Source organism: Lissotriton helveticus, chromosome 8 (assembly GCF_964261635.1).
Source record: "Lissotriton helveticus chromosome 8, aLisHel1.1, whole genome shotgun sequence".
NCBI lineage: Eukaryota > Metazoa > Chordata > Amphibia > Caudata > Salamandridae > Lissotriton > Lissotriton helveticus.
In genome coordinates this window covers 621,691,960-622,268,675 of record NC_136069.1, presented here as the reverse complement: position 1 = coordinate 622,268,675, position 576,716 = coordinate 621,691,960, and positions in this window count along the sequence as shown.

The following is a 576,716-nucleotide window of genomic DNA, read 5'->3' as shown; positions in this document are numbered from 1 at the left end:
CAAACAACACAGTGCTCAAATTGCCTATCTGCAGAACACACACCTTTGCATGTCACTGGGGATCCCAGTGCTATTTTTCATGCATACTTGAGAGGGGTCTGCATTTTAATTCATAGAAGTGTGCCATTGAGCCCTAAGACTACTATCCTTGATGAACATGGGTGTTATGCCCTAAGGACAGAGATACAGGAGGGCCACCTAGTATTCCTAGCTAATGTCTATGTGTCATATTTAGACTCCACTTAATTTTTTCAGACACTGCATACCCAGATTGCATGACTTGATTATTGATCATGCTTTCCTAGTGGGAGACCTTAATATACTTATGGATGTGACCTGCGATACAACAGGGCCACTCTGTCTGTCAAGCCAAGATCAATCTACGTACTACACTCCCAGATCACGAGCAAATGAGAAGAATGGAATATCTTAACAATTCGTTCATTCAACTGTTACACCAGCATCAATTGATTGTAAATATTACTGATTGTTGGGTATGTGGCCTCATACCACATAATACACAAAGAGGAATGCCGTATCTAGTTCTCCCCTTTTCATACGAAGGTTCTGCTTGGGCTTATCTGGCTATGTTTTCTAATACATACTAGAATTTACTCAGATATCCTTCTGGTGGATCCTATAATGGTGGAGTGGATTTTAGTCACAGTTCTTTGATAAAGGGCATTGTAACTATGGCAAAGATTGCTGACATCATCAAGATACCCAAAGATGAAAAGAGAGCGTATGATGGGTGGAATATAACTCGTTATACTCTTAGCCTCACTGACAAGCTTAAACAGCGGAATTCTGCAACTATTTGGGTAGTACCCCAAAAAGGTTGTTTGTGTTTACAAATTAATGGTCAAAATACCAAAACTAAGCAAGAGAGGAGCAACTGTTCCCACACTTATGTCTATACTCCTTCTACTCCCGCACCGTTAGTGGCATCACAAGGTACATATTTTATCTGTTACGATAAAGCTTATACATGGCTTCCCACACATTTTTAGAGTTACTAGAGGAGTAATAGATTCGGGAGATACAGCAGGGCAAGAAGGAGGGGACTTTCTGAAAGGATTCCTTCCCTTCTGGGGTCCGATGGCCAATAGTAAAAATATCAGACAGTTGGTCCGTGTGGTTGATGCCACAATTAATGTCACTTCTGGAGCATTGAAAAATTTAACTGCTGAGCTTCAGGCGGACCGACTTATGACTTTGCAGAACAGGATGGTGTTAGACATAGTGCTTGCAGACAAAGGAGGAGTTTGCAAATTGATTGGGTCTAGTTGCTGTATTTACATTCCTGATAACGCCCCTACGGTATACCAAGCCATCTCTAAGCTACATGTCATCTCTGAATCTATTCACCAAGATACCGGAGATTGGTCTGTGATGGGATGGTTTTGGGGACTACTGTCCACTTGGGGATGGAAAGTACTAACTTTCCTTGGAATGATTCTAGCACTCGTCTTTTCTTGTTGTCTTTGTCTACAGTGTGGTCCAGCTGTTTGTGGACTTTGTGCCACGACCTGTGTTTCTAAACCAGTAGCACAACAGACTGAACATATTAAGATGATGGTGCAACAACATCTTAGTGACCTCATGACCATTGACATCGACTCAGATTGACATGGGTTCCTTTTGCTTTGCCTGAGTATGGCAAAAGGAGGGTCTGAGGTTACGTAGTTTTAGCCTCGCTTTGCTACAGTCACCATTTTGCGTTCAGTCGCCATTTTATGTTGCCTCACTCAGGCAGCACGGCTAACGCAGGAAAATGGTCTTTTTGCCACTTTCAGCTGCTCGGTGTTTTTTTTGTCGAAGAGCAACCTTTGTCCTTGTGTGCAATACTGATGTTAGGGTCCGGCCGAGTTCGCAAAGCCATGTCTAGACTGATTAATCCATGACTTTATTCCACTGTTTGGGTCCCACCATTCTTCTCTACCTTATCTTATTTAACTGGCCTTCACTATTCTCTCTGTGTGTTCTCTTGTTACATAGCTCTCCTTTTGAAGCATTCTACACATGTTTTACCACCTGCAAACTGGATTACGGTCACCTGTGTTGATTAACCTGATGGGAGGGGAGCACACGGGGTCTGAAAGGAGGGTGTGTTTTAGACATCTGATACTTGTTTTCGAACTATTCCTATTCGTTAGTTTTGTGTATCTTGGGAGTTGTCATTGTAAACTTGTGTTGTATAATAGACTGTGCGCCACAGATTGAAGTGGCAGTCTCTTGAGAACCTACCTGTGTGGTACTTCTTAGATAACTGTGCTTAGCTGCAGCTAATAAACTACTTTTCTACGCCTAACAGTGTCCAGTGTCTCTGTCGGTCAAGGCAGGTGAGTTCGGGGATCTTAAGGCATGCCCTGCGCCGCTTGGCCCATAAGGCCAGGTTCTCCACTACTTACGATTCTCCCATAATATCTCAGAAGAGGAACTCCCCTTCCTCTGCCTTATGATTAGGCAGGTTGGGGACGCATTGCAGACCAGCCCCTACAAAAAAAACACTGATTGAAACAGTTTGTCATTAGATTGGGAGTTACCATCCCAAATTCCTGAGAGACAACTTACCATATGGGCAATTTTGACGGATACGGCATAAGTGTAACACTTTACAGGATAATGACACACAAGCACAATCCTTCTCTGCCAGTTTGAAGGCATGACACTATCCCCCTCATAACTTGAGGTGGGCCCAGAAACGTGCTAGAAACTGCAGCTGAGAGGCTTTATTAGAATCCTAGAGAAGACAACATGAAGAATTACTAATGTGTGTTTTGACCTAGACTCCAAATTTAAACAAAATAAGAAACATTGTCAGGAAACATTTGTCCAGTTTTCAGATGAGTGAGCTGTCCTTCAAAAGTACCTGATTTACATTTCAATGCACTTCTAACCTCAAGGATATGTTGGTAGACAAAGGACCACAAGCTCAAACACAAGCAGAACAGATATCATTCTGGAACCTACTTCCGGTCCATGGTCACCACCCATGTGGGTCTTGTTTTTTATGGAAATTCACTGATACCAGAAAAGAAGTCCAGCTAGATACCACCTTGATTTCGACACAAATGATACACACAAATTGCCTTAAAAAAACTGTGTCTACATGGTGACTTGTCACTGTGGGAAAAGGTATGTGGGAATGATCACCCGACCAGTAAAAGTTAGAATAAATGAACACAGTATCAACATACGCTGTAAAAAACATGAGCACCAAAATGAGTACACACTACCTCAGTAAGGGCCACTCACCTGACGACATGGAAAGGACAGCTCTGGAAGCACACCCTAATATGGACAAGAATATACTGTTCAGAAGGGAACAAAAATAGATTTTTCATTTGGCAACACATTTAAATGGATTGAACGATGAGATTCCATAGTGCGAAACTCTGCACTAGATGCGCAACAAAAAGTTGAACCACCCCCGGGGCGTTGTCCTCTCAAGAGACAAATGCTTCCCACTGGCGCCCTCTCTGATACCTTATTTACTGGGTTTATAATCCTTTAAATAATGATATATTTATACTGAGTCCCTGGACTAGGGGCAGCCTACCACATCTACCACATGATGCCTGTAACAGCATACATGCAGTGCACATTATTGCCATACAATTAAAAGTGGGTAGTTACCCCAGCCTGCTCATTACTCTGAATTAGTTCCTCTCCACAACTCTGACATGCCGTTTTGAAATATATAGTGATTTTTACACATTACTTTCGTAGTGATTGAGAGGACTACCCCAGCCAGTTACATCACCAAAGACAAGATGGCGCCTGTGCGTGGTCCCCTCCAGCGATAATGTAGCATTCTAACTGCCTGGAACCAACATCACCCACAGCCATTGACTCCTAAAATCATGGTACAAAAAACACCACTCTCCAGCTCGCTCCCTCACTTCCAGGAGAGCTGAGTCCAGTAGGGAACCCTGCACACCTTTACTACGGACACTCTAAGTACCAATTAACCCAGAGAGGCATCCTTAACCTTATGCCTTTCACAAGATGGACTCCATTCCGTTTCGGCATACTCATTTTGTAGATATATTTTTGTGTTTGTTAAACAGCTTGCCTAGTTAGCGTGCGGCTCTACTCTTACTCAAGGAAGCCCAATTGCACCGCAATAGGGAAGTTTAACCCTGATGGGCACAGTGCTTGGAATCTTTTAGTGGTGTTTTTCACATCTGTCTACATGTCTTGGTGCACTAATGATAGCTAAAAAATTCCTTACACAAATCTACATCAACTAGCTCCACACCCATGCTTCACACACTTCATACAACATACCGAAAGAATCTCTTGTAAGGAGCCCCCTTGTGGATGCCCATCGGGAATTGCAGCGCCCGTCCAATGTGGAGCTCATCCAATGATGAAACATGACACCCAGGACCGTGTGTAATGGCTCTTGCTCCTAAGGAGTTGCATTCCCTGCTGACTCACTAGGTCCTAACTGACCTGCTCATCTTAGTCCATCACTGTTTTGTGTAGGAACTACTTATTATGCTTTTGTCATATTCAGAACACCTATGCTGGACCTTCAAGGGCTCCTGGTCCCCCCTTCTTGTGAAATCACCATGAACCACAGTCAGATGGCCAGAAAGTGGCCTAAAATTCTTCGATTGAGGTCAAAATATGCTACAAGGGACTTGATTTGGAAACACTAGAACTTAGTTCGGAGTCGTATTCGCTTATCACACTCCAGTGTATCAACAAGATATCACATCTAAAATTCTTCAAGGCATTCTAAATCAAATATCTAGTAGATCATAATGCCAATTGAAGTGAAGGCCACTTTCATGTCAGCAGGATCCATCAATATGTCCTATTCACTTGACTTGAAGGAGTCCCACCAGACTTCACTGGGGTGAAACCTCTTGCTCATATTCTGAAAGAGATTCATCTGCTTCAAGCAAGGAAAATAGATCACATATGGACAATAAATCTTTTCTGGATCCCTTAACTCTATAAGAACATCAACCATGACATATTGAGGCAAGAAATAGCCCACTTGTGCAGGCTGTTGGAATTGTTAAAGTACCTAGATGAAGAAACAAATTCTTCTGAAACTGGGATACCCCGGGGTCTTCTGCACTTTGGCAAATAAGGATGAAAGCAGCTCCATGAACGTTTTTTAATGAAAAGGTGTTCTTTTTAGTTGTCCCCTTTCTCCTCCTACTACCTCAGTTCATTTGTTAAATTGTGCTTATTTTTCTACTGTGCTTCTACATCTCTGGCAGAAAAAATGGTATAGAAGATCAGCTGCCTCTGAGCTTTATTTTTAGATCTTTTATGTAGAGTTTTAATTTGCAGAATTACACCACAAATTCTAGAATAAGGTTTGTAGGTGCGCTAGTATGATTGATGGCATCCATTCAGTGTTGGTGTGGCTAGTTGTTTAAATCACCCTTTTTATAAATGTGTAAAGGAAGTAGTTCCCATAATGTGTACTGGTACTAGAAAGAGAAACAGCAATAGAGATAATTCAGCATACCAGATAACATTCTGTTTTTTTTTAAAGTTTCTGGAACATAGGTAAGTCATATGCCTTCTGAATGAAAAGTGGGAGAGAGCTCCGCAATTTAGCCACTAAATAGTTAAAAGAATGACTAATCTGAAAGCTTTGAGGATACTGGGTAGTAACATCAATTGGGATGATAGAAAGAGAGAGGAGTTTGAACTGGATGAAATTAAGAAATGCATTAGCCTATGTCTATGGTGAGAGCCATCTAGCACTGCAACAGCATATACAGAGACTCTTTAAAGATGAGAGCTTATCCCCAGCAACTAGTGTAATTTTGCTGGATATGACCAAACACTATGTGGAAAAATGCAGTAAATGAGCTACTGTGTTCTATGGCAGCCAAAGCAAGATTTGGTGTGATTCTCACATAGAGGGAGTTTCAAGAATGTAGGTGAGAACCGATAAGAGCCTGCATCATTCCAAAGTGATCCTTGATAATAAATGACAAGAGAGGTTGCTTGACTGATCTAAAAGATAGAGACAGATAGCAATAAATGTCCACAATTTAGCTAAACTTCCCCGATGCCACACAGAGTACATCATCACAAGACACTAACCACTGTAGTGCTACCCCTCTAATCTATTCTCCAGTTATTGTTCAGGGTTATCCTAAATAAAAGAAGCTTGCTTTCGATGAGCCTAAACAAACTGACATCACAGAGCCCACACTTGTAGCAGACAGGGGTGCCGTGGGAGGCCCACTGGCCAAACAACTCTCTGGAACGGATGCCATAACGGGGCAACTGAGAGCGGGCTTCCATGCCGTTGATTGCAGATTAAATGCCCTTGCTGGATGCCTCAATACTGTGAACGAATGCTTCAATAGGCATGCTGCCAGGTTGGACACTGATGAGGAAAAGGTTTTGGTTGTTGAAGATAGAACTATCCAAACTACAAAAAGCGTGGAGAGACTAGAGAAATTGTTGAAGACCGTAACTATAAAGAACGAAGGTCTTGAGTCTAGGGGATGACGTAATAACCTGCATATCCGAGGGGTCGCTGAGTAAAAAAACACGAGGTGCATGGATCTCTTTGGTGAAAAACTACTGATAGACCTGATGGATCGGCAACACTTCACATCCACATTCATTGTAGAATGAGCCCATTGTTCCCTGGGCCTGCATCCCAACCCTGGATACCCTCCCAGACTGATCATCAGCAGGCTGCTGAACTTCCAGGACTGTGATGCAGCCCTCAGGCTCGCACAAGAAATCGTAACTCTTCACTGGCAAGGATCTGAGATTTCTTTATTTTCTGAATTCACCATAGCTGTACAGGACGCTCGTCACAAATGTAACAATATTAAAGTTTCCCTTCGAAAGCTAGGTCTTAGGTACGGTGTGATGTGCCCTGCACAATTCAAGGTGGATGTTGAAAGGAAACCCCATTTCTTCGACAAACCAGCAGCAGCACAGAACTTTTGTAGGCATTATTCAAAAGACCATAACCTTACACATCGCTCCACTCCCGAAAGATCTCGACCGGATGTTCATTCCAATGCCAGTGTTGACCTTTTCCCCTCTGGGGGATCCTTATAGTCTCACAACACTATTGGAATTCCCCTGCTGCACGTAACAGCAGTTGCATATCCCAGTTATGCTAGTTGTCGCCAAAAATTGTCTCATTCTATAGCTTGTCAGCATGGATTCGACCGTATCCGAGCTTCCGTCGCAGCATTCCCACCACCCAGTGGTGTACTCAGTAATGTTCACTGTTTCATTTTTTTTGCGTTTATGGGGATGTTTAGTTAGGGATTCGCTGGGCTATCGATTCCCTAGTGTGGGTAGTGGGAGGTGTGGGAGAGTATATGATGTTGCTTATGTTTTTCCACACATGCTGACCTTCACCTGTCCTCCACATGCACTGTCCTATTGTCTTTCACACATTTCGGGATAATGCCACTGCACCCCGCTGAATCACAATCTGTAGGATGCACACTGATGTCATGGAACATATGAGGCCTCAATAATCCCTACAAGGGTAGCAGGTTCTGCGATGTCTCAAACAACACAGTGCTCAAATTGCCTATCTGCAGAACACACACCTTTGCATGTCACTGGGGATCCCAGTGCTATTTTTCATGCATACTTGAGAGGGGTCTGCATTTTAATTCATAGAAGTGTGCCATTGAGCCCTAAGACTACTATCCTTGATGAACATGGGTGTTATGCCCTAAGGACAGAGATACAGGAGGGCCACCTAGTATTCCTAGCTAATGTCTATGTGTCATATTTAGACTCCACTTAATTTTTTCAGACACTGCATACCCAGATTGCATGACTTGATTATTGATCATGCTTTCCTAGTGGGAGACCTTAATATACTTATGGATGTGACCTGCGATACAACAGGGCCACTCTGTCTGTCAAGCCAAGATCAATCTACGTACTACACAATATTTGCAATATCTTTGCACTTCAGGATGCCTTATGTATGAGGGGTCCTCACTGAATGAATGAATGAATGAATGAATGAATGAATAAAGTATTTAATAGAGCGCACGGTGGCCGAACAGCTTCTTGGCTCTGGGGACCTGATCAGAGCTCAGCAGAGGAACCCAGGGAAATTAGGAAGGGAATGCCTGAGAGAAAAGAAAAGTTTTAAGAGCTTTGCGGAAGTGAGTGTAGATGGGAATGGAACGGATGGAGAGAGGAAGACTGTTCCAGAAGTGGGGGGCCAGGACTGAGAACCGAGTGCCCCCTGTTCTGGATTTACGGAAGCGAGGGATATGAAGAAGAGAAAGAGAAGAAGAGCGAAGAGTGCGGACAGGGGCATGAGAAGAGACAAGAGAAATGATGAACTGGGGCGCAGAACGGAAATGAGCCCGAAAGGCTAGACAGGCCAATTTGAAAAAGGATCTGAAGTGAACTGGAAGCCAGTGAAGTGATTTGAGAACCGGGGTGATATGAGAAGATTTTGGGAGGGAAAGGATAAGGCGAGCAGCTTGATTTTGAATGGCCTGTAGGCGGCGGGATTCGTAAGCAGGTATGCCCACGTACAGACCATTACCATAGTCAAGGCGGGAGATGACAAGGGCCATGACTATGGATTTAAGTGCATCGGTAGAAAAAAAACGTGACATTTTCCGGATCAAACGAAGAGAGAGAAAGCAAGAAGACACGACGGAGCTAATCTGACTGTGCATGGATAAGTCATGACTGACTTTAATACCAAGAGTGCGTACAGAGGAGGCGGGCACCGGGGGGGGGACCAAAAGAAAGGGGCCAATGTGCAGGGGACCAAGGGTTGGAGGGACCACCAGTGAGAACAAGTTCCGTCTTGTCTGGATTGAGCTTCAGATGGTTAGCGCTCATCCAGTCAGAGATAAAGACTAAAGTAGAGCAGAACTTGGGGAGAGAATCAGGGGTAGAGGAAAGATCAAAGACGAGCTGGAGGTCATCTGCGTAGTTGTACACAGAGACCCCCAGCTCAAGGAGAGAGGTGATGAGGGGGTGAATATAAAGATTGAAAAGAAGGGGGGAGAGAGAGGAACCTTGGGGGATGCCGCAAGTGACTGGGCGGGGAGGAGCAGAGAAACCGGGGAGATGGACTGCCTGGGACCTATCCCGCAGGAAGGGATAGGTCCCTACTAGCGTACATTCATTACTACCCCTCACAACACCTGGGCTCACATTGATTATAGCCTCATATCTGCGACATTAGGCCAGTGGCTCGACTCAGTCCAACATTTAGCACACAAGCTCTCGGACCATGCTCCGGTGCGCACCACATTGTGTTTCCTGTTTGAAGACGACCCGGAGAGACAATGTTGGTTCCCCTCATTGACGCTACACGATGCACTCTTTTGCTCCGGCTTACAAGCTACAATACTGGAATATTTTTGGCTTATTGAGGGCTCAGTAGACACACAAGCTACCCTGTGGGAAGCACTTAATGCATACATTAAAGCGATATGTATCTCTAAACACTCTGGGGTACTACCGGATCTGTGCTGGGGGTTAACATGCATCGAGGAAGACCTGACCATGCTGGACTCGGCTATTCCTCAATATCATGGACCTATGTATTCCATTAGTGCACTGTGCTCCTCACAGAGTACCACTATGTAGTAGACCACAAGGTGTTGTTCCTAGGGAAGTATGCCATGGCTTGCAGATATTGGGCAGGTTAACACCCAGGGCATAAGTTGGACAGACTCCTCTGAGCCCCCACCCCCCCTCCCGGGGAACCTCCTTTATCACTGAACTACTCAAGGATGGACAATCCAAAGTAACCTCCAATGATGAAGTCCTAGACACCCTTCTACTGTATTATACCCACCTACATAGAACTTGGCTGTCCAACTATTCATCAGCCCGAACCTCAGAATTAGAGGAGATTGCCATGGTGTGGCTAACTATGGTTCAGCAACAGTTCCTCACTGTACCCATCACTACCAATGAGATCGTGTAAGCTATAGACTCCATGGATGCCTCTAAGGACCCCAGCCTGGACCGTTTCACCCGGGAGATCTACTGCCCATGTATACAGAATCTATCAAGATGGGTGTGCTCCCCCTCACTTCAGGAAGCAAAGCAGTTATAATCTAACTCCTCAAACCAGGTAAAGAACCCCAGCCCTGTGGATCCTATAGCCCCCTTTCATTATTAAATGTTGACAACAAATACTCACAAAGGTTCTCTCTAACCACCTTGTCTTCTTGATGGAACAAATAATATCTTCCACACAATCTGGGTTTGTTCCACACCGCTCCACTTCACTAAACATACACACAGTCTTCTCTGTCCTCAATAGGACTTCCGCTGATGCACCAACCGTGATAGCCCTTCTTGATGCAGAGAAGGCTTTCAACTCCCTAGAAGGGCCATTCCCCCATTCTACCCTAAACAAATTGGGCTTCCATTAGGACCAACTCTTCTCTCACTCAACCCTTCCCTGTTAGCCGGAGCATGCAACAAGGATGCCACTTATCCCCATTTCTCCTTATCATAGCAGTAGACCCAATGGTCTGACACATACAGAAAGATCACATGCACCGAAGCCTATAATTCCGTCCCACACCCCTACTTATGTCTCTGTATGCAGATGATGTGCCTCTGTTTCTCTGACAGCCAGAAGAAACCCTAGCTCCTATTCTAATAGAGGGGGTGCACTTTGGAGGCCACTCGGAACTTATGATCAACAGGTCCAAATTCTAACTATTTCCCATAACCGAGTCTACTACACTTTTCAGTGTGAGTTTCCATTGACCTGGTGCAACGGCCTAGTTAAATACTTGGGCATCCACCTACACTGGCACAAAGAACAGGTACAGTCCTGCCGTGGACATTCTGACCACACAAGTAGAATATTGGATTTGTCTACTGCTGTCAATGGCCGGACGCATTGGAATTAATTAGATGGTGGTCCTCCCCCACTTCTTATGCCTCTTTCAAAACATTCTGATCCCCTTAACCAACTCTTTCTTCACCATATTATGTGACCTACTATCGAAGCTCGTTTGGGACGGTAGACGCCCCGCATTAGCTGGGACATGCTAGTCATCCCATATGAAAGCATTGGGGTAGGGGTACCACACTTTCACCTGTATTATTTAGCAGCACAATGTCAATAGGCACACCACTCATTCCATGTGAAAGCCAGGCTCCCATACACCAAACCTGAAATCCACCACGCTACATCAGTGTCCTTTGCGTCTATTCTGCTCAAGGATATCCCCCTAGACCCTGACAATGTAAGAACATATCTGCTACATTTTGGGCCTGACGCAAATTCCAATGCCTTTTGGGGGTCTTGCCCTCTACTCACCTTCCTTGGTAATATCAGACAAAACAAGGCACCTCTTCACGTGTGAGATCTTAATTTAATGCACCTTGACATGCTGTGACCTCCACACATTTGGTGACCTTTTTCCCAATGGGCATTTTATCTCACATTCCACAGATGTATGTTTTGCGACTGCTCCCGTCATGGACCGCATCATGATGCAACACATGTACAGTGTGCTATGGATGCAGATCTCGACATATCCACTATCACTAGATGAGTTCACTTCCCTGACACTTGAGATTAGTGACGAGAGTGGTGCCCAGCAAGTGTAAAAGTTGTACCACACATGTTTAGATTTGTTACCCACCCTCGACCTTAAACTTAGGGGCCATTGGGAACATGATCTGAGTTGCAAGTTGACGGTTAAAATATGGGTGCCTGCTGTGCGCAAACGCATTCCATATCTCTCAATCATCACCCCATAATCATCTATTTCAAATTCTTGTGCAGGCCGTACATCACTCCTGCCAATCAACATAGATTCGACCACACTAGAACCCCAGAGTACCCCAAATGCCACATCACAAGGGCAGACTTCCTGCATATGGCTTGGACATGTAGATGCATTGCACACTTCTGGACCGAAGTCTTTTCTGTCTGGCCCAAATTGTGAAGTTAGACCCTGACCCGCCCCGCTCTTGGGGTTACTGCGATATGTACAAGACCTAAAAAATACCCACCGATTCACAGCGATGGCCCTCCTTCTCACCAAACGGGAAGTTACACTACAATGGGGAGGTGACACCCACCCACTGTCAAAGACTGGCTTTGCAGCCAAGCTTATTGAGACACCACAAGCGAGCTGCATGCCTTGCTTCAACCCCCATTTTCTAGACCGAAGGACATATGGCAGCCCCTCCGTACTTACCTGCTATCAGCAACCGATTCTTCCAAGAACTCTCAGAATGTGAACAACATTATACCTTGCCTTACTCAGCAAACCACCCCTTTCCACCCCTCCATCTGGTCCATCTCCCCCACAGACTGATACCCTCAGCCTTCCATTCAGTAGCCTTAACACACTCTCCCCATTGCACGGTCCCCTTAACCCCCCCCCCAAGTTCCATGGCTCCTGAATCATACCACAATGAATGTGTGATTATCTACGACATATGACTTTCCATGCTGCAAATGGAAAAGCATAGTTTAATAATTATGTTTGTTGTTTTAATGTTTAACTAAATGCCGATTTTCTTTACCTGTCTGTCATATCTATTTTCTCGCTCCGCAGCAAGGCAAATGACGACATCTTTTGAGTATACACTACTCTCCACTGCCGTTTTCTTCCACACAACTTGTCGATTGTCTTATTCTAAACTGACTGAGTACTTCATTCAGCCTACATGTTCCTATTTCAATGTATTTGTACTAATGTGGAAGACTGTTTTTATCCGTTATATGCATGTACTATGAAACTCAATAAAAACATGTCACCAGAACCAAGGGCCAGATGTAGGTAGCCCTTTACCGGTCGGAAACGGCTGAACATACCGATTTTCGTCCGTTTCCGACCGGTAAAGGGCTCTGGAGATGTAGGGGCTAAAAAACCGTACATTTTCGGTAATTTTACCGAATCTGTAATTTTACCGAATCGGTAAAATTACAGAATCGGTAAATTTACCGATTCTGTAAATGTTACCGATTCGGTAAATTTGCCATTCGTTAGAAATAAAGAAAATGTATTTTGTGATGTAGGTAGCACTTCTAACAGTGCTACAGGGCCTTTAGAATTCGGTATTTACCATGCAATACAATTGCATGGTAAATTACGAATTCTTGTGTACATGCACATCTGTGCATGTACACCTGTGCCATGTGGCACACAGACATGCCCTAAGGGCATGTATGTGTGCCACATGGCGCAAACACCAGTTACAGGGGTGCAACATGGTGTCAAAGTGACACCCTGTCCCCCTTAGCAATTCGGTATTTTTCCCGATTCTGTAAATACCGAATCGGTATTTGCTATTGAATCCTATGGGCTTCAAGGCCCATAGGATTCAATAGCAAATACCGATTCGGTATTTACCCAATCGGTAAATACCGAATCTTACCGATTCGGTAAAAAATACCGAATTTTTACCTAAATCTCATTTACAGATTCATAAATACCGAATCAGTAAAATTCGGTATTTATGAATCGGTAAATGAGATTTACCTACATCTGGCCCCTTATCTCCTAGGCAATAATTAGCCCTGCAAAATACTTTAAAAGATTCAGAAGAGCACATTATTCAACCATCTGACATATACACAATCTTGAACAAAGAATGGTGGGCAAACACATGGGGAAGAGGGTGGCAGAGAGCAAAGAAAATTGTTGGGCTATATGGGCTAGGACTCTTGGAGCCACTCCTACCCTAGTCCCTAACATGCACATGCAAATGAGAAAATATATCTATTCCAAGGCCTCCACTATTGGAAAATGTCCATTGCCCATACATACCTTGTCCACTGCCACATAGGTTTATTTGGACTCCCTACTCGAAACTGCAGGCCACCTCGTAATAAACAAAAATAAAAAAAGGAACACAAATAGTGGTGCCTGCCATCCCTTAAACAACAAACATTTAGGAAAATATCGCTTTGCACTTACTTAATTTTTCCTAAAAAAGGTTAAGCTTTGAAGGCCTGTGATGCAGTGGAGACTGAAGACAAAAGATAAGTGATGCTTTCCGTTTAGAATCCAATTCCAAATCCAAAATGACAAAGGACTAATCACAGAACAAGGAGGAGTCATCAGAACAGGAAGAAGTTGAAACTGTATGGTCAATGGTGTCGCGTTCTATGGCACTTCCTCTGTAAATAAGATAAAAAAAATATTGATATAAAAAGATTAATTTCATCTAAAAAATTACCCGAATGGTTTGCTCAGGTAAAAAAATCAACTCCAAATCAATTTTCAAGTTAACTTTTGCCCCTGTTAAAGAAATGTTGTTCATGTGCACATCACTCACACTGTTCTTGTGCTGCTTGTCTAGGAGACCCTTGCTGCCCCAGTGTGAGTTAGTAGATATTCATTTTATACATATGTTTTTACTTTAATTTATATGTAAGTATAATATACGGAAAGGTGGTACATACTAATTGTATGTATATATCTAGCATTACATACATATAAATGAATGTTAAAAAAAATATAAAATAGTGCATGCAAATTCTTTTTTTTAACATTAGTTTATATTTTAACTATTCAATTCTATTAGCAGTACTAACTACAAAAGAGTAAGTTACTACAAAAGTGTAAGTTGCTATGAAAGTGCAGTTTGTAAAACTGAAATGTAATAAACATTCTTAAAGGAGTAAACATTCTCAAAAATGTCAAAAGTAACCTTTGTGTATTCGACCTATAGGGTATGTGCAACAAGCATGTTATGCATTGGGCTGCACACCATAAACCACTCAACCTTGGTTGAAAGACATTGTTCACTTAGCTAGGGACATATTGCTCACTTACTGATCGTGACAGTGCTGTATCATAACATGGAAAGGTGGAGACAACACCTTTGAACTTTGTGATGCTGAAACTTCAGTTTGACTGCCTAAGGCCAATAATAAGTATTTTAAGGAAAATACAAGATCTATTGTCTCAAAAAGCATATAGTGGGAAATATATAGAGTGGTGGTTATTTGGCAGTTCATATCTAAAATTGCCTAAAAGAGGAGGACTGGGAAAAAAAGGTGAAAAGTGGAAAAAATGGTCATTAGGTTAGCTGGAAAATACATCCAATGTTCCTGCAAGCACTGAAAGTCATCAATATTATTTCAAGCAAAAGGCAGACAGACGCCTAGCCTGGCAAAGCAAGAGGGACAAATGTGCAAGATGGGTCTCTAAGATAAATGAGTCCAGTAGAAGCATAATAGTAGGAGAATTTGGAAAGGCAAGCATATTTGCTAGGTCCTTTCAGTTTTATGCATCTAGATGGATCTCACAATGAAGACCGTGAATCCTTTGAGAAGCGATTGATCATGTCTAGTCATCACTCGGAGCTGCAGGCACAGTGGTACAGGAATTAACAGTTGATAAGATTGTGGCAGTGATCTCACAGTTCAGGGGAGGAAAAGCGGCAAGCCCATGTAGCCCACAAATGGGCTTTTTATGTAAGCTGTCAAGCAAAGTGGATTATTTCTTACTGAATATGTGTAGGGAGGTCAAAGAGGTACAGTCTTTGCCACCGGACCATCGCATGTCCACAAAAGTAATAATTCTTAAGTAGGGTAAACCCAGAGCGAAATGTGCTTCATATAGGCTGATAACATTGTGGAATGGAAAAGCCAAGTCACTTGTTAAAATATTGGCCAATAGGCTTTTAGACTGAATAGGTGCACTGATTCAGCTGAATCAATCCACCTTTATTCTGATACGTGAATGAGGCCCAACGGTTCAGAATATATGTGAAGTGGTGTGGCTCACTGGTTAGAGGTGTCAGACCCGGGAGCAGAGGTCGGCCCAGGACCAGGGTTCAATTCCCAACGCGGCAGGGACGTGGACCAGGGTCAGCGGACTCGACAATTCTCGCCTCGGTGCCTAATCTAACCTGGGGTCCCACTCGGCAACTCTGGGCATTAGCTTGCCTAATCTTCACAACGGCCCCATCAACGCCGGGGATGCCTTGCTCCACCTTGGGGATTCCCAGTAGGGACCATCCCACAGGGAAAGCCAGGACGGGTTCCCCAGCGGTATACAGCGCCGGGACGCCCCTTTGCTGGGGCAGCTGTGCGCTTTACAAGTATACGACATTTAACATTTATTTATTTATATGGTGGTAGACTGATTGTGGTCATTTTATTAAGTACTGAAAAAGCCTTTGAATCATGGAGTGGAAGTTTATTGTTTGAAGTGCTAAGGAAGAGGGGCTTCAGGCCAACGATCAAGGCTTGGGTCCAATTTGTGCAGTCCATAGGGCCCTTCCTCAGGCTTATAGGTTATTACCAACCTTCTCTGCTTTAAGGAGTGGCACGGAACAACCATATCTGCTGTCTCCACTTTTATTTGCTCTAACTCTAGAGTCAGTCACATGCTGAATCAGGAGGAAAGCATTGGCTAAAGGCCTGAAGTGTGATACTACATGGGATAAATAATACACCTCCAGAAGGGAGAAAAAGGGTCCGAGGGAAACTTTAAAGACCAAACCACAGATTTAATCCCCAATACAATTAATCACAGCTACAAAGAAATCTGGTGGTCTAAAAAAGGTGAGCAAAAAATTGGATTATCACAAAACAAAGGAGCCGAAAACTCCACACCTATCCACAGTCAAGTGCACACAGAAAAGTTTTAAAAGAGAAGACCTTCGCAGAATGATAGGATGTCCATCAACTACCAAGAGAGGTCAGTGTCATCACTGGGATATCCTTCCCGCCTACCACTACTCCTCCAGAGCCCTGGGGGAAGTTATGTGGATCGGATTACGACCAGGCCACATGAATAACAGAGGAAGGTTCAAGCACAAGGAAGAGGATTGCTTAGTAATCTATTACCTTCTATTGTGGAATGGATATCAACTGACTTGGGTGATGGAGTTGTAAGTGCAGTGCATATGACTGAGATTAAAAAGGATTTGGAAGATAAAAATTCCTTTAATCAAATACATGGGATAAAAGAATATCTTTATATGCAGATGATAGACTGCTGTATGTTGGCTATCAAGAGGCATCTAGATGTAGTGTTTTTTTTAGCTGTATGGTGAGTTAACTGGTTTTTACATAAACTGTTCAAAGCCAATTTTATGCCCCCTCACATAGTGGCATCTGGCGCTGAGTTTTGAAAGCCTGCATGAAGTTTTGCAAGAAGACTTTAAATACATGGGAATGTATGTCTACAAGGATATGGAGGTATGCCTTAGGAATACCTTGTTCAATATTTTAGAGTGGATTGAGGCATATACTGCTTTTTTTTTTAACTGCTGCTGTAATTGTTTGTAAAACCGGAGTTATAGAAAATGGAAATACTTCCCCATTGTTTGTACATGCTGCAGAACTTTCCCTTCTGGAACCCAACGACCTTAGTACTTTGAAATAATTTAATTTGATGTTAACGCCCAGATTTCACACTTCTGCTGAAAACCAACTGTTGATTTAACGAGTAGTGCAATTGAGTTTGATGAATGCACCAGAGACTTTTAAGTGTAGACATTTGCACGCTATCACCTTTTCCTTTGTTTTTAATGTTGACGATCTCCATTTTATGAAGCCAGTGAGTGTGTCTAAATATTTCTTTTTTTGCCTCTATTAAAACAGTTTACTAAGAATATATGTCCTTCTAGAAGCCCATGTTATTTTTTTCATTTTCTTTCTTTTTTTAAGTATATTTTTCCGTTATATTTATTTGTTCTTGTACCTGATTGAAGTACTTTGTAGTACATGGGTATTGTTTTAATTAATGTAATAGTTGATAACCTGCCTCCTATACAGGACCCCATATGACCTGGAGGGAGCCCGGTATTTATTTTATTGATTTACTCAATGTTTGCCTGCTATCCCCTGCCACAGATATTTGTTTAATGGGCCCTGGAGTGACACTACGTTAGCTTTCCCTGAATATAATACGTATGCTGGCTAACAAAAAGTTAGTTCATTTGTGTATGCATGATATTGTTATGATGAAAGTTTAGATGACTTGTATTGCACTTACTAACATAGCTAAATGTCAGGGCTTGATTACGAATGGGTCGGTTAATTCCGAGCTGTTACCAAACCCCTATTTATGCATGTGTTGGAATTATGAGTTTGGTTGAATTTAACGCATCCTATCATTATTGGATGCATTAAATACTTCAACCTTCATTCAATTTCGGCAGGTTAAACCAGCTGAAATTCAATGGGGGGAAAAATGTAAGGTATTTACCATATCATGCTGATTTTGGTGCGTTAAACACCAAAATACGCATGTTATTCTCCACACACTCGCAATATGTGCTATTTATCGAACCCGAATAATAAGGCACCTCATAGTATCGATATTTTTCCAGTAAGATGAATAGTACTTCTACTCGTACTCCTGACGAGAGAGCCTTACTTCTTTTTTTTTCAGATTCAGATTCAAAAACTTTTATTCGGATTACTTGGTATCCATAAAATCACAGCAGCATGACAAAATATTTAACAGTGATAACAAAATTAATTAATGATAAACAATTTATGGTAATGTAAGATAACAGTTCATACATCAATTTAATAAAATGGTCATATATAGGTATAAGAGCTCAGGGGTTGGACATCATCTTACGTGCTCGGATGGCGATTTTCAAAAAAGTGCAGTGCGGAAGACCAACTCTTCGTTGGCCAGAGTGAGTAACCACAAATAGGCATTGTCCAGGCTAATTGGCCTCTGCTTTTTAAAATGGAGTTAAAAACCACTTGGTGTATTTTAAATAGTATTTACAAAGAAAATAAAATGTAAAATAGTTTGTTCGCTCACACCATCATATGGGCAGGGAGCATAATCAAGATTGGGGCGGTAGCCAAGGGGAAAAAATAACACACATTTAACAGTACCTGCTCTTAGACGGAGTTAAAGGCTCCTTTCCCGGTGGCTCATTGGTAAGGTGAGATAGATGGGTAGGGGATCCCTATGCTGTTCTATGGTCATATAGCTTGAGGCAAAAGATTTTTTAGATTCCATACCAATCCTTTCTGTGTTTTATAATGAATAAAGTGCACTTTTGAGCTCATTTTTATGCAGTGTTTCGGCTGTACTAGGGTTTAAGAAAATACTGCCTTTATTGACTCTACATAGACTTTGGTACACTCCAGACAGCCAAGGGATATCCATTCCTTTCTCAAAAATTAGCACAGTCACTGATATTCTCTCTATTTAAAGAAGCAGCCTGATTCTTCCAGACCGATAGCCAAAAAAGAGCAGGGTGGGCATTAATAAAATCATCAATATAATTTAAATTAAGATCCCTGTGGCAAATGTATTGTGGCGTAGAGATTGGAACATCCAACAGCTTCATGCAAAACCTATTTTCGTCCTGCTGAATGCAGGAGCTGTTTGTGTTATCCTAGATCCCGGATCCATACGTGGCTACTTGGACACATTGTGATTTAAAAATTTTTAAGATAGCTAAAATAGCACCTGTGTTCTTTGGGCGAGGGAGGCTAAGGATGGAATTAATGGCCTTTGAGAACTTGCTCCTGGAGTGAGTCAAATGCTCAGTCAATGTCCGTTCGCAGCAAAAACCACCCCAAAATAGGGAAAGATACTAGTGCTTGTCAATTTTTGACTACTCGCAGTAATAGAGCTGAGCTGCCGCTTTCCGGGGCCGCAGGACATTATACTAGATTTTTTTAAATTGACGCATAGCTCTAGGCTGCCCATATAGTTGACAAAGGTCTGCACTATGATGCGCAGAGAGTTCGGAGTGCGGCTGATAAGGAGCGCATCATCTGCGTATAATAGTACCGGAAGTGTTTTCCCATTCCAATACTTCTTATTTTTATTGCCTACAGGTGCACAACATGATATTGAGATGAGGAGAGATCTGCGAGTCAACTGACACCATGGTCCAGAGACCTCCCTGCAAAGAGTTACTGGTTTTTTATTGCAGACCAACAAGACAAGAAGTAGAGATGTTCCCAAATAAGCCAGCTTCTGTCAAGAAATAAGCTAGTGAGTAGAATACGTCTTTTGACACCACTGGCATAAAGCCCTTATCCTTTTTTTTCTGGTAGTACAGCAAACATGCTTAATCCTATGTGGGAAGTTAATCTGTGGCTCATCCCATGCCCAACAATGCTACCACCACCAGCAAAACCGAAGCAGATGTCTCTCTGAGCTACAGTGGCTGCAGTCATGGCTAAGAGCAGTGAATCAAAAATAAATTACCCCAGCAGAAAACTGAAACTTCAAGAAAATGATGCAATAGACACTAGAGTCTGATAAAACTGATTTTCTGGAGGTAGAAGCAGAACAGGTAGTTGAACTTTAAGTCGAGAAAGATGCTATAATAAGATAAATTGCTGACAAGTATATGATTGAAAAGCACAGAAATTTCAAAGATTTGATATGACCGAAAGACCCAATCCATGGCATCTTAAACTAATTATTGGTATTCACATAGAACCATTTAACAAGAAATGTTTAGTAGAAGACAAGACAAACAGGTGTGTAAAGTGAATGAATCCAATTTGGATTTAATCACAGCATACGCCTGTCTGTGTTGTCTGATTCCCTTGTCAGCAGTTTACCTTATTATAGGTAGATACCCAAGCTCACAAGGGGTAATTGGCTTGCCCTTTTGTTTGAAATAGGTAGAGCAGAATGTTATCACTGCTCTTCCATTGAGCACATTGTCTTCAGTATCTCTTCCTGGGAAAAGAAAGACTATTCCCCAGCTTCTCCAAGCCCCCCTTCAGATGATCGTGACATGGATAGGACACCCAATACCCACGATCAGAGACAAGGGAAAAAAAAGATTTCCAAAAGTCTTGGAACTGAGCAAAATGAACCAATAATTGTTCATGTTGAGAGTGGTACAGAGGAGATGCAGGTCACTTTGTTTCAACTTGCTCTGAGTCATGAAGTACCACCGCTACCTTTATTCATTTTTTCAAGAACCCAAAAATGTGTACCAACCGCCACTCCTATCACAGTCTCAGCCTGACCTAGGAAAACACAAATGTGACAGCGTAGCAGTATTACAGCAAATTCTTCAGGCTCTGCAAGTAAAGTCACTTTTCTGTTTTGGGACTTATTTACGCTTAGCCTGCATGAGGACCACTTTGCAGACTACACATTTTGCCCAAGTCAGTATGTCTTGGGAAGCAAGGTGGACATTATAGCATTGGGGAAAACTAACCCATCTTTAAAATAACAACATGCAATTGTGTAGGAACAACATCTGAAAAGGACAAATGAGGCACAGAGAGAAGAAGTTGAACAGATAGAAGGAAGTGGTGCTGATGAGGAAAAAGTAGATGCTACCATAGAGTGAGAAGCCCTCTCACTAGTAGTGTGAAGTTATCACCCACAGCAATCTTGGCATAGCACAAGGAAAAGTGGGACACAGTCACAGTGCAAACAGCCTACTTGTTACCCTTAGGTCACTTGTGGTGGTTATCATCACAAATAAAATAACAGTCACGACAACCCACTATCAAGTGTATGATCAGCAAAGTCGCCATACTATCAAACCAATGAGCTAGTCCATTCAGACAATGGTAAGCGACGTAAAATGTAGGCGATTAATATCTTCCCTTTTATTTGGTCGTAGGAGTTTTTATATTTTTATTTTCTGAACAGAAAGGTTGCAAGTTGTATCTATTTTGTTACTGTTTCTGTGCCATCTCTGTCCCATTAAGTGCTGGAATTGTGTGGCGTAGCAATGTAGGAGCGCGCTGTTCCACCTCACAATAGACATGGATTCGTTGTCAAGCTACATACTACATGTGCACAACTACCTACTGGTTCTCCTTCAAATGAATTAAGCAACGACTAGTCTCGATGCTGCTGATGATTTCTAAGACCTTCATTATCATGCAACAATTGCAATATTTGTCATGGACACAGCACATACAGCTGCCAATATCCCTGAAGAATTTGATATGAAAGTCTATGAATGGCTTCAACTCAGAGGTCTCAGCAGTGGGTTTGTTGCCCCTGACAATAGCAGTAATATTACCAAAGCCATAGCTAGACCCCTGTGTCTTATATTATGTCATTGCATCAACCTAATTGCATAAGAGGTCCTCAGAAAGAAGTGGTGAAGAAACATCCATTGTAGAATTTGCACAAATTTCAGCCATTCATTCAAACCTTGGAGGCAGTTTAGGATCATTCAGTGCATTGAATAGTTACCTACTTGAAAGTGGAGGGGATAACACTGCCAATCCTTGATGATGGAGTTTGCCAAATAGGAGCTAGTTGAGTGCATGATCCAAATTGTAGTGCCCTTTGAGCTTTTGACACAGGGAGAATTGTACTATGAGCTAAGCCATCCCTTTATTGTTTATGCTACAGTACCATTTGAAAACAGTGAAATAAATATATACCAATGTCTATGAAGAAGCTGCTTTGGTCAACTTTGTGTTAATACAAATCAAAGGCTGCAAAGAGAGACTGCGTCCTCCAAAAAGCACTTCTATGCCACAACAGTGGACCAATGGTACAAATAAATGCTGCCCACTTCCATTAACTTTTCATCATCTCCATTTGCAAGAAATTGATCAGCAGAAACGTGAGTGAACTGGAAGATCAACAATTGCAAAGTTGTGGGCACAGAAGAACTGAAGTTTTTATCTTAAACCTCTGGAGAGTGCAGTATTGGCTCCACGTCCAGAAGCATGCTGTTACTGCAACAGCTGTTTCAGTGGCCAGTAATAGAACAAAACTTTCCATTCCTAGATGATGGAGTACTACTAAACCAACAACACCACCTACATCACTTTCACTTTCAACCTTTGAAATGGATTGGTTCATGATGCATGTTCCAGGGCTTTATCAAGTACTCAACCACAGGAAACTCAGAAACAGCAAATGTCATCAACTATGGGCCTGATTCACAAAGGTACACTTACACTTTTGTGTAAGTTGATGATTTTTTGCTATTCAGAAACATATGTTACAAGTAGTATCTTTCGACTGTGAAGTCTCCGCACTCACAGCAGATACTCCACACATTAAAAGATAGGACTGTCTTATCTGTTTAGGTGTGGAACCTCCACCATCGGTGTGAAGGAATGAAGGGCATTGTCCCGGACAAATATCTCTTCTACCCCTAGGGTTTTTTATAGACCTCGTCATCATTCCCTGCCAGGAGGGGGGACTCGCAATGCTCATTAGAGAGCCATAGGCTGACCATTTGACCTTAATCTAGCTAATAGATTTGCTCCCTTGTCTGGCCTGGATGCCTGAGATTGACTGCCACCTGTAGAACTACTAGGGACAGAGGACATTCTTAATCAAATCGTTACTCCTCATGTGATAGACTCAAACCCCCAGTTAGTGACAACTAAGGGGTCACAGTGTACAAAGGACTTGGCACAGATAGGACAGGATGAGGGTTTAAGTCCAAGCCCACTGAGGATTTTATCCTGGAACATCCCTTTGTTGCTATCGAAGACTAGCTCCTCTGATTGGTCTAATTTCATGGAGTCCTATGATATCATTGCCTTTCAGGAGACCTGGTCTTTGAGTACGATTTTTTGGCCAGGGTACCTGGCATTTGGTAAGCCAGCAATTGCAAGCACAAAAGGGCTTCCCTCAGGTGGATTAATTATCTGGGTTAGACAACAGGTGGGTTGTCAGGTAGAAGAACTGGGAATTTATAATCCGGATATCATGGTTATTAAGATAATTCCTGATGATGACCCCAAGTTTATATTGATGAATGTTTATGCCAGAAGGCTAGTGGGATGCAAGGCTTCACCGACCATTTCCAGCCTGGATACACTTATTAAATCATTAAAAGGGTCACACAATCGGATCATTGCGGGGGACTTCAATTGCACTTTCGAGCCACTTGGTCTAGAAGATGGTATCCTCACTAGTGATGAGGATACGACTTGGGGTGTTCCGTCTCTGATGTTATCTCCAATTAAGAAATGGACAGAAGCTGTCCTACAGTTAAAAAGTTTTTACACTGGAGAGGGGGCTCCGGGCTGTCAATGGAAGATAAAAATCAGACAGTAAAGGTAACCCCACCTATATCAACGGGTTAAGAAGCTGTAGGATCGATTACTTCCTCATTAACTTAGAATTTTGGCACAGGGTGAGGGACATGGAGGTCCTGAAAAGACCGGAGAGCGATCATGATCCCCTGATATTATCTTTAGAGGCAAAGTCCCGCCCACTCCCGAGGGGTACGACGGATATTGTAACAGCAGATGTTATTCTGCCCAACAACTCCCGTAGGTTAAAATGGGCTCAGATTTTTGAGGATGAGGCCACTCTAAATCGGATTAAGTCAACACTCGCAGATTCTCTCCTTGCCCTCTCACAACTTGATCTTAATGAGGACACTCTTCCTGCCCTTACATCAGCTCATGAGGCCCTGTTTGCTAAGCTAAGATCCTTTTTTACAAAATCCAAAAAAAGAACCAACATGTAACCTAGCCACAAGTCAGCTAAGTGGTATGATGGTGCATGTAGGACAGCCTACAGGGATTTGTCTAAAGCAATAAGGGCAGGTTCAATGCAGGAGGTAAGGAAATTGAGGTCTGACTATAAGGCAACCCAAAAACGGGCAAAGAAGGCCTTTGACGAAAACAGATGGAGGGACTTGGTAGACGCGAGTAATGGAAATAATTGGTGCCTATTCTGGCAACTAATTAAGTTGGGCAGTGATAATGCCGGTCCGGTACCAGTCAACAATGTCCCCCCAGAAGTTTGGGTTGCACACTACCAGATCCAATTTCCATCCACTGCAAATAGACCAGGGCAGTACCATTGTGTAGCCCCGGATCAAGCCCTACCATTTACCCTAGTGGACATTGAGCGTGCCCTTGATGGGTTAACTGCAGGCAGGGCTCAGGGTCCGGATTGCATCCCGGCCGACATATTCAAATCTGATCGGGAGAATTGGATCAAATATATTTTTATTTTTGTGATTGGCCAGAGGCGCCACCATTCCGGACTCCTGGCATGGGGTTGAAATTATCCCAATCTACAAAAAGGGGGATCATGCCAACCCGTCTAATTATTGGCCCATAAGCCTTATAGACACGATGCAAAAGCTGGTGGCCAGATTAGTGCTATACAGGGTTAATAATTGGAATTAATGATAATGAAATTCTATCCACCTGTCAAGCAGGATTTCGTTCCCATGTTAGCACTATCGACCAAGTCTTTAGATTCATGTTAATATACTGGAATGCAGTGATCCTAGCTGGGGGGATCCTGTATGCAGCATTTATAGATCTTAAATCTGCATTTGATCTAGTCCCCCGTAACACGCTATGGGACAGTCTTAAGGAATCAGGGATGCCCGCGGAGATCTTGATTTTCATCATAAAATTACATGAATCTACCTATGCCCAAGTCCGTTGGGGTCAACAGGGTGAGCTAACAGAACGTTTCCCTGTGAACAAGGGTGTCAGGCAGGGGTGTGTTCTCGCCCCTACCCTCTTCTCGTTGTTCATAAATAATGTTATCTCATACTACACCGATTATCCTACAGACACTCCTACTCTTGCAGGATCGAGGGTTCCTCTTTTAATGTTTGCAGACAATACTCTAATTTTGTCTAAAACACAAGTAGGTCTGCAAAGAGCCCTCAACCAATTTTGTAGTTTTTGTAAAGACCACGACCTTGTAGTCAATGTTGACAAGACGAAGTTCATGGTCTTGCATAAACAAAAAAATGTGAAAGCTAGAGTAGAAATTAATAATTTGTCCCTGAAACAAACTGACTCCTTTACATATCTGGGTATTACTATGGGCAAAAGGTTGAACTGGAAGCCACAGACGGAACTAGCAGGGGCCCTCTTAAAAGAACACCGGCGATCCCAAACCAAACCAGTTGCTCCGGCTCTAACTATTTACCAAGGGCAGATTAGAGCTTCAATTATTCATGGAGCTGAACTTTGGGCCTTCGAAAATCTAGTTCCATTAGTCCAAGCTCAGAACAAGTTTCTGAGGGCATTGACCGGCCTTCCTCAATCCACACCTCTTAGTCCCTTATTTGAAGATCTGGGGTGTGTTTCTTTTGAGGAGGATGCGGGCTTCAGAACTCTTGCTTATTTGCGAAGACTATGGACTACCCCGGAGTTAACTCCTTATGCACGAGTAGTTAAGTATATTAGAGACGCTGATAAATCCAACAAAATCACATGGTTACAAAAGACTAAGGCCACTCTATTGGCTATGGGCCTCATCCATTTGTGGGAGGACCCTGAAGGGAATTCTTCCCCTTCAAAAATACATTTCAAAGCCATATACAGGGACATGGTCAGCCAAAAGTCTCTGTCTCAGGTTAATGGTGCTTCCCTAACAGGTCTCTTTCTGGATCACAAGATTGAATATAGGTTGGAGGCTTATTAGGATACCATCACGAGCCCTGGTGACAGGAAACTCTGTCACCAATTTAGAGTGGGCACTCTCCCCCTAAAATCTTTTACTAAAAATTCGGGGATCAATCAAGAACAAAATGTCACCTCTGCCCACGTGAGGAAGAGACCTTACCGCATGTCCTGTTTGTATGCCCTGCATACAAGGACCCTCGTCATAAATGGCTTAAGCCGGTTTGCGCTATAATAGGACCAAGATCTTGTCAAACGGCTTTGCGTGTCTTAAAAACTGATACTAGTGAAGTCATAGTTACTGCTATGGCTAAATTTTGGAGCTGGACGTGGGCCCTTAGAAGGATTAGTTTGCAAGGTTCTACATAACATGATTGTGTTTAGTGTACTGTGTTTTAGTCTTTTCTGATATATTCTGCTCATAAGAATGAAGGTCTAGCCATAAACTGTGTAAATAGACATAATGTTTTTTATTTGTTTTTAGTAGGAAAGGATTTATAATCATTTTATTGTTGATATGTGTTTAGAATTTTAACATAATTCCACTATGATATGTTTAATATGTTTTTAAAACAAAATACCTACCATGAATTTTAAGTATTTGTATTTTTTTATGTGTCTTTGATGATTATTTATGATCGAATAAAGACAAATTCGAATTTGACAAGACTATTTAGTTGACCAAAATAAATATTCCTAGATCAAGAGCCATTAACCGATTGGAATGGGCTGAAGGCACAGTATCCACAATTCAACAGGCTGGCAATAAAGTTCTAGCATGTCCAGTTGCCAGTGTATCTTCGGAAATGGTGTTCAGTATAACTGGGGCAATTGTTACAATCAGAAACACCAGTCTGTGTTATAATAATGTGAATAATTTGAAATGGAGCATAATGCACAGAAAGGCAATCAACGATGACACAGCCATTTGTATTTGAGCGCGTATATCATCCATAGGTTTTATAGAACTAGCTAAAATAGCCAGGTTTTGAGGGATCTGCAGAATTTCTAGTGATTGGTTTCCAATCGGAGATGTAAAAGCAATATGTTCCATATTTCAGGAGCAATTCTGGAGAAGGATCTACCACCGTTCCTTACTGTGCAAACCTTAGGTACAGTTAGGAGTTGTTGACTGGTGAAGCAAAGGGTTCTAACTGGTTGGTGTTTTATCAGTTTCTTAGCTAGACATTGCAGTCCTTTACTGCTAAGGGTTTTGTGTACCAAACAGCAGAGTTTGAAGTTGATCCGTTTTCTTATGGGGAGCCAGTGGAGGGTCTTCAGATTGGGAACCGAGGGTGAGCGGGGGGGGAGGTTTAGGATCAGCCTTGCCGCAGTGTTCTGCAGGACCTGAAGCTTTGTTAGATGCTCTTCATTTATGGATAGTAGTAATGTGTTTCCGTAGTCCAAGTGGCTAATGATTAGTCCCTGTACGACTGACATGCGAGAGGAAAGGGGAAACCATTTGAAGATTTTTCTAAGATTGCGCATTAGACCATAGCTGATGGGAACTACATTGTTAATCTGGTCTGACATGGAGAGTTTGTAGTCTATTATCACTCCAAGATTACGGGCTGCCATCTTGGGTGGAAGGAATATATCGTATATCGCTCCTTATTTCCTAGTCAAGATCGACGTTAATTTGTCTGTGCTAAAGTCAGCATATGCACTACCCATCCTCAATATAAGTTGCAATAAGGTCCGTAAGAAAATCTATCGATTTTATACCATAGTTCATGGCAACTATTTTTTCCTGGAAATATATTCATTTACTAATTAGACCTGAATAATATGCTGTTAATCCTCTATGAGTATTATGATGGCGAACTGTAGGTAACTATACGACCTTTAATTAATACTACTCGAAGGCGAGATACTAATCGCAAATATGTATATATCTTGCCCTTTAAGAACCACGATCTTAAAGGTACTTTTGTATTCTACTGTGAACCCCTCATCTATTTCTACACCAGACGTTATAGACGAGGAAGAATGGCCATCCCCCTAACCAGGGGCAGAGTCAGCACTAGGAGCTAATGTTCTCCTGCACGTGGGTAAGAATGGCGTTTTACATCCTCTAAACTGCCGTCTAGATTCCCAGTTCGTCAAGGCTTAATGGGGTGTTTACAGCAAATATAATGTTTGTTTTAATTATCCTAGCACGGACTACTTTAAAGGCGACTCTTAGCACCCTGACGTGGAAAAATTGACTTCAAACAAAGGTATTTACACCGCATATATGCTAATTGTTTGTTTTAGATAACTCTTTACTGCCTAGCCTACATGCAGTTCAGGATGCACGGCGAAAATTCGTTATGTAGACTACATGTATTTCTAACACTGTATATACTCGTTAACGTATATATATTACTTTGACTGGCTTTTGCGCGATAATTGTAGGATACTGCACTTTGCGCGATTAGCGTTTGTTGATACAATGTGAACAAGAAATGATTTGCATAGTCACAGATGAGCCATACTGACATATGTAATATTGAAACTTGCGCTAAAGATACACACAGCGAGCAATGCACGCTCTGTTAAATGATTATTGTCCCTGTGATCATAAGGCACCCTTTGTATTTTGCCCAATTGTGACTGACAGTGTACAGACTTGGACCGATTTACCCTTCTCTTCTAAGCTCCATTTTTTGCTCCAGTGCTCACAGTGTTTAGCACGCCAAAAATAAGTGTTCGCGAATTACAATGATCGTTTATTTTTTCGCGAATTACAAAGATTGTTTGTATGTGTGCTATATGCAATTGTAACTTTCTCTTGATAAGTATAATGTTGATTCTGTTCCCATAATGCAGGAATTTCAGTATGAGAGTCTCATACAATAATTGAAAACTACACAAGTTGTGTGAGTACCATCCCCTTCCTTTTTTTGTATTGTCCTGACGAAAGCTCCACAGACCCTGCTGGGCCCAGGAGAGCTGAAACATGTCGACCTACCTATAGAGACATATGGTAATCCAGTAACTCGATTATCCAATATACCGCAGCATTTTTTAACTACCAGTGCCCACCTCTTTAAAATAAATTTTGGTTTTGGTGTGACACTGTTTTTTAATAATCCTCTTGACTGCCCTACGTATCATTCCTCTGTTGCTGTCCCTGTAATTTCTGGACACTTCTACATTTACCAGAGGTTGCCTCGGGTGAGGCAGGCATATAGCACGTCATTCGATTACCCGATGACTATGCCATGACGCTAGATAAGGGGCGGACAATAAGATACACCGCATCGTCAAAATCACAGCGTCTATGAGCGTTTTCAAATATAACCAATGGTTATAGTAGACACCAGTGTCCATTCCCATTTTGATTGCTATAGTGGAAGATACTTCTTGAGCTGTGACTGCGTGAAATTCTCTGAGTTTGCGTGCGAGGGCGGGTTCTCAGTGTGTCTCTGTGTTGGTGGTATATCAGTTGGTTGGGGAAAGAGTTTGTGAATGTCATTTATCTTATTTACAAAAAAGGATGAGAGAGAGTCAAACCACTCCTAGGAAGTGTTATGAGTTAGTTGGCAGGAGGGGGGTTGGTGAATTCCTTCACGATCTTGTAGAGCTCTTTGTGAGAGTCGAAGGCCTGATTTATTCTATTTCCTAAATAAACTTTTTTAGATGTGACTATATGATCCATGGCTTTGTGATTGAGTAGTGGAAGGTGACAAAGAAAGAACACTAATTCACCATAGAGTTTGGAATGAACAATGGTATATAATTTTGCAGTAGACACCACCATGTCCCGAAAAAAGAAGTTGCCTGCCTCCCCTGCCTAACCTTTCAATCCCATGCTCACCTGTCAGTGAAAACTCAAACAACTGCACTGCTTATGTACGTAGGTTGCCTTAGAAAAAGAGATGCATAAATAGGTAAATGGACATCACACTTAAAACATGTAGCTTGCATTAATAAATGCTAAACGATGATTCATGTGAGGAGTGGGAGGAAATTTGATAAAATTGGTATTTAATGTTTGGATGATAATTCTGGAGGAGCGCTGGGAGTGTTACTTGTTTGCCATTTTGGTAATTGCACTCCAGCAACTCTTGGTCTTCTAAAACAAGATAGTTCACCTAGAGTAGACTAAGACCTTGGGGTTATTTAAAGTTTTGCAGACTGGCTATGTCACAAACATGGTGGATGTTCCGTCCACAGTATTACAAGTGCAATACACCCTATAGCACTTGAAAATATTGTAGACTCGATATCCACCATGTTTTGACCCTGTATCCTGTATGCCAAACTCTCAATAGAACTGTTAATTTCTATTTTTTATGTTCAACAGGTCTTGCTCCGTTTAGAAGAAATAAAATCCTGAAGTGCTGTCAGCAGCATCCAGAAGATGCCTATCTACTTCTATGGGAACCAAGACTCAAAGAGGACGGCCTATCCTTGTGGACTGAAAAGAGGTGAGTAATTTAGAATAATGCAGACTAGTAGCTTAAGTAACAAATCCTAAGTGTTTATGGACTTGTAGGGGACAGGTAAACTTTGTTAAACTTGTAGGGGACCGCTAAACTTTGTTATTGTTCAGGTTGATCAAGGTTGGGTCATGTAGCAACACGAATTGTAGTTAGCTAAAGTTCAGATATATTGTTCTCAAAGTGTTGGGTGGTCAATAAATATTTGATATTGAAATATTCCAAAGATTATAGCTCTAATGATAGTTAAGATTCCTGAGTATGGTTGTTTTTGGCTGTTTTAGTGAAAATATACGTTAGTCAGGTCAATAGTTCAATACTGCTCCTGGTTAAGTCCCTGCATAATAGTTTCTCTGTAGTTAGAATCCATCCACTTTCTCTACATCTTAAGGTCAGCTCCCAGTCATCACCTCTTGGCATTCTTGGATTAAAGTAAAAATGCAAACAAATTGACAGAACAATTGTATTGTATTGTATTGTAATTGCATTTATATAGAGCTTACTACCCGTGACGAGGCCTCAAAGCGCTTTTTCGGCAAGTAGCGCGCTACTCCGGGACCCATAGGATTAGTGTTGAATTAGTATAGTGAAACATGCAAGTACATTTTAAGTGGTGGATAGGTTAGTTAGTTATTTGAATTTGGAATGATAGCAGAAGGATAGACGAGGACAACAAAGCTTTATATTTATATAGCGCTTGTTGACGCACGCTATTCAGGAAGCCTATAAAGGACTAGTGGTGAATTCATATAGTGAAATATGAAGTAATTTCAGTGGTGGATATCAGTCAGTTACTTGGAGTGAGAAGGATAGCAGAGGGATATAAGGGGAAAAAAGATTCATTCATATAGCACTTGTTACCCCTGATGGCTGTTGAACCGCTTTTCTGGCGAGTAGCACGCCACTCCGGGACCCATTAAGTATTAGTGTTGAAAATTAATATAGTATAAATATGAAGTAATTTGAGTAGTGGATATGTTATTCCGTTATTTGGGTAGCATATTAGTATAGTTGAATATGGAATTTGAGAAGTGAACATGTTAGTCTGTTAATTTTGATTGAAAAGTACAGTGGAGGGATAAAAGAGTGAAGGATTTTCTTTTTTTTTAGGTCTTAGCAGTAGGAGGAGGCTTTTGGATGAGTAAAAAGGAGTTTTAGAGGGGAGGAGGCAGAGGGAAGAGTGTAGAAAGGTTTGTTTTATGGGATCGGTATAGTAAAAAGAGGTGTCACATGATGCAAGAAGGGGTAGAGTAGGAGAGAGTCTGGAAAGGGTTATTTTGGTGATCATAGTAGTGGTATGGGGTTTGAGATAAATGAGAGAGTGGATGTAGAGGATGTATTGATAAATGTATAGGATGAGAGATAGGGTAGTGCATTGGAAGGAGTAGTAGAAAGAAGTTTGAGATGAGTCAGAAGGTTGGGCTAGAAGATATATTGAGTGAAGTATAGGCTGAGAAATAGGGTAGTGCATTGGAAATGCTAAATTAGAAGAAAGTGATACATATATGGATCCATAAGTACATTGAAAGTATATAGATGCATAAAGGAGGTAAGTATATGTAGATTAAAGATATTGATAGAGGCACAGGATGAGAAATAGGGTAGTGCATTGGATAGGTTTGTTCAGGAAAAAAGTAACAGACAGACAGATCCAAGTACATGGAAGGTGCATAGATGCACAATGGAAGTATGTACATGTAAACCAAAGATGATTTTTATTTATTTATTATTATTATTATTTTTTCTCTTAACATAAAGTTATTTTACATGTTTATACAAAGTAATACACAAAGATAGGTACATATCTATAGTGAGTTCCATAGTTTGGCTGCTTGAACAGAGAAGGATGTGCCACCTATGGTTTTTTTCTTGTATGGTGGGATTTTGAGGCGAGATGCTCCTTTAGAGCGGAGGTTCCTTTGTTGAATGTGTTTGGTGATTTTATTCCTGATGAAGAGTGGTCTTTTTCCATGTATTGCTTTGTGGGTGATACAAAGCAGCTTGAACATGGATCTTCTGACAACCAGTAACAAATGCAGGGCTTTCAAGGCAGGGGAGATGTGGTCTCGCGGTTTGATATGCAAGAGTAGTCTGGCGGCCGAGTTCTGAATCCGTTGTAGTCTTTTCATGGTTGTTAAAGGTGATCCGTGGTAGAGGCTATTGGCGTAATCGAGTTTGGACAGAACAAGGGAGATAGTAGCTTGGACCTTGTGTGGAAATCCCAAATGAGGGAAAATTTGTCCCAGCGTTTTTATAGTAGCAAAGCTTGATCTTGCTAGTTTATCCACTTGGGCATTCATCGACAACTTGGAGTCCATGGTCATTCAGAGGTTTCTTACTTCCTTCGATACTTTAGGCAGTGACCCCAGTTCATCAGGCCATGCGGCAAGCGGGTTGTAATGTTTCCAATCGCCACACGTGAGTATTTCAGTTTTTGAAGCATTCAATTTAAGATGACTCCAAGTCATCCACTGATCCATGGCTCTGAGACAGCTGAAAATTGGTGATTTTCCAATGTCTTTGGGGCATTCCAGTTGAAGGAGTATTTGCGTGTCATCTGCAGAGTTATAGCATGTGAAGTGAAATATATTGATCAGTACTGGTAATGACTTCATGTAGATGTTGAAAAGCATGGACGAGATGATTGAACCTTGAGGGTCCCCTGCTTTTGTGGAGTACGGTTTGGACAAGAAAGGTGGGGTATGGATGACATTAGTTCTGTTTCAAAGGTAGGACGCGATCTAGTCTAGAGCAGTTCCCTCTATGCCGGCTTCATAAAGTCTTTGTTTCAGAGTGTCATGGACAACCGTGTCAAAGGCAGCTGAGAGGTCCAAGAGAATTAGCGCAGCAACACAGGTGCGGTCAACTGTATTCTTTAGGTCATCCCAGATGGCAAGGAGGGCAGATTTAGTGCCTCTTCCCGGACTGAATCCTGTTTGGAAGTCTGAAAGTATGCCATTCTCTTCAATGAATTGTGACTCCTGGGTGAACACTGCTCTTTCTATCAGTTTGCCCAGGAAAGGTCCATTTGTAATGGGTCTGTAGTTGTCAGGGTTCAGCGGGTCCAAGTTTGTTTTCTACAGTAAAGGGCGTATGTATGACTTTTTGAATTCTTCTGGAAATATTCCAGTAGTTAAGGAATCGTTGATGATTCTTCTTACTGGAGTGGCAACACAGGTTGTTAAAAGATTTGGCTTGAAAGTTTGTGGCGGACAGGGGTCAGAAAGGCTGCCAGCAGGCCTGCTTGCTATGACCAGGTCTATAAATTCATTGTGTGAGATGTGTTGGAAGGAACAGAGCGGCTTGATTAGAGCATTCTTGGATTATTGTTTTGTACAAGGGGCCTTGTTTTCTCTGCCCTTAACAGGCTCAAACAGGCAACTGCCCTTGTCCTCTCTGCCCTTCGCCTCGACGCCCGGGCTGAAATGCCCTAAGCCTGGCCTTTTATAGCCCTAGTAATCAGGTGACCCCTTCAGCAATGGGAACCCTAGCCCTAACACTATCCACTCACAACACTAGCCCTAAAATCTAGAACCAATAGGAGACCAGGACCTTACAGCCAATCTTAGCCCTAATGCAAGCACCCAATCAGTTCAAAAACCCTGATCTCTACGTCCAATAAAGGCCCTAGCCCTACCAGTAGTCCCAACCAAAGTCCAAGCAATCAATGGCACAGGTAGCCCTAAGCCCTACTACCAATAGAAAGCCTAACCCTACTCTTAGTCCCAAAACTAGTCCAGCACCCAATCACACCAGAAGCCCTAGTTACTACTTAAAATTAAAGCCCTAACCCCACCCTACTTCCTACTTTCAATAGAAATCCTAACCCTAGCCCTAGTCTCAACCCTAAAACGATTGAATCACTGACCCAGAAACCAATAAGAACCCTCAAATACCCAACCAATGAGAACATTAACCCTAATTCAATAGAAACACCAGATACAACCACCAGTGTACACATGTACCAACCACTAGCAGACCATATAATGTCCCAGATACCTCAGACAAGGTTTGCTGGCCAGGGAGTTGGAAGCTGCTTCTCCTGTTCAGAATCTCCTAGGAGACAGACAGGCTCAATCCACACTTTGGACTTCTGCACTAACTTGAAATCTCACTAACTTGAAGGCCTCACTAACTTGAAATCTAACAATACTGTTTGAATAAAACTTTACTCCCTCTGCTGGCCAAAAAACGAAGTGCACAGGCCCTAGCAAACACAGTTTAAACAGCTCACAGAAGCCCCCTCTGATGTAGAATATCCCTGTTGCTGGGGGGGGGGGTAGGCAGAGGGGATGGTTTCACTGGCTTGTGAGCACAAAATGGTGACTGGGGGTGCACTGTTTTAACATACAGGTCTTAGCACAGAGCAAAGGAGAAATTTGGAGGGAAAACGGCATTGTCACCAAGGAATGAGAGGGATAAACTACAGAGGTTGGACTTCAATCCCACAATTCAACACGTTAAATGGAAGCAATCATGGGCAGGGGAAAACCACACGTTTAAAACACATAACAGGTGATAAAATATGCAATCACAAGCAGGTCAAAACTACAATTTTAAACTGTAACAACCATAGGCAAAGACAGTAATCACAGAAAGAGAAAATCGTTTTTTAAACAACTTTTGTTTTGGGAAGAGCCAGCACTAGTCTCTTTCCTTACCACTTCCTGGACTCTGCTCACTGCATTCTGGGGCACAGGTAGGCTGTAACTCACAAGATGGAGGAGAATGATTTGGGGTGCAGCCAGAAAGGCCTTCAGGGGCCTGGGCAGGTGTGAGAGGAGGGCTCAGGCTTGCCTGGTAGCTGAATAGCCAATGGTCTGCTGGCCTGGGGTGGGGGCTGGGGAGCTGCTTTTCCTGTTCAGAATCTCTTAGGAGACAGACAGGCTCAATATACACTTTGTACTTCTGCAGGTAAAGGCCTCACTAACTTGAAATCTAACAATACTGTTTGAATAAAACTTTATGCCCTCTGCTGGCCAAAAAACGAAGTGCACAGGCACTAGCAAACACAGTTTAAACAGCTCTCAGAAGCACCCTATGATGTAGAACAGTGTTTCCCAAACTGTGGTCCGCGGACCCCCAGGGGTCCGTGACACATTCCCAGGGGGTCCGTAGGCAACAGTTTTTAAAACACAGAAACTTTTCTAATATAATTAGCAGCTTTCCAGCAACAATAAAAGTGTCAAGAGAATGCCAGTGATTAATGTACCTGCTGGAGAGCCGAGGAGAGTTTTGTTCAGTGGCAGCTTTGATTTAACTAATGTAGCACAGAGGGTTAATGTGCCTATTGCAAAGAACGTGTAACATGCATCTTAAAAAGCAGTATTTTATGTGCCTAGGTTTGTGGTTACTGCTTTTGTAACAGAGTTTCTTTTGCTACTGTGCACGTCATAAGTGACAATCCTAATCTAGCAGAGGGACCTATAAACTGTCATCAAAGAGCTGCTTGCAAACTGCATGGTACCAGTTAGTAACTTATATTTTGTCCCAGTTATTCAATATCCTGATGCTGCTAAAAAGATATATTTGGGTGGAAATACATTTTTAATGTTAAAGTCAATGCTAGCCACTGTGTTATGTTCTGAATCCTGAGTTTGTGCTTTTCCAGACCAAGCACTCTTTAAACATTTTATATACACACTGATTTACATGTATGATTCAATGTCTCTATATATGTGTGATATAAAGTGCTCTGACACCCTAAAATGGTATGAGAGATGCTATAAAACAAATGAAATACATGTGACAGAGGGGCTATTACTTCAATATAAAATACTAAGGGCCAGATGTACGATCTGTTTTTATATGCGCGAACGGGTTCGCGAACCCGTTTGCGCATGCAAAAACCTATTGGGCCTTGTACATAGCCTATTTAGCGAGTCGCAATTTGTTTGCGACTCTCTAAATAGGTTTTGCAACTTGCTATTTGGAAGGGGCATTCCCTTCCAAATAGCGAGTCTCAAAACCATGTACAAATGTTTTGCGGTCGCAAAACAGTCACAATTACCACCTACTTCAAGTAGATGGTAATGCATTCGCAAATGGGAAGGGGTCCTCAGGGGACCCATTCCCCTTTGCAAATGCATGCAAAATTATTTTTTAAGGGCAGGCAGTGGTCCCAGGGACCTCTGCCTGTCCTTAGAAAATGAAACAAAAATGTTTCATTTTCTTTTTTTTAAAAAAATGCATGATAAACAGGCTGCATTTTTTTTAAACTGCTTTATTTAAAAGCAGTCCGAGACATGGTGGCCTGCAGAGCCCAGCAGGCCACCATCGCTGGGAGGGCTGGCATTCCCAATGGGCTCGCAAATTGCAAGAGGCTCATTAATATTAATGAACCTCACAATGTGCGACCCAATTGGGAATCCCAAACAGTGTTAAACACACTGTTGTATATTTAATTTAGTGACTCGCAATTTGCCACTCGCAATGTGTCGCCAATTGCGAGGCGCTAAATGAAATGGTTGTCCATCTGGCCCCAAAATCCTTAGTACTTTGAGTATTTGTTTTGTGTGCACACGTGTGTATTTTTTTCGAATTACTGTTTTAATGTTTGAAATTTAACTCATACAAGTTGCTTGGGGGTCCCTGGCTTCCAGTGGTGACTCAATGGGGGTCCTCAGGAGTCAAAAGTTTGGGAATCACTGATGTAGAATATCCCTGTTGCTGGGGGGGGGGAGGCAGGGGGGCAGGTTTCACTAGCTTGTGAACACAAAATGGTGGCTGGGGGTGCACTGTTTTAACACACAGGTCTTAGCACAGAGCAAAGGAGAAATTTGGAGGGAAAAGAGAATTGTCACCAAGGAATGAGAGGAATAAACTACAGAGGTTGGACTTCAAATCCAACAATTCAACACGTTAAATGGAAGCAATCATGGGCAGGGGGAAACCACAAGTTTAAAACACAAAACAGGTGATAAAATATGCAATCACAGGCAGGTCAAAACTACAATTTTAAACTGTAACAACCACAGGCAAAGACAGTAATCACAGAAAGAGAAAATCGTTTTTAAACAACTTTTGTTTTGGGAAGAGACAGCACTAGTCTGTCTCCTTACCACTTCTTGGACTCTGCTCACTGCAGTCTGGGGCACAGGTAGGCTGCAACTCACAAGATGGAGGAGAATGATTTGGGGTGCACCCAGAATGGCCTTAAGGGGCCTGGGCAGGTGTGAGAGGAGGGCTCAGACTTGCCTGGTAGCTGAATAGCCAAAGGTCTGCTGGCCTGGGGGTGGCTTGCCGGGGAGCGGCTTTTCCTGTGCAGAATCTCCTAGGAGACAGACAGGATCAATCTACACTTTGGACTTCTACAGGTAAAGGCCTCACTAAATTGAAATCTAACAATACTGTTTGAATAAAACTTTACTCCCTCTGCTGGCCAAGAAACGAAGTGCACCGGCCCTAGCAAACACAGTTTAAACAGCTCACAGAAGCACCCTCTGATGCAGAATATCCCTGTTGCTGGGGTGGGGGGAGGCAGGGGGGCTGGTTTCACTGACTTGTGAACACAAAATGGTGGCTGAGGGTGCACTGTTTTAACATACAGGTCTTAGCACAGAGCAAAGGAGAAATTTGGAGGGAAAACAGAATTGTCACCAAGGAATGAGGGGGATAAATGTGGTGACTGGATCTTTTGTCTTGTAGCGTGGATGGAATGTATGATGTGGAATGTGGAATGTTAGTTGTCTGTAGAATCTTATATGTATTCTGTAGGAAGCTGTTCAGATCTGAATTGTACCTCAAGCTGGCAGCACCCTTATTCTGTTCCTGTACTTATTACTTAAATAAAGAAGATATTGAATATATTCTTGTGTGGAGGAGTTACTACAATAAACTACAGAGGTTGGACTTCAATCCCACAGTTCAACACGTTAAATGGAAGCAATCATGGGCAGGGGAAAACCACAAGTTTAAAACACAAAACAGGTGATAAAATATTCAATCACAAGCAGGTCAAAACTACAATTTTAAACTGTAACAACCACAGGCAAAGACAGTAATCACAGAAAGAGAAAATCGTTTTTTAAACAACTTTTGTTTTGGGAAGAGCCAGCACTAGTCTGCCTCCTTACCACTTCCTGGACTCTGCTCACTGCATTCTGGGGCACAGTTAGGCTGCAACTCACAAGATGGAGGAGAATGATTTGAGGTGCACCCAGAAAGGCCTTCAGGGGCCTGGGCAGGTGTGAGAGGAGGGCTCAGACTTGCCTGGTAGCTGAATGGCCAATGGTCTGCTGGCTAGGGGGTGGGGGTTAGGGAGCTGCTTTTCCTCTTCAGAATCTCCTAGGAGACAGGCAGGCTCAATCCACACTTTGGACTTCTGCAGGTAAAGGCCTCACCAACTAGAAATCTAACAATGCTGTTTGAATAAAACTTTACTCCCTCTGCTGGCCAAAAAACGAAGTGCAAAACCAGCTCAAAGTCTAAAAATATGGCAGTTGAAGTACGAGTTGGATATAAAAAAGTGGATTGGGGCCTGTAGGCACTTACATTCGGACTTAGAAGAACTTTGAAGAAAAATTATCTGAGAAGATAGAAGTTCAGCGGACAATGTTGCAGGCAGCATCTGAGGAGGAGGCGTTGTCATCGGGGAGCTGCTGGACGAAGTTGGGGTAAGATTTCTAGGATCGGGGCGATGCTGAAGGCTGTAGCTGATGGTTCCACAAGGCTGGATACCCCTTTGGCAAGGACTGCTGAACAGGATTTGCTGCTGTGGAGAAGAATGTAACAGGAGCTGTCGCAAAGTCAGACCGACCAGCGATGCACCTTGGGCGGATGGATAAGACAGTTGGTTCATGTCTCCTTTTGGTTCTCAGAGCAGTTTATAGCCAACAATGTTTAAAGGCCTAACTTTTGTATTGTTGCTATCTGGGCACCTATACCAACACCACCAAGGGTCCAGGACTGGAGGGCCAACACTTGGGGTGTTGTATGATGTTTTAGATTCCGAATGGATTTTCCCGATTCATGTCCTTATATAGTTAAAATTCACGTTGCCCTTATATAAGCATAGAAATCAAGCCCTTATTCAGGCATAGCCCATGCAGCCCAACGATTTCTTGGAAAACCAGCTTATGCCGTTACGGACTTCCCCTTGCTTGAATATTGATTTCTCCAAGAACTCAGTTAGTTTTACAATGAACATCTATTCCTTAGGGGTTCATTCATGACGTTCATATGCCCGACTTTACGTCAAACATGGCATTCCTAAACACCTTCATGGTATAAATATACCTTCACTTGCTATAGCAAAGCACGGTGGTTCGGAGCAGTTCGACGACCTACTTGCCCGACGCAGCTCGCTACAGCAAGTGCCGAAGGAAGCCGACTCTACAGCTGACGCACTGATCAACAAGCTGCCCTCCTCTGCTGAGAATCCAGCTCCAGTGTTTCTGACTCCCCTTGCAGGGTGTTGGGAAATCGAGACCCGAGACAGAGATACCAGACCTCCTTCATTCTAAGGTATGGAGCTGATTAGAACCTAGAGAAACCTTTGGTAGATTCTTGGCAAAACTAAACCTATACTAAAGACCATACCTGAAGAACCGGGTTTTTAGAACCCAGCGGCGCCAGGGAAAACGCCCGAAGTCTCCAGATTCACCTGTATTGACATACAGAGACTCGGGATACTTCTTGGTGACGTCAGAGATCAAATTTTATTGGCTGCAGCCAGTAACAGAAGTCCTAGAAGTCAACACGGTATGAGTTCTCAGGAGACTGCTCAATTTTACAAAGCAAGCCATCCCTTTTTATACCAAATATTGTGCTTCAGGCAAACATTCCTTATTTACGGTCAACCAATCCTATGTGTACACGACAAAAAGCATTGCAAGACAAACCCATATTTCATTGCCCAGCCCACCATCATGTATTGGTCAAACCTAACATTCTTCATAGGACAGGTCGAACTAACCCATAATAAAAACGGGCACATTCCCATCGTAAACAGGCCATAAAGAAAGGAGTAGAGACAGGTGTGAGTAAGATAAGACATAGTTGTGTCCAATAAAGGTTTATGATATCCTGTGCCTTGATCTTTAATCTTGATTAGCTACTGGGAAAAGAACTGACTTAACAAGTTTGGCTTCGGGCAAGAGGGTCAGTTTGCTCGGGTCATTCAGAAGTCAGCTAAGATGTACGTGTGCTCAAAGACTCGTTTGGCCGTGGTCATCGGCCTATGTGAGGGCAACCACAAAATGGCTGCCGTACACAAAATGGAACCCGAGGGTTCAGAACGGAATCCCCCATTTCATAGTGAATTCATCACTCGAACATGACGAAAACACTCGTACATATTACACTCGCCATTCTCGGTCCGCTGATACCAAAATCGTCACGATACGGCAACCTTTATTGAACGGGTTCAGAATCTCGGAACCTCAGCCCCTCCTTTTGCCCTTACATAGGCAATCACCTAAACTCATGTCAGTCTGAATCAAGGTCTATACTAATCAGATCATTAAGATGTTGCTGTAGCACCATCCTGTTACTTAGCACGTCTCTTGATACAGGTCTCCTTGCACACGAGGTAGCACAGAGGCCACATATAGCAGGAGCGCACTGTACGCACAGACAGAACAGGAAAATAATGGCTAAGATCATCCCAATGATCATCAGAATCTTCCATCCCCAGGTAGATAACAGTTCCCAGAACCATCCCATCAACGACCAATCTCCTTTATCCACGTGTATAGATTCGGAGATCTTATGTAACTTGGAAATGGCCTGGTACACTGTCGGAGCATTGTCTGGAATGAAAACACAGCAGCTCGATTGGATCAATTTACATACCCCTCCTCTATATGCAAGTATGACATCTAACGAAACTCTATTCTGAAGAGTCATAAGGCGATCCGACTGGAGCTCAGCAGTCAAGTTACTAAGGGCACTGGCAGTTTCAACTACGGTGGACTCAACCACTCTCGTCAATTGCCGTATGTTCCTGCTGTTAACCATAGGTCCCCAAAACGGCAGAAAACCCTTCAAGAAATCACCTAATTCTTGCCCTGCAGTATCTTCCTTACGGAAGACACCTCTAACAACTCTTGTCTTGTGGTAATCTGCCGCAGATGTATACGTAGGAGGCAACAGGAACGAGACAAAACACGTGCCCGTGAAATCAGGGGGCAACCACGTGTACGCTCTATCGTAACAGACAAAATAGGTACCCTTAGCTGCTAGAAACGATGGGGAAGTCTGGGACGCAAAAACATACGTCTCAGTGCAGATACTCTTCCCTAACTGAGCTCTCGGATTCTTGCCATTACCTTGCAGACATAGAAGACCCTGATGGGGTACAATCCAAATCGGAGAGGAACTTTTCGCTCGCTGGTTCTCACTCAGACTCGCTCCATATCCAGTCACGTTCCATCCAATGTACGCTAGTGTCTCATCTTTTGGGATAGTCTCATAAGAACTAGCTCCTCTAATCATGTCGACTATACCCTTAACTAGAGCACTATTCTTTGGATTGTCCTTTACAGAACGTAGGGGGTGGACTTCACGAGCATAGATGAACATCGTTCTGTATGCCCACACAGAACCATTTTAGCTAAATGGCAGGACCAGGTAAGGAACACCTTTATCAGTAGTATGGGGCATAAGACCACACACCCAACAGTTAGTTGTGTTCACCACTAATTGGTGTTGGTGCAGAAGCTGAACAAAGGAGTTATTAACGAATTCCAATCTTCTAATGGATTCATGTTCAGGCAGGGGATGAAAAGAATGCGAAGAAATAGTAGAAGAAGGTATGGGTTGTGTAGTGGGCGCAAACGTCACTTGAAAAGAGAATGTAATATATCCCAGCTGCTAAGGGGTGTGCATGTAGGTCCATTGACTTTCCATTGAAATCAATGGGCCCTACATGACGAGTTACCCTTGTCATTAGCACTGAAGGGGTTAAGAACATCATTAAGCTAAGCAACATAAAAAGACATAATATTAAAAAAAAAATTCTACTCATAATTCGACATATTTTACCCCTGAAACTCATTTCTTCAACAGGTCTCTCCATCTCGAAAAACTCCATCCTCTAACCGTGCTGCTCGCGGCGGTAGGGTGTTCCGCGCTAAGGGATGCTTCTGTCAGTCCAGGGAACGCCCTAGGACCAACCAGAACCGTCGACCTTGTGTCTTCGGCTTGCACTCCAAAGACTTGACACCACGACCCTACAGCTGAACCCGGATGGTGGTTCGAAAAACAAAAATCGGTCAAAACAGTTTCTCAGATGGGAGAGCTGGATTTCTAAAAAAATAGCAAAAAGAAAATCTCTTAATTTATTTGTCCCATGATTCTTGGTCGCAAATTATAACGGCCTTTATTAGGCAATGTCTGGTTGCGGAATAAAAGTTCAGGCTCAGTAGTGTCCAGTCGAACTGACGGTGGCACAGCTTCTTGCAGAAGATCGTCGCTTTCACGCTCAGAACTCGTCCCAATTAAACGTGCATCGCTAAAAGGCAGAAAACAAGGCACAGTGTCTGATTCCGAATCAGGAATACCCTCCTGGACCCACCAGTCGTACGGCAGAGGCAAAGGAGCCCTCTTACAATGTACGCCGTGGATCCAGTTCTTCTTTCCTTGCACTCACACTGCAGATCGTGTAGATACCAGGACCAAGTAGGGGCCAATCCAGCGGGGCTGATCGTTCTTTGTTCGCTGGAAATTCTTCAAAAAAATCCAAGAACCAGGAGTAATAGAGTGTCCCAAATCTTCAGAAGCCTGAGGCAAAGTATCGTTAACCTGTTGGTGTAAAACACGCAATTTAGCCGTCAAATCATACAAGTAATCAAGCAGTACAGGGTGTTCAATCTCGCTAAATTTTGTCGGCCTCGGTACTCCCCATATGTTTGCCGGGCGACCAAAAACTATTTCGTAGGGACTAAGACCCACTCGTGAATGCACAGTCATCCTTGTCGACAAAAGTGCTAATGGCAAAGCGTCAGGCCATTTAAGACCAGAGCTTGCTTGTATCTTGGCAAGCTTCAGTTTGAGGGTGCCATTATAGCACTCAACTAGACCAGCTGATTGGGGGTGATTTGCAGCATGGAATTTTTGGCGAATTCCTAACCCTTCACACACTCTCTTCATTACTTGACCCACAAATTCACTCCCATTATCACTCCAGACCATTCTCGGCAAACCAAATCTAGGGAAAAACTCCTTAACAAGGGCTTTAGCTGTGGACAAGGCAGTATTATATTTCAGGGGATATGCTTCTACCCATCTCGAAAAGGCACAAACAACCATGAGTACGTATTTCAGGTTGTTGCATCTCTCCATATGGATAAAATCTAACTGCAAAACCTCAAACGGATAAGTCGGAGGCGCAAAATGACCAGCTGGAGTTGGAGTTCCCTTACCAGGATTGTACATCAGACAAACCATACAATTCTTGACCACATTCTCTGCACACTTAGTAATTCCAGCATTTTGCCATACTGGAGCCAACAACTTACAAATCCCTTTCACACTGATATGAGCCATTCCATGCGCCATCGTAACCACTGCAAGCATGTACGCATCGGGTAACAACCATCGCTGATGTTCTGACAACTCAACCCAACAAACATTCGAATCCAATTTACCCGTACTCTCGCTCCACACACTCAACTCTTTCTCTGTAGCTTCAGCTTGAATAGACTTCACACTTTCTATCGTATCCTCACACATTCCAACGTCACTAATCCATCTTGCAGGGCCTGAAACATACATTCGACTCATCATTTCCCTCGCCACATCTTTCGCAACTTCATCCGCAAACGCATTACCGCGACCAACGTCATCGGTAATCTTCTTGTGTGCACTGCATTTCACAATCGCAACTTGCAACGGCAAGGTAAGTGACTCAAGAAGCTCATTCACCATCTGACCATGCTGTGTCTTCGTTCTATGAGACGTGAGGAACCCACGTTCCTTCCACAAATGACCAAAACTATGAGCCACACCAAAAGCATACTGGCTATCAGTGTACACAGTCACTCGTTTCCCTTTCGACAACACACACGCTCTCATAAGTGAAATCAACTCTGCTGCTTGGGCTGAATTATGTGGGATACGTGCAGCTTCAAATATCGTATGCAAAGTCATAACAGCATATGCCGCAGTCGTATCACCATTTGGAAGCTTGAAGCATGAACCATCCACCCATAAGGTACCATCACACTTTACAAGAGGAGTGTCCCTAAGATCTATTCTCCCTTTCGTTTCCTCTTCTGTCCTGAGAAAACAATCATGCTGTTCAGGACCATATGCCTCTACTGAAATCGGCAACAAAGTGGCTGGATTCAACGTCTTGCATCTCTTTATGTGTACATGACTCGCTAAAAGTGTCAACTCATAACCCGACAATCGAGCACTGGTTAAGTGCTGTGTCTTGGTCCTGTTTAACTAAGTATCCACTGCATGTGTAACCATCACAACCAGCGTATTATTCATCACCAAACCAGCAGACTGTCGAATAGAAACAGCTGCTGCCGCTGTGGCTCTCAAACAACTCGGCAACGCTCTAGCTACCGGATCCAAGGTCTCCGAAAAATACGCACATGGACGTTGCTTGTCGCCGAACTGTTGTGTCAAAACTGACAACGCACATCCTTCTCTCTCGCGCGGACATAAAGAGTGAAAGGCTTACTGTAGTCGGGGGTACCCAACACAGGAGCCGAACACAATGCATCGCGCAATTCGGAAAAACTTGTCTGACATTCATCGGTCCAAGGAATAGGATTCGGTGTATTCTTAACAGTAAGAGCTATCAAAGGTTTCGCAAGAAGCAAAAAATTTGGAATCCACTGTCTACAATACGACGTAATACCCAAGAAAGCACGCACTTCTCTCTGTGTAATTGGAACACTCATTTTCGCAATTGCTTGAATTAGTTCTGGGGTCAATCTTCTTCCCTCCTTCGATAAGAGATGACCTAAGTAGGTCACTTCCTGTCGACAATACTGTAACTTCGAAAGAGATACCTTGTGATGGAAGTCAGACAAATGACGCAACAATGACAAAGTAGCTTCTTTACAAATTTCCTCAGTATCGGCAGCGACTAACAAATCGTCGACGTACTGAGGAAGGGCAGCACCATCAGGTAAGACAATCGTATCAAGCTGTGATTTCAAAGCCTGACTGTATATCGACGGACTCTCACAATAGCCTTGAGGAGCGCGCTTGAACCGGAAGCTTCGACCTCCTAAAGAGAAGCCGAAAATATCCCTACTCTCCTCGGCAATCGGGATGCTGAAGAAAGCATTCTTCAAATCAATCACCGAAAACCAAGTCGCCGAAGTAGGAATCATTGTCAGTAAGGCAGTGATATCCGGAACAACAGGAAATTGTGGCACGACGATTTTGTTAACCTCTCTAAGATCGATCACAAACCTGTAAACGGGTGGCTGAGAAGAGTCAGTGCGTTTCAAGACAGGCAAAACAGGACTATTGCACACATTACCTCTTGTTTCCTCTATCACGCCTTTCTCAATTAGATCATGGATAATCGCTAGCAACGCCCTTTCACCATCACTACAGATCCTATATTTGGGGAATACGTGGCATTTTAACATTCGCTTTCAACGTCACAACATATGGCGGTATCTCCAAAAGACCCACATCTTAGGACCAGTAGCCCAAATAGTATCAGGAAGAGAAGAAAATTCTGTCGGAAGTTTATTCTTCGACAAATACATCGGGGAGATCACTTTCATACCCAATGTAAGTTGTACTCCCGAAGGAGAACAATACAACGTCGCATACAATCTTTTCAACAGATCCAATCCCAACAAGTTCTCACCACAACCTGTCGTCAGAATAAGGGGTGCTGCGAATTCACAAGGACCAACAGAAAGAGACATAGGACTAGAAATCGGGTTTCTAACTGGGGTGCCAGAAAAACATACTGAAACATTTGTTAAGCCAGACAAAGGTGCGCCAGGCAGTTTAGAGTGCATAATAGAACTCTTTGTAGCACCAGTATCCAACAGAAAAGACTCTGACACACCTGATGTAATCACCTCAACATAAGGTACACTCTGATCTACTGGAACTGAAACAACTCCCTCTCTTTGTCCGTGGCTGTCCTAGCAATCATTACCATCTATATTCTCCCCTTCGACATAGTAGTCGTCAGCATAGTACTGAGTCGTCCTACCAGACGCATTATTTTACTGATCAAAACAATTCATCGTATTTTGTGGAGGAAAGGAACGTGCATTCTGGGGGAACCCACCACATCCCCTACCTCTAGGAGCTTGCTGCACACATCGACCTCTCACACCAGAAAAACCATTCGTGCGCTGCAACAAAACAGGACAACTGTTCTTGAAATAACCCTCTTCTTTGCAATATGCACACTGATTAGGGCCTACAGAAAAACGCGGTTGAGGAGATTCAAACCTTTGCGAGTTTCTCTGAAACTGCTGAGGTTGCTGATAATCACGTTGGCTACTACGGGGCGGATACGCTTGCTGTAAAAGAACCTTCGTCTTCATCTCTTTAGTCTTCTTGTCTGCTCTATCCTTCTCATCCTTATCCCTATTTTCGTAATATTGTGCAGTAGCCAATATCTGTGCTGACGAGGAAACGGCCCAAGAACTCTCTGAATCCTTTAACTTCTTACACAATTCGGGAAGCAAATTATGCACAAACTTGTCAACAAACAACCGTTGACCACCTTCCGTGCTCATGTCTTGACCACTATGGTCGATAAACATCTCTTCAAACCTAGTGAAGAAATCAGACACGCCTTCATCTTTCTTCTGCTTACACGCAGACAATTTATCCCAATTCACTCGCATAGCAGGCATTAAAGTCTTCATATAAGTAACGATCCTACCAGGAAGTTCAGGAACTAAAGGCTCCTGTTTAGCACCACCACCTTGTCGACCATCTGCAGCACTAATATTATCCCAGGTATTACCCAACTCTTGCGCATGATCCGTATGACGAATCAATCCCCATAAAGGCTGTGGAACCACATTCCCAAACAACATGTCTATATCAGCTAGATTCATAACACATGAGTCTGCAGTCTGTGATAATTCCTTGTAGTACCCTGCAGGATTCTTACGGGGGTCAGGTAAAGTCTGCTTAAGAGCCAAAACTTCAGCTCGCTTCCATGGAACATGTACCCAAACACGCTGAAAATGTGCTGGTACAGCTAAAATACCAAGACCTACATCAGCCTGAACTGCTTCCTTCCATACCGGGGGAACCTCTCTCATTGGATATTGTCGCACCTTCCTCCTAACAGAAGGATCAGGCTCAAACAACGGCTGGGAAGGAGACTCGCTCCTGAATGAAAGCAGTGTCGCTACCGCTATTTAAATGTCGAAACCCATAATCGTGCCTTTCGCAAATTCGGAATGTACACGGAACAACTCAGACAGAGTCTGTCACAAATCACCATCTTCCCATTCTTCACGAAGGAAAGTACACATCTTATCGAAAACATACCTCTGCTTCGGTTCTTCCCATTGACGGAAGACGTCCATAACAGACTCTACATCATATCTTACAGAACGAGTGACCCATTTACGTGCTAAATGATCCAATACTTCCCGCTCTTGGGAATCAGGTAGTTGGCTATGCAACTGTTTACGCGCTGAAACAGGGGTCATACTCAACGACCCAAAGAAAGGAGATTAAAGACTAGTAACAGTATCAGTCATTCTCTGTCGAACAGAAGGAGAAGTCGACAAAAGAATAGGAGGAAAAACAGGATGAGACAAAGCAGACGCAGAAGCAGTATCAGAAGGAATATCTGTAGGCAATACAGGAGACAAAGTCGTAGGAATTAAAGACGGAGCAGGTAGCAAAGTCGGCGGCCCTTGAGGCTGCGCCAAAGGAGTAGGAGCCAACTGAAGAGGAGCTGGTGGATGTGGAATAACCGGAGGCAATGCAACCAGAGGATGCGGAGGTGCTGTAGCACTCTGCATATAAGGGGGTGGCGAACTCAACAAATGTGACATTAAAGGATCTTTCTCAAGTTCCTTCGCTGCATCTTGCTGAAGATTCGACAAAGCTGGATAGCACTTATCAATCGCCATTTTACGTTGCCTGTGCAACTGCTCACTCGCCTGTTCTTCTTCGTTATCTTTAAACTGTATAGCAGCTTGCATTATCGAAATACCATTCTCTCTTTTATTTCTCTTCGCTAATTTAATTTCCTTCTGTTTGGCTTCCTTTCGCCATAGGCGGAAAGAGTCAAACATTGCCGGCCGGGCTTTCTTCTTGAAGAGTCTAACCTCTAGATTATCTAAAACTTCTGTGTCAAAACTACCATATTGGGGCCATTTGAGGACACCATCCTTTCTGGTGTACCGCATCCATACTTCATTATACGTGATGGGACCCACGCCATGTTTCACATAGAGCTCATAGGTCGGAGTTCCAATCGGAGGAACCGGACACGAGTCCTCCAATCGGGAATCGCTTTTTCGACCACAACAAAATATCCTTCCCACTCTGCTAAGACCAGGCATCTTCGCTCACTAGTCTAGCTTCAAACTTCAAGGGAAATATCGAGTACGATAATCTCGTGAATACACAAGTCCCTCGGCTTTGGTGCTTGCAAGTCCCAAATCAAAGATCCCAAGGGGATACCCAAAACTAAGGACAAAACTAAGGACTGGGAGACGCTCCACTCATACTTAACTGAAGTATCGATGACGTCGCCAGAAGACCCGTCTATTGTCTCGCTCTACAAATCATCAAAGGGCTCAAGACAGGGCGACAGTCAGGGCAGCAGTCCTTTGTAGCAGTCAGAAAGCGGGGAACCTCGCAGCAAAGACTTTCGGACCACGACGACATACAGGGGTCGATGAAGATGCAGGCCTACCTCCAGAATTTCCACACAAAGCTCCTCACGATCTTCTGGCTTGGACCGGTACCGCTGAAGTCGCCCCACGTGGGCGCCAAATGAAGAACCGGGTTTTTAGAACCCAGCGGCGCCAGGCGAAACGCCCGAAGTCTCCGGATTCACCTGTCTTGACATACAGAGACACGGGATACATCTTGGTGACGTCAGAGATCAAATTTTATTGGCTGCAGCCAGTAACAGAAGTCCTAGAAGTCAACACGGTATGAGTTCTCAGGAGACTGCTCAATTTTATAAAGCAAGCCATCCCTTTTTATACCAAATATTGTGCTTCAGGCAAACATTCCTTATGTACGGTCAACCAATCCTATGTGAACACGACAAAAAGCATTGCAAGACAAACCCATATTTCATTGCCCAGCCCACCATCACGTATTGGTCAAACCTAACATTCTTCATCGGACAGGTCGAACGAACCCATAATAAAAACGGGCACATCCCCATCATAAACAGGCCATAAAGAAAGGAGTAGAGACAGGTGTGAGTAAGATAAGACATAGTTGTGTCCAATAAAGGTTTATGATGTCCTGTGCCTTGATCTTTAATCTGATCAGCTACTGGGAAAAGAACTGGTTTAACAAGTTTGGCTTCGGGCAAGAGGGTCCGTTCGCTCGGGTCATTCAGAAGTCAGCTAAGATGTACCTGTGCTCAAAGACTCGTTTGGCCGTGGTCATCGGCCTATGTGAGGGCAACCACAAAATGGCTGCCGTACAAAAAATGGAACCCGAGGGTTCAGAATGGAATCCCCCATTTCATAGTGAATCCATCACTCGAACATGACGAAAACACTCGTACATATTACACTCGCCATTCTCGCTCCACTGATACCAAAATCGTCACGATGCGGCAACCTTTATTGAACGGGTTCAGAATCTCGGAGCCTCATACTTACTTCTTCCCTCGTACTAGACCTAGGTTAGGTACATTGGGGTAGGCGTACTTTAGAAGCACCAGTTCAGTATTTTAGTCTATGTTATTTATGTATGTATTTTTATATGGCTTAGAAACCATACAATGCTATTACAGTATTATTTTATAATACTATTCTCGCTGTACGCATTATACTTTGCATTCTGTCTAACGATTGTAGCAGTTCACCTCTCTTGCATGAGAAAGAAGACTGTTCAATAAACCTTTTATTGAAAACACCCTTCTCACTATTTCTCTGCAAACTCTGTAGAAACGAAGCATGCACGATTGACTGAGTGAAATACTTATCTATTGTTTCCACAACTCTGAAGATAGTTATTCCAGTCATAGGGAAACAAAGTTGTCATTTTTTTTGCAGTTTTCAGAAACTAATCCCTTCTAGTGAATTCGAGAGAGTTTCTAGTGACCTCTGAGCTAGCTGGCACTCACAATTAAGTTTATTACATTCGATAGAGACCTACTGACCGAAGTCCTACGTCAAATCTATAGGATATATCATTCCAATGCACAGAGCCTATTCGGAATATAGGAACTGTGAGAAGTTAGCCTGGTATATGATGTCCACTATTCTAGAGGGCACCTTGCACCAGTCTAATCGGCCCTTATTGACGGTAGGTTATAAAGTCAACCTTATAGAAAGCTATCCTAGTGGTAGCTGTGGAGAGCAGCCTTGAGGCTAAGACTTGGAGACAAGTTAAGCAAGTTGTTTTACCATTTATAATGTCTAGAGTACCAAATGAAAGCACACCACACAAGGTGTATTTCAAATATATATGCATTTATTCTAAACACAACCCCTCTGCACTCTTTATGAGGTCAGAGGTAAAAGTACAATACAAGGAACTTAATTAGCATATGATAAGTTACACAGTATACGTTTTGCCCAAGGGGCCTCACAAACCATATACTAAAATAGTGGTATAAGAACCAAGTGAGAGTTGGAAAGCAGGCCTGGGGCCTGTGGAATCGCTGGGGCTACTCAGAACAACCAAAGGTTAGGATGTAGGAGGCCCACGGGAAACGCGTGCAGTATCTTAACACAGCCACAGGTTACCATTGACTTTCTATGGGAAACAAACAAGTTGCAATTTTAAAGTTTAAGGGTACAAGGAGGTGAACTACGATGGAACCCTTTTAGACTAGGACACTTGGAGAGTCAATACCCACGGGAGCACTGGAGTACTCGTGTTACCTCACCCAGGGAAGCCGGGTGCATAGGTGTCTTTTTGTGTCGGGTTTTGTAGTCGATTCCAATGGAAAGCTGCGAAGAAGTGCTGCAGGTGACCAGAGGAAAAGTGTCCGGTGGATCCAAGGGTGGATCAGAGATGTTTAGAACCTGAAAGCAGAGGAAACACAGTCTGGCCACTAGCCAGTGACCAGGGCAGCGATAGAAAGATGCCACCAGATGTTGGTGATTTCAGGTGAAAAGGTGAAGTTTGTTTCTTCAGTCACGAGGTTCAGGAGGCGTCGATGATGACCAGGAGCTGGATTCAAGCTATCCCACAAAGGATCTAGTTGACTGCTGTGTCAGTATCCGGATTGAACCCAACAAGCCTTGGCAAACGCAACTCACGCAGGATGTCGAGATTGGCTTGGGTGCAGACCAGCAAGGTCTGAGGAACTTTCCCTTTGCTGGGAAGTTGGAGCAAGCCTGGAGCAATTAGGAAAGCCAGTTAATTAAAGGTTGGTCTTCTTGGGGGCTCACTAGCCAACGGACTATGAACCGCGAAGACGTGTTGAGCTGAAATGCACAAAGCGGGCCCACGGGACACTCGTGGAGTGTGGGCCTCTGAGCTTTGGTGCAAAAGGTGTTCGAGGATGGGGCTTCAAGCATCCCAATGCACAACTTCGGGATACCTCTGGAAGTTGACGCAGGTAGCAAAATGCAGAATGTCCAGGAGTTCCAGTCCCATGTCTCTCGTATCCACCACAGGTCTCAGTTTGCTGGGATCGCTGGTCAGCGTCAGAGATGTCTGGAAGTCTGTGTCCTGTGTCGCAGATTCTTTGGGATCCAGCGGGAGCCTCAAAAATGCAGACTGGCAAAGATGCTGTTGGTATCTGTTTAGACAGGGTGGTCACTCCTTGACCACAAGGGAGATTTCTTCTGTCTTCCAGTCGAAATCGAATGTCGAAGGTCCAGAATATATGTTGCAGAGTTTCATCCAGGGTAATCTAAAGTCCTAGGGACTGGGGTTCTATACTTATAGTAAGTTTAGGGTTTGGACTAACTCTAAGGTCCCTCCTATGGGTGGACCTGGGGGGGTGTTTCACCCCTTCCCCTTTGTCCAGTTTCATGCCAGAGCTGGGGCTGAGTGCCCCAGCAACCGGTTTGAACTGGGAAATGCATGGAGCACCTTGTGTGCCCCAGGCAGTGTCTGGAAAGCATTCACTGAATGCAGCCCTCCCTGCCCCAATACACTAAGAGCCTGCCTGGGGAGATGCCAGCACCTCCCTGGACAGGAAACCTATTGTCCAGGCCTCCCCTGCCGGAGTTTTGTCCAGTAGCAGGAGGGCAGACTCGTGTCTGTGGCAGCAGCATCCATTTTGTGATACTGAGGCTCTGTTTAACTTTAACCGGGTGAACCAGTAACTACATGTCTTCTCCATCTAGAAGGGTGGAATGCTGAGGGGTAGTATTCCAAAGTGTTTGACACCTTACACAACATGTTTGATAAAGCCAAACCAAAGTTAGCATTAACCGTGAAGATTATAATGCACTTAAGAGTATATGGTATGGCTATATCCAGTGCTTTAAATGGAAAAAAATAAGTTCAGGTACATGTAACTCTGGTCGACCGTGTCGAACTTGCGGGCGTCCGGGGCGTTGCCGCCTGTTGGCTTTCTTCTTTTTTGGAGGATAGGTCTCAGGCAGTCCGACAAGGGCCCTTTCTGGCTCCCCCCCATAAAATCACATATGGAGTTCCACAGGGATCAGCACTGTCCCCCCATTTATTTAATATCTATATTTCCTCTCTGATTCGATCTTTGAAGGAAAGAAATGTGACAGTTTTTAATTATGCAGATGACCTACAGTTGGTCTTCAAGATAGATGGCTCCGATCGTTCTCTGGCAGACTTTCAGGGAACAATGTTACACATACAACAGTGGATGGACTATAACCACTTGAAACTGAACCCGGGTAAGACAGAGCTTTTTCTGACCGGGAACAGACATAAATTCTGGTGTCCACATTACTGGCCTGCTGAGCTGGGCCTACCACCTTCCCCCTCCAGCTCGGCCAAAACATTGGGAGTTTCCCTCAATAATGAACTCTCATTGAAGACCCAGGTAGGCACTGTGATCTTGAAGTGTTTTTTCCAGATGAGCAAGATTAGGAAGATCCGGATCATAACCGCTACTGTTACATCTCATCTAGATTATGCTAACTCAGTGTACCTGGGAATGCCACTCTATTTGTTCAAGCGTCTGCAGCTGGTACAAAATCAGACAGCTCGGCTGATCATTCGACAACCATGATGGCAACCAGTCAATCCAGCGCTCAAAAAACTACATTGGCTCCCATTTCTCAGCACTGTGCTTTCAAAACAGGCTGCCTTGTGTTTAAGGCCCTGTATGATAAAAGTGCTGTATTTATTAACAACTTGTTATCTAGATATGCCCCAATCCGAAGCCTCCGCTCTGTCCATCTTTCTTTGCTATCCATTCCAAAATTTAAGCGAGTCCGTCAAGGTGGCTGCAGATTTGCGGTCCTAGCTTCTAAACTCTGGAACTCTTTCCCTTTGGTAATTCGGTCTTGTACTGATACTATGCAATTCAGGAAGCTTCTTAAGACCTGGTTGTTCCGGCAAGCAATCAATATGGTATAGTGGAAAGCATTGCTGTCTGTTTAGTCTGCCTTGTAGCATATTATGTTTCTGGTCAGCGCCATGAAGCCACCCGGTGTAAGTGCGCTTTATAAATACTCACTAACATTAACATTAACACTCATCAAATTGAGTTAGGGGTGTGGCTAGTGGGCGGGGCTAGGGGCGGGGCTATGGGGTGGGATATGAAAAAATGGCACTTCTTCCATCTGATGTGTATTCATTCTGTATTTGCATTGACCTTGTTGGTAATCTCAAATTCCCCATATGTCCCTCTGCACATGTGGCATATTACATGCTTAGTAATTAAAAGGCAATTTGTTGTTATTTAACTACTAAAATATGTATGCAGCCCATTGAACTTAAAGTTATCTTGTCATATTCTGTGTGGTATTTGGCCAGAAATGTTTACTGCTCAACACCGTGTGATTTTTAAACCTTCCTTGTCTGATCATGAGCCGTTGCTGTATTTAGCCAGCACTGAGTGATGTTGGGCAACCTATGTAGTATCTTGTGCCAGTGATGTGGGGTCCTGGTTCAGCCCTCTCAGACCATGCCTCTGGAATTTCAGATCTTTGCTCGGTACCTTGTTTCTCACAGAGAACACAGACCATGAAAAGATCAGGATGAGCTCACGAAGAATAGCACTTAGTTCATAATGGCATGCATGCAAAAACTTGTGAAACAGAGAGGAGACTTTTAGCTTTAACTTATATTTGGAGTTTCTCATCCTTTTTCCTTCATTCTCAGGAAACCTAACAGGAAATACAATTGAAATGTGTCTCTCTAATAACTCTTAGTTATTCCGAATATGTTGACTTGTATGCATTGGAGGACTGTAATGTAAGTAGCCATGGTCCTTCCACCTATCTGTACTACATGAAAGGAGATTGCATGGGAAACCCCTGGCACAGCAGCTTCAACATGCACATTCCTAAACTATTGCTTTATCATTTTTTTCTTTTAAACCAGGTAACACTAAACCGTATTTGTACAGTCCGGGGCACCGTCCCTCCTTTAACACTATAGTTTTCAAGAGATCCTCATTTAAAGGGCTCATCCTCATCTCCTCTTAAATGCAATGGGATCTCAGAACTTTGGAGTACTGGGTGTTGGTAGTTTAGTATGTTAATTAGGGCACTGTCATACTGGGTCTGCAGTGGGCGTGCGGAGTAGAGTAGAGGCAGGGATGGGTGGGACCTGTGTTAGTGCATGGTTTTTAAGCTCTATGGAAACAAATCAATGACAAACATTTTTAGCGTCTGGAAGGAGGATGTCAAACATCTCAACCATCCCTCTTTATGAGTCATAAATCCACCAGCCCAGGTGTGGCACAGCCAAGCATGAAGGCAGATGTGCAATCGTGTCTCCTTCACACCTGGTCTTCTTACGTCGTCCTTAGTTGGTGTCAGAAGGTGAGTAGGTACAGATTCTAGAGTAGATTATTTGTAACACTATGTGCATCTCATTATTTTAGCTCAGTTATCCCTAAAGATGACATTACATTCGTTGAGCAGTATTACCATTCATGCATTACAGCCACCACACTTTAGAATACTTAGCATCTGCCACCCTCGGCTTGAAGCCACCGACCATCTAGGAACTTGTAGGGTCCTGCTTCTACCTATCCTACGTAACACATGGAAATATGTTTGAGGCATCATATATTCAAGACTGACTTACTTGGGGTGTCTTCTGGCACAGAAGGAATCTCAGCTCACAACCCACATTTCCTTTTCGGTTTGGTGATTTAACAGGGGTGTGCTGCCTACAGTGAAAGGACAACCTAAAAGAACTCATTAAGTACAACGGGCGGATTCTGCAAGTCTCTCTGCTTGCTAGACATGTCTTGGATGCAGGGGTAGTCCACAATGCCGCTGGGATAGCCAGGTGAGAAAAGGCCAGTGGGCACGGAGTCTTTATACCCCACCCTGGCCATCCCGATGGCGGCACCCAGCGATGATGCAATTCCGGTCACCCACCAATCGTGAGGCGGTAAGGCGCGGAGGTCAGAACTGGTTCTGGCTGCCCAAGGCGGCATCCCGCCGAATCATGCAAGTCCCAGCCCACGGGGCCCGGCACTTAAGCGCCGCGTTCACTCCCCATTATTGGGGGTTGGACACTCTGTCCACAACCTACAGAATCCTTTTAATGCATTTTATGCAACCATGTCAGATTCTATTAATTGCAGTCCACTCCCCACCATCCCGCACACACACACACACACCCCTAGTCCTCTCTCATTTTAACTCGGGACAATAGAAACAATAAATGCAGCAAAAGAACATCACAGATCTGTCCTCCTTCAGATCCTGCAGAAAAATGAAGCCCAGCTTACCCCCGTTTCATTTTAAGGTTTGGACGGCTCAATAGCCTTATGAAATTAATTTCCAGAAATAAAAAGTACACATGTAGAGGGGAATTTTTACTAAACCGTCTTCATCCCTGGATCTCTCAGCTATCATTTACAGTCTGCTTCCACTCACCACAAAAAATAGCAAGGGGTAAAACAACAGCCCATGAAGGCAACTAACCACATTGTACTGTGAGTGACAACATTTTTCCTAATCACAGTGGCAAATTTGTCATAAAAAGTGCACTTCACTGCCAGGCTGGTGGGCCAGTACTTTACTTTGGCAATTCTTTTTTTCTTTCCAGTTTTTATCAATGTTTTAGTCATTGTGTTTGTTTAAAATAGGTCTCCATGTTACAGTAATTACTGGCCAATGTAGCTTTTCCTTGCACCATGAGAATCATACTTCCATGTGATGTGTATTAAAACTAAAAAGGGCTTCTAAACCAGTTGAGGAGAGGATGTTGCCCAACAACTAGAGCAGTTGAACTTGAAGCTGGAGAACAGGGTTTGAGTCTCAACAGGGATGCTCAACATCAATTAATCTCTGTGTGCCTCGCAGCAAAATTCCCATCTGTAACGCAACTGGCGTGCATGTAAAGTGCTCTAATACCTTGGAGTCTACTTGGCACTGTATTAAACTCCTCCCCCCCACCCCCAACCAAAAAACAATTCTAATTCACATGCCTGATAGGGTGCACAGATACTGTTAATTTATATGCAATGGTAAATCCTTTTTTATTTAAATTAATTTTTGGATGCTTCAGCTCACCACATATAGGAGGCATGTTTTCTTTTTTTGTGGCATATTAGTGCAATAATCTTTTTTGAATTAACAATGGCACTAGCGTTACCAAGACCACACCTAATGGTTTTGCCAATACTTGTTTATCTAGTGCAGTTTTTTTATACCACACTGTTATTGTCAGGAAAGTGGAATTATGCGATCCCTTTTCACATAAATTATGGATCTGCCGCATTTGCCACATCATCTGATACATAAGCTTCATATTTTAACAACAAAAAATAGTTTCTACCTGAAACAGTTCAAATGTTAGTAAAATTGTACCAACACGTGTTGCTGCGCATTGGAATGCCCTTTCCAAAGGTTGACTTCTCACCTTCCTGTTGCTTATTGTTATGTTTAAACTGAAGGGCAACCTATGCCCAGACAATGTTAACAAGAATACAAATTGCAAAATAATGAAGTAATACAATCACTAACTATTCTGCATTATGCAGCATAAGTTGCCTTTTCTTACTGCTTAATTTAATCAACCCTAATGCATAATTACAGTAGCTCTGATTATTATGATTTATTTGCATTGGGCTTAAATACTCAAATTCACGTGTGCGCACATACTCACACAAGCCCAGGCACACATACACATACAAAGCAGTATGCACACCTTCTATAAAACACCTTCTCTGTCTATCAAGATTCTTTATCTTCCTCTTTCCCTTACACATAAACACACACCCAAGCTGTTAAACACCCACAAGCAGTCACACACTCTCACAAAAGGCTCATGCAGGGTAAAGGACATTTTTACCTCTTTACCTACTGTGGTTCCTTAATTGCCGCTCTCAGTGGGTTGCCTGGATTCCAGGGTGCGCACAATTCACACCATAGTGTAAATGTGATTGATAGAGCAGTGTCTGAATGATATGGACACTGCTCTGTCAAGCTCAGCGTGAAAATGAAATTATCGACACCTGCAATGAAAGACATAACACGACTGAGCTGCATTTGAAAGGTTCCGGTTCCTCAGGGGCTCAGCACAGGCTACAGGGGCACTTTGGATGTCGAAGTATCATCATAGAGGCAGGCGCCACCCTGCCTCCGCAGAATTAGCAAGGAACAATATATATATGACAGTACCGGTACTCTCCTTGGCGTGGAGAGAAGTAACGGTACTTGAGGGGATAAAAATAATAAGTGCCGGTACTCAGTACCGGTGAGTACTATCCCATTTAAAGCACTGGCTATATCATAGAACAACTGTAAGGAGATGGTTCCGAAAGCTGCAGAGGGGCTCAGCTTATGCTAGGGCACCCTCTCACATAAAACCAAGCACTCTACATCCAGGATTGTCGAGGTCTGCCTTAGGAGTGGCTTATAGGTCCATATGTGTCTTTATAAGTATGTAGATTTAGGTATACTATATCTAAGTAAGGGGTGATTACACCATCTTACCCAGGCTGTAAGAACAGACCTGCAGTGTCAGTTTGGAAGGCTAACCAGGTGTGGCACAATACATGCTGCAGCCCCTGGTAAGCCTAGGGTGCACGTATGCCCTGGGTACCTATGGTACACTATACAGGGGCTCACAAGGGTGACCCAGTAACCAATCTGGTATGTACCTAAAGTACATGGTATCAATTTAGAGAGAGAACAGCTGGGCTGTGGGCCTGATTAGCAGGTCCACAGCCACACTAAAGTCGAAAAACCAGAGAATCGCAGCAAAAAGTGGGGGTAACCATAGGAAGCAGACCCTACACTCCTACACAACCCCCCGCCCCCCCCCAACGCAGGGACATTAAACTAACCTTGACCAGTTGAGTCTTCATGTTCTAAGTGAAAATATCTGGAGAGTCCATCTGCATTGGCATGGTTACTCCCAGATCTATGTTCCACTGTATAGTCCATCCCCTGTAGGGAAATGGACCACCTGAGCAGTTTGGGATTTTCACCCTTCATCTGCTTTAGCCACAAGAGGGGCTTATGGTCTGTATGAACTGTGAAGTGAGTACCAAACAAGTATGGCCTCAGCTTCTTCAGGGCCCAAACCACAGCAAAGGCCTCCCTCGCAATAGCTGACCAACGTTTCTCTCTAGGGGTCAGCCTTCTGCTAATAAAAGCTACTGGCTGGTCCTGACCTTTTTCATTCAATTGTGATAGCACAGCCTCTACCCCCAACTCAGAAGCATCTGTTTGAACAATGAATTATTTGGATTAGTTAGGACTTTGCAGAATGGGTGCAGTGCACATGGCCTGCTTCAGGTCATCAAATGCCTTTTGACAGCTGACTGTCCACTGAACTTTCTTAGGCATTTTCTTGGAGGTTAAGTCATTCAGGGGTGTCACAATGGAACCTGTTGTAATGTAGCTTTTACTCAATGCACTCTCCCTACAGAGGTTCTCTTTCTTGCTGCTCAGCCTGTGATGAGGTCAAATATAATGTTGAGTGTGCTTGTATTGGAAGGGAGAATCAGTTGGTGTGGATGGGCTGAGCAGCGAGGAGGCTTCTCCTTGTGGGGCACTTTAAAGGATCTAACTTACATCTGGTCACCTGTAACTAAGAAGTGATTTTAAGAATAAAGCAGAAATCTTATTCAACATCACCTGGTCTACGCATCATTCATCTTTGTAACACTGGCGACGATTTAAAGAACCTGATACTGAAATGGACCTTTGGAATTGGAAAATTATAGGAACTAAAGGAACTTCAAGTAAGTGAATTGAAACTCGTGGATTTGAAGAAACTGGGCACCCCAAATGCCCCACCAGTGACCCTATCAATGGTCGTCCTTAACTAAATGGTGCCAGTTTCTGATTGCTGCCTTGGAAAAATTGATGTCCCTTCATTGGTCCTGATTGTACTGCGTGGAGTATAATTCTGGATGTTTTGATCTGCCTTGAACTGTAAGTAACTTTAAAGCTTGCATTATAATCAGAAGATGAGACCCTTTAATTGAACTGTACATGTGCAGCGAATCAACAGCGTTGGACAGCTGCTGTGACACCTATTTAATCTGGACTACAAATTTGAGGACTGAATTAAAATGCTCCTGCCATATTAATATCCTCGCATGGTGCTCTCCCTGGATTAATTGACGACTGACTGGACCTTAAACTTTCAACTGTGAGTAAAACTTGCCATAGACTTGTCTTCACATACCGCCTTTATTTATTTTTTATTTAATTTTTTTGGGGGGGAAGACTCTAGCAACTTATATATATTTGATTTGCACATCTACAATTCTTTCATGTTGGATGAAGCATTCTGGAAATAGCTTTGGAATTGTTGTTTGAGACTTAACATCAATTGTTTGTGCAAAGGCGATTGCTAAACGTTAGTGTTTACCTTCAAAAATTGTCGGAGCTTGAGCGAGCTGCAGGGCGTGTTCCCCTCTCGTGAACGGAACCGCTGACGTCATCCATAATACTTGCTGAAGAGCCTTGACACTCTGGATGCCTCTGACGTTACGCGCAAACAACGCATGACGTGTGACGCTCATTCACGTTGATGTGCGGCCATTTTATATTCATGTTTCCATAGTAACGTCACTGAAGCTGCAATCTTTCTCCGGGAACTACGGAAGCAGCGAGTATAACAGCGCTTTCAAGGAGATTGTTGTTTCCATAACTACACTATACGACGGAAGGAAATTTACTCGGCAAGTGATTTTGAATACCACAGTTTTCAACACACAAGGATTTTGAGCGTTTTTTAATTTGGGAATTGATTTCAAACTTCACTGTTCTTCAAGACGTCTTCCAAGTCATTACTGATATGGAGATGGATGTAATGTATACATCTTAACATTGGGACTATTTTTTTTTCACAAGTCATTTGACTGTTTTCCCACTTCTCAGATGTGATATTTATGTTTTTGTGTAATGCATTATACCTTGCCTTTGCACATTGTTTCCATGCTTTTGAAGTTTTACCATGTTATGTCTAAAATATTTTTGAGTGTTGTGTCAAGGTTATATTGTTTCTGAAAGGGTTTTGGGGCTTGTGTGTGTTTTGTTTATATGGAAAGTTTACCTACTGATCGTTGTAGGTTGTGTGGCAGTCACATTATTTTGACTGATGGTGTGTTCCCTGTTGCGCTTGACTGTGTTCATGACTGTGCTCATTTTCTCTAGATTTTCTTTATTCCAGGTTTTGGCCAGTTTGTCTAGGATTCAAGGATACCTGGAATTGTCGTGGGTTATGTATACTCATTATATGGACTGTGCGTTACGGATACGCACGTGGGAAGTTTACCTCTTGTGTTGCTTCTCTTATTGGTTTTGCTGTTACCCTGTATGTGATTAATGCCTCAAGTAGGTGTTTGGACTGTGCATTTTGGTTGTGCACGTTGGGTATGGGAGATTCCCATAATATATTTGCTTTGGGTTTAAGCAGACCCATAATATATTTGCTTTGGGTTAAGGGATACCCTGGATTTATTTTTGTTTTGAAAATATTCATATTGGTTTTTAGAGTGTTTTTGGGGTTACATTACCCTGTCTTGGCATGTGCGGAGTCTTATTCCATTTCTTTGGGAGTAGACCTGTTCTGTCATTGGTTTGTGCAATTGAGGGTTGTAGATCCCTGTTCTGCCACAGTTTTGTGCCTTAGTTTGTGGCACATTGGCTACTATGTGAATTGTGACATTATTGTACCTGTAGTTTGGGGCGTGTGTTATGTAGTTAGTATTCACTGGTTTTTAAGAATGTTTTTATTTAACTTGCATTCTTGTTGTTTATGATCATTATTAAGGGGAGATGTGTGTGGTGATCTTAGTTATTTCATGCATCTTTCTTTAGTCTCATTTGTATGATTCACTACTTCCATGCATTTGATTGTTATGATCATCATAGTAAGGGGAGGTAATGCATCACTTTGTTGTTAATGCATCCCCCTTTGCTGAAACGTGTGTTTTATCACCTTCACACTTTTTAAATGTTTTCCATCGCTATAAAGGGGGAGATGTGTTGTAATGTACCTTTTACTCAATGCACTCTCCCTACAGAGGTTCTCTTTCTTGCTGCTCAGCCTGTGATGATGTCAAATAGAATGTTGAGTGTGTTTGTATTGGAATGGGGAATCAGCTGGCGTGGATGGGCTGAGCAGCGAGGAGGCTGCTCCTAGTGGGGCACTTTAAAGGATCTAACTTACACCTGGTCACCTGTAACTAAGAAGTGATTTTAAGAATAAAGCAGAAATCTTATTCAACATCACCTGGTCTACGCATCATTCATCTTTGTAACAGAACCATACCCCTTGACACATCTCCTATAGTACCCAGTCATGCCCAAGAAAGTCCTGACCTGAGTCTGGGTGGTTGGAGCAACCCAGTCCATTATGGTCCGGATTTTGCTCTGCAATGGTTGAACCTGGCCTCCACCTACAAGGTGGCCCAGGTACACAACCTGACTCGGCCCTATCTGGCACTTAGTAGCCTTGATAGTTAGGCCTGCCTTTTGCAGGGCCTCCAACACATTTTTCAGGTGGATCAGGTGATCTTCCCAGGTGGAGCTAAAGACAGCAATATCATCAAGATAAGCTGCACAGTAGTCATCCAGGTCTGAGAGGACTTTGTTCACCAACCTTTGAAATGTGGCAGGGGCATTTTTCAGACCATAGGGCATCACCACAAATTGATAATGCCCACTAGGGGTTGAAAATGCTGTCTTTGGCTTGGCATCCTCAGCTAACCTGATTTGCCAGTAGCCAACTGTTAGATCAAATGTGCTCAGATATTTGGCAGATGCCAACTTATCTATGATCTCATATGCTCTAGGTATTGGATGGGCATCTGTCTTAGTGACAGCATTGAGACCTCTGTAGTCTACACAAAACCTCATCTCTCTCTTACCATCTTGGGTGTGAGGTGTTGGCACCAGGACTACTGGACTAGCTCAAGGGCTATCTGAAGGTTCAATAACTCCCAATTCCGACATTTTCTGGACTTCTGTCCTGATACCGTCCCTGACATTATCAGGTTGCCTGTAAATCTTACTTTTAACAGGCAGACTGTACCCAGTGTCCACTTCATGAGTGCTCCAGGAAGTCTGAATTGGAGTCAGTGAAAACATATGCCTGTATGCCTGTATGCCTGTATGCCTGCAGAACTTGTCTGCAGTCACTCTTCTGCTGGTCAGTGAGGCTGCCTGCCAAGGCTACACCATCAACTGAACCATCATCAGAGTTCTGAGAGAGCAGGTCTGGGAGGAGGTCACTCTCTTCCTCCTGTCCTTCATCAGTAGCCATGAGCAAGCCCATGTCTGCCCTGTCAACATATGTTTTCAGTCTGTTAACATGAAGCACCCTGTGGGGGCTCCTGGGAGTTCCAAGATCAAAAAAATAGGTGATGTCTCCCTTCTGTTCAAAAATAGTGTGGGGTCCACTCTACTTGACTTGGAGAGCTGCTGTGGCCACTGGCTCCAACACCCACACTTTATGTCCTGGCTGGTAAACAGTGAGTACATCAATATATCAGCAACAAGAGAGGGAGGGTATGAGTAGACACTCCTGGACCCCGGGCTAATTCATACACAAACAACAAAGGAGTGACTAGGCACAAGCGTTTGAAAAACAATAACCACGGTTCTCTTAACGTGTGGTGAAGGTTAAATAAATGAATAAATAAACCCCCATGAAAAGTGCTCTGTCTTTATCTAAGATAAAATGGTACTGCCAGTTCCGTTAGTATACCAACTGGTACGCCTCTCACCCTCTAGAGCTAGTAATCTACAGTGGTGAAGCTCTATTCATTCAAACGCTTGTGCCTAGTCACTCCTTTGTTGTTTGTGTATGAAACAGTGAGTACAGCCTTTTGGTCATGCCAGGCCTTTTGCAATTCCTGACTTGCCTCAAGGTTTTTGGATGCCCTTTTCATGTACTCAGCCATCCGGGAACGGAGACCAAGTACATAGACCATAATGTCATGTTTAGGGGGTTTGAGAGGCAACTCCCATCCCTCCTTCACTAGACACAATGGACCTCTGACAGGGTGCCCAAACAGAACTTCAAATGGGCTTTTGCAAACCCCCTTCTGAGGAACCTCACTGTATTCAAATAAAAGGCAGGGTAGCAGGATATCCCATCTCCGCCTGAGCTTTTCTGGGAGACCCTTAATCATACCCTTTAAGGTCTTGAGAACAGTGATGGATTAAACCCAGATCTGTTGACTGGGTGTGAGTGTTTGATTGATTCAGATGCTCCGTCCATCACCACCCCCTTTTGTAGCACTTTGTTCGCCATAAGTTGGCAGGGTATGCTCAGACATTGAGTCCCTTGCTCACTTTGCCACTGGATTCAAGCAAGCCTGGCTGAAGACGGCTGTAATGCCAGAAACCGGTCCTAGGAAACTTGATTCCGGTCCAGGGAAGGCATGGCTTGGCAGTTCGGGCTGGACTGTTCCCATGAGGCACAGGGTCACACTGATTTGCATATGGCCATGTCTGAACTGGGGTGGCAGAGTGGGCTAAACAACGGTGATGAATTAAACCCAGATCTGTTGACTGGATGTGAGTGTTTGATTGGTTCAGATGCTCCGTCCATCACCACCCCCTTTTGTACCACTTTGTTCGCCATAAGTTGGCAGGGTATGCTCAGACATTGAGTCCCTTGCTCACTTTGCCCCTGGATTCAAGCAAGCCTGGCTGAAGGCGGCTGTAATGCCAGGAACCGGTCCTAGGAAACTTGATTCCGGTCCAGGGAAGGCATGGCTTGGCAGTTCGGGCTGGACTGTTCCAATAAGGCACAGGGTCAGACTGATTTGCATATGGCCATGTCTGAACTGGGGTGGCAGAGTGGGCTAAAGAACGGTGATGGATTAAACCCAGATCTGTTGACTGGGTGCGAGTGTTTGGTTGGTTCAGATGCTCCGTCCATCACCACCCCCTTTTGTACTGCCAAGTTTTGTTCTGGTCGAGATGTCCTGCTAAGGGAATATCATAGGCTAGTGTCAAAAGGAAGCCCCTGAATGCCAAAGGTATGACCAACCTCCTGGAAGCACCAGGTTAGGGGTCTCTAGCCTCTGAATACAGGAACCCTTCATTACAGAAAACTTTATGGGTTCCAGTAGCATTTCCTGCAGCCTCAGCAGCAGCTTACTGTCTGAGGGGTTCAAGAGAAGGGCAATCCAACTGCGCCTGCCTCAGATCTGCTCTGGAAAGTCCTTCTGTCCCACGAAACTCAACCTGATCAGGTTCAAGCTATACTAGGACAGTTCCTTCTTCAGGCTCACAATCAGCTTCCTCAGAAGGCTGATCCTCATTCTGAGCCAGGGGGAAGGCACAGCCTTAACCCTACTGCTCCTTTCCCAGGTAGGCAACTGGTCCATTATTCCAGATTCCAGTGCCTGTTCAGTGTTGCAATTTTTGACCTGTGACCTAGTCACAGCAAGAACATGTGCTGAGTTGCCTAACATTTCTGCATGTGTCCTAAACTCCACTTCAGACCAGGCTGAAGTCTCTAGGTCATTGCCAAGCAAACATTCTACAGGGAGGTCTGAACTAACAACAACCTTCTTAACCCCTTCCATGCTCATGACGGAACGGTTCCGTCATCAGCGTCGGTGCTCTGGTGCTGATGACGGAACATTTCCGTCATGAGCCAATACGGTTTTAAACCCTTCAGCACTGCAGCGAAATTCGCGCAGCACTGAAGGGGTTAAGGCCAGTTACCCCTCCCCAGGAGAAATTAACAACTGCCATTCTATGTGTGGTAGTGACATTGCTAGCATTGGTCACTTGGTAGGTTTCACCAAGTATGATCTGTCCATGGTCCAAAAGGTCAGGTATCACCATTGTGACACTAGCACCTGTGTCCCTGTAGGCCTGAGCCTCTTTTTCATTGACTAAAGGAGTTTGTCTGTACTTGCCCAGGTTACTGGGACTCACAGAGGAGGTCATATCCATGCCTCCATCACAGATCAAAACAGCTTGAGTTCGTGTTCTGACTAGGCCAGAACCCATCTCAGGTCCCAGGGTAAACCCTACTGCACCCTTCTGTTGAGAACCACCACTGGAAGCTGAACTAGGGGGAACAGTTGCATTTGGGGCAATGGTGGCTAGAGCTGTCTCCTTTTTGGTGCAATCACTGGTCCAGTGAGAATTAACTTTACAAATCTTGCACCAGTGTTTCTTTGGACCTTCTTTCTTTTTGGATTGTTGGGGACTCCCACCATTAGAAGCTTTTTGGGACCTTGAGAACACTTCTGGTCTTTTGCTTTCTCCCCACCCTTTTGGTCTTGCTTCGTCTGGTCACCACCTTGGTTCTGTACCTTCTGCTTCACACTGGTTCTGACCCATTTGTCAGCCCTCTTACCCAATTCTTGTGGAGAGATCAAATCAGAGTCAACCAGATGCTGATGCAATAACTGGTTCTGACAATTATTAAGAATCTGTTCTCTCAACATAAGGCTATACAATCCTGTATAATCACTTACTTTACTATCCAGTAACCAGCCTTCCAGAGCCTTAGTAGCACAATCTACAAAGTCTGTCCAGTCCTGAGTCTGTGTCTTCTGGGTATCTCGGAACAGCAACCTATACTGTTCAGTGGTTAAGCCAAACCCATCTATTAGAGCACTCTTCAGGACATTGTAATTGTCAGCATCCTCTTCTCTGACAGTGAGGAGCTTATCTCTACCTTTGTCTGCAAAGGAGAGCCACAATATTGCTGCCCACTGCTTAGGTGGTACCTGCTGTACTTTGCAGGCCCTTTCCAGAGCAGTTATCCATTTGTGGATGTCATCCCCACTCTGATAGGGAGGGACAATCTTGCTTAGGTTTTTATGGTCATAAGACCTTTCCATACCACTAGGGGTTATGCCACCACCAGAGGGCTCTAGCCCTGCTAATTTTCTCTCTCTTTCAAGAGCTGGGGTTTCTTTCTCAAGGGCAACATCTTGCCTCTTGATCCTAAGCTTAACTTCTTTCATTCTAGCTTCATGCTCTTTTCTCAGGGGAAGTTCTCTTCCTGTGAGATGAGGCAGAGAACCCCATTGATGAACAAGAATGGTGAGACTCTCCTGAGTGAGATATCTGTCTTCTAGGTACACCAGTAGGCCTACTTGGGGGAATGTAGGAAGGCCCACTATGGCCATCTCTATCTCCAGGTAGTCCTGTGTCTCCCAGGTCTGGTTCATCAACCACTTCCTGGTATGCACCCTCTTCATCCAGAGTCCTGGTGGGGTGCCCCACTTGGATCCTCCTCAGATGAGGGGTGCCCCCCTCCCCACTACTTAGGGTATCTGGGTTTGATGCTTTGGCTAAGTCATCTTCCACCAGGATATCTATGACGTGTTGGGTGGTTAGACTATGTCCTTACTTTAATTTTCTTATGGCACACAATCCTCTCAATTCTTGGAAAGTGAATGTGTCATATTTAGATGTCTGCTCTTTGCTGACGTCTGGCAGAGAGGCACTAGCTCCTGCCCTTAAAGCCATGACTAGTGAGGTTTGGTGTGTGAACCGACCTACACTACTTGTTACCTACTAGAACTTTTCTAGAAGTTGTAGTCAGGGTGTGCAAAGGCCGTACCACCTACAGCTGCTAAGTTCAGTAGAACTTATGTATTATAAGTCTTGATTTATATGTACCTACAGGTACCTTAATGTGATTTTTCAAATGATATTCTCAAGATTATTTGGTAAAACAAGTGCAAGCTCATATCCCATCCGCTGCACACCAATGTGAGAAGTTAGCCTGGTATATGATGTCCACTATACTTGTGGGCAGCTTCCACCAGTCTAATTGACCCTTATTGATGGAAGGTTATAAAGTCAACCTTATAGAAAGCTATCCTAGTGGCAGCTGTGGAGAGCAGCCTTCAGGCTAAGACTTGGAGGTGAGTTAAGCAAGTTGTTTTACCATGTATAATCTCTTGAGTACCAAATGAAAGCACACCACCCAAGGTGTATATCAAATATATATGTATTCATTCTAAACACCACCCATCTGCACTCTTTATGAGGTCAGAGGTAAAAGTACAATACAGGGAACTTAATTAGCATACGATAAGTTGCACAGTATACATTTTGCCCTAGGGGCCTCACAAACCATACACTAAAATAGTGGTATAAGAACCACGTGAGAGTTAGAAAGCAGGCCTGGGACCTGTGGAATTGCTGGGGCTACTCAGAACAACCACAGGTTAGGATGTAGGAGGCCCACGGGAGACGCGTGCAGTGTCTAAACACAGCCGCGTGTTACCATTGACTTTCTTTGGGAAACAAACAAGTTACAATTTTAAAGATTAAGGTTACAAGGAGGTGAACTACGATGGAACCCTTTTAGACTAGGACACCTGGAGAGTCAATACCCACGGGAGAACCGGAGTACTCATGTTACCTACCCAGGGAAGCCGGGTCCATAGGTGTCTTTTCGTGTCGGGTTTCGTTTTCGATTCCAATGGAGAGCTGCGAAGAAGTGCTGCAGAGGAAAAGTGTCCGGGTGGATCGGGGATGGGAAGAACCTGAAAGCAGAGGAAACAGAGTCTGGGCCACTAGCCAGTGACCAGGGCGGCGATAGAAAGATGCCACCAGATGTTGAGTGATTTCAGGTAAAAAGGTGAAGTTTGTCTCTTCAGCCACCAGGTCCAGGAGGTGTCGACAACAACCAGGAGCTGTATTCGAGCTGTCCCACGAAGGATCTAGTTGACTGCGGTGTTGTTATCCGGATTGGACCCAACAAGACTTCGCAAACGCAACCCACGCAGAATGTCAAGATTGGCTTCGGTGCAGACCAGCAAGGTCTGAAGAACTTCTCCTTTGCAGGAAAGTTGGAACAAGCCTGGAGCAACCAGGGAAGCAAGTTAAATCAAAGGTTGGTCTTCTTGGGGGCTCACTAGCCAATGGACTAGGAACCAAGCATCGAGCAGGAACGCACAAAGCGGGCCCACGGGACACTCGTGGAGTGTGGGCCTCTGAGCTTCAGTGCAAAAGGTTCTCGGGGCTGGGGCTTCAAGCACCCCAATGCACAACTTCGGGATACCTCGGGTAGTCAATGCAGGTACCAAAATGCAGGATGTCCAGGAGTTCTGGTCCCACGTCTCTTGTGTCTGCCACAGGTCTCAGCTTTGCTGGGATCGCAGGTCAGCATCAGAGATGTCTGGAAGTCCATGTCCTGTGTCGCAGATTCTTCGGGATCCGGCGGGATCCTCGAAAATGCAGACTGGCAAAGAGGCTGTTGGTGTCTGTTTGGACAGGGTGGTCACTCCTTGGCCATCTTCCAGTCGAAATGGAATGTCAAAGGTCCAGGATATATGTTGCAGTTTCCTCCAGGGTAATCTAAAGTCCTAGGGACTGGAGTTCTATACTTATAATACGTTTAGGGGTTGGACTAACTCTAAGGTCCCTTCTATCGGTGGACCTGGGAAGGGGATGGTTACACCCCTTCCCCTTTGTCCAGTTTCGCGCCAGAGCTGGGGCTGAGTGCCCCAGCAGTCGGTTTGAACTGGGAAATGCATGGACCACCGTGTGTGCCCCAGGCAGTGTCTTGAAAGCATTCACTGAATGCAGCCCTCCCTGCCCCAATACACTAAGAGCCTGTCTGGGGAGGTGCCAGCACCTCCCTGGACAGGAAATCTATTGTCCAGGCCTCCCCTGCCGGAGTTTCGTCCAGCAGCAGGAGGGCAGACTTGTGTCTGTGGCAGCAGCATCCATTTTGTGATGCTGAGGCTATGTTTAACGTTAACTGGGTAAACCAGTAACTACATGCATTCTCCCTCTAGAAGTGTAGAATGCTACCCCCGCCGCCAGCTCTGGCGGGCGGGGGGTAGTATTCCAAAGTGTTTGACACCGTACACGACATGTTTTGATGAAGCCAATCCAAAGTTAGCATTAACTGCGAGGATTATAATGCACTTAAGAATATAAGGTATGGCTATATCATAGAACAGCTATAAGGAGATGGTTCTGAAAGCTGCAGAGGGGCTCAGCTCATGCTAGGGCACCCTCTCACATAAAACCAAGCACTCTACCTCCAGGATTGTCGAGGTCTGCCTTAGGAGTGGCTTATAGGTCCATATGTGTCTATATAGGTATATAGATATAGGTATACTATATCTAAGTAAGGGGTGATTACACCATCTTACCCAGGCTGTAAGAACAGACCTGTGGTGTCAGTTTGGAAGGCTAACCAGGGGTGGCACAATACATGCTGCAACCCCTGGTAGGCCTAGGGTGCACCTATGCCCTGGGTACCTATGGTACACTATACAGGGGCTCACAAATGTGACCCAGTAACCAATCTGGTATGTACCTAAAGTCCATGGTATCAATTTAGAGAGAGAACAGCTGGGCTGTAGGCCTGATTAGCAGGTCCACAGCCACACTAAAGTCGAAAAATCAGAGAATCGCAGCAAAAAGTGGGGGTAACAATAGAAAGCAGACCCTACTCTCCTACAGGAACTACACTACATGGCGCCCAACAATTGGTAAGGCACTAATTTAACGCTAGATACTAAAGTAACTCAGTCGTGCTTTCCTCAGAGACCCCTTTTTCCGTAAAAACTTCAATAGACATCTGGAGTGGGTAAAAGGATAATATCCTCCATAGCTGAGTAGGACGAAAATCCTATGTATTAGCTTTTTGGTTTGTTCAACGTTGAAGGATACAGTGTTCCAAAATATTGTGCACCTTATCTTTGTTTCCTTTGCAACTTGCTTTGCAAACTTACAGTCAACAAAATGGCCGACAAAGTACTTCCCGGGGCCAGTGGAGCTGCGGCTGTTGCAGCCGATGCAGCTCTTAACATTTCAGATTTCCAAGAAACCGACAAGGACGCTATAAGCATACCTCTAAATTTAAGGAAAGCCATCACTATAAAACCTATAAAAAATGACCTATCAGCAAGAGGTGGTAGAGCAGTTTTTGTGATAGAGGCACATGAATATCATCAAACAGAGGTATTCTATTCATGGATAATCTTCCCTGAAGCAGATCCAAGAACATATGTGTTTCACTTCTACAAAAAAGATGAACAACCAATGGAATACATTCCTTTCGAGAATATTGAAATTCCACTAACTTACAAGGAGCATGCTCTCTGGTTTAAAGGCGCCCTAAAACATATAAATCACATTACCAGGCTCGGCCCACTAGGTAGACCAGGAGCAACATGGCCGGTTTTAGACAGCTATACTCCACAACCTGAAATTAATGAAATGACAGATGTGGAACTACGAGCTCAACTCAAAGAGCTAATCAAAATCTATAGGCAATTGGTTCAATATGTCATGCCGACTCTTACAGTCAACCATCAATAATGATTCCACAGCATCCCCCAACCAGGAGAACACAAATAAAATTACACCACAGATTCTACGTTCGGTCGTTGGTAAATTACCTGCAAAATGGGAACAAATTCCATTCTGGATAGCTCAAAAAATTACCCAAATTGAGGAAGTATTTCCGAATACTACCCCTCATGAGAAACACAGAATTTTAACAATCTGTTTACCAATTGGGATTGCACCACATCTAGAGGACTGCGACACTTGGGGTACGGTCTTTGCTGCAATTTACACTAAACTGGGGTGGTGGAGTGAGATAAAGAATGGTGGTTGATTAAACCCAGATCAGTTGGCTGGGGGTGAGTGTTTGATTTGTTCAAATGCTCCATCATCTCCTTTGGTATCGCTTTGTTCGCCCTAAGTAGGCAGGGTATGCCCAGACATGGGTCCCTTGCTCACTTTGCCACCGGATTCAAGATAGCCTGGCTGATGAGGGTTATGAACCCGAAACCTGTCCCAGGATGCTTGTTTCTGGTCCAGGGAAGACGTGGTGTGGCAGTTCGGGCTGGACTGTTCCCATGAGGCACAGGGTCAGACTGATTTGCAAATGGCCATGTCTGAACTGGAGTGGTGGAGTGAGCTAAAGAATGGTGATGGATTAAACCCAGATCAGTTGACTGGGGATGAGTGTTTGATTTGCTCAAACGCTCCGTCCATCATCCCCTTTGGTATCGCTTTGTACGCCCTAAGTTTGCAGGGTATTCCCAGACGTGGGTCCCTTGCTCACTTTGCCACTGGATTCAAGATAGCCTGGCTGATGAGGGTTATGAACCCGAAACCGGTCCCTGGATGCTTGTTTCCGGTCCAGAGAAGACATGGCTTGGCAGTTCGGGCTGGACTGTTCGCATGAGGCACAGGGTGAGACTGATTTGCATATGGCCATGTCTGAACTGGGCTGGTGAAGTGAGCTAAAGAATGGTGATGGATTAAACCCAGATCAGTTGACTGGGATGAGTGTTGATTTGCTCAAATGCTCTGTCCATCATTCCCTTTGGTATTGCTTTGTTCGCCCAAAGTTGGCAGGGTATGCCCAGACGTGGGTCCCTTGCTCACTTTGCCACTGGATTCAAGATAGCCTGGCTTATGAGGGTTATAAACCCGAAACCGGTCCCAGAATGCTTGTTTCCGGTTCAGGGAAGACATGGCTTGGCAGTTTGGGCTGGACCCTCGGTGCATGGTATAGCACTTTACTATGAACTTAAGTAAATTAAACATGGCAAGCCCACATTTTAGGGAGTGAGCACAAGCATTTTAGCACTGGGTTAGTAGTTGAAAAGTGCACAGATTCCTCAGGCCAACAAAAACAAATTCAGCAAATTGGAAGTTGAAGGTGAAACATTTGTGGGAAGACCACTCTAAAACTGACAGGTCTAACAATATTTATACTCACTCTCTCTGTTTAGCTTCCTTGCTCCATTACACGTCTTCCCCACTCTGTGTACTTATTTTGCTTATAAGCAAAACAAATTGACCAATTAAACTTCCAGATTCTTTTCTTGCATTTTACTCGGCACACTTTTAAAGTTATATATGTGAAACACAGTAAAACTCACTGCTAGCCCTTTGTTTTTGCCACTTCTGGATCACGTTTAGTGAAAACATTGAAAAGACACATTTTACAACAGTGCAGGACACTGTACTGACATAAACCAGCATGAAAGCAGCCTTAACAAGCTTCTGCATCTGCTATGCATCAAGTGCTATAAATGAAACCCTGACACGTGGAGCCAACCATCTTGGTTTTCGTTTTGATTACTGCGTCTTGCAAGAGTCATTATTATGTTCTCTGTACACGCTAGCTTCATATGAAAGCACTTGATTAAACACAGGGACATTTAAAGGCGAAACATCGTTAGAAAATAGTTTTGAAGACAGCATGGTAGGCGAGACAGTGGGAAAGGGATGAAAGGAGAAAAATTGAAATTCTTAGTAATCGTTTCTCTTTTAAAAGAAACTCACTTAATGTCCTTCCTGTGTACCGCTATTGGATCATTCACATTCTCATCTTCTTCGAACCCCTGTGTTTTTTAGAGTTGTCTTGACAGCATGGTTGTCGACAGGCCTATTGTTACCCATTCTTAAATATACAGAGAGGGGCAGATTTACAAGCCCCTTGCGACAACTTTACGCCTCTGTTGTGTAACTTCTGTGATGCAGTGGTGTCGTAAGCAATGCGCCATGATGCAACATATTAACAACGTGACACATCTAGGGAGATGCGTCACATTATAAAGCTTGGCACTACATTATACCTGCGTCAGGTATAATGTATGCAGGGTGGGCGTTCCGTCACAAGGAAGCCTAGTAACAAGCGACGCAGTGAAATTTAAAAGATTTCACAGAGTCACTTTTACAACACCACTGCATCAAAACCTTGTGCCTGTTTGAAGCAGGCATAAGGAGTGACACATCATAATGGGAATAGGCATTCCTGATCATTGCTGGAGTTGCATCGTGCTTACGACACGACTCCAGCAATGCGCTGCCTTTCCGCCAAAAGATGCGTCGCGCATCTGTCTATCCTTGCACCACGGTGTGCCACATTGTAAATGTGATGCATCCATGGTGGCGCAAGGCTTTTTTTCCATCACGCTGGCGCATCTCTGCTAATATGCAGAGATGCGCCAGTTCTTGTAAATCTGCCCCGAGTGGCTTATTTCACCTTCACGATATGTTATTGGCTGTTGGGTGTTCCATTCTGATTTATAGGACAGGCTTCTATTTTAATGCAGGAGAGTATATTTTACATCTGAAAAGTGACAGACACCACACTATTTGTCACACTCAATAATTAATCTTCTACATTCATTCTATAAGGAACACAATTTGTTTTGCTACTTATTCCCAAGCATTGGCATAACCAATAGGTCTGTCTTTAATGTGCTAAAAACATTTGTGCCTGCCTGTTTTTAGGTGTTAGCGCATTGAAGCAAGACTTAATGGTTTTGCCAGTGCTATTTTCACCTCATCTTCCAGTAGACAATTTGTACTCCATTGTACTCCAGCTATAAGCTCCTTCTTTGACATTTTCCCATGTTATTTTCCAACCCCTAAAATATTTTGAATGAAATCTAGAAAATACATAATTTGCCATTACAATTCAATGGCATTGTTAATAAAAATTCAAAATTTCTGTTGACTATCTTCTCAAAACAATAAAATGTGCAAAAACGTTTTTTGCTCTGAATATGCATTTGCTGTAGTTTTATTTTTCTAAAAAGAAAGATTTCTGAGCTTTGGGATATCGGCGAAGTTGAACAAATATTTTGAACTTAATGATACAGATAGTGAATATCTGGGTTGTCCAGGGTTAGGGTAAAAAGGTAAGGTAACCCACTAAGCTATATTTTGGAAAAATTTGAAAGGTGTTATTTTTCAAATTTTTCCCGAACATTTCTTTTGGCATATTTGTGAAGATGTAGTATTTGGGAGCATAGTGAGCGTCAGAACGATAAGACGTTTCTAATGGTGTGCTTCCACCTGAACCCTGCTTTAATGGTCGTTTAATGTAATAAACAATTGTGATTGTATATGTAATTGCATTTACTTAGTGTTTACTAGCCCTGGCAAGGTTTTGAAGTGCTTTGTGGCGAGTAGCACCCAAAGTTAGTGTTTAATCCAGTCGTATTGTTGATTACTGGGATTACTTATGGTGTCCAAAAGGCATTCCAGGGGATGCATTATACATGCGGTGCATATTCCTTCATTGCACTGGGCGCACCTTTTAATAGGTGCGCAATTAAGGAAAATGCACCATATTATGATGAATAGTCTTCCCTCAGGACAGCTGCCAACATGAGCTGCCCTGCGGGCAGCGCTTCATGTGAAAAACTGAGCGTCTGCTTCGAAGCCGCTCCCTATTTTTACAGTGCAGGCAGCAAACTGTCTGCACTTTGAATAGGATTGGAGATCCCCTTTCAGGCATGCAGGCTGGTGCAGTATGACTGCACCTGCATACAAGAGGATATAAAGGGGTTCCAAAGGACCCCCTTTCCACCCTACAGAGGGCTGCTCTCAGGGGGCGCACTGACAGTGTGCCTCCTAAGAGCTTCTTTGCCTCTGCACCCGCGTCTGTAATAAGGCTTGGGTAAAGAGGCAAAGGTATTCCCTCATTTACAAGGGGCATGACCCCATGCAAATGAGGGAATGCCCCCTGAAGATAGGGCTGGCTCTTTACGTGTGCCAGTGCTATCCGTATTACTTAATGGACTGCACAAGCTTCTGCGGCCCCTTCTGTAATGCCAGAGTGCCCCGGGGGCACCTAAAGTGAGCGCAAACGCTTGTTGCACCCCGGGGCACTTTGTGTAATGCGGCCCCATGTACTCATTCCAGATATTTTGGGGTAGAATAAAAGTAATGCCAGTTAGGTATGATCATTACTTAGGTGGGGGCTATGTGGTTTCTTCAAAATATGGATTGTGAGGTAAGTAAGCTGGCCTAGATTAGGCATTGTTACCCAACAGGGATAGAGTTTGAACAGGAGAGGTTGTGATCTATGCAATGAGGTGTGAGTCATTTGCAGAACCACAATAATAGAGATCCAAACAGACAGTTATGAGAATGAGAGAAGGCATTGCTCAGAAATTTGATTGTCACTTTGAGGAAAGAAAGGAGAGGAATTAATCAGAAGAAAGTTAAGGACAATTTTTCAAACAGAATTTTAGGAGCATAGTAGAAGAAGGTTTTATGAGCTAGAAAGCAATCTGAGGAAGTATGCTGAAGAAAGAAACACCATTATGTATAGTGCTCCATGTCTGGAGCAAACAGTTTAAACCTGCAAGTCAGAATGTACGGATCATTTAAGCATTAAGAGCTCAAGCCTGCACTATACCAAACCTATTTCAACCCTCTTAAACATAGAGTGGAATACCCTAACCTTGGTACGGGTGCTGCTCGCTGCATTAGGGAAGGCGGAACAGAAAAAAACTAAAAAGTCCCATTCATTGATCTTCCCTCAGTATTATGTATTAACGGTTGCTCCATTTACTTACAAAAAATGACACAGAGTGGAAGCATTTCACCATTGCTTGGTAAGATTGATATCCTGCTTTGTTCCCTAATCCTGAGACAGGATTCAATGGTACAGCAGAGCAACCATAAATATGAAAAGTAGATAGCGCCAACACCCAAGTGTATGTTGTGCATGTTTGTGTATGTTGCCGGTGTGTTACATACGTTGAATGTGTACGTGAAGCAGAGTAAGATAGGCCTGTGGGCTCTATTTTGGAAGCTCTTGGCCTGTGCCAGTTCATAGGATGGATGTGAGGTTGTTTTCAAAGACAGTGGAAGTGTATTGCTGACATTACTAAAGCCGGAGGGGGGGAGACCTGGACTCTGAAGTATAAGTACTAGTAAAAATGCAAATAGATCCTTTTTCAGGGAGGGGCTACTGATATGTTTTCCTGAGCACTGCAACTTGATAGATGATGGGGGTAGAGGGTGGGACTGCAGTCTTTGTTGTTCAGAGTGAGGATGGTCCTTTAGGTGAGGTCAGCCTTTTGCCTCTTTCCTGATCACTGTTCAGTGTGGCTGCTGGTAGCCAGGTGCAGAATGTTCACACCTCTGGGTCTCTGTTGGGGGTAACACATACTAGAGACAACTCTGCGGTGAGGAGCATCACTCGCCACATCTGTGTCTGCAGAACAGCCTGGAGAGGCACTTGAAAAGGAAACCACCCCAAACCAGTTCTGTGTTTCTAAAATATAACAATGTTTATCTGTGCATGCACTGTTTGAAATATGAATTAATGTTTAATGTTTATAAGTTGCAGAAGTCCTATGAACAAGTCTGCCGACGAGCAGCATCAGAGCACCTTCCCACAGCTGAGCGTTATGCATAACGCAGTGCTGGTAGAAAATGAATTGCATGGCTCGGGTGTGCGCAATGTGCCCAAGTAAAAGTTTACTCCAATAGGAAGCCGGATGGGTAGCGCCTGCTTGGGGCACATATGTGTATGCACTGCTCTCAGATCTAAAAGGACCATCAATCCACGGGCCCGTCCCTCATTACTACATGTAGGTGATAATAAAGAACTAATAACATTATTAAGTCAATTGATGCTCAGCAATTGGAAATGATGAAGGAGAGCAACTTTGAGCTCCACACAAAAGAGCACACTACGCACACAACACACACCGAAAAACGTAATGTGCAAACACCGATGCACCAACACAGCATGCACACAAATGAACACACAGGCTGGCGCACACGTGCGAATATGCTTACAGACAGAGACGTACGCAAGCACACAAACACACATTAACAACCTTGCATAACACAGTAAGGCCGATTATGATGGCGGACGGACCTGAGTCCGTCCGCCACCATAGAGAAGGAGGGGCCGTCCGCAGGGGCAGCGGCGGTCCCTCCGTGCTAATTAGGATGTGACTGCCACCCTGGCGGTCACATCCTGTATTTATATCATTGCGGCGGGTGCTGCTTGAAGCAGCACCCGCCGCAATGATAAAAATGTATGTTGTGCATTTGCATGCACAAAGCGGCAGGCACCTCGCGGTGCCTGCCGCCTTGTGCAGGCAAATGCAGGGGGGTACCATAGGTACCCCCCATGTGCACCATAGGTACCCCCCATGTGCACCCCCACCCCCCCTTCACCCCTGGGGGCCCGCAAAGGGCCCCCAAACACAAATCCGTATGCCTTTACACGGTGGAAATGCCGCCGTGTAAAGGCATCTTTCAGCAGGAATCCTAATATGGCAGGATAGACACCGCCAGCCATGTTAAAGCTTTTCCGCCGCGGAAAAGCTGCGGACTGAAAAACGATCCCCCAGCCATCCTAATCTGGCGGGGGATCTTTTTCAGTCCGCAGCGGTTTTCCCGCATCCTCCGGGCCGGCGGTGGCTTCCGCCGGCCCGGAGGATGCGGGAAAACCGCAATCCTAATCAGGCCCTTAATGTGCAAATAAAAAGTATAAAACCCAAACAACCAAATACAAACACAACCCGTGCATAAATAGGCATGTGTGCATGCAAATACCCATACGGACAGAAATATACACAAAATCAGCACATACACATACGTATAAAAACTAGCATAAACAGCCTGCAAACATAGAGGTACAAACATCCACATACAAACACAGCAGTCACACAGAAAAGTACACATGCCTTCACATGCGCAAATAATCCCACATACATAAATACACATACAACCATGCATATGCACAAAAACACAAACTAGCATAGGCCTTACAGAGTTTAAACACAGCAGACATTCAAATAAACACACATGCATAAATGTATGCAATTATCCACACACATACATTCATGCATACACACAAATGAACATACACATACATGTTCACATGTGTGTACATACACATATGCACACAGAACAGATGCACCAACACATGAACACAGACTTAGGGAGCAGTGCTGCCTTGTGCAATTCCTCTCGAGATGAACCATGCAGAAAGAGGAGACACCTGTTGGTGAAGTTCCAGGCAGAGGCAATGGCTGAGGAAAACCCATAGAGGAGGGAAAATTGAACTGCCTGCCAAGACCCGGGCTCCCAACTAAGGAGGAAGGAAGGTGTCTTCTACATAAAGAGGCTGTGGGGTGCCCACAGTTGGTGTGTGGTGCCGGCTCAAAGGTTTTGCACAGGGCTTGGATGTATCACCGTACCTGCCTCCACAGACTTCAGGCTGCCAAAGTGCAGGTAGAGGGCAGTGTGCATTCCTGGCTCCTGTAGATGGGTAGCAGGCAGACCCGCACCTGTGAGGAGCATTCCCAGCACGAGTCATTCCCAAGACTCCTCCCAGCCAATATTAGGATTACAGAGAATATACATCTATCATTCCTAATACCTTTTCAGTTCATAACAATACATTTAGGGGCATATTTACAAGAAAGTGACGCAGTGTGGCACCGCAAGCCATTTGGCTGCGCTGCATCACTTTCAAAGCACAGGGATGTGTCATATTTACAACTATATGTTGCATCCCTGGTCTTTGCTCTGCGCTGGCGCACAATTGGCTGCTATGCGCCAACGCAGGCACCTTTGTGCCATGGTGCAAGGGTTTCTGCGTTTTAGGGGAGATTGTTTTTGTGCAGGAAGGAACAGCTGTCTGCACAAAAACAATCATGTGAGGCGTTTTCCTCTTTCTATGCGTGCTGCATACACCCATGGCACTCCCCTTTCGTGCAAAGTGCTGCATGAAAAGGGGCCATATTTATAAGGCCACGAAAAGCCACAAGGGGTGGCTTAACATGGCATTGTAAATATGGAGCACCACACTGCGCCGCTGGTGCATCAAAAAAGTGACATACCGGCGGCACAAGGAGCTTATAAATATGTCCCTTAGATTGTGCACTTGGATAGGGGTCAGCGGAAGCCAGTAATGAAACTTTCAAGCCACACCAGACTTGCTTGCCTACTTTATTTGTATTGTTATTTCCCTAAATTACTTTTTATGTGCTTAAATAACTACTATTTATTTTCCCATTTAAATCATCATTTGTTCAGTCCAGCACAATTTGAAGCTGTATTTATTAAACATTTTTTATCTCTCAACATCTGTATCTACTAATGCATAGGAACGCTGTGAGAACAGGACCTACTGCCAAGCCTCATGTCATTTATGACACCGCCGGACAAGTTTTTTTAGCACTTTGGATATTAGGACTTGTAGTTCAGCTTGTAAAATTGTAAGCATGGGTTAGAAAAGTAACATGCAATTTAACTTCCTATCTCGCATACAACATAGGGCAATTTTGCAGCTTGGTTGGTGTGTTTCAATGCATACAAAGGAGATGCTACATATCAATAGAACAGTTTTTTTGCTCTGTCTGCCAACTAATAAGTAGAAGAGAAAGTAATTCATACCCAGTGCTTACCGTCAACTCCCTGCCTCGTCTTTCAGAGGCCCAGTTTTCAGATTATGTACTGGCTGACGGTAAGACAATTTTTTCAGCTCTTGGCTGCCCAGGGGATATACTTTTCACTCTGATGCTCTGGGCTACTAGAACATCAAGAGACTGCACCTGAATCTCCAAATGAATGCACCTGCAGAACAGGAACTCGTCAGTCGCTAGACAACGGAATGGGCCTGCTAACGCGGGATTACTGGTTACTAATTATCTTACCAAATCCCATTTCCTGTCGACTGAATCGTTGGTACCTGTCTTGAGTAAAAGGTAATCTCGCAGTAAACAATCAATTTAAGAACTTACACCACTCTAAATGACCACTGACCAAAATTAAGTTTTAAAGATTTAATATAAAGTCAAAGATAACTGAAGATACAAACTTCTCAAAATGAGATTCAAGAGGTAGATCGGTATCACTATGAACATGAACTTTTTGAATAGTCTGAGTCTGAAAAACAGAATAATAAGTACAAGTTCGAAAACCATCAGGGTTGCCAAAATGGATACAAGTTGCAACCTCAAAGTCATTACAGAAAGGAGAAAATTAAGGTTAGTCTGTCCCTACACTACACTAAATGACATCCCTACTTAGCAAGATCTTAACCCTCTAGGTGTCAGCCGTGGTGACTTCCTAAGAAGATCACGCACTTCTCTTTGTCTCTTCTCTGATAATGGGTCTCTCCTGATCAGCCTAACTGCCTACCCATCCGCTTCCTTAGGCTCCCAAAATCATCTGCTCTGCTCTCCTCCCGGGTCACTTTCCCTAATACCAAATCACATTTCCAATAGAAACGCCCCTTGGGACGCCCCTCACGTGGTACATCTTTGCGCGGTAAACTCCATGATGGTACTCTTGAAGACCCTCGTTATAGTTGACCTTGGTTCCCAGGCTCCTTCTTCCGTGCGCTGATACCCCCTGAAATTCCTGGAAACTCCTACAGGCCTGCGCAAGGCGCCACTGAACAAAGTCCCTTTCATTCGAGCTGATTAGGACCCTCGCACCTGCATACAGCTCGTCCTGCAGTGGGCCTCAAATTCCAGACTTCACCATATCTTAGGCCATAAAACACTCTCAGAGCTCCATACTGGACACCTCACGACCTCTCCTCTAACGAGCACATGACGATTTAAACTACATGACATTATCTGTTCTGGCCTACTTGATTTACATGCAGCAGGTTCCTGCACTCTTAAAACGTTAACTTGATTTAAACAGCAAACATTCTTAACTAGCATACGTTTCTAAAATAACACATCTATAAAGCATATACTTTTAACCCTAAGTTCAATAGTACATTTTGAAAGAACCATGTCAACTTTATCTCACATTATTTTAGCAGCACGTTCAGGTTTGCTGTGAATTGCCCTAAGGCCTACACAAAATACTGGAATCCAAAGTTACATTTAATTTGGACATGACTCTTTTTAACATGAGAACATGAGGTTTTCACATATATTCCAACATTTCTACATTTAATCTCACACCGTTATTATTATAGTTACTCTACTTAACATTCTATACATTTCACTACCGAATATAAACCACTCTGTATATTTCACTCCTGGATATAAAATACTCGTGTGCAAAACATGTTTAACTAACTACGTGCTTGTAAATATGGCGTACTTATACATTTTTTCAAACTTGTGCTCTCTCAGTCCCCCCTTTGATGACCTTTAGGGGTCATCATTACCATGACACTAAAATGTAGAACCTTTAAAGTGAAGACAGGGCAGTACCACTTCTTTTCATACTCTCTAATGCTTTCAGACTCTTATATTGAGTGTCCTGCATCGCTGTCAACTCTTCTTCCTGTTTCTTCATAGCTCTCTGTAACCTATTTGCTCTATACCATTGATACAAACGCACCAATCCCCACAAAGTGATTACACAAATCATTACTATGATGATGGGCTTCAATATGTACCAAACGATACCCTTTCCTAAGTTGGCAAACCAACTTCCAACTTTACCCATTCCATGACCTACTTTTTCCCACACATTTACCTTTGCCAGGTCCTCAATTTCGTAGTGTATGGCAGTGATGTTTTGTATATACTTCTCTAGAGGCTTTGAATTGTCTGGAATGTAAGTACAGCATTCCTGTACCTTCAAGGCCCTACAGACTCCTCCCTCTTTTGCTAACAGAACATCTAAAGCAAGTCGGTTCTGAAGAACCATTGCCCTAATCGATTGCATCTCCCCCTCTATCAGCATCAAGGATCTTGCAGTACTGGCAGACAGTCTATCTACGACTGTAGCTAACCTCCTGATCTTAATGTCATTCATTATCAATCCTAAGAAAGGGAATGCAGCACCTATTACATCTCCAACTACTTCTGCTGCACCCAGCCCTCGCTTCCATCTAGTTGATATTTCTTTCTTAGGCGTGTCTAAATTCTCAACATGATATATTTTAGGAAAGACAACAGCCAGATAGCATGATCCGTACCAATTATCTGGTAACTTCACATAGGCATATCTTCCACATACAAAATATACATTTGGTATTGCTTGCATCCCTTTCATGAAGTTCTTAGAGTAGTACTCCAATTGAAAGGCATGTTCACAATTGACTTGTCCTACATAAACGTTTTCATAATAGGAGTAACTCCTGTGAATGCACAGTTTCCCCCGTTTCTCCTTATCCAAAGCAATTGGACCAATACTACCTTTTCGTTGTTGTGCCCTTTCCTCCTTGGTCCAATCTGTTTCCCCTTGTCCTGATGCCTTCAATATCTTCTGCCTCCTGTATCTAGTATCTACCTGAGCTATAAACTTTTTCTCAACTTCTGATATTTGACAAGTCAGATTGTTGATTCGAGCATGTGAAGTATCTAACGTTCTCCATGGAATAAACCATTTGTGTAACCTGTCTTCGCTTTTGTAGTAGTCCCATTTGTTCAAATGCTTGAAATTCGGAACCTCTGGCAATGTCGAGTCGAAATTCGAGAAGTAATACTCAAATCCGTCTCGTCCATAAAACATACTTAACAATAAACTGCACGTTATCCCATAGGTCAACGGGAGATGATGGTATTTGATACCCTCCTCCACTGAAATTGGTAATTGCATACAGACATAACAATCCTTTACTTCCATGGCATCAACATATTCATAAAGCAACTTAGCATAAGCATTTGACTTGTAATTCCCCTGTGACTCATCCATGTGTAACCTTTTTACTTCTGCATCTAACAACGCTTTGTCTTTCTCATTGATGTTTCCCTTCTCCTTAATAATGGTAGTTCTCGGTGTTGACACTCCCTTATCCTCCTTAACTGTGGTTCCATCCCCTTCGTGTCCCGCTAGGAATGAAACAGTTACCACTAAAATTATAAGAGAAACCACTACTCCTAAAAATGTAACAGCTATACATTTTGCCCTGCGGTTCGGGTTGCCAGCCTCCATGTTCTCAAACAGTGTAGTTTTCGACTTTCTTCCAGCATTTACTTCCTCTTCTTTTCAAACAAAGTCTTTCTCTCTTGCAATGTCTTTCTTGGAACACTTGGAAGCTTGACAATTTGTTTCCGCAAAACAATTCAAAGTCCAGTAAAATAGACAACCCTAGCCCTTCTCCATCCGCTAAAAGGAAACCCCTACCATTTTTTTTTTCTTCTTCCACTCGGCGCTAGGTTATCTTGCAACAATTTACAATTTCTTTTCAAAAGTCTTATTTTCGTCTAAAGTTATGTATGACTCAAGGAGTGACACTACTTCTTCATAAATGTCCATCCGAAGTATCATTCCCTCAGGTTCTGGACAGTTCGTACCACACCATGGAAAGTCAACCTTTTCTAGGATTATTCTCCTTATTTCGCTCAAGACCAGTGGACGGACGAAATTGAGAGTTAGCGTTTTTTCAATTTCCAATCCTGGTACTATCAGTTCTATATCCACAATTACAAAGGGGTCCGTTCTAATCAAGATCACTTTCTTCACCTTTCCAGTTCTGCGCCCCTTTGAAGACATTCACAATATGGTATTAGTCCACAACAATAAGCGCTCCTAGCATTTCTACTACTCGCTCAAGCATTTCCAAACGAAGAAGAGTTCCCTCCAATATTGGATATCGTGAACAGCAAACTGGAAACTCAACTGTCTCTAAAAGCAATTTTCTTATTCCACTCAGAAGAGCAGGATGAACGATGTTGAGTGTCAGCAACCTTTCGGTCTCCGCTCCTGGCAGTAGAAACTTTATTTGCACTGTGATGATCGGGTCAGTTCTGATCAGTTCCACTTCCCTGATCCTCCCTGTTCTGTGTCTCCCAGACATCTGCAACGAGGTAGGTCCAATCGGGAGTAGAGTATCTTCTGCTAGGCACTCGCACCCTACTTGATCTTCTAAGACCCTCCTCGGCTTGATCCTGGATATCTTCTTCTGGATCTGAGTCTTCGGATATAGGAGTAAGCGTTTCTTCTTGGGCCGACCTCAAACTTAGCCTTCTTCTTCTTGCTGGCCAAGTGGCAGCTCCAAGCCTTATTCTCCTATTCCTTGTCCTCCCACTTGGTTCTTGGTCGCTCCGATACGGATCTGAGTCTGAGTCGTATTCACTTCTGCTCTCTCCTTCAGTTGCGTCTTCTGTCTCACTGCCGTCCTGCCTTCGCTCTTCTTCTGAATCCGATGCGTTCCCAACTTCTTCCGACACCTCCTCAGCTGCCCCAATCCCTTCTTGCGACTCTTCTTCCACTTCCGGGCTTTCGTCTGGGATGGGAGCTGTTCCTTCTAGAGGTGCTGGAACTCTTCTAGTATGGGATGCATGGATCCAATTTGGCAGCCCCCCGCACTTCACCGCGGTGTTCGTTATCAGGATTACCTGAAAGGGCCCACGCCAGCGAACATCTAGGCAGTTCTTCCGGACGTGTTTTTTAACCAGGACCCAGTCCCCTGGGTTCAGGTCATGACACAGGTTCCTCGCTGCTGGAACTTCAGCCGCATGCACCTGAAGGGACACAGAATGGATGGCGTCAGACAGTCCTTTACAATAATCCAAGATCAGATCATCTGTAATATTCAATAGAGCAGTAGTTGGAACTGTAGGAAGTCTCATGGCCCTCCCCATCAGGATCTCGTGGGGAGAGAGACCTGTCCTCCTATCAGGTGTGCTGCGCATGCTCATGAGCACCAATGGAAGAGCATCTGGCCAACTCAAAGATGTGGATGCCACTACTTTAGCCAATCTATTCTTCAACGTGCCATTCACTTGTTCCACAATTCCTGAAGCTTCTGGTCGATAACTACAATGCAGCTTTTGATCGATATTCAGTGTGGAGCACAACATCTTCACTATTTCGCTGTTAAAATGTTTTCCTCTGTCCGATTCCAAAGAGGCAGGCACCCCGAAGCGCGGTATCAACTCCCTGAGCAACAATTTAGCCACTGTGAGTGTATCGCACCTACGTGTAGGGTACGCTTCAACCCATCTGGAAAATACGCATACAATCACCAACACATACCGAAGGCGATTGACTCTTGGCATCTCGATGAAGTCTAGTTGCATTCTATTGAAAGGCCCCCCCGACCTCCCAATGTGACTCAGTGTGACTGGTGTTCGTTTGCCTACGTTCAGTTGTTGGCAGGTAACACATCGCTTACATACTGATTCTGCTGCTATTCTGAATTTCGGGCAATACCAAGTCTGCCTAAAAACTCTCATCATAGCATCCCTTCCTAGATGTACTGGACCATGTATTTCTCTCGCCATGGGATTAGCTAATTCTTCAGGTAACACAGCTCTCCCATCTGCTGAAACCCAAAAATCCATTTCACTTCGCACACAGCCTGCTATTTCCCATGCCTTTTTCTCTGTTTCAGGTGCGTTCTCCTGCATTATCCTTAAATCCTCCCAAGTGTCTACAGTTTCTAACATCATACTTAATTCAGTCTTTTCTTCTGCACCTTCTATTTCCACCTTTGAGAAAGAATAACTTTGTTCCGCACAATAGCGTGCGACTTCATCAGCATATCTATTACCTTGTGACACAAAATCTGTATTCTTAGTATGAGCTACACACTTCACTACTGCAATGTCAACAGGACCTTGTAATGCTTCTATCAGCAATCGCACAAATTCTCCATTTCGAATGGGCGAACCAGAGGAGGTCATGTAACCCCTCTGAGACCACAACTGCCCGAAATCATGAACCACACCGAAACCATATTGGCTGTCCGTGTAGATGGTGACTCTCTTTCCATTTCCTGCTATGCAGGCACGAGTTAGGGCAATAATCTCTGCTACCTGTGCGGAATGTACTCCTTCCAGGCAAGCGGCTTCCACAACTCCAGTAATGGTACAAACAGCATAAGCTGCTCTCAACCGACCAGTATCGTCTCTTAAACATGAGCCATCAACAAAGTAAATTTCATCGGGGTCAGACAATGGCTCATCCACTATATCTGGTCTGGGTTTCGTGCATAGTTCAGTCACATCAAGGCAATCGTGGTCTTCACATCCTTCGCCTTCTATTACCGAAGGTAATGGCATCAAAGTAGCAGGATTCAAGACAGAGCATCTCCTGAGAGTCACGTTTTCTGCGGCAAGTATAACTTGCTCATAACGCGTGAGCCTACTATTGGTCAGATGCTGCGTCTTCGTCCTGGTCATTAACAATTCAACTGAATGTGGTACATATACCACTACTGGATGTCCCATCACAATACTTTCGCTCCTTTCAATGCTGACACCCGTTGCAGCAACGGATTTGAGACATCCGGGCAACGCTGCGGCTACTGGATCTAATGTAGCCGAAAAGTATGCAACTGGTCTACGGGCATTACCGTGGGTCTGTGCCAAGACTGACAAAGCACATCCCTCTCTCTCACAGCAATAGAGTGAAAATGACTTTTCGTAATCTGGCATTCCCAGAGCCGGAGCACGACATAAATCGTCTCTCAGCTGTAAAAACGCCACCAGACATTCTTCATCCCATGGTACCGGATCACTCACCTCCTTGTGCGTCAGTTTCTGTAAGGGCTTTGCTTTCAGTGAAAAGTTAACTATCCACTGTCGGCAGTAACCCACCATTCCTAGGAACATTCTAACCTCTCTCTGAGTTGTAGGCGCATTCATTTTCATTATCGCCTCAATCCTCTCTGGGGACACCTTACGCCTCCCTTTTTCCAACCTGTGCCCTAGATACTGTACCTCTGTCAGACAATACTGCAACTTGCTCGGAGATACCTTATGTCCATTTTCAGCTAAATGATTCAGTAAGGCAACCGAATCTACTTTACAAGCTTCCTCTGTTTCTGACGCAACAAGTAGGTCATCTATGTACTGTACCAGAACCGAGTTCTGTGGCAGTACTAGATTCTCAAGATTCTTTTTCAACAACTGATTAAAGATGGATGGACTGTCTGTGAATCCTTGTGGGATTCGACACCATGTTAAAACGCGATCTTCCATTTTAAACGCAAAAAGGTACCTGCTCTCTTCATCCAATGGGATTGAAAAGAAAGCCTGACAAAGATCTATCACTGTGAACCATTCTGCTTGACATGGTATTTGAAACAATATTACTGATGGATTCGGTACCACGGGACAACATGAAACGACTATGTTGTTAATTTTTCGTAAATCCTGAACTATCCTAAACTTCCCGCTAGGTTTCTGCAAACCCATAATCGGGGAGTTACAAGGACTGCCCACGATTTCCTTCAGTATTCCCTGCTGTATCATTGACTCGATCACAGGCTTTATTCCCGCAATCGTTTCCTGGGACAATTTGTATTGAGGCGTTCTTGGAAACTCAACATTTGGTTTTACCAGAATTTTTACCGGTTCTACCCCTTTAATCAATCCTATATCTTCTCCTGTGAAATCCCACACCTCTGACGCCACTGCATCTCTTAAGTCTTGTGGAAGATCTTCTACAGTCAGAGTAGGATATAGTTCTACACAGAATTTTGAATTGGCCACCTTAAAGGTAGCATCATCGTCGGTAGTCTGTACCTCCACTCCTTGTGGGGTGCAGTATATGGTGCAATTCAATTTGCACAACAAATCCCTACCTAACAGACATACCGGACTCGAGTCACAAACCACAAACTGATGTTCATTCATATGGTTTCCAATTTTCACAGACACTGGTTCTGTCAAGGGACTAGTCATTCTTTTATTTGCGACTCCTACCACCTGAATTGTTTCCCCTGACATTGGCAAGTCTGGAACCACCGCTGATCTCAGAGTCGAACGAGTAGCCCCAGTGTCCACTAAGAACGTAGTGGGACACCCTGCCACCTCTGCCTCAACAAATGGCCCTCTCTGATCCACTTCTAGAACTGCCCCGAGGGTACAGTCTTCTTCACTGCTCACCCGTTGTCCTGTCAATGGATCAATGTAATAACATTTTTCTTCCTCGATAAACAGAGGCATTTGTTTAAAGACCTTTCCTCCAGCTGCTATCTTCGGTGGCTGTGGGAATTGGGCCCGTGGAGCCGAAGTCCCCCCTTTGGCCACCTTACTGCTTGGGACTGTCACCTTTTGCACTGGGTCTTCTTGGACCTGCTCTTCTACTTCTAACTCTCCATTTTCAGGGTTAAAGGGACACTCGCGTCGCCAATGCCCCACCTGATGACACAGATGACACTTTGTCGTTTTCTTTAAAGTGGCAAAGTCTATCCTAGGTCTCTGCCCTTCTTCATTATCTTTGTTCTGACCATTTGGTTTTCGTCCCATCCCCTGCTTCTGCTGGCCACCCTTCCCAGCGGACTGCATTTGCACCACCATCAATTTCTCCTTTAGATTCTTGGCTTTAGAATCTATCTCGTCACTGCAGTACCTCGCATATCGTAAAATCTCATCTAGTGGTTTGTTCTGCCAACAGATTAAATGTTGCTGTATCATCAAACAAATATCAGGTCTCAACCCCAAGACAAACTTTGACACGAACTGCCCTATGTCTTTGGGATCCATTACATCTAGTCCACTGTATTGCTTGAATGTTTTCAACAATCTTTCATAAAACTCGTGAACTGTCTCCTTGGGTTCCTGCCTTGTTCGGTCTATTTTTACCCAATCTATATCCTGTGGTGGTACCTTATCTTTCAGCCATGCTATTACCCTTTCATACTTTCGCATGACAATCTCAGATGGTCCATTTGTTCGAGCATCCCTCAATGGTTCAGCATTTGGCCATTCGACACTAGTCTTACAAGGGGTCCATAGATCAGATGGGACCACGATGTCAAACAACGTGTTCAAATCTATCCACAGTACTTTCGAGATTTTAACGAACCTCTCTACCTGCTTATACCATTCGACTGGATTGTCCCGCAACTTCGGAAATGAGTTGGTAAATGCGGCTAAGTCTCCTCTACTCCAGGGCACATGTACATAATTTCCATTTGATATTTCTCGCAAAGGGAATGCCTCCATCTGCATTACCCTTCCCTCAGGGGTCATCACATTTGTACTTCGCCTAACTGTGCCCTTTTTCGACCACCTTTCTTCCCATTTATCCAGTTCTCTCCACACTCTTATCCCTGTTACCAACTCTCTTATGTGTGTTTTTAATCCAGTAGTTCTCTTCTCATCTAGATCTTGGTCTGCGTACTGTAATCTGTGGTTGCTCTGCAATGCCCTTGTCCTAGACAAATCCACGGCATACTTGTCTGCCAAATCAGTCAGTTTTTCGTGAAACGCTTTAGCTTTCCTAGTAATATCCTTTGCCATGAACAATAACTCATCCTGTTCATACAATTCTATCCTTTCCAAAGGCAATGTTCCATCTATTATCTCATCAACATCTGATTTTAAACTGGTAACATCAAGCCTTTTTGCCTTTATTTCAGCTTTCAAGACACTCAATTTAGCTCCTCCATCCGCATCTCTCCCATCCCAGCTCCGAGATCTACGTTTAGGTATTGGTGAATTATAGGGAGTCCTCCCCTGTTCCCATCTCTCTAAGTCCCATGCCTTTCCATCTTCTCGGGGTGGGTGGTGAAACACTCCTTCATGCCTCCCAGCCTCTCTCTCTCCACCCTGGCTAGTTTCACGGGATAGAGGGTAAGAGGTTCTATTACTCCCTCTTTCTTCCCTACTTCCCTGTGATTCCTGATTATTCGAGGCGTGGCGGGACCTATCGCTGTTCTCCTTTCTCCAATGTTGAACGTCTTCCCCAAGTGTATGATGAAGGCACCTAAACCTATTCTGAAAAGCCCATACCGCCTCATCTCCTCCGTTCCCCCAGAGACGGGACATTTCCTCACATTCTACAATCTTAGTATTTTGTTCCGGCTGTTCTCTCTGATTTGTAGGACATGCATCCCCTCTATTCTCTTGACTTTGGCCTTCCCGGCTCTGACTACTCTCGCTGGCCCCACAATGAGATACTGTCCCGTTTCCCCTGCTTTCCCACTCTGGTTCCGTTCTTGTCCTGTTACTCGGAGATACTATGGACCCGTCCCATTCCCTCAAATCAGCTCTTAACTCTGAAAAAGATCTTGGCCGCGGTCCCCTTAGATCCATTGGTCCTCTCGGACCTCCCTGTTCTGAATTGGGACCGACAGTTGTGTCTAATGGGGTGTTCCACGTTACCGAACCTGGTAATTGTTTCCATGCATTCGTCACATTATTCCTCCTTTCCATCTCAATCCTTTCCCTATCCAATTGCCTTTGTTGTTCCCCTCTATCTCTCTCAGAATTATAGATCGAAACTATGGGTCCTATGGTAACAGGCACTTGAAGAGCGTCTGGCAATCCCACAGACTCAACCCTTTCTGTGGTTGGCGTTTTCTGCACCACAAACCTTCCCACTACACTCTGTACAGTGTTGTTTGGAGGTGTTTCTCCGCCTTTGCTAGGTGTCCATTCCGATATAGGGAGTGGTGTATATCCCTCTATCTCATTCCCATCTTCCCTTGCGAGCCCTCTATCTTCTATCAATCCCACTCTCGGAGGTGGTCTATCCATTAACAATCTGTTTATCAGATTGTCCTCCGACTCGCTTTCCTCGTCTTCTTCCATGAGGTTTCCTCCTCCTGACACCTCCCTCATCGGATACATTTTCTCCACCTCAATAGTCTGTACCCTCCAACGCTTTTCCTCCTCATCCCATTTGGAATCTCGCACTGCCCTTACCGATCGCGTCAGCCTTTGTTGACGCCTGTTCAAATTTCGGTCGTGTGCAGCCTTAATCCATGCATTAAGAGCCTCAAACTGTGTTGGTCTAGGTGAGGGTTTCAATGAGGACATGGTTGCTTTTAGCCGATGTAACACCTCTAACTTAAACGTTCCATACTTCGGGAACTGCATTTCCTCATTTCCTTCCGTAAGCTTATTCCAAGCCCCAATCCACAATATCGTATGCAGCCCCACATTCGTTGCCATATAATGAGCTGGCGTACCCTCTGGGGGAGCCTCTTCCCCGTAATAATGTTCACTTCGTTTACGTTTAAAAATCCCTTTCAAACACTTAAAACACTTCATGATTTCTCTTTTCTCCGCGTTTGTTTACTTCCTGATGATATTCCACCAATCTCAGCCCCGTTCTTACTAACTGGCCTATCCGTACGCGGCTTTCCTCCGACGTCACTCTAGCCGCCCAACCAGAGCGCGGCTCTAGCTAACGTCACACCAACCGCTCAATCAGAGCGCGGCTCTAGCCGACGTCACCCGTCCCCCTTCGCAGCAGTTCCCCTCCTTTCTCAGCTCATCTCCTCGGTCATGCGCGCATCCCATTCATACTCTGAAAAATGATTACTTCCGTCCAAGCGATCACCTTTCTTTGACTGTACGCCCACAGTCTTTCTGTAGTTGTCACCCTAACTTGGCGAAATGTCTTTCCGTTTACTTCCAGACAATCGCCTTCTCCGATAGGTTACTCACACACAGTAACTTTCGACCAGCGTCCGTTACTCATACACACACTCTTACACTCCCCCTATCTTGGATCCACGGCGGTCAATGGTACCTCGTGACCTCCGTACTATGGTCGACAACTACCCTGGATGTTCGATACACCCAAAACCACTTAAGCTCTGGCCTGAACTTAAGATTTCACCAGTTCACCCGTTTACCAGGTTACCAGTTTACCAGGTTGCGCGCGCTCACAACCTTCTCTCTTTCACACTACAGGCATTCAACTCCGCAAGACATTACAATACAAATACAACACAAAACACCGCAATCTGTTCACGCATGACCCTTTTTATACTCACTCTCCGATACTGCTGCTTTTCTCGCACCGTCTGCACCTTTCGGCACACGATTCTTCCGCTGCTCGTCTCTCGACGTCTCGGGCCTTGGGGTAAACTAACCTCTCTAGATTACCTTCCTCAAGAAGATAACCATCCTCTGCTACCAACTGCTAACGCGGGATTACTGGTTACTAATTATCTTACCAAATCCCATTTCCTGTCGACTGAATCGTTGGTACCTGTCTTGAGTAAAAGGTAATCTCGCAGTAAACAATCAATTTAAGAACTTACACCACTCTAAATGACCACTGACCAAAATTAAGTTTTAAAGATTTAATATAAAGTCAAAGATAACTGAAGATACAAACTTCTCAAAATGAGATTCAAGAGGTAGATCGGTATCACTATGAACATGAACTTTTTGAATAGTCTGAGTCTGAAAAACAGAATAATAAGTACAAGTTCGAAAACCATCAGGGTTGCCAAAATGGATACAAGTTGCAACCTCAAAGTCATTACAGAAAGGAGAAAATTAAGGTTAGTCTGTCCCTACACTACACTAAATGACATCCCTACTTAGCAAGATCTTAACCCTCTAGGTGTCAGCCGTGGTGACTTCCTAAGAAGATCACGCACTTCTCTTTGTCTCTTCTCTGATAATGGGTCTCTCCTGATCAGCCTAACTGCCTACCCATCCGCTTCCTTAGGCTCCCAAAATCATCTGCTCTGCTCTCCTCCCGGGTCACTTTCCCTAATACCAAATCACATTTCCAATAGAAACGCCCCTTGGGACGCCCCTCACGTGGTACATCTTTGCGCGGTAAACTCCATGATGGTACTCTTGAAGACCCTCGTTATAGTTGACCTTGGTTCCCAGGCTCCTTCTTCCGTGCGCTGATACCCCCTGAAATTCCTGGAAACTCCTACAGGCCTGCGCAAGGCGCCACTGAACAAAGTCCCTTTCATTCGAGCTGATTAGGACCCTCGCACCTGCATACAGCTCGTCCTGCAGTGGGCCTCAAATTCCAGACTTCACCATATCTTAGGCCATAAAACACTCTCAGAGCTCCATACTGGACACCTCACGACCTCTCCTCTAACGAGCACATGACGATTTAAACTACATGACATTATCTGTTCTGGCCTACTTGATTTACATGCAGCAGGTTCCTGCACTCTTAAAACGTTAACTTGATTTAAACAGCAAACATTCTTAACTAGCATACGTTTCTAAAATAACACATCTATAAAGCATATACTTTTAACCCTAAGTTCAATAGTACATTTTGAAAGAACCATGTCAACTTTATCTCACATTATTTTAGCAGCACGTTCAGGTTTGCTGTGAATTGCCCTAAGGCCTACACAAAATACTGGAATCCAAAGTTACATTTAATTTGGACATGACTCTTTTTAACATGAGAACATGAGGTTTTCACATATATTCCAACATTTCTACATTTAATCTCACACCGTTATTATTATAGTTACTCTACTTAACATTCTATACATTTCACTACCGAATATAAACCACTCTGTATATTTCACTCCTGGATATAAAATACTCGTGTGCAAAACATGTTTAACTAACTACGTGCTTGTAAATATGGCGTACTTATACATTTTTTCAAACTTGTGCTCTCTCAGGCCTTACGCCGTACCAGTTTTGGGAGAGCCTTTTGTTTGCCGCTTTGCTCCTGACTGCTTTGGAACCTCACGGTACCCGCTGCGCGGGTCCCGCATCGCCCGTCTGCCTGGGCGCTTCACTTTGCTTTTGTGGAGCTTGCAACTTTGGACTAGAGACCTGTGGGACTAGCAGGGCTGCGAGCGCCAGGTGAGAGACAGGGACTCCATGTCCCAGGAGTCCCTGCGTTGTCATCACCTGCACCTGGACGCTCTCCCTGTTTGACCCGCCCCCCGAGCACCGAGTGAAAGGTGCCTGCTTGCCCCTGCATCGTTGGGAGACGCCTTACGCCGTACCAGTTTTGGGAGAGCCTTTTGTTTGCCGCTTTGCTCCTGACTGCTTTGGAACCTCGCGGAACCCGCTGCGCGGGTCCCGCATCGCCCGTCTGCCTGGGCGCTTCACTTTGCTTTTGTGGGGCTTGCAACTTTGGACTAGAGACCTGTGGGACTAGCAGGGCTGCGAGCGCCAGGTGAGAGACAGGGACTCCATGTCCCAGGAGTCCCTGCGTTGTCATCACCTGCACCTGGACGCTCTCCCTGTTTGACCCGCCCCCCGAGCACCGAGTGAAAGGTGCCTGCTTGCCCCTGCATCGTTGGGAGACGCCTTACGCCGTACCAGTTTTGGGAGAGCCTTTTGTTTGCCGCTTTGCTCCTGACTGCTTTGGAACCTCGCGCTACCCGCTGCGTGGGTCCCGCATCGCCCGTCTGCCTGGGCGCTTCACTTTGCTTTTGTGGGGCTTGCAACTTTGGACTAGAGACCAGTGGGACTAGCAGGGCTGCGAGCGCCAGGTGAGAGACAGGGACTCCATTTCCCAGGAGTCCCTGCGTTGTCATCACCTGCACCTGGACGCTCTGCCTGTTTGACCCACCCCCGAGCACCAAGTGAAAGGTGCCTGCTTGCCCCTGCATCGTTGGGAGACGCCTTACGCCGTACCAGTTTTGGGAGAGCCTTTTGTTTGCCGCTTTGCTCCTGACTGCTTTGGAACCTCGCGGTACCCACTGCGCTGGTCCCGCATGGCCCGTCTGCCTGGGCGCTTCACTTTGCTTTTGTGGGGCTTGCAACTTTGGACTAGAGACCTGTGGGACTAGCAGGGCTGCGAGCGCCACGTGAGAGACAGGGACTCCATTTCCCAGGAGTCCCTGCGTTGTCATCACCTGGACCTGGACGCTCTCCCTGTTTGACCCGCCCGAGCACCGAGTGAAAGGTGCCTGCTTGCCCCTGCATCGTTGGGAGACGCCTTACGCCGTACCAGTTTTGGGAGAGCCTTTTGTTTGCCGCTTTGCTCCTGACTGCTTTGGAACCTCGCGGTACCCGCTGCGCAGGTCCCGCATCGCCCGTCTGCCTGGGCGCTTCACTTTGCTTTTGTGGGGCTTGCAACTTTGGACTAGAGACCTGTGGGACTAGCAGGGCTGCGAGCGCCAGGTGAGAGACAGGGACTCCATTTCCCAGGAGTCCCTGCGTTGTCATCACCTGCACCTGGACGCTCTCCCTGTTTGACCCGCCCCCCGAGCACCGAGTGAAAGGTGCCTGCTTGCCCCTGCATCTTTGGGAGACGCCTTACGCCGTACCAGTTTTGGGAGAGCCTTTTGTTTGCCGCTTTGCTCCTGACTGCTTTGGAACCTCGCGGTACCCGCTGCGCGGGTCCCGCATCGCCCGTCTGCCTGGGCGCTTCACTTTGCTTTTGTGGGGCTTGCAACTTTGGACTAGAGACCTGTGGGACTAGCAGGGCTGCGAGCGCCAGGTGAGAGACAGGGACTCCATTTCCCAGGAGTCCCTGCGTTGTCATCACCTGCACCTGGACGCTCTCCCTGTTTGACCCGCCCCCCGAGCACCGAGTGAAAGGTGCCTGCTTGCCCCTGCATCGTTGGGAGACGCCTTACGCCGTACCAGTTTTGGGAGAGCCTTTTGTTTGCCGCTTTGCTCCTGACTGCTTTGGAACCTCGCAGTACCCGCTGCGTGGGTCCCGCATCGCCCGTCTGCCTGGGCGCTTCACTTTGCCTTTGTGGGGCTTGCAACTTTGGACTAGAGACCAGTGGGACTAGCAGGGCTGCGAGCGCCAGGTGAGAGACAGGGACTCCATTTCCCAGGAGTCCCTGCGTTGTCATCACCTGCACCTGGACGCTCTCTCTGTTTGACCCGCCCCCCGAGCACCGAGTGAAAGGTGCCTGCTTGCCCCTGCATCATTGGGAGACGCCTTACGCCGTACCAGTTTTGGGAGAGCCTTTTGTTTGCCGCTTTGCTCCTGACTGCTTTGGAACCTCGCGGTACTCGCTGCGCGGGTCCCGCATCGCCCGTCTGCCTGGGCGCTTCACTTTGCTTTTGTGGGGCTTGCAACTTTGGACTAGAGACCTGTGGGACTAGCAGGGCTGCGAGCGCCAGGTGAGAGACAGGGACTCCATTTCCCAGGAGTCCTTGCGTTGTCATCACCTGCACCTGGACGCTCTGCCTGTTTGACCCGCCCCCCGAGCACCAAGTGAAAGGTGCCTGCTTGCCCCTGCATCGTTGGGAGACGCCTTACGCCGTACAAGTTTTGGGAGAGCCTTTTGTTTGCCGCTTTGCTCCTGACTGCTTTGGAACCTCGCGGTACCCGCTGCGCGGGTCCCGCATCGCCCGTCTGCCTGGGCGCTTCACTTTGCTTTTGTGGGGCTTGCAACTTTGGACTAGAGACCTGTGGGACTAGCAGGGCTGCGAGCGCCAGGTGAGAGACAGGAACTCCATTTCCCAGGAGTCCCTGCGTTGTCATCACCTGCACCTGGACGCTCTCCCTGTTTGACCCGCCCCCCGAGCACCGAGTGAAAGGTGCCTGCTTGCCCCTGCATCGTTGGGAGACGCCTTACGCTGTACCAGTTTTGGGAGAGCCTTTTGTTTGCCGCTTTGCTCCTGACTGCTTTGGAACCTCGCGGTACCCGCTGCGCTGGTCCCGCATGGCCCGTCTGCCTGGGCGCTTCACTTTGCTTTTGTGGGGCTTGCAACTTTGGACTAGAGACCTGTGGGACTAGCAGGGCTGCGAGCGCCAGGTGAGAGACAGGGACTCCATTTCCCAGGAGTCCTTGCGTTGTCATCACCTGCACCTGGACGCTCTGCCTGTTTGACCCGCCCCCCGAGCACCAAGTGAAAGGTGCCTGCTTGCCCCTGCATCGTTGGGAGACGCCTTACGCCGTACAAGTTTTGGGAGAGCCTTTTGTTTGCCGCTTTGCTCCTGACTGCTTTGGAACCTCGCGGTACCCGCTGCGCGGGTCCCGCATCGCCCGTCTGCCTGGGCGCTTCACTTTGCTTTTGTGGGGCTTGCAACTTTGGACTAGAGACCTGTGGGACTAGCAGGGCTGCGAGCGCCAGGTGAGAGACAGGGACTCCATTTCCCAGTAGTCCCTGCGTTGTCATCACCTGCACCTGGACGCTCTCCCTGTTTGACCCACCCCCCGAGCACCAAGTGAAAGGTGCCTGCTTGCCCCTGCATCGTTAGGAGACGCCTTACGCCGTACCAGTTTTGGGAGAGCCTTTTGTTTGCCGCTTTGCTCCTGACTGCTTTGGAACCTCGCGGTACCCGCTGCGCGGGTCCCGCATCGCCCGTCTGCCTGGGCGCTTCACTTTGCTTTTGTGGGGCTTGCAACTTTGGACTAGAGACCTGTGGGACTAGCAGGGCTGCAAGCGCCAGGTGAGAGACAGGGACTCCATTTCCCAGGAGTCCCTGCGTTGTCATCACCTGCACCTGGATGCTCTCCCTGTTTGACCCGCCCCCCGAACACCTCTCTCCTATAATAGGAGCTGTTATTGCCGCTGCGCGGGAGCGCGCGGGAGCGTACCGGGAGAAGCCCGGGACAAGGGCGGGACCGTCTGTGGCCGTCAGGGGCCGAGGGAGGCCGGGCTGGGCCCCCCCTCTGTCATCCTGTATTAGTGACATTCAGGTTTCCTCTTGTGAGCTTGTGTTCAACAACGACATCAGGTATTGTCATTTGTATAACATAGTATTCTCATTAAATACTCGGGTTACTAAACATGACTTCACCTATAACCTCCACCACCAGTATCCCTTCTCAGGCCGAGGTGGGGCCAGTAATTTCGGGCCCTTTGGATAAATATTTTTGTCGGGTAGCCAACGATATCGACAGAGAGATTGCATTGGCAGAAAGACGCGTTGAACGTAGGCTGTCAATCGAACTTCTTAAAATACCCTTGGATAAAAGACAACCGCAGGTTTTCCCGGCATTGATTCCCCCCCGGTCATGCCTAATTCTACCAGCGGTAGTTGAAACTCCCTATGTTTTTCCCCCTACGATTGAGTTGTTGACTGATTTGCATGTGGACTCTGATATTTGCTCTCCCCTTGTAAGCACACCTCCCTTACCTACTGATCCATCAATAGGGCAGCCGAATTCGGCCCAACGGAGTGTGTTAAATCAAGTGGTAAGAGCAAAGTCATGCTCCAAAAGGAAAAGATGTCCTGCCCCAAAGAAGTGCTACCTGTTTAAACCCCCCAAAAAATTAAGGAAAATTGTAGCATGTTCCCGCTCTTCCCAGGAATCCGAGGTTGGTCCAAATGGGGTAAAGACATGTGAGGAGGGGGTAGCTTCTGAGGCGGTTAGTTCTGGCTCGAATAGCATTGATTTACAAGCCATGGGGTTGCCAGAACTTCCACCTGTAGTCCCCCCCCTGTCTCCTGAGGGGGGTAATGTGCCAGTTGGTTTCAGCTCCAAGACCAACGACCTCCCAGAAATGGGAGTGGTAGAGTCCCTACACGTCACCTCCATCCTGTTACTCGAGTTGGAGAAGTTAATGAGGTCTCTCTTGACTCCGCTCGAGGAACAAGTCAAAAAACTAGCAGATAGGCTAGACCACTTTGAGCAGACAACCTTGGACAATTTTTTTACTACGAAATCATTAATTAAGTCCCACATAAAGATAGGGGAGTGTAGTAATCTTCACCAACCTAGTGGGCAGGGGAAAGGTGTGTCGGCTGTTGTATCCCTTACACTTGTGGATGGTACGCCAAGTAGGCTTCAAGGTAAAGGGAAAACTAAAAAGACCAACTTGGAGCCAATGAATAACCCAAGTAGTAATACCACCAAAGTAGCTAAGCTCCCTGTCACAGTTGTTACGGGTACAAAAGACCGTTCTAGTAGTGTTGCCCCTCCATCTAATGCCCCTCAAGCCCCATCGAACAACCTAACACCCTGTAATGGTACTGCAGTCAGCAGTAGCAGAAACATTGCTGGGAACAAAAACACTCTATCAAATAGCTCCCAACCACCACATGACATCTCTTCTCCCGGATCTGTTGTTCCTGCCAATAGCCTGCCTAAACCACTCCCAATGAGGGCGCCGCGCAGGATACCTCACATGAATCTCACCCCAGATTCTTTCCCATACGTGGCTGTCCTTATTAATGTGCCACCACTATTGGCTGAGCAAAAGGAATCCTTCCAAATGTTAAAAAACAAGGTTATGCATTGGTTAAGGGTAAATAGACCACTGCCTGGGGGAGTTGATGGCTTGATCATTGGAGTAAGAAGGACGGTGTGGATAGGCTGTACTTCCAAGAAATTGGGGGGTGACTGTATAGTTGTCAATTTTCAAGATCCTAGGTTGGTTAATTTGATAACGAAACATGATGGAGGTACAACTTGTGGGGGAATTGGTATTGTAGATCTTACTTTCTTTTATCCGAGACCAGCGGGTGTGGAATCTGTTATGACAAATTATCCAAGATCCTTAACCAGTGTCCCGTTTCTAGGGTCTGCCCCCTTCACTGTACCATTTCAACAGAATAGTTATTTTGGTGGCACAAATATCAATCGCCTTGGAGTACTGAGGGAGCCGGGGTGGGGGTATTGACAGATGCTTGATAATTCTATGAACAAAACAGAGGACATGACTAGCCGGAACCCATGTGGGAATTTTTCTAAACTTGCTAAGGACCAAAATGTGGAACTAAATGGAATTAATACTGGCTTGGGGTTTGAGACTGTGAAGAAATTATGCGGGGAATGTAACCAAATATCTGGGGGTGAGGATTCAACTACTTCAAGTACCCTAAGTAATCAGGGGGTTGAGTATAATAATGCAGATGTAACAAGACATAGGGTGGGAGCAGAGGTAACCCTGAAAAATCCGCCAATGAGGTCTCCTGTAGGACCAGTGCCCAGGGACTGCCCAAGTATAGGGAAGTTTTTCTCGTGGAATATCGCTGGGCTGGTCGGCAAACTGATGTCCCAGGATTGGATAGATTTTGTTAATGGTTTTGAAGTCTGTCTATTCCAGGAGACATGGACATGTGATCCTATTTTTTTCCCCGGCTATCTAAACTTTTCAATCCCGGAAAGTAAAGGTGCCAGGGGTCGACCAATGGGTGGCCTTACAATTTGGGTGAAACAAAGCTTACAAATTGAAGCAAAAGTGGTCGATCTGGGCTGTAGGGACATTCAAATGCTAAGATTGGCTTCAGTAAAGGGGAGAGTGATAGATATTTATAATATCTATGCTAGGGGCATTAAGTCAGGAAACTCACCCACTCTAGAGGCCCTGTCCACTTCCTTAGAATTACAGTCATTGGGGAATAAAATCATAGTAGCGGGCGACTTGAATAGGACCTTTGAGCCACTAGACAGTATAGATGATCCTTTGGGGCAGGACGAGGACACACAATGGGGTGTCCCGACCCTAACACTGGCTCCTGTCAAACGGTGGGCTAAAGATATCCTGTTAATGAATGCTATCTGCCTGGAATATGGGTTGAGAGCTCTCAATGGGAGAACGAAAGGTGACAGGGAAGGTGCTTGTACCTTTGACAATGGTCTTAACCATAGTAGGATAGACTATGTCATTTGCAGCCTTAGTCTATGGCAGTGGGTATGGGACATGAAAGTTGAGAGTAGATTGGAAAGTGATCACAATCCCCTCTGTGTGACACACAATTGGTGGTCAATTATGTCTGGTGGCCAGCAATTGAATGATGATCTAATGCCCATAATGACTAACGATATGCGTAGACTTAATTGGCCAAGTGTTTTGGCGAACGCAGATTCAATGGACTTCATAAGTTCTGAGTTGGATGCTGCAATTGCTGCAATGGAATCTGAAAATTCCGTTAACCCAGGGTCTAGGGAAATAACGGAAATACATAACAAGCTCTTTACCCTGATAAGACCACATTTTATGAGAGCACGTAAGATAAATAGGAAACAACCACCTAAATTAACTAGGTGGTTCAACCACCAGTGCAGGGAAGCCAGGCTAGCCTTAGGTAGCGCTATTAGGAATAGGGATAGGGAAGCTATTAGTAAGGCCAGGAAGCACTATAAGGCTAATATATTACTAGCGAAAAAAACATGGGATGAAGAGTATTGGGCTGAGTTGAAGGAAGCGTCAGGGGTCAAGGACTCCAGGTTATTTTGGAGATTATTAAAGTGGGGTAGAGGTGGCACTCCGAATAAACCTGATAACAATGTTGCCGAGGGTGCTTGGGTGGAATACTTTAAACCCCAATATGCAGAATCTAAGGAGGTTGGGATTGTGAAAACGATTCCAGTGGTATTTTCAACTGGAAATGTATTCTCTCTTAAAGAATCTGAAACTGCAATATGTGCTGCCCAAGGGGGAAGGGCCCCGGGTCTTGACGGGATACCGTCTGATGTCTTTAAAAACGACATGGGTCGGTGGGCCAGGTATGTCGCCCTCTTGGGAAACTCTATTGCCAAAGGAGCTGAAGTCCCGGAAGTATGGAAGGGGGCGATCATTATACCCATTTATAAAAAGGGGGATAGGTCCCTCCCGGCTAACTATAGGCCGATAAGCTTGATTGCCACCATTCAAAAAGTGGTGGGGAGAATGGTGGTAAACAAGCTAATGGATTGGGTCGAAGAGAACAGCGCATTGTCCCCTTACCAGGCCATTTTTAGGCGGGCCACAAGTACGGTTGACCAGGTGTTTCGGTTTGCCTTACTTCAATGGGGAACCGTGGTACTTGGCGAGGGCAGCCTGTATGTCGCTTTTGTCGACTTGCGGGCTGCCTTCGACCTGGTCCCAAGGGGAAAGCTTTGGGCAGTCCTGAGTGAAATTGGCCTCCCAGCCGAGTTACTTACCCTAATTATGCGGCTGCACGAGGGTAATTTTGCCAAGGTCCAATGGGGCACGAATGGTGAATCTTCCGCCGATTTCGCCGTTGAACGTGGTGTTCGCCAGGGATGTGCAATGGCACCCTTGCTCTTTTCGTTATTTATTAACGGAATTGTGGCTCGGATGTTGGATGCTTGTGTCGATGCACCCTCGTTGGCGGGCCTCAGGGTCCCGATCCTGATGTTCGCAGACAACACATTAATTTTGTCCAAAACACCGGGTGGCCTACAGCGCGCCCTACATATCTTTGACCACTTTTGCGGGGAACACGGCTTGGAAGTGAATGTGGGCAAGACCAAGCTGATGACTTTCTCGCCTAAGCGTAGAGTCTGCCCAAAAATACTTTTGAATAATTGCGAGTTAGAGGTGGTCAGTGTATTTACTTACCTCGGGGTCCAGATCACCAACAATCAACAGATCGCGGGAGCATTAAGGGTTGAACACAAAAAATCAAAATCTAAACCTATCAAAGCAGTCCTGGCAGTTTATGATGCAAAGGCCATTGGGTCTGCCTTATACGGGGCGGAACTATGGGGCTTTGACAAGGTTCTTCCCTTGCAGACATCAGAGAACAGGTTTATTAGGGGTATAACGGGACTCCCCCAGAGTACCCCACTAATCCCGCTTGGTCTTGATCTTGGGATAAGATCAGTCAGTGACCGAGTAAGATTGCACCCAATCCTTTATTGGCGACGCCTTTGGACCACCCCAGAGATACGGCACTATGCCGATGGATTCCTCGCAATTATCAAAGCAGATGTTTTCCATAAAATAACATGGCTTAAATACCTCAGGGCTGCTCTAGGTGAACTCGGTCTCTCCAACCTCTGGAATATTCCCTCTGGGGAAGTTTTTCCCAGTAAAAGCACCATCAAAAGTTTATATTGGGATAGGATTGATGGCAGACTCTGGAGCAGAACGAGATCTGACACGATGGGGGGGCGGTTCTTGGAAATTAAACAGTGTCCATTGTTAGAATTATACTGGGACAGTATTACCGTCCCAGCAGACAGGAAGCTAATGTTCCAGTTAAGATCTGGTTCTCTCCCCCTGAGATCTTTGACGGGCAGGTGGAGGAGTGCGACCAATTTGTGCTGCCCGGTGTGTGGTGCAGCTAAGGAAAGCATAGGCCACTTTTTATTCCTTTGTAGGGCATACGCAACCCCTCGAAGAGTATGGCTAGTTCCCGTCTGTAGGAACTTAGGGACAGCTAGTGGTGTTGAGGCGCTAAGAATTATTTGTACCTCCACTGATTTGCCAATTGTTGTGGGAACAGCAAAATACCTGGGGTGGGCATGGTCCATGAGACGGAGGGCTATCTCTTCTAATGTATATTGATTATTGAGTAAATGTGTATTTAACTGTTTTTATTCCTTCCCTGTCAAAGCTTGCACAACGGTTTTTAATATTGAATGTATAAGAGGGTCAATTTTATGTCTTGTATTTTCTAAATGTATGCTGTGCTTTTATGAGTATATTGCTCGAATAAAGCTTTGAAAGATAAATATGTCCCGTAGATTGTGCACTTGGATAGGGGTCAGCGGAAGCCAGTAATGAAACTTTCAAGCCACACCAGACTTGCTTGCCTACTTTATTTGTATTATTATTTCCCTAAATTACTTTTTATGTGCTTAAATAACTACTATTTATTTTCCCATTTAAATCATCATTTGTTCAGTCCAGCACAATTTGAAGCTGTATTTATTAAACATTTTTTATCTCTCAACATCTGTATCTACTAATGCATAGGAATGCTGTGAGAACAGGACCTACTGCCAAGCCTCATGTCATTTATGACACCGCCGGACAAGTTTTTTTAGCACTTTGGATATTAGGACTTGTAGTTCAGCTTGTAAAATTGTAAGCATGGGTTAGAAAAGTAACATGCAATTTAACTTCCTATCTCGCATACAACATAGGGCAATTTTGCAGCTTGGTTGGTGTGTTTCAATGCATACAAAGGAGATGCTACATATCAATAGAACAGTTTTTTTGCTCTGTCTGCCAACTAATAAGTAGAAGAGAAAGTAATTCATACCCAGCGCTTACCGTCAACTCCCTGCCTCGTCTTTCAGAGGCCCAGTTTTCAGATTATGTACCGGCTGATGGTAAGACAATTTTTTCAGCTCTTGGCTGCCCAGGGGATATACTTTTCAGTCTGATGCTCTGGGCTACTAGAACATCAAGAGACTGCACCTGAATCTCCAAATGAATGCACCTGCAGAACAGGAACTCGTCAGTCGCTAGACAACGGAATGGGATTTACATTTTTTATTTTCCCTATTCCATTGTCCGTCGACTCCACCAAACCCCGCCCCACCCCAACACGCTTACCTGCAGGAGCCAAAACTGGAGCTCGTGCAACCCACCATTATGGTGCATGTTGCCCAATGTATCTGAGTAGGCAAGCAATGCCCATACAGAACTTCTTTCAGGAGTGGAGCATCCAACCCACATTGCAAATCCAATAGATCCAATCAATCACAAAAGCACAGGTGTTAATAATGCTATTAAGAAGTATATGTGAATGAACAATATAGTGTCTTGTAATGCAAGGATGCTGGAACTCTTTTGGTTCCCACTGTACACCACAGGCTTGGGAAGTAAACGTTGGAGGGTTGAGTTGAAGGCAGGCTTAGAATGTTGAATTCTGACTTACACGCAGTGGAATAAAGATGTGTAAAATTTCTCTCTGTCTGTGGTGTACTTATTGGCAGGAAACTACGTATAATACAATATAAAACTTCATAAAATAAACTTATATGAGAATAAGTCTTATATATACAGTCCATAAACTACTCTCAATGGCTGTCTGTTGATCTCCATACAGTAATTATGATTACATTCCTTTAGATCTTTGATCCAAATCTGTTATTCTAAACAAAAGATCAAAAGGAAAAGACTCTTGATTTGATTTCTAATGTATTTGTGCAAACAACCAGACATCTTGGAATTGCATGATGAAACAGATAGTCTCCATCAAGGGAAAGCACCCCATGAACACTGCGTGCCTCTATTGGCTAGCAAAATGTGTTACTGGACAAGTTAGTAGGGATCTGTGCAAGACAACTGCTTCGAACCACTTATGATCCCATTTTGGCAGACGGCTGACGCATGTGAAGATCTGGCGTGGTGTGATACTAATACACTGAGTCTGCAGAGCATAAAGACGTTCCCGTCCAAATGTGTGCCGGGTGTGGGATCAATGAGGCCTTGTACGCTTGTGGCAGAGAACGCAGGAGCCATTCTCGCCAAATGTCAGCAGCTTCATTTTCCAAGCTGCAACTGTGCACTGTTTGAAAGAACAGCCAGCCCCAGGCAGCTATTCTTGGATAAAGTAGCACTGTGTTAAATAAAAAACATATTTTTCGACAGTACAACTGCCTTTGAGAGCCACCAAGGGCAGGGGTCACAATGGCAGGAGCAAGGGTGCCCAGGGTCAAGCAAGGGACCTTAGCTGCTTTCTGTGGCGACCCGACCCCTAACATGCATGCAGAGGCCATTTATAGTTAAAAAAATAGCATCTTGGGGCATTGTGTCATGATTTTGGGTACAGATCAAACTTGGCAATAATTGCAGGGTGTCTCACAAGACCTGGGCAGAGGTCTCAAACCAGGGACACTCATTATTTAATTTGTATGTAGTTGACATGGGGTAACTGACATTGGCAAATCCGAGATCGTGCCCACCAAAAATAGGAGGATTCTAGTCTACAACGAGCAGGGCCCAAGCGTGCTTGAAAGGCATAGCTGTGGTCTGTGGCAAGTAACACTAAATGGATGTTGGGGTGGAGTGGTAGGTAAACAGTCGGCAGTGGGTGGAGGCAAAATGGACGGCAGGGGTGAGGGGAGACCATGAAGTGTCATGAACTCTATAAGAGTGCATGGTCAAATGTGAAAAAAGTACCTAGAGCAGCACATGGCTACTGGATGGATACTGACTGCAAACAGGACGCTGTGCTGGGTCCGTGCTCCACGGCATGGACAGAAGCCCTGAAAAGACTACGGTAGAAGATGAGAAGATGGCAGGAAGCATGTGGCCTGACCAGTAAGAAGCAAGGAAGCAGAGCGAAGTGGAATTCAACCAATGGCAAGTAAAGGTAAGTAACGTGTGGGCTGTAAGCCTGTTTTAAAGTTATTTTTATTACAATAGCATTTGCTGACAGAACATGTGTACTGTAGGTGGAACCTAGAAACTACTCCCCTCCTCATATAGAATATGTTGGCAATTCAGAAAAGCATTTTCAGATTACTGCATCTTTGCCCTTGCAGTTTACTGAGATTATTATACCTTGTGCCAAGTTGCCACTTATGCTGTACTCTTTTATGAGCAGTATTACTCTATGTGCGTAAAGCTCTTGCTACAGTTCTACCCGATTTAATGTTCTTCGACAACATCTCAAACTGGTGGGCTTTCTCCAAAGAGCTCAGCACTATTGAAAGGCATGTGATTGCCACCACAATGAAACCAACATGGAGACCCATAATTAGCAGGGATATTGTGCCAGCTACTAATCTCACTATAACCGCTGCAGTAATATTGTTGGTGAATGTTAGAAATGGAGGTCTCTATTTGGCACTGGCTGGCGTCACTGTCCAAATAGGGACCCTTCTTCCTAAGTCAGGGCAAGTGGGTCACCCCTTTCTATAACCCCTGCTCAACCCTGTGGTAAGGTAGCACGAGCAGTTGGGCCTATCTGAGAGGCAGTGTGTGAAGCGTTTATGACCACGTACAATAAGGCAGTAATGACACCACAAAAAGACCCCACTCAGGTAGGTATAGAAAAATATTATCTTTATCTAACAGTTTAACTCAACTCTCAAAACGTTTCACAATGACAATTCACATCAACCCGTAGGGACTCAAAGAGATAACAACATCTCCACCAAAGCGTAACACTGACTGAGTTCAGGGACGGGGCCTAGGCGACCCGTTGCACCCCAGGTACCTGCCGTTAAAAGGGGGGAAAGTATGCTGCTTCTCAAAGAAGCGGAGGCAGTGACAGGCGGACTCCCTGTGACCACAATACGGGGCGGCAGAGGTCCGCAGCGTGCACCCACAGTGACTTGGGGACTTGGGGACAGGCAGGCTCTCAGCAGCAGCAGCACGCGGCTGCAGCTGCCCAGGTTGGGGAGGCAAGGACTCTCGCTGTGTCGCTCCGTGGTGGGCGCGCAGTGGCAGCAGCTCTTTAATAGCTGCGGTGGCCCACAGGACAATTCCAGAGGGGATGCAAAGTTGTCAAGGGTGCTGGCTCTCAGCGGCTACAGCTCTCTCTCAGCTGCGATTGCCCGCAGAACAATTCAAAAGGAGGATGCAAAGTTCTCAAGGGTGCGGGCGCTCAGCGGCTACAGCTCTCTTTCGGCTGCAGTGGCCCACAGGACAAATCACGATGGTGCACAGTAGCACAGGGTGTGGGCACTCAGCAGCTACAGCTCTCTCTCGGCTGCGGCGGCCCACAGGATGGATCATGATGATGCACAGTAGCACAGGTTGTGGGCACTCAGCGGCTACAGCAAGCCGAACTCCTCGCCCGGGATTTCCAACGGCTGACTGGGTGAAGTCTAATGACCCTGAGACTTCGGCAGGAGGCTTCCTCGATTTGGGCCCTCTGGTAATTTCTTCGGCAAGATGGGTTAAAGTTGCAAAGTCCTGTTCTCTGTTCAATCGGAAAGACTCTCGTCTTGACATCCAGAAGGAACACACTTGGCCAGAGTTCCAGCACAGCATTTAATACCTAAAAAGTCTTTGTTCTCTAAGTTTGTCACTGACTCCAGTCAGAACCAGATCGGTGGGGTCGGGGGAGCACTTGGTTTACGAGGTGACATCCTGCCCTTTCAGAATGAGGGGGTCTGCTATCAGACGCCCAGTGGGAGGTGGAGTCATCATTCACCTTGCCAGGCACAACCCTGCTTGGATCAAAGAGTCACCCCTCCCTACGCTTGGAATACCGATCCCTCTCTCCAGCCAGGTCTGACCCAGCTGGCCTTGCTGCTCCAAAACCAGACGGCCAATACGCCTACCCGCAATAGACCGCAGTAAAGCTTTAAACAAGAAACTACTGCGTTTTCAGGAAAGGTATTTCACAACATATAATACCTAAACTGTCCTCACTAAAAGGTGGCCCTCACCGGCCTGATCATAAACATATCAAACTCGTAGTTCCTTTTGGGTTCCTAGGCCCAGATAGGTTGATAGAAAGTAATCCTTAACAAAACAGGCTATACTAAGGTAAGCATCAGAGTTATCCTAATTCACACAGTCATTTATATACATGGAGCAATCGCACTGTGGCACTGAGTAGCAGTTGCATGGTGCCCAGAACATCTATATCCAGTCAACATACAAGACAGGAAGAGTCGCAGGGTAAAGGAGACCTACACCAATGATGCGCGTCCCCTCCAGCTGAAATGTGGGGGAGAACTAACCATCCCCTTGGGGGTTCTCCTTACTAAGTATGGAAAAATCTGGACAGACCGTCAACATTGGCGTGTTCCGTACCAAGGCAGTGTTCCACTGTGAAATCCATACCCTGTAGGGAAATGGACCACCTCAACAACTTGGGATTCTCACCCCTCATCTGCATCAACCATCTAATGGGCCTGTGGTCCGTCAGAACCCGGAAGTGAGTCCCAGACAGGTAGGGTCTCAACTTCTTCAGCGCCCAGACCACAGCAAATGCCTCACACTCAATTGGACTCGACTTCTGTTCCTGGGGAAGTAATCTTCTACTTAGGAAGGCTATTGGTTGGTCTAGTCCCTCCTCATTGATCTGTGGCAGAACAACCCCTATACCAGGCTCTGAGGCGTCCGTCTGGACAACAAATTCCTTTGAAAAGTTGGGCGCCTGAAGCACGGGTGCAGTTGGGTGCCTGAAGCACGGGTGCAGTCTTCAGGGTGTCAAAAGCTTCCTGACAGGTGTCATTCCAGTTAACCTTCCTCGGTTGCTTCTTAGAAGTCAGCTCAGTCAAGGGTGCAACAATGTGGCCATATCCCTTAACAAACCTCCTATAGTACCCTGTGAGTCCTAAGAAGGCCCTCACCTGCGTCTGAGTCTTGGGGGATTCCCACGCCAGGATAGTCTCAATTTTGGGCTGAAGGGGTGCCACCTGGCCGCTCTCCACTGGCTTTGATTGTGAGGCCTGCTCTCCGCAGTGCCATCAATACTTCCCAGAGGTGGCGTCGGTGGTCCTCCGAAGAGGAGCTAAACACTGCAATGTCATCCAGGTAGGTGGCACTGAAGTCCTCCAGCCCAACCAACACCCAGTTGACCAACCTCTGGAAGGTGACAGGGGCATTTTTAATTCCAAAGGGCATCACCCGGAACTGGTATTGCCCATCGGGGGTGGAGAAGGCTGATCTCTCCTTTGCTCCCTCGGTCAAGGCGATCTGCCAATACCCAGACGTCAAATCAAATGTGCTGAGGTATTTGGCTGCCCCCAACCGATCTATGAGCTCATCAGCTCGGGAGATGGGGTGCGCGTCAGTCTTGGTGACTGAGTTGAGGACCCGATAATCCACGCAGAACCAAAGTTCTGGGGTGGCACCAAGTGCAGCAGCATTCGGGACCAGGACCACTGGGCTGGACCACGGGCTGCTCGAGGACTCAATCCCCCAAGGGCAAACATTTTGGTGACCTCCTCCTTAATGTAGGCCCTTACCCGGTCAGTCACTCGGTAAGCATTATGCTTAATGGTAGGACTGTCCCCGGCGTCTACGTCATGGATACACCAATCAGTGACACTAGGCATGAGGGAGAACAGATCACCGAATTGTCCCAACAGTTGGCGACAGCCTCCCTGCTGCTCAGGGGTCATTGCGGGGGAGAGGACCACACCTTCCACTGACCCATCTCGCTCCACGGCACACAGGAGGTCCGGAAGGGGCTTGCTCTTCTCCTCCATCCCAACATCAGTGGCCATAAGCATGCTCACCTCTGACCTCTCAAAGTGGGGCTTCAGGAGGTTAACATGTAGGACCCGTATGGGGTTCCTGGGAGACTGTAAGTCCACCATGTTGGTAACAGGACTTTTGCACTCCACCACCTCCAAGGGGCCAGTCCACCTATCCTCGACGGGGGCCATGACCCAAACCTTTTGTCCAGGCTGAAACTCGCTCAGAGTGGCATTCTGATCTTGCCAGCGTTTCATCAATTCCTGGCTGGCTTCCAGGTTTGCCTCAGCAAGTTTCCTGAAACACCGAGGCTGGTTTCTAAATGCCAGAATGTAACTAAAAACATCCTGGGGAAGTTTCCTGGGAGATTGCTCGCAGCCATCCTTGACCAGACTCAGAGGCCTTCTTACTGGGTGACCATAGAGCAGCTCAAAGGGACTGAACCCTAAGGATTTCTGGCGCACCTCACCGTAGGCAAACAACAGGCATGGCAAGAGGACATCCCACTTACACCTCATGGGCTCACCTAGGCCCATAATCATGCCCTGAAGGGTCCGGTTGAATCTCTCAACCAGCCTGTTACCCTGGGGGTGGTAAGGAGTGGTGAACCTATAGATTACCCCACATTCTTCTCACAGAGACTTCATGTATTTGGAAATTAAATTAGTCTCCCTATCTGACACTACCTCTCTGGGGAATCCAGTCTGTTGCCCATGGCTGTCTTGGGATCCAGAGGCCCCACAATATCGATGCCCACTCTCTCGAAAGGGGTACTAACAACCGTAAAGGGCTGCAAGGGGGCCTTAAGTTTCCCCCCCACTCTTCCTACTTGCCTGGCAAGTCTCACACGTCCTGCAGTGAGCATCTGAGCTCCTGTGCATCTGGGGCCAATAGAAGTGGGTGACCAGCCTCCCAAAGTTCTTGGTCTGCCCCAGATGTCCAGCCAATGGCACATCATGAGCCAACCCAAGTAGGGAGGTTCGGAAGCGCTGGGGTACCACCAGCACACGGGCTGACCCAGGTTCAGCAACCTTAGGCTCGCTGTAAAGGAGGTCATTCTCCCAATAGATCCAATGGGACCCGGTCTGATCACCTGCGGCCTGGGCAGAGGCCTGTCGCCGGACTCCCTCCAGAGAAGGGCAGGTTCTCTGTTGCTCACAAAATTCTTCCCTGGAGGGCCCCACTTCCTGCTGCCAATGGGTCAGCTTGGGTAGGTCCCCCAGTTCAGCCACCTGTTCCCCTGTAGGTCCATGGGCATCCTCCTCAGGGTCTGCCTCCTACGGGACTGTGGGAACCCCGGGGGCCGGTTTCCCACGCCCCATACCCCTTCTCTTTGAGGCCAGGATCAGGGCCATAATTTCGGGCTCCAGAACCACCTGCCCACCCTTCTGAGCTGTCAAGGACCGCGTGGTTGCACACGCCCATTCAGGCAGGCCCAGCATTTCCAAATGAGACTTTCTCTCCACCGTAGCCCACAGGAAGTTCTCTAGATCATCGCCCAACAGGCAGTCTACCGGCATGGCGGGCCTCACAGCCAGTTCCTGAGACCCCCCACTCGAAGGGAACCTGAGCCACATCACACTGGCTCTCTGGGTTGTCGGCTGACACAACAGGACAGAACGCATGGGCAACAATCTGCTCTTTGGACAACAACTTGGAGCTGACAGGAGTCACACTAGCTCCTGTGTCCCTGAGAGCCTCCACCCTATGGCCATTGATGGTCACCTACTGCCGGTACTTCTTAGTGTTATTAGGCAGTGTTGGGTTAGGGACCTTCTCAAAGTCTCCTAGCGAGACAAGGGTCAACTCTTTGGGATCCCATCCACCTTGTACCTCCATCTCCTCCCCCCCAGGGCAACGCTGGCAATCTGGCGGAATGGTGCATGGGGTGGTGCACAAGGGGGTGTATTGGGGCCCCTCTGGGGACACTGGGGATTATAATACCGGTTGCCCACTTAACCACACTCAAAACAAGTGAGTGGCCCCCTCTGAACAGGCCTACCTGTCGGGGGCACTAGCTTTTTCTCTGGGGGAGGCTGGGACACCACTGTTAGGTTCCCTGGGGAAGTACTTTGGGGCCCTTTCTGGAACTCCCTCGGTTTACCCTTGTCCCCCCACTTCTCTTGCGGGGGACCTACCTACCTTTGGCGAAGTCTCCCACAAAACCTTTGCAGACCTGGGTGCTCACCTAGCGGTCCGCCTCCTCAGCAAGCTTCCTAGGGTTGGTCGGCTTGCTATAAATCGGGTGCTGGAGTAGTTCTGGAAAACAGTTACTAGAGAAATGCTCCCATGCAAGCAAATCGTACAACTGCTCAAAAGTTTCCACCTTGCTACTTTTCACCCAGCGATCCATTGCTCCACATAAATAAGACACATATTCAACCCACGTGGTGCCCTCTAACTTCTTACAGGTTCTAAACCTCTGCCTGTACATTTCTGGGATCAAACCATAACGGGTCATCAAAGCTTCCTTCATATGGGCATACACCATCCTGCTCTCCTCAGGCAGGTCCAATAGGGTATCCCTACCATCACTCACAAAGCGTCCCCACAACCCCACTCCCCAATCCTTCTCAGGGACCCGGTGGGACACCATTGCTATCTCATATGCGGCAAACCATTGCCCAAAATCCTCACTCTTGTGAAAATCCTTAATAACATCTTTAGGAATATAAACTCTACTCTCATGAGTTACTAACGGTATGCTGCCACCAGGCGGGAGACTGGGACACTCCTCGCCCTGATCTCTATCTCCCTCAACATTCTCTCATGCGCCATCTTCATTTTCTCAAGTTCAATTGACAATCGATTCTTCTCAATGTCTAACTTCTTACTCTCAAGGTCCTTCTGACCTTCCAATTTAGCCATCTCAACTATGCCTCCTATCTCTCTCCCTGACCTCCAGCTCTTCTGGGGTCAGGCTCCTTTGGGATACACTAATACCTGGATTGGATGGTGTTCTATCCTCACCCCCCTCTACTGCATCATCCAGCTGCCCTCCAGCATTCTCCTTCTCATCCCCGGTGAACTCTGTAGCTTCCCACCAGGCCTTTAGGGCCTTCTGGTACTCCTCCTTCTTCGAGAGGCCAATCACAGGGACTGCAAATTGCCTACAAAGTGACTTCAGCTGTCTGGCAGTATAGGTATCTAATCTTTCCTCCTCAAAGGCGAGATCCTTCGAAGCATTGGACGTTGGCTTTCCTCTACCAGCAGTACTCATGGCTGCTATCAACAAGTCGCAACTAAGACAACCAACCAATCAAACACACAAAAAAATTTGTGTCTGCGCTTGTCTACACTCACCAGTGGTGTTTACCAGTTAATGTACGTGGATCACAAAGGCAAGTCTTGATCCTCACCGCTGGCTGCCAATGTTAGAAATGGGGGTCTCTAGTTGGCACTGGCTGGCACCACTGTCCAAATAGGGACCCTTCTTCCTAAGTCAGGGCAAGTGGGTCACACCTTTCGATAACCCCTGCTCAACCCTGTAGTAATGTAGCATGAGCAGTTAGGCCTATCTCAGAGGCAGTGTGTGAAGCGTTTATGACCACGTACAATAAGGCTGCCAAGGACACCACAAAAGGACCCAACTCAGGTAGGTATCGAAAAATAATATCTTTATCTAAAAGTTTAACTCAACTCTCAAAGCGTTTCAACAATGACAATTCACGTCAACCTATAGGGACTCAAAGAGATAACAACATCTCCACCAAAGCGTAACACTGACTGAGTTCAGGGACGTCGTTGCACACCAGGTACCAGCCTTTGAAAGAGGGACAACACGCAGCTTCTCAAAGAGGCGGAGACGGAGACAGTGACAGGCGGACTCCTAGCGACCACAATACAGGGCAGCAGAGGTCCGCAGCGTGCACCCACACTGATTCGGGCACTCGGGGACAGGCGGGCTCTCAGCAGCAGCTGCACGCGGCTGCGGCGGCCCGGGTTTAGGGAAGCTAGGAATCTCGTTGTGTCGCTCCGTGGTGGGCGCGCAGCAGAAGCAGCTCTCTCTTAGCTGTGGAGGCCCACAGGACAATTCTGGAGGGGATGCAAAGTTGTCAAGGGTGCGGGCACTCAGCGGCTACAGCTCTCTCTAAGCTGCGGCAACCCACGGGACAGTTCCAGAGGGGGATGCAAAGTTGTCAAGGGCGCGGGCACTCATCGGCTACAGCTCTCTTACAGCTGCAGTGGCCCGCGGGACAATTCCCAAGGGGGATGCAAATTTGTCAAGGGTGCGGGCACTCAGCGGCTACAGATCTCTCTCAGCTGCTTTAGCCAACAGGGCAATTCCAAAGGGGGATGCGGAGTTGTCAAGGGTGCGGGCACTCAGTTGCTACAGCTCTCCTTTGGCTGCGGCGGCCCACGGGGCAGTTCACGATGGTTCACAGTAGCACAGGGTGTGGGCACTCAGCGGCTACAGCTCCCTCTCGGCTGCAGCGGCCACAGGACAAATCACGATGGTGCACAGTAGCACAGGGTGTGGGCACTCAGCGGCTACAGCTCTCTCTCAGCTGCAGAGGCCCACAGGACGGATCACGTTGATGCACAGTAGCACAGGTTGTGAGCACTCAGCGGCTAGAGCAAGCAGAACTCCTCGCCCGGGAATTCCAAGGGCCAACTGGGTGAAGTCTAATCTCCCTGAGACTTCAGCAGGAGGCTCCCTCGATTTGGGCCCTCAGGTAGTTTCTTCGACAAGATGGGTTAAAGTTGCAAAGTCTTTTTCTTTGTTCACTCGGAGAGAGTCTCGTCTTGACATCCAGAAGGAACACACTTGGCCAGAGTTCCAGGTCAGCATTTCATACCTTAAAAATGTATGGGACAATTTTATCAAGAAAGGGCGAAACATTATCGCCGCTTTTATCGGCAGGAAACTGCCGCTAAAGTGGCAATAATGGGCTTGATAATATGCCCTTGTGAATTCCCATAGAAGCTCAGGTGAACACCAGAACCTGGGCTTCTATGGGAATTCACAAGGGCATATTGTCAAGCCCATTATCGCAGCTTTAGCGGCAGTTTCCTGCCGATAAAAGAGGCGATAATTTATCACCATTTCTTGATAATATGGCCCTTTGTTCTCTAAGGTTGCAAATCACTGACACAAGTCAGAACCAGATTGGTGGGGTCGGGGAGCACTTGGTTTACGAGGCGACATCCTGCCCTTTCAGAATGAGAGGGTCTGCTATCAGACGCCCAGTGGGAGGTGGAGCCACCATTCATCTTGCCAGGCACGACCCTGCTTGGATCAATGAGTCACCCCTCCCCACGCTTGGAATACCGATCCCTGCCAGGTCAGACCCAGTTGGCCCTGCTGCTCCAAAACCAGACATCCAATATTCATACTTGCAACAGCCCACAGTAAAGCTTTAAACAAGAAACTACCACGTTTTCATGAAAGGCATTTCACAACATATAATACCTAAACGGTCCTCACTAAAAGGTGGCCCTCGCCGGCCTGATCATAAACATATCAAACAAGTAGTTCCTATCGGGTTCCTAGGCCCAGATAGGTTGATAGAAAGTAATCCTTAACAAAACAGGCTATACTAAGGTAAGTGTCAGAGTTATCCTAATTCACACAGTCATTTATATACATGGAACAATCGCGCTGTGGCACTGAGTAACAGTGGAACGGCGCCCAGAACATCTATATCCAGCCAACATACAAGACAGGAAGAGTCACAGGGGAAAGGAGACCTACACCAATGATGCTAGGTCTAACATACGTCCCCTCCAGCTGAAATGTGGGGGAGACCTAACCATCCACTTGGGGGTTCTCCTTACTAAGTATGGAAAAATCTGGACAGCATTGGTGTGTTCTGTACCAAGGCAGTGTTCCACTGTGAAATCCATACCTTGTAGGGAAATGGACCACCTCAACAACTTGGGATTCTCACCCCTCATCTGCATCAACCATCTAATGGGCCTGTGGTACGTCAGAACCCGGAAGTGAGTCCCAGACAGGTAGGGTCTCAACTTCTTCAGCGCCCAGACCACAGCGAATGCCTCACACTCAATTAGACTCCACTTCTGTTCCCGGGGAAGTAATCTTCTACTTAGGAAGGCTATTGGTTGGTCTAGTCCCTCCTCATTGATCTGTGGCAGAACAACCCCTATACCATGCTCTGAGGCATCCGTCTGGACAACAAATTCCTTTGAAAAGTTGGGCGCCTGAAGCACGGGTGCAGTTGGGCGCCTGAAGCACGGGTGCAGTCTTCAGGGTGTCAAAAGCTTCCTGACAGGTGTCATTCCAGTTAACCTTCCTCGGTTGCTTCTTAGAAGTCAGCTCAGTCAAGGGTGCAACAATGTGGCCATATCCCTTAACAAACCTCCTATAGTACCCTGTGAGTCCTAAGAAGGCCCTCACCTGTGTCTGAGTCTTGGGGGATTCCCACGCCAGGATAGTATCAATTTTGGGCTGAAGGGGTGCCACCTGGCCACTCCCCACTGGCTTTGATTGTGAGGCCTGCTCTCCGCAGTGCCATCAATACTTCCCAGAGGTGGCGTCGGTGGTCCTCCCAAGAGGAGCTAAACACCGCAATGTCATCCAGGTAGGTGGCACTGAAGTCCTCCAGCCCAACCAACACCCAGTTGACCAACCTCTAGAAGGTGACAGGGGCATTTTTAATTCCAAAGGGCATCACCCGGAACTGGTAGTGCCCATCGGGGGTGGAGAAGGCTGATCTCTGCTTTGCTCCCTCGGTCAAGGCGATCTGCCAATACCCATACGTCAAATCAAATGTGCTGAGGTATTTGGCTGCCCCCAACCGATCTATGAGCTCATCAGCTCGGGAGATGGGGTGCGCGTCAGTCTTGGTGACTGAGTTGAGGACCCGATAATCCACGCAGAACCAAAGTTCTGGGGTGGCACCAGGTGCAGCAGCATTCTGGACCAGGACCACTATGCTGGACCACGGGCTGCTCGAGGACTCAACCCCCCAAGGGCAAACATTTTGGTGACCTCCACCTTAATGTAGGCCCTTACCCGGTCAGTCACTCGGTAAGCATTATGCTAAATGGTAGGACTGTCCCCGGTGTCCACGTCATGGGTACACCAATCAGTGACACTAGGCACGAGGGAGAACAGATCACCGAATTGTCCCAACAGTTGGCGACAGTCCCCCTGCTGCTCAGGGGTCATAGGCTCAGATAGGATGGTGGGAGGTGGAGCCACCATTCATCTTGCCAGGCACGACCCTGCTTGGATCAATGAGTCAACCCTCCCCACGCTTGGAATACCGATCCCTGCCAGGTCTGACCCAGTTGGCCCTGCTGCTCCAAAACCAGACAGCCAATATTCATACTTGCAACAGCCCGCAGTAAAGCTTTAAACAAGAAACTACCATGTTTTCATGAAAGGCATTTCACAACATATAATACCTAAACGGTCCTCACTAAAAGGTGGCCCTCGCCGGCCTGATCATAAACATATCAAACACGTAGTTCCTATCGGGTTCCTAGGCTCCGATAGGATGATAGAAAGTAATCCTTAACAAAACAGGCTATACTAAGGTAAGTGTCAGAGTTATCCTAATTCTCACAGTCATTTATATACATGGAACAATCGCGCTGTGGCACTGAGTAACAGTGGAACGGCGCCCAGAACATCTATATCCAGTCAATATACAAGACAGCAGGGGAAGGGAGACCTTCACCAATGATGCCAGGTCTAACAGTGAATTAGTGAATTTTTCATATTTCGTCCATGAACATGCAATGAATTAATGTCCTTATCCGAGTAGGAAGCACTGATATGTGTGATGTTTGATTAAGAGCCAAGGCACTGCCAGCACTGCCATGCTGGATTGCAATTGTTGTCATTGGTATAAGTGTGTATTACCAGTCTGCAGTGATATAATGTGTGTTAAAACATAGTGTAAATCAGATGTGCATTAGCATCTGGTCTACCACATGTTTACCTCTTATATTACACTTACATCCAAATGTGGTAGAAGTATGTCAGCATTGGAGTATTACCTTTGTTGAGACATATTGTGAGTCTTGGTAGGGTTGAAAGAAAGGCAGTGATGTAATTCTCCCTAATTTGAAATTATCTGCCCCACTCTGTTCTACCCCTCTACTTGGTGTTCTTAAATTTCTTGACCAAATTGCAAAAGAACATGTTGAAATAATTCTATAGGGTTTTGCTTTAACACTGCACCAGAGCCTGTAAAAGGAGAAAGGAAACAATGATGTGTCTGACACTACTAAAATAGTAGTTATACCACAAAAATAAAACTCGACTCATCTGTGTCCAAATCCAACATCTGTGAGCGCTGTACCAAATATGTACACACATATCAACCTACTGCTACGCATAATGCATGCACATTATTTTAAGAATTCTCACAATGAAACATACGTCTGCAAGTTATCAAGCTATCAAATGGCAATTGCTTCCAGGCACCAGATGGACTTAGCAGAGAATGATCACAGAAGAGTGTAGCCATGTCAAAAAGTGAAGCAGCACCAGGTCCTAATTACCCGGGTTCAAACATATGTCAGAGAAAGTAGGAGCAGCAGGCATTCACATTGCTTCTAAACTTTTCAAAACTCTCAACTCAATGTTTAGTTGGGTGTTTTATTGCAGTCTGAGCTTTCTGAGTCAAAAAAAGAGGGATTGACATTGCATCAGTTCGAGTTTTTTTCCGAAAACAGTGTTTTATTTGAAATAATAGAGTAGACAGATCATATAGTCCATATCGACACCAACACATCTTTCCATCATGTAATTGTGGACATCTGTGCATTTTCTTTACTATGACTTATTCATGGAGACATAACAAGGAGCATCAGCTGCTTCTAATGAAACTCATATGTATTTCTTTGAGATCTCATATCTGTTTTCTGATCTCCTTTGGTCTCTCTGACCTTAGTGGCAGGAGCGAAAAAGGAATCCGCTCAGGGGAGACCTCACCTACAGGCTGAGAGTGGTGAGAATAAAGTGTGAATGTGACCCAGCCAACCTGTGACCTCCAACGCAGATTAACACTGATAAAGTGTTAAAGGGCTACTTTTGTCAATGGCTAATTGGAGCTTTTAGCTAAGCGAAGTAGAGGGTGAACCCCACTTTAAAATGGAAATTCTGGCAACATTCCAGAATAAACCTAGAAGGATGTAAGGAAAATGAGTAGATTCAGGATCAAATCAGTCACTGGCTGGATCCATTGTCTCTGCTGCACCATGTACAATGGACAATTGGCAGATACAGGGGAAATATTCCAGTGAATAAAACCCTGCCTCTGAAATTTGTGGGATTAGTGTTTTTTTTTTCACTGCAGGAGTTGTCATTGTGCATATGTCTCTGTCTTCTCAATGGTCCTTCTAGCTTGGGGTATACAGTGAACAAATCACTAGTCATGCACACTGACACCAACACTTATCTGTCCTGCCTTCTCCATGACTCTTTCTCACTTCCCTTCCAACTTATGGCACATTCCCTACCCTCTTTTCGTGTACTTTTGTTACCTCCTATTATTTACATTTTGCTCCCTTTCCTTGTGTATTCCCCCTTAGCACTGTTTCTTTTTCATCTTCACCTTTATTTCTCCTCTTTTACTATTCCCCGTAACCCTGCCTCTGCATTTATTTTTCTGCCTACCTACTTCTTTCTCCTGTTGTAATATATTTTTCTCACTTTCCTGGCACCCTTATCTGATGTCCTTTCTATTTCCATCGTTTGTTTCTCCTCATGCCGAACTGTCTTCATCATTCTCCAATTCCTTTCCAACATATCTTGTCTATTTCCATTATGTATGCTAGGACTGATACAGAATTGTCAGACTGCTGTTTGACACTGGTTGGACCTATAGCCTGTTAGAAATTGGGTTTCTGGTTGGCAGAGGCATACACCCTGTACAAACAGGAACCACAATCCTTGTCAGGGTAAGTGTAGTACACTATAAAAGCTTACCTGTGCTCATCTTCTGGTGGCTTGGCACAGAGCATTCAGGATAAAATAAAGAGGCAATGTGTAATATTTGTGCACATACGCACACAGTAACACAGTGAAAACACCACAAAAATACTCCACACCAGCCTATAATTATCTGAGGAAAGAAACAATACCAACATGATAAAAATCTAATACACACCAATCAAGATACAAATTTGGCAAGATTAACCCAAAATGTAGTATTTCGAAATCAATAGCTCCAACTCAGGCTATCTGGTTGTGCTTGACCGGGGCAAATCCAAAAAGTTCCGTCTGACCACGACGGAACGCAGGCCAGGTACAGGAGTCACGCAGACCCCCTGACAGTACCTTGGATGCGTTGCAGTTCGGGGATGATGCGCTGATTAAAGGAGGGGATGTGTCACTGTTGTAGGCGAAACATCGTTTCCGAAGTTGGGCAACAAAAATGTTTGAGTATTTAACTACTAATAAAACTGAAAAGCACATGTCCCACTGTTAAGTACACTGCTCTCTGCCCATGGGCTGTCCAGGACCTACCCTAGGGGTGACCTATATTAATAAAAAGGAAAGTTTACTCCACAAAAGTAGGTTAACTTGGCAGGTAGAAATGGCAGTTTAAACTCCACACACAGGCTCCACAGTGGCAGGCCTGAAACATGTTTGAAGGGCTACTTAGTATCATTTGATTTACAGGTCTAGGCACATGTAGTGCAATGTAGTAGGGACTTATTGGTAAATCAAATATGCCAAGCATGGGGAAACCAAATGTCATTACATTTTAGACACAGACCACATGCACCTTAGCGTTGGTCGGCAGTGAAAAAGTGCACAGAGTCCTAAAGCCAGCAAAAATGAAGTTCTGCACACAGTCAAAACAAGAGGTCAGAAAGCAAACAAAAGTCAGGGAAAACCATGTCAAAAGAGGACAGGTCTGACACAGCCTCTCTAGCTAAACCATGTCCTGTACTTTCCTTTTCTTGACCTGTTTTCTCAACCAACTTTATCAGCTTCCTGTTAACGCTGAATTTCCCTCACTCCATCACAAACCTCAGAATTCTGGTTAGTCCTTCTATACATATTCATTTTTTGTAACAACCACAGCTACCACAGCAGATTACCAGATACTAAACAATTGAAAATCCACTAACTGTGCTTATCACAGAACAAAAATGAATTAACTCAATAATACATAGTTTTGCAGCATAAAGCGAGGTAAAAATATTTCTTATATGCTTACTCTCATTTACTCGCTAACCATACTGGGTATCATGAGCTTCACGCCACATGTCATGATTGCTTGTTCACACACTTCTCGTTTGTGCAATCACGCACAGTTGACTGCATAAATATAGCAAGTTTTAACTCTGAAGACATGTATAAACAGGTATAATTATCAAGAACTCCTGTATTTGTAAATCGTCAGTTGGAAAGCCTTGCTGCACACGACTTTGAAAAGCAAGCATTCACAAGAACTGGCATGTGTATTTAAATGAAGATTTAACCGTTATACACACACTCCCTCCAGCATTTGTATTCTAATTAGGTACCTCCTGCACAAGTGATTGCAACCATCAAGCACCTGCCATTCGTTAAGCAAATGGCTCTCCAGAACATGCGCCCTCAACCTATTTGAAGCTCAAGCATACAACTGAACATTGCTTAGCTTTGTTTCCAGGCGAGATTCCACTTACCTGAAGTCTCCAGGCCTGCAATCCTGAGCCATCTTGCTTCCTGCTCTGGTTTCTGACTTCAGAGGCATTTCCTGTGGCCTTTGGCTCTTGGTGACGTCTCTCTGTCTCGGTGCATCTTTTTCCAGAGGTGTTCCTTCTTCTCACCCGCTCTCATTGGCCAGATGCTTGCAGAAAAGAAAAAGAGGAAAAGGTTTACAGTAAAGGCTAACCATTGTATTTTGATGAGGCATTATTTTGTTGAACCAAGCTGTCGACAAACTATTACTGTGTGAGAACTGTTTTGAAACTTAAAAAAGAGACTGGGACAAAGCGCTTGGAAATATTTGGAAACTTTCATTTTGAGACACTTCTGTGACATTCAGTGAACCGTACTGAGATCCAGAAAATAGACTAAGAGACGCTACAGATATAAATCGTTTTGGAAATATTTTATTACTTCTTTTAGTGGTTTACCGTCATTCTACTACTGAATGGTATAATGTTTTTTCCCTTTATTATGATAGTGTAACAGTTACAAGTGAAAGGACATAACTTTTAAATATTGTTATTTATTCACACAGATATCTTTCATTAATTGAAATTTTTACAGGTTTCTACACAGCGAATAGTATACCTATGTTGATTCCTTGATGTTAAGGTAATTGTTAGATTCTCCGTTGCAGGCATATATTTTGTACAACAGCACACAATAGGTGAGACTCGTGGTGTTTAATGATATTTCTTTTATTCAGCAAACCTGATCAAAAGGTACTATAACATATTTGGTGTCACTTCAGAAGTCAGTAATTGAACAATTATGAACCCCGCTAACAGCCAGTTCAAAGTCCCAGAAGATTCCAGTTCCTATCCTGAAGGAGCTGGCAGCCTTGTTTTATTTCTCTTGTTTTGTTTCTTTATCCATATCACCCTTCCCCCTGGGAGATCGTAACAGTTTGCTGCATAAATAAAATAATCATTCTTTGTTTACTTTCAGAGGGATCTGGGAACAGTCCTTGCCCAAGTGGAACCGTCTGGATTTCAGGTGAGTGGCTATCTTGTCACTGGGCCCTTTACAATTAGACAAACAGCAGTCATTCCAATTACCACAGAGGCAATGATCCTCTGAATAATATTTCTCCGCCGATAGAAGGGGAGGATATTAGAGTGAGCAAACTCCATGTTAGCTGCCTAATGGAGATCATTAATTGACAGCCAAATTAGAGATCACATTTTGGTACACCACTCTTAAGATCACGGTTCAGAAATAAAGGATAGCAACAGGAAGTCCCAACCTCCTAAGGAAGTTAGGACGAGTTTGAATTATGCAGACCAAAAGCTCTGCAATAGCAACACAAAACAAAAGAAGTAACACCTGATGTTTTGTCAAAGCTCAATGATTCTCTCTACAACACATTAAGTCATTAGGTAACAACACAGTTTAAATGGAAGAACCAACAGGACTCAATAATACACTCAGGCTGATATTTAATGAATTTGGTTATTGTATTAAAGATTCAATATTCATTGCCCCAAGTAATTTCTTGAGAAGTTCTGTTAAGAATATATCAGCTTGTACAATAATGGCAAACATTTAAGCAGGCTTTCTTGAATGGATATAATCAGAGTCAGCTACAGAGTTTTACCACCACTAAGGCAGAATAATAGTTTGTTGTCTAACACCTCAAACTCCTTAAGGAAAATAGAAGTGGGTTCAGGTTTAGAGTCCATTAGGGGCGAGTCCATTATCATAAACGAATTCAAGAACATGGAAACATAGAAATGGTTCGGCAAAGAAGGTTCAGTCCATCAGCTACCGATAGTAGCATCCACCAGATAGTGCAAAAAAAGATAGCTCAAAATTGTTCAACATTTCATCTGGGTCTCGAGTAAGAAAAATCAGAATGCCGTTGCTCCTCCTTTAGGGTTTCTTCTTTTAGAAAGGTTTCTAAGATAGTCCCAGTGAGGTGGCTTCATACCACCATCGAAAGACTATCACATGTCCATATTCCCATAGTCCCACCTAGGATACTTTCAACATTGAGATGGTTCTCCATGCTTGTCATGAGAAATGAAAGATTGTGAGTCCACACAGGCCTAGGATCAATTAAAAAAGACACAAAGTAAGTGTCCTAAGCAAGGGCTGAAACCTTTCATGAATGCCAGGATGTAGTCATGCACAGGACCAGTCATTGCCAGCACCAATCGTGGGTGGCGGGGTGGGCAGGGGCAGGGGGTGTGGAGCGTTTAAGGAAAATATATATTTTTTTAAATAAAAGACTTACTATACTGCTACATCTCTAATCCTTCGCTCAGCACCACCAAAAGTATCAGGAAGCACACCCAGGCTACCTCAGCCAATCTCAATGCTGCAAAGCAGCATTGTGATTGGTCTGAGTGTTGCTATTCGGTGCTCAGCCAGGGAAAGGGAGCCTGGGCATGTTCTACACTCAGGCTGTAATGCAGCCTGGGTGGAGAACATGGTAAGTGCACATGAATGTTTGGCCAGCCCCAGACAGCCGGGCAAAGATTCATGCGCACTTGCAAAGTGTGGCCGCCACTCCCCCTGCTCCTGTGCCAGTGCAGCCCTGCCCTGCAGAGCTGCCTCAGCAGGACAAAATAAAGTGATAATAACCTCGAGTTATCATTTTATTTTTCGTATATTAGATGCTGCACAGCAGTGGGGAGACGCTCCTCTGCCTTAGCGGAGGAGCCGCCACTGTACAGGACAAATAAGCAACATTTCGCTTGTAGAAAATGACCCACTCTATTTAGTCTGGGGAAGGTCAGCACTAGAGAAAGACATTTAGAAAAGGCTTTTAATTTAGCATTGCACATTTAAATTAAATGAGCGGTAAACCAACATCAATTATAATGAAATCAAATCAATTCAATAAAAGAATATATAGAGCTTTCACAAATCATTATTTCATTAAACTAGCTAATGTTAGAAATACCCTACTACCACAATTTTTTATTGTTTTCGTATAAGTGCATCATTTTCTTAAATCACATTACAAAAATCGTTTTTATTTGTCCATAAACTTTTGAGTCTCTAGTATTACTATACAGAGTTACAAAGTTGTATTTCATTTCTACATGTTTTGCACCTGCTTTTCCAAATGGTGCACACTAAAAGAAAACATCAAAATACTAAGCAATTTCGATTATCTTCAAAATGTCATCAATATATGTAAATAAGCAACAAATGCATTAGAAAATTATTAGTGCAACTTCGTTTATATGTATTAGTATTACTTCATATGTGTGTTTTCTTCATCTCATGTTTTAAAGCATGCATTTGCGGTGCTTTTACTACATTTGTTTAAGTTTCATGTGTCACTATGTCCAACGTGTACTTCAACTTTCCATGTCTTCTATTTATAAATGTATCTTATATCATGATTTCCAAAATCTTGCTGCAGCAATAGCAAACTTGACTACTGTAAAAGTCTTCTAGTGGGCCTACCTCAATACTCAATACTCAGGCTCCCCGCTGAACAATGTGGACCATTCCTCGCCCTCTACCTAGCAACTCAAATGATGGCCAGAAACTATGGCTTCCTTTGACCCCTGCTAAGAGCATTCACAGTGTATGGGTGGTTACGGACAATGCCTTGTTCTTAGAAACAGAACTCGCCAAGTGCCCAAACCTGTTTTATTCTATGTGCAAATTTTGAAAAGAAGTTTACCTTACAATTCTTCTGATCTCCGCATCCTCTTGGTCAATGCATTGTTCCAGTGTCATCTGGACTATGCCAATGCTAGTTTTTTGCTGCCTCTGACAAACTGATCTACCATTTTCAAGTTATTCAAAATACTCAAACACAACTGTAACTAATACACCCACTGTCACATTACCTTGGTACTCAGATACCAGTATTGGCTACTTATGAAAGCCAACAATGCTTTCAAATCAGTGACCATTGATCACAAATTCATATTCTCCATCATTTAGTCCTTTTTAGCCAAAAACATTTAATGATGCTTCACCCAGGTCAGATTTTCAAATCTGCCATTCTCTTTTAACTTGAAGTCCCCAAAGTCCAGACTTTTTCTTTTGGTGGTCGTGCATTTTCAAATGCACTTGCCAGACAATGGAATAGGATCTTCTTGGCATTACAATCTAATCACAATCTTGCCTCTTTCAGATGTCTACTAAATACCTGACTCTTTAATATAGATCTGTCCTAGTTTGCTAGCATTTTCCATGCTCTGTTCTTTTGCCCCAAGATGTCCTAAACATTGCTATTAGAACTCTTTCAACCACCACAGACACATTTCAAACTCTTTCTACTACCCCTAAGCTGGATGGTTATCTGCAAAATGCAGACCCTAAATAAACTTTAATGCTCAAATGTAAAGTATTCGGAGGGATTTGCCCTGACAGCCTCTCACATGTTATCCCATAACATTTAAATCCGAAACCTATGATCATCAAATAGAAACATACTAGACTCACATCCCCAAGAGTAATATAAGTTCTGGTCTTTCGTAGGGTCACTCCATTGGAACGTCCTGCCATTTGAGTAAGCCTTTCACTCCCGGAGGAGTATTATGCATAGGATGTGCTGCAGATTCGCAACTAGACCTGAACTTCGGACGGCAGGAGAGGGCCTAACAGGTCAACCAATGGAGGCAGGGCTAACTCTTCAAACAGTGGGGCAGAGCTATCCTTAGACCCAACATAAGGAAATCAAGCAATAAATTGTACTTAGGAAATATATAGGTCAAATATAACCAACATGTTTTAGTGTATCTGAATATTTTTATAGGATACTGACAGAAATCTTTAAAAAGGAGATTGAGTGATTTGACAACCAAAAAACAGCTTCTTCAGAATTCAATCCAAAGCACTTTATTTATTTATTTATTTATTTTTAACATTTAGTATAGCGCGAACAAATGCCCGAAGGCGTCTCGGCGCTGTAAACTGCAGGCTCTCCTAACTTTGGCTTCTGGACTCTAGAGATTAAACAGCCATGTTTTCAGCTGCTTCCAGAATACCAGCAAATTTGTGCTAGATCTAATAGTTTGCGGAAGTGTGTTCCACAATTTCGGGGCAGCCACCAAGAAGCGTCTGTCTCCCCAGTTAACCAATCTAGTGCGTGGCACTACCAGATCGTTCATCTTTGCGGACCGAAGTGGCCGAGAAGGCTGATATGGGATAAGATGATCTCTCAGAAATTGTGGGGCTTGTTGGTGTAATGCTTTATATACAATGCACAAGGTTTTAAACTTTATTCGGTTCTTTACAGGCAGCCAGTGAAGATCTCTCAGGGTGTTTGTTATTGGCTTAAATCTCGGGACACCTGAGAGTAACCTGGCCGCAGCGTTCTGTACTAATTGCATTTTTTTTATAACTCTGATTTGAGCGTTGGCAAACAAGCCATTACAATAATCTAGTGCCGACAAAACAAGGGCACTTATCAGGGTTCTACCCACAGATTCAGGGAGAAATGGCAGGATCTTTCTTACCAGGCGTAGTTTGTAAAAAGCTGCCGAAGTCGTCTGGTTGGCATGAGCCATAAAGTTCAAGTTATCGTCGAAGGTGACACCTAGGTTTCTCACCTTCGTAGTTGGTTTAGGCAAGGCTCCAAAAGATGGTGGCCACCATGCCGGAGACCAGCTAGAGCTAAGGTGACCAAACATTACCACTTCTGTTTTTTCAGAGTTCAGCTTTAAGCGGCTTCCGGACATCCATCGACCGATAGCCACCAATCCTGCCTTAAAACTTTCTGCCACTGCTTCCCCATCATCCCTGATCGTCAAGATCAACTGGGTGTCGTCAGCATATGAGGTAAGGTTCATCCCATGCGCTTTGATGGTTTTTGCGAGGTCCGACACATAGATATTGAAGAGTGTCGGACTCAGGGATGAACCTTGGGGTACCCCACATGGCAGGGACAACTCCGTTGACTCGAATTGTCCCAAGGCGACCGCCTGAGATCTATCCGCCAGGAACGATGCCAGCAGTTTCTTGGCCAGGCCACTTACGCCCATCCCCTCGACACGATCGACCAAGATCTTATGATCGACCGTGTCGAAGGCGGCCGATAGGTCTAGAAGCACCAATAGTGCTGACCCCCCCTGGTCTCGAATCAGACGGATGTCATCCGCTGCCTTAATGAGGGCTGTTTCTGTACCATGAAACTTACGGAATCCGAATTGCGTTTCATCGAGCAGCTGGTTTTGCTCGATGAACTCCGCAAGTTGAGTATTCATGGCCTTTTCTGCCACTTTGGCTAGGAATGGAAGGTTAGCTATGGGCCTATAGTTTTTTAGCTCTACTTTATCTAGGCCCTCTTTTTTCAGGAGTGGCTTCAATAAAGTTTTTTTTAGAGGGATGGGAAAAGTTCCAGTACAAAACATTTGATTACAGATGTGAGTTATCGCCGGGATCAAGATATCCATTAATGGGCGTATGGTGTTCAGCGGGCAGGGGTCCAGTGCTGAGCCGGATTTAATGGATTTGATAATTTCCTGGGTTTGACTATCCGAAATTTCCGCAAATTGCGAGAATGTTTTATCGGTATTTGGCCTCCTTAAATCGTTACTTTTTGGATGATCAGATGACGTGAATGAAGAAAAGATGTCATTTACTTTAGTAAAGAAGTAGGAGGTTATTGAGTCACAAAACTTTTGTGAGGCTGGAGGGTGTAGATCAGGAGTTGCTCCTGCCAGTTGTTTGGTTATATCGAAGAGCTTTTTGTTGGAATTACTACATTTCTCAATTTGCTCCTTATAATATTTCTTTTTAGTTTCCAGGATCAATAGTTTGTACTGGGTTAACAGCTTCTTGTACTTATCTTTACTTTCCTCATCATAATTTTTCCTCCAGTGCCTCTCCCTATTTCTACAAAGCTGTTTATGTCTTTTAAGTTCCTCCGTATACCAGGGTGCCGAAGGAGCACTTCTGTTTTTGGACCTTTGTTTAATTGGTACTAATTCATTAGTAGCGTGGACCAGCCAGTCTTGATACTGCGATGCAGCTGTCTCTGGGTCAATAGAGAAAACAGGTTTGGAATTATCCAGGAATACTCTAAGGTCAGGAATACTAATATCTTTCCATGCTTTGAAAGAATCCCGCATTGGAGGGGGTGGTTTAACGGAAAGTGCATCGCTAATTTTTATCGTGCCTAATATTAGGTAATGATCTGTCCAGGTCATGGGGAGGATGTCAGTTATTGCTAGGTTTTGTAGGTTGGTGAAAATACCATCTAAAGTGTGCCCTCCTTTATGGGTAGGTCCTGTCACCAACTGAGATAAGCCACAAACCTCCATCTCTGACATGAGGGCAGTGGTGTCTTTATCTTCGAGACTATCCAGGTGGAAATTGTAATCTCCTAACAATGTTACAGCTTTCTCAATTGCTAGGGATTCTAGGATGGAGGAGATTTCTGTAAGAAATCCCGACCGCGTCTCAGGTCGTCTGTATAGTAATACACCTTTGAAGTTATACGATGGGGACAGCTGAATATCATACTGAAATGACTCATTTAACCAGTTTTTGCAAAGTTATTCCAAGATGACGACACTTTGTTACCAATTCACTGAAAAATGTCTTCTGTGACACGATGAGTTTGTGAAATATTTTCTTTCCATCTTCAGAAAGACACTGCTGCCTGATTGTTAACCAAAGGTGCATTTATAATCTGCTCATCGGGACATTGCAACATATGCTTGTTTGAATCGCACACTTGTACAGATCTCAGACTATAGAGCTTAGTCGATTAAGGCACAAAGGGCTAGATATAGGTAAATAGGATTTACCGATTCTAAAATACCGAATTTTACCGATCGGTAAATGCTATGTAGCTAATAATACGGTAAAAATTACCGAATCGTTAAGATTCGGTATTTACCGAATCAGTATTTTCCGATTCGGTAATTGCCATTCATTCCATAGGAATGAATGTCAATTACCAAATCGGTAATTATCGATTCAGTAAAATAGGGAAAGAGTCAAGGGTGGCAGGGTGTCACTTTGACACCCTGTTGCACCCCTGAATAGCGCTTGTGTGCACATGTGGCACACATACATGCCCTAAGGGCATGTATGTCTGTCACATGGCACAGGTGTAAATGCACAGATTTGCATTTACAGAGGTATTCGTTATTTACCACCAACTAATAGTTGGTGGTAAATACCGAATCCTTAAAGTTCAGAAGCACTCTTCAAAGTGCTTCCTACATGTCATTTACCAATTCGCTAAATACCAAATCGGTAAATGATGATTCGGTAAATACCAAATCGGTAAATACCGATTTGTTATTTACTGAATCCTCCCCTACATCCCTAATGCCCATTACCGCTCGGTAACGGCTGAAATTCGGTAATTTCGGCCGTTACCGACCAGTATTGGGCCACCTACATCTGGCCCCTAATGTTTGGATGTGTGCCTAGCAAGTCTCAGGTTTGATTCCTAATGCATCTTCCATTCCTTCTGAGATTGAAAGAGTGCCAATTAGTTGGTAATATTACCACCTGTTAATTACTCTGCCAGGAATCTGAACTAAACTAAATCAAAATAAAATTCTTGTTGTTAGTCCCCCAAATTGAGCAGTTCTCAGACGAGATGACTGAGCTACATCGATGGAGGACGCCACCAGGCCTAAAGAAGTGGCAAGAAATGTAGTTGCCTTGAAATAACTGCAACAAATAGAGTTATAGCATGCAAAGGACACAAACATTCCTTCATGCCCCAAAATACATTCAATGTGTGGCTGAGGTGCAATGGCTTGCAAATAAGCTACTCCAAGATAAACAGAAATAGTTTCACTTATTAGCATATGTTACTATTGAAACAACCATGCTTTCAATTTTGTTCTATAGCCCCAGCACCTAATGTGTGAAATCCACTTACATATCACTGTTGATTTTAAACCCTCCAAGGCAATTTGCATTATAAAATGCAACATTTGTTACAAATTTCTCCAAATGTCCTTTGCAAAGAATGACGATATTCTCTATAATGGTTGTTCCTACATGTCTATACCAATTATAAAAAATAGCAGAGCCTTGGTAGATGAAGGGACAACTTTAAATGTACCACAAGAGGAACACAACACAAATAACATGGTAACCAGTTTGTCATTGTGACAGGGGCATTAGTAGTGCACAAAGTAGTGTTTTTATTGAGTAATGATTTTGCATTGGTGACCTTTTATACACATTATCAGAGTTATGCTGTTTTTGACAGAGCCAGTCTTACATTGACAGCAGAATAAGGTTTCATTAGCATCTTTCTGCCAAACTATACCAGCTTGAACAGGGAGGACACAAAAATGAAATGCCTACAAAAGGTAAGTGCTGGTGTGCTGCCTCTGCATAGATAACATCCCAGAAACAAAACATAAAGCATACGTTAAAGCAGATTCCACATGTGCCTTCCAATGCACCCCGAGAAACTAATCATTCTGACATTAGTTTTAGGTAGGAGAGGTATGCCTGTGGCTAGACATAAATTCCATGTTCAGGCTTCACGTGACTGAGCTGTCTCTCAGACTACCCATAGTTCAGGCATTAGACACCTGAGCTATCCATCAATTTACAATACTCTTTCTCCAACAGACAAAAGCCATAACGCACCATTTCTGCTCTATTTCTCCTGCAATTTGCCACCGACCCTCGTGTAATGCCTGAGGTAACCCACTATATTGAAAGCTTATGCATGCAAGATGTGAGCTGAGCGGATAAAATGCAACAAACACCCTAAGACATCTTGATGCTGAACTACCAACATCAGAAAAGACATGAAGAAATCAATATGATAGTAAACCTTTAAGAGCCTTCCTAAACATAGAAATATCATCTATGTTGTGCAGGCTAATATTGAGTGCATTAGAAATAAAGGAGGCAACAAAAGAGAAGGAATACCCACCCTCTAGCCACCAATTAGGTAGGGGGACTGAAAGCAGGAGGGAAGAGCCAAAATAAAAAAAGATCGCTTAAATTTGGAAGAAAACATACACAGCATGGGGCCTGTTTCATTACAGGCCATGTGGGGAAAACAGAGCACCTTGTAATGAATCCTTCTAGAAACTGGCAACCAGAGAAACTTACAGTGGGCCTCGGAGAACCTATCAAATTTTCTGAAAATTCATGACAACTCATGCTGCTGTATGAGAAACACTTTGAAACTAGTTAATAGCAGATGCAGGAAGATCAGCATAGCGAGCATTGGCATAGTTCAATCTAGAAATGTAGATGTTGGTAGCATTAATAACACAAGATTTCAGTGGTACTGAATAAAAATATGTTTTTTCTTTCAAGACCTATTCTGATGGAATATTTCTTTGTCTTTTATTAAAGTTAAAGTGTGGTGAAGTAATCTCCTGTGTATTTGTGGGTGTGGTGAGATGTGATAACTAGATCTTTCATCTTTGTTGATTTATCCCCAGGCACATTAAGTACCCCACCGTGGCCAACATAACAAATTGCACGGTACTGCTGAATTCAGATGTGTGACTGTCTGGTCATACACACATATCCGCAGTGATAACAGTAACCAATTGAGCCTTAATAAATAACATTTTTTTTTTTTTTTTTTTTTTTTTTTTTTTTTTTTTGATTTCAAGAAAATTTTTATTAATGAGAATAACGGTAAGGATAATGAATAGAAAATACAATACAAGTGATACACTCAATGCAAGAGACATATGCAATAAGGGCTAAAATCAATAAGTAAACTAAGAGAATAAAGATACACAAGGGACATTAGCCCATGAGAAATATAAATTGCATTTAAGGAAAAGCCTCTATCAAGGCAATAAAACAAACGTATCACTTATCAAAATGAGGAGAAGGGGATAGGGGAGGGAACAGAAAAGAAAAAGAGAGGAGAAAAGAGAAAGAGTGAAGAGAAGATGAATGGGAAAAGAAGACAGGAAAGAAAAAAGAGAAGAAGTAAGATAAAAAAGACGGATTCCCACAGGACCACCCCCGCCAAAAGACCAATAAGAAACAATAATTATGCCAGTACATCAAAAGGAAATTGAGGAACCAACCCTTTGGAAGACAACTCCATATAATCATCCAAAGCCTGCCACACTCCACTAGAAATAGAAGGAGAGAGGTGAGCTTGATCAACAGAAGTGTGTGCACTGCGTAAAAAGGAGACCCAGGCCCACCACGTATGATAAGAAACCGATGAAAAGGATTTCCACTCCATAAGAATAATTTTCACCGCGACAGTCAGGAGAAGATCTAACAACTGCAACTCCAATGGATCTAAAGGGAGAGGAGTAGGGGCCGCCAGTGGACCTAGTAAGATTAAGGGGAAGGAGAGTTGGAGCTCACAATCAAAGATAAGAGAGAGATGCTTCTGGATGAGGTTCCAGAAAGGTTGAAGCAAGGAGCAATGGAAAAACATATGAGGAAAGTCGCCCGCCACCAAACCGCAGCTCCAACATAAGTTGTCATCTTTAAGATTAAGCGAATGAAGACGTACAGGTGTCCAATGGAGAAGATTAATAGAGAAAAACTTAGACTGCATTAAAGAAGGCGCGATCTTATTACGGAGAGAAAATGTACCAATTGATTGCCAAGTATCAGGGGAAATATGCTCTGTAATAGCATGGTCAAAATGATGTAGCCATTTTTGTTGAGCAACGGTCTGTGCAGGAAGTGAAGCAGAAGACAAAAATTTATAAATTTTGGAGGCGACATGACCAGATTTAATCCATAACTGAAAGAGTGAGATTGTAGAAGAAGTAGGACGAAGGCGCACTTTAGCAATAGCTACCTTAATTTTAAGAAAAGTATAAAAATCCAGGTTTGTTAAAGAATGCTTTTGAGCCAAGGTAGAAAAGGGTAATGGATCATCAGAAACACCATAGAGATGGTGGACAAGAGAAATCCCTTTACGTGCCCAATAGTACATGAGAGTAGGAGTGATGAGAAGCTTAATTTTGGAGTTTCGCCAGATCGATGACCACCTAGTTTTATGCAAAGGAATCGCCACCTTCTTGTCTACTTTCCTGATCGCAGCAATTGTATCGAGAATGATAGTACGAGAAAACAGAATATGGAAAGTAGAAGTGGTGCAAAAAGAGGCGGGAGGCAAAGGGGATGCTAGTTCCTGTTCTATGAGCAGCCAAGAGGGAACGTGAAGAGCCGGCGTAGAGAACCATAAAGCACCTTGAGAGGCCAAAAAGGCAATTTGGTATCGTTCCCAGTCAGGAAAATTACAACCTCCCATATCACAAGGACGACGCAAAAATTTGTAAGCAAGGCGAGCACGTTTGTCATTCCACAAAAATTTAGAAGTCATAGTGTCAAGTTCGCGAAAGAAGGAATCTGACAATTTGAGGGGAATCATGGATGAAACAAAGTTAACAATCGGCGTAATCATCATTTTGAGAGTCTGAAGGCGACCCCACCATGAGATATGTTTCGGAGACCATGTATCCAGAAGACGACGCACTTTAAGGATAGTCTGGGATTCATTGTAGGCAGCAGTGGCAGACAATGTAGAACAAAAATAAATTCCTAAGTACTTCAGGTGTGTAGATTGCCATTTAAAGCCCGCTGAGCCCATATGGGAAGGGAAACAATATGCATTCAAAGGGAACATTTCCGTCTTATCTGTATTGAGGGTGTACCCCGAAACCGAAGAGAATAAGGAAATGGTATCAGAAATAGCAGGGATTGCCAAAGCGATATCGTCTGAAAAGATGAGAACATCATCTGCGTACGCAGCAGTTTTAATACAGTGAGGCCCAAAAGAAAAACCTTTGATGTCAGGGTGTAACTCAATCAAACGAAGAAGGGGATCAATAGAAAGGAGGAATAAAAGTGGGGATAAAGGACATCCCTGTCTGGTACCCTGATTAAGATCGAAAAACGAAGATGTAGCACCATTGACTCTAATGTTAGCTTTAGGATGAGAATATAAGGACATCACCATATTAATGAAAGATTCGCCTAGGTTATGCGCACACAAAACAGCACGAAGAAAAGGCCAAGAGACCTTATCAAAGGCCTTTTCCGCATCCAGGGCCACAGCCGCGGCGGGAAGATGAGACCGTTTAGCCGCCCCGAGAATATGACAGAATGTGCGGACATTGTCTCGCGCAAGACGTCCTTTCACAAAACCAGTTTGGGAAGGGTGCACAAGATGAGGGATAAAGGATTCTAACCTTCTGGCAAGGATTTTAGCAAAAATCTTAGCTTCCATGTTATGGAGAGAGATAGGTCGGAAGTTTTTAGGATCCGAATGATCCTTCCCTTCCTTCGGGAGCACCACTATGGTAGCCTCGGCAGCCGTACCAGAAACAGCTCCATTCTTAACAAAGGAATCAAAAACAGATTGCAATTTGGGGACAAGCATAGGAAGAAAAGTTTTATAAAATAAAATGGGATAACCATCAGGGCCTGGAGCCTTGCCAGAACGAGTAGCTTGAATCGCAGAAACGATTTCGTCGGGAGAAATAGGCCGGTTCAAAATAGAGCGATCATCATCAGAAACCGATTGAATCGGAACTGAATTTAAAAAATCTCGACATTGTTCAAAAGAGGAATGAGCAGAAGGAGTATATAACTTAGTATAAAAATCACGAAACACTTCAAGAATCTCCCCTGTTTGGAATTTCTTAGAGCCTGTGTGGTCAGTAATGGAAGAAATTTGCGAAGATTTGAAAGAAAAATCCTGAAATTTTAACGTAGCCGCCAAAAGTTTCCCAGCCCGATTTTTTAATAGCAGCTTCTTGGATTTCTGAGCTTGCACCCCAATATAGGCTCTTTTTGTAACAATAGTATTATATTTGTATTTTAGTAGTTTTATTTGTTGTAAACAAGTAGGATCCTTAGATTGCCTAAAGGAAGCTTCCAGAGATTTAATATCAGAAGACAAATCCGTAAGTTCCTTTTTAATATCTGCATTACGTTTGGACATACATTTAATAACTTGACCACGGAAAGTGCATTTAAAGGAGTCCCAAAGAACAATTGGGGAAGAAACAGAACCTTCGTTTTCATGGAAAAAGGTATCTATAGCCTCAGAAAACTCATGAACCTGAGAAGGATCATGCAATACTTCGGTATTTAATCTCCACGAACGAGCACGTGATTTAGGGGCAAAGGATGACAACGTAAAAGTTACCGCAGCATGATCGGAGATCAAAATGGGATGTATAAGCGGAGAAGAGGAAGATGAAACTAGGGAAGAATGAACCAGGAGATAGTCAATACGAGAGAAGGAAGAGTGAGGCGAGGAGAAGAAAGAAAAATCACTACCAGTGGGATTATGAAGACGCCAAATATCTTGAAGATGAATAGTGGAGCACATGTTGATCATTTGTTTATGAGATTTAGGAGGACGAAACTGAAAGGCAGAATTCCTGTCTAAAAGAGGATCCATTGGCAAGTTGAAATCTCCACCAACAATGAGATTACCAGAGTGCGGGGTGTCATTTAATTTGGTAGTGACCGATTTCCAGAAGGATGGATCATCAACGTTAGGAGCATAGATATTCATCACATACAAATCATGCTGTCCATCCGACAACTTAGACAACAGCCAGCGACCCTCCGAATCATGATCGGAAGACAGTATCGATAAACCAGACTTCTTTGAAACCAGCGTAATGACTCCATTGCGTTTACCAAGGGCATCAGAACAACAAACATCCGAAACCCACTCCTTCCGTAGAAACAACGCCTCTTTGTTAGTAACCTTGGTCTCTTGAAAAAGAACCAAATCAGAAGACAAAGACTTACAGTAGTCTAAGATTTTCGACCTCTTCACCGGGTGATTTAAACCCTTAACATTAAGGGATAATACATTTAAACCAGGCATAGGGAAACAAAAAATAGAAAAAAAGAGAACCTGAATGACAGAAAGAGGACGAACATCACGAATACAAGGAGCCAGACAGCAAACAAAAGAGATAGTACGGGAGCGTCCATGTAGGAAATCCAAGAAAAAGAGAAAGAAAGAAGAGAAGAAAAGAGAGAAAAGAGGAAGGAGAGGAGAAGCAGGGGGGAAGGCCTAAAAAAGGCCCACATCATACTAGGGAGAACGTGGAAAGGCAAGCAAGGACCCGAACAAGCCCAAAAAACAGTTGAGAACAATAGCCCCAAAAACTACAATAATCGGTGAGCAGGAAAAAAAGAACAAATTGGTAACAATCAAAAACAGTACCGCAAAGCAGCATAATAATGTAAATATACTTATTTTACCTAAAATATCGTATAAGCACAGTAAAAGAACAGTCAATGTCGAGAAACATAACTATATTCCTAAATATTAGTAGAAAACTGATAAGAAAAAAAAGAAAAACATGAGGAAAACTATGAGCATTAGAGTAATGCAAAACAAGCAATAGAAGCAATATATATATCCGAAACAAATAATTACATGGTCAGTAAATACACTACATCTATATAAAATAACAGTAGATATGTGCAAGAAGAGGATAGGAAGAGAGCAGAATAGTAGGAGAAAAAAAAAATTAAAAAAAAGAAGGGTAGAGAATGATACATATGAAAAAAAACACCGTAACTGGTAAGAGATAGGCAGCAAGAAAATAGAAAAGTATGTCAAATAACAAGTGAAAGATACAAAATGAGTTAAGTAAAAGTGAAAGAATAAAGACCAACGAATTGGAGAAGTAGAGGAAAATAGAAGAAGAAGAAAAGCTGGAAAGATATACTAAGAGGTACCAAGAGAAAAGAGAGCAATACACGGAACGAACAATTGTGGATGTCAAAGAGAAGAATAGAACAAACATAGGTGGAAACACAAAAAACAGAAGAGATCAAGAACATCCATGGAAGGTAATGACGGCCAAGAAACCGACCAGAAGAGAAGAGGAAACCATTCCTACAGAAAAATACAACCAAAGATAAAGAAGGAAATAGGTCAAGTGCCCGAGGCACCAGGAGCCTGTGAAGTCGCCTTTTGAATCTCCATCTCGATCTCCAGCTGGTTGTCCAAGAAGGTAGTTAGATCAGCCGGCTCCTCGAAAATTCTAGAACGTCCTTTATAAGTGATGCGGAATTTCGATGGGCCAGAAAACGAAAAGGGAATACCCATTTCAGAAAGACGTTTTCGAAGATTCAGGAATCCTTTCCTCCTGATAACCGTATCCCTGGCAAAGTCCTGAGAAATGGAGATCCTGTGACCATCCCAAAAAACTTGTTTAGCTTTCCGCATATGAGATAGAATCAGTTCAGTATGCTGATGCCGCAATGGTTTAAAAATGATTGCTCTCGGCTGGGTAGCTGTCTTAGACCGAAACGTAGGAACACGGTGTGCTCTTTCAATTTCAAAGTCTCTGTGGAAAGAAATTTGCAAGGTATCTGGAATCCAATGAGACAAGAACTCTATCATAGATGAGGATGACTTCTCTGAATCTTCCGGCAGACCAAAAATGCGTAGATTAGATCTACGGTTACGGTCCTCCTGCTCAGTTAAGTCTCTGCGCAATGCCGCCATGGAGCGCTCCAAGTGGTTGAGGGATCTGGAGTGTTTCTGGACACCATCCTCTGTACAACTGATCCGTGATTCAGTAGCGGATACACGAAGAGAGAGGGCCTTAAAGTCATTTCTGATAGCAGCCACCTCCACTTGTAATAAATCCGTGTTCGTTTTCGTGGACTGCGCAATATCATGGACTTCATTGAGGCGCGCCAAAATGGTGTCCAGCGTTGAAGCGGCCTCTGACTGAGGAGGGTCAGGCGTAGGAGATAGTGACTTAAGCCTTTTCAACGACGTGCCAACATCTTTTGAGTCTTTAGTGGTCGAAGAGCGCCCCATATTCGCAGCCATAAAGAAGCAGCCTCCAGAAATAAAAAATGCACAACCACTTTGAGGAAAAAAGAGAGGAAAAACTGCGCAGACTATACCATAAAAATATAGATATAGCAGACTGAGCTGAATGAGCGCTAAAATATAAATAGCGGCGGACTTATATGCAAGACAAGTAGCCAAAATAAGCAACACAGCTACAAAAACGCAGGGGAGCACAGTAACAAGCTCGTAGGAAGAAGATTCATACACATGAGAGAGCTGCCCTGAGAGAAAACAGCTTAATCCCAGCCAGGCAGCCAAAATACAATAGAAAAAAAAATATTAATGTTACCAATTGCTGGCATCATATTGTAGACGAAAGGAAATCTGCCACAAATTGCAATGTTGTAGCCCAGGCGGTGCCTCTGAGGAGAAGAGAAATCAGCGCGGAGAGCGGGAAGATGGCGTCCGCTCGTGAGGTAAACGAGCGCCTCCGAGGAAAATATCAAGAGACATGCAGCCGGTGTCCAGACGCACAGAAAAACACCCTCAGGCAGCGCGCCTCATGCTTCGGCGCTAAATGGTGACTTTTCCGCCGGTAGGGGCAGCTGAAGAAAGAGACAGCAGCTCAACGGGCCAGACTTGCCACGGAGCTCAAGCGCGACCCGCCATACTGCAGCGGCGCGCAAGCCACGCCCCCTTAATAAATAACATTAAATGCATTTCTTATCAATTATTTTAACCTTTTTTCATTTAAGGGGTGTGTGTTTTATTTAAATTAATTTAATTAAAGGTGAAAGGCACTAGAAAAGTTGCAGAATATGTATTCCTTTCTTTAACCACATCTCTCATTGCATTCAGGATCAGAGTTCACATATCTTTTATGCACCTCAACTGCTGGATGACCTAGGAAATACTTTCTATGAGTCTATCATGAGGCCCCATCTCCATCACTGCTCAGTGCAGATCAGTAAAGAAGAGCATATGTCCTGGAAGCTCCTGCATCCTGAGCTAAAACACTTAATAGTTTTGGTGTGTTGTGATATATAAGGTGTTGCCCCATGGCAGCCATCAACAGCCATCTTGAAAGGAAGACTGGCTGTTTGAAGCAGCCAGTCTGTCTATACTACTACAGGCAGCCCCCAGTCAGCTTCTGAAAGGCGGGCCTGTAAATACCAGCTCCCCTTGCTACTGCATGAATCGTTGTTCGTCCACTGCCCCTGACAGACTTTTTATTTTACTTTTACCACCTTGTATTGCTACTGTTAGCTGCTTACCTTGTTATTGTGCTTTATCACTTTGTATTGCCACTGTAAGCTGTTTGCCCTGTTATTTTGCTTTATCACCTTGTATTATCACTGTTAGCTGTTACTGTCACTGTTACCCCTGTTAGCTACATTTATTTTTGCCTCTGTTAGCTTATTTATTTTCCGCCATTGTGTGATTTGCACCATTCACCGCTCTACCGCTGTTCTTTTTCCCGCCGTTTCCCCTCCTGCTTCCCGACGCCTGCCTCGCCGATTGCCTCAGCACTCCTGTCTCCTCCCAGGAACTACTTAATGGAGGTCACAGCATGTCCACACAGTGGGCCTATCGCTGGCTCGCCACAGGCAAGCCTGTCTGCGCCTGCCCACGCCTGGACCACGCCCAGCACCAGGAACCCTGGGTCTCCCGCCACTCGAAGATACAGTGCCACTGATCTACGAACCCTGAACCCCAGACTCCGCAACAACTGCTGTCGCACCTCGATCTACAGTAGGAACTTTTACCTGCTGGCGCTGTCTCTTCTCCTGTAACACCGAAACACCTGCATGCACAATGACCACCACCATGTCAACCACTTCTGAACAACTCCACTGCCTCCTGCTCAATGCGCGATCACTTTGCAAGCATGCCACAGAGATCTGGGACACCATCACCTCCATCACCTCCATCACCCCTGACGCCATCTTCCTCACCAAAACTTGGCTCAACCCCACATCCATATCCTGAATCGCCTCAGCAACACCCGAAGGCTGCAGGATAGCACAAAGAGACTGCAAACCTTCTCGGAAGCATGAACAACATTGGCCTCACCCAACTAGTCACCATCTTACACACACTGCAGAACACACACCTGACCCATATTCATGCTAACTGACATCATCAAGTACATCCATTTCACGGAGCTCACCTGGAAAAACCACGCCATTGTTCACTTCACCATCATTAGATCCTCGGCACCACCACCAAGCCAGCCAGCACCTCACACCACAGCTGTAGCAAAGTACCAGAGAGTCAGTGGACCGATGCACTCAACACTCTCACCCAGACACTGCAACCAACCTAAAACAGGCTGTCAAGAACTTCTTCACCTGGTTCACCGATTGCACTGATAGAGTCACCCCCGTCAATTCCACCAAACTCAAGAGATCATCCAAACTGGCAAGTTGGTACACAATTAAAATGAGTACCGCCAAACACAACAGCATACAATTTAAAAGATATTGCCTCACCAGAAGGGAGCCCACAGACCACGCCACATTCAAGACATCCCACAATCAACACTACCAGCTCCTGAAAGAGCTGAAAATGAACGCCCCTACCTACCACATTTAGGCCAGTTCCAACCACAGCAAAGAACTCTTCAACATTGTTAGAGAGTTCCCCAACCTCTCAGCCACTGAAAACATCATCATGCCTTCCCAGGAACTCTGCAACACCCTGGCTTACTTCTTCCACATCAAGATCTCCACCATCTACAAAATCTTCAAGCCCCAACCCACTGCAGATGACATCCTTTGCCTCCTTGCTCCCACAGATGCAAACCTCGGCCACCCGTTAACCACTGGGACCAGTAAACCACACAAGATGCCACAGCCATCATGAAAGCCACAGCCATAATGAACTCCATCCACTCAGGAGCACCCATGGGCCCCAGGCCCCACCACATCATCAACATTCTGGAGCAAGATGATCAGCAACAAGCTCATCACCATCATCAACTCATCCATCACCACAACCAACTTCCCCAAAGTATGGAAACAAGCAGGAGTCAAACCCGTTCTCAAGAAACAGTCCGCTAACCCCAGCAAACTCAAGAACTACCATCCCATCTCTCTACTCCTGTTTACCACCAAGGTCCTTGAAAAGGCCATGAACCACCAACTCACGGAACACCTGGTGAACAACAATTTTCTGGAACCATCCCAAACCGGGTTCCGCATGAACCATAGCATCAAAACCGCCCTGATTGCTGCTACCCACACCATCAGAACCCTTTTTAACTGGGAAAAATGAGGCCCTGATGCTCCCTGACCTCTTATCAGCATTCAACACTATATCCCACACACCCTTATCAAGAAGCTTCACCACATTGGAATCCAAGGAGATTCCCTCAACTGGATCACCTCCTTTCTCACCAGAAGAACCCAGAGAATTTGACCACCACCTTTCACCTCGGAACCTAAGAATATCATCTGCAGTGTCCCTGAAGGCTCATCCCTCAGCCGTACGCTATTCGACAACTATATGACCCCCTTGGTCAATATCGTCAGAACCAATAGACTACACAACATATCCTACTCTGACAACACCCAGCACATCCTCTCGCTATCAGAATACCCCTCTACCATGCAGGTGCATGATGAGCGTCGCCGACTGGATGAAAAACAACTACCTAAAACTAACACAGACAAAACTGAAGTGCTGATCTTCGGAAACAACACCTCTTCGTGGAGTGACTCATGGTGGCCTTCTGAACTTGGACTCTCACCAACTCCGACAGACTATGCCAGCAACCTTGACATCATCCTGGACAGCAAGCTGACCTTAAAAAGCCACATCAATGCTGTCTCCTCCACCTGCTTCCTCACTCTTTGCATGCTCCGTAAGATCTTCAAATGGCTCTCTTTCAACACCATACGAACCGCCACTCAAGCAAGGGTAACCAGCCGGCTGGACTAAGGCAACGCACTCTACGTAGGAATCATCTTGCATCTCCTGAAGAGACTCAAGCCCATACAAAATTTAGCGACCAGACTTATCCTCGACCTCCCAAAGCAGTTCTACATAACCCCCACCTCAAGAAGCTTCACTGGCTCCCTGTTCAGAAGAGATGTCAATCCAAGGTGCTGATCCACACATACAAAGACCTACACAACCAAAGACCAGCACACATCAACTACAGCCGGAACTTCCCCCAACCCACCAGACTCCTGCGCTCTGCTTCCCTCTCCCTTCCCCACATGCCTCGCATCCGCTGAAGTAAGAGTGCAGGACTCTCCTTCTCCTACCTCACTACGAAGTCCTGTAACGACTTCCCCCTTCACCTTCAGACCTTATCCTCTCTACTGGAATTCAGGAAAGGACTCAAGACCTGGCTGTTCAGCGGAACCCTCCCTAGCAGCAGGGTTCCAAGTTTCTGTATACCCTCTCGGGTGAATAGCTGCGCTTTATAAGTCCTGTTTGTTTGAAGGTGGTCCAGTCAGTGATGCAGTAAGTCACTACTCCTACCTGCAGAGAGATATCTGGGGGGGGGGGGAGGGGGTTTAGGACCCCATTGAGAAGAGCACTGATTGTGAACCATCTCTTTGTGGCACACACTCAGTGCTCCTTCTGATGGCCCCATTGCCTCTACATACATACATAATTTGGCACAAGTTCAAAAGTGAAGTGTTTCCCTCATTTACATGCAGCCACAAACCCAAGATTGTCCGACTTCCTGGTAGCAAAGCCCTAAAACTCACTACCTCTTGAAATGAGATGCATGTCTGGCTTTATGACATTTAAGAATCGGCTGAAAACGTGTTTGTTTCAACCTTATGGGGTCTTTCTATTCTAGGAGTAAAGATGCTGTTTTTTAGTGCTTGGGCATCTTTTGGTAACTGAGCACTTTACAAATATCATACATAAATAAATAAATAAATACGTAAATAATTACATGAAAAGCATTGTCTTTACTTTGTATCATGATACATGTGTCAGAAGTGGATAGTAAGGGCATAAATGAATATGAAAAGTATGCTAGAGCTAAACTAACCACTGCAGCACAATGACCAGCATGAAATGATGTGACTGCACACCTGGTCATTGTAAGAAGTCAATGAGGGTGCTTGGGATGACAATATGGAACATGTAATACAAATTTGCAGCAACGAATGTGGGCCGAGACCAGTTATCAGTAGGCTTGGGTGAAATTCTAATTACGCTGGAGTAATCAGAGTACTTTCGCTTTACTCTTTTGACCCGAAATTACGGGATTGAGCACGTTCACATAATTGTGAGTAATTTGGCAGAATATTCCCCACTGTAGGAGCACGGGAACAGCAAATGTATCGAGCGCGAGCAGCAGCTGATCATGTTCTGTTGCATTTAGTGTTATTTTCTTAGTGCAAAAATGCTTCCTAGACATCATTTATGGAAGTGAGGGTGCACCTGCGCTAAGAAAATTGCACAAAATCCGGGGTTACACTCCTTGCGTGATCTTATATATTTTTGCTGTAATTTCACGAATATATGCTACAGCACATTATGCTCGTTAGGCCCGCCCCTAGTAATGCGCATATCTAATGACCACGCAAAAAAACTATTTTACCTTTATTACCGCTATTCTGTTAGCTACTATCGGATTATTTCATTTGCCAACTTCAGCCTTTAGCATTGAACATAATCAGGCTTAATCGAAACTTGACACTAAATTAACAACAAACTGGTTCTGCAGAAGAGCAAAATGCTATCAAAAGCATGAGTAATAATTACCAGATTGGTAAATGCTTTTCCCGTAATTACAGCTAATCTAAAAATTAGAGGGCGTGCCCGTAATGTTCTACAAACAAATCCACCCAGCAAGACAAAGATAACACAAATACAATTAAAGACACAGGTGCAACCACGAACTGAAATGTGCCCACGGAGCTCATTGTCCTGCTGTCTGAAGTTGAACCCCCTCTGCATTCTTATTGTTAACAGGTTTAAATGAGTCCGGAAAACACGAGCGAGTTCGACTTCACCCCCTTCATCTGCAGAGGTTAGAAAGACTCTATGCCTGAACCTGCACAAATGATTTTTTTCCACGAAGTTTAGTATCTGATCTGCTTTAAGTGAACTGTAAGTAAAGCATGATACTCTCAAGGCTTGGAAGTCTTTATAGTAATTATTTACGAAGTGCATTCAGCATAAATGAATTATTTTACTTTTTCTTAGACAAAATATATTGTGAGAATATTGATTTCCATTATATTGTTTTGTTTTACACTCTTGAACTGGGATGACTTAATGACTAGACTCTTTGTAGATTTAGGTCCACAATTTCAAATATTTTGCCAGCTACGGTCCTCCACTATGGTGTAGGAGCGTCACCCCCCCCCCCCCCGCTAGCAGCACAGCTGCAAAACTTGAAAAATAAAATGATAGTAAAGCATGTTTATAATCAGGCATGAGGTGGGTTGTAGGTGCACTGCTACCAGTGCGCATGTGCATTTGGCCGGCCATCTCAGGACATCCAAAGAGACGTGCGCACTGAAGCTGTCTTCAACCCAAGCTGTTTTACTGGGCTGGAGACAGCAGGCACAGGCCCAATCTCTCTGGGAAAGCAAATCCATGCTGCTCAGGCCAATCCTGATGCTGCTCACATGCATGAGAGCAGGATTAGGATTGGCCACAGGGTAGTCTCGGAGTTTATGTCTGCAGTTTAGCCAGAAGAGTGGCGATGCAGTGTGCATTCAGGTAAGGTTTTTTGTTTGTTGTTTTTTGTTTTGTCACCGCCACCCCACCACTTCGCCACAACACCAGCCATGACAGTATTTTGCAGGGGTTTGTGTTACTTTTTTAGTGCAGTCCAGACACACAGGGGGTGATTATGATGGCCAAAAGACCGCCACCGCAGGGCCGGCATTGGAAACCACCGGCCCTGCAGTGGCGGTCCTTCGGCCATCAAACATATTATTCTCATCGCCAGATTACGATGACGGTGGGTATCGCGGCAAACTAAAAGTCCATCCGCTGCTTTTCTGCCGGTCGGCAATCGTTAGGATTGCCGGCCGAGCAGAGCTGGGCAGTGATATGGTGGCGGTGCCTAGCACGCACCGCCAGGCATATTATGATGTGCATTGTTACCACATGGTGCTATCAGATCACCTAATCTTGTTGAAAGACCCGAGTCTTCAACCTTTTCTTGAACAGAGCAGTAACAGCTACTGAACATAGCCCAAGGGAGTTTGATTCATGTCACTGGTCCGAGGTAGGAGAAGGTCCATCCACCCCTTCTCTTGCAGAGATTCTTAAGAATCTCTGCAAGAAGGCTGTAGGCTGACTGAAAGTTTCTGGAGGGGGCATAGAAACTGATTCTGGCCCTAAAATAACCTGCCCCGGAATGGTGCAGTGCTCTGTGGACTGAAACTATTGTTTTGAACAGGATTCTTTTCTTCATTGGAAGCCAAGGAGGGGTACACAAGTGTGGGAACACGTGTATTTTTGGAGGCAGGCTAAAGGAGAATGTTGGGTGCTGTATTCTTGACCACTTGAAGCTTTTTAAGCATATTGTCCAGGAGATCCAGATATATGGAATTACCATAATCCAGCCTAGATGTTATAAGTGCCTGGATGACCACCTTTCTTGCAGACAAAGAAATAAAATGTAAAAGCCTTTCTAATTTCCGCAGAACCCCAAAACATATCCCAAGCACAGATATAATCTGTGGTTGAAAAGAGAGAAGTTGTCAAATGATATGCTTAACTGTTTACTGTTCTCCCCTGAAGACCTTGGGGTGAGGAGTCTTTGGGCTGGGCTACAGAGTCTGCCATATGTCAGGGGCATTGGAACAGAAGAGGTGTATTTCGGTCTTGTTTGCATTACATTATTGTTGCTGGATGGTCATCCTGTGAAAAACAGAAGAAAGGCAGGTTTTGATAGACTCTCCCACAATGTCCTCACCTTTCACACATGTAAACAGCAGCTGCATGTAATCAGTTTACGTGATCAGCTTAGTCCCCAAGGCCTCTGTCAACTGTGCTTAAGGGGTGAAGTACACATTAAACAATGTGGGGCTCAGAGTAGAGATCTGAGGCACTCCCATTGTCAGTTTGTATGCTCTTGTGGAGTTAGGGGGGACCCAAACTTCCTTCCCTCTATCAAACAGGAGGTTAGGCAGTTTGGGACCAATTCACCTATACCTATAAGATTGGAGGTATGTTAGGAGCCTAGAGTGAGGGACCGCATCGAAGACCACTGACAGTTCTAACATAATCAGAACAGCCTTGTCCCACGTTCAAGGTATCTCTGATATGCTTGGTGACTTCAATCAGTGCTGTCTTGGGGCAGTAGAGAGTAAACTCTCTACTGGCTTTAGGAAGTTTGGCCTAAAGCCAGTAGAGAGATTAGCCCATAGTTTGATTGCTCAGTAGAGTCCACTTAGAGCGTTTTTACCAGTGGCCACATTTTTGCCTGCTTCCATGACACAGGGACTGTTGCTGAGCACAGTGACACATTGAGCATCCTGTTAACCAGTGAATCGATGGTGGTTGCCCCCATTGCCAACAGGTTTGGAGGTACAAGGATCAGATGGAGATTCTGATTTGATGCCTCGTACAGCTGCTAGTGGGCCCTCCAAAGGCATAGGCTGGAAATGTAAGAGAGTGTGGCCATAGCAGTAGAAGCTGTGCTGTAACATACTGTCTCCATCAAACTCTCCTCCATCTGAGTGTCTAACTTGAGGCTGGCTTGAATGGTTGTGACCTCTTGTGGAAATATGAGGCCAGCTGGTCACACCGTTCCTATGAAGGTTGATGCACTCTGGCGCAGGCCACTGGGGGCTTGGCTTTTTTAATGACTCTGAAGATTTCCCTGAATTTATTACTTGCCTCCTCTACCCTTCCTTCAAAATATGCTTTTTTAGCTGTTCTAACACCTCCATAGTATTTATATGCTTTATAGGTGGCTTTGTCTTCAGCATTGTAGCTTTACCACCATTGTCTCTGTAATATTTTGCAGTGTTTCTTTTGAGTCTGGAGATTGTCTCTAAACCAGGAGTCAGATGGTTTGTTTCTGCACACATACATAGAGGAACATGCCTTAAAGCATTTTTTTTATATAAGAAAGGACCCCTCCCTGCACAAAAACTATCCTGACCCCAAAGTACACACCCTTGCACTATGGCACAAGGATGCCTGCATTGGCTCATGGCTACCATAGATAGGTGTGCCAGTGCAGGGAGAGAGCGAAACTGTGCCACTTCTTATAGATATGATGCAGTTCTGCTCTTTCCACTTCACACAGCTCAGCCTAGCAACTTTTCTTGCTGTGTTGCATCGCATAAACTCTTAGTAAATCTGGCCCTCACTATTTTTTCAGTCACATATCCGTTGACCATGTTTAGAATGAGGGAAAAATGTCTTCTCAATCAGAACATTTTACAATTTGTTGGTAAATCTGCCAATTAATATCAGAATCTTGAAAAACATTTAATCTTTTTTGTCAGTAGGTTTGGTATCTTAGCGGATTAATGCATTTGCTGCTCGGGGCTATCTCTGAAGGTCCAGGATCACACAGAATCATTCAGACTTTAACCATTCCAAGGTCAACAATATGATACAACAAAAACGATGCTTGAACAAAATATTGAACTAAAAAAATCGTAACATATAAAAATTGTGTCAAGACTACTGGGATGTCAAAAATATTGTGGATAGGAATATTGAAGGTAAGAATATTGTTTTAAGTCTTGATTTAATATCGATGTAAAAAAGTTTGTTTTAAAAAATATTGTTGCATGTTATATCGTTTAATGTTTTTTTGCAATGCTTTATTTTAGCTGTAAGCACATTTTTGCGTTAGTATGTTTTGTAAAATTTTGTAGTAATTTAAAAATGTTCAAAAAATTATTTTATTATAAATGTCAATAAAGTTTTTAATTATTGTATATATATTTATTTTCTAGGCGTAGGATGTTGGGTTCTTAGGGTAAAAGGGTGGGAAGATTATTAAAATAAGTGGATATTAATTTGCTTGTATATAACATTTTATATATTATAATTAACATTTGTAAACTTTTTTATTTTTTTAAGCAGTATGCATGTACTTTAAAAATCTTTTTTAAAATTTGAATTTCTTACATTTTTATTAAATGTAATGTATTTATGTAAATTATCTGTAACTTTTTAAAAAAAGAAATCTACAATTCTGTGAATGCAAATCAATAATTTTGGATAATTAAAAAAGTGTACATTTTTAAAGTTTTGTGGAATGATCATTTTTTTAAAATAATATCTTTTTATGTTTCACAAAACAGCAGATTTGATATAATTATTTACTCATGTTAAAATGTGTATTTCAAAATTATATCTATTTTTGTATCAAAGTGTAATCATAATAAATACATTTATGTTTTTTGTTTTGGAATCAATAATAATGCATTTGGTAATTAATTTGTGAACAAAACAGCTAAGTAGATATTAAATTATAAAAGTTATTTTTAATGTAATTTCAATGTGGCTTTTATATGCTTACTTTTTAGTTTATGCTGGTAATTCATGTATACAAAAAATAAATGTATGTTTAAAAATAAAAAAGAATGTTAAGTTTTATAATCATTTTTAATTTTGTTAATATAATAATATTCAGGAAAAAAGAAAGTATTATAAAGTATGTAACTATAAAGGTATTTTAAATATTTATGTGTGTAATCAAAAATTATTATATGTTAATTATGGATTGTAATTAATACATAGGGGCCCATCAGGATGTATGGCGGATCGCCACCATGCCCTACATCCTAGCCCGCTCACCACCCATTCCCCCTCGCCATATTAGTATGGCGGGGGAGTGCGGCGGACGGGAAGACCGTCCGCCTCTTTTCCGCCCGGTTGACAAGTTGACACGACGGAAAAGGGTTTCATATGGTGGCGGTGTCTGCTATCAGAATGCAGGCGGATGGGAGCCTTTCCGTGGTGGCGTTGCCGCCACAGAAAAGCATGCGGTTTTCTAGTTTGGGGGCCCGTTGCAGGCCCCCAGTATGTTGGGGGGTGGGGAGGGGCACATGGAGGTACCTATGGAACCCCCCCTCCATGCACATGCACGACATGCATTTTTGGCATTGTAGCGGGTGGTGCTGAAAGCAGTACCCGCCGCAATGTTAAAAATGCAGGATGCGTCCGCCAGTGTGGCGGGTGCATCCTAATGTCACCCACGGGACCCCCGCACATATGGCGGGCGGTCCCTTTTGTCCGCCTACCATCCTAATGATGCTCATGGTATTTCAAATATATAATTTTAAACGATGTCTGTAATTTTGCAATTTGTGTACTTATGGTTAATATGTGATTTGAGTTGGCGATTATAATATTTATTAATTATTTAGCAATGGTATTGAGTAAAATGTATAGTTTATTTAATGTTATCAATTAAAAATAATACTTTATTTAGATAATTTGTATTGGTAATTATATTCCAAATATTTTTTAGGTAAGAGTGTGCTACAAGCTATTTTATTTCTTTACTGTTAAAAAAAATGTGTTAGATGTTTTACTACGGAAAGGGAATAGTAAAGGTAACCCCTTAAGTGTTCAACAACTTCCTCAAGCTGGTTTAGACAGGAGTGGAATAAGTAAATGTAACCCTGTTAGTATCCAACACATCCTTAAATTGGTTTAGATTGGAGTGGTAATAGTAAATGTAACCCCTTTATTGTCGAACACCTTCCCCACAATGGTTTGGATTGGAGTGTGAATAGCAAATTAAAATCTATTTAGTGTCCGACACCTTCCCCAAAATTGTTTCAATAGGAGTTAGAGTAGTATATGCAACCCCTTTAATGTCCCACACCTTCCCAAAATGGTTTAGATAAGGGTTAGAGTAGTTAATGTAATCCCTTTAGTGTCCTACAACTTTCCGAAAATTGTTTAGATTGTAGTGGGAATAGTAAATGAAACACCTTATTTTCCAACACCTTCCTCAAAACAGTTTATATTGAAATAGGAATAGTACATACAGTCCCTTTATTGTCCAACACCTTCGTCACAAAGGTTTTGATTGGAGTAGAAATAGTAAATGTAATCCCTTCATTGTCCAACACCATCCTCACAAAGGTTTAGGGCCTTATTATCACTTTGGCAGTGTGGCAGCGGCTCCCCACCCCAGCGCCCGGCTGCTTCACTGAAAAAGCCATATCGCAACCACCTGCCAGATTCCAACAGCACTCCAGGTCCGTTGGTCCTGCGGCAGCTGGCCCACAACAGTGCAGTGCTAAGGCTCACACGTGAGCCTTAGTAAGGTACCGCAATTGGAACGCCATTGAAGGATCCTGCAGGGCATGGATTGTCAAGTCCATACTCTGCAGGAACTGGGGTTGCATGCATACAGGGGGTCACGCCATATGCCCCACTGCATGCAATCCTGACGCAGAAGAACCAGGGGGCCCTGTAGGGCCCCCTTTGTTTCCTCATCACCACACTTTTCATGGCGGGCTCACTGCCATGAAAACTGTGGCAGTGAGGAAACTCCTAATATGCCTGGTGGTGTTGCAGCAGCACCGCAAGCATATTAGGGGCCTCAGACCGCTGCAAGACTGCTAGGGATTGTGGATCCCTGGCGGCAGCAGCGGTCCCATGGCGGTCTGACCGCCCAGCTTGTTGTAGACTGGTCAGACCACTGGTGTGACAGTAGCCGCAACGCCACCGTGGTTTGGCGGTCCATCGGATCGTCAAACTCAAAATAAGGGCCTTAGATTGGCGTGAAAATAGTAAACACAATCCCTTTATTATCCAATGCCTTCCCCACAACGGTTTAGATAGTAGTGGAAATAGTATGTGTAAACTCTTTAGTAACAAATACACAATGAACCGGGGGTCTCAAAAAAATGCCGCCAAATGCCAGAGAGAAAAGTGAAAAATGAAAAAGGGAGTATTATGAAAAAACAGAAAAGGGACCCTTAGAAAGAGATTGGATTCCCCTCAATTACCTTTGTGATCAGTATCATCATCTGGTTATCCTCCCAAATGAACGATATACCTCTTGATCATAGAGGCTATCTCCTTGGCAAAACTCTCTTAAGTAGGTCAAAAAAGGAGAGCCAGAAACCAGGGAAGTTAGTATGTTTCTTAAAAAAAAATGATCACAAGCGGATTCTCGTGTAACGATGAGAAACCGTGCAGTGCAAAAGTAGTGAGTGCAAGATTAAAATAGAATTGTTAGGAGAGAAACAATTTTATTATGATGATGCTGATCACGAAGGTAATTGATGGGAATCCAATCTCTGTCTAAGGGTCCCTTTTCTTTTTTTTTTTTAGTAAAACATTTTTTATTAAGAAAAAATAAACATCAGCAAGAGCTTGACAATACAGGAGGAGCATTATGATAGGCATCAGTGGTACAGTAAGTAGTTTTACAAAGTACAATCATGTATGGTGGAAGGTCTAGGGTGATGGGGATCATCCCATGCAGGGGCCAGGGGGGGCTGACATATGTCCCCCAGATAGGAGTTCCACAAGCCCCACACACCGTGACATCCACGCGACACATATACAGTCTTTTCTCTAAACATTGCCCAGTCCATGTCTTTTTCCCAATCCTGTGCCGAGGGCTGAGCCGATTCCCCCCATCACTGAGCAATATTCCTTTTGGCCATCATTAGCCCCAATGTTACCCACTGCGTCAGGCAGACATTCAAGTCAGTTGGTTCCCAGATATTTAGGAGACACCTATGGGCCTCCACCCGGAGCTAGGCTGACAGAACAATATTAATAATGTCAAGAATAGCACGCCAGTAGGTTTGGATCTGTGTACATTCCCAAACTATGTGGAAAAAGGTCCCCAGCTTACCACAACCCCGTCTACAGGCGCCCTCTTCTACTCTCCTCATTCGTAACAATTGGGGCCCCGTTACGTAAATACGGTGGAGAAGTTTTAATTGGACAAGACGGAGACGAGCTGGTATTGCCACGACTCTGGGAGAGGAGACTGACTCTTGCCATTCCTCGTCATCCATCTCTATGCCGTCTCTGGTCCACTTTTCTCAGAGAGCCTGTAGAGGATCCAAGATGTTGTTGACCAGTTTTTTATATATCAGGGAAATTGTGCTGTCGGGGAGATGACCATCAAGTACCCTTTCCTCCAGTGGGGATGAATCCGGCAGTGTGGACCCAGTCTGTAAGTGTGTGCGAAGTTCATGCCGAACCTGTGTGTATCGGAAGCGCTCTGATTCAGCCAGGTTATATTGGTGCTGCAGTGCTGCAAAATACTTAATATCGGTTTTGTCCCACAAATCCCTTATGCATGCAATACCTATTATATCCCATTTGTCGAATCCCTTGCTCTTCCACAGATCACCCAGTTGCTCAGAATCCCATGACGGAGTTGCAAGCGTCAGCTTCCGTCTCCAGCCTAGACGATTGGCGGCTACATGCCAGATGTGTACTGCATGTTTAGTGGGGCCCGTAAGAGGATAGTGTGGGGCCTAGAATAAAGGGCTCCGCTAAAGGTCCCCTCAGGAAGGAGCCATCTATCCATGTTATACCCCGGGTCACAAGGCTGGGCATAGGTGCAGTGAGTGATAGAGGACAAATGAGACGCCCAATAATACAATTGTATGTCTGGAAGGCTGATGCCTCTGTCATACCAGTTTAGAGAAAGTTTGCTGAGAGCGATGCAAGGTTTACCATTCCACAGGTTGTTGGAGGCTCTCGACCTCCCGGAAATAGGATGTGGGTATCGGATCCATGGAATTCTGAAGGGCATATAGGAATCGGGGTAGGGACATCATCTTAAAAAGGGCGTCCTTGCCTAGCAGGGAGAGAGGGAGCGGCCTCCACCTGGTGATGTCTTTGCGCAACTGAAGCAGCGGGATCTGGAGGTTGTGGGAATAGCGAAGAGAGGGGTCGAGAGAGAGGTAGATACCCATATACATAAACCCTTCAGTACAAGTTTGCAGTGGGCACCCACGCGGTGGAATCGGGGGCACACCCGCCACCACGAACAGGAGGGATTTGCTCCAGTTTATGGAATAACCGGAGTACCGTCCAAAGTTCGTGAAAGTGTCCAAGACCACTATCAAAGATCTCCTAGGGTAGGTCAAGTACAGAAGGATGTCGTCCTCGTAAAGGGAAATCCGGTCTTCCCAGTCCGAAGACCAACGCATACCCCTGACCATCAGGTCCTGACATATCCACGCTGCCAGCGGTTCCAACGCTAGGGCAAACAGCAATGGGGACGGGTTCCCCTGCGCAGCTCGAAGGCAGCCGACTTCTGATTGTTGACCACCACTTGGGGTATAGGATGGGAATACAGTAGCTGCACATATTGTATGTATTTGGGGCCAAATACCAGTTTCTCCATCAGAGCCCACAGGTAGGGCCATTTAATGGTGTCAAATGCCATGGCCGCATCCAAGGAAACTATAACCGCCAGATCCAGCATGGTAGTTGCCCCGGCCAGAACCCCATGAACTCTGTGCAGGTTCAGCACTGTGTTACGGTGTAGTATGAAACCTGATTGGTCCGGGTGGACCAAGGTCCCAATCGCCGTCAAGAGGCGAGAAGCAAGGAGCTTAGCCAAGATCTTGGGCTCAGCGTTCAACAGAGATATCGGTCGGTAGGAACCACATTTGGTCTTGGGCTTCCCGTATTTGTGATTAGTCACTATCGTGGCTGTTTGTTGGTCTGGTTGCAAGAGTCCCGCTTGCTTCGCGTCCTCATACATGGCCTTCAAATACGGGGCTAATTTATCTGGTTGGAGCTTGTACAACTCAATTGGTAGCTCGTTAGGACCAGCTGCTTTACCCGGCTTAAGCGATCGTATGGCTGCCGCTATTTTGTCGTTGGACATGGCACTGTCCATGAAGTTGCGTTCAACCGCTGACAGTTTGGGCAGAGCTATATCTTTAAGCATCTGGCAGGAGTCCTCAACCGGATAGGGGGCTGCCGAGGTATAAACAGTCTTGAAGTGGGCCACGGAAAAGTCCGCTATAGCTTGCAGGTCAGATAGGGAAGCACCCTCTTGACCTGGAAGTTCAGGTACTAGCTTGCTCGCCCACTCTTTTCTATCCAACCAGCCCAAGAGTTTTCCGGCCTTGTCGCCCACCTCATACAACCGTCCCTGAACTGCTCTCCCCATGGCCTTTGCTTGGTCAATTGCTAATGCCCTATATTCCTGTTGTTTAAGTTTGAGAAGGTGGAGCTTGTCAGGTGTGACATCTATTTCTAGATCTGCTTCCAATCTTCCCACCTCTGCTTCCAGCGCAACCAACTCTTTGCGATGTTCCTTCTTTTCCCCGGAAATTAAGGAAAGGGCCTGGCCACGTATCGCTGTCTTAAATGCCTCCCAGAGCACCTGCGGGGATTCCACCAAGCCTTCATTCTCATTAAAGTAGTTATCAATGGCCTTAAGGAGCTCATGGCGGATATGAGGATTGCGAAGATACCACAGATTAATGGGGCAACTCGCCCCACTTGTTGGTAACTGAGCGTCACCTGAAGCCACACCGGCGAGTGATCCGAGATGCCCCTAGCTAAATGCTTTATCTCCCGGACATGGGCAATTTGGGATGCAGGTACCAGGAAGTAATCGATTCTGGATAGACTCCTGTGAGCCCCGGAGTGGAAGGTACACTGGGAAGCTTCAGGGCGGAAGACCCTCCATCCATCCACCAACCCCAGGGATTCTAGGACGTCCGGCAGCCAACTTTGCGAGCTAGTTAGAGCACGTGGAGGATGTCGGTTCAGGTTCCCCAAGACCACAGAATTCAAGTCCCCTCCTAGCACCAAGAGGCCCTCTGACATTTAGAACAGCAGTACCCAGGTCCCTTAATGTGGTTGCCTGAAGGCCCGAAGGCACATAAATCTAGAAAAAGGTGACAGGTTGGCCCTCCCAAGTGCCCGAGACTCCAACGTTCCATCCTCCAGCGTCCGAATAGGTATCCTGCACTACGAGGGGACAGGATTTTTTCATCTGTATACCAAACCCCCGGAGCCCGTGGTGAAACCTGCATGAGCCAGTAAGACATAACCCACTCTGTGCAGTGCCTTACAGGTATTTCCAACTAAATGGGTTTCTTGCAGCATGACAATGTCAGGGGCATGGCGCTTAATGCACTGGTGAACAACACTACATTTGATTTTGTCCCCCAGCCCATTGACATTCCAACTCAACAATTTAACCCCACTGTCTATCACAGGTGCCATAGCTAAATATCCTGAAATTCACTGGGTGCAATGCCACTCCCCCAAACATCGTATCAATAGCAGTCGCTGATGTGTTTTTTACATTGGATATTTCCTTTTTAACACTAGTGACCCCAGGTAAGGGTGGGCCTTAGCGCGCCCATACTGCCGGGGTCCCTCACTACACTCTCACTGGTCCTGACGAATGCCTATATAAATACCTTCACATGGGCTGAAACATGTTGACCTCACAACGGGTAAATCTGGACTTTTAATTCAGGTCCTTTACCCTACACATCTTTTATACAAATCCAATTGGCAAAACGAATAAAACTTTTTTTGACACAATTTGGATATTTTTAAATCACTTTATTCACATTGCACATTCCAAAAAAAAACAGCTCGGCAGTAATCTGGCGTTGCAGCACGCCAGGGTGGTATTCGGCCACTTCTGGTGGGGCCCAATGATGAAGCATGTCACCAACCAGGTTGGTGAGTGAGGGCCATCTATACAACCCAAAGAGGTTTTTCTGTATGGGTGATCCTGAACGTGGGTCACTATTACATGCATGCTCATGTTTTGCCTTTGGCATGACCCTCCTCAGTTGTTTCTTTGATTCCTTCCGAGGGGAGTAGGAGCGTTGAACCCGTTCCCTTCCTCTCTTGTTGTTACGACTAACTAATTAATATCCATATTAATTGTATGCACCAGTCTTATTTGCTATTTTAGTTTTACATTTTTTACTGATATATAAAACTAATTTGTTTAATATTTAGATTACAATATTTTAGTTTTGCTGGTTTGGAGGTTTCCTTAGATTTAGTGGAGACTGTATAGATGGCTTGTTTTTTCTATTATATTTTGGATATTGATTCTAGGTAGTGTACTCCCTTGCTGTTAATAAAGAGTTTTAATGTTCATTGCAGCATGTCATACATTCTATTGGTTTGTTTACTAATTTTAGGTTTAATTTGGATTACTGATTGTTCCATTTGTAATTGCTGGGAGCTTTCTTCTTTTTGAGTGGCTTCTTTAAATTTGAAGAGTGTAGGTTGGGTTCTGACCAGCATTGTTGGTTTTGACTTCTTGAGCCATGGTGCTGTTGTAGGCATTCCCCCATGGTATTTTGGCAGTTTCACCGCCATGGAAAGGCTGGCTTGAGCCAGCATTGTAATTTGGCGGACGGTGCCGGCTAGGTACTGCCACCATTTCCCAAATGCAGGCTGGTCTGCCAGGCAATCGGAATGATTGCCTGTGGCGGAACCGGGCAGGCAGTCTTTGCGACTGCCACGGTACCTGAATGATCCCCACCGTATTGTAATATGGCGAGGGAAATTGCTGTCCGATGGCAGAGGGCCTGCCACAGCATGGCTGGCGGTGGCGGACCCTCCACCATCGTAATCAGCCCCTTAGTTTGTGTTCATTGTGTTGGTAGAATGGACTTTCTATGAGTAGGTTGTAATGGTAAGCTATCTCTGTTACAGGACATAGGCTAGTGCAATCATGTTTTTTTATTTTCAAGGTAAATTGGCTGTTTCTTGCATATTCTACTCTTAATGAAAAATGTTGAAGGTGTCTCTAAAAACTTTGGTTAAAATGGTAGTAGCAGCCTTGCATGGCTATTTGTGGGTATAGTTCAAGAATAGTTTGCATCATGACTTGTTCAACATCCATTATTATTTTATGTGGAGAAAAGTTGTTTGTGTTATTTGTTGATGTGGTTTAGTAGTTAGTAGTAAGTGCTACTTTGTTTATTAGGCAGCAGGGTGTATTTGAATGGTATATTAGTGTTTTGACATTCACCATGCATGGTAGACATCTGAGTGAATGGTTTGGAGCACATTTTGAATGTCCAATTCATGTTCGACATTGGCTTTGTTTTAATAAGTTATCTGCTTTATCACTGCTGTCTTTTTTGGTTCACGCTGTTTAGGGTCTTTTTGCGACTTTGGCAGACTTCCACTGGGACCGCCACAGCGGCGGCCTCAGGAAGACTGCCACAGCTGTGGTGAGCCCGCCCAATGGATTACGAGTTTAATCGAGGGCGGGTGGTGAGGCGGCAGACTCATGGCGGTGGGTGAGTTAGGCTCATAGCAGAGCCTTAACAGCATACCACTGCCATGAGAGTGCCTGCAGCACGTTCTTTCACAGTGTGGCATGCACCATGTTATGCATGCCACACCATGCGCAAATGAGGGTGCAATTCGAAGGGGGTACAACATGTGCCCCCCCACATGCACCCCAGGCCCTGATTTGGGTTGGAGCCCTGTTAGGGCCCCCTCACCTGTATGTACAGTGACCCTTTTTATGCAGGAGAACCTACCATGAAAAGGGAGGTGGATATGCAGGTCGTAATATGCTTTGTGGTGCCAACATTGGCACCGTCAATATATTCAGGCCGTTTGAAGACCGCTGCCTCAGCTGCATCCTTGATCCCGGCAGAGACGGCGGCCTTGTAGTGGTCCTACCACCAATCTCATAATACCGCGGTTGGACCTGCCAGGGCCATGGTGGTCAGACTGCCACCACGAGTATGGCAGACCCAGGACCACTGTACTCGTAATAAGACACTAATTATTTTAACGTGGGTATAGCTGGTAGCTGGTTTGTGATGTGTTCAAGGACTTCGGTGATTATAATCTTTTAGTATTTTAGTTGTGGGCTCTTAATAGCTAGTGATTGCCTCCTAAATCTATTAGCACATGCCTTACTGTGATTTCAGTGACATTTGGGGGTGGTTCTGTTCTCTTACATTAATTTGAACATCACCTTTTAGTGGCCCCCACGATAGCAAGCATTAAAGTAATAATTTGTACATTTCCAATTGATAGTTTCTGTGATTGTACTTTCTTGGCTGTAAGTGTAGCCCATGTGAAACAGTGGTTGTTTCCCTGTCTGTGCTGTGATGTATTGTGCTCTTTTTGTCATTACGTCTGAAAATAGTAAAAAGAATACATATAATTAAAGATAAAAAAAAACTTTATGTTAGAAATGGGGTCTTTTTTTGGCAGAGGTATGCACCTTGTCCTAGAAGAAACCCTTCCTTCTAGTCAGGATAAAGGAGATACACACTTATTATGACCCCTGCTCACCCCCTTGGTAACGTGACACGAGCAGGCAGGCTTATCGCAAAGGCAATGTGTAAAGTATTTGCACCCAGACACACAGTAACACCGTTTAGACAAATAAAGTATCTTTATATAAACCAAACAAGACCAAAACAACAAAACTCCAACATACACAATTCAAAATATGACTTTTAAAAGGTTTCAAATCTGTCCATATAAATCTATGGATGCGTGATTTTACACAATGTACCTTTAGGTGCGTCAAAATTCACATGTCCAAACAGCTGCGGAGAAGGGAAGCATTGAAGAAAAAACACTGATGCGTCAGTTCCGGAGTCCTTGGGGAGGCGACGCACCAGTACACACAGGAGTAATGAGGTGTCAAATCTGGAGTGTAGGGGGAAGTGATGCGTTGATTCCAAGAATGTTCTGGTCTGCAGGTGATGCGTTGGAAAGCTTGCCACACAGGTGCGGTGTGGAAATCCGTGTATCTCTGGAGGTCGATGCGGCAGCAGCAAATAGGCACTGCATCAGTTTCTTCAGTTACGGTTCCATGATGCGTCAATTCTTTCAGCTGCACAGCAGGGCCTGCATCGGAGTTGGTGCATTGATCTCAGGATTCGGAAGTCTGTGCACTGGACTCGGCATGCAGCAGATTTTTAAGCCACTGAGTCGATTCTTTTGCCGCCGGGTGGCAGTGTGTGTAAATTCTTCCCGGAAGACAGTATGGTGTCAGAAAGACAGGTACTAGAAGGGGGATGCTTCAATTTACTTGGTTTTGTCAAGTTTTTGCAGTTACCAGCAACAGGAACAACCTCCAGAGGCCCAGAACTGGAAAAGGCACTTCCGGCAGGTCAGAACTCCCAGCAGTGGAGTTCAAGGAAGATGCTGGTGAAGTCTTTGTGTCCCTGAGACTTCGGAACAAGAGGCAAGCACCAACAGCCCCTTAGAGGTTCTTCACAAGAAGGTTTACAGCAAAGTCCCAGTCTTTGCCATCACCTTGGCAGAAGCAGCAACTGTAGGCCAACCCAGCAGAGCAACATACAGCAAAGGGGCAGTACTCCTCCTCACAGCTCTTCAGCTCTTCTTCCTTGACAGAGGTTCCTCTTGATTACAGATGTATTCTAAGGTTTTGGCGCTTAGGTCTAATATTTATACCCCATTTTCTCTTTGTAGTCTTTGTTGCAAGTCTCTGATCTCAGTAAAAATCAGTTCTCTCCTCCCTGGTCCAGCTTCACTACACAAGGTGAAGACCGCATTGTGCAGAGCAGACACAGGATATTCAGGTAGTAATGAAAACTCCTTCCACCACTCTAAATGCAGAAAGTTCTATTCAGCCTAGCTATGAGTCACCCTGGAATGGCAGAGCACACCTCAACCCCCCTTGTGATTGTCTAGAGTGAATGCATATTCCCAGCTCCTGTCACTCCATAACTGACGCTGAATACACAAACAGACAGAGGCAAACAAGATGGTTAAACAAAAAAATTCCCAAATCTCTAGCTTTTCCCAATTGAAAGTTACACATGTAAAATGTTACAGTGCAGCCCCAACGATAGCTCATGGGAGAGCTAGTCCTTGCAATAGTGAAAAATGAAATACACAGTATTTCCCTATCAGGGCATGTAAAACACAGCAGTACATGTCTCACCTTTAACATACACTGCATCTGCCCATGGGGGTACGTTGGGCCTACCTTTGGGTGACTTACATGTAAGAAAAGGGAAGGTTTGGTAAGTGGGTGCACTTGCAACATGGCAGTAGAGACTGTGGGGGCAGACACTGCAGTGGCAGGTCAGAGGCACATTTGAAAGGCTGCTGGTGTGGGTGGCACAATCAGCGCTGGAGGCCCAATAGTAGCATCTGTGGTCCTGGGCACACACAGTGTGCTTTGCTATGGACTTACCAGTAAATCCAACATGCCAAACATGGATAACCAATCATAATTTTACACAGGGAGCACTTGCACTTTGATGCTGATTTGCAGTGGAAAAGTGCCCAAAGCATTCAAGTCAGCAAAAACGAAATCCAGCACACAGTTATAAATGCAGGGGGTAGACGTAAAAACTCTGGGGAAACCATGCCAAAGATGCCAAGGCTAGCAATTTATATTAGATTTGTTATTGACATACAAAGTTATGCTACTTGTTTTTTTTTATACAAACATATGTGTTCTTGCTGGTATTTTCAGCTTTTCCATTGGGGGTGTTATGATGTGGGTCAGGTGGTTTCTTTTCTATTGAGATACAAAGTTGCTTTCATTTTATTTTAAACAGTGTTTGATCTTAGTTATTGGGGGCTAATAATGTTATTATTATTATTATTTTAAGGTGAGTTTGGGCCTGATTCACAGAACGAACTTAAGACAAAATCCTAAACTTAATACTTTTGGTATTCACAGAAGTTAGGATTTTGTCTTAAGTTTGTCTTAAGACAGACTTAAGACAAACTTAAGACAGACTTAAGTTAGGATTTTGTCTTAAGTCTGTCTTAAGTCTGTCTTAAGACAAACTTAAGACAAAATCCTAACTTCTGTGAATACCAAAAGTAGTAAGTTTAGGATTTTGTCTTAAGTTCGTTCTGTGAATCGGGCCCTTAGTATTTAGATTTTTTTTATTTACTTACTTTTTGCCTTTTTCCAGGTGTGCAGGTGTGCAGGGACTAAAAGGGGGGCATCATTGGTGACCCCCTCGGCCCCCAACCAGAGGCCACAGGGAGAAGGGGGCCCTGCTAGGATCCCTAAAAACTCACTTTCCCACAGGGTTTCCATATCAGAAAGCCCAGCATGGAAAGCCTGTCAGAAACCGAGCATCGTAATCCTAACGACAGAAACGCTGTCCATTGGGATTACGTGCCGGTCTCCAACTGGCCGACGTGCTCCTTGATGCACAAACAGACAGAGGCAAACAATATGGTTAACCAAAAAAAATCCCACTTTCTAAAAGTGGCATTTTCAAACACACAATTTAAAAACCACCTTCACTAAAAGGTGTGATATTAAAATCTGAATTCAGCGAGTCTAAACTCTAGCTTTTCCAATTGAAAGTTTCACATGTAAAATGTTACAGTGCAGGCCCAATGATAGCTTATGGAAGAGCTAGTGCTATATGCAAATCAGTCTTGACCCTGTGCCTCATGGGAACAGTCCAGCCTGAACTGCCAAGCCATGTCTTCCCTGGACCGGAAACAAGCATCTTGGGACCAGTTTCGGGCTAACAGTCCTCATCAGCCATAGTTCACAGGGTCAAGACAGTTTTGCATATAGCTGTGTCTGAACTGGGGTGGCGAAGTGAGCTAAAGAACGATGATGGATTCAACCCAGATCTGTGACTTGGGGTGAGAGTCTGAAATGTTTCAGCGCTACATCCATCATCTCCTTGGTTTTGCTTTGTTTGCCCAAAGTTGGAAGGGTATGCCCAGACATGGGCCCCTTGCTCACTTTGCCACTGGATTCAAGCTAGCCTGACTGATGAGGGGTGTTACCCCGAAACCGGTCGCAGGATGATTGTTTCTGGTTCAGGGAAGATCTGGCTTGGCAGTTCAGGCTGGACTGTTCCCATGAGGCACAGGGTCAAGACTGATTTGCATATAGGTGGGTCTGAACTGAGGTGGCAAAGTGAGCTAAAGAACGAGGATGGATTCAACTCAGATCTGTGACTGGGGGTGAGTGTCTGAAAAGTTTCAGCGCTCCATCCATCATCTCCTTGTGTTTGCTTTGTTCACCCTAAGTTGGCAGGTTATGGCCAGACGTGGGTTCCTTGCCCACTTTGCCACTGGATTCAAGCTAGCCTGGCTGATGAGGGTTGTTACCCCGAAACTCGTCGCAGGATGCTTGTTTCTAGTTCAGGTAATACCTGGCTTGGCAGGTTCGCGCTGGACTGTTCCCATGACGCACAGGGTCAAGACTGATTCGCCTATAGCTGGGTCTGAACTGTGGTGGCGAAGTGAGCTAAAGAACGATGATGGATTCAACTCAAATCTCTGACTGGGGGTGAGTGTCTGAAGAGTTCCAGCGGTCCATCCATCATCTCCTTGTGTTTGGTTTGTTCGCCATAAGTAAGCAGGGTATGCCCAGACATGGGTCCCTTGCTCACTTTGCCACTGGATTCAAGGTAGCCTGACTGATGAGGGGTGTTAACCCAAAACCTGTCACAGGATGCTTGTTACCGGTTCTAGGAAGACGTGGCTTGGCAGTTCGGGCTGGACTTTTGCCATTAGGCACAGGGTCAAGACTGATTTGCATATAGCTGGGTCTGAACTGAGGTGTTGAAGTGAGCTAAAGAACGATGATGGATTCAACCCAGATCTGTGACTGGGGTGAGCGTCTGAAACGTTTCAGCGCTCCATCCATCATCTCCTTGGTTTTGCTTTGTTTGCCCAAGTTGGAAGGGTATGCCCAGACATGGGCCCCTTGCTCACTTTGCCACTGGATTCAAGCTAGCCTGACTGATGAGGGGTGTTACCCCGAAACTGGTCGCAGGATGATTGTTTCTGGTTCAGGGAAGATCTGGCTTGGCAGTTCAGGCTGGACTGTTCCCATGAGGCACAGGGTCAAGACTGATTTGCATATAGGTGGGTCTGAACTGAGGTGGCAAAGTGAGCTAAAGAACGAGGATGGATTCAACTCAGATCTGTGACTGGGGGGTGAGTGTCTGAAAAGTTTCAGCGCTCCATCCATCATCTCCTTGCGTTTGCTTTGTTCACCCTAAGTTGGCAGGTTATGGCCAGACGTGGGTTCCTTGCCCACTTTGCCACTGGATTCAAGCTAGCCTGGCTGATGAGGGTTGTTACCCCGAAACTGGTCGCAGGATGCTTGTTTCTAGTTCAGGGAATACCTGGCTTGGCAGGTTCGCGCTGGACTGTTCCCATGACGCACAGGGTCAAGACTGATTCGCCTATAGCTGGGTCTGAACTGTGGTGGCGAAGTGAGCTAAAGAACGATGATGGATTCAACCCAAATCTCTGACTGGGGGTGAGTGTCTGAAGAGTTCCAGCGGTCCATCCATCATCTCCTTGTGTTTGGTTTGTTCGCCATAAGTAAGCAGGGTATGCCCAGACATGGGTCCCTTGCTTACTTTGCCACTGGATTCAAGGTAGCCTGACTGATGAGGGGTGTTAACCCAAAACCTGTCACAGGATGCTTGTTTCCGGTTCTAGGAAGACGTGGCTTGGCAGTTCGGGCAGGACTTTTGCCATTAGGCACAGGGTCAAGACTGATTTGCATATAGCTGGGTCTGAACTGAGGTGTTGAAGTGAGCTAAAGAACGATGATGGATTCAACCCAGATCTGTGACTGGGGTGAGCGTCTGAAACGTTTCAGCGTTCAGTCCATCATCTCCTTGTGTTTGCTATATTATTGGGATGCCATCTGGCATGTTCCGTAAATGTATACATTATCGGAGAGGGATGTGCAGATTCCGACTGAAGAGGTGGTCAGGGAGAGGAGCCTAGATTCATCGCTCACCTCATGAGGAAGGCGAAAGGTGGATCAATTGAGGCAGGACGTCACAGATAATGTAAATGCAGTTTCTACTTTTCCACGCACAATAGAGTGCATAAAAGAATAAGTGACTAGAAGAGGAGAGTGAGGGAACTACTCTCCAGACACTTGGCAGACCCTGAAGGAGGTCCTGCTCCTGAATTAATGGCCAAACCCTGGGAGAGACTGTGAACACCGTCACTAATTCTGCAAGACTGGAAAGGAATTACTGGTCTTATTGAGGCTGTATGGTGGGGGGGGGCGGTGTTGGTAGACTGGTAAATGTACCTTTTTTATATTTAACCATTTTAATTGTGAAGTTAACTTCTACAATGCTACCTTATGTTCATCCTACCTGCTGCAGCACATCTCATCCAGGGCCTGAAGAAATAGGATCACACTCATCCTGATGCAACTCCTGGGACTCCTCATGCCAGTCTGCATCATCTTCAAAACCAGCTGCATCATTTACAAAGCTATCACGACTAGCATCCCAGATTATCAAGCAGACAAGCTAGCCACCTCTGGTAGTTCTCGGCACACCAGCAGCCAGGACATCATTAGACTACTGATTATAAAGAGTACAAAATAGAAAAACAAGGCATTTATCAGAACAGCCCCAGTGATGCTCCAGTTTAGAAAGGAATTATAATCTCCCCTCTTTAAAAAAAACCTCCATTACATTCATTAACCACCCACAACCCATCTACCTCTCCTGTGACTCTTTGACTTTATGGTTGTATTTGACCCTGTAGGGTGCTCTGCTGTCTTTTGACCAGGTCTGTGTTATGGAAATTCCATATGCATACATACAATAGATAGGAGGCGTGTATGAGTTGAAATGTACATATGAAACATTCACTTAAATATAATATTTATAATGTGTATGATATAATATTATAGATATAAGTTTCCAAACAAATATACATTCATTGTAGAGGTAATATCAAAGAGGAAAAAAATGTAGAAGATCAGCCTACCACCAGTTGTGCCTAGCAAGTGAGATCAACCAGCAAGCGAGAGGAAGCATCAGTGCCAGCAGTTACTACACCAGCCATAACTACTATGCCCACATCAGCTGTAACTACTCAAATGTACCTACTGTAAAGACAAGTTTCTTTTTATTAATTCAAGAACTGTTATTATTATGAAATTGTGATTATTGTGTATTTTTTCCAAATGTGTTTCCCTTATTGACTATGTGTATTGTATAATTTCTTACATACTCCTTTGAAAAAAAGCTTTTTAAGATATTCACTTTGGTGAATTTTTATGTATTTTGTTTAATTTAAATAAACTGTCTTTTCTACAGTAGTAGGTTGTTGCGTTCCATCACTATTATGTGGGCAAGTTCTGTTTGTTACCGCCTGGGTTGATACTCACACACTGACTATTAACAGTCTCTACAGCCATTATTAGAATACCACCTGCAACATGAACTGTAGCAATGTGAGGGAGTCTGAATGTAAGCTAAGTGTTTGAACATAATTTGTCACAACATGTGCCATGGGCCATGAGGATGGGTGTGAACATGACACTTATCAAAAGGATCAACAAGAGTGCATGCACTCTGTTGGTAGCTTGGAAAGGGAGTTGGAAGGTATAGTCAAAAGGTTGGAGGCTCCTGCAAGTGGAAGAGAAACCCTTATTGCAAACTCTGAATGCTATGCCGTTAAATTGAGTGTTTGACAAATATCTGGAACTCTTAGCAAGATCCTAAGGCTGTACAACTCTAAGAGGCCAAATCAGCATTGTGCTACAGATTCCAAATGCATCGTGATGTGAGGGCAGGACAATGCCAATACACCTTACAAATACAGGCTGAGAGAGTAAACAGGCATGCACTCAATTGCATGGCAACTGCATAAGGAGAGTGCCCTCTGCAAATGAGCAAGGGGCAAGTACATTTAGAACCAAGCTCCTGGGTAAGCCCAGATTCGTCAAGTCCATACCATTGCCTTCTAGTCAAACAGCTGTGTGATAGGATGACTTGAATCTCATCTGATGTGTCTCACTCCTCATCCATCTGGCAGTGATCACCAATGTCAAACGTAACTGCTTCCAGCCTTCGGAGTCAGTTTCACCAACCGGACCCATGCACAGATCTGCATGTATCTGAAAAGTATCATTGACTCGTGGATTGATCTTGGGAAACGGGCACAACGTGTGATTACAATCAATCAATCAATCAAGGCATTTATATAGCGCACTACTCACCCGGAGGGTCTCAAGGCGCTAGGGGAGGGGGGGGCCGCTACTGCTCGAACAGCCAGGTCTTGAGCTGCTTCCTGAAGGCAAGGTGGTCCTGGGTCAGGCGGAGGTGGGTCGGGAGGGAGTTCCAAGACTTGGCGGCCAGGTAGGAGAAGGACCTTCCTCCTGTGGTGGCTCTTCGGATGCGGGGGACGGAGGAGAGGGCGTGGCCGGTCGATCGCAGCTGGCGTGTGAGGGCGTAGAAGTTGAGGCGGCTGTTGAGGTATCCTGGGCCTTGGTTGTGTAGGGCTTTGTGTGCGTGGGTGAGGAGACGGAAGGTGATTCTCTTGTTGACCGGGAGCCAGTGCAGATCTCTCAGGTGTCCGGAGATGTGGTTGCGTCGGGGGATGTCCAGGATGAGTCGTGCAGAGGCGTTCTGAATCCGCTGGAGTCTCTTCTGGAGTTTGGCGGTGGTTCCGGCGTAGAGGGAGTTGCCGTTGTCCAGACGGCTGGTGACGAGGGCCTGGGTGACCGTCTTCCTGGTCTCGGTCGGGATCCACCGGAAGATCTTACGTAGCATGCGCAGGATGTTGAAGCACGACGAGGAGACGGCGTTGACTTGTCTGGTCATGGAGAGGGAGGAGTCCAGGATGAAGCCCAGGTTGCGTGCGTGGTCTGTTGGTTTGGGTGCGTTGCCCAGGGCGGGGGGCCACCAGGAGTTGTCCCAGGCGGAGGTTGAAGATCCTAGGATGAGGACTTCCGTCTTGTCCAAATTCAGTTTCAGGCGGCTGTTCATCATCCACTTGGCTACGTCTGTCATCCCTTCGTGTAGGTTGGCTCTGGCGGTGGCGGGGTCGTTGGTGAGGGAGAGGATCAGCTGGGTGTCGTCGGCGTAGGAGATGATGTTGAGGTTGTGTTGGCGTGCGATGGCTGCGAGGGGGCTCATGTAGACGTTGAAGAGGGTTGGGCTGAGCGAGGAGCCTTGGGGAACGCCGCAGATGACTTCGGTGGCTTCTGATCTGAACGGGGGGAGGCGGACTCTCTGTGTCCTTCCGGCGAGGAACGAGATGATCCATTCCAGTGCCTTCTCCTGGATTCCGACGTTGCTGAGGCGCCGCACTAGGGTACGGTGGCAGACAGTGTTGAAGGCCGCGGAGAGGTCTAGGAGAATGAGGGCCGCTGTTTCTCCGTTGTCGAGCAGGGCTCGGATGTCATCGGTGGCTGCGATCAGGGCGGTCTCGGTGCTGTGGTTGGCCCGGAAGCCAGACTGCGAGAGGTCGAGGGATCCGTTCGTCTCGAGGAAGGCAGCCAGCTGCTTGTTGACGGTCTTCTCAATGACTTTTGCAGGAAACGGGAGCAGCGAGATGGGGCGGTAGTTCTTGAGGTCGGTGGGGTCGGCTGATGGCTTCTTTAGTAGAGCGCTGAGTTCAGCGTGCTTCCAGCTCTCCGGGAAAGTAGCGGTGTTGAAGGAGGTGTTGATGATGTCCCGCAGGTGGGGTGCGATGACAGCGTCGGCTTTGTTGAAGACGTGGTGAGGATTCAGAAAAGGGGGTGGTGATGGACAGAGTATCTGAATTAAGCAGAACACTCCTACCCAGTCAAAAGATCAGGGCTTGATCCATCACCGTTTTTTAGCTCACTGCACCATCCCAGTTCAGAACCTGCCTACATGCAAATTAGTCTGTCCCTGGCCCAGTGGATCATGGGAACAGGGCAGACCAAACTACCAAGCCAATTCTTTACTGGAAAGGAAACAAACTTCCGGGGACCGGTTTCTGGCATTACAGCCGTCTTCGGCCCGGCTTGCTTGAATCCTGATGGTGCATTGAGCAAGGGACTCATGTCTGAGCATACCCTTCCACTCCTATAATGGCCAAAACGATTCAGAAAAGGGGTGGTGATGGACAGAGTATCTGAATTAAGCAGAACACTCCTACCCAGTCAAAAGATCAAGTCTTGATCCATCACCGTTTTTTAGCTCACTGCACCATCCCAGTTCAGAACCTGGCTACATGCAAATTAGTCTGTCCCTGGCCCAGTGGATCATGGGAACAGGGCAGACCAAACTACCAAGCCAATTCTTTACTGGAAAGGAAACAAGATTCCGGGGACCGGTTTCTGGCATTACAGCCGTCGTCGGCCCGGCTTGCTTGAATCCTGATGGTGCAGTGAGCAAGGGACTCATGTCTGAGCATACCCTTCCACTCCTATAGTGGTAGTTCTTGAGGTCGGTGGGGTCGGCTGATGGCTTCTTTAGTAGAGCGCTGAGTTCTGCGTGCTTCCAGCTCTCTGGGAAGGTAGCGGTGTTGAAGGAGGTGTTGATGATGTCCCGCAGGTGGGGTGCGATGACAGCGTCGGCTTTGTTGAAGACGTGGTGAGGGCAGGGGTCGGTCGGAGATCCGGAGTGGATGGAGTTCATCGTGCGGATGGTGTCTTCGGTGCTGATCGGGGTCCAGGCGCGGAGGGTGGTGGTGGGGGGTGGTGATTCAGTCGTGGCGTGCGTCGGTTGAGTGCTGAAGCTGTTGTGTATGTCCGCGATCTTGTTGTGGAAGTAGGAGGCGAGGGAGTTACAGAGGTCTTGCGAAGGGGTGATGTCGTTGTTTCCGGCGTTGGGGTTGGAGAGCTCTTTAACGATGTTGAAGAGTTCCTTGCTGTTGTGGGCGTTGTTGTCCAGTCGTTCCCTGCATGCAGTTTCCTTAGTGGCGTGGATCAGTTGGTGGTGTTTTCGGGTGGCGAGCTTGAGGGCAGTCATGTTGTTCGGTGTTGGGTCTCTGCGCCAGGCTTTCTCGAGTGCTCGGCAGTTCTTCTTGGAGCTCTTGAGTTCGTCGGTGAACCATGGGGCTTTCTTGCTGCCGGGTCTGCTAGGCGGGGTCTTCAGAGGGGCGAGGTCGTCTGCGCAGTTGCTGATCCACTTCCTGAGGTTGGTGGCCGCCTGGCTTGGGTTAGTTGCGCTGGTGGGAGGGTTCATGCTCAGGGAGTTCGCGAGCTGGTCGGCTGCATTGCACAACTTTTGCACATTTATATTGTTTTGCTGTACCCTATTCCAGGATATCTTCTTTTTGGCTCGTGGTACTATTAATGCCATGTGTGTGCAGTCTAATGCGCCTATGATATTAGGAAAGTCACCAGTTGCATGAAATTCCGATTTACCATTTTGTGGAAATCCTGTGGAAGTTTCACCTATTGTGACTCCACTTGAAGTAAAGACGATTAATATATGTTTCAGAACTTTGGTATATGTGGGTTGTGCCATAGCTTGCAGAGTGCCTACTGGTGCTTGGAATTCACCTGTTACAAAAATCAGCACTCACAGTAATATGATTAGAGGTAGTACAGTAGTCATTTTGCCTAAATTAGGTTCTAGAGCATTTCCTACTACGTTCAGGCCGTCCAGTATGAAATCGATATGCAGCCTAAATGTAGAGAGAATGGAGGCTAAGTTCATAATGACAGGATTATTCATGTCCTGATTAGCCTTGTCTGCCTCCTTCTGTGATGTTGTATTGCTTGATGTTGCGCAGTTGCTTACGCCTCCTGTTGGTGAAAGGTCATATGCTGAACCTGTATCTGTATAGCATTTTATTTATTTATTTTTATTTGTATTTATTTATTTTAAGAGTTTTATATAGCGCTGGCTAGACCCGGAGGTATCAGAGCGCTTTACATGAGGTTCCACAAAATTACATCAGTTATAATTTACATCAGTTGCTAGACAAACATTACAAGAATATAGAATAGAGATAAATAAAGTGTAGAGGGGAAGGGCGTAAGAGTAAAGGGGTAGGAGGGAGATACGGCAGAGAGACGAAGGAAAGTCTGCCCAAAGTCCGGCTGGGTAGGTGACGGTCGAGGGGGAAGTCCCAAAACCCATCTCCTCTATAGCTATCAGGTAGCACCACCGGGCATTGGCCAAATAGCTAGGTCGCAATGGGAAAACATTTTAAGAACATTGAGGGCGAAATAAATGGAGCGTAGAAGGTTAATGGGGTAGGGTAAAGGAGTAGGAGGGAGCATATGACAAAAAGATGCAGGAAAATCTGCTCAACTTCCAGCTGTGTAGGAGACGGCCAAGGGGGAAAGTCCCCAGCCCATCTCCTCTTTAGCCAGCAGGTAGCTACACCGGGCGTTGGCCAGAAAACTAGGTCTCCACGGTCGGGGGTAAGTTCACAGATTCAATGTCCGGATGGGGGAAAGGTCAATGTCAAGTTAAATATCCCATAGCAGGAGCACAACGTGGAAGATACCACTGTGGCAGCCATCTTGGGGTCAGGCAAGGGGTTCTGAACATGGTGTTAACAATCAGCCAGTCCCCATTTTTATCTTTTGCTCAACAAGGGGGAGGGGGGAGTTGTTGTACAGAGGAGCAGTTTGAGGGCAGAGCCAGTGTCAGCATGTCTTCCGAGGTGAGTATTTCCGAGTTATAGTTGCTCATGTCCTGTTCCACTGCTCCCTCCATAGTGTTGGTTTTATATGAGGTGTGGAAGGTTCAGAGGCATATTTATAGCCCAGTGTGCAGGTATGCATGTTGGAGGTTACTACTTTGAGTTACAACTTAAATAAACGTATTTCAAAATTATTTAAAAATATTTTTTAACTTTGAATATCAAAATCTACGTTTTATGTTTTACTAGCAGAACTAAACTTTACAAACAACTAAAATGTGTTTCACCAAACGTGGAATGCGACGCTGCAGCATATTTCTCAGTGCCACCCTCTGCCATTTCCAAAATACAGGAGTGCGCCGTATTTACAACAGTACGGTGCCGGGGCATCCCTTTTAATATCAGAAAAAGTAATGTACCGGCGGCGCAAGGGGTTTGTAAATAAGCCCCTTGGTGTTTCCACATGTGCTAAATTTGGGTGCGATGTCACATGTAATTCTCTTCTTGCAATTTTAACAACCCTGGCTCAGTTTGTAATTGACCAGAGCGTATTACAACTGAATCAAGTGGTAATGCCACTATGAGCAACTGGTAACGAGGGCCTAGAGGCAGCAACATTGTGATATGAAGTGCTGTATAAAACATTTTGAAGCATCAGTTTCGAAAGGGTATGGAAAGCATAAAAAGCATAGACGTCATCTAGGGATCGCGGTCGTGACGCAAAGAACAGAATGTAAGCAGGTTTTTTATGAGCACTGCTTACTTTCTGTGATTCCCAATGGGGAATTACTCTTTTATTTCAGTAAAATAAATACATTCTGAAGTACAATGTACACTAATTAAAATACAAAATAAGGTTAAACAACATAAAAACATTTGTTTTAATAATTTACTGCCAGGTACCAATATTGCAAATCCTTGAAAAATAATGTTGGAACAGAGCTGTTACATCTGTGACCTGCAAGTAGGATAGTTAGTACAAGTGATCGTAAATCTAACCTTAATAAAATGATCAGGAATACATCAATCCATTATATAGGGCCTGATTTAAAGTTTGCCAGACGAAGTAAAGGCCATCATGGTGGCAGAGAACTTTACGTCCACCACCCTTCCTTTACTCCACCCTCCAAATTTAGAATTCACTGCCAGCCCTGCTATGAACTCTATGGGTTTGTATGAACTGCTGCCATGGCAGTTTATACAAAGCTGTTCAAAGGTTTGGTGCGCATCTGTCATTGGTGACTGCTTACATAAGATTTTTAACATTTTAGTCTATCCCAAAACAAACTGCCGAAGTGGGAGTTTGCTGTTAGAAAAGAAAAAAAATGAATGGCTTCAATGGGGGTAATTGTTTTATTTTTACTGTCCCTCACAGACAGTAAAAAAAGCCATCCAACCACCTACTTTAAATAAGGCAGACGGTCGAATAGCTTACTTCCAAAGGCCCATACTTCCTCAGGTTGTCAGAGGATTGCTTAAGCCAAGTTAGTACATTTTTAAACCTGCCCAACTCAAAATAGGGTGGGATGTGTAGAGAGCCAGGCGGGCTCTACTCTACAATGTAACCACTTTCATGCATCCACTCCACCCCTCAGGGCGGGCTCGCCCCGAGGGTATAATAAACCCCGGGATCGACCGCTCGTGGTCTTCCCGGCTAGCTGTGACTAAGTGTATGTCCAGTCATTGAAGTGTATGCCCCCGTGATTAGGCCCAGACCCACATCACCACATTGGCGACGAGGATGGGATGTCCTGCGCGTGCAGGAGAAGACGAGGGAGAGACGGCGCCACACCGAATGCTCGGTGCCTGCTCCCGCTTTGCTCCGGTCCACGGCCTGCCCACGCGTCTTCCCGCCGGAAGCGCCTTCAGCTGGCAGGGCCGGGACCGCGGAGCGCCCAGGGTGAGTGTGCACTGTTAGCCCCTCTGCGAGCGCAGATCGGCCTACCTGGCCTGTGGTCCGGGCGACGGCTGCCTGCTTTCGAGGCATACGCCGGACAGCGACTCTCCCGCTGCGGAGGCCGGCGGAGCTCCGTGTCGCGCCTCCACCCGCCCCGCCTTCACCACGCACTGAGCAGTGCGTCGTGCATCGCTCCCCAGCGACGGCCTGCTCTGACGGTTGCTGCTCCTGGCCCGGCGAGAACACTGCGCGTAGAGCGCGAACAGACGCGAGGCGGCCCCCGGTGGCTGCTGGAGGTACTGCAGGCTCCACTGCATACACGTGGCCACAACTAAGGATCCGAGGGGAACCAAACGTCGGCACGACCTGCCGCTGCGCCAAAACGCGGAAGGGGAAAAGGAGCGCGACAAGAGCCCACACTCGACCACTGCACTGAGGCACCCAGCAATATCAGCAGAACAGCACATCCAAGAGCGACCATGTCCCTTGTGGATGGGGCCTCTGCGCAGCAAGATGGGACACCGGCCCTGGCCGCACAGCCACCGCCGCCAGTTCAGGCGGGAAACATTCCAATGCAGGCCCAAGCCACGGCCCCCAGCCCGCAGACGGGCCACCATGCCCATTCGGGTGCAGCACCGCTCCCGCCATTCAGTGAAGCATCAGACCCAGCTACTGCGGCCGTGAGGTGGAAGGCATGGGTCCGCAGACTAAACCATTACTTCAAGGGCACCAGGGAGACGGACGGCGAGGTCAAGAGGTCCCTCCTGATCCTATATGGCGGCGCGGAGATAATCGAGCTCTTTGAGACGCTCCCCAACACAGGGAGAGAAAATGACTACGAGGCCGCAGTGGCCGCGTTGAATAAGCACTTTGACCCCCAGCTGAATAACGATTTTGAAAAGTTTAAATTTAAACGAGCGTGGCAAACGGGCTCCGAGTCGGTTGACATGTTCTACGCACGGCTACGCCGGCTGGCGAACACATGCCCGTTCACAGACCCGCGTGAAGAAATTCGGGACCAAATCATTATGGGGTGCCGTTCGAAGCTGCTTAGGAAACTAATTCTGCGCCAACCAGGGATTTCGCTTGATGAGATTCTGATACTCGCGAGGTCGCATGAGCTGTCAGACGTAAGGGCAGAGGAGATGGAGGCGGCCCTATACACCCCGGTAGCCACCCCTGCACCGACCAAACCCGTGCAGATCAAGACGGAGAGAGTGGAAGCAATCCACCGAAAACCTGCAGCGAGTCGGCCGCAACAGACGACAGCGCCAGGGAATTCATGCGGATACTGTGGAGAGGCCCACTCCGCCACAGCAGCGTGTGCAGCGAAAGGGCGCACGTGCTCCAAATGCGGCCGACTGAACCACTTCGCGAAAGTGTGTCGAGGCGGAAAATACAGACCGGTAACGACCAGGCCGAAAAACATACAGAGGAGAGTACACCACCTGTCGCTAGACGAGGATGCCGACCCACCACCAGACAACCATGCTCAAGAGCGACCTCAGCGGTACGAGGATGATGAAGACGACGAAGTCTACGTCGTCTCATATGTGGGCAGAGCATCCGCAGCGTCCACGCGGAGAAGGCCCCCACCGATGTGCTCAGTCAAGGTGGATGGCACGACAGTACAAGCACTCATAGACACGGGGGCATCCGTGAATGTCATGGACTCCGAGCAGTACAACAAGATGATGCCGAGGCCTGAACTGGTACCTTCCCAAGCGAGAATGTACACGTACGGAGGAACAGAGCCTATGCCTCTACGCGGAGTGATCACGACAACGATCGTGCAAGGGGGATACTCAACTGTAGCAAAATTCCATGTCACGGAAGGAAAGAAAGGCACACTACTAAGCTGCCACACAGAGGTACTGGTTTTTTTTAAGAACCGGCACAGAACCGGTAACCCAGCGGTGTCAGGGAATCAACACCCAGAGACCTCGGGTTCTCCTGAGTCAGACCTACAGAAACTCAGAGTCTTCTAGGTGAAGTCAAAGATTAGTTTATTGGCTGCAACCAAGGTAACAGGGTCCTAGAAGTACAATACGGGTATATTCTCAGGAGACTGCACACTTTCACGAAGTGAGGCTTCTCTCTTTATACATGATTTTCAGCCTTGGGCAAAACATTCCTTGAATTCGTGGTATTTCACTTATAGTTACTGGTTACAAAAGAAAAGCAGAGTCATGATGACATGTACATATTTCATGTCGTGCTGCCCATAACAAATCATCCGGCAAGGCCCAACATTTCATCAGATATCGCTGGACCCCAATAAAAACGGTCACCTCCCCATCGTAAAGCAAGTAAAGAAAAGGAGTGGAGAAAAGATGTGAGCGGGATATGGCAGGTGTGCGTGCTCAAATGGTTTTATGGCTGGTTGAGCCTAGATGCTATCTTGCTCGGCCACTGGGAGGGAACTGACCTAACGAGTTCAGCCTGGGGCAATGGTTCTAACTTGTACTGGGGTCAGGGAGAAGTCGAGGAGTACGTGTCCTTGTGGAATCAAATTCAACTGGATTAAGGCCTATGTAAAGGGCAACATGTAAATGGGAATGTAAATGACGATTTCGAGGTGAAATCGTCACTCAAATACGCCGAAAATACATGTACATGGTGTACTCGTCATTCTCGGTCTTTTGATACCAAATTCGTCCTATTTCGACAAAGTTTTTATTCTCGAGTCCAGTACTATTATATGAATTCAGATTTTCAGAACCACAGACCTCCTTTTGCCCTTACATAGGCAATTAATCTATCCTCATGTTAGTCTGAGTCCAGATCTATATTCCTAAAGTCATTGAGATGTTGCTGTAACATCATTCTAGTGCTTAGTTCATTTCTTGACACAGGCTTCCTTACACATGATGTAGCACAGAGGCCACATATTGCAGGAGCACACTGTATGCATAGACAGAACAGGAAAAGAATGGCTAAGACCATCCCAATGACCATCAGAATTTTCCATCCCCAGGCAGATATCAGTTCCCAGAACCATCCCATTAACGACCAATCTCCTTTATCCACATGAATAGATTCGGAAATCTTATGTAGTTTGGAGATGGCCCTGTACACTGTTGGAGCATTATCTGGGATGAAAATGCAACAACTGGACTGGATCAATTTGCATACTCCACCTCGGTCCGCAAGTATTACATCCAAAGCGACCCGGTTCTGAAGGGTCATAAGTCGATCCGACTGGAGCTCAGCAGTCAGGTTACTAAGGGCACCAGCAGTTTCAGTCACGGTGGATTCAACTACCCTTGTCAATTGCCTTATGTTCCTGCTGTTAGCCATGGCTCCCCAGAACGGCAGAAAACCCATTGCAAAGTCACCAAATTCTTGACCTGCAGTGTCTTCTTTACTCAAAACACCTCTAACTACCCTTGTCCGATGGTAATCCGCCGCTGCTGTGTAGGTGGGAGGTAACAGGAATGAAACAAAACATGAGCCCGAGAAGTCAGGGGGCAACCATGTATAGGCTCTATCATGGCAGATGAAATAAGTACCCTTAGCGGCTAAAAACGCAGGGGAAGTCTGAGATCCAAAAACATACGTTTCTGTACAGACACTCTTCCCTAGCTGAGCTCTGGGATTCTTGCCAATACCTTGCAGACACAGGTAACCTTGATGAGGTACGATCCAGATAGGGGACGATCTTTTGGCTTGCTGTTTCTCACTTTATGTAGTGCCATATCCGGTCACGTTCCAACCTACATATGCAAGTATCTCATCATCCGGGATATCTTCGTAAGAGGTTACTTCCTTGATCATGTCAACTATACCTTTGACTAGGGCGCTAGTCTTGAGGTTGTCTTTTACAGAACGTAGGGGTTGGATTTCTCGTGCATATATGAACATTGTCCTATATGCCCATACTGATCCATTGTGACTAAATGGCAGGGCCAAATAGGGGATACCTTTATCCGTGGTGTGGGGCATGAGACCACACACCCAACAGTTAGTTGTGTTCATTACAAGTTGGTGTTGGTGTAATAACTGAACAAAGGAGTTATTAATGAACTCTAATCTCCTATTTGATTCGTGGTCAGGCAGAGGGTGGAAAGAATGAGAGGAAACAGTAGGAGGAGGTATGGGTTATGTAGTGGGCGCAAATGTCACATGAAAAGATAATAAAACATAGCTTATCAAAAAGACCATTACGCTGAATAGCATAAAAATACACACTATTATAAAACTTTTCTTCGTCATTGTGTTAAAAAGTCTCTGCTTAAAGTTCTTTTGTTTGGCAGGCCTCTCCACATCAGGAAACTCCATCCTCTCTAAGGTGCTGCCCGCGGTGGTAGGTTGCCTCTGCTAAAGGATGCTTCCGTCAGTCTAGGGCAACTCCCTTGGACCAACCAGAACCAGCGACCTAACGTCGTCAGCTGCACCCAAAAGTCTTTAATCAACCGCGACCCTAGCAGCGGAACCCGGATGGCGGTCCGAAAAAACAAAAATAAGCAAGTTACCTAGATGAGAGATCTGCACTTTCAAAAATAGGATTTGGGGAAAAAACACATTTTTTTATTAGTCCACAGGTTTTTCTCTCGGATCGTAAAAGAAATCACTTTTACTTTAGTCTGTTTTTCTTGGTCGTAAATTGTAGCGTCTTTTTCCGGGTACTGTCTGGTCCAGAAATAGTAGCTCAGGTTCCACAGAGTTCAATTGTTCTGGTGGTGGCACAGTTTCTTGAAAAATGTTCTCACTCTCACAATCAGGGTTAGCTTCTTTTACACGTTCATCAGTTGTGCGCTCTGAGTCAGTGCCTCCTTTCTGGGTCCATTGGTCATGTGGCAGAGGGAAGGGTATCTTCTTACAATGGATCCCGTGGACCCAATTGGCCTTCCCCTCCACCCTAACAGCCGACCTTGTAGACAGGAGGACGAGGTGAGGCCCGGTCCATCTGGGCTGGTCGTTTCTTGTTCTTTGAAAGTTGCAGACAAGCACCCAGGAACCGGGGTCAATGGAGTGACCCGGTGTCTCAGAGACCGGAGGCAAGGTGTTGTGGACCTGTTGATATAAAACACGCAATTTAGCCGTCAATTCATACAAATAGTCAAGCAAAATAGGGTGTTGCAGCTCGCTAAACTTCGTGGGCCTATGCACTCCCCATATGTTGGCTGGCCGACCAAAGATTATTTCATAGGGGCTGAGTTTCACTCGCGAATGCACAGTCATTCTGGTGGATAGGAGTGCTAAGGGTAGAGCGTCAGGCCATTTAAGACCTGTGCTCGCTTGGATTTTGGCCAATTTAAGTTTAAGCGTGCCATTGTAACATTCCACTAATCCAGCTGATTGGGGGTGATTTGCAGCGTGGAACTTCTGCCTAATGCCTAGCCCTTCACACACTCTTTTCATCACACGACCCACAAATTCACTTCCGTTGTCAGACCAGACCATTCTAGGCATTCCAAAACTGGGGAAGAACTCTTTTACAAGGGCTTTCGCTGTGGACAAGGCAGTATTGTCTTTTAGGGGATAGGCTTCTACCCATTTTGAGAAGGCACAAACAACCACGAGCACGTATTTTAAGCTGGTGCACCTCGCCATGTGTATGAAATCTAGCTGCAAAACCTCGAACGGATACGTAGGAGGTGCAAAATGACCAGCTGGAGTTGGGGTTCCCCTACCAGGATTGTGCTTCAGACATACCATGCAATTCTTGACAACATTCTCTACATACTTGGGAATCCCTGAATTCTTCCACACTGGGGCCAACAACTCGCAAATCCCTTTCGCGCTGATATGGGCCATTCCATGAGCCATTGTAACCACTGCAGCACATATGCATCGGGTAACAACCATCTCTGTTGCTCTGTCAATTCAATCCAACAACCATTTGCATCCATTCTCCCTGTACTTCCTCTCCACATGCTTAACTCTTTCTCCGTGGCCTCAGCTTGGATGGACTTCACACTTTCTATCGTGTCTTCACATATTCCAACATCACCAGTCCATCTTTCTGGGCTCGCAACATACATTCGGCTCATCACATTCTTTGCAGTTTCCTTAGCGGTTTCATCAGCGAATGCATTTCCACGACCAACATCATCAGTCACTTTCTTGTGAGCACTACATTTTACGATCGCTATTTGCAGGGGCAACGTCAGTGGTTCAAGAAGCTCATTTACCAACTGACCATGCTGAATCTTAGCTCCATGCGAAGTCAGGAACCCACGTTCTCTCCACAATCGTCCAAAACTGTGAGCCACTCCAAAAGCATACTGGCTGTCGGTATAGACAGTCACTTTCATTCCTTTAGACAACACACATGCTCTCGTTAGTGCAACGAGTTCAGCGCCTTGAGCTGAACCATGTGGTATTCGCGCAGTTTCAATGACTGTGCGCAAAGTTGTGACAGCATATGCTGTAGTCACGTTACCATTTGGGAGCTTAAAGCATGAACCATCCACCCATAATGTACCATCACATTCAGCAAGAGGAGTGTCGAACAAATCAACTCTCCCTTTCGTCTCTTCCTCTGTTCTAAGAAAACAATCGTGCTGTTCTGAAGCATCTGATTCTTCTGCAATTGGTAACAATGTGGCTAGGTTCAAGGTACTACACCTTTTTATGTGCACATGGCTCGCTAGCAGCGTCAATTCGTAACTGGACAGTCGAGCACTAGTTAAGTGCTGTGTCTTGGTCCTATTTAACAATGTGTCTACTGCATGCGGGACCATCACGATTAGTGTATTATTCATTACTAGACCAGCAGACTGTCGAATGGAAACAGCTGCTGCTGCTGTGGCCCTTAAACAACTTGGCAATGCTCGTGCTACCGGATCCAAAGTTGACAAAAAATAGGCGCATGGCCGCTGTCTATCTCCGAATAACTGAGTCAGCACAGACAATGCACAGCCCTCCTTCTCGTGGACATATAATGTGAAAGGCGTACTGTAGTTGGGGTTACCTAACACAGGGGCCGAACATAATGCTGTGCGTAATTCGAGAAAACTTTTCTGACATTCTTCCGACCAAGGAATGGGATTGGGTGTATTTTTACACGTTAATGCCACCAAGGGTTTGGCCAATAACGAAAAATTTGGAATCCACTGTCTACAGTACGATGTAATGCCCAAGAAAGCACGTACTTCTCTCTGTGTTCTAGGCACATTCAATTTTGCTATTGCCTGAATTCTTTCTGGGGTCAGTTTCCTTCCCTCCTTCGATAAGAGATGACCTAAGTAGGTCACTTCTTGTCGGCAATATTGAAGCTTGGAAAGTGACACCTTGTGATGTAGATCACACAGATGACGCAATAATGTCAATGTGGCCTCCTTACAAATTTTCTCAGTATCCGCAGCGATGAGCAAATCGTCCACGTACTGTACGAGAGTGGCACCTTTAGGCAAAACAATCATGTCAAGCTGTGTTTTCAGAGCTTGACTGTATATTGACGGGCTTTCACAGTAGCCTTGAGGAGCGCGTTTAAAGCGGAAGCTTCGACCTCCTAAACTAAAGGAAAAAATATCCCTGCTTTCCTCAGCAATCGGGATACTGAAGAAAGCATTCTTCAGGTCAATCACCGAAAACCAGGAGGCAGAGGCTGGAATCATAGTCAATAATGTGGTAATGTCGGGGACAACTGGGAATTGTGGTACGACAATTTTATTCACCTCTCTAAGGTCAATCACGAATCTGTACACAGGTGGCTGAGAAGGGTCAGTTTGTTTTAAAACAGGCAGAACAGGACTATTGCAAACATTGCCTCGTGTTTCTTCAATCACATCCTTTTCAATCAATTCGTAAACGATCGCTAGCAAAGCTCTTTCACCCTCATTAGATATTCTGTATTGGGGAATTCGTGGCATTCTGACATTCGACTTCAATGTTACGACATATGGTGGAATTTCTAAAAGACCTACATCGTTTGGACCAGTAGCCCAAAGAATATCTGGGAGAATCGACAATTCTGCTGGAAGTGCATTTCTCAACAAATACATGGGAGAAACCACTTTTTTACCTAAAGTAAGTTGTACTCCTGAAGGAGAACAGTACAAAGTCGCATACAATCTTTTTAGCAAATCTAATCCTAGCAAATTTTCACCACAACCTGTTGTCAAAATAAGGGGTGCTTCGAATTCACAAGGACCAACAGAAAGAGATAAAGGGTCAGAAATCGGATTTCTAACTGGGGCGCCAGAAAAACCTACAGAAACGTTCATTTCGCCAGACAAAGGTGCGCCAGGGAGTTTGGAGTGCATAATAGAACTCTTTGTAGCACCAGTATCCAACAGAAAAGGTTCTGACACACCTGATGTAATCACCTCAACGTAAGGTCCACTCTGATCTACTGGAACTGAAACGACTCCCTCTCTTCGTCTATGGCTGTCCTAGCAATCCTCATTTTCCCACTGCTCATTTTCTGTGTAATACTCATCAACGTAGTATTGAGCTGTCCTGTCAGATACGTTATTTTGCTGATCAAACCTGTTCATAGAGTTTTGTGGTGGAAGGGGACGCGCGTCCTGAGGGGCGTTTCCACGCCCTCTACCTCTAGGCGCTTGCTGACTGCCACGACCTCTTACACCAGAAATTCCATTTGCACGTTGTGGTAGGGCAGGACAGTTATACTTGTAATGACCCTCCTGTTTGCAATATAAACACTGGTTAGGACCTACGCGGGGTTGAGTGTAATTGAATCTTTGCAAGTTTCTCTGATATTGTTGAGGCTGCTGAAAAGTATTCTGGTAGTGATTCTGACCATTATTATTTTGATTACCACCACCACGTGGCGGATAGGCTTGCTGTAGCAAAACCTTCGTTTTGAGTTCTCTAGTTTTCTTTTCTACTTTATCTTTCTCATCTTTGTCTCTATTCTCGTAGTACTGTGCGGTAGCTAATATCTGGGCTGAAGATGAGACTGCCCAAGAACTTTCCGAATCTTTTAATTTCCTACACAATTCTGGAAGCAGATTGTGCACAAATTTATCGACAAACAATCTCTGACCACCTTCTGTGGTCATATCTTGACCGCTGTGGTCAATGAATGTTTCTTCAAATCTGGTGAAGAAATCTGAAACAGTTTCTTCTTTCTTTTGCTTGCATGCAGATAACTTATCCCAATTTACGCGTTTTCATGTAATCTACTATTCTACCAGGTAGTTCTGCTATCAGAGGCTCAGGCTTGGCACCACCAACTTGTCATGCATCTGCAGCAGTAATATTAGCCCACGTGTCACCTAATTCCTGGTCATGATCTACATGACGAATTTTACCCCATAAAGGCTGTGGAACAACGTTCCCGAATAACATATCGATATCGGCCAAATTCATTATACATGACCCAGCAGTTTGCGACAATTCTTTATAGTACCCTGCAGGATTTTTACGCGGATCTGGTAATGTTTGTTTGAGTGCTAAAACTTCAGCTCGCTTCCATGGGACATGTACCCATACACGGTGAAAGTGTGGCAGGACTGGTGGGACAGCGGTCGCGTCACCCTCTCTCCACTGTGGGGGAACTTCTCTCATAGGGTATTGTCGTGCCTTTTTCCTACTAGATGCACTAGATTCCGATGGTGACCCAGAACTGTTTCCCTTACTTCGATATGATAATAACATTTCAACTGCCTTTTCCACATCGGGACCTACAATCATACCCTCTCCAAATTTAAATCGTACACGACACATCTCTTGTGGGATGCATTCTTGATCATTGTCTTCTAAATCCTCGCCAAGAAAGACACACATCTGTTCGAAAACATATCTCTGTGTCGCTGCTTCCCATTGATGGAAGACTTCCATGACAGACTGTACATCATATTTTGCAGTGTCCAAGACCCATTTCAGAGCTAAACTATTCAGGGAATCTCTCTCTTGATAATCAGGCAGTTGACTTCGCAACTGTCTTCTTCCTATGTTAGGGGTCGTAGCAGGCAACCCGAAAAGAGGTGAAAGAAGATTAGTAACAGTGCTGGCCATTTTCTGCCGAATGGAAGGTGAAACTGAAGGACAAGCAGATGGAAAAACGGGGTGAGATAAGGCGGGGGTAGAGATGGCAGAAGAGGTATCAGGGAAAATAGATGTGGTACTAGGCAGAATCGTAGAGGGAGCATTAGGAGATGTAAAAAGTACAGTAGGCAAAATCGTAGAAAACACAGGTGAAACAGAAGTGGTCGGTGGGCCTGGAGGAGACTGCACCGAAGAGGTAGGAGCCAGCTGAAGAACAGCTGGTGGGTGCTGTGGAAGAGCAGGAGGCGCAGCTTGTGCAACTAAAGGTTGCGGGGGTGCTGTGGCATTCTGCGCATAGGGGGGTGGTGAAGTTAATAATTGCGACATTAATGGGTCTTTTCCACGCTCTTTTGCTGCCTCTTGCTGAAGAGACGGCAAAACTGGATAACACTTATCTATTGCCATTTTACGTTGCCTGTGCAACTGCTCATTTATCTGCTCTTCTTCATTATCTTTAAACTGCACGGCAGCTTGCATTACAGAAAGTCCTCCTTCTCTCTTGTTTTTCTTAGCTAATTTAATTTCTTTTTGTTTGGCTTCTTTGCGCCATAAGCGGAAAGAGTCAAACATCGCCGGCCGGGCTTTCTTTTTGAAGAGTTTAACTTCAAGGTTGTCTAAGATTTCAGAATCAAAGCTACCATACTGGGGCCATTTTAAAACACCATCTTTCCTAGTGTATTTAATCCATACTTCGTTGTAAACAATGGGGCCTACCCCATGTTTAACATATAGCTCGTAAGTCGGAGTTCCAACTGGAGGAACCGGACATGAGTCCTCTAATCGGGAGTCCCTATTATTACTACCAAGACAAAACAATTTCCCAAGTCTAAGACTAGGCATCCTCGCTCTCTAGTCTAGTTCCAAAACTTCAAAGGATTTATCGATTACGATATTTCTCGTGAATACTCGAGTCCTTCGGTTATGGTGCTTGCAAGTAAAAATAAAAAACCTTTTGTATCCCAAAGATACCACAAAGTAAGTCCAACTAAGGACTGGGAGACGCTCCACTTATACTTAACTGAAAATATCGATGGCGTCACCAGGAGACTCGTCTCAGTGTTTCGCTCTACCGAAAACTTCGAGGGTCCAACATCAGGGCGATAGCCAGGGCAGCAGTCCTTGTAGCCGTCGGGAAGCGGGGAACCTCGCAGCAAAGACCTTCGGACCACGTCGACATGCAGGGGTCGATGAGGTGGTGGGCCCTCCTCCGGAATTTCCACACGAAGCTCCTCACGATCTTCAGGCTGACTGGTACCACTGGAATCGCCCCAGACGCTGGGCGCCAACTGAGGTACTGGGTTTTTTTAAGAACCGGCACAGAACCGGTAACCCAGCGGTGTCAGGGAATCAACACCCAGAGACCTCGGGTTCTCCTGAGTCAGACCTACAGAAACTCAGAGTCTTCTAGGTGAAGTCAAAGATTAGTTTATTGGCTGCAACCAAGGTAACAGGGTCCTAGAAGTACAATACGGGTATATTCTCAGGAGACTGCACACTTTCACAAAGTCAGGCTTCTCTCTTTATACATGATTTTCAGCCTTGGGCAAAACATTCCTTGAATTTGTGGTATTTCACTTATAGTTACTGGTTACAAAAGAAAAGCAGAGTCATGATGACATGTACATATTTCATGTCGTGCTGCCCATAACAAATCATCCGGCAAGGCCCAACATTTCATCAGATATCGCTGGACCCCAATAAAAACGGTCACCTCCCCATCGTAAAGCAAGTAAAGAAAAGGAGTGGAGAAAAGATGTGAGCGAGATATGGCAGGTGTGCGTGCTCAAATGGTTTTATGGCTGGTTGAGCCTAGATGCTATCTTGCTCGGCCAATGGGAGGGAACTGACCTAACGAGTTCGGCCTGGGGCAATGGTTCTAACTTGTACTGGGATCAGGGAGAAGTCGATTAAGGAGTATGTGTCCTTGTGGAATCAAATTCAACTGGATTAAGGCCTATGTAAAGGGCAACATGTAAATGGGAATGTAAATGACGATTTCGAGGTGAAATCGTCACTCGAATACGCCGAAAATACATGTACATGGTGTACTCGTCATTCTCGGTCTTTTGATACCAAATTCGTCCTATTTCGACAAAGTTTTTATTCTCGAGTCCAGTACTATTATATGAATTCAGATTTTCAGAACCACAACACCGCAGAGGACCTCGGGTTAGTGTTCTTCGCTAACCAGGTGCACCAGTCACATGCGGAGTTCTTGATGGAGGAGTTTCCAGAACTGTTCCGAGGACTAGGGAAGTTAAAGAACAAGAAATTTAAGCTGCACATAGACAAATCGATACGGCCGACAGCCCTAAGACACAGGCGAGTCCCGTTCAACCTGCGGCCGCAGGTGGAGGAGGAGCTAAAGAAGCCCGAAGATCTCGGAGTGATCGAGAAGGTGACAGGGCCCACACCGTGGGTCTCTCCACTCGTCGTGGCGCCCAAGCCTAAACAGCCTGGGGCAATACGGCTGTGCGTGGATATGCGTCTGCCAAACGTAGCGGTGAGGAGGGAAAGGCATATCACCCCTACCATGGATGACATCATAGCGGACCTCAACGGCGCAAAATGGTTCTCCAAACTAGATTTAAACGCAGGATACCACCAACTGGAGCTAGAGCCAGACAGCCGCTACATTACGACCTTCTCCACACACGTAGGGCTAAGGAGATATAAACGGCTAAGCTTCGGAGTGTCATCAGCAGCTGAAGTATTCCAGAATGCAATCAGGGAGGTGCTATCCGGACTGAGTGGAGTCATAAACTTGAGTGATGACATTCTGGTGTATTCTGGGTCACTCGAAGAGCACCACGCGCATTTGAGAGCAACACTAAAAAGACTTGCAGAACAGGGTCTGACACTCCATAAATCCAAATGTGCATTCTACCAGGAGTCGGTAGACTTCTTCGGCTATACGTTCACCCGAGAAGGCCTGAAGGTTGACCCCAAGAAGGCAGAGGCCATCCGGGCCGCCAGTACCCCGCAGAACCCAACAGAGGTCAGGAGTTTCCTCGGGATGGCAACGTATTGCGGAAGGTTCAGCCCCAACCTTGCAGACCTGGCAGAGCCACTGAGGTTGCTTACCCGTCATGACCATAAGTGGGACTGGACGGTGGCGGCGAATACGCGTTCCAAGCGATAAAGAACAGCCTCCTGGACACCACTGTGATGGCGTATTTCCAGCCAAAAAGGAAGACTGAACTAGTGGTCGACGCAAGCCCGGTGGGCCTGGGAGCGGTGCTCCTACAAGAGTACGGAGCCGATGTATGGAAGCCGTTGGCGTATGCAAGCAAGGCTCTCACGGACACTGAGACCCGCTACGCACAGATCGAGAGAGAAGCCCTGGCCATCAAATGGGCGTGCCAACACTTTCACTTGTACCTGTGCGGCCAGGAGTTCCGAGTGATAACAGACCACAAACCCCTCGTGCCCCTATTTGCAGGATCAGCGAGACTGGCCCCTCCACGGATCGAAAGGTGGGCCGTCCAGCTACAGGGGTACAACTTTAAAGTCATCTTCCGCCCTGGGGCCAACAACCCAGCGGACTACCTGTCAAGACACCCGGACTGCACCAAACCAGCCACTCGACTAGAGGAAAGTCACGAGGCGGACGCCTTTGTGCACTTGATTTCGGAAAACGCATGTCCAGAGACCATGACACTGCAAGAAATTGGGAAAGCGACGGAAGGAGATGAAACGCTGTGCAAAGTCAAACACGTGCTCCGGGAAAACCAGTGGGCGCACTTTCTGGATGGAATACATGGGCTCAGGCCGGAGGTCAGCCACGCCCGCCAGCAAATGTGGCAAATCAAGAGCGAGCTTAGCGTTGGAGATGAAGGAGTGGTTTTGCGAGGGCACCTGATAGTGGTACCGGAAAACCTCCAGGCCAAGATTCTGACCCTCGATCACGTCGGGCATCAGGGAATGGCCAAAACGAAGGCCAGGCTGCGCTGCCGGGTCTGGTTCCCGGCGATGGACATCAAAGTAGAAGAGATGGTGCGGGCCTGCCACGCATGTCTCATCACCGGAGGAGATCCCGCACCAGCCCCTGTCATAACGGAGCCCTCCCCGACGCTACCCTGGATTCACCTGAGCCTGGACTTCGGGTGTTTCCCGGATGGCCGACATACACTGGTACTAGTGGACTCTTTCTCCAAGTTCCCAGTGGTGGAGGTGATCCCCTCCACAGCATTTCCCCAAGTCAAAAGGAATCTGAATAAGATCTTCGCAACCATGGGGTTACCGGAGGAAATTAAAACAGACAATGGCCCTCCCTTTCAAGGCCGGGAGTTCCAAGCTTACCTGGAAGCTCTCCAAATCAAGCATCGAAAAATCACCCCCTTGTGGCCACAGGCCAACGGAGAGTTGGAGAGACTCATGAGGACCATTAACAGAGCCCTGAGGATTGCCGTAAGTCAAGGAGAAGATCCAGAAGCAGCTCTGGACCGGTTTCTAGGAGCCTACCGACAGACGCCTCACAGCACGACCAAATGTGCCCCGGCACATCTACTGTTTAAAAGGGCCCCCAGAGACACCATCCCGTCCGCACGCACGTGGACACCACCCGAGCGAGACGAAGACGACTTTCAATCCAGAAGAGAAGCAACCAACCAGAAAGCAAGTGCAACCAGACACGCGAGAACATCAAGCCTTCAGGAAAGGGACACAGTGGTGGTCCATGACCGACACCCCGGATGGAAGTATAGGACCCCTTATGAACCGGACCTGTGGATCATTGAAAAAATCCGAGGAACCATGGTGACTGTCAGGAAAGGTGACCAAAGAGTAACGCGGAATGTGTCATGTTTTAAGCCGGCGAGAGGAAGAGCAGAGGACCAGGAAGAGGAAGAAGAGGACAGACCAGGGAATGTCCGGCAGTCTCCGATAGCGTTATCACCAGTGAGAACCTCGGACGCTTACCGGCAAATCGAAGACCCCAGGGGGGTCCCAGGTTCACCGCCGGACTCATCCATTGCAAATTCCCCGGCCTGCAGGGAGGAAGAAGAGGTGCCCCCGGCAGGGGTCGCCCAATCACCAAAGGGCCGAAGTCAACGGTACAATCTCCGGCCAAACCCTGGCCCGAGCCAGAGGTTAAAGGACTTTGTGTGTGACTCTCCCTAACGCCAAGAACTGAGAATGAAGCGGACTGAAATGAAGGAGGGATGTAGAGAGCCAGGCGGGCTCTACTCTACAATGTAACCACTTTCATGCATCCACTCCACCCCTCAGGGCGGGCTCGCCCCGAGGGTATAATAAACCCCGGGATAGACCGCTCGTGGTCTTCCCGGCTAGCTGTGACTAAGTGTATGTCCAGTCATTGAAGTGTATGCCCCCGTGATTAGGCCCAGACCCACATCACCACAGGATGACCAAGAGTTTGCCGGACGGTTCAGTCCATTTCTGTTGCCACTGAGTACCCTGCCTGCCAAGCTCTAAATCAGGCTTATAGTTCGTTTGCTATATATGGCCTATCCGAGTTTGTATCAGTGGACCAGACCACTAAATTTTTTTGTTTTTGCTTGTTTCTTGGATATCTCCCTATGATTTATCAAACCATTTTCTCTTTGAAGCATACACTAGGCTTCGATTATGTCAATTGTAGTGATGTCACCAGGATCAAAGTCTTGTGGCATAATTTCCTGGGATTCAGGATCAAAGGTCATATGATGTTACCTCCTGTGATCATATTGAGGTCAAAGTATGGGTGTGTGATGTCACTTTCTCTACCCTAGGCATTTTGCTGAATTAACGTCTATAATAGAGATTAGCATTGGATGTAGGGAATAAAGTTACTTTAACTGTAAACAACTGTATTCCCCAGCAACAGTAGATTGGGAAGCATTACTGGCAATAGTCGGCCAAATATTAAAACCAAACACTTGCACCAAGTGTAGACATCCTGAATAGCCTCATTTCAGTACTAGTGTGTTGAATGGATATCATGATTTTCCAATGAGATCGGACTGTGTGGCCTTTGAAATATGGACACCGATTTCTGATGTATATGATTTGCTTTGCATAATGCCTTTTGTGTTAATACCATGTTATTATGTTTGTGGTTTATTACTAATAAATATAATACCTCGCCAATGTTTCTATATGTATTGAATATATTTTAGTAATTAGCCTCACAAGTTTTTTTAAGTGCTGACCACTAACATTTTTTGGAACACCAAGGTAATAGGCACTAAATAGAAGTTTAACTGCTATACACTTTCACAAGCTACTGCTCACACGAAACGTCAGTCTCAAAAACATCTTTCGTATGCACCCCAGTATAAACTGATACAAATAGGACAGTATGTCTGCATTGGAAAGTGAGAATTTTTCATCTCAGGGAGAAGGATAATCAAAGACATTGGCAATAGCATTAAACCCAATCTGCTACAAATTGTGGGCTGCATAGTCCTTTGTTGAGCGCAGCCTTGGCATTCGGCCATTCAGGTCCTGTATCTCATCTCTCATGATGGCAGATTATCTAGTTTATCCTAATACTGCTAATTAAGTATAAGCTATTTAGAAAGATGTTTACAGCAAGTAATATAATCGTCGCATTCTGTATTTTTATAGGAGGTGAGCTGTGATCCCTGCCTAGAGAGCATTTCTGTAGTCCAGTCAGCTGGAGATGAGGGCCTGTGTAATGATGCATCTTGAGCTTTGGGGTAGCCATTTGAATATCTTACAAAGCAGGCAGAAGATAAAGAAGGGGGAGATGAGTTGACCTGAGTCATCATCATTAGCTTGTTGTACAGAATGATGCCTTGTTTACTAGCGTGGTCAATGGGGGGTAGGAGAATGTCCGAGTTCTGAGGGCCACAAGGATGCGTCTCATGGGAAGCTTTTGTTTCTGAAAATCCGTACCTCTGTCTTGTTCGTGCTGAGCTTCAGGCAGTTGTTCTTCATCCATTTGGTGATGTATCATGCAGTTGTGGAAATTGGTCTTGGTGTCAGTGGTGTCTTCGGAGACAGAGAGGATGAGTTGAATGTCGTTGGGGTAGGATACGATGTTGAGTCTGTGGATTTTGGCGATGTTGGCCAGAGGTGTCATATAAGTGTCAAAGAGAGTGGGGCTGAACGAGGATCCTTAGGATACTCCACAAACAATTTCCTTGGGTTAGGATATGCAGGGGAAAAAGCAGACTTTTTTCATTCTTCCTGTGAGGAAAGAGGTGATTCATCTTAGAGCAACTCCTTGGATGCCTATTTTGGGCAGCCTTGTGATGAATGTGTGGTGGGAGACTGTATCGAAGGCTGCAAGAGGTCTAGGAAGATCTGACCCACAATCTCTACTCGGTCGATTAGGTCTTGGATGTCAACGATAGCCACAATGGGGGCTGTCTCAGTGCTGTGGTTGCTGCAGAATCCATATTGGAAGGAGTCGATTTGGAAGTTCTGTTCCAGATGTGAGGAAAGTTGTTAGTTGATGGCTTTTTCTAACACCTTGGTTGGGAGTAAGAGCAGGGCAATCCCCCTGTGTTCCTTACTGTCAATTTCCTCATGATATTCTTAACAGCTGCTGTGTATATGCTCTGTCCTATGTTGGGTTAAAGTAAAAAGCTTCTAGCATACTAAGTCATATGTTTTATGTATGCAATAACTTGGGAGGGGAGGGGTGAAAGGAACTCTGCAACACCTGTCTCTCTGGCAGGATTGATTGCACATCCCAAAATGGGTCTTTTTTCGGGTAAGATATGAGGCAGTGTTCAAATAACGTATGTTAGTTTCCCCACTTGAAACTACAGGTAGGTATACCTTCACTGCCTGGGGCCAAAGGGATCCATGACTGTGACTGAACCCTTCAGCACACATGTGGGATAAGGGAAATCACATCAGTTTCCTTGTTTAGTTCCCTTAATGTGCAGGCTTTGTGGAAAGTGCACAGAGCAGCAACTGTTACAATAATCTTAGATATTATTCCCACCATTTAAATGAAGGTATATGTTGTAGGGAAATATAGACTAATACTAGTAAGCTTATATAAAGAATAAGTGGTTTATTAAGAGATACAGAGATTAGCTGGTGCTCCCAACAAGACTAGCAGGCAACTGCCCACAGGAAACAAAGTATAGAACTTCAGCCAACTAAAGATCTAAATGGAATCATTGACTTAAAGGGGAAATGAACAGATAGCACACAATGAGAATACAACATATCCTCTACCCTACATACATCAAAGTGAAATTAACAAAAAGGAAGAAGCGAAAATTAAAACAAACAAAACAATTAAGCATCATCACACAAATAATCTTTTAAGTAGCTAGGTGGTCGTCTGCACCTCTTTACAGAGACACTTGAACCACTCACGTTGTCCTCCGGACCAACATGGGTATCATCTTGAACACAAGTTTCATCATCCTCAATCCCAGTACCCTTTTTGTACAATGCGACTCTCCTCATGTTCCAGTGTTCTCCATTGTACAATGTTACAAAGCGATTATTTAAGTTTTACCTTGAAAGGACCCCTAAATTTGCTCAAGTCACTGCAAATACGACCAGGTTTCACCTTCACAAGGTCATTTACTTTAATCTTATTGGTGACAACCCGTTCTTCTCCCTCATTAGTCTTCTCATGATTTTCCAACGCATCCATATCCACACCTTCCCTCATCCATGCAGGTAAAAGCTTGGTTCCAGCAGCGCTTCCTCTCATCAATTGAAAAGGAATTTTCCCTGAAACATTGTTTTCTGTTGTCCGATATGCCCACACTAAATCATCCACCATACATCTCTCATCACCACCAGACGAAACCGCCATCTGCATGACGCCCTTCACCATCCTGTTCGCCCTCTCCACGATGCCATTGCCTTGTGGGTTATAAAGAGATGTTCTTGAGTGTAAGATACCACATCCCCTCAAAAATGAAATTATCTCACCCGATGTTAACTGTGTTCCGTTATCAGTAATGATTTTCACTGGATACCCTTCCTCTCTAAAAATTTCGGACATCATATTAATAGTAGATCTTGTTGTGATTTCTGCACAAAATTTCACAACCAACCACCTTGAGTAAACATCGATCATAACCAGAGCGAATTTCATGCTCACACTGAACCCACAAAATGGTCCAATGAAATCTATACACACGGTATGCCAAGGTAACCCTGGATCCTCAATTTCACCATGATTACTCTAACTACCCACCTTCAACCGCTTCTCACACTCCAAGCAATCTGCACACCTTTCCACCCACTCAGAAATCTGCTGGTCCATTCTCGGCCACCAAAAATGCTCTCTAACCCTTTTCTTGGTAAGGGATTGTCCTATTTGTCCCTCATGTGCCAACTTAAATAAGAGAAACCTCAAATCACACGGTGGAATATATTTATCGTCCTTCATCACCAAATTTTCTTCTTCATCATAGATTGACAACTGGTCCAAAACCTTCAAATACGGTCTAACACCAATAGCAAGGGTACTTTCCCGTCTAGCACCTTTCACAATCAACTCCTTCACACTACGCAAAACCTCATCCTTCTCCATACTTTCATTCCATTGCTTCTTCCCTATTGCTCCAAAACACAAACTAACAACATCATCTATTGCTGCTACCGCGCCCTCATACTGTGCCAATTCTACGCCAGACCTGTCTACATCCTCCCACGGTAAAGGTAGCCTAGATAAACCATCTGCCTGGCAATTCTTCCAACCAGGTATATAAACAACTTGATACAGAAAGTCCTACATGCGTGCCGCCAATCTCGCCAACCTTGCAGAGCCCTTACCTGCACCACCCGGTGACAAGATTCTAAGCAAAGGTTTATGGTCTGTGAGTAATCTGAACTTGAATCCCCACAAGTACATCCTAAAATACTCACAGCCCCATGCAGCCGCTAGCACCTCCCTCTCTATTATCGAGTAGTTTCTCTCCGTACTGGTAAGTGATCTTGACGCAAATGCTACCGTCTTGAGTCCAACAGGATGTTCCTGTGCCAAAACTGCACCTACACCTACACCACTTGCGTCAACAGTCAAAACAGATTGCAACTTAGTGTCAAAAGGTGTGAGAATTTTTGCCTCGCAAATCTCCTTCTTTATGTTGTTAAACACAGCCTCCAATTCCTTATCCCACACAAATTTACAACCTTTTCTCAATAGCGCCCTAATCCTTTCTGTCTTATCTGCGAAATTCTCCACAAATTTCGCGTAGTACTCTATTAAGCCCAAGAAACTCCTCAACTGGTCTTTATCCTCCGGTGCAGGTGCCTTCCTTATGGATTCCAACAAATCTCTTTTTGGTCTTACTCCATCAGCGGACAAGGTATACCCTAAATATTCTACCTCCTCCACTGCAAACTTGCACTTTTCTTTCTTCATCGTTAGGCCTGCCTTCTCCATTTTGTTCAACACTACACTCATAATCACGTTATGCTGCTCCAAACACTCTCCAAACAGCAAAACATCGTCCTGGAAGTACACAACATTCTTTATTCCACCCAAGACTGATCCCATCATTCGCTGAAACACGCCAGCAGCGGACGCCAACCCAAAGGGCATGCGCGTAAATTGGTAAATACCCTCTGGAGTGATAAACGCGGTCAAAGACTTTGACTCATCGTGCAATTTTATCTGATGGTATGCGCTGCGTAGGTCTAATTTTGTAAAATACTTTCCTCCCTTCAGCAACAAGATCATCTCATTTATGTTGGGTAATGGGTAATTATCTACAACAATATTTTGGTTTAGGGTGCGCAAATCTACACAGAATCTGTACTTTCCGTCCGACTTGGTCGAAATAACAACGTGCGAAATCCAATTGGATGTCTCTATTTGTTCTATTATTCCCTGCTCTAACATCTCAGTCAACATCTTCTTCACCTCTTCCCTTGCTATAATGGGCACCTTCCTCACTTTATGCTGCATGGGAACCGCATTCTCCTTAAGCATGATTTTATGTACGTACCCCTTCAGTGCCCCTATTTCCTCTTTAAACAAACTTGACATCCCGTCCACAATTGACTCTGTTGTCACTTCATCCACAACCATCACTTTATTTTTTGCTCTAGGGTTTATGATGATATTGAGATCATACTGCTGACTCCACCCCAGTATTGGTGGTCCTGATCGCGCAACATACACTTTTCCTTCCACGCTCCTTCCCTGAAAGACAATGTCTGTCAACATGTACCCAATAATGTCTATCCTCTCTCCCTGATAACCCCCAGGGTTGATGTCCTTTGGCATAAGGACAACATCTGGCCAGTTTGCCCTAAATAAACATGCTGGAATAATTGTCCAGAAAGAACCTGAATCAACCATCAATTCAGTGTCCTTTCCCTTTATGACAAACATAGCCTTGGGTCTTTCCTTTCTACCCCTCTCATCCTCCATCTCCTCGTCACTCACGTACAATATTTTATTTGCTGCCTTTACTTTGCAGCCATTCACCACACACACCCCTTCATTCTGTACAACAGCAACCTTTATTTTGTTTATCGTTTTGCACATTTTATAAAAATGGCCTCTTCTTCCACACTTCTTGCACTCTTTGTCTAATGCGAAACATCTTTTATTTTCAGCCGTGTGATAAGTGCTGCCACACCTTGTGCACTGCTTCTCTTGTCCCCTGTTTTGTTCCACACCGTATTGTGTATTGCCATTATATTTTTTTGTCCCTCTCTCACTACTTCTTTTAGAAACTACAGCCACATCTTCCTCTTTCTCCTCCTGAGACACACCAACCGCACCCACATTTTCCTTAACATACTCTTTTTTTTCCATCTCCTTCATGCACGCACTTGACTCCTCCACAACCTTAGCAATCTCTATAGCATTCTGCAGAGATGGATTCTTTGCCGCCCATAACTTTTCTTGCATTTTTTTGTTCTTACACTGAACAATTAGTTGATCCCTTATCATTTCATCCCTTATTGCCCCAAAATTGCACTTAATTGACAATTCGCTCAGTCTGGTGACAAACTGATCAATATATTCTTCTATCCTCTGAGGTTGAGTATAGAATTTGTGCCGGGCCATAACTATGTTCACCTCTTTTGAATACTGTTTCTTTAGCCTGGCTTTCGCCTCAAGATAGACATTAGTTATTACTCTCCCATCTGCATTTGTACCTGCCGGTAAAAACTTAAAGGCATGCTGTGCTTCTTTCCCCAATGTACTCAGTAACAATGCCTTCTTTCTAGCTGCACTAAAATCTTTCCCGTCTAATGCCTCTATATAGTTCTCAAAAATGTCATTCCATTCCTCCCATTCTATTGGGGGATCTCCGCTCTGTTGCAGAAACAAAGGTGGCATCACAACAGTATGCCCCTCCATCCTTGTAGGAAAAATAAAGTAAACTTGCAGTAAACTTACACGCCTAAACCCACACAATAAAGTATATTCTTTTATACAATTTTACACTTTTCCCTCTTTCCCAGTTTATCTTCCAGATTTCTATTTCACTGTTCCTTTCTTCTGTTCAGTACTGTCCTTTATTTTTCCTTTCCTTCCTTTGCTTCCCCTTGTTATGCGTTTAAAGTCAATGTCAGAATACTCTACACCCTTCCGTTTTCCTTTCCTTACTTCACCACTTCAGAAGTCCGTGAATGCAGCAGTTCGTTTCTTTAAGTGCGGCTTTTTGCTCTTCTCCGTCTGCCTCGGTACACTTCACGAAGGCCTCGGTACGCTTCACGGAGTGGTTGCTAGGATACGCTTGGTTTATCTCTTAAAATGGCCGCTGTGTTTCACGTCAACACGCAACGCGTTCTTACGCTCTCATTGGCCGCTGCGTTTCACGTCAACATGCAATGCGTTCTTATGCTCTCTTAGCAACACGCAGTGCACGTTGGTCCACGTCACACCCTCTGCGTCAAGCTCTTGTCCGAGACACTACCGTCTGCATCTCGTGCTGAGTCTCGAGTAAAGGTAAGGTTTTAAATGTCGCGACCTGCTTGCTCTTCACTCGTGTGCAGTTAAGTCACTTTCAAAAGATGCACTGAACTCGCTGCACTTAAGTTATCGATTAACTTTTCCTTTTCCAGGCATATCCTTTCCCTTCATCATTCACAACAATGTCTCTACTCACGCTTTGTTGTTCGTTGAAGTTCCTCTTTTTTTAATTTTTTTATTTATGACTTATCTTCTTTCACGCTGTTCTTCTTTTTTTTTCCTTACTACTCTTATTGTAATGGCTTCCGATTTTCTTTAAATCTTTTGTACCTTGCTTTTCTGTTTCTTTCTTGTCGTGTTTTCTGTTTTTCTTTGTTGCACACGGAGTTCTTTTCACCAACAGAGGTAATATTTCCTCACTCTGTCTCCTTCTTCACTCTGCCAGTCCTGATCGTCGCCATTTGTTGTAGGGAAATATTGACTAATACTAGTAAGCTTATATAAAGAATAAGTGGTTTATTAAGAGATACAGAGATTAGCTGGTGCTCCCAACAAGACTAGCAGGCAACTGCCCACAGGAAACAAAGTATAGAACTTCAGCCAACTAAAGATCTAAATGGAATCATTGACTTAAAGGGGAAATGAACAGATAGCACACAATGAGAATACAACAGTATACTGTATTTCCATTTGACATAGATGAATCCCTCTAATGCAGAGAGTTAGATGCCTTCCCCGGGCATTATGAGTTTTGCAAAGAATTACAAAAGTCTGTGTCTCTATGTCCTCATGTCTGTGAGTCTCTGGTCCATCTCTTTCTGTCATATTGTCCCCTTCACCATACCCTCTAATCCAAGTCTTCCTGTCCCAAATCTGTGACTCCCTGCTTTTAATTCACGTCTCCATGTCTCAGTGTTTCTTTGTTCTTGGCTTACCCCATATCTGAGTATCTATTAAACAGGCTTGTGTCTTCTTGTTCCAGAGTCTGTATCATCATGTCTTCCCCTCCTCTTGCCCTCATCCCACTTCCTATTATCCATGTAAATGTCTTGCTACCTGTATCTTATGTGTCAATCTCTCCCTGTCACCATGTTGTGGTGTCCATGTGTCCCTGTCTTTGAGTTCCTCTACCATTATCACTGTGCCATTCTTGTAACATCTCTCATGAATCCTTCTCTCTCTGGTTCCCTGTCCCCACATGCATGTCTCCGATGCCACAGGAACTTAAATCCCTGTCTTGTGACACCCTGTTCCTGTCCACGTGTCTCCCTGTTCCTGCTCCCTTTGTTCCCATGTCTTCCTGCCATCTTTTCCATCTCTCCCCATCCTCTTGTCTGGGTTTCGCAGTACTAGAACCTGTGCTTTCCTGTATTGGTGAGGCTCATGTGTTGCTCTGTCTGTGTCCCTTTTTTTGTATACCAACCTAAGCCTCCCAGTGTGTCCAGTGCTTCCAGATGTCTCATCTTCAACCTCTGTCTATCAGTGTCTCTGTGTTTTTTCATGGGGTAGTCAGCTTCCATGTCAGAGTATCTGCTTTTTTAGACTTGGGCAGAATTTCAATTATGCTGGAGTAAATTTGCCAATTCAGCAGAACTCTTTGACATGGGATTACTGATAATAATGTGATTTCACCCACACGCATAATTAAGAGTGATTTGGGGGGGGGATCCTTCTGTGAGAGAACACTTAGCGAGCGCAAGAGGTTGTTTGCATTGCTGTTTATGTTCCATTGCATTTAGCCCTATTTTCTTAGTTCAAACTGCATCCTCACAACCATTTTGGATGTGAGGGTTCATTCTGTGTAAAGAAAATAGAGCTAAATGCTGGGGTTAAGTTGGGGGAAATCCTATCCCAATTGCACAATTATTGTGTGAGGGTAGCTGCTCACATTCGCTATTCATGTTCTATTGGATTTAATGATATTTCTTAAAGCAAAATGTATCCTTGCATCCATGGACAATAGGGGGCATTTTTGCACTAGGAAGATAGCGCTAAATGCAGACTCACTCTTCTTTTGTAATTCTACGTAGTCTCACAGACTTTTTGGGTAATTGCTCATGATCACGCTACACAGAATTAAGCGAGTTACGCCCACTCTCAGTTTTTTTGCCTGAGCCATTGTCCATAACTCCTGTGTTTCCCTGTGCTCATGATTTTCTGTTTGAGTATCTGTTTAAGCATTAATATTTGTGCCTCTATGTTTGGGTATTGGTGCCCTTTTTTATAGGTTTCACCTGCACCACACTTGCAATATGCTTGTGAAATCTTTTGTATTTAATATATCTTAAAAGAGACTTATATCCCACATTCCCTTCTTATTAGTCCTTGTGCTTGTCAATTTGCTTTTCCTCTTTTCTATTGGTTGTAGGCTTTCTTTTTATATTGTTCCTTGTGTGTTTTTCTCTTATTAGTCTCCCATGGCCCAAGTACTCATTGTCATCCGCCTGTCACTTAGATGCGTGGAACTTCTTTAATTTGCTTGCTGTACAGCTTTTATTGTTTAGCTGTCATTATCTTTTCCTGGCATAATGCACTTAAAGGGTGCTTTCAAACAGTATTTTCTTTGTTTTTTGACTGACCGCACACATTTAAAGTGTGCATTCAAACAGTATTATCTTTGTTTGTTGGCCAACCGCACGCATTTAATTCGGGGGAAAAGCGTGGGCTGTTACAACATTTTGTTGACTTTCTCTGAAGACTGGGCATTTTATCCTCTCCATGTTTCTTTCTATCTACTTCTTATAACAATTTCACAGGTTTCAGTAACTTATATTGCACAACTCCACCCTAAGGTACAACTTACAACAAAAAACAGCTTATTATTAATCACACAGGCGAACCCTAATGCATTTACCAATTCTTGTTTCTATTTGTACATGAGTATCAAAACCATTGTCCCCCTGTCCATGTGCTATTGTTGTTAAGTTATTTCATGTTATTGGCATTCGAATCGCTCTCAATGTCCTTCTCATTCCCTTTGTTTATATTTCCTTATTATATTGGTTCCCTGTCTCACAGTTGTGTCTCCCTGGTGACATGTTTGCACCTTCCACTGCCCCACTGGTGACTGGTAATCTTTTAATATGATTGGGGTGTACAGGATGGATCATGAACTGCAGTGAATATTCTGAACCTCTCATTTCTCTTCTCCTGGAATCCCTAGTACTATAGATAGCACCTCTGCTGAGTGGGAGCTACTGTGTTTTCCTGCTGCCACTTAGAGGTCGGGCTGCCTTGAGTGAAAGTGAGGAAACAGAACTTCCTCCAGACTGCTGTCCTATCATGTCGAGCAGGATATTAATTTGCAGAACATTGTCTGGTAAAGTGGAACTGTCTTGGATGAAGTCAGATATCTGTCCTTTACAAAAGGTGAAGTTCCACTATTTAGCAGGCATAGCGATTGTTGTTGCCTAACTCACGCACACCAGCACAAACAAAGCAAATACACATTCAACATAGGGCAAGCTGGGGTTACTGGGCTTTTTACTCCTGATGTCCTGGGGCCTGACCTACTTTGGATCGTGAGCAACTGGGCCAAGTACCACTTCAGCACTTGACTCTCAGGGTTAGCATGTTCTGAGCAATCCAAACTTCCGCGGCAGGAGGTAAATATAAGGAGTGCACATAGGCTCACAACTCAAAATACACTCAACAGCAGCAATAAATTATTGTCCAGCCAAATACTCACTTTTATGAAAAAAAGAGAAGCATTTATTTTACGGCTGCAAACACAAAGATAAATATGACATTCTCAAACAACTACACATTTCCCTGAGGTCAGGGCTCTATTGTTTCGTTGGCAGTTCCCTGTGACCCACACCCTCCGTCCTCTAGTGATCGTAGTTATTCCTCATTCACTTTAGGCAACATCCTGGGTAAACCCCACTACTAGTCCGAGTACCAAGAATCCACTCCAACTCTGTATCAAACTCAAAAGCGTTCCACCACTGCAGTACTATCTAGCATGCAAGCTCCCAATGACAGACTGATCCAAATTCAGTCTTTCCCACATCTACAGAATTGGAGCGTCTGGGGCTCCAGAGTTCACCTCTTGTGGAAGGTGCTGGAATGGCAGCGTCTGGTTCAGGGAGTTCACTGCACATAGCCCAGGTGGACTGCACTCAATGATCCCCGAATTCCTCGGTTACGGTTGCTCACCCACAGTGACCAGAGGGTCCTTGTGGCTCCTTCTGGCAGGGTAAGTCTTTGTTCTGTCCCACAGTGGGGGAAAGGTGGGGCGAAGTTCTGAAGGATGATCCTTCATCCCAGTATAAGTGCCTATAGGTTGCCACAGTGGCCTCACTCCTCCGGCGAAGCTTCTGTTCAGGTCACACTTCTTGCTATTTCTCGTGACCCCTCTGGTATACAAGATCATTGTATCTCTACTGTACACAGGCACCCACCCAATTGTCAAAGCAGATGCCTTCAGAGGGGTTCCTACTGGCATAAGGGGTTGCTAGTTCTTCACCATGCAAGCAATCCATCCATGGTGCCCCCTTCTAGCATATGAAGTCACTGATCCCTTACTGCACATGGTCTCTGGCCCGATTAGCACAGCAACAATTAAAATTCACTTTGGAGCGGCCCATCCTGGCATATGGGCCGCCAACGCCTCACTGCACAAGGGCTCAGGCATGATCGGCAGAACGATATCCACGGCTCACTTGACGGCAGCCCTCCCCTAGCATATGAGGGTCGCCAACTTTGTCCTGCACACATGAACTGACCCAATTGATGCAGCAGCTGTTTCCTCACATCTTGCTCAGGGACTCCACTCAACAGGATTCCCCAGTGGACCTCGCTTCCATCAAGGATCTACACTCCTGCACAGGACAATCTCCTCTCCCACACAGGGCACACTGGTCTTCGCAAGCTGGCAAGCACTGGTGCTCCAGGATCCAGGAAAGGTAGCCTAAGATTCCCCGGTTGATATCCACTCACGCATCAGGGAGACTAGAAGACCTTGGCCCCCATTCCTGGTAACAAGTAGAGGTCTTACAGAACTTCTCGTCCTCGCACAGTCCGACTACCTGCTTGACAGATGACAATTTATGGGATGTTAAGCTCTCCTACTTATAGTCAATTTTCAGACATCAAGTGTAATTATGGAGTCTGCTTCCTTTTGAAGTGCCCAGTCCTCTGCCATCTCTTCCTTGTGTTAATTTTATGGTATGGTAATTTTAATTTATAAGGTGTAACAGCTACCCAAAAAGGGTTTCCCAGCGCCAACCAGAATAAGAAACAAAACCTGTTTAACAATTATTGAATAAAAAGCCACGTTTTTTAGGATTTACGGAATTGGACGTACCCAGTTTCATTAAGAATTGATATAGGAAGCAAGTTCCATAAGGAAGGACCAAGACAGGCGAAAGATCAACCTCCCATCTGAGAAAGTCTAACTCTGGGCACAGAGTATTTCCCTTGGGTAGATGAGCAAAGGAGACGGGAAGGAGCATAAGGATAAACCAGGGATTGCAGATACTGGGGCGTCACTCCTGAATTGATCTTGAACATATAGCTCAGGGCTTTGAACTTAATTCAGTTCTCAACCCTAAGCCAGTGGAGTTCACACAGATGACCAGAGACAGAAGCAGTTCTAAGAACCTGGCATAGCAATCTGGCAGCAGAGTTTTGAACCATCTGCAGCTTACGAGTCACCTCTTTGTTAGTCCCCAGATAAAGAATGTTTCCGTAGTCCAATCTAGAGGTTGCAAGAGCTTGGACTCGGGTTCTCTGGGTATGATCCGGCAACATCCAAATAACCTTTTTTAGCCATTTCAAGATAGTGAAACACGTGGAGGCCACCTCCACAGCTTGATGTTGCATGGTTAACGAGTCATTGATGATGAAGCCCAAATTACAGACTTTGAGGGAGGGCTGAGGAAGACCACCCATTTCCCTAGGCCAGTGCTGGGGACCCCGCAGATCTTTTTTTTCCCCAAAAAACAAGACTCGGTCTTCTCTCCATTGAGCTTGAGACAATTTGCCTGCATCCGCGAAGCAATTTTGCCCAAACCCAGCTGGAGGGGGAAAGCCTCAGTTGCCCTCTCCACAGAAAGAGAAAAGATAATCTGGGTGTCATCGGCATAGGAAAATAAAGACAACCTAGCTTCCTCTGCGACATCAGCAAGAGGTCTGACGTATAGATTAAATGATAGAGGGCTTAAAATGGAGCCTTGAGGTACCCCATAGGGTGAAAAGTGAGCATCAGAACTGGCCGTTGGAGAGAAGACTTGAAAGGTCCGATTGGCAAGCAAAGGAATGAGCCAGTTAAGAGCCGAGCCACTAATGCCCAGTGATCTTAAGGTTTTTACTAACACGGTGTGTGACACCGTATCGAAGGCTGCGCTTAAATCAAGCAATATAAGAGCCACCGTGTCTCCAGAATCTAAATGGCAACGCAGTCTTTCCCTTACTCCAAGGAGTGTTATTTCCATTGAAAACCCGGCTCTGAAGCCCGATTGAGATGGACGAAGAAACTTTTGTGCCTCTACAAATTTAGACAGCTGTAGGTTAATATGCCTCTCAAAAATCTTTGAAAAATCCGGTAACAAAGAAATTGGCCGATAGTTGGAGGGTATCTCAGGATCTGTGTTAGCCTTCTTCAGAAGTGGGAGCACCATCGCAAGTTTCCAATCTGACGGAACTATTGCTTCCTGCAAGGAGGCATTTAGAAGTTCCATAATTACCATCAATGATGGCGCTCAAGCTGCTTGAGCACAGAGATAGGGAGAGGATCCCTAGGCGATCCTGATTTAACACTGTCTAAAAGATGCTTAAAGGAATCCATATCTAATAGAGGCCATGTATCCAGCTTGGTTGTGGGTTCAGAGAGCACCCTGTCTTGATCAAGGGAAATGTCAGATTGGGATTGGGAGGAATTATTAGATGGCAACCCTTCAATTTCAGCATACATTTTCTCCACTTTCTGGAGGAAGAATTAAGCTAAATCTTAGCATTGGCCATTATTTAACGAAGGGGGCCTAGATTGAATTTCTGAGCCAAAAAGCTCCTTGACCATTTTAAATAAAGTTTTGGAACAGTTCAAGGCACTGAAAATGGTTACGGATACATATTCAACATGAGCAGACTTACAAAGATTATGGCAATTTTTTTTGGCCCTCTTATATGCAAATTTGGAATGAGGTGCATAATTCCTCTTCCAGCATCTTTCGAGTACCTTACATTTGTTTGTCTCTATTTTTAATTCCACAGTAAAGCAGGGCGCCGGGGGCCGATGGTTGTTTACCTTTTTTAAGGAAGGCGGAAGACAGGTGTCAATGGCATTAAGAAGCCACTTTTGTACAGTGCCAAGAAGAGTACCCAACAATTGTTTTGAAATGGGAATATTAGTGGACAGGATCTTATTTAAGGCTACCATATCTAATTTTCTCCAATTTCTTGAAGATTGCCTCAAGGTAGGACTAACACAGAGAGAATTTGCTAAGTGCTCCAAACAAAAACCAATAGCAAAGTGATCCGACCAGCATAAAGGAAGAGCTGGAGAGCAGTGAATGTTGGATACACTGGAGAAAATAGGATCCAAGAAATGGCCCGCCACATGAGTGGGGCAAGAATTATGCAATTCAATGTTCATTGCTGCCAAATCAGAGATAAAAGTACCACTGATATTATACATGGGCTCTTCTAAGTGCAAATCGAGGTTGCCCAGAATAGAAAAGTTAGCAGTATTCATAAGAAAATTAGTTATCAGACCAGGGAAAGACGAAGCCCATGGACCAGATGGCACAGGAGGGCGATACACTAGAATCCCAGAAAAGGTAAACTTAGGGGTTAGGGCCAGCTTGAATAAGGCTGCTTCACAGTTCCTAAAAGGTAGATCTTCAAATTTACACAGATAGTCTTTTTTTATGAACTATAACAATACCCCCACCTATTTTAGAGCCCCTATCTTTCCTGACTATGGCATAATTAAACGGCAAAGCGGCCGCAATGTCAGGACCAAAGCTTTCGTGTAGCCATGTCTCAGTAAGAAACATGGCGTCTGGTTGTTCACTGACCAAAAGATCAAAGATATCTGCTTTATGCTCAGGAAAAGAGCGGCAGTTAATACTGAAAAAGGAAAATTCCTTATTAGCTGAGAAGGTATTGTTACATGAACGATCTTTTTGTCTAAGGATCACTAAAGTGGCATTAAGACAAGGCGCTAAATTAAAAGAGAAACCACAGTGTAAACAATGTTTGCCCCCATCTTCCGGATGTAGTAAGGTGCAATCAGGAAGCTTTAAAGTATGATAAACCCTTAGCTGCTTAGGAGAATAACATATCCTATGGGCCCTTTTTGGACCAGGGGTCATGGCCACTTCGCTCGTCCGCTGCGCGTCTGTTCTGTGGCCATTAAATAGAATTACGGCAGGACAGTGTGCCGTGAGTAGAATGCTGCCCGGAGGGAATGTGTGGCCGAATCAAAAATGGCCACCGGGAGAGAAAAAGCACCGTGAAGTGCTTAGTGCAAGAAGGAATAGGAACTAAGTTTCACACACACAATCAGTTTATCATAAAAAACTAAGCAGCAGTCAACATTAATTCCTATACAATTAATTTTTTTTAATTATCACTCCGAATTTACATTGTAAAATAAAGCATAGCAGCAGTACAAAGCAACAAGCTTGAAACCTCTTGAAAGCAGTCTGTCACAGCAGGAGTGACTCCAGAGCTGTAGCCACACAAAACTAGCTGATAGACGTGACTAGAGTTCACACCTTGATGGCAGCCACAGTTATATGTTTATCAAAGGCTAGCCAAGGGCCCCAACCCAACTCTTTATGATTCTCTCATCACCCCCATCTCCTTCCTGAGATGTGTCCAGGCCCCTTCCTTGTGACCTCTTTCTAAATCAAAGAGCATCCTTTGAAGTGTATGGGGGAAGTCTGGCTCTCCCTTCTCCAGAGTGTCCTATCCAACTTACCGGAATGCAGCAATACACACATCTGTCTGTGGAGATTCCTCTACCTCTTCTCTTCATGTTCCTCAATGCAGCTCTGAGTCTCCCAAAATGGAACCCATAGTTTGCTATATATTGTACCATTCACAAGCCCACTTACACCCAACATTTGCATTTACCATGTGCACACTGCACTGTATTCTTCATGTACTGTACTACTCACTGAAACACATACATACACCCAGCACATACATTTAACATGTACGCACTGCACAACACTGCATCCTTCATATACTGTACCACTCACAGGCACACATATACCTAGCACATGCATTCAGCATGCACGCACTGCACAGTATTGCATTTCCCCCTTATTGTATACTTCCCAAGCACACATTCACCCAGCACAGATACACCACTCCTGCGCTGCACAGCACTCCACATCAAACCGATGTACGCCAAGGGTTTAGTTAGGCACACAGCAGCTGAGCTTTGAAAGAGTGAGCCTGAGGCCTCACTTCAGTGGCGCAGGTTAAAGAGGACCTGTTCACTCCTACTAATCATTGCTCGGTATGCTGCCACCTCTGTTCTTGAGCTGTTTAACTCCTAGTAAAGTCAGTAGCCTTTCACCTCTATGAGTGAAGAGTGTTAGTTTCCCCTCCTGGTACAACAAGAATGCACTTCGTAAGATAGGCCTACGTTGTGGCGCATACACATGATCTGTGTTTGCCTATGAATACAAAAATCTGCATTTGCGACCCAGACATCAGTACAGCTGGGGCACTCAGGACATGGGTGCCGGTCCATCAACATGAGGCGGCCTTTTCCATCCCAACTCAATGTAATGCATTCTAGGTGTTGCAGTGTATGTCTACCTTGAACAAACTAGACTGTCACACATGGTCGCAACAAGTGCTTTCAATGGGAACACAGAGGTGCAGGTGCTCACTTTTAATAGTAACTGTTTGCTCCTAAGATGTGCCTTTACTCTCCCATTAAATATATTGCAGCAGTGCTGAAAAGTGCAAGTACTAACCTTTTCAAATTAAGGAAGTGCAGGTAGCCCGGAATTGGCAATAACTGCCTATTTAAAGCACAGGTAGCAACTGCTGGTAGGTGGAAAGTCCAGGGATGGAAGCAGTATCCCAAACCAAATTGGGCCATGCACTGTCAATCATATTGTAAGTTTGCTGCAAGACCTATCACTGGTTTCAGAGCACTTGCTTACAGTTCTTTGCTAGCGATCTGTGGTCCTCGATTTGTGGCCCATACCTGTGTATCTGCGCTCTGAAACATCATAACTAGACATGATAAATGGGTGGAGATTGGATTGCTGGCTCTACAGATGTGCAGTTTGCCATTTTTACCCTTTACTCCCAGTATCTTGGTCTACAAGGCAGAGGAAATGTTAATCAGCTTCAGATCCTCTGAGTGATTGGGGTGAAAGTAGGGTGACACCCCATAGGTCCCTTTTCTCCTTGCCTTCTTGCTTAAATCTACATTACACTACCTTGTGGCTAGATTCGCGTTACAGAAATACCATATACATATACCATATTCATACTCTATCCCTTTGCGTTCATGCAGTTTTCCTAAGCATCTGTTTCCATGCTGCATGTTTGGGAACAGAAACATTAGGCACATCCGTGATTGGCTTCACATGACTCCTAAGTGAAGCAGTATGGTCAAGAGCCATCCTAATTAATCAGACGCAGAGGGACAATCATCTGATTGGCCTTCGTGAACATCTAAGGCCATTAATTAATTCCCAATGTTGCATAAATCCCTTCATTAGGAGAGGATGGGATTGCAGGTCAGGCGGTTAAGGAGGCACGAGTAAATCTGTATGTCATAAATTGCTTTATTTGATCAGCATAGCGTTTTCTTACCCTATTTGTCTGTCTTCCTCAAAAACAACCCTTTTCCCTTTGTATCTATTGCCTCTAGCTCTTGGAGAAGAGAATAAACAGAGCTTTTCTACATAATTAGAGTGGATTCAACATACTGATTAAGGCATTAGATTTGGATCAGGATTCTGCACCTGACTGACAGATGGGTGATTAATAAAACATCAAATTTCTGGAGGGATTGCGAAATCTCAATGATACTTCACCTATAGAATTTCTACCACCATGCCATCCCTAATGTCAGCTAGCAGACCCCAACCCAGATGGTGCAATCCCCCTTTAAAAAACATTTATTTACCACCCAAATCTAATTCAGGCCGTAGTCTATGGGGCATATTATCAAGGGGGTTTATCTCTGCTTTATTGGCTTTAAAAGCCAAGAAAGCGGAGATAAAATGATCTCCCTATTACCTAGCTGTCGCTAACACCAGTTAGCGACAGCTAGTAGGAGATAGCGACCATCTTGGGCCCCACTTTGCATGTCAGTGATATTTATCACTAATGACATGCAACGTGGGCGTGCCAAGATGTTAGCGACTGGAAACAGTCGCTAACATCGCTATCTCCTATTACCAACTTTTGGAGATATTCGCGCTAAGCGCGAATATCTCCAAAAGCTAACACCTGCCCTGAGCAGTTCTTAGCCATGTTATCCAATGGGAAGTGGATAACATGGCTAAGAGCATTAGCTCGATAATGCATGAATATCGCTGACTTTTCAGCGATATACATGCATTGCGGCCGTTTTTTATCGCATTTGCGATAAACCTTGGTAATACCAAGGTTTATCTGCGATAAAAATCGCCGCAGCTCAGCGGTAAATTTTTGTCTCTAACCAAGCAATAGCGATAATTATCGCTATTGCTTGGTAATATGCCCCACATTTTCTAATATCAGTTAATATTCAGGCTAAGAGGTGGCATTGTGTATCAGAGGAGGAGACTCCCTCCCTGTAACCTTCAGAAGATCTAAACAGAAAACGCAGTAACATATTTTGCCATGTGTGGCTTCAATATTCTAGATTCTCTAGAACAACTCTCTTCTGATCTATCTAGTATGCAGGGGTAGTGGTCATATACAATTGCATCTGCACCGCTAAAATGTATCTGATTTTGTCTGTGCAAATACATGAGAACATAAGATATAAATATGCAAATGTAAACACTATGTCAAATATGAAGTTGTCAATAGACTCACCGTTCATTACCGTGAAATTTAGTGGTAAGATCCAAACATTTACATACTAAACCAGGATAAAGCGCATGCATATCTTGTCCATTTTCATCATCATTTTTCGTGAGTGGTGGTAGTCGATAGACACAACTCCTGCCGCCTCCAAAAACAGTGTCATCCTGGACGGATCGCCGCCCCCTAGCTACGCCACTGATAACACCTCACAAAGGAAAAAGCAAGGCTTGTGTTCTTTTATGGAAATACATTTTGTAACAAGAGCAGGGAACCCCAAAAATTATAGGCCCTCGGGCAAAGTGCTCTGGGTGCCCTCTCCTTCTGATGACCCTGTGGTGCACAAATAGGTGATATTTACAAGGATGTGGTGGAGCAAGTCACTTTGCTGCTTTGCGCCAGACGAAAAAGGGCAGGAATGCACTGTATTTAATGGAATACAGTGTATTTCCATCCCTACCCATATGCTGGCGCACAATGGGCTGCTAGCAGCAATGCGGGCACCTTTGCATCAGGGTGCAAGGCTGCCTGCGTTGCATGAAGGATTGTTTTTGAGAAGGAAGAGACACCTTCCTGCACAAAAAAATCCTGGGAGTCATATTCCTCTTTCTATATGTGCAGCAGAATGCAGCACACATAGAAAGAGGAAGAAACGAGGAGAAATAGAGATATTTCTCCTCGTTACGTCTCCCCTGGGAAGGCGTAATGTTTGGCGCATTCCCAGGTTTACCAGTTCTGGTAAATCTGGGACTGCGTAAAGAATAATAAGAGTTGCGTGAGAACACCCACACAACATCCATGGAATGTCTTCCTAGAGCAGTGTAACACAACACAACGATTGGCGCTTGGTTCCCTTACCCCAGATTTATAGAGCCACTCAGCGCCACATAAAGTGGCTTTGCGTGACTTCATAAATCTTACTTAAGGTTTGCATTGCGCATACACCATTTTGCATGGTGCAAACCAGATGCAAACCTCGTCATAAACCTACCCCTTAGTTATTAGGAATTGCAGCACTTTCTGTGGGGATGACTTTGCATACTGCTCAGAGGTTTCCGTTGCAGTCCTAAGTCTTATTTGCGTTGAGATATTGCGTCCACTTACATTCTAGGATCAGGGTTTTGATCAGCATCTATTTTAAAGGTCAATTGCCTCTAATGCTGAACTGTTACATGGGAAGTTGTGCAGGGTTATGATGATGCAAGGGTATTCACTGTGCCTGATAGGGGAGACTAGGACCCAATAAAGGTCCAGTACCTTGGCTCGGAAGTTGCTAATACAACAAGCAGTGGAGGTACTGTTCCTATCAGGAAGCAAAGAGGACAGAATGGTGAATGAAGAATTGGGAATGCTAACAGTGGCGGCTCCTCGAGGGAGTGCTGAGGGGCAGTGAGGCGTGGGAGGGGCAGGGTGGGGGGTAGTAAACTCTGGCATACGGCCGAAGGACGTTAAGTAAAGAAATAAATAAATAAAACAAATTACATTGTGCGCGCTGCATCGCCATTTGGCGCTGCAGCGCGCACAATGTCATTCGTTTCATTTATTTATTTCTTTACTTAACTTCCTTCGGCCCTATGCCGGAGTTTACTACCCCCCCACCCTGCCCCTCACCCGACTCACCAACCCGCAGCACTCCCTCGAGGAGCCGCCACTGAATCCTAAGGATTATTCCTTGGTGCCCTCGCACATCCCTGGGGATGTCATGCTTCATCATCGGGCGTGCTCCTCGTAGGGGCGGCACTGCAATGCCCTATGGGCCCTATGAAGGGTCACTTTAGCGGAGATCTCTTTATTTTTTGCCGATTGATGAGAAGTGTCTGTGTAAGGGCGACCTCGATTCAGGCAAGCAAAAGAAGGAAATTACTTATGAAAGGCAGTTGAAAGTGTGGGAGCATAAGGCAATATAAAGCTTAAAACTAGATAGGAAATCCAAGTGCTAAATTATTTAAGAGTCTACTAGCGGGGTTGTTCGGTTTCTATTATTTTGTAAGTCACTTTGAATGCCTGTTCCCAGTCTAAAATGCTCGTTTCTCGTCTCTACCATTAAAATGTGGTTTGGAGTTTTAGAAGCTTGTTTTCTATTAGACAGAATTTCATTTACATTTTGGACCAGCCCTGAGGAAGGCCTGTCCCCAGGGAAAAAATGTCTTTCATATCTGATCGACAATCCCAAAATAATGTGGAACTGATGGAATGTTAATAGGGTGTCGGCGAGATCTCAAAGCTTTTCGGTGCAGGAAAAATTGCTCTTAATAGTGGGATAAATTGTCCACTGTAGGGTTGGACATCTGAGGCGGGTGCAAGAAGGGAGAGATGTTCATCACGAGAGCAGACTTTTTAAGTGCATTAGTTGTAATGCCTTAAAATTAGATATACTGAAGAAAATTTTAACTTTCAGAAGAAGGCATGGCCTTCTCTTGGAAAACTGTATATTACCTTTTCACCCCAGGATACTGCGACCTGTTTGCTGCAAAGGCTTTCACAAGAAGCGAGTGTGTCACTCTCGCTCCCATGCCAAGGGCACAGTTTATGTACTTTCACTCTAAATGTTCCGTAGAAGTGAAATGGATGAAAATTCAAATAAAATAGTATGGGGATTTTAGGGTTGCTGGTCAATATACAGACGAACATTTGAGACGAAGATATGCATCGAGGTTTGTGGAGGGGTATGCAAAATTCACATAATTTGCTTTTGCGTAACTATGCGGAAAATAATAATAATGTGAAGTTGATTGAAATGCAAACCCAGCATTTGGCGCTACATTTTCTCTCTAAATGTGTCCCTGCGTTAATTTTAGATGTGAGGATACATTTCGTGCTAAAAAAGCACAAAAAAAGTGCTGAAACAATAATCGCGCAGGCTGGTCATTCACATTGTTCCAGTGTACTTAAGCTAAATTCTTGCTGCGAACAGCACGTAATAGCATCATTGTGGGTTTTTTTACATAACAAGCATAACATAAAATTATGCTAGATTACGCCAGCATAACAGAAATTTCCGAGGTCTAGATTTGGACTGCAAACCAGACAATTTACTAGCACAATACTGCAATTCAATATTTGTTTGCACTATGTCATATGTAATAATCTATCCAAGAGCAAAAAGGAATTTGCAGGAATTCACAAAACCTTTACCTCATAAAAATGAGTGAGGCAGGTTTCCCCCTTGGAATCATGGAATATGTCTGTGAATGTAGTGGTGAAGGCCACTTCGCAGAATGTCATTATTGTAGTTAATGTCCTTTAAAGGAACACAGAATGCAATGATAAAGATTTGGGATTACATGAAGAGACATTCAGGAGAGCATCCAGTAGTCCCAAGCACTGCTGCCTGTGCGCCCTGATTCTCCATCTTTACATTCACATAATGGAACCTGTCCCTCCCTGACAGCTTTCACTTTAAAAATGGATACTGATCCAGCGGCCTATAGGAAATATGCCATAACCAACGCTACCCAACTCTATAACATGTTACCTAAAAATATTACTCTGACTCACGGACCCATTAATCAAACATGACATATTTGACCTACTGAATCAGGTGATCAAATTAAATCTATATACACTTTATTCACAACCTGTATACACATTATATACAACCGCGGTAAATGCTGACGTCATTTGAACAAAATCTAATTATTTAAATGACCACCATGGCGATGGCATCTAGCTAATAGTAACCTACGCTTCTGAATAACCAAGACCAGCTTGTTTCAAAAGAAAGATTTTATTAACTAATTATGGATAAATCAAAATATAATTTCAAAAATGCAATTTTATTAGCAATATAGTAAGCATGTCTGCAAAGTATCATGAGAAAATATAGTTTAAACAAGAATTTATAGGTTTAGCATTTCTAGAACCTAAGTCCCTAACTGAGCTAAATAAAATGGAAATAAAGTAAAAGTCTTTGAGGATTCTTACGTGCTCCACGCAATGTCCATTAGCACGACACCCTCATCGGAAAGTCAGAAAGCAGCAGCCAGCCCATCCCCAGGGCATGGACTTTTTATACCTTTCTATGCTAACTAATCTAAGCAAAGGAAAATTTTCTGCAATTGACGAGATCTTATTGGACGAAGGGTGACAAGTGACATGTCACCTACATTTCAAAACTTCCATTCGGTCATATTCTTTGGGACCATTGTCTTTCTTGTACGTGTTCCAACACATCCTTGGTTTGCAACAAATTAGATCGAGAGTTCATACTGACTCCATTGCACTTCCGCAGATGCCAAGTTAACAGTTCTTTTCTACCGGTTTCTGACCTTGGTCACGTCCGCCAGAATAATGACAGCACATCATCTTTGCTGAATGAATGCAACTTTGATGGAAAGCTTTTTTCTTTCTCAGAAACGTCTCGTGCTCCGTGCAGAATTAAATTCATCGTTTAGCAAACTCGAGCAAACTAGGCCCAAAAGCAGGCAACTTAATTTTCTAGTATAAAACAAACACAAGGAAAGTATTAATGTAAGAATTGTCATTTATTCTGTATCCACCCTTCATTTACTAATTGATTAACCCACCCAATTAGTCTAACGTTACCTAGCACCAAGCAACATATAAGCAGCATTTTATATCTACCAGTCTTCATGAGTCCATGAAACCTTATGTGCACCTAGAATAGTAGAAATGACATCACATAGACAAGGAAAGCAAAATAAGCACATGCTCTTTAAAATCTGCTGCAGTTTAGTATTGACAAAAACGAAAACAACAAATTAATTTATTATTTTGCACGAACAAAAGATGCAACATTTATGCACATTTATGAGCACACGTGTTACCAATCCCATGTGTAAAGTTTAATCTAAGTTGTATTAGCAAAACATACCACAAACGTTAATATTATTATTCATGTTATGGAAATGTGACTTCACGAGTTTAAACAGAATTCTGTTTTCTATCTCGCTCCATCAACTCCCTCATCTGGTGATTAACAAATCACCACACCACCACCCAAAATTTGGAAATTTAAACTCGTCTGGAAAATGATTCAAATTCATCGGTGTCAGTATTTCTAAAAATCTGTTTCTGCAAAATCCTTGCAATTATCATAACGAACTCTGTGTAATTCTTGCAACTCAATCTCCCTCTCCTCTTCTTTCTTGAGTTTATAAATCCTTCTCTTTTCTTTCATTTGTCTCTTTCTCTTATGCAACAAACAACCAATTTTTGTCAAAATGAAAATGAATATTATCACAATCAAAGGTGCCAAAATCTTGCCAAGAACTGAACTTCCAATGTCATGAAACCAATTTTTAATTGCTTGGAATCTTTTTGAAAGTCTTTCTGAAAAATCTTCTTCTTCTAACGGAATTATTTCTGAATGCATTTCTGTGATGTTTTTAATGTACATCTCAAGGTTCTTACTCTCATCAGGGATATAGGTACAACAATGTTGCACATGTAATATGCCACAGACTCCTCCCTCTTTTGCTAGGAGTATGTCTAAAGCAAGACGGTCTTGAATCACCATGGATCTAATTGCAATAACCTCAACGTTTACTAATTGGAAACCATCAGCTGTATCTGTTGACAATCTATCAACAATTGTGGACAATTTTCTGATTCTACCTGAGTTCAGGGTTATACCTACAATAGGTATTACTGCTTGGATAATATCTCCCATCACTTCTGTGAAAGATTCTCTTTTAACTCTATTTACATGATTATGAATTTTGAACAAATCCTCTGAATCCCTGTCAACATGAAATATCTTAGGAAACACAATCCCAACATAACAGGTTCCGTACCAATGGTCCGGAAGGTTATAATAAGCCTTGTCACCACAAACAAAATAAATTCCAGGGAAAATTGGATCTTTTCCACCTTTGAATCCCCAACCTCCCATGATCTGATATGTATCTTCACAATTACTCGCACCCACAAAGTAGTTATCAAAAAGTGTATTGTCTCTTCTAATGCAAAGCTTACCACTAACTGGTTTGTCTATGTGAATTGCAACATTATCAAGCATTTTGCCATTAAGCTTCTCGTCTTCTTTCTGCCAGAACCTGGATTTAGTCTGCTTGACTATCTCATTTCTCTTGTAAATTGCTCTCCTTTCTTCAACCAGGTTCAAAAACTTCTTTCCCTCAGCACTTAGTTTGCAGGTTAAATTATTCTTGTAAGCATACTCATAGGTGAGTTCATTAGTAACAAGGAAAAATTCCCTCATCTGTTTCGCTCTCTTATGCTTATTCAAAGCACCCTCAATTTTTAAATTAGCAAAAATCTCGTCAAAATCTGAATAATAGTATTCTAAGCGTCCAGTCTGATAGAACAGACTAGCTAACACACTGCATGTCACACCATATGTAAGAGGAAGCATGTTGTATGTCACTCCCTCAGAAACAGAAGCAGGTAACTTGACACAGACATAGCAGTCTTTTACATCCATTACCTTGACATATTCACTCAAAAGCTTTGTGAATGTCTTGCTTGAAAAATCACTGATTGAATTATCCTGATGAATGTTAGGTTGATGATCAATAACTTTGCCAGTTGCACTAATTTTGTTTTGACTAACTGAAGCCTTGCTTGTCATATTGGCTTTATGAAAATCTTTGTTATATTCAAATGGAATAATAACAGCTAAAACTACCCAGAGCAGAATTAAAATGAGCAAACACACCAGAGTCATCTTACAGCATCTCTTAAAAATGGAACATCTGGAAGTACTTTGTTCCATGACGTAAGGCATCTTTGATTACTTTTGCCTTAAAAAGAAAAAAAAATTAAAACTATTTTAAAATTTTAACTAAAAGAATTATTATTTACACCCCCCTTTTAAAATATATATATATTTTTTTTCAAACCCTAACAGTATTTCTTCGACCTTGTGTCACAAATGAACTTTCTAAACAACTTTTCTTCGACCTTGTGTCACCTAACAAGATTTCTTCAGCCTTTTGCCAAAAACTAAAATTTCAAACCTCTATTAATATTACTGCACTTTAATCATTGTCACTGATTTCTTCGATTTTCTCTTCTTCTTCACTACTATCATAAATGTCAATAACAGGTGGAATTACTAGATAAGTCCACTCAGGCGATTTGTACTTTTGATTTGGCCTTATAATCCTTTTTCCTTTTCTTGTCACAACTTCAATTTTCCTTCCAACTCCAACTTCCTTTTCAGAATCCTTTTGACTACTGATTTCTTCCACCTGGTCCTTCGGTTTCTTTATCAACCTAACTCTCAATCTTCCACCAAGCCAGTAATCTGCTTTCTTTACAAATTTTCTCTTTGGTTCTGAAGTTTTCAACTCAGATTTCCAAGATCTTTTCTTTGGACTTCTGTTTTCACCATCCACATCACTTTCTCCAGTATCACTGTCTGAAACTTCAATTATTGACTCAGGAATTTCTCTATTCGGCAGTTTTACTCCTTCAGGAACACTTTGTCTTCCATCACTGGTACTCGGCAATTCGTCTTCCTCCTCCTCTTCAATTACCTCCAACTTCCCAGATTCTGGACCTCTGTTCCTTACTTCAGAGCTTAACTTCTGCTTTTCGATACTCTCCTGATCAGAAATTTCTTTCGGTTCAGCCTCACTGTCTTCTATGGAAATCACTCCATTAATTTTCTTGACTGACTCCTCAGCCGATTTTCCTTCTGATAGATTCTCTTCTTCTCCAGAATCTATTTCAATTATTTCAGAGCTTTTTCTTGTTACTTCATTCACAGACACAGGTTCCAGACGTCGACTTCCCTGTCGATCTTCAGTCTCTGGACTTGTTTCACCTTCTACTTCTGAATCAGAATCATCTGTAGTATCACTTTCTACATCAGAACTCTCAGGAGTAGGCACTGGAATGGTATGACTAGGATGTATCCACCTTTTCAATCCTCTGCATTTCACTGCATTAGTAGTAACCAGAATTACTTGTCTAGGCTTCTGCCATCTAGGAGACAGACAATTTCTTCTCCGATGTACTTTTGTTCTGACCCAATCACCAGGCCTCAAATCATGTGTTAGAACTTTCTCATTTGATTGTGCTTCAGTTCCCACCTGATTAGACACAGAAGTCACTATATCAGATAACCTTTTACAGTAATCCAAAATAGCACTGTCATTTATACTCAACAATTTGCCTACAGGTACAAAAGCCTGTCTCATGACTCTCCCCATCAGCACTTCGTGAGGACTCAATCCTGTCTTTTTATCAGGTGTACTTCTTAATGACATTAAAACAAGTGGAAGTGCATCAGTCCACTTTACTCCTGTCTCTAGACACATTTTTCCAACTCTGTTTTTAATTGTCCCATTAATCTGCTCAACCACCCCAGATGCCTCTGGTCTGTATGCACAGTGTATTTTCTGCTCAATGCTTAATGCCTCACATATCAGCTTCATCAGTTTGTTATCAAAATGGCTTCCTCCATCACTCTCAATAGTGACTGGAAAACCGTACCTTGGGATGATCTCTCTCAGCAGCAGTTTTGCCACTGTGATTGAATCACAATGTCTTGTAGGAAATGCTTCCACCCACCTTGAAAACAAACAAACAATCACAAGAACATATTTCAAACAATTGTGTAAGGGCATTTCAATGAAATCCATTTGTAGTCTGGTAAAGGGACCACCTTCTCGACCAATTATCCCTGTACCCACAACTGATTTTCTGTTTGGGTTCATTTGTTGGCATGATAAACACCTTTGACAAAAAGACTCTGCAATCGTTCTAAATTTTGTGTTGAACCAAGTCTCTCGGAAAAGTCTGATCATAGAATCTCTTCCAAGGTGAGCTGGACCATGATATAATCTGGCCATGTCAGCAATTAAACAATTTGGTAGAACTACTCTGCCATCCTTATAGACCCACACTCCATCCTCATCACGCGGTCTACAATCTGATCGCAACCATAGATCTTTTTCTTCATCATCTGCTTCATTTTGTAAATCTCTGATTTCATTCCATGTTTCTACCACTGTTGTTAGCATTAATGAATTTGAATCAGTTTCTTTACTCTTTTCCCGATTGTATGCACAACCCTTTCTTGCGCAATATTTTGCTGTCTCATCTGCATAGGCATTGCCTTTTGAGATATAATCTACTCCTTTTGTGTGCGCAGCACACTTCACAATTGCGATCTCTTTCGGCAATTGTATGGCTTCAATTAATCTTTTGATAAAGACTGCATTTTTAATTGGTGAACCCGCTGAGGTCAAATAGCCTCTCTGAGACCAGAGCTGTCCATAATCATGTACAACCCCGTACCCATACTGACTATCAGTAACGATAGTAACTCTTATATCCTTTGATATTTCACATGCACGAATCAAAGCAATCAATTCAGCCACCTGTGCTGAACGAATTCCTTCAAGACATGATGCTTCTTCAACATCTGCAACTGTACAGACAGAATATGATGCTTTCAAAACACCTCCCTCTGTCCTTAGACAGGAGCCATCCACAAAGTAGACAACATCTGATTCAGGCAAAGGTACATCTTTAATGTCCTGCCTTGGTTTGGTGCAAAACTCCATGACATCCAAACATTCATGTTCTACTTCATTTTCATCAACAATTTCAGAATCAGGCAGTAATGTTGAAGAATTCAGATTTAAACACCTTGAAATGGAAACATTATCTGCTCCAAGTATGATTTTCTCATACTTTGTCAATCTACTGCTTGTTAAATGTTGAGTCTTACCTCTTGTCAGTAATATTTCAACTGAATGAGGTACAAAAACTTTCACAGGAAATCCCATTATGATTCCTTCGCTCTGCTCAAGACTGACACTTGTAGCTGCAACTGCTTTTAAACAACCTGGTAATGCTTTTGCAATGGGATCGAGAACTGCAGAAAAATATGCAATGGGCTTCTTTAGATTCCCATGTCTCTGGATTAACACAGACAATGCACATCCTTCTCTTTCACTACAATACAGTTCAAAATCTTTCTCATAATTTGGCATGCCCAAAGCAGGAGCTTGACATAAGCTCTTTTTCAAGTTTTCAAAAGATTCCATCTCAGCCTCATTGAGAATAATTGGATCTTTCACATCAGATCTTGTCAGTCTCTGTAGTGGTTTCGCAATTACCGAAAATCCACTTATCCATTGTCGACAGTAGCCAACCATTCCCAAAAACATTCGAACTTGTCTCTGTGTTCTGGGTGGTTGCATTGCTTGAATCATTTTAATTCTCTCAACCGTCACCTGTCTTTTTCCCTTTGCAATTCTGTGACCAAGATATTTCACCTCTTGTTTGCAAAACTGTAATTTTGCTGGAGACACTTTATGTCCCTCATCTGCAAGATGATTCAAAAGTGTTATTGTGTCTGTCACACAATTTTCTCTCGTTTTAGCAGCTATCAACAGATCGTCAATATACTGCACCAACGTAGACCTACCAGGTAAGTCTAAATTTTCCAAAGATCTCTTCAACAGCTCATTAAAGATAGAAGGACTCTCTGTATACCCCTGTGGGATTCTACACCATGCGAGGGTTCTACTTTGGAATCTGAAAGCGAAGATTTCCTGACTATCCGGATGTAAAGGAACAGTAAAGAATGCATTGCAAAGATCAATGACAGTATACCATTCAGCATCATGTGGAATCTGATACAAAATCACTGCTGGATTTGGAACCACAGGACAACATGGAACCACAATCTGGTTAATTTTTCTCAAATCCTGAACTATCTGATACGTTCCATTTGACTTTTTAATTCCCATAATCGGTGAGTTACAAGAGCTACTCTCGATTTCTTTTAAGACACCTTGTTTAATGAATTTATCAATCACAGGTATCACTCCCTCAATTGTCTCTGCTTTCATTTTGTATTGAGGTATATTAGGAAACTCTATTCCCTGCTTCAGTGTAATTTTGACTGGATCAACATGTTTCATCAGACCCATCTCATTTCCAGTCAAATCCCAAATCTCAGATTTCACTGTTTCTTTCAGTTCTTCTGGCAAATTTTCCTTTTCAAATGCAGGAAACAATTTTGTTTCCTCTGTTTCCATCAACATCATTGTCAATCTGTACAAACCATCTTCTTCCATTGTTTGTAATTCAACTCCTTCAGGAGAACAATATATTCTGCAATTCATTTTGCACAATATGTCTCTACCCAATAGATTCACCGGACTACTGTTACAAACCACAAATCTGTGTTTGTCTTTGAAATTCCCAATTTCAACTGGTACTGGATCAGTCAAATCAGTCCTGATTTGTTGATTACTTACTCCTACAACTTGGATGGTATCCCCAGAGAGAGGTAGGTTTTCAATTTCCACTGATCTAACAGTAGAACGGGTAGCACCAGTGTCCACTAGAAAAGTGATGTCTACATCATTAACTTTCCCATTTACAAATGGACCAGACTGGTCAACCTCAAGAGTGGCTCCAACAACACACTCTTCCTCCTCTCTCGGGCACCGTCAGTAACAATCATCAGAATCACTCTCCTGTCCTTCTGTTAACAAAAACTGTTGTGCAGTGTTTTGCACCCTCTGCCTTTTTGGTTTTATTACCTGATCTTCTCCTTGAAATCCCACACCTACATTATATTTCTGCGTTCCCCCACAATTTGGAAACGGTGCCTGAGGCAACTGATTCTGACGGTTATTCACTTGATTCACCTGTTGCTGATTTACCTGTTGCTGCAACTGTCGTTGAAGACTCAATTCGTTTAGACTCTGTTGCAACTGTAGCTGTTGCTTCAGATCAACATCATTCTGCATCTGTGGATTCAATAATGGGCTTTTTAAATTTCTAGGCGGTTTCTTACACTCGTCTTTCCAGGGTCCAATTTCGCCGCAATTAAAACAAGGTAATCTTTGTTTCATCTCTTCAATCTTTGGGTTAAATTTTCTCATAACAGTATTATTTTTAAACTTTCCTTGCCCTTGGTTTGGATTTGCAGTTTGCACAAAATTTGTGTTTTTATTACCAAGACTGGCAATCTGTTGCTCAGCCACTTTTACCTGAGCCCACATGGCTTTTTCTTTGAGCTTCTTTTGTCTAACTTCCAGCTCATCACTGCAGTACTTCGCCTTTCTCAAAATGTCATCAACAGATAGTGCTTGCCATCCGACAATACTATTCCTGATCATATCTGCAATTTCTGGTTTTAAACCATAAACAAATCTGTAGACGAAATGACTCATATCCTTCTCGTCTAATTTTTCATAGCCACTGTATTGTTTAAAAATCAACAGTAACCTTTCATAAAACGAATGTACTGATTCTTTTGTTTCCTGATTTGTTCTTTCTATTTTAACCCAATCAACCTCTTTTGGTGGAATTTTGTTTTTCATCCAAACAATCACTTTTTCATAAAAATCCATTACAAGAGGATTTGGAGCACCTGTTTCCTTAACCCTCTCAGGTTCTGTTTTTGGCCAGCTTATGGATATTTTACATTCTGTCCAAAGATCTGATGGGACAACTATGTCAAAAAATCCATGCAGATCAATCCACAGAACTTTTGAAACTTTGATAAATCTATCCACTTGCCTATACCACTCCACTGGCTTTTCCCTCAGTTTTGGAAAATCATTTGTGAACAGTAGTATATCTTGCCTTGACCATGGGACATGAACATATCCTCCACCTGCAATCTCTCTCATTGGAAATTGTTTTGACAATTTTTCCAATTTCTTATCTTCCTTCTTTTTAGTCCATTTCACTCTCCACTTATTCAGTTCTCCTAATTTCTTAATGTACACAATCAGATCTTTTATGTGCATTATTCTTCCCATGGAATTCAAACTTTCAATGTCGTTTTCTGAAAAGTCTAATCTGTAATGTTTTGCAAAATTCTTCTGTCTGCTCACATCAATTTCTAATTCAGCTGCCAGATCTTCTAATTGATCATATTTATTTTTTGTTTTCCACTGCATGCTTTTGCAAATGAACAGTAGTTCATCATCTCGATAATAATTTAGACTGTCAGGACCAATGGTACCAATTATTAATTCCTCAATATTTGCTTTTAATTTTGCAACATCAAGTTTAGGTTTGGCCACCCTAACTTCAGGACTCTCAGCATCAGATTCTGCACCCATCGGTGTTTTTGGAGATAAATCTTCATTAAAGGTTAAATCAGGCATTCTCGATCTTGAAGAGTTTATTTCAGATAAATCTGAATAAAATTTTTCAGCAACCTTCTGGATTTCAGCATTTAAAGGAACAGTTAACCCTGTCTTATTAGTTTCTCTTTGTTCAAAAACCGGCTGAACAGGACCAATAGTTACTGGAACTGTCACAGCTTCCATGCTTTTCGTTATTTGTCGAATTAATTCTTCTTTTGATCGTAAATACTCAGAAGAATCAACAGCCTCAACATTTCTAGTTTCTCTTACGTAATTTTTTGGAGCTTCCCTTGCTCTTGGAGTCGCTGAAAAATGTCTACCCTCATTACGAATATTCTCAAATTCAGGTCTTTTTTGAGTTTCAACAATTTCACAATTATTTGGATAAAGTCTCGGAGCTTCATTCATTGGAGGTGCACTCGGTGAAGTTTCTGTAGAAACCACCGGAGTCGACCATGACCTAGGAGGTCTAAAAGCCTGATTCCTTTTATCAGTAGTGTATATTTCTTCTAAGACTGCATCTTCCGATTCACTTTCCAAAGGAGCACTAGTTCTTTTTTCAGTTTCTTTTCCAGTAGGAGAACCTGAAACCATTTCTCTAATTACAAAAAGTCCCTCACTCATGTTTCCCTGTCTCCACATTCGCATCCTGTCCTCATGTGTCTCTCTCTTCCAACTTGGAGGTTTAGAGGATCTTTTCATTCCACTTGCTTCCCTTTGTAATTGGTACATTTCATCTTCCCACTCAACTAAAGCCTCAAATTGAGTCGGTCTTGGCTTGGGTTTAAGAGCATTCATTTTTTCTCGCAAATTTCTCAAAACCTTTACATTAAATGAACCATCATCAGGCCATGCTAAAACACCATCATCCTTTGTATATTGTTTCCAGGCGTCAAACCACAAAACAGTATGATAACCATATTCACCTTCCATATACGCTGCAGGTGTTTTATACTTATGAAGTAATTTACCACCTCGCGTTTCAATTTTCTTGTCAGGCGATATAAAAATTTTAAGTTTCTGAAACAACGTTGGCTTTTTCTCAACGTGTTTAAAATGATAACTCATCTTTACGAGTTATTTCCAATTAACAAAATTGTTCGTAAAATATTTCCGGGATGTTCCGCTAAAACAACCAATCCGTGCGCGAAACACACCAACAGGCCAATGAGGGTTGAGCTACGTCACTCTTCTGCTCAACTAATAAAACTGAAGATTTTCTGAGGAACCAATCGGCTTACAGTTCGTCAGAGACTCAAGAACCAATCAGAGTACAGCTTGTGACGTTTGACACCCAATCCCAGCGCGGCTCTGTGACGTACACAGCAGCTGCGGTTTCTCGTGTCTCACTCCTTGTGCTTACCCCTCCTTCACAAAATCTTTTCACAGCGCCATTTTGAGAACACTTTCTTTGTTAAATTTAATTTTTAACAATGACAATAAGGACTCATCTGTCTGTTTCTCTAAATAGGATAGTTTACACACATTCAAGTATTCACGCTTCGGAATAGTCGACGCTATTCTCATTAAGAATATTTTGCAATTGCCAGTAGAGTAATCTTTTTACTCTACCCTTCTAACAAGTAAAATATGAACTAATTTCCCTCTGAACGCACAACTAAGTGACTGTCCGAAAGTTCCACTTGAACATACCCTACAAAACAATCACGCACTTTCACACAGAAAAATCCCTAACTTCAAACACACATGAAATCCGTACAGGACTTTCACCTGTTTATAGAAATCATGCACCGTTAGCAAAATAATGCCGTTATCCTTACAGGACTCTCACCTGTTTCTAGATATAAAACATGTACCCCTACAGGACTCTCACCTGTTTATAGGTAATCATATACCGACATTACTCTACCCTTCACTCAAGCTCGAATATAACTAATACTCTTATCACAGTGACTTTTACAACAGGCGCTTTGTCCCTATTCTCATGCTGCTCTAATTTCTTAGAAAACCCTCACTATACAAGATTCACACCTAGCCCTAAAACTGTGTTGCACGACCACAACACAGTGTTGCACGACCACAACACATGATACACGACGATATCACTTGTGATACACGACGATATCACAAACAGATCAGATGTCTTGCGTGACTACCTTCTCATCACACAATCTGTACCGGTACAATTCACGTATAGCACGAAAACTAACTCAACATATGTTAAACATCGATCCTATTTCTATACCATAACATATCAATAATATCCTAGTTACCCTAGCAACGCCTTGGTTACCCTTAGCAACCATCAATTTCTGCTACCAGAAGAATTGATCCAGCGGCCTATAGGAAATATGCCATAACCAACGCTACCCAACTCTATAACATGTTACCTAAAAATATTACTCTGACTCACGGACCCATTAATCAAACATGACATATTTGACCTACTGAATCAGGTGATCAAATTAAATCTATATACACTTTATTCACAACCTGTATACACATTATATACAACCGCGGTAAATGCTGACGTCATTTGAACAAAATCTAATTATTTAAATGACCACCATGGCGATGGCATCTAGCTAATAGTAACCTACGCTTCTGAATAACCAAGACCAGCTTGTTTCAAAAGAAAGATTTTATTAACTAATTATGGATAAATCAAAATATAATTTCAAAAATGCAATTTTATTAGCAATATAGTAAGCATGTCTGCAAAGTATCATGAGAAAATATAGTTTAAACAAGAATTTATAAGTTTAGCATTTCTAGAACCTAAGTCCCTAACTGAGCTAAATAAAATGGAAATAAAGTAAAAGTCTTTGAGGATTCTTACGTGCTCCACGCAATGTCCATTAGCACGACACCCTCATCGGAAAGTCAGAAAGCAGCAGCCAGCCCATCGCCAGGGCATGGACTTTTTATACCTTTCTATGCTAACTAATCTAAGCAAAGGAAAATTTTCTGCAATTGACGAGATCTTATTGGACGAAGGGTGACAAGTGACATGTCACCTACATTTCAAAACTTCCATTCGGTCATATTCTTTGGGACCATTGTCTTTCTTGTACGTGTTCCAACACATCCTTGGTTTGCAACAAATTAGATCGAGAGTTCATACTGACTCCATTGCACTTCCGCGGATGCCAAGTTAACAGTTCTTTTCTACCGATTTCTGACCTTGGTCACGTCCGCCAGAATAATGACAGCACATCATCTTTGCTGAATGAATGCAACTTTGATGGAAAGCTTTTTTCTTTCTCAGAAACGTCTCGTGCTCCGTGCAGAATTAAATTCATCGTTTAGCAAACTCGAGCAAACTAGGCCCAAAAGCAGGCAACTTAATTTTCTAGTATAAAACAAACACAAGGAAAGTATTAATGTAAGAATTGTCATTTATTCTGTATCCACCCTTCATTTACTAATTGATTAACCCACCCAATTAGTCTAACGTTACCTAGCACCAAGCAACATATAAGCAGCATTTTACATCTACCAGTCTTCATGAGTCCATGAAACCTTATGTGCACCTAGAATAGTAGAAATGACATCACATAGACAAGGAAAGCAAAATAAGCACATGCTCTTTAAAATCTGCTGCAGTTTAGTATTGACAAAAACGAAAACAACAAATTAATTTATTATTTTGCACGAACAAAAGATGCAACATTTATGCACATTTATGAGCACACGTGTTACCAACCCCATGTGTAAAGTTTAATCTAAGTTGTATTAGCAAAACATACCACAAACGTTAATATTATTATTCATGTTATGGAAATGTGACTTCACGAGTTTAAACAGAATTCTGTTTTCTATCTCGCTCCATCAATACCACCCCCTTTCAGGAGTTGGTACTGTATCAGATACCGCAGATGCAAATTGCGACTCTTGATGTCCCTAGTACATTGCGTTTGTCTTTTTTGCACTTGTATTTCCTGCAATTTAGTGCACATCAGGGTATACAATTAATACTCTTCCCTCCCTCCACACGCCGTCCTTTATATTCAACTTTTGGCTGCGTCCACCATGCTGAAAACACAAACTTGCCACTGATACATAAACACAAAAACAGGTATCAAGAGAACAACAAGGTGGGAGGTACGGGGGAGTGGCCACAGGAACGACTAACATGGCCGCTCGATTGTGAAGCTCTGGGATTGCAGTCTTCTGAACGGCATGGCTTGCACTGAGAACCATCCTTAATTCAAGTACTCCAGCCGGATGAGCATCTTGACATGAATGTGATGCCTGGGACTGCAGGCCTGAGCTCAAACTCCGCTAACACACTCCAGACTCAGACACTGAGCCTACGCATCCCAACGCCACCTCGGAGGCCCAGCAGCGACAGGGGCCATGGGTGAGCCTGAGGCCGAGACTGCTGAGTCTCATTGGTGTTGTGGGCGCGACTCTCCTCCCTCTTCCTCTGCAATAGCTCCAGTGAGGGCATGTGCCCACTCCAGTTCTTGGCCGCCTGCACCGCCTGCCTTCCCTGTGGCCTGCTTCACTTCTGCTGCTGGTGAACCATGTGGGGCAGGAGGCCCTGATGACATCTTCTGGTCCCCTAGTGAGTGCTGTGCCTTTGGGCGGCCCTTGTGCCCTTACTGGCTCACCTCCTGTCTGCCTGATCTGGAGGGGCGTGGTTGGGTATGAAGCAGCTCCGGTGGTGCACTCTTCCTGGACTTGGGCATCTTCCCCCGTGCTGTTGCGTTGCCACCTGGAGGGGAGGACCTGCACCTCCTGGCTGCATCCCCTGCTGGGAGGCAACGGTGTGCCCTATGCCCCGTTCCTCTTGATACCCTGAAGGCAACTAGCTGACTATGTGGCCCCCCCGGTCTCTGCTCTGGGGGTTGCTGGGCCAGGTACTGGGGTGGCCATAGCAGGAGGCTGCGGCAGGCCTTGTACTCTCTCTGTGATGCCTCATTTTGCCAAGATTGGACTGCTCCACCCCCCTCCTTTCCCAGTGGGGCATATGCAACATCTTGGGACTCACCGTGCTGGGTCTCCGGTGGATAGGCAAACTGTACACCTCTTCTCGCTGGTGGACCTCCCCACAGTGCTAGTGAATCTATTTTAGATCTGCTGTGCCAGCCACCCCTACGCAATGACCTTCGCAACAGATTTCCCCTTCTAATTGGTAATGATAGGCAAGGGCGATCCAAAACAACACAGGCTCCTGTTTGAGCATACTAAACCTACACGTCAAGGTGGGTCACATTCCGACACAGATGAACCCCTGGATGTGATGGGGGGCTCTGAGGACACTGCTAGCACAACAGATATTATGAAAGAGATCAGGGCCGGCTTCCACTCCCTCAATGCCATTCTTGATGCCCTTACCAGTCGCATCAATAGCATGGGAGAGAGAGCCTGGAGCGTAACAGCGCAAGCCTGGAGTGTGCTAGCAGTGAATCTTGGATCTGGAGGGTGGCGCTGTCACTGCAACAAAGCGACTAGACAAGATGGAACGCACCCTTAAAACAGTGGCTTTTAAAAATGAAGACCTTGGGGCACACTCGCGGCAGACTAATGTCCACATACTTGGTGTGGCGGAGACGACCAACATGGGATACCCTAATGTATTTGTGGAAAACATTGTCATTGATCTCTTTGACTGCGCAAACTTCATGTTCACCTTTGAGGTACGAACACAAAACCACTGGGTCTGGGCTCCCACGGGCATTGCTTGCCACACTTAGATAAAGAACAAAACAGTTGCAAATGCCACTCATTTTTCAAAATAAACATCAATTGAATAAACATACGATTGAAACAATATGTTTGAGTGAAATAAATTCCGTTTGTTTTAATCTTTATGCATTTTCGTTTAAACACTTCTATTTCAAAATAATATTTCAATAAATTTGTACAAATATTAAAAACCTGGAGTGCACGACAAATATCATATACAGTGATAACAAACTTGTTCAATATTTACAGTGTAATACAACTTGCTCACCATTCGATCTTCACTCATACACCACTCAATCCACTACAAACAAGACAAACTCACAACAAAACAGGAATGATTCAAAAATTACTGGATTCACTCTCCAGCAACAGAAAGCCAAATATTTTTTACAATCTGTACAATCTTTCCTAGTTAATGATTCAATTATAAGTTTTTTAGGCTATTAACAGGGTCTACGCGTTTCGAACTACCATTCTTGCGTAGTTCTCTTCAGGACCAGTCTGTAATGAAAAAGCACAAAAATCTATTGTGGGGGGGGAAACAAAATAAGCACTACACTGCCCTTTCCCGAAACTCAAGTGTCCTCACCTACCTTGCGCTCGACAATGCAAGCTGGAAGGGTAGTGATCCCAATCTAGAAAACATCAGCAAATGCCAAAATCAGAAAAGAATTCCACTGAATCTAGCATACTGGCAGGCAACCATACATTCACCTTCCTGACTTACTTGGGTTTAATGGTGCGCTCGCAGGCTGACCTGGCTCGCCTGTCTGGGGGAGAAGGGAGAGTCATCACTATCAGCCGGTTTGGTAATGGTCCTAGATATAGCTTAGAGCGAGGTCATGCACGCACTGTTACCTGGTTTGAGCGAGGCAGGCGTGTGATGTGCAAAAGCGGTTCTCTTTCCTTTCTTCAGTTTAAATTTTCGTTCTGCGGGGACAAAACGCGGAGGGGGCATGTATCACCTCGGTCCGTATATGTAATCAATCACAAATGCGCTCGATGGTCTGACAGGCATCGAGTCCACTTACTCGGTACTTAGTGGTTTAGTCGCGTTGGAAAACAGGCGGCGTCTGGACGCTGCAATGGTTTGCAGGCGCTTCCTGGTTCCGCTGGGATTCTGGGTAATGTAGTCCCAGGGCGGCCCGCGAAGACGCTGACCAAACTTTATTAGCCCGGTACTTACATGAACATGGACACTGGATGGTGCACAGTTGGTTAATTTGGTTTTTTACCCCTTTGTTGCAAGATACCCGACAATTTTGGGTGTGAGTACGGGGCTTGCGGTAGCGGCCCGAGTAATACGGTTATTCTGTGGACACCTATTATGTTGTTCGGACGGCCCGGGTGGGGCGGTTAAATGAAGGGACACCATAGTGTTGTTTGGACGTGAGCCTTTAAGAAAGCCACTGTCAGGGCTATGTCAAATGAAGTTGAAGCGCTGGTATTAAAAAGGCGGTATTAAAGAGGCGGCTGACTGTGGGTTTGCGCGACTGGCATGTAGGGTGGCACAGACCCAGTCCTACTCGTCAGTCAGTCAAGGTTGGAGGAATTGAAGGGTGGCCTGACTTGTAATTTGCGACAATTCATGCGGATGCGGCAGACTTTGGTTTACGCGACTGGCATGTGGGGTGGCACAGGCCCAGTCCTGATCGTCGTTCAGTCCAGATTTGGGAAATTGGAGGTTGACCTGACTTACAATTTGAAAATTTCCGACAGTTCATTCAATCCAGCGAATGCAGTGTTAAACTTCAAAATAAGCATGGCCTCTCTTTTTACTAGCTTGGCATCCAAATCACCTCCTCTGGTGTCGTTCTCCACTTTGGAAATAACTGTCCATGTTAGTTCACTTTCATGGTGGTTCTTTTCCTTCCAGTGGTTGACCAAGGGGGCATTAGCCACACTGTTCTTAATTCTCGATTTGTGCTGTTGAATTCTTACGCGCACCTCTTGATTGGTTTTCCCAATATACAAGAGGTCGCATGGGCACAAAATGCCATACACGACAAATCTTGTTTTACAATTCGAGAATGTTTCGTGTTTCCAATTGATTGAACCGTGGGTGAATATTTTGCCTTTGGTCAACCACTGGAAGGAAAAGAACCACCATGAAAGTGAACTAACATGGACAGTTATTTCCAAAGTGGAGAACGACACCAGAGGAGGTGATTTGGATGCCAAGCTAGTAAAAAGAGAGGCCATGCTTATTTTGAAGTTTAACACTGCATTCGCTGGATTGAATGAACTGTCGGAAATTTTCAAATTGTAAGTCAGGTCAACCTCCAATTTCCCAAATCTGGACTGAACGACGATCAGGACTGGGCCTGTGCCACCCCACATGCCAGTCGCGTAAACCAAAGTCTGCCGCATCCGCATGAATTGTCGCAAATTACAAGTCAGGCCAACCTTCAATTCCTCAAACCTTGACTGACTGACGAGTAGGACTGGGTCTGTGCCACCCTACATGCCAGTCGCGCAAACCCACAGTCAGCCGCCTCTTTAATACCGCCTCTTTAATACCAGCGCTTCAACTTCATTTGACATAGCCCTGACAGTGGCTTTCTTAAAGGCTCACGTCCAAACAACACTATGGTGTCCCTTCATTTAACCGCCCCACCCGGGCCGTCCGAACAACATAATAGGTGTCCACAGAATAACCGTATTACTCGGGCCGCTAAGGCAAGCCCCGTACTCACACCCAAAATTGTTGGGTATTTTGCAACAAAGGGGTAAAAAACCACATTAACCAACTGTGCACCATCCAGTGTCCATGTTCATGTAAGTACCGGGCTAATAAAGTTTGGTCAGCGTCTTCGCGGGCCGCCCTGGGACTACATTACCCAGAATCCCAGCGGAACCAGGAAGCGCCTGCAAACCATTGCAGCGTCCAGACGCCGCCTGTTTTCCAACGCGACTAAACCACTAAGTACCGAGTAAGTGGACTCGATGCCTGTCAGACCATCGAGCGCATTTGTGATTGATTACATATACGGACCGAGGTGATACATGCCCCCTCCGCGTTTTGTCCCCGCAGAACGAAAATTTAAACTGAAGAAAGGAAAGAGAACCGCTTTTGCACATCACACGCCTGCCTCGCTCAAACCAGGTAACAGTGCGTGCATGACCTCGCTCTAAGCTATATCTAGGACCATTACCAAACCGGCGATAGTGATGACTCTCCCTTCTCCCCCAGACAGGCGAGCCAGGTCAGCCTGCGAGCGCACCATTAAACCCAAGTAAGTCAGGAAGGTGAATGTATGGTTGCCTGCCAGTATGCTAGATTCAGTGGAATTCTTTTCTGATTTTGGCATTTGCTGATGTTTTCTAGATTGGGATCACTACCCTTCAAGCTTGCATTGTCGAGCGCAAGGTAGGTGAGGACACTTGAGTTTCGGGAAAGGGCAGTGTAGTGCTTATTTTGTTTCCCCCCCCCACAATAGATTTTTGTGCTTTTTCATTACAGACTGGTCCTGAAGAGAACTACGCAAGAATGGTAGTTCGAAACGAGTAGACCCTGTTAATAGCCTAAAAAACTTATAATTGAATCATTAACTAGGAAAGATTGTACAGATTGTAAAAAATATTTGGCTTTCTGTTGCTGGAGAGTGAATCCAGTAATTTTTGAATCATTCCTGTTTTGTTGTGAGTTTGTCTTGTTTGTAGTGGATTGAGTGGTGTATGAGTGAAGATCGAATGGTGAGCAAGTTGTATTACACTGTAAATATTGAACAAGTTTGTTATCACTGTATATGATATTTGTCGTGCACTCCAGGTTTTTAATATTTGTACAAATTTATTGAAATATTATTTTGAAATAGAAGTGTTTAAACGAAAATGCATAAAGATTAAAACAAACGGAATTTATTTCACTCAAACATATTGTTTCAATTGTATGTTTATTCAATTGATGTTTATTTTGAAAAATTAGTGGCATTTGCAACTGTTTTGTTCTTCACCTTTGAGGTACAGCATATTCACCGCACCCTTGGACCCCGCCCTCCGGTTGGTACCCCACCGTGACCACTCCTGTCACGTTTGCTGAGCTACAAGGACCGAGACACAGTATTCGCACTAGCCCATGAGAAAGGCGTAGTGCAATACCAAGGCTCCACTCTCATGTTCTTTCCAGATCCCACCTCTACTGTTCAGGAAGCACAGAGGAAATACACCAACACCAAGCAGGCATTGCACAATTTGGAACTCAAATACGCCATGCTTTATCCAGCTCGTCTTTGCATTGAAGTCGATGGAAAATCTCAGTTCTTTGTCAATCCAACGGAAGCAATAGACTTCTGCAAATGCTGAGTGGCAAGCTCACAAAGTTCTAGTCATGCCATTTCAGACAACATGGCCTCTCCGTCCTCCTTGAAGTGTGTACTGGCTGACTGATGTCTCCCACTGCTCCAGGACCTCACCAGTTCATGACTTCCCTATTTGGCCCTTGCAATGCACTGTCATGCACTCTACCTGGTAACTGAGGCAAATGCCCTCAACATCCAGTGCTCTGCAATCCGTACTTATCTTCACTCCATATATCAGTTTTTTGGACTGTGACCCTGTGAGGTTGTGACCCCCAATGGTGAACACCGATTTGTTCTTCCTGGGGGTCAAATAGTTTTGTGTTTTGTCTGATAGGGATTCACTGGATAGTTTCTTGTCTGGTGTGGATGTGGGGTTGAGAACAGTTTGTTTGGGATTTATTTGTTTGTAATTGATTTATGTTGCATCATGAGCATCAATGATGATACACAAATTCATGGGCCACTCTGTCCTACCAAACCACCTTAAATGTCTTTTCCTGACATCCACAGGGGGTGACTATTTCCTTCATTTCCTGGAGCATTCGGAGACTAAACAACTCCGTTAAGGGTAAGCAGGTCCTCACTTATCTGTCCAGCCACAGCGTCAAAATCGCCTTCCTGAAAGAAACTCCTCTTCCTCCTCGGGACACGCATGTGTTCGCCTCCACATGGGGCACACACCAATACTTTTCCATTTACAGTACTTACTCCAGAGGGGTCTGTAGTTTTATACATAAAAGTGTCCCCTTCATTGTATTGTAATTGCATTTATATAGCGGGTACAACCCCTGATGAGGCGTCGAAGAGCTTTTTCGGCGAGTAGCACGCTACTCCAGGACCCAAGAAGGATTAGTGCTGAATTAGTATAGTGAAATATGAAAGTAATTTAAGTGGTGGATACCTTAGTCAGAGTTTTGGATTCAGAAAGATAGCGATAGCGATTCTGGACCCAGAGGTCCGCTATATCTTACTTTTTGGACTGCTCGCCTGCAAATGTTTACTCTTAATAAATATATATGCTCCTAATAGTCTCCCTCGAATTTTATCAGGCAGTATACACTTACATAGGTCAATTTGAGGCAGACTAGGTGATCCCACAATAGATTCCACCAGCACTCAGCCATGTGGAAAACCCAGGTCTAACATGATCCTGCATTACATCATTGACACCTATGCTCTTAATGACGTCTGGTGGGCTCACCACCTTACTGCCACAGTCTTCACCTTTTACTCTTCACTCCATGGTGTATGGACCTGACTCAACTATTGATTTGTCTCGGCGAATGCTTAACTCTGGACCACTGATGTTAAACATCTCCTATGCGCTCTGTCAGACCACTACCCAGTGCTTCTTACACTACAATTCCCTGACATGGAGAGGATGCACACCCCCTGGCAATTCCCGGGTGAGGCTCTACATGACCACATATTTTGCATTGAATTGAACAAGGCTATCATTGAATACTTTACGTTGAACTCCAATACGGTCTCCACTCAGATCACCCTTTGGGAGGCCTTCAAGGCCTATATACGAGGTGTCTGCATGTCCAAGCAAGTAGATATCCTCCAAAACATCCGTATCCAGCTGACTCAGATACAATCCACCCTACGTGACATTGATTGGGAAGCTATTAGCCCCGGCAGCATCAACCAGTTGCATGCCCGATCAGCTCTACTTACTGAATTCAATGAACTGTCAGACAGGGAGGTGAACTACATGGGGAAATATGCCATGGCAAGACAAGACAGAGAGGTGGAATGGCTGGGTTATACCCTTGCACACATACTCTTCCCCAACCAGATCAACAGCTTTATTACAGGACCTCACACCTTGGATGGCACTATTGTCTCTGACACTCAAGGTATCCTTTCAGAATTCAAGAAGTATTATGAACATTTGTATTCCTCTCATTCCTCTAATGCTGAAACTGAGATACCGGTGTACCTCGTAGAGATAGCCATGGTGTGGATTACTGATGGCAAATGCAAATTTCTGGCTCGGCCCATTACCTGTGAAGAGTTCTTTCAGGCCATAGATGCTATAGATAGTATCAAAAGAGAGGATTGGACGCATTAGTAACTTGAATTTCTTTAGAAAAAACCCTTCTTTTAGACAAATAAGCAGGGTTTGGTGTTTCTATTTCACCTTTTTACTTTCACTGTTAGTTTTTTTGTAAATTACACATAGCGCCAGGCCCACAACCCTATACAGGGACAGCCACGCAATTCAAAAGAGCCTCAAGGGATTTCGGGGAGGCTTAACTGCACAGCTTAAACACAGCATGTCATCTACAATCCTTGTTGGGGTCGGCCGCGTGATACACAAAATGTAGCAGTAAAATACAATCGTGGGTGAGATTTAAGACCCTTAATGAACAAATACACTGTTAGTTTCTGACATACAAAAAAACATTGACTTCATGCCATAGGAAAAGGACAAACATGTGCATTACCAATACTACCAACACTCACTTCCAGGTAGCATCTCAAATGGATCCCTTCATACTACACAGTCTTCATAACACCTTACGCTCTTGTATAGCCACGTATCCTTTGGCTCCAGATGAGTTCACAGCACTTTCGCCCATAATTGCCGATGTTGATCACCAGTTTCCAGACTGTACTCTGCTTGCCTGGCCATATGCCCAGACTACTGCACGGGTTAGAGAGACCTGAAGTACAGATTTGGGATATTTGATCTCTGAAAAGGTCTGGGCATATTGCTGCTCTCAAACAAAACTCATATCCATCAACCACGGACACAAACTCATCCACTTCAAGTTTCTGCACAGAGCGTATGTCTCCTCTGCACACAATCGCCAAATTTGACCCCACACACTCAACTCAGTGCCCCAAGTGTCAAGCCCCAAATGCTGATTTCATGCACCTCACTTGGACTTGCCCCCTAATTGCTTGCTACTGGGCCTCTGTTTTCTCACTTCTTTCCACTATGGCTGACTATACAATACAGTCCAACCCCGCTATTGTGCTCCTCAGCTATACTCACAACATTCCTAAAGCTGTATACAGATTCATATCTGTGGCCTAATAATGTGCTAAACAGTAGATTGCTGTACATTGGAGTAGTGGACACCATCCTACGGAATCCGCCTGCCTCAAATCCATGTCCTATTGTGATGGAGTCAGTAAGGATTATGCACTCTTACAGTCCCTTTCATCTAGGCCTAAAGATGTTTGGCAACCACCTCCGGGACTACCTCGTCTTCCTAGAATCGACTGACATAGATTGATTACTCCCATATGTGTCATCCAGTGGGCAGCTCCACATAACCCATCATTTGTAGATATTCTCCCTCTTCAACCTCTTCCTGTAGTGTTCCCTCATGCTCCTTTACCCCTCTGTTTCTCTCCAACTGTACCAAAACTGATTGCTGTGAGGGGCCATGTATGATTCCTCAGTAATACTTTGTATGCTTAATAATGTCTGTTGCGTATGCTTGTAATAAATGGAAAACTTAATAAAAAAAAAACACACAGTGAGAAATGCAAGCAAAAGCATATGTTGGGTGCAGTCTTTCAGGGCAGCAGTTCAGCAGGGTGGCAGTCTGTTCAGCAGCACAGCAGTCCTTCTTCCTTGCAGAATCATTAGGTCCAGAAGTGAAGTGAAGAGTTTGGGTCTGAGGACCAATATTTATACTTGTTCCCACTTTGAAGCTGGGGAAGCTTCAAGAGGTTACCAACTCCCTGATGTGTCAGGATTCTTATTTCTCCCTGTCGTGGGCTCCAACTTCTGTGGGTTAACAATAGACCAGTGTCAAACCATTTGTGTGTGTGATCAGACATACACTTTGTGATGTGCAAGTGTGAGAGGCAGTAGCGGCCTGTGGAGGGAGTTCTGTGGGGCAGTGAGGCAGGGCGGGGAGGGGCAGGGTGGGGGGTAGTAAACACCGGAATATGGATGAACGGAGGTAAGTAAACATTAAAATAAATAAAACGAATTTTGTTGCGTGTGCTGCATCGCATTTTGCAATGCAGTGCACTCAACGAATGGCTGTCCTATTGTGATGGAGTCAGTGAGGATTATGCACTCTTACAGTCCCTTTCATCTAGGCCTAAAGATGTTTGGTAACCACCTCCGGAACTATCTCGTCTTCCTAGAATCGACTCACATAGATTGATTATTCCCATATGTGTCATCCAGTGGGCAGCTCCACATAACTCCATAATTTGTAGAGGACAGCGATAACAAGTGATCGTTGGCTTTGTAGACTGTGATGGAACCACCAGAAATGGATACAGATGATTGGGACTGCCCATTATATCCCTTCTATGAGTGGTATGAGTTCTAGATGATGCTGCTCTGGGGAAGACAGGTGGCTGGGATTTCTGTTGGACGCTGTTTATATTTCTGCTATGCTACCGCTGAAAAATTGGATTTTCCTTCCTGAGAACTCTCAAGACTCCTATTCTTAGAGGTTGAGTCGGTTGGGTGTGGGGCCACTTTTGGGGTTGGGTTTTTTATCATTGAACTGGCGAAATGCTTTCTTGATAGGTCGGCCACAGTAATCCTGCCTATAGGAAGCTAGGTGAGTCTGGAACCAGGCTTTCTTCCGTTGGGTTGGATTCACAAGTCTGTTTTGTTTCTTTTTTTTCTATTTTTGCAGCACAGTGCATACCATCCTGGTGGCATTGCACGGTGGTAAAGGTATACAATGGCAGTATTACACGACATTTGCTAATATTGTCAAATGTGAACAGACTAAATAATAAGATGAAATGGAGTTCTGTATTCTAATATATCAAGCTACATTCAGTGACAAAGGTACCTCATCTGATGCTGGTGCTACAAATTTACAAGGAGGCCTCCAATCTCTGTGTCAAGTAATTCTTTATTTATGCCTGTGTGTGGGGACCATGGGCCCATCGCTGTATCAGACAGATTGAATTTGGCTACAGATACTTTTAAGCATCTGGCAATGCAAATCTCACACAATGAACAATGGGCCTGAACATTACTTTACTATTTGAGAGGGTCAAGAGGGAGAATAAAGCTAGGGGGTCACTGTCCCTATCAGTGGCGGCTAGAGGGTAGTTGTTCAAATCATATCCCGACTGCGTCTATTGCATGTGTTGCAGAATTATCCGTATGTCATCCCAGACGACTCCTTCTGGTTTCTGCAATCTGCAATCTTGCTGTTTCTCTGGGTTGAGGTGTGTGCTATCCCTCTATTATGGTGGTCTCAGGTTATATTACTGGGCGCCTCATGTGTTGCCGATTAGAGATTAATGACCAGGGTGTACTTCATCTTTTGTATGGGCGAACAAAGGAGAGGACACTTCCCCCAGCTATGGTGACAATACTCGGGTGCTGGCCATCTGTGTATTGGACGGGAGAGGGTACTGCCGGCAGAGACACCTCTGTGGTACAGATCTTGGCTTAAACAGCTGTGGTTGGCAGATTTCCGAGCATGGGACCTGATCGGCATCTCATGCTTTCAAGACCAATGTAAAAAGGATCATATACCGCCCTTCGAGTATTCTTAGGAAGAAGTATGATCAGCAAGAGAAACACTTCTACCTATAGTTACAGTTGCGCAATGATTTAGCTGCCCATGCTGGGGAACTGGCTGCCTTACCTGACCATAGCCCACTGGAGTCCACAGTCACACTCAGGGGCTGGCTGATAAAGTCATAGCTGGGGTATACCACACATTGGTGAACAACACACTAGACCACCTCTTACAATTGAGGGATAGATGGGTACAATATGTGGGTGAGCTAGTTGATGTGGACTAGACGGAGGCCAAGATGGCACCTAGAGTTTTTGCAGTATCCATGTGCATGCGGCTCATTCATTATCTTCATAGGGTTTACTATAGCTCATCTATTGAAACCTGGATTATACACAAACTGAGGTGTGGAGCAGCACTGGGCAAATGTTATCACACAATATAAGTTTGCCTGGTGGTCCAGGGAAAATAGCCACGTATACATTACATACGGTACTTGTTGCCATGGGTTTTAATTGGCCAAGAGGGATATTGACAGGTGTTGCCATTCAGAACGCCCCCCCCCCCCAAAAGACTAGGGTATGGACTATTGTGCCAAAGCAGAATAATATGTGTATAGATCACAGGCTGCAAGAATAAATATCATAAAATATCAGAAGATATGGGATATGTGATGGAATCACCAATAGGAATAAGCCTGCTGGGGACGGAGGTGCTGTGCTTACTGTCTTACCTCCCACCTCGGTGGTTAAAAATCTGGGGATCAAGCTTGACAATCAACTGACCATGCAGTCTCAGATCTCTATGGTAGTGGGTCAATTTTTCATGGTGCTTCGTACTCTTAGGAAATGTATTTTCCTCCTGCCATTACACAGCACAACGACTGTGATCCATGCCTTGATTACATTGCACTGGGATTATGCGAATGGTCTCTACCTTGGCGTCTCGGAAGCCTTGTTAAGTCACCTTCAGGTGGTTCAAAATGCTGCTGCTAGACTCCTTTTTTATTTGCTTAGCCGTACTGCAATCTCCCCTGTTCTCAGCTCCTTACGCTGGTTGCCTGTCAAGAAGCAGATTTTATTTAAATCCCTTGTCTTTGTTCATAGGGCAGTGTTTTAACCCCTTGGCCGCAGCGTTAATTCCGCCGTGGTGCTAGGGGGGAGGGGGGCTGTGTGGCACCGCCATGCTCGTGACGGAACCACTCCGTCACGAGCCGCGGTGGCGCTGTGGTTGTGATGGAATGGTTCCGTCACAGCCCCGCCCGCTCAACGGAACGCTCAGCGCAGGCGAGGAATTGGAACCATTCCATCACCAGCACAGCCCCACCATGGCTCGTGACGGAATGGTATCGTCACGAGCGTGCAAGGGCTTAAGCCAGTCCAGGCTACATCGCTTGAGATTTGTGTTCTATTGTCCCTCCAGGATTCTGCGTTCTGCTTCTGCTGCTGGCTGTTCCCCACATTAAGCACTTGAGGAAGGATGGCAAAGCTTTTTCTTGTGGCAAAAGCATGGAATAAACTTCCATGCGATCTGCGGAAGATGCCTCTTGAGGCCGCATTTAAAAAGCAGTTGAAAATTGTCTCTTCTCCTCTAGAGATTAGGGCTGCTGTTGCTCTGTGCTTGGTCTGTGTACCTCTTTCTCCTGTTGTTAGTGCCGGCTGGGCACTTTTAAGTAGCCATGTGCTTTAAAAAGCCGCTTCATTGATTGAGCCATTCATTCATTACGGAAAAAGATTGGAGTTGGGGACTATGTAATGTGCTGCTTTGTCTGGTTTGATAAATTCAAGAAAAAAAAAGAATGCAGCATCCTCTTAGAATATGCAGTCCAAATCTGCTCATTCCAGGAAAGCGATCTCTTGGCTGCCCCTTAGATGAATGTAGGGTTTTGGAAAGCTATTCTTTTTACTCGGTCATGTAATGCTTATTGTTGAGAACATTAATAGAGAGTGTTATGTATGTACTATTCTTTCTCTACTTAATCATACTTAATCTCATGTTATTGAGTATATGTTTTTCCTATCCCTATAAATCCACACACCTATAATGGTGCTTTTGGATCGACGTAGCCAGTCTGACTTGTTTTAACAAATTGCCCTTTCTCTGGAATGAATTTGCCACACAGTCGATCTCATTCTCTAAATATCTGACATTTTCTAGTATGCAATTGAATGTGCTTCCCCTGCTGCATTCATTACAAAAAAATGTTAACTCTTATCTGCTGTATCTAGTTATCTAGTAGTAGTGGGAGAGGTGTGGCGCCGCGGCCAGGGCGACTGACGCTGGAATCTGGGGATCACGTTTCGATCTCCGGCTCCGGCGGCAGGTTAGCCCAGCACCATGTGACTCTGGGCAATAGCTCGCTTAATCTTCCCGACGGCCCCCAGCTCCTAGAGACCCTTACGGGTGATTGTGCGCTTTACAAATGTGGCCTTTTAGTATAATTTGATTACCTTAAGTGTCACTATTGTGCAGCAGAAAATGCTCACCTTTTGCAGGCTGCCGCTTTTGGGCGGGCCCCTTGTGCTAGGTCAGCATACCTGATACCAGGGTAGTCTAGATATCCTCTACTACCTACTTGCAGAAGCTGAAGCACTGGCAGCCGCAGTCAGCAAAACTGCTAAGCCTGCTTTTCCATTATCATTCAATAGGCACAGTGTGATCCAGTGCTGCAGAGAAATTAGAACTAACTCTGCTTGTGGTGCATGTTTCACCAGTCAGCATGGATTGCACTCCTCGATGCAGGTAGGTTTCTTGGCAACACACACCAGCCCTGCCAAGTGCTACGCATCACACGAAGCCTAACGCATGTTTAGGCAACTCCCCGCATTACCACATTCAAAATAATTATCACGCATTCATTCTAGCAGCTCCTCAGCTGTCAAGCTGGAGTGCTGCAGTATGGTAATTTAACTATCACCGTCTGACCAAAGCTGGCAGCCCAGTTCGTTCCCGCTACTCGCAGCTTGGGGGCTGGCTCTGCTGCTTGCTCTGGAAACATTTACCCAGAATTCTGATTCACATGACCAAAGCTGCTAGAGGTGCACAGACTATCAATCAATCAATCATAGCATTTATAAAGTGCACTTCATACCTGTGAGGGTCTCAAGGCGCGGGGGGAGCGTTGCTACTGTTCGAAGAGCCAAGTTTTAAGAAGTCTCCTGAAGGTTAGGAGGTCTTCGGTCTGCCGCAGGTTCCATGTCTTGTCGGCGAGGTGGGAGAATGATCTGCCGCCGGCGGTCACTCTTCGGATGCGGTGGACGGTGGCGAGGGTGTGGTCTGCGGATCGGAGCTGGCGGGTGGGGGTTTAGAGGCTGAGTTGGCTGTTGAGATACGCTGGTCCGGTGTCGTAGAGTGCCTTGTGTGCGTGGGTGAGGAGCTTGAAGGCTATCCTCTTGTTGATGGGGAGGGATGTATGACGTTACAACGCAGGCTATTACAACACCTCCCTTTACAAAGCGGTTTTTACATCGCATACCATTACAACGCATAGTGCTTTTAGGCGCTGGATAGTGATTTATTTAATTTACTATTCCAACTCCAGTCCCCGTGGATAGTAGGGAAGGTGTTGGATAGTAAATTAAATATATTCTCTATCCTAGAGCGCCCCCCAGCGCAATGTGTTGTAATGGTTTGCGTTGTAATGACCGCGTTGTAATGGTAGTGCGTTGTAAAAGTTTCGTTGTAAGTGATGTTTACCATGGGGAGCCAGTGCAGGTCTTTCAGGTGGGGTGTGATGTGGCTGCGGCGAGGGATGTCGAGGATCAGGCGTGCGGAGGCATTCAGGATGTGTTGGAGCCATTTTAGGAGTTTGGCCAGGGCTCCTGCGTAGAGTGCACTTAAAACTTAGGCACCCGACACTGCGCAGCATTAGAACGTCACTGCCAAGACATTGTGAATCAAGCGAGGCACTCTGGAATTTCGTTCCCCTCCTGCGACGTGAGCGCGGGAGGGGGGAAAGCATTCTTAATGTTTTTATAGTCTGTAGTAGTCAGTGTAAGTGCTGATGTGGAAATGGGAGCCAGCTCTCACCACACGGTGGTGTCCTACGACGTCACAGACTCAACACCCAGCAGTTCTTTGCGTGCCTGCAGTGGCACATACTTCAGCCCTGGCAATATGGCAGAGAGCTGCTAGCACGCGGTATCTGCACCCAAACTCGACCCCATCGGCCGCACCTAAGACTGTGTTTGCTCAGGGTTGTGAGAGAAAGAATCATGCAGTTAGTTACGAGTCGTTGCAGCCTCGGTGACGGGGCTGGCCATCAATCAACTGCACAGTGCGCATTTTTTTCTATGAGGAATGCAGGTACTTTTGTGGACTGGGTGAAATTGTCTCTCCCTGAGTGAACCGCGATACCGTGTACCTGCGCCCGTTTGTCTGTGTGGGTCTGAGCAGTCACATGACCCTCTTTTGCAGGCCTGGCGGACTTCACTAAAATAGCTTCAAGTTCCTAAGTGTTCATTTTTTTAATCTTAATTTTGAGTTGGCCTACCGTTACATTGTCAGGGGACTCTCACAACTTTGACAGGTTGAGAGCAATGGCCCTGAAATTTCTAAAGGAACTGTAATGTCTGTGTGTTTATGATTCCAAAGAATGACACGGCTAGTGCGCAAGTAAAAACTGTGCACTGAACAAAAGTGTTTGGAACCCACTGAAAACCCTGGACCTCCTAAACCCCGGTTTCACATTTTACTGAACTCAGTTGTCAGTGATCAGTCCCCACCACCCCACTTTCTATGTGTCGGTGCATTCAAGTAATCGTTATTTAGGGCTAGGTGTAAAGATGACTCATAGTCCGCTATTTGATCGTATTCTTTATTGAAGTTTCCTGGTACATACCCGCTCACATTCCAACACACCATTCCATACTTACATTACACCACTCTAAGGTCAGGGCAGGATCACCACACTAGGTCAGTCCCCTTTAAAGGGTGCTGGGTCATAAATACAAGCTGTGGAGAGTGGGGCCGACCTTAGCTGTGGCAGGATGGCCTCAGTTCACCTGGTGAGTTCGCATCAGTAGACAGGTGCACATTTTGTTAGAATTTACTTTCTTGTACATTACTAGTACGCAGTACTTATCAGGAGCACTGAGCCTCACGACATAGTTGAAGTTGCACTTAATAACTCGCCGTTGACGGTGGAGTGACACTGGTCAGTGGAGAAGGACATAGTGTCACTCATAGTCGTTAAAATGTCACTCATAATTACACTGAAATTCTGAAAATGTCACACTTAGAGCAATCTGATGGTTTTGAATAGTCCCAAATTCTTTCGGACTATAAACTCCAGAGGCATTACAACCTTTTCCACCCACATGGACCTCCACAGGTACAAACAACTTCATTTTTGAGTCTCCAGCATGGTCGAAGTATTTCAGAAGGATCACTGACATAATATCGAGGGACATAATATCGACTAGCAAAAATATCGGCGACAAAATATCGAGAGACAGAATATCGACTTTGTATCTACAAACAGGTAAGTACAAAAATATCGAGTAAAAAATATCGTTTACAAAAATATAGTTCATAAAAATATTGACTTTATTAAAAACAATGTTAAATTAAATTAATATTAAAAATTAATTACTAAAATATACTTAAAAATACTTAAATTACCTTATAATAATTAAATAATTAATGAAAGCTATAAAAAAAATTTTACAAACATATTTGTTAAAACATATATATATAGTAACATAATATAATTAAATAATATCCAATATTATTACCGTACGATAGCGGAAGTGTAAAAATTACTATTCCCACTCCAGAGAGTGTAACAGTAGGGAAAGCGTTGGATAGCGTAGGGGTAAAAATTACTATTCCCACTCCAGAGAGTGCAACAGTAGGGAAAGCGTTGGATAGCGTAGGGGTACAAATTACTATTCCCACTCCAGAGAGTGCAACAGTAGGGAAAGCGTTGGATAGCGTAGGGGTACAAATTACTATTCCCACTCCAGAGAGTGCAACAGTAGGGAAAGCGTTGGATAGCGAAGGGGTACAAATTACTATTCCCACTTCAGAGAGTGCAACAGTAGGGAAAGCGTTGGATAGCGTAGGGGTAAAAACTTACTATTCCCACTCCAGAGAGTGCAACAGTAGGGAAAGCGTTGGATAGCATAGGGGTAAAAATTACTATTCCCACTCCAGAGAGTGCAACAGTAGGGAAAGCGTTGGATAGCGTAGGGGCACAAATTACTATTCCCACTCCAGAGAGTGCAACAGTAGGGAAAGCGTTGGATAGCGTAGGGGTACAAATTACTATTCCCACTCCAGAGAGTGCAACAGTAGGGAAAGCGTTGGATAGCGTAGGGGTACAAATTACTATTCCCACTCCAGAGAGTGCAACAGTAGGGAAAGCGTTGGATAGCGTAGGGGTACAAATTACTATTCCCATGCCAGAGAGTGCAACAGTAGGGAAAGCGGTGGATAGCGAAGGGGTACAAATTACTATTCCCACTCCAGAGAGTGCAACAGTAGGGAAAGCGTTGGATAGCGTAAAATTTAAGTAATTACAAAATACTACCTTGGGGCTCACAAACTAAGGCCTGATGACAAGTGTGTCGGTTTTTGGTGTAGAAATGTCAGCGGTCTAGATTCTATGATTCTGGCCAGTATTTCAGCCTCCAAAGCAGCGATAAAACATGTCCTCATCGGAATGGGGAATTATTACACATAGCCTCAAAAAAAGGGAGGTTCCCCTGTTGTGTGTGTCAGGGAGGGGGAATATTCAGTCATACAAAGTTGAAAGTCCCTGTTACAGTTGTGGCAGACTAGGATCGCTGAGAGAGAGCGCTAAAAGGGGTTTTGTTGTTTAGGTTTTTTAACTATTTGTCAGTTAAACAAGGGATTAAACAAGGCAAACTACAGAGCTAAATGTAAACAAATTACTAAAGTACACAAGAGTAAAAGGCACTGCTGCAAAGAATTGATGTAAAAATATACAAGATTTATTTTAAACCTCCCATCAGGGTCACAATCTAAAATATAATACAAAACAATTTAAAATACCATCTGTGATGGCAACGTAATAAAATAAACCAATATACAGTCAAAGTTTTGTTAAAAAAATGCCGACGCGGCGTTTCGGTGCTACTCAATCTTGACACCTTCATCAGGACAAAAAAGACATTTGACTCCATATCTGTATCTTAAGTTGGGAGAGCTTTTCAATTGCTATCCAACTTGATGACCACTTTTCGAATAGTTATCACCGTTGTATTTATAAAAGAGAGCAAGTCTTCATATTGGAACTCAAACTTATCTATTTACACGGAGGAACCACCGTTTGATGATAGAAGAGGTTCCTTTTCGGACAGCTTAGCTCATTCACAAAGAGTTTTTTCTTTGTGACCAGCTTGATATGAGTTTGGTCTCTAACTGCGGTTGAATTAATCTTCCCCGCCCATCCGGATACTTTTCATAGTCAGGAAATTCGGTATCTTAGGCTTTGGAATCGGCCTCCCAGTTCCTCCGTGTTGTTCTCCTCCTCTCGATCAGATTTGGTTCCTCCGTGTAAATAGATAGGTTTGAGTTCCAATATGAAGACTTGCTCTCTTTTATAAATACAACGGTGATAACTATTCGAAAAGTGGTCATCAAGTTGGATAGCAATTGAAAAGCTCTCCCAAATTAAGATACAGATACGGAGTCAAATGTCTTTTTTGTCCTGATGAAGGTGTCAAGATTGAGTAGCACCGAAACGCCGCGTCGACCTTCTTTTAACAAAACTTTGACTGTATATTGGTTTATTTTATTACGTTGCCATCACAGATGGTATTTTAAATTGTTTTGTATATATTTTAGATTGTGAGCCTGATGGGAGGTTTAAAATAAATCTTGTATATTTTTACATCAATTCTTTGCAGCAGTGCCTTTTACTCTTGTGTACTTTAGTAATTTGTTTACATTTAGCTCTGTAGTTTGCCTTGTTTAATCCCTTGTTTAACTGACAAATAGTTAAAAAACCTAAACAACAAAACCCCTTTTAGCGCTCTCTCTCTCAGCGATCCTAGTCTGCCACAACTGTAACAGGGACTTTCAACTTTGTATGCCTGAATTATTGCACATAACCAGAAATACTCCATCCTTTACTTGGCAGTTTTCCCTAATTCCTGGGACAGAACTGCTGATATTTTTCAGCTTCTTTGAGCAGCCAGAGTGAAGTCTGTGGGGACAGGAGAATGTAGTGAGGAGCTGGTAAGGGAGCAATGTCTGCTAGACCCTTGCAGTTAAAGAGGTCAAATGAAGCCAGGCTGTGATTCTGCCTGCAGCACATGTGACAAAAAAGAAAGGCCCAATGTCTCTGGACCCAGAATTATCAGGGCTCAAGTTTGACAACCCAATTATTCCAGGCCTGGAGACACTCATAATTGCAGGTGTCGGAAGTACACTGGATGAAATTCCTCTACTCGTAATCAGGGACCAGGAGGGATTCCTGCAGGTTCGAACTCACCTCCGCCGATTGAACCCAGGTCTCCAGAGGCTCCTTCTTTAACCAGACCTCGAGAAGCTTGGCCTTCAGTCTGCAACATCTTCTATTCTTACAGTTTTCATTGATTTAATTTCGGGAGGAATGTAGCATTTTGCATGTGCGAAACGGGCACAGTTAAGTTCGCTGTTCTCCTCTGCCCATGTAAGAGTTTTGTTATCATCCCCATTACGTAATAAAGTGAATAAATATGAGGTAAGCCTATGAATCGGCCCTCTCAGATTCCTCGTGCTAATGCCGTCTGAGTTTGCCTCAGTAATGCTACAACGCCGGAATACACCACTACAAGGCTCAAATCCTGCTCTGAAGAGAACTGGCCAATCACCGACTTGGCAACAGGGCCGGCTTTAGGGCAGTGCGACTGGTGCGGTCACACTGGCGCTGACCTGTGGAGGGGGGCGCTGACCTCAAGGAGGACACTGTGTTTAGCAATAACTCATTATTGGAGAGATGAGGGCACTTTTGCCCGGTGGTAGTGAGAGAATCCAAGGCGGCGATCATGGGGTGTAGGAGTGCCAAAAAATGATTGTCGCGCCCGGCGCCACCAGCTCTAAAGCCAGCCCTTCTAGGCAATGAGGACTCACCCATCTTCCCCCAACCCGACCCGTTTTCCTAAGTAGGCGCAATATTGTGGTCCTGTTTGTTTATAAACTATTATAATTTCTTAAGATGGCAGGGGGCCTTAGTGAAAAACAGGGGGCACAGTAGTTATCTTTTCTCCATTCCAGTCAACTGTTTCCACCAGGCCCTTGTTCTGTGAAATTTGCACGTAAGCTCACACCCTTTTGCATAAGTTGGTTTCCTTCTATGCACCCTATGCTGGCACTCCTTGTGCAGATTTGCTCCAAAATGTACCGTCTGGATTGCACCAGGCCAGCCTTCAAGCAAAATAAGTTTTATCCCCATCTCGATTGCTCCACTCTTAGGCTCGAGCTTTGAGGAAGTTGCACACTTTTAAATTCTTTTGTGTCTTATTTTATGTATAGTTTGCTGGTATTAATCACTTTCAACAAGACCAGTTCTCCTCTCTGTCCACTTTTTAGTGTCTGGGTCTTGTGTCTTGTGCTGTAGGCCTATTGCTTAATCCTACCTATAAAGTTCTATCCTGCCACAAGCTTGACCTGTTTCCCACCCACTAGGAAAGCAAGATCTATTTGATTTGCCTTAGTCGGCTCCCAGCATTGTTTTTATTATATGGTTTTACTTGAATTTTGCACATTTCAATGCATTTTACTGTTTGCAAAGGTTTTTTATTAACCGTAATGACTTGACTTGAGGAGAGACCTTTGTCCCTGTCCTCAGGCAGGTCGCCCCCCAGCCGCCACGCGGTCCTCCCGTGAGGCTACCCCCGCTGTTGCTGTTTGCTGCCGTTTTGCTCCTGCGGCTGCCTGCGGTCTCGTGAGTGCCCTCTGCCCCCTCTGACCTCTATCCCTCGTTCTCCTGCTGCCCTTGACTCTGTATTGTGTATATTTGTATTGTATTGTATTTTTTTAGACCGTTGTGCCCTTTGTGCCCCTTTGCCTTCTGTGCCCCCTTCCCCCGCATTGCCACTGTGTCCATTCCCCCCCTTTTTTTTCTTTCTGTGCCACTCTTTCCTGCCGCTGCGTCCCTGCCCCCACCTTGCCAGTCGCTGCCCCGCTCCCGCCTCCCAGCTGATCCTCCCTCCCACTCCCCCTCATATGGAGGCCGCGCAGCGGACGCGCGCAGCGGGCGCGCTGCTGGCGTGCCGAAGGCGCGCCTAAGGCAAGCCCGTCTTCGCCCATCCGCGCCTGGACCGCGCCCAGGTCCGGAACCCCTGGCCCCTACCAGAGCCACGCCACCCGACTGAAATACGACTCCGCCACCCTCAACGCACTCAACACCGGACGAACACCCACCTGCTACCGAGCCACCCCGAAGCGAACCCACGGACCCTTCACCTGCCAAACCTGCAACTACACCTGCCTTCGAACCTGCAGACCACCCACCGGGCCTCGCATCAACAACAACCACCTCAAGTGCATCCTCCTCAACACACGCTCCACAAGCACGCCGTCGAACTATGGGACCTCCTTGACACAACAGCGCCAGACGTCGCCTTCCTCACGGAAACCTGGTTGAACGCCTCCTCGGCCCCCGACATCACCATAGCCATCCCGGAGGGCTACAAGATCACCCGGAAGGACCGCGTCAACCAAACAGGAGGAGGAATCGCCATTGTCTACAAGAACACCATCAACATCACGACCAACGCCGAAGACACACTCTCCGCCGCCGAACTCCTGCACTTCCAGATTCACACCGCCCCCAAGACCACCCTTAGAGGAACCCTCATCTACAGACCTCCGGGCCCGCGCACACAATTCAGCGAAACCATCGCCGACTTCATCAGCCCACACACCCTAGCCTCACCAGAATACATCCTCCTTGGGGACCTGAACTTCCACCTGGAGAAAAACAGCGACAACAACACCACCACCCTGCTCGACAACCTCGACAACCTCGGACTCAAGCAACTGGTGAACACCCCCACCCACATCGCGGGCCACACGCTCGACCCCATCTTCTCCGCCAGCAACCATGTCTCATTCAGCCACTCCTCCGGACTACACTGGACCGACCACAGGTGCATCCACTTCACCTTCAAAAAGACTACATCCCACCGCGACACACAACAAATCCCCCACAGATGCTGGAGCAAAATCGCCACAGACCAGCTCCACTCATCACTGAACCAGAACCCGCCAGCCGACACCGCCGACACCAACGACGCAGCCCACAACCTCGCACAGTGGGTCACCAACTGCGCCGACGACCTCGCACCACTGAAGATCCCCCAGGCACGACCGGCAACAGGAAAACTTCATGATTCACAGACGCCCTCAAAGAATCAAAGAAAACCTGCAGAACCCTCGGAAAAACGTAGCGCCACGAACGAACAACAGAAAACATAACAGCCCTCAAGACCGCCACCCGCAAACCCCACCAGCTGATCCGCACCACCAAAAGAACATCATTCAAAGAGCAACTAGACAACAACACCCACAACAGAAAAGAACTTTTCAACATCGTCAAAGAGCTCTCCAATCCCAGCGCCAGCAACAACAACATCGCACCGTCACAGGAACTCTGCAACTCCCTCGCCAAGTTCTTCCACCGAAAGATAGCAGATATACATGACAGCTTCGGACCCCAGGCTCAGCCCCCGGTCACCAAACCAGCGACCCCCACCACCACCTTCAATGCCTGGACCCCCACCAGCACTGAAGACACCACCAACGTCATGAACTCCATCCACTCCGGCTCCCCCTAGGACCCTTGCCCCATCATATCTTCAACAAAGCCGACACCGTCATCGCACCCCATCTCCGGAACATTATAAACATCTCATTCGCGTCAGCATCCTTCCCCAAAATCTGGAACCACGCAGAAATCAACGCCCTTCTGAAGAAACCCACAGCGGACCCCAAAGACCTCAAGAACTTCCGCCCCATCTCATTTCTTCCCTTCCCGGCCAAAGTCATTGAGAAGACCATCAATAAACAGCTGACTGCTTTCCTCGAGGCAAACAACTCGCTCGACCCATCCCAGTCCGGATTCCGAGCCAACCACAGCACCGAGACTGCCCTCATCGCAGCCACCAACGACATCAGGAACCTCATGGACAACGGAGAAACAACCGCCCTCATCCTCCTAGACCTCTCGGCAGCCTTCGATACCGTATGCCAACGCACCCTAATAACCCGCTTCTTCAACACTGGGATCCAAGGAAAGGCCCTGGACTGAATCACCTCTTTTCTCTTCAACAGAACCCAGAGAGTCCGCCTCCCTCCCTTCTGCTCGGGGGCCACCGAGATCATCTACGGCGTACCCCAAGGCTCCTCTCTCAGCCCAACCCTCTTCAATATCTGCATGAGCCCCCTCGCCGCCATCACACGCCAACACAACATCAACATCATCTCCTAGGCCGACGACACACAGCTGATACTCTCTCTCACCAAAGACCCAGCCACCGCCAAAACCAACCTACAGGAAGGAATGAAAGACATCGCAGAATGGATGAAGCTCAGCCGCCTGAAGTTGAACTCAGACAAAACGGAGGTCCTCATCCTCGGACAATCCCCATCCGCCTGGGACGACTCCTGGTGGCCCTCAGCTCTGGGCTATGCGCCAACACCCTCGGACCACGCACGCAACCTAGGATTCATCCTGGACTCCTCCCTCCTGATGACCAAGCAAGTCAACGCCATCTCGTCATCATGTTTCAACACCCTGCGCATGCTCCGAAAGATCTTCCGGTGGATCCACATCGAAACCAGAAAGACGGTCACCCAGGCCCTCGTCACCAGCAGCCTGGATTACGGAAACGCCCTATACGCAGGAACCACCGCCAAACTTCAGAAACGACTACAACGCATACAGAACGCCTACGCACAACTCATCCTCGACATCCCTCGCCATAGGCACCTATCCGCCCACCTAAAAAAACCTGCACTGGCTCCCCATCAAGAAGAGGATCACGTTCAGGCTACTCACCCACGCACACAAAGCGTTCCACGACATGGGCCGCGAATACCTCAACAACCGCCTCTCATTCTACACTCCCACCCGCCAGCTCCGCTCAGCCAACCTCGCCCTCGCCACCGTCCCACGGATTCGAAGAACCACAGCCGGAGGAAGATCGTTCTCCTACCTGGCAGCCAAAACATGGAACTCCCTCCCCGCACACCTACGTATGACCCAGGACCATCTCACCTTCAGGAAACACCTCAAGACCAGGCTCTTCGAGCAGTAGCAGCACCCCGCCCCCCCCTTCTCAGCGCCTTGAGACCCTCACGGGTGAGTAGCGCTCTTTACAAATGTGTTGATTGATTGATTGATTGAGTGTTCATTACTTCCCTGGTTGTCTTAAGGGTAAGCGGCATAATAGAAAAAGTTACCCTTTCTTTTCGCCGACGACCCGGGAGAGAGACACTGGTGCAACCGTTTCACCAACCAGCCCTTGACATTACCTTTTTATATCTACATTGAGAAATGCTCCCGTTACTGATGAGGGCCGTGTTCAGTTATTTGCCTTTTTGGAGAGTAACGTAAACGTACGATTTTACCTGGATTTAACTAAACTGATTACATTTAATTCACGTTTTGTGCAGCTTCACTGAGTCGTCAGCCTGTTCCTGTCTTTTGTGTGTGCCTAGCAGCGACGGATCCTCTGCTTAGGTGGAGCAGCAGCACCACCCTCCTCTGGGAGCAGTTTGAAAAGGAAAATTAAAATGATAATAGCTAACGTTATTATCATTTTAGTTTTCCTTCCTGCATAGTTGCAGGGCGGTGCAGGTGGTGCTGGGCTTGTTAGAGCAGGGGCCAAGCGGAGGAGTGTTAGACACACAGTGCGCAGGACGGTTTGGCCGGCACAGTCCTGCGTACTTTGCATGTTCCCCGCTTAGCTGCATTACACAGTCTGGTAGGGAACAAGCACAGCCTCCCTGTCCCCATCTGAGCGCCAAACCATGTTGCTCAGACCAATCACAACGCTGCATTGCATTGTGATTGGCCAGAGGATTCTGGGAGGCTGTGTGCTTCCTGTTGCACCACAGAGAAGATGTCGGAGGAGAGGCGGGGGCTGGCGGCACACATGTAAGTCTTCCCCCCCCTTCCCCGTCTCACCACCCCTGTTCAATAGCAGCCGCCACTGCATTAAAGGGCACGGTGGATTCCGAGTCTACGTGTACAACATACTGGGCATATTAAGGCCTGCATTTACATCTGGGCAGACTGTCTCCAATTCTCCAGGCATTTCCTGAACCCCAAGGATTGGAGGAATGGGTGGCGGTCTAACACCAGCCCTGAGCTGGCAGGCCCCACTGCCATCCCTCCACTATCTTTCCACGCCACCAGACCATGTAATAATTGAGTAGCGAATAATCTCTCTTCCAACAAACTTCTCACAAACCTACACATCTGAAGCTCTCTGGGAAATGTAGTTTTGTGGTCTGAAGTGCAACCCTTGTAATCCCATATCCCCCACACCGAAAAGATATTTCATGACTCTTTCCGGTAGGAAAAAGTTGAAAACACTAGTTATTCGGTAAATAGTTATTTTAATGTTATGGCTTTCTGAAATGCTGAAATCTGTTTATATCGTTATTGTGAGAACAAGAAGTTTTATCATACAGCGCCTCGAGAACCCTTACTGGCTAGGCAGCTTCGCTCTACAAATCCAGGTTGATTGAATGATTGATCTTTTTTTGCCTGCCATATTGTTCTAAATTGGCCTGGAGGCGCATTGAAGCTATGCTGGCTAGATATGTTGCACTTAACACATTTCTAAACATATATAGCCGATCGTCTATTTCCTCCACTATGCTGTCTAACAAATATATGCTTTAAGTTTTCAACTTCCTGTCATTAAGGTTAAATTACCTGCTTGTCCTGTCCTTGCCTAACAGCAACTTCATTGATAAATACAGATAAGAAACGCTGAAAATGCCTCCTTTCTTTCTCCTTGGAAGAGGGGTTGTCCAGTACAAGAGAACGTGGGTAAAAAAGTGAACTTGAAACTGCCAAGAAAAGAGAACAGCACTGTGGGACGTGACAGCGCTTTAAATGATAAATGAAACCATGCTAAATATACAAGAAGTGTTTATGTGGTTTTTCGAACGGAAGTCATTTCCTTTTTCCTACAACAGTCACAGAAATAAATGGAATTGACGTCATTACATTTCCACTAAAAGGGGAAAAACAATTTTAGGAGAAGAGCAAATCAATAGAAGATGTTTACAGCGGCTTAAAACTATTGTAAATGACTGGAAAAATTCTACCTCTGGCTACCCACCTAATGAGATGAAAGGGAGATGGGCAAGTTTGTTTGTAAAGGTCTGCAGTTACTGGTGCTCGGGGTCTAAGTCCAAGAGGAATATCCTTCCCACGCAGGTGCATTGATAGATCTGGCCCATGACGGGACCACATCTGGACTGCTGTGGTAGCAAAAGCAGGAGATGTTCACTCATCTTCAGATTCCCCCTGCATCACTAGGGAAGTTTGTGCACTAGAGTATTTGCTTACAAGTGTGATGCTTAAGAGTATATGAAGTGCTTAATTTGAGCTGATGTTCGCAGGTGGGGTCCACTGGTGCTCATTTTTGTGGACTGGCGCCTATAGTAGACTTTGACCCAGAGCAAGAGAGAGAAAACACACAAAGGGGTAAAGAAGGAGGAAGGGAAAACGGAAAAACAGTGTCAACAGGAGATAGCAGAGGTGAAAAAGAAAATGCAAGAGCGAGATAAAGAGGCAGGGAGTGTCTGGTGGTGGATTAACCCTTTGACTGTGGGGGTTATTCCCCCGCTGTGCTGGGGGGCGCGCACAGCGCCCCGGTGCTCATGACGAGCTCAGCTCGTCATGAGTCGCGGTGCTTGTGTGCTCATGACGAGCAGAGCTTGTCACAGCCACACCCGTTTCCTTAGATCGCTAACACAGTAGGGGAATTATCCCCGCTTGTGAGCGTTCTAACGACCATGACGAGCTGAGCTCGTCATGAGCATGGGAGGGGTTAAAGAGACTTGGGTTAGAAACAAGAATAGGCAGCAATGGTACTAAGCACTTCGATCTTCAAGAGCACCTGCTGTGGGCTTCTAAGTGAAACAATGGTCCTCGGTGGTTACTATTTTACAAATTAAGCACTGAATATGAGAGGAGACTTTTCATTCACATAGCTATTTCTTAATTTAGGTCACTATTTGCAATGTATATTAGATATGCTCTTTGTAATTGGTACAGCAGATCACAATACGCCCCATTCATAAATGCTGTATATTATTTGGATGTATTATTTTATTTTGCATGACTTTGGATTCTTGTAAATCCAGGGCTTTTATATTCAATGAATTGATCTTCTCATTTTCCAAGATGGAACTTACACATATGTGGATACTTACACATATGTGAATTACATTTAGTTGTCCTTCCACTATGTTTATGATCACCGTTTCATAATTTAATGGTTGTCATGACTATGTTTGCCTACTTGTGAGCAAGTGTTAGCCGAAACACATTGGGTGGCTCATGTCCTGCATAAAAAAACTGCTTGTAGTTAGTTACCTCCTGGATGTGCGTTCGCGCTTTGAACTTTGTTTGTGTTCCTTGTTTATTTCCTCATGGTTGTGTTCCTATATCTATAGATATTACCTACTGGCAGTCACTAGTAAGTATTTATGGTTAGGACCTAGTTTCCATAGGAAAAGTATCTTTTGACTTGCCAATAACTTTGGCGTTGTTTGACCAATCTTCATGAAATTGTCCAAAAAAAGTGTCAAATTAGGTTCCGTGTGCCATGAAAAGTTTGGGCGTGATCCGTGCAGTAGGAACCAAAAAATAGGAGTGCGAAAAAAAGGTGTGTTTGTAATGTTAATTCCCATAGCAACGCATTGTCGAACCTACAGCCCGAACTGCTGGACGAAATTACACCAAATTTGGCAGAAAGGTAGATGCTGTTATGCAGATTGTGCTTTTTGTTAATTGGTGTAAATCTGTTCAGTAGTTTTTCAGAAATTTAAGAAGCAAAAGATAGATATATCTCTAGTCGCAAAGCCTTCGTGAAATAAGATGAGCTTGTGCAGGGAAATGCACTGCTCTCATTGGCTGCCAACACCTCAACCAGGAAGTGTTGGCAGCCATCTTGGGACTCGGCTTCACAGAGTGCCAAAAATAAAAGTGAAAATAAAGAAAAGGGAGCAGGGCAGGAATATCCTAAACCCCCCAAGCCATGGTCTTTGGGTCCTCCTGGGACCTCACCATGACATAAAAGCATAAAAAAAAAACGTTGCCGCAAAATCGAGATATTCGCAAATTTGAAAATTGGCAAGCAAAAGAAAAGCAAGCGCGCTTTTTAAAAACTAACCCCCGGGTCGGCCAAGTCCAGGTGGCATTTAATAAATATAGGAGGAGGCACACAGGGCCCCCCTCCTTGGGCTATTCAAAGCCTCGGTCACTGCACCTCCCCGAGGCAGTTTTCATTATGAATGCGGACAGGCCCACTGGGTCTGCCCACAGCCCCGGAGACTGCCACCTTCCCAAGGCTATTTCCAATTATGTGGGGGGCGCCTCGTGGACTCCCCCGCCCCGTACACCGCCACCTCCCTGGGGCTAATTTAAACAATATGTGGGGCCTCCCAGAACCCCCTGCCCCGGGGACTGCCACCTCCGCATGGCTAATTTACATATATGGAGGGGGCCTCGTGGCCTCCAATGCCCCGGGGACCACCCTCTCCCCAGGGCATACTTATTTATTAGTAATGCAGGGGAGACGTAGGGCCTCCGCAGCTGCCCCGGGTACCGCAACCTCCCCAGAGCTAAACTAAATAACAAAGCGTGGTTAGGTTCTGGCATCCCCACGCAGCCCCAGGGACCACCACCTCCCCAGGGAACATATATAATAATTAAGGGGGTCAGTTGGGGGCCCTGGGGACCACCACCTGTCTGGGGTTATGAAGAAGATGGGAGGGGGGCCACATGGCCATGGGGATCACCATCCACCAGAGCTGGCTCCAGCAATGTCCCGGTGTGCCCACTCCCAGGACATTGCAGTTTTGTGAGAAATTGGTATATGCTGTCCACTAATTAAAGTGGGTACTGTGTACCAGTCCAAACAACCCTTATGGTGATTTAAGAGGTCAAATATAACCTTAAAAAGCTATCCAAGTGGTAGCTGTGGAGAGCAGCCTTCAGGCTTAGTCTTGAAGGAATGTTAAGCAGCTTGTTTTACCAGAATGCAACCTTATACTATTGGTTAAATGAAAGGAGAACATCACAGTGGTTGTAAAAATATGTATTTATTATTATAACACACTCTGAGTACAACACAGTATCTTCTACACAAAGATACTCACAAGCACACAATACTGAAGCACAGAAACAATAGTAAATAACACCAATACACAGTGGGCTCCAGGGGGAGACCAAACCACATACTAAAATATTGGTCTAAGAACCACGACTCGACTCAAGACAGTGTCTAGAGGATGTAGAATCCCTGGGACCCCAAGGACCACCCAAGGTGAGTAAGTAGGGCCCCCACGGAGGATGGGTGTAGTGTGGGAACACGACTGTGTTCGCCGTACAATTCTATGGGAGAGTCTCGGTTGCAGTTTTAAAGTTTAATGACCCTTCTGAGTGAACTTCGAAGAAACCTAGTGGAACTTAGAAGGTTGGAGAGCCACCCCACCCATGGATACCATAGTTCGGAAACCGCCATCGAACTCAATGGAGGACTTCGAAGAAGAGCCAATGCTGAGAAGAAGAAAAGTGTCACTCGGAATCCAAAGGTGGATTCTTGATAAAGAGTACCTAAACGCAGAGGGGTCAGAGTCTAGGTTACTCAGGAGTGACCAGGGGCTCGGTAGATGAATGTCCACTGATGTTGGGTGCTTCAGGTACATTGATGGGGTTCTTGACTCTGCAGCCACTGGGACCAGGAGATGTTGAAGACAACCAGGGACCAGATACGAGCTGTCCCACAAAGGATGTCGCACGCTGAGGGGTCGGTGTCCGGCGAGAGCACCAGCAAGCCTTGGCAGCTGCAACCCACGAAGAAGGTCAAAGTTACGGTTCAGACCAGGAAGGTCCAGGAGACTCACCAAAAACAGGGGAGTCAGGGCAAGCCTGGAGCAACCATGGGAGTCCAAGAAAATCAGTGTTGACCCTCGAGAGGACACACAGGATTGTGGCACAGGAGTCGCGAGGGGACCTCGAGGCAGTTTCACAAAGCAGCAGCCCATGGAGCACTCAGTGTGAGGAGGCCAGAGTACTTTGTAATAAATGGTGCCAGAGGTTGGAGCTACTTGAAGCCCAGTGCACTTGTTTTGGGTGTGCCAACAAGCATATGCACTTGCAAAAGTATGCAATGCACAGGGGTACTGGTATTGCAGCCCCCACAAGGGATTCTTACCTCAAATGTGGCGAGAGTGCAGCTCAGACCTCGAGGGACTTAGAAACCTACCTCCTGTGTTGCTGAAGCCTTCAGAGTCCATAGGAGCTCAGGAGCAGCAGACTGGCCAATCGTGATGTGGTGCCTGTGGTTGCAGGGGAGTGACTCCTTCACTCCAATAGAGAGATTTTCAGTTGTACTTGATGCTCCACAGGTCCTACATGGAGTGTGTATGGTGCACGGGCACAGACAATGCTTTGGATGGAGAGGGAGATAAAATCAGGCCCAAACAAAGTCCAGCGAAGTCCAGAGTGTCCAGACAGTTGAAGGTCAGTGGATTCTTGATCAGAATCTGGTCCACGTTGAATCTAGGGTTCTACAGCCAGGTAAGCCCTTTTGTACCCACAGGAAAGGGTTGGGCAGATTCAGGGGACTCTCTTAGGGGAGGTTCTGGACAGTGGGGAGGCTACTCCCATGTCCTTTGTCCAGTTTTGCGCCAGAGCAGGAGCCAACAGCTCTCAAGACTGGTTTGAACTGGACTATGCACAGGGACACCAAATGTGCCCCTCATGCAGACTTTCGGTCACTGGCAAGCGCACCAACCCAGGCCTGATAAACTAAATCCTGTCTGGGAGGTGGTTACACCTACCTGTGACAGGATGCTTATTGTTCTGCCTTCCCATGCTCAAGTTTGGCTCAGTAGAAGGTGGGCAGAAATGTGTCTCTGGTCGGCAGCAACCATTTTGGACTGCCCAGGACTGGAAGGCTGGTACCGAGAACACCATGGACCTCACAAAGCTAATTTCTGAGGGATGGAATCATACCTACCACACACCGGTTACCAGTGTGGGGTTATGATTCCACAATGTTTGACAACAAACACCTTAGGATTACTATCAGCCGTTTTAGAGTTGGTCATCATGTGGTCACATAACGCCCCTCTATATCTCGTAAATGGCTGCGCACCAACAACCTGGGAGAATGGACTCCGTAGGCTGCAGGGGTGTTTGTTCATGCAGTGGCACCCTCTCACTTAGAACCAAGCAGCCTGCCTTCGAGATTGTCAAGGCCTGCTATAGGGGTTACTTACAGGTTTTAAGTGTAGTAACCCTTAGATATAGTAAACCTATTTCTTAAGTAAGTAGAGCATACACCAATTTACACAGGCTGCAATGTCAGGCCTGTAGGTTCCATCTTGCATGGCCTCTCATGGGTGCCACAATACATGCTTCAGACCATGAGAGGCCTCTGGGGTACCTATTCCCTAGGTACATGGGTACCATATACTAGGGACTGACATGGGTACCCCAGTATCCAATCTGGAGTGTACTTAAGTACATTGCATCACAGGTTAGGGAGAAAGAGATAGACTGGGGCCCTGATTAGAAGGATCCCAGTCAGACTAGTAAAAAACAGTATAACATGAAGCAAAAAGTGGGGGTAACCATAGGAAGCAGATATTACTTTCCTACAAGTTTTCTATGGCCTGGCGGGAGCACCACTCCAGCCAAGCCATAGCAAAGTCTGCACCGCTTCATGGAAGCGAGAGCATTAAAAATGCTCTTGCTTCTACAAAGCAGAGCAGAATTGCTTTTGGACAGAGGGAGCTGCATGTTAGCAATGTCATTTCCTGCAGGAGGCGGGAGCTGCCAGGAACCGCAGATGCCTTGAGGCTCCTCCTGCGGTGCCCAAAGAAGAGGCCAGGCCCTGGGGGATGGGGTCCCTGGGCCAAAATATGCCTGGGGAGGGGGGCAGCGTGGCACATCACTTTTTTTAAACAAGAAAAAAAAGGAGGCAGGTCCCGGGAGTTGGGGTCCACAGGGCCAAAAATGGCCCAGGGAAGCCTCCCTTTCTAAAAAAGAAGAAAGCCAGCAACTCATAGGAGGCCCGTTTCCTTTTTCCACTACTCTGCAAATACGCCTCCTAGAGCTGTTCTGGTTGAGGCTTGAAGTCCCCTTGGCTGCTGAGGGTCCTTAGGGGCCAACAAGACCTCCTGTTACCTCCAGTATGCCCCACACAGTGGGATTGTTGAGAGGTGGGTGGAGGCCACTTCCTCTTTCTCCACCACTCTGCAAACAAGCTTCTCAGCGCTCTGCTGGTGGGGGGATGAGGTCCACTTGCCACCTGAAGGCCTCAGGACTAAAGTGGACTTCATCCCTGAAGCAGTAGTGCACCAGGAGCCACATTTACAGAGTGGTGTAGAAAGGGGGTGTGGCCACTGACCACCTCTCAGCAATGCAGCTGTGTGGGTCTTACTGGAAGTAACAGGAGGGCTAGTTGGCCCCGAAGGACCCTGAAAAGCCAAGGGGACTTCATCCCACAACTAGTAGTGCGTCAGGAGGTGCATTTGCAGAGTGGCGGAGAAAGGTGGCACCACCTTCAAATTGCTATAAGTCTCGCACCTCCGTACACACTCTTGTAACCTCACTTGCCACACTATATTAACTTTAACTTGCCCCTTCTCCATACACCAGTTATTCCCTTGCATATTACATGAATTATACCATGTGAAATCATAGCATTGATAACAACACTTATGACATCTGAAATCACATGATTTGTCAGAACAGTGTATGGTATGGTAGAGTGGGGAGTTATAGTTAACGCAGTGTGGAGAGTGAGGTAACAAGACTGTGTTTAGAGATGCGCAACTTATAGTAATTTGATGGTGGTGCGTAAGTACAAATTTGACTTATAACTATGACTTAAATTAATTTTAAAGAAGTGTGTAAATCATATGTTTAAGTTATAACTAAAACTTTAGAATTTCTAATGTCTGTGTTGTTTATGTTTGGTTTGTATAGAAAGAAGAAATAAAGTTTTCCTAATGATAAACTTTCCATGGAATTTGAATGGTTTTCAAGTTTTTTATTGCATTTTTCTTATAATTGTACACTTTACTGTTGTCGAGTGAGGTGTTATTAACTGCAGTGTGGTACAGTACAGTGGGAGATAGTGTCGTATAGCATAGTGTCATAGAGTAGAGTAGAGTGGAGTGAAGTAGAGTGGAATGAGTTACACTGGAGTAGTTTAGAACGGAGTGGCACAGGGCAGTGGAGTGGCATAGATTGGAATGACGTAAAGTGAAGTGGGTTAGTGCAGACTGGTGAACAGTGGAGTTGGGTACAGTGGAGTGTTATAGAGTGGGATAGAATACAGTGGACTGTGGTACATTGGCGCTGCATACAGTGGAAAATTTCAGAGTAGATTGGTGTCCAGTGTAGCTGCATACAGTGGTCGGACCTCCGCACTCGTGGTGGCGCAGCAGTGGCAGTCCACCATCTGCTGAATTGCCACTTTCAAAGTCGTACCGATGGTGGACCACCACCTGCACCAGGGAACAGTTGTTTGTTCCCTGGAGGTGGCGGAGCTGCGCCACAGCGTAACATGCTCAGCGGGACTGTCCTATTCCCGCTGAGCATATTACGAGTTCCTGCACTGTGAGCCATTCAATGGTGGGAGCCCCTCCATGAAAAGGCAGCCGGTGCAGGGACAAAGGGGGCTCTACAGGACCCTCATGCCGCCCCACCATGGGGATGCATTCAGGGGGCACCACATGTGCCCCTATGTATGCTTGTACCCCAGGTTCCAGCATGGCATGGACCTCACTGTCCATTCTGTGCTGGAACATTTTTGCAGTTCCCATTGTGGTGCCTGTTTTTTTGGCACCACCGCGGGAAAGGCAAAGGACCGTCCTCCTTACACAAGTTCAACACATAATAAGACCGGCGATCCTTGCGTCGTTTGGTGCAGCCGTGCCGGCAGAGAGCTTGCGCAACTGTGCAAAAGTCATAATCAGGCCCCTAGAGTGTAGTGACACACAGTGGAGTGACGTTTAGTGGCGTGGTGTTGAATGTAGTGTTGTACAGACAGGGCTCGAAAAATCCCAAAAATGGTACTAGTGCTGCAGGACTAGTACCTTGAAAAATCTCCTCGACCTAACTGCAAACTACTTGACCTCTGTCTCTGAAAGCAGAGCAAATGTGACAAGATAACAAGATTTAAAGGCATCTTTATTGCTCAATAACTTTGTGAGCAATAAAATGCCTTTAAATCTTGTTATCTTGTCATTTTTGCTCTGTTTTCACAGACAGAGGACAAAAGTTAGTTTGTGTTCCTACTCGCCAGAAAGGGCGAGTAGGACCTAAAAACAGCTCGACCTTGTTAAATTTAGCTTGCATATGCGGGCAGTCGAGTTGGTTTTTCGATCCCTGACAGAGTAATAGCATACAATGAATTGTGGTAGAGTGGAGTGGCATATACAGCAGTTGAGTACAGTGAAGTGACGTAGAGTGGAGTGGGGTACAGTGGAATAGTGTAGAGTGCAGTGGTGTACACTTAAGAGTCACAGAATTGAATTGCATTGAGTAGATTAGAGTAGAGCAGTGGTCTTCAAACTGGGGGGTCTCAAGTTATCCAAAAGGAGGGGGTGAAAGGCTCAGGCCAAAAACAACACTGCTTTGTTTTAAGCAAGCAGCATTAACAAGCAGCAGTAACCCACTCTGCAATGAGCCATCACTAACATGTTTTGACTTTAGCTGGGAGCATGTGTCAAAAGGGAAGGGACTCCAAATCTTCTTCAAAACCCCCACCCCCATTTCTAATAATCACACTGTGGATACCTATAAACGTTAGTAAAACGTTACTGACCAGCATAGTATGTTTGGCAATCATGTATTTGATGGAAGTTTTTAAATGATGTGAGATCTCCACTGCAATGTTTAAATCAGTCAAGACATATTTAAACATTGCCAATTTAATTGAATAATTGTGGAAAATTCTGAGGGAGTTCAATGATTTTTTTCCCACTGGGCAGCATTTAAAAGTTTGAAACCACTGGCGTAGAGTGTAGTGTCATAAAGTGGAGCTTCATACAGTATAATAGTGTATAGTTGAGGGACGTACAGTGAAGTGGCATAGAATAGAGTGACATACAGTATAATAACATAGAGTAGAGTGGTGTAGAGTGGAGTGGCATAAAATGGAGTGGTCTTGAGTACAGTGGGTTAGCATACAATGTAGTGGTGTGGAGTGGAATGACATAAAGTGGAGTGTGGTAGATTGGAATAGCTTAGAGGGAAGTGGCACAGACTGGAATGGCATACAGGTGAGTATGTTAGTTGAAACAGATGTAGTATGAAAGTGTGTGAACAGATGTACATTTTATGTGGCAGGAATGTACATTATGATGTGTAAATGTAATTGTTTTTTAGTATGTGTAAATAGTATAAGAAGTGTAAAACTTATAAATTTGTAAATGTAATTATATATCGTGTTGCGGTATTCCGAGGTATGTTCGCCATATACCATGGTACATGGGGATAAGAGGTGAGTATGTGATTGCCTAATGGTTGTGTTTAACAAAGGTAAAATACAGCCCTGAAATTTCTATCACAGTATTGCTGTAATCTGCAGTCTGCATTTCTCTGTGCTTTGGGTTAGGGTCAGTTCCTTTTCGCCAGAATTTCCTCTCTCGCCGGTTCGTAAATCCCCGCAGCAGAACCACGCCGCATTTAAATCCACAACCAATTCCCCCAGCTGGGAGAAAAACGGGACGAACTCGCGTTTGTCTTCACTTATTTGCTTTTTTATTTAATCCTCACAGCATGGGGTTTCTCAAGCAGGCAGGCACAAATCTACGCGTTTCGGGATAGCATATCCCTTGTTCACGATCAATTTGGCTCCAGGCTCTCAGTCTCAATATAGTGAGTCACATTATTACATCATTTCCTGTTTGATGTTATTTTGGCCCTCAGCCTTCTGGATGATGTAGTTTTTTGCAATTTTTTTAATACATTTTTTATCCGTCTGCATAGCCTATGTCCTTCTGCTGCAACTGCCCTTTCCAACGCTGTATTGGGTGTTGTGAATGGTGCTGTGGTTACTGAGATTACCCGCCTCAAAGGTTTGGGCTCTCTCTTTATAATATTAGTATGGATATATATATTTATATATGTATATATTTATATATATATATGTGTGTGTGTGTGTGTATATATGTGTATATATATACGCATACACCAATAATATAAATTAAAAACAAAAAACATGAATAACAAATTAAAATATAAAAAAACAGTACAGAAAATATTGGATAGCGGAGGGGATAAAATTACTATTCCTACTCCAGAGAGTGCAACAGTAGGGAAAGTGTTGGCTAGCATAGGGGTAAAAATTACTATTCCCACCCCAGTGAGTGCAAGAATAGGCAAAGTGTTGGATAGCGTAGGGGTAAAAATTATTATTCCCACTCCAGAGAGTGCAACAGTAGGGAAAGTGTTGGATAGCAGAGGCGTACAAATTACTATTCCCACTCCAGAGAGTGCAAAAATAGGGCAAGAGTTGGATGGCGTAGGGGTCAAATTTACTGTTCCCACTCCAGAGAGTGCAACAGTAGGGAAAGTGTTGGATAGCGTAGATGTAAAAAGTATTATTCCCACTCCAGTGTGTGCAACAGTAGGGAAAGTGTTGGATAGCCTAGGGGTAAAATTACTATTACCACTCCAGAGAGTGCAACAGTAGGGAAAGTGTTGGATAGCGTAGGATAAAAAGAACTATTCCCACTCCAGTGAGTGCAACAGTAGGGAAAGTGTTGGATAACCTAGGGGTAAAATTACTATTACCACTCCAGAGAGTGCAACAGTAGGGAAAGTGTTGTATAGCGTAGGATAGAAAGAGCTATTCCCACTCCAGTGAGTGCAACAGTAGGGAACGTGTTGGATAGCAGAGGGTTAAAATTAACATATTTATCAATTAAGTATTTATTAAAACTAAACAACGAATTAATAATTAATTATTCATAAAATATTTATTATTAAATTACTTCCCACCCTACTCCCCTATAAACACAGAATCCACTCCTAAAAACACAATTAATATAATTAATAAATAAAAATTAATATCCAATCAATAATTAATTAATATTACATTAATTATAAATACTAATACATCAAAATTAATATCTACCTTTTTTATAATTAAATTACTTCCCACCCTATTCCACTATAAACCCACAACACGCTCTTAAAAAAATAACACAATTAATATAAATATCTATTAATTAATTTATATAAATGTATAACCCATTTTGTAATTAATTAATAATAAATTATTAATAAATACAAATTAATCTTTTTTTTTAATAATTACATTACTTCCCACCCTATTCCCCTTTAAACCCACAACCCACTCCTAAAAAATAACACAATTAATATGATTATATATTAATTAACTAATATAATTATTAACCAATTAATAATTCATTATTCATAAATGTATTATAAATAATAATTGTACTTTTTAAAATAATTATTGTGTAAATAAATTACTTCCCACCCTATTCCCCTAAAAACCCACAACCCACTCCTAAAACAATGACACAATTAATATGATTATCCATTAATTAATATTAATTATTAACCTATTCATAATTCATTAATAACATATTAATCATACATAATACATAATAAATATGTTATTATAATTAAATTACTTCCCACCCTATTCCCCTATTAACCCACAACCCGCTAGAGAACTAAAATACGCAAAAATTCATTTTCATAAAAGTAATTACTGCTAAAAATGTAACAAATACATTAAAAAAACTACACTTATACCAAAAAATTACATCATATACTTTTAACACACATACTAAAATACAGAACACTAATATAAATATCGATATTATTAACAACAATATTTTTACAAATTATATTACTGTCTTTGGTATTAAAAAAACGATATTTCTTACCTTACTGTCGATATTCTGTACAACGATATACTTGCTGTCGATATTCTTGTACCTCGATATTTCAAACGCGATATTGTTGTAGTTCGAAAGAAACAACTCGATATTCTGTCTGTCCACCCCTTCCCACACTGCCAGAGCCGTATTGACAGAGCCTGCCAGATAATGAGTTTCCTCATGTCTGACAGGTGGTCCTTTGGCAGTCCCACTGTAGTGCCCATTAAAAAGGCTCTGCAATTGGAGTGCCAAATGCTGTTTCTGCACGGTATGAACTATGCAGTCCATGCCTTGCAGGAAAGCGGTGAATGCACACAGGCGGGCACAACACATCCCCTCCTGCAGACACCCTATGGCCCTGAGGAAAAAGGGCCCCCTTTGTTTCCTCACTGCCACAGTTTTCATAGCGGGCTCACCACCATGAAAGCAGTGGCTGTGAGGAAACTCCTAATATGCTCCTCAATGCCGCAGTGGCACCACCAGCATAATAGGACCACTCACCACTGCACCACTGCCACGGGATCCATGATCCCCGGCGGCTGTGGCAGGCCTGTGGTGGCACTAGCACCGCAACCGTAATACGGCAGGTGGCCTGCCAGTCAAGTGGTCCAGGGACCGCCACCATGGTTCAGTGGTCTGATGGCCTGCCAAACTCGTAATCAGCCTCTTATTCTTTATTTATTTTTTGTTTTGTAACCATGGGATAACATTCATTTGCATGGTTTTGTTTGATTATTCATCTACATCCTTTTGCATGTTTTAGTCTTGATAATTATCACACTTGAGTGAGGGACACTCTCATTTACATTGGCTGTGTTTCACTAAATCACTGACATATTTTGGTAATATGTGTCTATCATTATGAGGATTTAATTTACATGATCCTCCCCAAAAACGTCGGTATACTTTGATCTAAAGAATATAAATAATTTTCCATTTTTTCACCTTGGGTCTGTTGGTGATGGTTAGAATTAGGAGACTGGTTGATTTATCATGTGTGTTTATATGTTACTTTAGCTCCGAAGAAGAGTATGAGGAAGATGAGCTTTTATCAGGGGTTTAACACAGGCCCCCGCAGCCCCCGCAGTGCGGGGGGGGGCCCAAAGTCTAGGGGACCCCTCAGCACAATGCAGACTGGCTTGACTAAATACTAAGGGCCCCATTAGGATGTCGGGTGGATCGCCACCGCCATGCGGGCGGTGGTGATCTGCCCGACATCCTTCCCTGCCCGCCACCCATTTCCCCCCGCTATATTACTTTGGTGGGGGTCGCCGCTTTTCCGCTCAGTCAAGGAGTTGACCGGGTGGAAAAGGGTTTCATATGGTAGCGGTGTCTGTTAGACACCGCCATCCATATTAGGGTGTGTGCGGCGAAATGCGTTGCCGCCACGGAAAGGCATGCAGGAATGTCTTGTGGGGGCCCATTGTGGGCCCCCAGGGACTCCGGGTGGTGGGGGGTGCACATGGGGGGTACATATGGTACCTACCTGCACTTCACTGTACAACGTGGCAGGCACCACGCGGTGCCTGTCACGTTGTGCATTGAAGTGCACAATATGCCTTTTTAGCATTAAGGCGGGCGGTGCTTTTAGCACCGCCTGCTTCAATGTTAAAAATGCGGCTTGCGCCTGCCAGTGTGGCGGGTGCATCATAATGGCCCCCACGGGACCGTCGCCCTTATGGCGGGCGGTCCCGTTTTACATCGGGATGGCGAGCGGTCCTAATGGGCCCCTTAATATTAACTCGCAGCAGTCAGTGTCACGGCAGGGTTCGTCTAGGAAGAGTTGCCGATATTCCTTTTTCTCACTAATGCCAATAAATACCCTTCAGGTCACCGGCTACTTTATTAACAAATGTATTAATTTTCCGGTCTGAGACTGATTCTATATGTGGCTTCCTTTGTTATGCCAAATAAAGCTCTTTAAACTAGCGCCAAACCTGCTTCATGAATATGTTCCCCAGGTCCCACGTGGACACACAGCGTTGAAGTTAAAGAGGAGCCGTGTCTGGTGGGCCCAGGCTGTGGCAGGATATTCAATTTCCTGCCCGCAGTGCCAGTCGGGTCCCAAGGCACCCGGGAATTCATTATTGTCCTGCTGCGCGCCCTGCTGGCAGATTTAAAAGAGGAAGCCGTTGTTTAAGAACCAATCACCTGCTCACTTCCTCCTGACAACGCATTGTGCTGTGTCCTGCCCAGGCAGAGCCTAACTTGTGCACCGGACTCATCACGCCAGCATGAGTCTCGTAGTGGGGAGCAGGTTGCACAGGCTGAGGCAGTGCAGCACCGAGGTCTGTCTCTGAAAAAGAGACAGGCTAACGATGTCCGTGGTGCCAGACCAGCTCCTTTACATGGAACATTCTATTAAGCGACTTAGTAAGTCACATATTGATATAATAATTTACTGCTGCTGACATTTAAAATGTATATTTTACGAGAAATGCGAGGGCGCTCCAGCACAGCATAGCGCCTTGCAAATGTGCACACTAAAGTTGTCTGTCTGTCCTGTAATTGCAGGCCCCCCATCTAATTTTGTCTAATTGAACCAGCAGTTTTGCTGCTTTATTTTTGCAAATGGTTAAAATACCCTTTCTTGACAGTATGAAGCAGCATGCTTTATTTTCCCGGAACTATGAAACTTGCTAAATCACAGATTAGTTGGGTGATTAATGTTCCCGCTGGAGAGAGGTCACAGTGTTCTCTACTGGCAGTTTTCACTCTCACCATAAAGTAGTTAAGAGGGTTAATATGCCTCCTATAAAGAAACCCTACCAGCATATTGCAGGACTGTACTGTATGTGGATAGCTCAGTGGGTTGCTGATTTTGGCACAGAAATCCCTTTTTTATTTGTGGTTCAGATTCACCTGGAGCTGAGATTGGGATAGATGGTGCTGATTATTTAGAAATTAAATAATAGCTTTAAAAGCACCCGCTGCAGAGTTCGACTTTCTCTTAGCACAAATTAGTGTGATTTCTGATATGTGTTTCCATGGACTTCATTGTATGATTTTGGTTGCAAGAAAATGCCTTCATAATTGCATGCAAATAACTTTTCCTCGCTTAAAGAATCTATCTGTCTATCTATCTATCTATCTATCTATCTATCTATCTATCTATCTATCTATCTATCTGTCTGTCTGTCTGTCTGTCTGTCTGTCTGTCTGTCTGTCTGTCTGTCTGTCTGTCTATCTATCTATCTATCTATCTATCTATCTTAAAAGTCCTCTGGATGTCTAAAGACGTGTACCCCTGCCGTGATCGCTCTACTGTACTGTTGTCTGGATCCCTAATGCTGATTTTTCTCTCCTAGCTGAACACAGATCATGTGGGTGCGTCATGACACAGGTCTGTCTCACGGTATGCGGTCTTGTTGGACCAGGAGGGGCACTTAAAGTGCTATGCTTATAGTGGTGGAAGGATACAGTCTTTGCCAGCACAAGGGCGGTGGTAGCAGCATACTGTGTAGTGAACAGTAGTAGTGAACAGGTCCTTTTTACCCTGTCACTGGAGTGAGGCCTACAGGCTCACTCACTTTTTCAAAAGTTCAGCTGCTGTGTGCTCGATTAATCAGTGGCCAACTTCAGGTAGATGTGCAATGCTGCCCACAGGAGCAGTGACTCTGCGCTAGATGTGTGTGTGCCTGGGAAGGGCACAGTACAGGGATTTTTATATGCTGCTGCCTGCTGTACTTATTATTGTTTTAACAGTGACTTTGAAATATCTGCACCTTCATGCACAAATCAAAGGGGCATTGGTTCACTAAACTGGTTTATTTTTGTATGCTGCTGCCTTCTATACTTGTTATTGTTTAAAAAGTCATTGTGAAATATTTATGCCTTTTTTCACAAACCAAAGGGCCATAGTCTGTTTAACCCCTTCCATGCTCATGACAAGCTCAGCTCGTCATGCAGTACAGTGGTCCTGTGCTCATGACGAGCTGAGCTCGTCATGAGCACACCCGTTTTTATTGCTGTCCAGCACAGCAGGGGAATCGCTCTAGCAGCGATGCTGTTAAACTGGTTAGATTTGAATTGTGTATGCTGCTGTGCATGTTATTGTTTGACCAGTCACTTTGAAGTATTTGTGTTTTCATACACAAACCAAAGGGGCAATTGTTTGACCAACCTGGCTTCATTTCTGCACACTGCTGGATTTGTTTTTATTACGTACTTTGAAAGTGTTTTCACCTTGATGCAAGAAGAAAGGGGGATTGCTTTATAATACACGCTTGAGTTTTGTATATTGAAGTTCAGGCTGGACTGTTCCCATGAGGCACAGGGTCAGACTGATTTGCATATGGCCATGTCTGAACTGGGGTGGCAGAGTGGGCTAAAGAACGGTGATGGATTAAACCCAGATCTGTTGACTGGGTGTGAGTGCTTGATTGGTTCAGATGCTCCCCCCATCACCACCCCCTTTTGTACCGCTTTGTTTGCCATAAGTTGGCAGGGTATGCTTAGACATGAGTCCCTTGCTCACTTTGCCACTGGATTCAAGCAAGCCTGGCTGAAGACGGCTGGAATGCCAGAAACCGGTCCTAGGAAGCTTGTTTCCGGTCCAGGGAAGGCATGGCTTGGCAGTTCGGGCTGGACTGTTCCCATGAGGCACAGGGTCAGACTGATTTGCATATGGCCATGTCTGAACTGGGGTGGCAGAGTGGGCTAAAGAACGGTGATGGATTAAACCCAGATCTGTTGACTGGGTGTGAGTGCTTGATTGGTTCAGATGCTCCCCCCATCACCACCCCCTTTTGTACCGCTTTGTTCGCCATAAGTTGGCAGGGTATGCTTAGACATGAGTCCCTTGCTCACTTTGCCACTGGATTCAAGCAAGCCTGGCTGAAGACGGCTGGAATGCCAGAAACCGGTCCTAGGAAGCTTGTTTCCGGTCCAGGGAAGGCATGGCTTGGCAGTTCAGGCTGGACTGTTCCCATGAGGCACAGGGTCAGACTGATTTGCATATGGCCATGTCTGAACTGGGGTGGCAGAGTGGGCTAAAGAACGGTGATGGATTAAACCCAGATCTGTTGACTGGGTGTGAGTGCTTGATTGGTTCAGATGCTCCCCTCATCACCACCCCCTTTTGTACCGCTTTGTTCGCCATAAGTTGGCAGGGTATGCTTAGACATGAGTCCCTTGCTCACTTTGCCACTGGATTCAAGCAAGCCTGGCTGAAGACGGCTGGAATGCCAGAAACCGGTCCTAGGAAGCTTGTTTCTGGTCCAGGGAAGGCATGGCTTGGCAGTTCGGGTTGGACTGTTCCCATGAGACACAGGGTAAGACTGATTTGCATATGGCCATGTCTGAACTGGGGTGGCAGAGTGGGCTAAGGAACGGTGATGGATTAAACCCAGATCTGTTGATTGGGTGTGAGTGTTTGATTGGTTCAGATGCTCCCCCCATCACCACCCCCTTTTGTACCGCTATATTGAAATAAAGCAGCGTTTCAGGCTCTTCTTAAAAAAATAAATAAACAAATCCATACGAGCTGGTGCTGCATGCGAAGTATATTGACCGGTAAGCCCTTTCCTGGCCTGGCCTTATTAGTAGTGCTGGTAACTCATACTAAGCCCTTGCCCTGACCTAATAGCCACATAGGCAAGGAGTATTAGTTAGTAAGCAGATTTTACTCCAGGGCACATAAAGCATTAGCAGAAGAGGTGTGGTGCAGCAGTCAGGGTGCCTGACTCCGGACCACAGGGTTCATGGTTCGATCCCTGGCTCTGGAGGGAAGTTAGCCCAGCACCATGTGACTTTGGGCTATAGCTTGCAAAATCTTCCCCAGGGCCGGGACACCTCTCAGGAGGTAGCTTTGCGCTTTACAAATACTAGCATTTACGTTTATTAAAAATAAAATCTTCCTTATTTTAATGATTATATTGAAATCAAGCAGTGTTTCAGACTTGTTTTTTTTATGAATAGCAGTCACTATATGAGCTGGTGCTGTTAGAGTGAATTGGATTATAGGCATAATATCAATTATATAAATTTGTACTTTGGTATAGGAATCCAAGGATTCATATGATGTTTTTAAATGGAAGGGCGTGTATTCTAAAAATGTTATGTGAACTCAATCCAACTTTCTGTCCAGAATCAAAGCATCCAATTATATTTGAATTTATTCATACAGTGGATCATGGAATTGTGGACAGGTAGCAGATAAATTGACAGGTAAATTGGATGAAGGCGCACTAATATCCCTTATTTATCACTGGTTTTTATTTGAAACCTGACCAGGGGGTCCAATATTTAAGAGGAACCAAAGACGTCCCTGAGGTAGTTTTAATGTGATTTTCTGTACTGTGGATCCCTATAAATGTGTGTACTATCTTCCCCGTTACCCTTTTTCTCCATCCCAGGCGTTGGTTTGTGCAGGGATGTGTAGCAGGCCAAATGAGGAAGCATGCCATTACTTGTAGGTGAGGGAATAAAAAAAAATCTTGTAGTTTTTCAAGAGAGGGTGGAATTCTATTTGTACTACTTTCTTTTCCCCTTTGAGTGTGATTGTGGAATCTAAACCTGGAGTGCCAGAAAAATAGGTAAACAGCTAATAAGTGAACCATTAAAACTGGGACAGAGGGGCGTTAGGCAGCCAAATTTACATATTTTAGTAAACCAGGGCTTGGATTAATAATTGACAGGTCTTGAAGCTGATTACGCCAGATCCTTATCTCATTTTATCAGATCTTACCATTTATAAGTATCTTTGGTAGACTGGACCTTTTTATATGCTGAGAAGTGTAAAGGGGAGAAAGCCAATACAATCACCACCATCGATAGGACTCATCAATTCGGACTTGAAAAGAAACACTTGACTATGACTTACAATTTAAGGATTTTATTACACAGCCAAAAATAATTGAACATACAAGCACCTCATAGTGAGGTTGAACGAATACAGGAGCATTAAGACAACATTAATTCTACGGACTAACCTAATTCGGTGTAACATGAATAGTATAATCAACTCCAAAAGGATTAAGCTAGCGACAACTGCTCCAATATCCAAATTGGTCTTCATCAGTTTACAGAAAAAGGAAAAATGATTGGTTAACTCTGTCCCTACTCTAACACTAAGGTGACATCCCTACATAGCAGCTTGAGGCAAAATTGAGAAAAGGTGTCAGCTCGTGAAGACTTCCTAAGAAGTGCTCTCGTGTTTGAAAGGGTCAGAAACCAGCTATGTCTTTATCCTAGGAATCAATCCCTTCTCTTACCTTCCTAACAGCTCTCCGCCCTCATCGGCCCTCTCTGCCTCTTCTGACTCTCCTCCCTCAGGGGCACTATCCCTATTACAGAATGATCAACTAAAAAAACGCGCCCGAAACTCCTCCTTTGCATAGACATTTTCAGCAGGTGATTTTCAACGTGTGCTACGTCCAAGAACGGTTGAGTTGTCCTTGGGTCCCAGGCTTATTCAGTGAGCTTCCAATTATCAAATTCCACGGTAACATAGTAACAGGACTCCTCCATACCTAACTCCTAAAACAAAGAGCATCAGTCTAACAAGGAAAATGTTCTTGCACCTGCAACGGAAAGCATGTGAACAAAACAACTTTGCACGTATAAATCTGCTGACTGCACTCAACTGAGAGTCTTCCCAAGGAAAAATAAATTTCAGGCCTACTCAATTCTGCTAACATAAGAAACCACGAACAGGCCTTTCATGACAAATTGTAAATACTTATTTCAATTCAGACCTTTATACATTCAACTTGCACAAAATTAATAAACGTTGCATTTATAAGCATTACATTTCTTCACCTTAAGGCACATTTAGTCATCCCTACCCGTGCAGACTTTTATAGTGCACGTTTTAATCTAAAGCATTACATTAGACACAAACTGAATCATTAAGCACTTGCAATAGAAAGAACTGACCTAAACAGAACTTGTAGCCACTCTTTTCTGTTGGAACTTCGCTAAACTCTTAATAGTCTGATAGTGACTGTCCTGCAGTCTAGCCATTCTTATCTCTTGCCCTCTAAGGGATCTCTCAACCTGATTTGCCCTGTACCACTGGTAAGCTCTGGCAAATCTCCACAAATAAACCACACAAGCCCCAATAATAATGATAGGCTTCAGGATATACCCAATGAAACCTTTCCTCAAATTCGCAAACCAGCTTCCCACCTTTCCAAACCCTTTACCAACCTTTTCCCAAACACCTGCCCAGATCCTTAATCTCATGATGGATCACAGTGATGTTACTTATATATTTTTCCAGATCCTTGCTGTTATCTGGTATATAAGTACCCATTAAGAGAATGGGGTAACCTAAAAAGTCAAAAGACCTGGGTGGTAAATGTTATTCAAAAACAATGGTATCAAACTCTTATTTTTTTGCTCAAGGCAGATAAATCAAATAATTGTTCAAACTTTCTCTTAGTTATGTGATATGTCCAACCGATCAACCCAATCCATTCAATGTTTTTCTTATACAAAAAAGCAAAACAGCAACAGCAATAATTCTAGATTCTGGGGCAATTTTAATTCGTTGCATTCATAGCTATCTCGATATAAAAAACTTTTTAGTTGCCCAAAGGAGCGTGTGCAGAAAATTGAAATGTAAAGTGCTTAATAGAGAAGAGGAAAAGAGCATAGAATAATATTTACAATTTTATATATACAAACAGTGAATTTGCACAAAAGACAATTTCTTAATGACCTGGCGTGTGGTATGAATTCTAAACACAATTTACATTAAATGGAGACATTGCTACCAAACTTTTTTGCACTAAAGAATGTGTGTTACACCATCCAGGACAGAAAATCATAGAGCGTCGACGTTTCGACTCGTCTTAGGGCCTTTTGGCAAGTTAGACCGTGGCCATGCGAGTCTTCATCAGGACTACAAATTGGGCAACCAAGGAGCAGCACAAGCCCTGAAATAAAGTGAATATATACATCAAGCTGTTGCACTAAATTGCGATTATTCAAGTATCGCAATACACCATGGTAAGAAAAGTTAGCTTACCCAATGGTAGAAGAAGACAAGGTAGCAATATCTTCACTCTTGTTGCAAGGATTAGGGAATTAATACCTAAAAACATAACAAGGTGGTCACTTGACCGATTTTGTGATAATTCACAGTCACTGCTCCAGCCTATTATGTGCATGGCATTACCTTTTTCCTAAGGCGGAGCTCACTTATTTAATCATCCAGATATTAGAATCTCTGCATACTCGATTTCCATACAGATTATAATTGGTCCTGTTTTTAAAAAGAACCAATAGTGTTTTAATACAGAGGGCGGTACTTAGCACATTACTATACAAAGTTATATCACTGAATTAAATCTTACCCGTTATGTAACGGCAAGTCAGCCCTTAAATCGACCGGCTAGAAGACTATGCCGTGTTCTGCTATGGTATGATAGATTCAGCCCTTCAAATTCCAATCAGGAACGACTCCCTAAAGGTACAACAGAGTTTAGGTCACTACAAGGGGTGTACTGAAAAAAAAACGGAAGGGAGGGGAGTTGATACAACTGCCACCCGCACTCACCACGTTAGTCAATGATTGTTGCTAAGCGTTCGGCGGTCAGCTCAGCATGGTGTATTCACGCTAAGTTCAGGACACCGTAAAAATAGAAAGCGGACTATATGCAAAACTTGCCGGGGAGGGAAGACTAGTTGCCGAAATTTTAGAAGCAAGGGGCTTGTCAAAATTGTTTACACTCTCGATCGTAAAAAGCTTTAAGTGTTAGTCAAGGCATTATGGAAACTACAAGTTCTTCCATGTTTATAAAGAAAACTTTTTCCATTTGGGTTAACGTGTCGGCCATTTTGGATTGGTAACGCGATTGGTGTTAGTGCATTCCAAACAGTGTATTTTCAAAAGGAATCATTTATAGTCGATCCTTATCCCCATTTGGAGATCGTCTGAGTTCATTATAATATACTTTGACATATTTTCATCGTCTGTTCAGTGACCTCTAAATTGATCGGATCAAACATTTGTACATATTTAGAGACAACATTATCAGATTGCATCTAAAGTAATCTGATGTACATAAGCATCAGTGCACTACAATAGTTAACAATTCGCATCCATAAAATGATATCCAATACTTAAAGAACACAAAATGCACAAGATCATTACATACTGGTTGTACGAATTCAAGAAAAGCACATTTGGAGATCGTCTGTGCTCATCATAATCGATTTGACATATTTTCATTGTCTATTTAGTGACAACCTTTCCAAATTGCATCTGAATTCATAGGATCCAACATTTGTACATATTTAGTGACAATCTTATCCAATTGCATCTAAATTAATTGGATAAAACATTTATACATATGCATCAGTGCACTACAGAGTTACCAATTCTCATCCATAAAATGATATCCAATACTTAAAGGACACAAAATTCACAAGCTCATTGCAGACTGGTTGCACGGATTCAAGAAAGGCACATTAAATATATGAAGTTATATTCAATCGTTGACAACCCAGGGATCGTGTGTCATATCTTATCACAACTGTACATACTTCATGATTCAGATCATTAAATAATAATCAAGAACCTTGCATTCACATTACTAAACTCTCAGGAGAGACACCTGTCTGTTTATTTCCTCCTGTTCATTTAGTCCTTGATTCACCGTGTTAAGGGAGTATATCCACTTACACTCTCTTAGATTGAGTACATTTCCAAAGTCACCACCTCATACATGGGCAGCCACTTTCTCTATCACCCACCATCGAAGGCTATTACAGTCATGCCCAAAAGTGGTAAAATGTTCCACCAGGGGTGCACCTGGTGTTTTGCATCTAATACGACTGCAATGCTTTAGAATTCTGCATTTAACTCTTTGTGTAGTTTGGCCCACATACAGAAAAACACAAGGGCATAGGATGGCATAAATGACCCCTGTGGAATTACAATTGCTGTGTTGTGTCAGAGTATGGGTTTGGTTGTTATAGTTAAATGAGGTACACTCATTCGTTAAAGGACATGCACGACATGTGCCACATTTCGTGTGTCCCTTAATAGGGGAAAAATCCCAAAGTGTTGTCTGACCCAAAACTCGATTTGTGGGTAAAAGTGATCGAACCAAATGGTCCCTCACATTCATTCCCCAATTAAGCCAGACGAGGCAGCAGGACGTCCGAAAACATAACGGGCAGCGCTGAAGCACCTAAGATGGCGGCCCGAACTGTGTTGCATGTCTGACACGCGCTCCTCCACATGTGCTGATATGGCCTCTCTCTCTCCTTCCATAAATCTCACGTTCATCGGAAGGAGAGGAGCGTCAGTACCACATGATCTCCTCAGTCCATGGTCATAGAAAGGGGACTGTAGAATGTTCCCAATGGCAGTTTTGCAGCAGTTATTTAAGTATGGTACATTCCTAATGAATTCACAAAATGGCTATGCAGGACTGCGTTGGACTGCGTTGGAAGTGGTGGTAGTCTTATACAGCGAGTATAGCATGAAACCTACATTTTATCAAGAAAAGTATGGGGTCGTCTTATACGCCCAGTCGTCTTATACGCCGGAAAATACGATACTTATTCAGATGCTTTTAAGCTGGTACCTCTGAAAGTACTGCATCATATTTCGAAAAGAAATTCTCATAATGGCCTCTCCCATAGAATATACTAAGGAACAGATTACATGTAATGCCATAAGTCAGTGGAAGATGGTGATACTTGATACCCTCATCCACTGAGGCAGGCAACTGCATACACACATAACAATCCTTTGCAGCCATCGCTTCAACATACTCATGTAGCAGCTTGGCATATGCATTATGCTTAAAATCACCTTTGGACAAATCTACATGCAATCTGTAACTATTTTGATCTAGCAATGCCTTTTCAGCTCCTATGATTCCCTCTTTCGTGGTTGAAGTGCTAGGTGTAGGCGTTCCCTTCACCTCACCAACTTCTACCTCATGTGAAATAGCAACTGACACTGTGATAACTACAACTTTGGAAACTATCCCTCCTACTAAGTGCCTATCATACATGTGGGCCCACGGTGCGGATTTCCAGCCTCCATTGTCGCTGTTGTGTTTGAGTTTCAACAACCAACACTTAGAGTCTCCGTCCCCACCACAAGTTGCGGCTTAACGAGTCCAAGCGCTGCTTCTTGATGAGCTGGTAATACCCCCCTTTTCACCAGCTTTTGTTTCTTGTTTACACATGTCATGTAGCTCCTGAATATCCTTATATCGTGTTAAGTTAGCATAGGTACATTTGAGGTTTAAACGCCATTTTCCATTCTTGCAACTTCTGCACACGACACTTAATTATTGACTTAGCTTTCAACCTAGTAGTTTGCCGTGGTTTATGTGAGAATAATATGTTATTGCTCTGATATCAGCTTTGTTTAATAAACTATGTCTGTACGAAGAGTGCTGAAGTTTCAGGAACAACACGATATGGAATTGTTATGAGGTCTGATCTTCACGCCTTCATAGTCATAACACAAGTGCAGCCTTTGCCAACTCTGGCTTCAGGCGGGATTGATATTGCTTTGCATGAGGCACATAGAACACACTTGATGCGGTGCACATGCAGAGAGAGCTGGTGTATGCTGATGTGATTCCTTCATGCTAGGACACTAAGGTATGGGCCCGCCCTAAACCAACCCAAAGAGACCTTCTTAGCTAATAATATAATATATGTGTTAGGGAAGGTGAGATATAAGTGTTGTTAACTCTTATTCATTACAGTATGTTAACATGCTGTCACCATTCGCTTTTTATGTCTTAGTAACTATGCTGGTAATTTTGCTACTGATAATAAGTATACTTGTATTATCTAAGATACTGCGCCTTAGAAGACGGCATTAGTAAATAAACATTTCAAATGCTCACGTGTTCTTCTTTACTCCATGTTCTGGTTTGAAATGATTGTATAACGAAAGAGTGCTCATGTGTTCCACGTAACCTGAGGTATTGTAAGCTCATGTTCTGGTTTGTCTAAACATTGGGCGTTTATTATGACCAATGAGACACTGTAGCTAGCTCGGTAAGGGGTTTGTTGGATACTAAGGTGAGTTTTGGGTCACCCTAGTTCTCTGAGGTTCCAATCCTCTGTGCACAGTTCTGTGGGAGAACAGAAACCCTGCGACATGGTGCCCAACGTTTTCGGTGGTCTTATATCATGACACTCGAGTAGTATATCGTTCAAACCTTAACCCCTTCACGTCCGTTTCCGGAAAACGGGGTGTCGGTGAAACCTACCTATTTTTTTAAATAGGTCTTATTCAAGCTTGATTCTTTCTTAAACAGTTTCTTTGAATTACTACCCAGTTGTGCTACAAAGTATTCTTTGTATTTTCTTGTTTACAGTGTTTTCATGGAGGCGGCGGCCATTGCGCAGCATAGTCGCGTAGCGGTGCGCACGCATCTCCAGACGTACCAGGTCCCGGTGGATGGGATGGCTGTGATTTTAGTGGTGGGTGCAGATCCGGCGTTCCCTTTCGAGTTGTTTTACTCTTGGGTTACGTTTCCGGCTGTGGACGCAACTTCTGGTTTGTTCCACTCCTACACCGCCTCAGCTGTCCCGGCTGAGTATACACCGTACAGAGCACTGGAAATACCTATTGATCATTGGCAGCATAGAGTTTGGTTTGATGGCGCCCTCCCCCACTCTTTGTCCGCTGCGAGGTTAGGTCCACTCTCAATTCCAGGTGCAAACTGGCCTGCGTTGGGTGGTTTTACCCCGCACCCGAATCATGGCGCTTGTACCCTTGCAGTAATTCGTAGGCTACATGTTGTTTCCATTTCCGTGATTCGTGCCTTAGTGCAATACATTGGTCGCCATCTACCTGGTGGTCCCCAGGGGGGTGCGGCCGTTCCCATGGATCGAGGCGGTATGCGTCTCAATCCAGTGATGGTAAATTCGGTTTTTGGTGCACGTCCAGTTGACAATGATGACTTCCCGTTCTGGCTAGCAGAGAAGTTTGATCAACTGGAGGCGGTTTTTCCGAATTCTACTCCTGCTGATAAGCATAGAATGTTGACGATCACTTTACCGAAGGATTTAACTCCTGAACTTGTTGACTGTGAAAGCTGGGGGAAAACATTTGCGGCAGTTTACACGAGGTGCTTCGACACTCCGTCTATGAATGCCCTGCCAGACATCATTAAACGTGTTCAGAATGATCACGGTCCTGAGGCAGCGGTTGAATTGGGTATGCGCCTGTGTGGTTCTTTTGAGATTGTAAGTGATCTCATACTCTCCAATGTTAAAGGAGATGCGGTGAACTTTCAGGTGTCGAATGCTTTGGCTGCTCTGCCCGATGCCGATAAACCCCGTCAGTTAGCAAAGATTGTTGTGGCCGCTTATAAGACAATTGGCCGCACAAGTAGAGGTCTGAAATATTTTTCAGTAAAGGAGAAAAAACAACCTCAGGGACAATCTGCAGTGACAGATGTCCAGCCCAAGTCCAAAAAACAGAATTGGCCTAAAAAACAGACACAGGGGAAGCAAAATAAACAGAATCAGGATTCTTTTCCTGCAATACAAGCTCCTGCGCCGACTGAAAAAGTTTATGATTTGAGCGATCGCGCGATGATTAAATCACCTGATCGATTTCAGGGTTCTGATCAACGCTCTCCTCGTTCCTTTGAAACATCGGCCCCGAAGACCGGTGGAGGAGGGGGTGGACGTGGACGTGGTGGCCAACAAGGACGTGGTCAGTCCCGCCAGACGGACGGCGCAGTGAAGCAGGAGGATTCTACGCCTAAGCGACCGCAGTTTGCGAAAAAGAAAGTCGCAGCCTTAACAGCGCATAGATATGCCACAGATAGTGAGAACGCGGCTTCGGAATCTGACGTGGGCTCTGACCTTGCTGGACAGCGCGGCGGAGATTACCATAGTCAGAGAGGCGCTCCGTCCACTACTGAGGGTGACAGCGACTGAAGTGTTCGTTGTAATAGAAACAGCCGATACGAGACTAGCTCCCCCTGAAAGACTTTTTGAAATTGTCCTGTTAATTGAAGGTGACATACAGCGTACTGTCAGAGGGGTATTTTGGGAGAACCTTTCTTCTACGTATGACATTTTGCTTTCGGAGGCTGACTGGCCCCCACCTTTTGTGCTCGCGGCGCCACGAGGGGAGGAGGTAATCCTTCCTAGTTTCGCGAACACCGTCTCAACTGAGCATGCGCAGCATTTTGCAGAAGAGTGGGCTCGAGCTCTTGCGCCGGCTCTGTACCGCAACCAATGTGGTTGGGATAAATTGTCTCCTTGCCACGAAATTCCTTTGCAGTCTGAGCCTCAGCCTCAGCCTCAATATCCCATACGGCGTGAAGCTAAAGCTGCCGTCGCAGAAATCCTTGAACAATTAGAATATCAGGGAGTTATTGAAACGTGTTTGTCACTGATGAATAATCCCCTTTTTACTGTGACCAAGCCTGACGGATCATATCGTTTGGTATTGGATTACCGGCATTTGAACTCGCATTGCCGTAACTGTGCAGTACAGAATACTCACGGCTCTGCCCTAGTGGATAGTCTAGTGCGTAAGCGTTTCAAGACAACGCTTGACATTTCCAACGGTTTTTATGCCCACAGACTGGATAGCTTTAGCTCCCAATGGACAAGTTTTACGTCCGCTGGTGTGCAAAAACGCTTCCGGCGACTCCCGATGGGCTACAAAATAGTCCTGGAGTATTCACCTCCAGAATAGTCACTCTATTGGAGAGTATCGATCCAGATGCATGCTCTTATGTGGATGACATTTATCTCACAGACGACGAAATTTGGATGCATCTGTGTCGAGTAAATTCCATCATTTGTAACTTTGCAGATATGGGTTACAAATTTAATTTTGCAAAATCGCACATTGCAGAACACACAGTGTTGTTCCTCGGCTATGAGCTGAACAATGAAGGTAGAGGTTTGGCTCCTCACTTCTTGGAGAAATGCGCACAGGTGCGCGCTCCTACAACACTGAAAAAATTACAGTCTTTGCTGGGCTTCTTGAATTTCGGTAGAACTTACATTCCGGAATATGCCCAGCGTATCAAGCCTTTGTATGTTTTGATACAACCAACTTTCTCAAAATCATGCTGGCTGCCTGAGCATTCGGCCATTTTGCAATCCTTGCAGGCTGATCTGCTCGCTTCTAAATATTTACTGACTCGTGATAACCACACCAACCTGGTAATAAGAATAATTCCTGGGACGGTGGGTTTCACGTACCTCACTTTTAATGAAGGAGACACAGTACCTATTGCTTACAAGTCACACTTGTACACATCGGCTGAATTGCGGTTTCCCACTGTGGAAAAGGTTTTAACTGCTGTACAGATGGCGATTCTTAAGGAACGAGCACTGTCGCAGGGGAAACGCATGTTAGTGGTAACACCCTGTCCTCATTTGGAGGCAGTCACGAAAGCCAGTGTACCAAATTCAAAAGCTTTGCACCCTAGGTGGATTCAGTGGGCTGCGTCATTGACATCCACGGATGTCACGTTTATTTTTGACGCCTCCTTACGGTCGCAAGAGTACTTGCAGTATGAATTCGTTCATCCTGCTCCTCTGGCTATGCGACCTTTGGAAGACTTCCATTGCATCATTTACACTGATGGGTCGGCGCAGGTTGCGCATGGCTCTAAACATGCCTACGTTTCCGCATGCGCTATTGTGGTTGGTGCTATGTTGAACGATGAGTTAATTTCCAGGGAAGTACACACGTTGCCCCTGGGCGATTGCACTGCACAATTGGCTGAGCTTCGTGCTCTTTTACTAGCGCTGGAGTACGCAGATCCTAGTGTGACTACTCTGATTGTAAGTGATTCTTACTACTGTGTCCAGTCTTACAATGAGAACTTGTTCTTTTGGATTCAAAATGATTTTCATGATTCCAAGGGTAGCACAATAAAACATAAAATGATCTGGGTTCGAGTGGCAGAGCTTAAGGCGATGTTGCCACTCGTTTATGTGATTCATACTCTCGGTCATCAGCGCGTAGGACTTCACGCTGTTGGCAATTCGCTTGCTGATGAAGCGGCGAAATCTGCAGTATCTACATACTTAGTTGCAGCGGTTACTAGGTCAAAAACTAAGATTGATAGCGCCATCTTGGCAGCTGTTGCTGCCTCTGAGAAGGGAAGTAAGCATCCTGCGGGATTCCCTTCGAAGTACAAATACCACTTAAGTCCCGAAAAGGTTACTTTTGTGACAATTCCTGAAGTTGGGGATCGGCTGATTCCCAACTCGGATCGCAGAGCAGACTTGATTACAGCGGCACATGAAGGTCTGGCGTCTGCGCATGCGGGCGTCTCGGCCACTGTAACTCAATTACAACAACGTTTCTGGTGGCGGGGACTGTACAAACAGACGCGTGATTATGTCCTTCTATGTGACATATGCCAACAGATTAAACCTTCGACTGCTACGCGTCCGCCACAGACTCAGTTGTATATTTCTAATAAACCGTTGGGTTGTGTTTATTTAGATCACTGCGGTCCTTTTTCATCTGATACTGCGTATAAGTACATCTTAGTAGCAGTTGACTCATGCACACGCTTTGTGTGGGTATGGCCACATCGCAGCGCTGATTCACGGACTGTCATTAGAGATTTGCGTGTCTTTATTGGGATTTTTGCCTGTGGTACCTTCCATTCGGATCAGGGTCCGGCTTTCGCCTCTAAGGCGTATAAGGATGTCATGACTTCGATGGGGGTCCAAGTCAAGTTTTCGTCTCCCTACAGACCTGAGGGTAACAGTGTAGTTGAGCGAATGAACCGTGATTTAAAGCAATCTTTGACAGCCCGAGTTATAGGCACTGGCAGAAACTGGCTGGCTCACCTCTATGGCGTGCAGCGTGCTCTTAATAATCTCCCTAGAAGGTCTCTGGGTGGGCGGACCCCATACGAAATGCTCTTTGGCATCAAGATGTACGTCCCTGACCTTGACGGTCTAGACTGTGTGGTTCGCGCCACTTCCTTTGACGCAGATGAACATTGCAATGTTTTACAGAATCTACAAAAGACCAGAGACAGTCTTGCAAAGGAACATTTGCCCTCCACGTCGGATGATGCGTTGCAGATCCCGGTAGTTGGCTGCCTACCCCAAGTTGGCGAACTGGTTCGAGAGAAGATCGATAACAAGAAAGAATTTGGTCCTTCCTGTCGAGCTCCGGTTCCAGTTCTTGGAGTGAAGGGCACAAGAACAGTCATTTTACCACCACTTCCTGGTCGTAAGGAAAACAGGTTTATTTCAATTGACAAGGTCAAGATACACAGAGTGGCCGATTCTTCTTAGCATGACACCGGCGGTTTCCTGTCCTTCCATTGTGAGAAATTCAGTTATGCCCACTGCTTCTAATATTGAACCTGAGGTGGCCATCGAATTACCTGCTCTTTCCTGTCCTTTATTAAATAATTTACCCGGAACTAACATTGATGAGATAGACTATGCCTACCCCACTGATTTGTCCATGCCTGACCTGCAAGCACGTTTAGCCACGGAATCCAGGTTTTCATTTGACTCTGCTTCCATTGCCTCGAAGAAACCCTCTCGAATTGCAGTTTATGCTAGCCTGTTTAAAAAACATTTTTTGATTCCCCCTTGGACTTACATTTGGGTGGTCCTTTTTTCGGTTTACCTTTTTATGTCAATTGGTTTTGTGTTTTATTTTTTTCGAATCATCAATGGACACTATGTCGAGGAAAGAACTTGCATTACTCATTTAAATGGAACTTTGGCCCCGCTTTCCTCGTCACATTCTACACACAGATTTAAAAGAGACTTGACTTTGGTTAACATCACAGCATGGCCTGTCCTTGATGGAGTCGTGTGGGATGCAGTTCGGTTTCAGATTCATGGCCCAACGGAAGTCGTTAATGTTCCTAATGTACTTAGAGTGAATATGGGGGATGTGGTGAAACAGAACATTCGTTCTGATGACTGGGATGTTAATGCTGTAGAAAGTTTGTTTTCTGATTTACAATACTATGCTACCTTTGATGCTGAGGATTTATATTTAGAATCTGCTAATTATGGTGAATTGTTCTGCTACCAACATTATGGCAATCACTTCTTACACAAAACATCATCCCGAAGGGAAACTGTTAATTTTACTCAGTGGGAACATTGCCCAGCACCTAAACAAGGGAGTTCAGAAACGTTTCTGAAAAAGTATACTTATTTCACTGACTTTAACCAATCCAATCCCGAGTCCTTTTATTTTAAATTTAATAACAAGCCAATGTCCAAGGTTAGACTTACCGATACTAAATTGTTGTATTCGAAGACCTTCCTAGATCAATTAGTTACTGGAGGCTATGACCTATGGAAAGAAACAATAGACCTTAAATCAGTTTGGGGTTCAAGGGCCTGGCAGGTACAAGGCGTTGAGGCTTTGCACCGTGCATGTCTCATCCCTAATCATATTTTGTTTTTAAATGAAACAATTTCCCAGACTACATGCTTTGGATTGGCTACTTCTAAAAGGTTAAACACTTCTTCTTTCCCGGAGTTGGAGGAATATGATGGTTGGAGTAATTTTACTCAGTTGTCCATTAGAGAATTACAGGCTCTACTTCTTAATTCCTCCTTTAACATTTCCAGTATGAATCCTAAGGGTTGGCTGCTTTGGCACCGTAGTGCTGATTCTTGCCAAAATAGATTTTTGAATTTAACTGACGGTTTTAAAACTGTTAGATCTGATCCCCGGTTTAACTTGGGTCATACTGTCACCTCTTATTCTGTAGGCAAATTGTGTCAAAATTGGCTGAAACATTCAACTTTACCTGCGGTTAAGATTCACCTATCTAAACTAAATGCAGACGTGGACTTGAATGATTTCATTAAAGGCCCGGCTAGTGGCAGGTCGAAAAGGTGGTTATATGGGGTTTACAATGAAATTTGGAAACTATCACAGATTGAGGCTGCTACACGCCTTAGGGCTATTGATCAGGCGAATCTTGAAAAAGTGCTTGCAGTTGTTGACAATAGCATTAACGTGCTTTCCTCTAGAATTTACACATTGGATAATATTGTGTCGTCAGTTGTCGATATTGTGCATGATGAAGTGTCAGTATTATACCATGGTCAAAATCAATTACGATCAATCATGCAGTTTGCATGGACCCTTCAAACTCTTAAGATGGGTAAAGTTCCCTGGGGGTACATGAACGTTTCTTCTTTATTTGCACCGTTTAATTTGACTGATAAACAACGCTTGCTTTCAATGCGTGATGCTTCCTTTTCTATGTTACATATTGAAAGGTTAGAATCTTTACCTTTTTCCGTGGCAGAAGCCACTGCTGCAACGTGGCTTATCCACGGTTTGATAACGCTGCCTTTTGCTTTATATAAGTTTTCAAATTGTATGAAATATGTACCCATGGATTGGTGTCACTACAACACGTTTTTTTTACAACGCATTCCGTTACATCGGAATTTTTACAACGCAGGATCCATTACATCGGATGCCATTACAACGCATGGCATTACATAGCAGGTGCTATTACAACGTATGGCATTACATCGTAAGTATAGGTAAGTATACCTTTTTAAAAAAAAATGTAATTAAGTTAATTTAATTAATTTAATTTAATTAATTTAATTAAAATACATTTTAAAATAGTAATTAATTTAATTTAATAGATTTAAATCTATTTATTTAATTTAATTTTAATAAAAATTGTAATTAATTTTAATTAATTAATATAATGAAATTAATTTAATTTAAATATTTTTAAAATAGTAATTAAATTAAATTAATTAAAATAATTTATTTAATTTAATTAATTTAATTAAAAAAATGTAATTAATATAATATAATTAATTTAATTTAATAAATATATTTTAATTAATTTATAAATGGTAAATATAATTTAATTAGCCCTAAGCACAAACCCAACCCTGAACCCTAAAACACCCCTGTACCCCAAAACCCAAAACCCAACCCTAAAACCTAAAAACACTCCTGTATCCCAAAACCCAAACCCTGCCCTGAAACCTAAAAACACCCCTGTACCCCAAAACCCAAACCCTGCCCTGAAACCTAAAAACACCCCTGTACCCCAAAACCCAAACCCTGCCCTGAAACCTAAAAACACCCCTGTACCCCAAAACCCAAACCCTGCCCTAAAACCTAAAAACACCCCTTTACCCCAAAACCCAAAACCTACCCTAAAACCTAAAAACACCCCTGTACCCCAAAACCCAAACCCTGCCCTGAAACCTAAAAACACCCCTGTACCCCAAAACCCAAACCCTGCCCTAAAACCTAAAAACACCCCTTTACCCCAAAACCCAAACCCTACCCTAAAACCTAAAAACACCCCTGTACCCCAAAACCCAAACCCTGCCCTGAAACCTAAAAACACCCCTGTACCCCAAAACCCAAACCCTTTAATTATAATTAATATTAATTAAATTTATTAAATAAAAATTAAATACTTACCTATACTTACGATGTAATGCCATGCGTTGTAATAGCATCTGCTATGTAATGCCATGCGTTGTAATGGCATCCGATGTAATGGATCCTGCGTTGTAAAAGTTCCGTTGTAATAGACTCCCGTTGTAAAAGTTGCGATGTAACGGTGCATCACCGTACCCATAGGTCGTTATGAACCTTTAGGTAGCGGTTTCCTTCATGAAGTCTGGTCGCTTCCATACACATACAGATGTTTTAAGGATGACCAGGAAGTTTATCTGAATGGGGAGGAGTGTACTGACACGCCAGATCATTCTTTAATGTGTAGACACATACAGTTACACGGTTCATGCAACAAGGACCGACCGAATATGGCTTGCGTTTTACAAGGCACGCCAGTTCCTGCTATCGTCCCCACGTTTAAATTATTAGAGAATGGTAGTTATTTAATGCTCAATAATGAAGACTGTTGTGGATTAATTAAAGGTATAGCTTTCATCGTAACAGTAAGTGAGCGGGTTATTTGCTGCAGAAATGTGCTTTATCCTCCCACACATGAACATCTGGCCACAGATACCAACCTTGGGAGCAGAATTCAGCGGCATGGCAAGAATAAGGGCTCTTTTGTCCCAGAAAGATGTGGCCTTGAGCTCGGCCCGTGAAACTTTCGTGCTTCACATTGCTAACACCCGTACAGAGGTTCAGGCTCTTTTGAATACTGATTTGCCTTTGCATTTCGGAGCGATGGTTCGTACTATCTTTAACGCATCCTCCACAAAAGGCCTAGCGCATTTTTTTAAAGTTGTTAGCAGTGGTCTCGTGACTTCCTTTGAAAAGATTTTTGGAGTCATCCCTGCTTTCTTCCATTCTATTTTTTCATCCTTGTTTGGAGGGTTCCCATTTTTACTTGCATTAGCAGCTGGCGCTATAGTGGTTTTCTGTCTTTTAAAATATGGATGTCCTTCCTGTGCAAGACCCCGCGCAACAGCTACTGACTCAGTTTCGCAACCGCATGCTTGAATATTATGGCACACTGCCGTTGGCGACATTGAGCACGGCATATGGATTATCTTTTCGATTCTCCTATTTCACCTGTGTCCAGCCTGTATTTCACTGCCTGACCTGTGATTTCCATTGGGCCATTGATTTGTGTCTCTGCGGACCGGTTTCTCCTGACGTCGATTTTAATCAGCTGATGAGTCCTATCATTGCTCACGAGTTGGTTTGTTCTGACGAGAGGATTATGGCCTTAGCAGTGGCGCATGGACTAATTGGTCCCTGGGATATATTGTCGGCAGCACAGAATTTCTTGGAACTAAGTTTTCTTGAAAACCCACCGAGCTGTCCTCTGATGGTTATAGAGGATCCGGTGCTGGGAGAACACGTATGTTCTTTTCATCTTTTAAATTGGATGGCTGAACTGTTTTCGGATGAGGACAGTGATTTCCTATTGGAGGCTGTTGCTTCTTACTTTGCATATACAGTTTTGTCATAGACACTGCTTCGGATTGACGTGCTGATTAATAGCATTTCATTGATTTTATTGACTTATTTGTCAAAATTTTTTATTATTTCCTTGCCTATTGGCTTGAGCCACGTTATATTTTTGGGCTATTTTTTAGCATTACTTTTTAATGTTTAGTTTCGGATCATGCTCGTTTACTGTTGAGTTCTGCTCTCATGAAATGGCACTTCTGTTATTATATTTAGTCCGTTCTCGGATCATGGGGGGGTGTCATGTAGCTCCTGAATATCCTTATATCGTGTTAAGTTAGCATAGGTACATTTGAGGTTTAAACGCCATTTTCCATTCTTGCAACTTCTGTACACGACACTTAATTGTTGACTTAGCTTTCAACCTAGTAGTTTGCCGTGGTTTATGTGAGAATAATATGTTATTGCTCTGATATCAGCTTTGTTTAATAAACTATGTCTGTACGAAGAGTGCTGAAGTTTCAGGAACAACACGATATGGAATTGTTATGAGGTCTGATCTTCACGCCTTCATAGTCATAACACAAGTGCAGCCTTTGCCAACTCTGGCTTCAGGCGGGATTGATATTGCTTTGCATGAGGCACATAGAACACACTTGATGCGGTGCACATGCAGAGAGAGCTGGTGTATGCTGATGTGATTCCTTCATGCTAGGACACTAAGGTATGGGCCCGCCCTAAACCAACCCAAAGAGACCTTCTTAGCTAATAATATAATATATGTGTTAGGGAAGGTGAGATATAAGTGTTGTTAACTCTTATTCATTACAGTATGTTAACATGCTGTCACCATTCTCTTTTTATGTCTTAGTAACTATGCTGGTAATTTTGCTACTGATAATAAGTATACTTGTATTATCTAAGATACTGCGCCTTAGAAGACGGCATTAGTAAATAAACATTTCAAATGCTCACGTGTTCTTCTTTACTCCATGTTCTGGTTTGAAATTATTGTATAACGAAAGAGTGCTCATGTGTTCCACGTAACCTGAGGTATTGTAAGCTCATGTTCTGGTTTGTCTAAACATTGGGCGTTTATTATGACCAATGAGACACTGTAGCTAGCTCGGTAAGGGGTTTGTTGGATACTAAGGTGAGTTTTGGGTCACCCTAGTTCTCTGAGGTTCCAATCCTCTGTGCACAGTTCTGTGGGAGAACAGAAACCCTGCGACACACAGTTCACAGAAGACTTTCTTAACCCTCTTTTCTTCTTCTACGGAAAGTCCCTATTTTTATTCCTCTTCCACTCGGGCCTAGGTTATCTTCTTTTAAACACCTATTTACAAAACACAGTTCATTGACAATCTACAATGAGTTCAGATCCTATTGCAGCTAGAACATGTTGCAAAATTTCAAGACGAATGACTAACAGTTCATGAGTTGATGCTTCAAATACAAACGTCGGGAAAACTAGTCTGTGTAAGATCCGGATTGGCACTTTGCTCAAGTCAGGAGGATTTGGGAGCATGATCGTCAGCGCTGCTTCGATTTCAAGGCCGGGCATCAGCAGTACCACTTTGATCTTCAGTAGTAGATTCCTGCTGACCACACTCACTGACCTCAGCCTCCCGGAACTCACTACTGCCGGCATCAGTTACTGCGTAAGTCCAATCCGTGGCAGCATATCTCTGGCAAGGCACCCTTGTCCTTCTGGACCTCCTCAGGCCTTGATTTTGCTCTTCGTCGCTCTCTTCCGATTCAGAGACCTTTGACACAGGTGCAAGATCTCTCTAGGGAGCCAGTCGCAGATTCAGCCTTCTCTGCCTTCCATGCCATGCTTCTTCAGCGCTTTTAGCCCTTCTGCTTTCCACTCGGTCACCCTGAGCACCACTTCCTTCTGCTGAGTCTGACTCCAGACCACTCCCAGAATGGCTTTCTTCCTCAGAGTCAACTTCCGGGTTCTGGATAGCGTAACCCTCCTCAGCTCGATCTGGTGAACAGCTAGCTTCGTCAGCTACCCTCACAGCTTGGCTTGCCCTCTCTCACGGCCCTGCCGCCACAGCTGGATTTTCATTCTGGAGAGGAGCTGTTTCTTTCGAGGGTGCTGAAACACTTTGGCAATACTCCGCACTTCACTGCCGTGTTAGTTACCATTATCACCTAGTAAGGGCCTCGCCACCGAGCATCCAAGCAGCTCTTCCTCACATGCTTCCGGACAAGCACCCAATCCCCTGGACACAGGTCGTGGCAAAGGTCACTTGCAGAGGGGACAGTAGTAGCCTGCACCTGCTGAGACACAGAACGGACCACATCAGCTAGTCCTCTGCAGTAATCAAATATTAAGTCATCAGTGATGTTTATCAATGCGGTGGCTGGCACCGCTGGCAACCACATCGCCCTCCCCATTAAAATCTCATGTGGGGAAAGACCAGTCCTCCTATCCGGTACACAGCGAACACTCATCAACACAAAAGGCAATGCATCAGGCCACTTCAGGGAGGTAGATGAACATACTTTTGCCATCCGTGCTTTCAAAGTTCCATTAATCTGCGCCACTATCCAAAAACCTCTGGGCGATAACTACAATGAAGTCTCTGATCAACGCTTAAAGCAGTGCAAAGCAACTTCATGATTTCGCTGTGGAAGTGTGTTCCTCTGTCCGACTCCAAAGAGGTTGGAAAAGCTAACCTAGGAATCAGTTCTCCCAATAACAGTTTTGCTTCAGTGAGTGTGTCAGATCTTTGTGTTGGGTAAGCCTCCACCCACTGTGAAAACACACACACCACCACTAAAATGTACCTCAGACCATTGCAGTTAGGCATCTCGATAAAACCCAACTGCATCCTATTGAAGGGTCCTCGCAACCTCCCAATGTGACTCAAAGTGACTACAGTCTTTTTCCCAGCATTCATTTGTTGACAGGTAACACATCTCTGACACACAGCTTCAGCAACCGTTCGAAATAGTGGATTATACCACGTTTGTCTGAACACTCGCATCATTGCTTCTCTTCTAAGGTGTACCGCACTAAGAATCTGTCTTGCCATCGGGCTCAAAAGATCATCTTGCAACATTGCTCGCTCATCATTTGAAACCCAAATGTCAACATCCCCTTTCTCACATCCAGACTTAAGCCATACATTCCTTTCCTGCCCCGAGACCTCGTCCTGGATGCGCTTGAGCTCATCCCAAGTGTCTGCCATGGCTAACATCATGTTGAGTTTTTTTCTCACTTGGCTCTCTCCTGTGTAATCTCCAGTAAATATACACCCTTACTCAGCACAAAATCGTGCAATCTCATCGGCGTACTAATTGCCGAGCGAAACAAAATCCGTCCCCCTCCCATGTGCCACGCATTTAACGACAGCAATTTCTTTAGGACACTGCAAAGCCTCTAACAGTTGTCTAACATATTCCCCATTCTTGATGGGAGAACCAGATGATGTCATATAACCTCTTAGAGACCATAGCTGTCCAAAATCATGAACCACACCAAACCCATACTGGCTGTCGGTGTAGATAGTGATTCGGATCAGCTGCCATACGGGCACAAGTCAATGCAATGATTTCAGCCACCTGCGCGGAGTATACTCCTTCTCGACAAGCAGGTTCAACCATTCCTGTGATGGTACATTCAGCAAACGCTGCTCTCAATTGACCAACATTGTCTCTTAGTCATGAACCATCGACAAAGACGTTTTCATCAGGGTCAGGCAGAGGTTCATCAACAATGTCAGGTTTCGGTTTGGTGCAGAGTTCAGTCACATCGATACAGTCAAGGTCATCAAAATCTTCATTGTGTACATTTGGCAAAGGCATCAATGTAGTGGGATTCAAGACAGAACACCTTCTCAGAGTCACATTCTCCGAAGCAAGTATGACCTGCTTGTATTGTGTGAGTCTGCTATTGGTCCGGTGCTGTGTCTTAGTCCTTGTCATCAACAGAATGCGGAACATACACTGTCAAAGGATGACCCATAACAAGGCTTTCACATGTCTCAATGCTGACACCGGTTGCAGCAATGGATTCGAGACATCCGGGCAACGCTGAAGTTACTAGATCTAAAGTAGCTGAGAAGTAAGCAACTGGTTTACGGACACCTCCATGACTGAGTCAGGACTGATAATGTGCAACCTTCCCTCTCACAACAGAACAGTAAAAAAGACTTGTTGTAATCAGGCATTGCCAGCACCGGAGAACGACACAAGCCCTCTCTCAGGTCTAGTAACGACATCAAACAGTCGTTGTCCCATGGCACTGGATCACTCACATCTTTATGCGTCAACCTCTGCAAAGGCTTCGCCTTCAGTGTGAAATTCGGAATCCATTGTTACCTCCTTTTGAGTGGTAGGCACAGCCTTACCCATGATTGCCCCAATGCAATCTGGTGACACCTTTCTCTTGCCTTTCTCAATTCGATGACCCAATTATTGTACCTCACTCAAACAGTACTGCAACTTGTTCGAGGAAACCTTGTGTCCATTCTCTGCTAAGTGATTCAATAGGGCAATCGTGTCAATCTTGGAAGCATCCTCTGTTTCTGACGCGACCAAGAGGTCGTCAATGTATTGCACGAGAACAGAGTTCTGCGGTAACATGAGACTCTCAAGGTTCTTTTTCAAGATCTGATTAAAGATCGATGGACTCTCTGTATACACTTGAGGGATAAGACACCATGTTAACACATGGGCTTCCAACCGGAAAGCGAACAAAAATTGGTTTTCCTCATGAAGGGGTATTGAAAAGAATGCTTGACACAGGTAAATTACAGTAAACTACTCGGCCTCACATGGAATCTGGAATAATATCACTGATGGATTCGGTACCACTAGACAACATGGAACAACAATCGTGTTGACCTTTCGAAGGTCTTGCACGATTCTGAATTTCCCACTTGGTTTCTGTAATCCCATATTGGGCGAATTGCATGGACTGTCCATTATCTCCTTCAGAATTCCTTGCTTAATCATGGACTTGATTACAGGTTTAATTCCTGCAAGTGTCCCTGGTGACAAATTGTACTAGAGTGGTCTTGGGAACTCAGCATTTTGCTTGACCTGGATCTTAACTGGCTCAACACCATTGATCAGTCCAATCTCTTCTCCTGTAAAATCCCACATATCCAGTGAGACAGAGTCTCTCAAGTCGAGTGGAAGCTCTTCCACTGTTAACACAGGATACATCTCTATGCACAAATGATGATTGGCAACCTTAAAGGTGGCATCATCATCAATGGTCTGCAATTCTACTCCCTCTGGGGTGCAATAGAAGGTGCAATTGAGCTTGCACAAGAGGTCACGTCCTAACAGACAGACTGGACTTGAGTCACACACCACAAACTTGTGTCGATCTCTGAAAGTCCCTATTGTCACAGGAATCGGCTGGGTCAATGGGTTTGTCATTTTCTTATTTGCTACTCCTACGACTTGGATTGATTGTTCCGAGAGGGGTAGGTTGGGAACTACTGCAGATCTAACTGTAGAACAGGTAGCACCAGTATCAACCAAAAAGTTGGTAGGATGACCGTCAACAGCCGCCTCTACAAACGCCCCCCTCTGGTCTACCTCTAAGACTGCCCCAAAAGTGCAGTCTTCCTCCCCTCTCAGGCACCATAATTTTAACGGGACTGAGCTGTACTCATAGAAATGTTCAAAAAGGGGCATCTGCTTGTACATTTAGCTCCCTGTGGAATTCTTGGAGGTTGTGGAACCTGCACCTGTGGTGCCAATGTCCCCCCTTGCATGGACCTGGGTCTCGTCACTGTATTCAAGATCTCAGGTACCTGCACCATCTCCTCCTCCTCCTGTTATCCCTGATTTGCTGGATTCTACCTACACTCGCATTTCCAGTGCCCTATTTTGTGACAGAGATGACATGCAGTGGTCTTTTTCAGTGTCACCACATACATCCCTGTCTTGGGGTCTACAGGCTTTCCCTTTCCTTGGCCCTGGGCATTCTGAGCTCCTCCCTGATTGTTTCCCTATCTTCTTCCTAGCGTTCCTCCACTTGGCTGTATCTGGAGTTCCCTGTCACCAGTCTGCATTTGGACTAGTATAAGCTTGTCATTAAGCTTTATGTGCTTCGAATCCACCTCATCACTGCAATACCTGGCATATTGCAATATTTCATCCACTAACTTATTCTGCCAGCATATCAGATGATGCTGAATCATGAAACTAATTTTTGGTCTCAAACCCAAGATGAACTTGGAAACAAACTGTCCCATATTTTTGGGGTCTAAGGTGTCTAGCCCACTGTACTTCTTAAAGGCTTGTAAGAGCCTCTCGTAATACTCATGCTCTGTTTTCTTTGGTTCCTGAATGGTTCGATCTATCTTGACCCAATCAATATCCTGTGGCGATATCTTGGATTTCAGCCATGTGATTACTTGCTCACACTTTTTCATGACAATAGGTGAAGGACCATTCATAACAGGATCCCTGCCTGGTTCAGAAGTCAGCCAATCAACTGTGACCTTACAAGCTGCCAACAAGTCGCATGGCACTACAATGTCAAACGGTGTGTTCAAGCCAACCCACAACACCTTCGAGATCTTAACAAACCGATCAACTATTCTACAGGTTTCTCCCTCAGCCGAGGAAACTCATTCGTACAGGCTGCCAAGTCACCTCTACTCCAAGGCACATGCACATACCCTCCATTGGATACCTCTCGCAAAGGGTAATTCTCTACTCCTATCATTCCCCCACCTGGAGGCGGTGTCTCTCCTATGCTCTTTTTGGTGCTCTTCTTTTTGGACCATCTTTCCTTCCACTTGTCAAGCATGCTCCATGCACATATCCCTATGACCAATTCCTGAATGTGAGCCTTCAGCCCTATAACTCTTTTCTCTTCGAATTCCTGGTCACTATACTGCAATCTATGACTTCCCTGCAATATCTTAGTTTTGGACAGATCCATCTTGTATCTTTTTGCCAAATCTGTTAGTTTCTCACGTGCTGACCTTGCCTTGCGAGTCACATCTTTCGCCACAAACAGCAATTCGTCAGGTTCATATAAATCCACCCTCTCCAGAGATAAGTTCTCATGTATAATCTCATCTACCTCAGCCTTCAACCTCACCACATCCAACATTTTTGCTCTTATGGCAACTTTCAGAGTCCCTCGACTAGACGCTCTGCTTGCCTCTTCATTGTCGTTACTCTGATCTCGACATCGTTTCCCTTCCGCAATGTGCCTAAAAGCTGGTCTATTCCCTGCATGTCAGTGATCCAACCTCCTGTCATCCTATCATTCTGGTTCTTCACGGGTGGTTCCCACATCTTCAAATCAGATCTTGAATGGGCAAGAGACCATGCCATCACCGCCCTTACATCCACTTGTCCCCTTGATGAGTCGGCAGTGGCTGGCAATGGGGTACTCGATTCTATGGGCCTCAGTAGGTGAGGTATTCCACTTACTGTACCATTTCCCCCTGAGCCAGTTTCTTCTCCTGCTACTGACTGTGCTAGACTCCCATTCCTCACCTGGTCTGGGTCGTACACTGACACTATGGGGCCGATGGTAACCGGTACTGTAAGAGCATCTGGTAACCTCGTGACATCTGTAATTCCCGGAGTTTCTGTACCTGTGGGGTTCTGCGTTCCCAAATCTTCTGTTCCAGTGCAAATTCTCCCAACCATGCCGCACTAGGTTGAGTCTGTGACCCTCCATTTCCCTCTGTTGCTCCTGCCTTTCCCTCTACTGAATCTGGATTGTATGGAGGCGGTCGCTCTGACAATAGTCTCTCTATCAGGCTGTCCCCGGTATCACTATCGTCCTCCTCAATACACTTCTTTTGGTCATTTCCTAGCTTTACCAACAACGGGAATAGCCTATCTCCCTAAATAGTTTTTACTCTCCATCTTTTCTCCAACGCGTCCCATCTTGCATCCTGGAATGCCCTGATCAACTTTTTCACTCTTCCCTGACTTCGATCTCTCTTCCTGTCATGGGCTGCTCTAATCCAAGCATGTAGTGCCTCAAACTGTGTTGGTCTGGGTAGGGGTCGTAAGGAAGACATCACTGTTTTCAAGTGATATAACACCTCTAGCCTGAAAGTACCATTGCGGGGAAAAGTCAATTCTTAATTTCCTTCAGTAATTTTATGCCAATTCTTGAGCCATAGTATGCAAACCCACATTTGTAGCGATGAAATGGGCTGGGGTATCCTCGGGCGGAGCTTTTCTCCTCCTCGAGTTACTACCCTTCTATCTCCCCTACATATATCTCGTAAAATCATAAAACAATTCATGGTGAAATCAACTTTTCCTCTTTCCGCAGCGCTTACTTCCTGATCTCAATCCACCAATACTAGCGCGGCTTCACACCAACAGCCCTACCGCAGTACCACGTTCTCTGACACCACGCTTCCTCCGCTTGCAGCAGTTCCCCTCCTTTACAATTTGTCTCTTACACTCTCACACATCTCTTTCATACAAATGAAATAATTGTTTGCCGGCGAAATGACCGAACAGTCACTTCTCTGACTGTCCACCACTCAACAGGACAGTCTCTCACAACTGTCGACCTCAACAGTGGCAACCGTCTGTCCGTGCAGCGACCCGACAGCTGCCTCAGAGTATCTGCCCACGAACGGCCGGACATTCATGTACTTACTTGATAGGATCCAAGCACTCTATCTTCGACATACAGTAACCCACGACCTGCGTCGGTTACTCACGCACTCACACACACAATTCCCTATCACCGGTGGGTTAGTCATCCACGTCTCATGACTCCCACAATCTCTGGTCAGACAGTTTCAACTCTGGGTGACTTTTACACCACAATCTCTTATCTTGGGATATCGAAATCAAATCTCACGGACCGCACACGTTCGGCCTGAAACCACAATCACTCAACTCTCTTACCAACTCCGCAAAACATCATACAGCCAAAACAACACCGCAATATAACAGACACACAACCCTGTTCATACTCACTCTCCCACGACTCATCAATTCAGACTCGAAAAGGAACACTTGACTTCGAATTACAATTTAAGGGTTTTATTACGAAGCCAAAAATAATTGAACATACAAGCACCTCATAACGAGGTTGAAAAAATACATAGGCACTAACACAAAATTCATTCTACGCTCTAACCGAATTCGGTGTAACATGAAAAGGATAATCAACTCCAAAAGGATTAAGCAAGCAACAACTGCTCCAATATCCAAATTAGTCTTCATCAGTTTACAGAAAAAGGAAAAATGATCGGTTAATTCTGTCCCCACTCTAACACTAAGGTAACATCCCTGGGGCCTCAACATCCCTGCACTGTGTGTCAGGCACCATGCGTGCATGGATGGTTGAAAAATCTATTTTTTAATGGAAGCTTGTGGTGGAGGCCTTTTTCCACCGTTGCACAAGCTTCCATTGAAAAATTGATGTTTGTACTGAGGTTGGAAATATCGACCTCAGGTCGGGCGATTCCAATCCACCAACTTCGCAATAAGCCCTTAAGTATTTTGTTCAAACCACAGTATGGGCGCCAAAGTAATGTGGCTTAAAGTCAATGAAGCTGGGCATGGAGGTGGGGGTTGGTTGGAAACATGTGTGAGTTGCTTGGCTTTTAGTAGCTCATAATGATTTTCATTGATCAGAAGTATCTCTCACTATAGAAAAGGTTCAAGACCTCTGATATGTATGTTAAGGGTGTGTTTCAGGTTCCTATAGCAGTAGGTTTGATCTTTTGCCTTGATTGAAACCAGTGGTATGTGTGTGCAATCTCTAGCAAGTGAGACAAGAGGAAAATCCCAAATGCCATACAATTTTGTCTTCATTTATTGGAGGTCAGCGGAAAAATTAATGTCAAGGAAAACAAAGTTCTTTCTTTTTCTTTCTATTTGTAAATAAATACCGAACAATAAATGACATATTCTCTGTGCTTAATTTGTTGAAGAATAGGTATCGGTTCCCAGAAGCTTTGCTCAGAAGCCCCGCGGCCAGCTACAGTGCACTGAATGCCAGGCATGCATAGGCTGAAATCCACCTCAGACCTCTTTAATTCATCACCAGACATCCCCTGCCCCTTTATCTAAATCTTGCACGTTCCTGCTTTCACCCCTTATGACAGGTTCCCCGTCTTTCTCTTTCTCCTTTCTCTGTTGTGGATTTACCCTCTCTTGCTCTCAGGAAATGTTGGATGAGGAAAAATAAGTGCCAGTCCCCAAAAGTGAGTGCTGGTGATCAGCACTGCCAACCATCAGATCAAATTGCGCACTGCATTTCTTTATTTTTACCAAACTCAAAGGTACTCATTTAATCAAACTCAGGGGTGTATTAAAGGTCAAAATAATCTTTTGTGATTTGAACTTGTGATCAAAAATAAGTTCCTGCAGTGGATGTTTGGCACCACTGAGCCACCTGATCTGGGTTTCAGAATATCTTAGAAGAGATGGTATGCAGCTGTTATCCACCACTGGGGAAAAACGTTACCCTTGTGAGGTTTATGGGGTTGGAGATATGGCAGTCTGTATGCCAAGATCGCCCTCCAGTGCATCCCCAATGGCAGTCAGGAGGTATGTAATGGAGCAAAAGTCCAAATATTAAGCTGTTATGATGTTGGCTTCAGACATGTGGAATAGGTGTAGGAACCACAGAATCGAAATTAAGTTCAGGAACGATTTTAATGTAGGGGAACAGGCAGGTACAACATCATGCCAGATCTAATCTCTGTAACTGCTCACGAACCCCCAACATTTTGGAACCAGTGGCATCCAGTCACCTAGGACCTGGTGACTAGGATACCACATCTTCCCTCTTTAACAAAATACAATTAATCATACAACAATAGAATTGTTAAGCATTAACACATGTTTGACATGACAAGATTGATCCCAATCCGAGAAACAAAGAAAAGTAAAATCTATTGAGAAAGAAATATAAGCAAAGTGAAGAACTACATTAATAATCAATTTCAAGTGTCACCATCCCCCCTCAAACAACAAAACATGAACTTTACATGACAAAATCCTGAAACATCTTAGCTAGAACAATGTGTCTACCCTCAGAGGAGCTAGTAGCAGAACCACTAACAGGACACTCCACGTCACCCACAGACAAAGGTAGCTCAGAATGGGGTGCTAAAGGTGGAGAACAAGAAGCACTACCACCAGTACTGACGTTAATGACATCATCCCACATCCAATTGGTAGGTAAGTTAGAGTCGGCATCAAGAACACTCCCTCAATTAAAAACTCTGTTGCATCTGGCCATTCTACCAAAATGCCAAATGTTTCCATCGCTCAATTTTGCCGATTTGGAGTACATTTCAGTCACCTGCAAGGGATTGGAGAATTTGCTTCCACCTTTCTTTTTTTGTGATCAAAATTTACTCTAACCCAATCACCTTGATTAAGAAAAACATATTTGGTACCATGCTTATGATCATAGTGATATTTACAAACCACTTGCATCTTCCTTAAATTCACCCTTACTACTGCAGGTGACCACTTACTACAAATGTTACTTTGACTCCAAGCAACATTATCTTTTGTGAAAGACTCCCTACCCCTCAAGATTCTGAAAGGACTATAGACAGTCCTAGTGGGTGTCATTCTAAAAGCCCAAATAGTTTGAAACAGTATCTTCACCCAATGCTTACCAGCACCAATAGAAGCTTGAATGCTGCCCATAATCACTTTGTTGAATTGCTCTACGATTCCATTTCCAGCCAGATGATATATAGGTGTCTTTTTCCCAGTAATACCATTTCTGGTCAGGAAACTGTTAAACTTGTCAGAGCAAAACTGAGTACCATTATCACTTAAAATAACTTTGGGAATCCTTCCCTCAAAAAACAAATCTCAAAGCTGTCAACAACAGTTCTACTCTCTATATTGTCTATTACATCCACCTCTGGCCACTTAGAAAAATTGTCCATTACTACAAGTAGATACCTAGGTTTCACACCAGCATCCAACACTGGGCCCAATAAATCAACACTTACATTTTTCCAAGGTCCGTTGGGAATTTTCCCATCACCTGAATAACAACTGAGCTCTATCCGAATTGGAGCAAACATGAAAAGATCTAACAACACTCTCAATATCCTTGTCCATAATCAGACAAAAGTACCCAAGTTTCACCCTTTACTTTAATTTCACAATACCAAGATGTTCACTATGGCAGATCTCAAGTATTCTTGTCCTCAATGTGTAAGGTACTACTACTCTGTCTCCTCTTAAAACGAAATCGGAGTCATCAACTGATAATTCTTCTCTTATTTCCCAAAAGCTTCTGCGATGAGTTTGAACGTCTTTTTTGCAAGGCCAACCATTGACAATAAATTCCTTAATTTCAGTAAGGGCAGTATCTTTGGTACATTCATCTACCCACTCAGTCTTAGAAATAGCACTGGAATCCATTTCATGAACGGTTGCTACGCTACAGTCCTCCCAGTCCGAGGTGTTTAGCGCACAAATACATGCTGCACTATAATCATCCCAATCATTTTCAGTATTAGCTGAATGAGGTAAGGGAGCTCTACATAAAAAATCCTCCACTTGATTTTTCGTCCCAGGTAAGTATACCACATCATACACAAAATCGAAAAGGCATAGAGTAATTCTAGCAATTCTAGGTGTAGCCTTCATGATCCCCTCAGAAGAAAGAATCTTCCCTAAGAGCTAATGATCGGTGCGGATGGTAAACTTGGATCCCCAAATAAATTGCCTAAACCTTTCAATGGCGCAGACTGCAGCTAGCATTTCTTTTTCTATGACAGGAACTTTGCTCTCAGGAGTGGTCAAGAATCTTGACGTGAAGGCTACGGTGGATTCCTCACCCTTATCATTCTTTTCTGTAAGCACAGCACCTAAACCTTTACCACTTCCATCAGTATGATACTGTGAGCTAGTGGGTTGAACCCCTGCAAATGGAACCAGTGGCTTCCAGTCACATAGGAACCGGTGACTAGGATACCACAGGGGGGGTTAAACATTAACCTGGGAAGCCAGATTTTTTAACTAAATCAAGGGGGTAAGGTACAACATTAGGAGATGATAGCCTGGCTCTGCATTTTAAGCTTGTATATACCCAGAAGGAAGTGTCACTGTGAGCTGACTCCTTGACAGTGATCGTAATTGAATGTTACTGTTGATTGCATTTACGAGTTTGTGTACTTAAATGAACCTGTGTGTGTTTTGCATTCAGTTTTTCCCTGTTCTGCGATATTAAGCAATTTTGTTGATAGATGTGTTTGGTCATGTGAATTATTTTTTTTATTTCACAGTTCATATGTGTTGCGCTACTTTGTATTATGTTATTTTGTGACATTCTAACTTTTAAATGATGTGTACGTGACTAATATCTTCATTGCAAATATTTACTTGCTGCTTGGAGATGAAGGAGGATTTCCATCTTAGTTACTGCTTGTCAGGAGTGCTTCGCCTCCGGCCTGTGCTGCAGCAGAGGCAGAACAATGCGGGAAAAAAGAGGCTTTGTGAAGGCGGAAGAGCGCTTCACTTTCTAGTGATCGCATGCGTCTCTTCCGTATCCGATTTACTTCCCTTGTTGCTTCTGGGTTGTCATGTCAAGCTGCGGTTGGTGTGTTTTGATGGGCTGGAGTTTAGCGAGTCTCTCCCTGGCTTCTGGTGGCGCTCTCCTTCGTCGGTGTTTTTGTGGTACTTGGCTTCTCTTGTAATTAAAAAAGAAAGAGAAAAAATCCATTAATCTACGCAGAACAGCTGTACTGCGCTAAAAGCACCCTGTACTGACAAATATATTCCTTATTCCTTATTACTTATCTGATTATTGTCCCCACAATTCCCGTTTTCTGTATATATGTCTGTGGCAACTGTAATATAGAAACAGTGCATTAGAGTCTCCTGATGGTTGTAGTGTTGTGGGTTGGGGCCTAGGAATGACTCCACGCCGACACGTGGCTTACACTGGTGGCCAGTTATTACTCTGGTCACGCCCAGTACTCCGGGCTATTTATTAGACTCACTGCGTGCCTTCCGCATGGACGCTGGGCAGGTCCACCTCAGGCACGCACGGGGGTGGGGCTACTCAACATCCCTTTGGGACCCCACAACTTGGGCTGGCCCGGGTCGGGCAACTTTACATTCCTCGTTTACCCAGAAATGTAAAACATCATTCAACCAAAACATCATGGCAAATAGCTCAAAGACATAGCACAGTCTCTGTGAGGCGCAAAACAAAATGGAACAGTCTTACTTGGTCTTGGCGGAGGTATGGCCCCCTCTTACTTTTGAAGTCGACAGCGGGCCACAAATCTCGGTACCTCTGGGATGGCTTCGGACAAGGGCGCAGATGGTATCTGCTTTGGCTGCGCCCGTCCGGTGGGGTCTGAAACATGTCCTCGGAGCAGCCATTCTCTGCTACGCCCTGGTTGCTCTGGGCCTCCTGCGATGAGAGACTTTCTTGAGTTTGCGTGGCCGAGTCGTCTCTTGGGCTTGCTGCTCCGAGCGGGGTGACTTCTTCCGCTGCTTCTCGTGGACCTTTCGACGCTTCCGGCCGGCATCCTCCTAGTTCTGGGAGCTCTTCATCGATCTCACTTGGGACTCTCTTGAAAAAGGACACATTACTGGTGACCTCTTCTCCTCCCCGGGATGCAGTAATCAGGGTGCCTTTGATGTTGGTAACGGTCCAAGGGTCCAGCTCAAAAGGTAGGCGAAATTTTCATCCTGGATGGCGGTCTTTCACCAACACTTGGTCACCGACTTGGATCGGGCTGTCGGCGGCTCTTCTCCTTCGGGATGCCTCGCTATTTGTCTTCGTTCTCTGTTCCATGGATCGGTTTGGCGGGGTTGGTGATGACGCCCACGTGGGGTGGTGTGGGATGGTGTCCATGACTGCCCTGCCAAAACAAAGGCGACTTGGAGGAACTCCTGTGGTGCAGTGAGGTGTTAGCCTGTATTCACGTAGGAATTGGTAGAGTGCCAGCTCCAGATTCTGGCCATCGGCTAGTGCAATCTGAATAGTCTTGTTCAAAGTTCGCATTAGCCTCTCGACTTCCCCATTGGCTTGGGGCCACCTCGGGGTTATGCGTTGGTGTTTGATACGGTGGGACAGTAGGTACTCGTCCAGCTCTGCGCCATTGAAGGGTGGTCCATTGTCTGTGCGCAGTTAACCAATGAGGCCATGGGTGGCGATTATCTTCTCCAGCTTGGGTATAACTTCAGAGGCAGCAGTGGAGGACAGGATCTCCACCTCCGGGTACCGAGAGAAGTCGTCCATCACGACGAACATGTATTTCCCTCCGGGGAGTCTGCCGAAGTCCGCACTGGCTCGTGCCCATGGAGACGTTGGCCCTTCCTCAGTGATCACTGGCGCCGGGTGATTGGGTAGGCTGGTCGCCAAACACACGGGACATCGCTGGACGATGGCTTCGACAATCCTGTCAAGCCCCGGGAACCAGAGTTTGCTCCAAAGGCGGTTTTTAGACTCTACGATGCCTTGGTGTGCGCCATGTGCCAGGAGGGCTGCCTGCTGGGTGAGACAGTCGGGGAGCACCAGGCGAGGTCCTCTCAGGAGACATCCCTCCGAAGATACGGACAGTTTGCTTTGGACATGATGTAGTGCCTTCAGCGTTGCTTGGGCTCCGGGTGTGCGGAAGGACGCCGGGCTTTGGAGTGGCTTCCAGTTTCCCGATGTTAGGGCCTGAATGGCGATCTGCAGGCAGTCGTCGTCTTTGGTAGCCCACGCCACTTCCTCCAGAGAGATTGGTAGAGGCCTCGACCTTTCTACGATCATCCTGACATACTCCTCCGTGGCAGCGGCTTCTGCAGCTTCCGAATCAGTGACTGGGCGGGCAAGTCGGCTGGATTTTGGGTGCCTGGTCGATACTCTGCGGTGAACTGGAATTCCTGTAGCTGGAGCACCCATTTTTCAATTCGAGGAGGAGGACGTGAGGAGGATCCTTGGAATAGCGGTACCAGGGGCTTGTGATCTGTGATTACCACGAAGGGGTGCCCATACAAGTGTATGTGGAAGTGCCGACACCCCCACAGGATGGTGATGACTTCCCTTTCGATCTGCGAGTATCGCTGTTCTGTTGGCGTAAAGGTTGTGCTTGCATATGCGACTAGGGCCCACTCCCCGCATGCTTGTTGCTGTGTTAACACTGCTCCCAGGCCTGTTGGGCTGGCGTCCACCACGAGTTGTGACTCATTTCGGGGGTCGAAGTAGGCCAGGGTCGTGTCAGCCGAGAGCACAGCCTTAGTTTTCTGGAACGATTCCTGTTGTGCTGGGCCCCACTCCCAGGTGGCAGTGGATTTTGTGAGGTCGCGAAGGGGGCCGGTGAGGTCGGAAAGTTCCTTGATGAACCGCCCGCAGTAGGCGACCATCCCGAGAAAACTGCGGACTGCTGTCACCACTGTCGGGGCGGGAGCCTCGTGGATGTCCTTGACCTTTTCAGGGTCTGGGCCTATTCCCTGGTCAGAAAACCGATAGCCAAAGAAGCTAATGTCCTTGCGCAGGAAGTCGCACTTCTCCCGGTGGAGGGTTAGGCCTCACTCTCGAAGTCGGGTAAACACTGCCTGGAGGCGTCGAATGTGTTCATCTAGGGTTTGTGCATGAACCAAGTTGTGGTCACTGACATTTAGGAATCCGTCTAGCCCTTGCAGAACGTTCTGGATTATGTTTTGGAACACCTCCGCGGCACTCGATATCCCAAAGTTGAGTCGGGTGTAGCGCCAGAGTCCAGCGTGAGTGGAGAAGGTGGTAATCGGGCGTGAATCTGGGTGGAGGGGAATTTGGTGGTACCCCGACCGTAGGTCCATCTTCGAGAACCATTTCGAACCAGACAACTCCCCAATGATGTCATCTATCGTAGGCGTCAGGTGGCGTTCGCGCTTGATAGCGAGGTTGGAGATGCGCATGTCCACGCAGATTCGTACGGCGTCTGGCTGCTTTGGTTTCTTCGCCTCCACGATGGGCGACACCCGCGGGGTGGGTCCGTTCACCCTCTCGATGATACCAGCTTGTTAGAGCACCCGCAGCTCCGCTTCCACTTTAGGACGTAGGTGGAATGCGATACGTCGGTGCCGGAGGGCCACTGGGGCAACCGATTTGTCTATGTGAAGGTGAATGGCAGGTCCCTTCAAACAGCCGATGTCTTCGAATAGCGATGTATGTTCTTGTACTAGATGGTCGAGGCTGTGGGCTTGGACGGTAAGTGCAAAGTGGATCATTCCCAGATCTTGGCCGTTCTACACCCCAGCAGGAATCCGGAACCTTCCTGTGACACGTAGACTTTGGTTTGCAGGTGGGCGGAGTCGTGGGAGAGGACGATCCGGAACATTCCGCACAAGCGGAGAGGGTGTCTTGTGCTGTAGGCGTATACTTGCACTCTGGTGGGATGGTGGGCTGGGGCATTCTCCAGTGTCCTGTATACACTCGCTGCCATCAGATTGATTGTCGCGCCGGTGTCGATCAGGGCGGCTACCGCTTGGTCCTGCACCTTGATGGTGCACATGGGTGCCGCTGATGGTGTTGCCGCTAGGGTATTCAGCATTCGCATGACATGGACGGAGGCAGCGTCCGCTTCGTCGTCGTCCATGTCACTGCTGGTGGGGCTGTTAGGACGTGGATCCAAATTTCTTACCCTTCTGGGTGGACCACTTTGTTTCTTCTTCGGTGTTGACCGACACACACTTGCAAAATGGTTAGCTTTACTGCATGCACTGCAGATCTTGCCTTGTGCTGGGCAAGTCCCATTGTGGGGCGTCATGCCCCCGCACCATGCACAGGCGCGGCCACGTGAGGACTGGGCCAGTCTCTGGTTTTCTCGCCAGGGCTGCGTCGGGCGGGTGTCCTTGGTGTCGGTCAGGAGGGCGCACACTGGCTCGGTTTTGATTGCGACAGCTGGCTTAGGCTCCATGTGTGCGGCCCTGGCCTTGGATAATTCCTTGGATTGTCCGAGTGTGAGGATATCCCGCATGGGCATATTGTCTGCCTCCAACACCCTTTCTCACAGTTTTGATGACGCACACCCTTGGATGAACTGGGCATGGATCTCGTCGTCGGCATCCGGAAGAGTGCACGTGCTGGCTAACTTCTTCAATCTTGCGTAAAAGACTTCAACAGACTCCTCTGGGAGCTGGCGGGCCTGGCGGAGCAAGAACCTCTCGTAGTCGGTGCTGGCGAAGGATTCGAAATACGCGGTGATCGCGTCGCGCATCGTTGCGTAGTTTCTGGGTGGTCCCCCTTCTCTGACGTCCTTCGCAATGTCGTGGATGGCCTCCCTTCCGAGGTTGCAACAGCATGGCGCGCCGCCGCTGGGCTGCAATTTCCGCCGCCTCGAAATAGTTCTCCAGGCGCTCTACCCACTTCTTCCACCGTGCAGCTTGCGATGGCGGTGGCCCTGTGAAGGTGAATGGTTCCAGGGAGGGCACGGTGGCCATGGCTGCTGATGACGGGAGCATGCGGCAGGGGCCCAACTTCTACCCTCCGGGAGGGAGACACCAGTCCTTGAGGCACCGTCAGCAGGTCGGTTGGGCTGAACATTGAGCCAGGAACCTTAGGGGGCGAGCAGGAGGGGCGAGCAGAGGCCAAAACGAAAGTTCAGCGCCTCACGCGACATGCGTGAGAAATGGAGGGGTCCAGGATCCCGTTACACGCGAGATGCGTGAAAAATGGAGGGGGCCGGGCGGATGCAGCTTTGCCTTCAGTGCTGCTCAGCGGGCAAAGACTGCGGGGAGCACAGACAAGCGGGTTGAGGCAGCCGTATCGTCGGGCCACGCGCACGCTCACCTGTAGACAGCGCGGCACAACGGCAGGTCAGGAGAGGTGGGGCAGCAGCCGGGAGGGCGCACCAGCGCGCCCGTGATGATGAAAGAGGCAGGCGGTGGGCCCAGGTAGAGCGCGCTCTGCGCGAGGGGCAGCTGGGGGCCACGCTCGGCGATGCGGCTCGGCGGGAGCCGGGCTGGGCAGCAGTGGGTGAGGGAGGCCGCAGGGGCTACGGCAGTCCGCTCCTTGGGCCAGAGCGCGACGGTGCACAGCACGCGATGGTGTGGCGAGAGCACTCTCGTCGCCAATGTAGTGTTGTGGGTTGGGGCCTAGGAATGACTCCACGCCGACACGTGGCTTACACTGGTGGCCAGTTATTACTCTGGTCACGCGCAGTACTCCGGGCTATTTATTAGACTCACTGCGTGCCTTCCGCATGGACGCTGGGCCTGTCCACCTCAGGCACGCACGGGGGTGGGGCTACACAACATCCCCTTGGGACCCCACAACTTGGGCTGGCCCGGATCGGGCAACATTACAATGGTAAGGAGACATAACATATAGCCTGCATATTTTTGCATATTCTTTTATTTTAGTTCAAGGGAATCTGTCCTGTTGTTTATGCTTGTATTCTGATTCTCCTATGGATACATGACATTGTTTGAGCTACACATAACGCTGCTTCATCCTAAATGTAGGTGGGTATTATACCGCTGTTCTACTCTTTTCTATTTTCTATGTTTGCTCCACCATGCTGTAATTTCAAAATATGTTTCTCTTCTCTCTTATAGATTGAACACTGTTCCTGTATATGCTGTGATTGATTTATAAGTGGAAGAGGGGAGTTAAGCAGGTAGCAGGGCCACTACAAAACATATACCTTAGTGAGATGTAATGACTATTATAGATTATCAAATACACTAACAAACATTTTCTGATCTTTACATACAGGGAATACATATGACTGCATTGAACCTTAGCTTCTTCACTGGGCATGTTGTGGGACATATTTTTCTCATCCCTTGTTTCCCCTCTCCCTCATTACACCAGTTTTGCTTTGACACTGTTGGGCATACTTGGTAAATATGGGAAGTTGGGACCTTTTCTTCTGAAATTTTCATATCTTACATGTGTAAACTATAGGCGATATTTAACGCTCCTGTACAGCAGGTTCCTTTTTTTTGTTTTTAATTTAGCTTGCATTTATTTTTTATTTGAGGTGTGCACAATATATTTTACATGCAGTTTCCTGTCACTGCCCCCGCCCGCACACACTCGCTGATCACACCCCCATTGTACTCAGGCTCACAATTCCCATACTTTCCTTTATGCACTTCGACTTCTGCTTGCTGCAACAGATTCTAAAAGAAATTAATGTACCAACAAAAATATGGAAGTGGCTTCAGCTAAATAAATATATTTTCCCTTGTCACAACCTTGAGAAAGCTAGCTGATGTAATAGGAACTTAAGGAATAATGTGCCATTTCTTGTGGCAGCGAAGGCACAACCTTAGGTAACGTCTTCAATCCTTCTCTTCATATAAAAGAGGTTCATTTGCACTTTCTACTTGTGTACAAATTTCAACAGAGCCACCACTCTCAACTCAGTATTTTACATTAGATGAGATGCCAATGATTGGGATCTTCTCTTTCTTTTTTCCACCCTTGTTTTTCATACTTGAGTATCAATCTACAGGATAAAATGAAGCATTGACTCAAGCCAGAGTTTTTGGACAAGACACTTAAGCTAATTCATTATTTTCATGTCCATGAACTCCCATATTGGGAGGTGCAATTTGAGTTCTCCTGACTCAAATGATATGTGTAGGTAACTTCTTGACAACAGTAACATAACTCAGAACTTCCATTATACTCTGCCAAGGATGACACAGCACTATATTTGCAGGGCATCACATGAAGACAATCTACCATATATTTAATCATTCCCAAGATTTCGGTTTGAGGTGCAACTAAATATGTTGCATATAGCAAGAGAGTATTTGCTACTTGATCAAAATGAAACTGAAGGGGTGTGAATATAAATCAAGAATGAATTGGTGACTTCCACTACAATCTAAATGTCCCAATTAAACTGGAAGCTCAATTTCTTATGAAAGCTAGATGTAAAGATAGGTTAGTCTTAGAGTAGCATTATCTGTACACAATGTAACAATGTGATCATGGTAGATAATAACTCTTCAAGTTAATCCTTGAAATCAGAGGGATGGGAAATTCATATTCATTCCAAATATCAAAAGCTGAAGATGAGAGCATCAATTGAATAACGTTTACAGCAATCACAGTGCCATACTGCAGCCATACTGGGTTTCCTATCCAAAAGAACATTAAATGAGAATTTCACTAAAAAGTAGTAACAAAAAACAGAAGAACTCTAGCTAGTATGACAAGAGGTGTAATGGGTGTTAATCCGTTTCATAGGGCTAGTTCTTATTTGAAAATTGTTATTAGGCTTTTTAACCCCTTTTTTCTTTGACTTAACACATCTTCCGAAGCAGGTGTAAACAAATACAATAAATAACAATAGGTCGATTGGTTGGGTATATATAGAAATTAATCACTAAACCATGTTAACTAAGTATAAATTTAATAGTACCAAAAGCCAACTGTGATTTACAGTACATACATTTACGCTTGTAGGCCACCCAAGCAACCTTAAACCATACCCTTCGGTTTACATTCCCTCACGCCACAGTTGGCTTAGTTATTAGACAACATCCAGTCCAAAAGTGGTCCCCAGATCTTCATTCCTTTTTGTTTAGCTTGCTGGAATGATGGAGGTTGGGGATCCAACCTTGCTGAGGCTATACACAGCTGACAGACTGATATTGCAATTCAAATTAGCTGGGCCCCAGTCCTTGATAATGACCCATCTAAACCCTAACAACATAATCTGTGTCGACAGAGGAATATTCAGTTGAATGATTTCTGCTAAAAATAGTGCAATATCTGATCTAAGTGTATTGAGGCTAGGGCAGAAGCAGAACATATGCACCAAATCTGCTCTCCATTCCTGACATCGAGAGCAGTGAGTCCCAGCAACACCACCCCATTTAGCTATTTTATAGCAGGTAAAATATAAATCAAAAATCGTTTTGTAATGCTGGGTTTGCAAACTAGATGAGCATAGAGTTGAGCATCATAGCTCTAAAGATTCCAAGAAACCAGAGTTGTCCATATCAAGCCTCTCCTGCCAATTGACGTTATGTTTTTCAAGGTCATCTGGAATTGCCTGATTTCCTCCCAACGTCACATACATGTAATCTGCTTGTTACACTGCTTCAATGCATGACCTTGTGCGCTTTCAGATGTTGTCATACTCCGAAATGTGCCATAATGAGTCCGTCGATCTGAGTGCAAATGTTTTTAACGGTGCTTTGAGTGGGGGTTTTTGCTTGTGTTTTGCAAAAAATTGAAAAATAAAGTAAAAAAAAAAAGGTCATCTGGAATTCACTCTGTTAGATACCCATATACTTATGAGATTGTGTAATTAGTTCACCCTGTTAAAACCTCAAGCAGAGATATCCTCGAAAATCCAGCGACTCCCTCCACCTTTTTCAATTGGAAATGCCTGAGTTATAGATATTTTGAAAAATCTCTGGCCCCTTGTTCAAGCTGGCCTGAATCTCCTCAACTGATGCCATAAGACATCCTAGTAGCACATCTCCTTTCCTTTTGAGCCCTGCTTGTTTCCATTTGGATAAACCTTCATCATGGGGGATTTCAGGCAGTTTGCTATTACAATGAATATGAGTATACCAGCTATATCTCTCTATTCCCATTTTCTTTCGTATTCCAGAACAATTTTTACAAGCAGCGATTAGTATCTTAAACAATGTTTTTTTTTGTAATAGCTCAGCTCAAAGATCCTTATCGAACATCCCTTAGCAACATTGCCAATGCCTCACTCATATATTGATGGGACAAAATCCTAGTACCTTCCCTCCCCTACTACGTTGTTCAAAGAGAGGCCACAGATACTGCAAAACTGACCCTAATATAGTTTAAAGTTGAGAAGCGCCATCCCCCCTTTCCCTAGGTAAGCTCGAAAACCTATTTGCCCTCCTGATTTTCCCATATGACCAAATGAACCAAGGGATCATCATGTTTATTGTTTTAAACCAGACATCCCGGAACTCCAGGAAGATTGTTCGAAATATATACACTACCTTTGTGAGAAACTTCATAACTAATTACATCTACCCGTGATAGACAGATGTAAATTGTCCCATCTTTGAAAATCTTTTTTGGCTTTATCAATAATGGAGTATAGGTTTGTCTCAACCAGGTGTTCCACTTTGGTAGTAATAGTGACCCCCAGATAAACTGCCTGTTCTACCACCAACAGTCCTGGGTAACCGTGTCTATTCACCACTAATTGCAATGTGTTCCTATTTAACAGGTACCCATAATATACCCATAACTAGCAGCCCGTCCCGACGTTGTCCGGGGATGAAATGTTATGTGTGTAATGTTTGTAATGGTAAATTGTCATTTATTTTAAAATTTCACGGTATACAACATTTTTCATCTCATTTGAGTGAAGCAGCTTGCGAGGGCTACTTTGAGTCCCAGCGCACCCGTTGTGTTTCACATATGTGGCTTGTTAGCTGGGCCGTATTTGCATCTCTTTGGTTGTGTGTGCGTCCTCATGTTTAAGTGTTTTCCTGCGTGAATCTGTGCTTCCAAGTAAATATTGAAGTCTGTTACATCGTGTTGTTGTGAGGCTGCCTTTACATCCCGCTGTAGCCGTTGGAGCGTGAATGTCGCGGTGAGTGAATGTTGCGCTTGCGCGCCCCTTTATTCTTTTTGTTAATGCAGCCACCTGTCCCAAATGTAACGTAAGTTAATGATTGAATGTGAATTCCGTTATTGAAGAATAGGCGTTTGTATGTGAAGGATCATTTAATGCTGCGCAGCTTCTTTGTAGACATATGTCTGAGAAGCGACCCCAACCGCGTCGGCGAAAGCCGCGCCCCATTTTTTGTCATAATGTAGCACATCCCTCTGTGAGTAAGGTGACGCCCACAAAGTTATCGTCGCACCAACTTCTCGGCGCACTATCATGATAAGGGCAAGGTGAAGCATGAATGTGCGTGCACATTGCTTGCGTCAGACGTGCCCCTTTTTTTGTAATTGTGTTTTATCCCCGGTGGAGAACGTTAACGCTTATGCCCAGAAAGCTTGTTTCGCAACATATATTATTAACTCCGCATGAATGGCAATGTGCGTGAATGCGGCGCACCTTGTGGTTTGTATACGGACGTCTATACGGACGTGTGAGAATTGATTCCAACTCGCAAATGGAAAGGCACGCTACTGAATGACGCGGACATTTTTTTTTTATTAAATGTGTGGCACGGCCCTCTGAGTGTGTACTTTGACACGCCCTTGCCCCTCTGAGAAGGGTTACGCCCACAAAGTAATAATGTGTGTAGTTTGACACGCCCACAAGCACGCCCCTGACACGCCCACACCAACGCCCACAATGGACTACTTTACCCCCAAGGTCCTTTGACATTTCTAATGTATATGGTGGCCACCTGTATAGCCTATGTCCATCTGCTGCAACTCCCCTTTACAATGCTGTATTGGGTGTCGTGATTGGTGCTGTACTTCTTGAGTTTACCCGCCTCAAAGTTTTCAGCTCTCTCTTTATAATAGTAGTATAGATTCCTTGGTTATCTCTTTGATTGAACATAGAGCTTTGTCAGGGTCTCTTGTAACTATTGCAATGTCATCCTCATATGCTAGCTTTTTTGTCTCCCAGGCCTAAAGCTGGATCGGCATGACATCAATAGAGGATTGAAGCCTGCGGAGAGCAGTAAAGGAGAGGAGGGACAGCCTTGCCTTGTTCCTATTTCTATTCAGAATGGCTCTGATTCATTGCCCATAATCTGAAGTTGTGGTATTGGCTTGCAATACATCACCTATATTGCTTGAATAAATGTCCCCCCAGCCCAAAAGACTCCATAACTTTCCAGAGGTAGTTCCGGGCCACCCAGTCGAATGCCTTCTCAGCATCCAACAGGGCGACCCCCTTGGGTTCTTCAGCATCAAAATGTGCAATTATGTGCTGTACATGATAGGACATCCCGCTCCCAGGAATACTTCCATGCTGTTTTACTGAAACCAATGTATGAATGATGCTTCCCAGCCTCATTACCAGGATCTTAGAGTAAAGTTTATTATCACTGTTTAACAGCATGCTTGGCCTATATGACCCCAGGTTATTAGGGTTCTTCCCTTTCTTTAAAGAAACTATCACATTTGCAGTAGCCCAAGAATCTGAGGGGCCCTGTCCTCTTTTAACCTGACAAAAAAGCTCAATAGAAAGAGGAACAAGGCAAGGCTGTCCCTCCTCTACTTTACTGCTCTTCGCAGGCTTGAATCCACTATTGATGTCATGCCGATCCAGCTTTAGGCCTGGGAGACAAAAAAGCTAGCATATGCAGATGACATTGCTTTCCAAGCAGTTCTATTGAGATTGCTTCATAAAATTCAAGGGTTATCAGATCGGTGCCAACCGCTTTCACAGAGGGGAGGTCCTGGAGCCCCTGCTGAATTTTTTCCAGTGAAAATTATTTCCCTAGAAGTTCACGCTCTTCCTGAGTCACACTGCTAGATATTGTTGACACCAAAAACTGTTCTAGATCATCGTGGCATACAGCTGCCTGTGATTAATAATGATGGAGCAAGGTTTGACATATTCCGAAACTTACTTGTATACAGCCCTCTCTAAATAACTTGTAATATATTAACCAACATGTATTGTTTACTAATATTTACATTTTACGACATTTCTAGCATCTAGGGAAAGCTTGCTTTTACTAACAGTAACTCTAATGCATTAAAATGGCCGCGGAAAAAGGGGGATTCCTTCTGAGCATGCATCTTTTACATCTACGTGGCATGACGTCCCTCTCTGCTTGGTGGAAAAACTTTGCTTCTGCACACTAATGCAGAAATGGCTGCTTTAAATATCACATGCTAATGCTTATGCTGCAGCTTGTACTAAATCTGCTCGTTCTGCCTAATCATTAATGCACAAGTTAAAATAAAGTAATGGGAATAGAGTAGAGATAAGTGGTATACAGTGCATTCATTTATTTCTGTATTCTAAAAATGTTTCTTTTTGATTTTGCTACTAGCTCGTACTTTGGGCCTGATCACTGGCACATCTTATATCTTGGATGATTCTGCACATGCGTACTCTGACTAAATTTGCTGAAGCACTGGCATTGAACCCCTGCCAACCCACTTCTTACCCACGATGTGCCTGGGAACCTGTTCATCTGACCTCTAGAAAGGAAGCTACCAACTACAATGTATTAAAAATGTGTACCAATATTGTTGGGCGGAATAAAATCATGGGAAAATACAATTGTGGGTGGGGATTCAATCAATATGATTTGAATTGAAATTACATCATCTTAGTATGGTGTGATGACCTCTCCTTGTCTTTTCCAACCAATCACTGAAGGGGAACACATAGATTTGCAACATTTAGGGGTGGTACATTGCCCTCGAAATGGTAAAACTAAGGTAGGCTCAGATAGAGAAATTGTCCTACTTGCCCGAATAGCTGACCTGTCACTGACCCAACGCACTCAATAGGCGATCGAGAGCAGAGGTGCTGGCTGAGCATTCTGTCAGAAGAATCGATTACCCGATCGGGGTACTAATTGGCTTCCTAGAGAGAGAGGGGTGAGATGCTGGCGTTGCACTTAGCTGAGGCCACCTGTCCTGATCTGCATCTGTCTTTTCCCGTGGGCACCTGATTAGTCGGGAGCATGGTCCTGGTCCGTAGTTTTCCCTAGCCCGTGGCCAGGATTAGTCATTGCACCATTCTAGGTAATTATAATCTATGTGGAATGTCCTTGTGCTATTTCCCTTTCTCACCCTTCCCAGGTACCAATGTCTAAAAGAGTTACTGTGATTTCTTACAAACTTTATGTCCTGCTGGTTATATTTTTGCTTGTAAAAGTTACTGTCACGAGATTGTGGCCCTTTTCGTTTTTACTCAGAAAATCTATCATAGATAAAGGTTTTAAAACTTTCCCCGAGTCTGTGGTTATTATAGGAAAAGTTAATGTGTTTAAGTATTACGTGTTTATGCTAACTCCCTGGTCCACAGGACTCATAGTAAGGTGACAAGGATTGGTAAGTCATGGTTTACAGGTATAAGTCCTAAATCGGACCTCTTGGCAAAGTGAAGGAGTGAATAAATTAGTAAATAGGTTAGGCAGGACTACTAGTTCAATGTGCGAATGTTATATGGGCCCAAGGTGAGTATGGTGAATTTGAGCTAGTTGGTCCCTGCGCGTCCCTGACGTAGAGGAGGGACTCCCGTCCAGGAGGCAGCGTCCCAGGTACGATTCCTTGCGAGTTTCAGGCGTCCAAAGTCCAAAGTTCTAGGATTATATCGTGCTAGGCCGTCCTGTGCTCCCAGTGAATAGAGGTCATGCTAAAAGAGGCATTGCCATACTGCTTAGAACCTATACTAAATGGGTTTATAAAGACAGTCATGATTCTAATTTATTCCAGGCCGTCTTGTTAGCAGTAGTATGGTTAGGGATTAGTTAATAATAGGTAGTTAGTTGTATACCGACTATTCAATATTGATTGTTTATTAATTTTTATGTACTAACCAATATCCGCTCGTATTGTTAAATGTTGTCTGGAATATCCCGGGTTAAAGGAAGCGGGTGGTAAATGGAAGTCAAACTGCCGTGAGGTTACTTGCCTTGAGGAATAGGTGTGTAAAATATGTAAAACTTGAAGCACGAGTTAGGGTTTATTTTGCCTAAGTATAGTTGTGAGAGTGATTGGTAGCAAAGAGTTTGCTGGTGAAACTTTGGGTTTATATCACCTAGAAAGGGTAATTCTGAACAAGTAATAGGTTCTTTTTGCTTAAGTGAAGAGTAAAACGGAAGGTTGTTTTACTCGCAGTGAGTAAAGAGTAGACGGAATTAGGTTTACTCGCTGTAAACGAAATTATCTATCCTTTGAATTTAGTCAATCAGGCACAGTAGCGAATGTTTCATGTTGTTAATTAATTAAATGTGTAATTGAAATTTGAAAAGAAATTGCATTGTCGTATTACCATGAAAAGGAGGGAGTCAGTCGCGGGTCCTGCACTGACATCATAGAGAGCCACGCAGGGATTGGTAAAAACAGCATGTGTGTAGCCGTGAGAAATTGTACAGGAGGGGCGAGTGTAGAGAGTGAGATTCACGTCACAGAAAAAAATGCACATTCATTGGTTAACGCTGCTTGTAAATCTAAACTACATTAGTCATTTAAAATAAGAGACGCGCTGGTTTTGGAGAATTATTTCTGCAAAGTAAACAAACTGAGTTAATTAAATTCATTGACATTACGTACAAAATTAAATAGCGGTATATGTGGAATTTAGATCCAGCTGTTATAGGAAACCGTCCTGATAGAAAATATTTGGGATTTGCAAGAGAACAACACATTAGAGGAAGACCTTACATGATGTACGGAGAAAGAAGAAAGATGTCACTTTTTAGTAGAATAAAGAATTATTTCAAAAAAGACAAAGTTATTAAAAAAAAAGAAGGGATTATTATTCCACCACCTAATACGCCCGCATCATACACGATGGTAGAAAGGGGCTACCACACCTGTGTGTGGTTAGAAAACTGGATAGAGTATACTAAGGAAGACGGGGTTTTGGCATTTCCAGAATATGGTACCTTTAATGGTAGAATTTTGTACAATTTGAGAAATCCTATGAACAAGTTAGACCCCAGACCAAGATTAACGCAATATGAAGCTCTAGAGGAGTGTGAGACAGAGGCGTTTGAGGGAGACAGGTCAAGAAGTGACAGAAATTGGAGTAAGTTTTACCCACAATTTCCAAAAGAGACCAGAGATAAGCAAATAAAAAGGTGGAGACAATCTATGTTAGTAGAAGGATTATATCCTGTTTTTACCACAAAAGAACCATCAGGAAGTAAAGGGACAGTGAAAATTAGAAATGTAATGACTAGTGGTGATTCGGATGATGAGTTATTAGATGACTTATTAATGAAAAATCCGCCACCTTATATCAAGAAGAAACTCAGAGAGTTACTCCTAGTGCTCCGTTTTTACACCCACCTTTAGTTCCACAAGTTATACATGAAACCTCATTAGAAAAGGTACTTCAGGAGAGAGAAAAGGAAGCATTAAATAAACAGCGTAGTGAATTAATTCAGAAAATCTCCCAATTAAATACAAGCCCCGAAGCCCTGACAATACCTGTAACAAAAGGTCCCGTAGTTCCTTTGCATGGAGATAAGCAAGTTAATCCTAAAACTCCTGTTCTGACTACACCCATAATTCAGCCAAGAAAAGAAACCCTAATAGTTGATGATCAAGCAAGTGAATGTGAGTCAGTAATTTCCTTAATGGATTTGCCTATACGAGAACCAGTAAGTGACTCAAACAGAAAAATTACACCCCCATGTTCAAAAGAGGTACAGATTGAAACATCCTCGGGAACGAGGCATGCAACTGTAGTAAGTCCGGAAGAATTAGACAGATGGACTCGAAACATAAAGAAACCTAAATCGCAAATGAAGATATTGGACATATTTAAATTAAGGGTGGAATTAGAGGAAATGGTTGCGGGAAATGTGGGATTGGACAGACTGAACTCATTTGATGAAGATGAATTGTTGTTTATATGCAGAAGTATTTCTCGCAATACAAAAATGTATCATGAAAAACTAATGAATTTGGCTTTGGAAATAGGAATTGACATTGGCAAGTCAAAAGTATTGCAGAAACCATATAGAGCTGAATTTTCTGACAAAGATTTGGAAAAGTTGAATGTATCAGGTTGTAAATTGCAGATAAAAGGATTGTTGTCGTTGTTGCAAAAATGGGGAGATCTAGACAAATGGAAAGTTAGATGGACAAAGAAAAAGGAAGAGGCACAGGCAAATAAAACGTCTTCTGAATACTTACTAAAAGAAGCAGAAAAAAGTAGAAAAGTTTTGTCCGATGAGAGAAGTGCCAGGAGGAGGTTATGCACAGGTCCCATGGTCCCGACAGGATATTTGATCATTTACTAATGATTTCCCAAAGCTGAGAGAAAAACCTGTAGAATGGTACCGACAAGTCGAAATGTTTGTGAAGGTGTCGAAAGTATTATTAAAAGATTTAGTTGGTTTATTTGACATTGTTGTTCCAGCTGATTTGTGGTCTGATTGCAAGATTACTGTGGTTTGGCCTAGTGAGGAATACCCTAGAGACCAAAGGACCTGAGCTCCTTCTGGGGAGGTCATGAAGAAATATAATCAGGTGATAACTGATTTAAAAGGGAAAATTCCCCCTAAAGAAACTGATTGGACTAAAATAGACAGATCTACCCAAAATAAGGATGAATCTGTGCATGCCTATTATGAATGCCTCTTGCAGGTATTTAAACAGTACAGTGGTTTAGAGAACATTGATAATAAGGACATGACACATTTTATGTATCGTTTTTTGTCTGGACTAAAACCTGAAATTTAACAAACGATTAGAGAGCATAAATTGTGTTGGCAAGCAAAGCCTGTCGATGAAACTTTCAAGTATGCAAACTACTGTGAGGATGAAATTGACAATAAACAAAAGAAATTAGAAGGCAAAGTAATGTGGGCTCAAGTTAAAATGGTAGAACAACAGAAACTCCAGTTAAGTCAGCAAGCAAATAATCAGAAAAGAGGGGAAGGCCAAGGTGAAGGAAGTGGGGGCAAACCCAGGGGGAAAATGAAAAAGAAGAGGCAAAGAAAAAGTTTCCTTGTCATGGGTGCGGAAAGTTAGAGCATTCAAGAAACGAGTGTAAGTTAATACAGAATAATAATGTCCAAACTCAAAATTTAAATCCACAGATGCAGAATGAGGTGTCAATGAGACAGCGCAAAAGGTAATACAGAATCAATTGCCTCAAGCCCCTATGCCAGATTTTGTGAGTCAACCAAAATACAGTGTGGACACCGGATTTCGGGAGGGAAGTGGTAAGAAAAATACAGTAACACCACAGTTTCTTTTGCAGGATAAATTCTTTGAATTTGAAGATTGACAGTGCCCGAGAGGGGGGGAAGAGGATTGCGTACTTGGCACATCCTTACTGGTAGATCAGTCAAGTCCTTACATCAAGGGGAAAGTGGAGGGAAATTATGCTACCTTTTTATTGGACACTGGTACTACCCGTTCTACTGTGAGAACAGCAGACATACCAAACCTACCCCTCTCGGGAGAAACGATCCAAGTAGTGGGCATTTCTAATAAACAAATTAGGACCCCTGTCACAGAACCTATGGAAGTGTGTATTGGCAACTTCTGAGAAATGCACAGATTTGTAGTGTGCGATTCTAGCCATGTAAACTTGCTAGGAATAGATCTACTGTGCAAAATGAACTGCACAATCTTTTGTACACCAAATGGTGTTGAAATTCAGACTCCAGATGAAGACGGAGGGTATAAAATTATGCTGACTAGACAGGAAACGGAAGTTAAAAAGATGTCTCTGGAAGATTTACCCGGAGAATGGAAAACCTTTGTTAATCCTGATGTGTGGGATTTTACTGGGAAAGAAGTAGGCCTAATGGCAGATGTTGATCCCATAAAAGTGGCAGTGAAAGAAGGTGCAGTTTACCCCAATATTCGACAGTACAAAATGAGTCCCAAAATAAAAGCAGGAGTTGCACTAGGACGTTTGGTTGAACAAGGCATTCTGGAAGAAATAATGAGAAGTCCTTGTAATTCACCTATAATTGACATAAAGAAACCAAACGGTAAGTACAGGGTGGTCCAAGACCTCCGCAAAATTAATAAAATTGTTGTCCCATGTTGCCCAGTAGTACCAAATCCAGCTGTGATTCTGTATCAAATACAATGGGGAGCCGGATGGTTCACTGTAATTAATTTATGCCATGCTTTCTTTTCCATCCCGCTGCATCCAGATAGCAAATATTTATTCTCGTTCAAATTTGACGACCATGTTTACTTTTGGAATCGTGTCCCTCAGGGGTACATGGAAAGTCCATCCATTTTTAATCAGATTCTAAAAAATGCCTTGAATCACTGGTGTTGCCCGGAAAATCTGTCTTGGTGCAGTATATCGATGACCTATTGCTGGCATCGAGAACAAGAAATGACTGTGTGATTGACTCCATTGCATTGTTGAACCATTTAGAAAAAGGTGGACATAAGGTATCTCTAGAGAAATTGCAATACTGTACAACCTCTGTAAAATATCTGGGACACCAGATAGAAAGAGGGGTCAGGAGAGTGACATCTGAACAAAACAAAATAATTTAGAACATGAAATTACCCCAAACTCAGAAAGAAATCAGGATGTTTCTCGGAGTGGTAGGTCACTGCAGGCAGTGAATTGTGGGATTTGCGGTACTTGCAAAACGATTCATTCAAATGACAAAGAAACGAGCAAGAGACCCAGTCGAGTGGGATGATGAAAGGATGACAGCTTTCTTAAAACTGCGTAACTGTCTGTGTGAAGCTCCAGCATTAGGGATGCCAGATTATTCAAAAGAGTTAGCACTATTTTGTGACACGAGAGACAATTGTGCACTTTAAGTCTTAACCCAGACCCATGGTTTAATGCGACGACCTGTGGCATACTTTTCTGCAACATTGGACCCAGTGGCATCTGCACTACCAGGTTGTCTGAAAGCAGTAGTTGCAACATGCATGACTCTTGAGCAAAGTGAATCCATTGTTATGGGACATCCTGAAACAGTGTGTGTTCCACATTCAGTCGTGATTCTATTAACCAGACTTAACACCTAGTCGGATGACTAAGTATGAAAGAATTATCCTTGGCTCAGAGAATGTGACAATAGTGAGATGCACTATTTTAAATCCAGCAACCTTGTTGCCCAATTCTCACTTTGAAGAAGTCAGAGATGAAGTCGAACATGATTGTATCGACTTAACTGAATTCAGTACTAAACCTCGAGCAGACATACAGGAAGAACCTTTAAAAGATCCAGATCATGAGTTATTTGTAGATGGTTCGTGTATGCGCCATGATGAAGGAGGATTAAGCGCTTCTTTTGCTGTATGACCTTATCAAACATAGTCGAAGCATCCTATTTACCAGGAGTCAAGTCTGCACAAGTAGCTGAATTGATTGCTTTAATAAAAGCATGCAAAATTGGAGGGCGCTAGGTGGCGCACTAGCGGAATGGCCGCAGTTCTGTGAGGCTCCCGCTGTCCGGCTGATTATATTTCAATTCTCCTGTAATTATGATCCTCTACTACATCATCGCACACTGCCTGTGAAAGCCTGTCTTGCGGTGACTCAGGCAGTGAGAGCATATTACCTGTGCCGCAGCATTTGCGGTACTGGTGACAGCTGAAAGTCTGCCTGCGATGCGACATTGAAGCCTGTGTGGAACGCGGAGCGGGGAGCGGCAATAACGGGAGAGCCGTGGTCCCCACGTGGTAGGAGGCCACAAGGAAGGAAGAGATGCTTAACCCGCGCAGCAGGGGCTGCGGTGTTGAGAAGGTACAGCGGCGATTACCCCTGAACTCTGATTAGTTATACAGCAGTGCCATTGATGCGAGAGAGCCGGCGCATAGGATTGCTGTCCATGTATTGATGCGGAGAAAAGCACGGGACATGGGTGGCCGCCATTTCGGAATCGTCTGAGACTGGCCTGGGACCCAGAGCAGAGAGTGGTGACGGCACGAGACATCAGGCAAGGAGGAGGAGGTGGGACTGCGGGGCATTGCCTCACATGCTGCAGAGCGAGAGAGGGCCCTATGATGGATGGCATAATTTTCGGCGCTACGCTCAAGAGGTAGAGTGGACACTGAGGCGGCAGGCGGGCGCTACGTGAGAGTCGCGGCGCCAGTGCGACGACTAGGTCGCGTGGTTATGTGTGGAGGCTGCAGCGTATTCGAGACCTGGTAGTGGCAGGAGTGAGAGCTGGGTGCCCAAAACTGATTGGTGTCATCCCTAGGACAGCTTGCGGATACCTGACAACGGTTCTTCTCAGAGGATAACGTTCAGATAAAGGGCTGCACATAGAACCGTTCAAGATGGCAGTTTGAATCGGGAGCAGCGTATGATATATTATTCACGGCCAGCAAGCTAGACAACGTATGGGCTGCAGTGGATATGCATCGATCTGGTTGCTACAGGACGTAAGGTGGGAAAGGGAAAAGATCTTAATCCTTGGGTGCGGCTCAACTCCTTTCGGAACTTTGGGAAGTGAAGGAAACACAGTGCTGCAACTTGGCCTACGTTGGCGAAGCCCTTGCAGGAACGCTGATTGATGAGGGGGGCTTAAACACCGCAAGTGAAGGCCCTACTTTGACGGAGCCCTGAGGAAGCTGCAGCTATTGATAACGGAAACGGGAGGTCACCCGTGGAGGCCGTGATATAAATTACGTGCATCATTCAACAGAACTTTATGCACAACTGTTGACCTGCCACATAATTGCAGTGGCGGCTGAGAGACCTTGTCTTAGAGCTTGGAAGACTATTTAAATGTAAAGCTGCGAGAAACTGCTGCTATTCACAAATATGGATTGATACTGAGACACACCTGGGTACTAGCTTGGCCTGGTGTGCGTGGGGCGACATGGGCCGGCTAGATTCCCGCCAATCGTGCCTCACCTTTGAGGCAAAAAAACCCCCTAAAAAAGCATTGGTGGAGGAAGAGAGTGGAGTACCGGAGACGACGACTGATGGGAGTCCCGGCTCCGCCAATGATTTACACACTATACTCACTGAAATGAGGCAAGGCTTTGCGACCATTGCGGGAAAAGTGGATATGCTAACGAATCATATGGATAACATTGCGCACAATCTGGACCATCATGACACACGGCTCAAAAGAAGCAGAGCAGAGGACATCAGACTCGGAAGACGTTACAGAACAATTGAAAACAGCGGTGACCCAAATGGATAAGCTCATGAGAATCATTGACGCTAAGCACAACGATATTGAAGCTCGCAGTCGCCGCAATAATGTTCGCATTTTAGGGGTGCCCGAGAGCACCAATACGGGGCGGCTGGAGCAATATGTGGAAAAGATGCTGTTGGTGGTCACTGAGGAGGGAGCGCCCTCTGCCAAATTCATAGTGGAGAGGGTGCAAAGATCACTTGGGCCACAGCCACCTCTAGGAGCACCTCCTCGTCCTATCATCGCGCGACTTCTAAATTATCATGACCAGGACGAGGTCTTGAGGATAGCGAGAGAGAAAAAACAACTCAACTACGAGGGAGTTTCCTTTACCATATTCCCCGACTTCACGGTACGGGTGCAAGGGGAGAGGAGAAAGTTCAACGGAGTGAAGCAAAAGCTGAGTCTGGAACAGGTTAACTATGCTTTACTATACCCTGCGCGTTTGCGAATCACTCACCAGGGAAAACAAACCATGCACACAATGCCACAATCGGTGGAGAAGATCCTGAAAACGCTGAAGCGATGAAAGAATGCTTCTGTGGAACAAGATGAGCCGGAAGAGACACTACTCTCGGATGTTGAATGAAAATGTGCAGAGCTGCAGTGGCTTACTCTGCAGAGGCGCAGACATTTGACAGGTACTGAGAAATGGATGAGAAGGGCCCCGTACCACTGAATACTGTAACGTATAATGACGATTGTTGTATTGGGTAGCAGTTACATGTTACTACTATGTTGTTTATGAGTATTGGGGTGGTGAGGATGTAGCATGATCAGTGACCTTAGCCGGACACACTTGCTGGTCCTGGGGAACTGATATGAGCAGATGGGCCCCAGACTAGTAGCAAGGATAAGGTGTGTCACCTGGGGAGATCGCCCCAATGGGAGTACCCCTGTTGATCAATGGTTTGGAGATGGGTGGGGAGAAGGGGACAGGGTATTGCATACTAAGGGTTAAGGTACACATTGAGTTCCAGTTGAATGTACTAATTCGAAAAGGAAGGACAGCACTTGGTCATGTTGCAGGAATATGCTGTGATGTATTTGACACAAAATGGCAGGTAATGGGAGTGAATCGTCCATAACGATATTGTCCTGGAATATACGGGGTCTGAATGATGCATGGAAAGGCAGGAATATTTTGGCATACCTAGACCGTCATCATGTGCATATAGCGCTATTGCAAGAGACGCATTTACATCCACACTCACATCACACATTTGCGAGTAGGTGGGCGACGATACGGCTCTTTTCATCTTACTCCTCCAATACTAGGGGCACGTCCATATTGATTAGAAGTCCGTACAATTTATGGTGCTAGTTGAATTAATAGATACATCGGGGAGATTTGTTATTGTGTGGGGCAGGTTGGGATCTGAAACGGTCACTATTGTGAATTGCTATGCCCCTAATGTTGATACACCGGAATTCTTCACGACACTGTGGGGGCGGGTTGTAAACATTGGATCGATGCACATTATAAGGGGGGGGATTTTAATGCAGCTATGGTGCCTAGTCAGGACAAAGCGGATGGATATGCGCAGTACAACAGACGATCTAGAGAAGTCCTGCAGGGTATCATGGAAGAAGGAGGTTTGCTTGATAGCTGGCGGTTTGTTCACCCTCTGAAAAGAGAAGGGACACATTTCACATCTTACACCAACACATGGGCCCGTCTTGATTATTGTTTAATTTCACGAGGGCTGAGCGCAGATGTAGGGAAAGCTGTGCATCTGGCCAGAACATATTCCAACCATTGCCCTGTTCTGATACAGATGCGGGTGCCAGGATGTGATAGACCAAGACAAACATGGCGAGTACAACCGACGGCTTTGTTGGATGAGGTGTTCAAAAAAGAACTGGGAGAGGAGATTGCAGCATTCTTTCCTCGCAACAAGGGGTCAGTGGACAGTGTCGAACTGGTGTGGGAGGCATTTAAGGTTACGGTCCGAGGGTACTGCATCTCCAAAAGCTTAGGGGTCTTGCGGGATATACAAAGAACGATAAGTACCCTAGATCGCGAACTAAAAGGGTTGGAGGCACTTATGGTGCGAGGAGGGGATGATAGGGTGCACAAAGACTTCAGGGCTAAACTGTCGGAGTATGAGGCAGAGGCTGTGAGGGAGGCTAAATTCTGAGGGTAGCACTGGGTGGCACAAAGATATTGTGAGGGGGAGAGGCCAGGGAAGGCATTAGCAGAAATTACTAGAAATCCACGGTTCAATACCAATATTTTGGAAATTAACAGGCCAGAAGGTGGGACATGTCAGGACACTGAGGGAATTTTGGGATTATTTACGATGCATTATGAAAAACTATACACCACGCAGAGTGCGGGGAGCTGAGGTTTGGGAATTTTTGGGAGGATATTGCTTTATGTTGGTTAAGCGATGTGCACAGAACATTCCTTAGCGCCCCATTAGAATTAGATGAGATTAGGGAGGCAATAATGTCGCTTACGAATGGGAAGGCGTCAGGGCTCGATGCGTTGCCTGCAGAATTCTATAAATGCTACATAGACATTATGGCCCCCGTTCTGCAAGAGGTGTTTGAAGAATTGTTGGAGATAGGGGTGCTCCCTTGTTCAATGCGTGAAGTGGTAATCACTTCCCTCTTAAAACCAGGGAAAGATCCCACAGTATGTGATTCTTACCGCCCATTGTCACTGATTAACTGTGATGCCAAAATATTAGCTAAAGTATTAGCTACTCGCCTGTCCCTCCTCATGACGAGAATTATACTCCGGATCAGGCTGGGTTTGTTCCTGGCAGATCCACTAATCATAATTTGCGAACGCTCTTTCCCTTAATTCAAACTATTGCCCCTGATTTCCAGGTTGCCGCAACATTTTTGGATGCTACAAAAGCATTCGATTCGGTCGAATGGAACTACTTATTTGCCATCCTGCAGAGAATGTGGTTTCCCAATTTATTTATCTCTTGGATTCAGTTGCTCTATACCCAACCTGCTGCCCAAGTTCTTATCAATGGCCTTCTGTCCGCTCCACTCTCTATCACAAGGGATACCCGACAGGTGTGCCCACTCTCCCCCCTTCTTTTTGCCATAGCGATTGAGCCACTAGCATGTCGGATACGGAAACTTCATAAAGATAGTGCGTTTAAATGCCATCAACGACAAATTGGGATTTCGCTGTATGCGGATGATTTGACACTTTATGTTACGGACCCTCAACAAAATCTCGATCCCCTTGTTGCGCGAATTCCTGGTGTTCGGTCGACTGTCGGGAATACAAATTAACTGGGGTGAGTCACAATTCTTCCCACTCACACCTGCAGTATCAGAGTTTCAGTTGGATTACCCGCTGGAATGGTGTCATTCGGATCTCCGCTATTTGGGGGTCCAAGTAGCTAGGGATAGGGAGGAGACGCTGAGACTAAATTATTTAACAACAAGGGGTGGTGATGGACAGAGTTTCTGAATTAAGCAGAATACTCTCACCCAGTCAAGAGATCAGGGCTAGATCCAACACCGTTTTTTAGCTCACTGCACCATCCCAGTTCAGAACCTGGCTATATGCAAATTAGTCTGTTCCTGTCCCAGTGCATGATGGGAATAGGGCAAACCAAACTACCAAGCCAATTCTTACACTGGGAAGGAAACAAGCTTCCGGGGACCGGTTTCTGCCATTTCAGGTGTCGTCTGCCCGGCTTGCTTGAATCCTGATGGTGCAATGAGCAAGGGACTCACATCTGAGTATACCCTTCCACGCTTAGGGTGGACAAAATATTTAACAACAAGGGGTGGTGATGGACAGAGTTTCTGAATTAAGCAGAATACTCTCACCCAGTCAAGAGATCAGGGCTAGATCCAACACCGTTTTTTAGCTCACTGCACCATCCCAGTTCAGAACCTGGCTATATGCAAATTAGTCTGTTCCTGTCCCAGTGCATGATGGGAACAGGGCAAACCAAACTACTTCATCACCACCCCCTTTTCTGAATCATTTTTGGCCACTATAGGTGTGGCAGGGTATACTCAGACATGAGTCCCTTGCTCACTGCTCCATCAGGATTCAAGCAAGCCGGGCCGACGTGGCTGAAATGCCAGAAACCGGTCCCCGGTAGCTTGTCTCCTTTCTGTTGAAGAATTGGCTTGGTAGTTTGGTCTGCCCTGTTCCCATGATGCACTTGGCCAGGGACAGACTAATTTGCATATAGCCAGGTTCTGAGCTGGGATGGGGCAGTGAGCTAAATAACGGTGATGGATCAAGCCCTGATCTTTGGACTGAGTAAGAGTGGTCTGCTTAATTCAGACACTCTGTTCATCACCACCCCCATTTCTGAGACTAAATTATGGCACTGAAATTTCTAAATTGACCTCCAATGTTACACATTGGATTTCCTTACCCTTGTGATTGGCGAGCAGAGCTTCGCTCATTAAAATGGTGATATTGCCACGCTTTCTATATTTATTCCTGAACATCCCTTATTACCCGGCCGCATTTTACTTTAAGACATTGAGGACGGAGTTGATTCGATTGTTTTGGGGTGGTAAGCAACCACGGCTTAAATGGTCAATACTTGCTCAGCCCTACGATAAAGGAGGCTTTGATATACCCGATTTTGAAGTATACTATATGAGTGCGCAGGCTCATTATGCCTATCATTGGATGGCACCTACGCCATGTATGACACAGATAGCGGTGGAGGATTGGGTGGCACATCCCCTACCCCTGAATGACCTTGTACATGGCCCTGTTGAGGCCCTAGAGACACCGCCTACCACAGTGTTGTGTACGATTGACACCCGGAGATGAATTGAGAAATTACTACATGTTACGTTGTTGGACTCGGCACGAATGCCACTGACTTACCATCCCAATAGGGTGCTGTTGCAGGAAACAGGCTTCCAAACAATGTGTCGGCGCCTTTGGATAGTTACCTGGGGCGATCTTTTCTTGGAGGGGCAGCTTCGGACTAAGGACCAGTTTTTTGGGGCTGTGCGACCCACGCCATTGAATATTTTTTATTATGTACGGCTGAGGCAGGGTCTGAGGGATGTCTTACCGGACTATCCAATGTAACCGGAGAACTTAATGCCGCTACACGGCATGCTGAGCTCGATGGATGGGCGGCATCTGGTCTCAAGTATTTATTGTAGTATCAGGACACAGCACCAAGGGGTTGTAGGTACAGCTTGCACACGTTGGAGTGAGGATATAGGGAAAGAGGTCTCTGAAGCACAATGGAGCTATTGTTGTGGTATTACTGCCAACATTTCAGCTAGCTGCAGGCTTAAGATCATTCACTATAGGATATTGCAGAGGCTCTACTACACGCCGGCTAAGAAATTCAGATTTCACTTGTCGGATAATGATAGATGTGAAAGATGCAGGGCAGAAGGAGCAGGATTTATACATTTGGCATGGGAATGTCCTGGTGTATGGGAATATTGGACTCAAGTGCATATGGCCCTACTGGCCATGGTGGAGGTTACACTGGATAGGGACCTACTAATTATGCTATTGGGCTACACCATGCAAGTACCTAAACAGTGTAGGAAATTTCTTGACATTGCTCTACTTCTTGCGAAACGTAGGTTGGCATGTCGCTGGGGAAGAGGGAGAGCCCCAAAGTTTAAGGACTGGCTAAATTATGTTATTTATTGTCAAGAACAAAATGCTGTTTATGCTGAAACACAACCACTTGCATGTAGGCCTAGGGATATATGGGGGCCTCTGCAAGCTTACCTTCTCAACACTGCAGGATTGCATAATGGGACATTGGAGGACAGGATTGATGACGACACGACATCATTGACGTAGACTTGTACTGTGCATCTTTGTAATGCTATGAGCGGGTGTATTGTGGGTGGAAGTATGCTGAGTATGGCACTGCTAATGAGGAAAAGGGATGGTTTTGTATGTCTAAAACAATGCTTTGGGTTGCGATGCAATGTTATCTCTGCCTTGCATCCTGTCTATATTATGACCACGGTATGAATCATTGCATGGTAACTCCTCCTGCTGGATGACCTTTTCTGAACCTATGAGATACAGATTAAGTATATGACATGTATTGTATATTGCTGTACATGCTTCTATTTTCTTTTCGACCTGGACTGCTACAATTAATGGAACATGTTAGATTGTACCTATGTTTAACTTGCAAAAAGGTATAAATAAAGTTTAAGGAAAAAAAAGCATGCAAAATTGGGAAAAATTGGAGAGTAACCATTTACACTGATAGCCGGTATGGTTACGGGGTTGTACACAACTTTGGCCAGCTCTGGATGCAAAGGGAGTTCATGACTTCTTCAGAAACTCCTGTCAAAAATGGACAATATGTGAAGGAATTACTTGAAGCAATTCAATTACCTAAAGAATTGGCCGTGGTCAAATGTGCTGCTCGCCAATCTGGAACTGACAGAGTGACAGCCGGTAATCGATATGCAGACCAAGTGGCTCAACATTGTGCCAAGTATAAAATGGCAATAAACAAGAACATTGAAGCATGTGGAAACAGCTGCCAACTTATGATTTTGTGTCGTGTGAATACATGGGAGGAATTGAGAGATTTACAAGGTGAGGCAGAGCCCAAAGAAAAGGAAGACTGGCAGAAAATAGGGTGTCAAGTGAGACCTGAAGATGGCATAATAGTCTACCTAGATGGGAGACCAGTGTTACCTGACTGTGTGCTTGCATCAATGGCTAGAATGTACCATGGGGACACACACATAGGGAGAGATGCAATGGTGAGGTTGTTTAGAAGGGACTGGTTCAATGCAAAATTCAGGAACATAGCAGAGAGTCTTTACCAGAGATGCCTTACATGTCAATGATTAAACCCTGGTAAGAAAACTGTAGTGTGCCCTGGGAACATTGGGAAAGCAGAAGGCCCTTTCATTAGACTACAAATTGATTTCATTTAGTTACCTGCTTGTCGAGGATTGAAGTATATCTTGGTCATTGTCTGCCTATTTTCAAAATGGGTAGAAGCATACCCTACTCGCAGGAACTATAGCAGAACAGCAGCAAAACTTTTCTTGCGGGAACTCATCCCAAGATTCTGTTTTCCAGTAACGATTGAATCAGACTGAGGAAGGCACTTTAATAATGAAATAATCAGCTTAATTTGTGAAGCGTTCAAAATTGAGCAAAAACTGCACTGTGCATATCGCCCAGAGGCTTCTGGAGTGGTAGAACAATTGAATGGAACAATAAAAGCAAGATTGGGAAAGATGTGTGAATCTACCCATTTGGAATGGCTCGATGCTTTACCTCTTGTTCTAATGGGACTCAGAATCGTTCCAGACAAGAAAACAGGGTTGAGTCCACATGAGATACTCATGGGAAGGGTAATGAGGCAAGCATGTGTGCCAGAACATCAGCTGTTAACTATATCTGATGATTTAGGGGCTCATTAGGATGGCAGACTGAAGGACGACCGCCGTCCTGGAGTAGGCTGAAAAAGCCCTTTTCCGTCCGCCTGCCGCGGACAGTCCGACCGCCATATTAGGATGGGAAACACTGTCAAAACTCCGTACGCGGGGGAGGAGAACGCAACGCCGCGGAATTACACCCGACCCCGCGGCGGACGTAACCAATCCAGAGACATCGCCGTACGGAATGACGTCTCCGACCGTGTCCCAAATCACGATGGCGGAAAACACGCATAAAACCGCTGCGGAAACACAACCTGCCTGAACACGGCAGATTCCCCACAGCTAACAAACCACACATTGCGAAGATACCCACCACAAGCAGCTCGCCCACATGGACCCAGCGCTGCACGCTTTTCCGATACTCTTCGTGATCCTCCACCAGCAAGTCATGGACCATCATCGACGATGACTCAGGTACGCTACACACCATTTACTGTCGGAAGGGGAGTACCTGGCAGGGCTGTGACGTTGGGAGAGGGAGTGTCATGTCACAGGAAATACATTGACGAATGCACCAAAATATACACAATTGAAGTACACAACCAGGAATGACAGCGACAAACCACAAAACATGATTTAGCTTTATTCAACATAATAGGTGCATAATATCAGAATATCCAAGAGCATGGGCATTGGGTACAACAGATCATGTACATTAGAGGCAGCACGTGAGAGGGCAGAATGCAGTATCAGAACAGCAACAGGGCACTGTGCCCAACAGAGCAGGTACATCATTGGCCGCACATGAGAGGGCAGAATGCAGTATCAGAACAGCAACAGGGCATTGTGGACAAGAGAGCAGGTACATCAGAGGCAGCACGTGAGAGGGGGTAAGTGCATCAACAGTCCATTGCACTGAACAGCTATATCAGAGGCAGCATATGAGAGGGCAGAATGCAGTATCAGAACAGCAACAGGGCATTGTGGACAACAGAGCAGGTACATCAGAGGCAGCACGTGAGAGGGGGTAAGTGCATCAACAGTCCATTGCACTGAACAGGTCCATCAGAGGCAGCACGTGAGAGGGGCTAAGTGCATCAACAGTCCATTGCACTGAACAGGTCCATCAGAGGCAGCACGTGATAGAGGCAAAGTGCATCAACAGTCCATTGCACTGAACAGGTCCATCAGAGGCAGCACGTGAGAGAGGCAAAGTGCATCAACAGTCCATTGCACTGAACAGGTCCATCAGAGGCAGCACATGAGAGGGCAGAATGCAGTATCAGAACAGCAACAGGGCACTGTGCCCAACAGAGCAGGTACATCATTGGCAGCACGTGTGAGGGCAGAATGCAGTATCAGAACCGCAACACGGCATTGTGGACAACAGAGCAGGTACATCATTGGCAGCACGTGAGAGGGCAGAATGCAGTATCAGAACAGCAACAGGGCATTGTGGACAACAGAGCAGGTACATCATTGGCAGCACGTGAGAGGGCAGAATGCAGTATCAGAACAGCAACAGGGCATTGTGGACAACAGAGCAGGTACATCATTGGCAGCACGTGAGAGGGCAGAATGCAGTATCAGAACAGCAACAGGGCATTGTGGACAACAGAGCAGGTACATCAGAGGCAGCACGTGAGAGGGGGTAAGTGCATCAACAGTCCATTGCACTGAACAGGTCCATCAGAGGCAGCACGTGAGAGGGGCTAAGTGCATCAACAGTCCATTGCACCGAACAGGTCCATCAGAGGCAGCACGTGAGAGGGGCAAAGTGCATCAACAGTCCATTGCACTGAACAGGTCCATCAGAGGCAGCACGTGAGAGGGGCTAAGTGCATACACAGTCCATTGCACTGAACAGGTCCATCAGAGGCAGCACGTGAGAGGGGCTAAGTGCATCAACAGTCCATTGCACTGAACAGGTCCATCAGAGGCAGCACGTGAGAGGGGCTAAGTGCATCAACAGTCCATTGCACTGAACAGGTCCATCAGAGGCAGCACATGAGAGGGCAGAATGCAGTATCAGAACAGCAACAGGGCACTGTGCCCAACAGAGCAGGTACATCATTGGCAGCACGTGAGAGGGCAGAATGCAGTATCGGAACAGCAACAGGGCATTGTGGACAACAGAGCAGGTACATCATTGGCAGCATGTGAGAGGGCAGAATGCAGTATCAGAACAGCAACAGGGCATTGTGGACAACAGAGCAGGTACATCATTGGCAGCACGTGAGAGGGCAGAATGCAGTATCAGAACAGCAACAGGGCATTGTGGACAACAGAGCAGGTAAATCAGAGGCAGCACGTGAGAGGGCAGAATGCAGTATCAGAACAGCAACAGGGCATTGTGCCCAACAGAGCAGGTACATCATTGGCAGCACGTGAGAGGGCAGAATGCAGTATCAGAACAGCAACAGGGCATTGAGCCCAACACAGCAGGTACATCATTGGCAGCACGTGAGAGGGCAGAATGCAGTATCAGAACAGCAACAGGGCATTGTGGACAACAGAGCAGGTACATCATTTGCAACACGTGAGAGGGCAGAATGCAGTATCAGAACAGCAACAGGGCATTGTGGACAACAGACCAGGTACATCAGAGGCAGCACGTGAGAGGGCAGAATGCAGTATCAGAACAGCAACAGGGCATTGTGGACAACAGAGCAGGTCCATCAGAGGCAGCACGTGAGAGGGCAGAATGCAGTATCAGAACAGCAACAGGGCACTGTGCCCAACAGAGCAGGTACATCATTGGCAGCACGTGAGAGGGCAGAATGCAGTATCAGAACAGCAACAGGGCATTGTGGACAACAGAGCAGGTACATCATTGGCAGCACGTGAGAGGGCAGAATGCAGTATCAGAACAGCAACAGGGCATTGTGGACAACAGAGCAGGTACATCATTGGCAGCACGTAAGAGGGCAGAATGCAGTATCAGAACAGCAACAGGTCATTGTACCCAACAGAGCAGGTACATCATTGGCTACCCAAGTACATGTGTCAAGCGACCCGTCACAAGAAGATTAATAAAACCTAGTTGGTTACATTCGTCAATCTACACACAAATTTAAATGACATGTGACTGATGGCAACTAGACCTCACACCACAGAATCTGGTGGACTGCTTGAACAACTCGCCTCGGACACACCGCCAGCACCAGCAACAGCAGTGTGAGACACAGCCACCGATCTACTGACTGACACATGAGCCCTAGACCCAGACACACCGCCAGCAACAGGAGTGTGAGACACAGCCACCGATCTACTGACTGACACATGAGCCCTAGACCCAGACACACCGCCAGCACCAGAAACAGGAGTGTGAGACACAGCCACTGATCTACTGACTGACACATGAGCCATAGACCCAGACACACCGCCAGCACCAGAAACAGGAGTGTGAGGCACAGCCACCGATCTACTGACTGACACATGAGCCATAGACCCAGACACACCGCCAGCACCAGAAACAGGATTGTGAGACACAGCCACAGCTGTGGTGACTGACACATGTGCCATAGACCCAGACACACCGCCAGCACCAGAAACAGGAGTGTGAGACACAGCCACCGATCTACTGACTGACACATGGGCCCTAGACCCAGACACACCACCAGCACCAACAACAGGAGTGTGAGACACAGCCACCGATCTACTGACTGACACATGAGCCCTAGACCCAGACACACCGCCAGCACCAGCAACAGGAGTGTGAGACACAGCCACCGATCTACTGACTGACACATGAGCCCTAGACCCAGACACACCGCCAGCACTAGAAACAGGAGTGTGAGACACAGCCACTGATCTACTGACTGACACATGAGCCCTAGACCCAGACACACCGCCAGCACCAGCAACAGGAGTGTGAGACACAGCCACCGATCAACTGACTGACACATGAGCCCTAGACCCAGACACACCGCCAGCACCAGAAACAGGAGTGTGAGACACAGCCACCGATCTACTGACTGACACATGTGCCATAGACACAGACTCACTGGCCGGACATGTCCCTGTACACTGACCAACAAATACCATGCCTGCACCTGACACATGTGAGTGAACAGCAGCTGAGCCACTAGGACCACTGAAATGGTGAGCCACAGGGCTGCATGGGCCAGGAGGCAGGGTGGCTCTGGGAGCTGGGGACAGCTGTACTGGAGCGACATTGGGGTGGTCAGGTATCAGTGGTGTGTGTCTCCGTTTCTTTGTGAAACGTAGGGGCACCCCGGACATGCCTGGACTGGTAAGTGGAGTGGCATCACCAGACATCAAAGGTGTATCATGTGCTTGTGGTGGTCTGCTCTCTGGGGACGTGCTGGACCCTGCCTGCCATTTGCTGTGGGCCTGCCTTCTGACCTCTGCATCATGTGTAATGGGGGATGCAACCACAGTGTACTCCTTCCTCTGCTTTAGCGGGGCGTGGATGGGAGTAGAGGTATGGGGGGACTCCACCGCTGATACATGTGTTGTACGTTCCTTAAACATCATCCTCAGTGCAGCCAGGGGTGAAATATGCCTGTCCTTGATGGTGCTCGTGTCCATGGGAGAACCCTTGGCCATGGGATGTGCCTTGGACGTGGAAGGTGTCCTGTCCCTGGAATGGGCCTGATCCCTTTCCGGTGCCCTGTACCTGGGTGCAGACATGTCCATTGTAGTGTCCCTCTCCTTTGAAGATACCTTGCTCTTGGGAGGTGCCCTTTCCTTGGTACTGTCCTTGTCCTTGGGAGTGTCCCTGCTCTTGGGAGGTGCCCTTTCCTTGGTACTGTCCTTGTCCTTGGTAGTGCCCCTGCTCTTGGGAGGTGCCCTTTCCTTGGTACTGTCCTTGTCCTTGGGAGTGTCCTTGCTCTTGGGAGGTGCCCTTTCCTTGGTACTGTCCTTGGGAGTGTCCCTGCTCTTGGGAGGTGCCCTTTCCTTGGTACTGTCCTTGTCCTTGGGAGTGTCCCTGCTCTTGGGAGGAGCCCTTTCCTTGGTACTGTCCTTGTCCTTGGGAGTGTCCCTGCTCTTCGGAGGTGGCCTTGGCTTGGGAGTCACTTTGGTGGGGGATGGCTGTGTAGCATGTGAATCCATTTCCATACACACCCCTACATGATCCTGTCTGTCAACTCCAGTGTTGGACACGTCGACTTCGGATAAAGAGATCACAGGCTTAGGGGATGGTGTCTGTGCCCACCGTGCCCTGCCTTGCTGCCTGTGGCTGCTCCTAGTGTAATAACCAGAATAAGATGCCTGGTCTGAAGACTCTCTCTGCCCTGTAACATCAAGTGGTGTGGATGGTTGTACAGAAGTAGCACCCTGTCTATGCGACTGTACAATGGCTGAGGACACAGTGTTTGCCAATGACTGAACTGTTCTGTGGAGACCAGCAACATTGCCATGTATCCCCTCCATGAATGCCACCACCTGCCCCAACTTCCTATCATGGTCTTGGAATGCATTGATCATGTTGGTCTGCCCTACACACAGCTGTCACAGCAGATCAACAGCCTCTGCACAAAGTGCACTTTGTGTCACTGGGGCAGGGGAGGCGGTTCCTGCACCGAAGGCAACTCTGCTCCCCCTCCTCTGCCGAGCACGAGCAGTACATGTTGCAGTGGGTGGCAGTGTGGGCCCTGTGTGCTGTGTCCTGACTGAAGGTGTCGATTGCCCACTCCCTGTCTGTGCCAACAGTGCGGACTCACCAACACTTTCTGAGGATGAGGGCGATGGTGTTTCCACATGCGAGTCCTCAGGGACGGTCCTGTCCCCCTCTCCAGGGCTGCCCTCTTCAGTGTCAGTCTGCGTGTGTGTGGCCTCTGATTCGGAAGCATTGCCACCACTCATCTCCGTCGTCTGTGGGTCAGTGCCCTCTGCCAAAGCTGAAATAGAGAGAAACACGGTGTGAGTAAGTGCCACACTCACGTACTGAAGGACAACAGATCTAGGATTCCATTACATACATTGTACATGTAGCACACATCCTGCACATGTCCCACCCCTACTATCTGCACACATGTCATGCCATGGGACCACAGACCTCAACGGCATGTCCTCGAACCCTCAACTACCAAGCAAGTGGGCTGTCCACCTGGCGGACATGGATGCCAACGCCTACTCCGCTAATGGCACCAGCATGGTATTTCAGATAAACATACGCACCACGGAAGCCACTACTGTGTCTGAGCAGCAATACATGCATTGCAGGCCCAAGTAACATACACATACAATCTGCTTACCGCGAGTTTGCTGTGGTTCCCCACTCAGCTGGGCGGACAGGTCAGGATGCGTCACAGCAATGATACGGTGCATAAGAGGGGTCATGGTGCGGTGGGCCAGACGTGTAGATCTTGGAATCATCCCCAGTGTCATCTCCGCCACATTCTTGCTAAGCCTGGAGATGTCGTCCCAGCGCTTGTGGCAGTGTGTGTGTCGTCTATTGAACCCCTCCACTGCCCGTACATCACGTGCTATCGTCCTCCACACGGCCTTGCGAAGGTACAGCTTTACCTGCCATGATGGGAGACAAGAGGGTAACGTAAGTGGACAGTATGACATGCACAAACATCGTAGTAACAGGTTTCAACATGCAGCCATGCTCAGCACTACACATGTAAAGGTCCCACAGCACACCGCCAGGCCTGCAGAAGACAGGAGCCACTGAACACCTCATGACCAACAACATGTACACCACTGTACTTACCACCTGTCCGGGGGCACCGTAGAGCTGTTCATAGTGGCTGAGCACACTGTCCACAAGGACATCCAGCTCCGCTGCGGTGAAGGGACGCGACCGGGTCTTTCGCACTCCCTGCATGGCAAGGTCCTGGACTGTGGCACAACAGCAGCAGCCGTTGGTCAGCTCAGCAGCAGCAGGTCGAGGTGATGGTCACAGGCAGCAGCCGTTGGTCAGCTCAGCAGCAGCAGGTCGAGGTGATGGTCACAGGCAGCAGCCGTTGGTCAGCTCAGCAGCAGCAGGCCGAGGTGATGGTCACAGGCAGCAGCCGTTGGTGAGCTCAGCAGCACAAGGTCGAGGTGATGGTCACAGGCAGCAGTGGATCAAAGCAGTGAATGTGTGCTTGTGAAAGTCACACATATAGGGCCCAGAGCCCATGTCAGTGGCACACGTGGCCCGCTATTGGTTCCCCCTGGATGCCTCATTCGAAAAGGCCCAATGATAGGCCCTGGTGTGGCGGTGCACTGTTTCCGCCATTGTCGATGGCGCATACGCGCCCCGCGTTACCTCTTCCCATTGGCTGCCTGTGCATGTGCCGTCACGGACACACATCGCCAACCGCAAGTGCGCACTTCCGCGACGGTTGCATCTTTTGCAACAATGTTCAATCAGTGGCGCCACCATGGCGGTGCACGCCTTCCGCGGGGGAGGTGCAGGCCAACACATCCTTCTGATGATGTCAATGGACATGGCAGTTCATGACCCCCCTTACACATGTCTTGTTGGCAGTAATGTTGACATGAGACTAAGTTGCATTGTACATGTTGACACACTTCATGTTGCTAGTGGCTGCACATTGTTCATAGGGCACTCTCTGAGATGTCACACATATGACTATTGTCCACAACATTTATCTTCTTGCTAGTGTTGGCTTACATGTGATGGAGTTGCACAGCCATGCGTTGTTTGTAAGTTGACTTATATTACATCTACTCCCACACAGGAGGGCTCCAAATGTCCATCGCCCATACACTGTGCCGGAGGATATGGTTGACGAGGAGGTGATCTGGAAATTCCGGCTTGATCGACGTAGATTGATGGAGCTTGTAGACCAATTGTCTCCTCATCTGCAGCCACGAAGGACGTATCCTGGTTCCATTACACCCACAGCTAAGGTGATGGCGGCACTACACTTTTTTGCAACTGGCACCTTTCAGTACACAGTTGGACATGCCGGGGGGATGTCACAGTCCATGTTCAGCATGGTACTTCGGGATGTTCTAAAAGCCATGATGCTGTACAAGGATGACTACATCCATTTCCCACGGCCGGCAGAGTTGGCAGCAGTCAAAGCAGACTTCTATGCACTGGGCCAGATACCACACGTAGTGGGTTCCATTGATGGCACACATATCACTCTCATTCCACCACGGGCATGTGAGCCGGTATATAGGAATTGGAAGCACTATCATTCGCTCAACGTGCAGGTGGTGTGCCTGGCCGACAACATCATCTCTCATGTGTGTGCAAGATTTCCAGGCTCCGCACATGACTCCCACATCATGCGGAGCAGCATTGTCCCCCAACTGATGGCAAATCTGCGTCCAGGACATGCGTGGCTTGTTGGTGAGTATGCTGTGGGGACATTTGTGATTTCTGTGTGGCATGGGATACCCACCAATTCTGGTTGTGATATTTGTGTCTGTCATCCCCCTACATAGGCGACTCGGCGTACCCAAACCGGCCCTGGCTCCTGAGTCCCATACGTAATCCTACTACAGCGGGTGAAATGCGCTACAATGATGCCCATGGAAGGACATGTAGAGTGGTGGTACGTACTTTTGGACTGCTAAAGTCCAGGTTTCGGTGCCTGGATAAGACCGGAGGGGCCCTGCCTTACTCACCAGGCAAAGTATGCAGGATTGTGATTGCCTGCTGCATGCTCCACAACCTGGCAGTGCGCAATAACATTGAACTGATCTTGGACCCTGAAGACCAACAAGTTCCTCGGCCTCCCATCCCACCCATGTCGACTGATGTGGATAGTGGTGAGGAGGCAGGTGTGGACCAGAGGCGTCAGCTCACTGATCGCTATTTCCCTTGAATGTGAGTGACTACCTCTTGTGCCGGTTGATAATGCGTTATGTATGTTTGCTGGTGGTGTGTGGGTGTAGTGTTCATCAGCTGCCTGTTCTGGTATGTTATATTTGCATGTGTGTGTGTTTATTTCTCTTGACATGCAAGTCTCCATGATGTGTGTCCTCTCATCCACTGATTTTGTGATGGGTGTGGTTTGTGGAATTTTGCACTGCTGTGTGTTGTGATGGGTGTGATTCGCTTTCCTGACGTGTGTTTGCTGTCTCTGATTTTCCCTAGGTCACTCCCACAGCGGCAGGATTCTGTAGGACATGGTTCCCTGCACCTGGTCAGGTCTGTTTCTGAGACAATCATGTGAATAAACATGGAGGCAACACATCATTGAGTGTGTAAGTGAAATTTATTTACAGGTTGTGCATTGGTGCTGGTGGATATATTTAAGTAAGTGTTGGGTGGGGGAGTGTGAGTTGAAGGTCATGGTAGATGAAATGTCCGTGCTGACACAACATTGCGTGATGTCCGGCTAGTCCAGCAGACCTGTGCCAATACTTGGCGTAGTGGGACAGGATAGTTTGCGGGCGGATGGCAGCCTCAGGCAGTGTTACAGTCATTGTCGGCCCCTCTTTGAGCGTGTAGATGGAGCATCCCCACTGCTCTCACCTCCATCCAGCCTCGGACGGCCCCTCCGTCTTGGAGCCGTTGCGGAGTCAGCTTGTGGGGCAGGTTGCTCAGGGGCCACATCCGTGTCCAGGGGCACAGGTGGCGGTGGCGTTGCTGACGGCGGTGGCGGTGGTGTTGCCGACCGTGGCGGCTGGACAATTGGTTGAGGGGGGGGTGTTGCGGTCTAACCATTCCCTCCACAGTGATGTGTGCTGGCCCAGGAGGTCCACTATTTGGCCAAGGCGGCTGTCAATGGACCGCAACACATTGGTGTTATTAACCGAGTCCTGGTGGGCACGATCAGCCTGTCCCTGCCCACGCTCATAGGCAGCCTGGACTCTGCCTAGGGCTTCCAGTGCCTCAGCGCCAGGATGGGGTGGGTGTCCTTCCCCAGCTCGCCGGTGTGAGGTACTCCTGCTTGGGGGATGTTGCCTCGGCTCTCTCCATTCCCGTCCACTCTCCCTGCTTGGCTGGGATGTTGATGGCCCTGCGTATTGCGGTGGGTCAGGCAGGGTGGCACAGGCAGGAGTGGTGGTAATGGTGGTGGTGGAGGTGGTGGTGGTCGGTCTACAGCTCACTGTGGCAGGTGTTGCAGGAGTGACACAGGCCACGGTTGTTGAGGCAGGGATTTCCAGTGAGCCAGATGGCCCTGGCAGTGTGCATTGGCCCGCTCCCTCCTCCGCACCGGAGCTGGCTGTGGCATCGTCCCAAGAGAGTCCTGGATGTGAGTGAGGAGAGTGTTGCGGCGGGTTGCTGGTTTCACCAGTCAAATTGCGATCAACTGAGGGACAAGATTTTGATGATCAATACTTTGGACATGACATGTTTTGTTTGCCATACATTACTTTTCAGTGTCCTCTCGCACACACCCCACACACCACCACCCTCCCTGTGGATATGGGGGCCTGTTGGGAGTTGTAGTTGTGACCTCTCTCAAAACACCCCACACACCACCAACCTCCCTGTGGACATGGGGGCCTGTTGGGAGTTGTAGTTGTGACCTCTCTCACACACCCCACACCCCACCACCCTCCCTGTGGACATGGGGGCCTGTTGGGAGTTATTGTACTATCCTCTCTCACACACCCCACACACCACCACCCTCCCTGTGGACATGGGGGCCTGTTGGGAGTTGTAGTTGTGACCTCTCTCACACACCCCACACACCACCACCCTCCCTGTGGACATGGGGGCCTGTTGGGAGTTGTTGTACTATCCTCTCTCACACACCCCACACCCCACCACCCTCCCTGTGGACATGGGGGCCTGTTGGGAGTTGTAGTACTATCCTCTCTCACACACCCCACACACCACCACCCTCCCTGTGGACATGGGGGCCTGTTGGGAGTTGTAGTTGTGACCTCTCTCACACACCCCACACACCACCACCCTCCCTGTGGACTTTGGGGCCTGTTGAGAGTAGTAGTACTATCCTCTCTCACACACCCCACACACCACCACCCTCCCTGTGGACATGGGGGCCTGTTGGGAGTTGTAGTTGTGACCTCTCTCACACACCCAACACACCACCCCCCTCCCTGTGGTCATGGAGGCCTGTTGGGAGTTGTTGTACTATCCTCTCTCACACACCCCACACACCACCACCCTCCCTGTGGACATGGGGGCCTGTTGGGAGTTGTAGTTGTGACCTCTCTCACACACCCGCACCCCACCACCCTCCCTGTGGACATGGGGGCCTGTTGGGAGTTGTTGTACTATCCTCTCTCACACACCCCACACACCACCACCCTCCCTGTGGACATGGGGGCTTGTTGGGAGTTGTAGTACTATCCTCTCTCACACACCCCACACACCACCACCCTCCCTGTGGACATGGGGGCCTGTTGGGAGTTGTAGTTGTGACCTCTCTCACACACCCCACATATCACCACCCTCCCTGTGGACATGGGGGCCTGTTGGGAGTTGTAGTTGTGACCTCTCTCACACACCCCACACCCCACCACCCTCCCTGTGGACATAGGGACCTGTTGGGAGTTGTTGTACTATCCTCTCTCACACACCCCACACACCACCACCCTCCCTGTGGACATGGGGGCCTGTTGGCAGTTGTAGTTGTGACCTCTCTCACACACCCCACACACCACCACCCTCCCTGTGGACATGGGGGCCTGTTGGGAGTTGTAGTACTATCCTCTCTCACACACCCCACACACCACCACCTTCCCTGTGGACATGGGGGCCTGTTGGGAGTGGTAGTACTATCCTCTATGACACACCCCACACACCACCACCCTCCCTGTGGACATGGGGGCCTGTTCGGAGTTGTAGTTGTGACCTTTCTCACACACCCTACACACCACCACCCTCCCTGTGGACTTGGGGGCCTGTTGGGAGTGGTAGTACTATCCTCTATGACACACCCCACACACCACCACCCTCCCTGTGGACATGGGGGCCTGTTCGGAGTTGTAGTTGTGACCTTTCTCACACACCCTACACACCACCACCCTACCTGTGGACATGGGGGCCTGTTGGGAGTTGTAGTTGTGACCTCTCTCACACACCCCACACACCACCACCCTCCCTGTGGACATGGGGGCCTGTTGGGAGTTGTACTATCCTCTCTCACACACCCCACACACCACCACCCTCGCTGTGGACATGGGGGCCTGTTGGGAGTTGTACTTGTGACCTCTCTCACACACCCCACAACCCAGCACCCTCCCTGTGGACATGGGGGCCTGTTGGGAGTTGTTGTACTATCCTCTCTCACACACCCCACACACCACCACCCTCCCTGTGGACATGGGGGCCTGTTTGGAGTTGTAGTACTATCCTCTCTCACACACCCCACACACCACCACCCTCCCTGTGGACATGGGGGCCTGTTGGGAGTTGTAGTTGTGACCACTCTCACACACCCCACACACCACCACCCTCCCTGTGGACATGGGGGCCTGTTGGGAGTTGTTGTACTATCCTCTCTCACACACCCAACACCCCACCACCCTCCCTGTGGACATGGGGGCCTGTTGGGAGTTGTTGTACTATCCTCTCTCACACACCCCACACACCACCACCCTCCCTGTGGACATGGGGGCCTGTTGGGAGTTGTAGTTGTGACCACTCTCACACACCCCACACACCACCACCCTCCCTGTGGACATGGGGGCCTGTTGGGAGTTGTTGTACTATCCTCTCTCACACACCCCACACACCACCACCCTCCCTGTGGACATGGGGGCCTGTTGGGAGTTGTAGTTGCGACCTCTCTCACACACCCCACACACCACCACCCTCCCTGTGGACATGGGGGCCTGTTGGGTGTTGTAGTTGTGACCTCTCTCACACACCCCACACCCCACCACCCTCCCTGTGGACATGGGGGCCTGTTGGGAGTTGTTGTACTATCCTCTCTCACACACCCCACACACCACCACCCTCCCTGTGGACATGGGGGCCTGTTGGGAGTTGTAGTTGTGACCTCTCTCACACACCCCAAACACCACCACTCTCCCTGTGGACATGGGGGCCTGTTGGGAGTTGTAGTACTATCCTCTCTCACACTCCCCACACACCACCACCCTCCCTGTGGACATGGGGGCCTGTTGGGAGTTGTAGTTGTGACCTCTCTCACACACCCCAAACACCACCACCCTCCCTGTGGACATGGGGGCCTGTTGGGAGTTGTAGTACTATCCTCTCTCACACACCCCACACACCACCACCCTCCCTGTGGACATGGGGGCCTGTTAGGAGTTGTAGTTGTGACCTCTCTCACACACCCCACACAACACCACCCTCCCTGTGGACATGGGGGCCTGTTGGGAGTTGTTGTACTATCCTCTCTCACACCCCCCACACACCACCAACCTCCCTGTGGACATGGGGGCCTGTTGGGAGTTGTTGTACTATCCTCTCTCACACACCCCACACACCACCACCCTCCCTGTGGACATGGGGGCCTGTTGGGAGTTGTAGTTGTGACCTCTCTCACACACCCCACCCACCATCACCCTCCCTGTGGACATGGGGGCCTGTTGGGAGTTGTAGTTGTGACCTCTCTCACACACCCCACACACCACCACCCTCCCTATGGACATGGGGGCCTGTTGGGAGTCGTTTACATTTTGGTGAGTATGTAGCCCACATGCAAGGGTTAGAGCCTGGGAGCTTTTTCTTCTCAGTTGTGTGAGGCAGGGCATGTCCATGTGCTCGTGGTGCTTGGTTTGTACTTACCAGCCTCTTCTCCTTCCTCAATTCCTTCCAGTCTCTCTGGGTGCAGTATGACCAGCACCTTTTCCTCCCAATCAGTATAGGGTATGGGCTCCGGGGGGGTGCCGCCGCTAGTGTGATGTGCTCGCAGATGGTTTTTAGCACGGATGCCTTTGACCCTGGTTTTTAGGTCATGCCACCGCCTCTGGATCTCGTGCTTTGTCCTTGGCACGGTCCCTGACGCATTCACCCGAGTTACTATCCTGTCCCACATGTGATTTTTGTTGGCCACGGTGGTCTGCTGGACTAGTATCCCGAATAAGTGGGGTTCAACACAGATGATTTCATCCACCATGACCTTCAACTCTGTCTCCGTGAATTTCAGGGTTTTCTTGAGTGCCATGGTGTGTGGTGCTCAAGGTGTGGGTTGATTGGTTTGGGAGGTGCAGGTGTGTGGTGTGTAGGAATGGTGTGGTGGGTGTTTGTGTGGTGGGTGTGTTTGGGTGGTGGGTGTATGTGTGCAATTTGTGTCTGCTGTCCGTCATCTCGGGCCTCTTGCTAGCAGCTATGCTGTGATGCAAAGGATTGTGGTAGTGGGTGGGAGTAATTTTATAGTCTGTGTCGTGGTTGTGTCCCAATGGTTGTTGGCAGTCAGGTGCTAGGTGGGTGTGTTGACTAGTGTGGATTAGTAGGTGCTTGGGGGGATGTCATTGTGGCTTGTGATTGGTGTGGGTGTTTCAGGTGGGTGGGTGTCCCGTGTAGTGTGTTTTGTAATTACTTCCGTCAGCCATTTGTAAATTGGTTTGACGGTAGGGATGGTGTTCGTGTTGTCCTTCCGCTGGGATGCTGGGTTTCTCGTTGCATTGTTTCCGCAGCGGTCGTGGATGGAGGTGAGTTCCGTGGGACTGGCGGCGTTATCCTAATCGCGGGAACGGAGCATCCGCAGGTATTGCGGTGGCTGTGCCCGTTCCCGCGGTCATGTTCGTTCACTGCGGACGGAGTTTCTTAGGTTCCGTCCGCTTGCGGCGGTCTCAGGTGTACTCCGTCCACCACGGACGGGGTTTGATGTACTCCGTTCGCCGCGGACGGAGTTTCATGGCATTATTATCCTAATCGCAGCGGCGGTTTCTCCGCGGAGCGGTCGGGAGTATCTTGGCCGCGTCCTTGGCAGATGGAACCCGTTTCCGTCCGCCATCCTAATCGACCCCTTAGTGAGGGAGTATTGCAAAGAGTTGGCTGACCAAATGCGTTCTATCTCTCACCAGGTTGGGGAAGACGCAGAAGCCAGACATTCAACTCCAGCACATGACTTGAACCCTGGATATTGGGTTGTGATAAAGAATCACACTCGGGAATCTTGCCTAGCACCAAGGTGGAGAAAACCAGAACAAGTAATATTGGTCACCACCACAGCTGTAAAGTGCAAGGGAATGCCAAACTGGATCCATGCAAGCCATACCAAGCAGATATCAGAACCTGACGAAGTTGAGGCTGAAGGTTGTGTAGCTGAAGGGTCTCAAGAAGTTGATCCTGAAGTAGTTGATGAAGAGAAACTGAGCACCAGTCAGGATGAATGGATCCCAGTGGTTGACATACCTGAAATCAGAGTGAAAACAAGAAGCCAAACATACTTTCATAGTCGGACTGATAGTGAAGACGAGATAGGTATAGAAGAACATACTCAGATTACAGAAACCCAAGCAAATGGTAATCGTGAGTAAGGAAAGAGCAATATACTCAGATCAACGACACATCTACCAGAACTCCATTGTCTGAGAAGGGACAGATAGGTACTAGTCAAAACACACAGGCAGAAGACAATCAAGATTCTGCAAGACCTGTGCAGGACCAGACAGGATTAGTCAAAAGGATTCAGGACGAAGAAAAAATTCCAGGTCCAACAAAGTCATATCCTGAATCAGGTCAGATTAGGTTAGAAGGATCAGTACAGGCAGAAGAGTCAACTGTATTAAGCCCTGGGGTAGGTGATTTAGAGAAGAAACCTGAAGTTGTCGCAAATCAAATTGTGCCACAACTTAAAGAAAATAAAAGAACAGTTGAAGATTCAGAAAGCACAGTACTGCCAAAAGACTGAAATATCGCATAGTGACAATAGATGAAGAAGCTGAACAGGTGAATGAAGTAACTAGTCAAACTGAACCATCCACAAGCAATCAAAGAAGGAGAAGTCCACGCCTGAAAAAGCTGAACAATAAATTCAAAAGCCCTGAATAGACATACATCATCCTTGAAGATTTCGAAAATCTAGAAATCAGTGATGACAGTGATGAAGAATTAATTGCTGATCAAGATATTGAAGAAGTGAGGCCAACTTGAGACAAATCACAGGTGTATTCTGTGTAAATTCTCAGAGAGGGGTTAAGCCTCCTTAGTCAAAAATGGCTGATAAAAGAGTTACTGGGAACTCGAAAATAAGTTGTATAAAGACATGCTGTAGGATATGCATATGTAGTGTATTGATAGTTTAAAGTATGACAAAGACTGACAATAGCAATACCATACTTGATGGCTGCTAAGCAAAATGACACTAGTATGCACGGAAAGATAGTGCACCACAAACAAGATAGAGTAGATTTAGAAGCACCAGATGAGATAGAATTACATCACATTAGAAATAGAAATGTAACTGAAATGAATGTATTTGCTAGTCTATTAGTACATTATGTAGAGACTATGCAAATTAGTGATTGTTATGTCTGTATGAAATTACCCACTTTTGTAACTGAAGGTGTAACATACCATTATTTACCCCTGACTTATGGAACTTCCTGTAGCATATTAACAAGTCTATTTACAAAACTGGAAGGTTGCAGTATTATTATTCTAACATAGATGTTATTTTTCCTGAAATTCCTATACGTAAGAGAATGAATCCTGTCCTTAGTGCTAAAGATGCCCAATTCTTTGGTGAATTTTTCCTAACAATGAAAGAAATAGATATAGCTAATGCACATAAAGACAATCTAGCTTGTAGTTTACACAAAGAAGAAAAGGTATCTTTAAACTTAGTAGAGAAAAGGAGACAGGATTTCCATAGCAAAGCCACTGAAACGAAACCATAGATACCCAAATGGGCTGAAAGGGAAAAATCTATGGCAACTGGCAACCTCATGCTGCTATGTCTTTGGACTTTGAAAATATGGGAAAAAGCTGTCTCCATAGAAAGAAAACTGAGTATAACAAGGTATTCATTGGTTCCAGTGAATGTGAACACAATTTCCTCATAATTGGGGGTTGGGGACTAAAAGGGGGAACTGACCCAGTATTTCCTAGAGTTTATTATATCTGCTGGAATAAGGCCTATTTTAAGCTGCCTGATCTTTGGTATGGGAGTTACTATTTTGGAATAGTATTCCCCAAGGTATACCATGTAAAAAGAATCACTGGGAACAATGAACACGAAAATGAACTAACACGTTATAAAAGAACTAGTTTTGCAGAAATTGTAGGTGATATATTTAGTGCATTGATACCTTCAGTGGGAGTAGTTCTGAATACTGAAAGAATTTACAAATTGTCTACAGTGGTGGATTGCTTATCGACTGACACTGCTGGAGGATTCTTATTGATCAATACCGAATTGGTTGCGATCAGATCAATGGTTTTACAAAATGGACTTGCTCTTGACATATTATTAGCAAAAGAGGGCGGAGTCTGTAGAATGTTGAAAGCGCAACATTGTTACACTTACATACCTGATAAAAGTGTTGAAATTGGAAGGTATGTAAGGAACATTACTCATTTAGAAGAATAACTGAAACCACTGGAAGCTGATAGTACATGGAAGAGGCTTACTGATGGCCTCTCCTCTATTGGTACTTGGATATCTAATGTAGGTAGAAGTATTGTAGGTAAAATACTGATGCCAATAATGGGAATATCACTAATAATATTAGTAATAATGATTGGGAGCAAATGCTGCAGAAATAGAAAAAGGAACACTAATAATGAGAAAACGCAGAAACGCAAACTTGATGAAATTCAAATGGAAGAGTTAAAGGGAGACACATATAAAATAATTAAAGTTTTTCAGTATAATGGTAAAAAGAAAACTCCCAAAGTAATTGAAGAGATTAAACTGGGAGAATGTTGAAGTTGGCATCTGGTTCCTTAATTTGTGATGGTATAAAATATCATCATTGATGGAGCAAGGTTTCACATATTCCGAAACTTGCTTGTATTCAGCCCTCTCTAAATAACTTATAATATATAATAACCAACATGTTTTGTTTACTAATATTTACATTTCACAAAATTTCTAGCATCTAGGGGAATCTTGCCTATGTGCTTTTACTAACAGTAACTCCAATGTATTAAAATGGCAGCCGAAAATGAGGGAAACCTTCTGCGCATGCGTCTGTCACATCTACGTGGCATGACGTACCTCTCTGCTTGGTGGGAAAACTTTACTTCTGCGCACTAATTCCAGAAATTGCTGCTTTAAATTTCACATGCTAATGCTTATGCTGCAGCTTGTACTAAATTTGCTTGTTCTGCTCAATCATTAATGCACAAGTTAAAACAAAGTAATGGAAATAGAGTAGAGATAAGTGGTATACAGTGCATTCAATTATTTCTGTATTCTAAAATGTTTCTTTTTGATTTTGCTACTAGCTCGTACTTTGGGCCTGATCACTGACACATCTCCCATCTTGGATGATTCTGCACATGCGTACTCTGACTCTGAAGTTGCTGAAGCACTGGCATTGAACGCCTGCCAACCCACTTCTTACCCACGATGTGCCTGGACACCTGCTCATCTGACCTCTAGAAATGAAGTTACCAAATACAATGTATTCAAAATGTGTACCAATATTGTTGGGTGGAATAAAATCATGGGAAAATAAAATTGTGGGTGGAGATTCAATCAATATGATTTTAATTGAAATGACATCATCTTAGTATGGTGTGATGACGTCTTCTCGTCTTTTCCAACCAATCAATGAAGGGGAACACATAGATTCGCAACATTTAGGGGTAGTACATTGCCCTCGAAATGGTATAACTAAGGTAGGCTCAGATAGAGAAAATGTCCGACTTGTCCGAATAGCTGACCTGTCATTGACCCAACGCACTCAAGAAGCGATCGAGAGCAGAGGTGCTGGCGGAGCACTCTGTCAGAAGAATCAATTACCCAATCGGGGTACTAATTGGCTTCCAAGAGAGAGAGGGGTGTGTCGCTGGTGTTGCACTTAGCTGAGGACACCTATCCTGATCTGCACCTGCCCTCTCCTGTGGGCACCTGATTAGTCGGGAGCCTGGTCCTGGTCCGTATTTTGCCCCAGCCCTTGGCCAGGATTGCTCATTGCACCAGTCTCTGTAATTATAATCTATGTGGCATGTCCTTGTGCTATTTCCCTTTCTCACCCTTCCCCGATACCAATGTCTAAAAGAGTTACTGTAATTTCTTACAAACTTTGTGTCCTGCTGGTTATATTTTTGCTTGTAAAATTTATGGTCACGAGATTGTGGCCCTTTTCTTTTTGACTCAGAAAATCTATTGTAGATAAAGGTTTTAAAACTTTCCCCGAGTCTGTGGTTATTATAAGAAAAGTAAATGTGTTTAAATATTACCTGTTTATGCTATCTCCCTGATCCACAGGACTCATAGTAAGGTGACAAGGATTGGTAAGTCATGGTTTACAGGTATAATTCCAAAATAGGACCTCTGTGCAAACTGATAGAGTGAATAAATTAGTAAATAGGTTAGGCAGGACTACTAGTTCAATGTGTGAATATTATATGGGCCCAAGGTGAGCATGGTAAAATTGAGCTAGTTGGTCAATGCACGCTCTATCAATAATAATGTGCTATAGTATACACGGAAAGCTTTTCTCCCCTTATCTGGATCTGTGACAGTTACTCATTGCTTGTTCATGATTTCATCAATGTGCCCTGCTACCAGTTTTTGCCTCGTCCTGACGGCTAATACATGCCCCACCTGTTCATTATATACATAGCACTCCTGTTTTCTGGCAATAAATGTCTTGGCTGTCTTCTTGGGCGTATATTCATTCAGTGAAGATTTAATTATGTCTCTCTGGCTAAGCACGAGAGATGGATCTAACCCAGATGATACAGCTGCAACTAATTCTGCTCCTACTGTACCCAATTTTTGATATAACTCTAATTTGAGATTGGGATTTCTATTGTTTGGCAAAGCTGAACCTGAGGGTTTTCCCTCTGGTGCCAGCTTTAAAAGTAACCCAGACTGTTTCATGGGGGAGCACTGCCTCTATTCATTTGAAAGAATTCTAGAATCCAGCCCTTCATATGTTTCACATATTCTGGATCAGACAAACAATCTCTTCTCGGAGGACCACCTTCTAGACTCTCTTCTGAGTCCCTCAAATAGGAGCTCTAAAACAAGGGAATTATTGTCCAACATTAGTCTTGGGAATAGGTATATCTTGGACCCGTAAATTAGTGTTGGGGCACCAAAAAGCAATCTAATCTTGCACAGAAGCTCTGGGGAGCAGAATAGTAGGTGTACCCAGCATTAGGGAATTTTCATTTGGCCCAAATATCTACTAACCCTACTTCCTTTTCAGATACTTGAAAAATCTATAGGACTGTGGTTTGACCCCTGTATAGCACACTTCCCCATTTCCAACCCTTCTACTAGTACCATTCAAGTTGAAACCCCCACATATCACATACAGAGCTGGTCAAACTGGTAACTCTGTTGCTAAAAAGTTAAGCCGAGCAGGGTCATACACGACCAAGGCATATATTGAACATAGGGTAAAGGTCCCGGTGTGGTACTTGCATTCCACCTTCCCCCACCTCCCGTACTTATGCGCTGCCTTCTGGCCATAGATAAAAATCTTACCTTTTGTTAATATAGCCACTCCTTTAGTTCTAGTATTTTGCCGTACAACAGAGTGCATATTGTTCCAAGGTTTCCAACAGGCCACTATCTCTCTCAGCAATATGGGTTTTTTGCAGGCAATAGGCATCTGCTCTTAAAGATTTCAGGTCTTCTAATACCCTTCTTCTTTTTGCTACATCATTTAAACCACAGATATTGATAGTAGCTATGCGGAACTTAGCCATTACCCATATGAGGCACAGGGTTTAGCAACTTCAATTCCCATAATCTTGTTCCCAACATAGGGAAATCATGAGCATACACCATCTCGCAGATTCTTCTTGTAATGCTCATATGGTGTGCAACTGCCGTATCCCAACATACTTTTTCTTTTTCCCACCGCCATTTTTTATGTTTTGCTTTTCATGTAACCACTTGCCGCTCTATCACTGTATTGAAAGCCAAACCCCCACCGGGACCCCCCTAAATCATAGCCCCCTACTCCGCCCCAAAACCCTCCACCACCCACCAACCAATAGAGGCAAACAGACCACCCATGATCTGTGAGGTGCTTCTTGAGCAGGAACACCACCGGCTCTCCGCTCTTCCACAAACAACACCAATTTTAAAACGAACAGTACCGAAGCAAGAAAGAGAAGGTATACCAAAGAAAAGTAAGAGGAAGGAGAGAAAAGGAGTGCATGAACATATGTCTCCCACAAATAGCCCATAGCTTAAACACTGTATTTAGCAGCAGTAAAACCGCACAGTTAATCTTTAGCTTGTATCTCTGAAGTGAAGATCTAATGCTGCTCTTGTCAATTGTTTTATTCCCACTGGGGCCAGCAGGTAAGCTTCAAAACCTGCTTCCTGGAATGGTTTAATTAGTTGCTGGAGACACCATTTGCGTGTGATGGTAGTGTGACAAAAATCTGGGTGATCAAAGAAAGAGATCTCCTTATACCATCTCTGAGCCTCGGACGGGTTTTCTCAAATATAGCTTGCAGAAGCAAAAAAGTTACCAAAAAATATCAAAACTGCCCTGGGCCGGTCTAGACCTCTGTTGCCTACTCGCTCTTGTTTATTGCAGGTTATTGGGTATCTGTGTACCCACTGGATTTCCGACTCCCAATTCCACCTTAACAGTTGTGGAAATACGCTCTTGAGTAGGTCCAGAATAAATGATCTTATAACGTTTCCTTCCAGCCCCTCGTCAATCCCAAGGAAGCAGAGAGTGTTTCTTTTCTGATGGTTTGCAAAATCCTCGATCTTCCACATCACTCCAACAATTGTGCACATTGTGAATTGATCGTATCCTTCAAGGCCACAACTTCAGTTTCTGAAACTGTGGTCCTCCCTTCTATGCAATTAAGCTTCCCTCCAATTTCAGTACAGGATTTACCGACTTTTCTGATAGCCCCTTCAAGTTTTTTAATTGCCTGTCTTGATCTTTTGCTGTCCAACCAGATCTCGGTGTGGTGCTCCTAAAACGTTTCAAAGATAAATTCCAGTGAGGTCTTGCCTCCCGTCGCCTGTTGGATCCTCCAACTGTCCAATCATCCTAGAATCTGACTATTCCCACTTTAGCCCTGCCCCAGACATATAGTTTCCTCTGCTTTTCCATGAACCAGAATTCCCCTTTGACTCCTTGTGGGATTTACAGCATTTGAGGGCAGTATCTGGTGCTTCCGAGGTACTAGTATCTAACAGGGAGGCACTGGGGTCGACATCACTCAGGCCTGAATTAGGGACTTCTGAACCGGAACCATCCGTGAGAGAGTAGAATTTATCAGCTCCCTCCAGTGTTGCATTTAGAGGTCTACTAATGCTTCGCTCAGGGTTACGATCAGGGAGAGCCCTAATACTTCCAAGTGTGCCAATCTGTAATGGAGCCGTGCTGCCCCCACTGGAGCCCTGCATCAGTTTCTCCTGGTATCCAGCATCTGGTTTAGTAGCATCCTTTTTCAGGTCTCCTGTCTCTACAAGTATGGCCTGGCCTACTGTAGCTAATGACCTCTCTGGGGAGATTGAAATTTGTGGTTGTGAGTAAGACTCCTGCAGCCTCGTGTAAATCAACAAACCATTTATTGCTGCACATAGTTCTCCTTCAGCCTGGGGTTGAAAAAACTCAGTGGTTGCCGGTTGAAGTGTACTCAGGGGCCGTTGATAGCATAGTTTCTTCGTTGTGTTTCCAGGTTAGTCGGTTAAGTTCTTCCTGCGTGTCCCCCTCCCCCAGACTTTCAGGCAAATGTTTAGCAAGACGGGCTTCTGTGCACTTACCTGCATAGTTGCCTGCATAGTTACCTGCATAGTTGGTCTTGGGACGAGTCAAGTTTCTACACCCTGTTGACCCCCGCCAACAGTGTAGCGCTGGCTGCATGCCTCCCTAATCTCGGTTCTGTTTAGATGCTTTAGGGGCCATAGCAATAACAGTCAAGACCAAAAGGTTGCTTTTCCCACTGTATTCCCCGGGTCAGCAGTCATCAAACACGCTGACGATCGCACCGAGCAAATCCGCCCATTCACCACCCCCACTGCAGCCCTTCTTTGACGCAAAGCCTGAAAGCAGCACCGAAATGCTGACACGTCCACTCAGGGCTCCGTTGGCAACAGAACACTGCAGCTTCCTCCTCACTCTGGATTCACCATGTAGCTGTTTCACCATCCATTCCAGGCTAGAACCAGTATGTCCCTTTCATGGAGAGGAGCGGGGAGAGACTAGCCACGCTCCTACTCAGCGGCCATCTTACCTCCCCTGTAATGCAGATTCCTCAGCTTAATATGAGTTCTTTTTTCTAAGTAGTCTTGAATGCATCAACATCGCTTAGAATGGCAGTATCATCACTGCGTTCTCAAATATCCTTCTGGACCTCCCTTCCTCTTAGCAGAGCTGGGAGCATAGCAATATCAAAAATGGTTATGCTCCATCGTGTGCTATACTACTTTACCAACCTGCCCATAGAGATCTCTAAGCACTATTTTACAGCATTGAATACACTGTTAACAGAACTGATATGGGGAACAGGTTGCAGACGGGTGGGACTAGCGAAAACGCAGTTACCAACGGAGGTGTGTGGCTTGGGTGCGCCAGATATTTTAGCATTCTGCTTAGCAAGCCAACTACAATGGCTAGCATACAGGTAAGTGGGCCTCAATTTGCAAGAAATAGGCTACAAGCCGATAACACTTGCCCATGGCATACTACACACACTGTTGCTCCCACGTATAAAGATTCCACCTATGGCACCATTATTGCTAAAGGTAGCACTCACATATTGGGGACAAGCTCTGCAATATACAAAACAAGCTATTCCATAGGCTCAGAACATAGCACTCTTGGGCATTCCCACCACAACTGGAATACTGACAAACCGCCGTATACGCTTATGGGAACAAGCAGGAGTGACGACAGTGGGAGCATTGTTTGGAAATAAGATGCTCCTTAACCACACAGATTTTGTCCATGAACAGGGACTCCCTGACTCACTGTTCCTGCTACACACACACATCACACAATATATCAAGCTGAGCTGGTCCCCATGCGGCACAGAATCTCCCATGCGCAAACTAGTATGATGGGCAACGGCAGACAAATGGCTATACAAGGGTATACACACATACACAGCTGTACCCCTCATGCCAAAAAATTAATGTAATCTCGACGAGAGTCCAACCCTAGAAACAGGCCCTAAGCTCTGACAAATACAAACAAGCATTGACATAGCCAATAGGTCTTGCCTTTGGGACCTTATAAGTATTTAGTTATGCAGCATAATATCCTTGGTGCAACAATATCAACTGTTGCATGGTTAAACACTTATACGGTCCCAAAGGCGAGACCTATTGGCTATGCCAATGCTTGTTTGTATTTGTCAGAGCTTAGGGCCTGTTTCTAGGGTTGGACTCTCGTCGAGATTACATACATTTTTTGGGGATGTAATAGCTACTGTAATTTCCAGTTGTTTCACATTCAGACAAGGAGCATAGACTTTCTTTCTTAAGCACTGTCTGGACTTATAACTGCAAAGTGGTGTTTGTTGTAAAGAGAGCCCTCTTCATCCCAGTTGGATAATGATATACACTTCAGACCCCGCCCTTGCCTTCTGAAGTGTTTAAAGGAGATATCTGTTTTTGAACGGAGTCAGTGTAGAAGGGAAAAAAAAGCTTGTTCCAAAAGTAGATCCCTCGCTCAAAGATAGATTCATACATATATATATATATATATATATATTCACTGAAAAAAACATAGGTTATAGACCATATATAGTTAGGAATTAGCATTTAAAAAACCTATTTTTACTCACACAAAACCATTGAAATTCCATATATAGTTAGTTGCACTAACTATATATCGCGCACCCGCAATCCACTGCTGATCATGTCACATATTACATCATTCATGACATGGTCAATGACATCACTGATGACATCACTGATGACATCTCAAATGACATCACTGATGACATCACTGATGACATCTCAAATGACATCACTGATGACATCATTGATGACAACATCCAGTGACTGTATGTTTCTGTAAAGTTAAAATATGTCTTACATATTGAAGAATGAGTGTATGTATAAGTGTCTGGACGAAGGATTTAGTAGGTGCGTGACTGACTGTATGAGTGAGTGATTAAATGTGTCTCACTGAGTGCATGGGTTAGCGACTAAACTGTCTTAATTTGTGCATCATTATGTCTGTTGTTCTGTAAACTGCTGCATGTGTTGATCAGTAGCTATATGAGTAACTATATGGGTTATTGATTGGTTGCTCAAGTATTTGTATGGGAGACTGAGTGTGTGTGTGGGTGGCTGGGAGGTGTATGACTCTGTGCATAGATGTGTGAGCAACTGATTCACTAGATGTATGGGTTCAAAAGTGCATGTGGAAACAGCTGTATGGGCGGTTGACTGTGTGCATGAGTGTATTGGTGAGTGAATGTTTATCTCAGTGCTACATGTCAAAGTAAGTACATATGTAAAACACAGTACATGTGAGAGTTGACATATATAAATAACTATGCATAAGAGCCAGTGAATGTGTGAGTGGCTGTATGGATCATTGTGAACTTGTATCCGGGATTGTATAAGAGAGTAAATATGTGTTAGTATATGTTTGAATAAGTAAGGTGTGTATAACTGTATAGTTGAGAAAATGGAGGTGTGATTGATTCTTTGCATGACTGAGTAGGTGTGTGTGTAACTTCATGGATGAGTGACAGTCTGTGAGTGTCTGTTTACACTGAGTGTATCTAAGGTTATATTAGAGTCTGAAGAGGTTCATCGTATTATCACATGAATGATGTCATCAGTAATGTGATCAGTAATGTCAACTGAGATGTCATCAGTGATGTCATTTGAGATGTCATCAGTGATGTCATCAGTGATGTCATTTGAGATGTCATCAGTGATGTCATCAGTGATGTCACTGACCATGTCATGAATGATGTAATATGTGGCATGATCAGCAGTGGATTGCGGGTGCGCGATATATAGTTAGTGCAACTAACTATATATGAAATTTCAATGGTTTTGTGTGAGTAAAAATAGGTTTTTTAAATGCTAATTCCTAACTATATATGGTCTATAACCTATGGTTTTTTCAGTGAATTTTCAAGGTTTTGTAAATGCTAATTCCTAACTATATATGGTCTATAACCTATGTTTTTTTCAGTGAATTTTCAAGGTTTTGTACATGCTAATTCCTAACTATATATGGTCTATAATCTATGTTTTTTTCAGTGAATTTTCAAGGTTTTGTAAATGCTAATTCCTAACTATATATGGTCTATAACCTATGGTTTTTTCAGTGAATTTCAATGGTTTTTTAATAGCAAATATCAAAAGCTTTAAAATGTATTCTTCTTTTAATCGAAATTTTATGTTTTTAATAGAATTTTTTAATGTATTTTTTTTAAATTTTTTTTTTTTTGTTTCGCTCCCGGTCCGCGAACCGGGTAGCTTCCCGTTACCTCAATTTGGTGCCGCGACTCGCTCCGCGAACCAGTAAACGTTCTGTTTGCGCAACTGCCGCGTTATAAAACAACATCGTGACGCGTCGCGTAACCGCGACGTATCGCGTTGTCGCGTAATGCGTCATATGACGCGCCGCGTTAGCGCACCCGGAAGTGCTCCGGTGCGCAAAGCGAGGTGCGAAGGGAGGCGCGAAGCGCAGCTTCCCGGAAGTGATCCGGGGCGCGGCGCGGCGCGGAGCACGTAACGTAAGCATAACAGGTCATGTGACTTGTTAATAAAACTTTTCATTGGTTCATTTCACTTTTGGTTTCTTAATGATGTAAGGCTAGGTCATGTGACCTAAAAATAACACTTTTCATTGGTTTAGAACTATTTTTTTCCCCAAATGATGAAAGCCCCCTTCCTTTTTTCTCACTCTGACTTTCAACTTTGTGAGAGGAAGACCTATTTTACTTAATAAGAAATGGCTTCATTAGTAGCTGCAGCTGGTGCACCCCCACCACCACCACCACCACCTCCTAGGAAGAGAGGACCACCTCCTCAGGTGGTGGTTGAGCAAGAGGTGGAAGAAGAGGAACAAGAGGAAGAGGAAGAAGAGAGGCACTTTTTGCCAGAAGAGCCTAGGAGGTCCCGAGTGAAAGATAATTTTATTTGGCAATTTTTTTAATATCCCCGGGGCCAAAAAAAAGTGAATGCCCGCTACGTAACTTGCCTGATATGTAAAAATGATCTGTCCAGAGGGACAGATAAAAAGTATAGTTATGGAAATTATACGATGCATCGCCATATGGAGAGGAAGCACCCTATCAACTACAGTGCTGCGCAAGTACGTGACCTACACGATAACCCTCCTCCTGTGGCCAGAAGATCAAATGTACAGGCAGTGACGGGACCAGAGGCGAGTGAGACAGTCCCAAATATACAGATGAACTTTGCGGAAATAAAGCAAGTGTGTGTATATTGCGGCCAAATAATGTGCTACAGAGAAAGTAGCATTAATTTAATCAATTTAGCTATTGAGAATCATAAATGTTCAAAACGTCCCAGAAATTAAATTATCTTTTTTTTTGTTGCTCCTGTTGAGCCCTTTACAATGAATCATTTTCGTTTCTCCCCCCCCCAAAAAAACAAAAAATATATAAAACCGTTCAAAAAATACAAAAAAAGTAAAAAAAAATTCCGAAAAATAAAAAAATATATAAAACAACAAAAACAATTTAAAAAAAAGTTATTTTCAGAACTACCTCCCCTTTATAAAAAATTGCTACAATGTTTAGCACTCTAGCAACCTCTTTTTCTTTTAGTTCGCTTCCCGGTTAGCGCGCCGGTACGCGAACCGGGATTCGAACCAGAATTTATTTTTTTTTAAAAAGAAAAGAAAGTATAAGAGAAGGAAACAGAGAGTAATGTTAAAAGAAAGACAGCTAGAGGGAGTAACACAGAGATACTGTTTAATAGATCTATTTACCGAAGAAAAGATGTAAGTGGGTATAATTGTGAAAAACAAAATAGATAAGGAAGTGAAAGAAAAAAAGGAGAGTAGAAGAATAATAAACAAGAGTTTCTTAGAGAATGTGAGTGAATGTTCAAATTAAGAAGAAAAACAGTAAAGGATGTGGAAAGAGAGGTAGGGATAGAACCGGACTAAGAGAACAATCCTGAGGGAAAGTGTTAAGAAAAAAGTGAGCAAAAGTAAATAGGAATAAAACAAGATGTATGATAGTGAGTAAGGTTAAAACATGTGGAATAACAAAGAGAAAAAACAGAAAGCAGAAAAGAAGAAGTGACAGAAAAGGAATGATTGAAACAGCAAAGAAATGTAAATAACATAGGGGCATATTATCAACACAGGCGATAAAATTATCGCTGCTTTTATCGGCAGAAAACTACCGATAAAGCTGCTTTTGCGGCAGAAAACTGCCGCTAAAGCCGCTTTTGCAGCAGTTTTCTGCCGATAAAAGCAGCGATAATTTTATCACCTGTGTTGATAATATGCCCCTTAGTGTGTTTGAACTACAGGGAGAAAGCATAATGAACAAGTAGTGAAAGAGTGATGAGTCAGAGATAGTGAGAGTAATAGAGACGGAGTGAGTGAACAGGAGTGAGGAACTATGAGAACAGAGGGACTGAGAAAAGGAGTGGAAGGAGTAGAGTAAGTAAGTAATAGAAAAAGGAATGAGGGAAGTAGCAAAGGCAGGAAACAGAGGGTTGAAGAAATGAAGCAGTGAAACTAATAGAAGTTAAATGTGATAGAAATGTAACGAAAAGAGTACAAAACATTTACCTTATAATTGTCGTTAACAGTCACTTGTTATTTTTATACTTTCAATCTGTGAAAGAAAGAACAAAAATTTGAAAAATATTAAAACATGTATTTAAAAATTAGAAAAGACAAGGGAAAAGATTGACAATCATCCAATTTTACAAAGAAATAAAGTTAGAGGCCTCTGCTTCTCCATGACCCCTACACAGTCCTAAATATATACATTTTCAACTGACGGTATCTTGTTGAAGATGAAGTAAGGCCTATCTTGCAACATGATGCATCTTTTGCACTGCTGCTGCGTCACAAAAGTGATGGAACAGCGGCGCAAAAGAGGCGCACGGCCATCATAAATCTAACCCTAACATTTTAAATGATTGTTTCTAGATGCTGATAAGGTGTGGCCTATCCACAGATTTGTTTCAGGTGAGTCCTACTCAGAGTTACAGATGCAATTTAAGTTATTGAAGAGTACAGATACAGAGGAGATAATACATGAGCAGGCCTACCAACGAAGTGAGTCATGTCCACTGCACTCTTGGACAAACGTCAGACCTCCTCTATCTCCTTGAACAGGCCTAAACCTCATCTACACAATGTGATTCGTAATGTTATGAAACACAGGTAACGTAATTGAAAAACATGCAATTTTTTTTGCTCATTCCACAATCACATCACTTGTGTTTCCTTTGCTTAGGTATGTCATTGTACAGATGTAGTCTACGCAAAAGGTGAGCACTATATGCAACAACTTTGACACTTACAGAAGCCTCAGCTTCTCCATGCCCCCTACACAGTCCTAAATATATACATTTTAAACTGACGGTATCTTGTTGCAGATAAAGTGAAGCCCATGTTGCAACATGGTGCATCTTTTGCACTGCTGCTACGTCACAAAAGTGACGCAACGGTGGCGCAAAAGAGGCGCGCGGCCATCATAAATCTGCTCCTAACATTTTAAATGATTGATTCAGGATGATGATAGGGTGTGGCTTATCCAGAAGTTTTTTTGAGGTGAGGCCTACTCAGGGTTGCAGATGAAATTTATGCTTGTTGAAGAGTACAGAGGAGATAATACATGTGCAGACCTACCAAGGAAGTGAGTCATGTCCACTGCATTCTTGAACAAAGGCCAGACCTCTTCTGTGTCCCTGGACAAGCCTAAACCTCATCTGCACAATGTGATTCGTAATGTTAGGAAACACAGGTAGTGTAATTGAAAAAAGTGCAATTTTTTTTGCTCATTCCACAATCACATCACCTGTATTCCCTCAGCTTAGGTATCTCATTGTGCAGATGTAGTCTAGCATATCCAAGAGTACAGAGAAGGTGAGGACTGTATGCAACAGAGCAATGTACATTACTCACCTACCTTGACACTTACAGAAGCCTCAGTTTCTCCATGCCTCCTGCACAGTTCTCAATGTATATCATAAATACAAAAAGTACAGAATTAATTAAACATGTTAAATGGTTTATTTTTGCTGTTCTCAGAATGTATCAAATTTCACTAAAAACAGTGAGTTGAAGGTATTCATCATATAACAGCGGGGGAAAAAAAACTCAATCAAAATGATTGTGTTTAAAAAACCCATATAACATAACCAATCAGAAATCAGAACTCCTTAAAAGTAACTTACTTTCCATGACGTCAAAGGATGTCCTATGAACAGCTTATACTCTGTTGTGCTGCTATTATTTTTAGCCCGCCACTTTCTGAAAGAAAAGCTCCATCGTTTTGACAAATATGTTACATACAATAAATGACTTCTCGCTCTCTACCGCACATTTCCTCAAGGCCAAATCGTGTAAGAGCCATTTATAACTCTTCAAATTCTTCTATGCAAATCCCGTCATTTTCTTTTTCCGCAACTTTCAGAAAGAAAACGTTCAAGATCACTTGCACAATCCTGTACTAGTAATATCTCACCCTTCTTGCTCACTCATGTTCCACATTTCCACATGTAACTTTTTACTCTGTACTAGACTTATCCTCAAGGCCAAATAGTGTAGGAGCCATTGGAACCTCTTGAAATTCCCCAGAGCAGATCCCGAGATTCTTTCCCTAAAATTTTGGTTTTAAAAACACCAGGTAAGAATTTTTAAGGTCAAAAGGCAATTTTTTTTTTTAAGTTAAAACAGAATCATTGCAGAATGACCAGCCGTTTCTAGACTTTAAATAAGCTGTGTAATGTCCTGATGTTGTTGAAGGACAGTCATGATATATAATTGCTGCAGTTAAAAACGTCCTTCCTGATATTGACAACTGCGAAGCCACAAAATTTTTAATTAAAGTTGTCAATTTTGTTCCATCAGGCCTACATCGTTGGAACATTAAAATGACATACTGGCCATATGTTTGTATAAATAATGTGGACAGCATTGCTGACTTACATTGGCTACACTCCATGTTGTGATCGGCTGATTTTACTAGCTTATTAAAGGACACTGATTTACTGTCTGGCAAAGTTAAATATATAAATCTTTCTGAGTCTACACTAGTAGTACTTGATACCCTACAGTTCTCGCAGTCATGCTGCCATTGATAAGAAAGGCCAAACAAGTAATCTACATCTACACCTTCATCTTGCAATACATCAAACATATACATTAAAAACTCCTGACAATCTTGCTGAATATTTTGATAGAATTGCGTTTGACCTGAACACTTGTCTAACAGATTTCGAATTTCAGACACACTTTCTATTTTTGTTCTATCAGTGCTACATTTCTCTAACACAGAATTCAGCAAGCAGCAAAAACTTTGATCCGAATTGATCACAATCTGTTGTTTTAAAGTTTCTAGAGAAAAGACAACATTAACCACTACATTAGCATAGCAGTTGACACCAGAACTATTTTCAAATTGAAAACCAACAACATCTTCAACAGAATCCTTTTTCTTTCTGCTTATAATTTCAGGTTCATCGACTTTTCGTCTTTTTGCTACAGCCTCCCTACTATTGGTCACATTTCTTCGTTTCCGGCCTACCACACGTTTCTCAAACAAAGGATATTGAGGCAAATGTGGCGCATACTCTCTTCTTAACCTATTGTATTCCTTAACACAATCTAGATCCGCACAAATGTTTGTGACATCACACTTATTATTATTATTATTATTATGAGTTCTTATATAGCGCTCGATTACCCGTAGACATCTCGGCGCTTGCCTTGGGAACCCGTCCTGGCTTTTCCCTGTGAGATACCCGTACTGGGCATCCCCAAGGTGAAAGCCAGGCATCCCGCCGCAGGGGGGCCGTAGTGGAGATTAAGCAAGCTAATGCCCAGAGCTGCAGAGTGTGAACCCGTGATTCAAGTAGGCACCGAAGCGAGAATTGTCGAGTCCGTGGATAATTGGGCTCAAGACCCTGCCGCGTCGGGAATTGAACCCTGGTCCCGGGTCTGACCTCTGCTTCAGGGTCTGCCTCCTCTAACCAGTGAGCCACACTTCTCCACTCAATCAAGTACAATCCCGATAAAGTTCTGACTCGTGACAATGCCACATATGCCATACCCTCCTTGAACACAGAACTGCCAATATTCACCAATGCACTGTCTACACTTAAACCTTGCGATTTATGGATTGTCACCGCATATGCCAAGCAAACAGGAAACTGCTTACGGCGAACATATAAGTCTTTTACAAGCAAAAACCTAGCAGAGCAACGACCAATTAGCTGTACTTCCTCAATGCCATCAAATTTAATTTTTAAAAATTCAATTCCATCTCTATTTCTGTATTTCACAAAATCAACAACATTACCCATTGATCCATTTACCAGACCTCTTTCAACATGTAAATTCCTTCTTAAAATTATACGGCAATTTAAGCACACATTCAGAGTCTTTTCAAAACCTGCAGTTTTAGATATAGTCTTCTCTAATGAATCCAATTTTGATTTCAAATTCTCAGACAAAATAATTGTTGATCCCATATGCTCTACTCTGTCAATAGCTTCCAGTTTCACAATCTCTTGGTTTTCTAAATGCAACATTTTGTTGTTGAAGATGGCACATTCTGCAAGAGTTGGCATCAAACATATTCCAGATTTCTTCTCAGTAATTTTCTGAAAAATATTCTCAGGCACAACGTCTTGTTCTGGATACAAATTTGACAGTAATCGTGCATGTAAAGCTTCTTTCCCATGCTTGGTCACTTTTCCGATTCTAACATCTTGTAGAATATTCTTGTAATCTTCATCCTTCGCCTGACGCATATTTTCACGCAGTTCAGCATAATTGAAGTTTAACCATATATTGACGTTGCCAATGCTCCCTAGGCACTTCCTGGTATCTTCATGCGTGAGCATTTTGAACACAGGTTGTCCTTTCACTGGTGTCAGCTGCAGAAGATCACCGAAAACAATGATGTGTTTGCCACCAAATAACACATCATACTCTGTTTTGAGAACTTCTTGCATTCTCAAATGCACAAAGGTAAGCATGACATTGGAAACCATGCTTACTTCGTCAATGATAAGAAGTTTCATTTTCCTCAAGACTCTTGAAACTTCACAACAAGCATCTCCAGATAACTTGTGGTATTGTAATTTGTTATCATGCTCCACTGGCAGCATCAGTAGACGATGCAACGTAATACCTTTAATGTTATGTGCTGCCAGTCCAGTTGGAGCGGTGACAACACAAGACAACGATGACTCAGTCCTTTTCTGCAAATAACATGAAATTGCTTTAATGAGGAAACTTTTTCCAGTTCCCGCTTCTCCACTCACGTACAGTCGGACAGGCTTCAACGACGTACATGAGCACTCTTTCTTCTCATGACTTAATCCATGATCAATTTGGTTGGTAACTTCGTCATATATTTTCCTCTGCTCAACGTTGAGTTGTCTTTCCAAGTCTTCTAAGTTAACCGCATCCTCCTGAGCATGTGCCATGGCTCTTTCCACTTCAATCATGGCAGTGGCAGCTTCATTTTCGATAACTGGTCCTCCTAGTGGATCCTGACTCAATGAAACAGAACTCTGACTGTCCTGAGAACTGTCTCTAGCAATCTCGGCTGCAATCGTTGCTTCCTGCTCGATTTCCGCATTCAACATTTCTAGATATTTGGGAAAAACAGGACATTCTATGGTCTCATTGGCGGCATTGAAAGAGTCTTCGTAACAGAGGAAATCTCCAAGCAGTTCCTCTTCTGCACGCCAAGGCTTGAAAAGTTGCAAAAGTGCTAAATAGAAAAACTCTTTTCTTTCAGGAGATTCGCCACTCAATTTTCGATGGTTTACCAAGTGGCATTTTCTTTGCTTGACCAGACATCCCTCACTTCCAATTACAGCATACACTCCTTTATCAATATCTTCTTTGATGTTCCTCTTGAATATGTAATTTTGTAGAACCTCATACAGACAAACATTCTCGAGGTGACTGCTTCTATTTGGATAATATGTATCCAACATGTTGGTCTTCAAAATATCGGTACTGTTTGGCTCCTTTTCCGCCAAATACTCAATTTCCCTCACAGGTTTCAGAACTCGATTAAGCGTTGCAGCAAGACCAAGACTCGCCCAAACGATACTCCTGGATTTGGCATAGAGACTTGCTGAAGACAACCGGTCAGAACATTCGTAAGCTCCGATTTCTCGATGTGACAACATCTTCAGACTGAAACTGTACAACTTCTTACTGAGGCTCTTTTCATGGGAAATGTCCTCCCACATATCCTTCAATTCTGTCTTTTCTTTTTTGGTGATGTAAGATGTCACATACCGAGCCACAGCCATACAGTTATCAGCCACAAACTGTATATCCATGTTAGCATTCCACATGGACAAAATCACTGGGTTGTAGTCGTTGATGTACTTGGACTCTTCGTTCCTTTTCAAATTGTAGAACTTGTCCTTGTTTCTGAATTTACGACGACAGTACTTTCCACAACGATGGCTTTGGAAGCGTAAAACTTGTTCTCTTAGGCTTTTGTCTTCCTTTGCGTTTGGAACAGCACATGTAGAATACTGTTCTATGAAACTCATCACTAAGTCATCTGGATCTGTTCCAAATTTAGGTGCATCCTTGATCCACAGCAGCATATGTATATGAGGAGCACCTCTTGCTTGGTACTCCTTTCTCCATAAGAAATCCAACACCTCTCCAAGAGGTGGACTTTTCTTGTTCATGATGAAAGACATCATAGCTTCTAATCTATGATTGAAGTACCTGCATACATTCACTGGATCCAAAGAGCACAGTTCTCCGGGTGTCTTGAATTCGATATTTTCAATGTTTCCATTTGCCTCTCGTAGAAATTCAAGTAAGTCTTCCCAGCCATACTCAGCACAGCTGAGAGTGAGGAACCATGTGGGAGTTCCTAAGTTCCTCAGCATACATTTTAAATCACCATGACGACGGTACCAGTACTCATTAGTACCATGCTGACACGCCATGAGATTAATCAGGTGAGAATCCAAAATACTGTCTTGCACATTGACTTTATCCATAAAGTCACTTGCCGAGATGTTTTGCATCTGTAAACCACTTTTCAAGATGTGGTTCACTGCATATGACAGTCCAGACAGATCGCTTTCAAACAGTAGATGAAACAAATAGGGAATGCATTGACGAAACCTAGGATCTTCTACATACAATCGTAAAGTCCGGTATTCAGAAGCAGGAATTTGATCAGGTCGCTCATCATATCTTCCTCCTTGACCTGTTGGAAATAACTGTGGGAAACACTGAGCTTCCAAACTTTCCTCCCAAACACTAATCGGACTTCCTTTGGCTTGTTTCATTTGAAACAACTCAATAGCATTCCCCATGACTTCCTTGGAATGCAAAGGATGAACACTATAATGTTCATATATTTCTTCATTTTTAGAGGGTTCTACCTTCTCAATTTGACCAGCACACAAATCGCTATCCTCTTCTTCACTTACTTCCTCTTCTGCAACATATACATTCTTGTAGTACTTATTGTTGTTCTTCAAATACAATGTTGCCTTTTTGACTTTCCTAACATCCACTAAATCTTGCCATGTTTTCTTACTCTTTGTCGGAACCCCATTAACTAAGATAACCAGAGGTTCCTCTTCCACTTTCTCTACTCCAATTGTATTAATGTTTTTCTTCAAATCTAGAGGCAAATAAACAACTCTTCCCTTTAATCCTCTCTGTAAATCTGATGGAGGCAATTTCCCTGTCTTTGGCTCCATTCTTACAATAGCCTGAAAGGGATGAATACTTTGAATCAAAATAGATTCATAAGTATTTAAATCCTTCAATTCAGAAGGAATCTCAACCAATTCCAGATTATTATGAACCGCTCTAGCAGGCATCCGGTTTTGATTTAATTTGTTACAACAATAAGTACACACACGTTGATCCAATCCCAAATCAAAACAATTTTCTACCATCAAGTATGTTGCAAAATCCTTCCATTCACTATTATTTTCCCTTTCACTTTTCGCATATAAATCCACTAACTTAGTCTAAATCTAATAATAGGTGGTCGACAACACACACAAGTGAAATTAGGCCTCTCACTTGATTTCACCTGAAACGTGCAATTTCCTTCTGAAAATTATCTGTACTGGAAACCTGTACACTATCTTCCACATTACCCTCTTCTTCTGGGTCAATTTCAACATTCTCCTCTTTACTTGCAAAGTAACAAAACTCAATTTCTTCACAAATATTCTTCACATCTACTTCAGAACCATGCAAAAGAGCAGTGCATAATTGTTTAAGCATAATTGCTGGACTCTTAGTATAATACAACATTCTAACTAATTTCCTCACTTTATTATGATGCACTGCTAGCATCCTGAAATGATGAAAAACACTCTGGCATACTCTCCTGGAAAGACAAGCCAGTGAATGACCATGCAAACCTGTCACTTCTCTCACTCTGCAAGGATCTAATTCTTGCAACAACATCATTTTCTGCTTCAAACTTTTCTTATTAAATGTCCGTACAAAATCACAAAGCAAATTGATGGAATCCTGTCGCACACTGCAAATACTACTACACTTCCAGGTGTACACAGGTCCCTTAGGACGTCTTCCTAAAACCTCATTACCTAACACCTCTTCTCCCTCTGTTGTCACAAGTTTTTCTTTTTCAACCACACATCCATCTTTCACCTCATATGCTCGACCACTGGTGTCAACTGCATGCACCAAATCATTATCCTGAAAGTAACTCTCCTCATTAAAAAATGCCTCAGAACTTGAACTATGCATCCATTCTCCTGCAAAAACTTCACAAAAATTACTACGATTAACTGTTCTCTTCCATCTACTATTTGTTTTGAAATCATAAATTAACTTGTTTAGTTTCCTAATTCTATTGATTATCAAAATAAATAACTTTCGCTTAATTTCGAATGCCTGATCAATAATTTTCTCAATTTTTTTTTTCTCTTATAAAAAACCACTTTCTGTTGACCTTTCTTAATATTTTTTAACAATTTACCAATTATCCTGTTGCGGAACATTCGTCTACGAATGTCCCTAAACTGACTTTTCCTTCTACTACCATGCACAGAGTTATCTCCTGCTCTACCAGTAACATTTTTGATTGGCCTTTCCTTTCCGTTTAAATTGGCTCTCTTTTTCTGGACTAAAACTTGTTCTGTAGTTATACTTTTGTTTCTACAAATGTTTCTAAGGAATGATTTCGTTCTCTTACCCGGAGCTTTCTTGGTGACTTGATGAGATTTTATTGTAGAGGACTGCTGCAAGCATTTATTAATCTGCTGTCTTTGACGTTTTGTAACCTTTCGGATTCTATCCTTAGACGGCATTCTCTAATTTCGAAATGATCTGCAGTTGAATCTGTGGTAAAATATAATAAAAAATATTATTAACCACTATTACCAAACAGTAAATCAATAACAGTCGTCAAAAAACTTAACATACTAGTTGTCAATCTACATACAATAATTTTTAGTGCATTATGAAATTTAAAACTCACAAATAGTTGCAAAGAAATGGAATGCTTCTACATTTGACCTGTGCTCTTTTATATGTGAATCTGAACGAATTTTATTAGTATATTTTACTATTTCATTAAAGACACTTCACACAATTTGTTTTTGAAGTTGTATTTAATTTTAAATAAAACGGTTTACATGGTTACTTTTCATTTCGACTTAAATTTATTTTTTAAAGTCTTTATAGGTTAATAGGCTCGAGCAGGTCAGATGCCCACCCTATGTCATACAATTCTGACAAATCAGCATCCTCATCAACTACTTCATCATCCACAGGATATAAATCATCCAAGGGATCTACTTCCACTGACGTTTCAATGACAAGTTCAATGATAAGATCGAGATCAACAGATTGCTCATTATCACTCATGGTTGATGTTCTCGTTATCTTTAAAGAAAGAGAACAACAATGAGATGTTGCAGAGTAAAAGACAAATCTCAGAGACTATAATAGTAAAATTGTTTAACAAGAGTAACATTTTGCAGATATTATTTAACCATGTCCAGCGATGCTGAGGAGGTGAGGCCTATATCCAACTTTTCAGTGAACAGGACTCATCTCTTCTTAACCTTGGATAACCTCACCAACACTGTGTCCCCTGCTAATACTTACATTTAAAGGAGCAGGTTTATGTTAACTGGCGCATCCCCAGGGATGCACCAGTTAATGTGCGCCACTGCTCTGCCACTCATGATGTGCCGCATTTACAATGCAGAGCACCATTGAGCAAAAACAGCACAGATGCATCACGCATCTGTTCCACAAAAACGGCACATTGCAGGAATCACGTCATAAACGCGACATATCTACTGCAATGCACAGGGGCAAGCCACACATTGCATGGTGCATCTCTCCTTATGCCTGTTTCAAACAGGCGTAAGGATTTGATTCAGCAATGCCATAAAGGTGACTCAGTGAAATCTTCTTAATTTTACTGTGTTAGTTTTACAGGGCTTTCATGCAAATGACTGCCCACCCTGCAACAAAACGCCCACATGAAACCTGACGCACGTTTCATGTGGGGCAGGACTTTACAGCATGACACATCTTCCTTAATGCTTCAAGTTGTAAATATGTCACAACATAGCGCATCTTTTGCTCCGCCGCTGCGTCACAAAAGTTTGAGGTGAGGTCTACTCAGGGTTGCTGATGAAATTTAGGCTTGTTGAAGAATATAGAGGATATAATACATGTGCAGGCCTACCAATGAAGTGAGGCCTATCTTGCAACACGGTACATCTTGTAAATCACTGCTGCATTATAAAAGTGACGGAACAGCAGCACAAAAGAGGCGCACGGCCATCATAAATCTGCCCCTAACATTTTAAATGATTGATTCAGGATGACGATAAGGTGTGGCCTATCCAGAGGTTTGTTTGAGGTGAGGCCTACTCAGGGTTGCAGATGAAATTTAGGCTTGTTGAAGAGTACAGAGGAGATAATACATGTGCAGGCCTACCAATGAAGTGAATCATGTCCACTGCACTCTTGAACAAAGGCCAGACCTCCTCTATCTCCCTGAACACGCCTAAACCTCATCTGCACAATGTGATTCGTAATGTTAGGAAACACAGGTGATGTAATTGAAAAACGTGCAATTTTTTTTGCTCATTTCACAATCACATCACCTGTGTTTCCTTTGCTTAGGTATCTCATTGTGCAGATGTAGTCTAGCATATCAAAGATTACGCAGAAGGTGAGCACTGTATGCAACAACTTTGACACTTACAGAAGCCTCAGCTTCTCCATGCCCCCTACACAGTCCTAAATGTATACAGTTTAAACTGACGGTATCTTGTTGCAGATGAAGTGAGGCCTATCTTGCAACATGGTGCATCTTTTGCACCGCTGCTGCGTCACAAAAGTGACGCAACAGCGGCGCAAAAGAGGTGCACGGCCATCATAAATCTGCCCCTAACATTTTAAATGATTGATTCAGGATGCCGATAAGGTGTGGCCTATCCAGAGGTTTGTTTGAGGTGAGGCCTACTCAGGGTTGCAGATGAAATTTAGGCTTGTTGAAGAGTACAGAGGAGATAATACATGTGCAGGCCTACCAACGAAGTGAGTCATGTCCACTGCACTCTTGAACAAAGGCCAGACCTCCTCTGTCTCCCTGGACAGGCCTAAACCTCATCTGCACAATGTGATTCGTAATGTTAGGAAACACAGGTGATATAATTGAAAAACGTGCAAATATTTTTGCTCATTTCACAATCACATCACCTGTATTTCCTCAGCTTAGGTATATAATTGAAAAACAATTATATACCTACATTCATGGGGAAGTGACTTGAAATGCCCTAACACACATGAAAGCTTTTTATAAGGCCCTTGCACCTTTTTTTCCATCACTTTTAACATGGCTATGTAACTCAAAGAATCAAAATCTAAATTAGCCGAGCACACATGGGGGCGTATTTACAAGGACCTTGCACAACGGGGAAATGTCTAAAATTAAAATGGGAAAAATAACATCAAAGGGACTCAAAGACCTTGTAAATATGCCCCAATCAACCTATCAAACTCTAGCAGTACATATCAAGAAACCTAATTGATTTCAAAAAACGTTTTTAAACACATCAAGTAAATCACTTATTTACCCACATTCATGGGGAAGTAACTTAAAATGCCCTAACACACATGAAAGCGTATTTTTAAGGCCCTTCCACCACTTTTGTGTCACTTTTAACATGGCTATGTAACTCAAAGAAACCAAATCTATTTGTAAAACACTTGACACAAAGCAACATTTTAAATACACAACTTTCTTATTAATTTTCTCCCTAAAGCATACTATTCTCTATTTAAATTAAATGAATCTTTTCTCACCTTAGCAAATACTTTTTGAGTTTGAAAACAGTCTCAGACACACACCGATTTGTCTTCAGCAGAACAAAGGGTATGCACTCCAGAGGCTGCAGCCAAAAAAAGCACAGAAATGCTGTAATTCATCACACATATCTCTAATGTCACCCAATCAAAACTCTTCCCTCACTTTTTTCAAATCAACACCCTTCCCCCTTCTGCCCTTTCTGCCTTTTTTCCATAGCAACCACCTCCTGAAAGACCTCTGATGTTTGCAAGTTCACACAACAATGTTTCAATTGAACTCTGAACTCTCAGTACACCTGCGTATCCAGTGCAATCTTTCATAAAAGGTTTTTTTCTTGACCATTCAAATTACATCTTTCAAAGAACTCATCCATGCACCCTAACTTTCTGTTTTCAGCAATCAAAATCCACCAATCACTGCTACTGAATCATTAGCACAGAAACTCCACAGTTTTGTTAATTACAAACTCCTACTGTTTGAACTGCCATTTCATTACCACACTTCATCTGACTGCAGCAGAACCTCCTCTCACCATGTTTTCTGTCTGGATTGTTGGACATAGTTACATTCACTGGGCTCAAAGGTATGCTGATATCAGAAATTTACCTAACCTCAATTTACAAAACGTGGAAATCAAGTGGATTGGCCACAGAGGATTAAGATGTCACCAATTGATACCATTGGTGAAAACCTTTTTGCATTTGCCAAAACCTAACCTGTTAATTGTGCACTGTGGAGGAAATGATTTGGGCACTTTGACTGGGGTAGGTCTGGAAATGCTTTGAAAGGACACCTTTGAGCAATTGATGGCACTTTTTCCTCAAACTGCCTTGGTATATTCCAATATATGCCAAAGACAGAAATGGAAGTGGTCCAACGAATTTTGTCCACAAATTGAGAAATCGAGGAAGCATGTAAATAAGTCTGTTTCAGCTTACATGAGAGACCATGGAATGGGCTGCATCTACAACAATACCTTGCGTTACTACATGCAAGATATCTACAGAGGAGATGGAGTTCACTTCTCAGATGGGGGAACAGAGTTTTCATCCTGAATTTAAGACTATGTATTGGTACCTACTTATAAGTACCTAAATGTACCACAGACCCAAAAGCTCTTCTCAGAGCTACCCTAACTATTATCGCTATAAACAAATTTTAAATGTAACTTTTTTTTACTAATTTTCACAAATTACGCTTTCCGGAGCACTACCCGGTACGCGCACCGGACGCAAACCGTGCGAAAATTTGAAAAACAATGTTTTTTTTTCGCACATATGGGCCTCCTCAGCCACCCTCAGAAAACCTAGGGGGTCAGGATACGTCTACCGTGCCCCCTTCTACCCATTCTGAACATTATTTGCCCTCCATCTTGTATCTCAATTCTACCGAAACACAAAATGGAGGACTCCCGTAACGCTGCCGGTTCGCGTACCGGGGCGCGCACTGGGAAGCGCCCGCTCAAAAAAGGTGGGAAAGTAATTTACAGAAAAACGACTGGAGACACTTTCACCAAATATAGATTAGCTCATACTACATACCAATCCCTACCATTTTCACAAATTTGGTTGGAATTCCATTTAGCCATTTAGCCTGTAGACCTCTCTAAATACCCTGAGGTAAATTACTTCACAAAACACCTCTGAAGTGTTGGAATTGACAACCAATTAAAATGTTACTTTCATTTTCTTTTTTTTTACCTGACATTTGATTGGTTATGTACCTGAATATATATAAAGAAAGAGAGGGAAACACAGCCATTTTCACTACTACTTCCTGAAGTACATTTCAAGAGCATTTTCACCTCTCTGTAAAGTAAATTGATAATTTGTAAGGGGCACTTTAAATTAATTTGTAAAAACGTTTTTTGATAATTATTTACTGTCCCCATGCTATAGTTATAGATACAGATAGGCTCCTCTGTTATATTTATTGATTGACTTAGGCTTCTCTGCTATAATTATGAATTTACTTACACTTCTTCACAGGCACTTTTTTATATTTCTACTTGCTGCCTGTTACCATACACTACCCAAAGTTAACTTCACTGTTAAAAAAACAGAACTACCTGTCTGAACTTAAACCCAACAGTGCCCTAACTCTTCTGATATAATTATTTTTTTATGCAATTTACAGCAAACAAATGGAAGGGGAGCACGAAAATATCAATGTTTCCTTCGACATTACATCTGAGGAGATTTTAAATGAAGAATTTTTAGATGAAGATTTTATGGATCAGTCTTTGGATGAACAATTTATTGAATGCTTACAAGACATAGAAACATGCATGTTTGAGGAGATTCCAGATGATGTAATGCTGGAAGTTTTATTGAACTATGAAAATTCTGACCAATACATTTTTATTTAATAATTAAAAATTGTTTGAGACATTATTCATTTTTATATCTAATTCATGAAGTACAACCAAAATAAATAAATAACTAAATAAAAAAAACAACAAAACGAACAATCAATAAACATACAATATTTGAAAAGTCTATCATTCTTTTTTCCTCATAGTACGCTCCCCGGACCGCTTTCCGGTGCGCGTACCGGGCGCACCCCACGCAAAAAAACGAATTTTTTTGCCCCGCGGGGCCCTTTTAAAGCCTCCACATCAAACCTAGGGGGTCAGGGAGGATCTACTATTCCCCCTTATGGTCATTTCCCCCTTTGTTTTGGCCTCCTCTTGTCTCTCGATCCTATCGAGAGACAAGATGGCGGCCGCTCCGGACTGTTTAGAATGTTGACAGACACCGGAGAGCCAATCAGCTTCGCTTCGCGAAGTTCCGTTACGCGTCAAGTACGCGAACCGGAGCGCTACCCGGAGCGCTGTTACAGATATATATATTTTTTTAAACGTTAATTTATCAAAATCCACTGGAGCACATATATTGAGACCCAGCAAAGGCACATCGGGCTACCAGTCCCTACAATTTTGCCAAATTTCGTTCAAATCCATTCAGCCGTTCGGGCTAAAAGTGAGGCCAACCGCCCTATGGAGATTAACATTGGAAAAACGCGTTTTGGGACCCCCCTTTTTTCTCGGCCCCCCCTTGACGAACCCCCCCCACATTTTCAGGGGCTGCTCAGAAACAAAATGTTCCATTTTCCTGAAACTTTCAGCCAATTCCGTCCACAAACGCCAAAGTTATTAGACATAGAATTTTCACAAATCCCATAGAGAAAAAATCCTAACTATATATACCTCCTGGCGACCGCCAGTAGGTAATATATATATATATATATATATATATATATAAATTCACTGAAAAAACCATAGGTTAGAGACCATATATAGTTAGCTGGACATTTTATTGACATAAAACCAATGAAATTCCATATATAGTTAGTTGCACTAACTATATATCGCGCACCCGCAATCCACTGCTGATGATGTCACATATTACATCATTCATGACATGGTCAGTGACATCACTGATGACATCACTGATGACATCTCAAATGACATCACTGATGACATCACTGATGACATCTCAAATGACATCACTGATGACATCACTGATGACATCTCAAATGACATCACTGATGACATCATCTAGTGTCTGTGTGTTTTTGTAAAGTTTAAATATGTTTTACATATTGAAGAATGAGTGGATGTATGGAAGACTGAGTGTGTGTGTGGCTGGCTGGGAGGTGTGTGACTCTGTGAATATCAATGTGTACTTGTATCAGTGATTGTATAAGAGAGTAAGTATGTGTTAGTATATGTGTGAAAAGTATGGTGTTCTGTGTTTAACTGTATAGATGAGGAAATCGAAGTGTGATTGATTCTTCACAGGACTGACTAGGTGTATGAGTGCATATGATAGTGTTGTAATAATGAGTGACTGTATGTATGAGTGATTGTATGGGTGAATGAGTGAATGTGTGTGTAGACGTAGGAATCAGTGAGTGCGTATGTAGTAACTGGTATTGGTGTGTCATGATGTCATCAGGGATGTCATTTGAGATGTCATCAGTGATGTCATCAGTGATGTCATTTGATATGTCATCAGTGATGTCATCAGTGATGTCACTGACCATGTCATGAATGATGTAATATGTGACATCATCAGCAGTGGATTGCGGGTGCGCGATATATAGTTAGTGCAACTAACTATATATGGAATTTCATTGGTTTTATGTCAATAAAATGTCCAGCTAACTATATATGGTCTCTAACCTATGGTTTTTTCAGTGAATTTTCAAGGTTTTGTAAATGCAAATTCCTAACTATATATGGTCTATAACCTATGGTTTTTTCAGTGAATTTCAATGGTTTTTTAAAAGCTAATATCTATAGCTGTAAAATATATTCTTTATTACGTGACGTATCACGTAGCCACGTGAGACGCCTTATGACGCGTCACATAACCGTGACGTATCGGCTCTGCAGCGCAAACAAAACCCGTAACGTAAGCGTGCCGGAGCACGCTTACAGATATGTATTTTTTTTTTAACCTTAATTAGACAAAATCCACACGTGCACATATCTTGAGGCCTTGCAAAGGCACATCAAACAAACAGTCCCTACAAGTTTGCCAAGTTTGCTGGAAATCTATTCCCTTAATTTTTTTTTTACTGTTTCTCTTGGTTTTCCCCTTGTTACGCTTACCGGGACGCTACCCGGTACGCGAACCGGACGCTCCAAAAACACAAGATGGCGGACTCCCGTTACGCTGCCGGTTAGCTGCCCGGTTCGCGTGGACTTTAATATCCCCCTCATCAATCCTAGGGGGTCAGGAGGGGTTTACCTTGCCCCCTTTCCTTCATTTCCCCCTTCTTTTTTCACCACATCTTGTCTCTCGAACCTACCGAGAGACAAGATGGCGGCCGCTCCGGACTGTTTACAATGTTGACAGCTACGCTGCTGGTTAGCTGCCCGGTTAGCTGCCCGGTGAGCTGCCCGGTGAGCTGCCCGGTTCGCGTACCGGGACGCGCCTCTACGGCATAAAATCACCCCCAAATTTTTTTTTTTTTTGCCCCGCGGGGCACTTTAATAGCCCCCTCATCAATCCTAGGGGGTCAGGAGTGGTCTACCTTGCCCCCTTTCCTTCATTTCCCCCTTCGTTTTTCACCACATCTTGTCTCTCGATCGTACCGAGAGACAAGATGGCGGCCGCTCCGGACTGTTTAGAATGTTGACAGACACCGGAGAGCCAATCAGCTTCGCTTCGCGAAGTTCCGTTACGCGTCAGGTACGCGAACCGGGGCGCTAACCGGAGCGCTGTCACAGATATATATATTTTTTTAAACGTTAATTTCTCAAAATCCACTGGAGCACATATATTGAGACATAGCAAAGGCACGTCGGGCAAACCATATCTACAATGTTGCCAAGTTTCATGTAAATCTATTCAGCCGTTCGAGCTAAAAGTGAGTCCAACCGCCCTATGGAAAAATGAATGGGAAAAACGCGTTTTGGGACCCCCCTTTTTTCTCAGCCCCCCCTTGACGAAACCCGCCCAAATTTTCAGGGGCTGCTCAGAAACAAAATGTGCCATTTTCCTGAAAATTTCAGCCAATTCCGTCCACAAACGCCAAAGTTATTAGACATAGAATTTTCAGAAATCCCATAGAGAAAAAATCCTAACTATATATACCCACTGGCTATCGCCAGTAGGTAATATACATATATAAACATATATAATCTGCATATCTATATAAATATAAATGCATGCATACATATACATATATGCATACATATGCATGTTATTTACATGAAAGTTTTAAAAACACTAATAAAAGCAAAGCTAAAAAGCCACCTCATTACAAACAGAATGGCTTTAACTTAAACGAGGGCGAGATCTATTGCATTTTCAATGCTTGTTTACTTTGGTTCTATCAAGAAGGCATTCAGATGTGTCACATATTTGCCATAAATTCTGAATGTTAGCACTCTAGTTGCTCATTAGATCACTTTAGTAAAGCTAGTGCTCACCAGGGAAGTCTGCTGCTAATCATGGTTTGCAGCCATTTTCCCGCATTTTTTATCCCGCAGACTTTCAGTCCGCATACCATTATCCCGCAAGGTCATTGACCTCGCATACCATTATCCCGCATTTTTTCAAAACGCATGTGCATTTATCGCGCATGCCTTTACAAAGAATTACGTTTTAAAGGCATGTATGGTAAATGCATTTGCGTTGTGAAAACCACGATGACGAGAGAGGTAAGTGGGATTGTGTTAATTTTTTCGTGGGTTAGTGATTGTGTAGTGTAGTGTAGTGTTGTGTAGTGTAGTGTTGTGTTAGTGTAGTGTAGAGTTGTGGTGGTTGTTTAGTGTAGGATCATGCTGGGGGTAGTGTTTTAGGGTTTAGGGTTGTGTTGTAGTGTTTGCGTAGTGTAGGGTCATGCTGGGGGTAGTGTTTTAGGGTTTAGGGTAGTGTTGTAGTGTTTGCGTAGTGTAGGGTCATGCTGGGGGTAGTGTTTTAGGGTTTAGGGTTGTGTTGTAGTGTTTGCGTAGTGTAGGGTCATGCTGGGGCTAGTGTTTTAGGGTTTTGGGTAGTGTTGTAGTGTTTGCGTAGTGTAGGGTCATGCTGGGGTGTAGTGTTTTATGGTTTTGGGTAGTGTTGTAGTGTTTGCGTAGTGTAGGGTCATGCTGGGGGTAGTGTTTTAGGGTTTTGGGTAGTGTTGTAGTGTTTGCGTAGTGTAGGGTCATGCTGAGGGGTAGTGTTTTAGGGTTTTGGGTAGTGTTGTAGTGTTTGCGTAGTGTAGGGTCATGCTGGGGGTAGTGTTTCAGGGTTTTGGGTAGTGTTGTAGTGTTTGCGTAGTGTAGGGTCATGCTGGGGGTAGTGTTTTGGGGTTTAGGGTAGTGTTGTAGTGTTTGCGTAGTGTAGGGTCATGCTGGGGGTAGTGTTTTAGGGTTTAGGGTAGTGTTGTAGTGTTTGCGTAGTGTAGGGTCATGCTGGGGGTAGTGTTTTAGGGTTTAGGGTAGTGTTGTAGTGTTTGCGTAGTGTAGGGTCATGCTGGGGGTAGTGTTTTAGGGTTTAGGGTAGTGTTGTAGTGTTTGCGTAGTGTAGGGTCATGCTGGGGGTAGTGTTTTAGGGTTTAGGGTAGTGTTGTAGTGTTTGCGTAGTGTAGGGTCATGCTGGGGTGTAGTGTTTTAGGGTTTTGGTAGTGTTGTAGTGTTTGCGTAGTGTAGGGTCATGCTGTGGGTAGTGTTTTAGGGTTTGGGGAAGTGTTGTAGTGTTTGCGTAGTGTAGGGTCATGCTGGGGTGTAGTGTTTTAGGGTTTTGGGTAGTGTTGTAGTGTTTGCGTAGTGTAGGGTCATGCTGGGGGTAGTGTTTTAGGGTTTAGGGTAGTGTTGTAGTGTTTGCGTAGTGTAGGGTCATGCTGGGGGTAGTGTTTTAGGGTTTAGGGTTGTGTTGTAGTGTTTGCGTAGTGTAGGGTCATGCAGGGGGTAGTGTTTTAGGGTTTAGGGTTGTGTTGTAGTGTTTGAGTAGTGTAGGGTCATGCTTGGGGTAGTGTTTTAGGGTTTAGGGTAGTGTTGTAGTGTTTGCGTAGTGTAGGGTCATGCTGGGGTGTAGTGTTTTAGGGTTTAGGGTTGTGTTGTAGTGTTTGCGTATTGTAGGGTCATGCTGGGGGTAGTGTTTTAGGGTTTAGGGTAGTGTTGTAGTGTTTGTGTAGTGTAGGGTCATGCTGGGGGTAGTGTTTTAGGGTTTAGGGTAGTGTTGTACTGTTTGTGTAGTGTAGGGTCACGCTGGGGGTAGTGTTTTAGGGTTTAGGGTAGTTTAGTTGTTTAGTGTATGCTAAAGGCATATTCGTTCTAAAAGTTTTCGTTATTTTAATTTGCGGCCTAATAGTACATGCGGGATTTTTTTTGCGGACTGATGGTATGCGGGATTTCGTCATATATTCGCTAATCATACTTTCTATGGCAAAATGAACCCCCTCATTTTGTTCCTTTTTAAATTAAATGTTTTAAGAGTTACCACTTTATTCCAATCAAGATGGCTTCAGGTGTGCCATACCTTTGTAATAAGTAGGACTGTTAGCACTCTAGTTGTTCTTTAGAACACTCTGGGACATTCTGTCATTGGGCTATAGTTGGGCTACATCTGGCTGATATTTGGGCTACATTTGTTTTTTTTTGTCTCTGGTGGCCATCTTTGGGCTACATTGGGCTACATTGGGCTACATTGGGCTACATTTGGGCTCCAACATATATATAGCCCAATGTAGCCCAATATATATTTTTCAAAGTTAATTTTCGTAAAAACCACTGGAGCCTATATCTTGAGACATAGCAAAGGCACATCGGGCTACCAGTCCCTACAATTTTGCCAAGTTTGGTGTAAATCCATTTAGCCGTTCAGTCTAAAAGTGAGGCCAACCGCCCTATGGAAAATTGCATGGGAAAAACACGTTTTGGGACCCCCCTTTTTTCTCGGCCCCCCCTTGACGAAACCCCCCCAAATTTTCAGGGGCTGCTCAGACACAAAATGTGCCATTTTCCTGAAAATTTCAGCCAATTCCGTCCACAAACGCCAAAGTTATTAGACATAGAATTTTCAGAAATCCCATAGAGAAAAAATCCTAACTATATATACCCACTGGCTATCGCCAGTAGGTAATATACATATATAAACATATATAATCTGCATATCTATATAAATATAAATGCATGCATACATATACATATATGCATACATATGCATGTTATTTACATGAAAGTTTTAAAAACACTAATAAAAGCAAAGCTAAAAAGCCACCTCATTACAAACAGAATGGCTTTAACTTAAACGAGGGCGAGATCTATTGCATTTTCAATGCTTGTTTACTTTGGTTCTATCAAGAAGGCATTCAGATGTGTCACATATTTGCCATAAATTCTGAATGTTAGCACTCTAGTTGCTCATTAGATCACTTTAGTAAAGCTAGTGCTCACCAGGGAAGTCTGCTGCTAATCATGGTTTGCAGCCATTTTCCCGCATTTTTTATCCCGCAGACTTTCAGTCCGCATACCATTATCCCGCAAGGTCATTGACCTCGCATACCATTATCCCGCATTTTTTCAAAACGCATGTGCATTTATCGCGCATGCCTTTACAAAGAATTACGTTTTAAAGGCATGTATGGTAAATGCATTTGCGTTGTGAAAACCACGATGACGAGAGAGGTAAGTGGGATTGTGTTAATTTTTTCGTGGGTTAGTGATTGTGTAGTGTAGTGTAGTGTTGTGTAGTGTAGTGTTGTGTTAGTGTAGTGTAGAGTTGTGGTGGTTGTTTAGTGTAGGATCATGCTGGGGGTAGTGTTTTAGGGTTTAGGGTTGTGTTGTAGTGTTTGCGTAGTGTAGGGTCATGCTGGGGGTAGTGTTTTAGGGTTTAGGGTAGTGTTGTAGTGTTTGCGTAGTGTAGGGTCATGCTGGGGGTAGTGTTTTAGGGTTTAGGGTTGTGTTGTAGTGTTTGCGTAGTGTAGGGTCATGCTGGGGCTAGTGTTTTAGGGTTTTGGGTAGTGTTGTAGTGTTTGCGTAGTGTAGGGTCATGCTGGGGTGTAGTGTTTTATGGTTTTGGGTAGTGTTGTAGTGTTTGCGTAGTGTAGGGTCATGCTGGGGGTAGTGTTTTAGGGTTTTGGGTAGTGTTGTAGTGTTTGCGTAGTGTAGGGTCATGCTGAGGGGTAGTGTTTTAGGGTTTTGGGTAGTGTTGTAGTGTTTGCGTAGTGTAGGGTCATGCTGGGGGTAGTGTTTCAGGGTTTTGGGTAGTGTTGTAGTGTTTGCGTAGTGTAGGGTCATGCTGGGGGTAGTGTTTTGGGGTTTAGGGTAGTGTTGTAGTGTTTGCGTAGTGTAGGGTCATGCTGGGGGTAGTGTTTTAGGGTTTAGGGTAGTGTTGTAGTGTTTGCGTAGTGTAGGGTCATGCTGGGGGTAGTGTTTTAGGGTTTAGGGTAGTGTTGTAGTGTTTGCGTAGTGTAGGGTCATGCTGGGGGTAGTGTTTTAGGGTTTAGGGTAGTGTTGTAGTGTTTGCGTAGTGTAGGGTCATGCTGGGGGTAGTGTTTTAGGGTTTAGGGTAGTGTTGTAGTGTTTGCGTAGTGTAGGGTCATGCTGGGGTGTAGTGTTTTAGGGTTTTGGTAGTGTTGTAGTGTTTGCGTAGTGTAGGGTCATGCTGTGGGTAGTGTTTTAGGGTTTAGGGAAGTGTTGTAGTGTTTGCGTAGTGTAGGGTCATGCTGGGGTGTAGTGTTTTAGGGTTTTGGGTAGTGTTGTAGTGTTTGCGTAGTGTAGGGTCATGCTGGGGGTAGTGTTTTAGGGTTTAGGGTAGTGTTGTAGTGTTTGCGTAGTGTAGGGTCATGCTGGGGGTAGTGTTTTAGGGTTTAGGGTTGTGTTGTAGTGTTTGCGTAGTGTAGGGTCATGCAGGGGGTAGTGTTTTAGGGTTTAGGGTTGTGTTGTAGTGTTTGAGTAGTGTAGGGTCATGCTGGGGGTAGTGTTTTAGGGTTTAGGGTAGTGTTGTAGTGTTTGCGTAGTGTAGGGTCATGCTGGGGTGTAGTGTTTTAGGGTTTAGGGTTGTGTTGTAGTGTTTGCGTATTGTAGGGTCATGCTGGGGGTAGTGTTTTAGGGTTTAGGGTAGTGTTGTAGTGTTTGTGTAGTGTAGGGTCATGCTGGGGGTAGTGTTTTAGGGTTTAGGGTAGTGTTGTACTGTTTGTGTAGTGTAGGGTCACGCTGGGGGTAGTGTTTTAGGGTTTAGGGTAGTTTAGTTGTTTAGTGTATGCTAAAGGCATATTCGTTCTAAAAGTTTTCGTTATTTTAATTTGCGGCCTAATAGTACATGCGGGATTTTTTTTGCGGACTGATGGTATGCGGGATTTCGTCATATATTCGCTAATCATACTTTCTATGGCAAAATGAACCCCCTCATTTTGTTCCTTTTTAAATTAAATGTTTTAAGAGTTACCACTTTATTCCAATCAAGATGGCTTCAGGTGTGCCATACCTTTGTAATAAGTAGGACTGTTAGCACTCTAGTTGTTCTTTAGAACACTCTGGGACATTCTGTCATTGGGCTATAGTTGGGCTACATCTGGCTGATATTTGGGCTACATTTGTTTTTTTTTGTCTCTGGTGGCCATCTTTGGGCTACATTGGGCTACATTGGGCTACATTGGGCTACATTTGGGCTCCAACATATATATAGCCCAATGTAGCCCAATATATATTTTTCAAAGTTAATTTTCGTAAAAACCACTGGAGCCTATATCTTGAGACATAGCAAAGGCACATCGGGCTACCAGTCCCTACAATTTTGCCAAGTTTGGTGTAAATCCATTCAGCCGTTCAGTCTAAAAGTGAGGCCAACCGCCCTATGGAAAATTGCATGGGAAAAACACGTTTTGGGACCCCCCTTTTTTCTCGGCCCCCCCTTGACGAAACCCCCCCAAATTTTCAGGGGCTGCTCAGAAACAAAATGTTCCATTTTCCTGAAACTTTCAGCCAATTCTGTCCTCAAACGCCAAAGTTATTCGACATAGAATTTTCAAAAATCCCATAGGAAAAAAATCCTAACTATATATACCTACTGGCTATCGCCAGTAGGTAATATATATATATCCACTCGATCCTCTCGCTCGACGAAGGGACGACAAGCTACACCAGCCAGGTACGATCAAATTTTCTTTTTGGGCACAAAAACAGACGCGTTTTGAGCTCACGGGCTCTTGGTCACAAGAATTACGCACATTATAGGGAACGCATTTCCCTCCGGACTGCAACTTCCAGAAACCTTAGCGCAGATTGAATTAAGACCAGCCCATTAGGGGGCGCGCAATAATGTGGAAATAAAGAGACTGCAACCGGACGTGCAATTACCCTTTCACCTACAGCCTTTGATAAAAAAGATGACTTCGAAACGCGTCAGGCAGCATAGGTGACACGGCTGTGAAAGAGATCAGCATGCTGGCGTCTCCCGTACCTAATAAAGGGGCTTAGGCTTGAAGCCCGGTGTGCTTGTCAGAGTGCCTCTCAATTGGAAGGTGCAAGCTTGAGCAGTGATATATATATATACATAGATATACATTACATATATAGTTAGGATTTTTTCTCTATGGGATTTTTGAAAATTCTATGTCTAATAACTTTGGCGTTTGTGGACGGAATTGGCTGAAATTTTCAGGAAAATGGAACATTTTGTTTCTGAGCAGCCCCTGAAAATTAGGGGGGGTTTCGTCAAGGGGGGGCCGAGAAAAAAGGGGGGGTCCCAAAACGTGTTTTTAACATTGAGTTTTCCATAGGGCGGTTGGCCTCACTTTTAGCCCGAACGGCTGAATGGATTTGCACGAAACATGGCAAAATTGTAGGGACTGGTAGCCCGATGTGCCTTTTGTAGGTATCAATATATGTGCTCCAGTGGATTTTGAGAAATTAACGTTCAAAAAAAGATATATATCTGTAACAGTGGATCAGGCAGCGCTCCGGTTCGCGGACTTTACGCGTTACGGAGCTTTGTGAAGCGAAGCTGATTGGTTCTGCGGCATCTGTCAACATTCTAAACAGTCCGTAGCGGCCGCCATCTTGTCTCTCGGTAGGATCGAGAGACAAGAGGACGCCAAAGCGAAGGGGCAAATGACCATAAGGGGGCATAGTAGATCCTCCCTGACCCCCTAGGTTTGATGTGGAGGTTTTAAAAGGGCCCCGCGGGGCAAAAAAAAATAAAAATAATAATAATCGAACGGCTGAATGGATTTGCACGAAACTTGGGAAAATTGTAGGTACTGGTAGCCCGATGTGCCTTTGCTAGGTCTCAATATATGTGCTCCAGTGGATTTTGAGAAATTAACGTTCAAAAAAAGATATATATCTGTAACAGCGCTCCGCTTCGCGTACTTTTTGCGTTACGGAGCTTTGCGAAGCTGATTGGTTCTTCGGCGTCTGTAAACATTGCAAACAGTCCGTAGCGGCCGCCATCTTGTCTCTCGGTAGGATCGAGAGAGAAGAGGAGGCCAAACCGAAGGGGCAAATGACCATAAGGGGGCATAGTAGGTCTTCCCTGACCCCCTAGGTTTGATGTGGAGGCTTTAAAAGGGCCTCGCAGGGCAAAAAAAAAAAATATCGTTTTTTTAGTTCTTTGTAAACATTGCAAACAGTCCGTAGCGACCGCCATCTTGTCTCTCGGTAGGATCGAGAGAGAAGAGGAGGCCAAAGCGAAGGGGCAAATGACCATAAGGGGGCATAGTAGGTCCTCCCTGACCCCCTAGGTTTGATGTGGAGGCTTTAAAAGGGCCTCGCAGGGCAAAAAAAAAAATATCGTTTTTTTAGTTCTTTTGCGTGGGGAGCGCCCGGTTCGCGAACCGGGAAGCGTTCTGGGGAGCGTACTTTCTTGAAAATTAGTGAAAAAAGTTAGAGTAAAATAATAATTGTGAGTGATCAGATGTAGGGTAGCTCTGAGAAGAGCTTTTGGGTTTATGGTACATTTAGGTACTTATAAGTAGGTACCAATGCACAGTCTTAAATTCAGAATGAAAATTCTGTTGCCCTCATCTGAGAAGTGAACTCCATCTCCTCTGTAGATATCTTGCATGTAGTAACGCAAGTTATTGTTGTACAAGGAGCCCATTCCATGGTCTCTCATGTAAGCAGAAACAGATTTGTTTACATGCTTCCTCGACTTCTCAATTTGTGGACAAAATTGGTTCGACCACCTCCATTTCTGTCTTTGGCATATATTTGAATATACCAAGGCAGTCTGAGGAAAAAGTGCCATCAATTGCTCAAAGGTGTCCTTTAAAAGCATTTCCAGACCTACCCCAGTCAAAGTGCCCAAGTCATTACCTCCACAGTGCACAATTAACAGGTCAGGTTTTGGCAAATGCATAAAGGTTTTCACCAATGGTATCAATTGGTGACATTTTAATCCTCTGTGGCCAAACCACTTAATTTCCACATCTTGTAAATTGAGGTTAGGTAAATTCCTGTTTTCAGCGTACCTCTGAGCCCAATAGATGTAACTATGTCCAACAATCCAGACAGAAAACATGGCGAGAGAAGGTTCTGCTGCAGTCAGATGAAGTGTGGCAATGAAATGGCAGTTGAAAAAATAAGAGTTTAAAATGAAAAAAACTGTGGGGTTTCTGTGTTAATGAAGCAGTAACAGTGATTGGTGGATTTTGATTGCTGAAAACAGAAAGTTAGAGTGCATGGATGAGTTCGTTGAAAGATGTATTTTGAGTGGCGAAGAAAAAATCATTAAATGGAAGAATGCACTGGATATGCAGGTGCACTGAGAGTTCAGAGTTCAATTGCAACATTGTTGTGTGAACTTGCAAACACCAGAGGTCTTGCAAGAGGTGGTTGCTATGCAAAAAAGCAGAGAGGGCAGAGGGGGGAAGGGTTTTGATTTGAAAAAAAGTGAGGGAAGAGTTTTGATTGGGTGACATGAGAGATATGTGTGAAGAATTACAGCATTTCTGTGCTTTTGATAGCTGCAGACTCTGGAGTGCATACCTTTTGCTCTGCTGAAGACAAATTGGTGTGTTTCTGAGACTGTTTTGAAACTCAAAGTATTTGCTAAGGTGAGAAAAGATTTCTTTAATTTAGATAGAGAATAGTGTGCTTTAAGGAGAAAATTATGAAGAAAGTTGTGTTTTTCAAATGTTGCTTTGTCTCAAGTGTTTTACAAATAGATTTTGTTTCTTTGAGAAATTGTAATTGGAGAAAATGTGAAGTATTAGTACTGACAGGGTTTTTATGTGCATAGGAGCTGTGGAGTGTTTTCAAATTATGACTTGTAAATCGTTTTTGAGGAAAAGGAATGGTTTTAATATTTATGACAAGGACATAATGGTGTATGCTTCTTTATAAGGCAATTGAGTGTCTCTGATGTTATTTTTCCCATTTTAATGTAAGACGTTTCCCTGTGGAGCAAATTGCTTGTAAATATGCTCCCACCTGTGCATGGCAAATTTAGATTTTGAATGTTTGCGTTACATAGGCATGTTAAAGGTGACCGAAACATGCTGCAAAGGCAATCAAAAAACGCTTTCATGTGTCTTAAGGACATTTTAAGTCATTTCCCCATGTGGAGTGTTTTTAAATTATGACTTGAAAATCGTTTTTGGGGAAAATGAATGCTTTTAAAATTTATGACAAGGACATAATGGTGTATGCTTCTTTATAAGGCATTTCAGTGTCTCTGATGTTATTTTTGCAATATTAAATTAAAAGACCTTTCTCCGTGGAGCAAATTCCTTGTAAATATGCTCCCACCTGTGCATGGTAAATTTAGATCTTGACTGTTTGAGTTACTTAGCCATGTTAAAAGTGACCCAAAAAAGTTGCAAAGGCTTTAAAAAAACATTTTTATGTGTCTTGAGGACATTTTAAGTCATTTCCCCGTGGGCAGTGTTTTCAAATTATGAGTTGAAAATCGTTTTTGAGGTAAAGGAATGTTTTCAAAATTTATGTGCGCCATATGCCCCCAAATTTCTTTTTCAGGGGTGCAGCAGGAGACACCCCTGCACCCTTGGAAAAATTCGTAATTTGCGATGAGCTAATTGCTAATCGCAAATTGCACGTTCATTCCTATGGGCCTCCTGCTCCATGGAAATGAATGGGTAATTTGTAATTAGCAAATAGCTCATCGCAAACTAGGAATGGTAAAGAATCGCTATTTATTCCTTAAAGTTCGCTATTTAGGAAATGTACAAAACTTTGATGATACATATGGCGGTTCATCTCTAACAAGATAAGAAGCTTAGGGATAGATTTATGATGACTGGCGTATCATCAGGGATGTGCCAGTCATCCAATCGCGGGCCGTGGAGGGAGTTACGGTGGGGCAGGGAGGCGGGGAGGGGGAGGGGTAGGGTGGAGGGACCTAAAAACTGGCATATGGATAATTGCAGGTAAGTACACAATTTAATTATTCAAACGAAATTCGTAGCGCGCACAGCATCCCATTTTGCGATGCAGTGCGCGCTACGAAATTCGTTTGAATAATTAAATTGTGTACTTACCTGCAATTATCCATATGCCAGTTTTTAGGTCCCTCCACCCTGCCCCTCCCCCTTCCCGCCTCCCTGCCCCACCGTAACTTCCTCCACGGCCCGTGGCTGCAGTCATCCTGTGCCGCTGTTCCGCCACCCATGGTGTGCTGCATTTACAATGCGGCGCATCATGGGGCAAAAACAGCATAGATGCGTGACGCATCTGTGCCGTAAAGGTGGCGCATTGCTGGAGTTGTATCGCAAGTGTGATGAAGCTCCAGCAAGGCTCAGGGGTGCCCCTGTCACAGGGTTTCTGTTCTCACACAGAACTGTGCACAGAGGATTGGAACCTCGGCGAATTAGGGTGCCCCAAAACTCACCTTAGTACCCAAAAACCCCTTAGCAAGCTAGCTACAGTGTCACATTGGATATAACAAACTCTCAATGTTTAGACAATCCAGAATATGAACTTACAGTACCTCAGGATACGTGGAACTCATGAACACTCGGTCGTTATATATTCATTACAAACCAGAACATGGAGTTAAGAAGAACACATGTGTATTTGAAATGTTTATTTACTAATGCCGTCTTCTCAGGCGTAGTATCTTAGATAATACAAGTACACATCTTCGTCCCCATTGTAATAATGTGAGAACGTACGTCTTTAAATGCTTTTTAGTTATCTTTATTCCGGAGCGCCGGGGCTAAGCTGTTGCTCAACGGTCGGCGCCAAGCAAACAATATGGCCGCCTTCCGCTTTCTGTTTCCCCAAATCCTGTTCCTGTGCAGGAACACTAGAACGCTACCACAATTATCAGTAGCAAAATTACCAGCATAGTTACTAGTACATAAAAAGCGAATGGTGACAGTATGTTAACATGCTGTAAATGAATAAGAGTTAGCAACACTTATATCTCACCCTGCCTAATACACATATTATATTATTTGCTAAGAAGGTCTCTTTGGGTTAGTTTAGGGCGTGCCTATACTTTAGTGTCCTAGATTTGAAGGAATCACATCAGCATACACCAGCTCTCTCTTCATGTGAACCGCATCAAGTGTTGTGTATGTGTGTGTTCGGCAAAGCAATATAAAACCCGCCTCATGCCCAGAATTGGCAGAAGCTGCACTTATGTTATGACTATGAAGTCGTGGAGATCAGACCTCATAACAATTCTGTATCGTGTTGTTCTTGAAACTTCAGCACTCGCTGTACAGATATAGTTTAAGAAGCAAAGCAGATAGTAGAGCAATAACATATTATTCTCATGTAAACCATGATGAACTACTAGGTTGAAAGCTAAAGCAACAACTAAGTGTCGTGTGCAGAAGTTGCAAAAAAGGAAAAATGGCGTTTAAACCGGTAATGAGCCCATGCTAACTTAACACGGTGTAAAGATATCCAGGATCTACATAACACCCCTCCATGATCCGGAAACGAACAAAATAAGGTAATAGAAGTGCCATCTCATGAGAGCAGATTGCAACTTTATATGTGCACGGTCCGCAAGGTAAAACATTAAAAACTAGCGAAATTTAATGCTAAGAAAAAATAAAACAGTCAACTAGTTTATCGAGGCTTAAGCCAATAGGCAAGCTAAATAATAAAAACTTGACAAATAAGTCAATGAATTGACAATGAAATGCTAGTACTCAGCATATCAAACATGAAAAAGGTCTATGACATAATTGTGTATGCAAAATAAGCTGCAACAGCCTCCAATAGGAAGTCACCGTCTTCATCCGAAAAGAGTTCAGCCATCCAATTTAAAAGCGGAAAAGAACATACGTGCTCTCCCAGCACCGGATCCTCTATCACCATCAGAGGACAGCTCGGTGGGTTTTCAAGAAAGCTCTGTTCCAAGAAAGACTGTGTTGCCGCCAGTAAATTCCAGGGACCAATTAGTCCATGCATCAATGCCACAGCCATAATCCTTTCGCCAGGACAAACCAACTCGTGAGCAATGATAGGACTCATCAGCTGATTAAAGTCGACGTCAGGAGAAACCGGTCCGCAGAGACACAAATCAATGGCCCAATCGAAATCACAGGTCAGGCAGTGAAATACAGGCTGGACACAGGGGAAGTAGGAGAATCGAAAAGATAATCCATATGCCGTGCTTAATATCGCCAACGGCATTGTGCCATAATATTCAAGCATGCGATTGCGGAACAGCGTTAGCAGCTGCAGGGCGGGACCTTGCACAGGAGGGACATCCATATTTAAAAATGTAAAAAAGCACAAGAGCGTCCGGTGCTAATGCAAGTAAAACTGGGAATCCACCAAACAAAGTGGAAAAAATAGAATGAAAGAAAGCAGGGATGACTCCAAAGATTTTCTCAAATGAAGTCACGAGACCACCACTAACAACTTTAAAAAAATGTGCCAGGGCCTTTGTGGAGGACGCGTTAAAGATAGTCCGAACCATCTCGCTGAAATGCAAAGGCGAATCAGTATTTAAAAGGGTCTGCACCTCTGTACGGGTGTTCGCTATGTGAAGCACGAAAGTTTCACGGGCCGAACTCAAGGCCACCTCTCTCTGAGACAAAAGAGCCCTTATTCTTGCCATGCCGTTGAAATCTGCTCCCAAGGTTGGTATTTGTGGCCAGATTGAAAACTCCCTATGTTCATGTGTGGGAGGAAATAGAACATTTCTGCAGCAAATAACCCGTTCACTTACTGTTACGATAAAAGGAATACTTTTAATTAACCCAGAACAATCTTCATTATTGAGCATCAAATAACTACCATTTTCCAACAACTTGAACGTGGGGATGATAGCAGGAACTGGCGTGCCTTGCAACACGCAAGCCATATTTGGTCGGTCTTTGTTGCATGAACCGTGTAACTGTATGTGCGTACACATTAGTGAATGATCTGGCGTCTCAGTGCATTCCTCTCCATTCAGATAAACTTCTTGATCATCTTTGAAACATCTGTATGTGTATGGAAGCGACCAGACCTCATGAAGAAAACCACTACCTAAAGGTTCATAACGACCTATTGGTATATATTTCATACAATTTGAAAACTTATATAAAGCAAAAGGCAGCGTTATTAAACCGTGGATAAGGCACGTTGCCAAAGCAGCCAACCTTTTGGATTTATACTGGAAATGTTAAAGGAAGAATTACGGAGTAGGGCCTGTAAATCACTAATGGGCAAACGAGTAAAATGACTCCAACCATCATATTCCTCTAACTCCGGGATAGTAGGGGTGTTTAATTTTTTAGAAGTAGCCAATCCAAAGCATTTGGTCTGGGAAATTGTTTCATTCACAAACAACATATGATTTGGGATGAGACATGCACGGTGCAAAGCCTCAGTGCCTTGTACCTGCCAGGTTCGTGAACCCCAAACTGATGTAGATCCTGGATATCTTTACACTGTGTTAAGTTAGCATGGGCTCATTACCGGTTTAAACGCCATTTTTCCTTTTTTGCAACTTCTGCACACGACACTTAGTTGTTGCTTTAGCTTTCAGCCTACCTGCGTCAAGATCTATGCCTGCTTCAAGCAGGCGCAGGGTTTTGACGCAGCTTTGTCCTATCTGATTGTAAATGCGGCACACCATGGGTGGCAGAGCAGCGGTGCACGTTAACTGGTGCATCCCTGGGGATGTGCTAGTTAACATAAATCTGCCCCTTTACATTTAATTATGTGCAGGGGACACAGAGTCGGTGAGGTTTATCCAAGGTTAAGAAGAGATGAGTCCTGTTCACTGAAAAATTGGACATAGGCTTCACCTCCTCACAGCCGCGGGCCGTGGAGGGAGTTACGGTGGGGCAGGGAGGCGGGGAGGGGGAGGGGCAGGGTGGAGGGACCTAAAAACTGGCATATGGATAATTGCAGGTAAGTACACAATTTAATTATTCAAACGAAATTCGTAGAGCGCACAGCATCGCATTCAGAATTGTATGACATAGGATGGGAAGCTGACGTGCTTGAGCCTATGGAACTATAAACATTTATTTTAGAAATTTATAATAAATAAAAAGTAAAAATGTAAACCGTTTAATTTAAAAATAAAGACACCTTCAAAAACAGGTTATGTGTAGTGTCTTCAATAAAATATTAAAATATGCTCATAAAATTAGATCAGATTCACATATAAAACAGCACAGGTAAAATGAATATAAATTCCATTTCTTTTCTGCTATTTCTGTATTCTAAATTTGCCATGCACAAAAAAATCTTCTATGTAAAAATGTTAAGTAATGTGTTAAGTTTTTGATGACTGTTATTGATTTACTGTTGGGTAATAGTGGTTAATAACATTTTTTATTATATTTTACCACAGATTCAACTGCAGATCATTTCAAGATTTCAGCATGCCAACCAAAGAAAGAGTGAGAAAGGCTGCAAAACGTCAAAGACAGCAGGTGAATGAAAAAAAGCAGCAGTCCTCTAACAAAAAGATTTGTCAAGTCACCAAGAAAGCACCGGGTAAGAGTACAAAAACATTCATAAGAAATATCTGTGGTAAAAAAAATATTACTACAGAAAATGTTTCAGTCCAGAAAAGGAGAAGCAATTCAAACGGAAAGGAAAGGCCAATGAAAAATGTTACTGCTAGAGTAAGAGATAACTCTATGCATGAAAGTAGAAGGAAACAACAGTTTAGGGACATTCGTAAACGAATGTTCCGCAACAGGATAATTGGCAATTTGTTAAAAAATATTAAGAAAGGTCAACAGAAAGTGGTTTTTTATAAGAGAAAAAAAATAGTTGAGAAAGTTATTGATCAGGCATTTGAAATTAAATGTAAGTTATTTATTTTGACAATCAATAGAATTAGGAAGCTAAACAAGGCAATTTATGATTTCAAAAGAAATAGTAGATGGAAGAGAATAGTTAATCGTAGTAATTTTTGTGAAGTTTTTTCTGGAGAATGGATGCATAGTTCAAGCTCTGAGGCATTTTTTAATGAGGAGAGTTATTTCCAGGATAATGATTTGGTGCATGCAGTTGACACCAGTGGTCGAGCTTATGAAGTGAAAGATGGTTGTCCAATTGAAAAAGAAAAACTTGTGACAACAGAGATAGAAGAGGTGTTAGGTAATGAGGTTTTAGGGAGACGTCCTAAGGGTCCTGTGTACACCTGGAAGTGTAGTAGTATTTGCAGTGTACGACAGGATTCCATCAATTTGCTTTGTGATTTTATACGGTCATTTAATAAGAAAAGTTTGAAGCAGAAAATGAAGTTGTTGCAAGAATTAGATCCTTGCAGAGTGAGAGAAGTGATAGGTTTGCATGGTCATTCACTGGCTTGTCTTTCCAGGAGAGTATGCCAGAGTGTTTTTCATCATTTCAGGATGCTAGCAGTGCATCATAATAAAGTGAGGAAATTAGTTAGAATGTTGTATTATGCTAAGAGTCCAGCAATTATGCTTAAACAATTATGCGCTGCTCTTTTGCATGGTTCTGAAATAGATGTGAAGAATATATGTGAAGAAATTGAGTTTTGTTACTTTGGAAGTAAAGAGGAGAATGTTGAAATTGACCAAGAAGAAGAGAGTAATGTGGAAGATAGTGTACAGGTTTCCAGTACAGATAATTTCCAGAGGGAAATTGCGACGTTTGAGGTGAAATCAAGTGAGAGGCCAAATTTCACTTGTGTGTGTTGTCGACGTACTTATTATAAGAATCAGACTAAGTTAGTGGATTTATATGCAAAAAGTGAAAGGGAAAATAATAGTGAATGGAAGGATTTTACAACATACTTGATGGTAGAAAATTGTTTTGATTTGGGATTGGATCAACGTGTGTGTACTTATTGTTGTAACAAATTAAATCAAAACCAGATGCCTGCTAGAGCAGTTCATAATAATCTGGAATTGGTTGAGATTCCTTCTGAATTGATGGATTTAAATACTTATGAATCTATTTTGATTCAAAGTATCCATCCCTTTCAGGCTATTGTAAGAATGGAGCCAAAGACAGGGAAATTGCCTCCATCAGATTTACAGAGAGGATTAAAGGGAAGAGTTGTTTATTTGCCTCTAGATTTCAAGAAAAACATTAACACAATTGGAGTAGAAAAAGTGGAAGAGGAACCTCTGGTTATCTTAGTTAATGGGGTTCCGACAAAGAATAAGAAAATATGGCAAGATTTAGTAGATGTTAGGAAAGTCAAAAGGGCAACATTGTATTTGAAAAAAAATAATAAATACTATAAAAATGTATATGTTGCAGAAGAGGAAGTAAGTGAGGAAGAGGATAGCGATTTGTGTGCTGGTCAAATTGAGAAAGTAGAACCCTGTACTAGTGAAGAAATATATGAACATTATAGTGTTCATCCTTTGCATTCCAAGGAAGTCATGGGGAATGCTATTGAGTTGTTTCAAATGAAACAAGCCAAAGGGAGTCCCATTAGTGTTTGGGAGGAAAGTTTGGAAGCTCGGTGTTTCCCACAGCTTTTTCCAACAGGTCAGGGAGGAAGATATGATGAGCGACCTCATCAAATTCCTGCTTCTGAATACCGGACTTTGCGATTGTATGCAGGAGATGCTAGGTTTCGACAATGCATTCCTTATTTGTTTCATCTCCTGTTTGAAAGCGATCTGTCTGGACTGTCATATGCAGTGAACCACATCTTGAAAAGTGGTATACACATGCAAAACATCTCGGCAAGTGACTTTATGGATAAAGTCAATGTCCAAGACAGTATTTTGGATTCTCACCTGATTAATCTCATGGCGTGTCAGCGTGGTACTAATGAGTACTGGTACCGTCGTCATGGTGATTTAAAATGTATGCTGAGGAACTTAGGAACTCCCACATGGTTCCTCACTCTGAGCTGTGCTGAGTATGGCTGGGAAGACTTACTTGAATTTCTACGAGAGGCAAATGCTAACGTAGGAAACATCGAATTCAAGACACCCGGAGAACTGTGCTCTTTGGATCCAGTCAATGTATGTAGGTACTTCAATCATAGATTTGAAGGTATGATGTCTTTCATCATGAATAAGAAGAATCCACCTCTTGGAGAGGTGTTGGATTTCTTCTGGAGAAAGGAGTACCAAGCAAGAGGTGCTCCTCATATACATATGTTGCTGTGGATCAAGGATGCACCTAAATTTGGAACGGATCCAGAAGACTCAGTGATGAGTTTCATAGAACAGTATTCTACGTGTGCTGTTCCAAACGCAAAGGAGAAAAAAAGCCTAAGAGAAAAAGTTCTACGTTTCCAAAGCCATCGATGTGGAAAGTACTGTCGTCGTAAATTCCGAAACAAAGACAAGTTCTACACCAAATGTCATTTCGGCTTTCCACGACCGGTGATTTCTAAAGGAAGAGTGAACAGTTTGATGTCTTCGCTGCGACATAATGTGATGAAGAAATCACCTAAAAACACATACAATTTGAAGAGGAGCGAAGAGTCTAAGTACATCAACGACTACAACCCGGTGATTTTGTCCATGTGGAATGCTAACATGGATATACAGTTTGTGGCTGATAACTGTATGGCTGTGGCTCGGTATGTGACATCTTACATCACCAAAAAAGAGAAGACAGAATTGAAGGATATGTGGGAGGACATTTCCCATGAAAAGAGCCTCAGCAAGAAGTTGTACAGTTTCAGTCTGAAGATGTTGTCGCATCGAGAAATCGGAGCTTACGAATGTTCTGACCGGTTGTCTTCAGCAAGTCTCTATGCCAAGTCCAGGAGTATCGTTTGGGCGAGTCTTGGTCTTGCTGCAACGCGTAATCGAGTTCTCAAACCTGTGCGGGAAATTGAGTATTTGGCGGAAAAGGAGCCAAACAGTACCGACATTTTGAAGACCAACATGTTGGATACATATTATCCAAATCGAAGCAGTCACCTCGAGAATGTTTGTCTGTATGAGGTTCTGCAAAATTACATATTCAAGAGGAACATCAAAGAAGATACTGAGAAAGGAGTGTATGCTGTAATAGGAAGTGAGGGATGTCTGGTGAAGCAAAGAAAATGCCACTTGATAAACCATCGAAAATTGAGTGGCGAATCTCCTGAAAAAAAGGAGTTTTTCTATTTAGCACTTTTGCAACTTTTTAAGCCTTGGCGTGCAGAAGAGGAACTGCTTGGAGATTTCCTCTGTTATGAAGACTCTTTCAATGCTGCCAAGGAGACCATAGAATGTCCTGCTTTTCCCAAATATGTAGAAATGTTGAATGTGGAAATTGAGCAGGAAGCAACGATTGCAGCGGAGATTGCCAGAGACAGTTCTCAGGACAGTCAGAGTTCTGCTTCATTGAGTCAGGATCCACTAGGAGGACCTGTTATCGAAAATGAAGCTGCCACTGCTATGAATGAAGTGGAAAGAGCAATGGCACATGCTCAGGAGGATGCGGTTAACTTAGAAGAGTTGGAAAGACAACTCAACGTTGAGCAGAGGAAAATATATGACGAAGTTACCATGCAAATTGATCATGGGTTAAGTCATGACAAGAAAGACTGCTCATGTACGTCGTTGAAGCCTCTTCGACTGTACGTGAGTGGAGAAGCGGGAACTGGAAAAAGTTTCCTTATTAAAGCAATTTCATGTTATTTGCAGGAAAGGACAGAGTCATCGCTGTCTTGTGTTGTCACCGCTCCAACTGGACTGGCAGCACATAACATTAAAGGGATTACTTTACATCGTTTACTGATGCTGCCAGTGGAGCATGACAACAAATTACAATATCACAAGCTATCGGGAGATGCTTGTTTTGAAGTTTAAAGAGTCTTGAGGAAAATGAAACTTCTTATCATTGACGAAGTAAGCATGGTTTCCAATGTCATGCTTGCCTTTGTGCATTTGAGAATGCAAGAAGTTCTCAAAACAGAGTATGATGTGTTATTTGGTGGCAAACACATCATTGTTTTCGGAGATCTTCTGCAGCTGACACCAGTGAAAGGGCAACCTGTGTTCAAAATGCTCACGCATGAAGATACCAGGAAGTGCCTAGGGAGCATTGGCAACGTCAATATATGGTTAAACTTCAATTATGCTGAACTGCATGAAAATATGCGTCAGGCGAAGGATGAAGTTTACAAGACTATTCTACAAGATGTTAGAATTGGAAAAGTGACCGAGCATGGGAAAGAAGCTTTACATGCACGATTACTGACAAATTTATATCCAGACCAAGATGTTGTGCCTGAGAATATTTTTCAGAAAATTACTGAGAAGAAATCTGGAATATGTTTGATGCCAACTCTTGCAGAAAATGCCAAATTCAACAACAAAATGTTGCATTTAGAAAAGCAAGAGATTGTGAAACTGGAAGCTATTGACAGAGTAGAGCATATGGGATCAACAATTATTTTGTCTGAGAATCTGAAAACAAAATTGGATTCATTAGAGAAGAGTATATCTAAAACTGCAGGTTTTGAAAAGACTCTGAATGTGTGCTTGAACTGCCGTATAATTTTAAGAAGGAATTTACATGTTGAAAGAGGTCTGGTAAATGGACCAATGGGTAATGTTGTTGATTTTGTGAAATACAGAAATAGAGATGGAATTGAATTTTTAAAAATTAAATTTGATGGCATTGAGGAAGTACAGCTAATTGGTCGTTGTTCTGCTAGATTTTTGCTTGTAAAAGACTTATATGTTCGTCGTAAGCAGTTTCCTGTTTGCTTGGCATATGCGGTGACAATCCATAAATCGCAAGGTTTAAGTGTAGACAGTGCATTGGTGAATATTGGCAGTTCTGTGTTCAAGGAGGGTATGGCATATGTGGCATTGTCACGAGTTTGAACTTTATCGGGATTGTACTTGATTGAGTGTGATGTCACAAACATTTGTGCCGATCTAGATTGTGTTAAGGAATACAATAGGTTAAGAAGAGAGTATGCGCCACATTTGCCTCAGTATCCTTTGTTTGAGAAACGTTTGGTAAGCCGGAAACGAAGAAATGTGACCAATATTGGGGAGGTTGTAGCAAAAAGACGAAAATTCGATGAACCTGAAATTATAAGCAGAAACAAAAAGGATTCTGTTGAAGATGTTGTTGGTTTTCAATTTGAAAACAGTTCTGGTGTCAACTGCTATGCTAATGTAGTGGTTAATGTTTTGTTTTCTCTAGAAAATGTAAAAGAAGAGATTGTGGTCAATTCTGATCAAAGATTTTGCAGTTTGTTAAATTCTGTGTTAGAGAAATGTAGCACTGATAGAACAAACATAGAAAGTGTGTCTGAAATTCGAAATCTGTTAGACAGATGTTCAGGCCAAACACAATTCTCTCAAAATAGTCAGCAAGATTGTCAGGAGTTTTTAATGTATATGCTTGATGTATTGCATGATGAAGGTGTAGATGTAGATCACCTGTTTGGGCTTTCTTATCAATGGCAGCATGACTGCGAGAACTGTAGGGTATCAAGTACTACTAGTGTAGCCTCAGAAAGATTTATATATTTAACTTTGCCAGACAGTAAATCAGTCTCTTTTAATAAGCTAGTAAAAGGAGCTGATCACAACATGGAGTGTAGCCAATGTAAATCTGAAATGATGTCCACATTATTTATACGAACATATGGCCAGTATGTCATTTTAATGTTCCAACGATGTAGGCCTGATGGAACAAAATTGACAACTTTAATTAAAAATGTTGTGGCTTCACAGTTGTCAATATCAGGAAGGACTTTTGTAACTGTAGCAATTATATATCATGACGGTCCTTCAATAACATCAGGACATTACACAGCTTATTTAAAGTCTAGAAATGGCTGGTCATTCTGCAATGATTCTGTTTCAATTTTCAAAAAAAATTGCCGTATGACCTTAAAAACTCTTACCTGGTGTTTTTAAAACCAAAATTTTAGGGAAAGAATCTCGGGATGTGCTCTGAGGAATTTCAAGAAGTTCTAATGGCTCCTACACGATTTGGCCTTGAGGATAAGTGTAGTACAGAGACATAACTTCTTACCATAACACTGGACGTCATGGAGAAATACGTGCACTTTGAATGAGTTCAGAAAAACTGTTTCTTTTTATAAGCTAATTGAAGCAGCCAATCAAAACATGGAGTAGAGGGAATGTAAGTCTGCAATGCTGTCTACTGTTTTACATTGCTTTGTGATTAAAAGTGATGTAGAGAATTAAATAATTGTAGTAGTCATATCATAAAGGTAGTGTAAGTCTGCTTCATAGTAAGCAGTATCAGTGTCATAGGAAATGTAGAACATGATTGAGCAAGAAGGGGAAGATATTACTAGTCCAGGATTGTGAAAATGATCTTGAACATTTTAATTGTGAAAGTTGCGGAAATACAACATGACGGGATTGGCTTAAAAGAATTCTAAGAGTTATAAATGGCTCAGACACGATTTGGCCTTGTGGAAACGTGTGGTAGAGAGCGAGAAGTCATTTATTGTATGTAACATGTTTTTGAAAACAATGGAGGTTTTCTTTCAGAAAGTGGCGGGTTGAAAGTAATAACAGCACAACAGAGTGTAAGCTGTTCATAGGACATCCTTCGCCGTCATGGAAAGTAAGTTAACTTTAAGGAGTTCTGAATTCTGATTTGTTATGTTGTATGGGGTTTTTAAACACAATCATTTTGATTGTGTTTTTTTCCCCCGCTGTTATATGATGAATACCTTCAAGTCACTGTTTTTAGTGAAATTTGATACATTCTGAGAACAGCAAAAATAAACCATTTAATATGTATAATTAATTCTGTTCTGTTTGCATTTATGATGTACATGTAGAACTGTGTAGGAGGCATGGAGAAGGTGAGGCTTCTGTAAGTGTCAAAGTTGTTGCATACAGTGCTCATATTCTACGTAGTCTTTCATATGATAGACTACATTTCCACAATGAGATACCTAAGCAAAGGAAACACAGGTGATATGATTGTGGAATGAGGAAAAAAATTTGCACGTTTTTCAATTATATTACCTGTGTTTCTTAACATTACACATCACATTGTGTAGATGAGGTTTAGGCCTGTTCCTGGAGACAGAGGAGGTCTAACATTTGTCCAAGAGTGCAGTCGACATGACACACTTGGTTGGTAGGCCTGCACATGTATTTTCTTCTCTGTATTCTTCAATAAGTGTAAATTTGATGTGCAACCCTGAGTAGGCCTCACCTTAAACAAACCTCTGGATAGGCCACACCTTATTGTCATCCTGAATCAATTATTTAACATGTTAGGGACAGATTTATGATAGGTGTATGCCTCTTTTGCGCCACTGTGCGTCACTTTTGTGACGCAGTCGCGGTTGAAAAGATTTGGTATGAGGCGACAAAATTATAAAATGATGAATCTAGGCAGATGTGTCATGCTGTAAAAAAACAATGCCACATGAAACCGATGCAGCAGTCATGCAAAAGATGCACAATGTTGCAAGATAGGACTCACTTCATCTGCATCAAGATACTATTAGTTTAAAATGTATATTTTTAGGACTGTGTAGGGGCATGGAGAAGCAGAGGCTTCTGTAAGTGTCAAAGTTCTTGAAAAACTATTTGTCCTTCAATCTTTTCCCTTGTTTTTTCTAATTTATTAAAAACATGTTTTAATATTTTTCAAATGTTTGTTCTCTCTTTCACAGATTTTTTAGTATAAAAAGAACAAATGAGTAAGTTAACGACAATTATAAGGTAAATGTTTTGTACTCTTTTTGTTATATTTCTATCACATTTAACTTCTATTAGTTCCACTGCTTTATTTCTTTAAGAATCACTTTCCTGCCTTTGCTACTTCGCTCATTCCTTTGTCTATTACTTAATTACTCTACTCCTTCACTATTTTTCTTAGTCCCTCTCTTCTCATACTTCTTCACTCTTGGTCACTCACTCTGTCTCTATTACTTTCACTGTTTCTGACTGATCTAAAAAAATTTTTTTTAAAAGAACAGTAAGTATAAGGGAAGGAAACAGACAGTTAAGTTAAAAGAAAGACAGCTATAGGGAGTAAACTAGGGATACTGTTACCCGCAATCCTCTGCTGATGATGTCACTGACCATGTCATGAATGATGTAATATGTGAGCAGTGGATTACGGGTAATAGTATCTCTAGTTTACTCCCCTATAGCTGTCTTTCTTTTAACATAACTGTCTGTTTCCTTCCCTTATACTTACTGTTCTTTTTAAAAAAAAAAATGTTTGCTCCCGGTTCGCGTACCGGCGAGCGAACTGGGAAGCGAACTAAGAGAAATAGAGGTTGGCAGAGTTCCAAATATTCTACCAATTTTTTAATAACGGGGAGGTAGTTCTGAAAAGAACTTTTTTTTTATTGTTTTTGTTGTTTTATATTTTTTTTATTTTTTTTATGAACATTTTTTTACTTTTTTTGAATTTTTCTGAACGGTTTTATATTTTTTTGGGTGTTTTTTGGGGGGGGAAACGAAAACGATTCATTGTAAAGGGCTCAACAGGAGCAACAAAAAAAAAGAATTTATTGTTTGCGGCGTTTCGGACAAATTGGAAGATGATTGTCAATAGGTCTGTTGATCAGAGTGATGCTACTTTCTCTGTAGCAAATGAATCCATTGCAAAGTACGCAGACTTGTTTTACTTCCCCAAATCTCAGTTGTATATTTGGCACCATCTCCCTGCCCTCTGGTCCCGTCACTTCGGGTACAACAGATCTTCTGGCCATAATAGGGGGATTATCTAGTTTGTTACGAAACTGTGCAGCACTGTAGTTGTTAGGATGCCACCTAGTCATATGGCGATGCATTGTGTAGTTTCCGTAACTGTATTTCTTCTCGGTCCCTCTGGACAGTCTATCTTGACATATAAGGCAAGTTACGTATCTTGCATTTACTTTTTTCTCGCCTTTGGGAAATTGAAAAAATTGCCAAATGAAGTTTTCTTTCCGGTGAGACCTCCTGGGCTCCTCAGGCAAAAACTGCCTCTCTTCCTGCTCTTCCTCCTCTTCCTCTTCTTCCTCTTCTTGCTGAATTATAACTTCAGCAGGTGGTCCTCTCTTCCTTGGATGTGGTGGAGGTGGTGGGGAAGCACCAGCTGAAGCTACTAAAGAAGCCATTGCTCACTGGTAACAAAGGGTCTTTCTCTCACAAAGATGAAAGTCAGAGTGAGGAAAGAAGGAGGGGTTTTCATCATTTGGGAAAAACAATAGTTCTCAACCAATGAAAAGTGTTAATTTTACATTACATGACCTAGTGTTACATCATTAGGAAACCAAAAGTGAAATGAACCAATGAAAAGTGTTATTACCAAGTCACATGACCTGCTGTGTTTACGTTACGCGCTTTGCGCCGCCTCCCGGTTTGCTTCCGGGAACCTGCGCTTCGCGCCTCGCTTCGCGTACCAGTTCGCTAACCTAGCACGTCATATGACGTATCACGCGACAACGTGAAACGTCATGCGGACGCGAGGCGTCACGATGTTTTCTAACGCGGCAGTTGCGTTAAAGGAACGTTTACCGGTTTGCGGACTATTTTGCGGCATCAAGGCCAGCTAACGGGAAGCTTCCCGATTTGCGAAGCGGGAGGGAAGAAAAAAAAATATTTAAAAAAAAATTATTAATAAACATATAAAATATATTTTTGGATTTAAAGAAGAATACATTTTACAGCTACAGATATTAGCTTTTAAAAAACCAATGAAAGTCACTGAAAAAAACATAGGTTATAGACCATATATAGTTAGGAATTAGCATTTACAAAACCTTGAAAATTCACTGAAAAAAACATAGGTTATAGACCATATATAGTTAGGAATTAGCATTTAAAAAACCTTATTTTACTCACACAAAACCATTGAAATTCCATATATAGTTAGTTGCACTAACTATATATCGCGCACCCGCAATCCACTGCTGATCATGTCACATATTACATCATTCATGACATGGTCAGTGACATCACTGATGACATCACTGATGACATCTCAAATGACATCACTGATGACATCACTGATGACATCTCATTTGACATCATTCTTGTGCTAATACGATAAACCTCTTCAGACTCTAATAAAACCTTAGATACACTCAGTGTATACAGACACTCACACACTGTCACTCATCCATGGAGTTACTCACACACCTAGTCAGTCATGCAAAGAATCAATCACACCTCCATTTCCTCAACTATACAGTTATACACACCTTACTTATTCAAACATATACTAACACATATTTACTCTCTTATACAATCCCTGATACAAGTTCACAATGATCCATACAGCCACTCACACATTCAGTGGCTCTCATGCACAGTTATTTATATATGCCAACTCTCACATGTACTGTGTTTTACATATGTACTTACTATGACATGTAGCATTGACATATCCATTCACTCATCAATACACTCATGCACACAGTCAACCGCCCATGTAGCTGTTTCCACATGCACTCTTGAACTCATACACCTAGTGAATCAACTGCTCACACATCTATGCACAGAGTCACACACCTCCCAGCCACCCCCACACAAACTCAATCTCCCATACAAATACTTGGGCAACCAATCAATAACATATATAGCCTCTCGTATAGCTAATGATCCACACATGCAGCAGTTTACATCACAACAGACATACTGAAGCAAACATTCAGACAGTTTAGTCACTAACCCATGCATTTAGTACGACACATTTATTCACTCACTCATACAGTCAGTCACGCACCTACTAAATCCTTCATCCAGACACTTATACATCCACTCATTCTTCAATATATCTAACATATTTAAACTTTACAGAAACACACAGTCACTGGATGATGTCATCAGTGATGTCATCAGTGATGTCATCAGTGATGTCATTTGAGATGTCATCAGTGATGTCATCAGTGATGTCACTGACCATGTCATGAATGATGTAATATGTGACATCATCAGCAGTGGATTGCGGGTGCGCGATATATAGTTAGTGCAACTAACTATATATGGAATTTCAATGGTTTTGTGTGAGTAAAATAAGGTTTTTTAAATGCTAATTCCTAACTATATATGGTCTATAACCTATGGTTTTTTCAGTGAATATATATATATATATATACATATTACCTACTGGCGGTCGCCAGTAGGTAGTTATAGTTAGGATCTACTTTCCATAGGAAATCCGCAACATTCTATTGGGAATAACTTTGGCGCCGGTGGACGAATCTTCGCGAATTTCTCAAAGAAGATGGCCCGCTCTGCTCTGCTCCTTCCCTGGAAGTTTGGGGGGTATTCGTCAAGCGGGGGCCGAGATAAAAGGGGGGTCCCAAAATGTGTTTTCCCCATGTTAATTTCCATAGGGCGGTTGGACTCACTTTTAGCCCGATCGGCTGAATGGATTTCCACCAAACTTGGCAAAATTGTAGGGACTGGTAGCCTGATGTGCCTTTGCTATGTCTCAAGATATGTGCTAAAGTGTATTTTGAGTAATTTAGGTTCAAAAAAATATATATATCTATAAGCGCACCCCGGTACGCGCACCGGGGCGCGCTCCAGCGCGCAACGCGAGTACGCGAGCGGAAAGCTGATTGGCTCTCGGGTGTCTGTCAACATTCCAAACAGTCCGGAGCGGCCGCCATCTTGTGTCTCGGTAGGATCGAGACACAAGAGGTGGCAAAAAAAAGGGGGAAATGACCAAAAGGGGGCAGGGTAGACTCCCCCTGACCCCCTAGGTTTGATGTGGGGGCCATAAAAGGGCTCCGCGGGGCAAAAAAACCCAAATTTCACGGGGGGAGCGCCCGGTACGGGCACCGGGGAGCGTACCGGGGAGCGTACCATGGGGGAAAAAAGAATGATAGATTTTTTTTAAAAAGAAGCATTTTTTTATAAATTGGCGGTAGTTCTAAAAAGAACTGTTTTTTTATTCTTTTTGTTGTTTTATATTTTTTTATAGTTTTTAGGATTTTTTTTTACTTTTTTGGCTTTTATGAACAATTTTATTTTTTATTTGTTATTTTTATGGGGACAAACAGAAAACAGGGAATTGTAAACGGCTCAACTGGAGCAAAAAAAAATCAGAAAAAAATTAAGGTTTTTTGGGGCACTTGTGGTTGTCACCAGCACGGTTGATAAGTTTAATGCTTTGCTCACCAAAGCAAATTGTCCCTCCACAAAATATGCAAACGATTTTAAATTCGGCAAACTTGGGTTGAATGCTTGGGATCATCTCCCTTGCCTCTGGACCCGATGGAGTGGGTTGTTTACTTTGGGAGGTGCTGGGAGAAGATTGCAGAGGGTTTCTGGCCAGTTCCCTGACCTCTGCCCTAGCATAGTTGTTAGGGTGCCGGCGTTGCATGTGGCGAATCATGGTGTTGTTGCCAAAAGAGTATTTTTTGTTAGGGTTCCCCCTTGAAAGTTGAATGCCACAGATTAAACAAGTCACCTTTGGCGCATTAACTTTCTTCTGGTCCTTTGGGATGGAAAAAAACTCCCAGATAATGTGCTCCTTTGGCTTATATGGGGTAGTATCTTCTGGTGGGAACCTCCCCTCCTCCTCCTCCTCCTCCTCTTCCTGTTCTCCACCACTGTGGTGTTGTGGTGGTCCTTGTGGTGGTGGTAGTGGTGGTGGTGGTGGTGCAGATGCTCCTGCTGATGCTGCTACTGTAGCCATTTTTCAGACAAATAGGTACAGAGAGGTCTTTCAACAGGTCTTCCTCACTCAAAGTACAAAGTGAGAATGAGGAAAATAGGTGGGGGCTTTCATCATTTGGAAAACAAAACTGTCCTGAACCAATGAAAAGTGTTATTTTCAGGTCACATGACTAACCCTGGGTGTAGTGGGCGTAGTGGGGCTCCGCGGAGCTACGCGGAGAGGGCGAGAAGCTACGCCCACTCCCGCACTCCGCGTAGCCCCACTACGCACCTCCCTCCCGCTCTCCCCTACATCCATTATTTGAGCAACTAACCTTAATAAAACTGTTTTAAAGCACTTACCGTATCCGGGGGCTCGTCCGGGGCTCCCTCTGGGAATAGCGTCGTCCTGGATACCAATGCGCATGCGCGGGCGACCGCGCATGCGCATTTCTCCCGAGAAATGTGCATGCGTGGCCGCCCGCGCATGCGCATTGGTATCCAGGAAAGGACGCTATTCCAAGAGGGAGCCCCGGACGAGCCCCAGGACACGGTAAGTGCTTTAAAATAGTTTCATTAAGAGTAGAGGCTTAGATATTGTATGTAGGGGAGGGCGGGAGGGAGGCGGGTGGCGGCCGACTCGGCTACGCCCACGGAGTGGGCGTAGTGTTGCCGGCTACGCTGTCTACGTAAAATGCGTAGGAGGCAACACTATGCCTACTCCGTGGGCGTAGCCGATTCGGACGCCCAGGGTTACACATGACTCGGGCCTTCATCATTTTGAAACCAAAACTGATCTGAACCAATAAAAAGTGTTATTTTCAGGTCACATGACCCGACGCGCTTACGCTACGCAACACGGGGCGCGCCCCGGGGCGCTTACGTAGCGCGTTTGTATGCGCGTGGGTGCTTCCGGGTGCGCTTACGCCATGCGTATCACGCGGACGCGGCTACGCGATACGTTACGATGATGTTTTCGTTCGCGACAATAGCGCTAACGGGACGCTCCCCGGTACGCGCACCGGGGCGCGTCGCAAAATTGCGCTGACTGGGGCGCTCCCCGGTACGCACACCGGGAACGCACCAGGGCGAAAATTTTTGGGAAAAATTGAAGAATATACATATAAAAAATAGTACTACATAAATATACAATATACGATTCATTAAAAAAATATTATATTTGAGAGCAAAAGAAATTTGCTATTAAAAAACCTATGAAATTCACTGAAAAAACCATAGGCTTCACACCAGTTATAGTTAGCTGGAAATGTTACTCGCATAAAACCATTGAAATTCCCACGTTATAGTTAGTTGGACTCACTATAACTTGCGCGTGCAATGCACTGCTGATGACGTCACATATTACATCACTCATGACATGGTCAGTGACATCACTCATGACATCACTGATGACACCATCCTTGTGACAGAGTGACAGACATCCTTTCACTGAAATGTTATCCTTGAAACACATATTCAAAAATAGAAACTAACATTCTCAAAAAAATGGAAATACCCATACCAGTTACAACAACCAATTCAATAATTCCACCATCTATATACACATCCACTCATTCCCCAACAGTTCTGTATAGTCACTCATACATATACTCACTCATCATATGTAGTGATACACCTATACATCCTGTTACACACCGACAGTCATCCAAAAGATACTCTCACACATACTCACACATGCAAATAAACTATTGAACATCCATTTATTTGCATATACAGCTATACACACACTACCACTTTACTTCTAAGGAAACTTACACATACTTACTCTCTTAAACAATCATTTATAGAAACACATACTAATTTAAACAGGAACTCTTACAATCCCTCACTCTCACATATACTCACTTATATACATCAATATTCACATATACTAGATTAAAACATATGTAATTACTGATAAAGACACTAGTGAGACAGTCATTCACTCACTAACACACACATATACACACTCATCCACCCATACAGTCCTGCACATATGCTGTCTTCAAAACACATACAAAGAGAGAGTCAGTCATTCATGCATCTATGTGCTAAGTAATACCCCCACCAAACCATACAAACACTCATAATGATACTAAGAAAAACATCTAATAACCCATATACATACACATGTAGCTACTCACCAACCCATGGAGCCACTTATACACAAAGTGAAACACTAATACATATATTTAAATATTTAAACATTGCTCACTGATATTTATTTTTCAGAAAGACACACATTCACTGGATGGTGTCATCAGTGATGTCATGAGTGATGTCACTGCCCATGTCATGAGTGATGTAATATGTGACGTCATCAGCAGTGCATTGCACGCGCAAGTTATAGTGAGTCCAACTAACTATAACGTGGGAATTACAATGGTTTTATGCGAGTAAAATTTCCAGCTAACTATAACTGGTGTGAAACCTATGGTTTTTTCAGTGAATATATATATATATACATATATATACATATATATATATATATATATATATATATATATATATACACACATATATATATATATATATATATTACCTACTGGCGGTCGCCAGTAGGTATATATAGTTAGGATTTTTTTCCTATGGGATCTTTGCAAATTCTATGTCGAATAACTTTGGTGTTTGAAGACGGAATTGGCTGAAATTTTCAGGAAAATGGAACAGTTTATTTCTGAGCAGCCCCTAAAAATTTGGGGGGGTTTCGTCAAGGGGGGGCCGAGAAAAAAGGGGGGTCCCAAAACGCGTTTTTCCCATGCAATTTTCCATAGGGCGGTTGGACTCACTTTTAGCTCGAACAGCTGAATGGATTTCCACGAAACTTGGCAAAATTGTAGATATTGTTTGCCCGATGTGCCTTTGCTAGGTCTCAATATATGTGCTCCAGTGGATTTTGATAAATTAACGTTAAAAAAATATATATATCTGTAACAGCGCTCTGGTTAGCGCCCCGGTTCGCGTACCTGACGCGTAACGGAACTTCGCGAAGCGAAGCTGATTGGCTCTCCGGTGTCTGTCAACATTCTAAACAGTCCGGAGCGGCCGCCATCTTGTCTCTCGGTAGGATCGAGAGACAAGAGGTGAAGAAAAACGAAGGGGGAAATTAATGAAAGGGGGCACGGTAGACCCCTCCTGACCCCCTAGGATTGATGAGGGGGCTATTAAAGGGTCCCGCGGGGCAAAAAAAATAAAATAAAATAAAAATCTGTTTTTTTGCGGTAGAGGCGCTACCCGGTACGCGAACCGGGTAGCTAACCGGTAGCGTAACAGGAGTCTGCCATCTTGTGTTTTGGTCAAATTTAATCACAAGATGGAGGAAAAACAATGTGGGAAATGGGTATAAGGGGGCATGGGAGACGTATCCTGACCCCCTAGGTTTTCTGAGGGTGGCTGAGGAGGCCCATATGTGCGGGAAAAAAAACACATTTTTTTTCAAATTTTCACGCGGTTAGCGTCCGGTGCGCGAACCGGGTAGCGCTCCGGAAAGCGTAAATCGTGAAAATTTGTAAAAAAAAAGTTACATTTAAAATTTGTTTAGAGTGATCATAGTTAGGGTAGCTCTGAGAAGAGCTTTTGGGTCTGTGGTAGATTTAGGTACTTATAAGTAGGTACCAATACATAGTCTTAAATTCAGGATGAAAACTCTGTTCCCCTCATCTGAGAAGTGAACTCCATCTCCTCTGTAGATATCTTGCATGTAGTAACGCAAGTTATTGTTGTAGATGGAGCCCATTCCATGGTCACTCATGTAAGCTGAAACAGACTTATTTACATGCTTCCTCGATTTCTCAATTTGTGGACAAAATTGGTTGGACCACCTCCATTTCTGTCTTTGGCATATATTTGAATATACCAAGGCAGTTTGAGGAAAAAGTGCCATCAATTGCTCAAAGGTGTCCTTTAAAAGCATTTCCAGACCTACCCCAGTCAAAGTGCCCAAGTCATTTCCTCCACAGTGCACAATTAACAGGTCAGGTTTTGGCAAATGCAAAAAGGTTTTCACCAATGGTATCAATTGGTGACATCTTAATCCTCTGTGGCCAATCCAGTTGATTTCCACATTTTGTAAATTGAGGTTGTGTAAATTTCTGTTATCAGCATACCTTTGAACCCAGTGGATGTAACTATGTCCAACAATCCAGACAGAAAACATGGTGAGAGGAGGTTCTGCTGCAGTCAGATGAAGTGTGGGAATGAAATGGCAGTTGAAACAGTAGGAGTTTGTAGTGAAAAAAACTGTGGAGTTTCTGTGCTAATGATTCAGTAGCAGTGATTGGTGGATTTTGATTGCTGAAAACAGAAAGTTAGGGTGCATGGATGAGTTCTTTGAAAGATGTAATTTGAGTGGTCAAGAAAAAATCATTTTATGAAAGATTGCACTGGATACGCAGGTGTACTGAGAGCTCAGAGTTCAATTGAAACATTGTTGTGTGAACTTGTAAACATGAGTGGTCTTTCAGGAGGTGGTTGCTGTGGAAAAAAGGCAGAAAGGGCAGAGGGGGGAAGGGTGTTGATTTGAAAAAAGTGAGGGAAGAGTTTTGATTGGGTGACATGAGAGATATGTGTGATGAATTACAGCATTTCTGTGCCTTTGTTGGTTGCAGCCTCTGGAGTGCATACCCTTTGCTCTGCTAAAGAAAAATTGGTGTGTGTCTGAGACTGTTTCGAAACTCAAAAAGTATTTGCTAAGGTGAGAAAAGATTCATTTAATTTAGATAGAGAATAGTATGCTTTAGGGAGAAAATTATGAAGAAAGTTGTGTATTTAAAATGTTGCTTTGTGTCAAGTGTTTTACAAATAGATTTTGTTTCTTTGAGTTTCATAGCCATGTTAAAAGTGACGCAAAAGTGGTGCAAGGGCCTTGAAAATACGCTTTGATGTGTGTTAGGGCATTTTAAGTCACTTCCCCATGAATCTGGGTGAATAATTTGCTTACTTAATGTGTTTAAAAACGTTTCTTGAAGTCAATTAGGTTTCTTATTATGTGCTGCTAGAGTTTCATAGCCAGCATGGGGCATATTTAGAAGGACTTTGAGCCACTTTCACGTTATTTTCCCCATGTTAAAGGTGACGCTAAAGTGATGAAAGGGCCTTGTAAATACACTCTCATGTTTTAGCCACTTTCATGTTATTTTCCCTATGTTAAAAGTGACGCAAAAGTGGTGCAAGGGTCTTGTAAAATATGCCCTCATGTGTGTTAGGGCATTTTAAGTCACTTCACCATGAATCTGGGTGAATAATTTGCTTACTTGATGTGTTTAAGAACGTTTCTTGAAATCGTTTAGGTTTCTTGATATGTACTGCTAGAGTTTCATAGCCTGCTTGGGGCATATTTACAAGGCCTTTGAGTCACTTTCACGTCATTTTCCCCATGTTAATAGTGACGCGAAAGTGGTGCAAGGGCTTAGTAAATACGCCCCCATGTCTGTTAGGGCATTTTAAGTCACTTCACCATGAATCTGGGTGAATAATTTGGTTACTTGATGTGTTTAAGAACGTTTCTTGAAATCATTTAGGTTACTTGATATGTACTGATAGAGTTTCATAGTAAGCATGGGCCATATTTACAAGGCCTTTGAGCCACGTTCACGTTATTTTCGCCATGTTAAAAGTGACTTTAAAGGTGGTGCAAGGTCCTTGTAAATACGCCCTCATGAGTGCTTTGCAAATTTAAGTCATTTCCCCGTGGTGCAAGGTCCTTGTAAATACGCCCCCATGTGTGCTTGGCAAATTTAAGTACTGACAGGGTGTGTTTGTACATAGGAGCTGTGGTGTGTTTTCAAATTATGATCAGAAAATCGTTTTTTTAAAAAAAGAAATCCTTTTTACATTTATGAGAAGGACAAAAAGGTGTCTGCTTCTTTAAATGAATATTTCACTTCCCACCATGAATATGGGAAAATAATTTGCTTGTTTGTCGGTTTAAAAACTCGTTTCTTGAAGTCATTTAGGTTTCACAATTTTCCCCATGTTAAAAGTGACTTTAAAGGTGGTGCAAGGTCCTTGTAAATAAGCCCTCATTGTATTGTAATTGTATTGTAATTGCATTTATATAGCGCTTACTCCCCCTGACGAGGCGTCGAAGCGCTTTTTCGGCGGGTAGCACGCTACTCCGGGACCCACAGAGGATTAGTGTTGAATTAGTATAGTGAAACATGCAAGTACATTTTAAGTGGTGGATAGGTTAGTCAGTTATTTGGATTTGGAATTATAGCAGAAGGATAGATGAAATATGAGGTAATTTCAGTGGTGTATATTAGTCTGTTACTTGGAGTGTGAAGGATAGCGGATGGATAAAAGGAGAAGAAATATTTGCATTCATAGAGCACTTGTTACCCCTGATGGGTGTTGAAGCGCTTTTTGGCGAGTAGCACGCCATTCCGGAACCCATAAAGGATTAGTGTTGAAAATTAGTATAGTATAAATATGAAGTAATTTGAGTAGTAGATATGTTATTCAGTTATTTGGGCAGTATATTAGTATAGTTGAATATGGAACATGGAATTTGAGAAGTGAACATGTTAGTCTGTTAATTTTTATAGAAAAAAAGGATAGTGGAGGGATAAAAGAGTGAAGGTTTTTTTTTTTTTTTTTTTTTTAATGAGAAAAAGGGCAGCATTTCTGTCCCTAGTCCCGACCAGTCTCGAACAGGCCCAAACAGGCAACTACCCTTGTCCTCTCCACCCTTAGCCTCGACGCCCGGGCTGAGACGCCCTAAGCCTGGCCTTTTTTGTAGCCCTAGTAATCAGGTGACCCCTTCAGCCAATGGGAACCCTAGCCCTAACATTATCCAATCACTACATTAGCCCTAACTTCTAGAACCAATAGGAGACCAGGACCTTGCAGCCAATCGTAACCCTAGTCCAAGCACCCAATCAGTTCAAAAACCCTGATCTCTACCTCCAGTAAAGGCCCTAGCCCTACCACTAGTCCCAATCCAAGTCCAAGCAGCCAATGGTACAGGTAGCCCTAGTCCCTACTTCCAATAGCAAGCCTAACCCTACTCTTAGTCCCATACCTGGTCCAACAACCAATCACACCAGAAGCACTAAATAGCTACTTCCAATTGAAGGTCTAACCCTAGCCCTAGTCCCACCCTACTCCCAACAACCAATAACATAGGAAGCCCTAGTCCCTACTTCCTATAGAAATCCGAACCCTAGCCCTAGTCCCAACCCTGCAATGATTGAATCACAGACCGAGAAACCAGTCAGAAACCTCAAATACCCAACCAATGAGGACATTAACCCTAACCCAATAGAAACACCAGATACAACCACCAATCAGTGTACACATGTGCCAACCACCAGCACACCATATAAGGTCCCAGCAACCTCAGACAAGGTTTGCTGGCCAGGGAGTTGGAAGCTGCTTGCTCCTGTTCAGAATCTCCTAGGAGACAGACAGGCTCAATCCACAACTTTGGACTTCAGCAGGTAAAGGCTTCACTAACTCGAAATCTAACAATGCTGTTTGAATAAAGCTTTACTCCCCCTGCTGGCCAAAAAACGAAGTGCACAGGCCCCAGTAAATACAGCTCACAGAAGCACTCTCTGATGTAGAAAATCCCTGTAGCTAGGGGGGGGGGGGCAGGGGGGCTGGCCTCACTGGCTTGTGAACACAAAATGGTGGCTGGGGGTGCACTGTTTGAGCACACATGCCTAAGCACAGAGCAAAGGAGAAATTTGGAGGGAAAACAGATTTGTCACCAAGGAATTAGAGGGACAAACTACTGAGGTTGGACTGCAAATCCCACAATTCAACACACTAAATGAAGGCAATCATGGGCAGGGAAAACCACACATTTAAAACACAACACAGGTGATAAAGTATGCAATTACAGGCAGGATAAAACTACAATTTGTAAACTGTAACAACCACAGGCATAGACAGTAAACACAGAAAGTGAAAATCGTTTTTTAAACAACTTTTTGTCTTGGGAAGAGACAGCACTAGTCTGTCTCCTTACCACTTCCTGGACTCTGCTCAAAGCAATCTGGGGCACATGTGGGCTGCAACTAACAAGATGGAGGAGAATGATTTGGGGTGCACCCAGCAAGGCCTTCAGGGGCCTGGGCAGGTGTGAGAGGAGGGCTCAGACTTGCCTGGTAGCTGAATAGCCAATGGTCTGCTGGCCTGGGGGTGGGGTTTGGGCAGCTGCTTGCTCCTGTTCAGAATCTCCTAGGAGACAGACAGGCTCAATCCACAACTTTGGACTTCAGCAGGTAAAGGCTTCACTTCATGAGTGCTTGGTAAATTTAAGTCATTTCTCCGTGGTGCAAGGCTCTTGTAAATACGCCCGCATGTGTGCTTGGCAAATTTAAGTACTGACAGGGTGTACTTGTACATAGGAGTTGTGCTGTGTTTTCAAATTATGACATGAAAATGGTTCATAAAGAAAAGGAATGCTTTTTACATTTATGACAATGACAAAAAGGTGTCTGGTTCTTTAAATAAATATATCACTTCTCACCATCAATCTGGGAGAATAATTTGCTTGTTTGTCGGTTAAAAAATCGTTAATTTAAGACATTTAGGTTTCACAATATGTACTGCTAGAGTTTGATAGTCACTATGATGATAATGATATACATTTAGAACTATGTAGGAGGCATGGAGAAACTGAGGCTTCTGTAAGTGTCAAGGGAGGTGAGTAATGTACATTGCTCTGTTGCATACAGTCCTCATCTTCTGCGTACTCTTGGATATGCTAGACTACATCTGCACAATGAGATACCTAAGCTGAGGAAATACAGGTGATGTGATTGTGAAATGAGCAAAAATATTTGCACGTTTTTCAATTATATCACCTGTGTTTCCTAACATTACGAATCACATTGTGCAGATGAGGTTTAGGCCTGTCCAGGGAGACAGAGGAGGTCTGGCCTTTGTTCAAGAGTGCAGTGGACATGACTCACTTCGTTGGTAGGCCTGCACATGTATTATCTCCTCTGTACTCTTCAACAAGCCTAAATTTCATCTGCAACCCTGAGTAGGCCTCACCTCAAACAAACCTCTGGATAGGCCACACCTTATCGGCATCCTGAATCAATCATTTAAAATGTTAGGGGCAGATTTATGATGGTCGTGCGCCTCTTTTGCGCCGTTGTTGCGTCACTTTTGTGACGCAGCAGCGGTGCAAAAGATGCACCATGTTGCAAGATAGGCCTCACTTCATCTGCAACAAGATACCGTCAGTTTAAACTGTATACATTTAGGACTGTGTAGGGGGCATGGAGAAGCTGAGGCTTCTGTAAGTGTCAAAGTTGTTGCATACAGTGCTCACCTTCTGCGTACTCTTTGATATGCTAGACTACATCTGCACAATGAGATACCTAAGCAAAGGAAACACAGGTGATGTGATTGTGAAATGAGCAAAAAAAATTGCACGTTTTTCAATTACATCACCTGTGTTTCCTAACATTACGAATCACATTGTGCAGATGAGGTTTAGGCCTGTCCAGGGAGACAGAGGAGGTCTGGCCTTTGTTCAAGAGTGCAGTGGACATGACTCACTTCATTGGTAGGCCTGCACATGTATTATCTCCTCTGTACTCTTCAACAAGCCTAAATTTCATCTGCAACCCTGAGTAGGCCTCACCTCAAACAAGCCTCTGGATAGGCCACACCTTATCGGCATCCTGAACCAATCATTTAAAATGTTAGGGGCAGATTTATGATGGCCGTGTGCCTCTTTTGCGCCGCCGTTGCGTCACTTTTGGGACATATTTACAACTTGATGCATCTAGGCAGATGTGTCACGCTGTAAAGTCCTGCGCCACATGAAACCTGCGTCAGGTTTCATGTGGGCGTTTTGTTGCAGGGTGGGCGTTCACTTGCATGAAAGCCCCGTAAAACTAACACAGTGAAATTTACAAGATTTCACTGAGTCAGCTTTATGGCATTGCTGAATCAAATCCTTACGCCTGTTTGAAACAGGCATAAGGAGTGACGCACCATGCAATGTGTGGCTTGCCCCTGTGCATTGCAGGAGTCATGTCGCGCTTGCAACGTGATTCCTGCAATGCGCCGCTTTTGCGGCACAGATGCGTGACGCATCTGTGCTGTTTTTGCCCCATGGTGCTCCACATTGTAAATGCGGCACACCATGGGTGGCAGAGCAGTGGCGCAAGTTAACTGGTGCATCCCTGGGGATGCGCCAGTTAACATAAATCTGCCCCTTTACATTTAAGTATGAGCAGGGGACACAGAGTCGGTGAGGCTTATCCAAGGTTAAGAAGAGATGAGTCCTGTTCACTGAAAACTTGGACATAGGCCTCACCTCCTCAGCATCGCTGGACATGGCTAAATAATATCTGCAAAATGTTACTCTTGTTAAACAATTTTACTATTATAGTCTCTGAGATTTGTCTCTTACTCTGCAACATCTCATTGTTGTTCTCTTTCTTTAAAGATAACGACAACATCAACCATGAGTGATAATGAGCAATCTGTTGATCTCGATCTTAGCTTTGAACTTGTCATTGAAACGTCAGTGGAAGTAGATCCCTTGGATGATTTATATCCTGTGGATGATGAAGAATATGATGAGGATGCTGATTTGTCAGAATTGTATGACATAGGGTGGGCAGCTGACCTGCTCGAGCCTATTAAACTATAAAGACTTTTTAAAAATAAATTTAAGTTACTGAAAATGAAAAGTAACCATGTTAACCGTTTTATTTAAAATTAAATACAACTTCAAAAACAGCTTGTGTGAAGTGTTTTTAATAAAATAGTGAAATATGCTAATAAAATTAGTTCAGATTCACATATAAAAGAGCACAGGTCAAATGTAGAAGCATTCCATTTCTTTGCTACTATTTGTGAGTTTTAAATTTGTCAATGCACTAAAAATTATTGTATGTAGAATTGACAACTAGTGTGTTAATTTGTTGACGACTGTTATTGATTTACTGTTTGGTAATAGTGGTTAATAACATTTTTTATTATATTTTACCACAGATTCAACTGCAGATCATTTCAAAATTAAAACATGCCTTCGAGGCAAAGGAGGAGAAAGGCTACAAAACGTCAAACACAGCAGCTTACTACATGCTTGCAGCAGTCCTCTACAATAAAAACTCGTCAAGTCAGCAAAAAAGCTCCGGGTAAGACAACGAAATTTTTCCTAAGAAACATTTCCAGAAAAAAAAGTATCACTACAGAACATGTTTTAGTCCAGAAGAAGAGAGTCAATTTAAACAGGAAGGAAAGGCCCCTTAATAAAGTTAGTGGTAGAGCAGGAGAAAACTCTGTGAGTGCCGGTAGAAGGCACAATCAATGTAGGGACATTCGTACACGAATGTTCCGCAACAGGATAATTGTAAATTTGATGAAAAATGTAAAGAAAGCTCAACAGAAACTGGCTTTTTATAAGAAAAAGTAAAATGTTGAGAAAATTATTGATCAGGCTTTGGAAATGAAGCGAAAGTTATTTATTTTGGTAATCAATAGAATTAGGAAACTAAACAAGGCAATTTATGAATTCAAAACAAATAGTAGATGGAAGAGAATAGTTAATCGTACACATTTTTGTGAAGTATTTTCAGGAGAATGGATGCATAGTTCAAGTTGTGAGGCATTTTTCAATGAGGAGAGTTACTTCCAGGACAATGATTTGGTGCATGCAGTTGACACCAGTGGTCGAGCATATGAGGTGAAAGACGGTTGTCCAGTTGAAAACGAAAAACTTGTGTCAACAGAGGCAGAAGAGGTGTTAGGTGATGAAGTTTTAGGGAGACGTCCTAAGGGTCCAGTGTACACCTGGAAGTGTAGTAGTATTTGCAGTGTGCGACAGGATTCCATCAATTTGCTTTGTGATTTTGTACGGACATTTAATAAGAAAAGTTTAAAACAGAAAATGAAGTTGTTGCAGGAATTAGATCCATGCAGAGTGAGAGAAGTGACAGGTTTACATTGTCATTCACTGGCTTGTCTTTCCAGGAGAGTATGCCAGAGTGTTTTTCATCATTTCTGGATGCTAGCAGTCCATCATAATAAAGTGAGGAAATTAGTGAGAATGTTGTATTTTGCTAAGAGTCCAGCAATTAAGCTTAAACAATTAAGCAGTGCTCTTTTGCATGGTTCTGAAGTAGATGTGAAGAATATTTGTGAAGAAATTGAGTTTTGTTACTTTGCAAGTAAAGAGGAGAATGTTGAAATTGACCCAGAAGAAGATGGTAATGTGGAAGAGAGTGTACAGATTTCCAGTACAGATAATTTTCAGAAGGAAATTGCCACGTTTCAGGTGAAATCAAGTGACACACTTATTATAAGAATCAGACTAAGTTAGTGGATTTATATGCAAAAAGTGAAAGGGAAAATAATAGTGAATGGAAGGATTTCGCAACATACTTGATGGTAGAAAATTGTTTTGATTTGGGATGGGATCAACGTGTGTGTACTTATTGTTGTAACAAATTAAATCAAAACCGGATGCCTGCTAGAGTGGTTCATAATAATCTGGAATTGGTTGACATTCCTTCTGAATTGAAGGATTTAAATACTTATGAATCTATTTTGATTCAAAGTGTCCATCCCTTTCAGGCTATTGTACGAATGGAGCCAAAGACAGGGAAATTGCCTCCATCAGATTTACAGAGAGGATTAAAGGGAAGAGTTGTTTATTTGCCTCTAGATTTGAAGAAAAACATTAATACAATTGGAGTAGAGAAAGTGGAAGAGGAACCTCTGGTTATCTTAGTTAATGGGGTTCCGACAAAGAGTAAGAAAATCTGGCAAGATTTAGTGGATGTTAGGAAAGTCAAAAAGGCAACATTGTATTTGATGAAAAACAATGAGTACTACAAGAATATATGTGTTGCAGAAGAGGAAGTAAGTGAAGAAGAGGACAGCGATTTGTGTGCTGGACAAATTGAGAAAGTAGAAGCCTCTAAAAATGAAGAAATATATGAACATTATAGTGTTCATCCTTTGCATTCCAAGGAAGTCATGGGGAATGGTATTGAGTTGTTTCAAATGAAACAAGCCAAAGGGAGTCCCATTAGTGTTTGGGAGGAAAGTTTGGAAGCTCGGTGTTTCCCACAGCTATTTCCAACAGGTCAAGGAGGAAGATATGATGAGCGACCTGATCAAATTCCTGCTTCTGAATACCGGACTTTACGATTGTTTGCAGAAGATCCTAGGTTTCGTCAATGCATTCCCTATTTGTTTCATCTACTGTTTGAAAGTGATCTGTCTGGACTGTCATATGCAGTGAACCACGTCTTGAAAAGTGGTGTACAGATGCAAAATATCTCGGCAAGGGACTTTATGGATAAAGTCAATGTGCAAGACAGTATTTTGGATTCTCACCTGATTAATCTCATGGCATGTCAGCGTGGTACTAATGAGTACTGGTACCGTCGTCATGGTGATTTAAAATGTATGCTGAGGAACTTAGGAACTCCCACTTGGTTCCTCACTCTCAGCTGTGCCGAGTATGGCTGGGAAGACTTACTTGAATTTCTACGAGAGGCAAATGGAAACATTGAAAATATCGAATTCAAGACACCCGGAGAACTGTGCTCTTTGGATCCAGTGAATGTATGCAGGTACTTCAATCATAGATTTGAAGCTATGATGTCTTTCATCATGAACAAGAAAAATCCACCTCTTGAAGAGGTGTTGGATTTCTTCTGGAGAAAGGAGTATCAAGCAAGAGGTGCTCCTCATATACATATGCTGCTATGGATCAAAGATGCACCCACATTTGGAACAGATCCGGATGACTTAGTGATGAGTTTCATAGAACAGTATTCTACATGTGCTGTTCCAAAGACAAAGGAAGACAAAAGCCTAAGAGAACAAGTTTTACGCTTTCAAAGCCATCGTTGTGGAAAGTACTGTCGTCGTAAATTCAGAAACAAGGACAAGTTCTACACAAAATGTCGTTTCGGCTTTCCACGACCGGTGATTTCTAAAGGAAGAGTGAACAGTTTGATGTATTCGCTGCGACATAATGTGACGAGGAAATCACCCAAAAATACATACAATTTGAAAAGAAACGAAGAGTCCAAGTACATCAACGACTACAACCCAGTGATTTTGTCCATGTGGAATGCTAACATGGATATACAGTTTGTGGCTGATAACTGTATGGCTGTGGCTCGGTATGTGACATCTTACATCACAAAAAAAGAAAAGACAGAATTGAAGGATATGTGGGAGGACATTTCCCATGAAAAGAGCCTCAGTAAGAAGTTGTACAGTTTCAGTCTGAAGATGTTGTCGCATCGAGAAATCGGAGCTTACGAATGTTCTGACCGGTTATCTTCAGCAAGTCTCTATGCCAAATCTAGGAGTATAATTTGGGCGAGTCTTGGTCTTGCTGCAACGCGTAATCGAGTTCTGAAACCTGTACGGGAAATTGAGTATTTGGCGGAAAAGGAGCCAAACAGTACAGATATTTTGAAGACCAACATGTAGGATGCATATTATCCAAATAGAAGCAGTCACCTCGAGAATGTTTGTCTGTATGAGGTTCTACAAAATTACATATTCAAGAGGAACATCAAAGAAGATATTGATAAATGAGTGTATGCTGTAATTGGAAGTGAGGGATGTCTGGTCAAGCAAAGAAAATGCCAATTGGTAAATCATCGAAAATTGAGTGGCGAATCTCCTGAAAGAAAAGAGTTTTTCTATTTAGCTCTTTTGCAACTTTTCAAGCCTTGGCGGGCAGAAGAGGAACTGCTTGGAGATTTCCTCTGTTACGAAGACTCTTTCAATGCAGCCAAGGAGACCATAGAATGTCCTGTTTTTCCAAAATATCTAGAAATGTTGAATGCGGAAATCGAGCAGGAAGCAACAATTGCAGCCGAGATTGCTAGAGACAGTTCTCAGGACAGTCAGAGTTCTGTTTCATTGAGTCAGGATCCACTAGGAGGACCAGTTATCGAAAATGAAGCTGCCACTGCCATGATTGAAGTGGAAAGAGCCATGGCACATGCTCAGGAGGATGCGGTTAACTTAGAAGATTTGGAAAGACAACTCAACGTTGGACAGAGGAAAATATATGACGAAGTTACCAACCAAAGTGATCATGGATTAAGTCATGAGAAGAAAGAGTGCTCATGTACGTCGTTGAAGCCTGTCCGACTGTACGTGAGTGGAGAAGCAGGAACTGGAAAAAGTTTCCTCATTAAAGAAATTTCATGTTATTTACAGAAAAGGACTGAGTCATCGCTGTCTTGTTTTGTCACCGCTCCAACTGGACTGGCAGCACATAACATTAAAGGTATTACTTTGCATCGTCTACTGATGCTGCCAGTGGAGCATGATACCAAATTACAATACCACAACTTATCTGGAGATGCTTGTTGTGAAGTTTCAAGAGTCTTGAGGAAAATGAAACTTCTTATCATTGACGAAGTAAGCATGGTTTCCAATGTCATGCTTGCCTTTGTGCATTTGAGAATGCAAGAATTTCTTAAAACAGAGTATGATGTGTTATTTGGTGGTAAACACATCATTGTTTTCGGTGATCTTCTGCAGCTGACACCAGTGAAAGGACAACCAGTGTTTAAACTACTTACACATGAAGATACCAGGAAGTGCCTAGGGAGCATTGGCAACGTTAATATATGGTTAAACTTCAATTATGCTTAACTGCGTGAAAATATGCGTCAAGCGAAGGATGAAGATTATAAGAATATTCTACAAGATGTTAGAATCGGAAACGTGACCGAGCATGGGAAAGAAGCTTTACATGCACGATTACTGTCACATTTGTATCCAGAAGAAGACGTTCTGCCAGAGAATATTTTTCGGAAAATTACTGAGAAGAAATATGGAATATGTTTGATGCCAACTCTTGCAGAATGTGCCATCTTCAACAACAAAATGTTGAATTTAGAAAACCAAGAGATTGTGAAACTGGAAGCTATTGACAGAATAGAGCATATGGGAGCAACAATTATTTTGTCTGAGAATTTGAAATCTAAATTGGATTCATTAGAGAAGACTATATCTAAAACTGCTGGTTTTGAAAAGACTCTGAATGTGTGCTTAAATTGCCGTATCATTTTGAGAAGGAATTTACATGTTGAAAGAGGTCTGGTAAATGGATCAATGGGTAATGTTGTTGATTTTGAGAAATACAGAAATAGAGATGGAATTGAATTTTTAATTTGGTTTCTAATTTAAAAATTCAATTCCATCTCTATTTCTGTATTTCTCAAAATCAACAACATTACCCATTGATCCATTTACCAGACCTCTTTCAACATGTAAATTCCTTCTCAAAATGATACGGCAATTTAAGCACACATTCAGAGTCTTTTCAAAACCTGCAGTTTTAGATATACTCTTCTCTAATGAATCCAATTTTGTTTTCAGATTCTCAGACAAAATAATTGTTGATCCCATATGCTCTACTCTGTCAATAGCTTCCAGTTTCACAATCTCTTGCTTTTCTAAATGCAACATTTTGTTGTTGAATTTGGCATTTTCTGCAAGAGTTGGCATCAAACATATTCCAGATTTCTTCTGCCAAATACTATGAAACTTTATATACGCCGGAAAATACTCCTAATGGCAATACAATTGATAACTACCTAAAAGAGAATCCTACGAACAAAATAACCATCTCTGAAGCAGAAACCTTGGCTTTAGAAACAACTAGAGAAGAATTGTATGAAGCTATAAAAGCGCTACCACTAGGTAAAGCGGCTGGGGAAGACACCATCCCTTTGGAACTGTATAAATCATGTATGGAAGAATTAACACCCCTTCTTCTAGAAGTAGTAAACCATATAAGCAGAACAGGGTCCGCTCCGCACTCTTGGAATAAGGCGAAAATTGTATTCTTTCACAAAAAGGGTAAACCCAAAGAGGAGATGGGTTCATATAGACCTATCTCCTTAATCAATGCCGACGCTAAGATATTTGCAAAATGCTTAGCTAGAAGACTTGCACCGTTATTGCCTAAAATAGTAAGTACACAACAACACGGGTTTGTGGTGGGGAGGGACACATCTGCCCATGTAAACACAGCAATAACAGCTTTCGACATAGCTGAGGTAGAGTCTACTCCCTTAGCAATGATAATGCTTGATGCCGAAAAAGCATTCGATCGGGTGGGATGGGACTATCTATGGCACATAATGGGACATATGGGGTTTAGCGGAAACTTTCTAAATGGGATCCGCGCCCTTTATGACAATCCAACCGCATACATTAGCTATTGCGGTCTTACGTCAAACCATTTTGCAATCAGGAGAGGCACACGTCAAGGGTGCCCCTTATCCCCTTTATTATTCGCCTTATCATTAGAACCGTTTTTAAAGGCATTGGATAATCAACCAGAAATAACTCCCTTTAAAACCAGCGGGCAGAGCCTAAAAATAACCGCATACGCGGATGACATTGCCATTTATGCGACTGAGGCTACCGACTCCCTGAAAGTAATTATTTTAGAGGCATCCAAATTTGGCAATGTATCTGGATATAAATTAAACACTCACAAAACCCAAATAATAGCTAATTTTGTCCCTCCCCAACCAATGCCTGAAATTTGTAAGACTGCGACTTGTTTAGGAGTACAAATTACCTCAAATATTAAAGAGCTAAACAAGATCAACTATAATAAACTTATGAAAACCACCATTGCGAATTTAAAAAAATGGCACCGACTTCCAATAAATTTAATTGGCAGAATAAATTTAATAAAAATGAAAATCATACCCAAATATTTATATTTGTTCAGATCAATCCCGTTGGCACAAAATAAGCTTTTTTTCAAACAACTAGATAGCGCTTTTTGTAACTTTATTTGGGGATATAAGAAAGCCAGGAGATCACTAAAGATGTTAAAAAATCAAATCGGATCAGGTGGTCTCAATTTCCCTGATCTGAAACTCTACTTCTGGGCCTCATTTATAAGGCGTATCAGATCTGTATTAGACTCAGAGAATCTGCTTTTCTACCACCATTTACTCTTAAAAGGAGATTCCAAACAATTCTTACTTCGTATCACCGACCCCAACTTCTATAAGAGAGTTAAATTTAAGACTGCACGGGATTTAGCAAAGATCTGGAAAGAGATACTTATCTACTGTAAAAGCAACATATATCATACCCAATTAACTTTATGGGACAATCCTGGTCTACCTAACATATTTAGTGATGGGGAATCCCGAAGGTGGCTATCGAAAGGTATCAAGGTACTAGGCGACTTATATACTTCTCAAGGTATAATGGATTTCTGTACTTTAAAACAAATATATGGACTGTCCGACACACACGAGTTTAAATATAGGCAAATATACGATTTTTTAGTGCGGAAGAACTGCATTAAAGTCTTATCGAGCGGGGGCATCTGGGATATCTTAATTTCAAAAAAGGAGAAATCAATAATTAGTTTGACATACAAGATCTTTACAGACTTAAGAACGGACGATAATGAAATAATAGCTAATAAATGGAATGTAAAACTGGGAATCAACGTAACAGGAAAACAAATAAGCAACTCATACACTAACATTCATTATCATGTAAGATCTTCTAGTTTACGTTTACAGCAATATAGAACCATATATATGCTATACTATACACCAGAAAGGATTTCTAAATTGGCCCCCAATAACAATTTGGGAGAGAAAACCAAGTGCCCAAAATGCGATGAGTATGCAGCAGATCTTATACATATGCTGTTCACATGCCCAAAACTTGGGAAGTTCTGGGAAGAAGTGGGGAAAATATTAGTTATAAAAAAGGTTTCCAGCACTCCAATAACAGCCCCTATGGTTATATTAGGCCTACATACTACTAATCAGCCACACTCTGTATTGCTATCTATTTTACTTTCCTGTGCTAAATTGACTCTAGCTAGAGCCTGGGTCAGCCCAAACCCACCCAACGCCTTGGAATGGTGGTATCTGGTTAACGAAATCAAAACTATGGAATGTGCATTAGCAGAACTCAGAGGGGTCAAATCATTGCAGAAATATGAGAAAATCTGGGGGAAATTAGAATTGAATTGCACTGGCATTTAGTTTCTATCTATGTTGGGTACTGTTATTTTATGAGATGAGAACAGACTATGTATGTATATTATGAATCTGCTTAATTTGAAATAATATCGTATGTTCTTGTAACTTTATACCAGGTGAAAATAAATAAAAATAATAAAAAATAAAAAAAAGGAATTGAATTTTTAAAAGTTAAATTTGATGGCATTGAGGAAGTACAGCTAATTGGTCGTTGCTCTGCTAGGTTTTTGCTTGTAAAAGACTTATATGTTTGCCGTAAGCAGTTTCCTGTTTGCTTGGCATATGCAGTGACAATCCATAAATCGCTAGGTTTAAGTATAGACAGTGCATTGGTGAATATTGGCAGTTCTGTGCTCAAGGAGGGTATGGCATATGTGGCATTGTCACAAGTCAGAACTTTATTGGGATTGTACTTGATTGAGTGTGATGTCACAAACATTTGTGCGGATCTAGATTGTGTTAAGGAATACAATAGGTTAAGAAATAAGTATGTGCCACATTTGCCTCAATATCCTTTGTTTGAGAAATGTGTGGTAGGCCGGAAACGAAGAAATGTGACCAATAGTAGGGAGGTTGTAGCAAAAAGACGAAAGGTCGATGACCCCGAAATTATAAGCAGAAAGAAAATGAATTCTGTTGAAGATGTTGTTGGTTTTCAATTTGAAAATAGTTCTGGTGTCAACTGCTATTCTAATGTAGTGGTTAATGTTGTCTTTTGTCTAGAAACTTTAAAAGAACAGATTGTGATCAATTCGGATCAAAGTTTTTGCTGTTTGTTGAATTCTGTGTTAGAGAAATGTAGCACTGATAGAACAAAAATAGAAAGTGTGTCTGAAATTCGAAATCTGTTAGACATATGTTCAGGTCAAACGCAATTCTCTCAAAATATTCAGCAAGATCGTCAGGAGTTTTTAATGTATATGCTTGATGTATTGCAAGATGAAGGTGTAGATGTAGATCATCTGTTTGGCCTTTCTTATCAATGGCAGCATGACTGCGAGAACTGTAGGGTATCAAGTACTACTAGTGTACACTCAGAAAGATTTATATATTTAACTTTGCCAGACAGTAAATCAGTGTCCTTTAATAAGCTACTAAAAGCAGCCGATCAAAACATGGAGTGTAGCCAATGTATGTCTGCAATGCTGTCCACATTATTTATACGAACATATGGCCAGTATGTCATTTTAATGTTCCAACGATGTAGGCCTGATGGAACAAAATTGACAACTTTAATTAAAAATGTTGTGGCTTCGCAGTTGTCAATATCAGGAAGGACTTTTGTAACTGCAGCAATTATATATCATGACTGTCCTTCAACAACATCAGGACATTACACAGCTTATCTGAAGTCTGGAAACGGCTGGTCTTTCTGCAATGATTCTGTTTTAACTTTCAAAAAAAGATTGCCTTTTGACCTTAAAAATTCTTACCTGGTGTTTTTACAACCAAAATGTTAGGGAAGGAATCTCGGGATTTGCTCTGAGGAATTTCAAGAGGTTCTAATGGCTCCTACACTATTTGGCCTTGAGGATAAGTGTAGTACAGAGTGAAAAGTTATTTTTGAGTTTTAAGTAGTTCCTGAAAAAAGAAGGTTTTCTTACAGAAAGTGGTGGGCACGGATTAGTTAAAGGACAACAGAGTATTTCCCAAAGCCGACGGTGTTCTTACCATAACACTTGACGTAATGGAAAAATAACTGCACTTTGAATGAGTTCAGAAAAACAGTTTCTTTTAATAAGCTAATTCAAGCAGCCAATCAAAACATGGAGTAGAGGTAATGTAAGTCTGCAATGCTGTCCACATTATTTGTACAAACTTTTGGTTATAATGTCATTTTAAAATTCCAACTATATAAACCTGATGAAAGTAAGGTTTCAACTTTAATTACAAATGTTGTGGCTACACAGTCGTTGATTTTAGGAAGAACATTTCTAACTGCAGCTATTATATGACATGATGGTCCTTTGACAACATCCGCTTATTACACAGCTTATTTAAAATGTAAAAAAAGCTGGTGTTTCGGAAATGATTCCCATTTGCCTATGAAACAATGTTGCCTTTTGACTTAAAATATTCTTACTTTGTGTTTTCAGAAGAGAGAATTTAGGGTAGGTAACTGGCCTATAATGATTCTAGGAGTTGATATAATTTTATGTACTGTTTTAAATTGCTTTGTGATTAACAGTGATCAAGAGAATTAAATAATTGTAGTAGTCATAGAGGTAGTGTAAGTGTGCCTCATAGTAAGCAGTATCAGTGTCATAGGAAATGTGGAACATGAGTGAGCAAGAAGGGTAAGATATTACTAGTACAGGATTGTGAAAGTGATCTTGAACGTTTTCTTTCTGAAAGTTGTGGAAAAAGAAAATGACGGGATTTGCTTAGAAGAATTCCAAGAGTTATAAATGGCTCTTACACTATTTGGCCTTGAGGAGAAGTGCGGTAGAGAGCGAGAAGTTATTTATTGTATGTAACATATTTGTCAAAACGATGGAGCTTTTCTTTCAGAAAGTGGCGGACAGAAAATAATAACAGCACAACAGAGTATAAGCTGTTCATAGGACATCCTTCGACGTCATGGAAAGTAAGTTACTTTTGAGGAGTTCTGATTTCTGATTGGTTATGTTATATGGGTTTTTTAAACACAATCATTTTGATTGTGTTTTTTTCCCCGCTGTTATATGATGAATACCTTCAACTCACTGTTTTTAGTGAAATTTGATATATTCTGAGAACAGCAAAAATAAACCATTTAACATGTATAATTAATTCTGTACTTTGTATTGTGAATTTTAATTTGTACTCAACTTGTCTCATGCTCACTCGTCTTTTACTACCTTCTATCAATCCTCTTTACATACTCACATTGCCTTTTGTTTTATTCTCTTTCACCCTTGTTCTCTAACTCCACTTATCTTTCAACCTTTGTTTCCCTATTCCAACTCTGCTTTTTTCTTTTCTCCCTTGCACCATTTTCCAGCTTTTAGACCCTCTGCTTCTCTTGTCTTTTCCATCTTTCCTCCCTTTGTTTTCTAAATTAAATATTTTTGGGTTCTCCTTTTTTGGTGCAATCAGTTAGTATAACTCACCCTCACTCATTTATCTTTCTTTGTTGCCTCACTCAGTCTGTATCTGACACTCTTTCCTTCACTTCCTCTGTCTCCTCTCTCCCTCACTCTCTTTTCCTTATTCACCCTTTCCTTATATAGTTTACCTTACTCACTTTCTTTTAGTAGCTTACACAACTTCAATTTAGTTTTCTCTTCTATCCTTCTTTTCTGTCACTGAAAGTATCTTCCTTTTTTTTCTCTTATTAATTTACTCTATTACAATTTCTTTTTGTCTCTGTCTGTCTATCACCGTTTCTTTCTCTTTCTTTCTGCATGTTTATCTCTAACTTTATTTCTTTGTAAAATTCGATGATTTTCAATCTTTTCCCTTGTCTTTTCTGATTTTTAAATACATGTTTTAATATTTTTCAAATTTTTGTTCTTTCTTTCACAGATTGAAAGTATAAAAATAACAAGTGACTAAGTTAATGACAATTATAAAGTAAGTGTTTTGTACTCTTTCCGTTACATCTCTATCACATTTGACTTCTATTAGTTCCACTGCTTCATTTCTTTAACCCTCAGTTTCCTGCCTTTGCTACTTCCCTCATTCCTTTTTCTATTACTTACTTAGTCTACTCCTTCCACTCCTTTTCTAAGTCCCTCTGTTCTCATAGTTCCTCACTCCTGTTCACTCACTCCGTCTCTATTACTCTGACTGTCTCTGACTCATCACTCTTTCACTACTTGTTCATTATGCTTTCTCCCTGTAGTTCAAGCACACTATGTTATTTACATTTCTTTGCTGTTTCAATTATTCCTTTTCTGTCACTTCTTCTTTTCTGCTTTCTGTTGTTTCTCTCTGTTATTCCACATGTTTTAACCTTAGTCACTGTCATACATCTTGTTTTATTTCTATTTACTTTCGCTCACTGTTTTCTTAACACTTTCCCTCAGGGTTGTTCTTTTAGTCCGGTTCTATCCCTACCTCTCATTCCACATCCTTTACTGTTTTTCTTCTTAATTTGAACATTCACTCACATTCTCCAAGAAACTCTTGTTTATTATTCTTCTACTCTCCTTTTTTTCTTTCACTTCTTTATCTATTTTGTTTTTCTCAATTATACCCTCTTACATCTTTTCTTTGGTAAATAGATCTATTAAACAGTATCTCTGTGTTACTCCCTCTAGCTGTCTTTCTTTTAACATTACTCTCTGTTTCCTTCCCTTATACTCACTCTTCCTTTTTTTTTTTTTCCTGTTTCGCTTCCGGTTCGCGTACCGGCGCGCGAACCGGGAAGCGAATCAAAAGAAATAGATGTTGCCAGAGTGCTAAACATTCTAGCAATTTTTTATAAATGGGAGGTAGTTCTGAAAAGAACTTTTTTTTTAATTGTTTTTGTTGTTTTATATTTTTTTAATTATTTTTCTGAACATTTTTTAACTTTTTTTGTATTTTTTGAACGGTTTTATATTTTTTTGTTTTTTTGGGGGGGGAAACGAAAATCATTCATTATAAAGGGCTCAACAGGAGCAACAAAAAAAAAGATAATTTACTTTCTGGGGCGTTTTGTACATTTATGATTTTCAATAGCTTTGTTGATTAGATTTATGCTACTCTCCCTATAGCAAATTAATTTGCCGCAAAAAATGCAGACTTGCTTCACGTCCCCGAAGTTCATCTGGATGTTTGGGACCGTCTCCCTCGCCTCTGGTCCCGTCACTGCCTGTTCGGTTGATGTACTGGCCACAGGAGGGGGGTTTTCCTGCAGGTCACGTACCTGCGCAGCACTATAATTTATAGGGTGCCACCTCTCCATGTGCCGATGCATGGTGTAATTCCCGAAGCTGTACTTTTTATCAGTCCCTCTGGACAGATCTTTGTCACAGATCAGACATGTGACGTAGCGGGCATTTACTTTTTTTTGGCCCCGGGGAAATTTATAGAATTGCCAGATAAAATTTTCCTTCACATGGGACCTCCTTGGCTCTTCAGGCAAAAACTGCCTCCTCTCTTGCTCCTCTTCCTCTTTCTTCTTCATCCTCTTGATTAAGGATGACCTGAGGAGGTGGTCCATCCTTTTTTGGTGGTGGTGGTGGTGGTGGATTGGCTCCAGCAGCTGCAGCTACAACACTTGCCATTTTAGAAAATATGGCAAGTAGGTCTTCCTCTCACAAAGATGAAAGTCAGAGTGAGGAAAAAAGGAGGGGTTTTCATCATTTGGGAAAAAAATAGTTCTAAACCAATGAAAAGTGTTATTTACAGGTCACATGACCTGTTACGCTTACGTTCCGCGTGCCGCTCCGCGCCCGGAGCACTTCCGGTAAGCTGCGCTGCGCACCTCGTTCGCGCACCGGAGCACTTCCGAGTGCGCTAACGCGGCGCGTCATAAGACGCATTACGCGGCAACGCGATATGTCGCGCTTACGCGACGCGCCCCGGATCGCTTCCGGGGAGCTGCACTTCGCGCCTCGGTTCGCGCTCCGGAGCACTTCCGGGTGCGCTAATGCGGCGCGTGATAAGACGCATTACGCGGCAACGCGATACGTCGCGCTTACGCGACGCGTCACGATGTTGTTTTCTAACGCGGCAGTTGCGCTAACGGAACGTTTACCGGTTCGCGGACCGGGTCGCGGCAACAAATTGAGCTAACGGGAAGCTACCCGGTGCGCGAACCGGTAGCGAAACAAAAAAAAAATAAAAAAAATATATATATACATAAAAAAATTATATTAAATACACATAAAATATATTTTTCCTTTAAAAAAAGAATACATTTAACAGCTTTTAATATTTGCTATTAAAAAAACATTGAGATTCACTGAAAAAACCATAGGTTTTAGACCATATATAGTTAGGAATTAGCATTTACAAAACCTTGAAAATTCACTGAAAAAACTATAGGTTATACACCATATATAGTTAGGAATTAGCATTTACAAAACCTTATTTTACTCACACCAAACCATTGAAATTCGCATGTATAGTTAGTTGCACTAACTATATATCACGCACCCGCAATCCACTGCTGATGATGTCACATATTACATCATTCATGACATGGTCAGTGACATCACTGATGACATCACTGATGACATCTCAAATGACATCACTGATGACATCACTGATGACAACATTCAGTGACTGTATGTTTCTGTAAAGTTAAAATATGTCTTACATATTGAAGAATGAGTGGATTTATAAGTGTCTGGATGAAGGATTTAGTAGGTGCATGACTGACTGTATGAGTGAGTGATTAAATGTGTCTCACTGAGTGCATGGGTTAGTGACTAAACTGTCTTAATTTGTGCATCATTATGTCTGTTGTTCTGTAAACTGCTGCATGTGTTGATCAGTAGCTATATGAGTAAATATATGGGTTATTGATTGGTTGCCCAAGTATTTGTATGGGAGACTGAGTGTGTGTGTGGGTGGCTGGGAGGTGTATGACTCTGTGCATAGATGTGTGAGCAGTTGATTCACTAGATGTATGGGTTCAAAAGTGCATGTGGAAACAGCTGTATGGGCGGTTGATTGTGTGCATGTGTGTATTGGTGAGTGAATGGATATCTCAGTGCTACATGTCAAAGTAAGTACATATGTAAAACACAGTACATGTGAGAGTTGACATATATAAATAACTGTGCATACGAGCCAGTGAATGTGTGAGTGGCTGTATGGATCATTGTGAACTTGTATCCGTGATTGTATAAGAGAGTAAATAAGTGTTAGTATATGTTTGAATAAGTAAGGTGTGTTTAACTGTATAGTTGAGAAAATGGAGGTGTGATTGATTCTTTGCATGACTGACTAGGTGTGTGTGTGTAACTTCATGGATGAGTGACAGTCTGTGAGTGTGTGTTTAAACTGAGTGTATCTAAGGTTATATTAGAGTCTGAAGAGGTTCATCGTATTATCACATGAATGATGTGATCAGTGATGTGATCAGTGATGTCATTTGAGATGTCATCAGTGATGTCATCAGTGATGTCATTTGAGATGTCATCAGTGATGTCATCAGTGATGTCACTGACCATGTCATGAATGATGTAATATGTGGCATCATCAGCAGTGGATTGCGGGTGCGCGATATATAGTTAGTGCAACTAACTATATATGCGAATTTCAATGGTTTTGTGTGAGTAAAATAAGGTTTTGTAAATGCTAATTCCTACCTATATATGGTGTATAACCTATGTTTTTTTCCGTGAATTTTCAAGGTTTTGTAAATGCTAATTCCTAACTATATATGGTCTATAACCTATGGTTTTTTCAGTGAATATATATATATATATATATATATTCAACACAAAAAGCCCCAGCTTATGAGAGGTCACCCGCATTGCTCTGCCCTCCGGCAATATTCAAAGCAAACCGCTTTCCTGCTCCATAATTGTTTGTCTGGCCGACGCGTTTCGCGGCATCCTCGCCGCTTCTTCATGGGCTGCGGCGACAAAACACATTCCCTCACCACTGATTGGTTGAATCTTTTTATTTCATGCTCGCACTTGATTGGCGTACAGTTTTTTAATTTGAGGTGCATGCTGGACCTACGAGTCCATTCAGGGATAGTTTGTGCCTTGTACTGGTTTCCGCAATGTTTATAACCTTTAAGTAAGGTAGAAGCTCTCCTGCTGGTTCCGTTATTGCATGAGCAATGTGCTATTTGTTTAGGAAAAGTTCCTCACAGTTGCATCTCCCAACCGGCTCTCCTTTCGACACCCGCTGGGGACGGTGCTCCTCTCCGCGGCAGGACGGCCGCGCAATAAATTCAACACAAAAAGCCCCAGCTTATGAGAGGTCACCCGCATTGCTCTGCCCTCCGGCAATATTCAAAGCAAACCGCTTTCCTGCTCCATAATTGTTTGTCTGGCCGACGCGTTTCGCGGCATCCTCGCCGCTTCTTCATGGGCTGCGGCGACAAAACACATTCCCTCACCACTGATTGGTTGAATCTTTTTATTTCATGCTCGCACTTGATTGGCGTACAGTTTTTTAATTTGAGGTGCATGCTGAACCTACGAGTCCATTCAGGGATAGTTTGTGCCTTGTACTGGTTTCCGCAATGTTAGGAGATGCAACTGTGAGGAACTTTTCCTAAACAAACAGCACGTTGCTCATGCAATAACGGAACCAGCAGGAGAGCTTCTACCTTACTTAAAGGTTATAAACATTGCGGAAACCAGCACAAGGCACAAACTATCCCTGAATGGACTCGTAGGTCCAGCATGCACCTCAAACTAAAAAACTGTACGCCAATCAAGTGCGAGCATGAAATAAAAAGATTCAACCAATCAGTGGTGAGGGAATGTGTTTTGTCGCCGCAGCCCATGAAGAAGCGGCGAGAATGCCGCGAAACGCGTCGGCCAGATAAACAATTATGGAGCAGGAAAGCTGTTGCTTTGAATATTGCCGGAGGGCAGAGCAATGCGGGTGACCTCTCATAAGCTGGGGCTTTTGTGTTGAATTTATTGCGCGGCCGTCCTGCCGCGGAGAGGAGCACCGTCCCCAGCGGGTGTCGAAAGGAGAGCCGGTTGGGAGATGCAACTGTGAGGAACTTTTCCTAAACAAACAGCACGTTGCTCATGCAATAACGGAACCAGCAGGAGAGCTTCTACCTTACTTAAAGGTTATAAACATTGCGGAAACCAGCACAAGGCACAAACTATCCCTGAATGGACTCGTAGGTCCAGCATGCACCTCAAACTAAAAAACTGTACGCCAATCAAGTGCGAGCATGAAATAAAAAGATTCAACCAATCAGTGGTGAGGGAATGTGTTTTGTCGCCGCAGCCCATGAAGAAGCGGCGAGAATGCCGCGAAACGCGTCGGCCAGATAAACAATTATGGAGCAGGAAAGCTGTTGCTTTGAATATTGCCGGAGGGCAGAGCAATGAGGGTGACCTCTCATAAGCTGGGGCTGTTGTGTTGAATTTATTGCGCGGCCGTCCTGCCGCGGAGAGGAGCACCGTCCCCAGCGGGTGTCGAAAGGAGAGCCGGTTGGGAGATGCAACTGTGAGGAACTTTTCCTAAACAAACAGCACGTTGCTCATGCAATAACGGAACCAGCAGGAGAGCTTCTACCTTACTTAAAGGTTATAAACATTGCGGAAACCAGCACAAGGCACAAACTATCCCTGAATGGACTCGTAGGTCCAGCATGCACCTCAAACTAAAAAACTGTACGCCAATCAAGTGCGAGCATGAAATAAAAAGATTCAACCAATCAGTGGTGAGGGAATGTGTTTTGTCGCCGCAGCCCATGAAGAAGCGGCGAGAATGCCGCGAAACGCGTCGGCCAGATAAACAATTATGGAGCAGGAAAGCTGTTGCTTTGAATATTGCCGGAGGGCAGAGCAATGCGGGTGACCTCTCATAAGCTGGGGCTTTTGTGTTGAATTTATTGCGCGGCCGTCCTGCCGCGGAGAGGAGCACCGTCCCCAGCGGGTGTCGAAAGGAGAGCCGGTTGGGAGATGCAACTGTGAGGAACTTTTCCTAAACAAACAGCACGTTGCTCATGCAATAACGGAACCAGCAGGAGAGCTTCTACCTTACTTAAAGGTTATAAACATTGCGGAAACCAGCACAAGGCACAAACTATCCCTGAATGGACTCGTAGGTCCAGCATGCACCTCAAACTAAAAAACTGTACGCCAATCAAGTGCGAGCATGAAATAAAAAGATTCAACCAATCAGTGGTGAGGGAATGTGTTTTGTCGCCGCAGCCCATGAAGAAGCGGCGAGAATGCCGCGAAACGCGTCGGCCAGATAAACAATTATGGAGCAGGAAAGCTGTTGCTTTGAATATTGCCGGAGGGCAGAGCAATGCGGGTGACCTCTCATAAGCTGGGGCTTTTGTGTTGAATTTATTGCGCGGCCGTCCTGCCGCGGAGAGGAGCACCGTCCCCAGCGGGTGTCGAAAGGAGAGCCGGTTGGGAGATGCAACTGTGAGGAACTTTTCCTAAACAAACAGCACGTTGCTCATGCAATAACGGAACCAGCAGGAGAGCTTCTACCTTACTTAAAGGTTATAAACATTGCGGAAACCAGCACAAGGCACAAACTATCCCTGAATGGACTCGTAGGTCCAGCATGCACCTCAAACTAAAAAACTGTACGCCAATCAAGTGCGAGCATGAAATAAAAAGATTCAACCAATCAGTGGTGAGGGAATGTGTTTTGTCGCCGCAGCCCATGAAGAAGCGGCGAGAATGCCGCGAAACGCGTCGGCCAGATAAACAATTATGGAGCAGGAAAGCTGTTGCTTTGAATATTGCCGGAGGGCAGAGCAATGCGGGTGACCTCTCATAAGCTGGGGCTTTTGTGTTGAATTTATTGCGCGGCCGTCCTGCCGCGGAGAGGAGCACCGTCCCCAGCGGGTGTCGAAAGGAGAGCCGGTTGGGAGATGCAACTGTGAGGAACTTTTCCTAAACAAACAGCACGTTGCTCATGCAATAACGGAACCAGCAGGAGAGCTTCTACCTTACTTAAAGGTTATAAACATTGCGGAAACCAGCACAAGGCACAAACTATCCCTGAATGGACTCGTAGGTCCAGCATGCACCTCAAACTAAAAAACTGTACGCCAATCAAGTGCGAGCATGAAATAAAAAGATTCAACCAATCAGTGGTGAGGGAATGTGTTTTGTCGCCGCAGCCCATGAAGAAGTGGCGAGAATGCCGCGAAACGCGTCGGCCAGATAAACAATTATGGAGCAGGAAAGCTGTTGCTTTGAATATTGCCGGAGGGCAGAGCAATGCGGGTGACCTCTCATAAGCTGGGGCTTTTGTGTTGAATTTATTGCGCAGCCGTCCTGCCGCGGAGAGGAGCACCGTCCCCAGCGGGTGTCGAAAGGAGAGCCGGTTGGGAGATGCAACTGTGAGGAACTTTTCCTAAACAAACAGCACGTTGCTCATGCAATAACGGAACCAGCAGGAGAGCTTCTACCTTACTTAAAGGTTATAAACATTGCGGAAACCAGCACAAGGCACAAACTATCCCTGAATGGACTCGTAGGTCCAGCATGCACCTCAAACTAAAAAACTGTACGCCAATCAAGTGCGAGCATGAAATAAAAAGATTCAACCAATCAGTGGTGAGGGAATGTGTTTTGTCGCCGCAGCCCATGAAGAAGCGGCGAGAATGCCGCGAAACGCGTCGGCCAGATAAACAATTATGGAGCAGGAAAGCTGTTGCTTTGAATATTGCCGGAGGGCAGAGCAATGCGGGTGACCTCTCATAAGCTGGGGCTTTTGTGTTGAATTTATTGCGCGGCCGTCCTGCCGCGGAGAGGAGCACCGTCCCCAGCGGGTGTCGAAAGGAGAGCCGGTTGGGAGATGCAACTGTGAGGAACTTTTCCTAAACAAACAGCACGTTGCTCATGCAATAACGGAACCAGCAGGAGAGCTTCTACCTTACTTAAAGGTTATAAACATTGCGGAAACCAGCACAAGGCACAAACTATCCCTGAATGGACTCGTAGGTCCAGCATGCACCTCAAACTAAAAAACTGTACGCCAATCAAGTGCGAGCATGAAATAAAAAGATTCAACCAATCAGTGGTGAGGGAATGTGTTTTGTCGCCGCAGCCCATGAAGAAGCGGCGAGAATGCCGCGAAACGCGTCGGCCAGATAAACAATTATGGAGCAGGAAAGCTGTTGCTTTGAATATTGCCGGAGGGCAGAGCAATGCGGGTGACCTCTCATAAGCTGGGGCTTTTGTGTTGAATATATATATATATATATATATATATATATATATATATATATATATATATATATATATATATACACCTTTTGAATTCTCAGCTGCTGGCTGCTGGAGCATTAGGCATTCAGTAACTCCTAATAAAAGCAGACTGGAGAATAGCTGCATGGCTGCTCTGTAACTGGGACTTTTTGGCCCCAAGTATTGCTCTTCAGAGAGTGCTGAGCGTGTCTGTAAAATGTATGTGACACCATTTGGTAAAACAAAAAAATAAATTATAGGCTCCCCCTCCACTGACCAACATATTTTCTAACAGTAATTCTATATACTCGGCAGCTTTTAACATATTTAGCAGTTAAAGCATTGCAGTTGTTTTCAATTATTCCTTTTAAAAATGCTAGCAAACACCTCATTTTCACGCTGGTCTTTATCAAAGTGCTCACAGTGTGACTTAGAGGGTTTTTTCCAAAACACAGTTAAAGAGTCCGAATAAGAGAGGACACCAAATTTGCTGTCCTTAGGGCGTTGTCTGATCAAAGGCCAGCGCTCGTCACTTTATACCAAGGAGTAATGAACATTACCAGCAAATAACGTAGACAATACTTCACTGTTTTCCGATTTATCTGGGCGCCCTCAAGCTTGCCAAGCTCGAGCACTGCGGCAGACTGTTTCTGTTGTAATGCGCGTGCTCCAAAGCACCTATATTCATATTTATTAATCACAGTTGCTGCTTTCATACTGTGCCGCCACGGGAAGTGGCTCTCGGTAACAGGTGCTTTCTATCACCGTTGCCGCATTTTAATGAGGACATTTTCTGAGGACCTTTTTTTTTGCACCAAGCTGTCACTGGCAAAAGGGGAGTTGATTTGTGGGAGGCAGGTTGCGGTTCCTTGGGCTTTCCATAATGTGCTTGTGTAAAGCGAACTATGCTGGGAGAACTGCTGCCAACAGCGTTTCTATTGAAACGACCAGACAATAGAAATGTAAGTAACTGAAGTTAGATAAAAGAAGCCAGGGAGTCTTTGATGTAAAGAAAGTGCTGGGACTCAGGCTCAGGATGTTTTTTCATTAAATCTGTGGAGTAGGAAAGTAAAAGCTAGGAGGAAATTCGATCTGAGCCACTGCTCTAACTAAACAAGTGCTAAAACACAAGCGCGGCCCCGCAGCCGCGAAAGTTAATTTGTGAGAGAGAGGGGGAGCAGGAGGTGAGCCCGCAAGTGGTGCGTGCGCACTTGGGAGAGTCTTCACTTTTCAAGCACTGCACTCGTGCTTGTGGGGCGCCCCTGATCACTCCTGCAAGGAGCAGTGTTTGAAAATGAGCAGAGTGACAGCTAAAGGCCCTCCTATGTAGCGCATGTGTGCTGCATAGGCGAGACCTAAAAATGGGGGCAGGATTTAGGCAAGGAGCTGCAAGACAAAGAGTGGGAAGCAATATTAGCCTTCCTCAGGAAAGTATCATGCAACACTAGGTTCACATTCATTTAACACATGAAACTGCACAGAGCATTCCTGACACCACACAGGCTACACAAAATGTTCCCAGAAGTGTCAGCAAAATGCCCCAGGTGTGTGGCCCGAGATGCAAATTTATTGTACATGTTATGGACATGCCTGGCCCTCTCACTATACTGGGAAAAAGTAGTCGACACAATAAGTAAAACAACTGGGGGAGCACATTGGGACACACCCGAAAGCTGTTTACTAGGATTATACTGCAGACCCAAGGGCCAAAAAGTGCAAACAAAATTTGCAGATCTGGCACTACTAATAGCAAAGCGTCTAATACCGAACAGATGGAAATCATCCACTCCACCAAGCGTACAGACCTGGTCGGAAGAAGTGACCCGTTGAGGTTGGGCAGAAAGTGAAGCACTCTGCAGAGAGGAATGCAGAGGCCTGCGGAAAACGGCAATATCATTGGAATGGAGCATACTGCTAGAATTGTTTAAAGAGCTGGACATGCAGGCACAATGAATACACTTCACTCTTATATAAAATTAATAATGCCGCCTCCACCTGTAGTGATAACACTCTGAAGAAGCAATTCATGCAGTTGCTGCTAACTGGAAGTAGTTACGGAACTGTAGGCATCTCTCACTAGCAAAAGTGCTCGAGCAATTCCCACTGACTCCTAAACACACGAAACAGGTCTCGACAATCCCATGTATTACCATTTCAATTTTTGAAATGACCGGTCCGTGTTATGTGTACAGTAAACGATTGAGCACCATGGAGCATATTAACAACGGCCAGCGATAATTATCGCTGGCCGTGCCTAGCAATAATCATATTATCGCAGGCTATCTCTGGTATTTATCACCCTGGTAGCGCGTAATTAACTACGCGTTACTCCAGGGTGATAAAAAATTCCAGAGATAGCGAGGTCATCGCCCTTTTGCAGTGAACATCGCTGGTTTTCCAGCAATGTTCCCTGCAAAAGGGCGATAACCTTGCTGATAGGACCCACAGGGTCGTATCAGCATAATCCACCCCCTATGTTAGGGATGTCTAAGTCAGGATTTTAGCAGATGTTAGGTTTTGGCGAAAACTGAAGTTTTCGCCAAAATCTAATGTGTGCTAAAATCATGTGGGCTGCCTTGTAAATATCGCAATATAAACATCAGCAATATTTGCAAGGTAGTCCATCTGGGGTACACCCAGTAACACCCACATTGCATCTCATTGGAGATGCAAAGGGAGGCGTTGGGAAAAAGGGTGCTAACATGCGATTATGTATGTTAGCACCCTCTTGTAAATAGGGCGCTGGTTTTATCTCTGCTTTTTTGGCTTTGTAAGCCAAAAAAGCGGAGATAAAACCCTTGTAAATATGCCCCCGTTTATTCTATTGTAGTATGTATTGTTGCCTCAGACCTATGACATACGCCTTCATCGTATCCCATACTATCAATGGGGATGCTGTCCCTGTATTTTCTCTAAAGAATGTCTAGAGTTGTTGAGCAACATTGGTCAAATATTCACTGTCAGCCAACAAGTACCTAGGGAAGGAAAATGGCCTGACTACCCTCTTCTCGGCTTCGGCCCAAAAAGATAAAATAATAGGGTTATGGTCTGAAGTAACCTGAGGGCAAATTTCCATATCTGATACTGAGATTAAATTATCCGAAACCCAGGCCACCTCTATTCTAGAGTACGATTGATGGGGAGCTGAGTAAAACCTATATCCTGGTACGTCTGGATATAATTGTCTCCATGCCTCCTTTACAGACTGAAGTCTTGCCATTTCAAGTATTGCAGCCCGGGTCTTCCGCATTCTGGGATTAAGACGCTGTCTGGAAGAATCTATGCCATAGTCCATAACACAGTTAAAATCTCCCATAATCAGTCTTTCCCCCTCCCAGTTCAACATTTCCAAATTGAGAGATTAAAAAATAGCGGAATCATCCAAATTAGGACCATACACTGAGCAAACCACAAACTTTTTGCCTCTTATTTTGAGCTGAGCAAATACCCAGCACCCTTGATGATCAGCCAATGTCTTAACCGTTCTACAATTAAACCTCTTGTCCTTTAAAATCGCAGCTCCCTTTATAGAAACAGTTTGAGTAGTACAGATATTAGTTTCATACCCCAAATGTTTTAACAAGTTTCGGTCTTTATATGTGAGATGAGTTTCTGTTAATAAAACTAATTGAGGTTGATACATTTTTAGCTCCTCCCTCACTAGTTGATGCTTATTTGCGCCATTGAGACCAGCCACATTCCAAGACATGCATTTAACCCAATCCATGGTAAACTTTATACCTTTCTGCCAAGTCACCTTTTTCTTTTCCAAAGAATACTATTGAATAATAACCTTTCGCATCTTGCCTAATGATCTGAAAAAAACATTCTAATAAACATCCTCTTGCCATAACCCTAATGTGCCCCTATGAGGTCTTTTTTGCCCCGTTATAGAACCCTCAAACGTGCTCGAGAACCACCCCCCACCCTGTCCCATGGAAGAAGACTCCTCCCCTTTACCTGCTGCCACTGAATAGGCAGCCCTTCAGAGTCACAGCCACAACGGCGGCCAGCCCCACACCCAAACATCCTAATTCAACCTGGTGCAGAATGGTGCCAAACATAGAAGAAAACGAAGAGAGTAAAATGGTTAAGAATGGTTACATAAAGAATGTAGCCTCACAAGCTGAAACCCACACTCCCTTTAAGCTTTAGACTTGTACACATAATTATAGTCCCTTACTCTACATCTTCTTAGCAGCTTCCGTTTGCCATTTAGCCACTACTTGGTTAATTTCCTGTTTGTCAGTAAAAAAATAAGCCTTTAAATACTTTAAGTCGTGCAGGCTCTTGAAGGAAGACTTGCGCACCCAGGGTTTTTAATGGATCTATATATTGGCGCAGCTTCCAACGCCTATCTATTGTAGCCTTACTAAGATCTGATCTAACAAATAAAGTAACTGACTAGACTGTTACTGGTGAGCTAGGTCAGGCTTTAATTGCAACAGCCTGTCTGAGCAAAAAATTCCCCAGAAAAATCAAAAGTGGGCGTGGATATCGACCCCCCCGGATTCCTCTACGCCAGTGGAAGTCTATGTACTTTTTGCAGCTGAGAGTCCCATTCCCAGTCAGACAAATCGGGGAAAGCCTTCTGGAGCACCTGAACAACGAAAGCCCTTGGACCTGCCCCTATGCACCTTCTGGAATACCAAAGAGCCTAATATTATGTCGGCGTTGGCGATTTTCAATATCCTCCAACTTGGTCTGCAAGCCTGAAATCTGGACCTCATGTTTCTGTACTAAAGTATCTGTAAGTGCAGATAATTGCTCAGTATCCGCAACTCTCTGTTGATATATCTTGTGTAAGTGCCCCAAATTTATCTGACATCTCTTGTAATGACTGTTGCATCATGTTATTGTCTTCTCTGACCTGTGTGTAATATTGCTGAGCTTCCAGTCTTTGCTCATTCAGGGACTGCACGATCAGACAGAGAAAGGGTGTTGCAGTTTCTAGAGAATTAACTACTGTTTTTCCTTTGACTGATCGCCTGCGTGAGTGAGATTTGATACAAAGGTTGTAAATTGTGCCACATGAGAGAGAGACCCTACCTTAGGAATGTCTCCCACCACAACACCAGGATGAACCTTCAACGGGTTATTCTCTGTAGGACTGTTGCCTGATATCCGCGATGCAATGGTTTTAACCCCTCCCTTTGCTTACACACACTTACGTAGAGGACTATTGTCCGAAATAGTTTTTCTATGTGTAGAAGCCACACTCTGCCACTGATGATCAGGCCCATAAAGTGATTCTTTGTTTTAGCTTTAGCTTTCACTTTTTTGCCAGAACGTGCCTTCAATGTTTCAGTAGGAATTTCTCTAAGATTCTCTGTTATCTCCTCAATGTCATTGTAGGAGCCGAACTCTTCACTTTCCTCTTCAGCTATAACATCGCTCACTTTTGTGCCCGAGAACAACAAATTATCATCTCTGACAGAAACCTCTGCTAAAGCGGTCAAACCCTTTCCAGTGACTGCGCCACTTAGCACTGAGTTGTTTAGTGAGTTGTTTAGTGTGTTTAGTTGAGCATCCTTTCCAAATGATAATCTCGATGCATTTCCATTGAGCAAGTTATCTCCAAGATCCCCAGAATCCAATGATTTGTTGGTTGCTGAGGACTGACTTAGTATATCTGTGGCAACTGCTTGTGCCTGTGCGTGTGCTTGTAACTCGGCTTGAATCTGGGCTGGGAACAACTCCCCTCCTCTGTTCTCTTCTCTACCGCCCGCACTGTTGCACACTGTCCCTGACACAGCTGAAGGGGTATCCTCAGTAACATTGTTGCACTCTGGTATAGCCTCTAGCAACACTTCAGCTATTTTGTTGCTAGTCAACCCCTCCTTATCTACACCATTAGATAAAAGTTCTGCAGCCTTTCCTGAATGTAGCAAGCGCAAGAGCGGCTTACCGACTGCTACCATACTTGTTTTCTCTGCAGAGCTCGCTGTTGCAGCGTTCGTGCCAAGTCCCGAGGCGCCCTTGTCTCCAGCGGCAAGTGATCTCCCAGCCCGTGTGCTCCTCAGGAAATCTTTGATGGCGCCATGTCTCCCTTGCCTGCAAGCGTTCGGACTACCATAAAGAGTAGTCTCGACCAGCCGGGCACCGACCAACCCCCCGATCTCCAACCAGCAAGTTGAGACGCCAGCAGCAGACGTCCGATCTTGACAACAGAGGTTAACCACATTCGCCTGCTTGTGAATATATTATAGCTTTTAATTTAGTGGCTTTTAGGTCGTAGGTCTTCCTCATGTAGTTAGACGGTATTCAGGCACACATTCCTGCATCATACGATCGTAGGGTGTAGAGAGACCCCTCCGTGTGACTGTGCTCTGTGGTGGCCTCAATCCGCCATCTTGCTCCTCCTCCCCTCCGCTCAAGATTTCCAGAATAATCAACGAAAAGGGGAAATGGAGGTGTTGGTTAGTGCCCTGCGTACTATTGAAAAACAGCATGCTGAGGCAGTAATAAAGTGTCAGAAGATTCAGGATAGCTTGCTCTTATCTCTAATAGACGCAAGAACTGCAGTGAAGAAGGCCTTCAGGGAAAAAATAGAAGTTAGATACTACAAACATCGTTTAGAGCAATATGAATATGGCGAGCATATAGGGCAGGTACTGGCTTATCAGACTGCAGAGGTGAAGGCTAAAACTAGGATAAGTGCTATAAAGGGCGTAGATGCATCTATGCACACTCAGTCCTCAGCTATTTTAGAACAATTTTTTTTATTTTACCAGCAACTCCATTCACACACTTGGGCACCAAATAGGGGTGATATGCTACAATACCTCAAAGATAGCCGTCTTTCAGTTATGGATGCGGAGGAAGCGGCTTTATTAGATGGGGCAGTATCGACCGAAGAAGTTGAGATGGCAATTTCAGCATTGCTGTCGGAGAAAGCTGCAGGGGAGGACTCTATACCTTTAGAATTTTATAAAGCCTTTAAAAAGGTCTTGCTGATACCCCTCAGCAAGGTAATACAGTATGTTGGTACAAGCGGGCAGACACCTGAGTCATGGTGTATGACACAGATTGAATTTTGCTCTAAAAAAGGGTAAAGCACCGACAGAATGTGGATCATATCGTCCTATTTCTCTCATACATACGGATGCCAAGATATTCTCGAAAATCTTGACGAGCAGCCTTGCCCCAGTAATGCCGGGAATAGTATCTGATAATCAGCATGGGTTTGGGACACTACTGCCTATGTCATTATATCTATTGGAGCCTTTGACTTTGCTGAGAAGAAATCGATCGACCTCGGTATGATCCTTTTGGGTGCCGAAAAGGCCTTCAACAGGGTTATGTGGGTTGTATTGGCTAATATTCGCCTTGCAGGGCAGTTTAGGTCCTGGGTACAGGTTTTATATTCTAACCCTCAAGCTAAATTGACGTATATGGGGTCTCACTCAACATCACTTCGAATTCTATGTGGGACTTGGCAGGGTTGCCCCCTTTTCCCATTATTGTTCGCCTTATATATAGAGCCATTTATACGTACTTTGCAATCTTGTATGCATATAAAACCGTTGGTATCCGAGATAACTAAACTCAAGATCACAGCATACGCTGATGAGTTTGGGGGCGTCTATGGATATAAACTAAATGCTAATAAAGCACAAGTGTTTATTAGTTTTAAGCCCCAATATCCAATTATGGGGATCTGTACCACTGTTACGTATCTGGGTGTAATGATAACAGCTAAAGTTGATCAGATTATTAATATAAATTACGTACCACTTAATGAAACTGCTAAATTGATTAAAATCTGGCATAGGCTTCCCTTAGGAATCTTAGGCAGATGCAAATTAATAAAAATGAAAATACTTCCTAAGTTTTTATATTTGTTTCGGTCCATTCCTCTACGGGTTTCTAATATATTTTTTCAAAAACTTGAGGGGATTTTTAGTAGCTTTATATGGGGATACAAAAAACCTAGGAGAGCGATTGATTTGCCTAAATCTCCATATAATCAAGGCGGACTTGGCTTACCAGACTTTAAAATTAATGTTTGGGCTGATTTCACCGGACGCTTTCGTAGTCTGCTTGGGCTTGACCATACAGACTCTATATTTAGTTTGATTTTAGGCAATACGAGAGAAAAGTTTTTATACTGGATTAGAGATCCAAATTACTTTAAGCGAGTCAGGTTCAAGACAGTAAGGGACACTATATATATATGGCGAGCTATGTCTGCTAGATGTAAACTATCGTTATTGCATGAAAAACTTCCACTTTGGGGGAATCCTTGTTCCCCGAAGTGTTCCATGATCAAGCAGGTAAATCTTGGGCTAAGTATGGAGTTACATGCTTAAGCGATTTGTATGATGAGACTGGAATTAAGTCGTTTGAAAATCTGCGTATGCATCATAAACTTCCTGCCCACTTTTTACAGATCAGGGACTACTTGGGGCAAAATCTGGCCTCAACCGCGATAACTCACTCAAATATTTGGGACTGTTTATCTGGGGGAAAATAAAGTCCTTGATAGGGGAAATGTATAAACATTTGCACAGCTTTAGGATAGATGGCAGCGAAAAACTAGCGCAGCGCTGGAGCCAAACCTAGGGCGTAGGTGTGACACCTAGGGTGATCAAACTGGCTCTACATCATACAGGGTACTCGGTCCACTCTGTTAGTCAGCAACTACGTACGACATGTATGTTGTACTATACTCCCGAAAAAATAGCTAAATGGGCCCAAGGGAACAAGATGGGGTATAAGATAATATGTCCTAAATGTGGGTTATATGCTACTAACCTTATACATATGTTTAGCGAGTGTCCAGAATTGAGGGGTTACTGGCAGAAGATTGGTCAGATCCTACATCTTAAATTGGGACTTGATCCCTCATTCACTGATTTTGAAATACTGTTGGGTTACAAGGGGGATAAACCTGTACTTGCACGCCTTTTCTCAATATTGATGGCTACAGCTCGATTAACTATTGCCCAGGTTTGGGTCTCTACGACACCGCCATTGATCAGGGATTGGTGGATCATTATCAGTATTGCTTGGAGGCAGCCCTGGCTAAAGCAAGGAAAGCCCGTTCCTTGATTAAGCTAAAAGCAATATGGAGCCCATTGGCTTTGGATGTATTACCTTAATTGCTGACAGTGTTGTATTAATCAATTTAGGGACTGTTTCTAGTTTTTCTTTGTTTTTTCTTCTATTCATGTTCTTGCCTGATGCTCAATCCAAACGTTCAGTTTAATTTGATGTGTATATTTGCCTTTTTTGATGACAATAAAAAATTATTTTAAAAAAACGAAAAGCATTATAAGTCAAATGATTGGCCAGTACATAATAATGCACAGTAATGATGAATAATACACAGTTATATGTTACTGACATCCAAATGTTTAAGATGTATACAATTATAAGAAATATAATACATGTACTTAGCGAATACATGAATGACAATGACAAGTGATGCCCTTCAATGTATGAATTCAATAAATGTCAAAATCCACAAAGCATGTTGGAAGAAAAAAAAATCGCTTAGAATAAAACTGGGATTTTTCAGTCGGTATTACCGCTGAAGATTTTTCTTCATGTCATAGTAGCAGCAATCCCGCATGTGTAATTTTGCTCTCAGTTTTACTGCATGAAAACATGGGAGTCATTCCTATTCTGCAGAACTGTTAATGGGGCTGGAGGGATTTTTCTTACTCTGGAATCCACAGCTCACACGCTATTTATTTTTGAAAGGTCTGCCCTAACAGGACTCACCTTCTGGCATCATATGAGCTAGTGGTTGTTTATAGGTAAATTTCACCTTTGAAAACACATCAAAAACCTCAACTCTGAATGATGCAAGAGAACCGGGACACTGGCAGATGGGTCTTTGTCCAAGCCACCAAGCTATTGATGTCTAATTGTTTTATGGACGCCTTAATGATAAGATTGACTATGACATTAATTGGTGGTACTTCTGGAGTAAACACATTGGGACCAATTATTCTCAAGGGAATTTGGAGTATGTAAAAACATAATCCTGTAATACTATTTTACGTACTCTTGGATTATTTTTAAATTACCCTAAAAACATCTAAATAAGAATAAAATGGGAATGTTAAGGGAATAACCATAGTACAGAGATAATGTACTGTGCCCTCTTCACACTTTTAACAATAGGTAGTTGGACGTTTTGGGGTCAATTCAAAAACACACGCAAGAGTACATCAAATAGTGCTACAGGAGTGAATTGAATTTTTATAAACTCCAAAATGCCTTAGGGAATAGACCCCACGGTGTAAAGCAGCTAAGTTTTCTTTTCGAGATTGAATTTGGCTCACCAAAGCACAGAGAGGCATATTATCAAGAACAGCGTTAAAAATGATCACCGGTTTAGCGGCGGAAAACTGCCGCTAAAGCGGCGATAATTGGCTTGATAATATGCCCTTGAGAATGCCAATAGAAGTCCATGTTCTGGTGTGAACATGGGTTTCTATTGGAATTCTCCAGGGCATATTATCAAGCCCATTATCGCCGATTTAGCAGCAGTTTTCTCCCGCTAAACAGGCGATAATTTTAACGCCGTCCTTGATAATATGCCCCAAATTTTGCCCATAGCTCATGCAATACACAGATCGATTTGGTGTGGGGGCTAATTCCTTGCATAGAAAGAAGGGGGCAGAATATTCACAGCATCATCTTCTAAAGATTCAGGAACCGAATTATCAGAAACAAATGTTTAAAAGGAGGAGATAGACTTTTAAGTCTTGGCAGTTCCCACTTCATAAATCATTCAATGTATCTTGACCAATTGTGCGCAATGAAATATTTAGAAAGAAAGCAGAAACTTCTTTCGTAACGCTTTTATCATATGTACCCAGCAATTCAAAAGATTTTTTTTAGAAAGCAGATGGAAAAATATGTGAGTCTTGTAAACAAGCTGGATCATAAAATTAAAGACACTAAAGAATAAGTTTAACTTGCAGTATCAGGAAAGAGCACGGGAAACCTTTTTGCCAGTCCTTACCTGCTAATGAACAACAAGCATTTGCAATGCAATAGGTCTTGCATTTACAAGAGTTTGAGCTACTGGTTTAAACTCTTGCTAATGCGAGATCTTTTGCAATGTAAATATATATATTTTTTTACTAGCGTCCATGCAGCGCTTTCACATTCAGGAAGGCTGCACACCTTTCTTTAGACAAGCCGCGTCTAAAGAAAGAGTTGTGGCCGACATTAAAGTCAAACCGTGGCATTGGGGGCTTTGACAAAAAAAAGTATATGTTGGTTAAGGTGACAAACAGATGTTTTTTGGTAAAAGCACCCATGCAGCGCTTTCACTTTAATATCGGCCGCGCACCTTTCTTTAGATGTGGCATGTCTAAAGAAAGGGTTGCAGCCTCTATGAATGTGAAAGTGCCGCATGGGTGCTAGTAAACAAAATTAATAAATAAATAAGAATGGCAGCTATATTGACTTTGTCAATATAAATTCATCAAGTCTTTAATAATTAGAGAATGTGTTTGGTGTGCACTTGTTTGTGTATTTTTTGCAAATTACTGTTTTAAGGTTTGAAATTTAAATAGTACAAATTGCTTGGGGGTCCCTAGCTTCCAGGAGGGATTTAGTGGGGTCCCCAGAAGTCAAAAGGTTGGGAACCACTAGCATAGAGTGGTGAGAGTAGTTAGTGTACAGTGCAGTGGTGTAGTGTGCATTGGTTTTGAGTAAAGTGGTGCAGAGTGCATTGGTGGGAAATTCAGTGGTTCAGAATCGAGTGGTGCAGAGTGGTGCAAAATAGAGAAAAGAGTGGTGCAAAATTTAGAAAAGAGTGGTTCAAAATGGAGAAAGAGTGTTGCAAAATGGACAAAGAGTTTTGCAAAATTGAGAAAAGAGTGGGGCAGCATAGATTGTTTCAGAGCAAAGTTGAGTGGGGGTAGAGTAGTGTAGAGCAGGGTAGAGTGAAGTGGCATAGAGTAGTGGTGCAAAGTGCAATGACATAGAGTGGAATGGTACAGAGTGTAGTGCATTGGGATAGAGTGAATAGTTTCGGAGTAGAATGGCATAGAGTGGAGTGGTGTAGATTGAAGTAGCCTAGATTGGAGTGGTGTAGAGTGCAGCAGTGCAGAGTAGGGAGGTGCAGAGTGCAGTGGTGCAGAGTACAGTGGAATAAAGGGCAGTGGCATAGAGTACAGTGGTGTAGAGTAGTAGTATAGAGTGCAGTGACTTATAGTTCAATGGTGTAGAGTACACTGGTATAGCATAAAATGCTGTAGTGACGTAGAGTGCAGTGGTGGAGAGTAGACTGGTCTAGAGTGCAGTGGTGTAGAGTATTGGATTTGAGCAAAGTGGTGTAGAGTACGTTGATGTAGAGTGAAATGGCGTAGAGTACAGTGATGAGAGTAAAGTGGAGCGGCTCAGAGTGGAGTGATGCAGCATAGATTTCAGTGGCCCAGAGTGGAGTGGTACAGAGGGGGGTGGAGTGGTTTATGGTAGTATGCAGTGGTGTAGCATAGAATGCAGTGACCTTGAGTGCAATGGTGCAGAGTAGATTGGAGGGCACATAGAGTGCGCTGGCATTAAGTGAAGTGGTACAGAGTACAGTGCAGTGGCATAGAGTGGAGTGACATAGAGTGCAGTGGCAGAGTAGAGTCGGATAGAGTGGAGTGGCGTAGAGTGGTGCAGAGTAGAGTGGTCTAAACTAGACTGGTCAAGAGTCCATGTGTAGAGTAGCAAGGCATAGAGTGAATTGGCGTAGAGGGCTTGTTTTGATCATTTTCAAATATTTATTTCCATTACACTTCAGAATTACCATAAAATGTGCATCATTTGTGCTTCCCTACTCCCGATATATTCTGAAATATCTGTAGGGGTAATACACAGACATTAAAATGTTGTTTTGTGCCAGAAAATAATTATGTCGAGCCTTTCTCCAGCACACCCTAAATAGTCAGCATGATTCTCACACAAATCTTCTTACTTTGAAGTTAGAGAAAGAAAAGTAATCACCAAGCTCTCTCTGAAGACTGAGCCTGACATCTGATCTCTGTATTTGAAAGCACAGCAACTGCGGCAAGATAAGAACAAGATTTGAAGGCCTGTTTACAGAAAGCGAGTACTAGTGGAAGAATACAGTAAATAGGTATTGGGCCTGGGACGGGCCGAACGGAAGCTGGACAGTCTAAAACAGAAAAAGCCAGCAAATCGAAAGCAAGCACAGTTGAGTTACAAACCACAAAGCCAATGGTAAGCAATGGGAGGAATGCATTCCCAGTTAAGCTTTCGGAATATCCCCAAGATGGCATCAGCAAACCAGGCAGCTGTGCTGTCTACGCTTCTACCTAAAACGAGACTTGAACCTGTTCCTGGCATATCTAACATAAAGCTACAAACAACATATCTGCCACTGTAGCAAAGCTCCAGGTGTATAACACTATATAACAGCAAGTACCACATATAAATGTGACAGTCCTCAATCCAAAATGGTCTTATCTACATGCTAGGGACGATGTGGTCTATCCCGAATCCGAATTAAAGGGGCCCTCTAGTGAAAGATGGGTAGAAATGGGAGTTTCTTCCCAAATCGGGATTACAAGGTTTTCTACGGACACATTTCACCAAGTAAATTGAAATTGAATATGTCAGCAGAAAACAGCGCAAAATGTATGGGAAAAACTGGCCAAATCAGTGCGGAAACGTGTGACTGAATAGTGCGTTAATGTTTAATTCCAAGAATGCCACCTTGCTCTAGTGTCATTATTTTCTAGTGCAGAATTCCAGTAACTGAAGTCCACGAGAATCCAAATGAGTGCCTTAGGTGTGTGGTGATCTCACACTGACAGCTACGGATTTACTTCAGGTTTCTGCTGCAGAGTAGTATGCATATAGCTAGCCACGCTCCATAAATGAAGCTAAGGCCTTCCACTGAATACCGTACCCAAGCAAAGAGCTGTGCAATGGTATCCCCGCGAGACACCCAAAACTAAACAGTCCTTTGAAGAGCATTTCCATCATGAATATTTACACCTTGTTGCCAGGGCAGCTTTGGCAGATCAGGTCTGTTTAGTTTCATGCAAACTTTTGGTGAAGCAGCTAACAAACTCGAATTCTAGCTTGCTAGTAAACTAGGAGAGGACAAAACCAGGGGGCAACTCTAAGCAGAACATAGAGCAATTTAGCAAAAAAATTCAAAATAGCACCAAGTATAAACCTCCCTGTTAAGAGCCTTTCAGTGGGTGTGCTATGAAAGAGGGTCATAAGCTACCCAGCTGCAGACAGGCTACCTCAGAGCAGACGGATGAGCAAGAGTTCTTGTGGTCTTTTACAGTGTCTTCTAGAGCCCTAATGTTGTGACAGTTCACGCAGGAGCGTAATTTCAAAAAGCTCTGTTTCTAAACCACTTCCAGATGGGAAACAACCTTTACAACGCAACTTTTACAACGAACTACCATTACAACAAAACTTTGACAACGCAAAAACTTTTACAACGCATACCATTACAACGCAGGATTTTACAACGCAAGTACCTTTACAACGCATACCATTACAACGTAAGTATTGGTAAGTATATAATTATTTTTAAAATATTATATGTTTGGGTTTTTGGGTAAAGGGGTATTTTTAGGGTTCAGGGTCAGTTTTGGGTTTTTGGGTAAAGGGGTATTTTTAGGGTTCAGGGTCAGTTTTGGGTTTTTGGGTAAAGGGGTATTTTTAGGGTTCAGGGTCAGTTTTCAGTTTTTGGGTAAAGGGGTATTTTTAGGGTTCAGGGTCAGTTTTCAGTTTTTGGGTACAGGGGTATTTTTAGGGTTCAGGGTCAGTTTTCAGTTTTTGGGTAAAGGGGTATTTTTAGGGTTCAGGGTCAGTTTTCAGTTTTTGGGTAAAGGGGTATTTTTAGGGTTCAGGGTCAGTTTTGGGTTTTTGGGTAAAGGGGTATTTTTAGGGTTCAGGGACAGTTTTGGGTTTTTGGGGTACAGGGTTAATTTGTAAAAATAAAATAAAATTATATTTAAATTAAATTAATTAAATCTAATTAAATAAAATTTAATTATATTTTAATAATTTAAAATAATTTATATTAAAAAAATATTATATACTTACCAATATTTACGTTGTAATGGTATGCGTTGTAAAGGTACTTGCGTTGTAAAATCTTGCGTTGTAATGGTATGCGTTGTAAAAGTTTTTGCGTTGTAAAAAATTCGTTGTAATGGTAGTCGTTGTAAAAGTATGCGTTGTAACGTCATACATCCCTTCCAGATGCGAAAACTTTCAAAATTCAGAAAAAACAATCCAATAAATCGATGGGAACCAGTTACTTTATAAAATCTATTATGGGCGAAGAATGAGTTCAGACAGAATATCCGAAGAGGGAGGGGGAGAAGTGAGGGGAGAGTGCGAGCAGAGGAGCATTCACAGCGATAGTAGACACAAATGAAACTGACGAAGAGGGAGGGGGAGAAGGGAGGGGGGAGTGCAAGCAGAGGAGCATGATTCACAGCGATAGAAGACACAAATGAAGCTGACCAGGATGGAGAGGTAAAAGGGAGGGGGTAGTGCAAGCAGAGGAGCCTGATTACAGCAACAAAAACACAGATGGCAGCTGTGCATGTGCACGCGCTCGTGAACGCAAGCTGGAGGACAACAAAATCCTCTGGTGACACTTTTAAAAGCCACTCACTAAATGTCTCAAAGAGACAGCGCATGTGCTGTCTCAGGTGAGACCTAAAAACTACTGTACTGGTTTTAAGAAGGCAGTGTATCACTTTCTGTGTCAGGATCAGCCATAGGGCGCCTGCCTTGTGAATTGCACAGAAACTACACTTCCATGATCCTCTATCATGAGGAAGTATATTACGGCCATGCGCGGTGACACTTGTGCGCGTAATTCAGAACTTGATGTTTGGATCGGAGTCAGACATGTTGTGCCTTGGTGAGGAGCTCGTAGAAGAGAACTATGCCGGTGGGTCTTGTCTGCTGACACCAGAGTCATAATGCTGAGGCCGGTAAGATTGCCTAGTGGTCGGATCGCAGTGGGAGCCCTTTTCTTCCACAGTGTTTTCCGCAAGCGCACCTAAGCTTTTGTTTCCAACGGAACGCGGAATTTCTTTCTTGGTTTGCGCTGCCGTATTTCCTTAGTTACCTTGGATCACGGAGCGGAAAACGGAGGTGGTCGCAGCCTTGTGTTACCGTTCCAGTTTTTGTGTGTCTCTTACTGTTTGGAAGCAGCGGGGTGTAGTGGCTTGTTCGATACACGCTATGTGCTAAATACATTTTCACATCGTGTCTTTTATTACCGGAGCGGGAGTGGTGGACACAATGACACGCTACCGGTTGTCTGTCTGTTGTTTTCTTCAGGGGCATCTATTAGACCGGAGTGTGAGTGGTAGTCGCAACCACACGTTACCGGTTGATTGTCTGTTGTTGCCTGGAGGTGTTTGGGAGAGCGGAGCGTGAGGTGGTCGTTGCCTCGCGCTATCGTTCATTTGCATATTACAAATTTTGACATTGTTCTTAGCTGAGTGCTCAGGGCTGGTTCAGCCCGTCAACTTACTAAGACTTATTCTTTATTCTGGAAGTGGGAAAATCTGGGACATATTTCTTTACTTTTAATGAACCAAGAACCCCTTCATTAGCAACCCCCGCGAGACACCCAAAACTAAACAGTCCTTTGAAGAGCATTTCCATCATGAATATTTACACCTTGTTGCCAGGGCAGCTTTGGCAGATCAGGTCTGTTTAGTTTCATGTGAACTTTTGGTGAAGCAGGTAACAAACTCGAGTTCTAGCTTGCTAGTAAACTAGGAGAGGACAAAACCAGGGGGCAACTCTAAGAAGAACACAGAGCAATTTAGCAAAAAATTTCAAAATAGCACCAAGTATAAACCTCCCTGTTAAGAGCCTTTCAGCGGGTGTGCTATGAAAGAGGGTCATAAGCTACCCAGCTGCAGACAGGCTACCTCAGAGCAGACGGATGAGCTAGAATTCTTGTGGTCTTTTACAGTATCTTCTAGAGCCCTAATGTTGTAACAGTTCACGCAGGAGCGTAATTTCAAGAAGCTCCGTTTCTAAACCACTTCCAGATGCGAGAACCTCCAAAATTCAGAAGAAAAAAATCAAATAAATGGATGGGAACCAGATACTTTATAAAATCTATTATGGGCGAAGAATGAGTTCAGACAGAATATCCGAAGAGGGAGGGGGAGAAGTGAGGGGAGAGTGCGAGCAGAGGAGCATTCACAATGACAGAAGACACAAACGAAACTGACGAAGAGGGAGGGGGAGAAGGGAGGGGGGAGTCCAAACAGAGGAGTATGATTCACAGTGATAGAAGACACAAATGAAGCTGACCAGGATGGAGAGGGAAAAGGGAGGGGGTAGTTCAAGCAGAGGAGCCTGATTACAGCAATAAAAACACAGATGGCAGCTGTGTACGTGCACGCACTCGTGAACACAAGCTGGAGGCCAGCAAAAGTCTCTGGTGGCACTTTTAAAAGCCACTCACTAAATGTCTCGAAGAGACAGCGCATGCGCTGTCTCAGGTGAGACCTAAAAACTACTGTACTGGTTTCAAGAAGGCAGTGTATCACTTTCTGTGTCAGGATCTTCCAAACGGCGCCTGCCTTGTGAATTGCACAGAAACTACACTTCAATGATCCTCTATCATGAGGAAGTATATTACGGTCATGCGCAGTGACACCTGTGCGTGTAATTCAGAACTTCCTGTTTGGATCAGAGTCAGACGTGTTATGCCTTGGTGAGGAGCTTGTAGAAGAGAACTATGCCGGTGGGTCTTGTCTGCTGACACCAGAATCATAATGCTGAGGCCGGTAAGATTGCCTAGTGGTCGGATCGCAGTGGGAGCCCTTTTCTTCCCCAGTGTTTTCCACAAGCGCACCTAAGCTTTTGTTTCCAACGGAACGCGGAATTTATTTCTTGTTTCGCGCTGCCGTATTTCCTTAGTTACCTTGGGTCACGGAGCGGAAAACGGAGGTGGTCGCAGCCTCGTGTTACCGTTCCAGTTTTTGTGTGTCTCCTACTGTTTGGAAGCAGCGGGGTGTAGTGGCTTGTTCGATACACGCTATGTGCTAAATACATTTTCACATCGTGTCTTTTATTACCGGAGCGGGAGTGGTGGACGCAATGACACGGTTGTCTGTCTGTTGTTTTCTTCAGGGGCATCTATTAGACCGGAGCGGGAGTGGTGGTCGCAACCACACGTTACCGGTTGATTGTCTGTTGTTGCCTAGAGGTGTTTGGGAGAGCGGAGCGATGAGGTGGTCGTTGCCTCACGCAATCGTTCATTTGCATCATACTAATTCTGACATTGTTCTTAGCTGAGTGCTCAGGGCTGGTTCAGCCCGTCAACTTACTAAGACTTATTCTTTATTCTGGAAGTGTAATGTAATGTAAAGTAATGTAAAAAATATTTTTAAAGCGCAACTAACACCAAGCGGTTTCTTGGCGCTCGAGCAGAAGGGGATAGACAGTAAGCGAGGCAAAAAGGCGTTAGTCATAAACATTATAGAACAAATAAGTCTTTAAAAGGGACCTAAAACGGGTGTAGGAGGAAGCAAGTCTTATGTTCAGTGGAAGGGAATTCCAAAAAGAGGGAGCAAGAAAAGAAAATCTCAATCCACCATGTTTCTTCCGTTTAAAAAACGGAACCTTAAGCAAAGCCAGGTGAGCAGAACGAAGGTGGCGGGAGGGAACATAAGGGTGCAGTAATGAGGAGATGAAAGATGGACCAGTTCCGGCGAGGGACCTAAAAATGGTGCAACCAAGTTTAAATTTACAACGCTGAAACATAGGAAGCCAGTTAAGGGATTTCAACAAAGGACGGACGTGTTGGTGCCTTGGTTGACGGTAAATAAGACGGGCAGCCTGGTTTTGAACAAGTTGCAACCTCTTCAGCAGGTAGGCCGGAATACCAGCATAAAGAGAGTTAGCGTAGTCTATCCTCGAGATGACTAAGGCCAATAGAACTACAGCGAGGGCCTCAATGGTCAGGAAACGGGCAATCTTTCGGATTTTCCGCAACTGAAAAAAACTGGAGGAGACTACAGCATTGATCTGGGGCTTCATTGTAAGATTGTTACTAATGATAACCCCCAGACTTTTTGCTGAATTAACTGGGTTGGGGGGGAACCCAACCTTGCAGGCCAAAAGATGGATTTCCACGGGTTGGCAGCTCCCCCGACAAGAACCAGCTCTGTCTTGTCGGGGTTAAGCTTGAGGTGGTTTACCCCCATCCAGTCACTGATATAGCAAAGGGTGGACTGAAAATCAGCAATAGACTGATCCGAGGAGTCAATGTTAAAAACGAGCTGGATGTCATCCGCGTAGTTAAACGCGGTGACATGACTGCCTCGCACAGAACGGATAAGGGGAGTCAGATATAAATTAAAAAGAAGGGAGAAAAAGGAGGAGCCCTGCGGGACGCTGAACGTCAGTCCGACCCCGTCGGCAATAAACCGAGAGAGCCGGACCGACTGGCGGCGGTTGTTCAAAAAGGAGCGGACCCAGTCAAGGGCGGTACCCCGAATGGCAGCCTCCTCGACACAGCCGACCAGGATATCATGGTCGACCGTGTCGAAGGCGGCCGACAAGTCCAGGAGCACCAGAACCTGACTGATGTTAGAGGCCGCCCCTATCCGCAGCTCCTCCATAACTGAAAGAATGACTGACTCCGTTGAGTGAGCGGGTCTAAAACCGGCTTGTTGAGGATCCAGATAATGAGAATATTCGATAAATGAGCTCAAAATGTTGCTCACATGAGACTCAAGAATCTTACTGAGGTAGGGGAGGAGGGAAATGGGCCGAAAGTTGCTCATAACCAAAGGGTCCGCCGTGTTTTTTTTAAAGATAGGCACAACCTCAGCAACTTTAAATGAGTTGGGAACCAGGCCAGAAGAAAGAGACTTATTCAAAAGCCCCAAAGGGGGAAGTGGGCAGGCTGTAAAAGCCTCACGAAGAATTAGAGGGGGACAACAATCAGAGGGAGACCCGGAAGTGACTTTATTTAAAAGAACTAAAAATTCCTCCACCAAGATCGGAGGGATCTGAGTCAGTTGCTGAGGAGTAGGAGGCGGCATAGGGGAGCTAAACCTAGGGGACGAGGGAGGGCTCACTAATGAGATGCTATTTTTAATTTTGATAATTTTGTCCACAAAAAACTGGTTAAGGGAGTCGCAGAGCGCACGGGAGGGGAGGGGTTTAATAGTGACCCTGTCTGGATGTGACAGCTCCTCCACAATGGAGAAAATATCTTTAGTTTTGGAGGACAAGTCAATGATCTTTTTAGAGAAGTAAGAGGTCTTTGCATGAGGGCCGCTATTTTATACTCTCTAAGCAGAAATGTATACCGCAGCTTCATATCAGCGGCATAGCCTCGTCGCCAACGGCGCTCAGCCTGCCTAAGACCGAGCTTTAGAGCTTTGAGATCCTCAGTGAACCACTTTTGTGCATCATGAGTGCGCTTAAGCTTAAGCTGCCTAAAAGGGGCTACGACGTTACTGGCTGATTCGAGCTAGCACGTCAAGGCAGAGGCTTGAGAATCAATAAAATCAGAGGGGGGAGGGACAGAAGTGCTAAGTAGATTAACAAATTCACTAAGGTTGGCCCTCTTCCAATTCCGGACCAGGAGGTTGCCCTCCAGGGCCCTATTATGGGAAGGAGTGGCCGTAAGGGAAAAGGAGATTATAGAGTGGTCTGACCATAGACAAGGAGAGATAGAAGGGACGGAAATGTCCAGGTTCGAGGGCCGAAAGTTGCTCACAACCAAAGGGTCCGCCGTGTTTTTTTTTAAGATAGGCACAACCTCAGCAACTTTAAATGAGTTGGGAACCAGGCCAGAAGAAAGAGACTTATTCAAAAGCCCCAAAGGGGGAAGTGGGCAGGCTGTAAAAGCCTCACGAAGAATTAGAGGGGGACAACAATCAGAGGGAGACCCGGAAGTGACTTTATTTAAAAGAACTAAAAATTCCTCCACCAAGATCGGAGGGATCTGAGTCAGTTGCTGAGGAGTAGGAGGCGGCATAGGTGAGCTAAACCTAGGGGACGAGGGAGGGCTCACTAATGAGATGCTATTTTTAATTTTGATAATTTTGTCCACAAAAAACTGGTTAAGGGAGTCGCAGAGCGCACGGGAGGGGAGGGGTTTAATAGTGACCCTGTCTGGATGTGACAGCTCCTCCACAATGGAGAAAATATCTTTAGTTTTGGAGGACAAGTCAATGATCTTTTTAGAGAAGTAAGAGGTCTTTGCATGAGGGCCGCTATTTTATACTCTCTAAGCAGAAATGTATACCGCAGCTTCATATCAGCGGCATAGCCTCGTCGCCAACGGCGCTCAGCCTGCCTAAGACCGAGCTTTAGAGCTTTGAGATACTCAGTGAACCACTTTTGTGCATCATGAGTGCGCTTAAGCTTAAGCTGCCTAAAAGGGGCTACGACGTTACTGGCTGATTCGAGCTAGCACGTCAAGGCAGAGGCTTGAGAATCAATAAAATCAGAGGGGGGAGGGACAGAAGTGCTAAGTAGATTAACAAATTCACTAAGGTTGGCCCTCTTCCAATTCCGGACCAGGAGGTTGCCCTCCAGGGCCCTATTATGGGAAGGAGTGGCCGTAAGGGAAAAGGAGATTATAGAGTGGTCTGACCATAGACAAGGAGAGATAGAAGGGACGGAAATGTCCAGGTTCGAGGTCCAAACCTGGTCCAAAACATGACCTTTAATATGGGTCGTTACGTTTATGTGTTGACTACAATTCATCCCAAATAATAAATCAGAAAACATAACAGAACAGGCACTCTCCTTTTCATCAAGGGGGCCAGTAATTAAAATCTCCTATAACTAAGATTTTGGAATTGTTAATAACTAATTGAGAAAGCATATCCCCAAACATCATCGGAAAGTTGGGCATGGGCTGAGGAGGGCGATATACTAATACACAGATAAAAGGTGTCACTGGAGATTCCAGTCTTAACACGAGATAATCGACCGAGGGGATACTAAAAGTAGTCAGAATGTAAAATCTGATAGAATGTTTGAGAATCGCTGCTACCCCACCTCCCGGCCTACCCAGGGAAAATCTGGGACATATTTCTTTACTTTTAATCAACCAAGAACCCCTTCATTAGCAAAGACTATCTTGGTCATATGGTACGCTACTTGCAAACAAACATTGTTGCTATTAGAAAATGTTTACATGAGTCAATGCATTTCATATGGTGTTTTTGTTTACAGGAGCTGAATGACTTGCACACTGTTTATTGAAATACAGAATGTATCATTCCAATCCTTTTCAGGTATGCAGGGCTAGCGAGAATTCATGAGTGCAGGTATAGCTCTGGGCTTTGTTTATATTGTTTTCTGTTCTTTGTCGTTTCAGGTTCTTGTCCCTGCTGGCCCTCCCCTTTCCTTTCCCTCACCTGATAGCTCAAACACCCTGTATAAGATATTCGGGGTGTTGGTGACATCTGGAGGTAGACCCTTATTTGCGGCATCCGGATCCTGCGGAGCATATCCTGACAGAATTACACGCCCAAGAAAATTGCTCCGCCCGATCCGGCTGTCGGGGGTAATGGCCTCCATGGAGGATGTTCTTCAGGCCTTAGTACTCGTGCAGCAAGAACTAGCAGCATCCAGGGCAGAGACTACTGCACGTAGAGGAAGGGTTTACAAGCTAACTCGGAATCTGTTTGATGCTTCCCTTCCCAATCCTCAGATTCAGGTTACAGTCCCTCCGCCCATTCCTTTGGCCAGTCCTGAACGCTATTCAAGGGACCCTTCTAAAACACAGGTATTTTTAACCCAGATACTGATGCACTTCTCCTGTAAGCCTGCTTCCTTCTCAAATAATCACTCTCTGGTGGCTTTCGCCATCTCTTATCTGAGTGGGGATGCGGCCAATTGGCTGTTCCTCTAGTAAGGAATAATGACGCGGTCTTATCTGACTGGTCGGCTTTCAGAGCTGAGTTCGAAAGGGTTTTTGATAGGAGGGCAACCACATTCAGTGCAGATAAGGAACTGTTGGAACTCAGGCAGGGGAGAAATGATCTATTCACTTATCTAACAACCTTTAACAGGTTGGTGGCAGAAACCTCTTGGCCGGAGTAGAAACAAATGTCGATCTTCTATCAAGGTCTGAGAGAAGGTTTGAAGGATATAATAGCACAGATTGACCCACAGCATACCACATGTACAGACATGATTAACTTAACCCTAAGATTGGACGGCCAATTGGCAGAAAGAGGGAGCGAGAGGAGGACATGGAACCGAGGCTACTTCAGGAATGAGAATATCCCATGTAAGGGTCTGCCTTCTCCGGGGGATGGGAATGAGCCCATGGAAATAGGCACTGTTCGAGCCCCATTATCTAGAGAAGAAAGGTAAAGCCGCAGAGTACAGGGGTTATGTATGTATTGTGGCAAAAAGGACATTACGTACGAGAATGTCTATCTAAACCAAAGACAACGGGGGGATGGTCAAGGAAAAAATTAGCCGTATACTCTACGGGTAACAGCAATTGTAATCTTGAAGAGAATAGGGGGGAATCAGAGGAGGTTAAGCATTGGAACCTTCCTTCTTTGCCAGTTGATGGGTTTCAGGACACTGTGTCTCACATTGTTCTCCCCATGAGATTAGAGAGCCACCAGAACGTATGCCAGGTTTTGGTAATGATTGACTCCAGTGCCACCGGAAATTTCATAGACAAGGGTTTGGTATCCAGTCTCTCATTAAACAGAAGGAAGTGTTATTACCCATAGCTTACCAATCTTACAGAGAAGTATTCAGTGAGAGCATGAATGAACAATTATCTCCACACCGGGCATACGATTGCTCTACTGATCTTGTGGAGGGGGCACCTATACCTTCCTGTCGTGTTTATGCTTTGTCAGTCCCAGAAACCAAACATTTGAAAGAGTATTTAGAACTCTACCAGAAAATAGGATTCATTAGGCCTTCCAAATCCCCTGCTGCCTCTCCTTTGTTTTTCATTGCTAAAGCTAATGGGGATTTGCGAGCTTGTGTAGACTATAGAATGCTAAATAAACACACGGTACGCAACAGATACCCCTTACCTCTTATCTCGGTTCTACTGGATCAAGTAAGAGATGCCAAGATATATACCAGGTTGGATCTTCAGGGAGAGTACCATTTGGTGCGTGTCCGCGAGGGAGACAAATGGAAAACGGCCTTCAAGACACGTTATGGACTGTACGAATACACTGTAATGTCGTTCGGGTTGTGTAACGCCCCGGCAGCATTCCAGTTTTTTCCTAACAATGTTTTGAAGGAGTACGTGGACATAAGCGTTGTGGTGTACATAGATGACATCCTTATATACTTAGATGACGTTGGGGTGCATACTAAGCATTTAATTCAAGTCCTGCAGTGATTGAGAGACCACAGCCTCTATTGTAAATTGAGTAAGTGCGAGTTTGGAGTGAAGAGGGTGGAATTCCTGGGGGTGATGCTTTGCTCTGATGGATTACAAATGGCAGAACGTAAGGTACAGGCAGTACAGAAATGGCCCACCCCTAAGACTATGAGGGATGGGCAATGTTTTTTAGGGTTCGCCAATTACTATAGAAGGTTCATCCTCCATTTCTCACAGGTAGCAGTTCCTTTGTCCCGCTTACTCAGAAAGGGAGTTGCATTTCATTGGTCCAAGGAAGCTGAAAATGCTTTTGAATACCTCAAACAAGCTTTCATTTCAGCACTTATATTTTCTCATCCTTTTTTTTAAAGTTCAAAATAAAGTTTATTGAGGAAAAAGATGTGTCAATACAATAAAACAAGTGATGCACTAAAGAAGCAAAATAAGCTAGATAAACATTGCATCAATAGCAAAACAAGAAGTACAGTAAGTATGGAGATCAGTTGAAAGCATACATTGGAAAAGAAAAAAGGAAAACAGTAGCGAAATCTGTTATACATAAAAATAATTAGGAACTATAAGGTCAATCAAGGAGGTTTGGGGACTTCTTGCTGAGTAGGTGACAAATGAAATGAGTTTTTAGCAGAGGCATCAAGGTATACTGTTACAGGGGGCCATAAAATAGTGCGCTTTATTGCCATATGAGGAGGAAAAACAAAGGCAGTATCCAACCTGTGGTTATGACAAACATTATACCACCATGCTTTAATCGATATTTTCGTAAATCTTTCCAATTAGCAGTGATTTGTTGGAATGCGACTGCTATCAATAAATCAATAATTCGTACATCAAAAGTAACATGGTCCCAACACGGGGAGAGACTACCAAGAAAAATGTGGATACAAGTAAAAGGGATTTGGGTGTGAAAAATGTCATTAATTTGGGTCAAAATTCGTTTCCAGAAGTCATGAATGATTGTGCAGGAGAAAAGCATGTGGAATAAAGTAGCAGTGGGAGTAGAGCAAGACCAACAGAGGTCAGGAACAGAGGAAAATCTGTTGTGAAGCAAATGTGGTGTAAAAAGGAGTCTGTTGTAAATAAAAAAATAGAGTTTGAGTTAAAGTGGCAGATCTGGAGGATTTGCGAATTTTAACCCATAACTTATCCCATAATGAAGTAGGCCAAGAAGTAGCAAAGTCCCATTCCCATTGCTCCTCTACTTTAGATTTTGGGCGGGGCAAAGGCACAGAGCGAAGGAATGCGTAGATAAGAGAAGCTTTGGAATGAACAGCCAGAAAAGAGTAAAGTTGTGAGGTGGGAGTAGGAGACGAAGAGAGATTGTGAGAATGCAGAATCTGGGTTTAAGTGGACATGATCGCTTCTTTTAGTATAAGATAATTGCGAGCAAAGGAAGCAGGTAAATCAAAAGAGAGGCGTAGCAAGGGAAAAGATAAAAAGGTGGATTGAGAAAAAAGTTGGGAAACCCAAATTAAACCCTTTTGTCGCCAGGACTTCCAATAAAATGGTTTGCCATTAATAAGGATATTGTTATTGTGCCAGATAGTAGAGGATAAAAAATCAGCAGCAGAGGAAGGGGGGGGGGGTTAGGGAGGAGGCTAAGAGTAGCTTGACTGTGAATTTATGTATGGGGATGGATGGTATCTGCGGTTTGCGAGAGAAAGACAGAAATTCAGCAAAAGTAAAGGGAGAAAGAGAGAGACGTTCTATCGTAACCCAAAGAGGACAAGGTTCATCAGAGTCTCGTAGCCAGAAGGAAGCCTGGCATAAAAGAAAAGCCTTGTGATAGATCGCAACATTAGAAAAATTGACACCTCCTTCAGATTTAGGACGTGTCAATCTGAGAAGAGACATCCGGGGTTTTTTGCCTGACCAGAGGAAAGAAGCAAGAATAGAGTTAATCTTCCTAAAGAACTTATGGGGAATAGAGACAGGAATATTGGAGATGGTGTGCAAAACAATGGGGGACAGCATCATTTTAATAGTGTCAAAGCGTCCCCACGAGGAAAGATAGAGTGGGTGCCATTTGGTAGTGAGATCAGTCAACTTCTGGATACATTTGTTGAGGCAAAGTGAAACCGTATCCGTGATGGAGGGAGTGACGTGCATACCTAAATACTTGATATGAGAAGAGCTCCAGGTGACATTAGAATCAGCAAAATCAGGTTTGAAAGTATATTTAGTGAGGGGTAAAATTTCGCATTTATCATTATTCAACTTATATCCAGAAATCAGCGAATATTCACGAACTTCAGAAAGAAAGGAGGGGATACAAACAGTGGGATTGGAGATAAAAAGCAAAATATCATCAGCGTAAGCAGCAAGCTTAATATGAGATTGTGACGTCTGAAAGCCATGAATGTCCGGGTTTTGTCTAAGTTTAGAAAGGAAAGGTTCCAAAGCTAAATTAAAGAGAAAAGGGGATAGAGGGCAACCTTGTCGGACGCCTCTGCCCAAGTCAAAAAAGGAGGAAACCAGACCATTTGCACAAACCGCTGCTCTGGGATTGGAATAAAGATAGGAAATTAAGGACACAAATTTGGGACCAAAACCAAACCATTTAAGGGCAGAGAAAAGATAGGTCCATTCTACCCTATCAAACGCTTTCTCTGCGTCCAGGGCAATAGCTGCTAGGGAATCTGGAAAGCGTGAAGATTTGGACAAAATATTAAATAGAAGCCTGGTGTTATCAGTAATAAAGCGGCCCTTAACAAAGCCAGATTGCTCTGGACCAAGTAGTTCAGGTAAAAAGGAGTCTAATCCGGCTGCGAGAGATTTGGCATACATTTTATAGTCAATGTTGACAAGGGAAATTGGTCTATAATTTTTACAATATCAGGAATCTTTGCCTTCCTTAGGAATTATACAAATGTGAGCATCAGCAAAGGTACCTGAAGAGCCACCCAGGGTAACAAAGGAGTCAATAAGAGAGTGTAACTTGGGAATTAGCAAATTGGAAAAATGAAGATAAAACTCAACGGTAAAACCATCAGGTCCCGGCGCTTTATCTTTTTTTAGGGAATTGAGAGCAGAGAGTAACTCCTGCTGGGAAACATCCAATTCCAAAGAGGTTAAGTCAATGGGGAAATGGTCTGGTTGATGAATGGTAGAAAAAAATCTGAGAGAGATTGAGAAGTAGGATGAGTTTCAGAGGAATAGAGGGTTGAGTAGAAATGAGAGAATTCATTAAGAATATCAGCGTCTTTATGTCGAGGGACATCATTTACATCAAATACAGATTCAATATTGAGCTTGTTATGCTTAATTTTTAAATAATTAGCTAGAATTTTCCCTGCTTTATTTTTCCCACCATGAAATTTAGAACTAGATTTCAGTAAGTAAAGAGAAGCATCCTCTGTAGATTTCTTGTTAAATTTCAACTTAGCATCAATAAGCGCTGTCAAACTTTCCTTTGAGTGAGAAGTATAGTAGGAGTGCTCCAAACTCTTGATCTTGCAGAGTAGGTCACTAGTATTTTGCGTGCAACCCTCCGTTTCGCAGACACAAAACGGATGATGAAATCCCTAGCCGTGGCCTTATAAGCATCCCAAATTGTGTGGGTAGGAATAGAAGGAGTGTCATTGAAAGTAAAATATTCATTAAAAAAGTCGGTAAAAGAGGTGGTTAATTTGGGATCTAAAAGTAGGGAATTATTGAAACGCCATCTCTTTGGTCCAGTGACTTTGGGTAGGATATCAACATTAATATGGACAGGAGCATGGTCAGATAATAGAATAGGACCAATTTCTGCATGAGTAAGGGATTGGGCAAGATGGTGGGATACAAAAATATAATCAATACGAGATTGGGAGTGGTGGGAGGGAGAATAGAAGGTAAATTCTTTGGCCGTTGGGTTGCATAAGCGCCAGGCATCGATAAGTTTATGCTGTGAAATAGCTTGAGTGAAAAGTTTATGGGGCTTGTTTGGGATGAAGGAGGTCTTGGAATTTCGGTCTAAGAAGGGGTCGAGAGGTTGATTACAGTCCCCCGCTAAAATAAAATGATCATCTACGAGACCAGAGATGCGGGTAGCCATCTCATGTCAAAAATTTGGATTACCACCTGTGGGGGCATAAATATTAAAGAGGGAGAGTGGAACACCCCTCAAGGAAAGCTTGACAAATGACCATCTACCATCAGAGTCCGAGTCAGTATCTAAAATGGAGTAAGTAAGAGACTTACGAATAAGAATAGCGACCCCATTTCGCTTACCATCGCCAGGAGCAAAATGTACCTCTCCCACCCAGCCTCTTCTAAGTTTAACAGATTCTGCTTCAGTTAAATGAGTCTCTTGTAGAAAGGCGAAATCTACATTCAATTTAGCAAGATGAGAAAGGATTCGTTGTCTCTTAATGGGAGAATTAGGACCTTTAACGTTCCATGAAACAATACGCACTGACATTAAAAAAACAGAAAAGAGGGGAAACCACTACAGTAAGAGCGAACATCATAAGTATGCAAAATACATGAAGAGGAAAGGATAAGAAGCAAAGAAGATGATAAAGTAGAAAATAGATGAACAAAGAGAGATTGAAAATGGAAGAGAAAAAGTGACACCTCGAAAAAGAGAACAAGAAGAAAGGGCAAAAGGGAAGAAGAGTTAAGGATAGGATCAAAAGTGAACATGTCAATAAGGGAAGGAAATGTACTTACAGGTAGGGGAGGTGAGGGAACACAAGCAGGAAGGGGAACCAAACGTATATAACGGGGGGTAGAACCAACTGGAGGAGACAAGACGGTCAGGGCTTGCGAACCGCCCGGCTGGGGAGACACGAAATATTATGTATCATCTGTAAAAAGAAGAGGAAAGCATTAGGGGAAGAGACAAAAAAAACAATCAGATAAACTAGGCAGAGATCATACCAATAAAAGCAGTATATATAAAAGGGGAGAATAAACAATGAACAGTATAAGCAACAGGAGCAACATGCAAAAGGGAGCAAAAACACAATGCATAAGTAACTATAATAAAAGTAATAAACCTGTGCATAAACCTATGCATATAGCACTAGACTGTAAGTGAGAAAAAACAACATTAGTCACAAAAGTCAAGGAGGGAATGCAGAAGAGGGACCAGAAGTATCCATGTTAGCTGCTTGACATGAATTCAGGAAGCTCTGGAGTCGTATAGGATCCTCGTAGGTTGTCGTCTTGTTGTTATAGGTGACCCTAAAGAGACAAGGATGGAAAAGTCCATAACGAGCACCAATGGATCGAAGTGCAGGTCTCATGTCCAGAAAGGCTTTGCGACGATTGGCCGTAGCTCTAGCATAATCTTGCACAAAAAACAAGGAAGATCCAGACCACGTGAGGCAAGGAGAGGCTCTAGCTGCTGAAAGGACCTTTAGAAGATCAGTGTATTGTAGGAAATACACGATGACACCTCTGGGCTTCACCGAAGGAGAAATAGATGAAGGGGCTCGACCGAGCCTGTGAGCCCTTTGTATATTGAGCACAGTATCCTCCGGAAGATGTAGAAGTTTAGGAAGAAAGGACTTGAAGAAAGCGATAGGGTCGCTCCCCTCGCAACCTTCCGCAAGGCCGTAGATTCGCAGATTATTACGTCTATTTCGGTTCTCAAGATCTTCAACCTGCTTTTGAAGAGAAGAGATCTGGGAATGCATATGTGCAGTCTTAGCAGAGGATTCCTGAAGAGAAGAGACACTGTGTTCCACGGATGCAACCCGTGCCTCCATTTGAATCCAATTGTCGGTGAGGACCGGTAATTTAGCATTAGTCTCTTCCATAAAAGGGCGGAGTGCCCTTATCTCTTCCAGCAACAAGTCAATAGATGCAGAAGGAGCCGAAGCAGAGGCAGATGGTGAGGGGGGATCCTTTTTCAGTCGCTTAACTGTATTCTTCCCGTTAGGCTGAGAAAGGGGTTCCATGGCCGGCTTCGACATGAGAACAGGAGATTCTTGAGAAGCTTCTAACTGGGCCAATGCTGAGAAAACCGTGGAATTTTTGGTAAAATCGCGCTTTGAGGTTTTATTGGCACAAGTCGTTGTAAGTTTGCCCATCAGGTTTGCAATCTTCACCAGAAGCACAAATAGGTGGTGAGCAATAGAGGGAAAAAAAGACCTCTTATCTTCCAGAATAAGCAGTCACCATTGTGAGAAAAGAGTGAATAACAACAACATTGATGGGTTGAAAGGTTGAAAGCACTACTCATATAGAGAGCAAAAACAGAACGAGCAATAACCAAAAGCAAGGGCTGCTGGGGTCAAGAAAAAAAAAAAAAAAGGAGCCGCCCGCAATAGGGTACAGTCTCCTGATACAATCTGGTAAATGCATATAACATACTGTGCTGAGAAAAAGCATAAAGTATTAGCTGCCAGTGAAGAGAATAGCGAAACAAAAACCAATCAGCAGGGTCTCAAATCAGCTGTAATGCATAGAAGAGGTAAATTAGGCGATACTGCGCAGGCAAATTTGGACTGAAGGAGCCTGAATAAAGTAAGGTGACAAAATGGCCGCTTGTGTGAAGAGGAAAAAAAACCCGAATGCCTCTTGGATACAACAGTGGAGGGTTATTTGAAACAAAATTAGTCATTTAGCAGATGTGAGACCCACCACGAGGAAGGAAGATGACTTCAGGCATTGCAGAGGAGTTGGTAGAAGCGCCGGTAATGCAGCTGGGAGGATCGCTATGGAAACGAACTGCACAAAATGGCGGCCGCGACCGTCATAAAGCCGCGTTTCATACAGTGTGCTCGAAAAAGGTCCTAAATGTCCAGAAAGGCTCACACAAAGGGTCGCATCCTGCTCTGGAGACTCTCCGATGGCAGAACCCTCCACTCGTTGAGACGATAGTCAACGCGGTCTGCTTGTGCACCCCAGCCGCGACGGAGCGCTCACGCCGGCGCCGCCATCTCCTACGGGCACTAAGCCACGCCCCCATATTTTCTCATCCTAAACCTGAATTCCCTTTCATAGTAGAGGCCGATGCTTCGTATGAGGCTATCAGGCCATTTTGTCTCAACGAGACCAACATACTGGCCAATTGCATCTGGTGGCTTATCTGTCCAAAAATTGAGCACCGCTGAAAAGAACTACACGATCGCCGAAAAAGAACTGTTGGCTATAAAAAGGGCTTTTCAGGAGTGGAGGCAATATCTGTTCCCAGTTACGGTTTATGCCGATCACCGTAACCTTCAGTATATGAAGACTGCCAGGCATTTGACACAGAGACAAACGGTGGATGCTGTTTTTTGCAGGATATGATTTTGTGACTTTTCGTCCAGGTAGTGACTATAAAAAAGCCAATACCCTGTCCAGACTAGAAAGCAGGGAGGATACCTGTGCTAAAACTGCATTAGAGGCTATTTAGAACCATCTAAAGTAATCTGTGTGTTAAGAGCAGAGAATTTCTTGGACTGCATCAAGAAACAGACAACTCAGAATGCTTGGGCGTCTTGGAGTACAAAGGAAAACGGTCGCTCCTTGAAACAGGGGGTGCCTTTTGTAAACAACAAGCTGTTCTTACCCTCAAGGGAAACTCGGAGGAAGGCTTTTGTGTGGTGCCAAAGAACACCAGTGACAGGACACCAGGGGGTGAAGAAAATCATACGTCTTATAATGAGACACTTCTGGTGGGAATCTATGAAATCCGATGTAACTTTGTGGGTGTCTGAATGTGAAGTCTGTGCTTGTACTAAAAGTGTAAACAGCAGGAGTAAAGGGAAACTCATGACAATGCCTACACCACAGAGACCTTGGCAACACATTAGATTTCATCACAGTGCTACCTCCTGATCAGGGGAAAACAGCTGTGTTGGTGGTTATAGACAGCCTAACCAAGATGGGACATTTTATACCTTGTAGGAATCTTCCCACGGCAGGTCAAACAGCTCAGTTGCTGTTGACTGAGGTCATTCGCCTCCATGGAATACCCGAGGTCATTGTTTCAGACAGAGGGCCGCAGTTCTTCGCTCGTTTTTGGAAATCATGGTGTCAAGCATTACACATTGTATCCACACTTTGTACCAGTTTTCATCCACAGGCGGATGGCCAGACAGAACGATCCAATCAGACACTAAAGAAATATTTACGTTGTTGTGCCTTGGAAGCCCAGGATTCTTGGGTATCATTGTTGTGGATGGCGGAATTGGCTAACAACAATGCATGGCATAGCTCTGTGGGGGTGTCACCTTTCTATGCTAATTACGGTTTTGATGCTAAAGTTCTGCCCATAAACATTCCAGGGGCGGTGGCAAATCAACCACCTGGTATGGGAACGGTGCGCAAGCTACATGCTGTACAATGACTGGTGAAAAGACATTTGCTCAAGGCCAAACGAGGATACAAAGGATGGGCGGATTGGCATCGATCAGAAGGGCCGGTGTACTGTGTGGGCGACAGAGTTTGGTTGTCCACCCGGGACATCCAGTTTAAGTTCAGGAGTGTCTTTCACCCTCTATACATCGGCCCTTACACTGTCCTGAAACAAATAAACCCTGTGGCTTATAAGTTGAAACTGCCGATGTCGCCCAGGATACAACCTGTCTTTCACTGCAGTTTATTGAAGCCTGCTCTGACTGCCCGATGTCGTGCTCCACCACCGGTGTTGTGTGATGGTGGGCTGGAATATGTGGTGCACAGCGTCAAGGATTCTAAATGGTGTAGGGGTGCCTTGTGGCATCTGGTTTCCTGGAAGGGTCATTCCGCTGACGATGATTCATGGGAGCCCTGTACCAATGTGCACGCCCCTGTGGTGGTACGTTCTTTCCATCAGCGTTTTCCTGCAAAACCTGGCTCTAGGAGGCGCTAGTGGGGAGGACATGATGTCAGGATCTGCCAAACGGCGCCTGCCTTGTGAATTGCACAGAAACTACACTTCACATGATCCTCTATCATGAGGAAGTATATTACGGCCATGCACGGTGACATCTGTGCGCGTAATTCAGAACTTCCTGTTTGGATCGGAGTCAGACGTGTTGTGCCTTGGTCTGAGTGGGACTGTGAGTGGGTTTGTGCCTCTACAAGTAGGTGTGTGAGTGGATGTGAGAGAGTCTGAGTGGGTTTGCAAATAAGTGTGTGAGAGTCTGTGTGGGTCTGTGAGTGGGTACATGGGTGTCTTAGTGGGTCTGTGAGTGCTTGTGTAAGTGTCTGAGTAGGTCTGTGTGTGAGTCCATGAGCGGGTCTCTCAATGGGTGTGTGACTGTCAGCGTGGGTCTGTGAGTGTATGTGTAACTGTCTGCATGGGTCTGTGAGTGGGTGCATGAGTGACTGAGTGGCTCTGTGAGGGAATAAGTGTGTCTCTGGCTGGCTCTGTGAGCGGGAGTGTCTGAGTGGGTCTGTGAGTGGGTGCATTAGTGTCTGAGTGGTTGCGTAAGTATCTAAGTGGGCCTCTGAGTGGGTGCATTATTGTCTTTGTGGGTCTGTGCGTGGGTGCGTGAGTCTCCGAGTGAGTCCTGCTTGCTGCACACTGTACCTCCCTCCTCTGTATAGTGGCACTATGTTAGGAAATGAACAAAACCCTGACAAAATGTAATAGCAGCCACAACTTTCACTGCAGTAGCAAGCCCGATGTATTGGTGTGGAGCATTTTGGAAATAATAGGTCCTAAATCTTAAATCATATTTGCTCAAAAGCAAGTGCTTTTGAATTGAGGTGGAATGTTTTTATGTGGTATATACTGCTATCAAGCTAGAGAACGGCAAACCCAAAGTTTGTGATGTAGTTAATTTAATCAGGAGCAATAGTTCTCTGTTTTAGGAAACTATATATATTCGTTTGGAAAAACTATGTCCAATACAAAAATAAAGAGGCAAATTTACTAACAAGCCATGTGCACGCTGCTTTAGCTTCAAGAGAGAAAGAAGAACAATGCCATAGCTAGCCCTGAGCAAAACTGAAATTCCACTGGCGTAACGAGAAAATTATAATTAATAATGTTATTTATTACAAATATGCAATTAACTACTTTTTAAATGTGTGTTTTCCCCTGGGGGACGTGATCACCCCCAGGGGAAACACACATTTAAAAAAATATAAATTTTGCCTCAAAGGGGGTGGGCCCTCCTGGAATATAAGATAAGCCCTTTTTTTTTTAACAATTTCATTTTTTTTAATTTACTTTTACTTCTTCTGGGGGCTTGATTGCAAGGGGAAAACCAACTTTTTTAAAATAAAAATTCACCACGGGTCAGCCCATTTCCCGCAAGGGCCAATACCCCAAAGAGCACTTCTCTGGTGTCTAGTGGCTTCCTGCCACAATCCAAGAGCAGGAAGCTGTTTGAGGAAGGCATCACTAGAAAGGAGAGATGCTCTAATGATGGAAAGGGGAGACTCTCCTTTCCAACGATGCCACTGGACGGCGAAGAGTACACTCACCTGCTGGCTTCTTCACCTCCAGGGCATTGACTTCACAGATGCGAGGGCTGAAGTGGAAGTGATTCTGCTTTGCTACCGGCCTTTTTTAAGACAAGGAATCCTCCAGTGCAAACACCAGAGGTTCCTTTGAATGCATCCCCAGTGTCGGCCAATGTCAGATGGACGCACTGGGGTGCTAGTGCAGGCGTCAGGGACTGGACCACGCCAACACTTAAGGGATTAAATAATAATCATATAAATAGATAAATACACATTGACCCTACTCACAAACGTAAATATGCTCATATGCATAGTTGTAGGGGAGGGTTTTAACCATAGGGACAAATATTTCCTTACAAAGAAAATAAGCATTGGCAAAGCCAAAGGATCTTGCCTTAGAAACCTACTGGCTCTGACAATGGTTTTTCGTCATGATGGACAGACTAAAAAATAGACGTGCACATCCTCCTCATTTAATAAGCCCATGCATGTGTCTACCCAATGATGCGGATGTGTCATAACAGTTTATTTTTCTATTTTAATTTTAATTGAGGAGGGGGTGGGATTGAATCAAGATGGAAGGTGGGCGGCAGAGAAGCACAGAAGAACGAGCGACTGCACCATTGAGCTGGGGGAGGAGAAGAACATGGATGAACAAGAGCAACATGAAGGAGACTGGGGAGCACAGAAGCATACAGACTCAAAAGAAAAACATGGAAGAGAGCCGGGGGCGGGCACAGAAGCGCATGGACGAATGAATGCAACATGTAGAAGACCAGGTGGGCACAGAAACACTCAAATATAAACAACATGGAGGCGATTAGGCCAGCACAGAAGCGGACAGGCAAGAAGGAGCAACATGAGTGCAGGTGGGTTGCAGAGTCACAAGGCTGAGACAGAGAAGTGCAGAGGAAAGAAGAAAAGTCTTCGAGGGAGACAGCTGGAATAAACATGTAGTGTTGTGGCATGCTTGCACAAAGAAAAAGGTGGTGCTCCAAAAGTGAGCAGTGGAAGAAGACAAGTAATTTGGTCATGCTCCAGGGGTGCTACACAGAAAAGAAGAGGAAGTAAAGGCCAAACAAGGTAACCACTCGCAGCAAGTAAATGAGAGTGGCAATAAATCTAACCATTGGTAAGCAACGGGCAGGCTCTAAGTCCACAGTAAGCTGACAATATGTCTCAAAACAGACAGCATGTGCATTATCGAATAGGCTTCAACCTAGAAAAAAGCCATTTATGAAGGAGGGCCCATTCGTTCTGTGCAATGATTTACCCTAAGAAGAAGTCTGTGCTAGAGAAACAACAACAGCCTTTCCCATGTGTATGCTTGGATACCTGCACCAGGAGCAGCTTCTGTGATGTTTGAAAAACGGCAAAAGAGTGAAAAGCATGGTGGCGTACATATATGCCTGTCGTTTTCCATTGTTTTGTAAATGGGACCCCGTTGATTTTTTTTTTCGGTATCCACTGTTTCATATATATGCTGTCTCCTAAAGCTAAATTCGGTCTCGTTCTTTGGGCTCTTTTAGAATCGAGCCTAAGCCTCGGGCATCAGGATATGAATGGATGCGATAGAATATTGTTTCCTTAGGTTTCTTACACAAGCTTTTCTTATTCATCATGGCACGCATCTCTAGGAAAACACATACAGCATGGTACCAGCTGACCCTGCTTCATAAAAGCAATGCTTAACCCCTCTGAAACCAACTTCAGAACAGATGCACAGGTACAAGTCCCATCACCTTTGGTAAGATGCAATGTCCTGCTCACAACAGTTCAGAACTACTGCCTGACTTCACTGAACAGAGTTCGTAACACAAGCATATGACTCGATAAAATTAATGTAAGACTAAACAGATCACTCAATAACTCAATTGAACCTCATTATACAACGGATCTGCTATATCACACTCTAGTCTGTGATCCCCACTTATTGATCTCCCCTCCCACAATTATCGTTTGGAAAATCGAGGATTTTAGCATTATAATATAATAACCAAAAACATCGAAGACCAAAACATAGAGGGGGTAAGTAGTTAGCAGTAAGTATAGATTTCTATTCTTAACTTCCCATCTGCCAAAAAATTGGCAAACTCAGACGTAAGCCGAGATAAACACAAAAAACACGAAAATTATGGGTTGATGCGACTCAATATAACCAAAGTAAAAAACAAAATTGTAAAAAGCAAAATTGTATTATGCATTATGAGAACATTGGTGGCGCAGGGTTCCCACATTCTATATCTAGGCTAGACTCTTATGTCAATAAATGGGGAGAATAAGTTTATGCACCTGGAATGTGGCAGGCCTTAATCATAAAAATAAAAGGGCCCAGCTATTTCAACTGACACGTCAGAACCCAATTGACATAATATGCCTGCAAGAGACACATATAGCATACGCAGACAGAGACTTACTCAAACTACCTGGTTATAGCCTTATGGTTACTACATCCCAAACATCCAAAACCAGAGGGGTAGCCATCTTAGCTAAACCTATAATAGGTACCCCAATTCGTAAATTGGCCGATAAATATGGTAGATGGGTCATAGTTCAGCTACAGTTAGGCATTACTATCTGTGTAATTTATGGCTCCAATCTAGATGGCCCAGATATTTTTCGGGAACGCGAAATTGAACTGGCCTCTTGGGTTGGCCCTTTGATTTTTTGCGGGGACTTTAATATTGATATAGGGCTGCCCACAGAGAATCACCCGTCTTTAGAGTATAAAGGGCGTAAACCGAAGGTATACAGTGCACTAGGGCGGATGATGAAAAGCCATAATTTAATGGATGTTTGGGGGCTGCTTCGGGGGCCAAACACAGATGGTTCTACTTACTTTTCTTTCCCCCACAATAAATACGTCAGAATCGATTATATTATGTCATCTATAGAGGAGGCGGACATTATAGAAATAATTAAATCCCCGAAAACAATATCCAATCATAATGCGCTGACCATCATTTTCGATACTATTAATATGGTTAAGCCAAAGATTCAATGGACTTTTGACAGGAGGTTATTGGTTAATCAGGAATATATAACCTATATCAAATCATGGGCCCAGTCCTTTTTTGACTGTAACCAGTTTAGTGCGTCCCGTCTAATAGTATGGGACTGTTTTAAAGCAGCATTGAGGGGAGAAACTATTTCGTTTGTAGCAAATAAACGAAAGAATGAAAAGCATACTAATACACAACTTATGCAAGAACTCTCTAATCTTGAGACCCATCACGCCTCCCAAATAAATCAGGCTCAAAGAGGCCAAGTAGATTCTACCTCAGATCCTGGAAAAACTTTAAACAAAATAATGATTTTAAAAAATGAGATCAATAATATGCTTATTCAAAAAGCTGCTGAAACGTATCAGGCTAATAAGACTAGACTGTATGAAGCAGGAGAAAACGTGGGAAAGCAGCTAGCATTACGTACTCGACAAAAACAATCATTGGGCAGTATTAAGAAAATAGAATTCGAGGGTAATGAACATACAACTCCTAAAGAGATTGTTGAGGTATTCCAAAAGTATTACCAAAACCTTTACGGCAGCGATATCTCACATTCTAATAGCGATATAACATCATTCTTAAACAATTGGCTCCCAGACCAGGCTTTACACAAAGCTATTGATGATGAGACCAAGGCTAATCTGGATAGAGAAATCACGCTTACTGAAGTGGAGATTGCTTTAGCTGAGCTGGCCAACGGTAAAGCGGCGGGTCCGGATAGAATTCCATTGGATCTGTATAAAATCCTTGGTGATCAAATAACTCCTTTTTTGCTTGATCTGTTCCTTGGAGTGCAGTACCACACAATCCCCCCAGAGTCATGGAAGCAAACAAATATAATAATTTTTCATAAAAAGGGCAAACCACCTCACTTACCTTCCTCATATAGGCCCATATCCCTGATCAACTCCGACTCAAAGCTATATGCTAAAATATTCGCAAACCGGCTGAGTGGGGTCATCAAACATCTTGTGTCCCCCTGGCAACACGGCTTTATCCCTGGCAAGGATACCACAGACCATACTCGGAGAGCCATAACCCTGTTTGACATCATGGGCGCCACGGGGGGGGCGAAATGTCGATGATCCTCCTCGATGCCGAGAAGGCATTTGATCGAGTATCATGGCAGTTTCTTTGGAACATCCTGAAAAGTAAAAACTTTGGTAACAACTTTATTAAAGCCATTAAAGCCATTTACTCCAACCCCACAGCCAAAATCACCATAGGCAGCAATGAGTCGGAGTTCATCAAGGTACAAAGAGGCACAAGGCAGGGGTGCCCATGCTCCCCGGCTTTATTTGCCCTCTATATCGATCCCCTTATTCAGAAGTTATTAACCTCACCTGCAATTCAACCAGTCATTACCGGCTCTTTCTCCACAAAAGTCATGGCATATGCAGACGATGTCGCTGTTATAACCACCAATCCCTCTGAAGCAATTCTTGAAATCGAGACAATCACTCAGGCATTTGGGTTATATTCAGAATACTCTTTGAATAGGGACAAAACGGTGGTACTAGCCACTAATAACACTCATTATGAAAGCATACTTAGGGTAAAACAGGCTACATACCTAGGAGTATGCCTCTCTGCGGAGGTAAGCAAGATTAGCAATCTAAATTACTCCCCCCTTATTGATAAAATTAAAGGAGACCTTAGAAGGATAGATAGCTTGCACCTATCTATAATCGGCAGGGCCAATTATGTTAAAATGAATATATTCCCACGGGTTTTATATTTTTTCAGAGCAATCCCTGTATTGCCAGGAGAACACTTTATTAAGACTATTGATTCTCTTATTTCAAAGTTTATTTGGAGTTATGGAAAAATAAGACGGTCCCTCCCTCTGCTGGCGCTACCTCAAGATAGAGGCGGCTTAGCTTTACCGAATTTAAGATTATATCTTTGGGCAACACTAGTACAATATATGGACCCTCTTTTGACTGCTAAACCTAGGGCTTTAACCTCTATAGCTCTATATATCCCGTCGATATATGAGCTTAGCTTGGGGGAGAAATATAAGGGGTTGTTTTTAAGACAGGTGGAACCATCATACTACAAAAAAATTAAATTAAAGACAGTATTAGATGCACGTGCGGTATGGAAAGCTATCTGCAAACATCTGAATATTCCTACATTTACGAAATATACACCACTATGGCACTGCAAGATTATCCCCCCCATTTGTAACGACATTAGATCCCAGAGGTGGGAGCTCCTTGGTATTAATACAATAGGCGATTTTTTTGGTTACAACATCTCATCATCTTTTGAGTCCTTTCAAGAAAGATACAACATTCCCGTTTGCGATTTCCTAAAATACTATCAAATATCGTCCAGCATCTGCAATATTACACCAAAAATTCTACTAGATAATATACCATTATTGGACATTATAGGGAAAAACTCTACAAGAATTGGGGTTTTATATCAGATGTTTATGGCCAATACTCCAGACGACCTCGAACGCACGGAACAATCTTGGGCCTCGAAATTAGTTAATCCCAACGTAGATATAGATCTCTCGCTAGCTCTTTCAGCAAAGCTCTTTATAGCCTCTAATTTAAAGGCCCAATATTACAAAACCATATATAATCTATACTATACACCAGCCAAATTATTTGCTTGGGGACTCAAGACTGATGACAATTGTCCTAGATGTAAACAGCCATCTGCAAATCTCTTGCATATGTTCTCTGAATGCCCTGCATTGTCAACAGCCAAAGCTATGGTACTAGAGTATTGGGCCCAAATCTTTGGGCATCGGATAAGAGACTCTATAACATTGTACCTATTAGGCCATGACGACTCCCTGGATCACAATAATGAAGAACAGGCGGTACTTTTTCTGGGATATGCCGTACTTCGAATAATTCTGGCAGCTAGATGGAAAGATGCAGAGCCCCCTACCTTTCATATGTGGCTTAGTCGATTTATTGCCATCTATAAACAGGAAATCGCAATCTATGCCACAAGAGGCAGGAAAATGAGGGCAATTGGTAAACAGCTGTGGGAGCCCATTACTAGGTGGTATAATACTGAAAGTGGAAATCTTGTTTTGGATATATGATTGTATATCTTGCTACTTTGCTTCTTTTCTTTTTTTTTTTTTTTTTCTTCTCCCTTCCGTCTCACCTTTCTCCCTTATTGATTATGTGACTCTCCGATCTCTTGGCTTCGAACGATGTTACAGTTTGGCTTGGTTAAAATGTATATGGTTTTTGTTGCTTTTACATCACTCCCTTAGTATATTTTTTATTGACGGATGATTCATATACTTTAGATACTATATTGATTACTCATTTCAACATATTTCATGCCTTCATGTTGTATTGCATACATACCTTATTTATCTGTACTGCTTTTGTTAAGTAACTTATGTTGATTGTCTGAATTTGCCAATGAATAAAAAAAATTTTTTTTAAAACTTCCCATCTGCCTACCTTGAAGATATACATATCATCAATGTAAATATATGTGGAATTAGATATAGAAAATCTATGCGTCAATATTTTGGACCTCATTTTTTTATCGCAATATTGTGACCACTCGATATTCCATGCTCAATATTCCAGATCTGCACCCTTTGCCACATATCTCTACTCTACATTCTGTAGAGAGTCATGATGCTTTATTGCAAGATGTGTTCGCTGTAACTACATAGACATGCATGCAGTGTCATCCATAAAACACAAGAATAATAGGGTGTTCAAATATGAATTCTAACAGAATACTTTTGGTTCTTAATTAACTTCATAGGTTTTTGTATGATCAAAGGGTAGGAATACAAAACCGAACAGGCATAACACATATCAGATGTTGCACGTTGTTTCTTAGAGTGTAACCAGTAACTGCTGTCAATAGACGTGCAATTCTTGAAATCGCAAGTGCATTTAGGGGATGTGAGAATGGTTGTCAGCTGTACAGTTGTGACACTTATTACATCTTTTACAATTCAGGCACGCTGTAAAAAGACTTAATGTACTTTGAAACTTTGAAAGTGTTACTAACTAGTGTGAATTGTATTTCTTCAATATGAGTAGTGAGTGATAGTTCCATGATGTTCGGAAGAGCTCGTTCTTGATGTGAGTATCAGCATTTCTCGCCAATTGTCTTTAGCAGGAAAGAGTTTTGCCTGTTGTATAAATACCCCTCTTTTTGCCCTGATTATGAGTGGATCAGTGTTTCCAAACCCCTGTTTGTGCAGGGGTGGGAATTCTGAGGTGGGTGGTATCTACCGCAATTGGTAATTGTCGGATGTATTAAATGTCTCACCCTTTGTTAATTTCAGCAGGTCAAACCTGTCAGAATTGAATTGGGGAAAACAGTACAATATTTACCAAAAATGTTAGATTTTATTGTTTTAAGCAAAAGGTGTGCATGTTATTCCCCCCAAAAATCAGAATAAATGCTGTTAATCGCACCTGATAAGTGCCAAAGGCCAGGGTGGCCGCTTTTGTCAGGTGGGATAAATAGCACTTACACACACCACACACTGGGTCAGAATCAGGGCAAGAACTTTTTAATTTTGATCATGGATCGTGTTACGAGTTAGGAAAGGTTGAAAATGCAAATATACATGGACTGATGCAGCCCCAGAACGGAATTCGAGGGAAATTGCGAAAAGATAGTGATTTACGCACACCGACACCGCAAACAGCGAGCGACTAGGGTATACGACCTGTCAGTACAACATGAAAGAGAATTTCATGATGACATTTCTTCGAATGGGAAAGCCTCTGAAGTAGGTGGTTAGGTACAGTGAACAATAGGACATGAGTACTGCGCTAATAAGCACAATGCAGGGACGTTTTTTCGGATAGTTGGGGCTCTGGGCCAAATGTATTTTGGGGACCCCTGTTCGTAAGAGCTTTGATTTTATGATCCAGTTTCATCTCATTTAATGCCCTCTTTGGTAATATTCTAAATGTGTATACATCTGATATTCAGAGATAGTGATGTGTGTTTTCAGTATTGTAACACAGCAACAGCTCACTAATATTATTGAAAATAATTTCTGTGGCACCCTCCCATTTCTCATATAGGATGTCCTGTATTGATCTAAAAGAAACTTTTTATATGGATGTTACATGAAACAAACAAATATTGTCTGCAAAATGTCAGACTCTCACACATAAAAAATAAACGATAGAAAAACGCTATTTACAACAATATGTTTAAGAATTATTCAAGGTCATTAGGGCAAGACTCTCTGCAGAAAAGAGTTGGCTCTATGGGGGCCCCCTGAAAGGCTGAGGCCCTCGGCCAGCTCCCAATTTGTCCATGCCTTAAAATGTCCCTAGCACAATGACCCAAATAAAACTAAACACTCAAAAGTATAAAAGGATTAAAAATATAGCGGCATCATGTCTACAGTAGAAGACACAGAGCAATAACAACATAGCAACTTATATAATAGCACTTTAAAATTTGCTCACTACATATATAAGGAGCTAGTACCATGTGTGAAATTTCCATGAAATCAGCAAGCGGAACACACGAAAGTACGCCTACTGCTTGACACTCAGAATGAAGTGAGAATAACCATTCATGGACAAAGTATGGGGTGTCACGGACTTCAACGATTCTGGAAGGGCTTAAACCTGCTCTCCCTCGTCCGTGGCTCTGATCATGTCTGCCTTTGGCTATAGGAAAATTTGACAATGCTTGGATGTGAGCAGGAGCAAAATGTGGAACTCGCAGGGTCTGGAAGGGAGAGATTAACAAATTAAGTTTGACCACATATAAACCTTAATGAATAGGGTGCTGAAAAGACAGTAGGAGTTATGTGGTGTTGTTAAAATTGATAAATACAATGTCGATATACTCCATGATATATGTAGGTATAATGATGAACTCGCATTGTCAAATGCACCCTCAACCCAGAGTCAGAAATAAGTGGTTAGACAGGCCCTGCGACCTAGGCCCGAAGCAACTGATTGACAGAATACAGTGGGGGGACACGTAACCCTTAGACAAGCGTGCAAACAGGAAGACCCAGATCGATCCCACAGGTAGGCAGCGACACCATATTGATCTCAGGAGACTGGCCAAAATAAAACAAGTTTGTCTGGAGGGGTGTGCATTTCTAAATCACCATAAAGTCAGATGCCACACTAAGGGCATTAGGCATTAGGATGGTTGACGGATTGCCCCGGCCTGGCTGGCGGTAGCCACCGCCGGCCTGGCGAGGACAATCTGTCCGCCATCCTCACAGAAATGACCCCCCACCACATTAGGATGGCGGGGAGTCCACGTCGGACGGCAAGACCGTCCGCCACTTTTCCGCCGGTCGCGCATATGGTGGCGGTGTCTGCGAGACACCGCCAACCATATTACGATGCCGGCAGTCCTATGCCTTTCCACGGCGGCAATGGAAAGGCATACAGTCTTTGCTTTGGGGGCCCGTTGCAGGCCCCCAGGGTGTAGGGGTGTGGGGGGTGCACATGGGTGGTACCTATGGTACCCCCCTGCATTTCAAAAGTACAACATGCAGGCACCGCACGCTGCCTGTCATGTTGCGCTTTGAAACGCTCAACATGCATTTTTAGCATTGCGGCGGACGGTGCTTTCCGCACTGCCCACCGCAATGTTAAAAATGCGGGATGCACCCGCCACTGTGGCGGGTGCATCCTAATTCGACGCACGGGACCTCCGCCCCCGTGGTGGACGGTCCCTTCCTACAACGGGATGGCGGACGGACTTTCCGTCCGCCATCCTAATCGGCCCCTAAGTTAGGAACACTCAGGCAATCAGAACACAGCATGCACACCTCACGCAGTGATAACAAGCTTCCCATGTTGGACATCTGGGCATGTACCCATTAGCTGCTCATTGTTTCATCGCAGGGTTGAGAACCACCTGTATTTATTATCAAGTGACCAGATTTATTACACTTTGTGACATGTATAAAAAGATGGCCAAAACCAATGTACTTTGAGACAGTCTTCAGACCCCGACTTTGTTGCCTGCTCTCCCGGCCACTGCGTTAAAATAACCCAACGGTTTCTGTTTTAGCAAGCGCCTCTTGTCTTTCATTTCTTCAAGGTAAATTCATATTTGAATAATAGTGTACAGGTGAGCTGTGATTCTGATGTTAGGCGCCTTGACGCCCATGGGGCAAAGTATGCGCAGAATAAAAACATTTTCATTCAGTGGACATAGGCATAGGGACAGGCCAAATGTTGTGCAAAATGTGTAAAGGAATGAGTGTCAGATGCCCAGAAGCCAGAGGGAGGTGCAATAAAATGTCAGCGCACCGAATACGACAGTTGCACAGTCTTCAATTCACCTCAGGCCTCCTATATCCCATACCATACACTCCCTGTCCCTTTATCTCACCCTTGCAGGTTCTTGCTTTCTCCCTTTGTGACAGTTTTTCCCATCTTTCTCTTCTTCCATTCTCTACACTTTTCCATCTCCTGCTATAGGGAAATATGTGTTGTGGAAAAATGAGTGCCATTCCCAATAGGTGTCAATGGACCCCACTGACAACACCTGGCTCATTTTAGGCACTGGCTCAATGGTGTACATTGAAAAGAACATCAGAAAGGGCAGGGCTTTCTCACATAAAACGAACACTGCAAGGGATAATTTAAGCCCTTTGGGAGGATCACAAAACATTTTTTCTAGTGCTCTTTCATGTCATTAGTGGTGGAGACCATGCCTTAAATTAGGATTTCCACTGCTTACTTTATATAACACGGACTATGGTCCCTCTTGTTTTGGGGTTGAAGCGGTGCAGCAGCACTATTTTACCATTTTTAACAGTCGTAAATTGTTAATTGTCAAAGGAACTTTCAAAGTGTGTGATACATTTGGCTGAACCTGGAGCATCATTTGCTAAGAAATCTAAAGTAAACAACAGGACAAAGCACAATAACACACATAAAGCAACATAGCAGCACAATTGAAACATAACAGTACACAAAGAGAACACAACACAGCAACCATAGTACAACATAACATCACGTTGCAAAAATGCAGCACAGTAAACACACCAGCACAAAACCATTATGTACAAACATTCTTTTCACACAATACCCCCTCAAGAAACCTGCTATCGGTATACAGTGGTTAAAGGTTTTTTCATAAAACACTGCATTATCTTACCATCAAGGACATAAAGTAGTGTCTGTTTAAATTATTTGTGATCCAGCCCAAGAACTTTACATGACTTCAAAAATGGCATCACAGGCCAACAAAAATGTATATTTCCTAAATGTTTGCTTACCCTAGGAAATATATGCACAATATTTCCTGAAGAACCGAAACCCTTAGTGCACACAAGCAGAATATAGTGCCTAATACTGGTGAACGCATCTTCAACGTAGCTCAGCATTATAGCAGTGAATTACCTTCCTCGACCTCTCACAACATATGATCCTGAGTGGTCATGAACACAACCTTTGCACTGAACCAAACAGGAAATCCAGATCAAACTGCAAACGCTATGGTAAAATCGTGGTCACAAAAGGGCCACTAAGCCACTAAGCAAGAATCTACTTAAGGTTGAGTGGAAAGTGTGGTGCACTTGCTAGATGGGAAAGTCTGTGTTCTACTGAATATAAACAAATTAGAAATGCCTGCTCCTTTGCGTTTCTCTCTCGAAACACATTCACTACATGTGGTCCTCATCATTTTGCTTATCCGCCACCAAAATGTCACATTTCTGATGAGTGAAAACAGACTCTCAGCCAGCACATGCCTCCCTCATCCTGTAAACGCCTAAATACTCCAAATGAGCACCAGACCTGAACTGCACACTGCACTTGGGCTTACTGTTTCTGCGGTTTCATGCCCTCAGGAGGGGCCCAACAGTATATGTTGGTAATAGGGGCTTCAAAAGCAGCAAGATTACATCATCTCACAAGAAGCACACACCTTCCGTAAATAATCCACAGTTTCTACGTGCCCGTACCAGCCTGCCAACCTGGTTCTGACTGTCTGTGCACCCAGCATGCCAGACAACTGAAGCAAGTCCTCTCCACATAATACCTTCCTGGTAAACAGCCCACCATTGAAAAAAATGCTTGCCTAGAGTGCCTCAATAGTGCACAAAGAGACTTTACAAGCAGCTTAAGGAGAAAAGCCCAGAGATGACTGAAGCAAGCTGACCTACAAGGAAGGAGCTTAAGGACCGCAGACCCCAGAGATGCAAAATCCCAAAGTGGAACCAAAACACACGTCCCTGGACATACATGGCTCCAAATGACCCCATTGAGCCCTGGTCCCAAGTACTTCCCCTAGTTCCACAGCAAAGAAGCATGATTTCCTTTTCTGCAACAAATATCTCTTTATCCAAATGAGCCAAGATATTAAGATCGTATTGTGGAACTTCCTGTCTTTAAGGAGGTAGTCATTTCTACTGCCATCAGGCCAATAAGCATCTTGGAACATTAACCTTTATAGCCTGCAATATAACTTATCTGCCATCCAGAGTCTCCTATATAACCTTTACAATGCAAACACTATCTGGCCAAGAACCTCAACAAATGCCCAACTTATGAAAAATGCAACATTGCAACAGCAAACCATGCTGTCTGGAGGGACATGAGCGTAGCTCCTTATCGAGTACATATGAGACAAAACAAAAAAAGACTCTGCCCATGCATATTGACTCAAATCAAAACCAGATGAACATGCCTATCCCCAATAATTTGCCAGTTGAGACACCCATCTTTGGAGGGCTAGCTCTGTTGGCGCTCTGTGGCATCTGAAACTGGGCACAATCAGGGTTCCATGGCTCTAATTTCTCAAAAACTTCGCCAGAAAGACTCTCCCAGTAAGTACTACCTGCTATTTCACTTTGACCGTACTGTTGTCTTTCAAAATGACTGATGACGGAGAAGATGCATGCTAAACATTTGAGTAGGATGGCACCACATGAGTATTCAAGAACATTTCAGCTCATATGCTAATCTGGATTTGAAGCGTTTAATTTCTACTGTGCACCCGGGACGCATCCTTAGACAACTACACTGCCCACTTCCATCTTCTCAGCACCTCCTGATCTATCACATACAATAGCAAAACCATGTTTCTATTCACCACAGCTCTGCAACTTCACTGAGTGCATCCCCAACCTCACCCTCAAAACATGGACTCACTGTAGAGCACACGAAGAAGCCACAGTAATACGCAGTGCTACCAAGAATTTGTGGCAGCAAGCTATATATATATATTTTTTTTTAATTATTGTTATTAGTATTATTATTAGAACATTGGGATGTTGAGCTCTCCATTGAAGACAGTGGAGTGCGCCGGGCTTCTAATGGCTCATAGCAGCCGGGAGCAGCGACATTCTAATGTTTGGCATTGCTGTGAACAAAGGCCTTCATGGATTCCAACCCGCTCGGGCTCCATGAGGCCTTTGTTTTATAAATTAGAACATTCTGCCCTCTAGGTGCAGAATTTTCTAATAGCTTTAGAACCCTCCGCAGGGCATCTACCGGCCAATAATGGCCCACTTCCTTATTACAGGTCCTTGCCTTCCGCTCGGGCCTTTAATGCTGGAGCTGGCCTTTAATGGCAGTAGAGCCCGCTAAGTCGGCCTCTAAGGCTATAATAGTGGTAGTAGCAGTAGTAATAGTAGTAGTAGTAACAGTCTCAATCTCGGATTCTTTAATCCTCTATATTTTACTTATTAATGATGTCAATATAAATATTATAATCAACATCTTCACCAGTAGCATCATCATAAACATAATTATTATTATTATTCAGGATAAATGAGTTGAAGCACTACAGAGGATGCAATCAGTAATTTGAAGTCACAAGTTCTAATCCCGGTTTGGTAAATTTACTCTTCCACCCTTCTGAGTGTGGTTGTATTGTATTGAATACATAGATTGGGCAATCTGTTATTTACAGTGCCTAGGCCCTGCTATGGCGAGCCCAAGAGAGAAGGCACTCTTTATCGCATGGGATAAAATCGGATTCCCCAGCGCCCAGAATTTGTTGGTTCTGCTTAATTGCACCCACTTCGAGGGTCTCATTTGCAAGGACATTGAGCCGCCACTGCGTCACTTTTTTTGACGCACAGGTGGCGCAGTGTGCCTGCCTATATTTACAAGACCATGTAAACTCACCCTGCTTGACTTGCTCATGGCCTTGTAAATATGGGCCCCTTTCACTCATTACTCTGCGGTGGGTGTTCCCAAGCAGCATCCATGGAACCTGACACATTCCCAAATTTACAAAGTTTTGCAAAGCTGGGAATGCGTCAGAATCCTAAACCTACGAAGGGGAGGCATAGGAGTGGTGCAACGAGGAGAAATACAAATACTTTTATTTCTCCTTGTTTTTTTCTCTTTCTATGCGTGCTGCAATCTGCAGCACGCCTAGAAAGAGAAAAACGCCATCAATTATTGTTTTTGTGCAGGAAAGTGTCCCTTCCTGCACAAAACCAATCATCCCTGCGATGCAGGCACCCATGCAACATGACGCAAGGGTGCCTGTGCTGGCGCATGGAAGCCAATTGTGCGCCAGCACAGGGGAAAGCACACGGATATTGTTGCTAATATGACGCCTGCCTGTGCTTTTAAACTGCCGCAGCTTGGTGCAGTAAAATGACTTGCAGCACTGCCTCATTTTATTATAAATGAGGCCCCGAGTATCTAGGGAATAGCACGTGGATTTTTACTACACCAAAATCTGCATATCACAAAAAAAACATATCTTCCCTTGTTAATTTCCAACAAGCTTGAACTTTTGATAAAGGGTGTGGATGTTATCAGACACCATAATTTCCAGGTACAAAACACTCTGGCCCACTCATAAACAGGGCTTTAAAAACAGAAGAAGTGAGGTATGAAGCATTACTCAGAAACAAGTGATGATAATTATAATAATATCCTGAGGGCTTCCCACATCATCGTTAAATATACTATGGTCTTTTCTTCTCATCAAATGCAATCCCTTTCTCCTCCAGGGCAATAAGCAGGCTTTGGGGAGGTATTTCCCTGGGCTCGCTAGAGGAATGTGTGCAAAGCCACAGATCAGTAGGTAAGACTGGACAATGTCAGATGCCCATCTGCAATAAATAAGGAAAACAAGGAAGTCGAAGATTTTATTAGATGATGAGACTGACTTTTTTAAGAACAGATGAGGGTTTGAATAGAATGTGCTTGTTTAAGGCAGGCTGCTATAAATTAGGGCCTATTGTGCTAAATGGCGACCTCCAAATGCCTTGCAGCGAAAGAGTGTCTAGGGAGAACCCCTGACTTGATTTCAAAACTCGGACTTTAGGCTGGACGTTGCAATCCTTGGAGACAGGGGTCTCTCCTGGGTTTAGCAGCCCTTCTTATCTTAATGACATTCGTCTGCATGCATTCTCCTGAGAGTAACGAATGTAATCTACCGGGAATTCGTGTTCAAAGCTAACTAAACGTGGGGGTATTTACAGTAATCCGGCTAAGTGAAATAAAATGCTTCAGCATGTGCGGTCAGCAGATTGGGGACTCTTGACCCGAGGGGTCAAGTGATCAATCGGGTGTCGGATTAAAGGATGCATACTGCACTCGCTACTGTTTCAGAAGCCTCGGGAGAATGGAGAGGAAAAGCAGGCTGCCAGGTCGTAAACGTCAATGAAGGCATTCACAAGCTTACCTTTCTCGTGCTACTGTTCTCAGGGAGACCCCACGGTCTCATCAGGCCCTTACGCATTTGAGGAGGTCAGGCATTGCTGGGCGCAGCACTCTCCCTGTGTTCTAACACGCCAGCTCCAAACTCTTGGGGCCTCATTTATGAGGCTGTGCGTCACTTTTACGCCGCCGGTGCGTCACTTTTTGTGCCTCACCAGTGGCGTAAAAAATGCACCTCGTTGCGCCATATTTACAAAGTGACGCATCTAGGTAGATGCGTCACTTTGTAAACCCCGGCGCCACATTATACCTACATGAGGTATAATGTATGCAAGGGGGCGTATTGACGCAAGAAAGGGTCGTGGAAGTGACGCAGTGAAATCTATGTGATTTCACTGCGCCACTTCTAGGACACAAATGCGTCAATTTCTTACGCTTGCCTCACAGCAGGCGTAAGACTGACGCAGGCCCTTTCACATGTGGCTTGCCCCATGTGAAAGGATACATTGCTGGAGTTGCGTCACTTTTGTGACACACTCCAGCAATGCGCCACTTTTGCGCCATACAGATACGTCAGAAATACTGACGTATCTGTAACTCCTTGCGCAATGATGCGTCATACTGTAAATATGACGCATCATTGGTGGTGCAAGGAGGGCGCAGTGGAAAATGACGCATCGCTGTTTTCACGCAGCGATGCGTCACTTTTCATAAATGAGGGCCACGGTCTTTCTATGCCTACGGGGAAGTGCCTGCATGTCCACTCTTCCCCCGAAACTTCGAGTAGAGGAGTAGAAATACCTCCAGATACTCTTTGAGGGGATACTTTACTCAGGACTATAAGGAGTCTCTCAAAGGGGTGTGGCCGGTGTAATTAAGGGCGTGGCTCCAAAAATCCTAAACTAAAAATCCGTGGTTAGCTTAGTGTGCCGCCTGACTGGTATTCTGCTGTTTCTGACATTGCATCCAGAAATATGATCCATCAAGTAAGTTTATAACTACAACAAGCCAAGACAATTGGCGTTGTCAATGGTTGTTAGTTGCACAAAATAAATAAGCACCGGCTATGGCTTTGTTGTACATAATATTGAAAATTCTTCAGTTCTGAAATGATGAGACTGAAAGAATGTAAACGAGTCTCTTTGACGTTACATCAAAGGCAGTGAAGGGTGGGACTGCTGCAGAGTTAAGATTTATGTTTCACCCTGAGGGTGAGGGGAAAAATGGGGAGCCCGATAGGAACCCGTTTCAGCACCTGCTTTTATGAACTTACCGGCAGGACCTGGCCCACTTAAAGCCCTGGCTTTACTGTTGCAACACCAGACCTCAAGGGCCCGATTAATAAAGGTACTAGCGTGTAGTAAAGTTATGAGTGCCGAATCTCTGGGAAACAACCTTTAGAACGCAACTTTTACAACGCACTACCATTACAATTAAACTTTTACAACGCATCATCCATTACATCGCATGCCATTACAACGCAACCATTACAACGCATGACACTACAACGCATACCACTACAGCGCATGTCATTACAACGCATACCATTACAACGCATACCATTACCATACAACACTTAACCTACTGTTGCACCTCCTGGAGTTAGAATAGTAATTTTTACCCCTACACTATCCAACACTTACCCTACTGTTGCACCCCCTGGAGTTAGAATAGTAATTTTTACCCCTACACTATCCAACACTTACCCTACTGTTTCATCCCCATGGAGTTAGAATAGTAATTTTTACCCCTACACTATCCAACACTTACCCTACTGTTGCACCTCCTGTAGTTAGGATAGTAATTTTTACCCCTACACTATCCAATACTTACCATACATGCAATGTAATGTTATGCGTTGTAATGGTATGCGTTGTAAAGGTAGTATGCGTTGTAATGGAATGCGCTGTAAAGGTAGTTTTTAAAAATTTGTTGTAATGGAATGCGTTGTAATGGATGTTGTGTTGTAAAAAATGTGTTGTAAAGGTATACGTTGTAAAAGTATGCGTTGTAACGTCATACATCCGAATCTCTGCATACGGGGCGGAATCTCTGCAGTGCGAATTCTCTGCAGTGCGCCATGTGAAGATTCTGCCGCAAGGTGAATCAGGGCCAAAGTATCTGGGGAAAGTGTTGTGCGCAACCCGGTCCGAACTTCCTGTTAATGGGGATTGCAAAATAAGCAGAATGTTGTGTATATTCGTAAAAATGCTATCTTTCACCTGCACAACATAGAATGCAGGGCATTCACAAATGGAGATCTGCAAAGGAAAGTTTACCCGCCCTCTATTGAACTTTAATGAAGATCTACATGGCCAGTGCTTTAAATGTACAGGTACTGTCCGGTACTGAGTACCTGCACATTTTTAATTTGAAAGGGAGAGTGCCTTCACTCCTCAGCACTGCTGCAATACATTTAATTGGAGAGTACCAGCACTTCTCAGGAACTAACAGGTACTGGCTGAAGACGGCTGATAGCCAGAAACCGGTCCTAGGATGCTTGATTCCGGTCCAGGGAAGACATGGCTTGGCAGTTCGGTCTGGACTGTTCCCATGAGGCACAGGGTCAAGACTGATTTGCATATGGCCATGTCTGAACTGGGGTGGCTTGGCGAGCAAAATAACGATGGAAACCCAGATCTGTGACTGGGGGTGAATGTTTTGCCATTGGGCAACATTCCGTCCATTATCTTGTGTTTCACTCTAAATAGTGAGTACCTGCACTTCTATATTTCTGTTTAAAGCAGCGTTCATGACCATTGGTAGGCCACCGTTTTCCAGTTGTCTCATCCTGACTATTTTACAAGAAAATGTAGAGGAGATTTATACCTGTATACATGTGTTTAGTATGTTTGACGTGGAGCCTCATGCAAGCAAGGCTAGTGAATAGTTCTGGAATGATCAGGTCTTAATAATTTCTTGGAATGTTTGGGGGTAAATCGAATGCAAATACAGAAGAATCTCAAAATAGTTGTTTCACAATTAATGGATATGAGTGTTTGGTGATTTCCGCCAACTGATACCCCACCAATGTTTCAGTCTTGTTTGGCCTACTCAGAGTGTTACACACTGAGCACGACTCACATTTGGGCATTTTCGTTTGCCACTGAAAAGCACAGAAGACAAACACTTTCTGCCTGCCAAGGCTTTCTGACCATCTGAGTGTTTTGTCAATTAAAATGCTCAGTGTATTGGTTTTCCGATTACTTTTTATCTGCAGTTTTATATAGCACGAACTCGACCCTAAGGTATTGAAGTACTTTTCATGAGCACCAGTTATATTACCCAAGGAAACATTTATTTTTGGTAGGCACAGGGAGATTAAGCGATTTACCCAGAATGACAGGATGTTGAGCTGATGCTGATACTAAAACACCTGGGTTCCGAGTTCCAAAGTCGGCAGCTTTGGCCATTAGGCCACATTCTTACCATTTAAACACAAATAATTAAAACATCATCCAGGGCAGATAATTCCAAGCTCAGGAATGCCTATTAGATCCAATGCACCATAACGTTTTCAGGCTGCTAATTCTCGCAGAATAGTGCCTGCCCATAATGGGGTAGGTTTCGTTAGTTTGTCGGACCACCCTATTTCTTTCATCACAGAAGCCCAAACAGCTAAAAATGTCGTAGTCACCTGGGGAAAATTACTTGGCATTTCCTCTTCATAACTATAGTGCAAATATGCATTTGAATCCCTAGCCACTATGTCTAACCTAATAATTATTTTATCCAGAGAAGATAACCAGGTTTTCCCCATGAAGAACGTCATTACAATGTGAATTTACCTCCTGGAATGTGGAGTATGTAGGTCTGGTGGGCTTTGTTTGGAGAAGGTCACAATCAGATGGGCCGGGTCAGGGTGGCCTAGAAACAGGCTCAGTGGAACACACACACACACACACACAGACAGACGCACACACGCACACACACCCACTTTTATTCTGCCAGCATGTGTAGGCAGGAGACATCTTGTGGGATTTCCAAGTTTCTTAGCCGTTCTACGCTGCTGTACTTGTACATATCTTGTTAGTAATGGATATTGGCAATTTAATCCCACAGCTTTGGGTGGTGTATTAAAAGTAACACAGCAAATCATTTTTCAGAGCAGCAGATATCATGCCAAGTTGGCAATATAAAACGTTATTCCTATCAGCCACAGAATGGTTGAATTCTACATAAATATCTGTTTTCAGTACATCATATGCCTATTTTATTCACTCATACTGGCTACGATTATTTACTGCACCCTTCTTGAAGTTGGATGTTTGGTACCAAGTAAAACAAGAACATTCAGGACCGCTCCTCGGATGCCATTGCTGGTAGCTTTTTTTCATAAACAGGACAAATTGTGCACTATGGTATTTAAAGCTATGACGAATGCCCACAAGCCCTTCACATGCTTGGTTGAAGATGTCCAGCACAGTTGTATGACAGAGGCACGCATGGCCAGTGGCGTCACTAGGGTTGGTGTCACCCGGTGCGGGTAACTCATGGTGTCACCCCCTCACAAATTACCGGATGGACCAACTCACCCTCTGCTTGCACCATGTCCCCTTTGCCTGCACCATCTCTCCCTCTGGCCGCACCATATCCCCTCCGCCTGCACCACTTCACCCCCTGCCTGCACCATCTTTCCCCAGCCTACACCATCTCACCCTCTGCCTGCCCCATCTCCCCTCTGCCTGCACCATCTCCCCTCTGGTTGCACCATCTCTCCCTGTGTCCACACCATCTCCCCTCCGCCTGCACCATCTCTCCCTCTGCCTGCATCATCTCCCCTCTGCCTGCACCATCTACCCCTCCACCAGCACCATCTCTCCCTCTGCCTGCACCATCTCTCCCTCTGCCTGCACCATCTCCCCTCCGCCTGCAACATCTCTCCCTCTGGCTGCACCATCTCCCCTCCTGCCTGCACCATCTTTCCCTCAGCCTACACCATCTCACCCTCTGCCTGCACCATCTCCCCTCTGCCTGCACCATCTCCCCTCTGGTTGCACCATCTCTCCCTGTGTCCACACCAATTCCCCTCCACCTGCACCATCTCTCCTTCTGCCTGCACCATCTTTCCCTCTGCCTGCAACATCTCCCCTCTGCCTGCACCATCTCTCCCTCTGCCTGCACCATCTCCTCTCTGCCTGCAACATCTCTCCCTCTGTCTACACCATCTCCCCTCCGCCTGCACCATCTCACCCTCTGCCTGCACCATTTCTCCCTTTGCCTGCACCATCTCTCCCTCTGCCGGCACTATCTCTCCCTCTGCCTGCTCCATCTCTCCCTCTGCCTGCACCATCTCACCCTCAGCCTACACCATCTCACCCTCTGCCTGCACCATCTCCCCTCTGCCTGCACCATCTCCCCTCTGGTTGCACCATCTCTCCCTGTGTCCACACCAATTCCCCTCCACCTGCACCTTCTCTCCTTCTGCCTGCACCATCTCTCCCTCTGCCTGCAACATCTCCCCTCTGCCTGCACCATCTCTCCCTCTGCCTGCACGATCTCCTCTCCGCCTGCAACATCTCTCCCTCTGTCTACACCATCTCCCCTCCGCCTGCACCATCTCACCCTCTGCCTGCACCATTTCTCCCTTTGCCTGCACCATCTCTCCCTCTGCCTGCACTATCTCTCCCTCTGCCTGCACCATCTCTTCCTCTGCCTGCACCATCTCACCCTCTGCCTGCACCATCTCCCCTCTGCCTGCACCATCTCCCCTCTGCCTACACCATCTCCCCTCTGCCTGCACCTTCTCTCGCTTTGTCCAAACTATCTCCCCTCTGCCTGCACCATCTCTCCTCCGCCTGCACCATCTCGCCCTCTGCCTGCACCATCTCCCCTCCGCTGCACCATCTCACCGTCTGCCTGCACCATCTACCCTCGGCCTGTACCATCTCCCCTCCGCCTGCACCATCACTCCCTCTGCCTGCAACATCTCTCCCTCTGTCTGCACCATCTCCCCTCCGCCTGCACCATCTCACCCCCTGCCTGCACCATCTCTCCCTCTGCCTGCACCATCTCACCCTCTGCCTGCACCATCTCCCCTCTGCCTGCACCATCTACCCTCTGCCTGCACCATCTCTCCCTTTGTCCACACTATCTCCCCTCTGCCTGCACCATCTCTTCCTCTGCCTACACCATCGCACCCTCTGCCTGCACCATCTCCCCTCTGCCTGCACCATCTCTCGCTTTGTCCACACTATCTCCCCTCTGCCTGCACCATCTCCCCTCCGCTGCACCATCTCACCCCCTGCCTGCACCATCTCTCTCTGCCTGCACCATCTCCCCTTCTGCCTGCACCATCTCTCCCTTTGCCTGCACCATCTCACCCTCTGCCTGCACCATCTCCCTCTCTGCCTGCACCACCCCCCCTCCTCCTGCACCTTCTCCCCCGCCTGCTGCTCTTCTAACCCTTTCCTTGTTGCCTTCTCCACCCGCCCCCCCATGGTTTCTCCCTCAAAGTTCTCGGCTTTTCTGAAAGTGACTGAAATAAACAAATGAAATGTGCTTTGAATGCTGAGGATAAGTTTAAATAGACACAGAGCAGAGGCGAGGCTGCAGAGCTGTGTTGCATACACAGCGTAACCAGATGGTGTCACCCATGTGAGGGTGTCACCCGGTGCGGTCCGCACCCCCCGCACCCCCTAGTGATGCCACTGCGCATGGCTAAACAACGTCTACCTCTAGCATGCAGCCCCACCAACGAATGCGTCTAAACAATGTATTCCTTTACCATACATGCCTTTACCACGCATGCCTTTACCACGCGATTTCGTGGTAAAGGCATGTTTGGTAAAGGGATGAGTGGGAAAGTTCACTCCCCAGCCACTCCGTCCTGAGTCCTAAAATCCTTTAACCCAACCCCTAAAAACGACCCCACTCCTAAAACCTTAAACTATCCCCTGCCCTGAAAACTGCCCATATCCCCTGCCCTGAGCCCTTAAACTCTGCCCCTACCTTTAAGCCTAACCCAGCCCACCCTGCCCTGAGTCCTATAAACTGCCCCTTCCCCTTGCCCTGAGCCCTAAAACTATACCCCCTACCTTAAACCCTATGCTGACCCAGACCCCCGCCCTAAGCCCTAAAACTGGCCCCTTCCCTTAAAACCTACCTACCTTGTCTGCCTCATAAAGTCCTAAAACTGGCCCCTCCCTTAAAACCTATAGTAAAGTCCACATTTGTAAAGCGCACAATCACCCGTAAGGGTCTCTAGGCGCTGGGGGCCGTCGGGAAGATTAAGCGAGCTATTGCCCAGAGTCACATGGTGCTGGGCTAACCTGGAGCCGGGGATCGACCCGTGGTCCCCAGATTCCAGTGTCAGTCGCCCTGGCCGCGGCGCCACACCTCTTCCTCTACCTATCACCCCAACCCCGGCCCAACTTACACCATCCTCCGTGATTCGTGCAGGCCCTCCCTTTCGGTTCCTCTCCCGCTTAGTAAGCTAGAACGCCAACTGCCTTAACTACGCATATGCACGGTTCAAGCATATGTGTGTGGTTAAGGCAAGCATTGTTCTGCTTGCGGTGAATGGAACGCGTGTTTGAAGACGAGTTGTAAAGGCCTTTTCCTGTCCAGTACTCTAGGGACATTACATTTTTGGTGTTCAAAAACAAAAAATTGCCAACCAGTTTACTGTGCCTCCATTGCATACCTGAGCTTTGAATCTTTTTTGCCTAGCATATTGGCAGAAGCATTTCAGCAAACAATTGCTACCGAGATGGCAGGAAACTTTTATAGGGTATGCTGGCCTTGTCTGGGCTAGTGATTTTGATGGCAAATTTACAGCATCCACCACACAAAGGCCTTAAATGACCCCTCACTATGTGGGACTGAAAGTCTAATATGGCAAGGACCTGTGATCGGAGATTTTTTTTAAATTAGTAACATTGGACACAAGTAAACGTTTAATGGATTTAGAGTTTGATTAGTGGTTACAATGAGGGCAAACAAATATCAATAGAAATATGGTAGGTAATAGGTAGGTAATAGGAAAATTGATTGATTTATATATGTTTGTAAAATATGTACAAACCAATTGTCCCATAGACATAGAATGGGTAAAACCCTTTGATACTTATTGCCCACAGTTCAGAAAATAGCGCTGAGGCTTTAGCCTGAAGAAACATTTTTAAAAAGTTAGTGACAAATGATGCATTACTTAGAAAGAGATAAACCAGCACCATGTTCAAAAGCTAATAGGCTATGCAGACTACTGGAAAGGTTGAAAGAGGTCGTTGTCCTGTCTGGAAATTCCTTTGAAGAAGATAGTGGGTTACTCGTATTTTTTAATTGTAAAAAATTAATGCGGTGCATCAGCAGTTTCAAAAGTGATGTTGAGAGTACTTTTCTAAGCAACCTTTTGAAATATTGCTTAACAACTTCTAAATCCCCATTTTAAGGTAAGTTTGGGAGGTGTTCCCCAAGAAACACTTACAATCTTAGTGACACATATGGCATGTCAACTATGCCTGGACGGAATTTCAATTACGTCTGAGTAATTTCTGTGATTTGGTGATATTCTTTAGCTCTGAATTACCGATAATTATGTGATTACTTCTACTTGCGTAATTTGAGGGAAAAAATCCTACCGCGAGAACACAGTTAGGGAGGTTGAGCATTCGCTTGCCTTGCTATTTGTACTCTTGCATTTAGCGCAAGATGTATCCTCACATCCATTTTGGACATGAGGGGGCTTTTGTGCGCTACAAAATAGCGCTAAATGCAGAATTACTCTTCTTACGTAATTCTGCGTGATCTTTTTGAATTCTTAGGTAATTTCATAGGATTGCACACAATTGCGCAAGTTACGTCCACCCCTAATGTTTACTCGTGTCTCTCAGCACATTAATAGCAAGGAAAGCCTTCCGATGCTTCTTTAAAGTAGTTCATGTGGCTCTACTTAGCAGCACATAGAAGTGCTAATATCAAATGAAAGGGCACTTTACACATGAAGAGGGGATGTTTGTCAGAAACATTTGCTGTTGGTGTTCTTAAGAGGTCATACGCATCGCCAATCTCGTAGAAAGGTCACTAAAGTACACTGGGAAGGGGATCAAAACCAGGGGTTTGCTGGTGGATAAGAGCATCATAGTGTGGAGATGTCTTTGTATCAAAATATTGATGGGAAAGTGGTTCATTTTCATACTTGATAGAATATCAGTGAGAGAGGACTGTTGGGGGGCAGCACAGGCCATCAAGGTATATATAATCAGTGATGATTATTAGCTATGACACAAGAGAGACATCAAGGAAATAGTTTTGTACAGGAAGGATGATAGAATGGTGATTTTGGTGGAAAAAACAAATTCTACAGCACACTTGCTGTCCACCTCAAATTCTCAGCATCAAAAACTAATTAAATACATATGTTTATCAGTATAGATTTAAATGTCATATTACATAACATGTATATTTCGAAAGCGCACATTCAACTGTGGGCATGTTGGCACTGTTGTTTATTGTTACCAAACTCATTGGTACTCATTTTATCAACCTCAGACAGATGAAAGTTGAGTGGACCTGCAGGGATTTGAACCTGTGTGAATGAGGTCAAACACAGGCCCCTACAGTTAACCCATTAGTCCACTAACCCCCAGACCTGTCTAGCAGTGAGGGTTAAACTACCTGACCAGTTGGCAAGCTTCTGACTTGTAAAGTCAATAGAGTTGCTTCTGCCATGCCCAGAGTGTGTTTTCATCCTTCTCAAAGACAAGTGAAAGGAGAACCAGAAATCTTCTGTAACACCACAGACAATCCCCGGCACAGAGGAGGTACTCTGCTACTGCAACTATGAATGCAATTGATTCTCCATGCAGAGTGAAAGTGGATCTCGAATGACTATTCCGCAAGACAGTAAAGGATAATGAATAGCGCCTCAAAAGCCTTTGTTCTTAATTCAGGATCACAAAACAGCATCACACGCAGCTCAGGACCCCTGCTCCTTCTAAAGTCTTAGTAGAGGGTGAGAGTAGCAGAATTAACACCTTAACTGTGCCGAACGTTCCGCGCTAGTGCCGAACGTTCTATTGCACGGGTGGAGCCGCGAGGGCCAACGGACGTGCGCAGCAATCCACAGGTAGTGCACGCGACGGCAGCCATGAGGTTAATATGGTATTGATCTTGCACAGCTGGTGCTTATTCTCTATCTTATCTGTAAACCGTGCTCCAGGGAACCACTCCCCACTCGGGAGTGTAAGTAATAAACTATGGAGTGGCAGTCCCAAAGTCCTTAGGCTGTCTCCCTTGGCACAGGTAAAAAGTGCTGTATATCCAGCCAAGTTAAACGGAAAATGATAATACTGTGTTTGTTCTTATGACTTTATTTAGTCATTCAATGTGTTTTATTCACACCATATTCCTCCACATGTCGAATTTGATTCACTCTCCAAATATTCCCCTGATGAAGGCTCGTGAAGCGGAAATGCATTGGGAGGGAAGAAAATATGCATGAAAGCTAAATATGAATATAATGCATTATAGGAAAATAAGTTTCTACCGACATGCGGAGGAATATGGTGTGAATAAAACACATTGAATGACTAAATAAAGTCATAAAAACAAACACAGTATTATCATTTTTCGTTTAACTTGGCTTGATATACAGCACTTTTTACCTGTGCCAAGGGAGACAACCTAAGGACCTTGGGACTGCTACTCCATAGTAGCAGAATTAAGACATACATCTTCAATGCAGTGGAATGGTTATCAAACATCTCACAGGTTGTGACAATGCAAGCATTCAGCTGTGCTCTGGAGCGTCAGCACACAATGCACCAGAATGTGCAGCACACGCTGACAGGTCAAAGAGCCCACAGCTAACAAAGTCTAGAACTGGAAACATTTTATTGAACAACCATTCACTTTATATTATTCATACTGTGCAGTAGGGGCTGGCAAGTGATGATGTTCTTTTTGATAACAAGTAGGATTCTTTGTTTGGTCCCCTGCTAAGCCTTGTGGCTCCTTGTAACCTGCTTGAGCTCCAGGTTGAAGCAGACAATCTAGAGCACTAACACACCAGAGAGCTAGCTGAGAGAAACTCAGCTCCCAGAGGAAAAAAGTTTGCGATTAAAAAAAGTGTCTGGTCAGGCTAGAGGCACAGCCAGACTAGCGACAGGAGCCGAGAAATAGACTTGCTGAAGAAATTAGCTGTGGGTAACAAAGTATCCATGTTGCAACCCACTGAGCTGAATCCTCATCCTGCTTAAATAGCTCTGTACTCAGGAAGAAGTTGAAGGGACACAGGAAGAAGCTTCTGCTCGAATGGCTAGGGCTACTCCAGTTGAGGAAGAGATTCAAAGGGTCCATATCCTCAATTGAATACCTTAATACCTTAACTTAACTTGAGTTAAAAAAAGCAGGATCAGGAGCCGCTCACAGCAAAGTGGAAGCGGGTATCAGTGCGTGACTCGCCATAGTTGATCTGAACAGCGTGAATGTGGAATACGCTGCATTCCGAATGGTAGAAAACAAGTAAAAAAAAACTCCTGCCCTAAATGTCCGGAGCTGCAATGTGAGCAGCATGGTCTGAGCCCCGACAGCAGTAGTATTCTTCAGATGCCAGGTGAGTATGCTAATGTGATACATGCTTAAAACAAAGCTGACCAATAAAGGAATCAAAATTGAGGACTATAACACCTCCACATTTTTGGCAGAGATAATGGCCACTTAGAAATGAATCGTGCTTATTCAGGAGAAAGTTCTGAACTACTTGACAGTATTGGCAAATGCATTTGGAAGGGAACCTAAAAACTATCTCCCAATGCAATGCAAAGAAAGAAAACTAAATAAAGCCACTCAATCAGTCAAAAGTCCAAGAAGAGATGAAGCTCCAAAAAGCATAGGAATGAGTATAGAAGTTAAGGGGGGACCTAGAAGATGTAGAGAGGTCATTACAAGTACAAGCAGGGAAATTTTATTAATAATGCCTGAAATGTATTAAGACGAATAAGTCTTTCTGATTAATCATCAAAATTAATTCTTCCTCATATTGGGGTTCCAAAAAGTATTTAATTTTTCATCAAGGTTTCCGTGACATATAAGTTACTGGTTGTATATCCAACATTAACATAATCCAATATCATTCCTTCCCCAATGCATTTCGGGCTAATGTGAAAGCCCTTCCTCAGGGGACAACTCTACAGAAAAAGCAACAAATCAACATATCACTGTGTGTGTCGAAGAAAATTACTGTACACACATCAATACACGTCACTACGTTTGTGACCGTCATTTCAAGTCAATCAAAAAGTGCCCAGAAGTTTTTGTGAGAGTTAAAGACCCATGCGTGTGTTATTAATTTAACAGTCTAATCCTCGGTCACCCGGAAAACTCGTGCGCTTGTGAAAATCAATCGAGTGGATAAACAGAAATGCGTGTTGAAACAACCTCATACCACGGTCACCGAACAGTGTGTAAGAAAAGATCCAAACATTTAAAAATGCATTAGCGTGAGCAGCATACTCACGAACAATTTCAAGGAGCTGTGACGCTGTCTCTGCAACAGAACAGCGCGTGTTAACATTAAAGCCTACAGCTCGTTTGTGCAACTAGTAGCGTGGTCTCGCGAAAAGAGTACTTACTAGGTGATACGATTAGAAGCGCGCATAGCCGTCAATGTGTCGGGAACCCCAGAGGTGTTCTCCCTAGGTGCTGTTTTTACCGGCTCGAGCATGCATGTGAAAAGTAAAAACGGACTACGAAAACAAGCTCAAACAAAAAACGCGGCGGCCATATTGAGTGAGGCATTAAGAGTGTAAATAAGTAATATGTGTGTAAAAAACATGGTCACTCAGATGAGATTCAGGTACACTCATTAAAAACATAATGCATGTAAATGAACATAGAAGGTTACAGATAACACAAAAACTCCATTCGATCATTCAGACCGTGTGGCTGCATCGATGCCATATAGCGAATCCAAAAGTTCTCTCTTTTAAGCAATGTCTGTTTGTTGTTATGAGTGAGGGTAATTTGTTCAAGTATAACAAATTTAAGTTGAGCAACAGAGTGTTTCTGTTCAACAAAATGTGCGGCAACAGTGGATTTCAAGTTTCCTGTTCTTATGTTGCTTTTATGCTCAAGTAGACGAGTCCTGATCTTCCTCTCCGTGTGTCCAATGTAACACTTGCCACATGGGCACTTGAGCATGTAAATTAAATTGGCTGAATTACAGGTAGCATTCACTCTTAATTTCACAGGGTAACCCTTCATAGGGTGACTGATGGTGTTCCCTGGGATGCAATTGTTGCAATTGCTGCAATTGTAACAAGGACGTAGACCTTTGAATGTGGTTGATTCACCATCTTTGATGGGTTTCTTCAGAATTTCCTTCAGATTGCGACCCCTGGTGTATGCAAACATAGGTGGTTGATCAAAGATACCTCTGAAATCCGGTTCAAAATTCAATAATGCCCAGTGTTTGCGAATGATGTTCTTGTAGCAGTTACTCAAAATGCTGTATTTGGAGACCACCACCATCCTGGTGTTCACCGGTCTGACAGTGGGTTGTAGCAAGTCTTCTCGTTTCATGTCTCCGACTCGGCTGACTGCTGTGTCTAAGATTTGTTGTGGATACCCTTGATTTTTTAATCTTTCCACCATGTTGGTGACTTCCTGTTGACAAGTGTTTTCCGAGGATACTATTCTTTTCACTCGCATCAGTTGGGATAAAGGTAGATTGCGTTTTAGCCCGGGTCTGTGAAAACTCTGGTGGTGCAAGAGTGAGTTCCTATCTGTGGGCTTCCGAAAGATCGTAGTATTCCAGTTTCTATTGTCGCATTGTATCTCCACATCCAAAAAGTGTATGCATGCTCTGTCCATGTTCCAAGTGAATTGTATTCGCTGGTTAATGCCATTCCATGTATTTAGAAATTCTGTTAACTCCAACTCTGTTCCTTTCCAAAGAATGAAAATGTCGTCGATAAATCTCAAGAAGATTTTCCCATGTCTTAACCAGGTGTTATGGTTGAGGATGTGCGTTTCTTCAAACGCTTTCATCACAATATTCGCATAGGACGGCGCGGCACAATTTCCCATGGCGGTCCCATTTAATTGGTGAAACCATTGGTTGAACACCGTAAAGTAGCTGTGGAAGAGTGTAAAAATCATTAATTCCATGATCAGTGTTTTCATGTCTGGATCCAGATCAGAATTTGCCAGTTCTTGTTGAATGGCTGTAATGCCCATGTCATGTGGTATTGATGTGTAGAGTGAACAGACGTCCACTGTACACATTAGTAAATCTTCATCCTGGGATGCTTTGATCACTTCTTCCAATTTCACAAGGAAATCTGTTGTATCCCTTATGTGTGACCTGGTGTTCAATACAAACGGTTGGAGGTATCTATCCGAAAATTTGCCGATATGTTCATGTATGGATCCCTTGGTGGATACTATCGGTCTGAACGGTGGTCTAGTTGGATGCTTGTGCATCTTAGGCAACATATACAAAGTCGGTGGTTTTGGGTTCTCCGGTGTGAGGTAACGTCGTGTCCGATCATTGATAGTTCCTTGATCAAATGCTTTGTTGATGATATCAAGTAATGTCATCAAGAATTCATTGGTTGGATCCGCGCTCAAGAGAGCGTAAGTGTTATTGTCACTTGTGTGAGCCAATACTTCATCTTGATAGAATTTGGCGTCCATGATGTCTAACGCGCCACCTTTGTCAGCTGTCTGACACACTATGTTGGGATTGTTAGCAATCTTTCGTAGCGTGTTTCTTTCAGTGATCGTCAAGTTTTCACGTTTGGCTTTGGTTTGAAAAGGCAGTTTCAATAGATCATTTTTTACCATGCTTTCGAATACATCAATGATTTTGTGACTCACTGGAGCCATGAATGTACTGCGTGGTCGAAGCCCTCTTAGCATGTCATCATCAGTGTCTGATGCGGTAACTATGTTTTCAAAGTAATGACGAAGTCTAATGTTTCTGACCAATTTGAACGTGCTCACCTCAAGCTCTAACGTGTTAGTTTTTGTTGTTGGTACAAAAGTTTGTCCTTTCTGTAATACTCGTAGTTCTTCCTGTGATAGTTCTGTGGAAGAAATGTTTATCACCAAATTGTCATTAGTATTCATCTCCGACGATAAGGTTTCTTGACTTTTGGCTGTTCTTTTGCCACCTCTGCGGGTTTTTCCCCTCCTGGGTCTGTGGTTTGATTTTGACCCTCCTCTAAAAAATGAACCGTGGATGTGGAAGTGCCTGGTTGTTGTTCAATAGGTGTCACCTCAGTTGAAGCCCTTGTTGTCTTGGTTGTTCTATTATCTCCATCTGAGGAGGAAGTCTCATTCTCCGAATAGGGATTATACGCTCGGTTGGGGCGTCGGCGGGCGTACACTTCTGCCCAAGTGTACACCTCACCGAGCTTGTAGTCGATATTGTCCCTCTTATATTTGCGTAGTTTCCGTTCCTGAGTTTCACGTGTATGTTTCTCTAGTTGAGTGTTAACGTCTTCCAACAACGTTGCCAATTCAGTGGGGTCCATGGCCTCGTCCAGTTCCGCCCTGATGGTTTTTATGTCTTTGGTTAATTCTTCAAGCGATTTGGATAGTTCCTCCACTATCAGAAGTATTAGATCTAGCGAACATTTGTTGAGGATAGCGAACCACCGCTCAACAAATTTCGCATTGTTTTTGCACAAAAGAGGTTTTAGGGGAACCCGTAGGCCCCTGGGGATCCGCTGGGCGCGATGGTACCGCACCAACGTGGATGCATGTAGTTTCTGGTTGCATTCCTTTTTTAACAAGTAGAGTAATTGTTTCAGGTTACTTTCAGGGCTGCGAGTGCTGGCAGCTGCTATAACCTCTTCCTGGATCATGTCGTAAATTTTATCTGCATCCCCCGCCGTGAAGGCGAAGGTGTCTGCTTTTAAATCCGTCATGTTGGTTATGCTTTCGTAATTCATGTTTGAACCAAATGGCGTGCCAAATCCTTGGACAGAAAAGGGTTCGATCAAACTATAGATGAAGGACTTGCACAGCGGTAATTCAGTGATTGTAATCAACAATAAACATTTGTAGCGTGCGAGCAGGGTTGGACGCTGTCTGCGCCTCCCAGCGAAACTCAAAACTAATACACAGCTCCTCCCTATGGAAGGAGACACCCTGTTGCACAGCTTTGTAATTCAGACGAATAAGTCTTTCTGATTAATCATCAAAATTAATTCTTCCTCATATTGGGGTTCCAAAAAGTATTTAATTTTTCATCAAGGTTTCCGTGACATATAAGTTACTGGTTGTATATCCAACATTAACATAATCCAATATCATTCCTTCCCCAATGCATTTCGGGCTAATGTGAAAGCCCTTCCTCAGGGGACAACTCTACAAAAAAAGCAACAAATCAACATATCACTGTGTGTGTCGAAGAAAATTACTGTACACACATCAATACACGTCACTACGTTTGTGACCGTCATTTCAAGTCAATCAAAAAGTGCCCAGAAGTTTTTGTGAGAGTTAAAGACCCATGCGTGTGTTATTAATTTAACAGTCTAATCCTCGGTCACCCGGAAAACTCGTGCGCTTGTGAAAATCAATCGAGTGGATAAACAGAAATGCGTGTTGAAACAACCTCATACCACGGTCACCGAACAGTGTGTAAGAAAAGATCCAAACATTTAAAAATGCATTAGCGTGAGCAGCATACTCACGAACAATTTCAAGGAGCTGTGACGCTGTCTCTGCAACAGAACAGCGCGTGTTAACATTAAAGCCTACAGCTCGTTTGTGCAACTAGTAGCGTGGTCTCGTGAAAAGAGTACTTACTAGGTGATACGATTAGAAGCGCGCATAGCCGTCAATGTGTCGGGAACCCCAGAGGTGTTCTCCCTAGGTGCTGTTTTTACCGGCTCGAGCATGCATGTGAAAAGTAAAAACGGACTACGAAAACAAGCTCAAACAAAAAACGCGGCGGCCATATTGAGTGAGGCATTAAGAGTGTAAATAAGTAATATGTGTGTAAAAAACATGGTCACTCAGATGAGATTCAGGTACACTCATGAGAAACATAATGCATGTAAATGAACATAGAAGGTTACAGATAACACAAAAACTCCATTCGATCATTCAGACCGTGTGGCTGCATCGATGCCATATAGCGAATCCAAAAGTTCTCTCTTTTAAGCAATGTCTGTTTGTTGTTATGAGTGGGGGTAATTTGTTCAAGTATAACAAATTTAAGTTGAGCAACAGAGTGTTTCTGTTCAACAAAATGTGCGGCAACAGTGGATTTCAAGTTTCCTGTTCTTATGTTGCTTTTATGCTCAAGTAGACGAGTCCTGATCTTCCTCTTCGTGTGTCCAATGTAACACTTGCCACATGGGCACTTGAGCATGTAAATTAAATTGGCTGAATTACAGGTAGCATTCACTCTTAATTTCACAGGGTAACCCTTCATAGGGTGACTGATGGTGTTCCCTGGGATGCAATTGTTGCAATTGCTGCAATTGTAACAAGGACGTAGACCTTTGAATGTGGTTGATTCACCATCTTTGATGGGTTTCTTCAGAATTTCCTTCAGATTGCGACCCCTGGTGTATGCAAACATAGGTGGTTGATCAAAGATACCTCTGAAATCCGGTTCAAAATTCAATAATGCCCAGTGTTTGCGAATGATGTTCTTGTAGCAGTTACTCAAAATGCTGTATTTGGAGACCACCACCATCCTGGTGTTCACCGGTCTGACAGTGGGTTGTAGCAAGTCTTCTCGTTTCATGTCTCCGACTCGGCTGACTGCTGTGTCTAAGATTTGTTGTGGATACCCTCGATTTTTGAATCTTTCCACCATGTTGGTGACTTCCTGTTGACAAGTGTTTTCCGAGGATACTATTCTTTTCACTCGCATCAGTTGGGATAAAGGTAGATTGCGTTTTAGCCCGGGTCTGTGAAAACTCTGGTGGTGCAAGAGTGAGTTCCTATCTGTGGGCTTCCGAAAGATCGTAGTATTCCAGTTTCTATTGTCGCATTGTATCTCCACATCCAAAAAGTGTATGCATGCTCTGTCCATGTTCCAAGTGAATTGTATTCGCTGGTTAATGCCATTCCATGTATTTAGAAATTCTGTTAACTCCAACTCTGTTCCTTTCCAAAGAATGAAAATGTCGTCGATAAATCTCAAGAAGATTTTCCCATGTCTTAACCAGGTGTTATGGTTGAGGATGTGCGTTTCTTCAAACGCTTTCATCACAATATTCGCATAGGACGGCGCGGCACAATTTCCCATGGCGGTCCCATTTAATTGGTGAAACCATTGGTTGAACACCGTAAAGTAGCTGTGGAAGAGTGTAAAAATCATTAATTCCATGATCAGTGTTTTCATGTCTGGATCCAGATCAGAATTTGCCAGTTCTTGTTCAATGGCTGTAATGCCCATGTCATGTGGTATTGATGTGTAGAGTGAACAGACGTCCACTGTACACATTAGTAAATCTTCATCCTGGGATGCTTTGATCACTTCTTCCAATTTCACAAGGAAATCTGTTGTATCCCTTATGTGTGACCTGGTGTTCAATACAAACGGTTGGAGGTATCTATCCAAAAATTTGCCGATATGTTCATGTATGGATCCCTTGGTGGATACTATCGGTCTGAACGGTGGTCTAGTTGGATGCTTGTGCATCTTAGGCAACATATACAAAGTCGGTGGTTTTGGGTTCTCCGGTGTGAGGTAACGTCGTGTCCGATCATTGATAGTTCCTTGATCAAATGCTTTGTTGATGATATCAAGTAATGTCATCAAGAATTCATTGGTTGGATCCGCGCTCAAGAGAGCGTAAGTGTTATTGTCACTTGTGTGAGCCAATACTTCATCTTGATAGAATTTGGCGTCCATGATGACTAACGCGCCACCTTTGTCAGCTGTCTGACACACTATGTTGGGATTGTTAGCAATCTTTCGTAGCGTGTTTCTTTCAGTGATCGTCAAGTTTTCACGTTTGGCTTTGGTTTGAAAAGGCAGTTTCAATAGATCATTTTTTACCATGCTTTCGAATACATCAATGATTTTGTGACTCACTGGAGCCATGAATGTACTGCGTGGTCGAAGCCCTCTTAGCATGTCATCATCAGTGTCTGATGCGGTAACTATGTTTTCAAAGTAATGACGAAGTCTAATGTTTCTGACCAATTTGAACGTGCTCACCTCAAGCTCTAACGTGTTAGTTTTTGTTGTTGGTACAAAAGTTTGTCCTTTCTGTAATACTCGTAGTTCTTCCTGTGTTAGTTCTGTGGAAGAAATGTTTATCACCAAATTGTCATTAGTATTCATCTCCGACGATAAGGTTTCTTGACTTTTGGCTGTTCTTTTGCCACCTCTGCGGGTTTTTCCCCTCCTGGGTCTGTGGTTTGATTTTGACCCTCCTCTAAAAAATGAACCGTGGATGTGGAAGTGCCTGGTTGTTGTTCAATAGGTGTCACCTCAGTTGAAGCCCTCGTTGTCTTGGTTGTTCTATTATCTCCATCTGAGGAGGAAGTCTCATTCTCCGAATAGGGATTATACGCTCGGTTGGGGCGTCGGCGGGCGTACAATTCTGCCCAAGTGTACACCTCACCGAGCTTGTAGTCGATAGTGTCCCTCTTATATTTGCGTAGTTTCCGTTCCTGAGTTTCACGTGTATGTTTCTCTAGTTGAGTGTTAACGTCTTCCAACAACGTTGCCAATTCAGTGGGGTCCATGGCCTCGTCCAGTTCCGCCCTGATGGTTTTTATGTCTTTGGTTAATTCTTCAAGCGATTTGGATAGTTCCTCCACTATCAGAAGTATTAGATCTAGCGAACATTTGTTGAGGATAGCGAACCACCGCTCAACAAATTTCGCATTGTTTTTGCACAAAAGAGGTTTTAGGGGAACCCGTAGGCCCCTGGGGATCCGCTGGGCGCGATGGTACCGCACCAACGTGGATGCATGTAGTTTCTGGTTGCATTCCTTTTTTAACAAGTAGAGTAATTGTTTCAGGTTACTTTCAGGGCTGCGAGTGCTGGCAGCTGCTATAACCTCTTCCTGGATCATGTCGTAAATTTTATCTGCATCCCCCGCCGTGAAGGCGAAGGTGTCTGCTTTTAAATCCGTCATGTTGGTTATGCTTTCGTAATTCATGTTTGAACCAAATGGCGTGCCAAATCCTTGGACAGAAAAGGGTTCGATCAAACTATAGATGAAGGACTTGCACAGCGGTAATTCAGTGATTGTAATCAACAATAAACATTTGTAGCGTGCGAGCAGGGTTGGACGCTGTCTGCGCCTCCCAGCGAAACTCAAAACTAATACACAGCTCCTCCCTATGGAAGGAGACACCCTGTTGCACAGCTTTGTAATTCAGACGAATAAGTCTTTCTGATTAATCATCAAAATTAATTCTTCCTCATATTGGGGTTCCAAAAAGTATTTAATTTTTCATCAAGGTTTCCGTGACATATAAGTTACTGGTTGTATATCCAACATTAACATAATCCAATATCATTCCTTCCCCAATGCATTTCGGGCTAATGTGAAAGCCCTTCCTCAGGGGACAACTCTACAAAAAAAGCAACAAATCAACATATCACTGTGTGTGTCGAAGAAAATTACTGTACACACATCAATACACGTCACTACGTTTGTGACCGTCATTTCAAGTCAATCAAAAAGTGCCCAGAAGTTTTTGTGAGAGTTAAAGACCCATGCGTGTGTTATTAATTTAACAGTCTAATCCTCGGTCACCCGGAAAACTCGTGCGCTTGTGAAAATCAATCGAGTGGATAAACAGAAATGCGTGTTGAAACAACCTCATACCACGGTCACCGAACAGTGTGTAAGAAAAGATCCAAACATTTAAAAATGCATTAGCGTGAGCAGCATACTCACGAACAATTTCAAGGAGCTGTGACGCTGTCTCTGCAACAGAACAGCGCGTGTTAACATTAAAGCCTACAGCTCGTTTGTGCAACTAGTAGCGTGGTCTCGTGAAAAGAGTACTTACTAGGTGATACGATTAGAAGCGCGCATAGCCGTCAATGTGTCGGGAACCCCAGAGGTGTTCTCCCTAGGTGCTGTTTTTACCGGCTCGAGCATGCATGTGAAAAGTAAAAACGGACTACGAAAACAAGCTCAAACAAAAAACGCGGCGGCCATATTGAGTGAGGCATTAAGAGTGTAAATAAGTAATATGTGTGTAAAAAACATGGTCACTCAGATGAGATTCAGGTACACTCATGAGAAACATAATGCATGTAAATGAACATAGAAGGTTACAGATAACACAAAAACTCCATTCGATCATTCAGACCGTGTGGCTGCATCGATGCCATATAGCGAATCCAAAAGTTCTCTCTTTTAAGCAATGTCTGCTTGTTGTTATGAGTGGGGGTAATTTGTTCAAGTATAACAAATTTAAGTTGAGCAACAGAGTGTTTCTGTTCAACAAAATGTGCGGCAACAGTGGATTTCAAGTTTCCTGTTCTTATGTTGCTTTTATGCTCAAGTAGACGAGTCCTGATCTTCCTCTCCGTGTGTCCAATGTAACACTTGCCACATGGGCACTTGAGCATGTAAATTAAATTGGCTGAATTACAGGTAGCATTCACTCTTAATTTCACAGGGTAACCCTTCATAGGGTGACTGATGGTGTTCCCTGGGATGCAATTGTTGCAATTGCTGCAATTGTAACAAGGACGTAGACCTTTGAATGTGGTTGATTCACCATCTTTGATGGGTTTCTTCAGAATTTCCTTCAGATTGCGAACCCCTGGTGTATGCAAACATAGGTGGTTTATCAAATATACCTCTGAAATCCGGTTCAAAATTCAATATTGCCCAGTGTTTGCGAATGATGTTCTTGTAGCAGTTACTCAAAATGCTGTATTTGGAGACCACCACCATCCTGGTGTTCACCGGTCTGACAGTGGGTTGTAGCAAGTCTTCTCGTTTCATGTCTCCGACTCGGCTGACTGCTGTGTCTAAGATTTGTTGTGGATACCCTCGATTTTTGAATCTTTCCACCATGTTGGTGACTTCCTGTTGACAAGTGTTTTCCGAGGATACTATTCTTTTCACTCGCATCAGTTGGGATAAAGGTAGATTGCGTTTTAGCCCGGGTCTGTGAAAACTCTGGTGGTGCAAGAGTGAGTTCCTATCTGTGGGCTTCCGAAAGATCGTAGTATTCCAGTTTCTATTGTCGCATTGTATCTCCACATCCAAAAAGTGTATGCATGCTCTGTCCATGTTCCAAGTGAATTGTATTCGCTGGTTAATGCCATTCCATGTATTTAGAAATTCTGTTAACTCCAACTCTGTTCCTTTCCAAAGAATGAAAATGTCGTCGATAAATCTCAAGAAGATTTTCCCATGTCTTAACCAGGTGTTATGGTTGAGGATGTGCGTTTCTTCAAACGCTTTCATCACAATATTCGCATAGGACGGCGCGGCACAATTTCCCATGGCGGTCCCATTTAATTGGTGAAACCATTGGTTGAACACCGTAAAGTAGCTGTGGAAGAGTGTAAAAATCATTAATTCCATGATCAGTGTTTTCATGTCTGGATCCAGATCAGAATTTGCCAGTTCTTGTTCAATGGCTGTAATGCCCATGTCATGTGGTATTGATGTGTAGAGTGAACAGACGTCCACTGTACACATTAGTAAATCTTCATCCTGGGATGCTTTGATCACTTCTTCCAATTTCACAAGGAAATCTGTTGTATCCCTTATGTGTGACCTGGTGTTCAATACAAACGGTTGGAGGTATCTATCCAAAAATTTGCCGATATGTTCATGTATGGATCCCTTGGTGGATACTATCGGTCTGAACGGTGGTCTAGTTGGATGCTTGTGCATCTTAGGCAACATATACAAAGTCGGTGGTTTTGGGTTCTCCGGTGTGAGGTAACGTCGTGTCCGATCATTGATAGTTCCTTGATCAAATGCTTTGTTGATGATATCAAGTAATGTCATCAAGAATTCATTGGTTGGATCCGCGCTCAAGAGAGCGTAAGTGTTATTGTCACTTGTGTGAGCCAATACTTCATCTTGATAGAATTTGGCGTCCATGATGACTAACGCGCCACCTTTGTCAGCTGTCTGACACACTATGTTGGGATTGTTAGCAATCTTTCGTAGCGTGTTTCTTTCAGTGATCGTCAAGTTTTCACGTTTGGCTTTGGTTTGAAAAGGCAGTTTCAATAGATCATTTTTTACCATGCTTTCGAATACATCAATGATTTTGTGACTCACTGGAGCCATGAATGTACTGCGTGGTCGAAGCCCTCTTAGCATGTCATCATCAGTGTCTGATGCGGTAACTATGTTTTCAAAGTAATGACGAAGTCTAATGTTTCTGACCAATTTGAACGTGCTCACCTCAAGCTCTAACGTGTTAGTTTTTGTTGTTGGTACAAAAGTTTGTCCTTTCTGTAATACTCGTAGTGGAAGAAATGTTTATCACCAAATTGAATACTAATGACAATTTGGTGATAAACATTTCTTCCACAGAACTATCACAGGAAGAACTACGAGTATTACAGAAAGGACAAACTTTTGTACCAACAACAAAAACTAACACGTTAGAGCTTGAGGTGAGCACGTTCAAATTGGTCAGAAACATTAGTCTTCGTCATTACTTTGAAAACATAGTTACCGCATCAGACACTGATGATGACATGCTAAGAGGGCTTCGACCACGCAGTACATTCATGGCTCCAGTGAGTCACAAAATCATTGATGTATTCGAAAGCATGGTAAAAAATGATCTATTGAAACTGCCTTTTCAAACCAAAGCCAAACGTGAAAACTTGACGATCACTGAAAGAAACACGCTACGAAAGATTGCTAACAATCCCAACATAGTGTGTCAGACAGCTGACAAAGGTGGCGCGTTAGTCATCATAGACGCCAAATTCTATCAAGATGAAGTATTGGCTCACACAAGTGACAATAACACTTACGCTCTCTTGAGCGCGGATCCAACCAATGAATTCTTGATGACATTACTTGATATCATCAACAAAGCATTTGATCAAGGAACTATCAATGATCGGACACGACGTTACCTCACACCGGAGAACCCAAAACCACCGACTTTGTATATGTTGCCTAAGATGCACAAGCATCCAACTAGACCACCGTTCAGACCGATAGTATCCACCAAGGGATCCATACATGAACATATCGGCAAATTTTTGGATAGATACCTCCAACCGTTTGTATTGAACACCAGGTCACACATAAGGGATACAACAGATTTCCTTGTGAAATTGGAAGAAGTGATCAAAGCATCCCAGGATGAAGATTTACTAATGTGTACAGTGGACGTCTGTTCACTCTACACATCAATACCACATGACATGGGCATTACAGCCATTGAACAAGAACTGGCAAATTCTGATCTGGATCCAGACATGAAAACACTGATCATGGAATTAATGATTTTTACACTCTTCCACAGCTACTTTACGGTGTTCAACCAATGGTTTCACCAATTAAATGGGACCGCCATGGGAAATTGTGCCGCGCCGTCCTATGCGAATATTGTGATGAAAGCGTTTGAAGAAACGCACATCCTCAACCATAACACCTGGTTAAGACATGGGAAAATCTTCTTGAGATTTATCGACGACATTTTCATTCTTTGGAAAGGAACAGAGTTGGAGTTAACAGAATTTCTAAATACATGGAATGGCATTAACCAGCGAATACAATTCACTTGGAACATGGACAGAGCATGCATACACTTTTTGGATGTGGAGATACAATGCGACAATAGAAACTGGAATACTACGATCTTTCGGAAGCCCACAGATAGGAACTCACTCTTGCACCACCAGAGTTTTTACAGACCCGGGCTAAAACGCAATCTACCTTTATCCCAACTGATGCGAGTGAAAAGAATAGTATCCTCGGAAAACACTTGTCAACAGGAAGTCACCAACATGGTGGAAAGATTCAAAAATCGAGGGTATCCACAACAAATCTTAGACACAGCAGTCAGCCGAGTCGGAGACATGAAACGAGAAGACTTGCTACAACCCACTGTCAGACCGGTGAACACCAGGATGGTGGTGGTCTCCAAATACAGCATTTTGAGTAACTGCTACAAGAACATCATTCGCAAACACTGGGCATTATTGAATTTTGAACCGGATTTCAGAGGTATCTTTGATCAACCACCTATGTTTGCATACACCAGGGGTCGCAATCTGAAGGAAATTCTGAAGAAACCCATCAAAGATGGTGAATCAACCACATTCAAAGGTCTACGTCCTTGTTACAATTGCAGCAATTGCAACAATTGCATCCCAGGGAACACCATCAGTCACCCTATGAAGGGTTACCCTGTGAAATTAAGAGTGAATGCTACCTGTAATTCAGCCAATTTAATTTACATGCTCAAGTGCCCATGTGGCAAGTGTTACATTGGACACACGGAGAGGAAGATCAGGACTCGTCTACTTGAGCATAAAAGCAACATAAGAACAGGAAACTTGAAATCCACTGTTGCCGCACATTTTGTTGAACAGAAACACTCTGTTGCTCAACTTAAATTTGTTATACTTGAACAAATTACCCTCACTCATAACAACAAACAGACATTGCTTAAAAGAGAGAACTTTTGGATTCGCTATATGGCATCGATGCAGCCACACGGTCTGAATGATCGAATGGAGTTTTTGTGTTATCTGTAACCTTCTATGTTCATTTACATGCATTATGTTTCTCATGAGTGTACCTGAATCTCATCTGAGTGACCATGTTTTTTACACACATATTACTTATTTACACTCTTAATGCCTCACTCAATATGGCCGCCACGTTTTTTGTTTGAGCTTGTTTTCGTAGTCCGTTTTTACTTTTCACATGCATGCTCGAGCCGGTAAAAACAGCACCTAGGGAGAACACCTCTGGGGTTCCCGACACATTGACGGCTATGCGCGCTTCTAATCGTATCACCTAGTAAGTACTCTTTTCACGAGACCACGCTACTAGTTGCACAAACGAGCTGTAGGCTTTAATGTTAACACGCGCTGTTCTGTTGCAGAGACAGCGTCACAGCTCCTTGAAATTGTTCGTGAGTATGCTGCTCACGCTAATGCATTTTTAAATGTTTGGATCTTTTCTTACACACTGTTCGGTGACCGTGGTATGAGGTTGTTTCAACACGCATTTCTGTTTATCCACTCGATTGATTTTCACAAGCGCACGAGTTTTCCGGGTGACCGAGGATTAGACTGTTAAATTAATAACACACGCATGGGTCTTTAACTCTCACAAAAACTTCTGGGCACTTTTTGATTGACTTGAAATGACGGTCACAAACGTAGTGACGTGTATTGATGTGTGTACAGTAATTTTCTTCGACACACACAGTGATATGTTGATTTGTTGCTTTTTTTGTAGAGTTGTCCCCTGAGGAAGGGCTTTCACATTAGCCCGAAATGCATTGGGGAAGGAATGATATTGGATTATGTTAATGTTGGATATACAACCAGTAACTTATATGTCACGGAAACCTTGATGAAAAATTAAATACTTTTTGGAACCCCAATATGAGGAAGAATTAATTTTGATGATTAATCAGAAAGACTTATTCGTCTGAATTACAAAGCTGTGCAACAGGGTGTCTCCTTCCATAGGGAGGAGCTGTGTATTAGTTTTGAGTTTCGCTGGGAGGCGCAGACAGCGTCCAACCCTGCTCGCACGCTACAAATGTTTATTGTTGATTACAATCACTGAATTACCGCTGTGCAAGTCCTTCATCTATAGTTTGAAATGTATTAAGTACATAACAAAGAATAGCTGCTAATAAGAGACACGTACATTGTGTTAACACAAGTGCATGTTAGAATTTTCAACATAATCTACAGAAGCAATAAAGAGCATAGTGCTAGCCTATTTAAATCATAAGATAGAACCATGCATGGGCCTGACTAAAGATTTCAGAGAAGGCTCCTCTGCTAAGGCAGAGGAGTGTTGCCTCACTGCTTTGAGAGATGTGCAAAGGAAAAATAAAATGATAATAATTTAATGTTATTATCATTTTATTTTTCTGTTCCTAGGTACAGGGATGGGTGGGGCTGGCCAGATCAGTGGCCAGGGGGAGGAGTGGTTTTCACTCCCTATGTGCGCATGAACTGTTTGGCCGTCCCTCTTGAGCCAACCAAACAGTTCATGCGCACTTTGCATCTTCCCCACCAGGCTGTAATGCACAGCCTAGTAGGGAATATGCACAGGCTCCCTGTCCCTATATGAGCAACGAAATACGGCGCTCAGACCAATCATAATGCTGACTTGTAGTGTTGTGATTGACTTAGTCAAACCAATGGCTTGGGGAACCCAGGTGCTTCCTGCGATGGAGACAGCAGCTGCGACGCGACTGCAGGTGAGATTTCTCTATTTTTAATTTTAATTTTCTACCCACACCTTCACCTGTCCCCTACCCCTGTTCCCTGTCAGCCGCCACTGAAAGATTTGTAATCCCTCAAGAGAAAATAATTCCTGGAATGGTCACCTTGAAAGCCAATGGTTTGTTTTGGAAAGAGGAACACAAATGTGGCTTAATCTAAACTTTTGAATATGAATTTAAGACTCAAATCCTCACTGCTCAGGATTGTTCTAGAGGGCCTGTTCATCCAATCCATAGATACAAAGTATGGTAAGTTGAAATACAGGCACTTTGCCTGCAATAAGAAAGGTAGGCAGTTTTGATGGTCAAATGAAAATATTGCAGCTAATAAAATTCTACCTTAATGCAAAATTCAGTAAGAATCAAAATAGATTGCCCCAAAGCCGCCACATGATGCCAAAAGCTGCTTAAATTATGTCCAGGGCAGAAGAAGGCAACAAGAGAGCCAGATGGGGGCTAGATGTAACAGGGCAGCAAATTGATTACGAAGATCCAACTTTAAGGAAGGATCACAGGCACATCAAGGGATTTATGCCTGTAGGTTGAGCAGAGTTGTCAGTTTCAGGGCACTCCTGAGGTTTATGTGACCATCAGTTACATTTGCTCAGGTGGTTCTCAGCAGTGGAATCTCAATGGGATGTCACAGAGATCAGGACGGTCATAAGAATAAAGATAAGGCAGAAAGGGTGAAAGCATCTCAGGCAGCCCACTTAAAGACTATGGCCCAGATGCATCAAACAAAAATCCGCTCGCAAAGGGGCAGATTCTCAGAATCTGCCTCTTTGCGACCGGTATTTTTGCATTTGGGATGCATCATCCCAAATGCAAAAATCGCAAATTGAAAATTCGCTAAATTGCGATTATTTGCATTTAAGGAATCTCAAACTGGGATTCCTTAAATGCAATGCATGAAAGTTTTAAAAATAGCGAATTCGCTAATAGGGCACGCAAATTACCATGAAGTACAACTTCATGGTAATTTGCAAAAACTTTGAAAAATGCACTAAAGTGCATTTTTCAAAGTTTCATGTTGCGCACACACATGCCCTACATGTGTGTGCGCAACATATGTGCACAGATCAATTTCAGGGGTGCAACAGGGTGTCCTTTGGACAACCCTGCACCCTTGAAATCGCAATCTCAATTTGCGATTCGCTAATTGCGATTTGCAAATTGAGATTGTCTTCCCATTCATTCCTATGGGCCTCTAGGGGAGGTATTCCTTAATTGCGACTCGCAATGTGCGAGTCGCAATTAAGGAATTCTAAGAAATCGCTATTTTTTTAGTGATTTCTTGATGCATTCCATTTTGCTATTCCTTAATAGCGAATCGGTATTTTTCGCTATTAAGGAATTGCAAAATGGGTCGTTGATGCATCTGGGGGTATATGTCACCTTAGGTATTCTAAGCTTTTCCCTCTGTGATGGCAACACTGAGCATGATATAGGTAATAATGTCATGCAGGGGATATGTAAAAAGAGGATGGAGAAGCAATCTCTGTTTTGGTACAATTCATCTTCAGTGGGTGTGTCAGTGGCAGAGGCAATATCAAACAGACCTTAGCACAGGCTCCTTCCACAGACAGTTGGTCGTGCAGAAGGCCTTCAGTCCCAATGTATATTCCTAATCACAAAGCAGGGCAACTGACTTGCCAATCTTTCCTCTATCCTAGTGCACAAAGAATCACTGAAGTAAAAGTAGACCGATATTCTGATCTCAAGAGTCAGGTAACATCTCAAAGTTGTGTCACTGAGCTAAAGAACATACAGAGGGAAACACATTCAAATGCATCGTTCTGTGTGAGATGTTAGTCCCATTGTGAATATGTGTCCCATAATATGTGTAGAGTCTCAGTTCCATGGTGAGGATAGACATGTCACAATAATCGAAGTAAATGTCCTTTCACTCCAGGTGGACCTCAGGCCTTTGCTGGGCTGCAGTTCATGTTTCTAAGAACACATATAAAGAGGATGAGCAAAGAGCATATCTCTGTCTTAGTAAGGGGCAAGTAGACATACCATTCATCTACTATTTCACAATTGTCAACTTCTTGCAGCCAACATGATGAACTGCAGGATTTGCCAAGGTGCTCCCACATCGGGGGAGTCACGCCTATGGCGGGCATGCCGGACCAGCACGAGGAGCTGGGGCGGCGGATTGTGACGCCCCTGCCACCAGCCAATATGGGAAGCGGTGAATGGCCCTCAGGTGCATGGCGACCGAGAAGCGGTCTAGGGGCTTCCGGGTCTCCTCCGAGTCAGTATATGCCAAGACCTGTCCATAAAAGGGGCGGCGGAGCGGTGAATCGGTCACTTTTTGCGCACCGCTCCTACTGACAACACGCTGCTGGTCCTCCTGTCTACGGTACCATATTTGCAGTTTTCTGTGTGTGTGTGTCTTGATTTGTGCTTTTGTTTCCATGCAGGTCTACTGTACAGCATTGACACACCCACTGCACTCTGCAGCTCAGCAGCTGATCTGTGCATCGGGCCATAATGCTGGGAATCAAAGGGCTTGAGTTAATACATGCCTGACCCATGGTGCAATGCATGCACGCAGTGGCGGCTCGAGAGTGGAGGACTAGGTGAGGGGGCAGGTACGTTGGAGAGTGCCAGCTTAATCTAGTTGGGCGTGTCTGTGCATTTGCTGCTTTTGTTCACAGAGGTCATTTTGCTCTGTGTGTTTAGGATAGTATTGCTGAAGGGTCAGTAGTTTGTTTTTCGCATTGTTATTTTTTTTTAGTTTTCCAGATGTCGTTTTACGCTGTTCTGCTTTGTGGCAAAAAGAGTGTTTCTGTTTTGGCAACAGGCTTTTCATCATTTCCTAGCCAGGAGCTTGGTGGTGGGCACGGGGTGTTTCTTCCAGTTTTGCCCAGGGCACTGTTGGGTACTCAGTGTGTGCAGGCATGACGGGTAGGGCACAGAAGGGTGTGAAGCACACATGCATTGAGGATTTTTAGAAGCTATGATGCACAGGATGGATGCCATGGATCAATCCCTGGCTGAGTTTTAGGGACCGCCCTCCTCTGGAGGGGCAAGAGGCATCAGAAGTGTCAGAGGAAAGGCCCATGAGGGAGGGGGAGGCCTCTAAGGCAGCATTCCCCATGTACCAAAGAGATCAACGGGACAGTCAGATAGGAAGGTAGAAAAGAGGCCCCCTGAGGCAAGGCCCGGGGAGGAGGTAGCTGATTCTTCTGGGCAAGTGAGGGGGTGCCGGTGTTGGAACAGGGTAGTGTGTCAGCCGTAATGGCGAGTTGCGGGGCGTGATTGTGCAGAGTTTCAATAGCTGTTTGGCGGTGGGGGTAACTCCGACTGCTGCCCCCACCAGCTGGATTTAGTGGCCAATATGGCCAGTGTTCTGTCATGGCTTTCAAAATTCGGAATTGTATCTGCTCCTTGTTGGTGGGGAGCTCTGGACACTGAGGGTAATGATTTGGAGAGGGCCAGTAGATTGGTTACAAACCTTGAGGGGACCGGACTGCAAGGGGTCCAATCAGGATTGGTTGCTCCAGCAGGAGTACCATGTGCTGTACCAGAGGTCTTAGTGGGGAGTCAGGTCACAGGGTTACTCTCACGGTTGCCCAGGGGCCATCAATGGTGAACAAGAACCTTCTTGAAAGAGTGCGGAGTGGTGCAGCAGTGGCAGGGGCACCTCCAAAGGCACTCGATTCCTCGAATGCAGGTGCGGCAACTCTGTTGCCGAGTCTATGTTTGGGGGAGGTACGGTCAGGGCATGATCAACTGAGCAAACATTTCACGGCAGAGGAGAAGGAAAAAATTTATGAGAGGGCCTATGTTGATGTTTTTCAAACCTGATAGGGAGGAAGCAAAGCTGTGCAAAAAGTGTGCTAATTTCAGGGGCGGTGGCCACTGGCCATGCAAGTAGATGTTGGAGGAAACATTGGTCAACTGGCATAAAGGGTTTTCTATTTATCAGGCAATCCTGGCTGAGCATTTTAAGGGTCTGGGTGCCCAGCCGGCATGCTACCAGAACAGGATTGCATGCTGCGTGCACAATGAGTATGGTGGCATGGGATTGAAGGGGTATGACAGAGAGTTCAGGAGAGTTAAGTCAACAGCCCCACTTTGGAGTGGGATCAGGTGGAAGTTTTTTATGGTTGTGCCATATGCAGTACCAGCGCCCAGACGCTGTTCCCCAGTCAACCCTTTTGGTCAGGTTCCTCTAGCAGCCTGGGGGGAGGGGACATGTTGGGATTTCAACAAGTGTTCCTGTTCCAGGCTTCCCGGTACGATGATGATTGATGACCCACTCTTATTCAAGGCTCCCACCTCGATTAATTGGATGGTGGTGGTCCCATTGTTTAATGTGTACAGTAAACTGGTGGCAGCCCAAGGCTTGTTAAAAGGTTTTTGGAAGGGTTTCAGGATACCAGCCCTGGGATATGAGGGTGTTTCCTATTGCAAGAACCAGCAGTCACTGAGGTCCAACCGGGAGGAAGTTACAGAAAAGACTGTAGAGGAGTAATGAAGCCTCCCACGGCATGTGTATTGTGAACTATGAACGGTGTTTAGTTATTGGGTACAGATGGACTATAACGTATTGCTTTGCTGCTTGGAATGTGATGATGGAACACTAATTCTACTAATAAACAATGAGTTTAGATTAATACATAACTCTCTGCTCCTAGGGGTCAGTCAGTAAATGAAGCAATTGATGGGTTCTTATGTTCTGTCAAATATGCTTCCTTGGACCAGGCAATTGTGATGCTCCAAGAGTTGGGGCTGGGCACTCTCTTAGCAAAGTCAGTTAGAGTCAGCCTTCCACCTACTCCCTGTGCACCCACAGGATTTTCACTTGTTAGGTTTCCAGTTTGATGAAGCATATTATTTTGATAAATGAATCCCTATGGATTGCTCGCTCTCCTGCTCCTACTTCGAGAAGTTCAGTTCTTTCCTTAAGTGGGTTTTCAGGCAGAGAACGGGCCATCGGTGGCCCTTGCATTATCTGGATGATTTTCTCTTCCTAGGTTTAACTGGCATGCGGGAATGCAGCAACTCATTGCAGTTTTTATGCTCATTGATGAGGGAGTTTAAGTTTCCCCTGGCAAGAGGCAAGAATGTGAGGCCTGCAAAGGTCAGTGAGTTCCAGGAGATTGAATTAGACTCAGAAAGGAAAGGTTTCTGCCTTTTCCCAGGCCTTACAGGAATGCTTGGGTGGAATGAAGGTCAAGCTGCATCAGTTGCAGAAGGTGGTTGACCACCTCAATTTTGCTTTAAGGATCATTCCCATGGGTCGTCCATTCTCACAATCCATTGCCCGGGCAATTCCTGGCCTGAGGGAGAAGCACCACCACACCAGGTTGTCAAGCGAGGTTTGGCAGGACATGCATATTTGGCTGGCACTTCTGCTGGGCCTCAAGTGCATGGGGTGTGGATCAGCCCTGCCAGGTCCAAGTGAGGAGCTAGGCCTTTTTACGGTTACCGTGGGCAGTGTAGTATGTTTTGGTGTCATCCTGGCCCCGGCTTGGTGTGCGCAGCGTTGGCTGACTGCTTGGGTGGAGTCTAGGCTGGTTACCAACATTGGTTTCTTTGAGCTCTTTCCCATCTGGTGGCATTATCCATTTGGCCAGACCAGTTCCACAAACAATTTGTCATATTTTGGGCAGACAACATGCCAGGGGTTGAGTGGATTAATCAACAGGCAGCCAAATGTAAGATGATACTAAGGTTATTGAAGGAGATTGTGCTGCAATGCTTGAAATTTAATGTGTTGTTTGGGCAAAGCATGTCCTGGGTGTGTTGAACAATTCTGCTGATGCTTTATCTCGTTTCAAGATTCAGGTTTTCAGGTCTTACCACCCAGAAGCAGTGGAAGTCCTGGCACCTTTTCCAGACTAACTGTGGCGCAATTAATACAAGATTTAATAAATGCGGAACATGATTTAATGCGTGATATTAGTTTACACCGTGATAGCAAAGCTTCACAAGACAAAGTTGCGAAGCATAAAGCTAAGATTAATGGGGTTTGGAGCCAGGATATAGCACAGCAATATAAGATTCATCGTGCAGAAAGATATGAATATGGGGAAAATGTGGGTAGATGTCTAGCTCAAAGAATACGGGGGAGGCAGACCGCACAGCGTATAACTTCTATAGAAAACAATCAGGGTACTTTAATCGAATCATCAGAGGGTATTCTGCAGGTTTTTCATGAGTATTATACAAATCTCTATACCCAAGAAGACTTCTCATTTGATCTACTTGATCATTATATAGATAAATTGGATTTATCCCAATTAGATTCGGTTCAACAGGAACAACTAGAGCTCCCAATTACAATTCAAGTACTTGAGACCTCCCTGAAAGAATTGGCCCTGGGGAAGGCCTGTGGCCCTGATAAACTTCCGTTAGAAATTTATCACGTGCTATTTCCTACAATTAAAGATGATATGTTGGCAACGTTTTTAGAAGCCCAAAATGGGTTTCCACCACCATCATGGGAAGATGCAAGCATAGTTGTATTTAGGAAAAAAGATAAGCCTTCGCATCTCCCTGGGTCATACCGACCTATTTCACTTATAAATGTTGATGCGAAATTGTACTCTAAAATCCTTGCCAATCGACTGAGCCAAATCGTTCCTGCCTTAGTCTCTGAACAACAGCATGGCTTCCTCCCAGGTCGCGGTACGATTAATCATATACACCGTGTTATTGCAACATTAGATTATGCTACTACAAATCACTTGAACGTTGGATTGGTGTTTTTAGACGCAGAGAAAGCGTTTGATCGCGTTACATGGGCATTCTTATGGGCGATTCTGGGAAAAATGGGGTTTGGATCACGATTCATATCTGCTCTACAAATTATGTATAGACATCCAAGGGCCAAGATATGTATTTCGGGGCAAGAGTCAACGGCAGTTAACATCACGCGGGGCACACGGCAGGGGTGCCCCTGCTCACCTCTTTTATTTGCCATGTATATAGAACCACTGTTAAAGATATTGATGTCATCCCAATATATACAATCCATGGTTTTGCCCGGGGGCAACATACGGGTGTTAGCTTATGCTGACGATATTGCAGTTATAACATCTGATCCGGACTCTGCATTAATTGAAATTGAAAATCTGACTCGCGAATTTGGTACTGTGTCAGGGTACAAACTTAATATCCAGAAGACACAGGTTATATGCTCAGCAGGATTATGTACTAATGATAGCCGGGTCCCCCCAGAGGCCAAATATTTGGGCATTAAAATTAGATTATTACCTCAACAGTTAATTATGGCGAACTGGTCAGATATATTGCTATCGGTTAGAAACCAATTAGAGAAAATTGAATGTTTACACTTGTCATTGGTTGGGAGACGCAATGTCTTAAAAATGACCATCTTACCAAAAGTCTTATATTATTTTCGTGCAATACCATTGGCGATATCTACATTACAATTGAGGAAATTACAATCTATAACTGATCGATTTTTATGGGGCTGGAAATCTGCGCGAAGAGCATCTAAATATATGACATTACCAATTTTAAGTGGGGGTTGGGGAGTTCCAAATTTTGCATTATATTATCTGGCATGTCTTATGCAAAATATTAAATATTTTGCAATAGGTGGAACCCCGCCCACATTTGAAAGCCCAGATATCTTTTCTCTCTTACTTGGCCCACAATCTCGGCAAATGTTGCTTTGTTTTTTAGAACCTAGTTACTATAAAAGAACTAGATTTAAACTAATAATGTCCGCCTTCAAAGGATGGCGATCCATACGGAAGCTTATTTCTTTGGGACGTATTAATTTTTATACTCCTTGTAACTCTATAGAATTGCTTCCGTTAATATTTAGGGATCGTATTATTTGTATATGGCGGGAAAAAGGCATAACTGCTATAGGTAATATGGTCAAAGACGGTACAATTGCCTCATTTCAGGAGCTAAAAGATAAATATAGTCTCTCTCAACATGATTTCTTTAAGTATCTGCAAATACGCAATTTTATTTTCAAATATCCAAATGTTTTACCACTCTGTCATAATGAATGTATTGAAATACTTAAAAAACCAACACTTATAGGGACTATATATAACTATTTGTTAAATTTACAGCAGGATGATATGGAACAGCAGGAATCCAAATGGTGTATAAGATTAGTCACATCGGCAGTACCCTTTCAAGAATCAATATGTATAGCCGATAAAATTATTCTATCCGCCAATTTATATTCACAGCATTATAAAACTTTATTTAATCTTTATCATACACCACTTAAAATGCTAAAATGGAGCAATGCCAATAATGGGAAATGTTATAGGTGTCAATGTGATTTGGCAGATATTATACATATCTTTTCAGTCTGCCCTATATTAACCTTTTCTGTGCGACCGCGATTCCCCCTCCGGTGCTGGGCCCTAATAGAAACGGGCGTGGTCATGACGGAACGGTTCCGTCATGAGCACAGCTCAACCGTAGCTCATGACGGAACCGTTCCGTCATGAGCATGGAAAGGGTTAAAACCTTTTTTTGTATCCATAGAATTTTTTTTAGCATATATTACAAAGTGCGATGTAATAATCTCAAGAGAGATGATTATTTTTGGTTTATCTAATGATAATGAATTGTTTTTAGGTTATCAGGAAAATAGATATGTTATATTTATGGCTATGGCTGTAGCTCGCCTTTGTATATCATCAATGTGGTTAAAGCCTGAAGCACCTACATATGAAATGTGGCGAGCAAAGTTTTATAATGTTTTTTATTTAGAATGTAATCTATATTGGATCAAATCAACCAGGAAAAAGCGAAGAGGGTATAAAATGTGGCAGGCTATGATAGACAATCTGGATTCCTAGGGACCATTATTCCTGTTGTTAAATAGGATAATCTGCTGTTTAGATTGTATCTATTTGATATTATTATTGCTTCTATTGTTTATTTTTTAATTTGCATTTATTTTTAATTATCTATGTCGAATATTTATACCATAAATCTGGTATACTGGTATGCCGATTGTGATATGATATAATCGCTTTATATGTTTATTCTTGTACATATGGCTTTGAACTGAATCAATAAAAAAAATTTAAAAATAAATAAATAAATATGGCTGGGTGTTTATGACGCCTAATACAAAAGTAAAAAATGTAGGGGTACCCGGGGGAAAGGACCCTGGGTCATTTCATCGGTGATGCCAGGCCATTCAGCGCAAAATTTGAAGTAGGTCATCTTTGCTCCATTGCAGCATTTGCAGGTGCAGCCCAGAAACACAACAATCTGAGTTGTACTGGCCTGCATATAGAGTGGGAAGAGAGGGACAGAATCAGAGGCACATAGTTACCAACAAGGCACATACTCACGCGTGTATCAATGTGCACACTATTGCACACACACATACACATATTTATAGAGATCCAAAATGTAGCGTACATGCCAGCGGTGTGGGAAAAAGGCCTAAAACTGTAATCAGCTGTCTCAAACCATTAATCACGTGTCATGGCCTGGAACGACAACAGCGGTCTGCTTTGATGTAAGGAGGTGCAATAGGTGTGGATCCCCACCTCCAGGCAAGGAAAGTACGTTGCTGAGGAGCAGCAGGAGAATGAATGAGGCCCACATCTTAACAGGAAAACATGCCATATCATTCAGAGACTACATAATGAGCAGGGTAGCACATTCATGGCACAAATCAGTTTGAGATTTTCCCCATTTATGTGGCACTCTAAGGAAGGACAAAGGCACTCATTTAAAGTGCGGCAGAGTGGCAGCTCTGTCATAAAGCAGCAGAGCTCTAGTCACTCCAAACCTTTGGTTTCCGGCTTCTTTTAGACTAGAGCTAAATGCCGAGGGGCAGATTTACAAGCCCCTTGCGCCACTTTTGTGTCACTTTTAACATAGGAAAAGTGACGCAAAAGTGGTGCAAGGGGCTTGTAAATCTGCCCCCCGAGTTTCTAAGACTAGAGGCTCTACTAGCTCGGCCATTGGAAACACTGGAACTGGCAAGCATTTAGCTACAGTGCTCCATGTCACAGCAGTGATAGCGCCTCCATATTTAAGGCGATACAAAAGGGGATGATGGACGGAGCGTTTGAACAAATCAAACACTCACCCCCAGTCAACTGATCTGGGTTTAATCCATCACCATTCTTTAGTTCACTCAGCCACCCCAGTTCAGACATGGCTATATGCAAATCAGTCTGACCCTGTGCCTCATGGGAACAGTACAGCCCGAACTGCCAAGCCATGTCTTCCCTGGACCGGAAACAAGCATCCTGGGACCGGTTTCGGATTCATAATCCTCATCAGCCAGGCTATCTTGAATCCAGTGGCCAAGTGAACAAGGGACTCACGTCTGAGCATACCCCGCCACACTTAGGGCGAACAAAGCGATACAAAAGGGGATGATGGACGGAGCGTTTGAACAAATCAAACACTCACCCCCAGTCAACTGATCTGGGTTTAATCCATCACCATTCTTTAGTTCACTCAGCCACCCCAGTTCAGACATGGCTATATGCATATCAGTCTGACCCTGTGCCTCATGGGAACAGTACAGCCCGAACTGCCAAGCCATGTCTTCCCTGGACCGGAAACAAGCATCCTGGGACCGGTTTCGGATTCATAATCCTCATCAGCCAGGCTATCTTGAATCCAGTGGCCAAGTGAACAAGGGACTCACGTGTGAGCATACCCTGCCACACTTAGGGCGAACAAAGCGATACAAAAGGGGATGATGGACAGAGCGTTTGAACAAATCAAACACTCACCCCCAGTCAACTGATCTGGGTTTAATCCATCACCATTCTTTAGTTCACTCAGCCACCCCAGTTCAGACATGGCTATATGCAAATCAGTCTGACCCTGTGCCTCATGGGAACAGTACAGCCCGAACTGCCAAGCCATGTCTTCCCTGGACCGGAAACAAGCATCCTGGGACCGGTTTCGGATTCATAATTCAGTTCATGTCTGAACTGGGGTGACAGAGTGGGCTAAAGAACGGTGATGGATTAAACCCAGATCCTTTGACTGGGTGTGAGTATTTGATTGATTCGGATGCTCCGTCCATCACCACCCCTTTTGTACCACTTTTGGCGCCATAAGTGTGGCAGGGTATGCTCAGGCGTGAGTCCCTTGCTCACTTTGCCACTGGATTCAAGCAAGCCGGGCTGAAGACGGCTGGAATGCCAGAAACCGGTCCTCGGAAGCTTGTTTCCGGTCCAGGGAAGACATGGCTCGGCAGTTCGGGCTGGACTGTTCCCATGAGGCACAGGGTCAGACTGATTTGCATATGGCCATGTCTGAACTGGGGTGGCAGAGTGGGCTAAAGAACGGTGATGGATTAAACCCAGATCTTTTGACTGGGTGTGAGTATTTGATTGATTCGGATGCTCCGTCCATCACCACCCCCTTTTGTACCACTTTTGGCGCCATAAGTGTGGCAGGATATGCTCAGACGTGAGTCCCTTGCTCACTTTGCCACTGGATTCAAGCAAGCCGGGCTGAAGACGGCTGGAATGCCAGAAACCGGTCCTCGGAAGCTTGTTTCCGGTCCAGGGAAGACATGGCTTGGCAGTTCGGGCTGGACTGTTCCCATGAGGCACAGGGTCAGACTGATTTGCATATGGCCATGTCTGAACTGGGGTGGCAGAGTGGGCTAAAGAACGGTGATGGATTAAACCCAGATCTTTTGACTGGGTGTGAGTATTTGATTGATTCGGATGCTCCGTCCATCACCACCCCCTTTTGTACCACTTTTGGCGCCATAAGTGTGGCAGGGTATGCTCAGACGTGATTCCCTTGCTCACTTTGCCACTGGATTCAAGCAAGCCGGGCTGAAGACGGCTGGATTGCCAGAAACCGGTCCTCGGAAGCTTGTTTCCGGTCCAGGGAAGACATGGCTTGGCAGTTCTGGCTGGACTGTTCCCATGAGGCACAGGGTCAGACTGATTTGCATATGGCCATGTCTGAACTGGGGTGGCAGAGTGGGCTAAAGAACGGTGATGGATTAAACCCAGATCTTTTGACTGGGTGTGAGTATTTGATTGATTCGGATGCTCCGTCCATCACCACCCCCTTTTGTACCACTCCATATTTAAGGCAGCACAACTCTCGCTCATTTTCCCTCTGGGCAAAACAACAAATGACTCTCCTGATGCGCTGGGAGAAACTTGCCTGCACATCTGGGCCATCTTTTCCGTATTTGCCTTAAACCAACTTCTTATTTTGGAAGTTGTTTAGTAAAACAAACATTTAATGGCAAACATGCCAAACAAAACATTTGCATTCCTGTCATTCCTCTGTGCCTTCAGTGCACAAACAGATGCACTAAAGGAGCATACAAACCCGCAAAGTAGAAGACACATGGCTCAGTGGAGAATTGGGTGTTCTGAAACCCCCCACATCAGGAGCACATACTGTGAAGTGTCAGTGTGGGCAGTATCAGGGCCTGGATGGCACAAATGAGGTGTACACGATTTGAGTATCAGATTATGCAGTGTTATTATATGCAGCGTCGGGATATGCTCTGTCTCGTTCAATGTAAAGATATTGGCTATCAGGGTGGCAGTGGCAATGGCCACGGTCTGTAGTATCAACAAGCTGTGTTTGTGCTGCTGGTGAGTATACAAGGACTGATGCATTCGTGGCTTATAGTACCAGTGGGTGGTGTCAGAAAAGCAAGTGCCACTGGGAAGTGTCAGGGTCTGCAGTACTGCAGTGTCAGCAGGCAATGGAGGTCTGTGAAGTGTTAATGTGAACAGTAGCAGTGTGTGCAGTGACAAACTATACAGTATTTGCACTATCAGTGTGGAATGTGAAGGCATGCCTTTCCAGAGTCCACAATGTCAGTGGTCAGTTTCACCACCTTCTATGTCTTCATCTATGGCATTCATCTTTTGTGTCAGTGGTCAATGATTTGGCCTTCAGTGCTGAAGTGCCATTGTACATCTTTGGAGTATGCACTGACAGGGTGAGCAGTGCCATGGGAGCAGTGACAGGATCTTCAGTATCTCTGAGCAATGCCATGGGCTTCACTGTCATTGTGTGCAAATTGTGCAGCGGGCGGGGCCAGTGGAGTGTGTGCATTGTCATTTTCCGCACTGGCAGAATGCGATTTCACACTTTCTTCACCATGTCAGGGTCTGCAAGTCTCAGGGTGTGTCGTTTAAGTGTCTGCAGTGTCAATGGGTGGTATCAGGCTGTGCAAAGTCATGGTGTGCATTGTCAGTGTACCGTGGCACAACAACAAGTGTAAGTGTGCAGTGCCAGGGGGTACACTTTCAGAATATGCACTTGCCGGCTCTATCAGTGTGTCCTGAGAGGGTGGGAAGCATTGGAGTACAGTGTTAGCGGGAAGTGTTTGTGTCTGTTGTGCAGCAGTATCATTAAGCTGTGTTAGGAATTGCAGTGCTGGGATAGTGTTAAGGGCAACACCAGCTTGTGCAGTGTCAAAAACTGTAGAGTCCGGGGTTTGCATGTGAGAGTGCATGGTGTCTGCATGAGAGATGTCAGTGGGCAGCAACACACTGGGCAGTGCCAGTTGGCATTTTCACTCTTCAGTGTCATTGTCAGAAATGCCAGTATGTGTTCGGCTGCATCAGGATGGCAGTGCAGGTTGGTAGAATCAGATAGTGCAGATTTAGGGTGTGCAATGTTACTGCGCAGTGGCAAAATCTTCAGTGTCAGTGTGTAGTGCTAGGAGTGCACTGTTAGTGTGTGCAATGTTACAAGAGGTAGTGCCACTGACATGTATGAGTGTGTGCAGTGTCTGAGTGTGCAATATCAGAGGACATTGTCCACAGAGGTGCAGCATCAGTGAGCGTTGTAGGGCACTGTATGTACATCGCATTTCAGTCATATAAGACTGTTGACAAAGTCTGTGCAATGGGAGGTTCGGACAAGACACGACAATTGGGTGCAGGATGGACCCTTTCAGTCTACCACTGTGCAGTTAAGTCCACTTAAAGGCAAGCCTGGCTAGTTCCCTTTTCATGATTTTTAAGCGAATGTTCTTTTATTCTTCCCTCAGCTTATTCTTCAATGGATCCCACAGTTGGCACCCCTAATCTCCCAGCATTTTCTCTATACGTAAAACTGCGTCAAGGCCGGTGCATAACTTCAGGTGGGGTGTTACACCCCCCTAAGAAATGTATTCTTTAGTAAATAGTTGGGTACAGGCACTTTCAGTTAGGTATGGTGAGGCGTCTGTCCTATTTCACCCAGGGTGTTTAAATGCACACACAGACAAAAACAACCACATAGACACACACTCTCTCTTAAAATTTGGTTAGTTTAAAAGCAATTTTATTTTAAATGCCCCTAACAATTTGCACTCCTATTTCTTTCCACCGCTTCTTAAGCCCTCTTCATGTCCTGCTTCTCATAATGTATTTTAACAAGACATACCAGCATGATTGTTGGGAAATCTGAAGCTTACACCCCGCCCCAATCTAAGCAACCAAACTCCACCCCTACTTGAAGCTTAGTAAGGTCATCAAAGTTTAGATAATGTGCCAGTAAACCTCATTACGCTGAGCTCGGCTCTTCCTCATACCAGTCTTAATGTTTGAGGATCTCCCCTCCCAGAGACTGTCACCCTTTAAAGATTTTCATTTTTTGTAGCTCCTCCTCCTCTTCCTAAGGAGGCATAAAGGTCACCACTCCCAACAGAAAACCCTGCAAATAACAATATGATATCAATTCTCTCCACTCCAGGGAGGAATGGTGGTAAGCAAAACAGTCATGAAGAAGAACAGAACTTTTTTTTTTGTTCAGGAAATTTTTATTAAGCATTTGAAAATTAATACAAAAAGCATGTCATAAATAATTAGTAAAAAGTACAATGTAAAACAGTAATTAAATGACATAAATAATCATAAAAAAGTGCTTGAGGAGGAGGGGAAAAAGAATAGTGAAAGAGAAGATAAGGAGAGAGGGAAAGAAAAGAAAAGAAAGAAAGAGGAGAGTAAAAAGGAAAAAGAGAAAAGAAAAAGAAGAGCAAGATTTACTACGTGGGATTAATAGCACGTAATAAGGGAGGAGGATTGGAAGAAAGGTAGGAGGTGAAGGGAAGCCAGAGTAAATCAGATTTAATTTTTGAAGGGACAGAGGTGGAGGATGCAATAGATATTCTGTGTTCATCACAGATAAAGTTCCACCAAGTGTGGACAGAAAGCTTAGAGTTATCCTTCCAACACGATAAAATAACTTTAAATGCAAGAGCAATAAACAGGTCTAATAACTTAGCAGAAGAAGATACAATATCAATATCATCAGATAAGGAACCTAAAAACACATTCAGGAGAGATAATGGGGAGGATAAAGAAAACATTGGCATGCAGATATTCCATACTTCAGTCCAGAATGATAAAACAGGGGAACATTCGTATAGTTGGTGTTTAAGAGTACCAGGTTCCTTGGAACATGATCAACATAATGGTGAGGAAACTTGAGAGAACTTATGGATGCTAACCGGGGTAATAACCACTCTATGATATATAAAGAATAAAGATTGCGTAATACGTGCAGCAACAGATATTTTAAAAAGTTTGGACCATAAACGATCCCACAGTACAACAGATAAGGAGACATCAAGGTCAGTCTCCCAAGCAGTCTCTACATTTGATTTAGAACGTTCTGAAACATTAGATAACAAAATTGAATATGCAAATGTAGCTTTAGGTATTTGAGTAGAAAATAAAGGGTACAGTGGAGTGGTGGGGGTGAAGGAAGAAAAAGAAACAGATGAGGAGAGGGAAGACAAGTGAGATTGAATGGCAGATGTTATAATGGTATATTCAGTGATAAACGATGAAAGCAAATGAAATACATTTTGCAATGCTGGGAAGGAAATAAAGGATGAACCAACAAAAAACTAATGTACAAATAGGATACCCTTTTCTTTCCAGTGTTTAAAGTAAAATGATTTACCTTTGTATCTAAGGAATTTGTTGTACCACACCACAGAGGACAAGAAACATTGAAGAGGGGATAAAGTAGAAGAAAAAACAGTTTGTAGTAGAAATTGGGAATATTTCAAAATGGGATATTTGGATAAAAAAGAGCAATTTGACATGAAAACAATATGTTGGAATGAGAAATCTTTGAGAAGAGAGTGTTCTAGGAGAACCCACTTAGGCACAGGAGTGCCCATAAAGTCATAAGCCAAGGAAAAGGACTGTTTGATCAAAAAGGCAGAATGGTATGGTTTAAAATCAGGAAAACGAACACCACCTTCTTGTTTATGTCGAATTAACTTGTGCAATGCAATACGTGGATGTTTGTTATTCCACAAAAATTTTATACAAAGAGAATTAATTTGTGCAAAATAGGATTTAGGAATTTTAAAAGGGAGCATGGAAACAGTATAGAGAACATGTGGGGTAATCATCATTTTGATGGTATCCAATCTACCCCACCAGGATAGGAATAAGGGGGACCAAATTTGAAGAAGGGATTGAATTTTATTAATTAAAGAATCAAAGGTTAATTTAAGGGTGTCTTTTAGGGAAGAAGAAAACCATATACCAAGGTATTTAATTTTGGAAGGACACCATGTAAAATCAGTATTATTAAACATGTACTGGAAACAGATTGGATTAAGGGGTAGAACTTCCGTTTTAGATAAATTAAGCTTATAACCTGATATGGGTACAGACTAACCTCATTCAAAAAATGTGGACGGGAGGATTCCGGATTGGACATATATATCAGGACATCATCTGCATAAGCAGACAGTTTAGTTTCAGTAGAGGAGAGCGTAAGGCCGGTAATATTAGAGTTGGAACGAATACGTTCTAAAAAAGGCTCAAGACATAAAATAAATAACAGGGGGGAAAGGGGACAACCTTGTCTTGTGCCTCTGTCCAAGGAAAAAAATCTAGAGAATTGGTTGTTCACAAAAATACTGGCACGAGGGGAAGAATAAAGAAGTTGAACCAAGGATATGAAAGAGGGACCAAAACCAAACCATTTGAGGGTACGAAACATGAATTGCCAATTAATACGATCAAAAGCTTTTTCAGCATCCAGGGAGAGGGCTGCCAATGGGACTTTAACAGTTTAAGCATGCGCAATGACATTGGAAAACAGGCGAGCATTATCAGCAGCAAGCCTACCCTTCACAAAACCCACTTGGTCTGTTTAAATTAAACGGGGAATAATAGAATCTAGACGAGAGGCAAGGATTTTAGCAAAAATGTTACAATCATAATTAATTAAAGATATAGGGCGATAGTTTTTACATTGTGAGTGGTCTTTATCAGGTTTGGGAATAATGACAATGAGAGCATCTAAAAAGGACCCAGAAGCTTTGACATCGGAGATAAAGGAATTAAATAATTGAAGGAGTTTAGTGTCAAAAAAAGAGTGAAAAGAAGACTAAAACTCAACAGGTAAACCATCAGGGCCAGGGGCTTTCGATTTTTTTAGACAGTTAATGGCTGTAGTAATTTCCTGGAGAGTGATTTCATGTTCCAATTGAGCAAAATCCATCGGAAGGGAAGGGGGAGCTGGGAGGCCCTCAAAAAATGACGATAAGTCCACTTCAGAGGGATGTGTATCGTCTGAGTATAAGGCCTGGTAATAATTATGAAATACTTTGGCAATGTCTTCATCAGAAGTAACTAATTTATTTAAAGATTAATTAAAGATAGGAACAACAGATTTACGTTCGTATTTTATTTTTAAATAATTTGCCAACATTTTCCCTGCTTTATTCTGGCCTCCATGGAATTTAGATTTAATTTTGAGAAGGGTGTGACAAGCTTCATTGGTGATAATTTTGTTAAGGTCAGTTTTGGCTAGGATTAGCTCCTGAAGAGCAGAGAAGGACTTAGAGGAAAAATAAGAATGTTCAAGACTTTTGATCTTTTTTAGTTGGTCGTCATATTTTTGTCTATTAAGCTTCTTCTTTTTAGAAACATAGGAAATAGTAAATGCTCTAAAAGAGGCCTTAAAAGCATCCCAAGTAACGGGAATGGAGGTGTCCAAAGGATTATTAAAGGAGAAAAACTCATAAAAAAATTCCACACTCTCTTTCATAAAAATGGCATCAGATAAAAGAAAAGAATTACATTTCCAACGACTGAATTTAGAGGAAATAAGGGAAAGATCTAGGGTAGTATACACAGGAGCATGATCAGAAATAAAAATAGAGCCAATGACAGACTTTTGAATGGAGGGCAAAAGAGACTTACTAACCATGATATAATCAATTCTCGAGCGAGTATGGTGAACATTAGAAAAAAAAGTATATTCAAGCAAATCTGGGTTGCACATTTTCCAAGAATCATATAAAGGACGAGAAGCAATGGCAGATTGAAAACTCTTATGGGATTTGTCGGGTTGAAATTTACTGGAGGATAATCTATCTGAAAAAGGGTCTAACCATTGATTAAAATCACCAGCAACAATAAAATCGGGGCATTCTATGGACGAAATCAGAACTTTTATATCTTTCCAAAATTTTGGATCAGGGCGGACTGGACCATATATATTAAGCAGTACCATCGTCTTGTTTTGAATGACAACCTTAGCCATTGCCCAACGTCCTTCATCATCATTACTAGAAGAAACAATTTGAACATTTAAAGCTTTATGAAATAGAATAGCAACCCCTCCTTTTTTTTGAATAGCAGGCGAAAACACAACCTGGCCCACCCATTGTCTTTTGAGCTTAAGAGATTCAACATCAGAACAATGCGTTTCCTGAAGGAAAACAACCTGTGAATGAAATTTAGATAAATGAGACAGTACCTTTTGACGCTTGACAGGATGACCAAGACCTCGCACGTTCCACGAGACAAAGTTACACATGATGGTAGGAGGGTGTGGAAAAGTAAATTTTGCCATGTTCTGTGTCCCTACGTGTCATCCATCATATGTTATGTGTGCATGATTAAATATGCATATGCATTCCCCATGTTCGATTCAAGACGCAATTATAGTTGTGTCCACCTCTAGTATGTCAGTTTCCAGTTCTCGTGAATACTACGTATATCAGGCCTATGTAAAGCTACGTTGCCACGTTTCTCAGTGTGCACGTTATTCCATTGTAAAGTCCCCGTTTCTAGGCCTCAAAAGGGCCCGGACATCAGATTCAGCTCCTGTCTCCTGAAACTTCGCTGAGGAGCGATACAGCCCCCACCTGTATCCTCGACCCTTCACTTACTTCCTGCCTCGCAGTGCCCGGCTCACCCTGGCTCAGCCTCTGAGTCTGCCAAGAATATGTTATGATTCCAGTTATCAGTTCAGTCCTCCTTCTCTGCATTCCTAAAGCTACTGAATCGCATCGATAGTTTCCGTCATTGTCTAGCCTTCACGTCTCCACGTTAGAGAAATACTGCATTTAATGGTCATTTAATATTCTTCATCACGCACTACATGTAGAATAATGCATGGTCCAGTCTTAGAATCAAGTTAGCCTTTCCCCTCCTAACTTCTAGTTTATATCAACATGTTCTCTAAACATCAGATACTAGATACTGCTTAGGTACATGTCGCCCTGACTCTCCAGACTTCAGTCTCTGCTCCTAGCACAGAGTTCATAGCCCCCAGCTTCTCCTAGTGATACGTCATTGCTAGTTTGCGCGCACCATCAGGTTAGAGGTCCCGGCTCCTTAGGTAGCCCCCTCCATGGTTTCCGCCCCATTCATGACATATTCTGTTACGTTTGCATCACATGTCTATGTATACGCCCTGTTACACCTCTTTTCACCCTTATCTTTCGCGACTGCTACGCGTCACACCTTCTGCTCCACCCACTGCTACGCCTATTGCAATGTAATGATATGTGTTTGCGTTATGTATATATGCTCATGCACTGTTATTAAAAAAGTCATCCTTTTCCTTGTCCCGATCCTGACACCAGCAGCGCTGCTGGGCCCTGCCATCCTATTCCTATGCAGGTTGTCCTGTTCCTGTCCTTTATGCTGTAATAAACCTGCAAAACTCCTACTACCTCGAATTTTGACTCTTATTTATTGAGCTATCTGTTATTCATTTATGCATTCAAAAATAGGGTATTATTTATTTATTTACCACATAATGGCGCCCGAATAGGGACTTGCCCTTTCCCCACGCGTCGGTGAAGCCACGCCGACCCCCTGACCCTCTGCAGTCGTGACGGAACTCTTCTGCGCACCGGCAGATATTTCTGCTTCAAGTATCCCTCAGGCCCACGGAGGAGACGGAGGAGGCGGTCCAGCATCCAAACGAGACGGTGGAGGAACGCGGCGAGTCCCGACCAGAGCCCAAGCCAAGAGTCCAAGGTCCGAGGTATCCGGAGGCCCACCCGTAACTGAAGTCCGAAGTTCGTCGTCCGTCGTCGTAGCAGTCCAGTCCAGTCCGAGGCCTTCCGTTCTTGCTGCCCGGTGAGTACCGTTACTGGGGTGGTATCTAGACAGGGTCAATCTAATTGACTCTGGTCCGTGGGTTGGTGGTACACAGACCCACAAACGAAGTGTCCACTTCGGTGGATGCGGGTCCTGACGTGTCTCTTTATGAGACCGGTAAGTTTCGTACTGTTTCAGCAGTGCATCTAGTTCCTGTTCTAGTCAGTTCTGTTCTCGAGAAAATTCATGTATTCTGTGTTCCGTATTCCAGGTAGTATTCTGTTCGAACTGTTATTTTTAAATGTTCTTCATGTATTTTAATGTCGTGGTATGAATGGGGAATAAGTATCGTGTTTATTGTGTATTGTATTGTGTCTAGATTATAGTTCAGTCATGCCGCTCTTTTCGAAATTACGTCAGTTAAAAACCAGAAAGGGTCTGCTGGAAGCAGCAGTTCCAGTTCCGCCTAGGGACAGTCCAGGTCATTTTATGTATCAGAAGCATGGCATAAGCGCCATATTGTATCTAGATTTATGGGTAGAGTATACCAAACAGTTAGAAGAAAAGTATAGATGGCCCGTATCGGGTACATGGGATGCCGAATGCATCATGCGAGTAGAAGAAGCATTATGGAAAAAGAAAGCCAGACAGTCACAGAAAGATGCCATCGAGTTATGGCGCAAAGAAGCTCATAAAAGAACTGAAAAGGAAATCAGAAAGTCAGAATTAAGTAGAGAATCCTTAGAACGAGCACAAGAAAAAGAACTAACCGAGATAGGTGAACAAGTCAAAGCCGAACAGTCAGACAGACAGAGGCATGCCCTTATTAGGGGTATGTATCCTCTCCTTGCCGAGGGCTTGCCAAAAGCGACCCCAGAGGCATCCAGTAATTTCCCGCCACCATTAGTTCCGACCAAGCTACGTCACAAACAGACCGCAGCTGATATTTTTATTTCGTCCTATTTGGACGACACAGTCCCAGAATATGCAAATCCTGTTCGCGCTCCGCCAGTCCCTGTAAATCAGGCACTTCCCGCTCCTCCAGACACCGGAGTACCTGTTACGGTACCCCCGGTCCAGCCCGCCATACAAGTCCAGCCTACATTTCCATTTCCCACTCTGCCAGGACGAAGAGCCTCAGTAGACGACTCTAGTTTAGGGGCCGCAGGGGGAGGTACTCCTCAAACCCCGCCGCCACACAAGCGTTTAACGACAGCCGAATTACATGCACAAGCGTCCCAGCGTACGCCCAGACATCAGACTGTAGCAGAAATAAGAAAATCCCTTGCCGAATGCGGCTATGATCCAGTCCCAGGCGAGGATAATATGGTTTTATATTCATTCCGCGTAAGAAAGGTGGCCGAGTATCTAGTCACCTTACCGAATATGAAAGAAGATCTAGACAGAATATATCGTTTCATCCGTACAGGGGATGATCCAGAAAGTATTAGCGAGGCCATGTCTCAAAGGAAAGCCGAGATCCAGCTCATGATATTAAAGTTTCTGATCAATTGTCTAATAAGAGAACAAGATTACCCGTCTAAAGATCCGGCTGAAATGAGAACCCTGAAAGGTGGAGTGATAATATAGCCGAGGGTAAGCACAAGACCGTCGGTGCTATGGAGAGTATGTACAAGAAAATCCGTAAAGAAATAATAAAATTACACGAACAGCGTAAAGCAGCACAAGTAAGCGAGAAAGAAAGTAACTCTGATACTGAAGAGGTAGAGGACGAGAATCCCGCCAGAATAGCGTATGTAGGAAAATCTAGATTTCCAGATCGCCATTTACGCCTAGAACACAAGTCTATTTTTCATTCTCCAGCACCAGAACAAGGTTCTCTAGAACAAGTATTCCAAGCTACCGATCACATTCTGAAATCACGAATCGGTTACAGTGAGTTAAGTACCATGCATGAACAAGAACTAGCCCGATCAGCAGTCCGATGGATTACTGATTCTACCACTTTTCCAGACGAAATAGTGGCACAGATGTTTCTGAAAATGCCCCCAGCCGAACAACGACTGGCGGGTATGTATATGATTCAGCACCTCATTACATTGTATGAGGGTCAGCACTCTGATCCAGGCCCGTTACATGATGTCCTGAACGAGTTACTCCAGTATAGATGGAAAGGTCTAGGTACCGATTTAATTAGTGTCATTCTAGAACAGCGTCACAAATATAGAACGTTTTTGAATCCGCATTTTGTTCCTGCCTCACCCCCAGAAGGTAAACCATTTTACATGGAGAGACAGAATCCGTTACGAGAAGTCCACCCAGTCAGAGGAACGGGTGGCGAACTAGAACGAGTGTTTGTTTACACTCCGATTACAAAGATGGAACTCCTCGAGATGAAGAAATTAATTCCCTGTCATGACAAAGATCCAGCAGGGTTCCATAGAGAATTAAAAGACATGCTCCGTATGGGAGAATACACGTATCCAGATATAATTAAAATGTTAAAGGTTCTGCTGCCCGCAGGGGTGTATGAAAAGCTCAAGGAAAAAGAATGGGAGGTGGGGGAGAAAAAGATCGATTGGGCAGTTCTAGAAGCTGAAGATAAGGCACGAGTACCAGGTACCGGTCTTGGAGATAAATGTAAAGAATTACCGGAATTATTAATACAAGTTTTACCCAGATTATTGACAACTAGAAAAGAAGACTGGGATGCAATCTCAGCCTGTAAACAGAAACAAGACGAAGATATTAGTGATTTTTATTCTAGATTTGAAAAATGTTTTAGCATCAACAGTGGCCTCAAGACATGTAGTGAGTCATACCCTCACCTTTTTGTTACTAAATTAGTCGAGAATTCAAGCCCACAAATTAAAAATCGAGTTTTGAAAGTCGAAAGTACCTGGCAAGCTAATACCCCGTCCCAGATGTTGCAGATGCTTCAATACCACCAGAATAGAATCAGGGAAGAACAAGAACACGAGAGAAAACGTATGAAAGACACGAAAATGAAAGTACTAGTTGCACAATCTGTTCCTCAAGACAGTCAGAAGAGGGGTCCGAATCAAGCCAGTCATCCTGCAGCTCCCGTTAAAGGGAATTGCAATTATTGTAAACAGCCAGGTCATTTTATAAATGAGTGTGCAGTTCTGAAACACAACATAGCTACTGGTAAGACTAAAGAAAGACCACGTCCGCCTAGACAAGAACAAGTTTCACAGATTCCTCAGCCACAGAATGCACCACAGACAGTTACCGCACCGCAGCCTATTGCTGCAACACAGCACGTTACACAGCAGATGTACCAGTATGCACAGTCTGAGTATCCAGAGTACCAGCAGTATTCATGAAACAGCCTAGAGAGGGAGGTAGGCTTGCCTCTCATCGAGATACCTGTAGATCAAGAAGGTCCCTATGTTCACAGTCAAGTATTAGGGAAAGACAGAAAGTTTTTGATTGATACAGGGGCAAGTAGGACCACAATTAGTCACGCCGAAGTTCCAGGGGCTCCGCTCTCAGGCTCAAGAAATGTTTCCCTTGGATTTTCAGGAAAACCCATTGTAAATGAAATATCAAAGCCAGTTACTCTAGAAGTAGGTCCATTGTCCCGCACTACTGATCTGTTACTTACTAAGTCATGTCCAGAAAATCTATTAGGCATTAAAACACTGAAAGAGTTAGGTGCAGTTATATGCTGTTCCCCAGAGGGAATACGATTGTTCCTACGTGACTTTAAGGGTCACTATGTATTACGAGATTTTGATTCAAGACTGTCTAATGTTCCACAGCATCTATGGGCGCAAGGTCCAACTGATGTAGGTTACATGCAAATCACACCCTATCGTGTGACTCTCAAGCCAGGTGTAGTGTTACCACGAATCAGACAGTACAGATTGCCACCTGAGGCTGTAGCAGCCTTATCCAAAATTATTGACGAGCTCATGGCTCAAGGAGTGGTTGTAGAAACTGACTCCAATGTATGTAATTCTCCGATCATTCCAGTCATGAAACGTACTGATCCAAATGCACCCCCAGTATATCGATTAGTGATTGACCTACGAGAGCTTAATAAATGTATTATTCCGCAGTACCCAGTTGTCCCAGACATCTCTTCCCTATTAACGGCCATTGATTCCGAAGCCACGTTCTTCACTGTCATAGACCTCAAGAACGCATTTTTCAGTGTTCCTATTCATCCAGACAGCCAGTTCCTTTTCGGATTTTGTTTAAATGGAAGGAGCTATATGTTCACACGCGCTCCTCAAGGTTTCACAGAAAGTCCTAGTATTTACAGTCAAGCACTCAAGAGACAACTAGACAACATTCACATGCCAACTGACACTGCCCTGCTCCAGTATGTCGATGATCTACTGATCACAGCCCGTTCTGAACGTGCTTGCGAGCAAGCATCCCTTACAGTCTTGTATTTCCTAGCCGAGATGGGGCACAAGGTGTCCCCTTCTAAGCTTCAATTCTGTGTCCAGCAAGTGGTCTACTTAGGACACTTGCTGTCCAAGAGGGGTAGGCAGTTGACACCAGACCGTATCCAGTTAATAGCGAGTCTTCCTCAGCCCAAGACCCAGAAGGAGGTACGTGCTTTTATCGGCCTCACTTCTTACTGCAGACAATGGATTCCTCAGTATGCATTTCTAGCCAAACCACTGATACAGTTAACGACACAGGAGGCAGCCGTATCGACTGTCCTCCCTTGGACATCTGAACATACACTTAGTTTCAATGAGTTAAAGAAAGCCCTATGCCAAGCTCCAGTTCTAGCGACACCGAACTACAGTAAGCCTTTTACACTTTTCGTCACTGAACGTGAAGGTACAGCATTATCTGTTCTCACACAAGATCAAGCAGGACAATACAAGCCCTGTGCTTATTTTTCGAGCACATTAGATCCTGTAGCCCAGGCTCTGCCTGCGTGCCTCAAGTCAGTTGCAGCCACAGCACTAGCTATCAGACAAAGTGATTCCATAGTCTTAGGACATACCTTGACAGTACAAGTTCCACACTCTGTGGAAGTTCTTTTAAACCGAACACAAACTCAGCACTTGACAATTGCACGTTTAACAGGTTATGAATTGACACTGTTCCAGCCACACATAGAAATCAGACGCTGCAACATCCTTAATCCTGCTACACTGTTACCATCAGTTACTTCGAATCCTGACCCACATGACTGTGTGGAAGTAGTTAACATTACGACAAAGCCAAGACAAGATCTGACAGATACTCCGTTACCAGACCCCGACCTGACACTTTATGTGGATGGTTCATGTATGAGAACTAGTACAGGAGAACTAGTCGCCGCATATGCAGTGACTACTGACACCGAAGTTATTGAAACACACCGTATTGACACCCTGTCTGCTCAAGCAGCAGAGCTAGTTGCTCTGACACAAGCCTGCATACACGCCAAGAACTTGAAAGTTAATGTTTACACAGATTCACGCTACGCATTTGGAGTCGTCCACGACTTCGGAGTGCTCTGGCAGGAGAGAGGTTTCATGACTTCTCATGGAACCAAGATTCAGCATGGTCTCCTTATTCAAGCTCTGTTAGACGCAATACATTTACCGACATCCATTGCTATCATGAAATGCAAAGCACATACGAAAGTTACTGACATTATTTCCCAAGGTAATGATCTAGCAGATCGCACAGCCAAGCTTACAGCACAGACTCCAGACATTCAAGTTAATCCGACACAGACACATACTCCAGATCCGACTACATGTATGACAGTTAAGGACCCTACACAAGATGTCATAGATATCCAGTTACATGCTACTCCCGAAGAAATCAAGAAATGGTCCGAACAAGGAGGGGTCCAGACAGATCAAGGATGGTTAACAAAGGGTAGAGCCACATGGTTTCTCCCCGACTCTATGGTTCAAGTCATTATTAATACCGCACATAGTCCAGCACATTTAGGAGAAAAAGCTATGTTAGACAGTATCCAGAACATTTGGTTCAACAAGCATTTACGAGCTGCAGCCAAGCAGAAAGTCCGTACCTGTATGATATGTTGTCAGTTTAATCCAGGTAAAAGTGTCCCGGTGGAACAAGGTGGATTCCAGCCCCCTGACCACCCTTTTGAAGTCCTCCAGATGGATTATATTCAGATGGAGCGATGTCGAGGTTTCAAGTATGTCCTTGTAGTTGTATGCGCTTTGTCCAGGTGGACAGAAGCATATCCAGTCCCAGATTACACAGCCGCGACCACTGCCAAGCAGTTGGTTCGTGAGTTCTTCCCCCGTTATGGACTCCCTAGAGTCGTATATTCTGACAACGGCCAGCCATTCTCATCTGAGTTGATGAAACATGTTTCCCTTTTGTTGGGGTACCAGTGGAAGTTCCATTGTGTACGCCATCCTGAAGCAGCCGGTCTCGTAGAGAGACATAACCAGACCCTGAAAATCCGAATTGCCAAAGTGTGTAAAGAGAAAGGTGTGGACTGGCTAGTAGCTCTGCCAGTCGCTTTATTTTATATGCGCATGGTCGCACATTCCAGATCAGGTCTGTCCCCGTATGAGGTCGTATTCGGCCGCCCCCCAAATATGTGGGGTACTCCTAGACCCCGAAGTATTACCGATGTTTCAAGTAATATGCTGACAGATTACCTAGCTTCCTTGATGTCTGCCCTCAACTCATGTCGTTCACAGGTTGCCGCCGCATTTCCAGATAATACCGAGGTGGCACCGCATGAAATCGTTCCAGGATCCATGGTGTTGGTGAGGAATTTTGACAGATCAAGTCCGCTGGAGCCTCGCTGGAAAGAGCCCCGACAGGTCCTCCTCACCACCCGTACAGCCGTGAAGTTGGAAGGTCGCAAAGGCTGGGTGCACCTTTCTCATGTAAAACAATTTAATGGACTGAAACCCGTCTTAAAGAACATTTCCCAGGATTTGAAGGATTGCCAAAGCATTGTTCTCAAGGACTGTCCCGCAAAAGACATTGCTACAAACCCTCCCCTGTTAGAGAAAACTCCGCAACAGGAGTATAAATTCAAGTTAAGGTCTAGTAAAATAAGTCAGTCAGTTTGATTGTCTAAGTCCTCCCCTAGGTGAAACGGTTAGACTGTTTCTGACATGTATAAAATAGACCCCCATAGTGAGAGAGTTAGTCAAAACTCAATCCGATGTATCGTTTTTCTATGTTTCATATTGTTTCTCAGCATTATGATTTCCTGCACCAGTTATGCATTTTTCTTGTATCTCCCAGTTCTTCATGTAAATAAGTCTGCTAATGCTACAGTAGAGCACACGTTTAGTGATCTGCCTCCTCATGAACTCGCTTACCGCCTCGCTATGCGAAATAACTCATTCATCCGCATGTTACATTACTCACACCAGTCCAGCAATGCCACTAATTGTTGGGTGTGTGGTCGACTCTCCCCTTTCCAGACACCGAAGGGAGTTCTGCCACTTTTTCCTTATCCATTCTCACATAATGGTTCGTGTGGAGCATGGTCCACGTTAACGTCATCCTCAACAGATATGTCTTTTCTTAACAGTACATGTTTTCCAGACAAGCAAGGTCTCCCCCACAGAACCGGGTTAGATCTAGAAAATGAAGTGTATAATTTAGGTAACTATTCTTCGAATTTCATGGTCCTGAATGTTCAGTCTGATACTACTCCAGACTTACCTGCTATTTCAGTACTGCCAGTCAAAGGTGAATTATGTGTCCGAAATAATGGTTCCGTACATGTAGGACATAGTGATTGTACTACTATTGTCAAGTATAGTGACAGTGGGAAATCTATTTTCAAAGCTTCACGTCATTCTTATTTTATTTGTGGTCAAACTGCATATGTTCGTCTGCCCCTCGGTTGGGAGGGAACCTGTTACATTGCCTTCCTACTGCCACCTGTTTTCCTAGCCCCACCTGATTATCATAGAAACACACATCTAGTACACGTTAGACATAGAAGGGAGTCCCCAATTGTCGATTATACTGAAACTGCTCTAGAACAGTATACAGATTTCAACAGAGGTTTCTTCTTCTTTATAGGACCTATCCAGAATAGTAAGCTAATCCGTAGGTTAACCAGAACCCTTGAAGCTGTAGTAAATGAGACTGCCTCTGCTCTAGGTAATTTAACTGAAGAGCAATCTGCTATGAGATTTGTCGTTTTACAGAATCGTCTCGTCCTTGACGTCATACTGGCCGATAGGGGCGGGGCCTGTAGAGTCATCGGATCTAGTTGCTGCATTTTCATTCCAAATAACGCGCCGTCTGTTTATTCAGCTATAACCAGACTCCATAAAATTGCCCATCTGATACACCAAGATCCAGGCACCTGGACATGGTCCGGTTGGTTCTGGAATATAATTTCCGCCTGGGGATGGAAAGTCTTGTCCTTTCTAGGTATTACAGTAGCGATCATATTCAGCTGCTGCCTCTGTATACAATGTGGCCCTGCGATTTGCGGCATCTGTGCTACCTCTTGTATTCCTAGTCCCAAGCCCCGTTCTAAATCCCGTTCCAGGATAATTCGAGACGAGCAAATGATACTGTATGAAATGATAGATGGTATCATGAATATTGATGTTTCCTGATGGAAACGTAGTGACAAGGAGGGAATGTGGAAAAGTAAATTTTGCCATGTTCTGTGTCCCTACGTGTCATCCATCATATGTTATGTGTGCATGATTAAATATGCATATGCATTCCCCATGTTCGATTCAAGACGCAATTATAGTTGTGTCCACCTCTAGTATGTCAGTTTCCAGTTCTCGTGAATACTACGTATATCAGGCCTATGTAAAGCTACGTTGCCACGTTTCTCAGTGTGCACGTTATTCCATTGTAAAGTCCCCGTTTCTAGGCCTCAAAAGGGCCCGGACATCAGATTCAGCTCCTGTCTCCTGAAACTTCGCTGAGGAGCGATACAGCCCCCACCTGTATCCTCGACCCTTCACTTACTTCCTGCCTCGCAGTGCCCGGCTCACCCTGGCTCAGCCTCTGAGTCTGCCAAGAATATGTTATGATTCCAGTTATCAGTTCAGTCCTCCTTCTCTGCATTCCTAAAGCTACTGAATCGCATCGATAGTTTCCGTCATTGTCTAGCCTTCACGTCTCCACGTTAGAGAAATACTGCATTTAATGGTCATTTAATATTCTTCATCACGCACTACATGTAGAATAATGCATGGTCCAGTCTTAGAATCAAGTTAGCCTTTCCCCTCCTAACTTCTAGTTTATATCAACATGTTCTCTAAACATCAGATACTAGATACTGCTTAGGTACATGTCGCCCTGACTCTCCAGACTTCAGTCTCTGCTCCTAGCACAGAGTTCATAGCCCCCAGCTTCTCCTAGTGATACGTCATTGCTAGTTTGCGCGCACCATCAGGTTAGAGGTCCCGGCTCCTTAGGTAGCCCCCTCCATGGTTTCCGCCCCATTCATGACATATTCTGTTACGTTTGCATCACATGTCTATGTATACGCCCTGTTACACCTCTTTTCACCCTTATCTTTCGCGACTGCTACGCGTCACACCTTCTGCTCCACCCACTGCTACGCCTATTGCAATGTAATGATATGTGTTTGCGTTATGTATATATGCTCATGCACTGTTATTAAAAAAGTCATCCTTTTCCTTGTCCCGATCCTGACACCAGCAGCGCTGCTGGGCCCTGCCATCCTATTCCTATGCAGGTTGTCCTGTTCCTGTCCTTTATGCTGTAATAAACCTGCAAAACTCCTACTACCTCGAATTTTGACTCTTATTTATTGAGCTATCTGTTATTCATTTATGCATTCAAAAATAGGGTATTATTTATTTATTTACCACAAGGGGAGGATGGGCGACAAGTGGAAAAGACACAGGGCAAAGAGATCACTACAAAAGGGAAGACAAAAAATGCATAAGTAATTGGAAAAGGGGACTCCCAAAACGCTCACAATACCAAGACTGAAGCCTCTACCCCGATTATGGACATACTAGTCCCCCCCAATTATCACATCATCAGGCTGGACAGGTCTCCAGGCAAGACGGGCGGGGGAATTGCATGCATTTTTAGGAGCAATCTCTCCGTTACCAAAGTCAACTCCCCCTCCCTCTCCTCCTGTGAACTCCTCTGCCTCGACATCACCAGCGAGGGCAAACAAGTTTGTGCTTTACATCTCATCTACCACCCGCCTGGTGAGAACATCATATTCACCCAACAACTCATGGACATGATCACCTCCAATGCCGGTCGGCAGACCACCCAAGTCTACCTGGGTGACTTCAATCTCCACTGGAACGACCAGAAAGACACAGTGGTGAATAGTCTCAAAACTTTCCTTAAAGCTCTTGACCTCACCCAAATATGCGAAAGACCAACACACGACAAAGGCGTGATACTCGATCTCATCATTGCCAAAGAGAACTCTACACAACTGGAAGCGATACAACCCTGCGACTGGTCAGATCACCACATTATCACCTTCTTTATCAATGAAAAAGTTAAACTTAACCCGGCTCAACCAATCAAATCCAAAACATGGAAAAGGGACATGAAGAACCTTAACCTCGCTACCCTGCCTCCCCACATAGGCAATCGCCTGCTTCCCCCTTCAGGTACCTCGGATGTTCACTCACTGATAGACCACTACCTTGACTCTATGAATACAATAGTCAATGAAGTCGCCCCACTGCAACTGAAGAGAGTCTCCACCAAAATTTCTAACCCCTGGTATGATGACAGACTCAATGACGACAGGCGTACTATGCGAATGGCAGAGCGCACATGGAGATCGGACCCCTCAGCATTGCACCTCAAAAGGCTTAAGAACAAGAGAAATGCCTACTTCAGGAAAATAAAGCGCGCAAAATCGAACTTCTTTAGCCGCCAGTTGGACCAAGCAAAAAACAGGCCAAGAAAGCTGTTCGAACTAATCAAGACCCAAACGAAGACACAACCCTTACAATCAAACAGGGCAACAAGCGACACCCCACACTGTGAAGCCTTCTCTGCTTTCTTTAAGCTAAAGACTGACAACATTAGAAATGACCTCCTCATGGATGTAAGCCGCTTCCCCAGTCACACCAGAATGACTAACACTCAACCTAAAAACAAGGCATCATGGCTGTACTTTGATACCTACTCGGAAGAAGCAATACACAAACTGCTCTGCACCTTGAAGCCCTCTAATCACCTCACAGACCCTCTACCTGCTAATGCTGTAAAAGAGTTCATCCCCTTGCTCCTCCCTCTCTGGACCAAAATCATCAACAGCTCCCTTCAACAAGGCCTCATCCCAGACTCCCTTAAGGTGGGGCAAGTCACGCCTATACTCAAGAAACCTACAGCTGATCCTTCTGACCTAAACAATTATCGGCCCATCACCAATATCCCCACCCTGGCCAAACTGCTGGAGAAATGTGTCCAACTCCAACTAACAAAACACATTGATCAATTTGACCTCCTCAACCCTCATCAATCTGGGTTCCGAGCGACACATAGCACGGAAACAGCTATGACACACATAATTGATGACGCCCTCCAAATTCTTGATCGCAATGAGTCCTGCCTCCTCATCCTTCTTGACCTCTCTTCAGCATTTGACACGGTCAAACATGGGAACTTGCTGGAACTGCTAAGCACTAGAATGGGTCTATCAGGAACTGTTCTCAAATGGTTTTCGTCCTTCCTTCACAACCGATCCCAGAAATTCAAGATCAACAATGTGCTATCTACACCCGTACCTGCAGATCTAGGTGTTCCACAAGGATCCTCCCTCTCCCCCACACTGTTCAACCTCGTCATGGAACCGCTCGCCACCCTGCTCCAAGCCTCCAAGGTCCAGTTCCATATGTACGCCGACGACACACAACTTTATCTAAAGCTACAATCCCCGGACGATATCAAACTTCTGAATTCCACGCTTATCAACACTCAATCCTGGCTGGCCGATAATCACCTCAAACTAAATGCTCTGAAAACTGAGTTCCTACTCATCTCACCCCCGGCGAAAATTTCCACCACCCAAACGTGGCTCAATAACCTAACAGCACTTAATGTCCAACCTACCATTGTGGACTCGGCGAAATCCCTAGGCATCACACTCGACGCCAATCTCAACATGCAGCAGCACGTTAGCAAAGCCACAAAAGGAGCTAACTTCCAAATCAACACACTGAGGAAAATTAAACCCTTCCTCCCTGCCGAAGACTTCCGAACGGCTGTGCAAGCTTTAGTCATCCCTCGAATAGACTACGGAATTGTGGCCCTCAGCGGACTCCCGCTATCCACAACAGCACCCTTAAGAGCCTCCCTGAACGCTGCCGCGAGACTCATTACTGGCTCAAGAAAACATTCGCATATATCCCCAGACTTAAAGTCCCTAAAATGGTTGCCTTTTGAAGCCAGAATACAGCTAAAAATTGCAGTCATGACACACGCGGCCGTGCACCACAATGCACCCAACTACCTCGCTCAAAAGTTGTCTATATCAGGAGGTTCGAGATCCAATAGAAGTGCTAAAAATCTACTCCTGAAGCCCCGTAGATTCCGGAAAGAGAAAACATACAAGCGCTCCTTCTCAGGAATGGCACCCAGGATCTGGAATGCGCTCCCTCCTGAAACCAGGCTTATCTCCTCCACCGCACTCTTCAAGAAAGAAGTGAAAACCATCTTTCTGGACAAGATCTCCTGAACCTTACAGGCGCTGGATCAGAGACTCTGCATTGCTCTGTACCTCTGTTCACTTTGGCCTTTGGCACTTTACTTCTACTTGGTGGGGATACCACTACATTACGCTCTCACTACCGACCAATATATGTTACACTTAGTTTACTGATTCACTCTCCCGATGCCCCCACTCAGTGTTCTCGCTATACTAGTGTATTGATATAAGCCTTCCACGCACCCAAGGTGTACCTGAACACCTAGGTAGTGGGGTCAATGACTTGTACCGTCCTATATTATCCTATATTATCCTGTTTACCTGATTGTATTTTGATATGTTTTATGTATGTTATTATTATCCTACCATGTTTGTACTATTATACTGCTCCCACTATCTCTGTTCACCCCTTCTGCCCTCTTTCCGTTGTGAAGCACTCTGATATCTGTAAGGATCTTGTTCGCGCTATATAAAACTTTGAATAAATAAATAAATAAATAAAGACCAAAGAAAACCATGGATATAAGAAATGACAATATGAAGAACAAAAATAGAAGTAGAGATCGCTCAGGAATAGAATAGCATTGAAACTGGGAAGAGAAGCAAAGAAACCAAACAGAAAGAGAGAAAAAGAGAAGAAAGAAAGAGAAAAAGTAGAGGAGGACAGAAAGATAAAAAGTAAACAGATCAAGGCACAAAGGCCTGAACGGAAAAGAAGAGAGCAACCAAAACATCTGAGAAGAAGATGCGCCAGAGAGAGAGCCCAACCCATGAGCTACCAAAGAGCAGGACATATACAAAAAGGAAAAACACAAGGATGTGAGAGCAAAACCTCAAGAAGCAGATCAAGAATAAAGGAGAAGAAGCAAAAGAGGTCAGGAAGAATAGAAGAACAACAGTGAACAATAGGAAGGAGAGAAAACACTAGTGAGCAGTGTCCATATTGGAAGGAGAGACACTCAGAAGATAATCGTGGAGTTTTTGCGGATCATCATAGGATCTGGTACAGCCATTAGGCGTGATCTTGCAGAAGCAGGGATGCAGGATTCCATATTGAATGTTGAGTTGTCGCATTAAAGGTCGAAGATTCAAGAACTCTTTGCGCCGTGCATTCATAGCCGATGAAAGATCCTGTGAGATAAAGATGTTATGACCAGACCACTGGAGACGACGTTTGATCCTGGCGGCTTTCAGGACAGACATTAACTCTGTGAATTCGAGGAACAGCAGGATGATGCCACGTGGTTTGGAGGAGTTGGAATTGATACGACCAAGATGATGGGCCCTTTGGATATTAAGAGGGTGCGAAGCTGGTTGAAGATCCAAAAGTTCCTGAAGAAAATTCCGTATAAAGGACACCATGTCAGAACCCTCCAAATTTTCCGGAACACCATAGACGCGTAGATTGTTCCTACGGTTACGATTTTCCAAATCCTCGGTGTGGAGTTTGAGTTTGAGGATCTCCTGTTCCAACAATGGAATTTTAGTTGAGACATCTTGAATATCGCTCACACGCTGTTCCAGACTCAAAACCTTGCCCTCCATAACAACCCAGCGTTCTTCAATTTGTTGAAGTTTTGCATTAGTAGCGTACATAAAAGGTTGGAGACCACGCACCTCTTCAAGAATGGAATCGAAAACAGGATTAGAGGAAGATGCAATAGGAGAAGGCGGGTCATTCTTAGGCCTCTTAGGTTTGGTTCCAGTTTGAGACATTTTAGGAGAGATGGAATTATTTGCCATGGTAATGGAAACCTGTCAGGCGCGTATTGTGGTAAATAAATAAATAATTACCGGTACTATTTTTCTATGCATTAACTGAAAAGGATAGCTCAATAAATAAGAGGCAGAATCCGTGGTATCTGAGTCATACGGGCTTTAATTAAGTGGCTCGAGCCAATGGACATCGGGTTCCATCACCTGCTAAGGCTCAGGAAGGGACAAATCTCGACCTCGATCTCAACATTTCATTAACAGCATACAATATATATAGTAAAACCATACAGTTGCATTGAATACAGTAGGCGTAACAAGTGACAGACGGAAGATAAGGACATATGGGCGTGAAAAGAAGGCATGCACAGGGGCATGCACGGAGGTGTGTGATGCCAGAAGTGTCATAAGTGGGTGGACACATGGAGGGGGCTTCATGGGCAGCTGGAACCTTTAACCTACTGGTGCGCGTAAACGAGTCATGACGTGTAACTGGGGAGAGCTGGGGGCTCTGACTCCTAGCACTAGAAGAGGAGACTGAAGTCTGGGATGTCAGAACGACCTGTACCTATAGCATATCTGATATCTTGTGTTTAGAGTACATGTTGCTTGATTCTAAAAGTCATCAGGGCAAAGGCTACTTGTCACTAGGGCTAGTGTGTGCATATATTTCTTCATGTATTGCATGAACTATGGATCTTCTATGGATATTAATTCAGTAATTCACTTGCATGGAGACAGGAAGACTAGACTGTAGATGAAGATGTTTATGCGGTTCGTTAGCTAGGAATGTGAAGCCGGGGAGCTGAACAGATAACTGTAGGCATAACATATTCTTGGCAGGCAGGCCAGGCCGAGCCGGGCACCGCGTTGCTTGGCAGGAAGTGAGTGAAGGGTCAGGGATGCGGGCGGGGCTGCATCTCTCGGAGTGGTTCAGGAGACTTGAGGCTTGAATCTGGTGTCCGGGCCCTGTGAGGCCTAGAAACGGGTGCATCTCGATGATTTAACGTGCACAATGTAAAGACGTTGGCAACATAGGCCTGAAAGCCTAATTCACGTTGCTTTCAGGAGAACTGGATAACTGACATACTAACGTTGGACGCAACTGTAAATGCGTCTTTATATTCGGCCATGGGGGGGATATGCATATTACTCATGCACATATATTACATATTGGGGGAGCACGTAGGGACACATAACAGGGCAAAATTCAATTTTCCTCATTCCCTCCTTGTTCCCTACGTTCCCTTCAGGAAACATCAATATTCATGAGACCATCAATCTGTTCATACAGCATCATTTGCTCGTCTTTTATCTTCTGGGAAGGGGACTTTGGACGTGGAATACAAGATGTGGCGCACAAGCCGCAAATCGCTGGGCCACATTGTAAACAGAGACAACAACTGAATATGATCATTACTACTACTCCCAGGAATGACAGTACTTTCCATCCCCAGGCAGATATTACACTCCAGCGCCAGCCGGACCAAGTCCAGGTGCCTGGATACTGGTGTAGCTGATGTGCTATTTTATGAAGTCTTGTTATTGCTGAATACACAGACGGTGCGTTATTAGGAATGAAAATGCAACAACTAGATCCGATGACTCTACAAGCTCCGCCCCTATCGGCCAATATGACGTCAAGAACAAGGCGGTTCTGAAGAACAACAAATCTCATAGCAGACTGCTCTTCTGTTAAGTTACCTAGGGCGGAAGTAGTCTCATTCACTACTGCTTCAAGGGTTCTGGTTAACCTGCGTATTAATTTACTATTCTGGACAGGACCTATGAAGAAAAAGAAACCTTTATTGAAATCCGTATACTGTTCTAATGCAGTTTCAGTCTGATCGACAATTGGGGACTCGATCTCCCTTCTATGTCTGACGTGTACTAGATGTGTATTTCGGTGATAATCGGGTGGGGCCAGGAAAACTGGTGGCAGTAGGAAGGCAATGTAACATGTTCCATCCCAATCTAGGGGCAGACGTACATATGCGGTCTGACCACATATAAAATAAGAATGACGTGAGGCTTTGAAAGTAGATTTCCCACTGTCACTATACTCGACCACAGTAGTACAATCACTGTGTCCTAGGTGTACTGAACCATTCTTTCTAACACATAATTCGCCTTTCACTGGTAGAACTGTTATAGAAGGCAAGTCTGGAGTGGTTTCGGACTGAACATTCAAAACCATGAGGTTGGAGGAAAAGTTACCTAGATCATATACTTCATTTTCTAGATCTAACCCTGTCCTATGGGAAAGACCGTCCTTGTCTGGGAAACAGGTTTGATTCATAACTGTATTCAGAAGGGACTTATCGTCTAAGGACGAAGTTAACGTAAACCATGCTCCACACGAACCATTGTGTGAAAACGGATAGGGAAAGAGTGGCAGAACTCCCTTCGCTGTCGGATAAGGGGGAAGTCGACCACATACCCAGCAATTAGTGGCATTGCTGGTCTGATGCGAATAGTGTAACATACGAATAAAAGTATTGTTGCGCATTGCAAGTCGGTAGGATAACTCGTGAGGGGGTAGTTCACTAAATGTGTGCTCTACAGTATCATTAGAGGAAAGGTGTACATGTGAACCAAGAGGAGGAAAGAATACATGTAGCATATAACTTATACATGTGATCGTAAGACTCAGAATTAACATAAACAATAACGTAACGATACATCTGCTTCGCAGACTTTTACAGTATTTCATTTTCTTGGAATTTCGTCTATCTCTCTCACTATGTGGGTCTATCTCATACATGTCAGGAACCTGTCTAACCGCTTCACCCGAGGGGGACTTAAACAATTAAACGCTGTCTGACTTACTAGACCTCAATTTGAGTTTATACTCCTGCTGCGGAGTTTTTTCTAACAGGGGAAGTTTAGAGTCAGTATCGGGGCAGTCCTTGAAAAAAGTCTTTGGACGCAGTCCATGGAAACGCTTGATGTGACTGGAGTGGAGCCAGCCTTTACATCCTTCCAGCTTTACGGTGGTCCTTGTGGTCATCAGAACGAGTTTTGGCTCCTTCCAGCGGGGCTCCAGAGGGCTTGAACGATCGAAGTTGCGGATCAAAACAAGGTCACCTGGAACGACCTCGTGCGGTTTCACCTGGGTATTGTCTGGAAAGGCAGCCGCGACCTGTGAACGACAAGAGAGTAGTGCAGACATCAAGGAAGCTAGGTAATCTGTCAGCATATTACTGTCAACATCGGTGATTTTACGAGGCATAGGTGTACCCCACATGTTTGGGGGACGACCGAACACAACTTCGTAGGGTGACAAACCAGATCGGGAGTGAGCGACCATTCTCATATAGAAGAGGGCAACCGTCAGGGCTACCATCCAATCTACACCTTTTTCTGCACAGACCTTCGCTATTCGTATTTTCAGAGTTTGATTATGTCTCTCGACGAGGCCAGCTGCCTCGGGATGTCGTACGCAGTGGAACTCCCACTGGTACCCTAACAGAAGTGATACTTGTTTCATGAGTTCGGACGAGAATGGCTGTCCATTATCCGAATACACGACCCGGGGCAAACCATAGCGAGGGAAGAACTCACAAACCAACTGATTGGCAGTGGTCACGGCAGTATAATCTGGGACCGGATATGCTTCTGTCCATCTGGACAAAGCGCATACAACTACGAGGACATACTTGAAACCTCGACATCGGTTCATCTGGATATAATCCATCTGGAGGACTTCAAAAGGGTGATCAGGAGGATGGAATCCACCTTGTTCCACGGGAACACCTTTACCTGGATTGAACTGACAACAGATCATGCAGGTACGTACTTTCTGCTTCGCTGCTGCTCGTAAATGCTTGTTAAACCAGAGGTTCTGGATACTGTCTAACATGGCTTTTTCTCCTAAATGTGCTGGACTATGTGCTGTGTTAATAATGACTTGAACCATAGAGTCGGGGAGAAACCATGTGGCTTTTCCCTTCGTCAACCATCCCTGATCTGTCTGGACCCCTCCTTGTTCAGACCATTTCTTGATTTCATCTGGAGTAGCATGTGTCTGTATGTCTAGTACATCTTGTGTAGGGTCCTTAACTGTCATACAAGTCGTCTGGACTGGAACGTCTGTCTTTGTCATGTTAACTGGAATGTCTGGAGTCTGAGCTGTAAGCTTGGCTGTTCGATCTGCCAGGTCATTACCCTGGGTAATGGTGTCAGTGGCTTTCGTATGTGCTTTGCACTTCATAATGGCGATAGCTGTCGGTAAATGTATTGCTCTTAACAGAGCTTGAATGAGGGGGCCATGCTGAATCTTGGCTCCATGAGAGGTCATGAAACCTCTTTCTTGCCAGAGGACTCCAAAGTCGTGTACGACTCCGAATGCATAACGTGAATCTGTATATATATTTACTTTCAGGTTCTTGGCTCGTATGCAGGCTTGGGTCAGAGCGATGAGCTCTGCTGCTTGAGCAGACAGGGTGTCAATACGATGTGTTTCTATAACTTTAGTTTCAGTAGTTACTGCATATGCAGCTACTTACTCTCCTGTACTTGTTCTCATACATGAACCATCCACATAAAGTGTCAGGTCGGAATCAGGTAATGCAATGTCCGTCAAGTCTTGTCTTGGCTTCGTCATGGTGTTAATAACTTCCACACAGTCATGTGTTGCAGGGTTTGAGGTAATCGAGGGTAACAGTGTAGCAGGATTTAATATGTTGCAGCGTCTGATTTCTATGTGTGGCTGGAACAGTGTCAGTTCATATCCTGTTAATCGTGCAATTGTCAAGTGCTGAGTCTGTGTTCGGTTTAAAAGAACTTCCACAGAGTGTGGAACCTGTACTGTCAGGAAGTGTCCTAACACTATGGAATCACTTTGTCTAATAGCTAAAGCTGTGGCTGCAACTGATTTGAGGCACGCAGGCAAAGCCTGGGCTACTGGATCTAATGTGCTAGAAAAATAAGCACAAGGCTTGTGTTGTCCTGCTTGATCTTGTGTGAGAACAGATAATGCTGTACCATCACGTTCAGTGACAAAAAGTGTAAAAGGCTTGCTGTAGTTTGGCGTCGCTAAAACAGGTGCTTGGCATAAAGCTTTCTTTAACTCGTTGAAAACAAGTGTATGTTCCTGGGTCCAAGGGAGGACAGTCGATGTCGCTGCCTCCTGTGTTGTTAACTGTATCAGTGGCTTGGCTAGATAGGCATACTGAGGAATCCATTGTCTGCAGTAAGATGTGAGGCCGATAAAAGCTCGTACCTCCTTCTGTGTCTTGGGCTGTGGAAGATGTGCTATTAACTGGATACGGTCAGGTGTCAACTGTCTACCCCTCTTGGACAGCAAGTGTCCAAGGTATACCACTTGCTGGACACAGAATTGCAGTTTGGAAGGGGACACCTTGTGCCCCATGTCTGCCAGGAAATACAAGACTGTCAGTGACGCACGTTCGCAGTCACGTTCTGTACGGGCTGTGATCAGTAGATCATCAACGTACTGGAGCAGGGCAGTGTCAGTTGGCATGTGAATACTGTCTAGCTGTCGTTTAAGTGCTTGACTGTAAATACTAGGACTTTCTGTGAACCCTTGAGGTGCACGTGTGAATTTATAGCTTCTTCCATTTAAACAGAATCCGAAAAGGAACTGGCTGTCTGGATGGATGGGTACACTAAAGAAGGCGTTCTTGAGATCGATAACAGTAAAGAACGCTGCTTCGGAATCAATGGCAGTCAATAGGGAAGAAATATCTGGAACCACTGGGTACTGGGGTATGATACATTTATTAAGTTCTCGAAGGTCAATTACTAGTCGATAAACTGGAGGTGCATTTGGGTCAGTACGTTTAAGAATCGGAATGATAGGAGAATTACATACATTGGAGTCAGTTTCTACAACCACTCCTTGAGCAATGAGCTCGTCAATAAGTTTCGATAAGGCTGCTACAGCCTCAGGTGGCAATTTGTATTGTCGAATTCGGGGTAATACAACTCCTTGCTTCAGAGTGACACGATATGGTGTAATGTGCATACAACCTACATCAGTTGGACCTTGCGCCCATAAATGCTGTGGTACATTCAGTAATCTTGGATCAAAATCTCTTAACACATAATGTCCTTTAAAATCACGTAAAAACAATCTCACTCCTTCCGGAGAACAACAAATTACGGCACCTAATTCTTTCAATGTTTTAATACCAAGTAAGTTTTCTGGACATGATTTCGTAAGTAACAAGTCTGTAGTTCGGGACAATGGACCAACTTCTAGGGAAACTGGTTTCGATATCTCGTTAACAATAGGCTTTCCTGAAAATCCCAGGGAAACATTTCTTGAGCCTGAGAGAGGAGCCCCTGGAACCTCGTCATGACTGATGGTAGTCCTACTTGCCCCTGTATCAATCAGAAATTTTCTGTCTTTCCCTAATACCTGACTGTGTACATAGGGACCCTCTTGATCTACAGGAACCTCGATGAGAGGCAAGCCAACCTCCCTCTCTAGGCTGTTTCATGAATACTGCTGATATTCTGGATAATCTGACTGTGCATACTGGTACATCTGCTGTGTAACTTGTTGTGTGGCAGCTATAGGCTGCGGTACTGTAACTGTCTGTTGTGCGTTCTGGGGTGGTTGCGTGTTTTGCGGAACATGTTCCTGTCTAGGAGGACGCGGTCTCTCTTTCGTCTTACCAGTAGCTATGTTGTGTTTCAGAACTGCACATTCGTTTATATAATGACCTGGCTGTTTACAGTAATTGCATGTCCCTTTAACGGGAGCTGCAGAATGACTAGTTTGATTCGTACCCCTCTTCTGACTATCTGCTGGAACAGACTGTGCCACTAGTACTTTCATTTTCGTGTCTTTCATACGTCTCCTTTCGTGTTCTTGCTCTTCCCTGATTCGGTTCTGGTGATACTGCAACATCTGTAGCATTTGAGACGGGGTATTAGCTTGCCAGGTACTCTCGACTTTCAGTACTCGATTTTTAACTTGTGGTAAAGAATTTTCTACTAATTTGGTAACAAAAAGATGGGGATACGACTCACTACTTGTTTTCAAGCCGCTATTAATAATGAAACATTTCTCAAATCTGGAATAAAAATCACTAGTGTCTTCGTCTTGTTTCTGTTTACAGGCTGAGATGGCATCCCAGTCTTCCTTTTTCGTGGTTAACAATCTTGGCAAGACTTGAATTAACAATTCGGGCAATGCTTTGGATTTTTCCCCGAGACCGGTACCAGGAACTCGTGTATTATCTTCATTCTCTAATGCTGTCCAATCAATCTTTTTCTCTCCCACCTCCCATTCTTTTTCTTTGAGTTTTTCATATATGCCCGCAGGCAACAGGACCTTTAACATTTTGATGATATCAGGATACGTGTATTCTCCCATACGGAGCATGTCTTTTAATTCACGGTGGAACCCTGCTGGATCTTTATTGTGACAGGGCACTAACTTTTTCATTTCCAGTAGTTCTATTTTCGTTAAAGGGGTGTAAACAAATACTCGTTCGAGCTCACCTCCCGTTCCCTTAACAGGATGCACCTCTCGCAACGGATTCTGTCTGTCTATGTAGAATGTCTTTCTTACTGGGGGTGGAACAGGAACAAAATGTGGAGTCAGGAACGTTCTGTATTTATGACGTTGTTCTAAAATGACATTAATCAAATCGGTACCTAGGCCTTTCCATCTGTTTAGGAGTAACTCGTCCAATACATTATATAAAGGACCTGGATCAGAATGCTGATTCTCGTACAGTGTAATGAGGTGTTGGATCATATACATACCCACCAGTCGCTGTTCGTCTGGGGGAAGCTTCAGAAACATTTGGGCCACTACTTCGTCCGAAAACGTGCTAGAATCACTAGTCCATCGAACTGCTGATCGGGCTAGTTCCTGTTCATGCATGGTACTAAGCTCACTGTAACCTATTCGTAGTTTCAGAACTTTATCGGTAGCCTGGAATAAATGTTCAAGAGAACACTGTTCTGGTACGGGAGGAAGAAAAGTTTTCTTGCATTCTAGGCGTGTGTGTCTGTCAAAAGGTCTCGTCCTACCTACATACGCTATTCTGTTTGGATTCTCGGTGTGAACATCTTCATCTGAAATGTCATTCTCTTTCTCGGTTACTCTCATTGCTTTCTCCCTTTCGTGTATGTCTAGAATTTCTTTACGAATCTTTCTGTACATGGTTTCTATACAAGTTTGTTTACTGTGTTTTCCTTCTGCTATATTGTCACTCCACCTTGTCAGGACCTTCATCTCGTCTTTGTCTTTATCAGGATGATCTTGTTCTCTTATTAAACAATTTATCAAAAACTGTAAAATCATACTTTGGATCTCGACTTTCCTGTGTGCCATAGCCTCGTGAATACTTTCTGGTTTTTCCCCTGTTCGGATGAAATGATATATTCTGTCTAAATGTTCCTTCATATCTGGCATGGTAGTCAAAAAGTTTGCAACTCGTCGTAAACGTACGGAATATAATATCATCTTATCTTCGCCTGGCACTGGATCATATCTGCAATCAGTAAGAAAGTGTTTGAGGGCTGCGTATGTAGCCACCTTTGGCGTACGCTGTAATGCTGCGTCTCTTAGTGTCATTCGTTTTACTTGAGGCGGGGTGACAGGAATACCTCCCCCTGCTCCTCCTGAACTAGGATCGTCAATTAATACTGAGTGTGCCGTTGCTGGTAATGTGACTGGTAAAGTAGGCATACGTAATGTGGGTTGGTCCTGGGGTACTGGCGGATTAGAAGGATTCCCGGGACCAATGGCTGGAGGAACAGTAATTACGTTATTAACAGGGTGATGAGGTTGAACAGGCGGAGTAGGGTTCGGATTTGCATATTCTGGGACTGTGTCGTCTAAATAGGAAGAAAGGAAAATTTCAGCTGCAGTCGGTTTATGACGTAGCTTAGTCGGGACCAATGGTGGCGGTAAATTACAGGGTGTTTCCGGGGTCGCCTTAGGCAGACCCTCGGCGAGAAGGGGATACATACCTTTAATAAGGGCATTTCTTTGTCTGTCTGACTGTTCTGCTCTAACTTGTTCACCTTCTTCTAATAGTTCCCTTTCTTGGGCTTTTTCTGAGGATTCCCTACTTAATTCTGCTTTTCTGAATTCTTTTTCTGTTCTTTTATGCGATTCTTTACGCCATAATTCTATGGCATCTTTCTGGGATTGTCTGGCTTTCTTTTTCCATAATGCTTCCTCTACTCTCATGATGCACTCGGCATCCCATGTTCCTGAAACAGGCCATCTATATTTCTCTTCGAGATCCTTGGTATAATCCACCCATAAGTCTAGATACAGTATGGCATCTAAGCCATGTTTATGATAAATGAAATGTCCGGGACTGTCCCTGGGAGGGACAGGAACTGATTCTTCGAGTAATGCTTTTCTGGTCCCTATCTGACGTAACTTTGAAAACAGAGGCATATTTGAACGGACTCGAACTTGAACACAATACACAATGAACACAGTAATGCAATAGCAAAACAAATCATTCATACCACGACATCAATACACATTAATAACAGTTCGAACAGATACTACTTAGTACATTGAAAACATAATACATCGAAAACATAATACTGGAACTTCTCGAGAAACTATACTAGAGAACAGAATTACTAGAATTACTGGATGCACTGCTAAAACAGTACAGAACATACCGGTCTCCTAAAGAGACACGTCATACCGTATCCACCTAGGTGAACACGTCGGACCGGATCTGTGTACCCAAACCCGTCGGACCGGGCACAAATTAATGCACCAGTCTAGATACGTTCCCAGCAACGGTACTCACCGGGAAGCAAAACTGAAGGCCTCGGAAACTTGACTGGACTGGACTGCTACGACGTCTGGTTACTACGCACTACGCATGCGCCTCGAGCTTCGGAAACAGGTGGGCCTCAGGATACCTCGGACCTTGCTCTCTCGGCTTGGGCTCTGGTCGGGACGTTCCGCCTTCCTCACCGCCTCGTCTGGATGCCGGACCGCAGTCTCCGTCTCCTCCATGGGCCTGAGGGAGACTAAGCAGGAAAACCTGCAGGTGCACAGTAGGGGTCCGTCACGGCTGTAGAAGGGTCAGGGGGCCTGCGTTACATCGCCGGCGCGTGGGGAAGGGGATCGTCACTGTTCGGGCGCCATTATGTGGTAAATAAATAAATAATTACCGGTACTATTTTTCTATGCATTAACTGAAAAGGATAGCTCAATAAATAAGAGGCAGAATCCGTGGTATCTGAGTCATACGGGCTTTAATTAAGTGGCTCGAGCCAATGGACATCGGGTTCCATCACCTGCTAAGGCTCAGGAAGGGACAAATCTCGACCTCGATCTCAACATTTCATTAACAGCATACAATATATATAGTAAAACCATACAGTTGCATTGAATACAGTAGGCGTAACAAGTGACAAACGGAAGATAAGGACATATGGGCGTGAAAAGAAGGCGTGCACAGGAGCATGCACGGAGGTGTGTGATGCCAGAAGTGTCATAAGTGGGTGGACACATGGAGGGGGCTTCATGGGCAGCTGGAACCTTTAACCTACTGGTGCGCGTAAACGAGTCATGACGTGTAACTGGGGAGAGCTGGGGGCTCTGACTCCTAGCACTAGAAGAGGAGACTGAAGTCTGGGATGTCAGAACGACCTGTACCTATAGCATATCTGATATCTTGTGTTTAGAGTACATGTTGCTTGATTCTAAAAGTCATCAGGGCAAAGGCTACTTGTCACTAGGGCTAGTGTATGCATATATTTCTTCATGTATTGCATGAACTATGGATCTTCTATGGATATTAATTCAGTAATTCACTTGCATGGAGACAGGAAGACTAGACTGTAGATGAAGATGTTTATGCGGTTCGTTAGCTAGGAATGTGAAGCCGGGGAGCTGAACAGATAACTGTAGGCATAACATATTCTTGGCAGGCAGGCCAGGCCGAGCCGGGCACCACGTTGCTTGGCAGGAAGTGAGTGAAGGGTCAGGGATGCGGGCGGGGCTGCATCTCTCGGAGTGGTTCAGGAGACTTGAGGCTTGAATCTGGTGTCCGGGCCCTGTGAGGCCTAGAAACGGGTGCATCTCGATGATTTAACGTGCACAATGTAAAGACGTTGGCAACATAGGCCTGAAAGCCTAATTCACGTTGCTTTCAGGAGAACTGGATAACTGACATACTAACGTTGGACGCAACTGTAAATGCGTCTTTATATTCGGCCATGGGGGGGATATGCATATTACTCATGCACATATATTACATATTGGGGGAGCACGTAGGGACACATAACAGGGCAAAATTCAATTTTCCTCAGTATGAAGCAGGTAGGCACCAACAGAGAACAGCAGGATCCAATGAACTGGCCTAGAGATGCTTAAGCAGGAAGAGGGGCATACAGAGCGTGGCTTAAAATAAAGCGACAAAAAGGAGGAGCCAAAGAACGCGCTACCCTTGAGTGCTGATACCCTCACTGGATTGATAGTAGCAAAAGAAAACCAGCAATACTGTGTTAATAAAAACCACAGCACAGAAAGGGAGCATCTATTGAAGCCAGCACAAGTATAAGGTGGTATTGCGTAGAGGCAAAGTCACTTTAAAGATCCTGTCGCCAAAGGGAGCAAGTAGAGGCAAAATGAAGACCAAACTTAGCAAGTCCTAAAATGGCGGCCGTGGTTTGTTCACACCGTAAAAGAAAAAGATATCCAATATGTAAGCAGAAAACTGGAAGCCATGGGAGGCAAGGGACACGAGCACAATTAAAAAATAAGATCGAGTAAGATCATGTAGGATTTCCCAAAAACATGTACATGAGGACATTCAAAAAGAAGCAGAGCACTGCACATGCATGAATACTAAAATGGTGGCCATATCTCCTCAGAGAGACTGTAGTGACAGCAGAAATCTAGAGTCATAATGCATTAGGCACTCAAAAATTATTGAAGTCTGCTTGAAACAATAAAAGCCATGACAAAGTATTCCTCCGAAGTTACCAGCATTAGGCAAGAAGAAACGCAGCTTCAAAGCAGGTGCAGGGAGACATTCGCGGGATCGGTAAACAAAATGGCGGCCGCCCGAGTTGAGGAGACAGTTCAGATTACCGGGACGAATATCCGCCGTTCCACCGCTAAGGGACACTGCACAATTGCCTCTTCATGCTCTGCCCACCTTCCGACGTCACTGCAGCCCAGAAAAGCCGTTCGAGAAACGGCAGGAAAGGACCTCACGGCATCCGCGTTTTCGTCCTGAGCGGAGCTCACGGGAAGTCCGTCCTCTCCAGCTGGCGTGCAAGCCACGCCCCCAAGAAGAACAGAACTTAACACAAAGAAAATTACTGTCAAGTAATCCAAGAAATACCACTCCATCCCTCTAACCCTTCCCCATCTTTACTTCTGAGGATGTAGAGATCAATATAAAGCACATTTATATAGATTAAAACATCGTAACCCCTTGGTGCTGCACATTTGAGAATGTATTAACAAATTAGGTAATAACAACACCGAACGTTTATTAAAGTTGAACAAAATTCAATACAACAGTTTCAAAGACAGCTCCAGAATCACTCAATTGGACTGTTGCATCAAAGGTGCCCAGAGTAGCTGAAGTGGCAGCCCTGCATACATCAATTATGGAAACACCGTGGGCAACAACCCTTCAAGCAGCTATCACTGTAGAATGGGCAAACTCGGGTGAAGAAGTGGGAATGCTTGTAAGCTGATAAGCTATAGGAATAGAAAGGTGAATCCATCGACGTAGAGTTGAAACAGAATTCTTATGCCCCTGGTGATGGCACCGAATGTCACAAATAATGAGTCAGATTTCTGACAATCAAATATATGTTATCAATAAATATTAACAGCTCTTCCAACGTCCAACAAATGTAGACTGTTCTTCTTCAGAAAGTGGAGAAGGGACAATCTTCTGACTAAAATGGAAAGCCAGCACAAAAGCAGAAGTGAGGTGAAGCAATACACCTTCAGGTAGGAAACAAAGAAAGGTACAGAGGAAGAAGAGCTCCAGTCTGCAAACAAAGGTAATGGCTACTGGGTAATGACTACCTCTAATGGGTACTAGACAGCGTTAGCACACAGATACTTGAGAGGCTTCCTACGGGTGTTCAAATAGAGCAAATGTAAGAGCCTCAAGGACCAAAAGGAGATCCCAAGGGGGGGATAGAAGAACAAATGGTAGGTTGAAATAAAGAAATAAAGCAAAGGTTCTTAGAAGATGAGGAGCTGGCTCTGTTTAATATCCTAGACTATTCCATGGAGGCCTAGAAGCTGTAAAAGAAGACAACTGTCAATTCATCATAGGTATAGCTAGACCCAAAAGAAACCTCTCACAAAGAAAATCAAGAAAAGTTAGAGGGTTACAGGAAAAAGGGTTCAGAAACCTAGAGGAACATCACCTAAACGAATCCCAGTGCTCATTGTATAACCTTATGATAGATGGATCTGCTTAAGTACCAGATCTACCTCAGGAAAGACACCTAAATTACAGTCATAAACTTTCAGAACCCAAGCCATGAATCATAACTTGGTCAGATTTACCAGCCGACGTATAGGCCTATTTAGAAGGGATGGTCAACAAGGTAGAAAACACTACTGACCCACCATCATATCCTTGAATAGAGGAAACCAGATCTTCTCGGGCAAGGTGGGAAAACCAGAATAACCCATGCCTTATCTTTCCCAACACTGAGGAGAAAGTCCTGAAACAATGGAAAAAAAGGAGGGTATCCAAACAAGAGACTTGGAGCTACGGATATGATAGGGCATCCATTCCGGTTGATCTGTGGTCATTCTCCCAGACACAAACACTGGGATTTCAGAGAGTGTGCCCTAAGTTCTATTATTGATTCCCCAAAGCTGTGATAAATTGTTAGGGAACAATCTACTGTCAGAGAGTACTCTGTCAAGCTTCCAAATTGTCTGCTTTGAGTGTCTGTAGTCACATGGTCTATGCCCAACATATAAGAGGTGGACAGTGCAAGAGAGAAGGTGCAACTCAGCCCAAGCAAGCATTCTGTGCACCACTTCACTGAGAGGGTGAGATTTCACTCTCCCATGTCTGTTTAGGTAACTCTTTGCCACAAAATTGTCCTTTCTGACTAGAACAGCGTTGCCCATCAGAGAGGGAACAGAAACATCAGGGCTTTGAACGATAGCCTCAAGTCCCTGCTGTCTGAGTATCAGTCCGCCTACCTCTTGCATCAAAATCCCTGTCAAGAAGAAAGGCCTAGAGTTGGTCCCAACGTCTTGAAAATGGCACCCATGGTCCGCATTAAAGGTTCAGGGGGAGGTAGGTCTATTGCTTTGGAAAGACTGTTGCGAAGAAGTCACTAGTATAGAAGATGGTGAATAGAGCGGTACATACGGATTTCTAGTCTCTTAGATCCTGGAAGCTGGACTATAATAAAGCAGAAATAGGTGGACAAGCAGCTTCATGTGAAATATCGCCCAGGATACTCCAAAGACAGCAGAATCCATGTCTCCCTGGACTTCAAGTCATAAGTGAGCTGAAGCTGACCGAGTCCTAGGCAGAATTGAAAGGTTAGACTGCAGCATCTGTATACGATGAGGAGAGAGAGAATCTTTTTTAACTGATGTATGGAGGAGTCCACCTACAGACTTTAGGCAGAAAGATGCATCTGACATTTGATGGCAAGTTATGATACTAAATGTATGTTCTATTACAAAATTTTCTATACAGCTTCAACTCACTCCCATGGGAGTATCCGGGTACTTAAGCCAACACTGCAGAGGGAAAAGGAAAGACTATGTAAATCTTAAAATAACCATGTTTTTAAGTGTTTCATAAAACAATGAACAAGTTTGAACAAGGACGAATCTCCATTGGCAATAAGTTCCAGTGATGTGGGGCTAATTGAGAAAAAGAGCAACCACCAATTCTGGTAGTTCAAATCCGATGAAGTAATGCTAGTGCTGTGTTAGAAGATCTCAGATATCTTCCTGGTTGATAGAAGCTTGCTCTAGATTGAATATATATAGGACCTTCCAAATACAAAGTTCCATGGGCATGGCAAAAGAGTTTAGAAATGCCACGTGTCCTAATCGGGAGGCATTGTAGTAATCTTAACAAAGTTTCTGAGGAAGAGCTATAATGAAGATTACATAGTAGGCGAGCCGCCATATTCTGGATCTCCTGCAGTCTAGCCAAAAGCGCCTCATTAATACCAACCAGAAGGGTGTTGCCATAAGGCAGACGACTTGTTATGAGGGCTTGAGTGGAAGTTTTCCTGCAGCTAATTGTTAGCCTAGATAATGTTTTTCTGAGAAGGAGGAAAATGCCAAAACAGGATCTACATATTGCTTTAACCTGTTTGACCATCAACAGCTTATCATCTATGAAAATACCAAGGTTTTTAACCACCTCTTTTGGACCTGTAAGGGGACCCAATTCCTCTGCCCGCCAATATTCAGTCTAGTTTTCTCTAGTTTTTCCAAAAAGGAGAATCTCTGTCTCCCCCCACTCAACTGAAGACAATTCTGTCTCACCCAGGATACCATTGGTCAGCTAGGCACTTGCCTCCCTCATGATTTGTTACTGTTCCACTTACTTTAATCTCTCTGTTTTGCATCTATCCTTTCATCCCTCTGTTGGTCAGTCCTCTTAAATGCTATCTATACCTGCCTGCGTGTTGCTTGACTGTATGTATATTACCTGGATATTTATATGGGTCTCTATGTGCCTTGTCTCTGAGCATGAGCTTCTGTGTGTCAGTCTGAGTGGATAGGCTTCTGTATATCTCCTGTTATTTGTATTGTGGTGTTGGACTGATTTCCTCTGAAAATGTGAATGTAAGTCTAATGATTTGTCTGCATGGGTCCCTGTAGGTCTGAGCATTTGAGTAACTGTATATCTGTTGATGCGCATGCTGTGGTGGCTTAATGCCAGATGCCCTGAGTCATGATGATCTGGTGGTGGGGTCGGTGGGGTAAATGGCGGTAAATGTGTCGGTTTGTGCCTTCATGCGTATCTCAGGGTATGTAGCTGTATGCCTAATGTATGCTAATGTGTGTTTACACGTTATCAGTCTCTGTGTGTATAGATCATACAAAAGCCAAACCTATATGCTCAAGTTTATGGTGTAATTAAGCTTTCCTATGTTCCTCTGTAGGAACTCACATTCATTAGTATTTTGTTCCTTGTATGCAAGGCCCTACCAAAGTGATTCTGTGTGTAGATCTGTGACTTTTGAATATAGTTCTTTTTTGCTTCCACTATTTTAATTTATTTTTTTCTGCTGAATGTCACTATAGTGATTTTGCAAACATTTCAGTTCTGCTGCATGTCACTTTACCCGCCTGAGGCGTACATGTTCATGCACTCTTTCATGTATACATATTCATGCACCCCTTCATGTATACGTATTGATGTACTCTTTCATGTATATATGTGCATGCACTCTTTCAAATTAATTCTGTGGTACAACCAGATTAAAAACCGTGGATTGATAATGTAGTACTGTACATTCTCGCCTTTGTTTTGCCTTTTCTATGAAATACGTGCCTATTTTTCAGGGTGATAGTTGTCACTTAATTTTGCCACTTCGAATGAAGTTGCACACTGTGGATACGAGGCAGTGTGCTTCCTCCCTCTTTTTGTTTAAAGAAATTACTCATTACGCCACATAATTTGCCTATTCTTGATGCATAATTTAGACCTTCTTGCTGCCTAATTTCTTCATTTCCTGATGCATAATTCCCATGGACCTTGGCATAAGTTAACATGCCAATGCGTTTCACTTTGGTGTTCTTTCGTGATGGTTTTTAGGAAGGCCATTTCACGTCTAAGATTATTTCACAGGTTGTATTCACAGTGACGCTCAGGGACATTGTGAACTCAATTGATATAGTAATATGACTGGCTTCCAGGGGACCAATTTTGTCGACCCACTTCCCTTTGATTTTTCGTGGCCTCGAAAATGTATTCTCTTTTGCTGTAGACATCAACAGTAAAAAATGTTAGTTGCCTGTGTGTCCCTTAACAACTCTTTACATTGTAATTGTGCCTTTTTTCAGTTTTCTAATGGGTGAATAAAGCCGATTTTACAATTTAGTGCAAGGGCTAGATACTCGTTTCTCCTTATTTGCACCGCAGATAGAAAAAAAGAACCAGTTTTCAGGTATATTGTCTTCGCTGTGGCTATACTTGTTGAAATCAATTTGAGGAGGGGCTTGGAAGTAATGATTACTCAGGGTCATCTGTTCAACCACTGGCTTGCCGCAAACAAAAATAGCCTGAACTGTATTTGAAGACAAATTGCAAGAGACAGTCAGCAACCCCTGGCCGAGCCTCCCCATCGCTATTAATAATGTGCGAGAATTAAAAACAAAGGGTGTCTGTCTTCACTTTCAATGACGCCCTCGGGGTCTGACGGGGCTTGTGAGACGCCATTCTTCTGCTAATGCAGGCTGACGGATCGAGAAAGACCACTGTGCCCTCTAAAGCCGAGCTGTAATCAAGGGAAGGCGAGGGTTTTATGGATGACTTTATAGAGATTGTCAAACTTCTTCACCATCTCATAAGAGGGGCTATTGTCATGACAAGACAAGGCCTGGTGTGGTAACAGCTAGCACGGGTCACTGGTGATGAACTGCGAAAACCCCTAGGGCTGCGTACAGAAAACTAAAAACATTGTTTCACAACCTAATAACTGCTCTTGCTTGGCCACGACGAATCGTTTTATTTCTGAGGTGCTTTATTTTTGGGTTGGAATAATTCTTTGAAAATGCTCAAATCAAAGGTCACATGGGAAGGACTTTTGGGCTGTCGGGATGTAATGATTCCTGGAAAGAAAATTAATAAGCTCCCTGTGTCTCACACAGTCTCATCATAAAGCAAAAATAACAGTCAACAGCTACCGTCTTCATATTTAAAGAAAGGGTGTCTACCTTCTAAAAGCTTGTTTAAACAATCATTTGCAATGCAATCGTCCCGCATTTGTGAAAGTTCGAGCTATTGGCGTTGTAAATGTTATTGTATTTTTACTTACGTCTATTATTTGTAGTGAAGTGGATGTATGTTGCTTGTAGTGGAATTATGTGGCATTGAATTGTGTGATGTGTCGTGAGGCTTGGTGTGGAGTTATGTGGAGTGTAAATATGGGCACGTTGAGTTGAATTTTATTGTATATTTATGTGTTTTGGAGCTGAATGGATATATGTGGAGTGTAAATATGTGGCATGAAGTATATTTATGTATATTGGAATTTAATTATGTTTAGTGTGATTATTTGGAGTTAAATTGTGTTGTGTGACGTTTTATGGAATTATGTGGCATGGAGTAGTATGTGAAGTGGAATTATGTGGCATGGAGCGAAGTGGACATTTACGGAGTTAAATTTGATGGATTGGCAGTATGTGGTATGTAGTGGAATATTATGGAGTTGATTTGTGTGGTGCAGAATTATTAGAAGGCGAAATGTGGTGTGTAGTGGAATTATGCAGTGTGCATTTGTGTGGACAGATATTTACCAATGTTTAGTAAGGCCAAAAAAGCCAGCAAGGCATGTGCCAGGGTTGTATACAATGTGATAGACACCTCCTTCATAAAAGCAGCCTTTTCAAACAGCATAAGGTGTATTTCTTGGTTTGTACAAAACATTGTGTGGTTCCTGTATTTTCAAAAGGTATGTAGGAGCAAGAAGGGAGTTTCACAGCGGCAAATAACCATATACATGCAAAACCAATCCTCTATGTTGGAGCAAGAAGTGAGATCCACAACAGCAAATAACCCTATATGTGTAAATACAACCAGGGTGCTACACCACACACTCAGAAGATACTACATTAGGTGATAGGGGTGGTAAGCATCATTGCTTCTACTTAAAACCTTGCATCAATTTTCAAAATACAAAATGACACGAACCCCTCCCCAAAGTTTGGAGGGAGATTTGTAGCAACACTTTTATTTCTCAAATTGTGTTTTAAATTTCATAAAATTTGTTAAATTTTTTTTATTTTAACACAAGTTATCTTTGGTCTGAACCCAGCGCAAACCCACTTTCATGGTATGGAGGAAGCCCATTGTAAAGAAACACGGAGATAAGTGTGAATGAAGCATATTATAGCCTTTGGAGTCACTGGGGGTCTTTAATCCTTGCCAAATGGAAATGAAAGATGCCCACAGAAAGGAAAGGCAGACATCTGAAATGAGGGGGAGGAACGGAACACACGGATGGCACCGAGGCAGAAAACATAAGGAGATGCAGGAAACTTGCACGAAAAGTCGTGAGCAAGTGGGAGGGGGAGGGCAAGCAGAAGTGGGGCTAGTGTGCGATGAGGCAAGGAAGCAAACAGATGTAATAATGAATGACAACAGGGATGGGGCACATACAACAAACATGAGTGGATATCTCAACACGTGGGGACACCTCAGATGCACAACAAAAAATACACTGCCCAGGCCCCTGCCCACCCTCCACCAATTAAAGCATTGCAAATTAAAAAATGTGAACCTACTTCAGACACAAGAAGGGCCATGAACTGCCGAGGATGGAGCCGAGACATCCACAGAGATGACCACCCGGAGTTCGTCCCCACGCCCGCAAGCTGGTCAACATCTCGCAACACGAAAGCCATCGAAATGGATCCACACCCCGTGGAAATACCAAGCGTCAGCAAAAGCCTCCAGGGTTCACAGCGCGGAGCCTCCCACCATTGTCCCACAGCTGCCAAGTTCCAAGCTCCACCGAGTGCGAGATCTCCGTGCCCTCGGTGTGCACATGTGACACTCCGAAAATGCATGAAACTTCTAGAGAGACACCCCAAAGCGAGCAGAAGAAAGCAGCCATGTCCATGCAATGAGACAAACACAAGCAATAGCCCCCTTTGTGAACCGCAGCGGACACCCAGCTCTGCCCATCCCCTTTCAAGACATGGGCTTCCCAGCACACAAGTGGCGACAACACAAAATGCAGAACTGCCTGTCCTGAGTTCCACACATAGACCCCGCAGCATCACAATGCTCTTGCCCCTTAAATAGATTTGTCCTGCATAGCCGACCTCCACCACATCTCCCTTGCGGGGCAAACCCAATTGTCCTGGTCACTGTCACATGCAAGCAACAAAAAAATTAAGCACCTAGTCACGGGCAAAATGTATCAACGCAAGCTCTGCCATTTGTGAAAAATTTGCATGGGCAACACACCAATACAGTTTTGGAGGCCTCGGCATGCAAAAGGTCCCATGCCTCTTGCAATAATGCATACAGTAAAAACATCCACCACCGCATCCTGCACCACCCACGGGCACCCAACATGGAGGCACACTCAACCACGAGGAAGTGAAGCCCACTGCACTCGTCAAAGTGCACTGTGAGCAACAAGCAAAGACTGCCCCATTACATGTTGCCTACTTACAATCCACCACAATGCACAACACATCTTCCGTGGTGAAATGTCCTACTTGCATGCCACCTGCAAACAAGGCGAGGCATGCAGGACAACCCAGCACCAAGGGCGTAACACAGGCCCCCGCAGCCCCCGCGATGCGGTGGACCCCCAAGCTGCAGGGGGCCCCCTCAGCACAGTACTTTCGCCCAAGAGTTTCTGATAAAATTCGGAACGGGGGCCCCTCCATGCATCTTGAAGGGGGGCCTCCTCAAATTTCGTTACGCATCTGTTCAGCACCCGCCAAGAGAGCAGAGCATTCAGCTCCCCCATTCCACCTTGAAGCAGCTGCACCCATCCCCTGCAGCGCCTGCGAGGAAAGAAGACAACGAATACATGAGTGTCGCCCCCCAAAGCAGGTGCTGTGCTGCCAAAAGAAAAGCTGTGCGGCGTCCAAAAGCATAAAAACACATTCTGTACAATTGAAACAGCAACAGACGCCTCTTCCCTTTTCCTTCCCTAAAGCAATTTTAAAGTGACTGCAAAATCCTATAGCTGCAACCAATCAATAAGTGCTCGCAAAGTTGTAGAGCAGCTGCCCAAAAAAAGGAAGGGAAATGCACAAACGTGCGTGAACACAAGCCTGAGGCAGACCCAAACAACAAAATAGTGCACAGGAAGGAGCGTAAATTAAAAAATGTGTACGACCACATGTAGCAGGGGCAGTCACAGGGAGGATCTAAAACAACAAAAGGCAGGAGCCATTACACATGTTGACCAAACAGAAGCATTCATTTCTAAAAATCCATGAATGGGAACGAATGAAAAAAAGAGGAGGGGCATCAAGTCACAGTGTACATTACAGAAAGCCTCGCAGAGCAGCGAATGCGCTGCCATGGCTTGACCTAAAAAAGGACATTTCACTGTTCAGAATGAAATCATGAATTTACTACATTGTCCAAACACAAGTGTTTTTTCAGTACTTGATACAAATTAATCAAAAAGGCATGTAGGGGGTTCCAAGAAAAATATAGAAATATGATTGTTGATATGAAGCCATGTTTCTTATTTCAATTTTTTTTCTTTCTTTCTTTTTTTTCTTTTGCATAATGGTTATACCACTATTCAGATTTTTCAGAGTGCTGATCGGAACCCAAAGTTCTGGTTGGACTGAATTTTGTTTAATGAGGGAACGGTGTGGGTTTTATATGTGGATTGAAGTAGGCGGTTCTTCAACATTTTCCCGAAGTTATAAATTATGTTGTAAGACAGATGCTATGTGGGAGAGAGTTCCATAAAAAGGTGCTTTGAACATGGAGCTATTTGCTGCTAGTTCATTTGCACTTTATTGGACGTTCCTTGTGGGCCGCAAAGCAAAGTAGTATGCCTCACTGGTTAAGCAGGAATAGGAAGGTTCGGTAACCTGAAGCTGAGTTGTAGGCTGGTAGGAATGTGGACAAGGAGCCAGTGTAGGATCTACTTACTGAGGTGACCTGGTTGCAGTTTTGAGTTGATGCAAGTGGCATGTTTACCTTTGAGGTCCAAGGTAAAAAGCAGTGAGAGAACCCATCTTAAATCTAACTGCTGCATGATATTGACAAGCTGCTGCCTGGGAAACAGTTGAGGGAATCTATAGATCAGGCATATTTGATAAAGGGGATCATTTACTACTTTATTATTGATTCATGGCTCAAAAACAGATCCTTGCACTAAAGCACTAGAAAGCTGCACTAATGTGTAGCTGTTGTTTGTGAAATGATAGGTGTGTGGTGCTCACAAGTTCACCAGTAAAACTTTGCCCAGCGGGCATCCAGTGCAGATACAGATCCATGCCTGGTTTTTAAAATAAACACTGGCCATGTAAATCTCACAGTACCCTTGGACCCAAGCCTCACCTCAACTAAAGCGGCCCGGGCTGGCAGAAACTGGCCTCTGGTTACTTGTGCTCCTATATGCCTGCCAGTTTGGATAGGACTTTTCCTAGTGAAGCATGACCATTTCTGATGTGTGTGTGGCTGGTTTGTAAATGTAAATATAAATGTAAAGGAATTTATATAGCGCAAATCACCAAGCACTTGCTTAGGGAACCCGTCCTGGTATTCCCCCGTGAGATAACCCCGGCAGGGTATCCACAAGGTGAAAGCCAGGCATCCCACCGCGAGGGGCCGTTGTGGAGATTAAGCAAGCTATTGCCCAGAGTCGCAGAGTGTGAACCCGTGAATCAAGTAGGCACCTGAGCGAGAATTGTCGAGTCCATGGACATTTTAGGACTCAAGACCCCGCCAAGCCGGGAATTGAACCCTGGTCCCGGGCTGATCTCTGCTTCCAAGACTGCCTCCTCTAACCAGTGAGCCACACTTCTCCGTTTCTATTTAGCGATACAAAAGGGGATGATGGACGGTTTCTATTTAGAGCATCATTGTGGGTAAATGCCAGTGGACCGGAATGCTGGACTGAGCAATTAACAATGACTGAGATTACTTCAAGCATTCAACTCATCCTAACGTTTGTTTTTCCAAAAGGAGATGTGTGCAAACCACATGGTCTTGGGCATTCTGTGTGATAAATTAACAAGCACTGCAAGACAAATGTTCCAGAACAAACTAACACTTCATTATGGGTCTTTCCACTATGGTCATGCATTCCAATGGGTGGGAAAGCAAACAATTATAAGAAGAATGGACTCTACACATATTTGCTGCCCTTCAAAGACAGAAGTCAAATATCAAGCTATGTCTTCTAAACAAATTTCTGCTTGTTTTTTTAACATGTGGATTGGTGTTTACAAACTCCTCTCACTTTGCAGTCAGAGAAAGAAACTTAAAGTGAACTATGTGAAATAAAAAGCTGTAGGATGTCGTTTTTTGGAGCAAAGAACAAAATGTAAATACCCGTAAACATAGTCCCCTCGAAATTGCGCGCTTGAGCGGGCACCCACACCTAAATTGCCCTCCATGCACAGATCTACAATCAGTGCACACTACAAAGGATTCCATTAAATCCTTCATTGGGTCCTTTGATGTGCCGCTGATGAAGTTGTGCTTCTAAATGCATTCATTATGAATGGTGTGCTTGTCTTAAGAAATACTAATAGTGGGATATCCTGAATCTGCAGGGAAGAATCACCAAAGCTTTCCCTGCAGCCTGAGGCCAGTCTGCCAAACCCCTCTGCTCACCCCTTGATTACTTGAATTTTTGCTGAAGTGTTTCACCAAAGTTGGTGCACGTTAGTGCTGTGAATCTCTAGACACATGTGTTTCTGGATATTATCAGTCATCAGTAGAGATAAAAAAAAAATCATCTTGGGTTGCTGAGAAAGCTGCCACAGTCCTCATAGGTCTCAGTACCTCTTTCTGTTTGAAAAGGCTCCCTTGAGCCATTGAGCTGATGAGCTTTTGGAGATGCACCTGTGCGCCAGAGAGAGGTACTGAGACCTGAGAGGATTGTGGCAGCTTTCTCAGCAAACCCAGATGAATTTCATTTTTTATCTCTACTGATGTAGGATAATAACTAGAAACACATGTGTCTAGAGATTCACAGCACTAACCTGAACCGACTTTGCTGAAACACTTCAGCAAAAACTCAAATATGCGTTTAAAGCGAGCTGCATTTACCATAATGCTAGGGGGTGAACTGTGCTGGAAGGTGAAGCAGTGTGGTCCCGCCCCCCTTCTCTCTCTCTCTCTTTCTCTCTCTCTCTTCTCTCTCTCCGTATATATATATATATATATATATATATATATATATATATATATATGAACGCTCCGTGGGGTGACCAAACAGTAAGCAGCACACTGCACACAGCCGCTTTTCCCCGTAAAAGCATCTTTATTGGTATGAGCAGCCCTCTATCCAGTCCATTACAGCAGAAAACCACAGCCTGACGCGTTTCGTATTTCACTTCCTCAGAGGCTGTTTGTGGTTCAGAGGAACATAGGCGTGTCCACATCTCCCTAATTATTATGCTGTGTATCAGCTGCTCTGTATAAGAGTTGCGTTAGGGTTTCTGGGGGATGTAGTCCGTATACAATCCATAGATGGATGCTCCTTTCATTGAATGTTTTGCCTGTTCAAAGGCTCTGGATGAGCCCCCTGGAAAGACGGTTGCTCTCAATCCAAGGATGCGTGCTCCACGTAGGTGAGCTCCGTGTATCCGTGCTCCGTGGCCCTCCATGGATTCGAGGTGGTGCCAGCTCGACGACAGGACTGCCGCCTTCAATGAACGCTCCGTGGGGTGACCAAACAGTAAGCAGCACACTGCACACAGCCGCTTTTCCTCGTAAAAGCATCTTTATTGGTATGAGCAGTCCTCTATCCAGTCCATTACAGCAGAAAACCACAGCCTGACGCGTTTCGTATTTCACTTCCTCAGAGGCTGTTTGTGGTTCAGAGGAACATAGGCGTGTCCACATCTCCCTAATTATTATGCTGTGTATCAGCTGCTCTGTATAAGAGTTGCGTTAGGGTTTCTGGGGGATGTAGTCCGTATACAATCCATAGATGGATGCTCCTTTCATTGAATGTTTTGCCTGTTCAAAGGCTCTGGAGGAGCCCCCTGGAAAGACGGTTGCTCTCAATCCAAGGATGCGTGCTGGAAGGTGAAGCAGTGTGGTCCCACCCCCCTTCTCTCTCTCTCTCTTTCTCTCTCTCTCTTCTCTCTCTCCATATATATATATATATATATATATATATATATATATATATATATATATATTACCTACTGGCGGTCGCCAGTAGGTATATATAGTTAGGATTTTTTCTCTATGGGTTTTTTGAAAATTCTATGTCTAATAACTTTGGCGTTTGTGGACGGAATTGGCTGACATTTTCAGGAAAATGGCACATTTTGTTTCTGAGCAGCCCTTGAAAATTTGGGGGGGGTTCGTCAAGGGGGGGCCGAGAAAAAAGGGGGGTCCCAAAACGTGTTTTTAACATTGAGTTTTCCATAGGGCGGTTGGCCTCACTTTTAGCCCGAACGGCTGAATGGATTTGCACGAAACTTGGCAAAATTGTAGGGACTGGTAGCCCGATGTGCCTTTTGTAGGTCTCAATATATGTGCTCCAGTGGATTTTGAGAAATTAACGTTTAAAAAAAGATATATATCTGTAACAGCGGACCGGTTAGCGCTCTGGTTCGCGGACTTTTCGCGCAACGGAGCTTTGTGAAGCGAAGCTGATTGGTTCTCCGGCGTCTGTCAACATTCCAAACAGTCCGTAGCGGCCGCCATCTTGTCTCTCGGTAGGATCGAGAGACAAGAGGAGGTCAAAACAAAGGGGGAAATAACTATAAGGGGGCATAGTAGATCCTCGCTGACCCCCTAGGTTTGATGTGGAGGTTTTAAAAGGGCCCCGCGGGGCAAAAAAAAAACAAAATAATAATAATCGAACGGCTGAATGGATTTGCACGAAACTTGGCAAAATATTAGGGACTGGTAGCCCTATGTGCCTTTGCTAGGTCTCAATATATGTGCTCCAGTGGATTTTGAGAAATTAACGTTCAAAAAAAGATATATATCTGTAACAGCGCTCCGCTTCGCGTACTTTTCGCGTTACGGAGCTTTGCGAAGCTGATTGGTTCTCCGGCGTCTGTCAACATTCCAAACAGTCCGTAGCGGCCGCCATCTTGTCCCTCGGTAGGATTGAGAGACAAGAGGAGGCCAAAGCGAAGGGGGAAATGACCATAAGGGGGCATAGTAGATCCTTCCTGACCTCTTAGGTTTGATGTACCATTTTGCCAAGTTTGGTGTAATTCCGTTCAGCCATTCAGGCTGTAGACGTATGTAAATGTCCTATGGAAAATTGCATGGGGAAAACACATTTGAAAGTGTTGAAATTTAGAACCAATTAAAATGTTACTTTGGTTTTGTATTTGTGTGTGATGAAAGTTAATTGGTTATGTATATATGTCAAATGAGAGGAAACCACAGCCATTTTGTGATACTACTGTCTGAGGTACATTTGTGAGGAATTTTTGGTGGTGAATTTCTGGTGTTTGATTTACACAGTACTAACACTTCTGCTACTTTTAAAAAGGTGAGTTGTTAATTTGTAAGGGGAACTATGTTGTACACTTGAAGATAATTTGAAAAATGTTTTCTGTTATTTATTTGCAGTCCTTCTGTTATACTAAATACTTGATAAAGTTAGTTTTATATTATGTATTACTAAAGACGATAAATGAAAGTGATTATTTTTTTCTGCAATTTACAGCAAGCAATTTCAAAATAAAATGGCTCACAATGAAGAGACCGTGGCAATTTCTTTTGAATTGTCCAACACATTGATTGAAATTGAGAGCACCAATAATGAAATATTGTCACAAGGAGGACATGACTTGTATGATTCCATTAGATTGATTGAAATGGACAGCACCAAGAATGAAATATTGTCACAAGGAGATGACTTGAATGATTCCACTACATTGATTGAAATTGAGAGCACAAATAATGAAATATTGTCACAAGGAGGAGATGGCTTGTATGATTCCATTAGATTGATTGAAATGGACAGCACCAATAATGAAATATTGTCACAAGGAGGAGATGACTTGAATGATTCCACTACATTGATTGAAATTGAGAGCACCAATAATGAAATATTGTCACGAGGAGATGACTTGAATGATTCCACTACATTGATTGAAATTGACAGCACCAATAATGAAATATTGTCACAAGGAGGAGATGACTTGAATGATTTTTTTGATCAATCTCTTGATGGCGAATTTATCGAGTGTTTGGAGACCATAGAGTTACAAGAATCATCATTGGAGACTTTTAATGAGGACATTGCTGATGAGGACATGTTACTAGTTCTTTCAAATTTAGAAAATTCTGAAGAATAAATTTATATTTAGAAATCAAAAATTGTTTGAGACATTATTCATTTTTATTTTTAATTTATGAGGTTGTAGCGAAGTGATTGTAGTATAAAATGAGACTTATAGTATAGAGTGCAACATTTTTATGTTACATGGTAAGTTTACTCATATTTACTTCCCTTCTGCCACTATATTATCTCCAATGTGTATTTGACATGTCTTCTTCATCTCCGGCCTCCTTTCTCTCACTGTGTGTCTCCGATGCATCTTATCGCTGGTATTTTGTGTAATTACAGAAGAGAGTAAAATAAAATAGTTCGGAACGTGAAAAGGGGGCAAAGTAGAGTACTCCTCACCCCCTAGGCCTTTTTAGGCGGTCCCAAAAGGATCAGTTTCTGCTTTCCTGAGAGATTATGGTATGAGTTCCATATACCACAATAACTTGCATTACAACATGCAAGATATCTATCTCCTATTACCAACTTTTGGAGATATTCGCGCTAAGCGCGAATATCTCCAAAAAGTAACACCTGCCCTGAGCAGTTCTTAGCCATGTTATCCAATGGGAGGTGGATAACATGGCTAAGAGTATTAGCTCGGTAATGCATGAATATCGCTGAGTTTTTAGCGATATTCATGCATTGCGGCCGTTTATTATCGCATTTGCGATAAACCTTGATAATAGTAAGGTTTATCTTCGATAATTTCTGACGATGCTTAGTGGTAAAAAATTGGTTGGTAAGCATCGTTAGCGATAAATATCGCTTAACTTTGGTAATATGCCCCAACGTCTGTTAACGTTCGATTCGAAGGAAATGAGGAAGTGTTGAAAAACATTGTCTGCGCCATCTTGCCTTTTTTGAAATGCCACACTTTTGTCGTGCACGGCAGCCATTTTAGATGTCTTGACCAGACCCACTCTCTGCACGCTGTCGATTCGTAGCATGGCTCCTCACCCACGCAAGCATCTTCCCTAGGCACTGGTCACCACCGCTCTCTGTCTTATGCATGGGCAATAAACCTCCCCCCATCTGCGCTGCTCTTCCCTGAGAATCACACTCTGTGCCCGCCCGACACCTCCCTTTCGCCCTATTCACTACCGCACCCTCTGACACTCCTCTTTCTCTGTGTCCGATTGTCCAGGCTATCAGCTAGCCCTGCAGATGTAGTTTATGGCCCCAGCTGTAAAGAATCACCCCTCTTCAAAGGAGTTATAGTAGATCAAGGCCCACACTCGATGAGATCCGTCACACCACACGTGTTCCTACTATCTGAAAACCATCCTGTATTGTGATTGGGGAGGGGACCGAGCCTGAAGCGGAAGATTCCAGGAATGACTCTTTGTACATCAAAGTTTTTACAATTATGTGTCACATTAAAAATATATAGCACTCCAACAAAGTAGTAGGAATATAAAACTTTAATAACATATAAATATATACAACAAAACAAAAACAGTAAAAACATTTAAACAACGAAGAGACCGTGGCAATTTCTTTTTAATTATCCAATAGATTTATTGAAATTGACAGCACCAATAATGAAATATTCTTGTCAGTAGCGGTCTGTTGTGCGAATAGTTCCAAGGCAGCAGAACGCGCTGAAATCTAGATGGCACGAAAGTGATGTCTAGTAAGTTGCCGCCCAGCAAAAAACGGCGTGGGGTGCCGCGGGGGTGAGTGAGTCCAGTAGGCACCACAGCTATTCTTACCGGCATTGCAGAATTACTGCTGGGGACAATGCCTGTGCTGTAGCAGGGTCACAGCAGAAACAAAAAGGATTCTGTTGAAGATGTTGTTGGTTTTCAATTTGAAAACAGTTCTGGTGTCAACTGCTATGCTAATGTAGTGGTTAATGTTTTGTTTTCTCTAGAAAATGTAAAAGAGGGGGAGGCAGTCCAAAGTTCCGTTAAAAGGGCAAAGGAAAGGATCGGTGGTTTGAACTATCAGTCAAAAAGGGGAGGGGGTGCAATAATTTTTCCTACCGGGTCACACTGTGCTTTCACCGGAAGTGAGGTCTGCAGGATTCTAGTAATTCAAAGTGAGGCTGGCGCCAGCATGGGAGCGCCGACGTCCCGCGGATACAGTTTCGTCACTCCACGGGCGATCATGGCAGTCATTCCCCATCGGGGGTCGGAGACTCCCGCGGCTCCTCTAGAATCTTCAAGGTCGTGGAGGACTACGGTGGTGGAGTCAACCAGTGACCGGGCCATTTCTTTATGTTGGGCCCGCTCTTGCCAGGTCGACCGCCATTTTGAGAGTTCGGCAGCTACCGGCGATCGCGGGGTCACATGAGCGGACGGGCTCCACCCTGCCGGGCGAGACGTTGCAGCATGGCCACAGTGGAAGAACCCTTTTCCGGGCGCCTGGAGCGCTGAGGGTGCAGCTGGGAAGCCTCCACCTGGGGAGGCGGGAGAGGCCTGTTCGCACCGTCTCTCCCTCCCAGTGCACCCCACGGCGTCTCGCTTGAGATTTGTTATGGCCGGACCAGGCGATGAGGACGAGGGGGGGGTCGGAGGCATTTGCAAGACATCCCCCCCCAGTGTTGTCGCAGCCATTATAAAAGAAAGAAGTGTCCCGTCCGTCTTCGGGCCGGGCTTCCGGTGGATGTCGGCCGGACGCCCCTGGCTCTGGCCCCATGAACGGGTTTCTTGGTTTATCGGCTGCAGCCGGATCCCGTCGGCCTCGGCCCCCCGACCGTTGGTGGTCGGACCGGAAGAGCATGTGGCGGGACTACCTGCAACTCTCAAGGGCCACCGCGGCCGGACTGGGAGAGAGAGGGGAGGGTCGAGGAGACATTCCCCCCCCCTGCAACTGTTCAGCGTTGTAAAGGCAATCCCCTGGCCGGGTCCCGCTGGCCTCGGCCTCTCCTTCGGCTACACCCTACGTTAGGATCTCCTGGCCGAGGCGTGGCAGCAGGACCTGCCTTATATGGGCTGCTCCCGGCTGGGCGTAGCCGGAACCCTGCCCCACCTTGGAAGTTTCCAGAGTGGGGGTGGATGTTCTACTGACTTGCATTTTCCCTAGTCTATCGATTTTTTTGGCGTGGCAGGCGGTGGGACAGCGAGGGGTGATTTGGTTTCTCTTACTGTTTTTCTGGTCTCTCACCACTGGCATATTTTAACGTTTTCTTGTTTCTAGGACATTAATAGGTTTTATCATTACGTTATGTTATCGTTTCTTTGTTCGTTGTTTAATAAAAGTTCATGTTCATCAGTGGCCTACTGATTTTCGTTTTCCTATTTTTTTCTTTCCAGGTTGTTTCATGGTAAAGTTTCTGTTAACAGGATACAGTGATCACTTCGTTATTATTGCATATGTCCTTTTCACTAGGGGTGCTCTCTGGTCGGGCCAGATGACGTATCTCTAGTAAATGGTCCGGGTGAAAAAGGTGCATCAATCAGTGGGGAGTAGATAGGCATGACAGATTACAACGGGGGAGAACGGTCCGCATTACGTACCCTTTCACTACTTGCAAAGATTTTCCTACGTTTATTTGCAAACAGGGAATACCTCCAAAAAGAACTAATTCCCAAACAGTCAATGTTCGGACAATCAATCAATCAATGAGGAATGAAATAGGTACGACGTGTTAAAGGCTTGCGTTACCTACCCTTCACTATCTGCAAAGGGAGATAGAATATTCCTATTCTTCCTCGTTTGCAGGTAGAGAAGATCCTTAAGAGAATTAACTTCGAACAATTCAATGCTCGATTGAAACAATCAACAAGGGGTACTGTGAACACAAATGAACGCTGCTTATATACATACGCATTGCTATTTTCAACAGGTTGTTCCTAATGTTTCTATTTTAGCGAGGTCAAAAGAGATCCCATTAGTGGCCTACTGATTTTGCTCGATTCCTTTTGTTTTTTTACACGATTTTTCGCTATCTGCAAAGACTAAACAGAGTATTGCGACTCTGTGCTTGTTTGTAAATAGAGAATGAACCAAAGAGAACAATCAATCAAATGGAGAGAGAAGCAGGCACGACGGATTACAAAGGGGGCAAAGGGCTGCGTTAACTACCCTTCACTATCTGCAAAGAGAGAGTACTCCTAATAGAAATGAGGGGTGGGGGGCAGCAATCAAAGCAGATCAGTGTGCATAAACACGAAAAAAAAAATTCTTACCACGTACTTGACATTCGACAGCTTATGATATTTGCTATTAAAAAACCATTGAAATTCACTGAAAAAACCATAGGTTATAGACCATATATAGTTAGGAATTAGCATTTACAAAACCTTGAAAATTCACTGAAAAAACCATAGGTTATAGACCATATATAGTTAGGAATTAGCATTTACAAAACCTTGAAAATTCACTGAAAAAACCATAGGTTATAGACCATATATAGTTAGGAATTAGCATTTAAAAAACCTTATTTTACTCACACAAAACCATTGAAATTCCATATATAGTTAGTTGCACTAACTATATATCGCGCACCCGCAATCCACTGCTGATGATGTCACATATTACATCATTCATGACATGGTCAGTGACATCACTGATGACATCACTGATGACATCTCAAATGACATCACTGATGACATCACTGATGACATCTCATTTGACATCAATGACCACATCACTGATGATATCATTCATGTGACAATACAATGCATCTCCTCACACTTTAATATAACCTCTGTTACACCCAGTGTT